Here is a 554,823-nt window from a genome sequence, read left to right on the forward strand (position 1 = left end):
TGCCTGGAGACTGGAGACCCGGGACCAGGAAAGGTGCAGAGGAACCACCTGCCCCCAAGGAGGGCCAAGCCTGGGGGTAGCCCCTCTCATTGGAAGAAAGGGGCCCGAGTCGCAGCTGGCTCCAGGTCCCAGCCATGTGGAATGACCCCCTGTGTTTGTAGATTGCCCTGCTCCCAAATCACAAAGACCCACGATGTCATGGGTTGCTAATATTGAGACAGAAAAAGTCATTTTAAACTTAAGAAAGTAAGAGGATCAGCAGCCAGTCTGGATTCAAAATGAAAGAAAACAAAAAGTAGAACAGGTTGACTTAGGATAAGTAACAGAAGGCAAGACTTACCTGTATGGAAGAGAATGTGGGTAGGACATCTGTCTGAAGTCCTGTGGGACAGGGGACAATTTGTCATGGGATGCTCTCACACATCCTTTCCCCCACCTACTAGTACCAAGAGCCTTAGAGCCCATGTGACAGCCCAAAGCACTGCCCCCAACGCCATATGCCCCCTAAGTCAGAGAGACAAGCATGACTCATGTGGGTGGCCAGCATGGCTCCCTGCTGACAAAGCATGATGGGGGGTTAGGGCTGAGGGCCACAGAGGGGTGCTCTCCGGCTTTTTCTTTTGTCTGTTTCTTAAAGCTTCCTTGGAGTTATAATTTCCGTACCATAAAACACCCTGCTCGGTGTAGAATTCGGTGGTTACCAGTGTACTTACAGTGTTCTGTGGCCATCACCACAACCCTGTTTTGATGAGCTGCAGAGTTTTCATTCCCTTCATGGATCCTTGTTGTGGTGAAGGGGCTTGCGTAACTCAATGAAACTATGAGCCATGCCATGCAGGGCCACCCAAGACGGTCATAGGGAAGAGTTCTGACAAAACACGGTCCACTGGAGAGGGAAATGGCAAACCACTCCAGCATTCTTGCCTGTGAATGCTATGAAAAGGCAAAAAGATATGACACCAAATGAGCCCCACAGGTCAGGTGATGTTCAATATGCTACTGCAGAAAAGTGGAGGTCAATTACTACGAGCTCCAGAAAGAATGAAGTGACTGTGACAAAAATGGAAACCATGCTCATCTGTGTCTGGTGGTGAAGGTAACGTCTGATGCTGTAAAGAACAACGTTGCAAAGGAACCTGGAATGTTAGGTTCATGAATCAAGGTAAACTGGACGTGGTCTATCAGGAGACGGCAACACTGACATCTTAGGAATCAGTGAACTGAAATGGATGGGAATGGCTAATTTAATTCAGATGACCATTATATCCACTACTGTGAGCAAGAATCACTTAGAATAAATAGAGTAGCCCTCACAGTCAACAAAAGAGTCCAAAATGCAGTATTTGGGTGCAATCTCAACAATAACAGAATGATCTCAGTTCATTTCCAAGACCAACCATTCAACATCACAGTAATCCAAGTGTATGCCCCAACCACTGATGCTGAAAAAGCTGATCAGTTCTATGAAGACCTAAAACACCTTCTAGAACTTACACCCCAAAAAATGTGCTTTTAATCACAGGGGATTGGAATGTAAAAGTAGGAAGTCAAGAGATACCTGGAGTAACAGGCAAGTTTGGCCTTGGAGTACAAAATGAAGCAGGGCAAAGGCTAGCAGAGTTTTGCCAAGAGGATGCACTGGTCATAGTGAACACCCTCTTCCAACAACACAAGAGATGACTCTACACATGGACATCACCAGAAGGTCAATACTGAAATCTGATTGATTATATCCTCTGCAAGTGAAGATGGAGAAACTCTATACTGTCAGCAAAAACAACACCTGGAGCTGACAGTGGCTCCAATCATGAGCTCCTTACTGCAAACTTCAGGCTTAAATTGAGTAAAGTAGGGAAAACCACTAAGCCTTTCAAGTATGACCTAAACCAAATCCCTTACAATTATACCAAGGAGGTGACAAACAGATTCAAGGGATTAGATTTGGTAGACAGAGTTCCTGAAAAATGATGAACAGAGGCTCGTAACGTTGTATAGAAGGCAATGATCAAAACCATTCCAAGAAAAAGAAATGCAAGAAGGCAAAGTGGTTGAGGAGGCTTTACAAATAGGTAAGGAAAGAAGAGACGTGAAAGGCAAGGGAGAAAGGGAAAGACATACCCAAATGAATGCAGAGATCCAGAGAATAGCAAGGAGAGATAAGAGGCCTTTCTTAAATGAACCATGCTAAAGAAATAGAGGAAAACAATAGAATGGGAAAGACTAAAGGTCTCTTCAAGAAAACTAGAGATATCAAAGGAACATTTCATTCAAGGATGGGCACAATAAAGGAGAGAAACGGGAAGGACCTAACAGAAGAAGAAGATAATAAGAAGCGGTGGCAAGAATATACAGAAGAACTATACAAAAAAGGTCTTAATGACCCAGAGAACCATGATGGTGTGGTCACTCACCTAGAGCCAGACATCCTAGAGTGTGAAGTCAAGTGACCCTTAGGAAGCATTACTCTGAACAAAGCTAGTGGAGGTGATGGAATTCCAGCTGAACTATTTCAAATCTGAAAAGATGATGCTGTGAAAGTGCTACACTCAATATGCCAGCAAATTTGGAAAACTCAGCAGTGGCCACAGGATTGGAAAAGTCAGTTTTTGCTCCAATCCTAAAGAAAGGCAATGCCAAAGAATATTCAAACTACTGTGCAATTGCACTTATTTCACATGCTAGCAAGGTGATGCTCAAAGTCCTTCAAGCTAGGCCTCAATAGTACATGAACCAAGAATTTCCAGATGTTCTTGGGACTTAGAAAAGGTGGGGGAAGTGAAGAAGTGAAGTGAAGTTGCTCAGTTGTGTCCGACTCTTTGCGACTCTGTGGACTGTAGCCTAGCAGGCTCCTCCGTCCATGGGATTTTCCAGGCAAGAGTACTGGAGTGGGTTGCCATTTCCTTCTCCAGTGGATCTTCCCAACCCAGGGATTGAACCTGGGTCTCCCGCATTACAGGCAGACGCTTTTACCGTCTGAGCCACCAGGGAAGTCAGGGACTTAGAAAGGTGGAGGAACCAGAGATCAAATTGCCAACATCTGTTGGATCACAGAAAAAACAAGAGAATCCCCCCCCGCCCCAAACTCTACTTCTGCTTTGTTAACTAGGCTAAAGCCTTTGATGGTGTAAAACACAACAAACCGTGGAAAATTCTTAAAGAGATGGGATTACCAGAACTTACCTGTCTCCTGAGAAGCCAGTATTCAGGACAAGAAGCAACAGTTAGAATCAGACATGGAAAAAGGGACTAGTTAAAAATTAGGAAAGGAGTACAAGGCTGTATGTTGCTACCCTGCTGATTTAGTTTATATGCAGAGTACAACATGTGAAATACTGGGCTGGATGAATCACAAGCTGGAATCAAGATTGAATGAGAAATATCAGCAAACTCAGATATGCAGATGACAACCACTGTAAGGGCAGAAAGTGAAGAGGAACTAAAGATCCTCTCAATGAGGGTGAAAGAGGAGTGAAAAAGCTGACTTAAAACTCAACATTCAAAAAACAAAGATCAGGGCATCCAGTCCCATCACTTAAGGGCAGATGTTGTTCAGTCACCAAGTCATGTCTGATTCTTTGTGACCTCATGGACTGCAGCACGCCAGGCTTCCCTATCACCCTTCACTGTCTCCTGGAGTTTGTTCAAACTCATGTCCATTGAGTTGGTGATACCATCCAACCATCTCATCATCTGCCGCCCTTTCTCTTGCCTTCAATCTTTCCCAGCATCCAGGTCTTTTCCAATGAATTGGCTCTTTGCATCAGGTAGACATAATAATGGAGCTTCAACTTCATTAGAGCAGTCCTTCCAGTGACTGTTCATGGTTGATTTCCTTTAGGATTGACTGGTTTGATCTCCTTGCAGCCCAAGGGACACTCCAGAGTCTTCTCCAGCACCACAGTTCAAAAGCATCAATTCTTCTGTGCTCAACGTTCTTTGTGGTCCAACTCTCACATCATAGGTGGAAAAACCAGAGCGTTAACTCTGTGCACCTTTGTCAGCAAAAGTGATGTCTTTGCTTTTTAATACACTGTCTAGGTTTGTCATAGCCTTTCTTCCAATTAGTAAGCGTCTTTTAATTTTGTGGCTGCAGTCACCATTCACAGTGGTTTTGGAGCCCCTCCCTCAAATAAAATCTGTCACTGCTTCCACTTTTTCTTCATCTATTTGCCATGAAGTGATGGGACTGGATGCCATGATCTTAGTTTTTTGAATGTTGACTTTTAAGCCAGCTTTTTCACTCTCCTCTTTCACCTCATCAAGTCTCCATAGTTCCTTTTCATTTTCTGGCATTAGAGTAACATCATCTGCCTACCTGAAGTTTTTTACATTTCTCCCAGCAATCTTGATTCCAGTTTATGATTCATGGCAACTAGAAGGTGGGGGGCGGGGGGGATGGAAGCAGTGACAGGTTTTCTTTTCTTGGGTTCCAAAATCACTCGGGACTGCAGCTATAAAATTAAGATGCTTGCTCCTTGGAAGGAAAGCTATGATTCTAGACTCATATTAAAAAGCAGAGACATCACTCTGCCGACAAAAGTCTATACAGTCAAAGCTATGATTTTCACAGTAGTCATGTACAGATGTGAGAGTTGGCCCATAAAGACTGAGTGCTGAAGAACTGATGCTTTCAAATTGTGCTAGGGAAGACTCTTGAGAATCCCTTTGACAGCAAAGAGAGCAAATCAGTCAATCTTAAAGAAAGTCAACCCTGAATATTCACTGGAAGGACTGATGCTGAAACTGAAACTCCAATGCTTTGGCCACCTGGTGCGAACAGCTGACCCATTGGAAAAGACCCTGAAACCAGGAAATATGGGATAGATCATAGGTGAAAGGAGAAGGGAGTGACAGGGGATGAGATGGTTAGATAGTACCACAGACTCAATGGACATGAATTTGAGCAAACTCCAGAGATAGTGGAGAACAGAAGAGCATGGCATGCTGCAGTCCATGGGGTCGCAGAATTGGACACAACTTAGTGATGAACAACAACAATAGCAAGAACTTTTATGAAGTTGAAGGGGCTGCACCATGCTTGGGGGTTGTGGTCGTGTCACCTGTAGTGGTGAACCCTAGCCTGGGGGTGTGGTCAGGCTACCTGGGGCATGGTCAGTCCTGGCCTAGGAGTGTGATCCAGTCCCCCTAGGGGCATCCAGAAGGCCCCTTCTTCAAGGTGATGGTGGGAGCCATGGGTCACCTGGGGACCATGTTGACATAAGGGGTAGAAAGAGAGAGGGGAGCCAAAAACACAGAGGGATGGGAGAGGAGCCTGCCAGGCCCACGTTCAAGGAGAGGAGGGTCGAGATGGTGAAGACCACTGGTGATGCCAGTTGTCTAGGGAGGAGCTGGCAGAAGAAGACGGAAGGGTGGGCAGCTCCCGCAGGGGAAGTGGGCCATCAGCGGCCTCAGAGAGCAGGGTCAGAGGGTGGCGGAGACCAGATGGAGACGGAACAGGAAGATTCTTAGAAACCTGGGCCCTGCCCTCTCTCCCTACTCCTTGTTTCCCATCCTGCCTGGTTTAGCTTCTTGCTTCTCTGGTCAGGTGACTCTGATCCACGGTTGCCCCCATCTCCCCCGCCCCCATTCCCCAGGCCACACCCAATTCTGGTGCCCCTCTGTCTGCCCTCCACCCCCAGCCGCCTCCCACCCATCAACAAATGGAAGGAATATCAACCGACACCAGACGCATCAAGCTTCTCGTTATCCTGGGGAGAAAACCCGACGGCGTTAGCAGCAAGGCGCAGCCGCCACACCCTCGGGTCCTGCTTCCCCGCCAGCCCTTGGTCTCATCGCCCAGTTTGCCACCGCTGGTCTCCCCTCAGTCCCAGGGCATGCCCGCCCTGCTGGAGGGCAGACCTCTGCCTGGACAGGCCCCCCAGCTCCTCCCTAGACCGGTGGCTTCAAGCCTGACTCGTGGGCCATGTCTGCAGCAGCCGCAGTCCTGGCCCTGGCCGGCTTTGTCACCATCCTTTTGGGGACGTTTATGTCTGCTGTCTATTTTCTTCACTAGAATATAGCTCCCTGAAGGCAGGCCCCAGCTCTGTACTGTTCACTCTTGAACCTGTAGAGCCCAGAGCAGGCCTTGCCACTTCAAAGGTGTTTCCTGGGAGTGAATGAATGGTTGGAGTTTCAACTTACCCCTTTCACAATTAGACCATGAAGAAAATTCTGTCTACTAATTTTCCATTGGTACCACTGGTATCTCAGCTGGTAAAGAACCCGCCTGCAGTGCAGGACACCCTGGTTCCACTCCTGGGTCGGGAGGTTCCCCTGCAGAAGGGATGGACAACCCACTCCAGTATTCTTAGGCTTCCCTGGTGGCTCACAGTAGAGAACCCACCTGCAGTGCGGGAGACCTGGGTTTGATCCCTGGGTTGGAAAGATCCCCTGGAGGCAACCCACTCCAGTATTCTTGCCTGGAGGATCCCATGGGCCAAGGAGCCTGGCGGGCTTCAGTCCAAGGAGTGGGACATGACTGAGCGACTCAGCGCAGTACAGCACCGCTTTCCTCTCATAACAAACGTGGCCGTCTCCACTTCTCAGGGCTGCAGGCGGTTCCTTGCTATATTGTCACTTGGCTTGGGCTAGTTGTTCAGACCTCTGGAGAGCCTTGGTTTCCTTTGGGCATTGGAACTATGCAGATTCCCATGTCAGCTTGTGCCCAGCAGGCACGGAACCTGATGGAGGAGGTGGCCTGAAACCCAGGGGGTTTTATCCATGTTGAGGCAAGCCCTGTGCCTGGGACAAGGGGCTGCCCCCGGCTGCCTCTCTTCGGGGTGCAGCCTTCGAGTCTACTCAAAGCCAGCCTGGCCTTGCCCGTGGGTCTCTTTCCTCAGAACCCCAAGCAAAATGCTTCTTTCATCTCGTGTGGCTGTTCTCATGTGTAAGATCTGGAAAAGGCAATCAAGTTTCTCTCCTCGCCCTGCTACCTTCTGCTCTCCTGTGGGCTCTGTGACATGTTGCCAAACTGTAAATGATGTTTTACTTCTTTCTTTGTTGTTGTTTTGGAGCTGTGAAGCCTGTGCTGTTAACACCAGGTGCTGAAAAATGAAAACTTATCATCAGTCACCATCATCAAAGCAAGGTGGGGTAGGATGGTTTCAACTAGTCCTAGATTTCCTGGAGGAATTTGGCCTCTTGTCAATTTCCCTCTCCTGAGGCTGACATTACTAGCAGAACAGAGTTCTTTTCAGCTGCCCAGTTCAGTCTTGAGTTTACTCAACTAAAATCCCATCCAGTGGCCTCAGTGCTAAACACAAGAATGGAACTACTTCTTAACTGATAATATATTAGTTGTTTCTTGCAATTGGACTGTGGGACTCTAAGAATAGTATATTTTTTCAGGAAGCAGAGCTTTAACAACCAGAAAGTTTAATTAAGCTTTTCTGCTGCACTTAAAAAAAATTGAGTTAGTAGCAGGAGAGTATTTTTAGAACTGAAGTGATTATTTTGTGTTAACAGATACACGTCTGAATATTCTTAAACCTTTATGTAGGGCAAAACATAGTTAAAGAATTGACTTCACAAGTCTAAAAGAATGACTGGTTGTTTTTACACACATCATCACCATCATTCTTATTTATTCTATTCATTCATTATTTATACCCTGCATTCTTTCTTCCTAAGTTCAAGGTGGGCTGGGATTGCAGGGAGAATTTTTTTAATGCTTTACAAACTTGGTGGACATTGAATATCTTTTTTCAGTTCCCTCAGATTTTGCTGGTCTGGGTGGGCTCCCTTCCTAGATTTTGGTCTCATTTGGAATTTTTATTTTATTGAGAGGCACCAGGATATCACTTGGAGGTGAATGTTTTGTCTGTTACTTCAAATAGTAAAAATAACATTAAAATTTTTTGTTATGAGAAAGCTTCAGGTTAAAAAAGAAAGCATTCATTTAACTAAAACTATGAAGTGTGCAGTGTCTCAGCAGCTTATGGTGATGAAGTACCAGATGGCATGTTTTCAGACGCAGCTGTAGCTAGCTACATTGGATCTTTAAGACTTAAGACTTTAGAGAAAGACTTTAGAGAAAAACAAGACATAAAAGTAGTACACAAGGACCTTGCAGATATTTCTAGAAGGTTCTACATATTCAAGTAGAATAAAGACAATTTTAACATTGGTAAAGTGGAAAACGCAGTTTGCAATTTATGGCCACTACAATTAAGATCAGTAAAAATTTACCTACAAATAATGGGAATCATCTAATAGAGAGTAACCCGATCTAAAGTAGGAATGATCCATGTTTGCACAAATTATCTGTGAGTTTGGCACAGAGGCTCAGAAGGAACCTGTGAGAAACCTGAAGATGAGGTGGGGCAGGACGTGATGAATTCTATTTAAGAAATTTTCCACATCTTCTGAGGTGAACTGCCAATTTAGGCACATCATGATTTGTGAGATCCATACAAAGATATGGGGCTGGGTAGGACTGTCCCAAAGGTAGATGGCGTGTGAAGACAACTCCTTGAGCTGGCCACAGGCACAGGCAAAAATCAAGTCATTTCTTGTTTTCTTCTTGCTATTTGTGATATCAGATGATTCTGCTTTTTAATCTCACGTTTCCATGTTTACCTTTAGAACGAATTTCAGTATTTCCGCATATCTCTTTTCCTGTCAAACACTGCAAATCCTGGGACCTTTCATGATGGATCAGGCATCATTTCTTCTTTAATGACCTGCAGAACTGCAGGCCTTCCCTTCACCTTCCTCTCCTCGCCTGGCTCAGTCTCGTTCAGTAGAGAGATGCTTCTTCTCGGTCTAGGTTTCCTAAATCCTTCAGAGACACCATGACCACCTTAGCCTTCAAGACACAGTGCAGTCTCCCACCCCCTGGCCGATGAGCATCTCAGCTGCTGCAGTGTGAATGACTGGCAGCAAAAAACCAGGGCTTGGGGGGGCTGGTTTGCTAGAGGCAGAGGAGAACACCGGCAGTATCAAATTCAATTTCTTTCCTTAAATTTGGATTCTGCGTCCCTAAGCAAGGTGCATATTGTTAAAGCAAAAGAGGATGGCAAGAGAACACAGGTACTGGAAACAGGACGCTCACTTTTTGAGTAATGCCTTCTTTCTGTAGTGGTATTTTTCATCACCCCCACCTTTCTTTTCTCCCTGACCTTTATCTCTTCACTCTTCACGCTTCTTCAGTCCACAGAGTTCCTCAGCCACTTGTCTGTAGCCACGAAAACTCTCCCCAAAGGTGTAGTTTGCTCCTCCCCACCCCTCTGTGACTACTCCTGTCTTTTTCAATGTCATTTTCTTGTTGGCGTTAACATATTTCTTTCTGTGAGCTGCTTGTTTTAACTAAAAAGCTGTATCCTATATCTTGTTTTTGCAGGGATCCCAGATTATTGTGCTAACTATAAGTATTTTCACTGAGAATCTGATGTAAGTCAATGTTTTGAAATTAATATTAAACAGAAGGTTAATTGATCAGATCCCAGCTCATTTTTTGTTGTTGTTCTAGGAAAAATATGCCAAATGGAAATGTCTGGGGTGGGAGAAAATCTCTTTACTGAAAACTGTAGTGATTGTGGCATACTAGACAATTGCACTAATAAAAGTACATTTTGAATGAAATCCTAGTTCAGGGCTCTAGTCACAGTGACTTTGACATTAAATAAAGAGTTAAAGTTTTCCAAGATTGCTCTAGTTGAAAAGAGCTAAACTGATGATGTATATCTATAAAAGTATTAGCAATCTGATACTTGCTTATAAAATTTAATCGCCCATCTGCCTTCCCAAATAAATTGGTACTACATAAAGAAACTAAGAGAAATTGATGCTTTCAAGTACAATAAAAGCAACATTTTTTGTTTAAAAATGTATTAAATATGTACTATATTACATAATATTGGTAAAAAAATGTAATACTACATAGCCAGTATGTATGTATTTTTATTGCTATGATTTTCACAAAATGTTAGTTGAAGAAAGCAAGTTATAAAATAGTTTGTATGCTAAGATGTCATTTAAGTAAATCCACAAGTGTATGTGTAGCATTCATAGAAAAGACTGAAAAGACAAATATTTACCAAAAGATGAAGGGATTATTGGGATAGTAAGCTTTTTCTTCATCCCTTTCTCTAGGCTGCAGTATTGCTTTTGTAATTAGAAAAAAGCCTACTTTAATATGAATTACAAGATGCAAAAAATTACATGGATAAAGAATTCTTACAGGAAGATAGGGATTAAATAAAAAAGAGCAGATTTTCCTTTTAGGGTTGTCTACCAAGTGCTTTTATGCATGATTGCATTATATAATCAATGTACAGGACTCCTTAATCATAGCTCACAACACAATTTACTGGGTTGTTTCAAATAGTAAGATCATACTAATAATACTGCAACTGGATTTTATATTTTTAAAATTTTTTACCTAAATTTAAATCACCTAAAATTAAAGAACATAAACCTGAAGAGGGCAAGCTATAACTACTGTTTCTTATGCACAATTATAAAATCTGTCTTTTAATTTAAAATCTAAACATTGTTTTGGTCTACTAAATTAGACTGCTTATCCTCAAAGTGGGTGTAATTGTTTGGTCAATAAATTAAACAGTGACCTTTATCAGTTTCAGAAAATTATTAACAGCCTTGGATAGAAGTATTTTTTTTTAATCATGATAAACACATAGCTGTAATTATGATGAAAAGATACAAAACGACCTTTAGTAAATAATAAATACCTCCCTATAAATTTTTGTTCTAGATAAAGAATGGTACCAATCACTGTTGTAAACTAGGAAAAAAGCAATATGATTTACAAGTACTTTACAGAATTTTCCACTTGATTATATTTTCAAACACATTAATTTCATGGTGTTTTACTTTCAGTGGTCTCTGTTCCTTGAGGGGCCTCACTGGAATGGTCACTGTTTGTTCAGTGGATTCAGTGAGTTGGAACATTCACCACCTGGGACTTTTAAATTACTGTGGATTTGGCCTGATGCTGGTGTTAACCAGTAAGCACAGACTCTAAAACCAGATGAGTGTCAATACTGAGTTTCCATTCACTTCACAGTGACTGCAGTTCCATTCTTGGATTCTGGAAGGATTATTGGTCTATTGAAAAATAGCTTGTTAACAGGTATCACTGGTTTTGAGTTTTAAGTTGAGATATAATTCACACACCACAAACCATCCCTTTAGTGTGTGTGTTGTTAGTATATTCACACGGTTGTGCAACCATCATGACTATCTAACTCCAAACAGTTTTCATCACCCCATAAAGAAATGCCACACCCATTAGCAGTCATGACCCATTTCCCCCCTCCCCCTATCCAGGCAGCCATTAATCTATGGTTGTGATTTCTTCTTTTACCCATTGATTAATCAGAATGCAATGTTAAATTTCCATATATTTATAAAATTGCCAAGTTTCCTTCTGTTAGTTCTTTCTAATTTCATTCTCTTGTGGTCAGAGAACATATTTTGTGTGAGTCAATCCTATTAAAAATATTAAGACTTTTTTACCCCAAGGAATGCTCCATGTGTACTTTAAAAGAATGTGCTTTTGCTGTTGCTCTATGTAAGTCTGTGAGGGCTACTTGGCTTAAGGTATTGTTCAAGTCCTCTATTTCTTTGTTGACTTCTCTTTAGTTGTTCTGTCCAGAATTGCAGGTGAAGCAGTAAAGTCTCCAACTGCCATTATTGAATTAGCTGTTTCTCACTTCAACTATATCAGTTTTTCCTTCATGTATTTGGCGCTCTGTTGTTAGGTACATATATGTGTATAATTATGTCTTCTTGATGGACTGATCCCTTTATCATTATGTAATGTTTTGTAATGTCTTTGTCTCTAGTAACAACTTATGCCTTAACGTCTCTTTTGTCTGAGATTAATACAGCCACACTGGCTCTCTTTGTTAAGTTTGTGTGGTATATCTTTTTCCATTTTTTTTTTTCTTGGTTTTACTTTCAATCTATCTGTTACTGGTTTGTAGGCAGCATATAGTTGGATCATGATTTTTACCCATTCTGCCATTTCTACCTTTCAATAGGAGTGTTAATTCATTTACCTTTAATATGATTACTGATAAGGTAGGATTTAGTCTGCCGTCTTGCCATTTGTTTTCTGTGTCTTATGTCTTTTCTTCTATTCCTCCATGCTTCCATGCCTTCTGTTGTATATTTTTACTGTGCCATTTTTATTTCCTTTTGTATCTTTTACTATATATTCTTGTTACTATTTTACCATATATTTCTTAGTGGTTTCCCTGAGGATTATAATTAATCTTAATATATAGCAGTCTAGTTTTGATTAATACCAGCTTAATCTCAGTATTATACAAAAAGTTTGTTCCCATACAGGCTTGTTCCCTCTCCCTTTCTTTGTACTGTTATTGTCACACGTATTTTGTTTTACTTTGTGACCATCAACAAAGATTTGTAACTCTTTAATGGAGTTGCCTCTTAAACTGGGAGTAAAAAAAGTTGTGAACAAAAAATGCATTTATGCTCTTTTATATTTACCCATGTAGCTACCTTTATCTGTGCTCTTTATTTCTTCATGTGTAATTTGAGTTATTGTCTATTGTCCTTTTATTGTAGCCTGAAGGACTCTGTTGATTATTTCTTATAGGACAGGCTTGCTAATGCTGAATTTTGTTTTATCTGAGAATGTTTTAATTTCATCTTCACTTTTGAAGGATTGTTTTGCTGGATACAAAATTCTTGCTTGATAGTCATTTCCTTTTGCACTTCCAAGAAGTCATCCCTCTCCCTTTTGGTCTCCACATTTTCTGATAAGAATTTCTTGTGTATGAGTCAATTTTCTCCTTGTCTTTATCTTTTGACACTATGATATATGTCCAGGAATGAATTTGAATTTATCCTATTTCAGGTTCATTGAGCTTCTTGGTATGTTAATATTTTTCATCAAATTTTGAAGTCTTTGGTCATTATTTTTTTCAAATATTCTTTTTCTCTTCTTCCCTTATGTGACTCCTGTTATGCATATATTGGTACATTTGATAGTATCTCATGGGTTTTCAAGGCTCTATTAATTTTTCTCCCTTCTATTTTCTCTCTGTTCCTCAATCTGGAAAACCTCAATTGACCTATATTCAACTTTGCTGATTCTTTCTTCTGCCTACTCAAATCTGATGTTGAGCCCCTCTGGGGAATTTTTCATTTCAGCTATTTTTATTTAAACTCTACAATTTCTGTATTTAAAAAGAAAATAATTTCTATCTTTTTATTGATGTTTTCTACTTGGTGATACATCATTTTCATACTTTAGTTATATGAATATATTAAAATAGTCAATTTAAAGTCTTTACATATTCCAACATTTGGATTTCCTCAAGACAGTTTATTGAATTTTTCCACTTTTTATGGGGCACACTTATTTCTTGCATGTCTCATAATCTTTTTTGAGGACAACTAATAGGATAACTTTAGAAATTAGATTTACTTACCCCTTTGCGAAGAGTTTGATGAAGTTGCTGGTTTTGGTTGTCCAGCAACTCATCTGAACTAATTCTTTGAAGTCCATATTCTTCATAAAAGATAGACTCTGAAGTCTTTCTCAGGTAGTTTCTTAGTCACCCAATGATTAGACAGTACTTACATAAGCACCTGAAGCCAGTAACTCTCCCAGTCTTTGCTGACAGCTTTGTATGAGTGTTGGGACATCCTCCAACACCCAACACCCAGCCAGGAGGTTGACAACTCTGCCTTCATCTTCACTTTCCGCTTGAGCAATTCACCAAGATCAACCTAAGGTGAGAGTTAAGATGTCTCCAGGTCTTTCCTGAGCAGGAGTAACAATCCTTGGCTTGTGCAAAGTCCTTGGTCTATGTATGTACAAGGTCATCTAAATTCCCAGGAATGGGAGAGCTTTTTGAAGCCTCTCATTACTCAACTTTTCCTTTTTAGTTTATGGTTAGCCTGTTGTTTGCTCCAATGGCTATTACTTCAGGCAGCCACAAATGCCTCTGATTTTTTCTCATTAAATACTTGGAAAAGCATTGGTGGCAAACTCTGATCAGAGAAAATAAAGACAGTCTTGCAAGTGACGTACTCTGGGAAACCACCAAACAATTCTCTGGGAATGAAGCACTGAAGGAGCTCCAACCCCCTTCTTCCAGTGGCTTCTATGCTGCTGCTTCTACCATGATTGTGAACTGTTGGTCTTCAGGGATAAGCAGTACTAGAAATGGGCAGGGGGAATGGAAATAAAACTAGTTAAAATACCATAAAACTTACAGTTCTTACTGAGATTCAGCTATTTCTCTTGTATAAATATTTCTTGGGATGCTGCAAGATTAATTTCCAGAGTCCTGAAAAAAGTTGACTCTGATTTTTTTTGCAAATTTTTTCCTTGTCTTTATGGAGGAGAGAATTTCCAGAGGTCCTTATGCCACCATTTTGGCTGGCTTTAAGTATTTAATGTCTTCATTTTCCTTAACAAAGTGAATCTGGTGAAAACAATAAAGTCATCACCATTGACATTTCTAGGCATTGACATGGTTCAAGCTCAACCATTCTATAAACAGCAGTATCTGTGAGAATGACCAAAGTGGATATAATATGAATCGTAGAAAATATCCACACTATAAATGAGTAGTGTCAAAATGTTTCAGCAGGCAGACTCAGAGTATTAGGAAATTTTTTCACAATATAAAAAAAAAGGAGGGAAGGAAGGAATCTTGGTATACTATAGTCTCAAAATTGCTATGAGAAGCAAAACCTGACAGGTAGCAAGGATAATCCACACTCTGCTGTAAGGTGAACTGGAGGCAGGGGGGCTGGCGGAAACCTGGCCAACCCTTGCAAGTCTCTTAATTACATATAGAAATGACTTCCAAATGCTCCACCTTCTGTCCAGCTGCCACCCTGGGCTTCAGTACCTTTCAGTCTCTGTGTACCATACAGTCATGCATCAAAGAGAATATCCTAGACTGTGAAGCAGTCTCTTTTCTTGACCAAACATAACAGGCATTCAGCTATGATCAATCCCTTTCCTAGAGACAGTTGCATCACTTTCAGATCTATCAGCTACTAGCACAGGGAGGTACTTCCTGGGTAGGGATAGTGAGACTTGAGTGAGTTTTAGATAGCCATGTAGTTATTTTCAAGAATACAGACTTCATAAAAATTCCCTCAGTTTAACAGAAGGCAAGATATCACTTAACTTTCCTGGATAAATGTAGAAGAGCCTCATCAGGAGTGTAAGCAAGAGTTGATGAAAACCACGAAAATAATAAGAGCATAATAAATTGTCCAGGGTTATGTAAGGATACATTTTAAAATAAGACTCCTGATTTTTAAATAAGATTATGAGTCTATGAAATGAATTTACATCTCAATATTGAATTACATCAGGTTGCATTAGTGTTGGCCCAGTTAGGAATCCATGATCATAAATCACCTGAATAGAAATGTTTTGATTTCTCCTGAAGCAATGTATCATGTTTAAGCCTTTTACAGTAAAGATGAACATGTCTGACTTTTCACCTCAGGAAACAGAAACCTAATTTTACTATTAATAATTTCTAAAAGTGGCTTTGAAAGAGATTACAAAATAGGTATGTATTTTAGAGAAAACTATGTGTAAAGCCTTATAAGCCAACTGGTATTGAAGTATTTTTTCTTAAATTGTGAACATTTTAATTTGTGGAATTAAATGTGTAAGAAAAGAGAGATGTACATTAAACTAAGAAGACAAGCCAGAGTGTGAAAGGTTTTAGTGAGTGTTGAGTACGTTGACCAAAAGATGTTTAATGTAGACCATGCTTTTCCAGAAAAGGAGGGTCAGATAACAAAGGAGTTCATCCTTCTATTAACCAGAACGTATCCTCCACTAGCCAGGACTCTTCTGTGTATTGGTCAGTTTTAAAACTATTAAAGTGTGCTCAAAATATGTATTTTATTCATCAAAGATGCAACATTTCATTCATCTATGCAATGTTATGTAATTGAGGATTTTTGTATAATAACAACTTGGCATTTTGAAGAATATTGATACAGTAATCCAGTTTAAATGGACCCTCTATGAACTATATCTTAAGAAGGTCTTTGCCCAAAAGGGTATCCTGGATTTTAAAATTTACCAATATCCATATATCAGATTATTGATGTAAACTTACCTGAACAGGCTATATTTTCCAAACAATTAACTTTTGGGGCATCATTATAATTGCATGAAGTATTTCTCTAAGATAACCATTGCTCAGGAAAACACATATATAATAATTTAAGAATTTTCTGCAAAGCTCTGGACACAATTAAATATTTAGAATGTAGGCAAATCTTCTCCAGTCTACAATACTCCTTTATAATATTAAAAGGTTAAGAATGACACCAATGAATGAATAGCACCAAAGAAGTCAAATTATAAGTTCCATTTCTCATCAATTAAACTGGATTCTGCATCAAATTGGGTTCTGGTCTCAGGATTAAGGCTGAGACCATCCAAATGTTGTCTGCCTAGCCCACTGCTGGAGTTCAACTTACATTATTCGTACACAGGCTGTTTGGATTGTAGCTGTCTTTGTAAAATCTCAAACAAGTTAAAAGTATTACATATCCTTGTTTCAATAGAATCCTGAATATTAGGTTATCAAATTTCACAACTCCATTTTAAGATATATGATTGTAGAGGGTGAAGTAGAAAGATGTTGAAACATATTACTGTCACTTAAATGATGGGTAGCAGCCTCTTAGGACTGAACCACATTTGTGAAATTTCATGCCACATTTTCACTTCCCAATTTATATACATGGAGGGGTTACACTAAAACTTCAATTATTCCAAAAGATGAAAGAAGTGTTACATTTGATATAGATCTTCAGTTCCTATTATACTATAAGCCTTTGAAAGATTAAGGCTGAAGAGGCCAAGTTATGAAAGGGACAAGAGGAAGTAAGAACAGTAGAAATACAGTTGATAATGTTCTGCCTTCACCATTCTATGTGTATAGTCTGCTTTCCGGGCAGCAGGTGGTGTGACTGTGAAAAGATCACACATTCGTCAGTAACTATGTAGGATTTTTAGCACTGTTAGAGCCTAGCATTACAGATTTAGGGCAGCTAATAAAATTCCATAAACCAAATTTTTGACAAATCTAAAATTTTTGGAAAATCATTTTCCTACCAAGTAAACCTTCTTGGTTCCCTTTTAGTCCTGCCTTTAGAGAAAACTATGTACAATTAAACTTTTTAAAAACGTTAAAAAAGAATCAGTTCACAGCAACCAGATGAACATCTGGCAGCAAAGCAACATTAAAATGCCATCCTTTCAAAGGAAGAGCAAATATGTGAGTCCTCCACTAAGCATTATCTTATGTCAGAGTACAATCTCACACTTTCCATTTATGGCCTTTTTGCAAAGTCCGAGGCTGAATTTGGACCTGTGTTTCCTGTGTTTTCTCAGTGTTATCTGGACAGCAGTGTGTCAGGCACTTAAGAAATCTAGGGTCAAAATGAAGATTATCTAATGCCGCAGGTATTTAAATAAATGTGCACAGACTGTACTTAGAATCACCTTGCTAAAAACTAGTAGGAGAAGTAGCTGAGACTTGTTTATCATATGTAACAAAGATATTTCAAAGTCAGTGTAAGAATCCATCTAACAAGAAACACCAGAGGTCATATTTTGATGTAATCTCTCCCTTTCTCAGTAGCCAGAAAATGTTTAAATCCAGAAAGAAAAGAATCAGATTCTTTTAAAGCCTCAAATATTCCTCAAACTCTTCTCAAATTAAAAAAAAAAAAATCTTATCAGGGAATAAAAAATTCAAAAATTATTTTTTGTAGCCTTTCAAAAGTGTCTATTTCATTTATAGCCTAGTTTTATTTTTAAAACCCTCATAAAATAGGTTGCAAAACTTTATAAACAAGGTTGTAACTTTCCAAAGGGTGTGTGCTAGGACCCTTGTGAAGCCCCTACTAGAGTCCAGCTTGGAGCCAACTCAGGCACCCTCTCTGCCCTCCCCTGCACCCCCAACCCCTACCCCCACCCCTCTGCCAACAATTCAATACTATTGAAGTCATAGGGTTGGCTGAAATTTGTTAAAAACATGGAGAGTAACCTCTGGGGAATAAATCACTGGGGGAAGAAAGAGAGAAGAGAAGATTACAAGTACCATTGAAGGTATATATGTTCAAAAGTTAATTTGGTTATATTATCAAATTATAGTTCTTCAGAGAGCTGAAACTTGCTCTAAATTAGATTTGGGGAGGCATATCAAAACTAAATCATCTGCATATGAGACACACTCACATAAAAAGAAAAACACAGACGACCAAGGGTTCTTAAGTCGGGGGAGGCTATATTCCAACTTGGGGGAAGGGTGAAGGCATTGCAGTTCTGACGCTTGATCGTGATGTTCAGAGTCCTGCAGTCTCCGAGTGTGGCAGGACGCAAGGGCTGCTGGGCCTGGCTGGACTCTCCACCCCTCTGCCGCGCAGTGTGCGGTATGTGGGCAACTGCAGTGTCAAGCTGGCAACGCTCCTGAGGCTCCTGAGTGTTTATCAACTCAGTAGGTCAAAAGTCTGCAGACACTGGGTGGAGCAGCAGTAAGCCACAAAACTCACAGTTGTCCTCCTGGGGAAAGAGCGGGAGATGAACGCCGTGAGTTCAAGAGGAAAGCCTCAGGATTCCTTCCATTAGAGACAGTCTTTTTCTTGGTTAAAATAAAGAATTACGTATGGTCAACAGAACACACCACAGAAATGTAAATTCCTTTTAAAACTGAGCACTGGAATGAGGTGAGGTATGCTTGTGTTCATTTTATGAGCAGCTTTCAGACAATACCTCTATGTCAGCTGGAGCGGGTTGACTTGCCCTCCTCCAGGGGATCTTCCCAACCCAGGGGTCAAATCTGAGTCTCTTATGTGTCCTGCAGTGGCAGGCAGGTTCTTCACCAGTAGTGCCACCTGGGAAGCCCCCTATGTTAGCAGCCTAGGAAAAATTAGCTTTTTCCATGTTATGGTCTTAATTCTGCTTACTAGACCCAGTGCAATGAGAGAATTTTAAATACATTATAAAAATCATGTAATTGAAAATGTCACCAATTTAACTAGAACACACACACACACACACACACACACACCAAAGAGTTTAAAAAACACAATTTTAAGGGATTTATCCTACAAACGTATTCCCATAGATTGCTTATAGAGGTAATTTCAGAATCTGAATCCTGGAGTTTGAGGGTCTTTTCCCACAAAGCAGGGGAATCCCGTCTCAAACTCCACTTGGCATCTTCCTGCAGTGAGTCGTGAGCCAGTCTGGGCAGCTCCAGTGGCTGGATGCCTTGTTTTCCCACCAGAAGTGCTATCCTCTGGTGAGGAGAGAAAGTCTACTATTGATTACAGAGGATTCCCTGTGCTGTTTTCTCTTTTCCCCACTCCTCAACCCAGTCTTTGCCTTTCTCTGTGGTGGCACTAGTGGTAAACAACCCACCTACCAGTGCAGGAGATATAAGAGATGTGGGCTCAATCCCTGGGTCAAGAAGATGCCCTGGAGGAGGGCATGGCAACCCACTCCAGTATTTCTGCCTGGAGAACCCCTTGGACAGAGGAGCCTGGTGGGTTACAGTGCATAAGAACTACACAGAGTTGGACACAACTGAAGCAACTTAGCACACACGCATACAGTCCAAGAAGGTGACCTCTATAGACCCTACCTCCCAAACTGCCTGATGGCTGGTTTCTGGCTGAATTAGGACATTAGGAGGCACAGCCACAGGGTAAAGGGCAGGAAGAGAGAAAAGTTGAAAATTTTTTCTTCTTTTTAAGAAAAAGTCGAGTTAATACAGTTATAGGTACACACAAACAGAATAAAATTCATCCACTTTAAGTGTACAGTAAATCAGTTTTGAAATATGTACAAGTATTTAACACCACAATCAACATATAAAATATTTCTCATCTCTCTAAATGTTCTTTGTGTCTACTTGCAGCAAAGCACCATCCCCCTAGCCCCCTACCAAGTCTCTGGCAACCACTGATAAACCGCTTGGTTTCTCTATGGGCTTTAATTTTCTCCGGGTCACCACAATCCTCCAAAAGAAGCTTTGCCATTGTATCATCTTGGATGATCAAAGATCTCAAGGCAAGAGCTAGACCTACTTCTATGGGTTCTCCTGTCTTAGATTTTTGTACTAATCCTGCATTCCCTAACCAGCTAGGTTTGGCTGATATGAGGATATAGCTCCTCTGGATGGACCTTCCTATATGGCTTTGGTTCTCATTGGGCTCCAGTCACAATTTTCAGCACCGAACCAGGCGGCTGACAACTTTGCCCTAGCCGTCACGTCCTGCTGGCACAGAGTCTCACTTCCTGCCAGCAGAAGTGAAAGCTCAGGGCCTTCTTGGGTCTTCTCTGAACATGCCCACATTCTCAGGCATGCACACGACCTTACATACTCCCAGAAATACGTCAGTGCTTTTTGAAGCCCCTGCAGAAAACCCATTCTCCTATCTTCCTTTTCAGCCTTCAGTTCAGTTCAGTTGCTCAGTTGTGTCCAACTCTTCCAACTCTTTGTGACCCTAAGGACTGCAGCATGCCAGGCTTCCCTGTTCATCACCAACTCCCAGAGCTTGCTCAAACTCATGTCCATTGAGTTGACGATGCCATCCAACCAACTCATCCTCTGTCACCCTCTTCTTCTCCTGCCTTCAATCTTTCCTACCATCAGGGTCTTTTTCCAATGAGTCAGTTCTTCACATCAGGTGGCAAAAGCACTGAGCTTCAGCTTCAGCATCAGTCCTTCCAATGAATATTCAGGACTAATTTCCTTTAGGATTGGTTTGATCTTGCAGTCCAAGGGACTCTCAACAGTCTTCTCCAACACTGCAGTTCAAAAGCATCAATTCTTTAGTGCTCAGCTTTCTTCATGGTCCAATTCATCCATACATGATTACTGAAAAACTATAGCTTTGACTATAAGGACCTTTGTCTGGAAAGTAATATCTCTACTTTTTAATATGCTGTCTAGATTGGTCATAGCTCTTTTTCCAAGGAGCAAGCGTAGTCTAATTTCACGGCTGCAGTAACCATCTGCAGTGATTTTGGAGCCCAAGAAAATAAAGTCTGTCACTGTTTCCATTGTTTACCCATCTATTTGCCATGAAGTGATGGGACCGGATGCCATGAATGTTGAGTTTTAAGCCAGCTTTTTCACTCTCCTCTTTGGAACCAGTCTATTGTTCCATGTCTGGTTCTAACTGTTGCTTCTTGACCTGCGTACAGATTGAGGGCAGTGCTTTAACAGCATCATCCTTTAGGACTTGAAATTGCTCAGCTGGAAATTCTATCACCTTCACTAGCTTTGTTCATACTGATGCTTCCTAAGGCCCACTTGACTTCACATTCCAGGACAACTGGCTCTAGGTGAGTGATCACACCATCGTGGGTATATAAGTCATTAAGATCTTTTTTGAATAGTTCTTCTATATATTCTTGCCACCTCTTCTTAATATTTTCTGCTTCTGTTAGGTCCATACTGTTTCTGTTCTTTATTGTACCCATCTTTGCATGAAATGTTTCCTTGGTATCTCTAATTTTCTTGAAGAGATCTCTAGTCTTTCCCATTCTATTGCTTTCCTCCATTTCTTTGCATTGATCACAGAGGAAGGCTTTCTTATCTCTCCTTGCTATTCTTTGGAACTCTGCATTCAGATGGATATATTCTTCTTTTCTCCTTTGCCTTTCACTTCACTTCATTTGTCAGCTGTTTGTAAGGCCTCCTCAGATAACCATTTTGCCTTTTTGCATTTCCTTTTCTTGGGGAGTTTTGATCACTGCCTCCTGTACAATGTGAACCTCTGTCTATAGTTCTTCAGGCACTCTGTGTATCAGATCTAATCCCTTGAATCTATTTGTCACTTTCCCTGTGTAATTAGAAGGGATTTGATTTAGGTCACACTTGGATGGTCCAGTGGTTTTCCCCACTTTCTTCAATTTAAGTCTGAATTTTGCAGTAAGGAGTTCATGGTCTGAGCCACAGTCACCTGCCAGTCTTGTTTTTGCTGACTTTATAGAGCTTCTCCATCTTCAGCTGCTTAGTCTACTATTTGGCCCAATAGCTATCCACTGCCTCAGACATCTGTGAAGTTAAGCAATTGCTTGTAATTGTTTTGACAATTTTTTGACAAATACCCTCTGGGAACAGGTTTTCTGCACTGGTGAGCTCTGACTGAAGAAACAGAAGACAGGCTTGCAAGCAGGGTTTCTTTGTGAACCCCCCTTTGAAGGTGCTCCTACTTTCTTCCACACTTTTCCAACAGCTGCCAGCTTGCTGGTTTTAACTGTGATTGCAGATCCTTAGTTTTCAAGGTTAAGACTAGAGGATGGGACTTTAAGTTAAAACATCACAAAGATCTCTGTTCTTTCTGAGATCCAGCCACTTTTCTTGAATAAGTGCACTCCAGATTGCTGTAAGCTTTTTGTTAATTTCCAGAGTTCTGAAAAATTCAATTCTGACAACTTTTGCCAGTTTTTTCCCCTGTTTTTATGGTATGGTTGACTATTTCCCCTCACTCTATCTCTACCTCTCTGACCAGAGCTTTTATTGGGCAGGCCTCTCATGATGGCTCTAGTTCTCAACAGCCTCCAGATCTTCCTTTGTTCTTTAAGACAAAAGATTAAGAAGAGTAAACCTTCCTACTGCTGTAAGTTCCTAGGTACTTTCTCATCCCTGTGGGTGCTTCGAATCCTGCCTGAACTCCTATAAATAGTCCCTCACCATTAATTCCTCTTCAACATTCCAGCTTATGTGTGTTTTCCAGCCAGTACTGTGACTTGATTTAGTGTGTGTTAGAGGGAGTGGCCTACCCAGATAATCACAATGGTGTGATCACTCACCTAGAGTCAGACATCCTAGAATGTGAAGTCAAATGGGCCTTAGAAAGCATCACTACGAACAAAGCTAGAGGAGGTGATGGAATTCCAGTTGAGCTATTTCAAATCCTAAAAGATGATGCTGTGAAAGTGCTGCACTCAATATGACAGCAAATTTGGAAAACTCAGCAGTGGCCACAGGACTGGAAAAGGTCAATTTTCATTCCAATCCCTAAGAAAGGCAATCCTGAAGAATGCTCAAACTACCGCACAATTGCACTAATCTCACACGCTAGTAAGGTAATGTTCAAAATTCTCCAAGCCAGGCTTCAGCAATACATGAACCGAGAACTTCCAGATGTTCAAGCTGGTTTTAGAAAAGGCAGAGGAACCAGAGGTCAAATTGCCAATATCCGCTGGATCATTGAAAAAGCAAGAGAGTTCCAGAAAAACATCTATTTCTGCTTTACTGACTACGCCAAAACCTTCGACTGTGTGGATCACAATAAACTGTGGAAAATTCTGAAAGAGATGGGAATACCAGACCACCTGACCTGCCTCTTGAGAAACTTGTATGCAGGTCAGGAAGCAACAGTTAGAACTGGACATGGAACAACAGACTGGTTCCAAATAGGAAAAGGAGTACGTCAAGGCTGTATATTGTCACCCTGCTTATTTAACTTATATGCAGAGTACATCATGGGAAATGCTGGGCTGGAAGAAGCACAAGCTGGAATCAAGATTGCTGGGAGAAATATCAATAACCTCAGATATGCAGATGACACCACCCTTATGGCAGAAAGTGAAGAGGAACTAAAAAGCCTCTTGATGAAAGTGAAAGAGGAGAGTGAAAAAGTTGGCTTAAAGCTTAACATTCAGAAAACTAAGATCATGGCATCTGGTCCCATCACTCAATGGGAAATAGATGGGGAGACAGTGGAAACAGTATCAGACTTTATTTTTTTGGGCTCCAAAATCACTGCAAATGGTGACTGCGGCCATGAAATTAAAAGATGCTTACTCCTTGGAAGGAAAGTTATGACCAACCTAGATAGCATATTAAAAAGCAGAGACATTACTTTGCCAACAAAGGTCCATCTGGTCAAGGCTATGGTTTTTCCAGTGGTCATGTATGGATGTGAAAGTTGGACTGTGAAGAAAGCTGAGCGCTAAAAAATTGATGCTTTTGAACTATGGTGTTGGAAAAGACTCTTGAGAATCCCTTGGACTGCAAGGAGATCCAACCAGTCCACCCTGAAAGAGATAAGTCCTGGGTGTTCACTGGAAGGACTAATGCTGAAGCTGAAACTCCAATACTTTGGCCACCTCATGAGAAGAGTTGACTCATTGGAAAAGACCTTGATGCTGGGAGGGATTGGGGGCAGGAGGAGAAGGGGACAACAGAGGATGAGATGGCTGGATGGCATCACCAACTCAATGAGCATGAGTTTGAGTAAGCTCCGGGAGCTGGTGATAGACAGGGAGGCCTGGCGTGCTGTGATTCATGGGGTCACAAAAAGAGTCGGACATGACTGAGTGACTGAACTGAACTGAACTGAGAGGGAGTGGCCTAAGGACAAAGTCCATCAGAGTGGGATTCTGGGGTTGGGTTGGTGAGGACATGAATGACCTTCTTGCTAGGGAAACAACTCGACATCACTGATCACTTGAAGCTATGGTGTCACGATGACTTGAATGGTCATTCAGACTGCCAGTGGAGGATAAGGTGCTGGGAGATCAAATGCAATGGTATTTGATTTCTGTGGCATTATGATGAATTCAAAGACTGTGGAGGGAGACGGAGTCTTCTAACTGCTGAAACGATCCCCCCAAATCCCAAGCCCCCTCAAAAAAAAAAAAAAAAAGATAAACTTAGTGACAAACTCTCAATTCAAGGCATAGGTAGAGAATCAGAAAGTTTCTATGGTGGCCTTAGAGGAATTCTTATTTTATGAAGCTGTGGGAGCGACATGCCTGAGGTCTGAATGTACAAGCTATAGAACCACATGCCAGCTAAAGCTATATTTATGCTAACTCTCTTAAGCTAAGGTAAAGGTTCTGCTGGGAAAGGGTGAGGACTTGAGAGGGAAACCTTTGTGTAGACAGGAGGATAAGAACCTTAAACCTCTAAAATCTCTAAACATTTCTTCACATTAGAAACAGCCTTTCTTGCCTTCTAAGAAAACAAGCATTCACTTGAATAAAAAGATTTCACTGACTTCATCTGGTGTGGTTACCTAAAAAGGAAATTTCTCTTCTTTAGGACCCACACAACAATACTCCCTGCCTCTAGGGCCATAGAGAAAGTAAAATCCCAGCATGATTACTCCCTGCCTCTAGGGCCATAGAAAAAGTAAAATCCCAGCATGATTCAGAGTTAATTGCTCCTGGGAGAGATTACATACATGAAGGAATTTTGCCAAATTTTATTTGCAGGAATTTGGAGAGCAATGGAGTCTAAGTACATTAGCCAATGAGAATAAGTCTAAGACTGGATCAGGCCAAGGAGGGTGTTTCACATAGGCCTTAGGATTTAATGTGTTTGTTTGAGTACCTATAATGGTTAATAGAAGTCTTGACCCAGTAGAGGCCTACAGTCAGTGAGAACGAGATGCTGGAACTTCCACTGTATAATCCAGAGGAAGAAGAACAAAGGCTTAGAGAAATGGGGATGTTGCAGTGGATCCAATGAGGTGTAATCTGCTCAGTCACTACCTGGAAATCTCTGAGAGGATCAGGAAAGCAGTCCCTTCACTGAAACATTAAGATATATACTGGTGAGGGGAAATCAAATTGGAAATCACAAACAAACCTGATACTTAATACAACTCATGCCTACTAGAGGTGAGAGAGAAGGCCTGCAAAAGTTCAGGTATGTGCCACATTGGTAAAGTTTCAAATGGAAAGAAGAGTTACATCCAGAACTGCTCACTATGAAGAAACAGATACATACTTGTGGGTTCCTTTGGATTTTGGAGGCAAAATACATTTTGGTGGGAGCTATTGGTTGTGCCAAGATGGAATAGCCCCATTGCTCCCAGGTCCTTTCTCTTATAATTAAAATAACACAACAAGCAAGCATTGGAAGACTCTGAAAGACAGCATGAAGACAGACAGCCTAGGACCCTAGGGCTTGAGAAGCAACACAGCAATGGTAAATCCCCTAGGCTTCCTTATTGCCTCCCATATACCTCAGATAGGACTCTGCAGACGCTTCCAACCCAGAACCACCAACAAGCAGAAGCAAAAACAAAACAAACAAAAAAACCAAATCCCCCAAACCTCCAAGAGAAGCCTGTTCTCCCTATCCAGAAGATTGGGACAGAGAAATCCATCCATTTCTATAGAAAGAAAGTAATTAGTTGCTTAGGGCTGGGTATCGGGAAATAGAGAGGTGACAGCTAAAGAGTACAAGGTGTCTTTTAGGGTGAGAAAAATGTTCCAAGATTGTCTGTGGTATTGACTGAACATATCTGTGACTATAGTAAAAACTGCTGAATTGTATACTTTAAGTGGATGAATTGCATGATATGTAAACTATCTCAATAAAGCTGTTAAAAAATAATAGCACTGAAAGGAGAAATAGATAAACTCACAATAAGAGTGGGAACTTCAACATTTTTACTCTCAGCAACCGAACTACTAGCCTCTCAGCACAGGTACAGTAGAACTGAACAACTCAATGAACCAAAGAATCTAACTAACATATACAAAACATTCCACCCAACAGTAACAAAACACACACCCTTTTACTCCCAGAAGCCCATGTAACATTCACCAGGATAGACTATATTCTGATTCTGTGCTGAAGAACAAACCTCGCAAATTTGAAAGAACTGAAATTATATACAGAGAATATATCTGGTTTCATCTCTGACATAAAAGAGCCTAGAAGTTCTCATTCCTGTTCTTATAACAAGAACAAGCTGAACAAACTGAAAATCAACAATTTTTCACTATTTACCAGAGAACTAAGGTCATAGGGCAAACTGCAACCTCAAAATCTGGCAAGACAGGTAGCTCCAGAGGGTCACAGCTGAGATTTGCTTACCTGGATAGAAGATACTAGAATTGCAGGGAGGCTAAGTGTGGAAAAGCCTGAGAGTGAGATATTCCTGGGGCTGCAATATTAGGGTGACCAGGACACAGGAACCTTATAAGGTGTCATGGTGAAAATCCAAAAAAGATCCCCTTGCTTCTCATTCAGGAAGAGGGAAAAGAGTAGTCACTATGTAACATGTCCAGAGCATCTTCCATACAAAGGACTGCTCTCCAGAGGAAAGAACTTACTAACACCTTACCCCAGCTAGAGAAGGACATTCTTCCCATCCAAGCCTGCTTTGGCCTGCCCATTCCACCTAAGTGGGGAAAGCAAGCTATGCAAGACAAGAAAAATTCATGAAGGTAACAGCCTAGGGATATAGGCCCACTAAAATAATGAGACATCATAAAATTGAGAACACTTCCCTTCCTCATTAATCACCAGAGTAAATGGCCTGCAGCATAAGGACAGTGGAGTATAGATCAAATTAATACCAAAAACTAACAATGAAAGGTTAGAAACAGAAATTAAGGAAACAATCCCATTTACCACTGAATCAAAAAGAATAAAATACCTAGGAATAAACCTACCTAAGGAGGCAGAAGACCTGTACTCTGAAAACTGTAAGACACAGAGGAAAGAAACTGAGGATGATACAAACAGATGGAAAGATATATCATGTTGTTTACTGGAAGAATCAATGTTGTCAAAATGAGTATTCTAACCAAGGCAATCTATAGATTCAAAGCAAGCACTATCAAATTAGCAATGGCATTTTCCACAGAACTAGAACAAAAAATTTATATGGAAACATAAAGGACTCCAAATAGCCAAAGTAATCCTAAGAAAGAAAAATGGAGCTGGAGGCATCAGGCTCCTGGACTTAGGACTATACTACAAAACTATAGTTATCAAAACATTATGGTACTGGCACAAAAACATAAATATAGATCAAAGGAATAGGATAGAAAACCCAGAAATAAATTATGAACCTACAGTCAATCTATGACAAAGGAGCCAAGAATTATACCATAAGTGGTACTGGGAAAAGTGAACAGCTACATGTAGAAGAATGAACTTAGAACATTCTCTATCACCATATACTAAAATAAACTCAAAATGGATTAAAGACCTAAATGTAAGGCTGGATATTATAAAACTCTTAGAAGAAAATATAGGCAGAACATTCTTTGATATAAATCACAGCAGTATCTTTTTGCATCCACCTCCTAAGAGGAGCCATGCATTTTGGGAAGATGCCCTGGAGGGGGAAATGGCAACCCACTACAGTATTCTTGCCTGGAAAATTCCATGGACAGAGGAGCCTGGCAGGTTACAATGTATGGGGTCACACAGAGTCAGTCATGATTGAGTGACTGAGCATGCAGGCACACTTAAGAGTAATGAAAATAAAACCAAAAGTAAAAAAATGAGACCTAATTAAAGGCTTTTTCACAGCAAAGAAAACCATAAACAAAATGAAAAGACAACCCACTGAATGGGAGAAAAGATTTGAAAACAAAACAAGTGACAAGGGATTAATTTCCCAATATGGAATCAGCTCATGCAGCTCTAAATAAAAAATACAAACAACCCAATCAAAAAATGGGCAGAAGATCTAAATCAACATTTCTTCAAAGAAGATATATCCAGACGGCCAAAAAGCACAGGAAAAGATGCTCAACAGGGCTAATTGTTGTTGTTGTTATTTAGCTGTTAGGTCATGGCCAACTCTTTTGGACCCCATGGACTGTAGGCTCCTCTGTCTGTGGGATTTTCTAGGCAAGCATACTGGAGTGGGTTGCCATTTCTTTCTCCAGGGGATATTTCTGACTCAGGGATTGAACCCACATCTCCTGCATTGGCAGGTGGATTCTTTACCACTGAGCTGCCAGGGAAGCCCTGCTAATTATTAGAGAAATGCAAATCAAAACTACAGTGAAGTATCACATTTGTCAAAATAGCCATCATCAAAAAAATCTATAAACAATAAATGCTAGAGAGACTGTGAAGAAAGCAGAACCCTCCTCACTCTTAGTGGAAATATAAATTGGTGCAATCAATATGGAGAACAGCACAGAGGTTCCTTAACTAAAAATACAACTACCATATAATCCAGCAATCTCGCTCCTGGGCATATATCTGGAGAAAACCATAGTTGGAAAAGACACAAAAATCCCAATGTTCACTGCAGCACTATTTACAATAGCCAAGAGATGGAAGCAAACCTAAGAGTCCATCAACAGAGGAATGGAGAAAGATCTAGTATATATACAATGAAGTATTACTCAGCTATAAAAAAGAATGGAATAATGCCATTTACAGCAACATGGATGGACATAGAGATCATCATACTTAGTGAAGTATATCAAAGACAAATATCATATAATAACACTCATATGTGGAATCTAAAAAAGTGATACAAATTAACTTGTTTACAAAACAGAAACAGACTCACAGATGTCAAAAACAAACATGGTTACCAAAGGGGAAATGTGGAAGGGATAAATTAGGAGTTTGAGAGTAACAAATAAACACTACTATATATAAAATAGATAATCAACAAGGACCTATTATATAGCACAGAGAACCGTACTCAATATAGTAACCTATATGGGAAAAGAATCTGAAACAGAATGGATATATGTATACGTATAAATGAATTACTCTGCTTTACACTCAAAGTTAACACAATATTGTAAATCAACTACATTACATATAAAATAAAATTTTAACATAAATAAAAATTTAAAAATAAAACAAAATAAATAAAATCTCAGCACTATTAAACCTTGGGTTCATCTTACATGGCCTGCAGGGGGTGCAGTGGGTAGTCCTGAGGGTGCTGGGGGAAGAGGGCCTTCCATGCTCCTAAAGCTCATTTACGAACAGTGCATCCTGGGCTTGAAAGAATATTGAGGCAAAGACCTAGCTTCTAAATTAGATAGGAGTATAGAAGGTAACTTGAGAAAATAGGAGAGAATGAAAATATGACAGAAATGCATTCCTGTTAAAAATTTGCATTTAAAAACAAAAACAGCTGCAAGATGCAGACTCTCTGAAGAGAAGCATATAGAGAAGCCCAAATCAAGGAAGGAGAATTAAAAAAGGACATTAGGGGTGGTCCTAAGATGGCAGAGGAATAGGACGGAGAGACCACGTTCTCCCCCACAAATTGATCGAAAGAACATTTGAACACTGAGCAAATTCCACAAAACAACTTCTAAATGTTGGCAGAGGACATCAGGCACCCAGAAAGGCAGCCCATTGTCTTCTAAAAGGAGGTAGCTATCTGAGGGAGCTAGCTTGAGATAGCAACCCACAAAAAGCCCTAACCTATGACACTGCCAGGCCCACTCACAGAACAAAGGACTGAGCAGAGCTAGCCGGCTGCGGCCCGGCCCATCCCCCACCAGAGACAGGCAGGCGAGGGCAGCCAGAGCAGAACGGGGCATTCGGCTCCAGAGAAGCATCAGATACCAAACTGCAAGTAGACTTCGTTGCTAACCAAGACTTCTTGGGATTCTGGATGATTGACATTTGCTGGGAGGGTCGCAGCCAGAGATCAGCTCCCCAGAAGAGACACATGGCACAACTAAGAAGGTGTGCCCATTGTACAGCCAGAAAACCGAGCGGCTGGGACATGGGAGACGATGAGTCGCAGCCTCCAACTGGGGGAGACTGCACTCGCCAAGCACCTGGTCACCTGAGCTGCTCAGACGTGGGACGGGCACAAAACGCAGGCCCAACCAAGTCTGCGCCTTTGTGGGGTACCCAAGAACCTGAACCTGAGCAGCTTAGACCTGGGGAGTGCATACAACCCAGGGCCCGCATCAGACAGTTCCCAGCAGGGCAACCTAGAGCCTGAGCAGTGTAGACCGGGAAAGCACACACGCCGAGAGCAGGGGCAAGCCCAGTATGGCTGAGACACTGGGAGCGCTCCCCACACACGCCAGTGATATTTGTTAGCAGTGTTCCTCCCTCCCCACAGCATGACTGAACACGAGAGCCTAAAAAAAGTGACCACCACCGCCCTCCTTGTGTCAGGGCGGAAATTAGACACTGAAGAGACCAGCAAACAGAAGAAGCTAACATAAACAGAGGGAACCGCTTTGGAAGTGACAGATGCAGTAGATTAAAACCCTGTAGTTAGCACCGACTACATAGGAAGGGGCCTATAGACCTTGAGAAGTATAAGCCGGATCAAGGAACTATCTGAAAATGAACTGACCCCACACTGTCTGCAACAGCTCCAGAGAAAGTCCTAGATATATTTTTACTATTATCATTTTTTAAATCTTTTTAAAAATCTTAAGTATCCTATTACTCCTTTAATTTTTATTTTTATAACCTACTATTACCTTGCAAAAAAAAAAAAAAGACCCTATTTTTAAAGCAAACATCATATATATATTTTATAATTTTTGTGACTTTTTTTCTTTAATATTGTATTTTTGAGAATCTAACCTCTATATTTTTAATCTTTGCTTTTTGGTATTTGTTATCAACTTTGTACTTTAAGAACCCAATCTTCAGTACCCAGTTTTACTTGGGAGCTGGATCACTGGCCTGATTGCTCTCTCCCCTTTTGACTCTCCTTTTTCTCCCCTAGGTCACCTCTATCTCCCCCTGCCCCCTTTTCTTCTCTGTCCAACTCAGTGAATCTCTTTGTGTGTTCCAGGCTGTGGAGAACACTTAGGGAACTGTTTACTGGCTGGATCTGTCTCTCTCCTTTTGATTCCCCCTTTTATCCTCCTGGCCACCTCTGTCTCCTTCCTCCCTCTTCTCCTCTCTGTGTAACCCCGTGAACATCTCTGAGGGGTGCAGACTTTGGAGAGCACATAGGGAAGTGATTACTGGCTAGCTTGCTCTCTCCCCTTTGGATACCCCCCTGCTCCTTCTGGTCACCGCTATCTCCTTCCTCCCTCTTCTCTTCTCCATGTAACTCTGTGTACCTCTTCGGGTGTCCCTCACTGTGGAGAAACTTCATCATTAACCTAGATGTTTTATCACTGGTGCTGTATAGATGGAGAAGTCTTGAGGCTACTGTAAGAATAAGACTGAAAACCAGAGGCAGGAGTCTTAAGTCCAAATCCTGAGAATATCAGAGAACTCCTAAATCCAGGGAACATTAAACGATAGGAGCTCATCAAATGCCTTCATACCTACACTGAAACCTAGCACCACCCAAGGGCCAACAAGCTCCAGAGCAAGACATACCACACAAATTCTCCAGCAACACAGGAACATAATCCTGAGCCTCAATATACAGGCTGACCAAAGTCACACCAAACCCACTGACATCTCAAAACTTATTACTGGACACTTCATTGCACTCCAGAGAGAATAAATCCAGCTCCACCCACCAGAACACCGACGCAAGCTTCCCTAACCAGGACACCTTGACAAGCCAATCGTCCAACCCCACCCACTGGGAGGAACCTCCACAATAAAGAGGAACCACAGACTACCAAAATACGGAAAGGCCACCCCAAACACAGCAATATAAACAAGATGAAAAGGCAGAGAAATATCTAGCAGGTAAAGGAACAGAATAAATGTCCACCAAACCAAACAAAAGAGGAGGAGATAGGGAATCTACCTGATAAAGAATTCCAAATAATGATAGTGAAAATGATCCAAAATCTTGAAAGCAAATTGGAGTTACAGATAAATAGCCTGGAGACAAGGATCAAGAAGATGCAAGAAAGGTTTAACAAAGACCTAGAAGAAATAAAAAAGAGTCAATATATAATGAATAATGCAATAAATGAGATCAAGAACACCCTGGAGGGAACCAACAGTAGAATATCAGAGGCAGAAGATAGGATACGAGAGGTGGAAGATAGAATGGTAGGAATAAATGAAGCAGAGAGGAAAAAAGAAAAAAGAATTACAAGAAATGAGGACAACCTCAGAGACATCTGGGACAAAGTTAAACACCCCAACATTCGAATCATAGGAGTCCCAGAAGAAGAAGACAAAAAGAAAGACCATGAGAAAATACTTGAGGAGATAACAGTTGAAAACTTCCCTAAAATGGGGAAGGAAATAGTCACTCAAGTCCAAGAAACCCAGAGAGTCCCAAACAGCATAGACCCAAGGCAAAACACCCCAAGACACATATTAATCAAATTAACAAAGATTAAACACAAAGAACAAATATTAAAAGCAGCAAGGGAAAAACAACAAATAACACACAAGGGGATTCCCATAAGGATAACAGCTGATCTTTCTTTCTTTTTTCTTAACAGCTGATCTTTCAATAGAAACTCTTCAGGCCAGAAGGGAATGGCAGGTCATACTTAAACTGATGAAAGTGAAAAACCTACAGCCCAGATTACTGTACCCAGCAAGGATCTCATTCAGATATGAAGGAGAAATCAAAAGCTTTACAGACAAGCAAAAGCTGAGAGAATTCAGCACCACCAAACCAGCTCTCCAACAAATGCTCAAGGGTCTTCTCTAGAGAGGAAACACAGAAAGCGTGTATAAACTCGAACCCAAAACAATAAAGTAAATGGCAATGTATCATACTTATCAATAATTACCTTAAATGTAAATGGGTTAAATGCCCCAACCAAAAGACAAAGACTGGCTGAATGGATACAAAAACAAGACCCTTATATATGTTGTCTACAAGAGACCCACCTCAAAACAAGGGATAGATACAGACTGAGAGTGAAGGGCTGGAAAAAGATATTCCATGCAAATAGAGGCCAAAAGAAAGCAGGAATAGCAATACTCATATCAGATAAAATAGACTTTAAAACAAAGGCTGTGAAAACAGACAAAGATGGACACTACATAATGATCAAAGGATCAGTCCAAGAAGAAGATATAACAATTATAAATATATATACACCCAACATAGGAGCACCACAATATGTAAGACAAATGCTAACAAGTATGAAAGGGGAAATTAACAATAACACAATAATAGTGGGAGACTTTAATACCCGACTCACACCTATGGATAGATCAACTAAACAGAAAATTAACAAGGAAACATAAACTTTAAATGATACAACAGACCAGTTAGACGAATTGATATCTACAGGACATTTCACCCCAAAACAATCAATTTCACCTTTTTCTCAAGTGCACACAGAAGCTTCTCCAGGATAGATCACATCCTGGGCCATAAATATAGCCTTGGTAAATTAAAAAAAAATGAAATCATTCCAAGCATTTTTTCTGACCACAATGCAGTAAGATTAGATGTCAATTACAGGAGAAAAACTATTAAAAATTTCAACATATGGAGGCTGAACAACACACTGCTGAATAACCAACAAATCACAGATGAAATAAAAAAGGAAATCAAAATATGCATAGAAATGAATGAAAATGAAAACACAACAACCCAAAACCTATGGGACACTGTAAAAGCAGTGCTAAGGGGAAGGTTCATAGCAATACAGGCTTACCTCAAGAAAAAAGCCAAATAAATAACCTAACTCTACACTGAAAGCAACTAGAAAAGGAAGAAATGAAGAACCCCAAGGTTAGTAGAAGAAAGAAATCTTAAAAATTAGGACAGAAATAAATGCGAAAGAAACAAAAGAGACCATAGCAAAAATCAACAAAGCCAAAAGGTGGTTCTTTGAGAAGATAAATAAAATTGACAAACCATTTGCCAGACTCATCAAAAAACAAAGGGAGAAAAATCAAATCAACAAAATTGGGAATGAAAATGGAGAGATCACAACATACAACACAGAAGTACAAAGGATCATAAGAGACTATTATCAGCTGCTGCTGCTGCTGCTAAGTCACTTCAGTCGTGTCCGACTCTGTGTGACCCCATAGACAGAAGCCCACCAAGCTCCCCTGTTTCTGGGATTCTCCAGGCAGTAACACTGGAGTGGGTTGCTATTTCCTTCTCCAATGCATGAAAGTGAAAAGCGAAAGGGAAGCCGCTCAGTCATGTCTGACACTTAGCGACCCCATGGACTACAGCCTACCAGGCTCCTCCATCCAGGGATTTTCCAGGCAAGAGTACTGGAGTGGGGTGCCATTGCCTTCTCCGCTATTATCAGCAACTATATGCAAATAAAACGGACAACTTGGAAGAAATGGACAAATTCTTAGAGAAGTACAACTTTCCAAAACTGAACCAGGAAGAAATAGAAAATCTTAATAGACCCATCACAAGCACGGAAATTGAAACTGTAATCAGAAATCTTCCAGCAAACAAAAGCCCAAGACCAGACGGCTTCACAGCTGAATTCTACCAAAAACTTAGAGAAGAGCTAACACCTATCCTACTCAAACTCTTACAGAAAATTGCAGAAGAAGGTAAACTTCCAAACTCATTCTATGAGGCCACCATCACCCTAATACTAAAACCTGACAAAGATGCCACAAAAAAAGAAAACTAACTACAGGCCAATATCACTGATTAACACAGATGCAAAAATCCTTAACAAAATTCTAGTGAACAGAATCCAACAGCATATTAAAAAGATCATACATCATGACCAAGTGGGCTTTATCCCAGGGATGCAAGAATTCTTCAATATCCACAAATCAATCAATGTAATATACCAAATTAACAAATTGAAAAATAAAAAACATATGATTACCTCAATAGATGCAGAGAAAGCCTTTGACAAAATTCAACATCCATTTATGATAAAGTGAAAGTGAAGTCGCTCAGTCGTGTCTGACTCTTTGCGACGCCATGGACTGTAGCCTACCAGGCGCCTCTGACCATGGGATTCTCCAGGCAAGAATACTGGAGTGGGTTGCCATTTCCTTCTCCAGGGGATCTTCCCAACCCAGGGATCGAATCTGTGTCTCCCACATTGGAGGCAGATGCTTTAACCTCTGAGCCACCAGGGAAGCAGGAATAGAAGGAACATACCTCAACATAATAAAAGCTATATATGACAAACCCACAGCAAACATTATCATTAATGGTGAAAAATTGAAAGCATTTCCCTTAAAGTCAGTAACAAGACAAGGGTGCCCACTCTCACCACTACTATTCAACATAGTGTTGGAAGTTTTGGCCATAGCAATCAGAGCAGAAAAAGAAAGAAAAGGAATCCAGATTGGAAAAGAAGTAAAACGCTCACTGTTTGCAGATGACATGATCCTCTACATAGAAAACCCTAAAGACTCCACCATAAAATTACTAGAGCTAATCAATGAATATAGTAAAGTTGCAGGATATAAAATTAACACACAGAAATCCCTTGCGTTCCTATACACTAACAATGAGAAAACAGAAAGAGAAATTAAGGAAATAATACCATTCACCATTGCAACAAAAAGAATAAAATACTTAGGAATATATCTACCTAAAGAAACAAAAGACCTATATATAGATAACTATAAAACACTGGTGAAAGAAATCAAAGAGGACACAAATAGATGGAGAAATATACCATGTTCATGGATCAAAAGAATCAATATAGTGAAAATGAGTATATTACCGAAAGCAATCTATAGATTCAATGCAATCCCTATCAAGCTACCAATGGTATTCTTCACAGAACTAGAACAAATAATTTCACAATTTGTATGGAAATACAAAAAACCTCAAATAGCCAAAGCAATCTTGAGAAAGAAGAATGGAACTGGAGGAATCAACCTGCCTGACTTCAGTCTCTACTACAAAGCCACAGTCATCAAGACAGTGTGGTACTGGCACAAAGACAGAAATACAGATCAATGGAACAGAATAGAAAGCCCAGAGATAAATCCACGAACCTATGGACACCTTATCTTTGACAAAGGAGGCAAGAATATACAATGGAGAAAAGACAATCCCTTTAACAAGTGGTGCTGGGAAAACTGGTCAACCACTTGTAAAAGAATGAAACTAGAACACTTTCTAACACCATACACAAAAATAAACTCAAAATGGATTAAATATCTAAATGTAAGACCGGAAACTATAAAACTCCTAGAGGAAAACATAGGCAAAACACTCTCCAACATAAATCAAAGCAGGATCCTCTATGACTCACCTCCCAGATTATTGGAAATAAAAACAAAAATAAACAAATGGGAACCAATTAAAATTAAAATCTTCTGCACAACAAAGGAAACTATAAGTAAGGTGAAAAGACAGCCCTCAGATTGGGAGAAAATAATAGCAAATGAAGAAACAGACAAAGGATTAATCTCAAAAATATACAAGCAACTCCTGAAGCTCAATTCCAGAAAAATAAATGACCCAATCAAAACATGGGCCAAAGAACTAAACAGACATTTCTCCAAAGAAGACATACAGATGGCTAACAAACACATGAAAAGATGCTCAACATCACATCACTCATTATCAGAGAAATGCAAATCAAAACCACAATGAGGTACCATTACACGCCAGTCAGAATGGCTGCTATCCAAAAGTCTACAAGCAATAAATGCTGGAGAGGGTGTGGAGAAAAGGGAACCCTCTTACACTGGTGGTGGGAATGCAAACTAGTACAGCTGCTATGGAGAATAGTGTGGAGATTCCTTAAAAAACTGGAAATAGAACTGCCACATGACCTAGCAATCCCACTGCTGGGCATACACACCAAGGAAACCAGAACTGAAAGAGACATGTGTACCCCAATGTTCATCGTAGCACTGTTTATAATAGCCAGGACATGGAAGCAACCTAGATGTCCATCAGCAGATGAATGGATAAGAAAGCTGTGGTACATATACACAATGGAATATTACTCAGCCATTAAAAACAATACATTTGAATCAGTTCTAATGAGGTGGGTGAGACTGGAGCCTATTATACAGAGTGAAGTAAGCCAGAAAGAAAAACACCAATACAGTGTACTAACGCATATATACGGAAATTTAGAAAGATGGTAATGATAACCCTGTATGTGAGACAGCAAAGGAGACACAGATGTATAGAACAACCTTTTAGACTCTGTGGGAGAGGGAGAGCGCGGGATGATATGGGAGAATGGCACTGAAGCATGTATATTATCATATGTGAAACAAATCACCAGTCTAGGTTCAATGCATGATACAGGGTGCTCGGGGCTGGTGCACTGGGAAGACCCAGAGGGATGGGATGGGGAGGGAGGTGGGAGGAGGGTTCAGGATGGGGAACACATGAACACCCATGGCAGATTCATGTCAATGTATGGCAAAACCAATACAATATTGTAAAGTAAAAAAAAAAAATTAAAAAAATAAAAAAGGACACTAAAGAAATCTGAATAGGAATCTGAAGCCTCTAGTACCTACTATAGCCAACATAAAACAGCTCAGCTCCTAGCCAAACTAAAATAAAATCTCACACTAAATGCCCGTTTATCTCAGTTCTTATTACTCAGTACAATATGTTTGTGTCAACAAAAAGTTTTACGAGATGCCAAAAGGCAAGAAAAATTTCATGCTGAAGAGACAAAGGAAATCCAAGAACTAGACTCAGATACAACAGATATGTTAGAATTCTCACAGGGAATTTAAAAAAATAGAACAGAAAATCCAAAATCTGTGGAACAATTTCTAAAGGTGCAACATATGCACAATTAGAATACTAGATGGAAAAGGAGAGAAAAAAGCAGAAGAATTATTTGAAGTAATAATGTTAAGGACTTTACAAAATTAATCACAGATCCAGAAACTTAACAACACCAAGCAGGATAAAACAAAAACAAAACAAAAACACTACAAATAAGAACTATATCCTATCACTTACATATGGAATCTAAAACATGACACAAATGAACTTGCCTACAAAACAGAACAGGCTCACAGACACAGAGAACAGACATGTGCTTGCCAACGGGGAGGAGACTGGGGGAGGGATCATTAGGAGTTTGGGATCAGCAGATGCAAACTAGTATATATGGAATGGATAATCAGGCTCCCTACTGTACAGCACTGGGAACTATATGCATAACCCTGTGAAAACCAAAATGAAAATGAATATGTAAAAGAATATATATATATAAAACTGAAAATCACTTTCTGTAGAGCAATGTTATAAATCAACTGTACTTAACTAAAAAAAAGAAAGAAAAGAAATATCATATTCAACCTGCAGAAAACCAAAGAAAAAGAAAATCTTGGAAAAAACGTTACCTATAGAGGAAAAAGCGTAAGATTACTGTAGACACCTTATTAGAAGCATGCCAGTAAGACTGGAGAGAAGTGTTTGTGTGCTCAAAGGAAAAAATCACAGACTGAAAATTTTATATCCAGTGATATTATCCTGCAAAAGTGAAGGAACATAAAGACTTTTTCAGACAGACTGAGAGCTGAGGGAATTCATTGCCAGCAAGCTTGTACTGCAAGAAAGGCAGAAAGGAGTTTTTCAGTGAGAGGAAAAGGATATAGGTAAAAAATTCAGATCAGAGTAAAACTAGAGATGACATGGTATCATATATATAAAGTTTCCACTCAAATCTATATAAATAGACACACAAAAAAACTGTTAGAACTAATAAACGAATTCAGTAAAGCTGCAGGATACACAATTAATACACAGAAATATATTACTTTTGATACTAATAATAAACCATCAGAAAGAGAATTCAAGAAAACAATCTCTTCTACAACTGTATCAAAAAGAATAAAATAACCTATAAATAAGTTTAACCAAGGAGGTGAAAGACGTATGCCCTGAAAACAATAAGACACTGACAAAGGAAACTGAGGACAATACAAATAAATGGAAATATATTCTCTTTTCATGGGTTGGAAGAATATTGTTAAAATATCCATACCACTCAAAGCAATCTATAAATTTAATGCAATCCTTATCAAAATGCCCAGAACATTTTTCTCAAAACTAGAATAATCTAAAACTTCTTTTAAAATTTTTTTGTAAGTCCACTTATTCATTTCTTTTGAGATGTCACACATCAAGGATGCCATATGATGTTTCTTCTTCTCTGTCTGACTTACTTCACTCAGTATGACAATCTCTAGGTCCATCCATATTGCTACAAATGGCATTATTTTATTCATTTCAATGGCTGAGTGATATTCCACTGTATATATGTAGCACATCTTCTTTATTCATTCCTCTGTCAATGGACATTTAGCTTCCTTCCATGTCCTGGCTGTTGTAAACAGTGCTGCAATGAACACTGGGGTGCATGTATCCTTTTGGATCATGTTTTTGTCCAGATATATGCTCAGGAGTGGGATTGCACAGTCATATGTAGCTCTATTCTTAGTTTTTTAAGGAACCTCCATACTGTTCTCCATAGTGGCTGTAACAATTTACACTCCCACCAACAGTGTAGGAGAGTTCCCTTCTCTCCACACCGTCTTCAGCATTTATTGTTTGTGGATTTTCAATGATAGTCTTTCTGATTGGTGTGAGGAGATAAGTCACTGAAGTTTTTATTTGCATTCCTCTAATAATTAGTGATGTTGCATATCTTCTCATGTGCCTCTTAGCCATCTGTATGTATTCCTTGGAGAAAGGTCTATTTAGGTCGTCTGCCCATTTCTTGATCGGATTGTTTGCTTGAATGCTGTTAAGCATCATGAGTTATTTGTAAATTTTGAAGACTAATCCCTTGTCGGTTATATCATTTGCAAATATTTTTTCCCAATCTGTGGGTTGGCTTTCATTTTGTTTATTGTTTACTTTGCCATGCAAAAGCTTTTGAGTTTATATTCTTTTTCTTTCATTTAATACTTTCTGACTTGAATCTTAGTTTGTTCAATAGCAATATTGCCATTCCCACTTTGTTTGTCTTGTTTTGCTATAATTTCCCTACCTTTATATCTTCAAGTTCAGTTCAGTCGCTCAGTCAAGTCTGATTCTTTGCGACCTCATGGACTGCAGCACACCAGGCTTCCCTATTCATCACCAACTCCTGGAGCTTACTCAAACTCATGTCCATTGAGTCGGTGATGCCATCCAACCATCTCATCCTCTGTCATCCCCTTCTCCTCCTGCCTTTAATTTTCCCAGCATCAGGGTCTTTTCCAATGAGTCAGTTCTTCATATCAGGTGGGCAACATATTGGAGTTTCAGCTTCAGCATCAGTCCTTCCAATGAACATTTAGGACTGATTTCCTTTAGGATGGACTGATTGGACCTCCTTGTAGTCCAAGGGACTCTCAAGAGTCTTCTCCAACACCATAGTTCAAAAGCATCAATTCTTCGGCACTCAGCTTTCTTTATAGTCCAATTTTCACAGCCATACATGACTACTAGAAAACCACATGAACCTCTGTTGGTAAAGTAATGTTTCAGCTTTTTAATTTGCTGTCTAGGTTGGTCATAGCTTTTCTTCCAAGGAGTAAGTGTCTTTTAACTTCATGGCTGCAATCACCTTCTGCAGTGATTTTGGAGCCCCCCAAAATAAAGTCTGTCACTGTTTCCACTGTTTCCCATCTATTTGCCACGAAGTGATGGGACCAGATGCCATGATCTTAGTTTTCTGAATGTTGAGTTTTAAGCCAACTTTTTCACTCTCCTCTTTCACGTTCATCAAGAGGCTCTTTAGTTCTTCCTCGCTTTCTGCTGTAAGGATTGTGTCATCTGCATATCTGAGGTTATTGATATTTCTCTTGGCAATCTTGATTCCAGCTCATGCTTCATCCAGTCCAACATTTCTCATGATGTACTTTGCATATTAGTTAAATAAGCAGGCTGACAATATACATCCTTGACGTACTCCTTTCCTGATTTGGAACCAGTCTGTTGTCCCATTTTCATTTCTAACTGTTGCTTCTTGACCTGCCTACAGATTTCTCAGGAGGCAGGTCTGGTGGTAAAGGAACCAAAAGCAAAAACAAACAAATGGGACCTACTTAACCTTAAAAGTTTTTGTACAGCAAATGAAACTATCAACATAATGAAAAGACAGTCCACTGAACGATAGAAAATATTCACAAATGGTATTATCAATAGGGGTTAACATCCTAAATATGGGCTTCCCTGGTGGCTCAGTGGTAAAGAACCCACCTGTCAATGCACGAGACACACGTTCAATTCCTAGATCTGGAAGATCCCCTGGCCACTGCAATATTCTTGCCTGGGAAGTTCCCTGGACAGAGGAGACTGCAGTGCTATATAGTCCGTGGAGTTGCAAAAGAGTCAGACACAACTTAGGGACTAAACAACAATAACCCCCAATATATAAACAGCTCATACAATTCAATATCAAAAAACCAAAACCAAAACCAAGCAACCTGATTTAAAAATGGGCAGAAAACATGAACAGGCAGTTTTCCAAAGAAAACATACAGGTGGTTAATGGGCACATGAAAAGATATTCAACATTGCTAATCATCACAGAACTACAAATCAAAGCCACAATGAGCTATCACTTCACAGTTTTCAGAATGGCTATTATAAAAACATTTACAAATAACAAATTTTGCCAAGGATGTGGAGTAAAGGGAGCACAACACACTTCCAGTTGGAATGTAAATTGGTAGAGCTACTATGGAAAACAGCCTGGAGGGTCCTCAAAAAACTAAAACTGAACTACCATAAGATCCAGCAATTCCACTCCTGTGTATACAACTGAGGAAAATAACTCAAGAAGATACACACCCCCAATGTTCATAACAGAATTATTTATAATAGTGAAGATATGGAAGCTAAGTGTCTATCAACAGATGAATGGATATATATACATATACATATCTGTATATATAGACACAAACAAAATGAAATATAAATCAGCCATAAAAAACATAATGAAATCCTGCCACTTGCAGCAACATGGATGGACCTGGAGAGTCTCATGTTAAGTGAAATAAGCCACCCAGAGTAAGAAAAATACTGTGTTATCACTTACATGTGGAATCTAAAGAATAAAACAAAGAATATATATAACAAAACAGAAACAGATTCATAAATATAGAGATAAAACTGATCAAACTAGTGGTTACCAGTGAGAGGGAAGGAGGGAGGGGTAAAATAGTGAATTAAGAGGCATAAACTACTATGTATAAAGTAAATAAACTACAAGAACATATTATATAGCATAGGGAATACAGTCAATATTTGTAATAACTTTAAATGGAGTATAATCTATAAAAATATTGAATCACTGTGTTGTGTATCTCAAATTAATATACTATTATAAATCAACTACATGTCAATAAAATTTTTAAAAATAAAAATAGACTTCCCTGGTAGTCCAGTGGCTAAGTCTCCACACTCCCAATGCAGGGGGAGTTAGGGAACTAGATCCCACATGGTGCAGCTAAAGATCCTGCATGCTGAAACCAAGTCCTGGAGCAGCCAAATAAATAAATATATGTATGTGCATATATGTAGATATATATAAATGTATATAAAAGAATAAAATAACTTACTTCAGAATAAATAAATAGGAAGGTTGCTAGAGAAGGAATAAAGGTAAATAAAATCTTTTATGTGTTTGTAATTTTCAATTAATCTAAAAATTAATTTGTTTCAAGTAATAAGGGTTACAATGTACTGTATAATTACAACAGATGAATAGTGAAATGAATGAGAGCAATGTCATGAGGTTTACAAGGGAGGAATTAGGAATATTCTGTTAAAAAGTACTTGCACTACAAGTGGAGCAGTACAGTGTATCATTTGAAGGTGGAGTTTGATTAGTTTAAAATGTTTATTGAAAACAATAAGGAAACTATTACAAATTTTTAGAAAAGAAGTCTAATTGACAAGCTATGAGAGGAGATAAAATAGAACCACATAAAAAGGTCAATTAAAAACAGAAAAGGCAAAAAGAATGGGGAAAAGAAAGAACAAATATAGACAACAGAAATCAGTTATAAACACAATAACAATTAATCCAACTAAATCAATAACCATTTTATACATGAATGATCTAAACATACCACTGAAAAGACAAACTGTTTGAGTGGATGGAAATACAAGACCCAACTATGCTGTGTACAAGAAACTCACTTTAAACATAAATATATAGATTGCTTAACAGTAAGGGGACAGTAAAGGTAGTCAATGTTAACACTAACCAAAAGATAGATGTAACAGCTATTTTGTTACAGATAAAGAAGACTTCAGGACAGGGAAGACTATCAGAAATAAAGAGGAACATTACATAATAATAAAGGGGTCAGTTCTCTAAGAAGAGATAACAATGTGTAAGGTACATGAAGCTGAAAACAGAGCACCAAAGCACACAAGGCAAAACTGACAGAGCTTTAAGAGGAAACAGACAAACCCACTAATAGAGCTGGAGACTTCGGCATCCCTCTTTAAGTAACTGAAAGATCGAGAAAGCAGAAAATCAGAAAGGATATAGTTGAACTCAATATCATTAATCAACTTGACTTAATTGACATTTATAGATACTCTACCCAACAACAGAAAAACACATATTCTTCTCAAGCTCCACAGAAATTAAAATATTTTGAACAGATGAAAATGAAATATAACTGATCAAAAAATTTTGCTACAAGGCAAAAGAAGTACAAAAGGGAAATTTATAGCACAAATACAAATATTAGAAAAGAAGATAGCTCTAATAGCAATTATATTAGCTTCCCCCAGGAAGTTAGAGAATGAAGAACAATTTGTCTAGAGCAAGTAAAAATCACAGAGCATGTTCTGTGTCCACTATGGAATCAAACTAGATATAAATAACAGAACAGGATAATCTCCAGATGTGTGAGTCTTTTCCATTGCTTAAATAGGCAGTCCCAAAGGATATAAAAATTTACACAACAATGAAAATAAAACATTCTAAAAATTTTGAGATACTGTACAGCAGTGCTGAGAGAGAAATTAACAGCTTTAAATGCTTATGTTAGAAAACAGGAAACATATCAAGTCAATAATTTAAGTTTTTACCCTAAATACCACCATCCCCCCAAAAAAGAGCAAAATAAATCCAAATCTAGTAGGAGGAAGTAAAGAGAAGAAACCAGTTAAATTAAACCTTTACTGGGATTAAGAAAGTCAATAGAGTTAATACCTCTCTAGTAAGACTGGCAGAGATTTTTAAAGATACAAATTAAGGTAAGAAACGAAACAGGCATATTAGCACATATCCTGCAGCCATTAAAAAGATACAAGTGAACAACTTCACACACAAATTCACAAACTGAGAACAGATGAGCCCCTAGAAAACTATGAACTATCAAAACGCAACCAAGATAAAACAGCCAATGTGAGTAACTGTGTGACTATTAAATAAACTAAATCTGTAATTTAAAAGGAGAAATTTCCAGGCCCAAATGGTTTCACTGGAGAAGTCTATCAATCACTTAAAGAACTGAGAGGAATATTTATACTATCTCTTTCAGAAAAATAAGAGAGGAGGAACACTTTCCAGCTCATTTTATGTGGCCAGCATTATTCAGACTCTAAAACCAGACAAAGTACAAAACCAGAAAACTAGAGACCAATAGCTCTCATAAACAGAGATAAAAAAAATTCTTAAGAAAGCATTAACAAATTAAATACAGAAATGCACAGAAAAAACTATACACCATAATTAAGTGGGAGGTATTCTGGGTATGTAAAGCTGGTTCAATACTTGAAAATCAGTGTCATCCAATAATTCACCAACTGGTTAACAAAGAAAAATCAGTATGATATCAATAGATGCAAAAAGTATTTGACCAAACAGAACATCCATTGATGATAAAAACTCAGCAAACCAGGAAGAGAGGTAATCCATCTCATTTTGATACATATTTGATAAAACCTACTGCTTACATCAGATGTACAAGCTGGATTTAGAAAAGACAGAGGAACCAAAGAGATCAAATTGCCAACATCTGCTGGATCATAGAACAAGCAAGGGAATTCCAGGAAAACATCTACGTCTGCTTCACTATGTGAAAGCCTTTGGACTGTGTGGACCACAACGAACTACGGAAAATTCTCAAGGATATGGGAATATCAGATCACCTTACCTATCTCTTGATAAACCTGTATGCATGTCAAGCAGCAACAGTTAGACCTGGACATGGAACAATGGAATGGTTCAAAGTTGGGAAAAGAATATGACAAGGCTGTATATTGTCACCCTGCTTATTTAACTGCTATGCAGAGTAAATCATGTGAAATGAGGGCCTAGATGACTCACAAGCTGTTTAATTAAGATTGCCAGGAGAAATATCAACAACTTCAGCTATGCAGATGATGCCATTTTAATAAACTAACACCAAAAAAAGACATCCTTTTCATCACAGGGGACTGGAACGCAAAAGCAGAAGTCAAGAGATACCTGGAGTAACAGGCAAGTTTGGCCTTGAAGTACAAAATGAAGCAGGGCAAAGGCTAACAGTTTTGCCAAGAGAACGCACTGGTCATAGGAAACACCCTCTTCCAACAACACAAGAGACAATTCTACACATGGATATCACCAGATGGTTAATACTGAAATCAGACTGATTATATTCTTTGCATTTGAAGATGGAGAAGCTCTATACAGTCAGCAAAAAGAAGACCAGAGGCTGACCATGGCTCAGATCATGAACTCTTTACTGCAAAATTCAGATTTAAATTGAAGAAAGAAGGGAAAACCACTAGACCATTCAGGTATGACCTAAATCAAATCCTTTACAATTATACAGTAGAAGTGACAAATAGATTCTAGGGATTAGATCTGATAGACTGAGTGCCTGAAGGACTGTGGATGGAAGTTCATAACATTATACAGGAGGTGGTGATCAACACCATCCCCAAGAAAAGAAACGCAAACAGGCAAAATGACTGAGGAGGCCTTACAAATAGCTGAGAAAAGAGAAGCAAAAGGCAAAGGAGAAGAGGAAAGATATATCCATGTGAATGCAGAGTTCCAAAGAAGAGCAAGGAGGGATAAAAATGCCTTTCTAAGTGATCAAGCAAAGAAATAGAGGAAAACAACAGAATGGGAAAGACAGATATCTCTTCAAGAAAATTAAAGATACTAAGGGAACATTTCATGAAAGATGGGCTCAGTAAAGGACAGAAATAGTAGCGACCTAACAGAAGCAGAAGATATTAAAAACAGGTGGCAAGAACACACAGAAGAACTATATCATGACCCAGATAATTGCGATGGTGTTTTCACTCACCTAGAACCAGAAATCCTGGAATGTGAGATCAAGTGGGCCTTAGGAAGCATCACTATGAACAAAGCTAGTGGAGTTGATGGAATTCCAGCTGAGCTATTTCATGTCCTAAAAGATGATGCTGTGAAAGTGCTACACTCAATATGCCAGCAAATTTGGAAAACTCGGCAGTGGTCACAGGACTGGAAAAGGTCAGTTTTCATTCCAATCCCAAAGAAAGGCAATGCCAAAGAATGCTCAAACTACTGCACAATTGCATTCATCTCACACGCTAGCAAAGCAATGTTCAAAATTCTCCAAGCCATGCTTCAAAAGTACGTGAACTGAGAACTCCCAGATGTTCAAGCTGGATTTAGAAAAGGCAGAGGAACCAGAGATCAAAGTGTCAACATCTACTGGATCATAGAAAAAGCAAGAGAATTCCAGAAAAAATCTACTTCTGCTTCATTGATTATGCTAAAGCCTTTGGCTATATAGATCACAACCAACTGTGGAAAATTCTTCAAGAGATGGGAATACCAGACCACCTTACCTGCCTCCTGAGAAATCTGTATGCAGGTCAAGAAGTGACAGAACTGGATGTGGAACAACAGATGGTTCCAAATTGGAGGAATATGTCAAAGCTGTATATTGTCACTTTGGTTGCTACAGTCCACACGGTTGCAAAGAGTCAGATATCACTTAGTGACTGAACAACACTGCTTACATCATACTTTACAGTGCTGTCCATTTTCACCACCTTAGTCAATACAGTACATATGGGAAGTTCCAGTCACTGCAATAAAGCAAGAAAAATTTTTAAAAGGCATACGGATTGAAAGGGAAGAAATAAAAACTATTTCTATTTTCAAATGACATGTCTACACAGAAAATGCCAAGAATCTATCAAAAATACTGCTTGACTCTTAAGCAAGGTCAACAAGGTTTTAAGTACGTAAGATCAAAATATAAAAATCAATCACCTTTCGATATACTAACAATGAATAATGGAAATTGAAAATTTAAAATATAATATCATTTATAATCACATGAAGAAAGTGAAATACTTGGGTATAATCTTAAAACATTTAAAGGTGCTTAAAATTATTAAATGCTGATAAAAGAAATAAGAGACTATCTAAATAAATGGAGAGACATACTGTGTTCATTCACTGAAAGATTCAGAAATAATGAAGATGTCAATTCTCTCCAAACTGATTTATAAATACAATTCTGTATGCTATGTGAATTTTAAGTTATTATATACTTTGTATTACCTTAATTTAAAAAAAAGTAAAGTTGGTTAGAACCCTAATTCAGATAATTTGCTACATCAGAATGTGGATAGCTGCATAAATAAGGAACTTTGGCACAAAATGATCTTAAAAGGCAAGTTCATTTTTGAGGATCAGCTATTTCTTCCTGCTTTTGAAAAAGATAATTATGTTAAGTGAAAAATCATTCATAGAAGTGATATACTTCACACCACAATTACAAATAAAGTTTCTAAGCAAAAGAATCCAATTTCATAAATATATGTGAGATTGCTATTCACTGAAGCATAATGCCCACTGGATTATTGTTAATTCCTTATGATGCTCAACAGGGTATGGCGGGCAATCTGGAGGTGTTATTTTTGTGCTTTACAGAAATTCTAAGACTGTGCAGTTATTTCCTCTTAAAAAAGCGTTTTATTTTATATCAGAGTATAGTTGATTAACATTGCTGTGCCAGTTTCAGGGATACAGCAAAGTTATACATGTGTGTGTAATCTATTCTTTTTCAGATTCTTTTCTCATTTAGGGTGCCATACAGTACTGAGCAGAGTTCCCTGTACTATACAGTAAGGTCGTTTTGATTATCCATTTTAACTCTGCCGCTGCTGCTGCTGCTAAGTCACTTCAGTCATGTCCGACTCTGTGCGACCCCACAGACGTCAGCCCACCAGGCTCCCCTGTCCTCTAGCAGTGTGTAAATATCACCCCCAAACTCCCTAACTATTCCTTCCCTTAGAACGAATCAGAAATTCATCTCCAGGCCTGTGAGTTTGTTTCTGCTTTGTAAATAAGTTCATTTGTATCATTTCATTTTAGATATTTCATATGTAAGGGATAGTGTATGGTATTTCTCTTTCTCTGATTTACTTCTCTCAGTATGACAATCTCTAGGTCCATCCATGTTGCTGAAAATGGCATTACTTAATTCTTTTTAATGGCTGAATAATAGGTATACTTATTTACTTTTGGGAGACTCATCTTAGAGTGTATTTTAACTGCGTGTTTCATTAACGATGTAAGTTGTTACAAGTACATCAACAGGTCTACTGCCTAATAATGCATTTGTGTTGGTTAGGTCCTTTAAAAAAATTACTGAACTGTGGCACCAGGGACATGACAATTTCAGGGAAAAAAACTTTTAGCTATGCAGTGAACTCTACAATTAGGAGAAAGATACTGATAAATTCTACAAAGAACATCAGACATGACATTTGCTGCTTTAGTGTCTCTGAGCATATTTATAGACAAGGCAGAAGGAAGAGCATTTCAGCTCAGTTTTAAAATACAGAACTACCACTATTCTTAAGGGAAAAAAATTACAATGTTGTTGCACATATTGGAGCCCAACAAAATCATAAGAAATGTGGTGTTTCCTTTACAAATCTCTTTCTGATTAGAAACAAAAAACATATCCTTGACTCATACAGAAATTCAAGCCAGAAGAAAAATAATACTAGACAGAACTGATCAGATGAAATCCCAAGCCTGTGAACATATTAACATATAAGAGGATTATAGGAGAATCATCTAATAACATATTGTATTTCTTGTTACATTTATGTTAAAAATGACATGAGAAGATTCTGTGTGCAGAACCTAAGACTTAAATATATAGTTTCTCTACTAGATCTGTCATGCTTTAGACCTTTAGGAGTGAGATACATGTTGGAAAACAAGTACCAGGTGGCTTAATCACAGCTGAACCCCTAGTACTTAGCGCAGAGTTTTGCACATAGCAGATGGTCAGTATGGAAGTGCTGAGTGACACAATGAGGAAAAAACAGTTAAGAACAATTTATTTAAATCTCTTGAAGAATATTTGACCCATGCAAAATTCCATAAGTCACCTTAAGACAGTGCCAATATCTAGGTTGTAGCTATTGTAAATAGTTCTGCAGTGAACAATGGGATACAGATGTCTTTTTCAGTTTTGGTTTCCTCAGGGTATATGCCTAGGAGTGGGATTGCCGGGCCATATGGTGGTTTTATTCCTAGTTTTTAAAGGAATCTCCATACCATCTTCCACAGTGACTGTATCAACCTAGATATCCATCAACAGATGAATGGATAAGCAAGTTGTTGTACATATACACAATGGAATATTACTCAGCCATAAAAAGGAACACATTTTAGTCAGTTCTAATGAGGTGGATGAATCTAGAACCTATTGTACAGAGTGAAGTAAGTCAGAAAGAGAAAGAGAAATACCGTATTCTAACACATATATATGGAATCTAGAAAAATGGTACTGAAGAATTTATTTACAGGGCAGCAATGGAGAAACAGACATAGAGAACAGACTTATGGACATGGGGAGAGGGGAGGAGAGGGTGAGATGTATGGAAAGAGTAACATGCAAACTTAAATTACCATATGTAAAATAGATAGTCAGCGGGAATTTGCTGTATGGCTCAGGAAACTCAAACAGGGGCTCTGTGTCAACCAAGAGGGGTGGGATGGGATAGGGAGGGAGGTTCAAAAGGGAGGGGATATATGTATACCTATGGCTGATTCACGTTGAGGTTTTACAGAAAACAGCAAAATTCTGTAAAGCAAGTATCCTTCAATTTAAAAAAAAAAGACGGTGCCAACAAATATGCTTTTGCTGAAAGGAAAAAAGAATCCAAACATAAGTAAGAAAATAATGTCAGCATTACTGTTGTAAAGTAATACCCACAAAAAGCAAGGGCAAGGCAATATGAAATATTTCATAAGTGATAAGTCATTTAATCATATAAGAATTAGATAGAAGATACTATTTAAAAATAAACTACTAATGAGTGGGGAAAAGGAGTATTAAGTTGTCCAAATGGACAAAGTCCTGCACACTCTCTAACAAATGGGTCCCTACCCTAGGAACAACAGTTACCCAGACATATGGTTCTCTCATGTAATCACTCGGGAATAAAAGACCAGGGAGAACTCCTAAAAGAACCAGGTTCTGTAAATCTGAGCTTGAACACAGCCAACTGAAGGCACGGCACCCTCACCACCACAGTGTCCAGCTCACAGCAGATGCTCACAGCATGTCTGCTGACTGACTGGACAGATTAATAACTGAGTGGATCCATTATTCTGAGCGATTTGGAAATAACTCCAATGGCTTTTTAATAGTGGAAATAGAAAAAAGAATCCTAAAATTCATATTGTCCCACAAAAGATCTGAATATTAAACAAATCTTGAGGAAAAAAACCCAAAACTGAAGGCATCATACTTCTTGATTTCAAAATATTCTACGGTAATCAAAATAGTATGATACTGGTATAAAGACAGATGTATAGACCAATGGAACAGAATAGAGACCCTGGAAATAAACCCACACATAGGCAGTCAACTGATCTTCCGCAAGGAAGCCGACAATATACAATGGGAAAAGGACAGTCTCTTTGAGAAACAGCATGGGAAAACTGGATATCTACATGCAGAAGGATCAAAGTGGACCCTTATCCTACAGCATACACAAAATGAATTCAAAATGAATTAATTCAAAATGAATTAAAAACCTAAGCATAAGGCCTGTAACTGAAAAACCTCTAGAAGAAAACAGTGGAAAGGCCCCTTGACATTGGTCTTTGCTATGACAACAAAAGCACAAGCAACAGAAATAGGCAAGAGGGACTACATCAAACTAAAAAGCTTCCAAGCAGCAAAGTAAACAACCAGCAAAAGGAAAATGCACCCTACAGAATGGAGACAATATTTGCAAACTGTATTTAACCATGGACTGATATCTAAAATATATCAGGAACTCCTATAACTCAATAGCAAAAAAACTCAATCTGATTTAAAAACAGACATTTTCCCCAAGAAGACACATAGGCGGCCAACAAGTACATGAGAAAGTTCTCAGCATCGCAGAATATACGGAAACACAGATCAAAACCACAGTGAGACATCCCCTCATGCCGGTCAGGATGGCTGCTCTAAAAACAAACAAAACAGACAAAAAGTAAGTGTTGGCAAGGACGGAGAGAAAGGGGAATCCTTATACATGTTGGGGGGAATGTAAAATGCTGCAGTCGCTATAGAATACAGTTTCTCAAAAAATTAAAAATAGAATGAACAGATCCTGCAACCCCACCTCTGAGTATATAGCCAAAAGATTTAAAATCAGGGTCTCAAAGAAATATCTGCACTCCCATGTTCACAATATCCAAAATATGGAAACAACCTAAATGTCTATCAATTGATGAATGGATAAAGAAAGTATGGAATGCACATACAATAGAGTGCTTCCCATGTAGCTCAAATGGAAAAGAATCTGCCTGCAATGCAGGAGACCTGGGTTCAATCCCTGGGTTGGGAAGATCCCCTGGAGGAGGGCATGGCAATCCACTCCAGTATTCTTGCCTAGAGAATCCCCCATGGACAGAGGAGCCTGGCTACAGTCCATGGGGTTTCAAAGAGTTGGCCATGACTGAGCAACTAAGACATACACACACATACACACACACACTAGCATATTAGTTAGCCTTAAAAAAGGAAGTCCTGCTCTTTGAAACAACATGGATGAACCTGGAAGATAATATGGTAGGGGAAATAAGCCTGTTGCAGGACAAATACTGCATGATTCCACTTACATGAGACATATAAAATGGTCAAACTCAGAAGCAGAATGGTGAGTTCCCAGGGACTGTGGGAGGGAGAAGCAGGAGTTGTATTCAATGGGTGCAGTTTCAGTTATGTAGAATGAGTAAGTTCTAGAGAGCTTCTGTATAATACAGTACCTACAGTTAATACTGTACAGTACACTGAAACATTTGCTAAGAAGGTAGATTTCATGTTAAATGCTCTTATCCTGATTTAAAAAAAAGGAATAGGAAGCATCAAGAATCTGGATCCTCAGTTAAGAAGTCAACTAAGAGATATTCTACTTTAACCTAAAATAGTATTTTAACAGCTGTCATTTCCAGTCGCAGTACTGCCATCTGATACACTTCCTTTTGCAGACTTCTTTTTCCTAATTTTGTTTTGATGATAATGTATGACTTGAATAAATTTATTTTGTTTCCCCTGCAAATAAATAAATAAGTAAAAAAGAAACCATTGGTCAGCTAAAGTTTTAATAATTAAACATCATTTTTAACTTTTAAAGCAACACCAATTTGTTGCAAAAATTCAACACTACTCAAAGAAAACCACTGCTTTGGTGAGCCATCAAGAGTTTTCCTACATATTCAAACAATTTAAACTACATATATATATATATATATATATATATATATATATATACATATACATATATATGTATATATACACATATACATATACATACACACATATATATATATACACACACACACATTTGTATGTATTTATATATATACCCATGGCTGACAAAAATTGGGTATCATTATGTAACCTGTTTAAAAACATTTTTAACTAAACTTAAATATTGCTACCAGAATCTTTCCTTTTCTTTCTTAACCTTATAAAGTTTTAAGCAAAAGGTTTTTTTCAATCCCTTTAGCTACGTTCTGGGTTTCTCTTGTGGCTCAGCTGGTAAAGAATCCACCTACAATACAGGAGACCTGGGTTCAATCCCTGGGCTGGGAAGATCCCCTGGAGAAGGGAAAGGCTACCCACTCCGGTATTCTGGCCTGGAGAATTCCATGGACTGTATTGTCCATGGGGCCGCAAAGAGTCTGAAACAACTGAGCAACTCTCACTTTCTTTTCACTTTAGCTATATACTACTTTTTATTATTTTTTGTATATTTATAAAAACACATCCTTACTGAAAATATTCAAATGTTTCTATAGTATACAGAATTGAAAATTAAAGTTCCCACCTGACTACTCCATAACCTTACAATCTTCCCTTTCAAGGTGATCACAGTTTACAATTAGATTTACGTCCTGCAGGATTTCTTAGTGCACACATACACACATGCATGTATACACACATATATTTTTCAGAAGTATCTTGTGCAGAATATTAGAGCTTATCTTCATTTTATGAGTACTATTTCAAAATTTCTCCATATGCCATGATTTATCCAGTAGCTATTAATAGTTACAGCATAGTGTCTAAATCACAGATTTGAAGCCAGACTGCTAAATGGATCAAATCCCAGCTGTGCTGTGAGGTCTTGGCCCAGGTTTGGCCCAGGTTCTAACTTTCCTGAGACCCAGTTCCACACCCTCCTACCCCCATAATATGAGGATTATATTAGGTTGAACCATATAGAAGGCATGATTCTCCTAATAATAGTACCTATCTTACAGAACTAAGTAACATAGCTCAACTTCCAACTGGGTCTCCTGACCCCCTAATGCTTATGAGTTCTTTCATTCCAGCCCCAGGGATTTACTGTACAAGAGCAGAGATATCACATGTCACCACACCAACACCAAAGCATGCACTGTTAGTATCTGTTATGGACCAGATTTAATCGAGTGATATGGAAAGGAACACTGGGATTCTGGGCAGTTTCTGTCTCAAAACATTCTGGTGATTTAACTGAGACCTTTTGAATGTGTATGGTGGTGAATTTTCTTGTCAACTTGACTTGACTTGACCCAGTTATTTGGTCAAACACCAGTCTAGATGTTGCTGTGAAGGTATTTTTCAGACGTAGCAGCAGTTGTAGCTTAGCTGCTCAGTTGTGTCCGACTCTTCGTGACCCTATGGACACGTAAGAGGAGTAGCCCTATGGGGGAGCCCTAGGTTCCTATGAGGAGCCTGCCAGGCTCCTCTGTCCATGGGGACTCTCCAGGCAAGCATACTGGAGTGGGTTGCCCTACCCTCCTCCATGGGATCTTCCTGACAGGGATCAAACCCAGGCATTGCAGGTGGATTCTTTACCGTCTGAGCCACCAGGGAAGCGCTTTTTGACATTTAAATTAGTAGACTTTGAGTAAAGCCGATAATGCTCCATAGTGTAGGTGGGCCTCATCCAATCAGTTTGAGAGCAAAGAAGCACAAGGACTTTTCCTGAAGACAGCTACATAGAAACCCTACCTGAGTTTCTAGCCTGCTGCCCTGTGACATTCAGACTCAAGGTTGCAGCATCAACTCTTTCCTGAATTGCCAGCCTGCCCTGTGGTTTTGGACTTGCCAGCTCCCAAATCACGTGAGCCAATTCCTTAAAAGCAATCAATCTCTGCCTATATTTATTATTTATAGATATAGATACATATTCTGTTTCTCTGAAGACTGCTAACTGAATACAAATTCAGTAAGGGAAGCAGCTGTAACAAACATTTAAAAATCTAGATGTGACTTCGAAATTAAGCAGTAGAGGCTAGAAGAGTTTTGCCTTGTGGAGACTATTGGTAGAAATATAGATATTAAAGAATATCAGGTGAGGGCTTACAAATGAAAGAGGAAAACTACAGAAAAGGGGCTTCCCAGGTGGCTCAGTCATAAAAAACTGCCTGCCAAGCAGGAGATGTAGGAGACATGGGTTCAATCCCTGAGTTAGGAAGATCCCCTAGAGAAGGAAATGGCAACCCACTCCAGTATTCTTGCCTGGAAAAATCCTATGAAATGTAGGCTATAGCAAAAGCTTCTACTGTCTTAGACAACACATATATTGTCATGAACAGGATGTTGCTGCAAATACGAGGTATTAGACAAAAATGAGGAATGTGTTATTGGAAAATGAAAGAAAGATGATCATTATTAGAAAGCACAGAGGACTCAACTGAATTGTGTTATGCTGGATGGAAAACAGAACTTGTAAGTGATCATCTTGGATACAGGCATACCTCAGATATATTGCAGGTTCAGTTCCAAACCACCACAATAAAGCAAAGAGAGTCATAAAGCAAGTTACACAAACTGTTTGGTTTACCAGTGTATGTAAAAGTTATAGTTACACTATAATATAGTCAAAAGTATGCAAAACCATTATGTTTTTAAAAACCAATGTGTATACCTTAATTTAAAAGTATTGCTGAAAAATGCTAACCATCATCCGAGCCTTCGGTGAGTAGTAGGAGTAACATCAAAGATCACTGATCACAGACCCACTATCACAAGTAATAAAAATAATGAAAAAGTTCCAAGTGAGAATTACCAAATGTGACACAAAGACAGGAAGTGAGCAAACGCTGTTAGAGAAATGGAACCAATAGGCTTTTTTGATGCAGGGTTGACACAAATCTTCAATTTGTAAAAACTGCACCATCTGTGAAGTGCAATAAAATGAAGCACAAAAAGATGAGGTACGCCTATATTTAGCTGAGGAGATTTCTAAGCAAAGTCCTGAAGGCATGGCCTGGTTTCTCTTTGCTGCTTACAGTAAAATGTAAGAGGAGGGAGATAGATTGAGGGAGCTGTTCAGCAAAAAGGAATCAGAACTTGAAGATTTGGGAAGTTCCCAGGCTGTCTGCAAAAAATGAGAAAGCATGTTCTGGAGAGCACACCAAGGGTTTAGCTAGACAACCTTGAAAAGATGAGGCATGAGACTTGTGGATCTGGTCAACCATTTCAGCAGCCTGGAGGGGACAGAGATGCAACAGGGTAAAGAAATGCTGTCAGACTTCTGGGATTCCACAGGCAGGAAACAAGCTTTCAAGTAAAGGGAAGAATAACCCTGGGAATTCCAAAGGGTGGGGTAGCTTCCTTGGTTTTAGAGAGCAGGGCCCTCACTCAGGGCTCTCAAGAGGTGAGACCACTACACCAGAGGGTCTAAAGGACAGAGCGTCTAACCAGAGCATTATTCTCAAGTATTAAAATCTAATGGAATTTGTCCTTCTAGGTTTTGGACTTTTCTGAAACTCATGATCTCTTTTTCTCCTTTCTGTAATGTAAATGTCTATCTTATGCCTGTTCCAACCACCATATACTGAAAGAAGATAACCAGTCCGGTTTTACAGATTCACAGATGAGTTCTGTCCCACGGTGAGTTATGCCTGAGTTTTATTCATACCTGATTTAGATACGTAAGATTAGATTTTGATTTCAAGAGTTGATGCTGGAATGGGTTAGGATTTTGGGGGTGTTGGGATGGAATGAATTTATTATGCCTGTGAGAAGGACATGAATTTTTGGAGGACAGACTGTTATGCATTGAATTGTATCCCACTAAATTCATATGTTGAAGTCCTAATCCCTAAAACCCCAGAATGTGACTGCTATGGACTGAACTGTGTCCCCGCATCCTGCCACTGATTCATATGTTTAAGCCCTAATCTCCAGTGTGATGGTATTTGGAGATGGGGCTTTTGGAGATATCAGGCTTAGATGAGTTCATAATGGTGGGGTCCTGATGATAGGATTAGTGACCCTATAAGAAGAGACACCAGAGACCTTGTACATGTGTGTGATCATATTCTCTGCCAACTGAGGCAGCAGGAAAATGGCTAAATTCAGACTAGGAAGAGAGCCCTCAGCACAACCTAACCATATACACCCTGATTTCACACTTCTGCCTCTGTGTGAGACTGAATTTCTGTTGTTTAAGCCAGACTATGGTATTTTGTTATGGTGACCCTAGCAGAGTAAAACAGTAACCTTATTTGGAAACAGGGTCATTTCTGGTGTAATGAGTTAAGTTAGGATGAGGTCATTAGGGAGGGCCCTAATGCAATGTCACTGGTGTCCTTATGAACAAGGGACATTTGGACACCAAGACAGACTCACATAGAAGTAAGACAATGTGAATAGAAGGGAGATGATGGCTATCTATAAGGTTTAGACCCTTCCGTCACAGCCCTCTGAAGGAACCAATCCTTTTAGATCTCTAGCCCTCAGATCTCTGAGACAACATCTACAGCAGATCTTGTCAGCCAGTTCTGTGGTATTCTGTTGAGGCATCCGTAGGAAATGAATAAAATACCCTTGAAAAACTGCTGAGTAGCTGGATTTCCTATTGGGAAATACAAAATTTATAAGGCTCATACACATGTGGGGAAAGCCAGACATGTGTTTTAGTAATAAATAATCCTCTGTGTTGACATTCTCCATTTCAATAAACGAACAGTAATTTGGGGGAATGAAAACTTGCTATGCTTATTGTGATCAAAAGTTATGAACATACCAGCTATTATTCTCTCTCTAGATATTTGAAGATTTCGGTATTTACTGTTTATGCAAAATACTGTGATTTCTTTTTACTTGACTCTATTAAACTTAGGTTAGAACTAATACTTGTATGAGACTTGGTATTTTAGAAGCATATTCAATATGTTCCTTTAAAATGATGCCAAATGTCCACATTAATTTAGATATTGGCTGATACACTGAATTATTTTATGACAAGCAATGTAAACTGAACTGAATATATTAGAAAACTTAAAAATAATATTGTCAAGACCTTTTAGAATTTATGATATTAAAAATATTGATTTATTTTTAGCAATAAGCTATTCAGATTCAAGTATTTGGTTTTCAGTTACAAAAGAAAGTACTTTAAAGACTATGTTAGGAACTAAAGTCGAAGCTTTTAATACAATCTCCATAGCAACATGGGAAGGAGCAAAGTCCAGTGGATCAAATGAAATATACAAATTCTAAAATTCAAATCTTAGCATTAACTCACCACAGAAAGCCATGTTTGTATCTTGGTATTTCAGTTTTTGCTATAAACATAGGCACTTCTGGCACAGATTAACAAAAGGGCCTTGCCTAAGATCTATGTATTTGATACACTCATTTTACTAAACTAACAATATTATATTTATGTTCTAAAGCAATATAAGATATTCATATGGGTTGAAGCAGAGAAACAAGTAGCAGTAAATAGAATATGCAAATCCTTATCAAATAAGTTTCCCAAATTTCATGTAAAGATAACACAAAAATGACTTCATTTGAAGGATCTACTTTATTTTCACAAATTAATTATCATGATGAAATGAAAATTTATCTTTTAAATAGGTATTTAGAATTTCATCAGCTACTAACAGAGCATCCTTACCATATTGTATTGTTTTCATTTTCACATTTTTAGTAAGGAAATGTCCTCTATAGGAAACTGTGCAACAACAATGCAGAGGATTTTACTATAGTTTAATGAATTTAAGATTTTCCTATAATGATATCTTACTAATATAAAGATCATTTGCTAAAGACACATACACAAAATAAATTTTTTAAAATTTATGGGCTACAAAAAGATATCATAGTTAACAGTTACTCAATATGTATTACATGCCAGGTACCATCCTGGGCTCACTCTTTATATAAAATAATCTCATTTAATCCTCACAATGACCTTATTAAATAGATATGATTACTAAGTTCATTTTACTGATGAAAAGATGAAGCTCAGAAATGTTATGTCAATTTGCCCAAGATCTCCCAGGGAAGGAGTCAGAATCATGGCCAGTGACATGATCAATATATTCCCTACTGCTTCTTACAGATGTGCCTACTTCATTTGTTAATTTTACTCATGTAGTTAACACCCAAATCCTGACTCTGTCCTTTCAGCTCTGATTTGGTGATCTGGTCACCTCTGATCAGAAGGAGGAGATTAGCAAGGTTTGGAGGAGGGCTCCTGGAGGCAGGCACGGTAAAGAAGCAGGAAATTAAAGATACAGAAAATTGAAATGGGAACTGAAAGTATAGCAAAATAGGATTATTCAGGTAAGAAAAAGACAAATGCAGTTTTGGAAAGGAGTGGGTAGAGAGATGGAAAAGGTAACTACCATTTGCCGAGCACCCATTATGTGCCAGGTGTTTGCCTTCATCGTCTGCTGATCCTCAGATGCCCTGCCCAGCAGGCTGTTCCAGCTCCATTCTGAGGCTCTGAGAGGTTCAGTACCCTGCCCACGCTTGCTCTCATTCTACAAAAATGATTATAAAGGAAACGCTTCTGGGGCTGAATAGGGGTAACAAGTTTTCCTGAAAAATGTACTAACCCAAAATACCATATTTGAAGATAAGTGAGGTATTATAGCATCTTTTTTTTTCAACTTTGAAAAATGCGAATTTAGAAGATTCTAAATTTAGAAAATCTATAAGCTGAGGCAAGGCTAATGGAGGATTTTTCATTTCATGTCCTATTTTTAATTGTCTGGTATTCTTTTTTAAACTACCAGTATGGAGTTTTTTAGTTAACATTCTTTGCAAATTCAAGGCACTGTGCCAAGAAACAGTGGCAAGAGAATGCCATTTGGAAGTGTTAGAAATTCAAAACAGAAACACACACACAATGTTCAGCCACACACTTTCAGTTAGCAATGTGAGTTAAATAGAAGGGCTGGGCTGGACCCATTATATAACAAATATTTTGTTCTTACACTCCTTATTGCCTAAAGACTATTGTGATGAGGGGAACAGCAGGAAAACACTTCTCCAAAGAATGAGCTACTCTAAATAACATATACAATAAAACCATTCTTCACAAGACCAAAACTGTAATAAAGGGAAACCCAGTTTTCTTATGATACTGAAAATGTGCACTTGTTTCATTTAGCTGTATGGCAGGAAGCACTCTACGCCCCTTCCAAGCTGCTGACTCGACAGCACTTTCACGTGTGTCCTCCACCCTCCCCACGCTCCCGCCCTGGTGCCCACAGGCATGATTACCCCTGGTGCAGCCCTGCCATTGGCGTCTCTCTCAAGGGAAAGAGCTTGGGGTAGACGATCGTAAACATGGGCTCGCTGCACCGGTGACAGTGTCCCAGGGGGCAGTGCAGCAGCTCCAGGAGGCTTCTGGGCAACGAGACTGGAGACAGGACGTCCAGATCTGGAACACAAGAGAAAAACCATGCACAAATGAAAAAGGAGACATCCTGAACTAGGCTTCTTATAATACGTCTCACTGTTAACAAGCAAATTCAGTTAGTGAAAAGTACTCCATGTGGAAAGTTTTGTTATCTGATAGGCACTGAATGAAAACATAACATTATTTGGAAATGAAAGGTTTTTTTTATACTTTAGACACTATGAGAAACCCTAAGTCTATTCTTTTAAGAGCGACCTGAGCTGTTCTGAGGTGGAAGCAAGGAAAGAGTAAGGCCAAATATTCTTTAAGAACAAAGACCATTCATGTCAATGTATGACAAAAACCACTACAATACTGTAAAGTAATTAGCCTCCAACTAGTAAAAATAAGTGAAAAAAAAAAAAAAAGAACAAAGACCAAAAAGGTTGTTGGGTTTACCCAGAGAGGGTCTGCAAACTTCTGTAAGAGACAAGAATAAAAACGGACTGCAATTGAAGACTGAAACAGACTTTCATTAAGTTCCTCCTAAATCTACTGGGGATTTAGAATGTTTCAAGCTAAATTACATTTACTGAAAAGAATGAAAAGCGGAAACAAAGAAATCAAAGAAAATGAAAAATAATGATTCCCTGTCTCCCTTCTGGAGCTGTCATTAATAAAAATGGGATGTTTTTTCCTTAGTTTAGTCTGAGCACACAAAAGAAATGTTTAAAGCAAAATATCCTAGTGGTCTGGGCAATCCTGAGCACAAATGTACCCTGGATTGCTACTGACAGTGAACACCAGGAGAGAAATAGTTATGATGAGGTGACACCTAAAATTCACTGAATCATCTTTGGGAAGGAAATATAAATTATCTTACTATCTTCTGTATCTGTCCAGACTTATCAATAACCATTTTGAAAAATGTAATTTGTTCATAGGTGAATAATTTCAGTTTTCTGTTCAGTTTTTGAAAACAATACATTCCTGGGAGGTTAATGTTAGATGTTTTTGTATGAACTTTTCTTTTTTTTTAAAGCAAGGACAAAACACTTAGCAGTTTTAAAAACACTTGAAATGTATTTTCTCATTAACGTTACCTAGTGCTTTTTTAAAGCATCTCAGGTCAACTCCACATCACCTAAGACATATATACACTACCAAAGACTTTCCAAACCAAGAGTTGGCATCCTGTGGTAATACTGCCAAAGGGTCCTGGAATTAATTTCCCTTTACATAAATAAATTTCTCAGATGTGAGGAGGGTGCAAGTCAAAAACCTGCTATGTTGGAAGAAGTACCAACTTTGCTTTAGGGGTAAGAACTCTGCACATTTTTTATTATGGAAGAAAGTACCTCTGCCAGTCTTCTCACTTCTACCAAATATGTGTTCCCCAAAACCAATTTCTTTCAACTTCAACCACATAGTTTAACATGTAACCTGTTCTTTTGACTGAACATCATATCTAGTGAATGCTTTTCTGTGTCTGTAGGGGTTGCTGAAGGGATCAGTGTTGACAAAATATTAAAACTTCTCTCTTACAAAAAATGTCCCATTGCACAACTGGGCAAATGTACTTAATGCCACTGAACTGAGCACTTAAAGATGGTAAATTTTACGTTAGGTACATTTTACCACAATTTTGAAAGTGAACATCAAAATAGCATAAAACACAATCCCTAAGCTCACTGAATAAGAAGTAGGGGGGAAACTAAAAGAGAGGTCCCGTGTACCTTTTAGAGAAGCGTGGTAGGTGTGATGCAGAGTCCTCATGGCCAGCTCCTGCAGAGGCAGGACGTGATCCTTCTCTGTCCCTATGGCCTTCACCTCAGCAGGGAGGAAAACGGTTAGTTGCCCTGATGAAAAGGAAAGCAGCTTCACCTCAGAAACTTGAATGGGAGCACCACAGCTACAGAAAGACACACATTCACAGTAGTGTTAGCCAAAAGGAAATGACTATATGTGCCAATAAAAATGTGTTAATCAAAATATACATTTAGAATTTTAAGACACTGCTGAATTGCCAAAATTCTTTTCAAAGTGAACAGATGCTATCCTGGGTTCCTTAATAAAATCTGGCACAGAAATTTAGACTCATCATTTGGAACTCAGCTGAAATCTTCACTGAGGTCCAGGCATTGCCAGTAAGGACAAACTTGGAAGGAATTTCCTTCGTTGGGTCTACACAATTTGCTTTATAAGCTCCATTTATCCTCGTTTTCTTACCCTTTCTAAGTTTATGTTTATTGAAATTTTCAAAATTAAAAGGAACAAAGAGAACTCTGTTAAGTTATAGTAGCTTGGTTTAACAGAATTTTTGTGTGGGGAAAACACCCAACAAAGCAAACATATTTTTAATGGTAGCAGATAACTTAACTGGGTCCTTCCATAAACTCGTGGAGAAAATATTCTTAGCAAGGTCTATTGAATAAGCCAAGTCACATACTATTCCCTACAGCCACTCATAACCAGAAGGCAGAGACATTCCTGTTCCTTTAGCTTTACAGGGTTACTAAAACTCAGGGGTCCAATCTCTTTCCATTTCCTGTCTGAGATCACCAGGTTACCAAAAAGTCTCAACACCTTTCTTCTCTAATGACAAAGAGGTGCCAACAAACCTTGACTCTCCAGACACAACACGAGGTAATCTCTCTATGCTCGACTAGAGACAGGCAATAAGAAGGTACAGAACTAGAAGACAGAAGCCCTTGTCTTATTTGTTCATTACAAGTTCCTACATTTACTCATTCCTTTCATCAGAAAATGGGCTTCCCAGGTAGTGCTAGTGGTAAAGAATCTGCCTGCCAATGCAGGAGATGTAAGAGATGTGGGTTCAATCCCTGGGTCGGAAGATCCTCTGGAGGAGGGCAAAGCAACCCACTTCAGTATTCTTGCCTGGAGAATCCCATGGACAGAGGAGCCTGGCGGGCTGCAGTCCATGGGGCAGTAAAGAGTCAGATACTAGAGTGACTGGGCACTATTTCATCAGAAAATATTCCCAGGGCACTTACTATACACAAGTCAAGATACTTAAATTTAAAAAAAAAAAACAAAAAAACTTCCTTCCCTTGAAAAATGTAATAATTATGATATAATTAACAATATAACTATTCTAATATTGGGTCAGAGAAGATGGAGGAACTGACTTTTTCCAGGGAATTAGAGAAGGTTCAAGAGAGAAGATAATATCTGACCTAGAACTCAATTAATTTTACTCAGTTTCTCCACTCAGCTCAACAAAAAGAATCTTGGGAGGCCACACTGGCCTTCCTACTAGGCAAAACCTGTATCTCAAAAGAAAGCATTTTTTCAAATTCTACCAGTATAGTTTGGCTTTGCCTTCTTCAACAGCATGACAAACTCTGTGTCTGGCTCCTTTTGTCAACATTATCTTTCTGGGATACACCCGTGCTACTGCATGTACTATAGTTTATTCATTTTCATTGCTGTGTAGTACTGGTAAATGTATGGGCTGTTTCTAGGGCTGGGCTATATGAACATTGCTGTATGTATTATTTGGTACACATGAGCATGAAATTCTGTTAGGTACATACTTAAGATAAGAATTGAGCTCATTATCCTGAGGAGAGATGGACAACTAAAAAATACACATATGCTAAAACAGAGTGAAGAGGGGAGTGAGAGCTGTACCATTTCAGATAACATAATCAAAGAAAGTCTTTCTGAAAAGGTGACATTTGAACAGAGACTTGTCTGAAGAGTTGCGTTAACTCAGTCACAGCCTGGTAGGCACCTTAACTTGAGGACAAGGAACTAAGAGTGTCCACAACAGCAGAGTTCACAGGACAGAGGACCTTAGGGGAGAGAGATATAATGTACAGAGAGAGAACTCTGGAGATTTGCAGAAGGTCCCCTTTGAATATTCAGATGAGTACTGACCAGCACATGCAAGGAAACTACCTGAGGGTGGAAAAAGGAGGTGAAAAGATTAAGGCTAACAGTGCCCAGCAATTCCACAGTGCTGGAAACGGCTCCTGCTCTTATCAGGCAGACTTAAACATCACAATTCAAGGGGCACTGAGCAGAATCTTATCTCAGGAGCAGTGAGTAATTAGTGCTAGACTGAACACCACTCCATTCCCACCCAACAAATCCTTAATAGCCATATCTGAAAGATTAAACTGTTTCCAGTTAACTTAAATGCATCCCAGGACATATATTAAGAACAGTTACATGAAATAAAAAATATTCAGCACTCAGTCAACATAATAAATTTCACACTACCTGGCATCCAACCAAAAATTACCAGGCTTTTCAATAAGCAGGAAAATATGACGTACAATGAGGGGAAAAAAAATCATGACTGAAACAACCAAAAGAGATATTAAAATTGGCAGAAAAGACCATTATATCAATAGAAGAAAGATGTGTTGCATCCATAGCTCTCACCTAAAGCAACCAGAAATAAGACAGTCAAGTAAGCCCTAAGTAAATAAAAGAAATAATAAAGAGCATCAAGATAATCAATAATATAGAAAACAGTAATAAAGAGAAATCAATGAAAACAAAAAAGCTGGAACATTGAGAACATTAATAAACTCGAAAAACCTCTAACTAGACTAATCAGAGAGAAGACATAAATTACCAATATTAATATGAGAAAGGAGACATTGCCCAGTTTCTACAGATAATAAAAGGGTAAGAAGCAACTTCGTACTAATACAAAGTCTTTGAAGGACAAAAATCAGGAAAGCTCACTCAAGATACACAGAAGCTGAACAGCCCTACATTTATGAATGAAGTTGAACTTGTAGTTAAAAGACTGGAATACTTCTCAACTCATTCTCTGAAGCCATCACTATCCTGACACCAAAACTAAATGAACACATAACAAGAAAAGAGAAGCAATTAGTATCACACATAGACATAGATGGCAAAAGTTAAACAGAATTTTAGCAAATTTAATTTAACAATGTATAAAGTCATTATGACCAAATGAAGTTTACTAAATCAAGATTGTATTAATCTTAAGGAAATAATGTAATTCACTATATTAAAGCCTAAAAAAGAAAAACAATATAATCATTTCAAAAGATGTGGAAAAAGGGTCTAACAAAATTCAACATGCATCTTTAATTTAAAAACTCTCAGCAAACTAGGAATAGAAGGGAATTTACTAATCTGATAAACAACCATCAATATTGTACTTAATGTTGAAAAACTGTTTTCCCCATAAAGTCAGCAAGACAAACATGTCTGCTCTCACTACTTCTATTTACCATTGTACTGGAGCTTCTAACCAGTACAATAAAGAAAAAAAGAAAGAAAAGTCAACCAGATTTGAAAGGAAGAAGTAAAACTGTCTTCTTTCTTCCCAGAAGACATGACTGTACGTAGAAAGTCCAATATAATCTTTGAAAAACCTACTGGAACTAATAAGTAGCTTGGCAAGTTTGGAGGACACAAGATCAGTTATAGGAAATCATCTATATTTCTATTGGTTACAATAATCAATTGGAAATTAAAAAAAACTTTGAACACCATATATAAGACTATTTGAAATATGAACTACTTGGGGGTAAATCTGACAAAAGGGGTCTGAGACATATACACAGAACCCTACAAAAAATGCAAAGTAATTAAGACATTTATTGTGATCATAGGCTAGGAGATGCAATATTGTTAAGACATTAATTCTGCTCAAATTGATCTATAGACACAATGCAATTAAAGTTACAGGCCTTTAAAAATATATATAAATTGAAACTTTGATTCTAAAATTTATATAGAAATGCAATAGTAAAAAATTTTTTTAATTTTAAGACTTAAAATTTCTTGGTAATCAAAGCAATGTATTATTGGTGCCAAAACAGGCAAACAGATCAACAGAGCAGACAGTGTATCCAGAGACAGACCCACACATACATGGACAACTAATTTCCAACTAAGGTACAAAGAAAACACAGTGGAGAAAGGCCAGTATTTTACACAAATGGTATTTGAAAACTGTATATCCATATGTAAAAAACAGGAACTTCTATACTGAGATGAGTACACAAAAATTATCATGGAAATGTTTTACAAGAAGTTACATAAAAGTGCAGATTTGAGAGAATAAAAAATTTAAAAAACTAGTACCTTCAACCATAACTTGTACCATATACAAAAATTAATTCAAAATGAATTACAGACCCAAATGTAAATCTAATTCCTTAAAAATTCTAGAAGACAACATAGGAGAAAACTTTTGTGATTTGGATTATAATAAACTGTGGAAAATTCTGAAAGAGATGGGAATACCAGACCACCTGACCTGCCTCTTGAGAAACCTGTCTGCAGGTCAGGAAGCAACAGTTAGAACTGGACATGGAACAACAGACTGATTCCAAATAGGAAAAGGAGTACGTCAAGGCTGTATCTTGTCACCCTGCTTATTTAACTTCTATGCAGAGTACACCATGAGAAACGCTGGGCTGGAGGAAGCACAAGCTGGAATCAATATTGCCAGGAGAAATATCAATAACCTCAGATATGCAGATGACACCACCCTTATGTCAGAAAGTGAAGAGGAACTAAAAAGCCTCTTGATGAAAGTGAAAGAGGAGAATGAAAAAGTTGGCTTGACAGAACAGAATTTTGGACTCTGTGGGAGAAGGCGAGGGTGGGATGTTTTGAGAGAACAGCATCGAAACATGTATATTATCTAGGGTGAAACAGATCACCAGCCCAGGCTGGATGCATGAGACAAGTGCTCGGGCCTGGTGCACTGGGAAGACCCAGAGGAATCGGGTGGAGAGGGAGGTGGGAGGGGGGATCGGGATGGGGAATACATGTAAATCCATGGCTGATTCATGTCAATGTATGACAAAAACCACTACAATACTGTAAAGTAATTAGCCTCCAACTAATAAAAATAAATGAAAAAAAAAAAAAGAAAAAAAAAAGTTGGCTTGAAGCTCAACATTCAGAAAACTAAGATCATGGCATTTGGTCCCATCACTTCATGGCAAATAGATGGGGAAACAGTGGAAACAGTGGCTGACTTTATTTTTCTGGGCTCCAAAATCACTGCAGATGGTGATTGCAGCCATGAAATTAAAAGATGCTTACTCCTTGGAAGGAAAGTTATGACCAACCTAGATAGCATATTAAAAAGCAGAGACATTACTTTGTCAACAAAGGTCTGTCTAGTCAAGGCTGTGGTTTTACCAGTGGTCATGTACGGATGTGAGAGTTGGGACTACAAAGCAAGCTGAGTGCAGAATTGATGCTTTTGACCTGTGGTGTTGGAGAAGACTCTGGAGAGTCCCTTGGACTGCAAGGAGATCCAACCAGTCCATCCTAAAGGAGATCAGCCCTGGGTGTTCATTGGAAGGACTGATGCTAAAGCTCAAACTCCAGTACTTTGGCCACCTGATGTGAAGAGCTGACTCATTTGAAAAGCCCCTGATGCTGGGAAAGATTGAGGGCAGGAGGAGAAGGGGATGACAGAGGATGAGATGGTTGGATGGCATCACCGACTCAATGGACATGGGTTTGGGTGGACTCCAGGAATTGGCGATGGACAGGGAGGCCTGGCGTGCTGTGGTTCATGGGGTTGTGAAGAGTCGGACACGAATGAGTGACTGAACTGAACTGAAAAGCAAGATCCATAAAGGAACAAATCGATAAGTTGGACTTTATCAAAATAAAAAGTGTCTGCTCTCCAAAAGGCCCTGTGAAAAAAATGTAAAGGTCAGTTCTAGACTGGGAGAAGACACTTGTGAAGCAAATAAATATGATAAAGAACTTTTGTCCAGACTCTATGGAGAATTTACAAAACTCAGTAATAATATAAACACCCAAAGAAAAAAATGGGAGACTTAGACATTATATCAAAGAAGATATCTGGATGGCAAATAAAACATAAAAAGATGCACACCTTTATTCACTAGGGAAATGAAATTTTAAAATATAATGGAAATATCATTACACACCTGGGATAAAACTTAAAAGACTTACTACTCCAAGTATTAACAAAAATATGTAAGAACTGAAAATCTCCTTTATTATAGGTGGGAATGTAGAATGGTACAGTTATTTTTTAAGTTTGCCAGTTCTTTCAAAAATTAAACATATATGTACTATATGATCCAAATACTCCACTCCTAAGTATTTATCCAAGGAAATTTAAGTCTAGGACATTTAAAAGACATTCTACATATGTTTGTAACATTTTATTGGAATAAAACCAAAAACTAGAACCAACACAAATGTCCATGAACAAGTGAAGGGGAACAACCTGTGGTATATGTATACAATGGAATTCTACCTAGCAATAAAAAAATGAACTGTTGATGCACACTATATCATGAATAAATCTCCAAATCATTATGCTGAGTTAAAGAAGCCAGAGTTTCATGTAAAACTCAGGAAGATACAAATTAGCTGACAGTGACAGAATACAGATCAGTGGTTACTGGAGACAGGAGGAAGAGAAGGAAGGGAAATAATCACCCAGGGGCGTGAGGAGGCTTCGGGGGTGGTGGATGTATTTATTATCTTAACTGCAGTGATAGCTTCAGAGGTATGTATGTATGTTTATACATACATATGTGAAAACTTCAAATTTCATATATATATATATGAAAGTGAAAAGTGAAACTAAAGGCGCTCAATAGTGTCCAGCTCTTTGCAACCCCATGGACTATACAGTCCATGGAATTCTCCAAGATAGAATACTGGAGTAGGTAGCCTTTCCCTTCTCCAGAGAATCTTTCCAACCCAGAGAATGACCCCCGGTCTCCTGCATTGCAGTGGATTCTTTACCAGCTGAGCCACAAGGGAAGACGAAGAATATTGGAGTGGGTAGCCTATCCCATCTCTAGTGGATCTTCTTGACTGAGGAATCAACCTGGAATCTCCTGCATTGCAGACAGATTCTTTACCAACTGAGCTACCAGGGAACTAGTAGCTAGTGTATATGTACTTTATTGTTGTTGTTTAGTCACTAAGTCATGTGTGACTCCTTTGAGACCCCATGGCTTGCAGCTCACCAGGTTCCTCTATCCATGGAATTTTCCAGGCAAGAACACTGGAGTGGGTTGCCATTTCTTTCTCTATATACATACTTTATATTTGTGCAATTTATCATATGTCAGTGTAGAATTGGGAATAAAAGCCTAACTGGGCGTGGGCTGTGAGAAAATAGAAAGAAGTGGAGAAAGTGAATATAGACATCACTTTCAAAGAGTCTTTCTTTAAAGGGAAGCAGAAAAATAGTGAAGTCAGAGAATAAAAACAAAATGTTATATGGAAGAAGTATACCATGAAGGAATATATATAGCATCATTCAGTTTACACTAAGTTAAAGACAAAACTTGAAAATACACTATATGGGGATGTATTTACATATATTAAAATCATAACTCAGTGAAAATGAATGATAAATACATAATTCAGAATACTGGCTAACCTTAGAGAAGCAGGAGGAGCATGCATGGGAGAGAACCTTATAGGGGCTTCAAAATTATTAGTAATGTCATTTTTGTAAGCTAATGATACTTATGCATACTTCCCAGGTAGCTCACGGGTAAAGAATCACCTGCTAGGCAGAAGACATGGGCTCAGTCCCTTGGTTGGGAAGATCCACTGGAGAAGGAAATGGCAACCCACTCCAATATTCTTGCCTGGGAAATCCCATGGACAGAGGAGCCTGGTGGGCTACAGTCCATGGGGTCGCAAAAGAGTCAAACACAACTTTGCAACTAAACAACAACAACAACAATGATATTTATACTGACGTGCAGGGTCAAAATATGGAAGCTTTCTAGTCAAACTTTAAGAAATGACCCTCTTACTTTAATTGATGCCAAAGAGAGTGGACTTAAACAGAAAGGTACCCATGGATGCTGGTGGTCTTATAAATTCAAAATCATACCCCTTACCTTAGGGAACACTGTATTCAATAAGCTATGGTTATTCTTGCCTACAGGCCAAATTTGGCCTGGAGTTTTCCGTATCCTGTCATTCCAGATACAAATGTTCAGTTCAGTTCAGTTCAGTCGCTCAGTCGTGTCCAACTCTTTGTGACCCCATGAATCGCAGCACGCCAGGCCTCCCTGTCCATCACCAACTCCCAGAGTTTACTCAACCTCATGTCCATCGAGTCGGTGATGCCATCCAGCCATCTCATCCTCTGTCGTTCCCCTTCTCCTCCTGCCCTCAATCCCTCCCAGCATCAGGGTCTTTTCCAATGAGTCAAGGTGGAGGTGGCGTGAGGTGGCCAAAATATTAGAGTTTCAGCTTCAGCTTCAGCATCAGTCCTTCCAATGAACACCCAGGACTGATCTCCTTTAGGATGGACTGGTTGGATCTCCTTGCAGTCCAAGGGACTCTCAAGAGTCTTCTTCAACACCACAGCTCAAAAGCATCAAGTTTTCAGTGCTCAGCTTTCTTCACATCCAACTCTCACATCCACACATGACCACTGGAAGAACTATAGCCTTGACCAGACGGACCTTTGTTGGCAAAGTAATGTCTCTGCTTTTTCATATGCTATCTAGGTTGGTCATAACTTTCCTTCCTAGGAGTAAGCATCTTTTAATTTCATGGCTGCAGTGATTTTGGAGTCCAAAAAAATAAAGTCTGACACTGCTTCCACTGTTTCCCCATCTATTTCCCATAATACTCTTCCCCAAATCTAATTCCTTTACTCTTCCCCAAATCTAATTCCTAACGTCTTTTCTGACATTCTCTTTTACCAATGGTATATCACAATGTTTGCTGTTTCTAAATCACACCTTATATAATTGTATTATGAGAATTCTTTTGTTGCTAACTCATTGAATATGATTTTCTCTTCTACCTAGTAGAAGAGGATCATTTCCTCTTCTACCTAGTAGTTCTATATTGATACCTAGGCAGTTCCAAATACAGATTGGTTGTTTTGAGTCTTCAGACAGAGGGAAAGAAATTTGAAAGATAAACAATAAAAAGCAAATGGCATCATCATCATCAGTCATCCACATGGTGCCAAAAAGGAGATAATTTCAGGGGAATTTGTGGGTCCAGTCTATCTCAGGAGATGTTCTAAAGATATGAGCATCACAAATGTCTGTATTTGGTTACTCACCAGGATGGCAACATTTAAAGAAATGGTTATTTAGGAATATGATAGTAATCTGCCAAACGGGATTTTTTGGAAAATGTCTCATGTATGGATTAAATTAAATATATCTTGAGTTGTGTGTCTATCATGGTGAACTATGAGGAACCACAATATAGGCTAGTTAAATCTGTTAAGAGAATGACAGATAAGCCACAGACGCAAATCACATATTTGAAAAGAAACATGTATTCAGAATGTATAAAGAACTCTCAAAAGTCAATAATACAAGCCCAAACCATCCAATTTTTTTAAAATGGGGCAAAAGATTGGAACACATTTCACTAAAGGTAAGAGTTGACCCTTGAACGCGTTTGAATTATGTGGGTCCACTTAAACGTGGATTTTTTTTTTTTCAATAATAAGTACTACGATACTACATGATCCAAGTTTGGTCCACAAATGTGGAATCACAGATAAAGAGGAACCCCGGATACAGAGCACTGACTATAAGCTATATGTGGACTCTGGGCTGTGGCGAGGACCCGCCCCAACCCCTGAATCATTCAAGGGTCCACTGACATGACAGGGAACTAAGCACATGAAAAGGTGTTCAAATCAACAATCATTAGAGAAACGCAAACTAAAACCACGAGACATTGCCCACTTATTAGAATGTCTGAAAGAAGAAAAACTGACAAGGATTCTCATGAAATACACAATAACAGAGTCATGTTGGAAACCGTTCGGTAGTGTTTTGTAAAGTTAAACATACACTTACCACATAACCTGGCAAACGCATTCTTAGATATTACCCAAGTGGAATGAACTTACATTCACACAAAACCCCAGATATAAATGTTTGCAGCTGACCGTTTCATTCCATTTGTATAACATTCTGGAAAAGGTAAAATATAGGGATAAAAAACACGCCCCTGTTTCCAGAGGCTGGTGTATCTCCTTAAGAAGAGAAGTTAATTCTCCTTAAGAAGAGAAGTTAAGGGACACAAGGGACATTCTTGGGGTGAGTGAGCTGTTCCATACCTTGATTATAACAGTGACTTATACAATTGCAAGCATTTATCAAAATTCATGGCATTATACACTAAAAGAGTGAACTTTTCTGTTTGTAAATTACAGTTTAATAAAATGAACAAAAGACAAACAAACAGTACCATTGTGCTAAAGCACAGTCCTAGAGCCCTCTGTTCTGTTAGCCATTAGTCTTTTAGTTACTGGATTATGGGGAAATCTTAGGGGAAGGGCAGACACAGCAGCGGGGGACCTCAAGAGCTTTTAATTCAATGGCTATTCATTAACTTGTGCAGAGACACTTCGATATTGTCAATAACTTAACAGCCAGTGTGGGTACACTAGTGCAAAGCAGTTGCACAATGGCCTATCAATGGTGTCAACATTTATATGAAATTTTCCTCAAATGTTTTTCTTTGGTTTGCTACTTTGCCTTTATCCCTCTTACTTTCAAAACCTCTGTTGACTCTATGTGATCATATAAGCATGAGAGTCTGTAGCTGCACAATTGTGATTTTGTATGAGTATTTCTGTGTCTTAAAAACGCTTTACTCTTATGAACCATTCTGTAAAGATGAGGAAACAAATTTAAATTTTACTTTATAATTACTGTCTGTTTCTTAATGTGGAGAAAATTAAGATGAGAGGACCATATCCAAAATGCCATTATGCAGCATGGCCACTAAGTCTGGAAACACAGGCCAACACATAATAAATGACTCTTTTGATGACATACAACACATGGTATGATGATTAAATTTTTGTATCAATTTGGCTAGGCCAGGGCATCCAGATATTTGGTCAAACACAAGTTCAGATGTTTCTGTAAACATATTTTTAAGATGGGATTAACATTTAAATCAGCAGATTTTGAATAAAGCTGATTACCCTCTATAATGTTGAATGGGCCTTGTCAAATCAGTTGAAGACCTTTAAGAGGAAAAGACTGAGCCCTCAAGGAAAAATTCTGCTTCCAGACTGTCTTTAAACTCAAGCTGCCATATCAGCTCTTCTAACAGGGTTTCTACCAGGCTCTGCAAACTTCAGACTTGCCAGTGCCCACAGTCATACGAGCCGGTTCTGTAAAATCAATTGGTCTCCTTCTCCCTTCCCTCTCAGTGCCCATCACCCCACCTACACACACCCACACACACACACTCTTTCTCCTGGCTCTGTTGCTATGGAGAAGGCTGATACTCATGGTAAAGCACATTGTTTTCAAACTTTATAGCCATACTTTAATATGAGAATACTGAGCAAAACCATAGAACAATAAAAACAGGATAAAAAGCAAGCAAGTGATTCATGAATAATTACTTCATACTGTTATTGCCTTAACAGCTGCCGCTCCTTAATCTTACAACTGTTGATTAAACTCTACAAGGACACTGTCCAAAGAATGTAACAATAACAAAGGTTTAGAAAAGTGAAAACCATACTTTTCCTAATGCTAGAAAGATAGGTTTCTGACAGAAACCGCTGAAAAGACTCACATGAACAAGTAAGTGGATCCTCATTTCACATACCATCTAATTTCCCTTTGATAATTCTTTTAGTAGAAGTTCCTATTCTTCACCACTGGCTATAAACAGCTAATTAAACTCATTTTACAAAACTTCTATTAAATGCCTTCTCTGGTTAACCCTGGAGAAGAGGAGCAACTCTGTAGAATGCAGGCTGTGAGGGAGTTCACACGAGTAAGCATCTTTCTGCTGGTCCTGGCCAACCAACTGTGACCTCATCAGAGGCTGAATATCCACTCCACTATACAGAATGATGCAGGAAAAGGTATTTTCCACTCTTGCTTTCAAGAAGCTAGTAAAGAAGCTCAAACAGAGAGAGGTGATTTTAGACCAAGGAGAAGAGGGAGACAGTGAATACACAGTGCAGTGGTTAAGTGTGGACAATAAAGCAGATGCTAACTCTACTGCCAACTAGCTTTGTGACCTGGGACACCTTACTCAATCTTTCTGAGCTCCAGTTTCTTAATTTCTAAGACAGGGATGATATTATAAGAGTTGCTGGGAGGATTATGTGCAATACACAGATAAATCTATGAGTACACTACCTGGTACACAGTAAGGTAGAAATACTCTTAGCCGTGCTTTCTTCTTATTATAAGGGATTTTGGGGGGTAATATACATGCTGTGATGGTTTTCATATTAACATGGCTTGACCACGGCACTCAGACCTTTAGTCAAACGCTAGCCTCGATGTTGCTATGAAGGAATCTCTATTGAAACCTAAGATTAACATGATGATATTCCAGGGAAAGGGAACAGGGATTTGGCTCTTTTGGTTCTGTGAATGCACAGGGCAGACAGGGCTACACAAACAGTTCCAGTGGCTAGAGAGTCATGTCTATGGAAGAGTACAGAAAAATGGGAGAGGAGGCAGGAAAGGCACCTATCTTGAAAGTTAGTACTGCTCATCTCAGTAAGAAGTCATCGTGAAATAGTAGAGATGGAAGCTCCATGATGTGTTCAGTTCACAATAACATGAAATAACTATTAAGTGGCAATTATTAGGCTTTGGTAACTTTAATTTCTAACTCAATAGTTTTTATTATTTTAGAATGAATGCTGAGGTGGTTACAAAAAAGACTACATTCAAATCCTCAAGTGGGTTATTAAAATGAGTTGGTGCTCCAGTGGCTAAGATTCCACGTTTCAATGCAGGGGGCCCTGGGTTCGATCCGTGGTCAGGGAACTAGATCCCACATGCTACAACTAAGACCCAAGACAGTTAAATAAATAAAGAAATGCTTTAAAAACTGAATTGAAATCTATTACAAATGTCAGGACCCTTGGCTTAGTTAAACAGACAATTTATAACGATGATCACAATTCCTTTTCAATTCAATGTTTTCAGAGCTGCCATTCAGCATGTAAACCTAAACAAGATAAATGAATAGTAACATCACTTTGCCACTAAGATTATGCTCCAAAACATGTATGTGATTTAGCAAATTAATTCATATGCATTTTCAAACTTATCACTCCACCAACCAAAGTGTTGAGAGTAAAGAATTAGTTTAAATCCCCTTACCCAAAGAACCCAAAAGACTAAATTTTATACTTCAGAAAATATACTGTCATCCACATGCTCATTATTGAGGGAACTGCTACCAGATTAATCCTTTTTAGCAAAAAAAAGCTAAAAGGAAAGGGGAGAAGTGAATACAGGGAAGGAAAGAAGCTATGCCACCCTGATAGAATAAGCCTTGATTTGGATAAAGCATCTGTCCTCTTGGCAGGGTCTCTTCAAGGCTTAGTTTTGTTCCATCTGGGAACACATTTATTTTACTTTCATTTTTGAAGGATATTTTTGCTGGTTGCTAGGTTGACTGTTTTTTTCTTTAGCACTTTAAAAATATCATTCTACTGTTTCCTGGCCTTCAAAATTTCTGATGAGAAGGCAATAGTCTTTTAAATTATTTCTTTGTATGTAGTTTGTCATTTTTCTCTGGTTGGTTTCAAGATTTTCTTTTTACGTTTGGTTTTCAGCAGCTTTGCCTGGGTATGGTTTTCTTTATAATCTATATTGCTTAGAGTTCACTTAGTTTCTTGAAAATGTAAATTTATATGTTTCATCATATTTGGCAAGTTTTTGGACAATATTTGTTCAAACAACTTTGTTGCTATTTCTGCCCCATTTTCTCTCAGGTTTTTTTATATTGTCTGGCAGGTTCCCGATGATGCTAATGTTCCTTCTTGTTTTCAGTCTTTTTTCGTGTCCTTCAGATTGAATCTTTTCTACTGATCTACCTTCCAAGTTCACTGACTTTTCCTCTTATACCATTCTGTGTTAAGCTCATCAAGTAAAGTTTTTATTTTCCTTGACACTAGGCCATATTTTCTTTATTCTTCAAATGTTATGCAATTTTAGATTGTACCCTGGACATCCTGAAAGTTATATTATGGATACTCTGAATTCTGTTAAATTCTTCTAAATCTTAGAAGGGATATTAGCCTTTTTTAAATAAGCAATTAATAACTGCATTGGAATCAAAGTACAAACTCTGTCTCTTGAGTGATAGCTCAAATCATACCTCAGTTTTGTTATTTTTTTTAATCTGTAGTTAGGCTGCTTTGTGCCTGTTCCATGGAGGTGTGATTCAAGTATCTCATATTGCTTGTTTTGGGCATGTAGGCAGTCCCTACACAAAAATGCACTGTAATCCAAAGGATATTTTCTAGTATGTTGATTTAACTCAGAATTCGGAATGCATTTCTCATGTAGACAACTCTGTTATCTTCAGCAGTTATACTAACAAACCATTTAACCTAAGTATTTATCCAACTTGTACCCAAACTCAGCTATAATTGCTTATTTATATAAGAAAAAGCACAGCAGTGACTTGGTTTTCTCTGACTCATATAATCAGACAACTGAGAAAATAAACCTGATACAGGGCCACTTTTGATATATGTCTGGAATAGGTCTTCCGAGTAGGCAAATGTGCCAATTCCACTTTATAAAATTCTAACATGGGAGGGACTTCTCCTCTGAGGTAAAACAAAAAAGAAATAAAGACATTTATTTCTGTAGTAACAGTAAGACAAATCCAGACAAAATGGAAAGCACATTTTTCTAAGAGACTAGCAAAGAGCATGAGTGCAATCCAGGATGGCTCCCGTGCTCCTCCCCTCCTGGAAGGCTCCTCCACAAGGAACAGGGTTAACCAGCGTAATCAATAGGATATAACAGAAAGGGCGGTGTGTGACTTCAAAACTAGGTCATAAACAGGCACTATGCTATAAATTTTCACTATGCTACTTTTCTCTTAGGGTATTTATTTTTTGTATTAGTTATTTTTGTATATTAGGATAAATATCTAAATGATCTTTTCTACAATTATTAGCAGAGTGCTGACTTGCTACTTAATGTTCAATAATTATTTGACAAATAAATGAACATGAAATAAGGAGGAGCTACCTTTATTCACATTTCTGTGAATATCAAATATAATTTTATGAGACTTCTGAGAATTCTTGAAACTGTGCAATATTTGTTAATTGCTATTTTTATACCTTTTTCTATGTTTTACACCTGGTTCTCTATTTTCCCTCTGTGATGTGAATTTTATACATTTATCTACATATATATCCAACTTTTTAATATCACGCCACAGATCCCTAGAGTAGCCCACCAGGCTCTTCTGTCCATGGGATTCTCCAGGCAAAAATACTGGAGTGGGCTGTCATTTCCTTCTCTAGGGGATCTTCCTGACCCAGGGATCGAACCCAGGTCTCCCGCATTGTAGGCAGATGCTCTAACCTCTGAAACACCAGGGAAAGTAAGCTATCTATATATATATATCCGACTTTTTTATATCATGCCACAGATCCCTAGAGCTGTACTTGTTTTGATCCAGTTTTCTGTGACTGTTAATCAGAAAAGGGTATATGACTGCTTCAGAGAAAGCACAGTACAGCAGGAGCTTGTGTGTTCTTTATCCGAGACCTGTCCCTGGGCTGGACAGAGCATGCGGTGGTGGTGGAGAACAAACTGTGATATTCTGCTGTTTTCAGCTTAAGCATCATCTCCTTGGAAAGAATCAGCACCAGGTTTGTTTATTTACTGACTCTTCATTTGGATCCCTAGTTAGACTATGAGGTCCATGAAGGCAGGAGGAACTGAACTGTTTGGCTCCTATGCTGTATGGCCATTGTCTAGAGAATAACCAAACAGAGGAGTTGCTCAAAAATACGCACTGAATAAACAAAACTGAAACACAATCCTCGTTCAGAATCAGGAGGTATACTTTCTAGGCCTCCGACACCCTAATGTTCTTTACACAGATTTACCCTAGAATCTTGTTCTTCACCTTGCCTTCCTTTTCCCAAACCATCATTCCTTTGACTTGTAATGGGAGACTCCCTTTGTATATATACAACAGACAAAAGAGATAAAAGAAGGGAGCCCCTTAATTCTATTGTTAAGATTTCAATAGTTACCATGTATTAGAATTTGATGGCTTCTGAACAACCGTCAACAGGAAAATGTTGGATCCCACCAAAAAAAGATACCCTGCATCCAAGGTCAAAGGAGAAGCCCCAATAAGATGGTAGGAGGGGTGCAACTGCATTTAAAATCAAATCTAAGACCCACCAGAGATGATTGGTGGGCACCAACAAAACCTCGTGCCCACCAGGACTCAAGGGTTGGAGCAGTGACCTCCACAAGAGACAGAGCCAGGCCTGCCTTTGAGTGTTTCAGTGTCTCCTGAGGCAGCACGGGTCAACAGTGACCTGCCATGGGGGCAGGGGCTCTGGCTGCAGCAGACCTGGGAGGTGCGGCATGTGCCCTAAGTCCTCTTGGAGGAGGTCACCAATAACTCCACTATCGAGCCACCAAGCAGGTGACTCACAAATTGGAGAACAATTATACCAAAGAAGTTCTTCTACTGTTGCAAAAGTTCTAGGGCCCATAACAGTTTGCCCAACCTGGGGATCCAGCAAAGGGACTAAGAACCCCTAAGAATTTGACTTTGAAGGCCAGTAGAATTTGATTATAGAACTTCCACAGGGATGGGGAAGCAGACTCTTGCAGGGCACAATAAAACTTTTTGTGCACTAGGACCCAGGAGAAAGGAGCAGTGACTCCACAGGAGACTGAGCCAGACTTGCCTGTGAGTGTCCAGGAGTCTCTGGCAGAGGAGTGAAATGACAGTGGCCTCTGGCGGGGTAAAGGGCGCTGAACACAACAGTCCTGGGAGCTGCAGCATGCTGACGTAAGTCCTTTTGAAGGAGGTGCCATTACCACCATTACCCCTACCATAGTTTGGCCTCAGGCCAAACTACAGGGAGGGAACACAGCCCCACCCATCAGCAGAAAATTGGGTTAAGGATTTACTGAGCATGGGCCTGCCCACCAGAGCAAGACCCAGTTTTCCCCACAGCCAGTCCCTCCCATCAAGAAGCTTCTACAAGCCTCTTATCCTCATCCATCAGAGGGCAGACAGAATGAAAACCACAATCACAGAAAACTAACCAAACTGATCATATGGACTACAGCCTTGTCTAACTCAAAGAAACTGTGAGACATGCTGTGTAGGGCCACCCAAGATGGACGGATCATGGTGGAGAGTTCTGACAAAATGTGGTCCACTGGAGAGGGAATGGCAAACCACTTCAGCATTCTTGCCTTGAGAACTTCATGAATAGTATGAAAAGGCAATAAGATATGACACTGAAAGATGAACTCACCAGGTTGATAGGTGCCCAATATGCTAGTGGAGAAGAGCGGAGAAGTAATTCCAGAAGGAATGAAGAGGCTGAGCCAAAGCGGAAACAACACCCAGTTGCGGATATGTCTGGTGGTGAAAGTACAGTCTGATGCTGTAAAGAGCAATATTGCATAGGAACCTGGAAGGTTAGGTTCCATGAATCAGGGCAAATTGGAAGTGGTCAAACAGGAGACAGCAAGAATGAATACTGACATTTTAGTAATCAGTGAGCTAAAAAGGACCAGAATGTGTGAATTTAACTTAAATGACCATTATATCTACTACTGTGGGCAAGAATTCCTTAGAAGAAATGGAGTAGCCCTCACTGTCAACAAAGAGTCCAAAATGCTTGGATGCACTTGGGTGCAATCTCAAAAATGACAGAATGATCTCTGTTTCCAAGGTAAACCATTCAATGTCACAGCAATCCAAGTCTATGCCCCAACCATGAATGCCAAAGCAGTTGAAATTGAACTGTTCTATGAAGACCTACGAGACCTTCTAGAACTAACACCCAAAAAAGATGTCCTTTTCATCACAGGGAACAGGAATGCAAAAGTAGGAAGTCAAGAGATACCTGAGCAACAGGCAAATTTGGCCTTGGAGTACAAAATGAAGCATGGCAAAGGCTAATTGCGTTTTGCTGAGAGAATGCACTGGTCATAGCAAACACCCTCTTCCAACAACACAAGAGATTATTCTACACATGGACATCACCAGATACCGAAATACCAGTACTCGGTCAATACAGAAATCAGATTGATTATATTCTTCGTAGCTGAAGATGGAGAAGCTCTATACAGTCAGCAAAAACAAGACCAGGAGCTGACTGTGGCTCATATCACGAACTCCTTATTGAAAAATTCAGACTTAAATTGAAGAAAATATGGAAAACTACTAGGCCATTCAGGTATGACCTAAATCAAATCACTTATGATTATACAGTGGAAGTGAGAAACAGGGATTAGATCTGATAGAGCATCTGAAGAACTATGGACGGAAGTTCATAACACTGTACAGGAAGTGGTGATCAAAACCATCCCCAAGAAAAAGAAATGCAAAATGCTTATCTGAGGAGGCCTTACAAATAGCTGAGAAAAGAAGAGAAGCAAAAGGCAAAGGAGAAAAGGAAGGATGTATCCATCTGAATGTAGAGTTCCAAAGAAGAGCAAGGAGAGATAAGAAAGCCTTCCTCAGGAAACAATGCAAAGAAATAGAGAAAAACAACAGAATGGGAAAGACTAGAGATCTCTTTAAGAAATTTAGAGATACCAAGGGAACATTTCATGCAAAGATGGGCATAATAAAGGACAGAAATGGTATGGACCTAATAGAAGCAGAAGAGATTAAGAGGAGGTGGCAATAATACACAGAAAACCTATACAAAAATGATTTTAATGACCTAGATACCCACAATGGTGTGATCACTCACCTAGAGCCAGACATCTTGGAGTGCAAAGTCAAGTGGGCCTTAGGAAGCATCACTACGAACAAAGCTAGTGGAGGTGATGAAATTACAGCTGAGCTATTTCAAATCCTAAAATATGATGCTGTGAAAGAGCTGTACTCAATATGCCAACAAATTTGGAAAACTCAGCAGTGGCCACAGGACTGGAAAAGGTCAGTTTTCATTCCAATCCCAAAGAAGGACAATGTCAAAGAATTTTCAAACTACTGCACAACTGCACTCATCTCACACGCTAGCAAAGTAATACTCAAAATTCTCCAAGCCAGGCTTTAACAGTATGTGAACTGAGAACTGCCAGATGATCAAGCTGGGTTTAGAAAAGGTAGAGGAACCAGACAGAGATCAAATTACCAATATCTGTTGCATCATAGAAAAAGCAAGAGAATTCCAGAAAAACATCTACTTCCACTTCACTGACTATGGTAAAGCCTTTGACTGTGTGGATCACAATAAACTGTGGAAAATTCTTCAAGTGGTGGGAATACCAGACCACTTTACAAAGCTGCCTCTTGTGAAATCTGTATGCAGGTCAAGAAGCAACAGTTAGAACCGGACATGGAACAACAGACTGGTTTCAAATCAGGAAAGGAGTACATCAAGGCTGTATATTATCAGCCTGCTTATTTAACTTTGCAGACCACACCATGAGAAATGCTAGGCTGGGTGATGTACAAGCTGGAATCAATATTCCCAGGAGAAATATCAATAACTTCAGATATGCAGATAATACCATCCTTATGGCAGAAAGAGAAGAGGAACTAAAGAGCCTTTTGATGAAGGTGAAAGAGGAAAATGAAAAAACTGGCTTAAAATTTAAAACTCAACATTAAAAAAAAAAAGACCATGGCATCCGGTCCCATCACTTCATAGCAAATAGATGGGGATACAATGGCAACAGTGACAGACTATTTTCTAGGGATCCAAAGTCACTGCCGATGGCGATGCAGCCATGAAATAAGACGCTTGCTCCTTGGAAGACAAGCTATGACAAACTCAAACAGCACATTAAAAAGCAGAGACGTTACTTCGCCAACAAAGGTCCGTCTAGTCAAAGCTTTGGTTTTTCCAGTGATCATGTATGGATGTGAGAGTTGGACCATAAAGAAAGCTGAGTGCTGCAGAATTGATATTTTTGAACTGTGGTGTTAGAGAAGACTCTTGAGAGTCCCTTGAACTGCAAGGAGATCAAACAAGTCAGTTCTAAAGGAAATCAAACCTGATTATTCATTAGAAGAACTGATGCTGAAACTGAAGCTCCAATACTTTGGCACCTGATGCAAAGAGCTGACTCATTAGAAAAGACCCTGATGCTGGGAAAGATTGAAGGCAGGAGGAGAAGGGGATGACAGAGGATGAGATGGTTGGATGCCCTCATTGACTCAATGCACATGAGTTTGAGCAAGCTCCAGAGATGGTGAAGGACAGGGAAGGTGTAGTCCCCGGGGTCACAAAGAGTCAGACACAACTAATCGACTGAACATTATTAGAATTTTGAATACATTTTTGCACAGAAATATTTTATAAGTAAGTGTAACTTTTGGGGTGCAAAATGGATTAAATGACCATTTAATGAGCTGGTTAGGAGTATAACCACCAATTCTTCTATACAAAATGCATTCTGAGTTAAACCAATAGATTAAAAATACCTTTTGGATTACATTTCATTGGTAGATGGGACTGCCAACCCTCCAAAAAACCAATAATATTGGAAAACTGATTGCTTGATACTCTCCTTTTAATAATTTTATCTTCTTATTATTACTACCAAAGGAATATGCTAATAATAATAAAAAGTGTAGACTATCTATGAATAATTGGCATATCTTGCCTTACTCTTTATTTTCTCAAAGATGTGAAGCTCTCATAAAACTCACTAACTGTGCTACCAGATGCCAAGTCAACAATGACAATATATTTTTAAAAGTGCAGGGGTTGCAAATTCATCGCAGCACTGTTTATAAGAGCCAGGACATGGAAGCAACCTAGATGCCCATCAGCAGACGAATGGATAAGGAAGCTGTGGTACATATACACTATGGAATTTTACTCAGCCATTAGAAAGAATTCATTTGAACCAGTTCTAATGAGATGGATGAAACTGGAGCCCATTATACAGAGTGAAGTAAGCCAGAAAGATAAAGACCAATACAGTATACTAACGCATATATATGGAATTTAAAAAGATGGTAACAATAACCCTATATGCAAAACAGAAAAAGACACACAGATGTACAGAACAGACTTTTAGACTCTGTGGGAGAAGGCGAGGGTGGGATGTTCAGAGAGAACAGCATTGAAACGGGTATACTATCAAGGGTGAAACAGATCACCAGCCCAGGTTGGATGCATAAGACAGGTGCTCAGGGCTGATGCACTGGGAAGACCCAGAGGGATGGGGTGGGGAGGGAGGCAGGAGGGGGACCAGGATGGGGAACACATGTAAATCCATGGCTGATTCATGTCAATGTATGGCAAAAACCACTACAATATTGTAAAGTAATTAGCCTCCAACGAATACAAATAAATGGGGAAAAAAAAAAAGAATAAATAATGGAAAAAAAAAAAAAAAAGTGCTCACTACCTGGGGTTGGGGGTGGAATTCCCTGGTGGTCCCATGGTTAGGACTCAGTGCTCTCTCTGCCATGGGCCCAGGTCCAATCCCTGGTCAGAGAGCTAAGATCCCGCAAGCCATATGGTGTGGCCAAAAATTAATAATAAATACAAGGAAACATGTATCTCTCAACTCGGCACAAACAGAACCTTGTGGCAGTCAGTAATAGCTATATCTAAACACCAAAGAAGCCTCTTTATCTCAAGTAAGAGCTATTCCTTAATTGTGGTAGAAATTTTAGATCATATCACAGTGCAGTCTCTGAAGGCTTTGGTGCAGAAAAAACTGCCTTCAGCCTTGGAGCCTGCTTGCATCATCACATGCCTCTTGGTGACTGAGGGTATTCTACTCACTACCTGGAAAAATTAGGCTGTACCATAGATATTTTAAGAACGTATTAGGATTAATGAGTGAGTAGTATCACAGCTGTCACATGATCAGCTGCAGAAAAATCACTGAGCTAAAAACTCTTACCACATATTCTGCTATCTGTTCTTCACAGAAAGTTCTGGAATATATCTCTGGGCTTATATTTCATCAGCCTACACAGGCACTGAATTGATCTAGGGCGCTTCCAAGATAACAAGTACATAATTTTTCCTAGGGGAAGGCCACTACTCCTAGGATTACCCTCTCTGGAACAATCACTGCTCCGGGCCCATCCCCTGGAGCCAGGCCAGCAGGGGAATGGCTGTCTCTATGTACAGGCTTATTGTCATCCCTTTTCTTGCCAGAACTACATAGAGTATGAGTCAGGTTATGCAGGATGTTTGAAATTATAAGGAGAGAGTCAACATGCTGGCTAAGTAGCCTCAGAGGTGTTCCAAGTATCCTGTGGCTGCTTAACTGAGGAAAGTGAGGCCAGTCAAAAGCTGGTCCTGGCAGCTGAGCTGTCCTGTATTAAGCCCATGCCACTCTGGGGACCACTTCGGGGTGGTTCTGTCTCACTGTTATAGAAGGAAAAGCTGACATTATCTTTCTAAAAGCCTAACTGAGAAGGAAAGATTAATGCTGTCCTGAAAATAAAAGTTCTTCATTTCCTATTAACTGAAACATCTGCTTTGGTTGCTGGAATCATGATTTGTATTGAGGGACTATTTCAAATGTCAAGCTGTAAATATTTTCAATTGGTAAAATCCCAGATACTAGGGTTGATACTGTAGTAAAATTGTCACTGGAATGGAAGGAAAAGAAAAACTTTTACATTAACGCAAATTCCTCCAGTATTTGTGACTGATACTACTGAGTTATAATGATACGCATGGATTAATTTTTCTTTTACCTGGAAAACAACAAATAACTGACCAAATTTATAACTTACTAACTAAACTCAAAATAAAATACCCTAATTGCTTGTTCAATATTTTTGGTTTCTAAGGATATTAGGTTTAGCATGTTAAGTGTCAAAACAAAACTGACTATCAAAAGTCATACATCTCTTTTGGAGTTTTATCAGGGCTAAGTACTGAAGTAGAAATAAAGCAAGCAAAAGAGCTATTAGTATAAAATGTGAAATCAGCCTTACCCACTGCACCCGATGACTTTGTTGTACAGAAAGGATGGCAAGCCTTTCAGATGAATGTTGTTATCCACGTACACGTATTGAAGTTCTCGAGATCGACCTAAATCTGGGTTAGAAAGAAAAGTGTTGTAATTCTTATAAATATATACCAATATAAGTGAAACATGAAATTTAATAAATAATGTTAGAATAATTCAAAATTTCTACTCTGGAAGAAAAAATGTTGCAGATTTACCTAGGTGTGAAATTAATCAGCTGCAATATGAGATTCTACATCAGAAAACATGACTTTTGAAAAAATTATTCAACCCACCTGAACTCTGAGTATTTAAAGTGTAAAATGAGTACTGGTAATGGAATATTATCAGATTCCTTCCCATATGAAAATTCTATGACTTTTAATAAACAACTTCTATTTATTAAGCTTGTTATGAAAGTGTTAGTCCCTCAGTCGTGTCTGACTCTTCGCAACCCCAGTGAACTACAGGCCGCCAGGCTCCTCTGTCTGCAGGACTTCCCAGGCAAGAATAGGGAAGTCAGTTGCCATTTCCTCCTCCAAGGGATCTTCTTGACCCAGGGATAATAAACAATTTATATTTATTTATGAAGTTTTTATAGGTCATTTATTTAGTTTCATTTTTCTCCACAGGAAAAAGTGTCATACGAACTAAGTTAGCAGGTCAGCCCAAACGACATCTAGTTCTGCTCCAATATCAAGATTTACTGTGTCTCACCTCCCTTTGGCAGAAAGATGATAGAAGGGATGACAGAGAGCTAGGGATCAATCAGGCCCTGGCTGGGCTGGGCCTCAGGAACCAGCTGATGTAGGAATGGGTGGAATTGCCCATGGTTGCAGGGGGAGGAAGCAGCAGAAGGAATCCCAAATCCCAGTTCTCAGCGAGGTGTGGGGTGCAGCTGGATGGACAAGACCTGCAGGCCAGGGAGCCAGGGAGGCAATGGGTTTATACCAGGAATAGGGAGAGATGAGAAAGGGAGTCCAAAGAGAAGAATCTGCAGTAGGAACAAGTATGCAGAAAGAAGGCGACTCCAGAAGTCTCCCACAGGTAGCTGGGCATCACTGACTCAAGGGACATGAGTTTGAGAAAACTCCGGGAGATAGTGAAGGACAGGGAAGCCTGGCATGTTGCAGACCATAGGGTCACAAAGAATCAGACACAACTTAGGGACTGAACAACAATAAAGCTGGGCAAAGGGGTAGCAAAGCCTAGAGTATTTGCTCCTGAAAAGAGGAAATAGGCTGAAAGGAGCTCTCTCTTCCCCTGTCCTTCCAAAGTTAGGATAGACAAAGGCCCAGATAGCTAAATTAGCATCTTTAATTTAAGGTTCTTAAGCATATTTACATCTCAAAAGAAAACCCATTTACCCATTAAGGATCTTTTAAGCACCATGGTAGGCCTTGGATATTCAGATATGAACATGATATTGAGGACAGACTTGAAAAATGGTTAACATGATCATTAACATACAACATGATCATTGCTATTAAAGAGTTTAATAGCAATGTCTAAGTCTTATGGATTCACAGGTGGGTTCTGGACAATTTATTACATTAAGTGGGAGGTGGATAATATAAGACTGAGGTAAGGAAGGGTTTGTCATGGATGAAAGTAGGAAATGGTGAACACTAACAGGGAGGCCTGGTGTGCTACGATTCATGGGGTCGCAAAGAGTCGGACACGACTGAGCGACTGAACTGAACTGACTGGACTGACCTTCTCTTTTCCACTACAAATCTTATCACAGTAATCTTGCCCAGGATTAGCCCTGAGGCAAGTCACAAAAAGAGGAATCAAAATTGGAAGCACTGGAAACAGGCAACAAAAGGGGAAGTGGGAACTCTTAGAGAGAAAAAAAGAATTACTAGGCTAGAGATGCCCTTTCCCAGTGGTGGTTTTAAGATATCTAACAAACAATACTGGAATGCAAAAATAGGAAGTCAAGAAATACCTGGAGTAACAGGCAAATTATGCATTGGAGTACAGAATGAAGCAGGGCAAAGGCTAACAGACTTCTGCCAAGAGAACGCACTGGTTATAGCAAACAGCCCCTTCCAACAACGTAAGAGAAGCCTCTACACATGGACATCACCAGATGGTCAATACCGATATTGGATTGATTATATTCTTTGCAGTCAAAGATGGAGAAGCTCAATATAGTCAGCAAAAACAAGACCAGGAGCTGACTGTGGCTCATATCATGAAGTCCTTATTGCCAAATTCAGACTTAAATTGAAGAAAGTAGGGAAAACCACTAGATTTAGATCAGGTATGACCATAAATTAAATCCACCATAAATTAAATTTAATTTATTACCATAAATTAATTTAATACCATAAATTAAATCCCTTATGATTATACAGTAGAAGTGAGAAATAGATTCAAGGGATTAGATTTGACAGACAGAGTGCCTGAAGAACTATGGATGGAGGTTCATGACATTGTACAGGAGGTAGGGATCAAGACCACCCTTAAGAAAAAGAAGTGCAAAAGGCAAAATGGTTGTCTGAGGAGGCCTTACAAATAGCTGTGAAAAGAACAGAAGTGAAAAGCAAAGGAGAAAAGGAAAGATATTCCCATTTGAATGCAGAGTTCCAAAGAATAGCCAGGAGAGATGAGAAAGCCTTCCTCAGTGATTAATGCAAAGAAATAGAGGAAAACAGTAGAATGGGAAAGACTAGAGATCTCTTCAAGAAAATTAGAGATACCAAGGGAACATTTCATGCAAAGATGAGCGCAATAAAGGACAGAAATGGCATGAACCTAACAGAAGCAGAAGATGTGAAGAACAGGTGGCAAGAAGACACAGAAGAACTATACAAAAAAGATCTTCATGACCCAGATAATCATGATGGTGTGATCACTCACCTAGAGTCAGACAGCCTGGAGTGTGATCAAGTGGGCCTTAGGAAGCATCACTATGAACAAAGCTAGTGGAGGTGATGGAATTCCAGTTGAGCTATTTTGAATCCTAAAAATGATGCTGTGAAAGTGCTGCACTCAATATGCCAGCAAATTTGGAAAACTCAGCAGTGGGCACAGAACTAGAAAAGGTCAGTTTTCATTCCAATCCCAAAGAAAGGCAATGCTAAAGAATGTTCAAACTACTGCTGCACAATTGCATTCATCTCACACTCAAGGAAAGTAATGTTCAAAATTCTCCAAGCCAGGCTTCAACAGTACGTGAACTGAGAACTGCCAGATGATCAAGCTGGGTTTAGAAAAGGCAGAAGAACCACAGATCAAATTGCCAACATCCACTGGATCATCGAAAAAGCAAGAGAGTTCTGGAAAAGCATCTACTTCTGCTTTATTCACTATGACAAAGCCTTTGACTGTGTGGATCACAAGAAACTGTGGAAAATTCTTAAAGAGATGGGAATACCAGACCACCTGACCTGCTTCCTGAGAAATCTGTATGCAGGTCAAGAAGCAACAGTTAGAACTGGACATGAAACAACAGACTGGTTCCAAATTGTGAAAGCAGTATGTCAAGGCTGTATATTGTCACCCTGCTTATTTAACTTATATGCAGAGTACATCATGCGAGAAGGAAATGGCAACCCACTCCAGTACTCTTGCCTGGAAAATCCCATGGACAGAGAAGCCAGCAGGCCATGGTCCATGGGGTCGCAGAGAGTTAGACATGACTGAAGTGACTGAGCACGCACATCATGCAAAATGCCGGGTTGGATGAAGCACAAGCTGGAATCAAGACTCCTGGGAGAAATATTAATAACATCAGATATGCAGATGACACCACCCTTATGGCAGAAAGTGAAGAGGAACTAAAAGCCTCTTGATGAAAGTGAAAGAGGAGAGTGAAAAAGTTGGCTTAAAGCTCAACATTCAGAAAACTAAGATCATGCCATCTGGTCCCATCACTCCATGGGAAATAGATGAGGAGACAGTGGAAACAGTGTCAGACTTTATTTTTTTCGGCTCCAAAATCACTGCAGATGGTGAATGCAGCCATGAAATTAAAAGACGCTTACTCCTTGGAAGGAAAGTTATGACCAACCTAGATAGCATATTAAAAAGCAGAGACATTACTTTGCCAACAAAGGTCCATCTGGTTAAGGCTATGGTTCTTCCAGTGGTCATGTATGGATGTGAGAGTTGGGACTATAAGGAAAGCTGAGCGCCGAATAATTGATGCTTTTGAACTGTGGTGTTGGAGAAGACTCTTGAGAATCCCTTGGACTGCAAGGAGATCCAACCAGTCCATCCTAAAGGAGATCAGCCCTGAGTGTTCATTGGAAGGACTGATGCTGAAGCTGAAAGTCCAGTACTCTGGTCACCTCAGCGAAGAGTTGACTCATTGGAAAAGACCCTGATGCTGGGAGGGATTGGGGGCAGGAGTAGAAGGGGATGACAGAGGATGAGATGGCTGGATGGAATCACCAACTCGTTGGGCATGAGTTTGAGTAAACTCCGGGAGTTGGTGATGGACAGGGGGGCCTGGTGTGCTGCGATTCATGGGGTCACAAAGAGTTGGACACAACTGAGAGACTGAACTGAACTGATTTACTTAGTGGTGATTTTCAATTACCATCTTTCTGTCTATATTTATTACTTGGAATTCTTATGTAAGCAAGAATGATCCCACCTCCACCATTTATTTATTTGATTTTTTATTGGTATGGATTCAAGGACATTTATTTTAAGGACTAAAAACTCACTACCATTGTTATTTATTGTGTTGGTTGAAATATTCCAGTTTTGGCAACTAGGAACACTTAAAATTGGTCTTTTCATTCTTTAAACAAATTTTCATCCTTTTTGAGTATCGCCATACTTTCCAGGACCAAAGGATATTCCACGTTCAAAGTGTACTTTCCCATCTGGTCCCATCCTTTAATTAAAGGAATTAAATTAAATTACATTACATTATGGGGTATGGTGTCTAGAAACCAACATCTGAGTGCTAGATGTGCCGCTTACTATAACAGTGCCATTGCTTCTAGGATCCATAAGTAGGCAGATCTACAAAACATATGTATGTATACCAACCCATGCATACATATACAACTCTACTGATGGAAGTGTACCTTCAGTATACATTCCAAGCAGTGGACTTGCTGGGTCAAAAGGTAAATATGTGTATAGATTCCTTGGTATTTCCCTCCAGAGGAATTACACCCAGTTTGCATTCTCTTCATCATGTATGAAAGCATTGGCTTTCCCACAGTCTCATCAACTTCTAAAACATGCTTTCTTATTTAAAACATTTTTTCATTCTCAATTTGTATTTCTCATTATTGGTGTGAACATTTTTCAATATGAGGGTCATTTTTGCATGTTTTCTTTTGTGAATTATCGACATCTTATGTGTCTATTCTTTCACTTACGAGCAGAGCCTTAGTTTGAACATGTATTTTTTTCTTTTTCTTTTTTAGATTACAAAAGTGTCATACATTTATAGAAGACTTGGAAAATACAGGACAAAGTTACACATAGTTCACTATATATTACAATAATTTTTAAGTAGATAAATTAGGATATTTAGTTGCAGTTTCAGTATCAAACTTTCAAAAATCAATATAATGAATAGACAGAAAAGTAGAAGGATAAAGTAGACCTGAAAAGTACAGTGAACCAATTCAACATAATTAAGATTTATGTAATTTCCACACAACAGCAGGAGAAAAATTCTATTCAACTTTCCATAGGCTATAAACCAGAAGACACTGGAACATGTTCAGGGACATAACATAAGATGTAAAAATTTCATGGTCTAAAGGTATTGAAATCATACAGAATCTGTTCTCTTATCACTGTGGAATTATGTTAGAAATCAATACCAAAAGATATTTGAATATAACCCACATACTTTTAAGTGCAATGTGACATTTACCAACAGAGATCTTTTTCTTAGCCATTGAAAACCTCAATAAAGTTAAAAGATTGAAAAATCACAGAGGGTGACTGAAGTCAAGAAAGCATTTAAATGAGAAATTAATATCAAGGATACCTTAAAAATCCCAGGTATTTGGAAATTAGACATCTACTTTTAAATGATGGATGTATCTGAGAAGTCATAACAAGAAAAATTAGAAAATATTTATAGTAGAATAAAAACAAAAAGAATTTATCAGAATTTGTTGCAGGCAGCTGAAGCTATTCAATGCAACTAAATAAATGTGGAATCTTGAATAAGGTATGAAAACAAATAATGGACACTAGCATAAAATTTTGTGAAATTTGAATAAACTCTGTACTTTAGCTAATAATATTGTATCACATGTTAATTTCTTGCATTTTTTTTTAAACAACATAGTATTTCTTTAAACAACTAGTATTTCATAGTATTTCTTCATAGGAACAGAAGTTTCAAACCTCATTCAATTTTTTAAAAATCACTAAAAGAATGAGCTTTCTAGACTTTAGCAATAAAAAGTCTAGTAGACTAGATGCCAGAATAAATGAAACTACATCAAAGTTTTGATTGACTATAAATTAGAACTACCATATAACTACACTCATCTCACACGTTAGTAAAGTAATGCTCAAAATTCTCCAAGTCAGGCTTCATGATACATGAACTGTGAACTTCCAGATGTTCAAGCTGGTTTTAGAAAAGGCACAGGAACCAGAGATCAAATTGCCAACATCTGCTGGATCATCGAAAAAGCAAGAGAGTTCCAGAAAAACATCTACTTCTGCTTTATTGACTATGCCAAGGCCTTTGACTCTGTGGATCACAACAAACTGTGGCAAACTCTTAAAGAGATGGGAATACCAGACCACCTGACCTGCCTCTTGAGAAATCTGTATGCAGGTCAGGAAGCAACAGTTAGAACTGGACATGGAACAACAGACTGGTTCCAAATTGTGAAAGCAGTATGTCAAGGCTGTATATTGTCACCAAGCTTATTTAACTTAAATGCAGAGTACATCATGAGAAATGCCGGGCTAGATGAAGCACAAGCTGGAATCAAGATTGCTGGGAGAAATATCAATAACCTCAGATATGCAGATGACACCACCCTTACGGCAGAAAGTGAAGAAGAACTAAAGAGCCTCTTGATGAAAATGAAAGGGAGAGTGAAAAAAGTTGGCTTAAAGCTCAACATTCAGAAAACTGAGATCATGGCATCTGGTCCCATCACTTTATGGCAAATAGATGGGGAAACAGTGTAAACAGTGTCAGACTTTATTTTTGGGGGCTCCAAAATCACTGCAGATGGTGAATGCAGCCATGAAATTAAAAGACGCTTACTCCTTGGAAGGAAAGTTATGACCAACCTAGACAGCATATTAAAAAGCAACAAAGGTCTGTCTAGTCAAGGCCATGGTTTTTCCACTTATCAGGTATGAATGTGAGAGTTGGACTATAAAGAAAGCTGAGCACCAAAGAATTGATGCTTTTGAACTGTGGTGTTGGAGAAGACTCTTGCAAGTCCCTTGGACTGCAAGGAGATCCAACCAGTCCATCCTAAAGGAAATCAGTCCTGAATATTCATTGGAAGGACTGATGTTTAAGCTGAAACTCCAATACTTTGGCCACCTGATTCGAAGAACTGACTCATTTGAAAAGCCCCTGATGCTGGGAAATATTGAAGGCGGGAAGAGAAGGGGATGCCAGAGGATGAGATGGTTGGATGCCATCGCTGAGTCAACGGACATGAGTTTGAGTGAACTCCAGAAGTTGGTGATGGACAGGGAGGCCTGGCATGCTGCAGTCCATGTGGTCGCAAAAGTCAGACATGACTGAGCAACTGAACTGAACTGAATTAAAGTATTCTATTCAAACTTAGTCAAACAAGTGGAGCTAAAATGTCAAATTTTTTAGCTAAGCAAAAACTCATGTTTCCCAAAATATATTATATTATACATACTATACGCACACACATACTGCACACAAAATCTTTTCTCCTATACCTGATAAAGACTTGAAAAAGAACAACAAAATAAGAGAGAAACTGGAAAATAATAACTAAATGAAATGAGAGCACTGAATATGAAATAGAAAAAGTAAAACAAACTAGATGAAAGCAAAAGATCATCATACAGTCCAGTTGTTTTTAAACATCGCTGCTCATTAGAATCACATCTGGAGCTTTGGAGAAAAAAACAATACCTGGGCACTTAATAGTTTTCAAAAAAATTCCAAGATAATTCTAAGGTGCATCTGGATTTCAAAAAGTGATATCAGGTTTTTCTATTAAATGGTAGTTTTAGTGATATAGAATTCTATTATTATCTGTTGACTAATCATAATACAATGGTATTAAATAATAAATTAAATAAATTACATAAATAAATACATAAATAATTAAATAAATTACATAATCACAACAGTAAAAGACATTTATCAGTTTTCACAATCAATAGTCAAACAAAAAAATAAAAGATAATCACAACTGCAAGCCATAATGGAAACATGATAAACCAAAAAATATTAAATAACTACATACAATTTAGGGGGTTAAGTAGAGGGATGTGGTAAATGGAAGTGCATACATGCACATGTTTTCATCTACCCAGCCAGTCTGTCTTTTGATTGGTACATTTAATCCATTTATATTGAGGTAATTATTAACATATCATAACCCTCCAGTATTCCTGCCTGGGAAATCCCACAGAGGAGCCTGGCAGGCTACAGTCTATGGGGTTACAAGAGTTTGACATGACCCAGTGACCAAACAACAACAACAATTTGTAGGTCTTTTCCTTCTCTTTTGTTTCTTGCTTAAAGAAGTTTCTTTAGCATTTGTTATAAAGCTGGTTTTGTGGCAGCGCTGCCCACCAGAGCAAGACTCAGTTTTTCCCACTACCAGTCCCTCCCCTCAGGGGGCTTACCCAAGCCTGCTAGCCTCATCCAACAGACAGCAAACACAAGAAGCAAGAATTACAACCTCCAGTCCACCAGAATGAAAACCACATCAACAGAAAGCTAATCAAAATGAAAATGCAGAGGATTATGTCCTAGATGGAGGAACAAGAAAAAACCCCAGAAAAACAAGTGGAGAGAGGTAGCCTTCCAAAAAAAGAATTCAGAATAATGATAGTGAATTTTTGATCTCGGAAAAAGAATGGAGAAGATGCAAGAAATGTTCGAGAAAGACCTAGAAGAATTAAAGAACAAACAGAGATGAATAATACACTAGAAGGAATCAAAGGCAGAATAACTGAGGCAGAAGAACAGATAAGTGACCTGAAGACAGAATGGTGGAAATCACTGCCACTAAACAGAATATTTTAAAAAAGGATGAAAAAAGAAAAAATGAGGACAGCCTAAGAGACCTCTGGGACAACATTAAACACACTAACATTTGCATCATAGGGGCCCCAGAAGAAGAGAGAGAGAAAGGACCCAAGAAAATATATGAAGAGATAACAGCTGAAAACTTCCCTAACACAGAAAAAGAAAAAGTCAACGAAGTCTAGGAAGCACAGAAAGTCCCAGGCAGGATAAACCCAAGGAGGAACACTTTAAGACACATAGTAATCAAACTGACAAAAATTAAAGATGAAGATAACATATTAAAAGCAATGAGGTAAAAATGACAAGTAACATAAAAGGGAACTCCCATAAGGTTATCAGCTGATTTCTGAACAGAAACTCTACAAGTCAGAAGGGAATGGCACAAAATATTTAAATTGATAAAAGGAAGAACATATAACCAAAAATACTCTACCCAGCAAGACTCATTCAGATTTGAAGGAGAAATCAAAAGCTTTACAGACATGCACATATGTTAAAATGGCATAATAGTGCCTAATCCCTCAACTTTATCAAGTTGTTAAAATTGAAGGTGAAAGTACAATCTGTGAAATTTAAATGACTATACAGTATGTTGTTTAAGCATAAGAATATATAAATAATTGCCACAATAATATGTACTGCTACTTTAGTAAACATCTATAAACATATCTACTAGTATAAAAGGCTACAAATTTATAAAACACAGATGGAAAAAATATACATAGAATACCAGAATCTACTTGCCATGAAAAAGTCCTCAAAATTTAACTAAAAATTCTTCTTCTGTATTTTTTCACTACTTCTCTGATATGTATACAAACCCTTTCATCACATACAGAAATCTGCAGACTTTAAAGGTATACAGAAAAGTTTGAAATTTTTTAAAAACTGAAACTACACTGATAAAATACAAATAAGCTCTGATTTGAAATATGCTTATCAGAGCCCATAGGTTAGGTAAAGATTCTTTGAGTTTATGCAGCAGTTAAGGAGCGTAGAATACTAGTAATAATTAATGGAGCAAGAATACAATTTTGGAGTCAGATAACTTGGGTTTGAATCCTAGATCTTCAATTTACTAAATGTGTATCTTCAGTTTCCTCATCTGTATAAACAGCAAAATAATGCTGTCTCTTACTTTTAGTGAAAACTACTAACAAAGTTTATAAATTAACAAGCAGAATTCTTGGCATATATCCTTCTCCAGTACATAGCAGTTATTATTATTCTCATTACTAGTGACACATTTGGAAGTATGTCCTACAGTACAAGGCCAATAAAGAGAGAATTCTCTTTGGCATGCAGCAAAAGGCACTCTTTTCTATACTTTAATTGCACAGAATAGAGTTGGAGGCAACTGCCTCTAGAGACAATGATTCATCTCCCTAAGCCAAGGACACAAAATGCAACATGACATAGGAAACAAATTAAATGGGGCTACATGCAAAGATCCTAATACAAAGTTAAATAAAAGTTGGCACTTGCTAGTTTTTCTATAGTTTAGTTTTCTTTCCTATCCTAGTTTTATAGGGAAAAAAATGAAGAGCTGATGATTTTAAATTACTGTTTGGTTTAGACCTCATCTCAGATTTTCAATCTTACAAAGATTTCTGTTTATACCTTCAGACCAATTTGTGTATGGAATATAATTTTTTATATATGCCCATAATAGGATGAACTGTTTTCTACTGAAGGTAAAAGAAAACATGAATTAACTGAGTTCAAACCTATTAATACTTTAACCAGTACAATGCCACACAGACAAGTATTTAATACAGACATTACAACACAATGTCAAATAGAGTAAGAAAGAACAGTACTGAAATTACAAGATGTCATGGGCTTTGGACTCTGAAACCTGGCTTTTCCAATCAAACACTCCAAGCCAGTCACCTCCTCTACGAAATGAACACAATAATACCTATGACATGAGCTTGTTATGAAGAGTCAACAATCTAGTCCCTTGAGTAACAGCTGGTACTCAACATCTTAGTCTTTTACCTCTTTCCTGAATATAAAGTAAAGATCACAAAACAGAGTGTAGGAGTCTAAGGAGAACCAGGCAATCCTCGCTTTAAGCTGACACAGCACAGCCTGCTGGCCAGGCAAAGACACCTAAACACTCAGCAAGGTCACAGGCTATAAAGGCAGGGCTGTGACAGCCTCTTGAGAGTGTGCTCTTGCCAAACCCGTCGGCTGGCAAAACCCCAAGCACATGGAACGACATTTTTAATCATGGTGCTGTTGAAATGTTAAGTATCTTCTGCAAGAAAAAGCTTTGAGCTATTTCTTCTATTCTTACAAAAGAAAATCTTCACTTAATAATTAACTTTGGAAGAGATCATTAATTTACCAGCTAATAAGCTGTTTGTTTCTGCCATTAATTTCAATGGACCAACAGTTTTCAATAAATAATATAGGATACTGCAGTAATACTTTTAAGTTCCTGTGCAAAAACTGCTCTGTACATGAACTTTATAAATCAAGGAAGTTGTCCATCTGCACAGATGTTAAAGCAACAAAGAACTTTTTCATGTGGCTTTTTAAAGTGCTGTTCTGTGTCTAAAATGCTTCCCTTTTTTTCTTTCAGACTCAGAGATCAAAGTACTGTTACTTAAAAATTAGCAAAAGCTTGCAGTCCTGCACAAACTCCAATTCTCTTTCTCTCTCTGTTTTGACTTCAAGGCCCTGGCACATGCAGTCCACATGGCTGAGGAAGGAACAAAAGCTCCTGTGTGCCGAGCTATTGCTCCGTTAAGCACACTGCAGAAGCAGGCACAGAGCGACAGCGCGCCAGACCAAACAGGATCTGTGTACTGCACAACGACCAGCATGAAACTCACTCACTTTATCAAAAGGTGAATGATGTGTTCTATTCAACAAAGTTATGGGGCAGTGGAAACCAGAACACGAAAGCAATAGGCTGAAGCAGGCTGTTCGGAATGCTCTATCAATGTTATTCCAACTATCATGGTTCAGTAAATCAGATTATTAGTCACAATCACATTTTTAATTACTATACAATCTGGGTTTCTTCACAATGAATTCAGAATAACTTACAGTGTATTCCCAAATCTTTAAAACTAAGTCCCTACATGATGCATTTGACAGAGAACTTTTTTGATTACTTTTTCAGAATCATTAATTATTTAAAGTGCTAGTTTCTCTAAATAGACATACACACACAACCATTTAATCTTTTACATAACCATATTCTTTCTGATCTATTCAACTTTTACTAAATAATATTTCACAGTGAATTGTGATTTAATTATGATTTAATACTTTACACACAGTAGATCATCGTTAAAATAATTGATTTCAATAAATCTGAATAACTGAAGGCTTTCTCTGCAGTTGGTTTCAACATTCAAGCATCAGCATCTCTATTTGCCTTGCACAGTCAAGTAATAAAGCAATTATTACAAGCAATGGGCAGGACACTGTGCTAGATGCTTAGGGTACAAAAGTGAAGACACACACTGCACCAACCCTTTCTTACCGTCTAGTCAAACAATAAAAGTAGTTTATGTTGATTGGATGCTTATGTAGTATTTATGAGTGATACAAGTGTTTTAAATAGATCTTAGTTAATTCTCACAATAGTGCTATGAAGTAGGTATTAACAGTACCCCATTACTAAGACTTAGACAAGCTAAATAGCCTTTCTAAGTTCAAGATCACACAGCTATTAAATGGTAGAGTTGGAATTTAAAAGGATGCCTGGGACCTCCCTGGAGGTCCAGAGGTTAAAACTCTGCACTTCCACTTCAGGGGTTGTGGATTCAATCCCTGGTCGAGGAACACAAGATCCTGCATGCCGCACAGTGCAGCAGAAATAAATGAATAAAAGCGTGCCTGTCTCCTTCACCATGATATTACTTAAGCCACCTCCCTTAACAGATCATTTCCATACAAGCAGGGCCCTCCTACATAACACAGGAAGTAACACTACCTAGCAGATGGCATGGGTGCAGTGGGTGCCTGAGGACAGGCATGCCCAAGCATCCGGGTGTGATACCAGGAGACACTGACAAGGAGCTAAATGATGGACAAAATATCCCCCCACTTTTGGTAAAAGATCAGATAAGTGGTGGGGTTGTTCTGACTTACAGATTTAGGACAGCAATTTCAAGAAATACCAAGAATTCCTTCGGAGAAGATCCTAGAGAAGGAGTCTTGAGGCTGACTGTCCGGCACAGGCTTGGGAATTATACAGGAGCACATCTTCCAGCCAGGGGAGCCAGCACAGAGAGCAAAACGTCTTCACTCTGCATCTGACCTTCAGCTCTTGCTCAGCTGGACTAGGACCTGTTCTCTTTTTCCCCAAATTTAAGAACTTGATTGAAAACTATGACTGACTCTTGTCAACTGACAACATCTTCCAGGCTTTGCTTGTACTGCACATTCTTGTCACTATTTAAAAAAACAAATGAACAAAAACTTTGCTGGCAGAGATTCTGCTCATGAATCTAGCCCTCACACTACTTATTTTTGTTCCACATCTGTATCTTTTTAAGAATGAGTAGTAATTCTTTTTCCTAATTGATAGTTGAGGAAAACAGAGTTTCAGTTTTTTCATATTAATCACTGCCTACCCCAAACCCTATTCCAAAAACTTTGAGAAAAATACACATCTGTCCCTTTAAAGCTCACCTACTCTAGGTGAACTTTCCTCTTCAAACATTAGCACAGGAAAAGTCAACGTCTGCCCACACTAGAGAAGCCATATTAAATAATCCTATCAACTCAGTCATATTAAATAACCCTGTTTACGCCCTAAGAAAAGCTTAAGGCAAGAGTAAAGGTCTGAAATGATGAAAAAATAAAGCAGAGGGAATTCATTAAGATAGTGGAAAAAGTCATATAAGTAAGTCACACCAGGATGAAAAAATTTTTTAAATAAATACTTGCAAAAAAAAAGGAGCTCAAAAGAAGAACTGAACACCCACTTTCTTGAAAAAATACACATTCCAGAGTTACAACTTTATTCCCGAAGTAGGGTCTATATAAACTTTAGTTAATAGAATACTTCTCTCTCATTTCTTCCCACTACTAGTTTTTGAACCTTGTTTTCAAGCCTTTCTTTTCTCCTTTTTCATTATGCCTTTGACTGGACACCTGTCCAACAATCTACAGAACATGATTTTTGGTCCCTCCTTGGAAAGCAGAAGATACCTTCTACTCAAACATAAGACTGATTCCAACCTCTGGGCTTCTAGTCTGAACCAGAAGAAAATATTTTAGCACTGAAACGTATTTAAGGCTACAAACTTTGCAAATTATTCCCATTAAACAATGACCTCAATGCAGTACTTCTTCAAGCTGCAGATCAAATACATCCCATGGTTCAGTAAAGTACAGTTTACATTCATCTCTAAGTCTGAGATTAAGGAATTATTAACTGGTTTCCATCTGGTGTCCATACTGGAGTTGAAGTTTGAATAGCCTCACTTTGTGGATTTAAATATTTTCTTAAAAAACAGTAAACAGCAATTCTTTTCCTGACCTTCTAAGCAGATACAGAGAAAGCAGGAATGAGAGGCAATAGTAAAAATAAGTGTAGTTTAAAAATGGTGTCATTTGTATACCACTTGCAACAACAACAAAAAGATTTCAGCATGGGCTTTGAAAATGCCTACAAGCTACTTTCTAAAATTGCACCAATACTTGGCATAAACTTTTTTTCCACCCTACACAAGGTATCCTACTCCTACAAAGGAAAAATGACTACAGCTACCACAAAAACTGAAGCAATCTCCTGTTATGTGATAAAAAGTACACTTTTATATCCCTGTAAAAGTTACAGGGTATAGCCCCAATAAGAAGCTATCATTTTACTCACAGGCCAAGTCTTGGCACACAGAATAACTCTTCCTGAGAAAATAAATACTTTATTACTAGAATGTCCAAGGAACAACAACTCTTGGACTGATTTAGAAACATAAATAATTTCCCAATAGTAGGAAGCTATTTTCTCACTAATTCTGGGGCTTATGACATGGGAATCCATACACCAGGATACTCTGTTAACCTCAACATCACTTGCCAAATGTTTTTGGTTAAGAATTCATTCACTGTTTTCTAAATAATACTCAGAAATTCCACCTGCCATCGTGGGTGCAACTTTTGTTATCTTAAACTACAGAAGTTCCTGACATTGAGTTTAGCTGACACAGCACTTCCTGGGGGTCAACTAAAGAATACTCTTCCATAGTCAATTTGTACACGGCAACTTCACGGAACTTGTATCTATTATTCAACATTAAATAAGTTGTAGACATTACTGAATAATGGTTTATTAATTATGCAAGAGCAATCAGTAAACCTAGTTAAAAAAAACCACCTTAGGGGAAAAAAATCCTTTTCCTTGTATTTTCCTATATTTTCAGAAGCCCAGAGGAGAGTCACATACTTATGAGCTATTTAGTCTACAGAGCTATACTGAATCAACAAGACCTCTATTAAATCTCATAGCACAAGGCTCATGCGATTAATTTCCTCTCCTCCTCACTGACAGTCAGCAGTGGGAACAGAGCTTGTGTGTGTAGACTAGTCTGTCACTCAGTTGTCATGGTATAGCTATAACAGGAACATCCGCCTTTCTTGATACAATTTTTCATCTTAAAAAGAACACACTCCATGGGTGTTAAAGATTTAGATAGTATTATAAGTGATTTAAGTCATCCGTACTATAGCTTCTGTAACTGCTTTATGAAGAGGCTATAATCTGACATAAAAGCCCCATAAAAAAACTGCCTTGTCCTAAAAACTGCTTTGTCCAAAGTTCTGTGGCAAGAAACTGAATTCAATAAGTAGCTCTCCTCCGATCACAGGCAGAGATATTAAAGATATTAAAGATATTCCATAAACACTCAGCTCCTACAAACCTTGAGTTGTGTGGATGTGTATTCACACTGTATCTGACTTAACTACATTACAAAGGCGTCCCTATATGCTAAGTTTTCAACAATTCAGTTCTCTGAGGAAAGGTGGTGTGAGCAGCTGCCTGCTCGTTTTACTCTGTCCTGTATAGGTTTTAGCATTAGACAGTTTTGCTGTATCAGAAAGGAGTTATAGGAAAGGTTTCAAGCACACAGAGTCCATGGAAGGACAGCTATGCACTTATTTTCTTCCTAAAGACTTAATTAAATCCCCTTTCCAAATCTACCTTCTATGGTGTTGAAAACAAAAAAATCAAAAACCATAATCAGACTGAGAAGATTGCTGATACTTCTGTCAGCTTCGAGTTCCTCATCTGCACAGAGTATGTAGTCTCTGCTCTCCTGAAGCCCTCTGGGCAACCTCACCCTACAGCTCTCTGGCCGTCTCATCCACTTCTTCACAAAGACCATCCAACCCAACAGTGGAGAAAGGCCCCTAGAGCTTGTCTCAGTTATCTGGCCCTTTATTCACGCTGTTCTCAAAGAACCCGGTCTGAGGCCAGGGCAGAGCACTGCTCCAGGCAGCCTGCTTCCTTCTCGCTGGACGGTCTTCACCAGACCCTCTTGCCTGTATGACTTCCTAGCGTGAGGGAAAGCCTGCCCACAGGCCTATGTTCAGCCAGGGCTGAGAGCCTCACGAGCTGGGATGGTGCCCTGGGGAGTGTGGAAATTGCTTCCGCATCTTTGGCTGTCCACAGCCCCAGGATTGAGCTCTGGAGAGCTTGAATGTTGGGAGGGATCCTGCTCAGAACCCAGTGCAGACCTTTTTGCCTCTCTTTGATAACATGTTAACAAGTTCAGCAAGGCTTTGGGGGCGACAAGAAGCCTGGAGATAGAAACTAACCAGTAAGGCTCTCCTTACCACTGAACACTGAGAGCTGAAGAAGAGATGCCCACGTCCATAGCCACAGCAGCACTCACCACAGTGCATAGAGAAGATGCCTCAGTGCATAAGGGAGGTGTCAAAGCAGAAAGCAGCCGGGCCAAGTGCAGAGGACTCTGTCCTCTACCCACGGCCGTCACTCGGGTCAGCTGCTGCTATCGCCACACTCCTCAGCACCTCGAATGTTAACAGCGGTCAGCCATCTGCTGGGACGGCTTCCCTCTCTTCTCCCAACACCCCTGTCATCCCAGCACATGCTGCACTGTGTCCCTGGTGAAACAACAGGTAGGAATGAGCAGAACTGACTAGGGGGGTGAGGAGTCATGGCTAGAGAAGATAAAAAACAGCTATCTTATGTACCTTCAAAATAACTAAACTAAGTAGGATAAATGTATCATTTCTGGTTCCAGATAAGGAAAATGAGCTGAGAGAGGTTTTGGTGACTTTCTCCAGGTAATGCTCTACAAAGTGACGGAGACAGTCTAGAACTTGTATCTTTAGATTTGTAACTTGGTGCTTGTCCACTATAATTGTTCTACAAACTGTGGTTTATGCAGCAGGGGTATATTTATTTTCTAATATCAATTTATATTCAATAATTTGCTCACTTGAAAGAAAGCTCTAATTTCTTAGGAATGTAGCTTGTTTCTGAAATGGTTTTACTTTAGATTCTTAATCTTAAAAAAGAATTTAATTATATTTATAGAAAAGTAATCTTTTTAAATTGGATAATTATTTATTACTACTCAAACTGATGCTCACGTCTCTCATATTTTCAATTCTCTCAGGATTTAAGTTTTCTTAAAGATATTTTTTATTGAAAATAATTTGTGCACTGTATTATGGTAGAAAATACTTCCTTTCAGGGACTAGTAAATTATTCACTTCATTGCCCTCAAGATAAATTATGCATTTTAAAAATGCTTTAATGAATAATATCATATGATGCTTATTCTGACACTTTAGGGCTCTGTGGGGCTTCAAATTTTAATTTTTTTTAAACGTCAGTTCTGTTTCTTACAAGTTAACAAAATAATCCAGTTCTCAGTGAATATTAACACATTATTTTACTAAAGGCCTATGTTCTTTAACACATCTTATATTGAAATGGGCTGCTATAGAATTCTATAGTTCACACTACGTTATTTATTAGCCAGGTTGACATTTCTAGCTCAGCAGGCAGTTCAAAAGTCTTTAAAATTGTCTAGTCTGGTTGTCCGGCAATACTAATCATTAGGATACTCAATGACATCTTTTCTACATGGAAGCTAATGTCTAAACAGATATATTTGCACAGTAGCTATTCTTTCATCTTGCTCAATACCACTTGTCAATTTTATAGTTTTACATATATAAAATATACATATATAATATCTATTTGCATATTTTATATATACATACATTTTAATTCCTTTCTCTGAGTAAATCATCTCATATTTCTTTTTTTTTCCCTAAATAAATTTTTAGCACAGGTTTTTTAAAAATATGAAATCCATAGCAGAAATAAACTTTATGTGTTACCTGGGAATGATGCTTTGTTCATTGCAAAAATGAATTTAGAGAAGCATCTTCAACATAAACACAATAAAGGAAACTAACTAATCCTTTCCAGTCAAGGAAACAAAGGCTTTCCATCTTATTCTTTAGCTGTTTTGCATTGCCATACAAACAGGATTACTTACCAAGTGGCAAAAATGCAAGACGGTTTCCAGCCATGGAGAGCTCATTGAGGCTGGGCAGCTGGCAGAGGTGGCGCGGCACACACCATAGACGATTTCGGTCCACAGTGAGGTACTGCAGAGAAAGGCACAGGTGAAGCCTCTCGGGTAAAGTTAGCAAACGATTGGTAGAAATGTCTAGTGTCTGCAGCTCCTTCAAATCGCCAACCTCTACAACCAAAATCAAAATTAAGATAAATTGCATCCTGATTAAATGAATTAATTAAATAAATAAAATAAATCAATACTGTAACAGTTCAACCAAATAAAATTAGTAGCTGCTACTACTTCCACAGACATGAATACTGACTGAAGTGCAGGATAGGTCCAGTAGGCAAATAATCCAACCTAAGTAGATATCTTTAAATTAGTCTGCCAGAATTTTTTTAACAGAGGAAAAGTGCTGGCATGGAGAAAGGAGAAACACAAAGTGATGAATCTGAGCCAAGTCTGTTACTATGGCTTCTGCTTCCTGATGGATCACAAAGTCATTGCAAATGTGAAAGAACAATTACAATCACTTCATGGTATCTGGTTCTTCCTACTTTAGTGGTTTTTTACCTTCTAGTGAAGTAGGAGACTTAAAAAATTACAGTATCCTAGTAAGTGCACCTTGTTCATGTGAACTAAGTAGAACATTTGTGGACTAAGCACAAGGATAGCTTTTGAAATTTTTACCACAGTAAAAATTATGGTAATAATATGCAATTATTGTAACATTTTTAGATATTGTCCAGCCATGTGGTTCCTCTTTTAAAGCCCAAAATGTACATTTCCTATGAAGATTCACTTTAATTCCGCCCAAAGGAAATCCTTCCATTGAACTCCAATATTCCTTTATTATTGGTGCCTATATTTGTAATCTATTCCATGACAAGTACAACTATATCTCTGTCACACACTAACCAACCATGGCTGAAGGTGGGTGGGAAGGGAGCTCTTTACAAGGTATTCCGTCCTTTTCAGGGAACACCACCAGGAAGCATTCAGAGCAGAGGAGGTTCTGCTAACCAATCTCTGCGGGAAGGGCCTGACTGCCCAGGGCTGCACACCATACTTGAGGCTTTATAGGGAGCACTGTGCAGGACAAGTCTGCTTCTCTCATTCATGGGACTCCCACGCTGAAGACCACTGTAATGCCCTCTCTCACTTATCTAACCTGACCTGTTGTACAAGTTGTTCCTCTCAGGTTAAGATTTCCTGTGATCCGGCCACTTGAACACATCCCTCTGGACACATTCCAGTTTGTTCAGGCCTTGGATTACTATGAGCAATGTCTTCTCCATAGGAGAGAAAATCTTCTGCCCTCTCAGATGTCCAATTACACAGATTAGCTTTTCTTATTGGCAGACAGCTTGGCAATCTATGGCTCACAGGCAAAATTGGACCCATTGTCCACTTTCGTAATGCATGCAAGCTAACACTGGTCATTTTTAAGGGTGGTGAGATTCAACAACAATGATAAGAACAACAACAACAACTACATATGTACATATATGTACATGTGTGTATATATATGACAGAGACCATAGGTGGCCTGCAAAGCCTAAAAATATTTAGTATTTCATCATTTACAAAAAAAGTTTGCCAGTGTTTATTATGGACTTACTCTTAACAGGAATATTTTTAATAACTGTTTTTTATAAAAGCAATACAAGTGCAAAAATACATTAGTTTCTAGTTATTTTACTAATATCTAGAAGATATTTGTGATAAGCTGAGAAGTTCACACTTTATTTTCTAATTTCCCCAATACTGCACAAAGACGTATTTGAAGACAGGAGACAGGATTCAGTGAATGTTTGTGACTCCCAATAAGGGTTTTATTCTATTTTTACCAAACTGATGCTCACAGGGGTCAATTTCACTCTTTGCTCCATTAGCAAAGTATTTCCTCTAGCTAAGTCTTCCTGCCTATCTATTCAGATTGCTTCTGGTGGGGAATGGAGGGTGAAGGAATTGACAGAAGAACTATGTTTTAGCATTGAACAAAAAACAAAAAGAAACAAGGAATCTTCCTGACCTCACTTTATGAAGTTATTATGGGAGTGAAATGGGACAGAAATGCAACCAATCAGCTTACACACCATGGGGCCAGGTGCTAAGAGAAGAACAAGACAAGGTCTCTGCCACTGAGAATCACATTACACATAAAAGACACTGTGTGATAGGAGCTCAGGGGATAAAAAAAAAGAGCTAGATGACGGGCTGGAGATGCTTTTGCAAAATTTATCGAAGGAAATGAGAACTTGAACAGGTTAAAAAGAAAATGGATACAGCATTTCAAGCTAGGCATGGAGATGAGGTTGAAAGCATGAAGAAAGGCATGCAAGTAAAATGATAACTACAACATGCAAAATGACTACTTGAGACCTGACAAGTACCCAAGATACCAATGGGAAAAAAGGAGAAAATAAGTTCAATACAGAGGATTTGGTGGAGACATGGATGATAATGAATACTGGTGAGAGAAGTTTGAACTTATTACAGTAAGAACATAACACTTCCTGAAAATTCTCAAAGGATGAAGGGACTCTTTTGGAAATATGAAAATGGTAACTACGCAAAAAGCAATGAAATGAAAAGAGAGTCGGCTGGGGAGACAAGGAGACAGTTATGAGAACAGAGGCAGTGTGATAGAGTTTAAAGGTAAATTCCAGAGAGGTTTTAAGAAAAGCAGAGAGTAAGCTTGGCTGGAAATTGAAAACAGTGAAACAGGAAAAAAAAATCAAAGATTATTTTCAAGTTTCTAGACTATTACACTCTAAGTCAATGCTAAAAACATTCTTTCTGTAGAAACGAAATTTTAAGTATATCAATACTTCTGAATTGCAGTACCTATAAAGCCACCTATTTAAAGGAATTTGAAAAACCCATCAAAAATCACACGGGAGCAAGCAAAATAAACTATTCTCATCATATTTCAAAAATGATTAAGTGCATAAAACAGTGTTTTGACATGGTTGCAAAAATTACTAAGGCTGGCGGGGCTGTAGGGGGTGGGGAAAAAATTACTAAGGCTTGTGACTGCCCACCATTTTGATTCAGTAACTGTCTTATTGTACTGTGAAATGAGGAAATAAGTGATGATGAATTTAAGTTTCCTATAATTTGATTATTTACTTTTTAACAGATTCACACTTTGACAGATAGGCACACATTTTCAGATATTAAAATTAATAACACTCATGACAAGGAAAATGAGAATACAGTGTCGATATCAAAGGTCAAAGTACTAGGAATGGGAAGAGAAAAGAGAGCTGACATTTCTTACTCCCTATAAGTGGTAAATAAGACTTAAAAGGGCAGGACTGCATTAAATGAACAAATGTAACAAAGGACGTTTTTGTATAAGTAGCTTACTATATAGGTCTTTTCATCTGTTAGAAGAAAGCTGAGCTAATTATTACTCCAATTACAATACTGAGTGAAATACTATATACAATATGGTTGAGAAATTAATAATTTTGTCATCCTATGAAAGTATTTGAGAAAGAGAGTGAAATAAAATGAAAATAGCCTTTTAGGAGAACTGAATTAAACATAATTTTCATGACCATTCTACAATAGGCCACAAATATAAGACTATATGTGGCATCTTTATCCCAACAAAATTAAAAATAATATATAGTTGTTAAGCTCAGCTAATGGGAAGCACATTTTTAGAAAACAATAGAGTCAAACAAACTTTGTCTAAGATTCTAACTTAAACACCAGAGACAGGAAATAAACCTGGGGTGGTAACCTATCATACAGGAAAACAGAAACAGAGTTCAAAGTAAGGGCTCAGGTTAAAGACTGGAAAGCTATTAGCCAATCAGAAATCTAGCAAATTTGGTCAAATTCAGAGGCTACACTGAGGCCAGGGCGACAGGATACTCATATATTTTGCGGCTCTTCCTTCATTCCTGAAGATCCAAGCTTCCTGATTATATCACTTCCACCAGCCTGAAGAAATTTTATTTCTTTTAGAGCAGGTATGCTGGCAACAGATTCTCTTAGCTTTCCTTTTCTCTGGGAATGTCTTTATTATCACTGTAATTCTCAGAAATTCTTTTCATTAGATACAGAATTCAGGGCTAACCATTCTTTACTTTCAGTACTTTAAAGATGGTGTTCCACTATCTTCCAGCCTCCCATGGTGTCTGAGGAGAAATCTACAATTATCGGAATCATTATTTCTTTAGCTGTTTTCAAGATTGGTTATTTATCTTTAGTCATCAGCAGACTGATTATGATGTATCTATAAATGGCTTTCTTTGAATTTATCCTATCTGGGGTCTGCTGAGCTTTTTAAATTTGAAAATTTATGTCTTTAACCAAAGTTTTGAAGCTTTAGAATTACGTCTTCAAATTTAAGAGTTATTATATCTGGGTAAATATAACAAACTATCACTTTTCTCCTTTTAAGTTGTTATGCATAACTGCTGAAAGCATTTCAATATATGATAAACTACTTAGGATAAGTATAACAAAGATTAGTGGGGTAAAGTAAAAGTAGTTCCAAAGCAGATTTTGAAAGATCTGTATAATGCAATCCCTAAAGCTATAACTAAAAATAAGATAAATACCAAAAAAAGGATAAACCTAAAAAGCCAATAAATGAATTAAAACAGAAAACAAAAATATATTCCTACAATACCAAAAAAGGCAGGGAAAAGAAAACAAAGAAATAAAACCAGATGTTACAAACAGACAACTAATAACAAAATGACAAGCCCAAATCTAACAAGATCAATAACAATATTAAAAGCAAACAGCCCAAGAACACCTAATAAAACAGATTATCAGGCTGCACTTTAAAATAAGACCTCAGTATATTCTATCTAAAAGGAATCCATTTTAAGTATACATAGATGGACAAAACATAAATAATACAAACATATACTATGCAAACAATACCCCCCAAAGCTGGAACTTGTATTAAAATGGAGTGAGGAGGATGTCAAATCCTCCTCTGAAAAAGCAACTATAAAGTCACTCAAAATTATCAAAAGCAACAATTTCAGCACTCTGAAAATTGACCTGTGCTTTTCAACAGAGAATATCTTATTCGTGAAACACTCCTGCACTTTGGATATGAAGAACAGAAATCTGTGGCATGCTTCCTTTGGATGGTTCCCATTCTCCCATCCAGCTTGGTTAGGATAATAGCTCTAATATGGCAGAGTAGGCTGCAAACAAGCAACAGCTTTACTGATGGGAGTGGGCTGGCTTGGAACAAAAGTCACGGGGTTAATTTGGAGTGAAAGTGAAAAACCCATACCCAGTACTGTTGCCAATAACAATTAGGAACCTTGGTCACAAGCAAACATGGAAGACCAATAATTTTATCAGCTGAGGGGTTGCTGATTGGCACAAGCAAGGGAATGGGCAGATAAGCCAAAAATATAACAAGAAGGGACAGGATATAAAATGGCGAGAAAGCATTTGATAGACTCTCCACATATCCCAGGCTGACTAGAGTGGTGAGCAAGCTCAAGGAAGACCACAGAGGGCTCAAGCTATTTACGTATCCCAGGTCTACACGAACTTGCACAGGTGAACAGAAGACAACACAGGACTCAACAGAAAATAAAGGCTGGGGAAACTTGAAAATTGCCTAAATGTTAAATGTGTTTCTGAATCCAAACACACAGCATAGAGTCTTACTAGGTAAAGGTGTTCAACTACTATGTTACACGGACACAGGGCCAAATCATAAAAAGGTAGGTTTAAAAACTAAAGCAAAAACAATAAGAAAAAAAAAAAAACACAAAAGAGACATCAGTCATACACTGCAGAGGAACTGAACTTCATGTTTTTTAGTCCAGGCAAATTACTAAGATAAACAAATAAATAGATAGCAACAATCTTCAAGTATGAAAAAATAATCAGGATCCAGAGTTACTACAATATATTTTTTTAAATGTACAATTTTTTAAAATTAGAAGACATGCAATAAAACAGGAAAGTGTAACCCATGCTTGGGTTTCCCTAGGGGCTCAGATGGTAAGGAATCTGCCTACAGTGCAAGAGACCTGGGTTTGATCCCTGGGTATGGAAGATACCCTGGAGAAGGGAGTGGCTATCCACTCCAGTATTCTTGCCTGAAGAATTTCATGGACAGAGGAGCCTGACCTGCTATAGTCCATGGGGTTGCAAAGAGTCGGACACGACTGAGTGACTAATACACACACAATCCATAGTCAAGAAAAAATGGGTAATAGAAAATAGAAACTGGTTGGAACTGGACCCAGATGTTGCATTTAGCAGACAATGACAGTAGCTATAATAAACAGCAGCTATAATAAATATACTGAAAGAACTAAAAGAAAAAGTTTAAAGAATGAGATAAAATTATGACAATGATTCAAAAAACAGAAAACATTCTCAATAAAGAGAGACAAGAAAATGAAAATTCTTGAGTTGAAAAGTACAAGTGAAAAGAAAATTCATTAGAGAGCCTTACCAGCAGATCTGAATATGCAGATAAGAAATCAGTATAAACTGGTAACAAGATTTATCCAAAGAGAAACTAGCAAAAAAGACTGAAGTGAAGTGAACAGGGTTTTGGAGCTCTATAGGATAAAACCAGCTACACAGACATATGTGTGATAGGATTCCCATTAAAAGGGAAGGAGAATGAAAGTGAAGAAAAATAATATTTTTTAAAATAGTGGCTATAAATTCAAATTTTGACTAAAAATATTACACCAAAGATCCAAGAAGCTCCATAAAAACCAAGTAGGATAAACACAAAGAGATCCAAACTTGTACACATCATAATCAAACAGTCAGTCAGTTCAGTCGCTCAGTCGTGTCCGACTCCTTGCAACCCCGTGAACCGCAGCACGCCAGGCCTCCCTGTCCATCACCATCTCCCGGAGTCCACCAAGACCCATGTCCATTGAGTCAGTGATGCCATCCAACCATCTCATCCTCTGTCGTCCCCTTCTCCTCCTGCCTTCAATCTTTCCCAGCATCAGGGTCTTTTCAAATGAAGTAAGCTTTTCGCATCAGGTGGCAAAAGTACTGGAGTTTCAGCTTCAACATCAGTCATTCCAATGAACACCGAGGACTGATCTCCTTTAGGATGGACTGGTTGGATCTCCTTGCAGTCCAAGGGACTCTCAAGAGTCTTCTCTAACATGACAGTTCAAAAGCATCAATTCTTCAGCACTCAGCTTTCTTTATAGTCCAACTCTCATATCCATACATGACTACTGGAAAAACCATAGCCTTAACTAGACAGACTTTTGTTGAAAAAGTAATGTCTCTGCTTTTTAATATGCTATCTAGGTTGGTCATAACTTTCCTTCCAAGGAGTAAGCGTCCTTTAATTTCGTGGCTGCAATCACCATCTGTAGTGATCTTGGAGCCCAGAAAAATAAAATCAGCCACTGTTTCCACTGTCTCCCCATCTATTTGCCATTAAGTGATGGGACCGGATGCCATGATCTTAGTTTTCTGAATGTTGAGCTTTAAGTCAACTTTTTCACTCGTCTCTTTCACTTTCACCAAGAGGCTCTTTAGTTCTTCTTCACTTTCTGCCATAAGGATGGTGTTATCTGCATATCTGAGGTTATTGATATTTCTCCTGGCAATCTAAACTGTGAAAGACTAGAAAATCTTGAAAATACAAGAGAACAATGACTGACTACATTTAGGGGAACAATACACATACATGGCAAGAAGATCCACTCTCTCTACTCAGATATCTAACAAATGAATAAGGCAAAACAAACAAGAAGTATCAAGACTGGAAAAGATGTAAAAATTTTTTTATTCACAGATGACATGCTCCTTAGGATAAAATACTAAGGAATTCATAACAACTATGTATATATATGTTATTTATATAACATGGGTGAATCTCAAGTGCATTATGCTAAGTGAAAGAAGTCAAACTCAAAGGGTACTTAAGTATAGCTCCATTTATATGATATTCTGCTCAAATAGTAAAAATCCGCCTGCAATGTGGGAGACCTGGATTCAATCCCTGGGTTGGGAAGATCCCCTGGAGGAGGGCATGGCAACCCACTCCAGTATTCTTGCCTGAAGAATCCCCATGGACAGGGAAGCCAGGCGATCTACAGTCCATAGGTCACAAACAGTCGGACACGACTTAGCGACTAAGCACAGCACACAGAAGTACAAAATAGAATAGTGGTTTCAGGGCCTGGCAGGGTGTATGAAGGCTGGTATAAGGGGGCATAAAAGAATCATGGAGGGTGCTGAAATTCTTCTATATTTTATTGTAAAGGTGATTACATAATTCGAAAGGGCGACTTTTCCTTTATGTTAAAAAAAAAAAAAAACTAACACAAAAATTTTTTAAAAATTCTTTCCAAAAGCTAAAAATAACATTTCCATTAAATATAATACATAAATTAAACATGTACATTTAAAAATTTCATATGCTGATCATCTGAACACTGTAAATCAGAATAATTATTCTTAGTATAAATTCATATAATTTAATCAGCTCTTAGCTGTTTAGATTTCTAATAATGTTTTACTTGCATTTTTTGAAGTCTTTTATAATATGGTACTATGTTTCTTTTTAATAAAATTGTTTATAATTAATTTTATTACCAATTAGTCTGATGACACCTTCAAAATATTTACTACTATGCCATCTTGAAATTAATGAAGTATTACTGATGTAAAGTTACAACGCATTCTTTTTGGCATACAACTGGAATTCTACTCTTTTAGCTGGCCTGGGTCATTACATCACTTCCCAGTAAGTAAACATCAGTTTGGACACTGTATTGCTTTAGTGTGCTTAGAATAATCCTAACTTCAGTTGTTTGCACTCTTTACTTTCATGCTAAATATACAATACCTTAACGTTTCAGCTACTTATAGAATATCCTGAAAATGATTTCATTACTGCCACATAGTAAGTACCTAGACTGAGCCTAAAAATAACACTAGAGTGCCAATTTCAAACAAAAAAACAATAAGTCTACTTTAAATCATCATTCTCTGCTGATGCATACTGACCTAACCTAAAATTTAAATGGGAATGGGAAGGAAGCCACCCACTCCATGCCAAGCCAGTGACCACATAGTCAATAACAAGGCTTGATACTTTCAAGCACTGTCTTTTTCCGGTACCACTAAAAACAGCTCTAAATTGAGATCCAAAGCACACTGGGTTAGGAAGAGCATACAGAGAAATAAAAGACAATATTTCAATGCCAGCTAAACTCCATTCTATACACAGTTAAGTTCCTCTCTAGATTCATTCTCTTTTGCTTGATTGCGCAGTGAAATGCACATATTCCAGCATGCAGAAATAGGTTCAAACTGTCAACTGTGCAGTTTTGGGTTATTTGCTCAAATATTTAGATCACTGGTTTGATGTTAATTTAAAAATCACCTGTAAAAAGGAGACAGAACAGCACATCCCTCAAATGATTACAGGAAATATCTCATGTAATTCAATAGTATATGGTAGAAAATCAATAAATAGCTCTATTTTTTCAGCTCACCATACTACATAATATTTTAAATGTAAGATCTGAATATAAATATCTTTTTGTAAGCAACTTTTGGCAGGAAAAAGCTTTTTCAGGGAAGAGCTCTCCGCAGGAGGCAGCCCTTTGTCTTATCACTAACTTTAAGTCAGGCACCCCCATGCTCTATGCATCTCTGGCTAGCACATCTTTCAGAATTTTCGATCACACAATACTTTGCCTAACTTGTTGGTTCTTTCCATAGATAAATAAGTAGTAATGAAGAATAAGTAATTAACAAATGACCAGATCTCTTTTACTGAATAAAAAATATATATATAACAATCCCTTTTTTATATGGATAATATTTTTTGAACTGAGTAATGACCAAATCTGGGAACACTACTATAACTTGGCAATTCACCTACAGGCAGAGAAAAATAGAGAACAGAGGCTGCTGAGTGCCTCATGACAGGCCACACTGCAAAATACGTACCGAATCTGTCTTCTGACTCCACTCTTACCACCCTGAACCAAGCACCACTATTCTCTCTTGCCTGAACTCATCAACTGCCTCCTTAACTAGTCTCTTACTTCCATTCTGGCCCCCTCTAATCCTTTTTAATCACAGAAGCCAAAGTGACACTAAAACATAGATTACAAATAATATTGAAAATACCAAAAAGTTCATTGAGAAAATCTATTAACTGTTCTTTTGCCTGTTATAAGCAATAAACAAAAATAACATTTTATATTAAGAACAGCAAACTAGCAATTAAGAAGTTTTCTTATTTATGAAAGATAATTAAATGTAATTTGGAAGCTTCAAAATAAAATGCTCTGAAATATATGACATGTAAGAAACACAACAGAAACTGATTTAACTTAAATATTTATGTCTGGGTATCAAGCTTGTCAATTAATTCCTTCCCAATAGAAATTTTAAAACGTTACAGACATTGCTTCAAAAAAGAAAATCACTTTGTTTTGACATTTTACCTGGTACGTTGCCTATGACTAAATTATGCACTAAACTTTAATTGAATGTTCTTCAAAATAAGTTATTTGCCAGGTGTTTATTATTTATCTAATCAAACAGTCAATATGACATTTGAGGTACCATACCTAGCAAAATGTCACTGAGAGTATTACAGAAGATAAGAAAAAGTATCTAAGAAAATATTCTTGTTAAGTGGCAATTATAACTACTACTAGAGAAAAATGACATGTCTCTTCTTCAGATATATTCTAAGAAATTTAAAGGCCTTTATTCTAAAACTCTGTATCTTTATTATTGCTTTGTGTCAGTACATGGATGACCACTTGGAAAAATCCTTTATCTTACTCATTCTATAAGATTTATGGAGACAACCTACGCAGATTTTCACTTTATATTTTAGTGATTGTCTATTTCACAGATTTCTTCTAGGTAGGCTTTTTTCCTCTTTACTAAGGTAGCACAATGGAGTTTCTAGGCTTTGACCTGAATGAGACCACCAGGTGTCCATTGTTGGCATCAGACTATTATAATCACTGTCTCAAGAAATATCATTGTATCATAGCCCAGAATAAAAATTTATTTTTTTATTCTACTACATTGCAGAGAATAACTACAAGCAATCCACATCTCACTATCTGAAATGAATAATACTGTTATAATAATGATTGCTTTCATATCACTTTCTAAACTAAAAATAGGGGAAAATTTTAGAGTGATAATTTTTAGTGTAAATACATTTCTAATTGATTCATTCAAGTTTATTTCTTTGAAATTCCCATGAGAAAACAAAATGGTTGACGAACACTTATAAATCAATGGAAAAATATACCATTGGTTAGTTTTTGCTCAAAATATGAACCATAGTTTAAAAATAATTCTCCATCAATTAAACTAATTCCAAATTAAATTCAAAATATAATTGATTTCTAAATATACACGCTTTAAAAGAAACTCAATTACCATTAACACAAGAAATTTTACATTAGAGAAATCTTAATTTGTACATGTTGACTATTAATATAAGAGCAAGCTCCTTGATTTACTACCTGCTACTGAATGAAAAAAAAGTACTCAATATGAAGGCTAGGAAAGAAGCAAGGGCATAAAAAGATGTTAACTTTTCATTTTTAAACTTTCCTCTACTATTTATTTCTATGCTCATATATTACTTCTATAAAAATACAGAACCGAACTGATCACATACTAATATGGTACTTCATCACATACTTTGGGATTCCTTAGAATAAAAGATGCCACAATTATAAACCCCTGTTACAGTAGGCTTTTTTAAAAATTTACTGTTATATTTATTTGGTGTAAGAGGGATGACACAAAAATCTGTGATTAAATTCTAAGAATCTGAATTTCCTAATGTCATTTCAGTTCACTGAAATAAACAGAAAGCAAAATCTCATAAATATATATATATATATATTTACAGCACTGCTATACAACTCTAAATTGCTGAAGGTTTACAAGTTCTGTCATTATAAAATGAAAAAAGTTTATACATTTTCTGTTAAATGTAAGTATTACAGAAAAATTATATGGTGCTTCTAAAGAGAATATATAAAATTATTTTTTTTCAGATTCCTATTTGTTGATATTTATTTCATATTTCTCCAACCATTGAAAAAAAAACTGAAGTACTACCACTGCTCTGCTACAAGTCAGTAATAGACACTGGAGTTCAAAACTTTTTCTTGCACTCTATAAACCTTCCGTTGTGCATATTGCATTAACAAAGAGATCAAACACCCCTCAATAACAGGAACTAACAGAACAATGGAACAAAAAGAACAATAAAGCAGGTAAAGAATACTAAATAGGTCAACGTGAACAGATGAGTCATGGCTCTCTAACTTGTATTTCTTTCAAAAATTAGTTGTACATAAAGTTTCTAAGAATATTAACATTTTCCAAATTCACTTATATAGGATCTACTCATCCTATTATTTGAACTAGCAATTTAGTACAAAATAAGAAATTATGTCAAAACAATACCCAAGAAGCAACTTTAGAAAAATAACTAAAAAAAGCCCATATTTAATTTTTATATAAATTTTATAAAAACACAAATATTTCCAATAATAGTATGACAGCAATTTGGAACACTACTTACCAAGAGCAATGTTTACTCCCAACTATGTTCACAAGACCACCAGTTTAGAGGGATGTCATGTTCAAGAAAGTTTAGGAAAAAGTACATCCTATACTGAAACGGTAGGGACCTAACAGAAGCAGAAGATACTAAGAAGAGGTGGCAAGAATACACAGAAGAACTGTACAAAAAAGATCTTCATGACCCAGATAATCACGATGGTGTCATCACTCACCTAGAGCCATATATCCTGGAATGTGTAGTTAAGGGGGCCTTAGGAAGCATCACTACGAACAAAGCTAGTGGAGGTGATGGAATTCCAGTTGAGCTATTTCAAATCGTGGAAGATGATGCTATGAAAGTGCTGTAGTCAATATGCCAGCAAATTTGGAAAACTCAGCAGTGGCCACAGGACTAGAAAAGGTCAGTTTTCATTCCAATCCCTAAGAAAGGCAATGCCAAAGAATGCTCAAACTACCGCACAATTGCACTCATCTCACACGCTAGTAAAGTAATGCTCAAACTTCTCCAAGCCAGGCTTCAGCAATATGTGAACCGTGAACTTCCAGATGTTCAAGCTGGTTTTAGAAAAGGCACAGGAACCAGAGATCAAATTGCCAATATCCGCTGGATCATCGAAAAAGCAAGAGAGTTCCAGAAAAACATCTACTTCTGCTTTATTGACTATGCCTAAGCCTTCGACTGTGTGGATCACAATAAACTGTGGAAAATTCTGAAAGAGATGGGAATACCAGACCACCTGACCTGCCTCTTGAGAAACCTGTATGCAGGTCAGGAAACAACAGTCAGAACTGGACATGGAACAACAGACTGGTTCCAAATAGGAAAAGGAGTACGTCAAAGCTGTATATTGTCACCCTGCTTATTTAACTTATATGCAGAGTACATCATGAGAAACGCTGGGCTGGAGGAAGCACAAGCTGGAATCAAGACTGCCGAGAGGAATATCAATAACCTCAGATACGCAGATGACACCACCCTTATGGCAGAAAGTGAAGAACTAAAGAGCCTCTTGATGAAAGTGAAAGAGGAGAGTGAAAAAGTTGACTTAAAGCTCAACATTCAGAAAACTAAGATCATGGCATCTGGTTCCATCACTTAATGGCAAATAGATGGGGAAACAGTGGAAACAGTGGCTGACTTTATTTTTCTGGGCTCCAAGATCACTGCAGATGGTGACTGCAGCCATGAAATTAAAAGACACTTACTCCTTGGAAGGAAAGTTATGACCAACCTGGATAGCATATTAAAAAGCAGAGACATTACTTTGCCAGAAAAGGTCTGTCTAGTCAAGGCTGTGGTTCTTCCAGTGGTCATGTATGGATGTGAGAGTTGGACTGTAAAGAAAGCTGAGCGTTGAAGAATTGATGCTTTTGAACTGTGGTGTTAGAGAAGACTCTTGAGAGTCCCTTGGACTGCAAGGAGATCCAACCAGTCCATCCTAAAGGAGATAAGTCCTGGGTGTTCATTGGAAGGACTGATGTTAAAGCTGAAACTCCAATACTTTAGCCATCTGATGCGAAGAGCTGACTCATTAGAGAAGACCCTGATGCTGGGAAAAATGAGGGCAGGAGGAGAAGGGGACGACAGAGGATGAGATGGTTGCATGACATCACCGACTCAATGGACATGGGTGTTGGTGGACTCCGGGAGTTGGTGATGGACAGGCCTGGCATGTTGCAGTTAATGGGGTCGCAAAGAGTCAGACACAACTGAGCGACTGAACTGACTGACTGATTCAGTTCAGTTCACTTCAGTCGCTCTTATTATAATACACACTAGCTTTTTAAAGAACAGTTATCCAGTCAGGAAATCCATTTAATTGTGAATCACCAAAAGTTTCCCATTTATGTGGCCATAGTATACTTTTTTCACAGAGCATAGAGAGAAAATTTAGAAAATGCTGATAATCAGCATTTAAGGCATGTTTTCCCCCATGTACTGTATAAGCAAGATCTAACACTCAAAATAGTAGTAGTAGCAACCTTTTTTTCTTTTTTTACTTTCGTATAGGAAAATTAATAAAGAATTATGCTGCATTCTTCTCAAAAGAAAGAAAATTAAAATGTGCTGCCAAACTCTGGCTTTAATACTTGTGGTTATTGTGACACATGTATACATGACATTGGAAAGACCATGATCATCATAATCTTATGCTATCAGCTTAAAAAGCACTTCCCTGACATCCAAGCCTCATCCACAGTCTTTTCAATACAATTTTTCGTATATTTTATTATATTCTTGAAGCCCTTCTGAAGAATGCTCAGAGAATTTTAAAATTAAGTCTTGTCTAATCTGTCTTAATAACTCTGTCCCATCAACCATTAACTTTACACTTTCTTCCTTCTAGGCAAACAGGCATTTCAGCCCTTTATGTGTCATACTGCCAATATAGCACTAGCAATTTTACAGTTTTTATTCTTTTTTAAATAAAATATAGAACAAGCCATACCCATGATCTCTCCAAATCCTTCCACAAATAGATGACTTTCATTATTCTCAGACAAACAGCTTCTACCGTGAAAATTCTTCAGAACAAAGTTACAAACAGACAACTAATAATGAAACTAAAAAGGAAAAAAGGCGACCCTGGCTTGAAATTACTCAAGAAAAGTATGGGTACAACTACTGCTCAAATAATCATTAATATCTCTTTGTATTCACTTTCATTAATAGTAACAGTATATATGGCAAAAATTGTATTTTACAAGTGACTAAACACAGTCACTACAAACTTTATAAAAGGTTTACTGGTTGAGCAAATATGGCATTAGAACTAATTACACTTAAACTGTGTTAAAATTTGCAGAGAACATGAGCTCATTCCAAGAATGGCACAGAAAAGTTGAAAATTTGATGCTTTATTTTTTTAAAGGCAATACTTACTGTTACAAATTTATATTTTAAGATTAAAGCTTCACAGTGTTTCTAATACCTGATCTGAATCATGACCACTGTCATAGCTGGTGCTTAGCCAAATTAGTGTCACAGAGTTTCAGAAAAATTCAAACCTTTCTACAGGGCCCATTTCATTACCCACAAAGTTGCAATAGCTAATTTTTGCAAAATTAGTTAATTGTTAGGTGAAAGGAAAAAATATGACTGGTTCACAGCATATGGACACATACTGCATGGGAATCTGCAATTACTTCAACATTAAAAGTTTAATATTAGGAAGCAGCAAACATATGAACTGCCAATGGCACTGCTGACATGCGATCCTGGAACTCTGTGTCCTACCATAACAATTTTAGGATAGTAGCAACTGTCCAATGGAAGCTCACTTTAAAACCTACAATTAATACAGTAAGGAAGTCATTTAGGTTAGTGATTCAAAATACCCAGACACTCTTGGTGTCATAAAAACAATACAAAAACAGTAGCACCTAAAACAGTAAAATGAATTAATTTCCTTTTCTGTTGCCAGGATATTACTGTCTGTTGATCTGCTGTTGTCCTCAACAACTCAGTAATGTTTCATATTTTAAATAAATAGTCAACACTGCAATTATACTGTGCTCTTCAAAGAATTATCACACGAATTGCATTCACTGTTTAAATCCATTATAGGGTAAAAAACTCAAACTCAATTTTTCATTCTCTGAAGAGTTGCAAATCTACAAACGCCATTTTGTAGCTTTTATTATTTTATTCTTTTGCAGTAAAAAACATAAAAACATGTTAAATATTGATTTAAGTAATATATACACATCATTGATTTCTGAGAAAACTATAATCAAAGAATTATATGTGTGTCTTTGATTATAGTTTTAGACATGAATCTGCAAGAATGAAGGTAAGTGTTGTTCCAAATGAGTCACACCTCAGAAAAATGCTAAGGACACCAAAAAGACTTTTCAAGCTGTGCTTGAAGCAAGAATAATGAGCTAGCAAATGACCAACACAAGGCTTCCACTTTCTCCACCAAAGAAAATGATGTTCAGACACCCTAGAGAGAAAAAGGTTACATGAAGCCACTGGGAAGATTTTCACACATCTTAACACAGATTACAAGCTCAGAGAAAGAAGATCCCAAGATACTGAAAGAACGTAACAAGCATATTATCAGTGTTCTTATCAAAGACTAGGACATAGGATCTTGTCCAATAAGTGCCAAAGACTCAGGAATGAGAAGATACTGTCAAAAAATTATGACAAAAATAGGGATTTGGAAGCTCCATGAGCCCCTTCAACACTCAACAGCACTCAACACTCAACAACAACACTCAACACTTCAACAGCAAATTAAACAATGACTTGAGAATATTTTAAGAGTAGGGGCCTAGGGTAGTGTGAAGAGCTTGATGAAGTCTTTCCACCAGAGCATGCATGTGTATATACTAAGTCACTTCAGTCATGTCCAACTCTTTGTGACCCCATAGACTGTAGCCCAGCCGGGGTTCTCTCTTCATGAGGATTCTCCAGGCAAAAATACTGGAGTGGGCTACCATGCCTTTCTTCAGAGGATCTTCCCGACCCAGGGATCAAATCTGAGTCTCTCACGTCTCCTGCATTGGCAGGTGGGTTCTTTACAACTAGCACCACATGGGAAGCCAAAAACACTGGACAAAACTGTGTGAAAAACAACTATCTCAGGGCTCCAGAAATCAACCAAAGGTAGACAACGAATTCAGAAATATTTATTCTTGAAGGTCTGTTAAAGTTTCATTCCAAAACAGTGGGAGTTTACAAACTTTTCTGGCTTGATGCAGCCCCTCTTTCATCCCATCCCCAAGTTCAATCTCAGGAATGTTAGTTTACCAGAGCAAGACTGACTATGAAAATAAGCAGCTTCACATTCAGAGGGGGCATCCTTGATTTTGGGCAGAGAACAAAATCCCACATTTTTTTCAGCTAAAATTGGCAAACTCTGTAGGGAAAGAATGAAGCAAATACAGAACATCTGATTTGTTAGCCTGGAACTGCAGACCCAGTCAGAATGGGGGTGGGGACGTTGAACATGGAGGAATTGAACTGGGAGCTTATGGAGGGAAGAGAGCCAAGCAAGTGTTAGATATGCTCTCTACCAGTCCTGAGACAACTAGGAAACTATCTGGATGTGCAGGGGAGATGCAAGCAAGGGAGTTCAAGGAAAGTAAAAGCCAAGGCAGATTGAAGTAACTGACTGACTCTGAATGCACTCCTCAATCCAAACACATTTCAAACAGCAAAGACTTACACACTTGACATGTTTGAACAAACATATTTTCAAATCAGTGGCTCCCCCAAACTACACAGACATAGTGACAGCACTAGAAAACCAGGTTAAAAGAAATAAAAATAAGAATAAAATCATAGCAGAGCCATCAGAGGCTACAGACTACAGCAAGGGGAGATTCTCCACTTTTAAACCCAAAGTAACAAAAAATAAATAAAAACAGCTCTCAGAAAAATAAATCAAAATCCAAAGTTGATATATTACCTACATTTGATATACTATTTAAATTTCCAGTTTTCAACAACAACAAAAATACAAGACATGCAAAGAAACAGACATCTGTGACCCACAGCCAGTAGAAGGGTGTGGGGGAAGCAGTCAACAGAAACACTCTGAATAGGTCCAGATGCTGAAGTTGGCAAAGATTTCAAAGAAGCTGTCACAAATGTGTTTAAAGAAGCTAGAGAAACTATGTCCAAAAATTAAACAAAAATATGATCACAGTGATTCAATAAATAGAAAATCTAAAAAGAAAAATACAAGCCATAAAAAGAACCAAAGACCAGTTCTAAAACAGAAAATACAGTAACTGAAATGAAAAAATTATCAGAGGGTGTCAGGAGCAGGTCTGAGGTAGAGGAAAGAAATCAGTAAACTCAAAGACATATCAATAGAAATTATCAAATCTGCAGAGTAGAGAGAAAAAAAAATCAAGCAAAAATTAATAGAGCCTCAGTACATGTAGGATACAATCACATGCATAACAGGAGTCTCAGAAGAGGAGGAAAAAACACGTGAAAAAACAATGGCTATAGAGGTCTCATATTTGATGAAAAACATTCATCTACAGATCCAAGAAGTTCAATGAATTCCAAGTAGGATAAACACAGAGATCAACACCTAGACTTACCATAGGCAAACTGGTGCAAGACAAATACAAACAAAATCTTGAAAGTCACAAGAGGAAAAGTGACTCATACACACAGAAGAGTAACAATACAATTGAAAGTTAATTTCTCATCAGAAACCACATAAGTGAGAAGACAGTGAAATGACATGTTTAAAACGCTGAAAGAAAAAAAGGTTAATCAAGAGTTATATATAGGGCTAAACCACTCTTCAGAAATAAAGTAATAGAGAAGACATTCCCAGATAAACAAGGAATGAGGAAATCAGGTGCTAATAGAACAATCCTATTAGAAATATTAAAGGAAGTTTCTAGAGCTGAAAAAAAATGACACCAGATGGTAAATAAACCAACAGGAAGGGAAGCTTTTTTGAGACAGCGTATGATCTATCCTGGAGAATGATCTATATGTGCTGGAAAAGAGTATATATTCTTCTCTTGTTATGTAGAGAAATACATTTAAGTTGATCAATAGCGTTGTACAAGTTTTCTATATCCTGAGTTGTTCTATCAGATAAAAAGAAAGGAGTATTAAAATCTTCAACTGTAATTGTTTAGTTGTAAATTTTCCCTTTTAATTCTATCATTTTCTGCTTAATGTATTTAGAGTCTCAGTAGTCAGGTAGATAAACATTTATAACAGTACATATTCTTGACACACTGATCCTTCTATCATTATGATTTTCCCTCTTTAACTCCAGTAACGCTTTTTATCTTGAAGTCTACTTTGTCTGTTCTCAAAATAGTTACTGTACCTAATACTGTCTGCAAGATATGTCTTTTCTCTTTTTATTTTCAACTTATTTGAACCTACTCAACCTATTTCAATTGATCTGGCTCTAAAGTATGTCTCTTTTGATAGGATGTAGTTGGATCCTGCTTTTTTATCAAGTTGGAGAATTTTTGCCTTTTGATTGCAGTGTTTATACCACTCACACTTAATGCAATTATTGATAAGACTATATTTATATCTGTGACTTTACTATTTTTATTATGTCTCATGTCTTATTTTTCTTTTCCTTAATAATATCTTTTGGCTTATGTAAGTAGTTTTTACTGACTGACTGACATTTTAACTGACTGTTAATTTTTTAGCTATACTTCTTGAGTGATTTTCTTAGTGGCTGTTCCAAGGGCCACAATACACATCATTAACTCATAACAATGTATTTCAGGTGACCCCATGGCCTATACAGCCCATGGAATTCTCTAGGTCAGAATACTGGAGTGGATAGCCTTTCCCTTCTCCAGGGGATTTTCCCAACCCAGGGATTGAACCCAGGTCTTTCGCATTGCAGGTGGATTCTTTACCACTGAGCCACAAGGGAAGCCCATATTTCAGGTTAATACTAGCTTAACTTTTATCTCCTGTGAAAGTGCTGCACTAAATATGGCAGCAAATTTGGAAAACTCAGCAGTGGCCACAGGACTGGAAAGGTCAGTTTTCACTCCAATCCCAAAGAAAGGCAATGCCAAAGAATGTTCAAACTACTGCACAATTGCACTCATCTCACATGCTAGCAAAGAAATGCTCAAAATCCTCCAAGCCAGGCTTCAATAGTATGTGAACCGTGAACTTCCAGATGTTCAAGCTGGATTTAAAAAAGGCAGAGGAACCACAGATCAAATTGCCAACATCCGTTGGATCATTGAAAAAGCAAGAGAGTTCCAGAAAAACATCTACTTCTGCTTTATTGACTGTACCAAAACCTCTGACTGTGTGGATCACAACAAAATGTGGATAATTCTTAAAAAGATGATTAAAATTCTTACCTACCTCCTGAGAAATCTGTATGCAGGTCAAGAAGCAACAGTTAGAACTGGACATGGAACAACAGTCTGGTTCCAAATCGGGAAAAGAATATGTCAAGGCTGTATATTATCAGCCTGTTTATTTAACTTATATGCAGAGTACATCATGTGAAATGCTGAATGAAGCACAAGCTGGAATCAAGACTGCCAGGAGAAATATCAATAACCTCAGATATGCAGATGACACAACCATTATGTGCAGAAAGTGAAAAAGAACTAAAGAGCCTCTTGATGAAAGTGAAAGAAGAGAGTGAAAAAGTTGGCTTAAAACTCAACATTCAGAAAACTAAAATCATGGCATCTGGTCCCATCACTTCATGGCAAATAGATGGGGAAAAAATGGAAACAGTGAGAGACTTTAATCTTGTTGGGCTGCAAAATCACTGCAGATGGTGACTGCAGCCGTGAAATTAAAAGAGGTTTGCTCCTTGGAAGAAAAGCTATGACCAACCTAGACAGCATATTAAAAAGCAGAGACATTACTTTGCCAGAAAAGGTCCGTCTAGTCAAAGCTATGGTTTTTCCAGTAGTCATGTATGGATGTGAGAGTTGGACTATAAAAAAAGCTGAGTGCTGAAGAATAGATGCTTTTGAACTATGGTGTTGGAGAGGACTCTTGAGAGTTCCTTGGACTGCAAGGAGATCCAACCAGTCCATCCTAAAGGAGATCAGTCCTGGGTATTCATTGGAAGGACTGATGCTGAAGCTGAAACTCCAATACTTTGGTCACTTGGTGCGAAGAATCTGACTCATTAGAAAAGACCCTGATGCTGGGAAAGATTGAAGGCAGGAGGAGGAGGGATCGACAGAGGATGAAATGGTTGGATGGCATCACTCAATGGAAATGAGTTTGAGCAAGCTCCAGGAGTTGGTGATGGACAGGGAAGCCTGGCATGGTGCGGTCCATGGGGTTGCAAAGAGTCAGATACAAGTGAGCAACTGAACTGAACTGACTAGTTTAACTGTGGGCTTCCCAGGTGGCGCTAGTGGTAAAGAATCCTCCTGTGAATGCAGGTAGACGTTAAGAGACACGGGTTCAATCCCTGGGTCAGGGTGATTCCCTGAAGGAAAGCATGGCAACCCACACCAGTATTCTTGCCTGGAGAATCCCTATGGACAGAGAAGCCTGGCAGGCTACGGCCCATAGGGTTGCAAATAGTCGGATATGACTGAAGTGACTTCACATGCCCTAGCTTAATTATGGTAAAATATAGCAACTTTGCTCCAATGTAGCTCCATTTCCACCTTTCTCATGGTTATAACTATTGCTTTAAGAAACTTTTATGTTTTCTTAAAAGTAATTAAGAGATACAGATCAAGCCTTTTATATTTCCCAATGCAATTATGATGTCTATTAGACCATATATTAGGACAGGGGTTGGAAACTGTTCTGGTAAAGGGTTAAATGGTAAATATTTTAGGCTCTGCAGGTCACATACAGTATCTGCTGCATATTATTGACTTTTTCTCAGTTTTATTGAAAAAATAACTGACATACAAGTTTAAACCATACACTATGATGGTTTGATTTATATATAGGATAAAAGTCATTACCACAATAGGTTCAACTAACATCCATCTTCTCAAATAGATACAATTTAAAAAAAGAAAAGAAGAAAAAGGGCAAAATATTCTACTCATTTGAGAATGAACTCAGGATTTACTCTCTTAACAACTTACTCATATATTGTATAGTAGTATACACAATATATAGAAATAAATATAACTTGCTTGTCATTGCTCTTGTTATTATAATCATACTTAATGACTTGCCTGCAGGACCCTCCCTGCTCCTTTCAGTTCAGTTCAGTCACTCACTCAGTCCTGTCTGACTCTGCAACCCCATGGACTGCAGCACACCAGGCTTTCCCTCTGCTGGACTGTAAACTAAAGTGCCCTTGTTCAGTTCATGGAGATAGTCTGTCCCTGCCCACCTGTGAATAGAGGAGATTAACACATCCCTTCCAAAGACTGGTCATTCCCTTGGAGATGTTTTGCAAGACTGAAGACCCATCGCCAGCCCAGGTTGGATGCATGAGACAAGTGCTCAGGACTAGTGCACTGGGAAGACCCAGAGGGATGGGATGGGGAGGGAGGTGGGAGGGGGGATCAGGATGGGGAACACATGTAAATCCATGGCTGATTCATGTCAATGTATGGCAAAAACCAATACTGTAAAGTAAGTAGCCTCCGACTAATAAAAATAAATGAAAAAAAAAAGACTGAAGACCCTTTCATTTCACTTCTCCATTGCCTCGTTTAATTCTGCCTTTTGACTTCAGTTCCTCATTGCTTCTATCTCTCTGATCTATAAAAGAACCTGGCATCCAGACCCAAATAAGATGGTTATTTTGAGGCGCTAACCTGCCATCTTCTCTGTTTGCCGGCTCCCCAATGAAAGTCTCTTCCTTGCCTCAAAAAAAAAAAAAAAAAAAGTGCAGAGGTGTTCCCTTTTCTCCACATCCAGGGCAACATTTGTTATCCCTTGTGTTTTTCATGAAATGGCCATTTTAATAGGTATGAGGTATCTGACTGTGTTTTAATTTACATTCTCCTGATGACTAATGATGTTGAACATCTTTTCATGTACCTGTTGGACTTTCACATATCTTCTTTGAAGACATGTCTTTTCAGATTCATTGCTCATTTTCAAATTAGAATCTTGGGGTTTTCCACTATTGAGTTATATGAGTTCTGTATGTATTATGGATATTAACCCCTCATCAGAGGTATAGTATACAAGTAATTTTTCCCATTCGATAGGCTGCCTTTTCACTTTGTTGATGGTTTCTTTGGCTATGCAGAAGCTTTTTAGCTTGCTGTAGTCGCACTTGTTGATTTTTGATTTTGTTGCTATGCTTTAGGTGTTATCTCCAAAAAATCATTACCAAGACCTATTTCAAGGACCTTCACTCTTGTTTTTTATTCTAGGAGTTTCATAGTTGGTTTACATTTAGGTCTTTAACCTATTTCAAGTTAATGTTTGTGATTAGTGTACAATATGAGTCCAGTTTCATTCTTTTACATATAAATATCTAGTTATCCTAGCACCATTTATTGAAAAGACCGTCATTCCTCTATTAACTCTACTTGACTCTCTCATTGAATATTTGTTGACCATAGAGTTAGGTTTATTCCTGGGCTTGGTCTATTTCTCTGACTTTATTTCAGTACATTACTGTTTTGATGGCTATAGCTTTATAGTACAGCTTAAAATCAGGAAGGGCATTGTTATTCCTCAGGATTTCTCTGGCTGTTTGGCGACTTTTATGGTTTCATATACATTTTAGGAGTGATTTTTCTACTTCCATAAAAAAAAAAAAAAAAGCCACTGGAATCTTGGAAGGGCTTACCCTGAGTCTGTAGATGGCTTCTGTTAAAACTGACATTTTAACAATATTAAATCTTCCAATCTGTGAATTCAGGTATACCTTTCTGTTTATAGGTGTTTTCTTCAGCTATTTTCATCAAAGGACTGGCAGTTTTCACTGCAGAGATCTTTCACCTCCTATAATTAATTTATTCCTAGGAATTTTATTTTTGATGTTAACACAAATGAGATCAATTTCTTCATTTTCCCCAATTTTTCTGTTTGTGTATGGAAAGGCATTGATTTTTCTATGTTAATTTGGCATTCTGCAACATTACTGAATTCATTCATGTATCTAACAGCTTTTTGGTTTAGTGTTTAATTTCTATATAAAAAGTCATGTAATCTAAAAATAGAGACAATTTTATTTTTTCCTTTCCAATTCTGATCCTTTTTCTTTTTCTTGCCTGATTGCTCTAAACAGGACTTCCCATACTATGTGAATATAAGTGGTGAGAATGGGCACTTATCTTGTTTCTGATCTTAGAGGAAAAGTGTCCAACACTTCATCACTGGGTGTGGCCTTATTATAGTGATACGTTTCTTTTATGCCTAATTTGTTAAGAGGTTTTTATTTTTAACCTATGAATGGATGCTGAGTTTTCCCAAAGGCTTATTGTCTGCTGCGATGACCGTATGATTTTTTTTCTTTTATTATTTAAAAAATGTATCTTGGAGTATAGTTGGTTGACAATGCCATGCTAATGTCAGGCATACAGCAAAGTTATTCAGTTATACACATACATGTATCTATTCTTTTTTCCTGGTGGCTCACAGTGAAGAATCTGCCTGCCAGTGTAGGGGACATGGGATTGATCCCTGGGTCAGGAAGATATTCTGGAGAAGGAAATGGCAACCACTCCAGTATTCTTGCCTGGGAAATCCCATGGACTGAGGAGGCGTGCTGCAGCCTATGGGGCCACAGAGAGTCACACAACTTAGTGACTAAACTACAACGACAACATTCTTTTTCAAGTTCTTTTCCATTTAGTCTATTACAGAATCCTGAGCAGAGTTCCCTGTGCTATACAGTAGGTTCTTGCTGTCTTACCTATTTCTTTTTTACCAGCCTCACTTCATTGTTTCTGCTTTGGGAGGGCTGTGCTGGGTCTTCTTTGTGGCATGTGGGCTCCTTGTTGCTGCAGAAGACCTTCTCTAGTTGCAGTGTGTGGGCTCTAGGACCCAAGGGCTCAGCAGTCGCAATGCATGGGCTCAGCAGATGCGGCACCCAGGCTTCGTTGTAGTACGTGGGATTTTAGTTCCCTGACCAGGGATCAGACTGGCCCCACTGCACTGGAAGAATGGAGTCTTAGTCACTGGACCACTATGGAAGTTCCTTACCTATTTTAAGTATAGCAGTGTGCATATATCAATCCCAACCTCTCAATCTATCATTCCATGCCTCACATCCTCCCAGTATCTATAAGTTCGTTCTCTAAGTCTGTGAGTCTGCTTTTGTTTTATAAATAAGTTCATTTATATCATTTTTTAAAGATTCGGCACGTAAGCAACATCATATGATATTTGTCTTTCTCTGACTTGCTTCACTTGCTATAATAGTCTTCAGGTACATTCATGTTGTTGTAAATGGCGTTATTTTGTTCTTTTCAAAGATTGAGTAATATTCCATTGTATATATGAACCACATCATCTTTATCCATTCCTCCGGTCAAAAGGACATATAGGTAGTTTTTGGGTCTTGGCTACTGTAAATAGTGCTTCAATGAAACTGGGGTGCAGGGATCTTTTCAAATTATGACTGTCTCAGGATATATGCTCAATAGTGGGATTGCTGGATCATATGGTGGCTCTATTTTTCATTTTTTAAGGAACTTACATTCTGTTCTCCATAGTGGCTGTACCAATTTACATTCCCACAACAGTGTCAGAGGGTTGGTTCCCTTTTCTCCACACATTCTAGCATTTTATTTAGACTTCTTGATGATGTTCACTCTGACTGGTATAAAGTGATACTTCACTATAGTTCTGATTTACAATTCTCTAATAATTAGTGATGTTGAGCATCTTTTTATGTACTTCTTGGCCATCTATATATCTTCTGCCCATTTTTTGACTGGGTTGTTCATTTTTTTGATATTGAATCACATGAGCTGTTCAAAAATTATGGGGGTTAATCCCTTGTTGATCACATTGTTTGCAAATATTTTCTCCCATTCTTTGGGTTGTGTTTTTGTTTTGTTTGGGGTTTCCTTTGTTGTGCAAAACTTTTTGAGTTTAATTAGGTTCTGTTTATTCATTTTTGTTTTTGTTTCCATTACTATAGGAGGTGTAATGAAAAAGATATTGCTGTGATTTATGTCAAAGAATGTTCTGTCTATGTTTTCCTCTAAGACTTTTATAGTATCTGGTCTCTTACATTTAGGCCTTTAATCCATTTTGAGTTTATTTTTTATATGGGGTTTAAGAATATTCTAATTTCTTTTTTGTGTGTATAGCTGTCCAGTTTTCTCAGAATCAGTTATTGAAGAGACTGTCTTTTCTCCATTGTCTGACCTCATTTGTCATAGATTAAGTGACCACAGGTGTGAAGTTTATTTCTGGGCTTTCTACCCAGTTCCACTGATCTGCTTTGTAGTGTAGTTTCAAGTCAGAAAGCCTGATACTTCTAGCTGTGTTTTCTTTTCTCAAGATTGTTTTGGCTATTTCGGGGTCTTTTATGTAAAAATTTCTTGTTTTAGTTCTGTGAAATATATTACTGGTAATTTGATAAGGATTGCATTGAATTTGTAGACTGCTTTGGGTATCATAGTCATCTTGACAATATTGTTTCTGCCAATTCAAGAACATGGTATATCTTTCCATCTGTTTGTGTCTTCTTTGATTTCTATCATCAGTATCTTATAGTCTTCAGAGTGCAAGTCTTTTGCATCTTTAAGTGGGCTTATTCCTAAGTATTTTATTCTTTTTGATGTGATGGTAAATGGGGGTGGGTTCTTTAATTTCTCTTTCTGATTTTTCATTGTTAGTATGTAGAAATGCAACAGATTTCTGTGTATTAACTTCGTATCCTGCAACTTGACCAGATTCATTGATGAGCTCTAGTACTCTTCTGGTAGCATCTTTAGAATTTTTTTAATGTATAGCATCATATCATCTATGAATAGCAACAGTTCCCCTTCTTTTCCAATTTGGATTCCTTTTATTTCTTTTTCTTCTCTTATTGCCATGCCTAGGACTTCCAGAACTATGTTGAATAAAAGTGGCAAGAGTGGCCATCCTTTTCTTGTTCTTGATCTTAGAGGAAGTGCCTTCAGCTTTTCCTCATTGAGTAAGATGATAGCTGTAGGTCTGTTATACATGGTCTTTATCATGTTGAGGTAGGCTCCCTCTGTGGGGCTTCCCCACTGGCTCAGCAGTAACCTGCAATGCAGGAGACGCAGGAGATATGGGTTCAAACCCTGTGTCAGGAAGATCCTCTGGAAGAGAGCATGGCAACCCACTCCAGTAATCTTGCCTGGAGAATCTCATGGACAGAGGAGCCTGGCAGACTACCATCCAGAGGGTCACAAGTGGTCAGACACAACCGAAGTGACTAAGCACAGCACAGCACATGTTCCCTCTATAGGCACTTTATGGAGAGTTTTAACCATAAACAGGTGTTGAATTCTGTCAAAAGTTTTTTCTGAATCTATTGACATGATGCGTATTTTATTCTTCAATTTGTTGATGTGGTGTATCACACTGATTGATTTGTATATACTGAAAAATTCTTGCGTCCCTGGGATAAATCCCATCCGGACATGGTATATGACCTTTCTAATATTGTGTTGGAATTGGTTTCCTAGTATTTTATTGAGGATTTTTGCCTCTGTATTCATCACTGATAGTGGTGGATAATTTTCTTTTTTGTGGTATCACTGTCTGGTTTTGCTATCAGTGTGATGGTGGGAGTGTTCCTTCCTCTGCAGTTTTCTGGGAGTGTTTCAGAAGGACAGGTGTTCTTCTCTAAACGTTTGACAGAATTCACCTGTGGAGCCATCCGGTCCTGGACTTTTATTTGCTGGGAGTTTTTAAAATCACAGTTTCAGTTTCACTTTCAGTACCTGTGATTGGTCTGTTCATTATTTTCAATTTCTTCCTAGAAGATTGTACCTTTCAGTTCAGTTCAGTCTTGTGAGACTATACTTTTCTAAGAATTTGTCCATTTCTTCTGGTTTGTCCATTTCATTATGCTTGCAGTAGTCTCTCATGATCCTTTGCATTTCCGTGCTGTGTAACTTTTCTCCATTTTTATTTCTAGTTCTGACTTGAGCCTTCTCCCATTTTTCTTAATGAGTCTGGCTAAAGGTTTACCAATTTTACTTATGCTTTCAAATAACTGCGTTTTAGTTTCATTGATCTTTTCTATGATTTTCTTCATCCCATTTCATTTATTTCTGCTCTGATCTTTATAATTTCTTTCTTTGTAACTTTGGATTTTTTATGTTCTTCTTTATCTAGTTGCTTTAGGTGCAAGATTAAATTGTTTATTTGAGATCTTTCTTGTTTCCTGAGATAAGATTTTATTGCTATAAACGACCCTCTTATTACTGCTTTTGCTGCATCCCATAGGTTTTGGATCATTGTGCTTTTACTTTCATTTGTCTATAGGTATTTTTTAATTTCCTCCTTGATTTCTTCAGTGATCATTAGTTGGTTAGCAGCCTACTGTTTAGCCTCCACATGTTTAATTTTTACAGTTTTTCTTATAGCTGATTTCAATTCTCATAGCATTGTGGTTGGAAAATATGCTTGATATCATTTAAACTTTTTAAAATTTACCAAGGCTCACTTTGTGGCCCAGCATGTGATCAATCCTGGAGAATGTTTCATGTGCACTTGAGAAGAATGTGTATTCCACTGCTTTTGGATGGAATGCTTTATAAATATCAATTAAGTCCATTTGGTTTAATGTATCATTTAAGGCCTGTGTTTACTTACTGATTTTACATCTGGATGATCTGTTCATTGATGAAATTGGGGTGCTACTGTCCCCCACTATTACTGTGTTACTGTTGATTTCTCTTTTTATGGCCATTAGTATCTGTCTTAGATATTGAAGTACTCCTATGTTGGGTGCATATATATTTACAATTATTATAGATTATTCTTGGGTTGATGTCTTAATGATTATGTAGTGTTTTTCTTTGTCTCTTGTAACAGTCTTTATTTTAAAGTCTATTTTATCTGATATGAGTATTGCTACTCCAGCTTTCTTCTGGCTTGCATTTGCATGGAATACCTTTTGTCTATCCCTTCACTTTGTGTGCAGGTGTTCCTAGATCTGAAGTGGATCTCTTGTAGACAGCATGTATATATCTGTTTTTGTCTGCCTTCTTTTTGTATACATTCTGCTAGTCTGTGTCTTTTTATTGGAGCATTTAATGTTTACGTTTAAGGTAATTATCTATATGGATGTTCTTACTTGGGCTCCCCTCGTAGCTCAGTGGGTAAAGAATCTGCCCGCAAGGCAGGAGACTGGGGTTTGATCCCTTGGTCAGGAAAATCCCCTGAGAAGGGCACAACAACCACTCCAGTATTCTTGCTGGAGAAACCCATGGACAGCAGAGCCCGGCAGGCTGCCGTCCATGGAGTCGTAAGAGCTGGACAAGAGTCAGCAGCTAAACCAGCACCACCATGTTCTTACTTCCCTTTTGTTAACGGTTCAGGATTTGGTTTTGTAGGTCTTTTCTCTTTCCTTCCTCTTTTGTTCTCTGCTGTGGTTTCATACCTAACTTCAGTACTGTGTTTGGATTCTTTTTTCTTTTTCTTATGTGTATCTATTATAGATTTTTGGTTTGTGGTTACCACAAGGTTTTGATATAGTAGTCAGTATATAAAAAGATTGTTTTAAGTTGCTAGTCTTTTAATTTCAAATGCATTTCCAATATCCTGTATTTGTGCTCTCCTCACAATTGCAGTTTTTGACATATCTGTGTAGGGATGACTTTCTACCTTTATTGTATGTTTACCTTTACTGGTGAGTAATTTTGTAATTTTCTTGTTTCTAGTTGTGGTGTTTTCTTTTCCACTTCAAGTTCCTTTAGCATTTGTTGCAAAGCTCCCTGGTGGTGCTGAATTCTCTTAGCTTTGCTTCACTCTAAAATTTTTTATTTCTCCATCAAATCTGAATTAGCCCTGCTGAGTGGAGTATTCTTGGTTGTAGGTTTTTCCTTTCAGCACTTTAAATATATGTGCCACTCTTTCTCGCCTGCAGAGTTTCTGCTGAGAAAGCAGTTGATGATAACCTTATGGGAATTCCCTTGTATGTTACTTGTTGCTTTCCCCTTGATGCTTTCTTTTTCTATCTTTTTCTTTCTATCTTCTATCTATCTTTTTTTCTATCTTTTTGCCAATTTGATTACTGTAAGTCCCAATGTGCTCTTCTTGGGCTTATCCTGCCTGGGACTCTCTTTGCCTCCTGTACTTGAGTTCTCTTTTCCATGTTAGGGAATTTTTTCAGTTATCCCTTCAAATACTTTCTTGGGTCCTTTCTCTCACTCTTCCTCTTCTGCTACTGCTAAGTCACTTCAGTCCTGTCTGACTCTGTGCGACCCCATCCCTGGGATTCTCCAGTCAAGAACACTGGAGTGGGTTGCCATTTCCTTCTCCAATGCATAAAAGTGAAAAGTGAAAGTGAAGTCGCTCAGTCATGTCTGACTCTCTGCAACCCCATGGACTGCAGCCTACCAGGCTCCTCCATCCATGGGATTTTCCAGGCAAGAGTACTGGAGTGGGGTGCCATTGCCTTCTCCACTTCTTCTAGGACCCTTATAATGTGAATGTTGGTGTATTTATTGTTGTCCCAGAGGTCTCTCAGACTGTCCTCATTTCTTTTCATTCTGTTTTCCTTGTTCTAAGGGAGTGATTTCCACCATTCTGACTTCCAGGTGATTTATCCATTCTTTCACCTCAGTTATTCTGCTATTGAGCCATTCTAATTTTTTTTTTTTGTTTCAATTATCATATTGTTGATCTGTTTGTTCTTTAGTCTTCTAGGTCTCTGTTAAACTTATATCTTCTCAACCTATCCTTTCATTCTTCTTCCAAGGTCTTGAATCACCTTTACTATCAGTATCATTACTGTAAATTTTTCTTTTTTTTTGGTAGATTGCCTATCTCCACTTCACTTAGTTGCTCTTCTAGGGTTTTATCTTGCTCTTTAATCTGCTGTCTCATTTTGTCTGACTTTCTGTAATTGTGGTTTCCATTCCTTAGGCTGCAGGAGTGCAGCTATTCTTGACTCTGCTGTCTGCCCCGTGGTGGATGAGGCTGTCTAAAAGTTTTGTGCAGGCTTCCTGGTAGAAGAGACTGGTTCATACGCATGGGTGGAACTGGGTCTTGCCACTTTGGTGAACAGGGCTGTGTCAAGGATTATGTTTACTGGGAAACTGTTTATTTAGAAGACTTTAAGTAGCTTATAAGCTGTGTTCCCTCCCTGCTGGTTGTCTGGCCTGAGTGATTCTTCTCTTTCATTTTAGTAAAGTTATAAATCACATTGATTGATTTGGATATGTTGAACCAGCTGTGCATCCCAGGGATAAATTACACTGGATCATAACAAGTGATCCTTTTAATGCTGCTAAATTCAGTTTGCTAGTATTTTATTGATAATTTTTGCACCTACAGTCATCAAGGACATTTTAGTTTTCTTTTCTAACAGTGTCCTTGATTGGGCATCAAAGATGATGCTGTCCTTGTAAATCAAGTTTGGAAGTGTTCCCGCCTCTTCAATATTTTAAGAGAGCTTGAGAAGGATTAGTTTTAATTCTTCTTTACACATTTGGTAAAATTCACTAGTGAGGCCATCTAATCCTAGGCTTTCCTTCGTTGGGAGATATTTGATTACTGATTCAATCTCCTTACTACTAACTGGTCCATTTCTAAGTTTCCTATTTCTTCCTTATTTAGTCTTGGAAAATTGTATGCTTCTTAGACTCTTCCCAGTTCTTCTAGGTTGTCTAGTTTGCTGGAATGTAGCTGTTCATAGTAACATCTTCTGATCCTTTAAACTTCTGTGGTATCAGTTGTAATGTCTCCTTTTTCATCTACAATTTTGTTGATTTGGGTCTTTTTTTCTTTTTTCCTTGGTTAATCTAAGAGTATGTCAATTTATTTTTATCTTTTCAAAGAGTCAAACTCTTTGGTTAATCTTTTCTATTGCTTGTTGTTGTTGTTCTCTGTTTCATTTATATCTGCTCTAATCTTTATTTCCTTTCTTCTGCTAAATTTAGGGTCAGTTTGCCTTTGTTTAACTAGTTCCTTAAAGCATAGAGGTAGGTTGCTTTGGGAGGACCTTCCCTAGTTTTTAGAGGAGGCATTTATTGCCATAAACTTTCCTCTTATAACTTCTTTGGCTATATCCCATAAATTCTGGTATGTTTTTCTTTCATTTTCATTTGTCTGAAGATGGTGCCAGCTTCCACACTGCTTCTCTAGATAACACAAACACAACTAAACATTGCTTTCTCCTCTATTGTTCTCACGTTCATGATACTGGCAGTTTCACAGAGAAAAAATACTGGGGAAAAAAACTGGCTTTTGAAAACTTATTACACTAGCAAATGAATTTGGCCATGTAGGTCTATTGGCCACAGGTCAGGTGACTCTTAAGTACTGAGAGCAAACCTCTTGCCTTTGATTGTTTTATCAGTGTTAATTATTTTTTCTGTAAAACAAAGACAGAACTCAGAAACGGTACAGAATCAGTATAAAACAATGTACAAGTGTATAATGTTTCCCAGATACGCATGGTCACTTGTTTCCTCCACACTGTCCCTATGGCAGGATAAGTGGTGAGCGTGAATGACAGCATGCGACTCCATACTGAATCAGCTGTGAGAGTCAATAGCTCATCATACATACTCAAGAGATGCTGAATGTTTAAACAGCTGAAAGTGTGCTAAGAGTTACATGTGAAAAAAAGGGAGCAGTTGGAAATTCAGGTCAGAGTCATGAAAGGATGAAAGACAATTTCTAGTTTTAACAGATCCACCATATCAAAGTCTTTGAGAATCTAATATGGAATATCAATTGTTTGTAAAAAGTAGGGAAGGCTATTCTTAATTTTTGCAAATGAAGCACAATGGAAAATACTGTTGCAGCTATTCCAAATAAATAGTCTTGACTTCAACACTAATCAAACAAACAGGAAGGGTACTTGTGAGCATGATCACAGTAAGAGTGAGAGTGAGATAGTAAATTCCCCAGCTATTACTGTATTACTATTCACTTCTCCTTTTAATCTGTTAGTTTTCTTTTATACAATTTGGGTGTTCCAGTATTAGGTACATAAATATATACAATTGTTGTATCTTTTTTGATGGACTAACACCTTTATCATTATATAATAACCTTCTTTGTCTCTTCAAATATAAGTACCCTTTAAAATGTACAAATCATTGCTACCTTGTAGGTCATTTACAAAAAAAAAAAGTCTATAGGCTAAAGTTGGCTTCAGGGCTATAGTTTGCCAGTCTCTGTGTTAGACTATAAAACCAGCCTTACTAAACTTTTAAAAACACTGAAAACATACAAGAATATTCTCTGACCATACAGTCTTCCTGCCTGGAGAATCCCCAGGGACAGAGGAGTCTGGTGGGCTGCATTCCATGGGGTCACAAGAACTGAACACGACTGAGTGACTGAGCATAGCACAGCATGACACAACTATACTGGAAATCAACAGCAAAGAGAAATTCCGGAAATCCCCAAACATATGGAAATTGAACAACACACTTCTAAATAACTCATGGGTCAAAGAAGAAATAATGAAGAAAATTAGAAAATATCTTGAATCAAATGGAAACAAAGATACAACAACATCAAAATTTATGAGAAGCAGCTAAATAGTCCTTAAATAGGAAAATCTATATGTTTAAACACTTTCACTACCCAGTAAGATCTAAAACCATATAATGTAAGCTTGCACCTCAAGAAGCTAGAGTAAGAAAAGCAAATCAAGCCCAAAAAGAGTATAGGGGAGGAAATAATAAAGATAAGAGCAATGATCCATAAAACATAAAACTGAAAAATAACAGAGAAAGCCAATGAATCCAAAAGTTGGCACTTTTTAAGATCAACAAAACTGGTAAACATTTAGCTAGACTAACTGAAGAAAATGAGAGTAAGAGAGATAGAGGGAGAGCAAGAAACAGAATACATATTACAAAAATTAAGAATTATTCTACAGAAATTAAAATAATTGCAAAGAAACATAAAGAATAATTTTATGCAAAAAAAAAAAGACAACATCGACAAAAATGGACAAATTCCTAAAAAATTATGCAAGGGACTAAAGAAATAGGAAATTTCAATAGAATTAAAACAAGAAATTGAATTACTCACTTAAAATCTTTACACAGTGAGAAAAACAGGTACCATTTATCATTCATAGATTTTGTGAAGCATTTTTAAATAAACAGTACCAATCTAAAGAAAATTTATAAGCTAATCCTAATATTTATATGGAAATGAAAAGACCCAAAATAGGCAAAACAATTTTGCAAAGAAGAATCAAGTTTGAGGACTGATACTACCTGATTTCAAGACTTATTTTAAACACAAGTACCAAGGCAATTCAAATACATCCATATTCAAAAATAAACTTAAGACTATAACCTTATATCACATAAAGTCAAATGAAATTTGAGCAGATTGAATATATGTTCACAAAAGAATTTAGGAAAAATGTACAAACTGGGCTTTATAAAAAATACTTTTGCTCTTCAAAATACACCATTAAGAAAATGAAAAGGCAAGTCACAGGCTGAGAGAAAATAATTCACACATTTGATAAAGGATTTGTATCTGAAATACGTAAAAAATATAAAAATTCAAGTAGAGGATGAATAAAACAGTTAGGATATGAACACTTCACCAAATACATAATAATGAAAAGTTTTCATATGAAAAGACGCTCAACATCATTAGTGATTAGGGAAATTCAACTTAAAACCACAATGAGACACCACCAGTAAGACTACAATCAAAAGACTGACAATACCAAGTGGTGATGAGGATGTGGCAAAAATAGAATTCTCAAGCACACTGTTGATGAGATCATGAAATAATAAAGACACTTTTGAAAAGAGTTTGATGGTTTCTTAAAAAGGTGAACAAATGCTTATGATGGACTGAGAAATTCCACTTGTAGTTTATTCAACCAAGAAAGATGAATACATATACCCACCCAAAGATCTGTACACAAACATCTCTAATTCACACCTGCCAAAAACTGGAAACAGACCAAATGTCTATCAGTTGCCAAATGGTTAAAGAAAATATGGTATATCCATATAATAAAACATAAATCAGCTCAGCAAAAAGGAATGAGCTACCAAGCATGCAACTACACATGAATTAACCTCAAAAACATTAAACTAAGTGAAAGTACCCAGACACAAAATTCTATATTTATATGATTCCATTTATAGGAAATCTCTATAAAAAGCAAAACAAGAGAGGCAGAAAGAAGGTCAGAAATTGTGTCAGAGAGTGAGAGTGGACTGACTACAATTAAGTGTGAGGGAAGTTTTGGTGATGATGGAAGTGTTTTAGAAGTGGATCGTGATGATGGTGGCACAACTGGTAAATTCACTAATAATTAGGAATTGCCATTTGAAATATCTTGAATCTTTATATCATAAATTTTATGGTATGTAGTAAATTATATCTCAATAAACCTGTTATAAAATGTTTACCAAAAGGGATGTGGCACTGATTAGTATCCAGCTCAGACTGAGCTACTAATAACAAACTAAAACAATCTAACTTCATTGGCTTTTTGACAAGGTTACTACATTAGAAGACCATAACCTCATGCGAAGAGCTGACTCATTGGAAAAGACCCTAATGCTGGGAAGGATTGAGGGCAGGAGGAGAAGGGGACGACAGAGGATGAGATGGCTGGATGGCATCACCGACTCAATGGGCATGGGTTTGGGTAGACTCCGGGAGTTGGTGATGGAAAGGGAGGCTTGGCATGCCGCAATTCATGGGGTCACAAAGAGTCGGACATGACTGAGAGACTGAACTGATAATCATAATACATCAAGATTCCAGCATTAAAACCACTGATGTGCCTAACTAAAAAATTTATGATATTTTGATTCCACTTGTTTGACTTAGTATGAATAAAATGCTAGATTTCTAATTTAAAAAGTAGATATGCAATAAACAACAAAGGTTTACTACAACTATAGTCAGCATCTTGTAATAACCTATAAAGGAAAATAATCTCAAGAATAATGTATGTGTATATATGTATAACTGAATCAACTTGTTGTGAACCTGAAACCTCGTAAGTCAACTATACTTCAATAAAACATATATATTAAGGGGAATAAAAGGATACAAGGGAACATTCTGAGGGAACTTCTTGATTCCAGTGATGGGTTCACATCAAATTCATCAAAATCTATTCTAAAAAGGATATGTTTACTGTACATTAATTGTATTTCAATAAACTTAACAACAACAACAAAAAATGACCTATCCTTCTTTGTTTAGGGGGAAAAAATGTTCAGTTAATTTCTACTGGAGTATGGGCTTCCCTCACAGCTCAGCTGGTAAAGAACCCGCCTGCAATGCAGGAGACCCCAGTTTGATCCCTGTTTGGGAAGACCCACTAAAGAAGGGATAGGCTACCCACTCCAGTATTCTTGTGCTTCCCTGGTGGCTCAGCTGGTAAAGAACCCACCTGCAAGGCGGGAGACCTGGGTTCAATGCCTGGGGTTGGGAAGATTCCCTGCAGAAGGGAAAGGTTACCCACTCCAGTATTCTGGCCTGGAGAATTCCATGGACTATACAGTCCATGGGGTCACAAAGAGTCGGACACGACTGAGCGACTTTCACTGGAGTATAGCTGCTTTACAATGTAGTGTTCCTTTCTACTGTACAAAGTGAATCGGGTGTTTAAATTAGGAATGTCTTGCTGGAAAAAAAACTGGCAATTCTCTATCAAAATATGAAGTATATATTTTTTTGACTTTGCCAAAAAAACAAAAAACAAAACCACCACTGATGTAAAGTATTGCAGGTTTCTTTCCGTATCTGTATCCCACCCTGTCAGACACTTCTATTGGTTACTTTTATAAAGACACTGAGGACTTGCTTTTCAAATATGTAAGTGATTTAAAAGTGGGAAGGATAACTAACTTGACAGCTGACAGAATCATGACTGAAAGTGATTTCATACCTATTTATTGGCAAATAATTTAAAGCTTCACAGAGACAAATATCAGGATAAAATGTTACTGGCAACTCTCTCTAGGTGGGAGTGTGAATTGTTACAACCCCTGTGGAGAGTCATATTCAGTTCAGTTCAGTTCAGTCGCTCAGTCGTGTCTGACTCTTTGCAACCCCATAAATCAAAGCACGCCAGGCCTCCCTCTCCATCACCAACTCCCAGAGTTTACTCAAACTCATGCCCATCGAGTTGGTGATGCCATCCAGCCATCTCATCCTCTATCATCCCCTTCTCCTTCTGCCCCCAGTCCCTCCCAGCATCAGGGTCTTTTCCAATGAGTCACCTCTTCGCATGAGGTGGCCAAAGTATTGGAGTTTCAGCTTCAACATCAGTCCCTCCAATGAACACCCAAGACTGATCTCCTTTAGGATGGACGGTTGGATCTCCTTGGAGAGTCATATACATTCCCCTAAACCAGCAATTCTACTCTAATGAACGTACCCTAGGTAGGAGCTACTCTTCTCTTGTGCCCTCAGGGTAACCTTTGATCTGAGCAGCTCTACCCAAGGCTCCCAATTTCCTCCAGTTTAACTTCAACATGCCGGAAAAACACCATTTTCAGTGTGTGCCATGACATGAAAAGGATTGGGAAGTACTGCCTTAGAAAAGCTCTCACACATAAGCACCAAGAAACATGTACAAACAACATTAAATCCAACAATCGCAAATAAAAACTACCTTAACAATATCCATCACCTCAGTAGCAGAGAGCACACTTAACACCCAGATGTGAGTTTCTAAACACCACTCTCCAAAGGAAGAATAGAATGATCCTGGAACTACTTATGATGGCAGAAAATAAGGAAGTGCTCAAAAAAAGATAGGCATATTTCAAAAAGGCACAGGAGACAACCAGAAGGAGAGCTCAATGGCTAACAACGAAACAATTTGAACAACAAAGTAATAACTGCATTGAATTATAACCCATAGAATAAAATAAATAAGAGTTCTTATTGGCATGAATATATAAAAGGGGAAGAATTCTTTACAGAATTCCAATTAATAAATGTAGAAACAATGAAGGAAATACAAACGGCATAATTAGCATACATCATATAAATTACTGTTGAAGGCAAGATCCACCAATGGATGCCCAAGATGTGAAGTGTGAGAAGAAACAGCATACTGACACAGCTTTAAGTATCTCCAAAACACTTATCAATCACAAGGGGAAATACAAGGTGAGAAACTCTAGCCAGCAGCGTAACCAAGAGACCAAGGTTAAACCACTAGTAACAGGACACAGCAATCTTATGTACCTCCCAGTATGATGACTGAGGAGGACATAAGATCACTTCTGTGATATTCTTGTTAGACATAAAACTCAATCTAATCACAAGGAAATAGCAAGTTCTATATTCAGTCTTTTCTCGTGCTAAATTTCTAGGATTCTGAAGGTAATGAACCAGCATCAATAGTTTCCCGAAAATTTCATTATGAGCAAAGTATAAAAGATAACAAGAGGTAAGACTAGAAGACAGAAAAATTTAATTCCCCACATTATAAATAATGGGTGTGTCTCAAAATGCATACTACATATCATATACATACATATTTACGAAATGACTTAACCAAGAATATCAAATTCTTACAGCATAATATCTTAAGGTCCTATGAAGGATACAATGTGACAAGTTTTTCTCCCTCGGGTAACTAGATAATATAGTCCTTTCTCCTTAAACTTTGACTATGGGAAGCAGCAAACATTTCTCTCCATCTTCCATTCCAGGTATGTGCCTTTTCCCTCTCACTCTGTTTTCATTCATTCAATATTAATTGAACTAGCCATGTGAAAGGCAGGGCACCAAGAGCTGTAGGAGATACAAAGATAAGATTAATCACCTCCTATTCCAAAACTGCTTCCATTTTCTGATGCTTTTTTTTTTTATTATTATTATTTTTTTCCAGTGGGTTTTGTCATACATTGATATGAATCAGCCATGGATTTACATGTATTCCCAATCCCGATCCCCCCTCCCACCGCTTTTAAAAACAGGAGTTTTGAAACTTATCCAGTTTTACCTTCCTTATTACAGTGGAATGACTGCCCTGGCTCAACTAACTACATCCTCTTTGAAAGCTAAAGTTGATAAAAGACACTTTTCCATCCTGACTTTCATGAAAATCATCTCTTTACTTCTCTTTTCACCTTTGCCATTCAATTAAGCATCCTTATAACTATATTAAATTTTTATTATATTATATATAATACATTAACGTATATTACATTAAGTATTATTTCATTTTGCTTATTTCAGAATTTAATATAAGTAGAATCATATAATGTACATCCTTTTGTGACTGGTTTCTGTTATTCAAAGTTATATTAGTTAGGTTCAAACATACTATGGAATGTAATGCATACTCCTTTTCACTGTCATCTAATATTTCAGTTTATGAATTATTCCACTTTGTGAATTAACCAGTTTCAGTCATTCTATTGTTAAAGGACACTTCTGCTGTCTCTAGCTGGAGACAATTATGAACATTACGAGTTTGAGGAACGTCACTACACATGTCCTCTGCTTCATACACAGAGTAAACCCGGGAGAATGGCTCAGTCAGAGCACGCGTGTAATCAACATAGGGCATGAAGCCCCTGCTGCTCCACAGGCTCATAAATGCTCAGTTTTCTCTGTCTCTAAGTTAACTGGTCTGGGTTGCAAAGATCCCCTGGAGGAGGGAATGGTGACCCACTCTAGTACTCTTGCCTGGAGAGCTCCATGCACAGAGGAGCCTGGTGGGCTACAGTCCATGGGGTCTCAAAGAGTTGGATATGTGTGAGTGACTAACACATTCATGTACTGTGGTTTAATTTGCATATCCCTGATAACCAACAAAGCATATTAACATCTGTTTACTGGACATTTGTATTTCCTCTTTAGAAAAGTACCTGTTCAAGTCTCCTGCCAATTCTCTGAGCCGGGTTATTGACCTTTTTCATACTGATTTGCCAGGAGTTCATCATGGATAAAACTCCTTTGTCAGTTATATGTATTGCAAATATCTTCTCTCATGGTAAGGCATATCTTTTCATTATCGGATGATCTCTATCAAGAAGGCACAAACTATGGTCCACATGCTAATTCTGTCCCACTATCTACTTCTGTATATAAAGTTTCACTTATTACACATAATTAAAATACTGTCTCTTTGTTTGCTTTCATGCTGCAAAGGCAGAGGTAAGTAGTTGGGCAAAGACAGTATTGCCAGAGTAAATGGCCCTTTATAGAAAAAAGTGTGCTAATTCCTGACCTAGGTAATGAAAATGACTTAAATTTCTCATGTCAATTTTTCATCAATCCTTCCCTTTATATCTATGCATTTTGTACCCTGTTTTAAGAAGTCCCTGCTCTGAGGACATGAGAAATTCACCTGCATTATTCAGTCCAGGGGAATTACTAGCTAAGTTGTTGCTGTTCAGTTGCTCAGTCTTGTCCGACTCTTTCCAACCCTGTGGACTGCAGCACGCCAGGCTTCCCTGTCCTTCACTATCTTCCAGAGCTAGCTCAAATTCATGTCCCTTGAATCAGTGATGCCATCCAACCATCTCGTCCTCTGTTGTGCCCTTCTCCTCCCACTTTCAATCTTTCCCAGCATCCAGATCTTTTCTCATGAGTTGGCTCTTCGTGTCAGGTGGCCAAAGTATTGGAGATTCAGCTTCAGCATCAGTCCTTCCAATGAATATTCAGGATTGATTTCCTTTAGAATTGACTGGCTTGATCTCCTGTGCCAGCAAATTTAGAAAACTCAGTAGTGGCCGCAGGACTGGAAAAGGTCAATTTTCATTCCAATCCCAAAGAAAGACAATGCCAAAGAACAAACTATCACACAATTGCACTCATTTCACACGCTAGCAGTGTAATACTCAAAATTCTCCAAGCTAGGCTTCAACAGTACATGAACCGAGAACTTTAAGTGTTCAAGCTGGATTTAGAAAAGGCAGAGGAACCAGAGAACAAATTGCCAACATCCACTGGATCACTAAAAAAGCAAGAGAATTCCAGAAAAACATCTACTTCTCCTTCATTGACTACACTAAAGCCTTTGTGTGGACCACAACAAACTGTGGAAAATTCTTAAAGCAATGGGAATGCCAGACCACCTTAACTGCCTCCTGAGAAACCTGTATGCAGGTCAAGAAGCAACAGTTAAAATCAGACATGGAACAACAGACTGGTTCAAAATTGGGAAAGAAGTATGTCAAGGTTCTATACTGTATGCTTATTCAAATTCTATGCAGAGTACATCATGAGAAATGCAGGGCTGGATGAAGAACAAGCTGGAAGATTGCCGGGAGAAATATCAATAACCTCAGATATGCAGAGGACACCACCCTTATGGCAGAAGTGAAGCGGAACTAAAAAGAGCCTCTTGATGAAGGTGAAAGAGGAGAGTGAAAAGCTGGCTTAAAACTCAACATTCAAAAAACAAAGATCATGGCATCCGGTCCCATCAATTCATGGCAAATAGACGGGGAAACAATGGAAACAGTGACAGAGTTTTAGTTTAATTGCACTGTGGTAAGACAACAGTAAGATTTCACTTCTTACTTGATTTTTGTAAATGCTCCATGTGCTTGAAAAGAATATGTTTTCTTCAGCTGTAGAATATGTTATTCTATACACTCCATTAGGTTAACTTCACATTTGAAAATCAGGTTATGCAAATAATTTGAGACCTAGAATGTCATCTTTCTCCTGAGAATACTTCTATTTTCTTCCATCAGGCATTTGGGGATATAAGCAACCTAAAATGCAATGTCAGAAATTTTCATGTTTTTCTGGGCAGGTGGCTGCCCAGACAACTGGAAGCTGGGCTGCATTCCATGCAAGGGCTGCTTTAATCTCATACTCTCCTTATGAAATATTTTACCTGCAAAAATACTTCAGCATATATCCTAACAGATAAGGACTTTTTAAAACAAACCCACAATACCATTACTGTACTTAATAAAATCAAGAACTTCTTAATACTGTCTAATACTCTATCCATGTTCATTTTTTCCTGATAGTCAAAGAAACTGTGTTTTTGTAACCAGTTTATTTAAGTCAAAATATGAATAAGGTCCAACAGCTGCGTTTGGCTGATATGATTTCTAAGTCTTTTAACATTCATAACAGTTCTTTTTTTTTCTTTCACATTTTCACTTACTTTAAAAAGTAGGTATTTGTCACAGAATTTCCACCATTCTAAATTTGACTTATTTTGTTTTCATGGTGTCATTTAAAATATTTATTTACCCCCTGTATTCCCTGTAAACTGGTAGAGAAGTTTAAACAGATTCAAGTTCTTTGGTAAGATTATATCTTAAGGGGAGGGCTATATACTTCTGATTGTATCACACTGGGAAGGATATAATATCTGCCTGACCCAGTTCTAGTGATGTTTAGGTTAATCAGTGGATTCAAGTGTCATTGGCCTGATCCATCCAGTGCAAAGTTCCCTATCAACTTTTGACCTCATGGTTTGGGAAGCTATGATCTTTGCTGGAATCTATTACTTCATTAGATATTACAAAACATTGGTTTTTCTAACTACATCATTCCTTCTATATTGATTAGCTATAGTTATTCCATATTGAAAAACTCTCCTTCATTCAACCATTTAGTTACCCTGAAAACCATTAGTTCAACCATTTAGTTGCCCTGGGTTAAATAAGGCATAATAATGTTTCTTTCCCTTTAAATTTTTTCAAAGAACAAGTTGGGACCTTATCAACCTCCAACTAGTTTTTTTTTTTAAAGGAGCATCATTCAGTTCAGTTCAGTTCAGTCGCTCAGTCGTGTCCGACTCCTTGCGACCCCATGAATTGCAGCACGCCAGGCATCCCTGTCCATCACCAACTCCCGGAGTTGACTCAAACTCATGCCCATCGAGTCGGTGATGCCACCCAGCCATCTCATCCTCTGTTGTCCCCTTCTCCTCCTGCCCCCAATCCCTCCCAGCATCAGGGTCTTTTCTAATGAGTCAACTCTTCGCATGAGGTGGCCAAAGTACTGGAGCTTCAGCTTCAACATCAGTCCCTCCAATGAACACCCAGGAATGATCTCCTTTAGGATGGACTGGTTGGATCTCCTTGCAGTCCAAGGGACTCGCAAGAGTCTTCTCCAACACCACAGTTCAAAAGCATCAATTCTTCGGTGCTCAGCTTTCTTCATAGTCCAACTCTCATATCCATACATGACCACTGGAAGAACCATTGCCTTGACCAGACAGACCTTTGTTGGCAAAGTAATGTCTCTGCTTTTTAATAAGCTGTGTAGGTTGGTCATAACTTTCCTTCCAAGGAGTAAGCGTCTTTTAACTTCATGGCTGTAGTCACCATCTGCAGTGATTTTGGAGCCCCCAAAAATAAAGTCAGCCACTGTTTCCACTGTTTCCCCATCTATTTCCCATGAGGTGATGGGACCAGATGCCATGATCTTAGTTTTCTGAGTTAAGCTTTAAGTCAACTTTTTCACTCTCCTCTTTCACTTTCATCAAGAGGCTTTTTAATTCCTCTTCACTTTCTGCCATAAGGGTGGTGTCATCTGCATATCTGAGGTTATTGGTATTTCTCCCGGCAATCTTGATTCCAACTTGTGCTTCTTCCAGCCCAGCGTTTTTCCTGATGTACTCTGCATATAAGTTAAATAAGCAGGGTGACAATGTACAGCTTTGACGTACTCCTTTTCCTATTTGGAATCAGTGTGTTGTTCCATGTCCAGTTCTAACTGTTGCTTCCTGACCTGCATACAGGTTTCTCAAGAGGCAGGTCAGGTGGTCTGGTACTCCCATCTCTTTCAGAATTTTCCACAGTTTATTGTGATCCACACAGTCGAAGGCTTAGGCATAGTCAATAAAGCAGAAGTAGATGTTTTTCTGGAACTCTCTTGCTTTTTCGATGATCCAGCGGATATTGGCAATTTGATCTCTGGTTCCTCTGCCTTTTCTAAAACCAGCTTGAACGTCTGGAAGTTCACAGCTCACGTATTGCTGAAGCCTGGCTTGGAGAAGTTTGAGCATTACTTTACTAGCATGTGAGATGAGTGCAATTGTGCGGTAGTTTGAGCATTCTTTGGGATTGCCTTTTTATGAACTCACAAAAGTTTATGTATCTGCTGTGTTTTTAATTCACTTCAGTCATTATTCATTTTGATGGTCAAATTGTCCAGTGTTGATACCTCTATTATTTTCACAAGACACTAATAGTCTTTGATTGGTTTTCTGTTCTCTGGCAGAAGACGTCCCAGGTATATATCTTTTATGTTGTACCTCAACCAAGCAACTCAGGTTTGTTGCAGTGTAAAATGGTTTGTAACAAATGCAGTCTCTTTGGCCTGGGAAATCTTTACTATGTTGTTAGCTTACCAGTATCTTCAAAACAGGATTTTTTTCCCCCGCTTTCTCTAACCATCCTTAACAGAGGGTCAGACTGAATTATTCATTCTGCCAATTTTGTATGCAGAAGTCTCCAAGTAAGTAAAGCAGAAAGCACAAAGAAACAGACTAATAGAATAATTTATTAGTGGAAGAGAGTACCAAAACCAGCTTTTTAAAAACCACTGTCCTCCACTGTATGTCATAAAATGGAAGACTAGCTCAGGATAATCAACTAAACTGCAGTAGAATTTGGAAAAGCTACAGATTCAGATCACGGTTCAGAGTGGTTTTGTTCCTGAACCCAGAAGTTGGTTCCAAAACTAATTTTCAATTAGTTTCAATTCAGCCATCAATGAAGCTGCAAAATATCACACTTGCACTGGACTAAGAGCAAAAGTGAAATGGAAAATAACCATTAACAGGTCTAATTAGTGTGTTTAGCAGTGGCAGCAAAATGAGGAGCCAGATAACACCTACCAACACACAGTCTGGATACCAAAATTGTTATACAATGGAATGAACAAGTTTTTAACACTCCAAATGCTAAGCATATACATCTAAAGTTGAGGTTAAAAGGGAGAGACCCTACAGGGAAAAAGACAAGGGCACCATTCTTTAATAGAATTCTTTTTACAGCGAAAACAGTCAAAAATTATTTTTGGTAGATGGCTGACATACTAAAACATACTCAACTTCATTATACGACTTCAACCATTTTTGTCCCCAGTCTTTCCCACAAGAAACAGTATTAAAAGATCTTGACAGTAACAAGCAGGCCTCAGATGAGAGGCCTAGGATGAAAGCACAGTCCTTGGCCAACTCGACCTTGGTTGCAGCCTTGTGAGACTCTAAGCAGGTAATCCAGCTAAGCTGTGCCTAGCTGGATTGAGATAATAAATGTGTGGTTTTTTAAACTGCTAAATTTGTGGTCATTTGTTATTCAGCAATACATAACTAATATAGTATCACAAGCTAGAACATGATTTTAACTTAATTTCCTCAATCATGTAAATCTTTGCATTAGACACTTTTCAAGAAAATATGGATAAATTTCTCGTAACAGCTTAGAAAAGGCACTGGATTGAGAAACAAAAGACAGGGTGTAAGGCATGGTTCTACCTTACTAAGCAAACTTGTATAAGTTTCACAACCTCTCAGGGCCTCAAAATTCCTTATTTATAATCAGGGATAAAACCTGTCCTTACAAAGCATGAAATAAACCAAAATCCAACTGCCTCTCATCAACAGTTCTGCTACCACTCTAGTATAAACCACCATCCTCTCTCCCTGGCTTATTTTAGCAGATTTCTGACTCATCTCTCAGTTTTTGTCCTTGGCTCCTTCTTTATACAAGTTGCTTGCGTGATCCTTTTAAATCTAAGTCAGATGATATCATTCCTGTGCTCAAAATCTTCCAGTGGCCTTCCATCACATCTGGAATAAATGTGATTTTACTTTTTTTTTTTAATTGATTGATTTTATTTTATTTATTTCCCAAATCACATTTTGGAAATATGTGATTTGGAAATTTGGAAATGTGATTTCCAAAATGGCCAATTCTTTAGCAAGTATGGTCATTCATCCCTTGGTTTACAAGGGGGACTAGTCCCAGGACCCCCACAGATTATCAAAACCTTTGGATGCTGAAGTCCCTTAATGTAAAATGGAGTTCAGTATTTACATATAACACAAGCATATCCTCCCATATACTTTAATTGATCTCCAGATTACTTATCATACCTAACACAGTGTAAATGCTATGTAAATAGTTGCCAGTGCTGCAAATTCAAGTTTTGTTTCTTAGAACTTCCTGGAATTTTTCCCCCAAATATTTCCCACCCACTGTTGGTTGAATCCACAGATACAGAGGCCCAACTGTATAGTACAGGTGGTCCCTGATTTACAATGGTTCAGTCTACATTTTTCAACTTAATGATGCTGCAAAAGGAATACACATTCAGCAGGAACTGAACTCTGAGTTTTGATCTCATAAACCTCTTGTGATGTTGGGCCATGGCAGTGAGTCGCAGGTCCCCGTCAGTTATACACTCAGGGTAAATAACTGATACATTTACAACCACTCTGTACTCATACAACCATGCTGTTTTTCACTTTTAGTACAGTTTTCAATAAATTACATGAGATAGTCAATACCATATTATAAAACAGGCTTTGTGTTAGACGATTTTGCCCAACTGGAGGCTACGTAACTGTTCTGAGCACGTTTAAGGTAGGCTGGATTAGGCTACTGTGTCCAGTAGGTTAGGTTTATTAAATGTATTTTCTACTTAAAATTTTCAACTTACAACGGCTTATTAGGATGTAACTCCATCAAAAAAAAAAAAAAAAAAAGACCTGCATATTGCACCTTAGCAAAAATCTCAATTGTAGTACCTTTAATTTTAAAACTGAATGGGTGATGGAAGTCAGAAGAGCAATTACCCTTACAAGAGGGGTGAGAGTGTCTAGAAAGAAGCACAAGCAGGTTTCTGGTTACAAAAAATATATTTGGTGAAAATTCACTGAGTATTACTTTAAATCTGTGTACTTTCCCATATGTAATGACTTCTACAGTTTTAAAACATGAATGAACTAATTAGAATTTTTGATTCCCCTTTAAGAGCTATACTTCAGGTTTCCCATCTATAAAAAAAAAAGGTGGAAAAAAACCTATTAAAAAACCCTATTCTGTCTGACTATTGTGTCGATTAACAGAAAAAGTTAAGCACTTAGCATGCCTGGCCTACTTTAAACACTTACTAAATGTACTAACAATAAAAACAATCTCTTGGTTATCTGGAGAGTTACCACTTTTTAGAGTAACTGTTATGATTATTACTACTCACAATAACAATGGCATGAACACATTTAAGAAATTAAAATGACTAAGACACAGCAAAAATATCTACATACTAGATCTTCACTAATGTTAAAATTACAGAGTAACCAAGAGATTCACTTTAAGCCTCTGACAACAGAGCCCTCACCACTGCTCATCCCCTTGTCAGGGAAGCCTTGTAAGAACAGTGCCTTCTCTCTCCCAGGAGAGCAAAGGACGGCCAAGGGCGAGGGAATAATGAGCCGGTCTCCACTCGGGAGGGAGCGACGCAGGGCGTCAAGAGGGAGGAACCCTGAGCACTGGGACTGGGCATCCCCTTATTCAGATGTTCACAAGTCATTTAAAGACTATTTTTTAGATTGGTAACATTCTGACCACTTTTGGTCAAGAAATGTGTGTCTCTTGCATTGCAGGCAGATTCTTTACCATCTGAACCACCAGGGAAGTTCCTTGTGAGGTTTAGTATTCTTTATTATATTTTGGATTGCATTTACACAATGGGAAATCATATTGATCCTAAAGTCAATGTAATTTGACTAAAGTTTGTATTAAATCCATTTTGTTCTAATTGTGAACTAATACTGCTTTAAGTATGACTATAATGCACACTGTATCCTTCTCCACACACCACCTATAGTCTCTCAAATACTGGAATTACTTGAGAATTACTTGGAATCACATTCCTATTTGTCAAAAGTCTTATAAGAAATGAGAGATTCTCATTCATTCATGTTTTCTTTCAGTGAAATTACACTTCAAAATATGTCCCAGTGTTTATAAATAGTCTAAAGGCAATTAAAAAAAGATCACCAGGGTAGACAGCTGGTCCTCATCTGACAATGAAAGACAATGGCCAGAATAAATACATAAAGGTTTAAAGAAGAAAGAAGCCTAAGGAATCTCCACACTGTTCTCCATAGTGGCTGTACTAGTTTGCATTCCCACCAACAGTGTAAGAGGGTTCCCTTTTCTCCACACCCTCTCCAGCATTTATTGCTTGTATACTTTTGGATAGCAGCCATTCTGACTGACGTGTAATGGTACCTCATTGTGGTTTTGATTTGCATTTCTCTGATAATGAGTGATGCTGAGCATCTTTTCATGTGTTTGTTGGCCATCTGTATGCCTTTGGAGAAATATCTGTTTAGATCTTTGGCCCATTTTTTGATTGGGTCATTTACTTTTCTGGAATTGAGCTGCAGGAGTTGCTTGCATATTTTTGAGATTAATCCTTTGTCTATTGCTTTGTTTGCTATTATTTTCTCCCATTCTGAAGGCTGTCTTTTCACCTTGCTTATAGTATGGTACATATACACAATGGAATATTACACAGTCATTAAAAGGAATACATTTGAATCAGTTCTAATGAGATGGATGAAACTGGAGCCCATTATACACAGTGAAGTAAGCCAGAAAGATAAACACCAATACAGTATACTAACGCATATATATGGAATTTAGAAAGATGGTAACATAACCCTAGATGCAAGACAGAAAAAGAGACACAGATGTATAGAACAGATTTTTGGACTCTATGGGAGAAGGCAAGGGTGGGATGATCTGAGAGAACAGCATCGAAACATGTATATTATCAAGTGTGAAACAGATCGCCAGTCCAGGTTGGATGCATGAGACAAGTGCGCAGGGCTGGTGCATTGGGATGACCCCGAGGGATGGGATGGAGAGGGAGGTGGGAGGGGCTTCGGGATGGGGAACACATGTAAATCCATGGCTGATTCATGTCAATGTATGGCAAAAAACACTACAATATTGTAAAGTAATTAGCCTCCAACTAATAAAAATAAATGGAAAAAAAATAAATAAATAAAAATAAATTCTTGGTCCACAATAAAAAAGAAAAGAAGTCTAATCCTTGGGCCTCAAGGCTCTTCCCCAAATTCAGAGGCAATGGACCTTAAGAAGACCAAGGGGGAAAAAAAGAAAAGAAGACCAGGAATATGTCAATTAAGAAGCAGCAGCAAAAAGGAAGAGTGTCAGCAGACAGGAGAGTGGCTTGTGCTCAAGCATTTCAAGAAAGCACCCACTGCAAACTCCCCCGAGCCCAGTGAGCAGGGCATGAGGCAGAGCACTGACAGGACCGGTGGTGGAAGGAGAGAGGGCAGGGATCAGGGTCCCCCGGCCACTCAGATGCCAGAGGCAGTGTGCAAAACAAGGTTTTTTTTAAAAAGTGTATCTTGGTCAGAACTTTCTTTCATTTTCTCACACAGAAACACGTTACACATGTATATTACTGACTCTCTTATATTATGCTATCTTGAAAAGTGAAAGTGAAAGTCGCTCGGTCGTGTCCGACTCTTTGTGACCCCAAGGACTATAGATATAGAGTCCATGACCAGAATACTGAAGTGGATAGCTGTTCCCTTCTGCAGAGGATCTTCTCAATCCAGGGATAGAACCCAGGTTTCCTGCATTGCAGGCAGATTCTTTACCAGCTGAGCCACCAGGGAAGCCCTTGAAAGGTATTGCAGATGCACACAATAATTGAATAGAGTTTAACTATAATTTTGATGCACTATTTATTAAAAGAGAAAGTGCTTTTTAAAACTTTACAAAAATATGAAATTAAAAGCACAAAGTTGAAGGGTAATTTTGAAAAAGGAAACAATACATCATTTAGTATGTGTGTGTTTCAACAAAATTGAGTTTTATTTAGGTGGCAGTGGGTTAGCCGAGTTCCTTTAAATAGTTAGGAATTTGTGAAGTGCAAAGCTCATGTAACTTAATCTGTGTTTTCCTCAAATCCCCACAGGTCCATTTACTTAAGAAACCAATGATTCCTGGCTAGATGCCAGCATACCAAACCTGCCCAGTCTTGCATAGTTTTATTTCTGTTACTAAATTAGGAAACCAAAGCGGGCAATGTCTGGGCCAACAGCAAAGAGAAAACGTTCAGCATCATTAGTCTGCATGTTTTCTTAAAAGCCAGATCATTATAAGATATTTAATTTTTAATTAGAGATACCAAAATAATTTAGCCTAATAAGGAGTAATACTAAAAAATAATTAAATGACGACAAAGGGAGAAGTACAAACATTTAACGAAAGTATTCTTCTGAAAAGCCTTAATCATTATGTCAAAAATAAATTAACTACTACCCCTTAAGGCTTAATATCTCAGTGACTGATACTAAAATAGTACAGTCTTTTTCTAAGCAGAGAGGAAGAAATGGGAAGTTATTCATCACAATTTTTACAAAAAGTTACTAATATCCTTTATGTAGAGTGCTGTTTAAAGAAACTAAGTTGAGCATTCAGAGAATGCATGAAACAAAAAGGATTTGAAGAGAAGAAAGCCCCTGTGTTAATTTTCAAAGTTATTTTAAAATGACATAAAATAAAGAAGAAAAAATACACAAACTTTCAATTTTATTTGTCTCTAATTAGCATATAAGGGGTTTTAAAAGACAGTGGTTGTTAATTAACATTCTATAAAGTATTTTAAACATAGCCCAATACTTTGTCAAAAGCTAAAGTATCAATCCTAAAGGTGTTGGGAGAATTTTAGTTCTAGAAATAGCTGACCTTTTCTTATAAACATTTTCTTAAATATTGATAAATTTCAAAATAGTATTTTACTTTAGTTCTATGAAAGAATTTTAAAATTAAATTAATTTATTTGCTACAAAACCTGTACTTTTATATGAAGACTATTTAAATACCAGAATATAGAAATTATAGAAAAATTAAATAACAAAGTTTGAGAGCTCTGATAGGCACTGAATGTCTTACCAGATATGCCCAAAAAACAGGATGTTCATAATATTTACTTCCCCAATCTTTAGCAATACAGAAATTCATTCATATTTCTAAAGAAGCCACAGAGAAAGGAACTCTTCCAGTAACCATCCTAATTGTCTGGTACTCTCTCATCTAATCCCTCTATATATTTTTATATATTATATATATATATATTACATAACGTCTCTATAGGACATCAAAAAGCATTGTGGTGACTGGCTGTGAGCCAAAACCCAAAGTCTTGATCTTCTTTTGCTCAAACCCCCACCACCAACATCTGGCCATCAGTAGAGGAGGAGGAGGGCCACAGTGGGGTGGGGAGCAAGCGGACACAGCTTCCCTCAGTCTCCGGTCGCCCTGTCCTTCAATTATCCATCCTATGCAGTCACAATGCAGACCATATCATCTCCACACCTGTCTGGCCCTTCACTGTCCCTGTATTATTGATAAGAGGCACACTGTTGTGGGAGTCACAATAAAATTAGAGAAATAAGTTTAAAATCATAAGTTACACAGATAAAAATGAAAGCAAGAAACAGATTGGGTGGTTAGAAATTATACTGAACAGTGTAATTATCTCCATAGATCACTTTGATAAAAGATATTCCCTCATCTTTATCTTCTTAATGCTACCCATATGTACACACACAAACACAAATATGTATACAGAGGAAATGCCCCAAAAAAGAGTAAAAATGAATCTTCTTTGGTTTGGAAAAAAAAATCAATGAAATTTAATATTTTTAAAAGAAATTTGGAAAAGAAGAAAAAAGCTGAGAACTTACATGGTCTCATTTTAAAGCTTCCCATAAAACCACAGTGATCAAGCTAATATAGTATTGCCATAAGGGTAAGCATAAAGACCAACAGAAAAGGACTGAATGTCTCCAAAATAAACCTAAGTTGGTCAGCTGATCTTTGACAAAGGTACCAAGGTACCTCATCGAAGAAAGGATAGTCTTTTCAACAAACACACTGAGACAAGTGAATACTCCACATGTAAAAACATATCTGGGATTCCCTGGTGGCTCGGTGGTAAAGAATCCGCCTGCATTCAGGAGATGTGGGTTTGATCCCTGGGTCAGAAAGATCTGCTGGAGGAGGAAATGGCAACCCACTCCAGTATTCTGGCCTGGGAAACCCCATGGACAGAGGAGCCTGGCAGGCATGGGGTCACAAAAGAGTTGGACATGACTTAGCGACTAAACAACAACAAAACTATCTCAATTCTTACCTCATATTATACACAATAATTACCTTGAACTGGAACATAAACATAAATGTAATAGATAAAATTTTACCTAAAACTTATATAAGAAGCAGAAGAGAAAAATCTTTGTGATCCTAGGTTTGGCAAACTGTTCTTAAATATGACATCTACAGCATAATCCACAAAATTGATACACTGGGCTTCATCAAAATGTAAAAAAGCTTTTTTGCTCTTCAAAAGATACTTTCAAGAAAATGAAAAGACAAGCCACAGACCAGGAGAATACATTTATGAATAATATTATCTGATAAAGGATGTGTATCCAGTTAAGACCAGGGATCAGCAAACTTGCTGTAAAAAGTCATCTGATAAAATTTTAGGCTTTGTGAGCCAAACAGTCCCTGTCACAACTACTCAACCTTGCCACTGTAGCGCAAAAGCAGCCACAAACAATCTGAACAATCTGTAAATGAACGCTTATGGCTGTCTTCCAATAAAACTTTATTTACAAAATCAGGTGGAGGATCAAAATAGACCCACAAGTCAGAGCTGCTGAACCTTGCTGTCTAGCACTTCCTTCCAGGTGATCCGATACTTATCCTATGAGGGCTATTTTACAACTCTGTATGTTGTAGATTACAATCTGATAAAATTTTAAATGATCCTTACTTATAAACACAAAAATAAATCATGTCGCATGGAGAGACAATCCTCTGTTGTTGTGGGGAAAAGCCTCCTTTGGTTCCATCTGAATGTTAATTTCAATATTCTTGATCTATAAATGTGTCTGTTCTTTGGATCCTCCTTTGAACTGGTTATAACACCTTATCAGTTTCCTCAATAGGTTAAACAAAAACTTTAACACATTAAAATTTTTTATATCTACATGAGAGTCATAATCTTACTTTTTTGTGTGAAAATTATCCTTTAACATCAGAATATATAAAGCTGTAACAAAACTACTGGGTGGCTTTAAAACAACAGAAAACTTATTTCTCCCTGTTTTGGAAGCTAGGGAGTCCAAGATCAAGATGCTGGCAGATTCAGTGTCTAGAGAGGGCCCGCCCTCTCACTGACTGTGGAATTCTTACTGTAACTTCACTTGGTGAAAGGAGTGAGGAAGCTTATAAACACTCCTTTGTAAGTGTTAGTCACTCAGTCATGTCTGACTCTGAGACTCCTCCAGGCAAGAATACTAGAGTCAGCTACCATTCCCTTCTCCAGGGGATCTTCCCAACTCATGGGTCAAACCTGGATTTCTTGTATTGCAGGCAGATTCTTTACCATCTAATCCACCAGAGAAGCCCCTCCTTTCTAAGGGCACAAATCTAGGTCATGAGGGCTCTGCCCTTATTACTTAATTACCTCCCAAAGGCCCCATTTTCCAGTAGTACCACTTGGGGGCTTAAGATTTTAAATAGGAATTTTACAAAGATACAGATGGATACTTAATCTTTAGTTATGAGGGAAATACAAAATAAAGCCACAGTGAGCTGACTATATAACCACTAGAACAGTCACAATTAAAATACTGAAAAAATAAAATGTTAGCAAGGATATGGAGGAACTGGAACTCTCTTACTAACAAGTGGGAATAACTTTGGAAAACAGTTTAGCAATTTCTTTCAAAGTTAAAAATATAGTTATCATGAAGTTCAGCAGTTCTACTCATAAGTATTTACCTAAGAGAAAGGAAAACATAACCCCACAAAAAGCTTGTACACAAATGTTCCTAGCAACATTACTCATAACAGACCAAACTGAAAACAATCTAAATGGCCAATTAACTGGTGAGTAAACAAAACATGGCATATCCATACAAATATTACTCAATAATAAAAAGAAACAACCTACTAAAACATAAAAGAATATACATGCAAAAAAAAAAAAAAAAAACTATGCTAAGTATAAAATAAGCCAGACAGGGAAGACTGTATATTACATGATTCCATTTTAATGAAATTTCTAGAGAAGGCAAAAGTACTAACAAGAAGAGAAACAAGATTAATATTTGGACGGGGGTGACAACAGGGGCTGGCAACAAACAGGCACTAGAGAATTTTAATAATAATGGATATATTCTAAAATTAGATTGCAATAATAGTTCCTCACTGTGTACATTTAATAAAATTCAAGAAACTGTACATGTAAAATAATAAATTTTATATATTGAAATTACCTCATAAAGTTATTTCAAAAAAATCAATGGGAAATAGTTTAAATAAATTATTTACTCATGCTAGGAAAAAAAATTACTGATATTGTCATAAAGTTTAAAAAGACATTGTTTAGAAGAATTTAAAAAGTGATATGGAGGGGGAAAAGGTATGTATATATCACACTTTGTAAATCAGTTCTAGATATTTCCCTGGAGATAAGGGAATCAAAGTTCTATTCCTTGCTTTACCATTTACATATCATAACTTTACATGTGTTTCTGATTTAGAAGTAGAAATGTCAACTCTGGATAGGAAATAAACAGACATAATATGTAAATCCTCACGGCCTGTTCTGTCATATCTTTTAGCCACAGAAGCAAATTTTCAAGGCTGTCATTCTATACCTTTTATAAAATTAAACCTATGAGAATCAGTATAAATTAACGATGTTGGATATTAGGGAGAGAAGGAATATCAGAACCCCTCAAGTTAAAACTTATCTACTATATTAGATACAGGACATAGGTATAGAAAATGGAGAAGTAGGGATCAAGTAACATCAGTTTTATAGGCTTTTATTTTACTGAAAGCCGTAGTTCATAAAGCTCCATGGAATTCTAGGTATGGGAAACTTAAAATAGCTTTATCTATTAAGTTCAAAACAATTTCACAGGATATCATAGGCAAACCAAGAACATTCAACTGAAAAAAAGTATGGAGATTGGCATTTAGGAAAAAATTCTTAAGAAGTACAGAATAGGTAAAATTATTACTGATTGTTGGTTTACAGATCTGATTTACTATATTAAGAACCTCAAAAGACAAAAAGATTAAAACTTTCCTTTTTCTTGTATTTAAAATTAACAGTATTCTATAGCCTGTATTTCATATATCACTCACTAGATATAAGCATTTGGTTCTTAAATTGCTGGATAATATAGGGACTTGATATGTGTAAAATATATATTCCATCATGCCATTGGATTGTTTCACTTTAAGTGAAAAAGTCATGGAAATTTATCTCTGAAGATCCTTTTTCTGGGTATAAAGACTGTAAAACAACACCTCCATGTACACAAGCCAGTACTAGTGATTCTTCCTTCATTGGTTATGCACTGATCCAGAAAAACTGCCTCACATTTTCAAATGTGTAGTAATCAGCCTCCTAGTGGCCTCACGGAACAGAACTACACCACAAAAATCATAATTTGGGTTTGGGATATACACAACAACATGCATAACTGTGCACACTTTAAAAAATGCTTTCCTAGACTTTGGAAGTCCAGTAGTTAAGAATCCACCTGCCAATGCTGGTACACGGGTTTGATCCCTGGTCCAGGAAGATTCCACTTGCTGTTGGGCCACTAAGCCAGAGCACCACAACTACCGAGCTCACGCTCTGGAGTCCATGTGCCACAACCACTTGAAGCTCCCCGAGAGAAGCCGCTGCAGTGAAAAGCCTGCCGACGCAACTGGAGAGCAGCCCCTGTCCGTCACAACCAGAGAAAGCCTCTGCATGCAGCAATGCAGACAGCACAGCCAAAAAAATGTTTTAATAAATAAATGCTAAAAAAAATCGTCCAATGTGTATTTGCTCTGTTTTAGAATACACATATTTTTCAAAGCAATCAAAGGAAAAATTTTAAGAATATTTCTCCAGTTAACTGAAGATTTAATAATTAAAATTTTAGTCTTATTTTACTTATAAGAAACTTGTACTCTCCTTCATAAAAATGAATACTTCTATTTTTAAAAGAGTAAAAATGTATGAGGGAAAGAGTAATTCTGAGATCTATTATTCTAAATATCTACATATCTTTCAGCTATTTTTTTCCAACAAACTTTTGTGTTAGGACCTAAACGCATGTGTAAATATGACTCCTAAAAAACCACTGTTACTCCTAAAAAGAAGTTGATAATAAGATGCTAATATTGGTACTATAAATTCATACTAAAGTGCTGAATACCAAACTTTTAAAACTAAAAATAAAAAAGTCATCAAAACAGATCTGCCAGACTTTGATTCTCTTTCAGAACAAGTCAGGAGCAGTGAAGTCAGCAAATCTAGCTAAGAAGTAGAAGGGATATACAACCACCTTTCATCACTTCCATAGCCACTGTTTTGATTTCAAATTTTCTTACTACTTTATAAATACACAATAAAAACTAAAACAAATTGCTCAAAAACATTAATGCATCTGCTTCAAGTGGTGATTTTTTAAAAAGAAATCATAAAAAAAATTAAAAGGAGGGAGGCAGGGGGAGTTTGGTAATAAACTAAGTTTTGTTTACTTCTCATTATACCAATCCTTGGCAAATCATAAAGGTTCTTGTGCACTAAAACAATCATTGATTTTAAAATTACGTGCAGAACAGACAATCTGATTTAAATTAAAACCTTTAACATTATAAAACATAATTTACAGAAGAAGCAATAAGCATGTTCAAATAACATATAAAAAATAAAATACATACTGAAGACATTACTTTTTAAGAAATAGCTATTTCAGCACATCATCGATACTCTGCCAGCTAATTTTTCTCCACAATTAAAATGAAACCATAATTTTCTCATTATGTCACAAAACAATATACTGAAATCAAGGTAGAAAAATCAATTAAAATCATAAAGTAACCATTAAAACATAATCTTTGTTTATTTACATATCTATTTAACACTTGCCTTTCCCAAAAACTGCTTAATAAATGCAATATATCAAATCACTCTATTGAGAAAAACAAGCTTAATACTTGAAGCCCTTTAGTAAACTTGAACTATAAACCCAAGTTTTGCCAAAATATAAAAAGGTGTGATAGAAATTACTGCATACCACCTTCAAAATACTGCAAGTTGATTTGAATTAAAAAATACATTAAATAAAAATACCTGAATTCCCATTAATAGGTTGCATTGAAGAAAATACATTTGTAAGTTCTCAAGAAAGTTTATTCCAAAAGATTATGAACACTTTTACAATTATTAGGCTTTTTATTCTTTTAATATTCCTAATTCCTGGTCTTCATAATAAACAAGTGATTATGAGCCCAATATGGGCTTCTATTCTGGCAACCACACACTTCTCACAAATCATTTCAATAAAGGATTTTAATTGGAGATGTAGTTTACCAAATCTGTATTTTAGAAAGATAATCCTGAAAACAGTGTATTGGGTAGACTATGAGCTAGATACCCTTCAAAGACAAAACAATGGAAAATATCCAACCCCAAGCCATTTGCTCTGCACACCGTGTAGACAGCTCAGTCCCGCCCATCAGGCCTGACTTCTTCTGAATCTCTCCATTGACGTCAGTATTGTTTCAAGGTTCCCACACAGCACCAAGCTGGTAATACACCATGGTGTAATTGCATACAGAAAGGGAAAGCACTGCATGTGAAGTGAATTCGGACGTGCTCCCCTTAAAAGACTTCAAATTAGATCACTGGTATCATGACATTAGCTGCTTTGAAATTTTTTCACAAAGGAATGGCCCATGGAAAGGAATTCAATATGCCTTAGCCAATAGCATGATTGATGGCAGAGGCTTTCCAACTTTTCTGTTTTTTCCCTTTTTTCTGAGGAACCAACTTTTCTCCTTTTGCCATTTTAAAAAGTATCATCAGAATAAACTTTTGTGTTTCTCAGATTTGGCAAGTTTTCTACCGCTTCCCTTCACACCTTACCTTAAAAGGAGTACTTTCTGTATTTTTTTGCACTGAGAAGGATGCATGGCCAGAAAACAAATTCTTTTTCTTTTAGAAGAATTTTAATGGTCATTTTTATTCTAGGACTTTTACACAATTTTCAAAACTTGTAAAAGTTTTAAAACATAATGTAAAAGTTTCAACTCTGTTTGTAACCAAATTTTACAATATGTAATAGTACTGACAGAAATTTATTCTGATAAACTGTTTTATCTAATCTAGTCCACTAAATAATTCTTTGTAAAAGTCTGAACTGAAAATCTCTATATCACTATAAAGTTCACTTTTCACTTTCATGCATTGGAGAAGGAAATGGCAACCCACTCCAGTGTTCTCGCCTGGAGAATCTCAGGGACGGGGGAGCCTGGTGGGCTGCCATCTATGGGGTCGCACAGAGTTGGACATGACTGAAGTGACTTAGCAGCAGCAGCAGCAGACAATATAAAGTTACTTTACTAATATGTGCTGTGTGTGTGCCATGTGCTCAGTTGTATTCGAGTCCTTGTGACCCCTTGAACCGTAGCTCACCAGGCTCCTCTGTCCATGGGACTCTCCAGGCAAGAATACTGGAGTGAGTTGCCATTCCCTGCTCCAGGGGAACTTCCCGACCCAGGGATCAAACCCAGGTCTCCCATTGCGGGCAGATTCTTTACCATGTGAGCCACCAGGGAAGTCCTACCTGCGAGCCAGACCAATAAAGCAGCTTGTAGATCTGTAAGAGACACTGAAAGAACAGGTTCTGAATATGAGTTTAGCACTCTGGTGGACAGTTTACTCATTTATTCAGTGGTCACCTAGCAAACTGACGGTGGGTGGACTTTATCCCTATTAGCTGTCAAACTGGGTTCCTGAACCACTTGGCACTGTATCAAGATAATGACCAACTATTAACACAATCAATACTTCTTTCTATCTCTTCTCTATCTAGTCTCTTCCTTGGAAGTTAACAGTTTAAACTCTTCAACAATAAAATATTACAAGCTCCTTTGAAGCCTGGCTCTAGATTTTGTTATCCCTTCACTGTCCCCACTTTCTCTAGGACACAGAATATATTTGGAACCAACAAACACTTTTTTGTTGAGTAGGTGAAACAGTAAGTGCCCCAGGTCATGTAGCTAATCCTACCAAATAGAAAGTCTGTTTATATATATTGTTGACTATACTTACATAGCCTGGTAACACCAGAGGGGACTCTGCCAGAGACTGATCAATTACATTTTTTAGTGAGAAAAGTGCTAGCTAGCTATTTTGCCAGTATTGATGTGCAATCACTGAAAAGTTGTTTCACTAGGAAGTTAAATCACTTTGAATTACTATGGCATCCACCCAAGAAGGGTAATACATGGGTGAACAACCTTGATTATTTGGTGGCAGGTGGCACAATTAGATCTTTTGTGTTTTGAAATTCAAGACGAGAACTGCTCTCTTCTCCCTTTGAGTTGACCACTAAAGAAGGAAGAGAGAACTCAGGCACAATGAAACCAGGGTTGACCCAGTGTTCCTGGGACCCCCTATCAATCCTAGAAACTATAATCCATGGATGCAAACATGGAGCGCCTCTGACCAGGCTTGTACTCACAGGAGAAGGTTCAACTCTGAGGAGGAACAGCAGCCTGCACTACTAACAGTCAGGCTGCACCAGTGAAGTCTCAGCGGCGGGGCAGCAAGCAATGGGGGAAGCTGTAGCATGATCAGGCTTCCTGTCTTCTGTAGGAAGAAGGCTGATCTACAGCTCCTGATTGCCAGCAATGAGTATAAAGATTTCAGAATAATTTAGGTGGCAATAGGACAAATCTAAGAAGAGATACTAAATTTCATTTTAATAAAGCAACAGAGGCTTAACCAGAAGAAAAATAAATTTTAAGAACAAAATAATAAACTTGACCATACTCAAAGCCTGAATTTTAGAACAATTCCTGCTATTTATACGTAGTATGTATTTCTGTTTTTGCATGCTTTTATCCATTTAAGTGTAACATAGATTGCTTCAGTGTTTTCAATTTGGGCTAAAAATCTTTCCTTTTTTGGTATACAAAACAACTTTTTAAGGACAAAATCATTTCAGAGAAACAAGCTGATTTATAATGCCAGATGTAAGCAACATCTTTTTTGACTCTTAGTTACATTTTGGGGTTTGTTTGTTACCATACTCTTCTCTCATGGGAATTCACAGAGGGTTTACAGTGAATCACAAAAGCATCAGGATTTTCTTGACAATCAAGGGATAGCTGGTTTTTCTGACTCTTCTAATATCCATTTGCTTTTGTGGCCAATGGTGAGTCACAAGGTATTTGGCAAATTGCTCTGCATTGATGGAAATCTTTCTCCAGTAATCCTTTATTTATAAGTGGGTCGTACTTCTCTTCATAACAGATCATGTAATTTTACTTAAGTCAGACTAGGTCTTTGGAAGAAAATAAGTTTAAATTTATTCGATATAGTTTTGTTTTGATACCAGAAGTGGGAGAATGCAATATATAAATGTTTCAATGGCATACAAGGTATATAAAAGAATACAGGTAAACAATCAGATGAGAAATCAAAGAACATCTAACAGGACTTCCACTTCCAGATATGACAAGGTCACTACACCAGACTTGCTTCCAACCAATACAACTAGTCCAAAATATAAGAGGAAACTGTTTTCAAGTAACAGACAGGAAACAAAGGATTCTGATGACTGAAATAAGGGAAATACCCCTGTGTCCCAAGCTGGACAAGGCTTTCTTGGCCACAACACAGGGAAGGGGAACCCAAGTGGAACACTGCAGTCACAGTGCTGAAGGTCACAGTCTGGGAGTTGAAGCAGCTAGAAATGCAAGACAAGGTACTAAAGAGGAAAATGTTGTGAGAGAGTGAAGAAGGGCTTAATAAATAAAATACTGGAGAGCACAAAAGAAGTTACTGCAGTAGAAGACAGATAAACAGAAAAAAATGTGGGGCAGAAAACTATATAAAGAAAAACAATAAACTTTCCAATTTGGGAATCAAGAAAAGCCTATGCAGGATAAATATAAAAAATCCTACGTCATGGCACATCATACATAAACTGCTGACACCAAAGATAAAGAGAAAATATCTAATGTAGCCATAGAAAAACACTATGGGATAACAAAACTACAAATTACAACCGACTTATCAGAAACAATAAGGTCAGAAGACAATGAAAGGTTGTCTTAATTTAAGAGTGCTAAAAAAAACCATCTTGTCAACCCAGAATCCTGTATCTCAAGAAAATATCCTTAAAAGTCAAAGGTGAAATAAAGAATATTTTCACATAAAGAGAAATGAACACAGTTCATTGCCAGGAGAACTGCACTACAAGAAATATTAAAGAAAGTACTTTAGGCTGAAGAGAAATAATACCAAATTAAAAAAAGATCTACAAGAAGGAATAGAGTACAGGAAATGGTAAATAATGGGTAAATACAAAGAATATCTTTTCTTTTTAATTGGGATTCCCTTTAGAGACAACTGATTGTTGTAAAATAAACATACTGTAGGGTTCATAATGTATATTGAGATAAAATACATGATACCATAACACAAAGGAAGGAGGGTAAATGGAAGTATCCTGTTGGAAGGTTCTTAAAATTTATATTAAGTGGTACAGTATCCTAAGTAAACTGTAATAGGTTAAGGGTGCATACCGTAAATTCCAAAGAAAAACCTAAACCTCTCCTCTAAAGCAGAGGAAATAAAATGGAACATTAGAGCCTACTCAAGTAATCCAAAAGAAGACAAAAAGGAGGTAGAGAAAGAAAGGTAGGGAGAAACAAAAACCAAATTGTGACAGCCCGTGAGGGAGGAGAACTTAATTCCAACAAGAAAATAGAAAGTCAAGAGAGTTGTCACTTATACCCTAACCACGAAAAGAAACTGGAAAAGCTACATAATTATAGTTTTTAAAATTTGTCAGAGACTGAGAACACCCAGAAACCTGAATCAACCCCAAAAAGTGATAAGCATATTTTAAAAGAGAAGAGATTCCCAGTTGCTATCACTCTTGACTGTAACAGGAGGATAAGGAATCTGCCACAGACAAGGGTTAAAGAGAAAGCAGTCTAACTTTGCTTTGAAGGGCTACGTGGACTGGCACACTAGCATACAATCCAGAGGAGCCCCAGACACAGAGAGAGGTTGCATGAACTACCTGTGTCCCCTCCCCACCCAACCACACACATACTCACAAACTCTTTTTCACAAAGACTTTACCAAAAATGGGGGCAAGGGAAGAAAGTTGAGATCATCTCCACAAAACCCTCCAGGCTTTGAGCTGAGGAAAGCCTGAAACGGAAGATAACAGGACAGCCAAGGAAACTTGCAGAGGCAGGAGCCACTTAGAGCACAGGGCTGCCATACACAGGCCAACGACTGGGCAGCAAGGCTACCACAGCTTTCCAGGCACAGAAAGCAAGGGGCAGAACTAGGAAGCAGAGAGAATTCTTCAACAGCCTCATCGTGCCGCTGGCCTGTAAAGCAGGAAGACATTGCTTACAATTCAGAAAGACTTGGAATACTCCACGAATACGTCAGAGGTGCTCAATACCCCTAGTCAAGAGAGAAAGACAAATTCAGTTAAATACAAACTAAAGCAACTCAATACAACTTCTCCATTACTACAGTTAAACAAAGCCAAACACTAACAAAAAACAGACAATATCAAATAACTAGCAAACATTCAGAGTAACTAGAACTCTCATCTATTTCCATGAGAAGCATAAAATGGTATTAATATAACCACTTAACAAACACATGAAAAGATGCTCAATATCACTCATTATCAGAGAAATGCAAATCAAAACCACCATGAGGTACCATCTCACACTGGTCAGAACAGCTGCCATCAAAAAGTCTACAAGCAATAAATGCTGGAGACAGTGTGGAGAAAAGGGAACCTTCTTACACTGTTGGTGAGAATGCAAACTAGTACAGCCACTACGGAGAACAGTCGAGATTCCTTAAAAAACTGGAAATAGAACTGCCATATGACCCAGCAATCCCACTGCTGGGCATACACACTGAGGAAACCAGAATTGAAATAGACACATGTAACCCAATGTTCATCGCAGCTCTGTTTACAATAGCTAGGACATGGAAGCAACCTAGATGTCCATCGGCAGATGAATGGATAAGAAAGTTGTGGTGCATATACAAAATGGAATACCACTCAGCTATTAAAAAGAATGCATTTGAATCAGTTCTAATGAGGTGGATGAAACTGGAGCCTATTATACAGAGTGAAGTAAGTCAGAAAGAAAAACACCAATACAGTATATTAACGCACACATATGGAATTTAGGAAGATGGTAACGACAACCCTATATGCGAGACAGCAAAAGAGACACAAATTTGTAGAACAAACTTTTGGACTCTGTGGGAGAAGGTTGAGGTGAGATAATGTGGAAGAAGGCGGCGAGGGTGGGATGATATGAGAAAAAAGCACTAAACCATGTATGTTACCATATGTGAAATAGATGACCAGTTCCAGTTTGACGCATGAGGCAGGGCACTCAAAGCCGGTGCACTGGGAAAACCCTGAGGGATGGGATGGGGAGAGAGGGTCAGGATGTAGGGACACATGGACACCCATGGCTGATTCATGTCTATGTATGGCAAAAACTACCACAATACTGTAAAGTAATTACAATAAATAAAATAAATAATTTTTTTTTAAATTAAAAAAAAACTGCTGGGCAATTTCTTACAAAGTTAAACATATATCTACATTATGTATCACATTTCCCCTAAAAGATATTTACCCATGAGAAATGAAAATGTAAATCCATAAAAAGTCTTATACAAGAATGTCTATAGGGATTCGGGTGGTGTTAGTGGTAAAGAAGCCGCCTGCCAATGCAGGAGATGTAAGAGACGTGGGTTTGATCCCTGGGTCGGGAAGATGCCCTGGAGGAGGGCATGGCAACCAGTCTTCTTGCCTGGTGAACCCCATGGACAGAGGAGCCTGGCCAGTTATGGTCCACACGGTTGCAAAGAGTCAGACTTGGACACGCCTGAAGCAACTTAACATACATGCATGCATATTAGTTTTATTGATAATAGCCAAAGTGAGAAAAAAACTGACATGTCCATTAAGAGGAAAATAAGTTATAAAGTGCAGTTTATACAATGGAATTCTACTCTGCAAAACAAAGACAACGAACTACTGACACATACAACAGCATGGATGCATCCTGAAACCTTTATTTTGAGTGAAAGTCAACAGAGAACTGCACGTTCCCATTTATTTCATTTTCAACAGACGAAATTAATCTATAGCAAGAGAAATCAGAATAGAGTTTGCCTGTAGCAAACAGATCGGCTGGAAATGGTGTAAGAGAACCTTCTGGAGTAATGGAAATGTTCTGTATCTCAAATAAGATGCTGGTTACATGAGTACATACATTTGTCAAAACTCAGGACTATACACTTGAGCATTTCACTGTATGTCAATTTTACCCTAATTAAAAAAAAACTTTAAAAAAGAGAGGATAAAAATATGAAGAACAAAAGAAAAATATAAGACAGGATAAATCCATGATAAATTGTTAAAGTTAGGTACTGGGTATATAGGGCTTATTATTCTATTCTGCTTAAAATTTACCATAAAAAAAGATTTTTTAAAAGATAACTGAATAATAATGTATTATGTATTTGAGCTTGCTAAGAGAGTAGATCTCAAGTGCTCGAACCACACACACACACACACACACACACACAAATGGTAACTGAGAGGGGACAAATATGTTAATTAATTTGACTGTAGTAATCATTTCACAATATATACATATGTCAAAATATAACATTGTCTATTTTAAATATATACAATTTTTACTTATGCAAAATAAACAAAAATCAAGCCTTTGAGGTTGCTATTTTACATGGAGCTCTCTGAGTGGCAATTCACAGAAGCCAATTAGAGCTAGCTTAAGCACAGTCTATGGGCCTAAATGTGGCTTCCCTGGTAGCTCAGACGGTAAAGAATCTGCCTGCAATGCAGGAGACCAGCTTTGATCCCTGGGTCCAGAAGATCTCCTGGAGAAGGGAACAGCAACCCACTTCAGTATTCTTGCCTAGAGAACTCCATGAACAGACCAAGGGGTCACAAAGAGTCAGACTCAACTGAGCAACTAACACTTCACTTCATGGGCCTTAAAAACAGAATCAGTGATTAGGAAATTACAAAAAACTTAGAAAGCCTCTGACTCCATCTTATTCAAGGTATCTACTTCATCTTTTTCTCTTTGTTTTCCTGCCCACATGACTACTACCAGATTTCACAAGATTACATAGCATGGTGTAGAAGCCCAGAGAGAAAAGAGTGCCTGATTTCCTTTTTCACGCTCCCATTCTCTCTTGTTCTCTTTGCTTCTCCCCTACAGTCTCTTTCAAAATGCCCAGGAAGAGAACTGGTCTTGCTTGAGTTAGCTACACCAGGATCAATGAACTGTGGAGAGAAAGCAACATACAAGGTAGAAAAATGGTAGTGCTCTGCAATCCAACAAAAGAGGGGAAAGGGACATTCCCAAGGAACGGGTACTGACAAACAACCCAGGAGAACCAACTGTAGGAGCCATGGACCTCTTTGAGGAATTCACAGACACACGGGACCTTCTTTACAGCAGTGTGTACATGCTCACAAACACCAGACTGCCCACACAATTTGAGGGCATTCACAAAGCCCCTGTAATCCACTCTTAGATCCTAATTTTAAAACTATCAGCCATTTAGATATTTCAAATGTTTCAAATACTGCTCTCAAATTTTCATATGTTAAATAAATTTTCATATGTTAAATACTGAATGTGAAACCATATCCAAAGGTTTTTTTAACTACAAAAAATACACATAATAAAATATTAAGTCTTTCACAGATATATAACATATAAGACTATACCAATAGCATGGAATATGTATTAATAGATGAAGCTAATATATCAACTGGAGTCTACCGTCATCAAATGGACACCAATTGGCAATTCCTCACATTTTTTACTACAGTTAAAATATTTTTCCATAGTATGTCCCTAATGATTGGGTACACTTGATAGATGTTTACCCAAGCCCCTCTCCCATTCAAATCATAACATTGAAATTATGTCATAAACACATACATAAAGTGAACTAAAAAATTAGTAAGATCTAGAGCATTGTACTTGTGATGGCCCAGAAAAAAAAAAAAAAAAACTATATACATAGCTTAATCAAAAGTTTCTACTCAAACTACATAGATACTACTTATGTCACTGTACTCAAAACAAGCAAAAACAAACACAAGCAACAGAAATAAGCTAGGGAGATAAAATCAGAAGTAAATGCTTCAAATCTATTATGAAACAGGTGAGATACAAATTTAAAATTACATGAAGGTAGCCAGGAAATCTATACCCTCCACTGGTTATTAGGAAGCAGTCAATGACATTATTAGTATACCCTTAACCTCTGAGAGTGTATAATGAAAGGAAATGGCTACATTTTACCACAAAATGTTCTTACATTACAGGAAAAAACAGAAGAATAGAACACAAAGAACAATGTTTTAATAGAGAGTTGTGTTACTCGTGAGGTCTTTAAATGTATAGAAAAAGGAGCTTATGAACACAGTATTATACCCATGCATTTTGATTCTATAACATATCTTTTATGAATTTCATATTTGAAAATACTATTAAATCTAAAATATTCAGTATTATATCCATGCATTTTGATTCTATAACATATCTTTTATGAATTTCATATTTGAAAATACTATCAAATCTAAAATATTCAGCATTATATCCATGCATTTTGACTCTGTATCTTATATAAGCTAATATATAAAAATACTCTGAAAATCTAAAGTAAATCTTTGCTGATACATTTTCTATACAATCTCTGAAAGAGAATCTAATTTCCTGAGTATGTAAATATATAAACTTGATGAAATCAAGCTTCATGATGAAGCACCATTGAGTTTGATAACATACAACAAAATTTAAAGCAAAGATCATACTCCTACACCATATTAAAAATTTTTGTACTAAGCAGAGTTGTAAAAAGTAAGACACTTTAAATGAGGTTAAAAAATATTTTTTAAGCAGAGTTAACTGCTATACTAATACCATTTTTGTATACAATATTGAATGTATATATTAAAATCAGCACGTAAAGTCTAAAAATTAATCAACTACTGTTTCAATTAGAAATTTCTGTGCTTGAAAAACTTTGGAGAAAGTATTTTTTAAATTATAAATTCATTCATGGATCTAACATGAGTAGTTTTTAACAGCTTCATATATCCCTGAAGTTCTAAGGCAGGCAGTAATTTGTAATTTTCGTTGAGTCATATATTTCACTTGGATACACTAAAAGACTCAGGAATACCAAGAGTTAGTAGGTACAAATACTCCCAGTCAATGTGAGTGGTGTCTGCATTCTTTTTTCTGCTTATTTTTGAATGCAGAGTACTTTCATGTAATACCTGAAGCACAAGTTATTTTTTTAAATCATACTTCACTGCTTTAAAAATATGGGAAATTACATAAGCCAGAGGAATCTCCAAGTGTGCGGGTTCACAAAGAAAGGTCTCTGAATATCCCTTGTAAGAAAGTCAAAGGATTTAATGGTAGTTCAGGAGAAGGCAGGATTTTGGTACTGTCTATATGTACATCATAATCTAATAGGATGATCAGTAGGCAGAAGTGACAATTAGTTTGAGAACTCAAACTTAATTTCTGCTACTAAATTCTAGTATGATTTACATTAAATCAAAGTTAATGCACATCATTTACCTCACTAGAGAATGAGAGAAAACACTGCATGTATCTGCTTTCAGACACTAAAATGCAAAGTTCATATAAATTCCCTAATGTGAAATTCAAAACTAATGTAGCTTTTGGTACAAATAATTCACCAGGGCAGTGATTTTGAAGGGGCACTGACTGCAATGCACAACTGTAGTAACTGCAGCTCAAAAACATAAATGCCATCTTCCTGCATTTGCATCAGGGAAAAGGCTTTCAGTCATAGCCCATCCACATTCCTTACCATCCTCCTCAAACAAGCGGACAATCAGAAACTTACAGATATACCCAAAGCCCACTGCCTAGACACAAAGTGAGAAATATTAATAAAAATAGCCTTGCAACAGACAAGAAGCTTCTGTGCAACAAACGGTGATTACCTGGAGGTAGGAATTGCAGTTGGTTATTAGCTAATCGAAGATGACGTAAAGCTCTCAGACGACCAATTTCTGGGCAAACGATTTCTAAGGCATTGTCACTAAGATCCAAACATTGTAGTTTTACAAGGGACCCAATGGCTTTGAAGAGAAAAGAAGGGTAAAAGCAAAATTAATTTGACTCAAGTGTTAAGACCAATTTTTAATGCAATTACTCCAAGCTTAAATATTTTAATATTTAATATCCCTATCTCTGGTGCTGACATAATAGTAAAAGCATATATCAAATTAATTTTTTAAAACATTTTTATTGCAGTATAGTATCAAACATTCTATGAAGTAACACTTCTACCTCAATATACTATAAACTTTAAAAAGACAAATAAAAATGTTAAAACAATGTAAAAACTACTTGAATAAACAATTCATGAAATGATATATAAAGTCTTTTTTATCTAACCAAAATGCTTAACTCAAAATTTATTAAACTTAGAAGTTATTTTATTATTTACCCAATGTCAATTTATCTGATAATAATTTACCTAACCATTATAAATATTTTAGACTTATTAAATTTAACTGTTAACTAGACTTACTAATTAGAGGGAAAAAAGCTTTGAAACTTAATAATGATGCTTCATAATTAAAATTCTCTAACACTCCAACCAAAATAGGTTTAAAGAGACAATCTGTTCTACTATGATAAAGCACAGCTTTAACTCTAGCACCTCCTAACTATTAGTAAAAACTGAAAGTGTATTTACCTTCCGGAACCACAACTATGTTATTTGAGTGAAGATACCTAAAAAAAAGAAGGGAAAAAAGTTATTATCACTTTGTACTTCTGCTAGAATTAATCACCCTGTAAAATGCTCACTTAGAAATTTATTGAATATAATAAAAGGGCCAGACTTTCTTTCATACCATATTCTAAATGCATAGCACAAAATAATTAATAATACTTTGAGAATAATACTGTATGCTAGAAATGCAAATATTAAAACTATTTGCTAATTCAGTTTCTATTTTAAAAAGATACACAATAAATAATTATTTCTTAACCTCATAAAACACATTACTAGTTTCTCTAGTTCATTTTAAGTTATGCAGGTTTTCAACAAAACACCTAATAATGTTAAGAAAAATCAACAACTACTATGTATAGGAAAACACAACTTTAGTTTTTAAAGGATAACGCCACAAAATAATCAAATCAAAGATACTTCAAGACAGCTAGGAGAACCAAGAATGAAGTGATTAAATACTCATCATTTACAATATCTATAGAAATACTCAATTGCCAAGATATAGAATTTATTTCACAGTAAGCGGAATTTTGTAAACAAGAAATCAAACTCTTTCCTAAAAATAAAAAAGCTCTAACCCGCTGACAAGTCCAGGCAAGCCTAAGTAAATAACATTCCCCACTGAAGTATCTCTAGCACTCTCTGGTGGAGACTTCATGCAATTGTCAGCAGCCAACTATTCAGAGCAAAACAATAGTGACTGATGAAAATCACACAGAAATAATTTTAAAAATAAATCTGTAGCACTGATTTTGAGACCAGAGAACTAGATTTTCAAAACTACTATCTTATTATACCTCATAATCAACCTTCACATATTTGAAACAGATTTAGTCTTCTATAGTTTATAGCCTAATATCAAATGTTAAAAAGTCTATTATACAAAATAGGAAAGATACAAAATTAATAAATTTTAGAAGATTTCTATATGCTAGATTAAATCAATTTTGTGTGGGTATTAACCTTCTGGGCCTAACACAATTTAACCAATTAAACCATTCTATGATTCATTTTATTCCTTGCTTTGTGCACACAAAATGATTCCCTATTTTATTTTTTAAAATGTGCCCATATTTTAAGGTAAGTAGTCTTTAAACATTACTCTCAGGAAGCAATATCTAACTATTTAATCAGATTACTCTAAAAATTCTTTATGCCAGAAAACAATATGTAAGTAAGTATACACACACACACACACACATACACATAAACACACACCTGCATCTGTTAAACAAAACGCAGAGTGCCTAGACACCAAAACAAAGAGATAACTGATTCTTCAGTAATCCGCAAAATATTTGCTTCAGTTCTAGTTCTACCTGTATCTGTTCAGTTCAGTCGCTCAGTAGTATCTGACTCTGTGACCCCATGGACTGCAGCATGCCAAGTTTCCTTGTCCATCACCAACTCCCAGAGCTTACGGAAACTCATGTCCATTGAGTCAGTGATGCCATCCAACCATCCCATCCTCTGTCGTCCCCTTCTCCTCCTGCCCCCAATCTTTCCCAGCATCAAGGTCTTTTCCAGTTCTTTGCACCAGGCGGCCAAACTATTGGAATTTCAGCTTCAGCATCAGTCCTTCCAATGAATATTCAGGACTGATTTCCTTTAGGAGGGACTGGTTGAACCTCTTTGCAGTTCAAAGGACTCTCAAGAGTCTCCTCCAACCCCACAGCTCAAAAGCATCAATTCTTCCACGTTCAGCTTTCTTTATAGTCCAACTCTCACATCCATACATGACTACTGGAAAAACCATAGCTTTGACTATATGGACATTTGTTGGTAAAGTAATGTCTCTGCTTTTTAATATGCTGTCTAGGTTGGTCATAGCTTTTCTTCCAAGGAATAAGCATCCTTTAATTTCATGGCTGCAGTCATCATCTGCAACGATTTTGGAGCCCCCAAAAATAAAGTCTCTCACTGTTTCCATTGTTTCCCCATCTATTTGCCATGAAGTGATGGGACTGGATGCCGTGATCTTAGTTTTCTGAATGTTGAGTTTTAAGCCAGCTTTTTCACTCTTCTCTTTCACCTTCATCAAGAGGCTCTTTAGTTCTTCTTCACTTTCTGCCGTAAGGGTGGTGTCATCTGCATATCTGAGGTTATTGATATTTCTTCAGGCAATCTTGATTCCAGCTTGTGCTTCATCCAGCCCAGCGTTTCACATGATGTACTCTGCATATAAGTTAAATAAGCAGGGTGACAATATACAGCCTTGATGTACTCCTTTCCCAATTTGGAACCAGTCTGTTGTTCCATGTCCAGTTTTAACTGTTGCTTCTTGACCTGCATACAGATTTCAGGAGGCAGGTCAGGTGGTCTGGTATTCCCATCTCTAAGAATTTTCCACAGTTTGTTGTGATCCACACACTCAAAGGCTTTGGCATAGTCAATAAAGCAGAAGTAGATGTTTTTCTGGAACTTTCTTGCTTTTTTGATGATCCAGTGGATGTTGGCAATTTGATCTCTGGTTCCTCTGCCTTTTCTAATCCAGCTTGAACATCTGGAAGTTCATGGTTTACATACTGTTGAAGCCTGGCTTGGAGAATTTTGAGCATTACTTTGCTAGCGCATGAGATGAATGCAATTGTGCGGTAGTTTGAACATTCTACCTATATAAAAGGACTTTAAAATGTCTGAGTCAAAACAAGAACTAAGTTATTCACTATTATCATTAAAATAAAAAAGTATATTTTAACACACTAAATTTATCTGCATTATAATGAAGAAGCAGTAGTTTAGAATGTTTTCAATCTGACTACACATAAGAATCACCAGTGGTCTTCAAAATATAGATGCCCAAAGCCATCTCAAGTTTTTCTGATGTGCAACTGATAAACAATCATCACTGGCAGAGTGGATCAGAGAGTAGGTGTCCTGGAGCCAGATAACGTGTACCTTATTAGCCATGTGAGCAGGGGAAAATCAGTGACCTTTTCACTTTCTTTATCTATGGAACTGGAGGATAATAGTATCAAGAACATAAGGATATTGTAAGGATTAAATGAATCAATAAATGTAAAGCCCTTAGAAAAGAATTCAGTGAACACCACTGTTATTGTTATAGTTATTATTGTTATCATGAGTCATCTGTAATCAAAGGCTTGGCAATTTTAAGTCCCTTTTCTTTACTTAATTTTTGTAATTTCAAATTAGCTAAAATGGTGGTGTCCCAACCTAAGTGATTTTCATCAAGCTGTTTCTTCTATTCAAAATGATACATTCATTGCTTGTGAGACTGCATGACTTTGGAAAATGGTTGGCTGTGTATTTTTTTTTAAATAAAATTATAGATATTTACTTAACAGTATTATGCCAATGTCAGTTTCTTAGTTTTGACAAAAGTTCCACAAAATTGTATTAAGATGCTGACAACAGGAGAAACTGGATACCAGAACTCTACTTAGTATCTTTACAACTTTTCTGTAAATACAAAACTGTTCCAAAGTAAAATTTTTTTTAATTAAAGGAACCATCATTTATTTCCAGTCATGATTAAATAGGGACCAGATTTACCCAGTTGCTATAAGCAATAAGAAAACTGAATGGATTATATGAAACAATTATTTTCGGATACTGACAAGAGGCAGCTAGAAAGAGAAGAAACAAGTGAGGTGAGCAACTCACTTGTTGCTCACAACAAACTGTGGCAAATTTGCCTAGAGGCAAATTGTGGACCGTGGATCCCAAACAAAGAGTGCAAGTCTCACTGAGTTATGAAGATACATAGCAGAGTTCAGGGAACTCGAGGCAGCTAGAAAGGTGTTCAGTACAGTTCTGGAGGAGAAGGCACTATTGAAAAAAGAAAACAAAAAAACAAAACTTCAAGGCAACCTTTGACTCCTAGTTGAATTCTAAAATGCATTCCAGGCAAAAAGTAACTGAAAACCTAACAGCTGAACAGTCCACAGAATTCATACAGGGCTAGAAAGCACTCAAGTTCTGAGCATCGAGGGTACCAAATCCTTGTTGATCACGTTGTGCATTTAAATGAGATCCTCGAAAGGCCTTCTGCAGGTAATAGGGCTAAACTATCCCTACAGTAGAGGTTACTCTAGACCTGTCCTAACAAAGCATAAAGACAGGCCATGAAAGGATCAAACTAAATCACAAATAATTTTCAAGCCAGAACAAAAGCACCACAAAGAGGAAGACAACAAAGTGTAACACTCAATAATTGACATTTAGAAGGCCAGCATCTAGTGACAAAGTGCTAAGAATCAGGAATGTGACCAAAACCAGGATAAAAAATAGTTAACACAAATATACCTGATGTGACATAGATAGAGCAATTAGCAAATAAAAACTTTAAAACAAAAAAAATAATTATATTCAGATATTCAAAGAAAAGCATTAACATTGTAAGACAAATGTTAACATATAAAGAAGAACCAAATAGCACTTCTAGAGGTCAAATATAAAAAATAAAAATCTCACTAGGTGGGATTAACAGCAGATTAGATATTGAAGCAGAAAATATTACTAACTCTGAAGACAGAGAAACATAACTTGTCCTAACTGAAGCACATTAAAAAAAATAAAAATAAAAAGACTGAAAAGAACTGTAACAGTGTGTCAGTAATTATGGGACAATATCAAACTAACAGCAGTTAAGAGTCCCAAAAGAAATAATGTTTATAAATATTCCAAATTTGACGCAAGCTATAAAGACACAACCTTTCAGGGATCACAATCTTGTCATGTTGAAGGGGCTTGCATAATTCAATAAAGCTATAAGCCATGCCATGCAGGGCCACGCAAAACAGATGGGTCATGTTCTCAATGGAACAACTGACTAGTTCAAATTTGGGAAAAGAGTAAGACAAGCTGAATACTGTCACCCTGGATATTTAACTTATATGCAGAGTATATCCTGGGGCTTCCCAAGGGGCACAGTGGTAAAGACTCCTCCTGCTCAATGCAGGAAAAGCGAGAGACGTAGGTTTGATTCCTAGACTGGGAAGATCTCCTGGAGAAGGAAATGGCATTCTGCTCCAGTTTTCTTGCCTGGAAAATTCCATGGACAGAGGAGCCTAGCGGGCTACAGTCCAGGGGGTCACAAAGAATCGGACATGCCTGAGTGACTGAGCACGCACAGACACACAGAGTACATCATGCAAAATGCCAGGCTGTATGAATCACAAGTTGGAATCACAACTGCCAGGAGAAGTAGCAACAACCTCAGATATGCAGATGGTACCATTCTAGTGGCAGAAAGTGAAGAGGAACTAAAGACCCTCTTGATAGGTATGCAAAGGGAGAGTGAAAAAGCTGGCTTGAAACTCAGTATTAAGAAAACTGAGGTGGGCATGCAGTCCTATCATTTCATGGCAAACAGAAGGGGAAAAAGTGACAGATTTTCTTTTCTTAGGCTCCAAATTACTGCGGATGGTAACTGCAGCCAGGAAATTAAATGATGCTTGCTCCTTAGAAGGAAACCTCTGACAAACTTAGACAGTGTATTAAAAAGCAGAGACATCAGTTTGCTGACAAAGGTCCATATAGTCAAATCTATGGTTTTCCCAGTAGTCATGTATGGATGAGAGTTGGACAATAAAGCAGGCTGAGTGCCAAAGAACTGATGCTTTTGAATTGTGGTGCTGGAGAAGACCCTTGAGAGTCCCTTGGACTGCCAGTCAATCTTAATGGAAATCAACCCTGGGTATTCATTGGAAGGACTGATGCTGAAGCTTAAACTCCAATATTTTGGTCACCTTATGTGAAGAGCTGACTCATTGGAAAAGACCCTGATTCTGGGAAAGATTGAAGGCAAAACGAAACAGGAGCAGCAGAGGATAAGATAGTTAGATGGCATCATCAACTCAATGGACATGAATCTGAGCAAACTCCGGGAGGTAATGGAAGACAGAGAAGCCTGGTGTGCTAGAATCCATGGGGTCACAAAGCATCAGACACAGACTAGCGACTGAACAACGACAACAACAAAGACAAAATCCAAGATGCTCAATGAATGTCAAGGATAATCATATGTCAAGAGAATCATAACAAATTCCTGAAAACCAATATAGGAAATAGAAATTCTTCAAAATAGCCCAAGGAGAAAAGACACTTTACACACTGCGGAAGAAATATAGGAATGCCTCTTCAGAAAGTATGCAAGCCAGAAGACAAAGAACACCAAGAAAATGTTGAAAGGAAAGAAGTAACTGGCAACCAAGAATCCTAATTCCAAAAGACTCTATATATATATATATATATATATACATATACATATACATGTATATGTATATATATTTCAGAATTATGAAGCAGAATGTAAAGTAAAAAACTATACAACTTTTAGCAGAGTAAAAAACTATACAACTTAAAAAGCAGAGACATTACTTTGCTGACAAAGGTCTGTCTAGTCAAAGCTATGGTTTTTCCAGTAATCATGTATAGATGTAAGAGTTGGACTATAAAGAAAGCTGAGTGACAAAGAATTGATGCTTTTGAACTGTGGTGTTGGAAAAGACTCTTGAGAGTTCCTTGGACTGCAAGGAGATAAAACCAGTCAATCCTAAAGGAAATCAGTCCTGAATCTTCACTGGAAGGACTGACACTGAAGCTGAAACTCCAATACTTTGGCAACCCGATGCGAAGGACTGACTCCTTGGGAAAGACCCGATGCTGGGAAAGACTGAAGACAGGAGAATAAGGGGATGACAGAGGATGAGATGGTTGGATGGCATCACCAACTTGATGGACATGAGTTTGAGCAAGCTCCAGGAGTTGCTGATGACAAGGAAGCCTACCATGCTACAGTCCATGAGATTGCAAAGAGTCAGGATGCGACTGAGTGACTGAACTGAACTGAAGAGCTCTTAATTCCAGAAGGCAAAATATATATATATTTCAGAATTATGAAGACGAATGTAAAGTAAAAAACCATACAACTTTTAGAGGAAAAAAGCAGAAGAAAATCTTTACGGCCTATGATTAGAAAACATACTTGATACTAAAAACATGACACTTAAAGAAAAAATTGTTAATGTGGACCTCACCAAAAGGTAAAACTTTTGCTCTGCAAAAGAACATGAAAATAGAAAGTATACAATGGGAGAAAATATCTGTAAACAACATATACAACCAAGGACTGGTTTCCAGAATATATAAAGAATTTTTAAAATTCTTACAACTAAAAAAATGTAACCAAATAGAAAATGTACAATAGCCAAGAACAGACATTTCACTGAAGAAAAGATAAAGATGACAAGTATTTTAAAAGATGTCAACTGTTATTAGGCATTAGAGAAATACAAGTTAAAATCACAGTTATATAAAACCACACACCTATCAAAATGAAAAAAAAATTTAAAATAATAACATCAAAATAACACTGGTGAGATGTGGAGAAACTGAAACAATCACATACTACTTGGGGAGAATGTAAAATGGTACAGTCAATCTGGAAAATTATTTGGGAGTTTTTAATGAAACTACAAATCCAGATGAAAAGTGGCAGAGTAAGGACCTCCAAAAATTCTCTTTCCATAAAATTAACAAGAATACTGCCAAAAATTATTCATAAGCTACATGTACAAAACTTTGGAAATTAAAATCAAAGACTTGCAGTAACACAGGGAGGGTTTATTTAAGAAAAACGGCAAAAATCTCAGTAAGAAGACTAAGTTGTGAACTCTGGGGCATTTTCACTTGCCCCAGTCCTGCCCACAATTCTCCAACACTGCAGAGGCCTGGAAAAACACTTTGATTGCTTTTCACTTTAATTGCAGTAGCCTGGCCAGCACCGGAAGGGACAGAATCAAGCTGGAGTTCACTCCCAGAGAACTGTCATTTGACTTCTCATGGTTCCCTGAAAGACCCCACTTGCAAGTCTGTTTTTAACTTGATCTGACTACAAGCTTGCCCAGTACAAAAACACTTTCCCTAGTTAAGATAAATTACAGGCAACTGTTTTAACTTCACTGCTGCCTAAGACAGTAGATAACAGCTGGAGCAAACAACAGACAACCAAAAACCTTAAACACAAAAGTTGGGGAAGGAGATTTACAGAGGAACTTTGAAAAACTGGCAATTTCTAGAAATCTACAAGGTCACATGCATGCCCAGAGTTTTACATATGCTCAGGAAAAGACCTGAGAAACCCTAAGCTCTCAACTCTGCTGGAACTGAAGTATTTCATAAGAAATGAAGAAGGGCTTCCCTGGTAGCTCAGATGGTAAAGAATCTGCCTGCAATGCAGAAGACCTGGGTTTGATCCCTAGGCTGGGAAGATCCCCTAGAGTAGGGAATGGCTACCCACTCCAATATTCTTGCCTGGAGAATCCCATGGACAGAGGAGCCTGGCAGGCTACCGTCCATAGGGTGGCAAAGAGTCAGACACAACTAAAGTGATTTAGCACACACAGCACACATAAGAAGTGAAGTCTAAAGCAAAGCTGTCAACTATCTACCTAACTGAGAGGGGAAGGCATGCTACAATACATACACAGAGACCTCAGCAAAGACTGGGAGACTTAGCAGATTCAGGTAGTTAAAGAAATTTCTGCTTAAACATTAGCTGACCACTAAAGTAACTGACCAGATACTTAAAAAAAAAAAAAAAGAATAAAAAGGAAAGAAAGAAAAAAAAAAAAAAGAACAGAGTGTAGAGGAACTCTTTCTATAAGGCCAATACAATTGTGATACCAAATCCAGACAAAGACATAACCAGAAAAGACTACAGACCATTATCTCTTATGAATACAGACACAAAACTTTTCAACAAAATACTAGCAAGCCAAATCCAGCAATATATAAAAAGGATTATACTCCGTGACCAAATGGAAATTATCCCCAGTAATGCACAGCTGGTTCAACACACAAACATTAATAAAAACATATGATCATCTCAATAGATGAAAGACGGAAAGATTATCTGACAAAATCAAACACCTTTTACACTAAAAACAGAAAATAAAGTATAGAAGAGAAATTTCCTCAATTACATACAGGGGACCTATGAAAAATCTAAAGCTTTCACACTTAATGGGAAAAGACTAAAAACTCCCCCCCCCCTAAGATCAACACAAAGATGTCCAGTCTCATCACTTCTACTTAACATTCTATATTCTAGCCAGGGCAACTAAGCAAGAAAAAGAAATAAAAGCTACATAGATCAGAAAGGAAGACATACAACTCTTTATTGGTAGATGACTTGATCTTGTTTACAGAAAATTGGAAGGAATTCAACAAAAACAAGAAAGACCTAATAAATGAGTCTGGCAAGGTTGAAGGATATAATATCAATATATAAAAATCAACTGTATTTTTATACTGTTGTTGCTGTTTTAGTTGCTAAGTCGTGTCTGACCTTTGCATCCCCATGGACTGAAGCCTGCCAAGCTCCTCTGTTCATGGGCTTTCCCAGACAAGAATTTTTATCTACTAGGCACTAAACAATTCTAAAGGGAAATTAAGAATATAATTCTATGTACAAAAACATCAAAACAATAAATTTAACAGAAGAAATTCAGTATTTTTACACTAAAAAGTGTTCAATGTTCAAACTATAAAATTGTTGAAAGAAACTGAAGACCTAAATAAATAGAAAGATATCCCACATTCATGGATTAGAAGACATAATACTGTTAGGATGGCAGTAATCCACAAACTGATCTAAAGAGTCAACGCAATCATTATCAACAATAATAGTTGGCTTTTTTTTTTTATAAATTGAGAAGCAGATCTTAATATTCACATGGAAATGCAAGGGATTTAGAACAGCTAAAATCATTTTGAAAAATAAGAATGTTGGAGGATCCATATTTCTCAATTTCTAAACCTATTACAAAGCTAGAGTAATCAAGTCTCTGTGGTACTGGCAAAAAGATAAGACATATAGATCAACAGAATAGAATTGAGAATCAAGAAATGTGCCTATGTGCCTATGTGCCCTGGGAAAAGAACAGCCATCTCAATAAATGGTGGTAAGATAACTAGATATCCCAAACAAAAATAGAACTTTAGATCTCTGCATCACATCATATGCAAAAATTAACTCAAAATGTATCAAGACTTAAATGTAAAAGCTAAAATTATACAATTCAAATAAGAAAATGGAGGTAAACCTTCATGACACTGGATTAGAACGTCTTTCAGACATGATAACAAAACACAAGCAATTTATCAAAAAAACTAAAAGGTAAATCATAGAATGGGAGAAAATGTTTGCCAATCATATATATGATAAAGGTCTAGTATCCCAAATATATAAAACACTCTTAGAATTGAACAACAAAAAGACAACTATTGTAATTTTTAAATGGACAACAGATTTGAATAAATATTTCCCCAAAGAAAACATACAATGACCAATAAGCACATGAAAAGACATGATTAGTCATTAGAAAAACTACAAATGAAAACTATAAGAAACCAATTTACACATCCTAGGGTGACTATAATCAAAAGTATAGAAAATAACAAGTGTTGATGACAATATGGAGAATCCTCACATATTGTTGGTAGAACTACAAAATAGTACAGCCTCTTTGGAAAACAGTTTGGCAGTTCCTCAAACGTTAAACATAGTTACCACTGCATTCCACTCCTAGGTAGAAACTTCAGAGAACCAAAAATATATGTTCATAATCAAACTTCTACATAAATGTTTACAACTGCATTATTTACCATAGCCAAAATGTGGAGATAAGCCAAATGTCTACTGACTAAAAAATGGATTAACAAAATGCTGTATATCCATGTGATGGAATATTATTCAGCCATAAAAAGAATGGATTCTGAAATATGCTACAACATAGATGACACATGATATGCTAAAACAGCCAGACATATATAGTCACATACTGCATGATTCCATTTATATAAAATGTCCAGAATAGGAATATCCATAGAAATAGAAAGCAGATTATTGGTCATCAGGGAGTTACAAGGAATTAGGAGAGGGGAATGATTATTAATCATCATTTAGGGTGATGAAAATGTTCTGGATTAGACAGTGATAATGGCTGCACAATCTTCTGTATATACCAAAACCAATGAACCATACACTTTAAAAGTGTATGATTAAAATTCTATGTAAATCATATTTCAATTTAAAAAATGAAACAAAGAATTTTCATATGATTCAGCAATTAAACTCTTAAGCATTTATCTCAGAGAAATGAAAACTTACTCATATGCAAAAAAAACATGTACATGAATGTTCATAGGAGCTTTATGCATAATAGCTAAAAAAGAAACTAGTATGTCCTTCAACAGGTGAATGGACAAACTCTATTACATCCATCCTGTGAAATGTAACTCAGCAACATAAAGGAACTACTGCTACATGCAACTACTTAAATAGGTCTCAGGGGAATTATGCTGAATGAAAAAAAAGCTAGCCCTGAAAGGTTACATACTGTATGATTTATAAAACATAAAAAATTAAACTGACCAAGTTATAGAGATGGAGAACAGAGTAGCAGTTGCCAGGGTTTGGGGACATGGGGAATGTTTTATAAACATTTAAATGTTTTATAAAATGCTTATAAATCATTTTATAAAAATGATTATAAAAGGGTAAAAAATTAGGAAAACGGAATAATATCAGTAGATTGTAGTAATGTCAATTTCCTGGTGGTGATCTTATACTACAGTTATGTAAGATATGAACACTGGTAGAACCTAAAAGGGTACACAAGGATGTTTACGAATTACTTCTTACGTGTGATACCACCATTATCTCAAAGCAAAACGTTCAATTTTTTAAAAAAAGGACAAATGAAGACTTTTTTCCAAGCAAACCAAATCTGAGAGAATATAGAAGCTAATATAAAAAGACATTTTCTCGTTTTTAAGTTTCTTTAAGAATTTAAATGCAAAATTTATATAATAGTGTATTCACCAGTTACCAATTTTATCTCTCAGCTACAAATCTACCTGCTATGACATACTGGAGCTGGACTCTGTCAAAATTTCTCCTTTGCTAACTGATCTAATGTCATCAAAAGAAGGTGTTAGAGTAACTCTGCAAGATGAGAATAGCAGGAAGGCACTTCTCCGGGTCCAGTCCTCTTTCCACTTTTTATTCGGCACAGAGCCAAGCCCCAGCAGCCCTCATTTTAGGCCACATTCTCAAACCACGAACTCCCCAAGCTGAAGTCAGCTTTGCAGCATTTCTGGCTGCTATCCTCAGGCCACACTCCTCATCCAACAGGATGCGCTTCTATAAATAACTTCAACTGGCCTCAGGTAACTGTCTTCCCCCTGTGTGGCCGCTTCTGCACTAGATCTGCCATGTCCTCAGGCAACTGGCTCCCCACCGTCAGGCTGCTTCTAATATGCCAGCTCTAGATTACGTACTACTCCTGCAACAGTGAGATGATGTTACAGATCTGCTCTGGCCTAAATCAGACGGCAAGGTCTTCACCACCCAGATGCTATACGCTTTGTGGAAGTCTTATCTTCTTTGAAGAGGTCTAACCTCAGCCTAGGGTTTGGAACTCTCCTAAGTCTTTAGTTCCTTCACTGTCCAGTTCTCGACGTACAGATCTACCTTTTTGTACGTACTAATTCTGAATACCATGGAGTCCTTTTTAAGCTCTTTTAGTAGTTAATAACATTTTACTAGTTAACAATTCTTTAATTTTCCCTGCTTAAATTAGTGGTATAGTTTCTGTCTAACTGGACCTTGGCTGATATATATGGTTTACACATACATAGATCTATCTCTCTCACAACACTCACACACATGTAAAACATAGGACAATAGCACAAAGGATAGGAGGGATGAACTGAATGTATTCATCTAAGGTTCTTATATTAAATGTGAAGTAGTATGTTATATGAAGGTAGATTATAATAGGTTAAAGAAACATAAACCTTTCAACACTGAAATGAAGTAGAGTTAAAAATCAATAATGGTAATAAAACATAATCCTAAAATAACACTGAAATAATTTAAAAGAAGGAAACTAAAGAGGGAAAAAAGAATAGGGAATAATTCAGACAAATAGAAAAAACAACTGTTGAGATGGTGAACTTAAACTCAATCCTATCAGTAATCATATTAAATATAAACAGTCTAAATACTCCAGCGGAATGAGCCAGATTGTTAGACTGGTCAAAATCAAAGAACCAACTAATGCTGACTTCAAGAAACCCACTTGAGTTAAAAGGCAAAAATAGATTCAAGTAGAAGAATGTGAGTTTCAATTCCAGTACAGCAGAATGAACTCCTACTGGACTGATGCTCTGACAAGGAAAACACTGAAGAACACACAGACAAAACAAACCTGAGGCACTGCAACAGTGAACAAAAAAGCCAGCTCTGGGAGAGACAAAAACAGGAGGAGGACACTGGGTGAGTCTGAGTTTCATCTTTTTTTTTTTTTTTTTTTTTTTTATAGCATTTAGTCTTAGGAAAGGGACAAAGAGTTACCACAAAAAGGGGCTAAAATTCCAGAAGAAACTGTACTCTTGCTAGCCAAGGAGAGGACAGAGTTCAGGGCAAGGATGGTTCCTGACAAACAGAGAATACCAGAAAAACAAACAAATAAACAGGCAGGGGAACCCCAAATCCTATGTATAAACTTTGCCTGAATCAGTGGCTTATTCCAAAACCATTTGTATTGGAAAAAACTATAACTAAAGATAAAAGAACTGGACTGAGATTTCAGTTGCCTTCCAAAAGGCACTTTACTGTTTTGAGTCAACTAGGGAAACCACTGAAACAAAACATCAACACTCTTCAGAGAAATTAACAGATTTTAGTCTCCAAAACACATATACTCAATTGTCAGAATATAATCTAAAATTACTTAACGTATGAAAACTCAGGAAAACGTCAGTGACAACAAACAATATATAGCAACCCCAAGACAACCTGATGTTGGGAATTAGTAGACAACTATCTAAAATTAGTTATTATAATTATGCATAGTGATCTAAAGTAAAATATGTCTTAATGAAAAGATAAGGAAATCTTAGCAGAGAAACAGAAACTAAGAAAGAAAGGATGAAAGGAAGAAGATTCTAGAACTTAAATGTTTACTGATAAAGGTGAATAAAAGAATATAACACACTGTTTTGATTACTGTAGCTCTGAAATACTATCTGAAGTCTAAAAAGGTTATACCTCCAGCTTTGTTCCTTTTTCCTTAGGATTGCTTTGGTAAGCCTGAGACTTTGTAGTTCCATATAAATTTTAGGATTATTTGTTCTAGTTCTGTGAAAAATGTCATGGGTAATTTGATAGGTATCACATTAAATCTGTAGATTGCTTGGGCAGTATGGCTATTTTAACTATATTAATTCTACCAATTCAAGATCTTGGAGACAGATCAATATAGATGATTCAATCTAAGTGCAGAGAAAAAAAAAGGAGGAAACATGAAGTACCTCAGAGGTATGTAGGACAATATCAACAAGATATATGTAAACAGTCCAATAAAGAGAGGAAAAGATGCATAAAAAGTATTTGAAGAAATAATGGTTGAAAATGTCCCAAATTTGGTAAAAGACATAAATTCACTGATTCAAGTAGCTCAGCAAACTCCAATACAAAGAATATTATACCAAGGCACATCACAGTTAAATTGCTAAAAGTCAAGATCAAAAGAAAATCTTCAAAGAAGTCAGAGAAAAATGATATATTACACACATGTGGAAAATGATGAAAATTCCACTGACTTCTTATGAGAATCTATGGAGATCTGAAGATAGTCAAATACTTTCAACAAGCTCAAATAAATAAAAACTGTCAATCCAGAATTCAACTGCCATTGTGTAGATAATTCAGTTTGGAGTCTTATGTTGCAATCTTCTTCATCTTCATGACTGGTTCACCTTTTTGCCTGAAGGCCTCAAGGATTTTTCCATTAGATTTAAAGTCTGAAAAAGCTTCTGAAAAAACGTCACACCCATTACTAATAAAAAAAATTCTTGAGAAAATAGGAATTAACAGTGTGGTAGGCAGCACCTAGGATGGTCCCCGGCGGGCCCCACTCCTCGGCATGCAGGTCTTGTGTAACGGCCTCCCCTTGAGTGTCAGAGCAACAGTGATGCGATGCCACTTCCATGTTAGACTAGAAAGGGACAAGGGCTCCCCTCTCGCGTAGCCTCGCATGCTCTTCCGCTTGCTCACTCTGATTGAAGTTAGCTGCCATGTTGTGAGCTACATAACAGAGGCTAAGTGGTGATGAACCAAGGGAGTTCTCTGGCCCACAGCCTGCTAGGAACTGACACCCTCAGTCTAACAACCTGCGAGGAATTGGTTGAATCCTGCCAACAACCATATGAGTGAACACAGATATAGGATATTTACTCAGTTGAGCTTTCAGGTAAATCAGCAGGCCTGGGCAACAATCTTGATTAGAGCCTTAAGAGAGACACTGAAGCAAAGGGATCCAGCTAAGCCAAGTCCAGATTTTGGACCTTCAAAAAATACAGGAGAATAAGTGTTTATTCTTTTAACTACCCCTACATTTTAAGCAACTACATTTTGAGACAATCCGTTGAGCAGCAAGAGATTATTAACACAGATGGATATTTACTTAACACATAAGAATTGTGTTAACTGTAAGGCCAGCATCTTTCTTAGTGGAGAAAACCTAGAGGTATTCCCACTAAGGTCTGAAAGAAGACAAGGATGCCTACTACCTCAAATACAATTTTACACTGCTCTAGAGAAGGACTAGTCAATGCAATCAGAATAGAGAAAATAAAGATTTGGAAAAGAAGAAATAACACTGTATTTTCAGACATGAGAGTAACGTATACCTGGAAAACTCTGGAGAATCAATGATAAAACTAACTCAAACAATAGAAGATTTTAGGAAGGAGCATGATATAAAGTTAATATGCAAAAAACCATAGTGTGCCTATAAACAAAAATTACCCAGTTAGAAGACATAACAGATAAGAAAGATTTACACAGCAAAAAAATTAAACATTTAGGAAAAAACTATTAGAAATGTTCAAAATCTATATGGGGAAAAATATAAAGTTATCTATTAAGGATAGAAAAGTAGGGCTAAAAATGTTAATACATTCCTGTTCTTAGAAATATATACTAAACTAGTTAGGGGTGAAAAACCACGCTTCAGAAAAAAAAATAAATACACATATACATATAAAGAGAATGAAAACAAAAACTTGATAAACCAAATAGGGCAGAACATCACTGAAGATATTTAAAGTGAACCTAGTCCAGAAGAAACAATCAAACAAGACATCTACTTCAAAAATCTAGACATCTACCTTAAAAAAAAAACATCTTGAGGGGAAATTGTGATAATTTAAATATGAACTGTATATTAAATGATATTATTGAATTAATACTACTTTTCTTAGACCTAAAAATAATAAAATTATGTGCAAGAATGTCTTTATTCTTAGATACATAGGGGCTTCCCAGGTGGTACAGGTGGTAAAGAATCCACCTGCCAATGCAGGAGACACAGGAGACGTGGGTTCGATCCCTAGTCAGGGAAGACTGCTTAGAGTAGGAAATAGCAACCTACTCCAGTATTTTCTGCCTGGAAAATTCCATGGACAGAGGAGCCTGGTGGGCTATATAGTCCATGGGGCCACAGAGAGTCGAATACAACTGAGTGCATGCACGTGCGCACGCACACACTATAATGTGTGCAATTTGTGTGTGAGAGAGTGGGAGAGAAGAAAGGAAAGGAGGGAAAGAGGAGGAGTAAAGAGAGAGTAGAAGAGGGAAAGAGAGGAAGGAAATGAAGTAAAATGTTAACTGGTTACATTTAGGTGAAGCCTGTACAGTTGGTCCTTGAACAAGAGGGTTTAAAGTGCACAGGTCCAATTACATTCTGATTTTTTTTCAACAAATTTCTATTAAGTACTATACCATCCAAGGTTGGGTGAGTCCACAGATGTGAACTGTGGATATGGATGTTATTAGGGAAATTAAAAAGTCTTATTTAGGCTTCAGAGACAAATCAGAGCAGGCCTCTGACCTTGCTTCTAACCTACCTGGACACTGCCCTGACTGTGAGTGACTGTCTTCTGTGAATGCAAGACTGGCAGCATCATAGATAAAACAGGGGATGAATCTTGAGATTGTTGAGCCTCTGGAGGGGAGCTGGCCAACCAAGCCCCAGGTTTAAAAACATTCCAAGTTTTATGCATTAACATGAAATCAGAGCTGCTATTTGCTCACAGTTTGATGACTGCATCCTGGGATTGTAAGTGGGATCTTACAAACTGTGATCTCTAAAGTCTCACCCACTGAGCTGACACGCTGCCTGGGACATTTTCCCAGTTGAGACTCCCGACGTGCTGTGTACTTTCCAGTACTGTTTGAGTCTGGATGTTGGTGAAAACTCAATTTGGTGATGTATTCTCTGCTGTTTCTATTTCTCTTTTCTTTTAATGCTAGTATATTGAAATTAAGCTAGATAATTCTCTAATAAATACGGGTTATTATTTATGTGTATAGAACGAGTATATGTGTGGATGTGAGAGCTGGACCATAAAGAAAGCTGATGGCCAAAGAGTTGATGCTTTCGAACTGTGGTGTTGGAGAAGACTCCTGAGAGTCCTTTGAACTGCAAGGAGATCTAACCAGTCCATCCTAAAGGAAATCGGTCCTGAATATCCATTGGAAGGACTAATGCTGAAGCTGAAACTCCAATACTTAGGCTACCTGATTCGAAGAACTGACTCCCTGGAAAAGACCCTGATGCTGGGAAAGATTGAAGGCAGGAGGAGAAGGGGATGACAGAGGAAGAGATGGTTGGATGGCATCACCAACTCGATCGACATGAGTTTGAGTAATCTCCGGGAGTTGGTGATGGACAGGGAAACCCAGCATGCTGCAGTCCATGGGGTCACAAAAAGTAGGACACGACTGAACGACTGAACTGAACTGATAGAACAAGTGGCTTATTTTGTTAACAAATCCTTTGAACCTGAAACAAAAGTGAAAACTTTTGGCAAAACAATGGAGGACTGACTATAAAGTTATACCTGGATTTCCAACTATGAGAGGGTGGCATCTCTAACCTCCATGTTAGATCAACTGTATGGATGTTCATTGTACTATGCTTCCAACTTTTTTGTTGGTCAGAAATTTTTCAAAAATAAAAGGTTGGGTAAAATGACAGAGACTCCTGGCTTATAGATGAAGGTGTAAAGTTAGCTCTCTCTAATTTACCTCCTGAAAATCATGCCAAATGATAAAAAGAACAAGAAAAGTGATGCAAATTCCTCCCCCGACAAAATTAGGAGGCAGGTAGAAAGAAAGGGAAATACAAGATAAGGAAATTCATCTTCCTTAGTCAAGAGATAAAGCTGATATACTAAAAACAAAGGTGTAAATGCATTTTAAAAAGATACATTATGGAGGTATTATGGAGGTAATCATCAAAAGAACTAAAACAAATGAAGGACATAGGGAAGGAGGCTTATACTCTGTATTTTAAATCTTTTAGACCATCAGGCTGTTTATATCAGTAGCATATGTAGCAGTAGTAACAATACTAACAATCACATGCTAAGTCGCTTCAGTTGTGTCCCAATCTGCAACCCCATGGACTATAGCCCTCCAGGCTCCTCTGTCCATGGATTTTCCAGGCAGGAATATTGAAGTGGGTTGTCATTTCCTTCTCCAGGGGATCTTCCTGACCCAGGTATCAAACCCATGCCTCTTATGTCTCCTGCATTGGCAGGTGGGTTCTTTACCACTAGTGCCAACTGGGAAGCCCAATAATCCCAATTCCATGGACTACCAGAAGGATTCTGTGACCAGGATGCTGCAAGAAAAAAAGTTATCTTTCATCATCTTTACTACCCTGAAGTGAGATATTTAAAACATAAATGTAAATGGTAAGATACTTTAAAATACTATTGGGTTTAGCAGAACCACAGGTCTACCTACATGAGCACCATGATCATAATACCAAAGAAGTAATAAATTAATACAGTAAAACATTCCCTATTATTTAAAATAACTTTATGTTCATTCTTGTTCTTTTTTTAAAAAAAAATTTGAATAAACAGACTCACAGTTCCACAAGGTTTGGAAGCTTCTGAGCAAGGTTTTCTGGCTGAAAATTAAAAACTCAGAATTAAATTTTATTTTTGAAAAATGTATAAACATTTCTAAACAGCTTAAATACAAAGTACTACCTTTTGAAGGGCTGTAAATTTTGAGAAAATGTGAAAATAATACATCAGCAGGTCTGGGTTAATGCTTACGTAGATCAAACTCAATTTAAATGTATACATCTGAACACTTAAAATCCACATCCCTTGGAGAAACCAGATCTCATATTCCATGGTCACAGAAGAACTAAAAATGTTTTAACAGACACAGACAGAGGGAATAACACCATGTGACGCTGGGGTCAGAGGTGGGAGGGATGTAGCTACAAAGCCAAAGAACACCGCTGGCAAAGCACCCCGCCCCGCCCCTGTGAGCTCAGAGAAAGGGAGAGACTCTTTCTCAAAGCTGCGAGAGGGAACCAACCCAATCAACACCATGGTTTTGAACTTCTGCCCTCCAGAACTGTGAGACAGCAAATTTCTGCTATTTTAAGCCACCTAGCCTGTGTAATTCGTTACAGTAGCCCTAAAAATAATAATACCAACCCCTTGTCAAACCAAAATCCCAAACTACTCCTGAGAAAGGAATTGAAGTTGCAGAGGGCCATACACCAAGATATAACTAAACTCAGAATAAACAGAGCAAGCTGGAGCTCAGGTGGTCTAAGGGAGGTCACATCTGGACCAGGTTCTAAGTTCTGAGTAGGAGTGTGATGCAACAGGGACAGGAAGCAGGCCACAGGAGGGGAAGGGAGATGGGGATAGGCCCTGGGTAGGAGGAAAAGCCTCCTGTAAGTAACTGAAAGTCAGCCTCTGTCTCTCTCTCTCTCTCACACACACACAAAGACAGGAGTTGTTAAGACTGAAAGAGCACACTGAGTCAGGAGGAACACTTTTTTTTTATTCTACACTAAAACATACTGTAGAATTAAGCTAGATATCAATAACGAAGAATCAGGAATGGTTTTTTAAAAGAAATTATGACTAACTTGAGGCTTGAAAGACATAACTACCAAAGTCTGCCATGGAGTAGGGAGGAGGAGTGTTCTGGTTAGCTTTCTAGGCACACGAATCAACACGTGAAAAGACCAAAGACAGACAGGTGTGTTTAAGAAACCACAATTTGTTCTACTGTAACTGCCTGGCAGCACTCATGACAAAATCTTACATTTCAAAAGCACTTATAAAAATAATTGTGTCAATAGAAAAATAAAAGTTCAGGGGACTATAAATTTTTAGATTTGTAACCAGTAATTTTTCTTACAGGAGCTTAGAAACAGTGATTATCATTAGGAAAAAGGATAGTGCTGTTATTCTCCATCTACTTTTGTATCATCTGAATCTTTAATAATAAGCATACATGTCTTTTAAAATTTTTTAAATTAAATTTTAAAATGTACTATATAAATTGCTACACAATTGAGGAATCAATCACATTATATGTAACTTAGGTTCTAAACACTCAATAAGAGAAATGCCATTAGTTTGGTATTTCTGGTATATCTGGGCCACAGAGAATAAAGGTATATAATTTTGAAGAGAGTACTAAGGAACAGTTCTCTAGGGTCTTATATTTTATACTGAGGAAAAACTATTTTTTTTTAAATCTTGAACACTATGGTTTATTTTAATCAAGGAGACAAAGTTAATTTCATATTGGCATACTGATGTATTTACTTAGCAACAGGATCCCAAGCTACTTACATATATATTAACCCTCACACTTTCATAATAACCAAATAGCACTGAATATGAATACTGTTTTGAAGTCAGTGAAACATTTATTAAGTTTCCACTTTTGATAAAACCACTTTTAATTTTCAAATGCCGAAGCTGTGATTGATTCCTTTTCCCCCATGTTTTGACATCAATATCTGCAATAAGGTCCTTCATGACAAGTCTTTCCTTGAGTGCTGCTCTTGGATCCAAGTCTCCAAAATGTTTCTCTTATTACTGCTTTCTCCCCCAGTAAGAGGAATACACACTTCCACTTGTGGGGATACTTACAAGACATCCCAGGCAAACTAAAGCACTGAGGGGGTGGGAGAGGAGAGCTAAGAAGCTTTCTGGCTGTTCCTCTTAAAAAGGAAAGGCTTGTCCAGAAAAGAAGTGCTATTATAACCTCACCTAGTTTGATCTGCTATAATATCAATACCATATCTGGCTAATTATAGGACCCATGGTCATTCTTTACAGATTCCTTCTTGGGTCTTACCAGACAGTACTGCAATTTTCCATGACCAACCAGTTACCCCTGTGAGCTATTTACCTACACACACAATTAAGCACTGAATAATGTTTCTGCTGCCATTACTACATCACTATATTTTTGCTAGTAAGTACATTGTGTTTTAATTTAAAAATAAGCACACCAACCTTGAGAAAATTGGCAGCTCATTAGGATGCTGGGTTCAAAAAAGAAAAAAAAAAGCAAAAAGCCTGGTAAAGAATCAGCCTGCTGCATAGCCTGTGGCTGACATCTACTGGTGCTATAAAATATCATTCTCTGCTTCCTAGTGGTACATTTTAGCAATGAAACTAAATAATATGAGAAACACTGTATATTTTAATTTTCCTACTTCCATAGTTTATGAAAAATAGGTAAGAGACTAGATCTCTATATATTAACATCAACATTGTTGTTACTCTGTGAGTAACTAAGGAGCTTCCCAGCTGACTCGGATGGTAAAGAATCTGCCTGCAGTGCTGGGGACCCAGGTTTGATCCCTGGGTCAGAAAAATCCCCTGGAGAAGGGAACGGGAACCCACTCCAGTGGGAAATCTTGCCTGGGAAATCCCATGGACAGAGGAACCTGGCGAGTCCCAGTCCATGGGTCATGAAGAATCTGACACAACTAAGGACTAACACACAGAGCAACTAAGCTCTAATGCTGGATTACAGAGCCACATAAATAGGACTCAGCCTATTAAGTTTTAAATGTTTTCATATTTTAAAATCCTGATAGGTTAAGAGCAATAATCTTAAAGTGCCTTGCAAAACTATTATTACTATTATGTCCTTCTTTTTCACAAATTTGACATAGAAAAGTTTTAATAGATAAACAATCTGTACCCAAATTCCTTGAGTATGAACACTTCCTTCTAAACTAACTGAAAATTGTTTTATAAATTAGACCAAAACTCCCGTCACTAAATCTCATATTATCACTTAATAACTTTTTCTTTACAAATAATGTAAAAGTAAACATCAGTAAACACAGTGTAACATTCACTGCAAATCCTGAGTCAATGATGCTTTACCACATTCTTTTATGGAAAACTTACAACCTCCTTAAATGGCAATGTTTTAAAATTGTGTATCTTGGAACAAATACTTCAAATATGTTGCAATCACATGTTCAGTTGCATTCTCTTATAGTCACTGTGCACCACTTACTTTCTTTTCTTTCTCCTTCTGGGCAACAGGCAGGATTGCATTTAAGGTCAACATGGTTAAGTGACTTGCTTTGGTCAATGGAATTATGTCAAAGTAGAGACCTTAGAGAGTTTGAACATAAGAGGTCCACAGTGACCTTTATCAGCTTTCAGCCCTGAGTAAAGATACCATGAACCAAAGTCCCCAAGAGATCTGAAAGAGTAGTGCAGTACGAAAAAAAAAAAAATCATTGAATCACTAGGATTCAGGGTTCAGCAAAATCTGCTCGATCCTACCTCTAACAACACATTTCAAGGAAGTCCTGAATTAAATGAATAGTTTTTATGGCAGTTATAAAAAGTAGCTAAAGTCAGACCTCTACTTCACATCATATACAAAAGTTAACTAAAAATGGATCTATCAATGACTTATATCTAAGAGCTAAAACAATAAAATTCATAGAAGAAACCATTAGTAAATCTTCATAATCATGGGCCAAAAGCAAGACCACCAATAGAGAAAACAGATAAGCCAGACTTCATCAAAATTAAAAATTTTCTGCATAAGAGGACAATACAAGAAAGTGAAAGGCAATATATAAAATGGGAGAAAATATCTGCAAATCATATACCTGGTAAGGGTCTAGAACACTTACAACTCAACCACCAAAAAAAAAAAAAATCCCTTGAAAAATGGGCAAAGGATTTGAGAAGACATTCTTTAAAGAAGATATGCAACCAGCCAATAAGCACACAAAGACACCCAACTTCATTAGCATTAAAGTGAAGTTGCTCAGTTGTGTCCAACTCTTTGGGACCCCGTGGACTGCAGCCTACCAGGCTCCTCCGTCCATGAGATTTTCCAGGCAAGAGTACTGGAGTGGATTGCCATTTCCTTCTGCAGGGGATCTTCCCAGCCCAGGGAATGAACCCGGGTCTCCAACGTTGCAAGAAGACGCTTTACCATCTGAGCCACCAGCATCTCATTAGGGAAATGTAAATCAAAACCACAATGAGTTACCACTTCAAAACCACCAGGATGGCCATAACTTGTTAAAAATGTAAACTTAACAACTATTGATGAGGAATTGAGAAATGGGAACTCTTGTACACTGCTGGCAGTAACGTAAAATGGTTCAGCCACTACAGAAAAGTTTGGCTGTTCCTCAAAAAGTTAAACATAGAATTGCCATAAGATTTCAAATTTCCACTCCTATATATACCCAAAATAATTAAAGGCAGATACTTAAACATTTACATGTATACCCATGTTCATAGCAGCAGTGGTCATAATAGCCATAAGGTGGGAACAGCCCAAATATCCATCAATGGATGAACAGATAAACAAACTGTCATATACATACACTGTGGAATCTTTATTAAATCATAAGGAATGAAGGAATGATACACGCTACAACCTGGATGAAACTTGAGAACATTTTGCTAAGTGAAAAGAAGTCAGACACAAAGGTGATCCACTGAATGATCCCATTTATATGAAATATCCAAAACAGATAAATCCAGAGAGATAGAACACAGATTGGCAGCTCCAGGCCTGGGGTGTAGAGGGGAGCAGGAAGAAACTGCTTAATGGATAAGGGGTTTTGCTTTTGAGTGATGGACATGTTTGGAACTAAACAAAGGTGGTGTTTGTGCAACACTGCGTATATTCTGAATGCTACTGATTTTTCACTTTAAAATGGTTAATTTTACATGATGTGAATTTCACGTCAATAAATTATTTTTAATTTTAATAAAGTTACTTCATTCAAAAACCACCACAACATACTCAACAAGCTTTCCAGTTGGATCAGTAATTTAGTATCACTATTTCTGGGCAAGCATACAGCAGGAGTTAAATACCATGGGGTTATATGAGAACAACCAAAGAAAACCTCTTTACTACCAGGAATATTAGTTCATTCCTCCTTCAGTATTTCTCCTCCTTTTATGTATGTTATAGAGCAAGATCTCTCAGCAGTAAAGTCAGAAGCCTTGGCAGGCTGATGGGAACAGAGACAGATGAGCAGCAGCACCACCTTCCCTGGTCCACAATAGCAGAAATGCCCATCAAAGCCCTACTCACCATTTGATTCACAATGTCCCTTAACTTTACGCTCTTATCTCTTGGCTCACTTCCATCAACTACTTATTTTCTTCTCTTAAAATTTCTCTTGAAATAAATGTTAAGCAGACCAAAAAAGCATGAGCCTTGTCTTAAACACTGGTCATATTTCCTTGATGTTTTCTGGAGACAGAAAACCACAGCAGATTCTTAATACCTACATCTACTATCATCAAACTCTCTGACAGTTAAGTTCATTTCTTCCTGCAATAAGTAACACAATGAAATGTTATTAACTATGGTTTTCATGTGAATAATCCTAGAAAGCCTGAGACACATATTGGGGGGAGAGGAGAGGAGGTGCTAAGGAGAGGGAGAAGGGGCAACAAGAAATGCTTTTAAGAACATTAATAGCTCACTAACCCCTCCCAACCACTCCTAACAAGGGCTGTGCAATCAGTTAGGTCAAGGACCACTAGAAGTTACCACTGACATTCTGTTTCCCAGCAAAAATGTAATGAGACTATAATGTGCAAATAATGGACAATCTATTCATAGGCAATATAGAAAGATAATCCCAAACATACGTCAGTGTTTTATGAGAAAATGCAAATTTTGATTACCCAGATATGAAAATATAACATCTTTAGAGTTTTTTATTTCAATGGTTCTTAAAAAAAAAAAAAAGAAGAAAACCATGGCAAGTATTCAAATTTCTTGCAATGCATCCATGAGAACAATCACAAATATTTTATGTCCCAAGTTCATTAAAATAAAAATTTCATTGGAAATTCATTGAATACAAGTGTTACAAATATTAAAATAAAGCCATTTCAAAAGGAAAGGAAATGGAAAGGAGGGGCAAATACTGAGGGAAGGAAAAATCCTCAAAATGTGGACAAAGTCTTTTGTTTCTAAAGTTGTCTTTGAAGTGCGTAAAAAAGAACTCTGGGATCATTTTTCTTTACAATTCTGTAGCATTAACACATAGTGGTAGTTTGATTTTCATGATAACAATGAGTTGCTACTATTGATTCTAATGTTGTTGTTTTTTTTTTTTTCAGTCACACACATCACTGGTCCAACAGAACTTTCTACAACATGGATAATATTTTCTATCTACCCACCCAATATGGTGACCACTAGCCACATATGGCCATTAAGTACTTAAAAGATTATTTATTATGACTGCTGCTGCTGCTGCTAAGTCACTTCAGTCATGTCCGACTCTGTGCGACCCCATAGATGGCAGCCCACCAGGCTCCCCTGTCCCTGGGATCCCCCAGGCAAGAATACTGGAGTGGGTTGCCATTTCCTTCTCCAATGCATGAAAATGAAAAGTGAAAGTGAAGTCACTCAGTCATGTCTGACTCTTTGCCACCCCATGGACTGCAGCCTACCAGGCTCCTCCGTCCATGGGATTTTCCAGGCAAGAGTACTGGAGTGGGTTGCCTTGCCTTTTCTGATTTATTATGACTAAAGAATTGAATTTTCAGTATTTTGTTATAATTTAAACAGTACTACATATAACTAGTAGTTATCATACGAGAAAGCAACTTTCTAGTATTACTTTCTAATACTAGTTAGTATTACACTTACTACCATTTTTTTCACTTAAACTCAGCTCTTTTGGACATAGAACATAAAAGAACTACTTAATTATATGAATGATAAAATTTTTAATTATTTTCTTAAAATGATGAAGTACTTGCTTGACATTTATACAGGTTAAAATTATTCTCTTAAAAATATAAACAAATAAGTGTTAAATATCTGCAAAACTGCAAGTGTTTTATTGCCAAAAAGGTAAAAAAAAATTCCCAAACTGCTATTTTTTACTTAGCAAAAACCTTTACAGAAAAATATGCTCAAAATTTAAAAGTCTGTACATCTAGTACATTTACAAACTGAAATATGTACAATCGGTCTGTGTGAGTTCTGTATCCTTGGATTCAACTAACCATGCATCAAAAATAATCAGGGAAAAAATATTCCAGAAAGTTTCAAAAAGCAAAACTTGAATTGCTACACCAACAACTATTACATAACATTCACACTGTCTTCACAGCTACTTATATAGCATTTACACTGTATTAGGTATTATAAATAATCTAGAGATGATGTAAAGTATACAGGAAGACGTGCATAGGTTATATGCAAATACCAAGTCATTTTATGCAGGGACTTGAGCAGCCTCTGATTTTGGTACTGGAGTGAGTACCAGAACCAGTTCCCCACAGATACCAAGGGATGTCTGCATCTGAATATTTTTGAAAAGAAAACAAACATTAAAAATTACTAAAATTCTGTTAAGTATTAATATTAAAAATATTTGTTTAAAAATGAAAGCTATAGAGATATCCTAAACAAGGGTTGAAGATTGGATCATTTGCCCCTACCTACTTTCTATTTTTAACAAAACCTATTTAATATGCATTCAGTGATTTTATAAATGGAATTTTCAAAGTAACAAAAATAGACACACAAAAAAGAATACTAAACACTTTTTCCGTAAAGCTAGATTAACCGTTTAAAAATACACCTAGCCTTTACAATCCTATATGCTTATGACATAATTGCTTGTTTTAGGAAGGAATAGTGTTCCAAGCTCAAAGCATGATATTTCAAACACCTTATGTACATTTTATCTATATTCATCTATCAATCGAGAGAGAGACAGAGACAGAGACTGATTTGATGGGACTAACATTTAGAAACTGGTATCTCACTCATTCATTTTTAGTACAGTGAATGCTTGAAAATGAATTTAAACGTATTTAAACGTATATGAATTTAAACATATACAAATGTGTACAAGCCTTCTGCTTGTACATGGAATCCCTCAAGTACATAAGGATAGGGTCGAGAGTGAAAGGTCTGTAAGCCTGTCACATCTTTCTAAACTCTCTCCTAATTCCCCAGGCCAAAACTACAAGTCAGGAAGAGTGGGTTAAGTCATGTTCCCCATATTTCTTTAAGAATGTACAGAATGATGCATGTTGTAAAAGTATTTCTATCAAGAAAAATTAGACTCACAGTAAAACTCAAGAGGTAAACTTCAAAGACGTTAACTAGGAAAATTCACCTAACGTGGAACACTTCATTGTTCCACAGTGGATAAATGCAGTTAAACTTTTACATGGTGCTAGGCTAGAAACAGGTCACCAACAAATACGTGCAGAATTAGAAAAGCAGCAATGACTGGACTACAAATTAGAAGACCTGAGTCTTGCTCTAACTGGCCATAAAAATGACTTGAGACCCATCTATTAACCTCTCCTAAGCTTACTTACCTCAAGACAAACTGCCTAAATTATCTACAAAGCTCCATCTAGCTTTGAAATTCTGTGATTCAACAGAATAAATTATAGGTCAACATTCATTTTCCAAGCTATTTCAAATAGTCTGTTTACTATTTGACAAGGATCTACTGACAACCAACCAGTAACACTGAGAGGAAAAAATACTTAAAGCTGAAGATTCAATAGGAAAAACAGCTTTGATATAAAGAGATGGGAATACCAGACCACCTGACCTGCCTCCTGAGAAATCTGTATGCAGGTCAAGAAGCAACAGTTAGAACTGGACATAGCACAACAAACTGGTTTCAAATAGGAAAAGGAGTACGTCAAGGCTGTATATTGTCACCCTGCTTATTTAACTTATATGCAGAGTAAATCACGAGAAACACTGGGCTGGATGAAGTACAAGCAGGAATCAAGAGTGCCAGGAGAAATATCAATAACCTCAGATATGCAGGTAACACAACACTTATGGCAGAAAGCAAACAAGAACTAAAGAGCTTCTTGATAGAGAAGAGTGGAAAAGTTGGCTTAAAACTCAACATTCAGAAAACTAAGATCATGGCATCTGGTCCCATCACTTCATGGCAAATAAAGGGGGAAAAAATGGAAATAGTGACAGATTTTATTTTTGGGGGCTCCAAAATCACTGCAGATGGTGCTGCAGCCATGAAATTAAAAGAGGCTTGCTCCTTGGAAGAAAAGCTATGACCAAACTAGATAGCATATTAAAAAGCAGGAACATTACTTTACCAGCAAATGTCCATCTAGTCAAAGCTATGGTTTTTCCAGTAGTCATGTATGGATGTGAGAGTTGGACCATAAAGAAAGCTGAGCGCGGAAGAATTGATGCTTTTGAACTACAGTGTTGGAGAAGACTCTTGAGAGTCCCTTGGACTGCAAGGAGATCCAACCTGTCCATCCTAAAGGAGATCAGTCCTGAATATTCATTGGAAAGACTGATGCTGAAGCTGAAACTCCAGTACTTTGGCCACCTGATGCGAAGAACCAACTCATTTAAAAAGACCCTGATGCTGGGAAAGATTGAAGGCGGGAGGAGAAGGGGACGACAGAGGATGAGATGGTTGGATGGCATCACCAACTTGATGGACAAGAGTTTGAGTAGGTTCTGGGAGTTGGTGATGGACAGGGAAGCCTGACGTGCTGCAGTTCACGGGGTCGCAAAGAGTTGGACACAACTGAATGACTCAACTGATAACAAAACTCACACTTTTCAGGCACAGGTGTGTTAACTGAGACAGTTACTGGTACATTTGTAATGAATGTTTTGCAGGACTATAGCATACATTATACATAAACATTAAAACATAGACAGAGCTGTTTCCATGCATTCAGGTTTAGAAATAACTAAGATGTTTCAGTACAGTGCTAACTCAAGAACAGAGCATTCATGGTGATTATGGAGGCTGTGGAAGATGCAAGGCTCTGACAAATCGGGGGGAAACAGAAGTCCTTTGCAGGAATTCAAAATGACACCATGAAACAAAAACAAAAGCATTCCCTCTCCCTACTTCTTCTGGCACATCTGATTGCATGGTTCTCATTTTTACCATCTACCTAATTTGTTGGTTTTCCCTTCAAAGTGTTCTGATGATCATTTGATCTAGATCCTACTCTTATCAAATTCAAAGCAAGTAGAGCATGTAGCTGGATGACTTCTCAGTCATCAACACTTTTTACCCTCAACCCAGCCACCAGCTTCAAGGAGCATAAATGCAAGTATCATCATCACTGTAAATCAAAATGTTTAGACTCACTGATTAATAAATCTGAGAGCTGGGAAAGATCTTAGTAACACTAAATTCCAACAAACTCATTTTCATGTTTAATTATAAAAATCATAAATATCTACTGAAAAGAATATAAACCAAACTCAGTAGTAGAACCTTTTCCTTTTACTATAAACACTTAAGTGTATGGCTCTGTTTATTAGAGCGCCTATCCCAGCTCTTATGGCCTCCCTCTTCCACAGCTATCATCTCTATTAAGTTTGATGTATTCTTTTTTATGCCCCAGTTTACTTCTCTATAAAGCAGGAATAATAGTGCCTACCTCATATGATTATCTTGCAGATTAATTAGATTAACACACATAAATTACTTAAAACTGTGCTTGGCACTTAGTAATACCTCAAACAAGGGTAGCTGCTATCTGATTTTAACCCAGCCCATATGGACAAACACAGGTTTTCAGAATTTTTCATCATATACAATGTTGTGAGGAGTATCCTTGTTCACTTGGCTGTTTTTTCTGTTGGGTAAAGAAAATTAGAGATACCAAGGGAACATTTCATGAAAAGATGGGCTCAATAAATGACAGAAATGGTAGGGACCTAACAGAAGCAGAAGATATTAAAAAGAGGTGGCAAGAATACACAGAAGAACTGTACAAAAAAGATCTTCATGACCCAGATACTCACGATGGTGTCATCACTCACCTAGAGCCAGATATCCTGGAATGTGAAGTCAGGTGGAATTAGATGCCTTAGAAAGCATCACTATGAACAAAGCTAGTGGAGGTGATGGCATTCCAGTTGAGCTATTTCAAATCCTTAAAGATGATGCTGTGAAAGCGCTGCACTCAATACGCCAGGAAGTTTGGAAAACTTAGCAGTGGCCACAGGACTGGAAAAGGTCAGTTTTCATTCCAATCCCAAAGAAAGACAATGCTAAAGAATGCTCAAACTACCACACAATTGCACTCATCTCACACGCTAGCAAAGTAATGCTCAAAATTCTCCAAGCCAGGCTTCAGCAATACGTGAACCATGAACTTCCAGATGTTCAAGCTGGTTTTAGAAAAGGCAGAGGAAACAGAGATCAAATCGCTAACATCTGCTGGATCATTGAAAAAGCAAGAGAGTTCCAGAAAAACATCTACTTCTGCTTTATTGACTATGCCAAAGCCTTTCATTGTGTGGATCACAATAAACTCTGGAAAATTCTGAAAGAGATGGGAATACCAGACCACCTGACCTGCCTCCTGAGAAACCTGTATGCAGGTCACGAAGCAAAAGTCAGAACTGGACATGCAACAACAGACTGGTTCCAGATAGGAAAAGGAGTACATTAAGGCTTTATATTGTCACCCTGCTTATTATATGCAGAGTACATCATGAGAAACGCTGCACTGGATGAAGCCCAAGATGGAATCAAGATTGCCAGGAGAAATATCAATAACCTCAGATATGCAGATGACACCACCCTTATGGCAGAAAGTGAAGAACTAAAGAGACTCTTTGTGAAAGTGAAAGAGAAGAGTGAAAAAGTTGGCTTTAAAGGTCAACATTCAGAAAGCTAAGATCATAGCATCCAGTCCCAACACTGCATGGCAAATAAATGGGGAAACAGTGGAAACAGTGGCTGACTTTATTTTTGGGGGCTCCAAAATCACTGCAGATGGTGACTGCAGCCATGAAATTGAAAGACGCTTCCTCCTTGGAAGAAAAGTTATGACCAACCTAGACAGCATATTAAAAAGTAGAGACGTTACTTTGCCGACAAAGGTCCGTCTAGTCAAGGCTATTGTTTTTCCAGTAGTCATGTGTGGATGTGAGAGTTGGACTATAAAGAAAGCTGAGCACCGAAGAATTTATGCTTTTGAACTGTGGTGTTGGAGAAGACTCTTGAGAGTCCCTTGGACTGAGAGGAGATCCAACCTGTCCATCCTAAAGGAGATCAGTCCTGAATATTCATTGGAAGGACTGATGCTGAAGCTGAAACTCCAATACTTTGGCCACCTGATGCAAAGAACTAACTCCTTGGAAAAGACCCTGATGCTGGGAAAGATTGAAGGCAGGAGGAGAAGGGGACGACAGAGGATGAGATGGTTGGATGGCATCACCAACTCAATGGACAAGAGTTTGGGTAAACTCCAGGAGTTGGTGATGGACAGGGAGGTCTGGAGTGCTGCAGTCCATGGAGTCGCAGAGTCGGACACGACTGAGCAACTAAACTGAACTGAAATTCTTACAAATCAAAATGCTAGTTCAAACATATGTGCATATAAAATTCTGCTAGATATGGTCCAACCACAAACCAAAAACAGTGAGTCAATTTCCACTCCCTCAAATAATTTGTGAGAGCATCTGCTCCTTATTGTCTTCAACACACATGGCGTTGATAATCTTCAATATCAGGTATTAATCTCTTTCAATCAACTAGGAAAGAATGATCAATGTTTTACCACTTTCGCTGCTGAAAGTTAAATATCGTTTTATGTTTTGACTCTGTATTTTTTTATGATTTGCCTGGTCATATTTGATGGGGGTAGGCCAGGAACGTTTTTTCCTGGGCCAGTAGCAAAAAAATACATCTGCACCTTACTCTGCCACCCCAATTCAGGATTATGATGGATATACCCCTTCTTCCCTTCAAGCTCAGAAGGGTATAATTTTTAAGTTTTTTTTTCTGTTGCACAGATTAACTGCTTAATCAGGATCCATCTACTTTTATTGCTCTTCAGTTCAGTTCAGTTCAGTCACTCAGTCTGTGTCTGACTCTTTGCGACCCCATGAACTGCAGCACGCCAAACCACCCTATTTCATCCAAAATTTATATGCCTATTTTCAATCCATTCATATTTGTAAATAAAATTGGCAACACAGGAGAGCTCCATCAGTTATTTGCGGAGGTCACTCTTCCACATCCCCAGGACGGCCTTCTACCTACTGCACTCATTAAGAGAAACTGGCAGATCCATTGAATAATTTTGTTTCCAGGTTGAGTTCTTTTCCTCCATGCAAGTCACTTGCCTCCTTTTATTTAAAAGAAGGAACTAAGATCCAAAGAGATTAAGCACATAAGACCTGGGTCTATGACTTCCTAGTACTAAGTTCTGTTACCAAACAATGAAAATCCTCTCTTCCTGGGACTGCAGACCTCAAATGCTTCCACTGCTGATTCCTGTTTCCACACTATATTCCTTCTCTCACTCTTACAAAGACCCCAGCTACTTGGTGGGGAGGAAGGGCAGGGACTGGGGTGCAAGGGGACAAGGTAGGCTCTACGCCAGCCCCCTTCAGCCTGCACACTCATAACCTGTGATCATCTGAAATTTCTCCGTGACTAATGTCTCTCTCCATGACCAGACATCCATCTGGATGGCTTATTCAATCATGCCCAGTATAAGTCGGGATCCTTTGGACCCATTTCATTTTCCCTATTCACTCACTCCTTTTGTTCTGTGCCTCCAATTCAGCTTAGACTCCATGTCCCACCATTTTAATCACTCTTGCCAAAATCCTAAACCTCCTTAGTCCCTCTGTACCTGGAAAAACCTAAGCCTGCATAAATGCAACATCCCAAATTCTTTATACCTCAGACAGCTAAGAACTGCAGGAAAAAACTCCCTAAACAAGCAGATGGTTCCACCATAAGCCTAGCCATCAACTGCTTGCTGAATAATCCCAACAGTTCTATCACCTTTCTCAAAACAAACTGCCGTGACTCTTCATAACAATAATTTCAAACCTGCTCTCTCCACAGATCTTCAGTCCCCAAGCGGTGGTCATCAGACAAAAACTGTCTCCCCCCCAGTCTGTATCTTCCTGTGTACCCATCCTTCTTTTCTCTTGTTAAAGGAGGAAGGGATACTATTTCAGTCATTCCCTCCCTAAAAGTGTACTCTGGGGCCCGTCCTTTCCTACCTTCTTAGGAATCTTGAACTTTTAATTATTTCCTATTTCTGTATCTTCAACTCCTCTCTAATGAAGATTTCCCATCAGCATTTACACAGGCTCAACTCATTCATCTAAGAAAAGAGAAGAGGGGTAAGTAAAGAGGGAAGAAAATAAAAAAGGAGAAGGAAAAAGTGTCCTTTGTCAAGACCCTCCAGCTATGCCTGCTTTTTCAAATCAAAACCAAATTTTTAGACCCACAGTTCCAAAAAAAACATCTATTTCTGCTTTATTGACTATGCCAAAGCCTTTGACTGTGTGGAGCACAATAAACTCTGGAAAATTCTGAAAGAGATGGGAATACCAGACCACCTGACCTGCCTCTTGAGAAACCTGTATGCAGGTCAGGAAGCAACAGTCAGAACTGGACATGGAACAACAGACTGGTTCCAAATAGGAAAAGGAGTACGTCAAGGCTGTATATTGTCACCCTGCTTATTTAACTTATATGCAGAGTACATCATGAAAAACGCTGGGCTGGAAGAAGCACAAGCTGGAATCAAGATTGCCAGGAGAAATATTAATAACCTCAGATATGCAGATGACACCACCCTTACGGTAGAGAGTGATGAGGAACTAAAAAGTCTCTTGATGAAAGTGAAAGAGGAGAGTGAAAAAGTTGGCTTAAAGCTCAACATTCAGAAAAATAAGATCATGGCATCTGGTCCCATCACCTCATGGGAAATAGATGGGGAGACAGTGGAAACAGTGTTAGACTTCATTTTTTGGGCTCCAAAATCTCTGTAGATGGTGACTGCAGCCATGAAATTAAAAGACGCTTACTCCTTGGAAGGAAAGTTATGACCAACCTGGATAGCATATTAAAAAGCAGAGACATTACTTGCCAACAAAGGTCTGTCTGGTCAAGGCTATAGTTTTTCCAGTGGTCATGTATGGATGTGAGAGTTGGACTGTGAAGAAAGCTGAGCACCAAAAAACATGCTTTTGAACTGTGGTGTTGGAGAAGACTCTTGCGAGTCCCTTGGACTGCAAGGAGATCCAACCAGTCCATCCTAAAGGAGATCAGTCCTGGGTGTTCATTGGAAGGACTGATAAAAAGTGTGTTTATCAGTTTCAGTACTGATGCTGAAACTCCAGTACTTTGGCCACCTCATGAGAAGAGCTGACTCACTGGAAAAGACCCTGATGCTGGGAGGGATTGGGGGCAGGAGGAGAAGGGGATGACAGAGGATGAGATGGCTGGATGGCATCACCAACTCGATGGACATGGGTTTGAGTAAACTCTGGGAGTTGGTGATGGACAGGGAGGCCTGGCGTGTGCGATTCATGGGGTCGCAAAGAGTCGGACACGACTGAGCGACTGAACTGAACTGAACTGCACCTTGTTATCTGGTTTTTCATCTCCTTCTCACCAACTCAAACTTGCATTCCACTCTCCAGAGCTCCTAACACAGTCCCTGTCACAGTCACCACCATTTTTTGTCACTAAAGTTTTGGACAAACATTGATCCTAATCTTCTGCCATTTAATCTCAGTTAATATTTTTTTCTTCAGCTTGGGATGTCAGGAAAAAAAAATCCATGAGAGTAAGAATCTGTTCCATGAGGTATTGATTGTCAGCGCCTTGAAGAGTACTGGATACACAGTAAGTACTCAATAAATACATGGTGAATGAATAAGTGATAGTTTGCCTCCTAAGTTCCTGTCAAAGTCATTCTTCAGGATCAATGCAAGTAGCACCTTCCTTAAAAAATCTTATACAATCCTGATACATAGAATTAGATGATGTGTCCTACATATGTTAGGCAGTAGGCCAGGCACTGGGGATAATGAATTTAAGACAGAGTCCCTGGATAAAAGATTCTCAATCTGGAATTCATATACTTGTACTATAGTCCTTAACACTATTCTACTTTATATTCATTTATTTATTCACCTAACAACTATGTGGATGCCTATCCTACGACAAACACAGAACCTGTATCTCCTATTCTCTTAATGTCAAACTACCACAAAGATCAGAGACTTAATAATTCTTGAATTGCATTTAAAATAATGACAGAAAAATTCTTCAAAGCATTTTCTAAGATAAATGTTAGGAACCAAAATCACAAAGCTTTCTAATCACTTCTTATTTGCCTATTAATTATATAACAGTATTCCTATATAAATTAACTCATATTAAAAAAGTTTTATGATTTTTCAGATATACAAATAAATGGTAATACTGTACAATGAAATACTGCTAAAAACTACTTTAAAATGTAAAATATGCCTATCCTTTGATCCAGCAATCTTGCTTTTAAGACTTGATCCTAAATACAAGGATGTATGTATATTTTTTGGCCTAGAAGTTAGCGGAATAAGAATGAAGAGAGAAATCTGCAGAGAAGTATGTATAGTATGATTCCCTTTTGTTTTTTAAAAATGCAAAAAAATACAGAGTACATAATGACATAAACAGAAGCAAAGTAGTGGGTGGACACAATCCAACTGTTAATACTGGTTATTCCAAAGCACAGAACTGGATGAACAGAAAGAGAAGCAATTCCTTTCCATGTCTTCCTCTATGTTGGCTGCTACAGGGCACGTATCATTTTCATAGGTAATATATGAAGCTATTCTTTTGTATATAAAAAAAGTTTATTCTTTCTCACTGTCATTCAATTGTAATATGGGCACTCCCCAAGTTCTGAGCGTTTGACACACAATCATCCTACAAATATAAACCACGGTGTGATACAGAACAACTAAATGGAAAAAGGAAGGACAGAAGTCAGGCCTCAGTGACTCCTCTTCTCACCAAGAAGCTTTCATATAAGGAGGGGAAATGGGGAGTGCTGAGGACAGGACATTTAAACACAATAAAACAATGTTAATAAAAAATAACAAAACAATGTGGAAATGGAAATGACTGGCAGGTTCCCAAGCTTCCTTAACAAAGAAAAAAAAAAGCCAATTAATTTTTAATGTGTTTGAGATACTGTATGATTCCAATAATGCTTTTTCTTTTGAACACTACTGCAGTTGTAAGTAAAATTTCACATACTACATGTTATTTCTATAGGAAATATACCTTATCAATAACACCAGCAAATATTCCAAAAGCCTGAACTCACTAGTTTGGAGCACATAAGGGCAAGTACTATTCCATCTGCTTTCAAAACCTGTGCAGGAAGCCATTCTCAGACTATACTGGATAAATAAGCTGTCTTATGCTCAGCATAGTCAGGGAATGGCATAGTTGCTACCATTCTCACATACTGATATCTGTATGGCACTTCACAGTTGAAAAAGCTCTTTGATACACATGAATCAAATGTTCCAGCTAAGAGAAACCATTAAAATAAAATACATACACCTATCATTATAAACATATGCAACAATTTAATCTTCAACAAACAAGGTGGCAAATAATAAACTTGAAATGTATGTTTGGAAGCCATTATATCAGTTAAAATTACATAGTAGATATTTAAATTTTTCATAAACAGAAAAATTCAGGCAAGAAATGGCCACAAATCCAGAAGTTTATTGTTAGTTTTATAAGCAAAGGTCAATTATTTCTACTGCTGTAGACTATGACTGTTTGAGATGTAATACACTCACAACCTTTTATTTGTACATTAACAACAAACATAAGAACACCTGGGCTATAATTCTTGACAAATTATTTCTTATACCACTTCTTCTCTACAGGGGGTAAAAAAACACTACATAAATATGGTTTCACTTTATGGAATGATGATCTTGCAAAAAGGATTAATATGATTTTATATAGATTATTAAGGTTTGAAAAGTGAAAAATTTAATTTGAAAAAATCTAACTAGGCATGCAAAATAGCATATACATCAATAAGTGTGTGTGCTAAGTTGCTACAGTCATGTCCAACTCTTTGCAATCCCATGGGATTCTCGAGGCAAGAATACTTGAGTGGGTTGCCATGCCCTCCTCCAGGGGATCTTCCTGACCCAGGGATTGAACCTGCATCACATATGTCTCCTGCATTGGCAAGCGGTTTCTTTACTACTAGTGCCACTTGGGAAGCCCCATACACCAATATGCCAAAGACTAAAAATGAAAGATATATTTACATTTACTTTCAGACACAGCAAAAATAAGCAAAATTTATAATGCTTTCTACACACTGTAGGTATTTTACACAGATTAAATAAAACTTCTCCAGAAAAACACTCCATATATATGAAGCCAGTAAGGTATATTTTCAGATATTCAGATACTTTAAGGGAAGGGAAGGAAGAATGGGTCCATTCACAAAGAAACAACAAGACTTCATACACCATCTAATATGAATAAGAACTAGAATTCAACGTGAAAAACTTAAATGAGGTTCAATCATAATCAGAAAAGTCCACATAAAGCAAATTCATTTAAAACAGAGACCAAATATCATGGTAAATAGTGGGAATAAAAAGTTTGACAGAGACATTCTCTTGAAAAATATTTTAGTTTTTTTAATATCATAAAATGTTGGCTTTTGTGGCAAAAATTTCCCCAATAAATTAGATGATAGCTCAAAGTCATTTGATTTTCACAGTGCAATCATGGAGATTCTTTGGTTTTGGAGTTTTTCAAAATACTCAAAACACATCAAGCCTCCTAATGCTAATTTTCATATTTTAATCTTCAAATCATTATCTTTTTAAACACCTCTAAATCAGAGTCATCCTTGTTGGCCTTCCTCTTCTTTACTTTTTAACTGGTCTGTTGGATACTGTAACATCCATAATCATCTAGGAATCTTAACACACAAAGAAAGCACAGGCCCGGAGAGACACACAGACTAAGTTCAGAGGGGTTTCTGAATGGGGACTGATTTATTTTAATTTTATTGTAGTATAGTTCACTCACAATGTTGCATTAGTTTCAGGTACAGCAAAGTGATCTGGCTGTGCACACATATATATTCATTCTTCTTCAGATTCTTTTCTCAGATAGGTTATCACAGAATACTGAGTAGAGTTCCCTGTGCTATATAGTAAGTCCTAGTTGGTTATCTCTCTTATATGTAGTAGCCTGTGGGACTCAGTGGTATATTAGTGAATATCTTGCTTTCCTATACGACTCCTGCAACTTTCTAACTGCAGGAATTGGATAGTGAATTTCCACCTAAGGAGAACCCACTGTATATGTACTTTTATTACATGTTTATACAATAAGAGGGGATATACATCTTGGTTCTGGATATCTTAAGAAACATAAAACATATCTTGATCAGGACTACATTATAAATAACTTTTAAAAAATGTAATGTAATACTGTACCAAGGTTGTAAGGGAGTTCCTTTTCATGTAGAGTCTCTCCAAGTACTGTAGTCCCTCATCTTTCAGTAACTCCAATGGGAAATGCTGCAGATTCCTATAATTTAAGAACAAATTCTTGTGCTTTTCCAGCCTTGCCACAGAGATCGTCTTACAAAGTTCGGATGCCATGGCTGAACATATTCCATCAGGCACGCTGCAGTACTACATCTTGTCAAAATTGGTCCATTTCTAAAGAGAACAAAAAACCTGAAAATTATGATACTGGTAACAAAAGCTGCCAGTTAGCATATATAGCTATTTGCAGACATTAAAAAGAGTTATACATCAATTCCTACATTTTCATTTCATAGCAACTAAATTTTCATACATATTTAAAAGATTAAAATGAATAACTATTTAATTTTAAAAAGTACTCTATTTAAACAATATTTACTACTTAGTAGAATAGTCCTATTTGAAAAAATAGTTCTTGAAATTGAGATAGGAATCCCTATCTAAGAGAACAGAGACCAGTTTCATAACACATAACTGAAGAAAGAGCTTAAAAATCAGACACAGCAAAGCCATTTCCTTCCTTCCTACCTCATTTTGTCTTTAACTTAAAATACTTTTAAAATATTTAAATCTATATATAAACTATGACTAGATCATTTACAGCTTCATTTTCTGCACTTCTTACTATCTAAATATTGTTCTATATTGTAATATTTTCTTTCTTTTCTCCTCATCCTCTTTTCTTTCTTCTTAGCTTTGCAGATTATCAGAAGTAGCAAAGAAACAGGCCTGGGAACATAGTTTTACTTTATTATTTCAATGAAAGAAGAAATACTGCCCTAGGAAATAAGAATTCTGTACTTTTCTATTACAACCTCTCTGGGCTTCAGCTGCCTAACATATAAAATGGAGACAGCAATTTATTGCTAAGGGCCAGAACCCAGAACAGATTAAATTCCCTTCTAGCTCTAAACTGACATGGGTAGGAAGAGAAATAAGATTTGCCATCTTATCAATTAGACACAGGGCAGAAACAAACTTCACAATCACCACAAAAAGAAACAAGCTCAGAGCTACAATAATCTGCCCAAGGTCAAGCAGCTCATAAGGGAATAAAGGATTTTTTTTCTTTGGGTGGGGAAGGGTGTCCAGACTGAAGTCTTTGCACACACAGACCAACAGGATTCTACAAGATACTAAGGAAATGCTAAAACACTAAAAACAAATTGAGCTTTTGTTCAAAGATTCTGCTCTCGTTTACTTGGGCACCCTTCCTCAAACTCTCCAAAGGAAAATAACCTTTCAAAGAAAATGTTTTTTCTTAAGAAAAATTTTCACTGAGAATTGACACCAAATTAGCACAAACGTAGTAACATAAGCTTTCAATAAGCAGTGTTTTGTAACTTTTTGTTTATATTCTATTATTTCCAAACTCTAATTCCTAATAGGAAAGTACCTGCTATTTTATATAAAAGGGCAGAGAATATGGAGTACTCAATAATCTCCCCAATGGAGCATGAGAGTCCAATACCTTCCCATTTTTATACTAGCTACTCACTTACCTATTTTTATGAGACATATTACATGACTCTAAACAAGATAATCTTTCCACATCTTAATTCTCTCCCTATGAAGCAAGGAGAATGAGGCTAGAAATAACGTTGATGATTGTTATTTGGAAAGGGAAGTTTTCTAGGTAATTATTCACTTAAATGGTAAACTGGAAGCAGTTTAGCTATCTCAGAAACACCTCAAACTTAACACATTCAAATAAGAGTTTTTTTTTAATTTTCATCACCTATCCAATTCTCTCCCAGTTGTTCCAAACACCAGGAAAGCCTGAAGTCAAGAATGATTCCACCCACCACCTCCAATCCATCACAAGGCCTATGGTTTCCATCTCCAAAATACACCTCAATTCAATCCACATTTCTCCATCTGCCAAAATAGAAAACCAGTCATCTCCTGCCTGGCCATATATTTTACTGGTCTCCCTGTGTTTAGTCATTCTGTAATACATTAATTACTTAGCAGGGAGCTTTTAAAACAGCAAATCCAATTGTGTCTCCCTCTCTTTCTCAGGTAAATTCACTCCCTAGTCACACGAATTCTTAAGGAAAAAAAAAACCCTTCAAAAGTTTATTTAGAAAAATCAAACTTACCAGGTATTGAGGGCTCTTCACAACCTGGTCCCACCCACTCCTTCAGCCTGGCAGCACCCTTCCTAGTTTTTCACCAGTCCTGGGCTTTTCTAGTACTTCTGAGTTCTGCACTCCTCACATCACTTGCTGCTCTCCTCTGAGCCTTGAAAACACTGTCTCAACACCCTTCAGGTTTCAATGTAAAAATCACATCTCCATCCCAAATAAAGTACTCTCTCTTCCTCTTTCTTTGTAGAACCCTCCACAGTTTATTATCTCTATATTTATTGATGTATCTATTATCAATCTAGCCCAGAGACTGTACCATGAGCTCCTGAGGGCAGAGATCCCGCTGTTTTCTTCACATTTGTATACCTGCTTCTAGAGCAAAGCAGGCCCTCAAACAGCTGATGAACTGCTGAAAGTAGGGCATGTGAGTAACACTGCAAGGTAGACTTTTTTTTCATCTCTGATCTAAGGTCATACTTACATACTTGTAGATACTATAGGCTGAGTGTTTCCTATGTGCTTTGATGTCTCAATCTTTAAAACTCTGCATTGCGATATGTTATTTAGCCTGTTTTATAGATGAGGAAACTGAGTTTTCTCAGAGAGCAACTCCTCAGAATTCCAACCCAACTGAACGACTTCAAAGCCTGTGCATTGGTCTACAGTGTAGCCTTCCATGAACTTCAGCAGGACCTGTGTTTCTTCCTATTACTATTTAAACGGAAGGCAAAGCTTACACAAATTTAAGACCACAAGGCACAGCCCACACTCCTTGATGGTTAGATCTAGTAAGAGAATACAGCATAACCTGATGGCTCTCCTTCTAATCCTGCAGAGATGGTTGGGATTGACTGCTTTAAAAACGTCATTACACTCTGTTAAAATGCAGTTTAGTAGATGAAGTCTACACAAATGAAATCTGAAAGCTGTCAATAATAAATAATGGTAATGGTGTTCCAAATGCATTCATTGGTAGTACAGGATAATTTTCTCACACATACTCCCTTCAGTACCTCTTATCTACAATTAAAAGCAAATGATACACTTAATATTAGCTGTATACAACTGCATCTGCATAAGAGTTTTCTGACAGGTAAACACCAATCCACTCTATTACTGTTTAAAGCAAACAAACCTTTCCACCTTAAGAAAATTCCACACATTTTTAAGCAGGTGTGTTTTAAAGGGAAAGGAGTACCTTCGATTGACTTCCGTATTTAACTCGGTGGAATACCCACTCCAACTTCCTAATACTGGAGATTAGAGGATTAAAATCGTACATTAAAAGCGTTTGTTAAGGTTATTTTCTCAGTACTGAGAAGACTAGCAGAAGTCAGGCAAAACACATGCCATTTTGCCGAGTTAACCAAGCACTCTCGCCGTTAGACTTTGGAAGCAGCGAGACTAGTAGAAAGGATTTCACAGACCCAGTGAAGGGATTCTGCGACCACCTAGGGCTAGGAGGGCCCGGCGGTAGTGGCTACCCGAGGCCCGGGTGGGCCCGCTCAGGCCGGGGTCCACTTGCTGCGGCCCGACGCCTCTGCCAGGCTCGGCCTGCTTGGCCAGGGGCCGGGCCAGAGGGCACTGCTACGTGAGGCACCCGAAGCACCGAAGCACCACACTCACCTCCGCCGGCGGAGCCAGCGCTCCCGAGCTGAGGGGCGCCGGACGGCTAGCCCGGGCTCGGCAGGCGGGGCGGGGCGTCGGCGGCGACGGGGCGGGACGCGAGCGAAAGGGGGCGGGGCGGGGCGGGACCCTCTCTTTAGAGGTTTGGGGGAGGAGCGAGCCCGGGAGAGGAAGCTCGCGATAACACGCCCCTGTGGTCGCCGTCTTACGATAGGTCGAGCGAGATGCTCGTTTTCCAAGCGGCGTGCCTATTGGTCAAAACTGCGGCTTCTCTGCGACTGGCCCCGCCTCCGACCCGGTCCTAGCTTCCGGCTCTAGCCTCAGGGGTTACCGTTGAGATGGAGTTTAGCGCTCAGTTTTGAGAGGGTGGTTTAGCTGGCTCCGGCCTCAGGGACCGTCAGTAACTTATCAGTTCTTTCGTTCCTACGTTTACTGACGCACTCGTCCTCCTATTCAATACATACGTTGAGAAATTAAGAATAACACCCAGTGTGTACCACTCAACGTTCTAAGATCTGTACACAGGTTATCTCACTTAACTCATGGCAGTCCTATGACACAGATACTATTATTATACTCGTTTGACGGATGAAAAACTGAGACCCGGTGTTTTTCTGTAATGTGGCCAAGGTTAGTGATCAAGTAGTAAGCTTCTTAAAGCACAGTATAAAAAGAAGTCACTGCGCGCTGGCAAGTTCGTTCCAAACTTGAGGCAGTAACCTAGTCTCTGCTCTTGAAATACTTGAAGTGTGCTGCGAGAAACGATCGTTAAAAGGACACTAACAACTTAGTAAGTAAAGTACTCTGGCAGTTCCTAGCATGACTGAATAGTCTATCAATAAATATTTAATAATATTCCCGTGTCAGCAGAAAGAGTCATAAAAGGAAAAATCTTTCATGCTGGTAAAAAGGGAAAAAAAAAAAGAGAGAGAGAAAAATCCAAGCATTGTTAGGAAACAGCAAAAAAAATACTTTTTAAAGTTCCTTGCTTGTTAGTGTGACAACGTTTCTTCTGAAATGAAGTTTTTAAAAAAACTTCCTCTCAAGAAACCAATGTTATTTATTCTTTGAAAAGCTTGATGCTGATTAAACTACTGGTTCATTGTCAAGCAATCTTGACTATATAGATTTATATTGGTTTACTTAGTTACTGTTAGAGATAACCTGCAAAGCAGACTTACATTAAGCAAAAATAACACCTATGGCAAAATAACTTCTGCCTTCTGAAACTGACACAAAAGTAGCCATGTGATTCTTTGTATTAGTATATTATCCTATGTGTGCCCTGCTCACTGGTGTCGGACTCTGCCCCCCCACCCACTATAGCCGGCCAGGCTCCTCTGTCCACGGAATTTTCCAGGCAAGAATACTGGAGTGGGTTGCCATTTCCCCACATAGTGATCGAACCTGCGTTTTCAGAATCGCAGGCAGATTCTTTACCACTGGGCCACCTCGGAAGCCCATATTATCCTATGGACACTCTTAAAAGTTGTCTGAATTTGTCAAGTGCCAGTTTCACATTTTGCCTCACTCAAAACAAGGGGGGGCGAGAGGAATCCTCTAATCCAAACCAGTAATTTGGCAGTCTTTGGTAAACTTTAACATCAACAGGCAGTGATACCACTTTAAGAAAATTCCAAGGAAAAGACCAACCCCCGTTTTAAAATTCCTACCTCTGGCTCCCAAGGATTGGTTTGCAAACTTAGACAAAATACTCTTCTCCACTCCCTATTGGTGCATAATCTATCATTCATTCTCCCTGGAATTTAGTGTGGTACCAGGTCGCTTTACGGGAAAAGACTGCTCCAATTTAGCCTGGAATTGCCCAACTTTAGACTTCTATCATGGTGCTCAATCTGTAAAAAGAATCACCAAACTGATAAAACCAGTACAGCGTGGATCAAATTGGTAAATCAGGCTGCGGAGACAACTGTGTAATTCGATCGAAAAAGAAACGGACAACTCTCAAGCACACAGGGTAATTGACAAAGGATTTTACGACACAGTGAGAGATGTGAGAGTTAAACTTTTCTGATTTTTTCCTTTTGCTAGTTTTAAAGGCGTAGATATCAAAGGAAAAGCAAATAAACTGCTGGCATAATGCAAGAATGGCAGGAGGAAAGTTTTTCAGAGGGTGTTTTTCTTTTATAAAGAACATTATTCGCAGATTAGCAATGGATTTTGGAATGGTAAAGAGAACAAGGTAATAAAATTTACTAAAGATTATTTTATACTCCAAGAATCTGTGGTTTATTATTGCATTAATATGGATTTAGAGGAACACTTAATAATGTTATTGTAATTATTAGGGGAAATAGATATTTTTGTTTGTATATTGTTATACCTAGCATAATAGGCAATCCAGCTGTTAAAAGATATCATCTTTGGACCCAAGTTTTGTGTATAAATGTAGATTTGGAGATCTAGGGATAAATCTGCTAATGACAAGGGAAAACATAATTTTGGCATATGAAATAGAATCAGAAGGTGATGAATGTAAGGATAAATTCTCAAAAACCAAGTCCAGCATTTATATTTTCAAGAATGATATTGTCACTAAAACTAAAATATAAATTCTGGAAATACTGATAAGTGAGGATGATGTATATTAAAGCTTAATTTGGAATAGCAGCATTTAAAAAAAATCCAGCCCAATGTAAAATTCCAAAATATAGAAACTTAATGATTCTTCAAACATTAATTCAGCTAATAAATATACCTACTGGCACATTTATTCCTCTACAAGGCCTAACTCAAGACTAGGTATGCAATAAACAAAGAGTGTCCTTTATTAATCCATATATGGGGATATAAAATAATGAAATACAGTCTCTAAAGAAGCTCATACTCTATCTACCTGGGAGAAGGAGACTCAAAAAGTTTAATGAAGTTTAATGAAGACTTCTGGATAGTTCTTGGGGCATAGATGACTGTTGCAGACCATACGTTCTTCAGGTGCTTAAGCCAGTAGAGCAGAAATATTCAGGGAGAATTTCACGGTGGGGTTAAGACCCATTTGGGGCTTGAGCAATGGGCAAAATTTCAGTAGAAATTTTGTAGAAATTTCAGTCAGAAAAGAAATAGCATCCCAGGTAGTGTTTGAGTTGTTAGCAAATATGTGCAGCATAAAGAATAATTAACTCTGAGGCAACAGAAGTTTCATTTGGGGATCTTGTTTTAATTTTCAAAAAAGAAAAAAGCATGAGAATGTTACACAGAAAGTCAAAATTGCCAGAATTAAGGAGCTTGGTCCTGGATTTTAAAGGTAATATTTGAAAAAGATAAGAATGACATTTCAAGAACAGAGACCAGAAGCTAAGGGGCTAAAATATTAATACTATAAATAATGGAATATAGATTGGTAGCAGCCTCATGAGACATTTTCTCCAAATACCATCACATGGTTGAATAACATAAATCTTGATGCATTTCTTTCTTTCATTGATCTTATTTTTTGTTTAGCACTACTAATATAAATTTTTACATTATTTATTATTATGTATAATTTATAACAAGATATTATTTATAGATGAGGTGATAGTTGTGGTGCTATAAAACAGTAAAAGTGATTGTTTACATTGCATCAGTTTTTGCTCCTTTTCCCTCAGAATTTACCTGCGTTTCTTGGTTCTATTTAACTGAACTGAGGGAATGTCAACCAAATAAAAGTTGTGACTGAAGAATACCCTGGGAAGATGGGAGATATTTGTACTCAGACTGTAGGCTTTCACCTGACCTGTTTCTCTGAGACAAAATTCAATTCCATATACTCCATGAACTGCTACCATGTACCAGATGGTATCCTTCTAGTAGTGGGCAAAAAAAAAAAGAGTGAATCAAGGACCACCTCCTCTCCAAAAAGCAAAGTGCTTCGGCGATACCAAGCAGAATGTTTGTCTCCTGCTTCAGAATTTGCTTCAAAGAATCTGAAGGTCATCAATCTTAAATTCTTGATTAGTGGTTCTTAATCAGTTAGATGGAGGAGGTTGTCTCTAGCTGTGGAAAAGAATCCTGAGATAAGGCCCCTTGATGGCAGATGCGGCAGACTGCAATGTTCACCAAGTATTCCATTTACTTCCCTGGGTATGTAGCCCTCTTTGCAGTTAGGGAGCAAATGAAATGTTAGTGCATGTGAGTTGGGTCATGTATGGGCAATGATAGTGAAAAGCCCATGCACAGTTTTTCCATTTCTGTTACTCTGCCATGACTCCTGTTGATATATAGTTAAACCTTGGCCAACCTAGGTCTCTTGAGAGACTCTGGATCAGACATTCCCACTCCCCACCTCCATCTACACCCACTACTAAATCAAGTGGGTCTGTAGCACATAAGAGTTAGTATCTTATCTCATCATAGCCTAATAAATGATTCTGACTACCTAAGACAACTTTTTCCCTGCAGATGTTGGTGTTTCATGGAAGTTTTCTTAAGGGAAAAATGCCCTAATCAACTGCATTTCATCTATCAAGTGGATGATATGTTTGGGGGAAAGTCATACTGTAAAGATGGTTTAATTTTCTATCCAGTAAACATTTATTGAGGCCTATTAGGTGTCAGGCACTAATGCCATGTGATTCATTTATGTGTAGAGCCTGAATATTAAGATTGGTTTTCAAACTTTTGGGAATCTCTGTCATATTGTTTTTGTGGATAAGGGCTGCCTGCCCTATCTTATAAAAGTCTTGTAGTTAGAAGATTTATTGTTAAAAGTCAGAATGGCATATAAAAAGGCATGGTGGTTTCATATCTATTTTTTAACAGTAAGGTATCATTTACATGCTATAAAACTCACTCTAAGGATATAACTCTGATTTTTTTAAAGAAAATTTTACAGAGTTGTATAGCTAGCACCACATTCCAATTTTAGAAAAATGTCCATCACTGTAAAAAGATACCTCATGCCCATTTGCAAGCACTCCTCATTCTTACCCCCAGCCCAGGCAATCAATAAATGTTCTGTCTCTATAGACTTGCCTTTTCTGGACATTTAATACAGATGGAATCATACAATATGTGATGTTTTGCATTTGGCTTCTTTCACTCAGCAGAAGGTTTTTGAGACTTAACCATGTTGTCGTGTGTGTTGGTCCTTCATTCCTTTTGTTTTTTTATTGAAGTATAGTTGATTTAGAATATTAGTTTTCAAGTATACAACATAGCGATTCAGGATTTTTATAGATTATACTCCATTTAAAGTTATTATAAAATAATGGCTTTATTTTTATGTGCTGTACAATATATCCTTGTTGCTTGTTTGATACATAGTAGTTTATATCTCTTAATCCCATACCCATATCTCACTCCTCCCCGCTTTCCCCTCTGCACTGGTAACCACTGGTTTGTTCTCTATGTTTTTAAGTCCGTTTCTGTTTTGTTATATTTGTGCAATTCTTTTATCTTTTAGATTCCACATGTAGGTGATAGCATGATATTTGTCTTTGTTTGACTTATTTTACTCAGCATAATAACCTCTAGGTCCATCCTTGTTGTTGCAAGTGGCTGAGTTCCGTTATTTTTTATGACTGAGTAATAATCCATTGTGTGTATACATACAACATAATTTTTTATGTATTCATCTGTTAATGGTTGCTTCCAAATCTTGGTTATTGTAAATAATGCTGCTATGAACATTGGGTGCATGTATATTTTGTTCTGTTTTCTTCAGATATATAAATGGAATTATTGTTGGATCGTATGGTAGTTCTATTTTTAGTCTTTTGAGGACCCTCCATACTGCTTTTCACAGTAGCGGCACAAATTTACATTCTCACCGATAATATATAAGATTCCTTTTCCTCCATATCCCCACCAGCATTTGTTATTTGTGGTCTTTTTGATGATAGTCATTCTGACAGGTGTAAGGTGATATCTCATTGTGTATTTGATATGCATTTTTCTAAAGATTAACAGTGTTGTGCATCCTTTCATGTGCCTGTATGTCTTCTTTGGAATAATGTCTATTCAGTTCTTATGCTCATTTTCAGTTGGGTTGTTTGTTTTGTGATACTGAGTTATGTGAGCTGATTATATATTTCAGATAGTTACCTCTTGTTGATCATATCATTTGCAAATGTTTTCTCCCATTCTGTAGCTCATCTTTCATTTTGTCAGTGGTTGTCTCTGCTGTGCAAAAGTTTTCAAGTTTATTTAGGTTCCATTTGTCTATTTCTGCTTTTATTTCTTTTACTTGAGGAGACAGATCCAAAAAAATATTGCTACAATTTACATCAAAGAGCATTCTGCGTAAGTTGTCTTTAATTAAGAAGTTTTATGGTTTCAGGTATTACCTTTAGATCTTTAATTCATTGTAAGTTTATTTTTGTGTGTAATGTGAGGACATGTTCTAATCTCATTTTCTACACATAGTTGTCCAGTTTCCCTAATACCACTTACTGAAAAGACTGTCTTTTCTCCATTGTATAGTCTTGCCTCCTTTGTTGTCAGTGAACTGACCATAAGTGTGTGGGTTTATTTTGGGGGCTCTCTATTCTGTTTTTGCCAGTACCATGCTGTTTTGATTACTGTAGCTTTGTAGTAGTCTGACATCAGGAAGTGTGATACCTCTAGCTTGGTTCTTCTTTTCTCAAGATTACTTGGGCAATTTAGGATCTTTTGTTGTTCCATATATATTTCAGGATTATTTGTTCTAATTCTGTGAAAAATTTCATGGGTATTTTGATGGATGTTACATAAAATGTGGAGATTGCTTTGGGTAGTATGGACATTTTAACAGTATCAATTCCTTGAATCCAAGAACACACGATATCTTTTCATTTCCTACATTGTTGTTTTATAGTTTTCAGAGTTTAGGTCTTTTACCATTTTGGTTAATTTAATTCTTTTGTATTTTATTCTTTTTAATGCAATTTTAAGTGGAATTATTTTCTTTCTCCTTCTGATAGTTCATTATAAGTATATACAAAAACAACAGATTTCTGTATATTAACCTTATATCATGCAACTTTGCTGAATTCATTTATTAGTTCTTTTGGTGGACACTAAAAAGTGTTGTCTATGTATAGTATCATGTCATCTGAAAATAGTGACAGTTTTACTTCTTCCCTTCCAATTTAGATGCCTTTTATTTTTTTTTCTTCTCTGATTGGTGTGCCTAGAGCTTCTGATACTATGTTACGTAGAGGTGGTTAGAGTGAACATCTTTGTCTTGTTAATTTTATAGGAAATACTTTGAGTTTTTCCCCAATGAGTATGTTAGCTGTGAGTTTGTCATAAATGACCTCATTATGTTGAGATATGCTAACTCTATAAAAACCTTGATGAGAGTTTTTACCATGAAAGAATGTTGAATTGTGTCAAATGCTTTTTTCTCTCTCTATTGAGATTGTCCTGTGATTTTTATCCTTTCTTTTATTAATGTGGTATATTATATTGATTGATTTCTAATTATTGAACCATCCTTACATCCCTGGAATAAATCTCACTTGATCATGGTATATGATACTTTTTATATATTGTTGAATTTGGCTTGCTAATATTTTGTTAAGGCTTTTTAGATCTATTTTCATCAAAAATATTGGTTTGTCATTTTCCATTTTTGTATTATCCTTGTCTAGTTTTGGTACAAAGGTAATGGCAGCCTCAAGGAATGAATTTGGGAGTGTTCTGCCCCCCTAAATTTTTTGGTATAGTTTGAGAAGAATGAGTATTAGCTCTTTTTATATGTTTGGCAGAATTCCCCTGTGAAACCACTCAGTCCTGGACTTTGGTTTCTTGGGAGTTTTTTTTTTATTACAAACTCAATATCACTACTAGTGACTGGGCTTCCCAGGAGGCTCTAGTGGTAAAGCACCCCCCTGCCAATGCAGTAAACATAAGAGAGGTGGGAGTTTTAGTACTGTGTTGTTTGACCTCCACAGGCCTGTGCTTTTCCCATTGTTCTTCCTGTAACAATTTATAGTTTCATACCATTGTGATCAGGGAAATGCTTGATATAGTTTCTATCATTTTAAATTTGTGGAAACTTGTTTTGTGGCCTAGTTTATGATCATCTCGGAGAACATTTCATGCACACTTGAAAAGAATGTGTATTCTGCTGTTTGAGGTTGGAATGGCCTGTAGATGGGGCTTCCCAGGTGGCTCAGTGGTAAAGAATCTGCCTACCAGTACAGGAGATGCAGGAGATGTGTTTGATCCCTGAGTCAGGAAGATCCCCTGAAGTTAGGAAATGACAACCCAATCCAGTATTCTTGCTTGGAAAATTCCATGGACAGAGGAGCCACACAGCTTACAGTCCATGGGATCACAAAGAGTTGTACTTGATTGAGCAACTGAACATGCACACGTGAACATCCTGTTAGATATCTCTAAAAATCAACTTGTCTGTTGTGTCATTTAAGACCACTGTTGCCCTGGTGATTTTCTGTCTGGATAATCTGTCCATTGGTGTATGTGGGGTGTTAAAATCCCCTCCTATTATTGTATTATTGTCAATTTCTCCCTTGATGTCATTTAATATTTGCTTTATATATTCAGGTGCTTCTGAGTTGGACGCATATATGTTAAGAAGTGTGATATCCTCTTTTTTTACTTTTCACTTTATCATTATCTGATACCATTCTTTATCTTTTTTATAGACTTTGTTTTTAAATCTATTTTGTCTGATATGAGTTTTACTGTCTCCACTCTCGTGATTTCCATGTGCATGAAGTAACTTTTTCCATTTGCTCGCTTTCAGTCTGTGTGTGTCTTTTGCTCTCAACTGAGTCTCTTATAAGCAGCATATAGATGGATCTTGTTTTGTTATCATCAGTCACTATGTCTTGTGATTGGAGCATTTAGTCCATTGACATTTCAAATCATCATTGATAGGTATGTACTTATTCCTATTTTATTAATTCTTTTCCAGTTGTTTGTAGTTCTCTGTTTATTTCTTCGTTTTCTTTTTTTTATTACTTCCTTTGTAGTTTGATGATTTTCTTTAGTGGTACACTTGTATTCCTCTCTAGTTTTTGTGTATCTATAGGTTTTTATTTGCGGTTACCTATAGGTATTAACCTATAACTATATCGATATGTTTTTTTAAAGCTAGTCCTTTAAGTTCAAATGCATTCTACAAGATCTACATTTTTTACTCTCCATCCACTTGAAAATTTTTACTTTTGATGTCATATTTTACATCTTCATTTTTATCCTTTTACTGATTATTATCATTGTGGTTGATTTTGCAATTTTTCTCTCTTTTGATTTTCATACTACCTTATTTAAGTGGTTGGTATTCAACTAGTGACATTTTTCCTTTCCTATAGATTCTTGGGCTTCCCTGGTGGCTCAGTCGGTAAAGAATCTGCCTGCAATGCAGGAGACCAAGTTTGGATCCCTGGTTTGGGAAGATCCCCAGGAGAAGGGAGTGGCTATCCATTCCACTATTCTTGCCTAGAGAATTCCATAGACAAAGGAGCCTGGCAACCCCTGACCATGGGGTCACAAACAATTGGACAGGACTGAGTGATTCTGACTTTAGTTTCTTACTTCTTGTAACATTTTCTTTTCCACCTAAAGAAGATCTTTGTACATTTCTTTTAAGAGGGTAGCTTTAGTATTGATAAATTTTTTCAGTTTTTGCTTCTCTTAGAAGTTCTTTATCTCTCCTTCAATTCTAAATGCTATTCTTACTGAATAGAGTATCCTAGGATACAGAATGTTTCCCTTTCAGCACTTTGAGCATATGACACCACTTCCTTCTGGCCTGCAAAGTTTCTATAGAAAAATTAAGTGATAATCTTATGGAGGGTTCCCCTGTATATGACTCTTTGTTTTTTTTCCTGCTGCCTTTAATATTCTCTCTTTAAATTTTGCCATTTTAGTCATAATATTTCTTCGGTTCAGTTCAGTCACTCAGTTGTGTCTGACTCTTTGCAACCCCCTGGACTGCAGCACACCAGGTCTCCCTGTCTATTACCAACTCCTGGAGTTTATTCAAAAATATGCCCATTGAGTCGGTGATGCCATTCAACCATCTCATCCTCTGTCATCCCTTTCTCCTCCCACCTTCAATCATTCCCAGCATCAGGGTCTTTTACAATGAGTCAGTTCTTCGCATCAGATGGCCAAAGTATTGGAGTTTCAGCTTCAGCATCAATCCCGCCAATGAGTATTCTGGACTGATTTCCTTTAGGATGGACTAGTTGGATCTCCTTGCAGTCCAAGGGACTCTCAAGAGTTTTCTCCAGCACCGCAGGTCAAAAGCATCAATTCTTTGGCACTCAGCTTTCTTTATAGTCCAACTCTCACATCCATACATGACTACTGGAAAAACCATACCTTTGACTAGATGGACCTTTGTTGGCAAAGTAATGTCTCTGCTTTTTAATATGCTGCTTAGGTTGGTCATAACTTTTCTTTCAAGGAACAAGCATCTTTTAATTTCATGGCTGCAGTCACTATATGAAGTGATTTTGGAGCCCAACAAAATAAAGTCTGCCACTGTTTCCCTATTTCCCCTTATATTTGCCATGAAGTGATGGTACCAAATGCCATGATCTTAGTTTTCTTAATGTTCAGCTTTAAGCCAACTTTTTCCACTCTCCTCTTTCACTTTCATCAAAAGTCTCTTTAGTTCTTTTTTGCTTTCAGCCATAATTGTGGTGTCATCTGCGTATATGAGGTTATTGATATTTCTCCCAGCAATCTTGATTCCAGCTTTGGCTTCCTCCAGCCCAGCGTTTCTCATAGTGTACTCTGCATATGAGTTAAATAAGCAGGGTGACAATATACAGCCTTAATGTACTCCTTTTCCCAATTTGGAACCAGTCTGTTGTTCCATGTCTAGTTCTAACTATTGCTTCTTGACCTGTATACAGATTTCTTAGGAAGCAGGTCAGGTGGTCTGGTATTCCCATCTCTTTCAGAATTTTCCACAGTTTCTTGTGATCCACACAGTCAAAGTCTTTGTCATAGTGAATAAGCAGAAGTTGATGTTTTTCTGGAACTCTCTTTTTCCATGATCCTACAGATGTTGACAGTTTGATCTCTGGTTTCTCTGCCTTTTCCAAATCCAGCTTGAACATCTGAAAGTTCATGGTTCACGTACTATTGAAACGTGGCTTGGAGAATTTTGGCATTACTTTGCTAGCATGTGAGATGAGTGCAATTGTGCGGTAGTTTGAGCATTCTTTGGCATTGCCTTTCCTTGGGATTGGAATGAAAACTGACCTTTTCCAGTCCTGTGGCCACTGCTAAGTTTTCCAAATGTGTTGACATATTGAGTGCAGCACTTTCACAGCATCATCTTTAAGGATTTGAAATAGCTCAACTGGAATTCCATCACCTCCACTAGCTTTGTTTGTAGTGATGCTTCCTAAGGCCCACTTGACTTTGCATTCCAGCATGTCTGGCTCTAGGTGAGTGATCACACCATCATGATTATCTGGGTTGTGAAGATCTTTTTTGTATAGTTCTTCTGTGTATTCTTGCCACCTCTTCATCACATCTTCTGCTTCTGTTAGGTCCATACTGTTTCTTCCTTTATTGTGCTTATCTTTGCATGAAAAATTCCCTTGGTATCTCTCATTTTCTTGAAGAGATCTCTAGTCTTTCCCATTCTATTGTTTTCCTCTATTTTTTTGCATTGATCACTGAGGAAGGCTTTCTTATCTCTCCTGGCTATTCTTTGGAACTCTGCATTCAAATGGGTATATCTTTCCTTTTCTCCTTTGCCTTTCGCTTCTCTTGTTTTTCATAGCTATTTGTAAGGCCTCCTCAGACAACCATTTTTCCTTTCTTGGGGATGGTCTTGATCACTACCTCCTGTACATTGTCAGAAACCTCCATCCATAGTTCTTCAGGCATTCTGTCTGTCAGATCTAATCCCTTGAATCTAGTTGTCACTTCCACTGTATAATCATAAGGGATTTAATTTAGGTCATACCTAAATTCAGGTCATACCTGAATTGTTCAGTGGTTTTCCCTGCTTTCTTCAATTTAAGTCTAAATTTGGCAATAAGGAGTTCATGATCAGAGTCACAGTCGGCTCCCATTCTTGTTTTTGCTAACTGTATAGAGCTTCTCCATCTTTGGCTGCAAAAAGTATAATCAGTCTGATTTTGGTATTGACCATCTGGTGATGTCCATGTGTAGAGTCTTCTCTTGTATTGTTGGAAGAGGATGTTTGCTATGACCAGTGCATTCTCTTATCAAAACTCTATAAACCTTTGCCCTGCTTCATTCTGTACTTCAAGGCCAAATTTGTCTATTACTCAAAGTATTTCTTGACTTCCTACTTTTGCATTCCAGTCCCCTATAATGAAAAGGATATCTTTTTTGGGTGTTAGTTCTAGAAGGTCTTTGTAGGTCTTCATAGAACCATTCAACTGCAGCTTCTTCAGCATTACTGGTCAGGGCATAGACTTGGATTACTGTTATATTGAATGGTTTGCCTTAAAAACAAACAGAGATCCTTCTGTCATTTTTGAGATCGCACCCAAATACTGCATTTCAAACTTTTTGAACTCTTTTGTTGGACTGCGTTTCGGACTTTTCAGACATTTCGGACTGCATTTTGGACTCTATGATGGCTACTTCATTTCTTTTAAGGGATTCTTGCCCACAGTAGTATATATAATGGTCATCTGAGTTAAATTCACCCATTCCAGTCCATTTTAGTTTGCTGACTCCTAAAATGTCTATTTTTACTCTTGCCATGTCCTGTTTGACCACTTCCAATTTACCTTGATTCATGGACCTAACATTCCAGGTTCCTATGCAATACTGCTCTTTACAGCATCAGACTTTACTTCCATCACCAATCACATCCACAACTGGGTGTTGTTTTTGCTTTGGCTCCATCTCTTCATTCTTTCTGGAGTTATTTCTTCACTGATCTCCAGTAGCATATTGGGCACCCATCAACTGGGGAGTTCATCTTTCAGTGTCGTATCTTTTTGCCTTTTCATACTGTTCATGGGGTTCTCACGGCAAGGATACTGAAGTGGTTTGCCATTCCCTTGTCCTGTGGACCATGTTTTGTGAGAACTCTCCACCATGACCTGTCCGTCTTGGGTGGCCCTACATGGCATGGCTCATGGCTGTGGTCCATGTGGTTCATTTCTTGGTATCAGTCTATTTGGGTTCATCTTGTTTGTCACCCTCTGTGCTTCCTGTATTTGGATATCTGTTTCCTTCAGGTTTGGAAAGTTTCCAGCTATAATTTCATGAAATAAATCTTCAATCCGCTTCTCTCTCTCTTCTCCTTCTGGGAACCCTGTTATGGGAACATTGGTAGCATGATTATTATCCCAAAGATCCCTTAAATTTTTCTCATTTTATGAATCTTTTGTTATTTTTGCTATTTTGATTGGGTGGTTTACTTTATCCTCTCTTCCAGATCACTTGCACTTTCTTCTGTATCATGCAGTCTCTTAATTCCTTCTAGCGTGTCTTTCATTTCAGTTATTGTACTCTTCAGTTCTGATGGGTTTTTAAAATATTTTTTTGTTCCTTGTTAAAATTCTCATGTGTTCATCTATTCTTTATTCAGTTATAATTCTCATTACTACCAGGTCAGTTTATTTCTGTTCCTCAGTTCTTGCCTTGTTGCAACAAAAATTTGGAACAACAAACTTAAAGGGTTAAAACAACACACAAGTTAACATCTCAGTTCAGCTCAAGCAGACAGATATTCTGTTAGACAGACACTCCCAAGACATGGGAAGAGGCTGGCCCCAAAGAAATCTTTTTTTCTCTCTTGGCTTCCTTGTTTTTTTACTTCCAGACTCTTCCTTTTGGCTATGCCCTGTGCAAAATAGGGCTTGTACCCGTAACCAATCAATGAAATGGAGTGCAAGTGGGCATGTGCTCAAGGCTGATTAACAGTTGTAAGTTATATAACAGCAGTCTGTGTTGTTTATGTCTTCCCACAATTCAGTTTACATCTGTTATAATCAAATATAGAGTTTTTATAAATCCTTAATGGGTTCCTTGTTGCCTAAGATTACTTGGAGAAGCCCCTGTGCTTATTTTGTATCCACTGTGTGCCTAGGGCCCATGTGCAGGAGTTGGAAAAGTCTCTATGGTTATTTTTGTAGCATATCTGTGAGCTCTCCTGGGTGTGTCTGGGATGGTTTTAGAGATCAGCCTGCATCTCTTTTAGCCAGGCCACCCTCTTGTCGCTCTTGTCTAACTTCCTACCTAACATTACCAATGCTTCAAATTCTTTATATGGTGAACTGTTTATATTTGTTTCTCTTGTAGTTTTTTCAAGGATTTTCTCTTTCTCTTTCAATTATAACGAATACCCCTGTCCTCTCATTTTATCTAACTTCTCTGTTTCTATGAAATTAGGTGAAACAGTTACCTATTTCAGTCTTGAAGGGGTGGCCTTATGTGGGAGCATCCCTCTGCAGTCTGCCTGTCCCTGGTGGCTATGTTGGGAGAGCTGGATTTGGCATGAACAGAAGTCATGTCTTTGCTCAGGGTGAACTGGCAGCTCTCATCTTGGTAGGAGGTTGGACTAGAAACGGAGTGGCTAGAGTCAGAGCCAGCTGTGAGCTGAGGCCTCCCCTCAGCTCAGTGACTTTCCCCAGCGTACTGAAGGCAGGAGAAGGTCTTAAGTTGCTGGAGCACAAACCTCGAGGCTCAGGTCCAAGCTGCCTCAGTTCCCTTCAGGTGTCTGCTCTCCTCCCTCCCAGCACTGGCACTCTTGCCCCAGACGGGAGCTGCACTGGAACAAGAGGGGCTGGTGCGGTCACTCGGCGTGTCAGGGCAAGGGCTGTGGCCATCCAGCTGGGGTCAGATATCTGGACTGCTGTTTGATGAACTGCCTGTGTGAGCAGCAGGAATGCCTGCCCGAGGCCGTGCTCCCGTGCCACTTCAGGCCCAAGCGTCCTTGGTCTGTGACAGCTGGGCCCTCCCCACAGCCTCTACCACCCCTGTTGCAGTGTGAAGATGGATGCCCCACAGAGCAGGCAGGCCTGTGTGGGCTCTCAGCACGTGTCAGGGTGTGAGCTGTGGTGGTCCAGCCGCAGACAGAGACGGGGCTCTTCTGATGAGCTTCCTTTTTCAGCACAGACAGTGGCTGCCCCATCCTTCTCGATGGTTCTTCAAGTCTAAGCCAAGTCTGTGTATCACAGCTAGGCTCCAGAGCAAGACTGGAATGTTCACTCAGCTCAGGCTGGTCATGGGAAACCAGCCAGGCACTTGCACAGCCCTCCTCTGCTGTGCCTTGGGAGCGAGCAAGTGGGCATCCCGTCCTCGTGAGTGGAGTTCAGGCTTCCCACAGCCCTCCTCTTAGTCCCAGCGGTCCTCCAACCAGCTGTGGGGACTTACCTTCCCCGTGTCAGACCCCAAGGCTGGGACACCCAATATTGTTGCTCAAACCATGAACACCCCAGGGAGGATTGCTACTCACGTGATCTCCCTTTTCCTCTGAATCTCCTTTCAAGGGCACGGGTACCGACTTGATTTCATGTCTTCTCTTCTTTCCTGATTCAGTGTGCATCTTTCTTATAGGCTTGCTTATATAGGAGTATTTTTGCCAGTCTCCAGTTAATTTTCAGTCAGAATCATCCACATTTAGATGTATTTTTGATATATTTATGGGTGGAGGTGAGTTTTGTGTCCTCTTGTGGCTCAGCTGGTAAAGAATCTGCCTGCAATGCGGGGACCTGGGTTCAATCCCTGGGAAGATCCCCTGGAGAAGGGAAAGGCTACACACTCCAGTATTCTGGCCTGGAGAATACCGGGTAGCAAAGAGTCAGACACGACTGAGTGATTTTCAGTTTCACTCCACCATCTTAATCAGTTCCATTCTCACTCATTTTTATTACTAAATAATATTCCATTGTATGGACATTGTTTGGTTTTATCCACTCTAAAGTTGATAAACATTTATACTACTTTCAGTTTTTAGCTGTTACAAATAATAGTGCCATGAAGATGTTTACACGGTTTTATGTGCATGTGCTTTTAGTTCTCTTGGGTGTATACCTAGAAGTAGAATTGCTGAGTCATGTGGAAACTATATGTTTAACTTTTTGAAGAATCACTCAACTGCTTTTTAAAGTGAATTAACAATTTTACATTCTAATAGTGTTATGTGAGGATTCCAACTTCTCCACGTCTTCACCAGCACTTTTAAATGTCTTTTTGTTTATAATCACTCTGATGGGTGTGAAGTGATTCTCATTATAGTTTTGATTTGCATTTTCTTACTGACTAATAACAGTATGTTTTCTATTTCTTTTTCTTTTTTCTTTAACACCAGAAACATTTTGTATTGGAGTATAGCTGATTAACAATGTTTTCAAGTGAATAGCGAAGGGACTCAGCCTTACAAACATGTACCCATTCTCCCCCAAGCCCCCTCACATCCAGGCTGGCACATAACATTGAGCACGGTCCCATGTGCCATACAATAGGTCTTTGTTGGTTATCCATTTTAAATGTTTCAGTGTGTACATGACCTTTCCAAAGTCCCTAACTACCCCTTTCCCCCAGCAACCGTAAGTTCGTTTTCTAGGTCTGTGAGTCTCTTTCTGTTTTGTAAGAAAGTTCATGTGTGTCATTTCTTTTTAGATTTCACATATAAGAAATGTCATATGATATTTCTCCTTCTCTGACTGACTTCATTCAGTATGACACTCTACATTCACCCACGTTGCTGCAAATGCATTCTTTCTTTCTTTTTAATGGCTGCATAATATTCCATTGTGTATATATATGTACCACATTTTCTTTATCCATTCCTCTGTTGATGGACATTTCAGTTGCTCCTATGTCTTGGTTATTGTAAACAGTGCTCCAACGAACACTGGGGTGCATACATCTTTTCGGGCCATGTTTTTCTCTGGATATATGCCCAGGAGTAGGATTGCAAGGTAATATGGTAGCTCTATTTTTAGTGTTTTAGGGAACCTCCATGCTGTTCCCCTCACTGGTTGTATCGATTTACATTCCCACCAACAGGAGGCTTCCCTTCTCTCCACACCCTCTCCAGCATTTGTGTGTGTGTGTGTGGATTTTTTAATGATCACATTCTGAGCCATGTGAGGTAATATCTCATTGTAGTTTTGATTTGCGTTTTTCTAATAACTAGCAATGTTAAACATCTTTTCATGTGCCTGTTGACCATCTGTATGTCCTCTTTGGAGAAATGTCTATTCAGATCTTCTGCCCATTTTTTGAGTGGATTGTTTGTTTTAATACTATTAAGCATCATAAACAATTTGTAACTTTGGAGACATCCTTTATTGGTCACATTATTTTCAAATATTTTCTCCCAATCTGTGGGTTGTCTTTCTGTTGTTTATTGTTTCCTTTGCTGTGCAAAAGCTTTTGAGTTTAAGTAGGTCCCATTTGCTTATTTTTCCTTTTATTTCCATTATTCTGGGAGATGGATAGAAAAAGATATTGCTGTGATTTATGTCAGAGAGTGTTTTGCCTATGTTTTCCTCTATGAGTTTTATAGTATCTGGTGTCACATTTAGGTTTTTAATCCATTTTGAGCTTATTTTCTGTGTGAAGTTGAGGAATGATTTAATTTCACTTTTTTTACATGTTGCTGTGCAGTTTTCCCAGCACCATTTGTTAAAGAGATTGTCTTTCCAGCCTTGTATAGTCTTGCCTCCTTTGTCATAGATCAATTGACCATAGGTGCCTGGGCTTATTTCTGGGTTTTCTATCCTGCTCCATTGATCTATATTTCTATTTTTGTGTCATTGCTGTACTGTTTTGATGACTGTAGCTTTGTAGTATAGTCTGAAGTCAGGGAGCCTGTTTCCTCTAGCTCTGTTTTTCTTTTTCAAGATTGCTTTGTCTATTCAGGCTCTTTTGTGTCTCCATACAAGTTCTGAGATTTTTTTGTTCTAGTTCTGTGAAAAATGCCATTGGTAATTTGCTAGGGATTGCATTGAATCTGTAGATTGCCTTGGGTAGTATAGTCATTTTGACAATATCAATTCTTCCAATTCATGAACATGGCATATCTTACCATTTGTTTATGTCTTCTTCAATTTATCAGCATCTTACAGTTTCTGGAGGGTCTTTTGTCTCTTAGGTAGTTTTATTTCTAGGTATTTTATTCTTTTTGATGTGATGATAAATGGAATTGCTTCTAGAATTTCTCTTCCTATTCTTTCATTTTTAGTGTATAGAATGCTACAGATTTCTGTGTATTAATTTTGTAATATGCAACTTTACCAAATTCACTGATGAGTTTTAGTAGTTTTCTGGTAGGAAAACTTAGGATCTTCTATGTATAGGATCATGTCATCTATAAACAGTGAGAGTTTCTTCTTTTCCAATTTGGATTCCCCTTCTTTTTCTTCTCTGATTGTTGTAACTAGGACTTCCAAAACTATGTTGAATAGAAGTGGTGGGAGTGGACATCCTTGTCTTGATCCTGATCTTAGAGGGAATGCTTTCAGCTTTTCACTGTTAAGTATGATGCTAGCTGTAGATTTGTCATATATAGCCTTTATTATGTTGACGGCTTCCCTGGTAGCTTAGCTGGTAAAGAATCCACCTGCAATGCAGGAGACCCTGGTTTGATTCCTGGGTTGGGAAGATCCCCTGGAGAAAAGATAGGCTACACACTCCAGTATTCTTGGGTTTCCCCGGTGGCTCAGTTGGTAAAGAATCTGCCTGCAGTGTGGGAGACCCTGGTTTGATTCCTGGGTCTAGAAGATCCCCTGGAGAAGGGAATGGCTACCTCTCCAGTATTCTTGCCTGGAGCATTCCATAAACAGAGGGGTCTGGCAGGCTACACTTCATGGAGTCGCAAAGCATGGGATAGAACTGAGCGACTTTCACTTCTCTATGTTCCCTCTACACCCACTTTCTGGAGAGTTTTTATCATAAATGAGAGCTGAATTTTGTCAAAAGCTTTTTCTGCTTCTACTGAGATGATCATAGGGCTTTTATTCTTCAATTTGTTAATATGGTGATCACATTGATTGATTTGCAAATGTTGAAGAATCCTTGCATCCCAGCAGTGAATCCCACTTGATCATGGTATATGATCTTTTTAATGTATTGTTGGATACAGATAGCTAGTACTTAGTCAAGGATTTTTGCACTTATGTTTATCAGTGATATTGGCTTGTAATTTTTTTTTTTTCTGGTATCTTTCTCTGGTTTTGGTATCAGGGTGATGGTGACATCATAAAATGAGTTGGGAAGTTTTCCTTCCTCTGTGAATTTTTGTAAGTTTCAGAAGGATAGGTGTTAATTCTTCTTTAAATGTTTGATAGAATTCTCCTGTGAAGCCATTAGGTCCTGGACTTTTGTTTGCGGGGAGGTTTTTAGTCACAGTTTCAATTTCAGCACTTGTGACTGGTCTGTTCCTATTTTCTATTTCTTCCTGGTTCAGTATAGGGAGACTGCCTTTCTAAGAATTTGTCCAGTTTTTCCAGGTTGTCCATTTTATTGGCACAGTTGTTCATAGTAGTCTCTTATGATCCTTGGTATTTCTATGGAGTCAGTTGTAACTTTTCCTTTTTCATTTCTGATTTTAATGATTTGAGTCCTCTCCCTTTTTTACTTTATGAGTCTGGCTAAAGGTTTATCAGTTTTGTTTATCTTTTCAAAGAACCAGCTTTTAGTTTTCATTGATCTTTGTGATTGTTTTCTTTGTCTCTATTTCATTAATTTCTGCTCTGGTTTTTATGATTTCCTTCCTTCTACTAACTTTGGGTTTTGTATGTTCTTCCTTCTGTAGTTGTTTTAGGTGTAAGGTTAGGTTGTTTATTTGAGTTTTTTCTTGTTTCTTGAGATAAGATTGTATTGCTATAAACTTCCCACTTAGACCTGCTTTTGCTGCATCCCTTAAGTTTAGGACTGATGTGCTTTTGTTCTTATTTCTCTCTAGATTTTCTTCCTTGATTTCTTCAGTGATCCACTGGTTGTTCAGTAGCATATTGTTTAGTTGTCACATATTTGTGTTTCTTGGGGATGCTTGATATGATGTCAATTTTCTTAAATTTACCAAGGCTCGCCTTGTGGCCCAGCATGTGGTCAGTCCTGGAGAATGTTCCATGTGCACTTAAGAAGAATGTGTAGTCTGCTGCTTTTGGGTGGAATGCTCTATAAATATCAATTAAGCCCAACCCATCTAAAGTGTCATTTAAAGACTTTGTTTCTTTGTTGATTTTGTGTCTAGATGATATGTACATTTGTGAAAGTGGGCTATTAAAAGTTCCCCACTATTATTGTGTTACCGACAATTTCTCCCTTTATATTTGTTATTATTTGCTTTACATATTGAGGTGCCTCTATGTTGGGTCTATATATATTTATAATTGTTATATCTTCTTCTTGGATTGAACTCTTTATCATTATGTAATGTCCTTCTTTGTCTCTTATAAAAGTCTTTGTTTTATTTTTTTTTTTTTTTGTAACCAAAACTTTAATCCCAAGGATTCTCACAAAACATATTACAAATGACAGCATGAAAAAAGAATCTTGCACAGTAACTCAGTTCAGCTCTACAATGTACCCTTAAACTGGCAGGACATTTGTTATCTTGAGTATCTCAGATTTCCAAATAAAGAACGTTACAAAGAGCTATGTATTCATATACAGCAATCACAGAAGGAACTTACAACCTAAAGCAAAGATAAACTAACTTCCTTGAAACTTCTTAGATTCTACACCAACTGGACAACCTTTTGTCCAGTGTGAAGACTAGTGGAATCTTTAAACCTCTAATCTAGTTTAAGGGTGAAGCTTTAATTTTTCCAGCTGGTTTTTGAGTTCACAGCAGTTTAAAAACTGCTTAACTACAGCTGCATACCATATCCCAGCTATGTTGAAAAAAATCTTCCAATTTTTGCCAGTTTTTATTTCCATAATGTTAAACATTGACTTTAGCTGGGCAGGAGTTAAGAGGTTTATTATCAGCCTATGCAAGACTAAAATTCAAAGCAAATTAAATTTTGCTTAAGGGAACATTGTAAAGTAACAATTCTTAATATTACATGCCCCATATGATCCATTTCAAACCATAGAGAATTACACCTTTGTGTCACTGTTCCAACAGACCAACAAATGTGAACAGCTAAAACATTTTAAAAATGCACCAAGCTTATGAAGTCTCAAACAAAACTTGAATTTTCTATACATACTCCTGTCAAATGAAGTTATTTCCTGTACACCACTCCTCTTGCAAACTTGTCTTCTATTTCCTTTCATTTGATCTAGATCGGCTACGAGACCTAGAGAAAGATCGGGACGGCTTGTGATTTCTCTCCTGGGACAGTGACCTCTCTCTTTTCCTATCTCTAGAAAGGGACCTGCTCCGGCTGCGGGAGAAGCTTCTCTGTCTTGAAGATCTGCGTCGAGGTGGAGGACTCCTCCTCCGATAATCATCTTGAGGGCAACGACCCCAAGGAGGTGGGCCACGATTACGACTTCTCTTTTCACCATTCGATAGTTCCACTCTTACTCGGCAGCCACACAGTGTTCTCCCATCTAGCTCTCGAACAGCATCAGCTGCATCTCGGGGATCTTCAAATTCAACAAAAGCAAAGCCGGGAGGGTTTCTAGCAACCCACACACTTCGGAGTGGTCCATAATAGCCAAAAGCTCGTTCCAATTCAGTCTTGTTACCATTGTTTCCAAGATTACCTACATAAACTTTACAGTCCAATGGACAGGAATCACGATGCATTTCGAGATCTTGGGTTAGAAATGCGGAGGTCCAAATCCACAGAACCTAGGCTAGGTCTTCTCAGTCCCCTCCCGCCCAGCGTTCCCAGATGCTCTTGCACACCCGGCGTCCACGAAATGGCCTAAAGTCTTTGTTTTAAAGTCTATTTAGTCTGATATGAGTATCACTACTCCAACTTTCTTATGATTTCCATTTGCATGAAATACCTTCTCCCATCCCCTTACTTCCAGTCTGTAAGTGTCCATAGGTCTGAGGTGGGTCTTTTGTAGACCACTAAGCCAGTCTTGCTTTTGTATCCACTCAGCCAGTCTATATCTTTTGGTTGGTGAATTTAATCCATTTACATTTAAGGTACTTATTGATATGTATGATCCTGTTACCATTTTGCTAATTGTTTTAGGTTTATTTTTGTAAATCTTTTCCTTCTCCTGTGTTTCCTGCCTAGAGAAGTTCCTTTAGCATTTGTTGTTAAACTGGCTTAGTGGTGCTGAATTCTCTTAACTTTTGCTTGTCTGGAAAAAACTCGATTTCTTCATCAAATCTGAATGAGAGTCTAACTGAGTAGAATATTCTTGGTTATAGGTTCTTCTGTTTCATCAATTGGAATAGGTCATGCCATTCCCTTCTAGCTTATAGAGTTTCTGTTGAGAAATCAGCTGACAGCATTTTGAGATTTCCCTTGTATGTTACTTATCTTTTTTCCCTTGTTACTTTTAATAATTTACCTTTGTCTTTAATTTTTGTCAGTTTCATTACTATGTTTTGGTGTGTTCCTCCTTGGGTTTATCCTGCCTGGGACTGTCTGTGCTTCCTGGACTTGGTTGACTATACCCTTTCCCATGTTGGGGAAGTTTTCAGCTATTATCTCTTCAAATATTTTCTCAGATCCTTTGTCTCTCTCTTCTCCTTCTGGGACCGTTATAATGCAAATATTGGTGCATTTAATGTTGTCACAGAGATCTTACACTGTCTTCATTTCTTTTCTTTCTGTTTTCTATATTCTGTTTTGTAGCATTGTTTTTCATCATTCTGTCTTTCTGGTCACTTATCTGTCTTTCTGCCTCAGTTATTTTGCTATTGATTCCTTCTATTGCATTGTTATCTCTGTTTGTTTATTCTTTAATTCTTCTAAGCCTTTGGTAAACATGTGCATCTTCTCCATTCTTTTTCCCAGATCCTGAATCATCTTCACTATCATTATTCAGAATTCTTTTTCTGGGAGGTTGCCTATCTCTACTTCATTTAGTTGTTTTTCTGGGGATTTATCTTATTCCTTCATCTGTGATATAACCCTGCTTCTTTTCATTTTAGTTAGCTTTCTGTGATTGTTGTATTAGTTCTGAAGACTGCTGGGATTGTACTTCTTCTTTCTTCTGTCTCCTCTCTGCTGGATGAGGATAAGAGACTGTGCAAATTTCCTGATGGGAAGGGCTGGCTGTGGGGAAAACTGGGTCTTGCTCAGTAAAACTTTAATCCAATTGTCTGCTGATGGGTAGGGCTGTGCTCCCTCCCAGTTTGTTATCTGGCCTGAGGTGACCCAGTCCTGGGTCTACAGGCTCTATTGTAGGGCTATTGGCAACCTCCAAGAGAACCTACACTGAGACACATCTCCTAGGAACACTGCTACCAGTTCCCCTGTCCCCGTGGTGGGTCTCTGCCAACACACACCTCAGAAGAAGACCCTCAAGCATTCACAGGTAGGTCTGGCTCAGTCTCCTGTGGGATCCGTGTTCCTTTCCTTTCAGCCCTGGTGTGCACAAAGTTTTGTTTATGCCTGTCAAGAGTGGTGTCTCTGTTTCCCCCATCCCACTGGCCTTCAAAATCAGATTCCCTGGGCATTCCCAGCCCCTTGGCTGCATCTCCCAGCTGGGGAGCCTGATGTGGGGCCTAGAACCTTCACAACAGTGCAAGGACTTCTTTGATATCATTGTTCTCCAGGTTGTGGGTCTCCCACCCAGAAGGTATAGGATTTGATTTTATAGTGATTGTGCCCTTCCTACTGTTTTGTTGTGGCTTCTCCTTTGACCTTGGATGTGGGGTATCTCTTTTGGTGGGTTCCAGTGTCTTCCTGTTGATGGTTGTTCAACAGCCAGTTGCAATTTTGGTGCTCTGGAAGAAGATATAATGGTATGTTCTCACGTGCTTATTGGCCATTCATACATCTTTTTTGGTAAAATATCTATTCAGATTTTTTGCCTATTTTATAAATTTGGTTATTTGTTGTCTTATTATTGAGTTGTAAGTGTATTTTGAATAAACTCCTTTTTTAGACATATGACATATTTGCAAATATTTTGTCCCATTTCATGGGTTGTCTTTTAGAGCAATAAGCTTTAATTTTGTTGGAGCCCTATTTATCTATTTTTTCCTTTTTTCACTTGTGTCTTTGGTGTTCTAAGATCTTTGCCTAACCCAAGCATATACATAGTTTCCTGTTCTATGAACTTTCTATTGTTTGAGCTCTTCCTTTTATGTCTCTGACCCAGTTGAAGTTAACTTTTGTATATGGTATGATGTAAGGTTCCAGCTCAGTTCTCTGGCATGTGCCAGTGATAGAGGACTAGTCTCTTCTGAATTTTTTATCCTGGCATACTTTTCAAAAAATAACTGACAGTAAATGTAACTGTTTATTAACCAGATTCTCAGTTCTATCCCATTGAATTTTTTTTTTTTTTTTTTCTGGCAATATGGCCATTTATCGAGAGTCACAGAACAAAACTAGGTCTCTGGAGCCAGGTGCCTCCCAGGTGCAGCTTCTGCCACAGGCCTGTTCCTGCGGGAGGAGGCTGGCAACCCGGCCCGAGACACACACTGGGCATACAGGTCAGGGGCGCTGGGCCTGGCAGTGGGACCTTCGCCACCCCAACTGCCAGCCCCTCCCATGAGCAGGCAGCATGGTCTCTTCTCCATGGGGGCCTCCTCTGAGGGGGCTGTGAGTTTGAAAGATACCCCACATCCAAGGACAAAGGAGAAGCCACAACAAAACAGTAGGAGGGGTACAATCACTATAAAATCAAATCCTATACCTGCTAGGTGGACAACCCACAAACTGAAGAACAATGATATCAAAGAAGTCCTTGTACTGTTGTGAAGGTCCTAGGCCCCACATCAGGCTCCCCAGCCGGGAAATGCAGCCAAGGGGCCTGGGAATGCCCGAGTTGGGGTGGGGGGGAGTGGGTCTCCACTCTATCCCACTGAACTTTATGTCAGTTCTGTGTCAGCACCACACTTTTGATTATTTTAGCTTTGTAGTAATTTTTTTTAATGGGAAATATAATTCCTCCAAATTTGTTCTTTTCAAGATCATTTTAGCTTCTAGGTCTCTTACATTTCCATATGAATTTAAGGTCAGATTCTAGGGGGCAGCAAGAGGCAGCTGGAATTTTGATAAAGATTACGTTAAATGTATAGATCAATATTTGGAAAGTATTGCTATTTTAGTGTTATTAAGGCTTCTAGTCCATAAACATGCAACATCTCTTCATTTATTTAATATTGTTGACTACTTTCAGTAATGTTTTTGAGTGTAAAAGTCTTTCTTTTTGTTAAAAAAAAATTTTTTTAAATCAAAAAAGTTAAATCAAACTTTTTTGCTTTGTTTATCCCTAAATATTTTTTCTTTTTTGATGCTATTTTTGTGAATGAAAATATTTTCTTAATTTCATTTTTAGATTGATAGAAATACAATTCTTGTTTCTTTTGTATCCTACAGCCTTGCTGAATTTGTTCAGTAGTTTCTAGTAGTTTTTGTTTTTTTTTTATTTTGTTTTTCTGTATGAATCCCTTAGGATTTTCTACATATAGGATCATATCATTGAATAATAAAGTTTTATTTCTTCCTTCCTAATCTGCATACCTTTTGTTTCTTTTTCTTGCCTTATCGCACTGGTTAGAACATCTATTACAATCTTGGATACAAGTGGTGAGAGCAAACATCCTTGCCTTGTTTCCAGCGTTGGGATGAAAGCATGCAAACATTCACCATTAAGTGTGATGTTTGACCTTAAGTTTTGAAAATCAAATCTTTTATCAGGTTGAAGAAGTTTTTGTCATAAATGGATGTTAGATTTTGCCAAATAATTTTTCTTCATCTATCAAGATGATCATGCAGTTTTTTTCCCATCTATTTTAAAAATATGGTATATTACATTATGATTTCAGATGTTAAGCAAACCTTACATTCCCAGGATGAATCTCCCTCAGTCATAGCTTATAATCCTTTTTATATGTCCCTAGATTTGACTTTGCATATATTTTGTTGAGGACTTTTTGTGTTCATATTTATCAAACGTTATTGGTTTGTTGTTTTTGTGTGTTGTCTTTGTCTGGCCTTGGCATCAGGAAGTGGCTTCCTGATTCTGTAGTAGTGGCTTCATAGAATAAGCTGGAAAGGCTTCGTTCCCTTTCTTTCTGAGGCTTGCAAAAAATACATGTTATTATTTTCTTGAAAGTTTTAGTAGAATTTACAACTGAAGCTATCTGGGCATAGGTTTAACTTTATGTAAATATTTTCAGTTACCAATTTGTTTGTTATAATTCTATTTAGATTTTGTTTCCATTTTATTCAGTTTTGGTATTCTGTATCTTTATGGGATCTTTTCCTATTTCACAGCTTTTTTTTTTTTTTTTCGGGACCTGATGGGAGCCTTTATTCAGACAGCAGAGACCCACCTGCCCCTCTGCCTCCCTCTTCAGGCCTTGGGAATCAAGGGCAGCCCTTCCCCCTGTGAAGACCCCCCAGCCTGGCACCCAGAGAACACTGGCAGGCAGGGAGGGCTCGGTCACATGCGTTGTGGACCTGAGCAATCCCTGAGCACACGGGGTTCGCTCCTGGCTCCCCTAGGAGCTCCACTGGCTGCTCCCTCCCAGGTTGGCCTTCAAAGCCGCTCTGCGGCGGTTATGATAAATTATAATGAGTGACGTCCAAGGGTCAGAGTTCACAGTGGAGGAACCCATGTACTGGCAGAGGCGTGCTCCACTCCCAGCAGAAGAGGGGGGTGGGGTGGGGTGGGGTGGGGCCTCAGGCGCTCAGGGCCTACACCAGGCCCTCCACACGCAGGGGTGGCTCCGTGATGCCCAGCTCCTGCCGCAGGGTCTGCAGGGGCTGTTCCCAGCGCCGCTCATAGTACACGTTGAGGACACATGGGGCTCTGCGGCCATTCTCAACTGCCCATGGGATCAGCTCCGAGATCAGCAATCGCAGGCTCTGGGCGCTGAGTTGGATCGGTCCGAAGAGTGCACTCAGGACGCACATGGGCAGGCCAGTCTGGACAGCCTCAAACCATTTCACCACGATCTCTCCCAGGATGTTGGTGGGCATGCCCAGCAAGGTGTGGAGCATGTCGTGGATCTCCCGGTACCGCTGGATCACGTATGCCAGCTCCTCGTCGTCCACGAAGCGGGTGGGTGCGCGGGTGTCTGGGGAGACCCTATTCACATCCAGGAAACGGAGATACGCACAGCCAAAGGAGCCCTCAGGAAGACCCCGGAGCTTGCCCATGTCAAGGGTGGACAGCGAGATCCGGGGACGCTCCTGCAGGATTTGGGCACCCTCTGGATCCCTCTTCATCTGGTCCCTGAGGACCTTCAGGGTACGGTATCCTGTGGTCTCTCCCAGAACTGCAACCATGTCGTGGCGATAGGGATCGTAGAGCGCCATCCCGGCAGAGCCGGCAGCCAGCAGCACCTTCTGCAGCGGGGAAGTGGGAATGTGTTCGGGGTAGAGCAGGCCGGCGCCATGGCTCACGGCTCTGAGGGGAACACCTGTAGAAGAGCCGGGACTGCCTCGGAAGGCGCAGAGCGGGCGCAGAAGCCCGCGCAGCAGCGTCGCCATGGCAGCGGGCACCGTCGGACGTCCTGGGGGGATGAGCGGGGCAAGGCCGACTCCGCCCCACCAAACTTCTCTGGAGACGGCGCGCCGGAGAAGTCAAATGGACTCGACCCCTACTGCGCTGAGTGGGGAGGGCCTTTTGGGCGGGAAAAATAGCACGGACAGGAAAAGTCTCTCGCTAAGCATGAGAAAACCTAGGCAACCCCTTTGTAACCTACACCCACGGATATAAAATCCTCTTCATTTCACCTCAACCCCAAGAGAGGTCTCCAAGTAAACCTCGCCAGGTTTGGGGTTCAGCACCGGACCCTACGTCCTTCTCCGTAGCATGTTTTCCCCCCGAGGACAATAAGAGAAAAAGCTCACAGCTTTTTGATACTGCAGTTTAACATATGGGCAAGATTGGTTTTCAGCTAGTACAGTCTCATACAGTCATAGTGGTTATTATTTCCTAAGAGCCAGTACCCTGAGAAAGCCTCCTGCCTCTTCTCCAGCCTCCCTACAACTCCCCACCTGTCAGCACCTGAAGGCTAACACCTGGGACAGCAGGGGACATTCAGAACTCAGCTAACTCCAACATCATTGTCATCTATACAGATTGATTGGTCCTCCTGCTATGCCAGTTATTAAATTTTTGAACATCACCTTTTGGAAATGGAAGACTGAGTCCCCACTTCAGACCTCTACTTCCTCTCACTTTGATCTGGTGTTGATCATGTGCTTCAGCATTCTACTGGGCAGGTCTGGCAGAAGGAATAGCATCAATTGATTGGGTATGTCTGTCTGAGAGTTGTGGGCCAGTGGATCGAGAGATTTGGGAAGTCTGTGTGTAGGCCTAGGCTGATTTCTAATGAAAATTTAAATCCCATCTATGGCTATTAGAAAGAAAGAAAAGTGACTGATGATAAACGTGTAGCTCAAAGTAAGTGAACTGAAAAATGTGTCTTTGTGCTAAAGGTGTTATTGTATGGTGCCACACATATTGAAAGCAAGGTTGTTACCAAGCCCAAGCTCGTTCTGCTCGATGCATGACAGGCTAATAAATTGAGAGACAAGTTGTTGGAGCAAGAAATGATGACTTTAATCAGAAGGTTAACAGAAAGAGGAGATGGTAGACTCAAGTCTCCCAAAAACCATCTTATCTCAGTCAGGATTCAGGGTTGTTCCTGAATTATCTTCTGAACACAATCCTGAATTATACAGGGTTGTATATAACAATAGGAAGGGGGAAGGGGCCTTCAGTGGCCCTGAGCAATGGCAGAACAGGGCTGTTAACTGGTTGCTGGTTGACAGTTGCTCACTTGCTTGGGAGAGGGTCCCACCAGAGTCCCCCAACCCACTGCTGAGTGGGACTATTATAGCTAGCATCTGTCTCAGTGGAGTGTGCAGGCAGGAGCCAGGGAGGGAAAGGCCCCTTATACCTTAGGTCCCATGTGGGACCACTGCTACAAGGTCACTGACTGAAATGCTTTCAGAAGGCAGGCAAGTGACATTCCTCATTTCATTGATTCAGAGATGCATATTTCTTTTGGCATTTAAACATCTTTGAAACTGGAGTGCATGTTACAACTGATGGTAAGTCATAGTTTAATGGCAGTGTCATTTCTGTCTTATTATTATAAAATACTAGCATCATAATCAGATGTTTTGAAAATCACATCCTTTTATGTCAGCCATGCACTTTGAAAGAGAGGTATAGATACAAATACTTATTCTTTCTTCTACCCTGAGAAAAACAACAGAACAAGGGACATGACAAATGGCAGCTACTTTGTTATTTCTGTGTCTAGGAGCCAATAGAGAGAAGTTCAGTTCAGTTCAGTCACTCAGTCGTGTCCGACTCTTTGTGACCCCGTGGACTGCAGCACACCAGGCTTCCCTGTCCATCACCAACTCCTGGAGCTTGCTCAAACTCATGTCCATCAAGTCAGTGATGCAATCCATCCACCTCATCCTCTGTTGTCCCCTTCTCCTTCCACCTTCAATCTTTCCCAGCATCAGGGTCTTATCTAGTGAGTCAGTTCTTTGCATTAGGTGGCCAAAGTATTAGAGTTTCAGCTTCAGCATCACTCCTTCCAGTGAGTCAGACACGACTGAGTGACTGAACTGAACTGAACTGATGTTCTTTATATTGTCACATATTTTATCTCACGTGGCCCTTACCACAGCCATGTGAGGTACAGAGGCAGGTATGTTTACCCCTGTTTTATAAATGAGGTCGATGAAGTTGAGTGATGCTCAATTACTTGTCCTGTGTTGCACAGCCAGAATCAGAACCCTGGTCTTCTAATAATTTTTGTTTCCCACTTTATCATCCATCCTTTCATTGATCACAATGTGTAGTAGCAGCAGTCAAATACTTTTGTTTTGTAAACCTAAGAATTTAGGTTTAGGTAATTTAAAAGTAATCACATTTTTATAATCAGAAAATAGAACATCTTGAGCAAATTTACCACACTTTCTTCTGTTTAGGGGAGAAAGTGAAAGTGAAGTCATTCAGTTGTGTCCAACTCTGCGAACCCATGGACTGTAGCCTACCAGGCTCCTCAGTCCATGGAATTTTCCAGGCAAGAGTACTGGAGTGGGTTGCCATTTCCTTCTCCAGGGCATCTTCCCAACCCAGGGATTGAGCCTGGGTGTCCCACATTGCAGGCAGACGCTTTACCATCTGAGCCACTGGGAAAGTTTAGAGGAGGCAGAGATTAAATTTTAAAAGCTATACACATAATATTCCCTGTGGTATTTCCTAGTCTGGGCCTCTGAACCCAGTGTTAAGCTTTGAAATTGACTCCTTTTTTTCTTTCTTTTGTTCTCAACTTTTGGTTTTTCTCATGCTCTCTCTTACTGTTAAATCCTTAAAACAGAAGATACAATCTGAATCTAACCCCGTTTACCTTTTTTTTTTTTTCCTTTTTCCTTTCTGGCCAGTTAAAAAATTGAGCCATATTTAAAAATCAATAGTTTCACATAAAGATCTAGATTTCTGGATTTCTGGCTTCCTTTGAAAACTCCTAACACTCGTGAACACTGGGCCTATGTCACCACAGGAAACCATTAGGTGGGGTAGCAGGGGGAAAAGGCAACTGCTCCTGGAGGCAGGATGCACTCTCCAGTTGCCAGTTGGCATTACTCTCTCAACAGCAGTAGCAGAAAAAATCTACTTCTGCTTTATTGACTATGCCAAAGCCTTGGACTGTGTGGATCACAACAAACTGTGGCAAATTCTTAAAGAGACGGGAGTACCAAACTAGCTTACCTGCCTCTTGAGAAATCTGTATGCATGTCAAGAAGCAACAGTTAGAACCAGTCTGTTGTTCTGGTACCAAATCAGGAAAGGAGTACGTCAAGGCTGTATATTGTCACCCTGCTTATTTAAATTATATGCAGAGTACATCATGTGAAATGCCAGGCTGGATGAAGCACAAGCTGGAATCAAGATTGCCAGGAGAAATATCAATAACCTCAGACATTCAGATCACACCACCCTTATTGCAGAACCGCAGCACACCAGGCCTCCTTGTTCATCTCCAACTCCTGGAGTTTACCTAAACCCATATCCATCGAGTCAGTGATGCCATCCAACCATCTCCTCCTCTGTCATCCCCTTCTCCTCCTGCCCTCAATCTTTCCCAGCATTAGGGTCTTTTCCAGTGAGTCAGCTCTTCACATCAGGTGGCCAAAGTATTGGAGTTTCAGCTTCAACACCAGTCCTTCCAATGAACACCAAGGACTGATCTCCTTTAGGATGGACTGGTTGGATCTGCTTGCAGTCCAAGGGACTCTCCAGAGTCTTCTCCAACACCACAGGTCAAAAGCATCAATTATTCGGTGCTCAGCTTTCTTTATAGTCCAACTGTCACATCCATATGTGAACACTGGAAAAAGCATAGCCTTGACTAGACAGACCTTTGTTGGCAAAGTAATGTCTCTGCTTTTTAATATGCTGTCTAGGTTGGTCATAACTTTCCTTCCAAGGAGCAAGTGTCTTTTAATTTCATGGCTGCAATCATCATCTGCAGTGATTTTGAAGCCCAGAAAAATAAAGTCAGCCACTGTTTCCACTGTTTCCCCATCTATTTGCCATTAAGTGATGGGACCGGCTGCCATGATCTTAGTTTTCTGAATGTTGAGCTTTAAGCCAATTTTTTCACTCTCCTCTTTCACTTGCATCAAGAGCCTCTTTGGTTCTTCTTCACTCTCTGCCATAAGGGTGGTGTCATCTGCATATCTGAAGTTATTGATATTTCTCCTGGCAGTCTTGATTCCAGCTTGTGCTTCCTCCAGCCCAGCATTTCTCATGATGTACTCTGCATATAAGTTAAATAAGCAGGGTGACAATATACAGCATTGACATACTCCTTTTCCTATTTGGAACCAGTGTGTTGTTCCATGTCCAGTTCTAACTGTTGCTTCCTGACCTGCATATAGGTTTCTCAAGAGGCTTGATTTTTCGATGATCCAGCGGACGTTGGCAATTTGATCTCTGGTTCCTCTGCCTTTTCTAAAACCAGCTTGAACATCTGGAAGTTCACGGTTCACGTATTGCTGAAGCCTGACTTGGAGAATTTTGAGCATTACTTTACTGGCATGTGAGATGAGTGCAATTGTGCAGTAGTTTGAGCATTCTTTGGCATTGCCTTTCTTTGGGATTGGAATGAAAACTGACCTTTTCCAGTCCTGTGACCACTGCCGAGTTTTCCAAATTTGCTGGCATATTGAATGCAGCACTTTCACAGCATCATCTTTTAGGATTTGAAATAGCTCAACTGGAATTCCATCACCTCCACTAGCTTTGTTTGTAGTGATGCTTCCTAAGGCCCGCTTGACTTCACATTCCAGGATGTCTGGCTCTAGGTGAGTGATCACACCATCATGATTATCTGGGTCGTGAAGATCTTTTTTGTACAGTTCTTTTGTGTATTCTTGCCACCTCTTCTTAATATCTTCTGCTTCTGTTAGGTCCCTACCATTTCTGTCCTTTATTGAGCCCATCTTTGCATGAAATGTTCCCTTAGTATCTCTAATTTTCTTGATGAGATCTCTAGTCTTTCCCATTCTATTGTTTTCCTCTATTTCTTTGCATTGATCTCTGAGGAAGGCTTTCTTATCTCTCCTGGCTATTCTTTGGAACTCTGCATTCAAATGGGTATATCTTTCCTTTTCCCCTTTGCTTTTTGCTTCCCTTCTTTTCACAGCTATTTGCAAGGCCTCCTCATTCAGCCATTTTGCTTTGTTGCATTTCTTTTCTGGGGGATGGTCTTGATTCCTGTCTCCTGTACAATGTCACAAACCTCCGTCCATAGTTGATCAGGCACTCTGTCTATCAGATCTAGTCCCTTAAATCTATTTCTCACTTCCTCTGTATAGTCACAAGGGATTTGATTTAGGTCATACCTGAACTGTCTAGTAGTTTTCTCCACTTTCTTAAATTTCAGTCTGAATTTGGCAATGAGTTCATGATCTGAGCCACAGGCAGCTCCCGGTCTTGGTTTTGCTGACTGTATAGAGCTTCTCCATCTTTGGCTGCAAAGAATTACATAAATATCTGTTATTAGTATTTCTCACATTCCATAAGTAGTTGGGTCAGCAGAGGTTCTGGAGTCTCAGATCCCCCATCTCAAGCTTCAGCTCTTTGTCTAGACCACAGCACCTATGGAATTGGTTATCTTGTCTTGCCAATAGAGCAAGAGCTTATTATAAGAAAAAGTCAGCCAGCATCTTAGAATCTGAGCCTCTGTACTGTGTGGTTTAGGCAAAGCTTAGATGTTGAACCTGAAAGATTGGCTTTTCACATTTTGAAGGGCTACCCGGGGATAAGAAGTTGTCCAAGATTATAGTTCATCTGTATCTTTCTCATAGTCTGACCTTCGGCTAGTTCTTTCCTTCTGTGTTTGATGTCTTCATTCTATATTGCTTTATGAAAAAAAGAAAAGCTCCTACTTCCTTTTTGGTGAAAATGTAAAACTCTATTATGGATTAAGGAGTGGGCAAACTTTACCTTGGTGTAAACTATAAAATATAGATATAGTCTATATTCAGACTAACTGTTTCAACACTTGCCTCTAGCCCATCTGAAATCTTATTTGAAAGTGGGCATTGAGGAAAAGGGGGCTACAGAGGATGAGATCGTTGGATGACATCATTGACTCAATGGACATGAGTTTGAGCAAACTCTGGGAGATAGTAAAGGACAGGGAAGCCCGGAGTGCCACAGTTCATGGGGTTGCAAAGAGTTGGATATGACTGGGCAACTGAACAACAATAGAATAAGTTATAATTTTTTAAGGAAAGGAAAAACTTAACTTTTAAAAGGTGTCATTCATAACCAGTGGCTTGCTTCTAACTACTAAATTGGATATTATACATAAACTTTCTTCCTTAACCTCAAATTCAGTCTGGCTGAGACCAAACTGATTGTCTTATCAAAAGGGTGATTGCCTTCTATCTCACAACTTCTATTCATGATATCACTATTTTTAAATGTTGATAAGCTTTTTCTGTGGTGTTGGGGAAGACTCTTGAGAGTCCCTTGAACTTCAAGGAGATCAAACTGGTCCGTTCTAAAAGAAATCAACCCTGAATATTCATTGGATGGACTGATGCTGAAGCTGAAGCTCCAGTACTTTGGCTACCTGATGCAAAGAGCTAGCACATTGAAAAAGACCCTGATGCTGGGAAAGATAGAAGGCATGAGGAGAAGGGGATGACAGGGGACAAGATAGTTGGATGGCATCACCGACTCGACGGACATGAGTTTGAGCAAGCTCCAGGAGATGGTGAAGGACAGGGCATCCTGGCGTGCTACAGTCCTTGGGGTTGCAAAGAGTTGGAAACTACTGAGCAACTGAACAATAACAACAGAACTTTTTCTGTGAATGGACCAATAGTAAATATTTTAGGCCGTGAGGGCCATAAGGTTTCTGTTACAGGCTATTCACCTCTGCTGTTGTGTTGTGAAAGCAGCCTTAGACAGCATGTAAGTAAATAAGCAGGGCTGTGTTCCAATAAAGCTTTACTTACAAAAACAGACTGGGCAGGATTTGTCCCATTGTCAAAATGTGCCAAGCCCTATTCTAGAGTCTCAGGATGAAAATGTCAAGAGTTGGTTTTGATTGTCCTCATTCTTTAATTTTTATATCTAAGTAGCTCTCTAGTTGGGCTTCCCTGGTGCCTCAGTGGTAGAGAATTCTCCTGCAAATGCAGAAGATGAAAGTTCAAATCCTGGGTCAGGAAGGTCCCCTGGAGAAGGAAATGGCAAACCACTTCAGTATTCTTGCTGGGAAATCACCTGGACAGAGGAGCTTGGTGCCTGGGGTTGCAAAGAGTTGGACACAACTGAGTGACTAAACAACAAAAATGACTAATGATGTTGAACAGCTTTTTATTTGCATATTTGTCATTGATGTATGTTTGAAATATCTGTTATAATATTTTGCCTGTTTTATAGTAAGCTGTTTTTTTTCTTATTATTGAATTTTGAGAATTCTTTATATATTCAAGATTCAAGTCCTACATTAGATACATATTTTGTAAATATTTTCTCCCAGCCTATAACTTGTCTTTCCATCATCTTTCACAGTTTCTTACAAAAAGCAGACATTTTTAATTTTTAAGTCCAATTTGTCATTTTTGTTCTTTTTATGAATTTTTGTGCGTCATATCTAGGTAATCTTTGCCTAGTCCAAGGTCACAGACATTTTCTTGTAGAGGTCTATATTTCATGTTGAGTTAATTCTTGTACATGCTGTGAGGTATGGATCAAAGATTTTTGTTTTGTTTTGTTTTGATTCTACATGTGAACATTCATGTGGAATGTTGTTGTTATAGCATCATTTGTTGAATAGTTGTTATAGCATCATTTGTTGAATAGACTATTCTTTCTCCAATAAATTGCCTTTACAGCTTTGTCAACAATCAATTGTTTATTTGTGAGCATCCATTTCTGGACTCTCCTTTCTATTCCATTCATCTATTTGTCTGTCTTGACAGCAATACCAAACTCCCTTTGTTACTGTGGCTTTATAATAAATCTTGACAAAAAGTGGTGTTTGTCCTGTAACTTTGTTCTTTTACAAAGTTTTTTGGGTATTCTATGTCCCTTGCATTTTTATGTGAATTTTAGAAACAGTTTTTTATTTCTTATTCAAAAAATATGCAAGGACTTGGATCAGGAAGTCTTTTAATCTATCAACTTGTAGAGAATTGACATCTTAACAATACTGAGTGTTTCAACCCATGAGCATGGTAAATATTTATGTCTTCTTTAATTTCTCTCAGCTATGTTTTGCAGTTTTTATTGTACAAATCATTATATTCATCTTTAAATGAATACTGCAGCTTTATTCTTTATATCATATTTTGAGATGCTACTGCATATAGTATTTTATCTTAATTTCAATTTGCTAATGCATAGAAATATAATTTTTGTATAGTTCTCTTATAACCTACAGCTTTGTTCAACTCAGTAATTCTAGGAGATTTTCTTCATAGTTCATCAGATTTTCTGTATAAATGATAATAGAGGTATACTATTGTGACTTAAGACAGTTTTCCTTTTTCCTTTTTATGATTTGGTTGCCTTTTATTTGTTTTTCTTTATTGATTGCACTAGCTAGAAACTCCGGTACAATGTTAAATAGAAGTGTTGAGTGGGAACCTCCTTATCTTGTTTCAGTTCTTAGGGGAAGAGATGTCAGTTTTTCACTAATTTAGTTGTAGATTTTTCATAGATGCTCTTTATCAGGTTGAGGAAGTACAGTTCTACCCCTATTTTGTTAAGATTTTTTAATCAGAAATAGATATTAGAATAAAGAAGTTATGGTACATATATACAATGGAATATTACTCAGTCATAAAGAAGAATGAATTGGAGTCATTCACTAGAAGAATAAATTTCTAGTGAGGTGAATTAACCTAGAGCCTCTTATGCAGAGTGAAGTCAGTCAGAAAGAAAAACAAATATCGTGTATTAATGCACATATATGGGGTCTAGAAAAAATGGTACTGGTGAACCTGTTTGTAGGGCAACAATAGAAATGCATACATAGAGAACAGACTTGTGGACACAGTAGAGGATGGACAGGGTGGGATGAACTGAGAGTGTAGCATTGAAACATACACATCATCATATGTAAAACAGATAGCCAGTGGGAATTTGCTGTATGATGTAGGGAGCTCAGCCTGGTGTTCTGTGACAACCTAGAGGGATGGGGTGGAATGGAAGGTGGGAGGGGAGGTTCAAGAGGGACAGGACATATGTATTCTTTTTTTTTTTTTTTCTTTTTGAGGGTTTTTTTTTTTTTTTTTTTTTTTTTCCAGTGGGTTTTGTCATACATTGCTATGAATCAGCCATGGATTTACATGTATTCCCAATCCCGATCCCCCCTCCCACCTCCCTCTCCACCCGATTCCTCTGGGTCTTCCCAGTGCACCAGGCCGGAGCACTTGTCTCGTGCATCCCACCTGGGCTGGTGATCTGTTTCACCATAGATAGTATACATGCTGTTCTTTTGAAATATCCCACCCTCACATTCTCCCAGAGAGTTCAAAAGTCTGTTCTGTATTTCTGTGTCTCTTTTTCTGTTCTGCATATAGGGTTATCGTTATCACCTTTCTAAATTCCATATACATGTGTCAGTATGCTATAATGTTCTTTATCTTTCTGGCTTACTTCACTCTGTATAATGGGCTCCAGCTTCATCCATCTCATTAGGACTGGTTCAAATGAATTCTTTTTAATGGCTGAGTAATATTCCATGGTGTATATGTACCACAGCTTCCTTATCCATTCATCTGCTGATGGGCATCTAGGTTGCTTAGGACATATGTATTCTTATGGCTGATTCATATTGATTAAGGCAGAAACCAATACAACATTGTAAAGCAATTATTCTGCAATTAAAAATAAATTTTAAAACTTTTAAATAAAATAGATAAGCTAGAAGAATGTATTGTACAACACAGAGACTATAGCCAATATCTTATAATAACTTTAAATGTAATGTAAGGTATAAAAATATTAAATCATTGTATTGTAAGTCTGAAGCTAATATTGTAAGTCAATCATATTTTGATTAAACAAATAAGAAAAAAAATTCAACTATAAAAAAGAAATGGGTATTAGACTTTGTCAAGTTGTTTTTGCATGCTGATCAAGATGATCATGCAGTTTTCCTTTTTTCATTCATTATATTATGAATTACATTGACTGCTTTTTTTTAATTTTCATGTTGACTTTCTTTTTTAATTTGTGTATTTTTAATTGAAGGATAATTGCTTTACAATATTGTGTTGGTTTCTACCAAACATCAACATGACATTGACTGTTTTATGAATGTTAAGTCAATCTTGCATTTCTGATATAAAGTCTACTTGGTCATGATGTATTTTCCTTTTTATTTATTACTGAATTTAACTTGCTAATTTTGCTTTAAATTTTTGCATCTATGTTCCTGAGACACATTGATCTGAAATTTTCATTTCTTGTATTTGTCTTCTTTTGATATCAGGGTCTCATAGAGTGAGTTAGGAAATATTATTACTTTAAATTTTCTGGAAGAGGTTGTATGCAATTGGTATTATATCTTCCTTTAACATCTGGCAGAATTTACTGTTGAAGCCATCTAGGCCTGGAGATTTTTATTTATTTGTTCTTTGTAAGATTTTTAAAATACAAATTCAGTTTCTTTAATAAATATAGCACTATTAAGGTATTTATTTTTTCTTGAGTGAACTATGGTATTGTGTGTCTTTACAGGAACTTTTGGGCTTCCCTGATAGATCAGCTGGTAAAGAATCTGCCTGCAGTGCAGGAGACCCTGGTTCGATTCCTGGGTCGGGAAGATCCACTGTAGAAGGGATAGGCTACCCACTCCAGTATTCTTGGACTTCCCTTGTGGCTCAGCTGGTAAAGAATCCGCCTGCAATGTGGGAGACCTGGGTTCGATCCCTGGGTTGGGAAAATCCCCTGGAGAAGGGGAAAGCCTACCCACTCCAGTATTCTGGCCTGGAGAATTTCATGGACTGTATAGTCCATGGGGTTGCAAGAGTCAGACATGACTGAGCAACTTTCACTCACTCACTTCACTCACAGGAATTTTTCCATTCAGTTGTCAGATTTATTGGCATAAGTGTTTGTAACATTCCCACATTAATCTTTTAATGTTTGTAGAATCCATACTGATCTCATCGCTCTCATTTCTGATATTGGTGATTTGTATCTTTTTTCCTCATTAATCAGGTTAGAGATTTATCAACATTAATGGTATCAGAGAACCAGATTTTGGTTTCCTTTATTTTTTCTCTGTTTTTCTATTTTTATTTAATTGATTTGTGAATCTAGTTTTATTAGTTATTTTATTAATTTTTTTTTCTTTTTTTTTAGTTGGAGGCTAATTACTTCACAACATTTCAGTGGGTTTTGTCATACATTGACATGAATCAGCCATGGAGTTACATGTATTCCCCATCCCAATCCCCCCTCCCACCTCCCTCTCCACCTGATTCCTCTGGGTCTTCCCAGTGCACCAGGCCCGAGCACTTGTCTCATGCATCCCACCTGGGCTGGTGATCTGTTTCACTATAGATAATATACATGCTGTTCTTTCGAAACATCCCACCCTCACCTTCTCCCACAGAGTTCAAAAGTCTGTTCTGTACTTCTGTGTCTCTTTTTCTGTTTTGCATATAGGATTATCATTACCATCTTTCTAAATTCCATATATATGTGTTAGTATTCTGTAATGGTCTTTATCTTTCTGGCTTACTTCACTCTGTATAATGGGCTCCAGTTTCATCCATCTCATTAGAACTGATTTAAATGAATTCTTTTTAACGGCTGAGTAATATTCTATGGTGTATATGTACCACAGCTTCCTTATCCATTCATCTGCTGATGCGCATCTAGGTTGCTTCCATGTCCTGGCTATTATAAACAGTGCTGCGATAAACATTGGGGTGCACGTGTCTCTTTCAGATCTGGTCCCTCAGTGTGTATGCCTAGAAGTGGGATTGCTGGGTCATATGGCAGTTCTATTTCCAGTTTTTTAAGAAATCTCCACACTGTTTCCCATAGTGTATTATTTTTATGCTTATTTTGAGCTTAATTTGCTCTTCTTTTCTAGTCACTGAAGATAAAAATTAAGACCATGATTTTGAGACTTCTTTACTTTCTAATATAGACATTTAATACTATAAATTTCTCCATGATGACTGCTTTAGGGACATTCTCAAATTATTGTATGTTGCATTTTATAGTCTTTCAGTTTAAACTATTTTCAAATATCCTTTTTGATTTCTTTGACCCATGGTTTGTTTGTTTTAGGAAAATCTTATTTAGTTTCTAAGTATTTGGACATTTTCCAGATATCTTTCTGTTATTGATTTATAACTTCCTTTGTGGTCATAGAATATACTTTGTATGACTTGAATTTTTATAAGTGTATTAAAACTTGTTTTATGACCCATGTGCACTTGAAAGGAATGGATATTCTGTGCTTTGGCAGTCAGAATGTTCTTCATTGTCATTCAGTTGCTCAGTTGTGGCCAACTCTTTGCAACTCCATGAACTGCAGCATGCCAGGCTTCTCTGTCCATCACTATCTACATGAGTTTGCTCAGACTTGTGTACATTGAGTCAGTGATACCATCCAACCAGCTCATCCTCTGTCATCCCTTCTCCTCTTGCCCTCAACTTCTAGAACTAGAATGTTCTAGTAAATGCCAAATCAAGTTGATTGATGATGTAGTTGGTCTTCTATATTCTTTACAGATTTTCTGCCTACTTGGTGTATCAGTTATTTACAAGGTATTTAAATATCTGAGTATAATTGAGAATTTGTTTATTTCTTTTTGCAGTTTCACCAGTTTGAGATCTTATATTTTGACATTATTTTTAGGTATACAGGCGCTTGGAATGGTTATGTCGTCTTGACTAACTGACCCTTTATCATAATGAAATGATCTTCATTATGGTAATATTCTTTGCTGTATAATCTACTTTGATATTAATATAGAGACTCCAAGTTTGTTTTTGACTGATTTTAGCAGATTATTTTCTCTTCATTTACTTTTAATCTTAATGTCTTTGAATTTCTTATAGGCAACATATTGTTCCGTCTTGTATTTTTGTCTATCCTGTCAATGTCTTTCTCTTAATTGGTTCTCTTAATTAGATCACTTACATTTAATGTTATTATTGTTACAGTCAGATTTAAGTCTATCATCTTGCTATGTATTTGCTGTTTGTCCCAACTCTTCTTTGTTCCCTTTTTCCTCTTTTCTTCTTTTGGATTATTTTTGGGACTCTATATTTATCTCCTTTGTTGTCACCTGTCACCTGTAACTCCTTATCTTTTTAAAAAAATGTTATGGTTGCTATAGGGTTTATACTATACATTTTTATCTTGTTTCAAGTAGTATTACACCTTTATACATAAGAACTTCACATATACATAGTATTACACCTTCATAGCATAAGAACTTCACAATTTCATCCTCTCTTCTTAGCCTTGCCTGGAAAATCCCATAGACAGAGGAGCCTGGTAGGCTACATTCCATGGGATCACAAAGAGTTGGACACAACTGAGCGACTTCCCTTTCATTTTTTTCTTAACCTTTTCACAACTATTTTCATAGATTTCATTTATATATTTTATAAGCCAGGGAGTACATTACTTTTTATTTAAATAGTTGATTATTTTTTAAAGAGATTTAAGTAATATGAAAACAGTCTTACTTGTTTGTCCATGTAAGTATCATTTTTCATTGCTCTTAATTCCTTTTTGTAGATCTAGATTTCCATTTGTTATCATTTTTCTTCCTTTTAAAACATTTCTCTTAATATTTCTTGGGAACATTGGACTGCAAATCTACTGGTGGTGAATTCTTTCAGATTTTGACTTTGAAATAATTTTCACTGGTATCGCATTTCAGCTTGACATTGTTTTCCTTTCCATACTTTAAATATGTTGCTTCGTTCTCTTCTTATGTGCTTTATTTCCTCCAATGAACCTGCTTTCATCATCTTTTTGAAAATACTAATATGTTCTTTTTCCTGACTGCTTTTAAGATTCTCTCTTTATCATGGTTTTGAGCAGTTTGGTTACAATGTGTTTTGGTGTGGTTTTCTGTCTGTTTCTTGTGTTTAGTGTGCATTTAGCTCCTGAAATCTCTGACTTTTTACTTTTCCTTAAATTTGGAAAAATTTTGGCCACTATATCTTCAGGCATTTTTTTCTGTCCCCGCTACAATCCACTTTTCTTTAGGGATTGAAATTACATATATATTAGGCAAGTTGAAGTTCTTTCACACCTCACTGATTTTTTAAGATGGTTTCTGTCATTACATCTGCAAGTTCATGCATCTTTTCATCTGTAATATCTGATCTTCCATTAATCTCATCTAGTATATTTTCATCTTACATATAATTTTCATGTGTAAAAGTTCAATTTGGCTTTTTATATTCCATGTCTCTAGTTAACTTTTTAAACATAGTTAACATTTTAAACATATGGAATACAATTATATAACCCTTATTATTCTTCTCTGCTAACTTAATATCTGGGTCAGTTTTTACTGACTCATCTCATTATGGGCTGTTTTCATGCCTATTCGCATGCCTGGTGATCTTTGTTTGGATGTTAAAGTTTATGAATTTCAACCTGTTGAGTGCTGGCTGTTTTTGTGTTCCTATCAACACCCTTGAATTTTGCCCTCTCATACAGTTACTTGGAAACAGTTTTATCCTTTTAGGTCTTACTTTCCTGGTTCGTTAAGTAGATATAAGCAGGGCTCACCCAAGGGCTAACTATTCTCCACTACTGATTATTATACTAATTATTCTCCACTACTTCCTTGGTGGCTCAGATGTAATGCGGGAGACCCAGGTTTGATCCCTGGGTCGGGAAGACCCCCTGGAGAAGGGAATAGCAGCCCACTCCAGTATTCTTAGGTCTTCTCTGGTGGCTCAGACAGTAAAGAATCTGCCTGCAATGCAGGAGACCCAGGTTCAAGCCCTGCATCAGGAAGATCCTCTGGAGAAGGGAATGGCTACTCACTCCACTATTCTTGCCTAGAGAATTCCATGGACAGAGGAGCTTGGCGACAGTCCAAAAGAGTCGGACGTGACTGAGTGACTAACACACTGAGATAAAAGGTTTCTGAGTACTTTACCCTCTGTCTCATGAATTATGAGTTTTTCCAGTCTGGTCAGTGGGAACAGGCACTGCCAGCCTTGGTGAGCGCCAGATACCTCCTTTCAGTCTTCTTAGAGGAATCTTTCTTCAGACTCAAGTAGTTTTCTTACACACATGCTATCAGTATCCGCCCCCCCCCTTTCTTGAGGATGCTAATCTCTGGGGTCTTCTCTGTGCAGCCCTGTCCTCTCTAGCAATCTGTTCTGTGCATTCCAGCCTCCTTGGTCTCCCCAGGTGCTCAACTCTATTTCCTCAACTCAGTCCACAGGGTAACTTCTGGGTTACCCTGCATGATTCAGAAACTTTTTCAGAGCAATAAGCTGGGGCAATCACGCGTCTCACTTTGTTTCATTTTTCCATTTCTTATGTCTGATGTCCTGTCTTTTGACAACCATTATTTCATGCACTTTTTGCCTATGGGTTGTTTTGTTGTTGTTGTTTGGTAGGTTTTTTGTTGATTGGTTGGTTACTTAAGACAAGAGGATAAATCTCATCCCTTCATCTTAGCTGGAAGTGAAAGTTTAACATGTAATTTTTTTCCCATTTCAAAGTTACTTGGGGTTCAACAGATCTAATCTGAGCTCTTGGAGAGTTGTTTCAGCTCAGCTGATTCCTACTGACATATATATATATATGTTGTATATAATATATAAAATACATCAATATGTATGTATATAAACATACATATATGTATATGTACACATATGATACATACATAGGACAAAGAATGTTTGATTTAGTTAAAACTTGAAATCCATCTGAAAGAAGTTAGTACTAGCCACTAGGAGCTTTTTGGATAGATGCTAATTGTTTCAAAGAAGCCATGGGTATAGTATTGAAATTTTCTTAAATTCTAGCCTCAATTTCTAGGAAAAATATGTATTTCTAAAAGTAATGGTGGAAATTATCATTAATACTTTTGTTTTTCTTATTTAAAAATTAGAGGGTAATGTATATAAAAATATGCAAGAATCACAGGAAACTCACATATCCAACCACCTGGATGAAATTGTTGCTGCCGTCAGCATAACACCTAGAAAGAAACTGCAAAACCAGCTGCTTCAGAGAGCACTGTTCCAGCCTCCTCGAGAGAAACTCCGCCTCTCTGAAGACAAAGCAAAGTCGTATGCCAGCAGCCATGAGGTAAGGAACCTTTCTTTTTATGCCCGTACTGGTGACTGCGAAGTAGGATACTTCAGGTTGCATTCCCACTCTCGGGAGCTTGCCATGAGAGAGAATGCATGACAGTACCTTTTCCTAGTATGAGTGAAACAGTACCTCAGGGCACAGTCAGCATGCTCGCTGAATGAGTGCACAAAGGAGCAAAGGAGCCTGCCCTGCCCTTCGACAAGTGCACACTCGGCGGACTGGCTGTGGCTTGACCTGCTGAAGTGGTTCCCGTGAGTCAGTAAGTGTTTCTTGAGCTCCTTCTGTGTGCCAGGTCGCGGCCCTGGGACACAGCACAAAGCAGATGAAGCTTCTACTCTTGAGGAGCTTGTGTTTCTAAAATTCTTAATCTTCTGTTCTCTGCATACGTCTTTACCATCTCTCTTCAGGGTTTTATTCATTTACTCATTCATTCAGTATGTATTTCTCTACTACCTCTTATGTTCAGTTCAGTTCAGTTCAGTCACTCAGTCATGTCTGACTCTTTGCGACCCCATGGACTGCAGCACGCCAGGCCTCCCTGTCCATCATCAACTCAATGAGTTTGAGTAGACTCCACTGAGTCCATTGAGTTGGTGATGCCATCCAACCATCTCATCCTCTGTCATCCCCTTCTTCTCCCGCCTTCAATCTTTCCCAGCATCAGGATCTTTTCAAATGAGTCAGTTCTTCACATCAGGTGGCCAAAGTATTGGAGTTTCAGCTTCAACATGTGCTGGGTCCTAATGTGTCCATTTATTTATTTCACAAAGATTTACTGTATACCCAATGTGTACCAGGCTTCTCTGACAGCTCAGTTGGTAAAGACTCCGCCTGCAATGCAGGAGACCTTGGTTGGATTCCTGGGTCAGGAAAATCCACTAGAGAAGGGATAAGCTACCCACTCCGGTATTCTTGGGCTTCTCTTGTGGCTCGGCTGATAAAAAATCTGCCTGCAATGTGGGAGATTTGGGTTTGATCCCTGGGTTGGGAAGATCCCCTGGAGAAGGGAAAGGCTTCCCACTCCAGTATTCTGGCCTGTAGGATTCCATGGACTGACTGTATAGTCCATGGAGTCTCAAAGACTCAGACCCAACTGAGTGACTTTCACTTCACTTCTGATGTGTACCAGGTGTTGTGCAGGGGCTCTTGGGGCATGAATGGGAAAGCTATAATCTCTGCCTCAGAGGATCTCATGGCCTGGTTGGGAAGATAGATAATTAATGATGGTTAGCAGAAGTTCTGTGACAGACACAAGCTCAGGTGAGATAGATGCCAAACCTGGGGTTGAGGGGAGGCGGCGTGAGCAGTGACCCTAGAGATGGAGGAGCAACAGCGCCTGAGGCGTGCTGTGGGGATGGGAGCTACTTGGGCTGCGGTGATGACAGTGCTTAGGGAGGACAGAGGGCCGGGTCGGACCAGCGACAATAGTGTTCTGAGCGGAGGTGGCAGACGGGCGAGAGTCAGCGGTCTGAGGGCACACAGCCTGTTTGGTGAAATACATGGAACTATCTGAGAAGCAGGCTTTCGTTATACAGGGAAGGAACCAAGGTTGGATTACGGACCAGAGCTGGGGCCCGGAGAGTGTTCAACACCCAGAAAAAGTTTACACTTTCTCTTCAGGGTGCTGGAAACTGTCACAGGATTATAAGCTAGGAAGGGCCATGAGCGTCTGAGCTTCTGGAGTGATCACTCAGACCTCAGATACCTGAATAGAGGAGGAGGAGCACGGATGTAAGTTGGAGGAGGAGGGCCCGTTCAGAAGGTGTTTGCAATAATCCTGGCAAGGAATTATGAGGGCCTAAAATATGGCAGAGGCAGTGGAAACACTGAAATCTCTTGATAAGAATTTGGAAATATGAATCGGTGAAACCTGGTAACAAAGGGGGAACAGGAGGTAGAGAGGCAAGAGTGAGCCCGAGAGGGTGTATACAATTCCTGAGCGAGGTTTCAGCTTGGGGGCCAGGGACTTATCAGTCCCCGTTGTTACTGTCGTGAATACAGGAAGAAGAGCAGGAACAGGGAGAGAAGGTGTGAATTTGGTCTTGATATTCATTACGCACCAGATGTCCTCTAGTACTACTGTGTGCCAGTCTGTGTGCTGTGTAGGTCTCAGCTGGCAGCAGCCTGCTCACCAGAATCATGCAAGAGAATCAAGCCCTAATGCCCTAAGGCATTTGGTGTATGTGAAGAATCAGCTTCTCTTCTATGCATCTAGAATGGTGGTGGTTGTTTAGTTGCTAAGTCATGTCCAGCTCTTTTGCAACCCCAGGGACTGTCCCTCTGCCCATGGGATTTCTGAGGCAAGAATACTGGGTTGCCATTTCCTTCTCCATAGGATCTTCCCTACCTGCGATCAAACCCACATCTCCTGCATCGGCAGGCAGGTTCTTTACCTCTAAGCCACCAGGGAAGCACATCTAGAATGGTGCCAAATCATTTCCTGTGATGTGCAGTTCAGATGAAGAATCCCTGGATTCACTGGTGAACAGGACAGACAGTGGGCATGCCCCCATGCAGCTAAGGAGCAGTTGACTTTGTAACTAACCAGAGATTGTGCCAGGTGCTCTGGAGGAAATACCGTGGGCCTGTCTTAGGTAAGGGACGTCCTCTGTGAGGAGGTGACATCTGAACTGACACCTGAAGAAGAGAAGGATCCAGCATAGAGGAGCTGAGGGAATGGAGTTCTAGGAACAGGGAACAGCACACATAAAATTTTGGTTTGGCACAAGCAGCGTAACAATGTTTCAAGTGATGAGAAGAAGCTTTGGGCTGATGTGAAGTGCCATTGGAGAGGCAGTTCACCTGTTTTCCAAGTCTCAAGTTAAGTGCCCTAGGAAGCCTTTATAAGAAAGTATTAACTTGACTAATTTGCCTCTTGAAATACCATTCTTTGGTAATTTTTTACTATAAAAAACTTATCAACTTACAGAAAAGTTGTAAGATGTACCAATTGTTAACATTTACTTTACTTTTCACACACACTGTCATTATTTTTCTGAATATCAGAGAGTAAATTAAAAAATACATGAGCTTTTACCCCTAAAGATGTCAGTGCCTATTTCCTAAGAATAAAGAAATTTCTCCAACATAACCACACTACAGTTATTGAAGTTCATTTCAGTTCAGTCGCTCAATCATGTCTGACTCTTTGCAAACCCATGGACTGCAGCACGCCAGGACTCCCTGTCCATCACCAACTCCCGGAGCTTACTCAAACTCATATCCATCGAGTCGGTGATGCCATCCAACCATCTCATCCTTTGTTGTGCCCTTATTGTCCCACCTTCAATCTTTCCCAGCATCAGGATTTTTTCCAGTGAATCAGTTCTTTGCATCAGGTGGCCAAAGTAGTGGAGTTTCAGTTTCAATATCAGTCATTCCCATGAATATTCAGGACTGATTTCCTTTAGGATTGACAGGTTGGATCTCCTTGCAGTCCAACGGACTCTCAAGAGTCTTCTCCAACACTACAGCTCAAAAGCATCAATTGTTTGGCCCTCAGCCTTCTTTATAGTCCAACTCTCACATCCATACATGACTACTGGAAAAACCATAGCTTTGACTAGACAGACCTTGGTTGGCAAAGTAATGTCTCTGCTTTTTAATACACTGTCTAGGTTGATCGTAGCTTTTCTTCCAAGGAGCAAGCGTCTTTTAATTTCATGGCTGCAGTTACTATCTGCAGTGATTTTGGAGCCCAAAAAGATAAAGTCTGTCACTAATCCCATTGTTCTCCCATTTATTTGCCATGAAGTGATGGACCAGATGCCATAATCTTAGTTTTCTGAATGTTGAGTTTTAAATCAAATTCTTCACTCTCCTCTTTCATATTCATCAAGAGGCTCATTAGTCCCTCTTCACTTTCTGCCATAATTGTGGTGTCATCTGTGTATCTGAGGTTATTGCTATTTCTCCCAGCAATCTTGATTCCAGCTTGTGTTTCACCCATCCCGGCATTTTGCATGATATACTTTGCATATAATTTAAATAAGCAGGGTGACAATATACAGCCTTGACGTATGCCTTTCCCGATTTGGAACCAGTCTGTATTCCATGTCCAGTTCTAACTGTTTCTTCTTGACTTGCATACAGATTTCTCAGGAGGCAGGTAAGGTGGTCCGGTATTTCCGTCTCTTGAAGAATTTTACACAATCTGTTGTGATCCACAGTCAAAGGTTTTGGCGTAGTCAATAAAGCAGAAGTAGATGTTTTTCTGGAACTCTCATGCTTTTTCTATGATCCAAAAGATGTTGGCAATTTGATCTCCAGTTCTTCTGCCCTTTCTAAATCCAACCTGAACATTTGGACGTTCACAGCTCACGTACTATTAAAACCCGGCTTGGAGAATTTTAAGCATTACTTTGCCAGCAACTGAGATGAGTGCAACTGTATGATAGTTTGAACTTTCTTTGGGATTGTAATGAAAACTGATGTTTTCCAGTCCTGTGCCCACTGCTGAGTTTTCCAAATTTGCTGGAATATTGGGTGCAGCATTTAACAGCATCATCTTTTAGGATTTAAAATAGCTCAACTGGAATTCCATCCCTCCACTAGCTTTGTTCGTAGTGATGCTTCCTAAGGCCCGCTTGACTTCGCATTCCAGGATGTCTGGCTCTAGGTGAGTGATCACACCATTGCGATTATCTGGGTCATTAAGATCTTTTTTGGATAGTTCTTCTGTGTATTCTTGCCACCTCTTCTTCACATCTTCTGCTTCTGTTAGGTCCATACTGTTTCTGTCCTTTATTGTGCTCATCTTTGCATAAAATGTTCCCTTGGTATCTCTAATTTTCTTGAAGAGATCTCTAGTCTTTTGCATTCTATTATTTTCCTCTATTTCTTTGCATTGATCACTGAGGAAGGCTTTCTTGTCTCTCCTTGCTATTCTTTGGAACCCTGCATTCAAATGGGTATATCTTTCCTTTCCTCCTTTGCCTTGAGCTTATCTTCTTTTCTCAGCTATTTGTACGGCCTCCTCAGACAACCATTTTTCCTTTTTGCATTTCTTTTTCTTGGGGATGGTCTTGATCACTGCCTCCTGTACAATGTCATGAACCTCCATCATAGCTCTTCAGGCACTCTATCAGATCTAACCCCTTGAATCTATTTGTCACTTCCACTGTATAATCGTAAGGGATTTAATTTAGGTCATACCTGAATGGTCTACTGGTTTTCCCTACTTTCTTCAATTTAAGTATGAATTTTGCAATAAGGAGTTCATGATCTAAGCCACAGTCAGCTCCCAGTCTTGTTTTTGCTGACTGTATAGAGCTTCTCCATCTTTGGCTGCAAGGAATATAATCAGTCTGATTTTAATACTGACCATCTGGTGATGCCCATGTGTAGAGTCATCTCTTGTGTTGTTGGAAGAGGGTATTTGCTATGACCAGTGCGTTCTCTTGGCAAAACTGTTAGCCTTTGCTCTGCTTCATTTTGTACTCCAAGGCCAAATTTGCCTGTTACTCCAGGTATCTCTTGAATTCCTTTTTTTTTTTCATTTCAATCCCCTATAAGGAAAAGGACATCGTTTGTGGGTGTTAGTTCTAGAAAGTCTTGTAGGTCTTCATCAAATCGTTCAACTTCAGCTTCTTCAGCATTACTAGTTGGGGCATGGACTTGGATTACTGTGACATTGAATGATTTGCCTTGGAAACAAACAGAGATCATTCTGTCATTTTTGTGATTGCATTCAAGTACTGAATTTCTCACTCTTTTGTTGACCATGAGGGCTACTCCATTTCTTCTAAGGGATTCTTGCCCACAGTAGTAGATATAATGGTCATCTGAGTTAAAATCACCCGTTCCAGTCCATTTCAGTTCACTGATTCCTAAAATGTCCATGTTCACTCTTGCCATCTCCTGTTTGACCACTTTCAATTTACCCTGATTCATGGACCTAACATTTCAGGTTCCTATGAAGCATCAGATTTTACTTCAATCACCAGTGACATCCACAACTGGATGTTGTTTTTGCTTTGACTGCATCTCTTCATTCTTTCTGAAATTATTTCTCCACTGATCTCCAGTAGCATATTGGGCACCTACCGACCTGGGGAGTTCATCTTCAGTGTCCTATCTTTTTGCCTTTTCATACTGTTCATGGGGTTCTCAAGGCAAAAGTACTGAAGGGGTTTGCCATTCCCTTCTCTAGTGGACCATGTTTTGTCAGAACTCTCCACCATGACCTGTCCATCTTGGGTGGCCCCACACAGCAGCCAAGTTTCATTGAGTTAGACAAGGCTGTGGTCCATGTGATTAGCTTGATTAGTTCTCTGTGGTTGTGGTTTTCATTTTGTCTGCCCTTTGATGGATTAGGATAAGAGGCTTATGGATGCTTCCTGATGGGAGAGACTGAGTGAGGGGGAAACTGGGTCTTGTTCTGATGGGTGGGGCCATGCTTAGTAAATCTTTAATCCTTAAGAAATTAATATTGGTACATATTATTATCTAATCTATAAACCTTATTCATATTCCTCCAATTATCTCAGTAGTATCTTTTACAGGAAAAAATATTAGATAGAGCCATGTTTTAGTCCATGAAATCATGCTGACTAGAATTATTATGTCTCTTTGAGTGAGTGAGTTTGAGTGAGTGAAAGTCACTTAGTCATGTCTGACTTTGTGACCCCATGGGCTATACAGGCCAGAATGCTGGAGTGGGTAGCCATTCCTGAATTCTCCAGGGGATCTTCCCAACCCAGGGATCAAACCCAGGTCTCCCGCATTGCAGGCAGATTCTTAGCCAGCTGAGCCACAAGGTCTCTTTAGTCTCCTTTAATCTATTGAAAAGCACTTCCTAGGTGGTTCAGTGGTAAATAATCCATGTGCCAATGCAAGAAAGGCAGGTTCAGTCCCTGGGTCAGGAAGATCCCCTGGAGCAGGAAATGGGAACCCACTCTAGTATTCTTCCCTGGAGAATTCCATAGAGAAGCCTGGCGGGCTGCAAAGAATCAGACATGGCTGAACACGAGCACAAAACACCAACACATCTGTCAGATCAGTTCCTTAGCCTGTCTGTGTCTTCTACAATTTTGATATTTGTGAAAAGTACTATATTAGTCTGCTTGGGCTGCTATAATAGAATACTGCAGATTGGGTAGCCTAAACAACAGAAATTTAGTCCTCACAATCCTGGAAACTAGAAGTCCAAGATCAAATAGCCAGCAGAGCTGTTGTCTGGTGAGAACTCACCCCTTGGGCTGTAGACCACCACCTTCAAGCTGTGTCCTCACATGCCCTCTTCTTTGTGCATGAAGGGTAGGGGAAGGAGGAGAGAAAGGTGTGTCTTCTCAAAAGGATGCTAATCCTATTGGATCAGGGCCCCACCTTTATGACCTCATTTCACCTTAGTTACATCTTTAGAGGCCTTATCTCTACATGCCACATTGAGGGTTAGGGCTTCAACAAAATAATTTGGCAGGTGCCACAAACGTATACTCCAACTGTTTTGTAGCATACCCCCCATTTTGAATTTGTCGTGTTTTCTTGATGACTAGAATAGATTATGCATTTGAGGCAGAAATCCCACAGACCTGAGAAAGGGCCCTTTCCAGTGCATCTTATTAGGAGGCATATGATGTCTGTTTGTCTCATTACTATGATGCTAAATTTGGTCACTTGGTTAAGGTGCTATCTGGAAGGTTTCTTCACTGTAGAATTATTATTCCATTTGTAATTAATCAGTATTCTGTGGGGACAATCATTAACACTATGAATATATCCTATTCCTCATCAGAACTTCACCCCTTACTTTTAACATGCATTGATGATTCTCCCCTGAATCAGTTATTGCTGTGATGTTTGTCAAATGGTGATTCTCTGACTTTGCCATGCTTTCAATGTTTGTTTATTGGCATTCTTTTTATGAGGAAGAGCTTTCCCTTCTTCACACGTAATTGTTCATTTATTTATATCAATATGGATTCCAGAAATCCTACTTTTCAATGTGTTACAATCCATTATCATCAGCAAAACTTAAATTATTGTATATTTGCCCGTGGGAGCCCCTTCAAGCTGGCGTCTGAGTTCTTGATACGTCCCTATAATTCTTTCCTTGATTTCAGGCACAGCGAGATTTTTCAGTTTCATCTTGTACTTTCCCTGTTCCAGCTGTGGTTTCATGGAATGCTGTTTCATCCTAGTAGAGAATAGTATTTAGATGACAAGAGCTATACATGAAATGTCCATTTAAAAATATGTATGGCCAAACCTACTTATCCTCAGAGTCTCGTGTTTTAATATTAAGAATGATGTTGTGGGAAGAGCTCTGGACTTTGCATCAAGGAGCTTGACTGTGAGTTCTGATTCTGCCACTTGGTGGTAAATCATCTCACCTTTCTAGTCTTACATTTCTTCTTTAAATTGAGGAGATCAACTGGATTATTTCCGAGGATCATTCCAGTTCTAAGATTGTCTGCCTACACATACTTTTCTACCTCTTACCCAGGCCTGTTGGCTAAAGCCACTGGAACTGGCAGGGTAAAGGTTGGAAAATCAGAAAGGGATATCTGGACTATACATCCTAGCAAATAAAAGAGCAGAGAGAGGACAGGCCACTCTTTCTGTGCCCTGGTCCTTGATGCAGGTAGTGAGGACCCAGGTTGTGATCTGAGAGGCAGACTCTCAGCTGCATATAGCCCTTCCTTGGAATCTTGTGGTTGGGATAGATTCACCATCAGATCATGTCCCCTGCTCTTTTTGGCAAACTGTCTATCTAGACTTCTCAATGTTTTTATAATTTCTTTCTTTCTCATACACTGTATTCGTTTGCTCTGTGTCCAAGGAAGCCATTCCCTAAATTTCCTGGCTCTTAGAGGCCATAAAAAGATGTTTCCCAAAAGAAGAAATACATATAAATGAAGCCAATAAACACATGAAGATGTTCAGCCTTACTAGCTTTGCAGAAAAAAAAATGAAAACTAAAACAAGGAGAAATAGTAAACTGACAAATTGGCAAGTTAACCCCCAACTAGTGCTGGGCACTGTGTAAGGAGCATTTCATGCTCACATTACTTGCTGGAAGGGAGATGGGTGGAAACAGCCTCTCATGAAAGCTGTCTAGCAAACTCTAGCAAAGCCTCAGGGCTTTGCATATCCTTTACCCAATTGTTATGTTCCCAGGAATTCATTCTAAGAAAATACTTACAGATATGAGCAAAGCTATCCACATAGGATGTTCAGAGAGAAAAAAATTTTTAAACAACCTAAGTGCTCAAATATTTGTGGGTTGAATAACTCACTTATGATATATCCATACAGTAAAATACTATACAGCCATTAAAAATTATCATCACAGAAGATGATATAGAGAAATGTTCACAAATTGTGAAAACAAGTTGCAAACAGGTATGTATCTTATAAGCCTATTTTTAAAAGGAAAAAAAATATAGATTCACAAAAATGAAGAATAGAAAGAGATTTAGCTACCTACTTACCTTGAAGAGGTTCAATGGCAGGTGATTTTTCTTTTTTCCTTTTTTTTTGCTCACTTGTGTTTTTATAATGGGCCTTCCCTGTTGACTCAGTGGTAAAGAATCTGCCTGCCAATGCAGGAGATGCAAGTTTGATCTCTGGGTCGGGATGATCCCCTGGAGAAGGAAATGGCAACCCACTCTAGTATTCTTGCCTGGGAAATCCCATGGAGAGAAGAGCCTGGTTGGCTACAGTCCATGGGGTCTCAAAAGAGTCAGACACAGCTTAGTGACCTAACAACAGCAACATTTTGATAATGAGCATATATTATTTGTAAGAAAAATGTTGCTATAGGAAAAAAAACACAACTCCATCTTCCTTTATCACTTTGGAGTGAGCACAGCATGCCCTCAGCTTCTCTTGCTAAGTCAGAAAAGCAGCTGTCTTGGAGTCAAGTGTCTGGCTATGTACTGTTGTCAAGGGAATGTTTCAAAGTGAAAGTGTTTCTAACCCACATGGAAACTGTGTGGAAGTGCATGCCCTTTGAGCGTAGGCATTGACCGGGAGGGTTGGGTATCCTGGGTCTTCTCCTGGGTTTTCTATACAACTCTGTCCTTGTTCTTACCATTCTTCCTCTGCTTTACTCCCTTAGGCTGTGCACCTTCTACCTGCTCTTTTGCTATTCCAGCTATCTATTGCTATATCACATCCCAAGACGTGTGTGTGTGTGTGTGTGTGTGTGTGTGTGTGTGTGTGTGTGTGAAGTCGCTTCAGTCATGTTGGATTCCTTGCAGCCCTATGGACTGTAGCCTGCCAGGCTCCTCTGTCCATGGGATTCCCCAGGCACGAATGCTGGAGTGGGCTGCCATACCCTCCTCCAAGGGATCTTCCCGACCCAAGGACTGAACCCTCATCTATTATGTCTCCTACACTGGCAGGCAGGTTCTTTATGACTAGTGCCACCTGGGTAGGCAGTCTTAGAGCAAGACTTAGTGGTGTAAAACAAAAGGTCATTAATTTCGCTCATGAACCCACAGCCTGTGCAGAGCTCAGTGGGGTCTGGTCCTCTACTCCATACAGCACCAGCTGGGCTCAGCAGGTGTGGAGCATCCGCTGCCAGGGTGGCAGAGTTCTGCAGCTGACTGACTGATGCTGTCGTCAGCTCATTTCCGTGGAGGCCTCTGTGGGGCTGCTTAGGCTTCCTCCTGAAACCATGGTTAAGCTATTAGTCTTCTGGGGCTGCTGTGGCAAAATACCACAGACTGGGTGGCTTCAACCAGGAAAGTTTATTTTCTCACAGTTCTGGAGCCTAGAAGTCTAAGGTCAAGGTGCTGAAAGGGTTGATTTTATTCCGCGCCCTCGCTCCATGCCTTGCTGATTCCTGCCTGCCGTGTCCTCACAAGGTCTTTCTCTGTGTGTGCCCACTTCTCGTGTCTCCTCTTCTTATAAGGACACCAGTATATTAGATGAGGCCCCCATTGTGACGGCCTCATTTTAACTTCTTCACCCCTTCAAAGTTCATCTGTCCAAATGCAGTTATATTCTGGAGTACTTAGGACTCCAGCAAATGAATCTGGGGGTGGGAGACACCTTTCAGCTCATTGCAAGTTCCAAGAGTGAGTACCTAAGGGGAGACAGAGAGTAGGAGCTGCCAGTTCTCTAAGGCCTGGGCCCAAAAAGTGGTGCTGCCTCACCACCTCCACGTTAGTTTAACCAACAGTCATAAACCCAGATTCAAAGAAAAGGGACATAGACCACCATCTCTGGATGGAAGGAGTGTCAAAGAATTTCGGAGCTGTATTTTAAAACCACCAGCCTTTCTTTGAGAATAGTGTTGCTGTAAGCTGACCTGGAGCTAGAATCCACACCATTCACTATTCTCTTTGTCCTGGCAATGGATGAAAATGTGCTTCTTACTCCTTTAACAAAACCTGTTTGCAAAGTCCTGCTGACCTCATTGGCTGTGCTAATATCCCAGCTACTAAAGAAGATGTTTGAATTGAGAACTAGAGGGTGTTATTTGAAAACTACCACCACTGGCCCACTTGTATCTGAATATGTAGGAGCTGGTCATTTATGGGCAGCTTCTTTATTCCATAACATTTTCCACTATTTACTATAAACTTAAATGTACTATAAATTTTACTGTTTTTTATGTATATTGTCTATTTCACCCAACCAGATAATTACCCTGCCACCAAAAACATATCTTTGTACCATAAACTTAAATGTACTGTAAATTTTACCTTTTTTTTTTAATGTATATTGTCTATTTCACCCAACCAGAAGAATACCCTGCCACCCAAATCAGATCTTACTTTTGTTCTCTGATGTATCACACATATTTAAAACCATGCCTGGCCCATAATCATCACTCTATAAAAGTACACATTGATTTTGTACTTTGTTGTCTAACTAGTGGGCCTGTTTTTCCTTCCTTCAGTACAAAAAGGCTCTCCACGAGCTCGTGCACTGCATGGCTCTGACGAGGATCTGCTATGGTGATTCCCACTGGAAGCTGGCCGAGGCACATGTTAACCTGGCTAAGGGTTATCTTCAGCTGAAAGGTGAGTCTGCCTCAGCCTGCGGAGGGTCAGCCAGTTGGTTTCTGCTTTTTTCCAAGACTTGGCTTAACTTTAGGAGGGTCAGGTTTTCTTGGATGTTCTCCTCTCCACACGTTGAGAAGCCATTTCCTTTCACAGTCCATACGATTTTCTAATATAATAGGTAAAAAAGAGAAGATTTTAGAACTGCAGAGCTTTATTTTTTATGATCTTAAAAACAGTTCTTAGGAGAAAATTGATTTGTTAGCTTTGAAGGCGTTGTAGAAATGGCCTAGAGTCTAGAGTCAGAGCCTAAAATAGAATCCATTCATATATGTATTGATGGAAAATCTCTTGCCTGTGAGACCAAACCCCTCTCCCCAAAATAAAAGGCTAAATCAAGCTGGCAGTAACCAAAAGATAACTTGTTGATCCATACACCTTAAAAATCCAAGGGTAGGTCTTACTGTAGACTTAGCCAGATCCACGTTTTCAAACAACACCATCAGATTTCTGTTCCTCTCTTTCTCCAGCACTTGACTCTGATTTCCTCTCTATAGGCTGCATTCTTAGCCCAACTTTGCCCACATGGTGGCAGCAAGGTTGCCAGCAGCTTCAGGTTTCCCTCCTCAGCGCTCCCAGGATAAAAAAGAATACATCTTGCTCAGGGCTGGTGCACTGGGAAGACCCAGAGGGATAGGGAGGGAGGCGGGAGGGGGGATCAGGATGGGGAACACATGTAAATCCATGGCTGATTCATGTCAATGTATGGCAAAAGCCACTACAATATTGTAAAGTAATTAGCCTCCAACTAGTAAAAATAAATGAAAAAAAAAAAAAAGAATGCATCTTTACCAAAATCTCACAGTTTGGGGATTTTTATTGGGCTGACTTGGGTTGTATGCCAAAGATAAGAACTAGTCCAAGGAAATGGCAACCCCCACCCCAGTATTCTTGCCTGGAGAATCCTGTGGGCAGAGGAGCCTGGTGGGCTGAAGTCCATGGGCTTGCCAAAAGTCGGACATGACCTGGCAATTGAACATACACATGTGGTCTGATTGGTAAGACCTGACTTTGCTTCCATTGGATCCTGGGGCAGAGGCTGGCCTTGGCTAAATCACATGGACTGAGTGTGTAGGGGCATCCTCAAAAGAAAACAGGACAAGGGAGAATGGATGCAGAGAAGGCACAACCATAAACTGGCAACCTCGGACAAGATGTACAAGAGCACGTCTCCGTACTCTGTCCCTTCAACGAAAAGAGATGATATTGATAACGATGCTGCTATCTTCCCAGCATCATTGATTGGCCCAATGAATGAATAAATTAATTGAAGTGAAAAACACCGCAATGCTATGCATAAAACTGCCACCCAATAAATTTTGCCGAACCTGACTATAGACTGGTCCTACCTGTTAGATCAAAGGCTATTAGAGCCAGAGGGGACCTTGGAGATCATCTAGTTCAAACCACACCCCTATGCCCCCTATTTTCCAGATTCAGAGGAAACAACTAGTTTGATTTGAAACAGGCTGCCCCAGGTCAGACTGTTAATAGATAGCTGCTCCGAGACTCAGATCTAGGATTTTGGTTGCCAGTGCCAATGTCCTGGCATCTAGGATTTTAAATGACGTTTAAAATCACCACATTCTGCTACCTTTCTGCATTATGGACTTTTTTTACTCAAATTAAAATAAAAGCAGTATCTACTAATTACTGAGGTCTCATTGAGTGCCAGGCACCATGCTATTTTCCACATATAATTTCCCTTAGACATCACCAGGTGGCGCTAATGGTAAAGAACCTGAATGCCAATGCAGGAGACTTAAAAGGCGTGGGTTCAATCTCTGGATCCGGAAGATCCCCTGGAGGAGGGCATGGCAGTCCACTTCAGTATTCTTGCTTAGAATCCCACAGACAGAGGAGCCTGATGGGCTACAGTCCATGGGGTCGCAAAGAGTCAGACACGACTGAAGTGAGTTAACACACGCACACACACACGCACGCGCACACACACACACTTCACTACTGTGCTATGAGGCAGGTAATGTTATTATCTCTGTCTACAGTCCAGAAAGATAAGGCCAAAATTTCTGGGTAAGTGATGGAGCAGGAAATCCTTTCTGGGCAATGTGATTTCAGAACTAGCGTTCTTGAACCTCAACCCATGCTGCTTCCAGTAGGCTGAGTTCAAGTTCCTTGAAGAAATAGACAAGTGGTTGTCTGAGGAGGTCTTAAAAATAGCTGGGAAAAGTAGAGAAGCTAAAAGCAAAGGAGAAAAGGAACTATAAACCCATTTGAACGCAGAATTCCAAAGAAGAGCAAGGAGATAAGAAAGCCTTCCTCAGTGATCAGTGCAAAGAAAGAGAGGAAAACAATAGAATGGGAAAGACTAGAGATCTCTTCAAGAAAATTAGAAATACCAAGGGAATATTTCATGCCAAGATGAGCACAATAAAGGACAGAAATGGTATGGACCTAACAGAAGCAGAAGATGTGAAGAAGAGGTGGCAAGAATACACAGAACTATACAAAAAAGATCTTCATGACACAGATAACCGTGATGGTGTGATCACTCACCTGGAGCCAGACATCCTGGAATGCAAAGTCTAGTGAGTCTTAGGAAGCATCATTATAAACAAAGCTAGTGATGGAATTCCAGTTGAACTATTTCAAATCCTAAAAGATGATGCTGTTAAGTGCTGCACCCAATATGCCAGCAAATTTGGAAAACTCAGCAGTGGCCACAGGACTGGAAAAGGTCAGTTTTCATTCCAATCCCAAAGAAAGGCAATGCCAAAGAATGCTCAAACTACTGCACAATTGTCCTCATCTCACACGTTAGCAAAGCAATACTCAAAATTCTCCAAGTGTGGCTTCAAGAGTATGTGAACCGTGAACTTCCAGATGTTCAAGCTGGATTTAGAAAAGGCAGAGGAACCGGAGATCAAATTGCCAGCATCCATTGGATCATCAAAAAAGCAAGAGTTCCAAAAAAAATCTACTTCTGCTTTATTGACTGTGCCAAAGCCTTTGACTGTGTGGATCACAACAAACTGTGGAAAATTCTTCAAGAGATGGAAATACCAGACCACCTTACCTGCCTCCTGAGAAATCTGTATGCAGGTCAAGAAGCAACAGTTAACACTGGACATGGAACAACAGACTGGTTCCAAATCAGGAAGGGCATACGTCAAGGCTGTATATTGTCACCTGCTTATTTAACTTATATTCAAAGTACATCATGCTAAATGCTGGACTGGATGAAGCACAAGCTGGAATCAAGATTGCTGGGAGAAATATCAATCACCTCAGATACACAGATGACACCACCTTTATGGCAGAAAGCGAAGAGGAACTAAAGAGCCTCTTGATGAAAGTGAAAGAGGAGAGTGAAAAAGTTGGCTTAAAACTCAACATTCAGAAAAGTAAGATCATGGCATCCGGTCCCATCACTTCATGGCAAATAGATGGGGAAACAATGGAAACAGTGACAGACTTTATATTTTGGGGCTCCAAAATCACTGCAGATGGTGACTGCAGCCATGAAATTAAAAGATGCTTGCTTCTTGGAAGAAAAGTTATGACCAACCTAGACAGCATATTAAAAAGCAGAGACATTACTTTGCCGACAAAGATCCATCTAGTCAAAGCTATGGTTTTTCCAATAGTCATGTATGGATGTGAGAGTTGGATCATAAAGAAAGCTGAGCAACGATGAATGGATGCTTTTGGACTGTCGTATTGGAGAAGTCTCTTGAGAGTCCCTTGGACTGCAAGGAGATCCAACCAGTCCATCCTAAAGGAGATCAGTCCTTGGTGTTCATTGGAAGGACTGATGCTGAAGCTGAAACTCCAATACTTGGCCACCTAATGCGAAGAACTGACTCATTTGAAAAGACCCTGATGCTGGGAAAGATTGAAGGCGGGCAGAGAAGGGGATGACAGAGGATAAGACGGTTGGATGGCATCACCAACTCGATGGATATGAGTTTGAGTAAGCTCCGGGAGTTGGTGATGGACAGGGAGTCCTGGCGTGCTGCAGTCCATGGCTTCACAAAGAGTCAGACATGACTGAGCGACTGAACTGAACTGATCATGTCTTTTATAATATTGCATATGTTATTGGCACTAATAAATTTCTGGTAGGTTGATTATGTGCTTTTTAAAAAAAAATAAGACAAGATTCTGTAAGTGCTCCTACAAAAATAGCATACCCTGGATTTTTTTTTTTTGCCTTTATTTTTTATTTCTTGTTTTTTTTTTTTAATTTTTTAATTGAAGGATAATTACTTTACACAATTTTGTATTTTTCTGCCATACATCAACAAGAATCAGCCATAGGTACACCCATGTCCCCTCCCTCCCAGGTCTCCCTCCCATCTCCCTCCCCCTCCCACCCTTCAGCCTGTCACAGAGCCCCTGTTTGAGTTCCCTGATTGATGCAGCAAATGCATACCCTGGAGGATTTTCTCCATCAGGAAATCTATTCTGTTTTATAGACATAGGAACAGAATGAACTTCACATTTTGACAGCTTTTTTTTTCTTTTTAGAGAGAGATTGAAGATACAATTCCATGTAATGAAGAATGTAAGACCAGGAGTATTGGGATATGAGTGGAGGGGTGTGTTGTTGTAGGGAAGAAGGTGAGGGTATGGGAAAGCAAAAAGCCCTAATACCCCTAATATCACCCTTTCATCAGATGACTATGCCAGTGGAAGGACACTAGAACCTGCTGGGAGTTAGTTCTTGGTAGTAACTAATTTTTAAACTTCATTTCTTTACCACATAGAAATAAGAGATTTAGCACATTAGCAGCCCCTTATCTCATTGGAATTATTTGTCAGTCTTGGTAGATATCATCACATGTGTATTATGTTAAAGCAACTTTAAAGTTATGATTATGGATGGATGAGCAGAAGATTCAGAATTTTTAGTATTCCGTTAAGATTGGTGTCACAAAGCCAGGATTAACATTTATGAAAATTTTATTTCCTTCCCAGAATGCTGTAGTCTTTGTAAATTCCTTTTGTTTTTTATAATTATTTATAACATTTTATATCTGATATTGGTGAAGTTTCAGAGCTGTTCAGTTTCTGCTTATCCTGTTGATTTCCAAAAAAAAACATTTGGGGGAAAAATGTTTGTCTTGAGTACTTCCAGTGATCGTTTCTTCCAGTGATGATGGTTTGCAGACTGCCCTGATACCTCTGTATGTGCCCCTGGAAGATATGTGAAGTCACCCCCCTGGCCAGAATCAACTGTATTCCTGTCCAACTGAAGTGAAAGAGAAACTGAGACTTCCTTTTTTTTTTTTTTTTTTTTGTCCACAGGAATGTCACTACAAGCAAAACAACATGCAGAAAAAGCCAAAGAAATCCTCACCAACTCCATTGTGCCTCCATACAATGACAATACAGATGTTTTCAAGTGTTCGGTTGAGCTGTTCCATACCTTGGGGCAAGCCTTACTCTCCCTTCAGAAGTATCCTTTTGCCTCTAATCTTTACAGGTAGAAATACCATTCATAATACTTGCATTTAATTTTTAAGGCCAAATCAAAAGTTGACAGGTGGCTCACGAAGGGTGATGGGCAGTATGAGAGCCAAGGACGTCCAGGAGCTGGGGCCCCAGAGTGCAGCACCAGATATAAAGTTTTCTGAACACAACTCAGGTTCAAGGAAGCTTCAAAGAATTTGACAAAGGCAGAGATACTCTCAAAGGAGATGCTCCAGGGTGGAAAGATCATAAAAGAAGAATGGATGGAAATTCAAGCACGGATCAAATTGTCATTTGCGCAGTAAGTTTCCAGTTTAGGACCTTCTGTATACGTGATTGCTGGAGGTTCTTTGCCAGAAGATGCTCTCTTCAGACAGGAGGAGCTTCTCCATGACATTGCCGTGGCTTCTCTACAGCCATTTTCCAGCAGTAAAAGGGGGGAGACCACAGTCGTGTCAGAGCAGCCACGACCAAGGCTTACACCAAGCCACGTGGTGCTCGTCACTACGTGTGTGGCACTCCCACACCCGCCCGGCTCCTAGAGTCCTGCTGTCATCCTCCTGGTTTCTGTTTCTTGCCTGCTCTCCCCGCCCCGCTCCTCACGCTCCTGTTCCCTCCCCTTCCCCAGCCCCATTTTCCTTTCCTCCCGCACTGTTCTAGTCTAAGCTGTTTCAGTGTGTTGATCTTATGATTAGGGCCTCAAAGGAGAAAGATGTCAGAGATATCTGAATCCATGAGAATGAGAGGATTGTTCCCTGTTCTCCTTAACCCCACCCCACATTCACCAAGTAAACCCCCGTGGAGGAGAGAAAATGCTTGGAGCCTGGGGAAGGAGCCTTGGGTAGGCAGCTCATCTCTCCCTCTCCAAAGACCAACCCCAAGCCAATCCTGAGAGCAGTGGGGTGACAGGATTTGCACATTCTGAAAGGGTGTGTTTGTGGGAAGAAGAGGGCAGAGAAAGGTCTGTCCTAGAAGAAGCACAGAATCCCTAGCAGACCTACGTGGGGACGCTTAACCCAAGCTGGAAGTCACTGTAACTGAATAATCAGACTGCTTGATTCCCAAGAGACCTCAGGGACCCAGTGGACTCACTTTTTTTTTTTTTTCCACTTATTTTTATTGGTTGGAGGCTAGTTACTTTACAGTATTGTAGTGGTTTTTGCCATACATTGACATGAATCAGCCATGGATTTACATGTATTCCCTATCCTGAACCCTCCTCCCACCTCCCTCCCATCCCATCCCTCTGGGTGATCCTGGTGCACCAGCCCTGCGCACTTGTCTCATGCATCCAACCTGGACTGGCCATCTGTTTCACCCTTGACAGTATACTTGTTTCAATGCTATTCTCTCAGATCATCCCACCCTCGCCTTCTCCCGTAGAGTCCAAAATTCTGTTCTATACATCTGTGTCTCTTTTTCTGTCTTGCATATAGGGTTCAGTAAACTAACGCATATATATGGAATTTAGAAAGATGGTAACAATAACCCTATATGGACTCACTTTTAAGAAGGAAAGGGCCCTGAAAGAGCACACCTACTGCTTCCATATGAATGGAAGCTGGAAGGACTAACTTCGACTTGTGCTTTTAAAGACATTTTTATGATCATAAGTCTACTCTTGTTCATTTATTTGGGAGTGTTTTTGGATACAGAGGATTCATCAGTCCATGCGAACTTTTGGCATCCTTTTTTAAACTGAGTTTTTTCCTTCCATTATTCTCATTCTGCTCCTTATTCTGTCTCATACATATCTTAGATACCTTTTTTTTCTTTTTTAAGATTTTTTTGATGTGGACCATTTTTAAAGTCTTTGTTGAATTTGTTGCAATATTGGTTTCTGTTTTATGTTTTAGTTTTTTTATCTGAAGGCATGTGGGATTTTAGGTCCCCTCCCAGGGATCAAACCCTCACCCCCTGCATTGGAAGGTGGCATATTAACCACTGGACCACCAGGGAAGTCCCTCATAAACACCTCTTAAATGATGACCTGTGTCTTTAAATCTTTGTCTCTGAATAATAAGTAGTATTGTTTTCTGCATTTATACATTTTAGGTCTGTGTACACTTGTCGCGTGTGTTTCACTGTTTCTCGCTTTTATCCACCTGGCGCTGCTTTCAGCTGCTGCCTGTTCAGGGCTGCGTCCTGCCTGCCATGCCCCATAGGGTGCGCCTGCTCTCCTATGCATGTCCGTCCTGCTAGCCGTGGTATTCAGCTCGTCCCCAGCTCCCGCAGTGGTGCTGCCGTGAATATCCTTGTGCCGCTCCCCTTAGGCGTCTCAGGGAGACTTTCCTGAGGCTTATGCTCCAGGGATAGGATTGAGTGGTCACAGGGAACACTCGGACTTCAGTCACCACACTCGCCAATTGCTGCACCCACCTACACACCCACTTGCAGGGCACACGGGCTCCTGTTTTCTCATATCCCTGACAATCTTTGGCATAGTTGGTCTTTCTAACCTTTGTCACCGTGATGCATGTAAAAGTGAAAGTCACTCAGTCATGTCCAACTCTTTGCAACCCCATGGACTATACAGTCCATGGAATTCGCCAGGCCAGAATACTGGAATGGGTAGCCTTTCCCTTCTCCAGGGGATCTTCCCAACCCAGGAATTGAACCCAGGTCTCCCACATTGCAGGCAGATTCTTTACCAGCACTTGTTAATTCTATTTATGTATCTCTTATTAGTGAGTTTGAGTACCTCTTCACATACAGTTTAGCCATTCGGGTTCCCCTCCTATGAACAGCCTGTTAGCATTCTTTCTGGTTTTTCTTTTGGGACTTCATGTACTTTTTTATTGATAACTGAGATTTTCTGGTGTATTATAAATTAGTAATACTACAAACATTTTCTTGTATCTATTGCTCACTTATTAATTTTGTCTATGATGTTCTTTATGGTGTGAAACTTAAGTTTTCTAGAGTCAAATCCATTAATTTTTAACCTGATTTATTTAGAGGTTTATTTAGAAAATCTTTCCCACCAAAATACCAAAGATATTCTCCAAAATGTCTCTGTAAGTCTTGCTTTAACCTATCCCACATGTTTTAACATGGAACACTATCTCTCACATCAAGTCTTAATAAGTCCATAACTTAAGCCTATAATTAGTCTTTAATCCAAGGATTATTAAAATGATGTGTGTTCTAGTTTGCAGATAGATGGGTTTTTTTCCCAAGATATTCTGGTGTTATTGATTTCTAATTTTACTGCATTGTGGGCAGAAACATATTTGTATAGGATCAACTCTTTGAAATTTACTGAAGCTTCTTTGTGACCTAGTCCATAATCAATTTTTGTGAATGTTCCAAGTGTGCTACAAAGGGAAGCCTGTATTCTTTACTTGTTGTGTTTAAGGTTCTAATAACTCCATATTATGGTAACTTTATTAATTCTGTTACTCAAATTTATATTTTTTTATCTTTTGCCCATTTGATACATTAGTTCTTAAGGTAAGTGTTGTTAAATTTTGAACTATAATTATTGATCCATCTATAGCTTTCCATGGTTCTGCCAGTCATTGTTTTATATATTCTAATATATTCTGTTGGGTGGGAGGAGAGTTAAACACCCTATCTTCTTAATCTGTTATTTTATTTGTCAGTATATATCACTCTTCTTTGTTCCCTATCTATTTTGGCTGATATTAAAATTGACACTCTAGCTTTCAGGTATCAATTTTCCTATATTATCTTTTTCTATCTCTTAATTTTCAGTCTTCATATTTTTTGTTTAATTATTGATATATTTGAGTTTTTTAATTTCCTTTTGCCTACCAGTTTTATGTTCCTTTCTTTCTCCTTTCTTGCCTTCTTTAGTTTAGTCAAATATTTTTGTCATTCCACTTCCCTATCTTTTAACTGGTGAGTTATACATTATATTATTTTTTTCTTCTAGTGATTACCATAGAATTTTTTGCTTGTATCCCTGGTATATTACACTCTAATATAATTAGTCAATTAAATACTTTCTAGATAATATAAGCAACTTCAATTCAGTTCAGTCGCTCAGTCGTGTCCAACTCTTTACAACCCCATGGATTGCATCATGTCAGGCTTCCTGTCCATCACCAAATCCCAGAGCTTGCTCAAACTCAAGTCCATTGAGTTGGTGATGCCGTCCAACCAGCTCATCCTCTGTTGTCCCCTTCTCTTCCTGCCTTCAATCTTTCATAGCATCAGGGTCTTTTCTAATGAGCTGGCTCTGATCACATCAGGTGGCCGAAGTATTGGAGCTTCAACTTCAGCATCAGTCCTTTCAATGAATATTCAGGACTGATTTCCTTTAGGATGGACTGGTTGGATCTCCTTGCAGTCCGAAGCACTCTCAAGAGTCTTCTCCAACACTACAGCTCAAAAGCATCAATTGTTTGGCCCACAGCTTTCTTTATAGTCCAACCCTCACTTCCATACCTGACTATTGGAAAAATCATAACTTTGACTATACAAACCTTTGTCGGTAAAGTAACGTCTCTGCTTTTTAATATGCTTTCTAGGTTGGTCATAGTTTTTCTTCCAGGGAGCAAGCTTCTTTTAATTTCATGGCTGCAATCACCATCTGCAGTGATTTTGGAGCCTGAGAAAATAAAGTCTGTCACTGATTCCATTGCTTCCCCATCTACTTGCCGTGAATGGTATGGGACCCATTCATGTGAGTGATGGGACTGGATGCCATGATCTTCTTTTTTTGAATGTTGAGTTTTAAGCCAACTTTTTCATTCTCCTCTTTCACGTTCATCAAGAGGCTCTTTAGTTTCTCTTCGCTTTCTGCCATAAGGGTGGTGTCATCTGTGTATCTGAGGTTATTGATATTTCTCCTGGCAATCTTGATTCCAGCTTGTACTTCATCCAGTCAGGCATTTCCCATGATATACTCAGCATATAAGTTAAATAAGCAGGTGACAATATACAGCCTTGACTTACTTCTTTCCCAATTTGGATCCAGTCTGTATTCCATGTCCAGTTCTAACTGTTGCTTCTTGACCAGCATGCAGATTTCTCAGGAGGCAGGTAAGTTGGTCTGATATTCCCATCTCTTGAAGAATTTTCCACAGTTTGTTGTGGTCCACACAGTCAAAGGCTTTAGCGTGGTCAGTGAAGGAGAAGTAAATGTTTTTCTGGAATTCTCTTGCTTTTTCTACAATCCAGTGGATGTTGGCAATTTGATCTCTGGTTCCTCTGCCTTTTCTAAATCCTGCTTGAATATCTGGAAGTTCTCGGTTCACATACTGTTGAAGCCTAGCTTGGAGAATTTTGAGCATCACTTTGCTAGCGTGTGAGATGAGTGCAATTGTGCGGTAGTTTGAGCGTTCTTAAGTAAGGAACTTAAGTATGTTAATTCTCTCTTCCCTTCTGTGTGTGCTTAGTCGCTCAGTCGTATCCAGCTCTTTGCGATCCCAGGGACCGTTGCACACAAGGCACCTCTGTCCATGGGGATTCTCCAGGCCAGAATACTGGAGTCAGTTGCCATACCCTCCTCCAGGGCATCTTCCCAGCCTAAGGGTCGAACCCAGGTCTTCCGAGTTGCATGTGGATTCTTTACCATCTGAGCCACCAGGGAAGTCCGTCTTCCCATCTGCTTGATGCTATATTATTCTGTACTTAAATCAGCATATCTTTCATACCATAGACAAGAACAAAGAGAAAGAAGTTATTTGTAATATTTATAATTGACAAAGGGCTTATAACTAGAATCTGTACAAAACTCCTGTATGGCAATAAAACAAAGACAAATAACTGAATAGAAATGTGGGCAAGACACTTTTTTTTTTTTTTCGCTGCGCCAAGCAGCTTGTGGGATCTTAGTTCCCCGTCCAGGTATTGAACTACGGCAGTGAAGGTGCCAAGTCCTAACCATTGGACTGCCAGGGAACTCCCGGGCAATAGACTTTCCACAAAAAAGGATACCCACATAGCTATTAAACGTATTAAACCTATTACATGACATTCCTCTCATTAGTCACCAGGGAAATAAAAATTAAACTCACAGGATACTACTACATTTCCACTAATATTGCTAAAAATTTTAAAAGACCCATAACATCGTGTTGGCAAGTATACCGTGCTCTCATGTGTTTCTCATATGTGGTTGTTTAGAGTATATTTGGTATAGCTATTTTAGAAAACTGTTAGCTTTATTACTACATTTTTTTAATCATTTATTTTTAACTGAAGGATAATTGCCTTCCAGTATTGTGTTGGTTTCTGCCATACACCAACAGGAAACAGCCATAGGTATACATACGCCCCCTCCCTCCTGAACCTGTTTCCTTACCCACCCCTCTAGGCTGTTACCAAGCTCAGTTTGAGTCCCCTGAGCCACACAGCAAATTCCCATTGGCTAGCTATTTTACATATGGTAATATATGTTTCCATGTTACTCTGCCCATACTTAATACTCTCTGACCCAGCAGTATCACTTCCAAACATACGCCCAACAGAAATGCAGACGTATGTTCACCAAAAGACATAGCCAAGAATGTCCAAAGCGGCACTATTTGTAATAGCCAAGAATTAGGAACAATTCAGATGTTCCTCAGCAGTAGAGTAGATAAGATTGTGATCTGTTCATAGAAAGAAAATGATCAGACTACTCCTATGCTTAATATGTTGGGTGACTCCCACAAACATGATATTTATGAAATAACCGAGACTGAAATGAATTCATACTGTATGATTCCATTTACCTAACAGGAGGAAGAGAGTAGTAACTGGGAGGGCTACCAGTCCAGAATTTCTTCCTGCCCAGAAATAGGTGTTCTGTCTTACATTGTAAAACAGGTAATATACAGATATGAGGACCAAGATCTGATATTTGTTGAGACCTGACTAATGTTATTCGTAATTAATATGAAGCACTTGCTACAGAATTGAGTAAATTATCCTCTGACAAAATCCACTGCCTCTTGAACACTTTCCAGTTAAACTGGCAGTACCAAACCTTGTCAGCAGATGGCAGGCCTTGTACGCGTATGTGCTGAATACCTGAGGAGATCTAATGTTCCAAGATGTCCTCCGAAGTTACTGTATTTAAGGGGAGTTGTTTTAAACTTCGCTGCTTCTTTTTGTCCTTCACTGTAACATATTCGTTGGAACATACATCTTTAAACTGCATGGTTTTCATGCACTTTATTTCTCCACTGAAGTGTGACTATTTTGTCCAAACCAATTTGCTTTAGAAAGTAAAAGGCTTTGGTTTTGGACGTTTCTACAGTTATGCTCACAACCACAAGGGCTTTTTCTTTTGCCCTGTCTTGGAAGTGGATAATTTCTTAGGCAGCTCTCGCGGGATTTGTGTTTCTCCTAAAAGGGCATCTTTCAGTGCATCCTCATCCTCCTCCTGCCTCGCCTTTTATGGTGCCCATCAGGCCAGGCCAGCTCCCTTCTCCTTGAGCTGACAGATAAGGGCTGCGGAGTGACTCACGCTCCGTGCCTTCCATCCCTAACTGTGGCCTGAAGCATCATTCCTTCCACCTGCCCTTCTCTGTTCCAGCACTACTTCATTCAGTAATTATTTCTCAACTTTGGAGAGTGAATCCAAATCTTGTGTTCCTGTGTGCACAGTTGTTTTTTCAAATGGGGCCAAGATAGTCACTAGGAAAAGCAAGCAAAGTTTTTCCAGTGTTAAATATCATTTTCTATCCTAATTACTGATAGATTCCCCAGATACAGATAATGTCTTTATAAAAGCAGGGATACACGATTTTCACACATGTGTACATACACACACACACATCCCTTGTGAAATAGTCTTCCTACATGGCATGATAATGATGGCCTGTTGAGACTGCCACTCGGGACCTCAGGGCCTGTCCCTAGCTTTCTCTGCCACTGCGTGATTGGTCGCGTTCGGGGTCCTCCACAGCTTGCCCAGAGAGCACTTGGCCCGGCCTTGCCTGCTGTGCCGAGCTAGCTCTCTAGCATGCCTGTGATAAGTAGACACTCCTCAGAGCATCAGCAGGACACTCCCTGGTGTCTCTGAGGAGCGTGACATGGTCTGTTCGACAGTGTGGCCTTAGAGGCAGGTGGCCCTGTGTTCACGTTAGCGTCCTTCCAGCCCTCCCAGCTGGAAGACCCCAAACAATCCCGCCCTCGCCTTTTCTGTTGCAATGGGACCAATCAGCCTCCCAGGGGCATTCTGTGGTGGTAAAATGGACCCTACGTTAAAGCATCTGAGTACATCCTAAGCCTAAAAAAAAGGTCTGTTTTATTGTTGCTCTCTAAGCTTTTGCCTTTCTGCCATTTCATTCTGGAAATGATTTATTTTAAAGCATGTAGTACCTACATCACAGAGTAAGATACTGAACTTCAAGACTGCCCCTGGCTTGCCATATTCTTTCCTGTACTTTTTCCTATGACTTGAGAGGGCTGTTTTGTTTGTCTTTGCTCTTATGAAGTGCCTAAGCTATACATATGTATATATGTGTGTGTGTATGCTTTAAGCTCAGGTTTGTTTTCTTTGTCTAGATTCATTATAGCCACAAGATTTCCAAAGTGATTCTAACACAAGTTTCCCAAAGAGGCAAGAGCACGGGGGTGGGTTCTCCCTTAGCGAGTACTTCCCGAGGGGGATGGGAGGTAATGGAGGAAGCAGTGGCCAATAGGGGAGTGTGGTCTGTGTCTGCCTCCGTTCACCTCATTAGGGTGATGGACTTCTACTTAGTTCTACATGCTTCCCTGCAAAGCATTCCCGGGGCTTTTGTTGTGAATGTCTGATGTTTCAGTAATAGCCTTTGCTTCTACTGTCATCCTCCCTAAATGAGTCCAGTCAATAACCTCCAAATCTAGCGTTGCTTCTTCTGCTCAGCTTCTGTTATTTAGTCCGTGCCATCGCCTGGAGGTCCGTGGTGTCTTAGTCACACCTCTGTAGGTGTGGTTCTTTAAAGGATCGCTTTCTCCGCGCTTATCCTTTGGGCATCAAGGCTCTGACAAACGCTCCTGTGCTCCGCACTGCCCCTCCCTTCCCCGCTCCCAGGAAGCACCCCACCGCTCCCCAGAGGAGAGGTTTGTCCTGTCAGATCCTCCCATGCAGTGCTCTGTATCCGGAATGCTTTATGCTTAACAAAGAAGGAAATAACTTGGTTTTTCCTGTTATTCTTCGTCATCCCATATTCCCATGATTGAAGAAGATTTTAGATTATTTTTTTTAATTTGGGAAAGCAGAAAACCACATGGCACAGATTCCTTTTTTAAATTGGAATATATTGCTTTACATCGCTGTTAGTTTCTGCTGTAGAGCAAAGTGAGTCAGCCATATGCTCACATATATCCCGTCATCTTTGGGTCTCCTTCCCATTGAGAGCACCGCAGAGCACCGAGTTCTCTGTGCTATAGAGCAGTTTCTCATCACTCAGCTATTTTATACATAGTCGTGTACATGTATCAGTCCCAATCTCCCAGTTCATCCCAGCCTGCTTTTCACCTCACCTGGTGTCCATATGATCGTTCTCTGTCTCTGTCTGTTTCTGCTTTACAGATAGGTTCATATGTACCATTTCTCTGGATTGCACATATATGCGTTAATATACAGTATTTCTTCTTCTCTTTCTAACACTACACTCTCTATGACGGCCTCTAGGTCCAGCCATGTCTCTGTAACTGACACAATTTCATTCTGGTTTATGGCTGAGTGATTTTCATTGTATATGTGTACCACATCTTTTTTATCCCCTGCTCAGTTGATGGACGTTTAGGTTGCTTCCCTGTCCCGGCTATTATAAATAATGGTGCAACAAACATTGGGCTGCATGTATCTGTTTGAATTACATTTTTATCTGGGCATGTGTCCAGGAATGAGATTGCTGGGTCGTATGGTAGTTCTATTTTTAGTTTTTTGAGGAAGCTTCATACTGTTCTCCATAGTGGTTCTATTAACTTACATTCCCATCCCTTTTCTCCACACCCTCTCCAGCATTTATCGTTTGTAGATTTTTTGATGATAGCCATTCTTTCTGGTGTGAGGTGATACCTTATTGTAGTTTTGATTTGCATTTCTCTAATAATTAGTGATGTTGAGCATTTCATGTGTTTGTTGGCCATCCATATGTCTTCTGTGGAGAAATGTCTATTAGTTCTTCTGCTCATTTTTTGACTGTGTAGTTGTGTGTCTTTTTGTTATTGAGCTGTGTAAGTTGTTTATTTATTTTGGAGATTAATTCATTGCCAGTTGCTTCATTTGCAAATATTTTCTCCCATTCTGAAGGTTGTCTTTTTGTTTTGTTTATAGTTTCCTTTACTTACAGAAACTTTTAAGTTTAATTAGGCCCCATTTGTTTATTTTTGTTTTTAGTTTCATTACTCTAGAAGGTGTATCAAAAGAGATCTTGCTGTGATTTGTGTCAAAAAGTGTTCTGCCTATATTTCTCTCTAAGACTTTAATTGTCCCACCTTACATTTAAGTCTTTAATCCATTTTGAGTTTACTTTTGTGTAATATTAGGGAATGTTCTGAATTTCATTCTTTTACATGTAGCTGTCCAGTTATCCCAGCACAACTTATTGAAGAAACTGTCTTTTCTCCATTGTATATTCTTGCCTCTTATGTCATAGATTAGGTTACCATCAGTGTGCAGGTTTATATCTGAGCTTGCTGTCCTGTTCCATTGATCTATGTTCCTGTTTTTGTGCCAACACCACACTGTTTTGATGCCTGTAGATTTGTAGTATAGTCTGAAGTCAGGGAGCCTGATTCCTCCAGCTCCATTTTTCTTTCTCAAGGTTGTTTTTACCATTTGGGGTCTCTTGTGTTTCCATTAAAAATTGTAAAAGTTTTTTGTTCTAATTCTGTGAAAAATGCCATTGGTAATTTGATAGGGATTTCACTGAATCTGTAGATTCTTTGGGTAGTATAGTCATTTTCATGACATTGATTCTTTCAATCCAAGGACATGGTATACCTCTCCTTCTGTTTGTGTCATCTTTGATTTATTTCATCAGTATCTTATAGTTTTCTGAGTACAGGTCATTTATCTCCTTAAGTAGGTTTATACCTATGTATTTTATTCTTTGCTGCAATGGTAAATGCAATTGTTTTTTCTTAATTTTTCTTTCTGACATTTTGTTGTTAGTATATAGAAATGCAAGAGATTTCTGTATATTTGTGTCCTGGAACCCTACTAAATTCTTTGATTAGCTCTACTAGTTTTCTGGTGGCATGTTTAGGTTCTGTGTATTGTATCATGTCATCCTCAAACAATGACAGGTTTATTTTTCTTTTCCAATTTGCATTACTTTTATTTCTTTCTCTGATTGTCAAGGCTAGGACTTTGAAAGCTATGCTGAATAATCGTGGTGAGAATGGGAACCCTTGTCTTGTTTCTGATCTTAGAGGAAGTGCTTTCAGCTTTTCAGTATTGAGAATAATGTTTGTCGTGGGTTTGTCATATATGATCTTTGTTATGTTGAAGTAGGTTCCCTCCATGCCCACTTTCTGGAGCGTTTTTTATCATAAATGGGTGTTGAATTTTGTCAAAAGCTTTTTCTGCATCTATTGAGAGTATCATATAATTATTATTCTTCAATTTGTTAATATTATGTATCACATTGATTGATTTACATATATTGAAGAATCCTTGCATCCCTGTGATAAATATCACTTGATCATGGTGTATGATCCTTTTAATATGTTGTTGGATTCTATTTGCTACTATTTTGTTGAGGATTTTCGTGTCTATGTTCATAGGTGATATTGGCCTGTAATTTTTTGGGTGTGGTATCTTAGTCTGGTTTTTGTGCCGGGGGATGGTGGCCTCATAGAATGAGCTTCAGAGCGTTCCTCCCTCTGCAATTTTTTGGAAGAGTTTAAGAAGGATGGATGTTAGCTCTTCTGTAAATGTTTGATAGAATTTGCCTGTGAAGGCATCTGTTCCTGGACTTTTGCTTGTTGGAAGATTTTTCATCATAGTTTCAATTTCATCACTTGTGATTGGTCTGTTCATATTTTCTGTTTCTTCTTGGTTCAGTTTTGGAAGGTTGTGCTTTTCTGACAGTTTGTCCGTTTCTTCAGGCTTTCCACTTTTTGGCATGTGTTTACTTACAGTCATCTCTTGTGATCCTTTCTGTTTCTGTGGTGTCAGTTGTCCCTTATTTTTTATTTCTAATTTACTGATGTAAGTCCTCTCCCTTTTTTTTGATAAGTCTGGGTAAAGTTTTATCAAGTTCATTCATCTTCTCAAACAGCCAGCTTTTTGTTTCACTAATCTGTGTTTCCTTTGTTTCTGTTTCATTTATTTCTGCTCTGATCTTTATGATTTCTTTCCTCCTACTAACTTTGGGTTTTTTTCTTCTTTCTCTAGTTGCTTTAGGTATAAGATTAGATTGTTTACTAGAGATTTTTCTTGTTTCTTGAGGTGAGATTGTTTGCTAACTTCCTTCTTAGAAGTGTTTTTGCTGCATCCCATAGGTTTTTGGGTCATTGTGGTTTTGTTGTCATTTGTTTCTAGTTTTTTTTAAATTAATTTCATCTTTGATTTCTTCAGTGATCACTTGGTTATTGAGTAGCATGTTGTTTAGCCTTCATATATTTGTGTTTTTTTAGTTTTTTTCCTATAATTGATTTCTAGCTGCAGTGTCATCAAAAAAGATGCTTAATACAATTTCAGTTTTCTTAAATTTACTGAGGCTTGATTTGTGACCTAAGATGTGATCTGTTCTGGACAATGTTCCATGTGTACTTGAGATGAAAGTGTATTCTGCTGCTTTCAGGTGGAATGTCCTATAAATATCAATTAAGCCCATCTAGTCTAATGTGTCATTTAAGATCTGTGTTTCCTTATTAATTTTCTGTCTGGATGAATTATCCACTGGAATAAGTGGAGTGTTAAAGTCCCTCACTATTATTGTGTTACTGTTGATTTCTGCTTTTATGGCTGTTATCATTTGCCTTATGTATTGAGGTGCTCCTATTTGGGGGCAAAAATGTTTACAATTGTTATATCTCCTTTTTGAATTGATCCCTTGATTTTTGTGTAGCATCCTTCCTTGTCTCTTGTAATAGTCTTTATTTTGAAGTCTATTTTGTCTGAGTACTGCTACTCCAGCTTTCTTTTGATTTCCATTTGCTTGGAATATTTTTTTCCATCCCCTCACTTTCAGTCTGTATATGTCCCTAGGTCTGAAGTGAGTTTCTTGTAGATACCATGTATACGGGTCTTTTTATTTATTCAGCCAGTTTGTATCTTTTGGTTGTAGCATTAATTCACTTACATTTAAGCTAATTATCGATATGTATGTTCACATTACCATTTTGTTAATTGTTTTGGGTTTGTTATTGTAGATTCTCTTCTTTTCTTGTGTTTCTCACCTAGAGAATTTCCTTTATCATTTGTTTTAAAGCTGGTTTGTGGTACTGAATTCTCTTAGGTTTTGCTTAAAGCTTTTGATTTCTCTGTCAAATCTTAATGAGGTAGTTTCTGGTAGAGTAATCTTGGTTGTAGGTGTTTCCCTTTCACCACTTTAAATATATCCTGCCATTCCCTTCTGACTTGCAGAGTTTCTGCTGAAAAATCAGCTGATAACCTTGTAGGGATTCGCTTGTATGTTACTTGTTGCTTTTAATATTCTTTTGTTTGTTTTAAATTTTTGTTTGATTAATATATGTCTTGGTGTGTTTCTCCTTGGGTTTACCTGTATGGGACTCTCTGCACTTCCTGGACTTGGGTGACTATTTCATTTTCTATGTTAGGGAAGTTTTCCACTATAATCTCTTCAAATATTTTCTCAATCCCTTTTTCTTTGTCTTCTTCTAGAACCTCTATAATTTGAATGGTGGTGCTTTTAATGTTGTTCTGAAGGGTAAGGTGTTCTCATTTCTTTTCATTCTTTATTCTGGTCCATGGCAGTTATTTCTGCCATTCAGTCTTCCAGCTCACTCTCTGTTCTTCTGCCTCAGATGCTCTGCTGTTGATTCTTTCCAGTGTATTTTTTCATCTCAGTTATCATGCCGTTCATCACTGATTATTTGTTCTTCAGTTTTTCTAGGTTCTTGTTAAACATTTCCTGTGTCTTCTCAATATGTGCCTCCATTCTGTTTACAAGAACTTGGGTCATCTTTACTGTCATTGCCTTGAATTCATTTTCAGGTAGATTACCTATTTTATCTTTATTTACTTGGTCGTGTGGTTTTTTTTTAACCTTGCTTCTTCATCTGAAAAATACTTCTCTCTCATCTCATTTTGTCTAACTTACTATGTTTATGGTCTCCTTTCCACAGCTTGCAGAGCCATAGTTCCTCTTGCTTCTGTTGTCTATGCCCTGGTGGATGAGGTTGGTCCAGGGACTTGTGTAGTCTTCTTGGTGGGAGGGACTGGTGCCTGTGCTCTGGTGTGTGAAGCTGAGACTTTTCCCTCTGATGATCAGGGCCACATTACGTGGTGTTTTGGGGTGTCTGCAAGCTAAGTGTGACTTAGGCAGCATGTCTGATGATGGGTAGGTCTGTGATCTCATCTTGCTGGTTGTTTGGCATGAGGTCTCCAGCACTGGAGCCTGAAGGCAGTTGTGTAGAGCCAGGTCTTGGTGTCAGCATGGACACCTCTGGGAGAACACATGCTGATTAATATTCCCTGGGCCCAGGAATTCTCTGGTGGTCCTGTGTCCTGGATGTGATGCACCCACCCTGAAGGCCCAGGCTTGACCCATAGTCAGGGAATCAAGAAGCCTGCAAGCTGCACAGCATGAAAGAAAAAAAAGAAAAAAGGAAAGGAAAGCAAAGACAACCCAAACTCAAAGACAAATGGTAAAACCAAAACCAAAAAAACAAAAACAAACAAGGAAACAAACAAAAAGAAAAAGAAAAAGCCCCCAAAAACAAGAGAACAAGGAACTAAGAAATGCAAACATCAAGAAAGACTAAACTAATAAAAACAAAAACAGAAAGTGAACTAAAAAAAGAAGAAAAAAAGGAAACATAAAACAAGCACAGAAAAAACAAATTTTTAATGTATTTAAAATAATTTTAAAATACAAATAATAAATAATAAAAACAACTGAACAAAATGACATAAACAAAAAAGAATAATAGTAATAATAATTCTTTCCTGGGGCCTCTACTGTCCGTGGTCAGGGAAGCCTGGCGTGCTGCAGTCCATGGGGTCACAACGGAGCAGCTGAACTGAACTCCTGTCAGTGTTCTTGCTCCCACCATGAGCCGCAGTCAACCCTGCCTCCCCAGGAGGCTCTTTAGTACCTCTGGGTAGATCTCTGGACCCACTGGTGGGCACTGTTTCAGCAGCTTAGACTCTGATCTGGCTTAACTCCTTCATGTAGTTGCCCCAAAGTTCACTGCTGCTAAAGCTAGACCAGTCTCAGTTGTGGGGACACTCATTGTCCATTCAGATATTCCACAGATGCAGGATTTACCAAGCAGCTAGCTGGGATTGAATCCATAGCTTGTGCAACTGCGTGGAGAGACTTTCTTTCCTCTTAGCTGCACCACCCCTGGGGCTCATCTCTGATTTCACCCTCAGGCCCATAGGCAAGAGGGAGCAAAAGCAGCGACTAGCAGGGGCACACTTCCTCACCTAGGGGGTGGGGTGCTTCCCCGGTGGTGCTAGTGGTAAAGATCCCACCTGCCAGTGCAGGACATGCAAGAGACGCAGGTTTGATCCCTGGGTCGGGAAGATCCCCTGAAGCAGGGAATCACACACCATTCGAGTATTCTTGCCATGGACAGGGGAGCTTGGTGAGCTGCAGTCCTGGGGTCACAAAGAGTCAGACCCAGCAGAGTGACACTGTCTGCCTGTCTGCTCGCTTAGGCCAGGGAGAGGGATGTGGCGGCCACACTGGGCTGTATGTGACGGGCCTGTGGTGGTGGAAACCGGCAGGCAGGCGCGACAGACTGAGACAAGTGTCAGGCAGGTGCGGTAGACTGGAATCAAGAAAAGGCTGTCAATCTGTCAGTCCAGAGTCTGGGCTGCGGGAGGTTTCCCAAGTTGGGACATGGTTTTTCTGGTGGGGTCCTTCCCAGTGCCTGTGGAGGCAGGGGCTGGGGTGTGGGGGTGGGGGGGGCTCCACCCCTTGCCCATCACTCAACAATGGCACACACATAGGCTCCTAGGCAGACCATGCTTCCTTTGGCGGCATTCCCGGCTACAGAGCTCCTCACTCACGTCCCCACAACCAGCTGCGGTCCTCTCCCTGAAACCAGTCTCCTCACCCCACACTTTAGCACTCAGACCCCACCAGCACTGGTGGGTTCCCGTCTCAGGCAAGGGCACCCAGGGCTGATTCCAGAGGAGTCTTTGCCGTGGGCAGCCCTCATGATCCTGAGCGCTTCCTGGATGGAGGAGGCCTTTGCTCGAGGAGCAGGGGCGCCTGACCAGATGGGTGCCCCTCCGAGTGCCCTAGGAGACAGAACCAGCAGTGGGGAAGCGGGTTACGATGGCCTCCCTGCCTGCGCATGCCACTCAGGGATGCCTTGCTTCTGTGGTATCATGGGCTTCTGCAAACTTTCCTGGTCGTGGAGCTCTTTATTCCTGTCCCTTCAGGCTTTTCACGGCCAGTAGCTGTCTCCCCTCCCTGGGTCCACACCCTACTTTCCAGCACCTAGCACCCCCACACCCCCCGGACAGGAGAAACAGCTCAGGTTGGGGTGCATGGGGCTGCAGTACAGATCACACACGCAATTCTTACTTTGTCTTGCCTTCCACAGTCCATTGCTGTGTTCTCCTTTGATCCCCAAAAGTTCCTTTTCTGTCTCAGCTGATTTCCCCACCATGAGGGGGTTTTTCTGAGTGCGGGAATGTCTTCTCACCTTAGTGTCCCACTAAGGATGCTGGTCTCTTTTCTGATTCCTCTTTTCTTTTTTTTCTTTCTTTCATCCTACCTATTGCAAGAAGATTTTGTCTTGTCCTTTTAGGTGTCTGAAGTCTTCTACTAATGCTTTGCTCTGTGAGAATTATTCCATTTGTAGATGTAATTCTTGATGTATTTGTGAAGAGAGATGAATTCCACATCCTCCTATCTTGCCATCTTGATTCCTCCTGCCATTACTTTCATAAACTTTTATCTACTTTTTTTATTATTGAATCCTCTAAAGCTTTACTATTTTTATTTTTTGTTGAAGTATAACTGATTTATAATATTATATTAGTTTCAGGTGTACAACATACTGATTCAATATTTTTATAGGCTGTACTTCATTTTACATTATTACAAAATACTGGCTGAATTTCCCTGTGCTGTACAACATATCTTTGTTACTTATTGATTTTATGCTTAGTAGTTTATACCTCGTACTCCACTACTCCTATCTTGTCCGTCCCCTCGTGCCTCTCCACCCGAGTAACCACTGGTTTGTTCTTTATACCTGTGAGTCTGTTCCTGTTTTGTTTCATTCATCTGATTCTTTTATTTTTTGGTTCCACATATAAGTGATAATATAGAGTGTACTTGTCTTGTTCTGACTTGTTTCACTAAGCGTAATTATGTCTCTTACAGAGTTCTATTCTTTTCACACCTGAGTGGTATTCCATTCTGTGTGTGTAGGCATCTCACATCTTCTTTATTCACTCACCTGTTGATGGGCACATAGGTGGCACCTGTCTATAGCGTATGTATGTATGTAATGTTTCCTCAGTCATGTCTGACTCTTTGTAACCCCATGGACTGTAACCCACCAGCTTCTTCTGTCTGTGGAATTTTCCAGGCAAGAATACTGGAATGGGTTGCCATTTCCTACTCTATGGGATCTTCCCAACCCAGGGATCGAACCCATGTCTCTTGTGTCTGCTGCATCAGCAGGCAAATTCTTTACCACTATGCCACCTGGGAAGCCCCTTCTATATCCTGGCTATTGTAAATAATACTGCTATGAACATTGGGGCACCTATATCTTTTCAAATTAGTGTTTTCATTTTCTTCAGACAGCTTCACTGTTTCAGAGAACTGCACTTTTGTCTTTTCCTAACACTCTGTCTGCATCTCCCTTAAACATCGACACTTAATGATGATTTTAAACAACCACACTAACCAGCGATTCTTCACCACCTTCTGTGCCAGGCTCTTGCTGAGTGCTTTGCAGACCTCATCTCATCATTTACTCTGCAGTCCTCCCTGTGAGGTGGTGCCCGGCACATTCTCATTTTCAGGTGAAGAGACTGAAGCTGAGAGAAGCTGAGGTCATTTCCCAGGGTCACAGAGCTGGGGGGCAGCCGAGTAGAGCCAGGTCTCGGTCCAACTCTGGTGTCCACACTCCTCACCACGGTACGGATCCCATTCACTGTGCAGAATGGAAAACTGACCATGCCCTCTATAGAACACAGCCTTTACCTTTGTATGGAGACCCAGATGTAAACGTTTTCTCATTTGACTAGAAAACCCTACTTTTCCTCTTTCAAGACTGATTTTTCATTAGATTTGCATCATCAGCAACATTCCCACAAGGCCTCTGCTTTTCACAGGTGCTCAGTATTCTTGCCAAATTCTCGAGCTTTTAAAAGGGAAACTGTCAGGACTTTTCTGGTGGTCTAGTGCTTAAGAACCCACCTTGCAATGCAGGGGACGTGAGCTTGAGCCCTAGTCTGGGAACTAAGATCCCACATGCTCCAGAGCAACACACACCACAGCTACTGAGGCCCACATGCAACAACTACAGAGCTTGCATGCCACCAGAGTGGCGTGAGAGAGTCTGTGCACCGCAGAAAAGATACCGTGTGCCTCAGCTAAGAGCCGATGTAGCCAAGTAAATAAATAAATAAAAATACACTTAAATCCTCACAAGCCTTGGGGCTGCACAGAGATTTATCCAAAAGATAAAGAAGTTACAATCTGGAAGAGAAACTGATATTTTCATACCAGTATACTAATATTCTCCAAGAAAAATCAGTTATGATAGGAAAGACTGGATGTATACAACTACACTGTCACCCATTCTTGTGGTTTAAAGAATATTTAACTCCTAGATACACATACCTATTTAGATCTTTTAAAGTTACTTTCTATACTGCAGAATATAGTATCAGATTCTGAATAAAATGCTACTAAAATGCATTTTAAATAAATAAAAGGAAAGCTCCTATTGCTTTAGCAATATCAGAGGAGATTTCACTTGTTCGTTGCAGATTAAAACAAGTCTCCATCCTTGTGAGATCTTCTGAAGCTCATCTGAAATGAGATAGTGTCTTGTCCTGTACTCTGTAGAGTTACTACAGATATATTTTCATTCAATAAAATATGCTGTGGTTTAAATTGTGGACCTGCCAAATTAACATACTGCCACATTGTGTTGTTCAAAATTCTCTCTTTTCATCTGCCTCTAGTGTGTTTCCTAAAGCTGCCCAAACAGGTTATGGGCCCACTAGATAATAAATCCTCAAAACATCCCTGGCAGGTAGATAGGAAAGAAAAGGAGACAATGTTGCTCTCCCACACATTACTTATGAGCAGATGGAGACAAACAAGATTGCCTGAAATTGACTGATGCTTTAAATGAGTTGGAAATGGAAGTAAGACTATAATTTAGTTATTTCCTGATGTAGTACTCCCTCAATCCCTTTTTTCATTAAATATATTGTGAAGCTAAGTAATTTTATTTTCTGTTTTGTATTTTCTTTTATGTGAACAGTGTACCCTCAATGAGCTCCAGAAGGCTCATTGTAGATTGCATTAGCTTGATAGCCTCCATTTCTGGCTGGTAGTGCCAGGACCCTGGAATAGCATGCGGCAGCAACTTCAAAGGATAAGGGTAGAACGTGCCCTGTTCTCTGCACACACTAAACAAGTATTTTAACTGAATATCTCAGGTATATAAAATTAAAGATGTTGTTCTATGAATACATGTGCATGCCACCGAGTTTCCAAGTAGAACACTGCAGATAAATGGAAGCCCGTTATGCTTTTTCTTAATGCTGTTTTTTTCTCCCCATGTTACAGGCAATTGTGATATTGAATTTTGTGTTTTTCATTCCTCTGAATCTATATTTGTATAACCATAAAAATATACAGTATTATTTTTCTTATTTTTATACCTCATATATATGTTTCCTTCTGTAGCTTGCTTTTCCCCCCATTACTTTTCCGTTTTTGATATGTATCCACATCAGTTGATACTGTTCATTTTAAACCTTCATATTATGTTTGCTCTGACTTTAATTTACTTATACATTCTCTGAGGGTGAACACCTAGATTGCTTCTGATTTGATCATTCTTATACACGTCTTCATGGGCACACGTGCAAGATTATCTCTTGAGGTATTTGCAAAGGAGTGGAATAGCTTAATTGACAAGTATCCACATCATCACCTTTACTGAGTTTGCTTTCCACTAGTCTGTGCTCTCAGCAGCAGTAATTCCCATTACTCCACATCCTTGTCAACACTTGATCTTGTGAGACTTTTTGTCTTTGCCGATCATGTAATTTCTCTAATTGTGTTTTCCTAATAGTGAGATTTGACATCTTTTCATACATCTGCTGGACATTTAGAATTTCTGTTCTGTGAAATGTCTACTCGTTTCTTTTACTCAGTTTTTTAACTGAGCTATTTGCATTTTTCTTATTAACTTGTAGACATTCTTCTAATTTCTGATGACATGTTATTTGCTGCTTACATATATTGTGTGTACCCTAATGTGTAGTCTGCTGTCTCACTTTCTTTATGATGAATTTTGATGCACAGGAATTTTTATTTTTAATGTGACCTAATTTACCAAACCTCTTTCATTATGATCTGTAACTTATTTAAGAAGTCATTACCTATCCCAAAATCATGGAGTTGAAGTGAAAAGAAAGTGTTAGTCACTCTGCAACGTTCAACTCTTTGCAACCCCATGAATTATAGCCCGCTAGGCTCCTCTGTCCATGGAATTCTCCAGGCTAGAATACTTCTATTCTATTCCCTTCTCCAGGGGATCTTCCTGACCCAGTGATCAAACTGGCGTCTCCTGTGTTGCAGGTAGATTCTTTAGCGTCTGAGCCATCATGGAAGCCCTTCCATATTCCCAAATCATGGAGTTACTTTTCCTTATATTTTTTCTCAAACAGATCAAAGCTTTGCTTTTTAAATTGAGGTCTCCAAGTCACTTGGAACTTTTGTGTACATGGTATGAGGGATCTGATTTTTTCACTTTGAATACAATTATTATTAAATTAAGTGAGGAGGTAAATAGCTTTACCTACAGATGAAACAAGGACTCAGGAGTCTGAAGAATTCTCTAGGGCTTGAAATGTGAGGCCAAGGATAGTTTGACACAAATCTTTTAAACTTAGAGAGTTCAGAAATGGTAACAGGTCACCTTCATGTGTGACTATATCCCTTCAGGGCTGGCTTCCTGCTAACAGCTTGTTGGATGTCATTGGATTCATGAGGTCTGTGCCATCATGCAGACATTCTTGTAACAAGGGCAAAACTATTGTCAATGAAAGCCATGTGTTGGTTCCTGCTGAAATTGCCTCCTTCCAGTTCTCCTTCTCAGCAGATACTCAAATTAAATTTACAGGCAGTGAAGTAATGGAAAGTTACCACGTGGACTTGACCACAATGTGATTTAAAAAAGAAAAATTGGTGCTTCCCTGTCTAACTAGCTGCCCTGGGTGAGCACACCCAGTATTCATCTGGTAGGGTGCTGATGAAAGGAAAATCTCTGAGCCTGGAGTCAGCCAGTGGGAGGTCTGCCCTCGTTTGTTAGAGCTGCCATAACGAAGTACTGTCAGTGAGGTGACTTAACAGAAAGTCATTCTGTCTTAGTTCTGAAGGCTGGATGTCTGAGATGAACACCTGGACGATGTTGGTTCTTTCTGGGGACTATGAGGTGTTCCACGACTCTCTCCTAACTGGCAGCTTTGGTGTTCCTTGTCTGACAGATACATCACACCAGTCTCTGCCTTTGTGTTCATGTGTATCCAAATTTCTCCTTTTTATAAGGATGCCAGTTATAGTGGGGCTTCCCTGGTGGATCAGATGGTAAAGAAGCCACCTGCCATGCAGGAGACCCGGATTCAATCCCTGGGTCAGGAAGATCCCCTGGAGAAGGGAACAGCTACCCACTCTAGTATTCTTGCCTGGAGAATTCCATGGACAGAGAAGCCTGGCGGGCTATAGTTCATGGGGTTGCAAATATTATCCAGTGTGACATGTTCTTAATGTAGTTAGTTATGTCGGCAGTGATGCTGTCTCCAAGTTAAGTCCCATTCTGAGGTGCTGAGGATGAGGACTGAGGTGTACTTAGGTGAATTTGGGTTGGGGTATACAGCTCAACGCCTAATAGGTTCTCACAAGATTTCTACCCTAACCCTTCATAAAGTTTTAATAATTTCTCCAACCTTTCATTAGAGCAACAGTCTGATATTTTTGCTACTAAATCAGTGTGAAAATATGTTCCTTTCTTGCATATTTTCCCTAAAATTTATTCCAAACATCTGTGAAAATTAAGGTAAGAACTATAGCCTCAAAGTCAGTGAATCTGCAGGTTTCCCCCTCTGTCTTCCCTCCTTTCTCCTTCCATAGACAACAAGCACCCACTGTGTGTTAGACACTGCAAGGTGCTGGGGATGTCAGGATGAATGTGGCAGACTTGGCCTCTGTTTTTTCAGAATCCTGCCCTAAAGGGATTAGTGCTGAGTCTCCAGGCACTTATAATTCAACGTGAGAGATGTATCCAGAGCAGGGAGGTTCACGGTTCTGTGGGAGCACAGTCGGGTGTTCACAGAGGCACCCAGCCCAGCCTGGGATGGCAGCGGACTGAGCCAGCACTAGGATGAGGGAGCCAGGTGCCCAGACCACACCATTTAAGGAGGCACTCACACTTGGATGCCAACCCTGCTCTTTTCCCACCCTGAGCATGAGCACCTTCTTAAATGATGTGTCCTAGATGTCTCCCTGGTCTCACACTAGTTCTGGCCCTTGCAGGGAAGGCTACTTAAGGAGGAGACAGCCAAACTGAAACTGGAAGAGAGATGATAGAAAGATGAATGGCAGTTAGCCAGGCAGAAATGGAAGGAAGAACACTCCAGATAGAAGGACCAGCAAAGATCCATAGAGAACTAGGAGCTGAAAGAGAACCGGCATCATGGAAGCCAAGCAGGAATGTTCAGACGACCCTCATGAGTCATCTGAACTCATCAAGTTCTGGGAAACGAGGGTCCCAGCAGAGCCACTGGTACGTCTCCAAATCCATCCATTATCCCCCAGACAGCCAGGTGTGCTCACTCAGCTTTGGGCTGCGGGACTGGTGTTTCTGTTCCAGCCCCATGTTGTCCTATTGTGAATTCTGCTAATCTGGGAGTTGGGAGCCACACTGAATTCATTTTTCCTCTCTGACCTACCAGTACTTGGCTAATTTCCTTAACCACAGCTTATTGGCTTGAATCAATCATCTGACGGGAAAAGACTCCGGGTTTATCACCTATTACTAGATTCTTCCGCATCTGAGGTCATGATATGAAATATATTAACATATTTAAACTTACCGTGTAATTGATTTACTAGAGCACGCCATTAAAAATATTTTTGTTATCTTTTCTTTCTATGAATTTACTGCTTTGCACAGACCGAGGCTTTCCCCTGGAGATCTCCAGGACGTAGAGCTTCTCAGGAGACATGCCAACAACTCTGGGAGGCTAAAGAGAGACCAGTAGCTCAGTGTTCAAGCCTGATTTATGGCATCCCTGTGGAAATGTCCACTGTGCTGAGTGTCAGGTGCAGCCAGACCGGTTTTCCTAACCTGCCCCCCAAAAGAGATGGGTAGGATCATCCAGTGAACTAGGACCAATTTAGAGCCAAAACCCATGTATCTTTCTGACCTGCTTTAAATGAGTAAGTTAGGAGTAATGTCTAGCTTGCAGATGATGTTAAGCTTAAAATACTTTCATTTTTGTTTAATAATTTTAGTACAGTTATTTCTTTAAACAAAAATGACTGTTAATGGTTATTGCTGAGTCTCATCTGTAATTCATTTTGCTTCCAAATGTTCACAAACTTTTCAAAAATAACAGATTTATTTAGATATAATTCACATACCATACAGTTCATCCAATTAAAGTATACAGTTTGATGGGTTTTAGTGTGTAACCATCACCACAAGCAATTTTACATTTTCATTCCATTACCAGTTTCTCCCCATTCTCAAGTTCCCCAACCCCTGGCAACTACTAATCTACTTTCAGTCTATATGGATTTGCCTGTTAAGGACATTTCATATGAATGGAACCTTAGAGTATGTGGTTTTCTGTGACTGGCCCCTTTCACTTTGTGTAATTTTTTCAAGGTTCATCTGTCTTGTAACATATATCAAAACTTACCTTTTATGGCCAAATAACATTTTATTGCATGAACATACCACATTTTGTTCATTCGTTCTGCGGTTAGTTGGTGGACATTTGGGTTGTTTCTACTTTTTGACTCTTATGAACTGTGTAGTTATGAACATTTGTGTACAAGTCTTTATGTTAACATATGTTTTCATTTCTTTTGGGTATATACCTAGTAGTGGATTGCGAGGTCATCTAGTAATTCTATGTTTAAACTTTTGAGAAAATGACACTGTTTTCCACTGTACTATTTTACATACCCACCAGTAGTGTGTGAGGATCCAATTTCTCCACATCCTTGTCAACACTGTTACTGTCTTTTAAAAAATCATTGTTATTATAGCCACCATCCTAATGGATGTAAAGTGGTATCTCATTGTAGTTTTGATTTGTGTTGTCTTGATGACTAATGATGAACATCTCTTTATGTGTGCATCTTCTTCAGAGAAATGACTATTCAGATGTTTTGCTCATTTTTAAATCGGGTTATTTATCTTTTATTACTATTATAAGAGTTCTTTATATATTCTGGATTCAAGTCCCTCATCAGAAATATGATTTGTAAAACTTTTCCACAAACTATATTTTTCACCATCCATTTTTTTATATGTCCTAAATAATATTTTTGAAGATGGGAACTTTCCTGGTAGCTCAGACAGTAAAGAATCCACTGGCAATGTAGGAGACCTGGATTCAGTCCCTGGATCAGGAAGATGCTCTGGAGAAAGGAATGGCAACCCACTCCAATGTTCTTGCCTGAAGAATTCCATGGACAGAGGAGCCTGGCAGGCTGCAGTCATGGGTTGCAAAGAGTCGGACATGACTGAGTGACTAACACTTTAACTTTCAAATAATTTTGAACATGTATGGTCAATCAAACTTTATATAGCACCATTCAGCCACTAAAAGCGATATACCATTCATTGCCCCATGTTCTAAAACATTATGATCTTTTTTTAAAAAACGCATAGAAAATCACCTGGAAGTATATATATCAACGTGTATAGCAGTCATCTTTAGATGTTGTGATTACATTGATATATTTTAATTTTTAATATCTCTTCTTACTTTTAATGATGAATATATATAGTTCTTATAGTAAATTATTCTCAACTTTTTAAAAAGCCCAGTTGTATAAGAAAATGCCTGCCTCACTTGCAGGCATGAGTTTGACTGATTCTACCCGTTATTTGGGTAGAATTTTATGTAGGTGGGAACAAGCTGAGCCCACACATGAGCCCGTTTCAACCTGAGAACAACCTGAAACTGTGCCTCTCAGTTCCAAAGAAACCACAGCCTGGGAGGGAAGGAGTAAAAGTGTGATTGTGTGTAGGCATTTCATATCAACCTGTATGGCTGGCTTCAGTTTTAAAGCACTTTCAGACATCTTCTTTGATTCTCACAGCAACCCTATTGGGCTCCAGTGTTCACACCATGAAACCAAGTATCAAAGCATTTTGTTCTTTCTCAGGGTTGTATGTCCTAGTTAGTAAGGATGCTAAAACTACTGTTTGGGTTTTCTACTCCTTTTGCAGTATTTGTAATTGATGGCCCTGCCTCTCACACTGTATTCTCTTCTAGAAAATTCTCTCTGAGAGTCCGGTGTGTCTGAAGGATGACATTTTGATACCTGAAAAGACACTGCTGTGTTAACTTGAAGTGCTGTGCATGCTTCAACTAAGATGGTTGCTAGATGGCCTCACAAACCCCCAAATTCTTTTCTTTAGTGTTCTAACTCAGGAAAGGAAGAATTTTTGATATATGAATTAACGTATGCCTTGTTTCATGTACTTTTCTATTTTTTCCTCATTTATAATCTTGATTGCTAAGCTGTGAATATTGCTTTCTTTTCAAGTTGTTGCCCGGATGAAATCATCTTGGCATTTGTGTTGGCTTTATTACTCTTCTATGACTTTTACAGGCAACTTTGGAAACAAAGGAGCTCTTATTTACTTCCTTGGCACACTCTTCATCATTTATGAAGATAAGAAAGGAAGTTGAATTTTTTTCCCTTTGATGAAATATCTATGGCATTGTCTGAGTTCTCTAGGCTAAATTAGGTCCAAAAAAATCAGAAATAATTTTAAAAGTTTGTGACTTTTTCTAGATTCTAGACAAAAAGTTGGTGTACAAACTTTTTCTGTAAAGACCCAGACAGTAAATGTTTTTGCCTTTGTAGGCCATACAGTGTCTGTTGCAACTATTCAACTCTGCCACTGTAGTGCAAAAGCAGCTGTAGATAATAAGTAAACAAGTGGGCCTGGCTATGTCAATAAAACTTTATTTACAAAAGTAGTCAGCGAGTAGATTTGGTCTATAGACCATGGTTTGCTGACTCCTGTTTTCAGTTACTTAATCTTTGTCTACCAGGAATCTTAATTTGTTTGGCTAAGTGATTTGTTACCAGCCATATGTTTCAAAGCCTCTTTCTATCACCACAGATGCCAGTGGATTTTCTCTCAAAAATTAAAATATGATATGTACAAAGTGGCACCACCAACTCAATGGATGTGAGTTTGAGCAAATTCTGGGAGATGGTGGAGGACAGGGACGCCTGGCATACTGCAGTCCATGGAGTCACAAAGGGTCGGACAGGACTGAACAACTTAACAATGACAACAGCAAAGCTACTTAGTATCCACTACATTCTAAGCTCATTAAGAGAGTTAGAAGATGAGTCCAGCATTACTAGATCATCTATTAATCTCTTCCTTTCCAAGGTTAGAGTCCTTGCAAGTTACAATCTAGATGCTTCTTGGTCCAGGAACATATCCCTGACCTCCTCTTGTGTTGTCAACCTCTTTACAATTATAGAAGGTATCCCAGTTCATAAGCTATTCAGTGAACATTTTATTTCACTATGATCATCTGAACCACAGATCTAAAAAGTAACTCTATTAGTCATTTCCTTTGAAATTTACTGAAGGGCAAAATAGTTGTGAAAAGTATTCAATGACTATGTTGACCTAAAAAAAAAAAACAAAAAAACAAGGCTGCCAGTTATTTCTCCAGAAATAAAAAATTAGGTTCATAAAGGATTGGCAGAAAATTTCAATCTGGGGGTCTGAAACCATGGTGAACGATATGCAAGACTCCACCTGGCAAGGGAAGGAAAATGCTTTTATAGAAGAGGAAAGAATTTGAGAGAGCCAGAGTACACAAAGAGTCCATGACTTTTCACTGGCTAAGTTCTTACCAGGAATGAAGAGGAGCCTTTCTTCTTCCTGTTAGGCTCTGCTGTCCCTCCCCAGGGCAGGAAAATTCCCAATTCTGGGCTCCTGACTCTATTTAATTGAGGTTTCTGTTTATTAATTTTTTTTTACAATTGAGTCAAGAACAAAACCCATTTTTATGGTCTCTTAGTCACTTTCTCACATTTCATCTCAGTTTTTAGGTAATTAGAAATTGTAAGGCCTTTTAGTAGTAAAGATTCTGGGGTGGAGGCAACATAGGAAGGATTGATTTCTTTTATTATGAGTTTTGTAACTAAAAATTTTCCATGAAAAAAGGTTTCTAATAATTTTCACAGGTGTTTCAGAAAAGATTGTTTTTTAATTGTTTGGTAACACTATATAGAGATATATATATATTTATATGAGAGACCCTTACCCTAAGAAGCTACAAGATTATTTTCCCACTACCACCTTTAAATTAACATTTTTCTCATGTAAAAGTAATATATTTTTATAGAAGAAAATTTGGGAAATTTATAAAGTATAAATAAGAAGAGTAAAATCATTCACAACTCCTTAGAAATAACTATTGCTAACATTTTAGTGACATTTAGATAGCTCTTTATGCATATGTTTACATGTAGATTAGATGCAAAATTTTCACACACATAAGATTATGTCTTGGTGGGTAAAGAATCCACCTGCAATGTGGGAGACCTTGGTTCAATCCTAGGATGGGAAGATCCCCTGGAGAAGGGGAAGGCTACCTACTCCAGTGTTCTGGCCTGGAGAATTCCAAGGACTGTATAGACCATAGAGTCACAAAGAGTCAGATACAACTTTCACTTTCTTCAAGATTATATAAAGTGTTTTTGTAATCTGCCGTTTTGCTGAATAATATATAGTGGATATACTTCTGTGATGATAAATACAGATCAAAATTAACTTTAATGGCTACATGGCATCCCACAATGTAGATGTACTTGCTATAACCCACTTAATAATCATCTACTGAGGCATTTTAAGTGTTTTATATTCTTCCACTCTTCCACTCTTCCACTATTACAAAGAATGCTTCAGTAAACATTCTTATATATAGTTCTTGTGCCAGAGTATTTCTCAAGATAAACTATTAAAAGTGCAATTAGAAATGTGTGTGCATATATATGTATAATTCTGATATAGAAAAGCTTGTACCCAAATTACACTCTTTCCAACACTTAATGAGAGTGCTTTACACCCTCATCAAACTGGGGAATTTCTATAATTCCTCAGTGGATCAGTTATCAGCATCATAGCATGCTTTCTGATTACTGCTGTTGTTTTAATATTTTATGTTTTTTAAAACAACACCTACACAGCACTTACTGTGTGTCAGAGACTATTCTAGATGTTCTTTTTATTAATATTAACCACTTTAATTTAATCTTCATAGCAATGCAGTGAAGTGGGCACTGTTATTATCATTAACTTGTTGTTGTTTAGTCGCTAAGTCATGTCCAACTCTTTGCAACTCCATGGACTGCAGCATGCCAGGCTTCTCTGTCCCTCACTGTTTTTTGGAGTTTGCTCATACTCACGTCCAGTGAGTCAGTGATGCCATCCAACCATCTCATCCTCTGTCACCCCCTTCTCCTCCTGCCCTCAATCTTTCCCAGTGAGGGGCTTTTCCAGTGAGTTGGCTATTTGCGTCAGATAGCCAAAGTATTGGAGCTTCAGCTTCAGCAGCAGTCCTTTCAGTGTATATTCGGGGTTGATTTCCTTTAGGATTGACTGGTTTGATCTCCTTGCTGTCCAAGGAACTCTCAAGAGTCTTCTCCAACACCACAGTTCAAAAGTATCCATTTTTTCTAGCTCTGAGCCTTCTTTATGGTTCAACTCTCACATCCGTACATGACTACTGGAAAAACCATAGCTTTGACTATATGGACCTTTGTTGGCAAAGTGATGTCTCTGCTTTTGAATACACTGTCTAAGTTTGTCATAGCTTTTCTTTTAGCATCGCTTTTTCTTTTCTTTTTAAGATACCTTTTGTTAACTTACAGGTGAGAAAACTGTCGAGTAACTTGAAGGTCCTACACCTAGTAAGTGATAGAGCCAGGATTTCAATCTTCCTGATTATCCCAATGTCTCTCCTCTTAACTGCTATGCCTTGCTGCTCCTTGGAGGAAAGAAAGGCTTAGCTACCTAGGAAATGAACCTGGGGAACAGGAGTCAGAAAGTCAAATCCATCTTTTATTTTCAGTATCTTCCAGTTTAATTATTTAAAAAATAATCCCTTTGTTTTTTAGGGTATATCAAGGTCAGAAGAAATCAAAAGAAGCTCTGCCCCACTACCAAGAGGCTTTAGAATATACTGAGATCAGTAGAGGTGAAAAAAGTCTTGAGTGTGTACCAATACTGAGGGGACTGGCAGCTGCAGAGCAGGCCCTGGGGTTTCACGACGCATCCGTCAGCAACCTTGTGCAGGTAAGCTGCAGTGTGCTGGCCACCAGAGCTGTTCTGGCCCACTGCTTCTCACAGGTAAAAGTGGGATAGCGGCTCTCAGAATGTCTGGCTCAGGTGTGTGCTCTAGATACATACAACACCGCCTGGAGTAAAATTTCAACAAACATCTTCACATAGGTGCCCACATGGGCGAGCATGGGATTATCGGTCCTCTGTCACCCGTGCCTGCTCCACAAACAACCCGAGACTCCCTGAAGGTGGCTTTCCCACAGCAGGTGCATAACTTAAGTCTTGTTTCATGGACAGTTTCTTTATTCTTTAAAGTTTATCTGTGTACAGATTATGTGACCAAATTTATGAGGGTTATTTTCTACCACATTCTGCAGTCTTTACCTGAAGTTACTTAGAATTGTCATCTGGTAGCTGCTGTTCCACTTTATCATTAAAAGATTCCTCTGTGAGTGTGTCAGTTAGGGTTCTCCAGAACAGAACCAGTTGGATCTATACACAGAGAAAGAGAAGGATTTATTTAAGGAATTGGCTCACACAATTGTCGGGGCTGACAAGTCTGAAATCCATAGGGTGGGTGGGCCAGCTGAAAACGCGAGCAGTCTCTATGTCACAGTCCCCCTTCTTTACTGGAACCTCAGCCTTTTGTTCTGTATGAGGCCTACTCATATTGTGGAAAGTCATCTCCTGTATTCAAAGTCTACTGATCATAAATGTTAATCACAACTACAAAGTACATTCAAAGCAACTTTTAGACTAGTATTTGACCTAACAACTAGGCTCTAGTATTTGACCTAACAACTGGCCACCACAGCCTAGCTGAGCTGACACATAAAACTAACCATCACATCAGTTTGATGTTTTTATATGGTCTCATCTGCTAAAAGCACCTTTTAAATTGTTTTCTGAGAACTTTTCCCTATTAAAGTTGTAAAATATAGACTAACTCATTTTTTATTTCAAGTGAGATATAATGATGTAGTACTGAGAGTTCTTTATTGCTATTTATTTTAAAATTTGTATGACTATTTAGACTCCCATGCACAGTTTATTAGAGTGTGCCATTCTCTCACTTTCTCTGGATCATCTCCCTTAAATACTAATACCTATCCTATGAGTTATTATTATTATCATTTTATAGATAAGTCAGTCAAGAATTAGGACGGTTGAGTGATATGCCCAGGAGTACACAGTCAATAAATGGCATAGCCCGGATTTAAATGCATTGTTTTTTGAAAGGTAATTGAGGCTGATATGTAGAGAGTAGACTGGGGAGCATGTGCCTGGGGTGGAGGTAGACTGAAGTACTGAAGGCTGAAGATGGAACCGGCTTAAACCAGGATGACGTTAGTAAGGATGAAGGAGTTGGGTATGAAAAGATTTAGGAGGCAGAATTTGTGAGATATAGAAATAAGGATACAGGACAAAGAGGGAAGGGGAAGAGCCGACGATGGCTCCTGAGACGTGTGTGCCATTTACAGTGGGGGAGCAGGGGTGACTGGGGGGTGACGAGATGGTGAGCTCAGGTTTTGATGGTGAGTCTGAGATGCCCTAAGGCATCCAAGCAGCAGTGACAGCTAGATAGTTATATAATCAGGACTAGAGTTGAGAAAATAGGTTAAAAAGTCGTCCCTTTGTACACAGTAATTGCCTTGGGAGAGAGTGAGCTCACCCAGGGAGGCTTTATGGAGTGAGAAGGGAAGAGGACTGATGACAGAGTCCTGAGGAACTTTGGTTGTGTAAAGAAGGATAAATCAGTAAAGGAAAAAAGAATAATTTGCCAGAAAAACAGGAAGAAAAGTAAAGACCTGTTCCTTTTGATACCTTTTGCTATTATGGAGGACACAGAGCTGTTGGAAGGAAAAATGAGTTAATATTTGTGAAGTGTTGAGCACAGTGCCTGCTAGTGCAATATATGAATTTTTGGAAAGTTCTCCCTTTCCTTTTCTTGTTTTTCTTTTTCTTTTATTGAGGACCTAGTTGAGGGAAGCACTGGGGCACTAATGAGGACAGAATCCAGATTGTTCTGTGAGTGAGGTGTGAGGAAGCAAAGGTAATATATGCAGATGCCTGCCTCAAAAAGTACCAAGAGGCAGGGAAGACTGACCCAGGCAGGGGGCAGAGTACGTGGAAAGTTCTAAAGGTAAGACAAAAATCTGACACATTTTGGGGAACTGCTAGGAGTTCCTGATCCCTGGGCAATGGGTGTAGAAAGTCATGGTAAGGAATTCAAGCTGCACCCTGAGGGCAGTTAAGGGTTTTCAAGCAGGGAGAAGGACATCATCAGACTGTCAGTCTAGGAGGGCTGCTCCGCAGCACGGAGAATGGGCCGGACGGCAGAGATCATCAGACTGTCAGTCTAGGAGGACTGCTCCGCAGCACGGAGAATGGACTGGACGGCAGAGATCATGACTGTCAGTCTAGGAGGACTGCTCCGCAGCATGGAGAACGGGCCGGACGGCAGAGATCATGACTGTCAGTCTAGGAGGGCTGCGCTGCATCATGGAGAACGGGCTGGACGGCAGAGATCATGACTGTCAGTCTAGGAGGGCTGCTCCGCAGCACGGAGAATGGACTGGACGGCAGAGATCATGACTGCCAGTCTAGGAGGGCTGCTCCGCAGCATGGAGAACGGGCCGGACGGCAGAGATCATGACTGTCAGTCTAGGAGGGCTGCTCTGCAGCATGGAGAATGGGCCGGACGGCAGAGATCATCAGACTGTCAGTCTAGGAGGGCTGCTCCGCAGCATGGAGAACGGACCGGACGGCAGAGATCATCAGACGACTCAGCCTAGGAGGACTGCTCCGCAGCACAGAGAATGGACTGGACGGCCAAGATCATCAGACTGTCAGCCTAGGAGGGCTGCTCCACAGCATGGAGAATGGACTGGACGGCAGAGAGATAAGCAGGGAGGTGTCTCAGGAGATGGCTGCAGCAGACCAGGTAGGGACGGTGGCAGCCCAGACTGGGGGGGGGTGTCGTGAGAATGGAACACATGGACGGATCTGATACAGATTTATGGAGAGTAGAAATGACAGGCCTGGGAGGTGCACAGGTGTGGGGGGTGAAGGAGATGGAGGGGTCCAGCTTTAGACCAACGTTCTGTCTGTGGCTGGTCGGGACATTTACTACACAAAAGAACACTGGTAGATTTGCAATTTTTTGTTAGTATCAATAATTCTGAATATTCTTATAAAAAACTTTTTTCTTTCCTTAAGTTATTTGCTGATACAAATTTCTAAAAGTTAAACTGCTGGTAGGTAAAGCATAAATATTTTATACTTCTTGATTTTTATTGACATTCTACCAAAGGGTTTTGATTTACCTGGCCACCAGAAATTTGCTTTTCTTTGCTCTTAATTGAGCTACTTTTACACCAACTTTGTCAAGTTTTTTTATATTATTTTACTTAACATTCAGAAACCTAAAGTCATGGCATCTGGTCTTCTTGGCAAATAGATGGGGAAACAATGGAACCAGTGAGAGACTTTCTTTTGGGGGCTCCAAAATCACTGTAGATGGTGACTGCAGCCATGAAATTGAAAGATGCTTGCTCCTAGGAAGAAAAGCTATGACCAACCTAGACAGCATATTATAAAGCAGAGACATTACTTTGCCAACAAAGGTCCATCTATTCAAAGCTATGGTTTTTCCAGTAGTCATGTATAGATGTGAGAGTTGGGCTATAAAGAAGGCAGAGGGCCGAACAATTGATGCTTTTGAACTTTGGTGTTAGAGAAGACTTTTGAGAGTCCCTTGGACTGCAAGGAGATCCAACCAGTCCATCCTGAAGGAGATCAGTCCTGGGTGTTCATTGGAAGGACTGATGCTGAAGCTGAAACTCCAATACTTTGGCATAGAACTGACTCATTTGAAAAGACCCTGATGCTGGGAAAGATTGAAGGTGGGAGGAGAAGGGGATGACCGAGGATGAGATGGTTGGATGGTATCACTGACTTGATGGACAGGAGTTTGAGCAAGTTTTGGGAGTTGGTGATGGACAGGGGAGCCTGGCATGCTGCAGTCCATGGGGTCGCAAAGAGTCGGACCTGACTGAGCGACTGAACTGAACTGAACAAATTTTATTAATTTAAATTTTTTCCAAGTTCATATACCCTCCATGTTTGCTATCAGACCTTTCCTCAAAGATCTGCTGAGGACAAACCTGCCCTCAAAGTCTCAGCACTGTCTTTGCTGCACCAGTTCCTAAAGTTCAAAAAAAGAAATCAAGATATACTCAAGAGTATTCCTGCAAGGGCCATCACCCCTTACAAAATTCACTAGACTAAAAAATGGCTTCTAAGACCCAATAGTATGCATTGCAAAGATTTTAGCTTGCTTTACACATTCCCCAAACTGTGTTTCGTAGGACACTAGAATCTCATGAGAGTTCACAGGTCTATCCAGGAAAAGTGAATTCAGGAATATTAAGATTGGTATGGGCCATATTCTGTTTGGTCAGTTAGCCTAATACTGTCCTTCTTGGCAATTTTTCCTGCTCCAATAAAAATACATCATGTACTGCACTTAGTTGTCAAGGACTCTGATCTCCTGTAATCTAAACAGTTTCTCAGCTTGTCTTTGTCTCTTATGACAATGAAATTTTTGAAGAATACAGGCCAGTTATTTCATAGACTGTGCCTTAGTTTGGGTTTATCTGATACTTCCTCCTGGCTAGTTCTGACAGTGCAAGCCCAGCTAGATTGCTACAAAAGGACATTATATTTTCTTGGGGTATTGTATCTGGAGGCACATGAAATCCATTTGTCCTTCATTGGTGACACTAATTTATCTCCCAGTGATGTGTGTGCTACTTCACTGTATAATAACAATTTTTCTGTTTGCAGCCAATAACCATTCTGTAAAGAGACGTTTTTAAGACTATGCAAATATCTTACTCCTCTTTGAAATGTCCCTCTAGGTTAAGCATCCATTGATGAGTTTTTCACAAGCCAATCTTTACCATGATGGTTGCAAATCAGTGATTTTTCCGTCTGTCATTCTATGTACATTTATCTGTTGAAATGTCTCTCCCTCTTCTCACCAGGTTATCTATTTGTTGTGTGTATATTTGCTTTTTTCACCTAACAATACATCCTGAAAATCACCTTATACAATTCATTTAAATCTTCTTTATTTATTATACAGACGGATGATACTCTATTTTATGTACATACTATAGTTTTTTCAAATAGTTTATTTTTGGCATTTAAGTTGTTGTTGTTCAGTCACTAAGTCGTGTCTGACTCTTTGCGACCCCATGGACTGCAGCACACCAGACTTCCCTGTCCTTCACTTTTGCTTAAACTCATGTTTATTGATTCATGATGCCATCCAACCATTTCATTCTCTGCTGACCCCTTCTCCTCCTGCCCTCAGTCTTTCCCAGCATCAGGGTCTTTTCTAATGAGTCAGCTCTTTGCATCAGGTGGCCAAAGTATTGGAGCTTCAGCTTCAGCATCCGTCCTTCCAGTGAATATCCAGGATTGATTTCCTTTAGGACTGACTGGTTTGATCTCCCTGCTGTCCAAGGGACTTTCAACAGTCTTCTCCAGCACCACAATTTGAAAGCATCAATTCTTCAGTGCTGAGCCTTTTTTATGGTCCAACTCTCATATCCATACTTGACTACTGGCATTAGGTTAGGTTCCAATATTTCGTAAATAAAAATTATGTTGTAATGAATAACCTTACCCATATGTATTTTTGTATTGCTGGAGTTGTATCTTCAGAGTAAATTCCTAGAAATGGGACAGCTAGGTCAAAGGGAGCATACACTGGTAGTTTTGTAGGATGTTGCCAGTTGCCTTTCATTGGGCTTCTACCATTTATATTGCCATCAGCGGTGTGTAGGGGTGCCTGTTTCCCCTCAGCCCCTTTCAGAAGAATGTTTTTGAATTAGTTCCCATCTGATAGTTGAGAAGTGATATCTCAGTATAGTTTTAATCTGCACTTCTCTTATTTAAAATGGAATTGAGTATCTTTTCATATATATAAGGGACTTCAGTATATTTTTGTGCACTTCCTTTTTTGTGAATTATTCATATTATTCATCCACTATTTAACAGAATTTTTATCTAGTTTGCCTTAACAGTTAAAATTTCTTTATAAATTACACTATGTGTCATAAATTTTTTCACCCAATTTATCATTTGTGTTTTTTAATTTTTGTGCATTTCATTGAGATAATTTATATATCATAAAACTTACCCTTTTAAAGTGTACAATTTAATGGTTTAATTGTACTCGCAAAGTGGTACAACCATTCAGTTCAATTCAGTCACTCAGTCGTGTCTGACTCTTTGCGACCCCGTGAATCACAGCACGCCAGGCCTCCCTGTCCATCATCAACTCCCAGAGTTTACTCAAACTCATGCCCATCGAGTCGGTGATGCCATCCAGCCATCTCATCCTCTGTTGTCCCCTTCTCCTCCTGCCCCCAATCCCTCCCAGCATCAGGGTCTTTTCCAATGAGTCAACTCTTCACATGAGGTGGCCAAAGTACTGGAGTTTCAGCTTCAGCATCAGTCCTTCCAATGAACACCCAGGACTGATCTCCTTCAGGATGGACTGGTTGGATCTCCTTGCAGTCCAAGGGACTCTCAAGGGTCTTCTCCAGCACCACAGTTACTACTATCTATTTCCAGGAATTTTTCACCACCGTAAAAGAAATCTTGTGCCCATTAGGAATCATTCCTTTTTCCTGCTCTTCCCACCCTCTGGCAACCACCATCTAATCTCTGTCTCTGTGGATTTGCCTATTATGGACAGTTCGTATAATATGTGACCTTTTGTCTTTGACTTCTGTTATTTAGCATAATTTTTACAAGGTTCATTTGTGTTTTGCGTGTATCAGTACTTCATTTCCTATTTATGACTGAAGAGTACTCCTTTTGTTTACATTCATCAGTTGACTGACATTTGGGTTGTTTCCACTTTACGGTTACTATGAATAATGTTCTATTAGCATTCATATATAAGGTTTTCAAGGATGTATATTTTCAGATCTCTTGTGTTTAAGTCTAGGAGTGGAATTTTTGGATCATGTAGTAACTCAATATTTAGCTTTTTGAGGAACTGCCAAAGTATTTCCCAAAGTGACCTCAGCATTTTACATCTCCACGAGTAATGAATGAGTTTCACTTTATCCACATCCTTACCAACCCTTGTAATTGTCTGTTTATAGTTTTGATTTGCATTTCTCTAATGACTAAAGATGTTCGGCATCTTTTTATCTGTTTACTTGGCCATTTGTTTATCTTCTTTGGAGGTATGCCTATTCAAATCCTTTATCCATTTTTAATATAGTTATTTGTCTTTTTATTGTTGACTTTAAGGGTTCTTTGTATATTCTGATACTAGATACTAGACCCTTATGATATATGATTTATGAAACTTTTCTCCTGTTATGTGGGTTGTCTTCTCACTGTCCTGATAGTATCCTTTGAAGCACAAAATGTTTTAATTTTGATGACATTCAATTTATTTTTGGTATTGTTGTTTGTGCTTTTGACATCACATCTAAGAAGCCATTGCCTGATTCATGTTCATGAAGGCTTACGTCTATGTTTCCTTCTGATAATTCTGTAATTTTAGTTCTTACATTGAAGTCTTTGATTCATTTTGAGTTAAGTGTTTATATGATATGAAGCAAGGGTCTAACTTCTTTCTTTTGTATGTGGATTCTCAGTTGTCCCAGCACCATTTATTAAAAGGACTATTCTTTCATCATTGAATTACATTGACACCCATGTCCATGTCAACTGACCAAGAATGTAAGGATTTATTTCTAGCCTTTCAATTCTATTCCACTGAGCTGTGTGTCTATTCTTATGCCTATATCACAATCTCAGTTGTTGTTTTGTAGTGAGTTTATGGATATTAGGAATAACACTACTATGAAGATTCAAGTATAAATTTTTTAGTAAGTTTTGAAATCCATTAAGTGTGAAATCTCCAACTTTATTATTCTTTTTCAAGATTGCTTTGGCTATACTGGGTCCCTTACATTTTCATATGAATTTTAAGATAAGCTTTTTCTTTCCAGTTTCTGGAAAGAAAAAAAAAGGAAACAGATGGGATTTTGACAAGGATTGCATTGAATCTATATTGCAATTGTGAAGTATTGACATCTTAACAGTATTAAGCCTTTCAATATGTAAAATCCATAAATATCTCTTATTTATTTATGTCTTAATTTCTTTCAACCATGTTTTATAGTACCAGTTTTGTACTTCTTTTGGTAGATTTATTCTCAAGTATTTTGTGGTTTTTTATGTTATTACAAATGGAAGTATTTTCTTAATTTCCTTTTCTTATTGTCCATTGCCTGTGCATAGAAATGCAAACGATTTTTGAGTATGTTCACTTTGCATCCTGCAACCTTTCTAAACTTGTTTATTAGCTCTAATTTGTGTGTTTATGTTTTTTTGCCGTATAGAAGTTTTCTTAGCGCTTTCAAGTTCTCAGTCTTTCCCTTTATTACATTTAGATTGACTCTGAAAAGAATCTCCCTTTATCTAGGATGTGGGAGAGTTCACTTCTTCTTTGGCTGTGCTGGGTCTTCATTGCACTGTGAGGGCTTTTCTAGCTGTGGTGCATGGGCTCCTCATTGCAGGGCGGGTTTCTCTAGTTGCAGCGCACAGGTTTCTCTAGTTGTGGAGCACAGGTTTCTCTAGTTGCAGCGCACAGGTTTCTCTAGTTGTGGAGCACAGGTTTCACTAGTTGTGGAGCACAGGTTTCTCTAGTTGCGGCACACAGGTTTCTCTAGTTGTGGAGCACAGGTTTCTCTAGTTGTGGAGCACAGGTTTCTCTAGTTGTGGAGCACAGGTTTCTCTAGTTGCAGTACACAGGTTTCTCTAGTTGTGGAGCACAGGTTTCTCTAGTTGCGGCACACAGGTTTCTCTAGTTGGAGCACAGGTTTCTCTAGTTGCGGAGCACAGGTTTCTCTAGTTGTGGAGCACAGGTTTCTCAAGTTGTGGCGCACAGGTTTCTCTAGTTGTGGAGCACAGGTTTCTCTAGTTGCGGCACACAGGTTTCTCTAGTTGGAGCACAGGTTTCTCTAGTTGCGGAGCACAGGTTTCTCTAGTTGTGGAGCACAGGTTTCTCTAGTTGCGGCACACAGGTTTCTCTAGTTGTGGAGCACAGGTTTCTCTAGTTGTGGAGCACAGGTTTCTCAAGTTGTGGCGCACAGGTTTCTCTAGTTGTGGAGCACAGGTTTCTCTAGTTGCGGCACACAGGTTTCTCTAGTTGGAGCACAGGTTTCTCTAGTTGCGGAGCACAGGTTTCTCTAGTTGTGGAGCACAGGTTTCTCTAGTTGCGGCACACAGGTTTCTCTAGTTGTGGAGCACAGGTTTCTCTAGTTGTGGAGCACAGGTTTCTCTAGTTGCGGCACACAGGTTTCTCTAGTTGTGGAGCACAGGTTTCTCTAGTTGCAGTACACAGGTTTCTCTAGTTGCGGCACACAGGTTTCTCTAGTTGTGGAGCACAGGTTTCTCTAGTTGTGGAGCACAGGTTTCTCTAGTTGCAGCACACAGGTTTCTCTAGTTGTGGAGCACAGGTTTCTCTAGTTGCAGTACACAGGTTTCTCTAGTTGTGGAGCACAGGTTTCTCAAGTTGTGGCGCACAGGTTTCTCTAGTTGTGGAGCACAGGTTTCTCTAGTTGCGGCACACAGGTTTCTCTAGTTGGAGCACAGGTTTCTCTAGTTGCGGAGCACAGGTTTCTCTAGTTGTGGAGCACAGGTTTCTCTAGTTGCGGCACACAGGTTTCTCTAGTTGTGGAGCACAGGTTTCTCTAGTTGTGGAGCACAGGTTTCTCTAGTTGCGGCACACAGGTTTCTCTAGTTGGAGCACAGGTTTCTCTAGTTGCGGAGCACAGGTTTCTCTAGTTGTGGAGCACAGGTTTCTCTAGTTGCGGCACACAGGTTTCTCTAGTTGTGGAGCACAGGTTTCTCTAGTTGTGGAGCACAGGTTTCTATAGTTGTGGCACACAGGTTTCTCTAGTTGTGGAGCACAGGTTTCTCTAGTTGCGGCACACAGGTTTCTCTAGTTGTGGCGCACAGGTTTCTCTAGTTGTGGAGCACAGGTTTCTCTAGTTGTGGCACACAGGTTTCTCTAGTTGCGGCACACAGGTTTCTCTAGTTGTGAAGCACAGGTTTCTCTAGTTGGAGCACAGGTTTCTCTAGTTGTGGCGCACAGGTTTCTCTAGTTGTGGCGCACAGGTTTCTCTAGTTGCAACGCACAGGTTTCTCTAGTTGTGGCGCACAGGTTTCTCTAGTTGCAGCACAGGTTTCTCTAGTTGTGGAGCACAGGTTTCTCTAGTTGTGGAGCACAGGTTTCTCTAGTTGGAGCACAGGTTTCTCTAGTTGTGGCGCACAGGTTTCTCTAGTTGGAGCACAGGTTTCTCTAGTTGTGGTGCACAGGTTTCTCTAGTTGTGGAGCACAGGTTTCTCTAGTTGTGGAGCACAGGTTTCTCTAGTTGTGGCACACAGGTTTCTCTAGTTGTGGCACACAGGTTTCTCTAGTTGGAGCACAGGTTTCTCTAGTTGGAGCACAGGTTTCTCTAGTTGTGGCGCACAGGTTTCTCTAGTTGTGGCGCTCAGGTTTCTCTAGTTGTGGAGCACAGGTTTCTCTAGTTGTGGTGCACAGGTTTCTCTAGTTGGAGCACAGGTTTCTCTAGTTGTGGCGCACAGGTTTATCTAGTTGTGGCACACAGGTTTATCTAGTTGTGGAGCACAGGTTTCTCTAGTTGCGGCACACAGGTTTCTCTAGTTGGAGCACAGGTTTCTCTAGATGTGGAGCACAGGTTTCTCTAGTTGGAGCACAGGTTTCTCTAGTTGTGGCGCACAGGTTTCTCTAGTTGTGGAGCACAGGTTTCTCTAGTTGCGGAGCACAGGTTTCTCTAGCTGCAGCACACAGGTTTCTCTCGTTGCGGCACACAGGTTTCTCTCGTTGTGGAGCACAGGTTTCTCTAGTTGCGGCACACAGGTTTCTCTATTTGTGGAGCACAGGTTTCTCTAGTTGTGGAGCACAGGTTTCTCTAGTTGGAGCACAGGTTTCTCTAGTTGTGGCGCACAGGTTTCTCTAGATGTGGAGCACAGGTTTCTCTAGTTGTGGAGCACAGGTTTCTCTAGTTGGAGCACAGGTTTCTCTAGTTGTGGCGCACAGGTTTCTCTAGATGTGGAGCACAGGTTTCTCTAGTTGCAGCGCACAGGTTTCTCTAGTTGCGGAGCACAGGTTTCTCTAGTTGCAGAGCACAGGTTTCTCTATTTGCAGCGCACAGGTTTCTCTAGTTGTGGCGCACAGGTTTCTCTAGTTGGAGCACAGGTTTCTCTAGTTGTTGAGCTCAGGCTTTAGATTGCACAGGCCCAGTAGCTGCAGTTCACTAGCTTAGTTGTCCTGCAGAATGTGGTCCTTATTCCCTGATCAAGGATTTAACCCACAACCCCTGCATTGAATGGCAGATTCTTAACCACTGGACAACCAGGGTATTCCCCACTTATTTTTATACTTGTAAAGTTTGATAGGTGACTTTTATTGTTGTTTATTCTTCAGGTTAATAAAGATTAGTAAGTGTTGAAATAAATACTTGCCTATGATCATTAAAAAGATAGCTTTATGAAGTCAAGGTAGCATTTGGATTTGAGTTGACAGATGAATAGATAAGGAAGTTGTGGTACATATATACAATGGAATATATTACTCGTCCATAAAAAGAAATGAACATGAGTCAGTTGAATTGAGATGATGAACCTAGAGCCTGTTATACAGGGTGAATTAAGTCAGAAAGAGAAAAACAAATGTCATATATTAATGTACTTGAATGGAATCTAGAAAAAGGTACTGATGAACCTATTTTCAGGACAAGAATAGAGATGCAGATGTGGAGAACAGACTTTAGACACAGCAGGGGAAGGAGAAGGTGGGACAAATTGAGAGAGTAGCACTGACATATTTATCCTACCACCTGTAAAGCAGAGCTGAGTGGGAAGTTGCTATATAACACAGGGAGGCGAGCCCAGTGCTCCTGATGACCTAGAGGTAGGGCAGTGGTTGGGCTGGGAGGGAGGCTCAAGAAGGAGGTGACATATGTATACACACACACACACACACACACACACACACACACACACACACTTACGGCTGATTTGCACTGTTATATGGCAGAAACCAACACAACAGTGTACAGCAATTATCCTCCAATTAAAAATAATAATGAAAAGATGGCATTGAATTTGAAATCAGAATACCAGCCTCTGGTTTGGAGTCTGACACTTCTGTTTACCAGTTGTTTGATAATACAAGTCATTTAGTCTTTAAAAAAAAAAGAAAAAACTACGAAAGACCCTATCCACTTCACAGAAGAGCTCAAAGATTCACAATGGAAAATGCTTTGTGAACCATTTGGCATGTTGCCAGTATGAGCTCCTTTTATTTATTAATAGTAGTTGTTAAACATTTATCAAGACTCCCCTTTCCTTTATCGACTTTACCTAAAATACAGAAAGGTACAGTGTGGCTACAGCTTTCCAAGGGAGCCCATGCCTAAAAACCATTTATTAATTACACACAAAGAAAGGGGGTTTTGTTATTTCCCCTCTTATTTTTTCACTCTTCATTCCTTTGGAATGAGAGAAACACCCAGGGAGAAAAGATCTTTTATTTTCTGTAGAATGTAGAAAAGTTCCAAAGTATTTTAGAACCTAGCCCATTAAAATGGAGAAGAATAAGGCCAGCCCCACAGAGCCATCACAGAGGGACTGATGAAAGGGCTGTCGTCGGCCGGCAGGTCCTCTGCAGCAGGGGTCTGTGAGGAAACCAAGCAAACGTGACTGCTTCTGAAGCTCTTCAAGGCAGATTTTGGCACTAGAACCTTGTGTTCCTATCCAGGAGAAAAATTACAGAATTTCTTTTATGTAAGCAAGAACATGGCTGTCGGTGTGTGCTTTCAAGGGGTATAAATTAACCCGCACTGGCTTGGACTGCTTTTTCTCATCTCTGATACTAAAACCGTATATCTCTCTTTTCAGTTTTCAGATTACATTCAGTAATCCCCAAATTAGAGAACTTTGATTTGCCAAGTATGATGAAATAATCTATCAGTTTCTCTACCAACGGCAGAAAATCTAGGTTCAGGTTCCTGCCCTGGGTGAGTTACTGGCCTCGGTCAGGCCTTGCTGCTGATTAATAGGTGCTCACTCGTGGCCCCTGGCAGGTGCAGACTGTTTAGTAAAGGGCAGCACTTCTTACTGGCTCTTGGTAATTGCGCTGTATTTGCTATAAAGTGAAATTAATTTATTAGAAATAATCAGAGTGCTATTTTTAATGTTCAAAATCTCTAACAACATTAGCCTATTTTTTTTAAAAAATTAGAAAATAAGTGTGATGCATGCTCAGTTGTGTCTGACTCTGTGACACCATGGACTATAGCCCTCCAGCCTTCTCTGTCCTTGGGATTCTCCAGGTAATACAGGTAATACTGGAGTGGGTTGCCATTTCCTCCTCCAGGGGATCATCCTGATCCAGTGACCAAATCCCAGTCTTTTGAGTCTCCTGCATTGGCAAGCAGGTTCTTTACTACTGCACCACCCGGGAAGCCACAAAATTAGAAAAGTGGCAGAATGCAATTATGGTTTCAGACATTATAAACATTTTCTAAGAATGATGTAAATCCAGGTGTCATACTGCTGCTTTTGGGGGGGGAAAGCTATTTTTAATTAAAATGATAATGTTTTTTATAAAAAAAAAAGCCATACAGAAAAATACAGCGAAATGGGCTACAAACCATCTCAGCCTGCCTCATCCCAGAAGAGGCCAGTGGTGACACTTGTTGAGCATTTTTCCTCTGCATGTGTGCAGGTGGGCATAGATTGAGAGACAGAGAGAGGGAGAAAGATAGATTGATAAACTTGACAGCATAAAAATGAAAAACTTCTCCGTGACAACATACCATAAAGTTAAGAAATAAATGTCAATGAGGGGAAAATATAGAAAGAGTTCTTATAAAATCTAGATGAAAAAGACAACTCAGTAGAAATATGGACAGAAGACAGAAAGAGACATTTTACTGAAGAGGGAATACAAATGGCTGATAACCATCCAAAAATAATCCCCAGCCTCACTTGTTATTAAAGAAATGCAGCTTAACCAAGGAGATGCCACGGAAGTCTGGTGACACTCCATGATGGCAGGGGTGGGGGAAGCAGACACAGTGCGCACTGCCGGTAGGACTGGGAATCAGCACCACTTGGGAGAAAAGCAACTGACATTCCCTCTCCAGTTTTACAGCACCCTGACCCTTTGACCCATGATTTCCCTACTGTAAACTTACCTAACAGATAGATGCGCACAAGTTTGCAAAGCAACAGGGTTAGTGACGAGTGAAAAATTAGAAATGCCCTTAAAAGCCATTAGTAGGAAATTGATTATGAAGCTATGCTCTGTCCATGGGATGGGATACTGTAGAGCCACTAAAGAGAATGAGATGGATGTCTGTGTTCTGACATGAAAGGTGTCCAAAGTGTATTCTTAATTTAAAAAGGCCAGATGTGAACCAGAATGTTCTTTCAGTCAATGACCAACTAAACACTACAATGTGCTGGACTCAGTGTTAGGTCTGGGACTGTGATGGAAGGTTCAGTTGTCAGAGGTCTTGCTCTCAAGAAACCACCTAGTGAGTGAGAAAGACCTTAGTGAAGGTGAATGTAAAGATACCAACGTGAAGGTGCCACAGGGAGAGGTACCAGATGCTGTGAGAACTCCCTGGGGGCAGCCTGACCTGATGTGGGATCTGATAATGAGATACCCCAAAGGATGAGGAGAGGAGCCCCTGTGGGGAGAGCCCCGAGTGAGAGGGGGACGGGGCCAAGCTCTGATCGTGTGTGTGTGTGTGTCTGTGTGTGTGTGTGTGTGTCTGTGTGTGTAAGCACATCAGAATTTCTGAAAAGATACCCGGGAAACTGTTCGTAGTGAGTAAGCTATTAAAAATCAGACTAAAAATGGGGAGTAGAGAGGGTGAGACTTATAGACAATGAAGGACAGGACATTTAAATTTGTAATTGTTTATTCTTTTCTACCACTTAGGATTTTTTAAAAATTATATGCAGGTACTACTCATAATTTAAAAATCTAGTTAAGTTTTAAGAAGACACACACAACCAAACGAAAAAAAAACTAAGGCCCCAACATGTCTATTTTGGTGCTAACTCTTACAGCAAGTAGGGCCTGTTCTTCCCAGCCTTTTGGAGGAGCTAAAATTGACAACTGGAAAGCTGCCACAGAGCCTTTCTCTGACTATTAAAAGAAACTAGCTCAGTCCGGGGCTCTCAGAAATCAGTTTTTGAATGCCCTCTGCACCCAGTCACTCCTTGCATCTACTTTCCTGCAGGGATCACCAGCTCCATGTCTTTTTTTAGCCAAAGCCCTCCAGTGGCCTCCACACATACCCTGCGGTATGTGTGGCCATGGAAGACCTCCCTACTGGGCAGAGATGGGAGAGGAAAGGAAGTGGCACCCTTGGACTGCAACATGACCCTGTCTTGCACAAGGATGACAGCTCAAAGCTGAAGCAGGGGATGGCCAGCTCTGGCAGAGCAGAGAGAGATAGCTATGCACTTTCTCAGCTGGTCAGCTATAAAAGCAGCGGCAAGCTCGCACTCCATGGTGACAAGTGGACTGAGCTTCTGTTGAATTAAGGCACAAATCTGAATCAGAGCGTGAATGGAGACCCCTGACAGCAGGCACTGTAATGCCTGCTCCACCCTGTGTCCACTGCCTGACCCCTCCAGGCGTCCCTCTTCCATTTGTGCTCAGAATGCCGTATGCTGGCAGTTCACTCTTCCGCCAGTCAGCATATTCAGTTCTGGGCTGAGTCTATTTAGCAACTGTTCTCTGACTCTTAATAGTTCTTCATTATGTTGACTTGAAAATCACCTTTCTGTGACTTCTGCCCTCTTGATGACCAGGTGTTAGATGAGCAAAACGTGCAATTTGAAATCCCAGGCCTTAGTTTGAACCCCTGTCCTGTCATCAGCCAACTCTGTGACCTTCAGACAGTCGTTTATTCTCCTCGAAACTTCATTTTCCCATCCTTAAATTAGGCAGTTAGCATCACTCTCACTGGTCATTTTGAGACTAAGTGGAGCCAGTGTGCCTCAGGCCCTCCCCTCCCCAGCCCTCAACTGTACTGAGAGATCCTGGCAATTACTGTTTTCCTGTCAGTGAGAGTGCTCATCTCCAGGGTAAAGAGATACGGTTTCAGTCCACGAACGTACTTTGAGCTACTCGAGTGCTCTTCACTTTGCTGTGGGAGAGATTTCCCTCTGAGTCATGGATTCCCCTAATTATTATCAAAAGGAGAAAAAAAGAAATCCCTCTCCCTCCTCCCCAGGAATTGGAGTTCCACACTCAGAATGAATCCTGTGTTTTAAGTTGAATATTCATATGATGGTGTCTGCCTGCATAAATAGAAACATCCTTTTTACTAGTCATCAAGTTTTCTCTTCAGAAACTATCACACATTTTCCAAATCCGCGGGGACAGGCCCAGTTAGATAAGAGTCTGCCAGCCCTGGCTCTGGCTGTGTCTATTGACAGCTCGATTGGCGCTGAGGAACCGGTGGTTTCCCCAGAAACACACAGGAGGACCGCAATGCAACAGCTGCTCTGTACCTTGCCAGGGCTTCAGGCGGTTGGCCTCGTGAATGAGTTTTTTCAATTAATGACCTTGCTCCATATGGGACATTAAAGATGTTTTTGTTTTTAACCCAGGACGACATGCTAGAAGCTGGAAAGATTTAAGAATATTAAATATTCCTCCTCAGCCTCAAGATGACAGTTGATAAACAAGTAGCCATAAGATATCAAAAACATCAAAGGATAGGAGGAGAGGTGCAAGCCCTGGGGTGCTTAATAAAAAATAAGGAAGAGAGAGCGTAGTCAAGCTGCAGATCCCCAGCAGGGCCAGTACCTGGGTGTCTGTATAAAGCCAAAGTAGCAAGCAGGACTCCTGTAACTGTTCACTCTAACGTTTGTCCTCACGTGCTCCAGATGTTTGTAACAGGGGTATTTATATTATCTTAGCAACCAAAGCGTTGCTCCAGAATTGTGAACAGTGGCTTAGTTTGGAAAGATTGGGTGATCTAATCATGAGCTCTGTCAATGTCCTCTGTGCCCCTCCCTCAGGAGGTCTCCTGCCCGTGTGGTACTGTGCTTATCAAACTGTGTCACTCCAACATTCATGCTCCAAGGAGGGTCTTTCGGGGGCAGCTGGATGGAAGCAACTGGGTGGGCTTGCAGACCCTCTCCACCTGCTTCAGCAAGAGCAGCTCCACTCTTACCTGCCTTGCATGTTACAAAACCATGGACGATTCTGTTTGGACTAAAAGGCATTCTTTTGCTTTAAAATCAGAAACTTGAAAAGCAGTGGCATCATGATGTTTGAATCCTTTGTAAGTTGCTTTTCCACTCAATGATGTGTTTTTTAAATATAACCATGTTAATACACGTAGATAGAGTTTAATCGTTGTATGAATAAACCACATCGTATTCATTCCCCTGCTGATGGGCATTTAGATGGTTCCCCATTCTTCACCATCTCAAAATACTTCTTCAGTGGAATTGAGGGCGTTTTCCGTATAGACACTGATGGATGGTGCCCTCTAAGCTAGACCAGAAGGGAAGGGACAGTGGTTGGATGGTGAGATGTGGAGAGTGGACAGAGGATGAGAAGCCACACAGATGTGATAAAGTCAGGGTGCCCCACAGTCAAACAGGTTCTGTGAACTGTGGGATCCAGAGGTAGCACAGATCATGGGGGACTGGGTGGCCAAGGATGGGGAGGAAAATGAGCCTGTCAAAGCCCCGGAGGCCGAGGTGTTAGCTGGGTCATTCACTGGGTGTTTTAGTTTGCTCTGTCAGCTCCACCCTGCACCCCTCTCTGTGCCCACTAAGCACCGTGTCTGTGGGCCGCTTGCCCTGTGCTGGGGAGTCATGCAGCCTTAACCTTGGAGGAAGAGAGCACATGCAGGTGGCCTTCACCCCTCTACCGAAGGCCATAACTCACCTTTCCAGTTCCAGCAAAGGCTCCCTCCCTTGCTTTCCCTCTGATGGTAAAACAGCCTGTTTGGGGTCCTCTACTCTCTTCCTTAGGTTTCCTCCATGCAAAGCGTCATTTTATTGTCTTCTTACCCTTATTCGTCTGTTAAACTGAACTATCCCTTTCTCGCCCAATAGCTGCAGGCCTATCTTATGGAGATCACTGAAAATGATGATGGGAGGAAGGGAGGAAGGGAGGAAGGAAAGGTAGTGAGCCAGAACCCTGGTGGGGGCGGTGTCTGAGTTTAGGTAAAATCAAGCTGCCCCACATTTTTGTTATTCATCTATAAGCGCCTTTAAAACCAAAAGCTCTGCCTAATTTTTGTGTGAATTCCTAGTGTTTGAGTAATATGTGGCATGCAAAAAGCATTTTATAATTAAGATGAATTGAATTGAATATGACTGAATTAAATTAAGCTGAATTGTTCTGAATAAATGAGATACTAATGTGGCACATTTTAAATACCATGGGTTCCCTTCTCCACTGCCCTCGCCCCCTACTCCAGCATATGGCTTTTAGAAGCTTCATGAACATCAAATAACAAATTAGATCAGACACTGAGTTTCTGAAGTAAATAATGAATACTAAGTGTTCGCTTATGTTAGCATCTTATACAGAAAACCATTGAAGTTATGAAGATTTTGTGATACATTCAGACCCCTGTTAATATTTCAGTATCCACTTTCTTGATACTGTGAACATTTTTGCTCATGGAAAACTTTGCATCCTGTTTCCAAGACAAAAAAGCAGCTTAGCTCTCAGAACATGTTAATTATTCATTTGAAAGTAATTTTGATGGACTCACATCTTTTGCATTGACTTGAATTATAATACCGAGTGGAAACAAAATATGAAATCTTTTTGAATTAGAATTTGAGCTGTAGTCAATCTAAAATACTGTGTGTAAAAGATCTTTGTAACAATATGAGTTAAATCTCTTCTGGCATCAGACAGTGCTCTCCTCACCCTCTGGATTGTAGAGATAGTAAACACGGGGAAAAGACAAAGTAAACATGATCTATTAATATTTGCATTGGGGGCAGGGCAAGCTTTTTCTCTTGTTTTTTTTAATTCCTGAGCACTGAACATTTGATTTCTCACTCTATCCCTCTGGCTCCAATTTGAAAAGCATTTCCAATCAGAACTTCAGGCCAACTTGAGGATAATGACTAATTATGGTTTGCCAAAATCACACGTTCAGTTTATTTATATCCTGTAATTTAAAAATTCATTTTAAAACAAAAGCTATTGTTAATATTTACAAATATGAAATTCTGATTCTTCTAACACAGCAATAAAAGTTATTACCAAGAATCTTGATTTGGAATAGCCTCATCATAAGAAGTCTAGATCTAGTAACTCAGTAGGTTTTAACATATGACAAATGAGATGACAGTCTAGAGTCTACCCTGATTATCATCTCAGAAATGCATTTAGCTGGTAGTCAGAGGAGCAAGTCTCTCTGGCTTTGCTGGCTCACTGCTGTCTCTGGACTCGAGGGTTCTAGTGCTCTGGCTTTATGTAGTCTAAGATTTAGGCTGTACTTTAATTCTCTTCCATTTGTGGTATCAATTTGAATATTTTTGACAATTTGTATTATCCTCATTTTATAGATGAAAAAACTGAGGTTGCTGAGGGGGTGATTTGCCCAAGATATTTCACAGCTAATAAAGCATGGAGATAAGACTCAGACCTTGATACTCTGCCTTCAGATTTGCTGTTTCTACCGTGTCATGAATGCTGACATCCCTCCTGGCTGGTGCACACTGCCCTGAGCACCCTGACTCCTTCAGCTTCCAGGAGCTATGAATGATTCATGGAATTATTTACTTGTTTGTTTGCTTAATGTCTCTTTATTTGAAGGGATGCATTTTGTATTTTATTTGAAAGGATTTTATTACTTTATGCTCATAATATCATGTGTGCGTGTGTGCTAAGTCACTTCAGTCATGTCCGATTCTTTGCAACCCTAGGACTGTAGCCAGCCAGGTTCCTCCATATATGGGATTCTCCAGGCAAGACTACTGGAATGGGTTGCCGTGCCCTCCTCCAGGGGATCTTCCCGACCCAGGGATTGGATCCGCATCTCTTATGTCTCTGCATTGGCAGGCGGGTTCTTTGCCACTTGCGCCACCCGAGACCCCATAATATCATCAAGTTGTTCTTTTCCATTAGAGAATTTTTAAATGGGCTTCGTCTCAAGGAACTGAGCTGTTTACTGTGCTCGGGCAATTCCCACGGCCGGTTCGCTGAGGATGTAGTCGAATGGGCTTGGTAGACCAAGCATGGGGGTGGGGTCAGGGTTTCAGTGGGTGAGGCTGCTGACACTGGGGGTGAGTCCCCCTCTCTGGACTGGCCACTGGTAGGGGACTGTGCTTGCCCACTTCTGCTGCAGCGCTGGCACTTTTTAATTCATCTCCTTCCTTCTGGAAACCAACCCCCACTCCTTCTTCTACCGACAATGCACTCATGGGAGGATAGACTTTTAAATGATTTACTTAGAAATAAGTCCTGGCCACAGCATCAAGCCATCTGGACTCAGTGTCCAGGGCTTGGTACATTCTCTCTGCACTGCACGATGCTTTTAAAACCCAACTCCCCCCAGAGTTGATTGTGCTTCCACATAAATCACATTGTTTAGGTTGCTGGAAGTTTCCTTGGCTTTCTGCTTATCGCTGCAAGAACAGTTTGTTCCCTGCTGCCGCTGCCAAGCATGGAAGCAAACGTGTGTCTTCTTTTCGTGACGACAGGCGCATCTCATCGTCCTGAGAGGAAGCCCCTCTCAAGAGGAGGCAGCCGCGTCCGCACACGCCGTCGCCTGTGCCGCTGTCGCTTCCGGGAGGCCTGAGCACCACGGTGAGAGCAATCGCGAGCCTTCCCCGGGGGCAGAGCGGCCTGCTCCCTCCTGGCCATGCACATCGGGGTCGTGGGCTCGCTGCCTTTGGCATGGGTGAACGGGCAGAGGGAGCTGTGATGGTCGCTTCAGAAAGCCATCTCGGTTAGGTCCACCAGAGCCCTGTGGTTTCTAGCCATTTTCAGCCTTCTTCGAGACCTGTACTCTCAAACACAGCAAATCCAAACGTAGCTCTCAGAGCCCCAGAGAGTTCATGCTGGGCTTACAGGGTGGCCTCCTGGGCTTTCGAAGGTGATCTATTTTTAAAGATTGTTGTGCAGCTACTGTGGCAACAGATCTGGCCTGTTGAAACGCCGGCCTTCAGACCCTCCCAGGGCTGAGCTTTCAATCAGGATAAACTTACACGTCTTCAGGATTCCAAAAGGAAGTTGCCACTTATGAGTCATATAGTTTTTCTTAGCCCTACATAATAGGTAGAGTGGTGAGCTTGGGAGTTTTTTAATCTTCCATCCCCGGCTCCGAGCATACAGTAGGCCTCTACTGATGAAGAACATACTATCCTAATGACTTTTTCTTGTTGTTGGCCAGAATATTCAGAAACAAGAGTATGATTCATAAAGAAGACCTGAGGTGTATTCCAAGATGTCAGATAAAAATACTTATCCATTATAGGAAAATAAGGTCCAGTGTGGCATCAAGCTGGAAGTCAACATTTGGAAGGTTTGAGGCTGAGGTTCTGGGAGCAGGCGCTGGCTGAGATGAGAAGGCTGGTTGTGGCGGGGTGGGGGAGCGGTGCAGCTGAAGGGGGCACCTTGGGAGCAGACTGGTCTGCAGAGGTCCCTGGACCAGGCAGGGGCTCCTGTCCTGGGAGGAGCTGAGGAAGGGGGTCTATCTGTCCATCCCCCCTTGCTGCTGCTGCTGCTGCTAAGTCGCTTCAGTCGTGTCCGACTCTGTGCGACCCCATAGACGGCAGCCCACCAGGCTCCCCCATCCCTGGGATTCTCCAGGCAAGAACACTGGAGTGGGTTGCCATTTCCTTCTCCAATGCATGAAAGTGAAAAGTGAAAGTGAAGTCGTTCAGTCGTGTCCGACTCTTAGCGACCCCATGGACTGCAGCCTACCAGGCTCCTCCGTCCATGGGATTTTCCAGGCAAGAGTACTGGAGTGGGGCCATCTGCCCTTAACGATCCCTCATTCTGGTCTCCAGGAGCTTTGCGCACCTTTTCAGAGCCAGAGGATAGGGAAGGCAGACGCCCTTTCTCATTCTAGCTCCCTGGAGCACTCCACATCTCAACCAACTTCCAAACCTGCAGAGAGCCAATATTTTCACCAACCTGTTGGTGGCTAACATTCCTTTAATAGGCAAGAGAACCTTCCATGCCACAAGTATTAATAGAATACTTAAAATGCAAACAGGATGGAAACCCCTACATTAGCAGGGGTCACAAACCTACATGTCCATAGGGAGCAGGTAAGCAATCCGAGTGAAGCAGATGGTCCTTAGAAACCAGTAGCAGCAGCAGCAGCTTAATTATGATTGGCAGCTAACCCTTGGCTGTAATCTGAGAGATGCAATAGGGAGTGGTGAGGGCTGTGACAAGCTGGGGAAGCCTGTCCCCTGTCCAAAGCGAGCAGCAACTGCTGTTCAGCTCTGGCCCATCACTGTCATGTGGAAGGCAGGCTTGTATCGGCAGGTCTGCTTTTTCAAGAGAAGGCAGAAATCTGAAGTTTTATGTGAAATCAATGCATAGTTGATGGTAACTAAGTCAAATATGTTTCAGGCTCTGAAGGAGGCAAAACAAGTGTGGAGGGCTAGATCCCTAACTTCTGACCTGGGAGCATGAGATATATTTTTTTCTAAGTTTTCCAGTCTAAATATGGTGTTGATATAGCCTCCCCTGTAAGTCAAGAATGCTACTAATACCTACTTGATGCAGATAATTAGGTCTATGAAAATTTAATGACCTCACTTAGTAATAATAGCTAATTCTTACATGGTATGTAGTGTCACGGTTCTAACTGAGCTAACAAAGGTAACTTACCACAGCTCTGTGAGGTTGATACAAGTCCCCAGGTCTCAGATGGAGAAACTGAGGCATGCAGGCTTAGGTAATTTCCCAAGAGCCATGGCCAGGGGCTGTAGACTTGAACCCAGCCTCCTGACCTCCCTGCTGTGTAACAAGGACTGGCACTGCGCGTGCCTTTTCCCTCCTTCCCCCCCCGCACCCCCCACTTACACCTGCCAGAGAGTGTGTGGCCCTGGGGAGGGAGAGGACGCGGGAAGAGTGAAGGCAGCCCGAGGAGGCCCGCCCAGGAGCCCACACAGGTCTCAGCCCCACTTCTGCCCTGTGGCTCTCGGGCAGCTCAGACCTCCTGGTGAGCTGCCCCGGGAAGCCCGCTCGGCTCTCAGTGTCTGAGAGATCGGAGGAGGGTGAGTAGGGAAGGAGAGAGGCAAACTTGCCCAGGAGCGGGGAGTTGGACAGTCGCAGCTGGCTTTGCAGGTTAGGGAGGGGGCTGCTTCTGCCTGAGGCCTGGAGCAGTGGCTGCTTGAAACACTGACCCACGGAGCCCCCAGGAGCCTGGAGCCAGCGGGAATCTCAGCAGCATCATATTAACAATGACGACAGCAGCAGTACCAAGCGTCGTTGGATGCGGGTGCTGGCGCTCTCACCAACATGCCCGTCTCATCCTAACAAGCCTTGGAGGCGGGACACGACCTCCCATTTCACAAAGGAGATGACCCAGCCCACACCACAGCCCCGTCCACTCTCTACTCACGGCTTTACCCAAGGAGTACGAAGCCCCAGTCCATCCGAGGAGGCTCCCTTCTCAGATGCAGCCTCCACTGGTCAGAGGACAGGCGAAATGTCTATGACTTGACACTGGCAGAAAGCGTTTACTTGAAAGCAACGAGGAGGCCGGGCAGAGATGCTGTCGGATCAGAACAGCTGCTGTGCAGCGGCAGCAGGAAGCCCCGGAGCTGGAGCAGAGAGAAGCCCGGCCCTCGCCCCCAAGGCCTCAGACCTCAAACCCAAAACAGGTGCATCAGAAGAGCCAACGCAGAGACCCAGCAGCTCATTCCTACTGTGTTAACAGGCTCGAGGATGCTGCCAGGGGAACCTGTGTTTCCTTGACGGAGAGCACGGGGAAGACTGGGGAAGACGACCTGGCGGGCTGCTGCTCAGACCATTTGTCCCAGTCTTACCCACACGTGCCTAAGCTCGGCCTGGGCCCAGAGGGGCCGTGTTAACACGTGTGGGCTCGGCATCCCCCCAAAACAGGGGTGAGTGGGGTCCCCCCTTCCAGCCAGGAGCCACAGGGGCAGTGGCTAGGTGCCTCCCCACCGCCTTTCAGGGCGCCTGGGTTTCATTTCTCTGCTGTCCCCTAACAGACAGCTGACGCGGTGACGAGGAACCCACCCAGGGCTGAGGCTCTCCAGGCCTCTGCTACCTCCAGCAAGGGGAAAGGAAAGGAGAGAATTTGGAAGTGATCTTTGACAGCTAAGCAAGGGCCCGGCCTCCCCACCCAGCTCTCACCCAGGCAGGCCTCTCTGGCCTGGACTTTGGTCACTTGTGGTTCGGAAGTCCCTGGGAGCAAATCCATACTTTCCACTGAGCACCGAGGACCTCAGCTCTACTCTCCTATGCGGAAACTTGTCTGTGCCAAGTACAGTTTGTTTGTTTGTTTTTAAAGGAATCGTTACTGGGAAATTTCTCATTTGGGGATTCTCCATAGCCTGCTTGCTGAATGCCCATTGAAGGCATTGCCCTCCAATAAACAAAACGTCACTGGCCAAGAAGCCAGTGTGTTTCTGGCTCCACACTCAAATGAATCCCTTTGCTCTGTGCCTTCCCACATTCCTTATGCAGACAAAACTGCCCTAGAAGTCACGGAGGATTGTCATTGCATAAGGCTCCCAATTCAGGCTAGCGAAATGTCACTAACCTGAGCCTGGCCAGCTTCCCAGAGCAGCCATAGACAAACTTGGTGTTAACAGTTCTCCCAGCCCTGCTGAGCGTCAGGGCATTGGCCTTGTGTTTATAACTCTTCTCCTAAAGGACATTAAAATGAAATGGGCTGAAGCCAAGTACATTTTAGTGTAAACCTTTGAGAGGCAGAGCCCGCTGAGCTCGGGTGGCCTTGTTTGGAAGTGGCCCCATGTGGGGCCTGGGCCTGGGAGCTCTGCTGGTTTCAGAAACAACAGGAGAGGACGGGCTATGCCCCTGCCTACCTTGGGGAGGGGGTGGGATCCCCAGTTCTCAGCTCTGTGGACAGACTCACAGGCATGTCTCCCCAGCCCTCTCTCATCCTGACATCTCCCCTCATCTTATACAGTAGTCAGGAAATATGTGGGTATCTAAAGGTGGGCTCTGCATCTGCATGAAGTCCCCTGGCTTTTACCCTCCACGGTCACCCCTTTGCTCAACTCTTCCTCCTGTGGCCTGGTTCTCAGCATTGCCCATGCCAGGCCCTGCCCCACCTGAGGCCTGCTCCCTACTCATGGGTTACCGGTGCTGCTTGAGCCCCGTGTGTCTCAGAGAGACTGGGAGTCAGGCCGTCTCTGGCACACACACACACCCAGCTCCAGCGTGCTCCCAGCCGGTAACGCGGCCGCCAGGGAGCAGCCGCAGCCAGCGGCCTTCGCCTGCCTGTGGCCGTACTTGGCGGGCCCTGCTGCCTCCGTCTCCCACCTCCAACCCGAGGCCCCGACAGCTGCTGGCCAACCCCCCCTTCCTCCTCAGTCTTCCCACCACCCCCCGCAAGCCCTGTGTGCTCTCAGAGACCCCGCCGCAGCTCCTCCCCAGGGCCCACCTCTCAGTGCAGAACGCCTAGCCTGGCTGAGCCTGGCACCCGAGCGCCCCAAGCAGGTGTCAGCGTCCAGCCTACTCTGCGCCCTGCAGGCCAGGTAGGGAAGGGAGGGGGCAGAGAGAGCAGTGGGTGTGGCCAGAGGAGAAAATGGGCTAGGAGGACCCCCTCTCAGAAACCTCTGGAGGGCACCCTAGGGCACAGCCCGTCTAGAGGACTGGGGCCCAGACAGAGGCCAGGCTCTGCCCACCTGAGCACACTCCGGATCAGACAGGGTGTGGCTCTGCGGGTGCTCTGTCCTCAGAGGTCCAGGGAGCCCGGGAGCCCAAAGAGGGGGCACGTGCAGGCTGCGGGGGTGGCAGCTCTTGAGGTTGGCAGAGAAGTAGAAGGTGGCCTTCTGCACCCTGAGCCTGTGCTGTTGGCCTCTCTTCACCGAGGTACAGCCTGTGGCAGAACTGAAACCTCACCGAGCTTTGCTTGCAAACTGCATTTCATCTGTGTGCCTGAGAACAAAGCCCGCAGCTTTATCCCTCTCCTCGGGAGGACGAAACACTCTCTGACAACCACTTCTGTGAGGCGCGAGTGTTTCACTTAGTACTGGCTAATAAGTTATGTCCACAGATTCTTGGAAAAGCTTAAGTTATCAATACTCTGACTTGACTTTGAACCATATTATTAGGGCAGCTTATGGAAATCACATATACTTTACCAAGACAAGCCACTCAGGCAACAGGCATGAGGCTACTGGACCCCTGATGACTACTGGGTGGCCCCAAGCGGTGCTGGAAGAGGATGGTCCTGGCCCACTTCTGATGGTGAGGACTTCGAGGCTGGCATCCCCATGGTGACTGAGCCCTGCCAGGACCTGTGGGCCCCAGGCGCTGTGAGACCAGCCTGCCTCCACCTTGGTCACCTCACTCTGCTGACGCAAGCCCGCCCCCGAGATGGCCGTGGATTTCCAGGGGCCGTGCGGCTCAGCGCCAGCAGGTCTGAGGCATCTCCCAGATGCCAGGGACGATATTCCTCTTGAAGATGATCTTTCGGTGTGGAGAAAGCCTGTCTTGGGCTTCGTCTGTCCTCAGAAAACCCCATGCCCCCCACCCTGAGGCTGCTGGTTGGTCTCAGGGCAGCTGCCTGCACAGGGCCTCCGGCAGCTCCCAGCAGGGTCTAGATGGGTTCAATCTGTTTATCTGCTGGGTATTGGCACTCCTCTGGGCTAACAGCAGGCTAAAATTTGAGACTTTCCATTTTCAAATTCCCTGGGGCCCTTAAAGCTTTTGCAGTTAGTGCAAAGTACAATTTCCCAAGACTATTACAAAGGATAATTGTCACATTGTACACCCAGCCCTCTCTCATAATGAAAGCTGTCCTCACTGTTCCAAAGCTTGCCTTTGGACAGCCTCAAGAAAATGAGCCCAGGGCTACCAGAATTTATTTTAATTAAAACCTCCTGACCTCTAGGGTGCCAAATCATAACTCCACTTTCCTCCTGCTCTTTGAATGGAGCCCTGGTTTTTTACGCCTTTGTATGCACACACAGGTGGAACAATCTGAAGGGGCCTCTGGGAGACACTAAGCCAGCCTACCCACTGGGCCACACTTGCCCCTCACCCTAACTTGCAGACAGCCCCGGTGTTCTGCAAGAGTGAAAATGGGAGAAGTCCGTGGCCTTGGAACACCTGTGCCACTGGTGCTCAGATTTATAAAGCTAAGTCATGGCCTGTGCTTTAGAAAGTGACCTCATCCCTTGCTGAGGCCACCTGGCATCAGGTTGCCGAGGATTCTAGAAGAGGTTTTTAAGCTTAGCAACGGCCACGTGTGTGAATGCTGAAACTGCTGGCTCCTTGTGAACCCGCACCCAGCATCAGGCACAAGGCCTGTGCCAGGAAGGGGCATCCCGCCCCAGGGGCTGTGACCTGTCCCTCTGGCAACGCCGCTGTCGCTTGTGCCAGAAGGACCTCCGAGGGGATGCCCACTCCTGGGAGAACCAGCTCTGCTTCTCAGGGAGTCAGTCCCTAGGGGTAGTAGGGCAAGTTTTCTCTCCCCTCAGAGACTAATCATGGGGTTCATGGTTTAGGAAGCTAATTTGGGGGACGGGGGAAAATAAGTCAGGGTTTTGCAGTAAAGGAGCTCTCCTATATCCCAGGTAAAAATAAAAGTAGTTTCAAACTTACAGAAATAGGGAAGGCGCCCGCAGTGTGTGCCCTGGACTTTCCACTGTTCCCGAGTCCTAGATTATTCTCAATGCAGCGTCCTGACAGGATGCCCAACTTGTGGTCAACTTGTACGTGACAACGTGTCAGAGAACCCTCTCCCTGGCCGTGCCTCTGCTAACTAGAGACTCCCAGGAACAGAATTAGGAGAACATGGACCTGTTGAGGAGCCGAGGACTCTGAAATGGGGGAAGAGAAGCAGCAATTTTAGGAGCTGACGCCCAAGGGCAGATTCTCAGGCAGGGCCAGTCTCTGATGCCTCATCGCAAAGCCCAGCTTTCTTCCACTTCAGTAGCTATTCTGGCCTTGGTTTGAGTAATAAATTCCTTCGTTCCCCACAATCCCTTCCTTCCTCCCTTGCTTCCAGTCCCTCTTCCAGAGATCCAAAGGTGCTAACGAGCGTTCTCTTTGGAAAGTGTGACTGGGCCTCCCTGAGTTAGAGCCTGTGAGCTGTTTGCGCAGCAGTGTGACAGGCCCGTCGGCTTCCTTCGTCCCAGAGCCCTGTGAGGTCAGCCACACAAGGGAAGGGACACGCGGCAGTCAGGTCTGGCCCAGCCCAGATGCGGCGGTTTTGTGGGGGCGATGGGTCAGCGTGCGACTGCCAGGGACAGGAGCACTAAGAGGTGGGAGGACTTTATGAGGGGCTGGAAAGTGAGAAGGCACAGCTATGTCCACCTGTGTCTGGAAGACCAGCTCCTTACCCAGGAAGGGAGGGGAACACTCCCCATCCCTTTTGACCTCTTCCTTTTTCTGAGCCTGGCACCACTTCTGCAAAAGCCTGGGTCAGAAACTCAGTTCTTACCCTTTTGGTCCTGCCTCCTTCCCATGCCCTTTACATCTGCTCATCTTTCGAGTGAGGGTTCATCTCGGGAAAACAAGGCTGAGACTCAGAAGAACCTCTCCTCTTCAAGAATGGCTCAGTTACAGTCTCTGGTTAATTTCCAGTTAGACAGAAACTAAAACATTAACAGTACTCCATTCTTGAGTAGACTTGTTAATTTTTAGATATGGAACATACATCTCTGTAATGCTTTTACAATCAACAATATAAATGCCACATCATCTCCACATTTGCTGTCATCAGATTATCAAAGTAACCAAAATAGATACTTAGTTCGAACATTTAATCTGTAATATATTCTCCCAAGAGTCAACAAAGACTAAAGTGATGTAACATTTTTCATATACAGTAGTAAAATTTTCTTCTACCAAGAAAAGAATTTGAGAACTACTTTAGAAATCCATCTGCTGGTTTGGCAGTGGACAGACCCCCAGTAAAAGAGTGGAGCCGGGACTCCAGCTTACTAGACTTCTGTCAAGTTTCAAAGCCTGGGGCCAGCTGACCTCCCTGACAGGCAGCAGCCCCCAGCCCAATTCTCACTTCTCTCTGACAGCCGCATAGATCTTCAGCAGAGAAGATCTTGCAGATAAGTGACGCTTGCTTGTTTTCAGACCTGAATTGTCTTTAGGCTGCCTGGATTGGATAGACACGTCTCCCAGCTGTCTGTGTCTCTCCTTTCCACAACAGATCACTTGGGAGGTACTTGAATCGTTTCCAGAAACCTACATTTCTCATTGTGAATTTCAGAGCTGTTCTCAACTTCTCGAGTTGTATGGAGCCATTTATGTGCACGCTTCAGGACTTTGGACCACTCTGTCTGTTTTCATAGCACTGTTCTGTCCTCTCCATGTCCATCCCTGCTCCCAGTGTCCCCGCTGGTTAGCCTAGCGTGGATGAGGGAGGCCCATAGCCACAAACTGTCCCTGAAACTAAAAATTTCTATGTTTCCTGAGCACTGGCTAGGTGTCAGGCGTGTCATCAGTTATTTGTGGGCATTAACCCGTCTACTCCTTACAGCCACCCTATAACAGAGGCGCTGGCACGAAAGCCCCTCTCTGACGTGAGAAACTGGAGGCCAAGCTTGGGAGGCGCAGAGCTGGCTGGCGGCAGGGCTGGGCATGAGGGCAGGCAGCACCTGACCCCTGGGGCCCACCCTCCTTCCCACCTGCTTCTCCACCTCCCAGAACAAGGACCTCCTGCCCCATCCGTCCATCTCTGTGAGTTCTGGAGCAGTGTGTTTGTGGTTCCTCTTTGCAAGTACTGTCGTTCACATCAGAATATGAGAAAAATTAATCCATGGGCCCACTCTCTGCAAAAATATTAAAATAGACAATACCCTGTCCTGTCTAATCAAGAAAATGGGGAGAAAGCACAGAAACAAAATTAGAGGTGGTAAAGGGAAAATAATCAAACACAGAGGAAGCCTGAAGAAGCTAGAGATAACATTTTACCTTTGTGCTCATGTGTATTTGTGCTACACAGTTCATAGTTCATACTAGATTTCCAAATGGAAGTGTCAAGTAGACCTTGTGTGTATGGGTCATAATCTGCCTCAACTGTGCGCTCGTCATGTGAACCCATAAGGTTGTCTCCAGCAGGCACTTGGGTTGTGGCAGTGGGGGGTGGTCCCATGTTCCTCAGGGACACTCACGTTTTCCTCTGCTAGAGCAGGAGTCGGCAAACTTCAGCCCAGGGGCCAAATCAAGCTCCCCGCCCATTTTTCTAAACAGTTTTCTTGGCACACAGCCAGGCTCCTTTATTCACATATCATCTCTGACTGCTTTTGTGCTACAAGTCTTTGGTCCGCAAAGCCTACAATAGTTAGCATCCGGTCCTTTATAGAATAAGTTTGTGACCCCTGTGCTGGAGTCTTAAAATTTTTCTACTTTCAGACTAGATTCTACTTTACAGAGTTTCTTTTTTAAATATTCTTTTCTATTATGGTTTATCACAGGGTATTGAAAATGCCCTGTGATAAACCATATCACAATATCATCAAGGAATGTTGAATATACCCTGTGATAAACTCTGTGCTATACAGAAGGACCTTGTTGCTTACCCACTCTGCATATAATAGTTTACATCTGCTAATCCCAAACTAGCAGTCCTTCCCTCCCCTGCCCCCACCCGGGCAACCACAAGTCATCCTCTGCATCTGTGACTCCGTTTCTGATTCATAGATAGGTTCATTTGTGTCATATTTCAGATCCCACACACAGGTGATATCATATGGTATCTGTCTTTCTGACTTCACTTAGTATGATAACCTCTAGTTGTATCTATGTTGCTGCAAATGGCATTATTCCATTCTTTTTTACAGCCGAATAGCATTCCATTGTATGCACGTACTGTACCTTCTTTATCCATTCATCTGTGGATGGACATTTAGGTTGTTTACATGTTTTGGATATTGTGAATAAAGCTGCTATGAACATGAGGGGTGTGTGTCTTTTTGAATTACAGTTTTGTCCAGGTATATGCCCAGGAGTGGGATTGCTGGATCATATGGTAATTCTGTTTTTGGTTTTTTAAGGAACCTGTTTCTCCATAGTGGCTGCACCGACTTACATTACCACCAAGAGGGTAGGAGGGTTCCCTTTTCTCTACACCTTTTCCAGCATTTGCTGTATTTAGATTTTTTATTCATCGCCATTCTGACTGGTATGAGGTGGTACTTCACTGTAGTTTGATTGCATTTTTCTAATAATTAGTGATGTTGAGCATCTTTTCATTTGCCTTCTAGCCATCCGTGTGTCTTCTTTGGAGAAATATTTATTAAGTTCTTCTGCCCATTTTTCTATTGGGTTGTTTTGTTGTTGTTGTTGAGCTATATTATCTGTTTGTATATTTTGGAGATTAAGGCCTTAGTTTTCTGCTTCAATTTATTGGTTCAGAATTTCCAAACCAAGAGAATTCCGTGGCGGTCCAGTGGTTAGGATTCCATACTTTCACTGCTATAGGCCTGGGTTCAGTTCCTGGTTGAGGAACTAAGATCCCACAAGCCATGTAGTGCAGAAGGAAGGAAGGGAAACAATTGAGGGGGGGGGGGGGAAGAAAAAGAATTTCCAAATAAAGTAGATGGTGCAAATTCTGCCCTCACACATGTGCATGCTCCACGTACAGTCTCCCAGTTTCTTTCAGATGCTTTTTCAAGCCATGGCCTCTGGAGGGACAGCCGGGAGGCTTCTCTTTGGACCAGTGCAATTGCTGGTTTTAGGAATTCCTGGCTATACTGGTTTTCTTTTGCTGCATAGCAAATTATGGTTGTTTAAACACGCAGTTTAAGCTTTCAGTTCTGTCAATCAGAAGTCTAGCATGGTAAGAGTGGCTTCTCTGCTGAGGCTAAAATCAAGTTGTCAGCCGGCTACCTTCTCATCTGGAGCATGGGGTCCTTTTCTAAGCTCAACCCTGTTATTAGCAGGATTCAGTTCTTTATGTTGTAGGACTGAAGCCCCTATATTCTTGCTGACTGTGACCTCTCTCGGCTCCTGTGGGCCACTTTTGGGTCCTTGTACCACGGTCCCCTCCATCTCAGGACTGGAGAACCTCCTTTTCAAATCCGTCTCATATTTTGGATCTCTCCGCCTTCCTTCTCTGCCCCCAACTAAAGAAAACTGCTTTTAAAGCTCTGGTGACGTTAGGTTAGACCCAAGGAGTAATCTCACTTTCTTACAGTCTACTGTGCTATATGACATTCCTTATGACAGGAGTAATATCTCAGCCTATCTATAAGCTCCACCCATAATCAATGAGGAGGTCATAACCAAGGATGAGGGTCATTGGGGTCATCCTGGAAACCTGCCTGTGACACTGAATTTTGCAGGGGCCTCGTGTCATCTGCTTACCACACACAGGCCTCAGGCCTCAGTAACCAGCCCGGCTCAGGCTTATGAGACTCTGGGCATTTTGGAATACCATAGACCTTTTTCCTAAGCCCCTCTTGGACCGTTCAGCTCCCAGCTCCCCCTCCCCATCCCTGCTCTGGCTTTCAGTTTCCTCTTCATTTTTCATATCTGAGATTTTCCTTTTTTGATTTTTGCTTTCAATATTGGCAAATATTTAAAAATATCTTTGTTACATTATAACCAATATGTTTAAGTGCTTGGAATGGTTGGGGTTTATCCTTCAGCAGCATGTCAGCCGTATTTTCCAGAATTATAGTGTTATTAAACTACATTCCAAGATTATAACATCCACTAAAGTCAATGAATCCTTGGAGTTCTAACCTCAGTAAGGAGCAACTAGAGCTTTATGAGGAATTAATGGTTAATCAACCTGAAAACTTAACGATGCGTCAGGTCTAGGGGAAATAGTTTCCCTGTTTGCATAAACTCTGCTTACTATATCACTGGGAGGGCCGAGATGTATGAAAACCGATGAAAATAAATAGCAGTATCTTTCTGAGAACTAGACCTTGTCTAATAAAGCAGTCAGATTAATGGGAAAAGACAGTTTCCCTAACTGGGTTATCTTGTCCAGTTACTTATTATTTTCAGATAGTTCATCATCACTAAATGCATAGTTATTCTGTTTTCATTTCAAATCTGTGAGCAGTTTTCAAAATTGTTGTTGTGGTGCTTTTCTTTAGATGTGGCTGAGCAGTATTTTCAGGATAGCATGGCTAATCTCAAGGATGCTGAAGGGATGGAGAAAGCCAAATTTCTTTCAATTCAAGATGATTACTGCCATTTCCTACAAGTCACTGGACAAGATGAGGTGAGTGAGTTTGGACCACAACTGACAGTTATTTACTCGGGCAACCCAGTTGATACCCAAAGGGCGACTCCTACACTCTGCAAGCCTTAAGCACCTACTGTGTACAAGGCATGTGCCAGGCCCCACAGGGAGAGGGATACATAAGGCCAGGTAGCCAGCTCCTGGATAGGCACTCTTGGGGAACAATAAATTATGAGAACTTAGATGCCATGTCCACCTGCAAAGCACCCTAAAAGACTAGAAACCTTGAGAACCAGATGGACAGTCCCAGCTTATCACAACCTGTGGTCCTAGCTGGCATAGAAGGTAGCAATTAGTGTGTCTTATTATCTTGGCTAACGAATGAAATTTGCATATCTAACAAAAACTACACAGTGCAGAAGTTATGGCTCACTGTCCATTGAACCATACAGGCAAGTTTCCCATGGCTGGTAAAAATGGAACCAGACTCAGAGTTTAGTGTCATTTAACTATCCCAAGGGTAGTTAAACCCTTGGGAACTTGTTCCATAATAAGCCTAACATCTACAAGACAGCCACATGCTTGATTTATATAAATATATCTGTATTTTCAACTCTAATCCATCAAAAGTAAATCCTTGAGAGGAAAACATTTTTATTTCCTCTGCTGTTCTATAGACCTGCTCAACAGTTCTCTCCCAACCCAATGCTTTACCCTTCTCTCAACTGATGTGAGCTTAAGGATGGATTTTCAATCTAGGTGTACCCATGTTTCTCAGGCCAAATAGGGCTATAGTAATCATAATAAATGGAGTTTCCATATTTTTTCTGGATCACTCAGCCAAGTAGAGAGGGGCCTTCCGGGGGTCTCGGGTTCTAGATCATCTCTAGAAGCTCTGTGGAGAGCACTCAGGGCAGAAGTCTGACAGGAAGTGTGCCCCCATCATGCCTCACCCCTTCTAGCTCGTCAGTCGTCTTCACCTGCAGAAAGCCCCTTGACTCCATCCATCGGTTGCCATCTCTTCTCTGCCAGTCATCATCGCCTGCCTGGACCACTCTAGCAAACCCTGCACCCCAACTGCTCCTTCCACTCTTGCCCTTTTCTAACCCATTCTGAATAAGGAAGCCATGGTCATCTTTTAAAAAAGCAAATCTGATCAGCAGGCCTCTATTTGTAAAATACTCCATTGGCTTCTCAGTGCCCTTAAGAGAAGCTGGAATCCCACATTGCCCACAATACCTTGCAAGATCTGAAATCTGCTGGCATTTCCAGTCTCATTTTTGCCCCCTCCGCTGACGTGTGTTGCACAGTGGCCTTTTCTAATCCACACTTCTGGGCCGTGTCAGCACTTGTTTCCTGCTCTTGGAAGGTTCTTCATGGATCTCCTGGCTAATGCAGATCCATCCTTCAGGACTCACCAGCTTGCCTGATTCCTCTCCCTCAGTCTTCATTAGATTGTCCCCACTATTTTTCATCATGGAATCCAGTTTAATGTAATTGTATAGCGTAGTAATGTATTACCATAATGGTGGCACTTCCCAGGTGGTGCTCGTGGTAAAGAACCCGCCTGCCAGTGCAGGAGACATGCGGGTTCAATCCCTGGGTCAGGATGATCCCCTGGAGGAGGGCTTGGCAACCCCCTCCAGTGTTCTTGCCTGGAGAATCCCAGAATCTCTCCCTGGACAGAGGAGCCTGGCCAGCTACAGTCTGTGGAATGGCCAAGAGTCAGACACAACTAAAGCTATGTGGCCCGCATGCACACATGGAAGTGAAAAAGTTCCTTTGAACTGTGTTAAGATATTTTTCTAGTTGTGCTGCTCTGCCAACAAGAACCCTCTCTAACTTCTTATTCCCCGTAAGAAAATCCAAACCCCTCAGCCTGGCATGCCGCCGCCTCTTCCAGCCCAGCCTGTGACGCCTGCCTCACCTCCCTCTGCTCCGCGTTCTGTCCTCGGCTGTAGTCACATTCGTCCCCTCACTGGCCCTGAATGTGCCGTGTGCTCGCCCCCCTACCGCTGTGTGCCCAGGTGCCCAAGCCTGCCTCTTAGTCCACCTGAATCCTGATTATTCTTCCCTTCTCTCCGTTAAACTTGTCTAACTCTCAGAGACTATCACAGTCTGGATTTCCTCTATACCCATGTCCATGTGGCATCTTTCCCACTGCCATCTCAACATGCACTTCTATCTCCAGCTTCCCCAATTACGCTGTAAATGGCGTTGAGAGCATCCTTTAGGAGAAGGAGCTGGGCTCTTCTTTCCCCCACTGGCTCCTGCAAGCCTGACAGCCAATTTTCATGGAAAAGCTGCCAAACCCAGCACTTGCCTCGTGGTCCCTGGGACAGGACATGACAGGCTTCGGCATCAGGAAGACCTGAACCAAGTGGGGGGTCACACACTTCACAACTGACACAGCTCTTCCCCAGCAGTGACTTGTCTTTCCACCTAAGAAATTGTTTCTCTCTTATCAGTGCTTTTCCTGGGGTTCCCTGATCCCGACCCCAGCACCTAATTCATATTCTTGCCAATAAAATGAGTGAAGGCCTTGCCAGCTCCTCTGTCTGGGGAGTACTGGCAGGGTGCCTTTAGGGCTAAGTGATGGGCGAGGCTTCTTCACCGGTTTCTTTGTTCGGCTCTTAAATTGGGCGTTTGTGTTCTCTGACTGTAACCATGCTTTCATGGAGGACATGGTGGAAGAATTTTGGAGAAACATGGGAGATCGACATGCAGGGCTTTCCCTCTGTATGTCTTAGTGTCTGACTGAAGAGATGAATTCCAACCCGTATTTTTTTTTATTCCATGTGGGTATAAATAAGTCAGATAAACCAAACAGAATGTCAGACCTATGTAACTTTTCACCATGTCCGAATGTTTGCTTTTCATTTCCTGAAGTATTTCTTGTGAGAAACAGAAAACCCTGGAATATATTCTGGATACTGTGTAAGGAGATAAATTGCCAGGGAACTATAGTTTTCACTTACATACAAACATCAATGTGCCCAGAGAAAGAAGAGCCTGAAACTAAGAGGGATTGAAGCAGACAGGACCAGACCCAGCTCTGCCACTGATGGGCTCTCTGACTCTGAGCGAGCTTCTCGACTGCCCTGTGCCTCGGTTTCCTCCTCTGTCAAACGAGGACTAAAATTATCCTTATGGAAAAGAGAGAGTGCGAGCTAAAGGAGCTCACACACATCAACTGTTTAGCACAGTTCTTGACATGTAAAGGACACAATGCATTTCATGGTACTTTTTATTTTTCCTACTCAGCTAAAGAGACTGGTTCCAAATTGGGAAAGGAGTACGTCAAGGCTGTATATTGTCACCCTGCTTATTTAACTTATATGCAGAGTACATCATGAGAAATGCCGGGCTGGATAAAGCACAAGCTAGAATCAAGATTGCCGGGAGAAATATCGATAACCTCAGATACGCAGATGACATCACCCTTATGGCAGAAATCGAAGAACTAAAGAGTCTCTTGAAGAAAGCGAAAGAGGAGAATGAAAAAGTTGGCTAAAAACTCAACATTCAGAAAACTAAGATCATGGCATCCGGTCCTATCACTTCATGGGGGAATAATCAATGGGGAAAAATAGATGGGGAAACAATGAAAACAGTGAGAGACTTTATTTTTCTGGGCTCCAAAATCACTGCAGATGGTGACTACAGCCATGAAATTAAAAGACGCTTGCTCCTTGGAAGAAAAGCTATGACGAACCTAGACAGCACATTAAAAAGCAGAGACATTACTTTGCCAACAAAGGTCCATCTAGTCAAGGCTATGGTTTTTCCAGTGGTCACATACGGATGTGGGAGTTGGACTGTGAAGAAAGCTGAGTGCCGAAAAATTGATGCTTTTGAATTGTGGTGTTGGAGAAGACTCTTGAGAGTCCCTTGGACTGCAAGGAGATCCAACCAGTCCATCCTAAAGGAGATCAGTCCTGAATATTCATTGGAAGGACTGATGCTGAAGCTGAAACTCCAATACTTTGGCCACCTGATGCAAAGAACGGACTCATTGGAAAAGACCCTGATGCTGGGAAAGATTGAAAGCAGGAAGAAAAGGGGATGACAGAGGACGAGATAGTTGGATGGCATCACCAACTCGATGGACATGAGTTTGAGTAAGCTTCGGGAGTTGGTGATGAACAGAGAAGCCTGGCGTGCTGCAGTCCATGGGGTCACAAAGAGTTGGACATGACTAAGCGACTGAACTCAGCTCAACTCAACTAAAATGGGTTCCTGTAACATCTGAGGTGGCTTTTTCTCCAGGGGTCTTTTATGTATTCTCTCTTCAGAGTTCGAACCATCCCCGACCCCCTCCCAACCCCTCCACCCCATGTACATTATTTCCTGATTCCTATTTGAGAAGGTAAGTAGGCTCAGCTCATGAGACACACTACCCAAACTCATTCTCCCTAAAAATGAAAATGCATATCATGCGTATCAGTTACATCATTTTCTTAGGAGGCACTGGTACTGGCATTTTCTTTATCCAGCTTTGAACTTAAAAAAAAAATTCATTTATTTAAATTTAAATTGGAGGATAATTGCTTTACAATATTGTGACAGTTTTTGCCATACATCAACATGAATCAGCCACAGGTACACATGTGTCCCCCCCATCCCCACCCCATCTCTCCAGGTTGTCCCAGAGCACGGCTTCGGGTGCCCTGCTTCATGCATCAAACTCTCCCTGGTCATCTGTTTTACATATGGTGATGTATGTGTTTCAGTGCTTTCCTCTCAAATCATCCCTCTCCTTCTCCCACTGAGTCCCAAAGTCTGTTCGCCCGTGCCTCCTTTGCTGCCCTGCATGTAGGATCGTTGGTACCATCTTTCCAGATTCCATATATATGCGTTAATATATGGTGTTTGTCTTTCTGACTTACTTCACTGTGTATAATAGGCTCCAGTCTCATCCACCTCATTAGAACTGACTCAAATGCATTCCTTTTTATGGCTGAGTAATATTCTATTGTGTACCATAACTTCCTTATCCAATCATCTGCCGATGGACATCTAGGTTGCTTCCATGTCCTGGCTATTGTAAATAGTGAGGCAATGAACATTTTTATTTAACCGACTGCTTTTTATTCCTTTCGCAGAGAGCCGCTTCAATCCTTAGAGAGTCCCTGGAGGCCAAAGTGGCCGTGTTTGGTGATTTCAGCCCTGAGGTGGCAGAGACATATCGGCTCCTGGGTGTGGCTGACCTGGCACAGGGGAACCAGACCGGGGCCCACAAGAAACTGAAGAAGGTAAAGCTGTATCCCGACTAACTCGGAAGAAAATCCTCCCGCCCTTCCTGCCTCTGCACCACACTCTTCTTAAATGAAACTTTACGGGTGGCTTATTTAGGTTAGATGGCATCAGTGTTGCAGTTGATCTCAGCTAACACTTTTTGGGGCAAAAGATATAGTAATCCTCTTGTGCACATAGATTTTTTAATAAATTATCAATTATTCTTTACCATGCAAATAATTTTAAATTTGTAAATAATGTAATTCATCAATCTTATTTTACTCTTTCTGTTCACTCAGTTTACAGAGGAACTCTTCCATATGTTCCTCTAGTACTTATGTTTATTTCTTTTTAAATTGGAGTTTGTGTGTATGGCATAAGGTATGGCTCTAATGTTATTTTCTTCCCAAATGGCTGCCCAGTTGTCCAGCACCATTTTATTAAAGAGTCCATCTGTGCTCTAGTGAGTTAAGATAACACTCTCATTATATACTACATTCCCACATGTACTTGAGTCTATTTCCAAATTTCTTGCTATTCTATTTTTTTCTTTGTTTATTTGAATTCCAGTACCTCATTACCTTAATTATAGAGATTTCATAGCATGGTATAGTATCTGGTAGGGTTAGACTCCCCTCATTATTTTTTTATAAACCCCTAGAATATCAGATTTTCTAAATATTCTGGCATGTTTATTTTTCCACATGAATTTTGGTATCAACTTGTCTAGCTCCATTAAAATCTGGTGATATTTTTTGGAGAATTGTGTTACTTATAAATGGGTCTCAGGAGGACTGACATCACTATGACGTTGAGTCATTCTACCAGAGAACAAGGGATGTCTTTATCTGTGTTCGTGTCTACTTTAGCCTCATTCAGGAACATTTTAAAGTGTGCCTCATATAGATTCGTACATTTCTTACTAAACTGATTTCTAAGCATTTTATATTCTTTAATGCTATTATAAGTGGAGTTTTATCCACTATTATGTATTTTGACTGGTTATTTTTGTGTAGACAAAGACCATAGGTTTCTCTGTGTTAATTTTATGTTCTGCTAGCTTGCTTCTTTTGCTACTTGAGTTAATTTGAGCACTGATTCTCTCAAGTTTTCCAGGTATACTATTATATCATCTGCAAACAGTTTACCTTCTGTTTTCCAAATTTTATGCCTCTGATTGATTTATTTTTGTCTTATTGAATTGCCTCGTACCTCTAGTACAATAATAAATAATGTTGGAATGATAGGCTTTCTCACCTCTTTCCTGGTCTTAGTGGAAAAGTCTCTAGTGATTCCTCACTTAATATATGCTGGCTTTGGACTAAGATTTATATATTTTATTGTGGTTAGGAAGTATTCAAGAATTGCTATGTTTATGAGTTTTTTTAAATTAGAAATAATTGCTGGATTTTATTTGATAAAATAATTCAGTTTGTCAGCATCAGTGGAGATAATGAGATGATTCTTCTTAGAACGCTTAATATGGATGCATTTTATTATAATATCAAACCAACCTTGCATTCTTGGAATAAATCCACTTAGTCCTAATGAATTATTCTCAATGTGATATTGATTCTGTTTGCTAATATTTATTTTTTGCAACTAAAATAGTTTTGTACCAATACTTGTAAGTGATATTTGTCTAAATATCAATGTTATTTTACTTCATAAAAATAATTTGGAAGTTTACCTTTATTGTCTATGTACTAAAGGAGTTTATACAACATTAAAACTATCTAGTCTTTGAAAGTTTACACCACCTGTGAAACTCTTTAGGCATGGTGCTTTTAGTGGGGTGATTTCCTTGATAATTTTCTGTATTTCTTTTACAAACCAGTTTGTCTGTTGAAGCTTTCTATTTCTAGTGGGGTCACTTTGTTAAACTATGTTTTCCCGGCTAATTATCTATTTCATTTACATTTTCAGATTGATTTGCATAAAGATTTGCCAAATAGTCTGATGAACTTTTTCAATTTCTACTTTTTTAATAGTTATTTTCCCATTTTAATTCTTAGTTGGTTTTTTTCACGCTTTTTTCTTGACTGAGTTAGTGGTTTGTCTACTTTGTTAATTATTCTTAGAAATGGGATTTGAATTCCATGGATAAATGGCCTTCCAATTCTCTATTTCATTAATTTCTGATTTTATCTTTATTCTTTCTTTCCTTGTGACTTATTTGTTTTACTCTGTTGGGATTTTTCCCGCCTTTTTGAATTGGGAATTTAATTCATTCGCGTTTTCATTTTTATTGATATAAGCATTTTAGGCTATGAATTATCCTCTTATTATTGCTTTAAATGCATTTAAAAGTTCTGTCATGTTGTGTTTTCATTACATTAATTAGTTTTAAAATGGTGAAAACCTATTTAAGTAAAATAATTGCCTAAACCAAAAGAATTAACTTTAGTTCTGAGTGAGCTGTCCTTTAAGTCAAGACTTTTTCTCTTTTTATGACTTCTGATTCTGCTGCAAAAGTCACCAGATTTGGTAACATTCATGTTGGCTATTTTTTAATGAAATAATACATGTTCATTATCAGTCTGCAAGTTATTGAATATCTTCTATGGGCCAATTACTGTTGTAGGCAGAATGGGGAAAGGCAACGAATAGCCAAGAAAAATATGCCTCTTGTCTTTGTGAGACTTTCTAGTCTAGCCAGGAAGATATATCATACCAACCATTTTAGAGAAGTTAGACATGACAGAAGTGCCAAAGGCTAACTTATGGTGAGGAAAAGGTGAGAAAGGGAGTTGAGGGTGGCAATTGCTCTGGGTTTCTCCAACCCCCACTTTTAAGCTAATGCTTATTGAGTGACTCTTATGTCCCCAGCACTAAGTTAAATGATTTATCTGTTAACTTACATAAGCCTTATAGAAACCCTAAGATTTGGATACCTCTGCTCTCTGTTTTCACGGAGAGGGAAACTGAGGCTGAAAGGATGTGTCTGGGCCTGGACTGCAAAGCTGGGAGCCGTCAGAGTGGGGATTTAGCACCAGGCAGCCCATACTGTGACATCTACTCTACACTATCATCACTCTCCCCTCATGGGCTTCCAAATAAGAATCTGTTTGAATAGGTGCCTCTTGTGCTTAGAGGAAGTTTGGAAACCAGTTGCAGAGTACAGAGAATGCCAAGATCAGGATAAGTAGGAGCCTTTGGGTTGCCACTGACAATATAACTCAAATTAGCTTAGGTATAAAGAAGCATCTATTGTCTTATGGTTTCCAAGGAAGCTCTGACAGGTGTATGATTAGCAGTGCAAAGACCCAGCGGAGCCTCAAGAGAGAGAGTCAAGGCCAAACTCAAGTGGCACCAGGGTGCTGTCTGCTCAGGAACCCTGCCTGCCTCTCTCTGCACCTTCTCCTCCTCCTCACTCATGGCAGCGTCTCCCCTGCCAGCAGGGGATGGCGGCCAGCCCTCCAGAGCTTTACTTCCAGCCCCCACTGCCATTTCTCAGTCAGAGCTTGGAAGTTCTCAGGCAAAGACTGAGAGGCCTGGCTTGGATCTGGTGCCCACCTTGACCATTCACCCGAGGCCAGGGGTGTGGTGCAGGGTAAGACAATGGTGACTTCAGGCCGCTGGGTGGCCCACAGTGGAGGGGGCGCAAAAATCACTGTCCTTTGATCAGACAACCTGAACAGGGTCACTAGAGCCCCTCCCTATTTGGGGGCATGTGCACTAATAGGCTTGCCACAGCCCCTACCCTTAAAAGAGTCTAGGCGAATCCCCTAACTCTGACATTATGTGCTCAGTTCTGTGCTACGGGTTCATACTACAATCAGTGGGAGGAAGGGGATTAGAGAAGGTAGCCAGAGAAGTAGTCCTGAAAAAGAGCATTGCCGAGCAGAGAAGGGAATTCCCATGCCGGAAACGAGGTGGGAGGGGAGACTCAGGGACCAGATAGTGACTCCTGTTTAAGAAGCTGTTTCTGTGTGGCCCCTAAGTTAAAAATGGTTTTTACAGATGATTATAAAATCTGCAATCATTTCACAGGTGATCATAAATTGATTTGATGGTGGAGAACACTGACTTTAAACCCAAGCTAAGTGAAATTCTGTGCTGTTGGTTCAGTCGTGTCTGACTCTTCATGACCCCATGAACTGTAGCTCACTAGGCTCCTCTGTCCATGGGATTCTCCAGGCAAAGATATTGGAGTGGGTTGCCATTTCCTCCTCCAAGTGAAATTTTATCCCCCTGCAAAAAAAAAAAAAAGAAACCCATTATTTTCATTAGTAGAATTAGATTACCAAAAATAATGTACTTATTATTATTATACCTTAAATTTTGCCTACAAATGTTTGTTCGCTCTCTTACTAGGTTAAGTACCCACATGGTAGCTCGATTTCTATCTCTTGGCCTACAAAACCTACAATATTTACCACCTGTCCTTTGCAGAAAAAAATTTCTGAACCCGGCTCTAACACCTGGGAGCCACTGATGGAATTTCAAGCAGGGCACAGTCATTCTATATTTGTTTTTTGGACTTTTTTTTTAATCACTGTTGAGGACAGTGTTGGAAATGGGATGGGATGGCCCAAGAATTGAGGCAAGAGGCCTCCATCATCTCGTCTGTAAAGTGGAGATAACAGCAACACAGAACCCGACTTCCCTCCCACGGTTGTTCTGACGCGGGGATGAGGCGAGGCCAGCGGGGCAGCTCTGGTCAGGGCTAGGCCCGGGTGCAGAGCGCAGGATGCCCAAGGGCCCAGGAGGAGCTATTCCCGCTGAGGCGTCACCCCCGTACAGGAGCCTCCTCCCCACTCCCCCTTCCTCATTTCTCCCCTGAGCAGTGAAGATGAGAGAGGGAACACCTCTGCCGAGGGTTCAGCTCAGTCAACTCCAGGCAGGGGAGGGGACCCAAGAGTGCTGGAAGGCAGCAAATGTCAGCGGACGAGCAGGCATTTGAATTGAGGCCACACAAGACTTCATGTCACCCTGCTGACTCCAGAAGGGCTGCTTTGGTTCCACTACTGACCACGCTCTGGGGCCCAGGCTTGCTGCCGCTGGGGCAGCTCGTACATCACTTCCAAACCTCACAGCAGCCCCCCAGGTCAGACCTTGGTAGCTGTGATTTACAGGCAAGGGGCCTGAGGCTCTTAGAAGTTGTAAATTGTCTATGGACAAGTTACCATTAAGTAAAGCCCACATTTTCCTCATTGCCGCTGGTTTGCCAAGCATTGGTTTCAAACCCCCTGCATCAGGGTCATCTTCTGAAGCAGAATCTGGGGCAAAGCACGAGGGGCCCAGGGACCTGCAGTTTAGCTTAAGTTGAGAAACACTGCTCCATGCTCAGGCTCACCCACGGGGCTGGAAATCAGCTCAGCGTCAGGAAACTCCAGGCTTCATCACTCCCAGAGTCTGCAGTGGAAGTTGCTGTCGTGTTTTCCTTTAGTTTGACCTCCTTAACCATCAGTTCTGAATACAATGACTTTGACATTTTAAAGCTATCTGCCACATGCCAGAGTCAGAGAGAAAGGGCAGAAACGTATGTTGCACGTTTTGCCGGTTGTGGTACACACAGTTCTCATTTCTACTCCCACCCACCTGAGGACAGGACTGGTCGCTCCACAAACACCAGGGCACACACAGGCTTTGCTGAGCTGGACTTTCTCAGATGCCATATTTAGCGCGGGGCTCTCTGGAGCCAGCAGCAACTCTCTAAAGCTCCTGGCCCAGTGTTCCTGTTATTTCACCACCACAACAGCTGTCCCCCACCCCCCCGCCCCGAGTTTTCAGCTCTGGAGCAGGAATCCATTGATTGGGTTTCCAGATGTGCCTCCCGCGCTGCAGGCCCAGGCGTGGCCCCTTGCACAGGAAGAACAGGAAGGCACAAGAAGCAAAGCAGACAGCGGGAATAAGTTACTGAAACAAAGCCGCATTGTGGGCCTTTCTTTCAAAGGCATCTGCAGGGGAACACTGGAGAACTCTGTTGGCTCCAGGTGGAAATTTCCACCACAAAATTCACGTTTTTCTACATGGAGACCTAGATTTTCATCCAGGTAAAAGGCTGCAAATGGGATTCACAAAGATTGTTTCCTAGGTCAGGAGCATCTCCAGACTAATCCCGGACCCAATACTGTGTGCAGTTGGATTGGGTTCCATCGTGACCTGGTCTCCCTGCTAGGTACTGACATCATCAGGGTTCCGTCCACCACTTATAGATGGGGACATTAAACCTTTTCCACAAAATAATGATTTTTTGTGACCTCTCTTGCCAAGAAATTCAAAGCCCACCATGATGAATCATCTGAAGAAGGGAAAGGAGATGTTTCTTATTCATAGCTTGTATGTGAGAAAGCCAACCCTGGACAGGTCTTACGTAGTCACAGGTCAAGTCCTTGCTGTTCTCCATCCTGCTAAACACACAGAGACTTCTACATGATTCATTCATTCATTCATGGAATATCTTGTCATTCCACCAGCAGCCCACCTAGTTTCACTTTCCCTTTAGCTTTTGTGGTGTTTTCCCCATTGACCTGGATACTGGACAATCCAGAACCTAGTTTGGAGTCCCATAGAGCCCCGTGTTAGCCCATTCTGCTTTCATGGGCAGAGTCTGATTTGTCCTTGATCCCTTAATCCTGATTTTTCTAATCATCTTTGACTAACCCACTGTTGGGCTGCAGCCGTCCACCTCAGATCCCTTCTGAAAGAAAAGAGGGTCATACTGACATTGATTTCACATACAGAATCCTGTTCTTGGTTTGAGAAGTGTGCTTAAAATCACTTGACGCACTCCTTAGTTACTGGAGATGTTTGTAGATTGGTTGATATAGTATAAGAATGGGAGCTGGTGGTTAAAGTGGTCAAGGGCTTGATCTTTTGTGGGGAAAATGTGGAGCCTCCGTTGCCTGACTCAGACTGAGTGGGAATCAGAATCCAGGTCTCCTGGTCACAGGCTGCCCTATGTCGTCAGCTGCCAGGCAGAGTTCCTCTGCTCGGGGTCAGCCCCCTAACTATAGCAGCCTAGACACAGCCCCCCATCTTCCCTGTCCCTTTGAAAACATGCATAAGCTCTGAACACAGACTGCCCAGGACAAGGCTACATTTGCTGTGCAAAGTTCCTCTAATATGGGAACGCTTACTGTGGCTTGTGGTGGATGCGTGACGTCTCAGGCCTTCCTAAAGGCATCACGGTCTGCAGGGTGCAGGACTGGGTCTGGACGGACCATCCTGGCCTGAGAGCTTCTGGGGATTGTCAAAACCTCACCGGATGCAGGAGAACTGTGGGTTAAAGGGGGGACAGCCAGGAACAGAGAGAAAGGCAGAAGTCTCCTACCACATAAATTCAGTGTGACCTTAAACAAGTGGAAAGAGGGGGTGTTACCGCACTCCGGAAGGGCGGGGCGGGGCGGCTGAGCTCCACGTCAGGAGGGAGCCCGGCCAGGAGAGGGCAGTGTGGAAAACTCAGTTTTAAAAGGGAGCTGGATTTCTTGCTCTCTCTGGCTCAGAAGTAGGTGGACCCAGCTTTTCTACCAACAGCTGGCCATGCCCTCGGGAGAGAAAGCCCAAGCCTGTCTGTGGGCGAGTCGGCCCACAGTCGGCCGACGCCCGTGTTCTCTGCATATCTGTGTTGCAGTCGTCCTGGAGAAGGATGTGATAGCTGGCTCCGAGACAGTGGCAAGGGGCTGGAGCAGGGTTGTGGGGGAGTTGGGGGGTGTCAATAAGGATGTAGAACCCGTGGGCCCTGGGCAACCCCGAGGTGAGGAGTGACGGAGACAGCAGGGAGAGCAGGACGCCGAGCGGGGCACTGGAGAGGCTCAGGGAGGGTGCTGCTCAGCCGCTGTCCAGGCAGCCGGGGAGGGCAGGCCTGGCCTCCCTCCTTCCTCCTCTCCTGTCCCCTTGTCCAGGGCCCCTGGCCCCGCTCCATCTGTTTCTCTCATGGGAGGCTCCCTACCCATCTGTGCAGTAACCCACAGGTCTCTGACTCATTGGCCTTCCAAGGAAGGGAGTGTGTCTGAGTGTGTGTGTGTGTGTGAGTGTGTGTGTGTGTGTGTGTCTGAGTGTGTGTGTGTGTGAGAGAGAGAGAGAGGAGCAGGGTATGCTGCCTCAGACACTTGCCGTTCCTTCTGCCCAGAACCCCACCTCCCTGCCCCCGACCTGACCCTCTTTGCATGGCTGACTCCCCATCCTGCAGGTTTCAATTCGAATGTCAGCTCAGAAAGGCTTTCACTGACCCGAGCCTCCTCTACCACTGCTGACCTCTCCCCCACTCATTCTTTCATAGCCCACATCCTTGTTTCTCTACCATATCTCTTACGAGCAGTCATGCCGTGTTTGTTTACATGTTTTTAAATACTGGCTCCCGCACAACACTGGAAACCCCCCACCGCTGCTCCAACCCCGAGGTGGACGCAGGGTGGGCATGTGGTGGGTGCTCAGCAAACACCCGGGTGAGGCTGCTGTCTGAGGGGCTGGGGAGACCAAGCCCCGCTCCCACGTGACCCTGTTTTTATAGGAAAAGCTGTCTGAGGAGCTGTGTCTCAGTTTGTCCTTTCATTTCCCCAGGTTCGTCACTTAAGGAATCACTTCTGCTTGCCTTGTAAAGCTTACTAAATGAAAGCATAATTGTGATTTTCTAAACATTTAAGGCATTTCTTACTTCCACGTATTTTGACTTCTGATGTCTTCTTTTCTTCTTAATACTAACCTTGAGAACTGACATAAAATGAGAAGCACAGTCCATGTGTTCCTGGGTAATCTCTCCTCCACAGACACACTCTTGCATCAGATAATACGAGTAAAGAAGAGCAGTGATTTTAGATTCTGAGCGTTAGAGTCTTTTAAAATATTTTATCTTTCTCAGGCTTTGTTTTTCATTTCATGTGAAGATAAAATACATGTGCTCGCTTGAAGGTTTGGCACAGACCCCTCCCAGGCAAGAAAAGCATGTCTTTCTCCATTTTCCATCACTGAGTCTCGTACCTTGCAACTGAGATGGCTGCTTAACTGCAGCCCTAGCTGCACCGCCTCTGTTATTAAAAAGGATATGTCCCAGCAGCACTTCAGTTGTCAGAAATTTCCCAATAGAAATGCTGATACGGTTTCAGGACTTAAGACTGGAGAAAAGGAGAGATCAGGCCACTTCTGCAGAGGAGCTGCCATGAAAATAAGTGGCCCTGAGTACTAGTTGCAGAGATCCCCTCAAAATCAGAAAATACGCTTTTTTATGAGTTCAGGTCTTTAACTGTTGTAGTTTTCTAAAGCCAGAGTAGACTGAGTCAGCTAACCTCCCTGCCGCAGCTGCCGCTGAGCCACCCGCGTGTGCGCACCGGGAAGGATGCCGGCCAGGGGGCTCGGAGGTGGGCCAGAGCAGGCAAGTCGGTGCCTCCGATCCCAGATTCCTTGGCCCCGGGCTCCTTAGAAACCTAACTTTCAAAACTCAAAGTCGTGTCAAATATACTTTTTAAGGTTCTCATCAAATGCTTGAGATTGTGTCTTAACCCCCCTGGCATTATGGATGCCCCTGGGGGACACACTTTCTGCTGTTGAGTGCCTGGATTCTGAGGGAGGAGGTTTGTGACGCTGCACCCACATAGAGCTTCCTCCCCAGACGTCTCAGCATCTGACGTGTCACTGGAGCCCTGTGGTCTAAACACGTCTTACAGACCCATATAAGAACTTCGTAAGTGGATCTTTTTTTCAACTTACTTAGTCATTCATTAATTTAGCAAATACCGCATCCACTTAGGCACCGAAGACTGTGCAAGGCCCTGGGACACAGGTGAGGAAGACAGACATGGCCCCTCTGGGGACAGCTCAACCCTTCTGCCTTCCTGAAGCAGAAAAGGTCTTTAGTATTTAGCGAACAATGAAAACACAAATGACTTCTCCCAGTCCCTGCAGATAAAATCAAGAGAACACAAATGATGTATGGCTTCCTAAAACTCAAATGGAACCTCAGAATTTGGGGGTTCTTTTGTCCACCTAAAAGAAAAATGAGAAACACCCTTTGGAGGCTGATTTCAGATCACAGTGTACTGGACTCCTTGGGAGAATTGGGAGAGTACAGAATACCTTTACTGGTGGAGAATGTTTTCTTGTTGAGGCCTGAGGAGTTCTTTACTTGGTTCAGTGAGATATTTACAATACTCGGGCTTAATCTCTATCAATATTTTTAACAAAAGAATGGAAATACCTCACACAAAAGTGTTTCAGCAAATTTAGCTAAGAGCCACAGAACACTGGAAAATTCAATTTATGTTTCTAGATAAAAATATATAGCTAATTACATATATAAAAATATATGTGTGTACATATGTATATGGCTATGTAAGATGTTTTCTAGTTAAAGTCAGTAATGGATTATTTCACTACTTAAGAAACGTTAGCTGTTGGAGACCATTTCAGCTACTAGATGAACCACTCTTCCCTGTCTGTCCTGCTATGTCCTCCCTGGGACTGTCATCACAAAAGAAACTGCGGCCGAGGGTCTGTTTCCCTCCCAGTGGACATCCTTTTACACCTCTTCCCTCTTCAGCTAGAGTTTTGGGCAAATTTCATTAGTGAGTATGTGAAAATGAAGTCGCTCAGTCGTGTCCGACTCTTTGTAACCCCATGGACTATACAGTCCATAGAATTCTCCAGGCCAGAATACTGGAGTAGGTAGCCTTTCCCTTCTCCAGGGGACCTTCCCAACCCAGGGATTGAACCCAGGTTTCCTGCATTGCAGGCGGATTCTTTACCAGCTGAGCCAAGGGAAGCCCATTAGTGAGTATAAACGGCCTAGAAATAAAACCTATTAACACCAGAAAGATGAGAGTCTTGACTCTTGGGACTTAGGGGGTAGGACGGGATGGGCTCACCTCCCTCTGGACTTGATTAATGAAGAGGGTCACTTTACCCAACCGTGGCCCTCTGTCCTAACCCCACTCTCTCTACAGAACACCCCAGTAAAAATGAGCCACAGGCTCTGGGACAGAGGTGTCTAGTAGAACCAGTGAGGATCCACCTCTGCACTGTCAGTTGCCATGTCCTTCTTCCAGGAATCATGAAGATTCAGCTAATATATCTTCTTCCACAGAGAATGGGAGGCCAGGGAGAAGAAACCCCAATAACCAAAGAAGAATGGAAATTCCTCCTGAGAATTCTGCAGGCCCCCGCTTAAGGCAGACTGACCTGAGACCTCAGGTTTTCTCAAATAATCGTTGTAACATGTCAGTAAAATTCTAATGCTTCAGTGAATGAGTTAACACCAATGCATGTCAACATCAGTTCAGTTCAGTTCAGTTTAGTCGCTCAGTCGTGTCTGACTCTTTGCGACCCCATGAATGGCAGCACACCAGGCCTCCCTGTCCATCACCAACTCCCAGAGTTTACTCAAACTCATGTCCATTGAGTCGGTGATGCCATCCAACCATCTCATCCCTTGTCATCCCCTTCTCCTCCTGCCCTCAATCTTTCCCAGCATCAGGGTCTTTTCAAATGAGTCAGCTCTTTGCATCAGGTGGCCAAAGTCCTGGAGTTTCAGTTTCAGCATCAAACCTTCCAGTGAACATCCAGGACTGATCTCCTCTAGGATGGACCAGTTTGATCTCCTTGCAGTCCAAGGGATTCTCAAGAGTCTTCTCCAACACCACAATTCAAAAGCATCAATTTTTCAGCAATCAGCTTTCTTCACAGTCCAACTCCCATATCCATACACGACCACTGGAAAAACCATAGCCTTGACTAGATGGACCTTTGTTGGCAAAGTAATGTCTCTGCTTTTTAATATGCTATCTAGGTTGGTCATAACTTTCCTTCCAAGGAGTAAGCGTCTTTTAATTTCATGGCTTCAATCACCATCTGCAGTGATTTTGGAGCCCCCAAAAATAAAGTCTGACACTGTTTCCACTGTTTCCCCACCTATTTCCCATGAAGTGATGGGACCAGATGCCATGATCTTAGTTTTCTGAATGTTGAGCTTTAAGCCAACTTTTTCACTCTCCTCTTTCACTTTCATCAAGAGACTTTTTAGTTTCTCTTCACTTTCTGCCATAAGGGTGGTGTCATCTGCATATCTGAGGTTATTGATATTTCTCCCGGCAATCTTGATTCCAGCTTGTGCTTCTTCCAGCCTAGCGTTTCTCATGATGTACTCTGCATATAAGTTAAATAAGCAGGGTGACAATATACAGCCTTGACGTACTCCTTTTCCTATTTGGAACCAGTGAGTTGTTCCATGTCCAGTTCTAACTGTTGCTTCCTGACCTGCGTATAGGTTTCTCAAGAGGCAGGTAAGGTGGTCTGGTGTTCCCATCTCTTTCAGAATTTTCCACAGTTTATTGTGATCCACACAGTCAAAGGCTTTGGCATAGTCAATAAAGCAGAAATAGATGTTTTTCTGGAACTCTCCTGCTTTTTTGATGATCCAGAAGATGCTGGCAATTTGATCTCTGGTTCCTCTGCCTTTTCTAAAACCAGCTTGAACATCTGGAAGTTCACAGTTCATGTATTGCTGAAGCCTGGCTTGGAGAATTTTGAGCATTACTTTACTAGCGTGTGAGATGAGTGCAATTGGGCGGTAATTTGAGCATTCTTTGGGATTGGAATGAAAACTGACCTTTTCCAGTCCTGTGGCCACTGCTGAGTTTTCCAAATTTGTTGGCATATTGAGTGCAGCACTTTCACAGCATCATCTTTCAGGATTTGAAATAGCTCAACTGGAATTCCATCACCTCCACTAGCTTTGTTCATAGTGATGCTTTCTAAGGCCCGCTTGACCTCACATTCCAGGATGTCTGGCTCTAGGTGAGTGATCACACCATTGTGATTATCTGGGTCATGAAGATCTTTTTTGGATAGTTCTTCTGTGTATTCTTGCCACCTCTTCTTAATATCTTCTGCTTCTGTTAGGTCCATACTATTTCTGTCCTTTATCGAACCCATCTTTGCAAGAAATGTTCCCTTGGTATCTAATTATCTTGAAGAGATCTCTAGTCTTTCCCATTCTGTTGTTTTCCTCTATTTATTTGCATTGATTGCTGAGGAAGGCTTTCTTATCTCTCCTTGCTATTCTTTGGAACTCTGCATTCAGATGGATATATCTTTCCTTTTCTCCTTTGCTTTTCACTTCTCTTCTTTTCACAACTATTTGTAAGGCCTCCTTAGACAACCATTTTGCCTTTTTGCATTTCTTTTCCATGGGGATGGTCTTGATCCCTGTCTCCTGTACAATGTCACGAACCTCCATCCATAGTTCATCAGGCACTCTGTCTATCAAACCTAGTCCCTTAAATCTATTTCTCACTTCCACTGTATAGTCATAAGGGATTTGATTTAGGTCATACCTGAATGGTCTAGTGGTTTTCCCTACTTTCTTCAATTTAAGTCTGAATTTGGCAATAATCAGCCCATCTCAAAATGAGCTGCATCTGAGGCACTCATACATATGTAAACAGGGAAGTTTGCAGGGGGCTTAAATCTCGACCTGGTCTTTTACACTGAGTGAAGGTATCCCTGGCCAGGTAGGAGGAAATGAAGTCTGTCTGGCAAGATGCGCTCGCCCTGGAGCCCCAGACTATGAAGGAGAACACTCTAGCCTCTCAATTGCTTCTCACCTGCTGTCCCTGAGTGAACCTCCTCTGCAGGCCCCAGTAGCGAGTACCCAGGCTTCCAGTAGCCGTGAGTCAAACAGGGAGGAGAGCTGGAAGAGCTTACAGCGTGTCCCCATCTCCTTCCCCTCAAAGCAACAGAGAGCTTTCTCAAGGTTCCCAAGTTTCCAAGGTCACAGCCATCTCCGTGTGAATTAAAGCAGGGTTAGCTCAATCCCGGGGAATGAGCCGCATGTTGCCTAGCCCGGGTCAGGGCCTCCATGCAGACTGAGAAAATGTGAGGTTTGCTGCTCGGGAGAGCTGGGATCCTTGCCTTTATGGAATTTGGATTATATACTAAATAGAATAACAGGGAAATGTGTCCTCCTTTTTGGTGTTATATAATTCAGCTAAGAAATAGGGAATATTTTCTGTTATTTAAAAAGCCCTCCCATATTTTCATCTAATGATATTCCTTTCCTCCAAAAGAAAACCACATTCTCAGATTCCAGAACCACATTCTCAATTCCTCAGATGGAACCAAACCTTCAGATGGGCTTGCTGTTTTCCACAGTTCATAAAAACAAAGCCTTTTGGTTGCCTGCATTTTAATTTTCTCCAAGACCTAAAAAATTCTGATTGACCCATAAGAATGAATACAGTCTTTAGTATGGAGTCCTCAAATCCGCACACTTTTTTTTTTTTTGACTCAAACTATTACCATGTAAAAAAGAAATTCAGTCTTTTAAAAATATATTATGAAATATTTCAGATATAAGAAAATTTATGAATAATATAACAAGCACTTCTGAGTTTACTGCTCAGTGTAAAAATAAAACATGACCCATACAGTTGAAGCATGTGCCCCACTCCATTTCCAAATAACTACTATACTGAATTAGGTATCATTTCATCTTTATTATTTTACTATAGTTTTATTTTACATTCAAATATGCACACACATATTACATGCATTCATCTGCAATTTGCTTTTTCCTCTCTATAATCATGAGATTCATCTGTGTGGATACATACATTAAAAATTTGTATGTGTCATCTATAGACAATATATATATATCACAATTTACTTATCCACTACTAAATATTCCCAGGCATCATTCTACAAAATATTCCCAAATTGGTTGTACCAATTTTAGTACCCACTGTCAATATATAAAAGAGTTCTTGTTGCCTCATATTTTGATGAAGCTTTGTGTTATCATCAGACTATAATTTTTGCAATTTGTTAGGAGAAAGGGTAATCTCACTGAAGTTTTCTTTTGATTACTGGTTAGTAGTGAGCTTAGGTGTGTTTATTAGCCAGTCTGTTTTCAACTTCTTTGAATAATCTGTTTCTATCTTTTGATCAGTTTGCTATTAGTAGCTTTTTTTTCTCATTACCTTATAAGAGTTCATTATGTATTCTGAATGTTAATCCTTGTTCAGTTTTGTGCAAGTATTTTCCCTCAGTCTGGTTTGTCTGTACCTTGCCTAGGGTACATTTTGGAGCACAGATGTTTTGAATTTTAATATAGTTAAATTTCATCAGCTTTTTACTTTTGGTGTGTCTGGATCTTGTCTAAGAAATACCTCCCTACCTCAAGATCATAAAAAGATATCCTTCAAAATTTTCATCTGTAAGTTTCAAGTTTTCATTTTACAGTTAGTTCCCAAAACTATCTGGAGTTAACTTTTGTGTTTGATATGGGGTAGGGATCCATTTCCTTCAATTTGGAAAACCCACTGCTTTCGTAGTTCCATTTACTGACTAGTTCAGCTCTTCCTTACAGACTCTTTAGGGCCACTTCTGTCGTCTATCAAGTGTTAGATTCTACCATGTTCTGTTGATTTATCTGGATGAAAACCACACTGTGTTAATTACTATAGTTTTTTAAAAGGTCTTGACATTCAGCAAAGCAAGTCCCTCCATGTCATTCTTCAGTATTATTTTGACCATTTGGGCACAACTCTCATCTCTGTTGAGCAGGACAGTAGGGAGAAATCAAGACAAGCCACTCCTGGATAATATACAGCTGAATATTTAACTCCCAAACAAATCAGCTTCTAAGAAATTGCTGTGTATAATGAATATAGAAAGCCCATATAAAGCATTTGTTTACAAAAAAGCAAAAACATTTTAAAAGCTTTTTTGAGCTGTAGCAAGGGTCATTTAAAATTAGAAACCCTTCCTCTGGGCAATAGGAATGTTCTTGCCTATATTTTCTAAAAATACAACTTTTAAACATAGTTTTGCATACAGATAGTCAGAGTAGGGCCTGCCTGGTAGCTCAGCTGGTAAAGAATCCACCTGCAATACAGGAGACCCTGGTTCGATTCCTGGGTCAGGAAGATCCCCTGGAGAAGGGATAGGCTACCCACTCCAGTATTCTTGGGCTTCCGTGGCGGCTCAGACAGTAAAGAATCCACCTGCAATGCAGGAGACCTGGGTTTGATCCCTGGGTAGTGAAGATCCCCCGGAGGAGGGCATGGCAGCCCACTCCAGTACTCTTGCCTGGAAAGTCCCCCTGGACAGAGAAGCCTGGCGGGCTACAGTCCATGGGGTCGCAGAGTTGGATATGACTTTGGGACTACAACAGCACAGAACAGTCACAGTGAGTTCAATGAAACAGTGCTTTGGGCACACGTTGCCTAGATCCCTCAGAGAATTCCCCCCGCGCCCCACAATTTTGTTATTGGAGCGTAGTTACTTTACAATGTTGTGTTAGTTTCTGCTATACAACAAAGTGAACCAATTACACAGAATATCTACACTGACGGTCAGACTGTTCCTGGGAGAAACCTTGAGCATGCACTAATTCCTTCATAGCAGGGGTGTGTGAATGAGCTATTCTTTCTCTCATTAAAGGGAGACATGATTTTCCCAAAAAATGCTCCGTGACATTTTCATAACCTCAGGATTACTACTTGGTGTTCTGCAGTGTCTTCAGATCCAGACCCTCTTATATGGACCCCAGGACAAGAGGACTCTGGCCACCCAGCAGACCATGGACATCCCGTCCAAGTGAGTCAACCTCTCCCGACACTGTGTACTTTGCCATCAGAATCTCAGAGGAAGCTGGTTCTGTAAGGTTCAGTGGAACTTTCCATGGAAAGGACAGTCTACTGACTGTCTTCCCATTACTCATAAACTATGCAAGCCCAGTTCCTTTGAACACTCAATTGTAAAATATCTTCTTGTCCGATATCAGGAAGAAATCAGCTCTTGGAGAACGTCAGAAGCACAGGCTAGGGCTCATCCTCCTGCAGACCGGCTGCCTGCTGGTCATGTCACCTGCTGGAGGGCTAGGGCACAGGGTCCTACGCGGCCTGCAGGCGCTCAGATCTCACCCAGGCGCCGGCCTTCCAGCCTGGACCACGCAGAACCTGGGCTGCAGGCTCCAGGACGCGCCGCGGGCAGGGTTGGCCGGCAGGGGGCGCCACTCAGGCCCCACTGGCAGGGGGCGCAGTCCCAGGCCCCTCCGCTCAGGCCCCACCCGCAGGGCCGGGCCCCTTGAGTCGCTGAGGGTCCACTGTCCGCTTGGTGAGCACGGCCGCGGGAATCAGAAACGGGAGGAGAAACGCTGGGCTTTCCGCTCCTGCGGAGCCCCCTCTCCTTTGCCTGCGCTCCTGAGGCTCCCTCGTGAAGCGCAGCTCAGCAAGCGCCATGCTGGTCTTCACTGCCGCCGAGGCCGGTGCCAGGCCAGGCGCGCGGAGGCCGGGGCCGCCGCACTGACCTCTCTGCTTGTCCGCAGGGCCCCCGAGGTGCCCGCGAGGCCGCGGCCGTCCCCCGGAGCCAAGGCGGCCTTCTGCGCCGGCGGGCGGCCGCACAGCGTGCCCGGGCGCGCCAGGCCCAGTGCTGCCGACTGAGCCGGCCCCACCGCCTCCCGGGGTGCGCCCCCGGGTGCCCTGCACATCTTTCCCTCCGGAACGGGGCCTTCGACAGCCGCTGCTCCGGTTTCCAGGCCGACTGTGTGCTCCAAATGCAAAGCCACCCCACACCTCCCGTGGGCCCCGTGTGAACAGTGGGCGCTCCTCCTGGTGACCAGCCCTTCTATAAAGCATTTTTCTTTCTGCTACCTTAGTGGTTTCTTCTGGCCGACAAGAGTTCTTACCCATCAGCACTGCTTCGGTTGCAGGCCTCGCTCCTTCACCATCTGATAGTGTACGTGTATTTGGTGTAGGGCCCCTTGTGCAGGCTCTGGAGTCAGATTTGGAGCAGGAAGATTGTGGGCAAAGAGCTCTTTCTTATAGGAAGGTAATAGGGATTGAGAAGAAAATGCTAATAAACCTGGCAGTGTTGACATCAGTATGCGTTTGTGAAATGAAGCCGCCCCAGAGCTCCTGGAAGCCTAGAAAGGGCCCTGAGGAAGCGTCTCCTCCCTGGTGCACGCCACCACTCACTGAATTTGGCAGGGCACCAGGCGGGTGCTAAGAACCAAGGGCATGATAAACGGGACACTGTCCCCGTCCTCTCAGAGCGTGCCACACATCACGGTGCAGCTTGTTGAGGGATAGCAGAAGGAAAGAGCCTGGCACAGTGGGTGGGTGATAAATGGCCCTGAATGTGCCTAGAGGTCAGGGGAGGTGGTGTAAAAGAGCCAGGCAGGAGAAAGGCAGGCACAGAGGACTGCCAATGCCCAGCTGCTGCTTCCTGCGGCCTCCACTCCAGCCAGGGGGACATGGCTGCGGCTCTGGAGCGCTGCTTTTGAGTTGGCACGGCCCTTGGCCCCTACTCTCCTGACCCTGTTCTGGGTTCAGCATGCAGGGGTGTGGAGGGTGGGGCTTGATGAACGCTCAGGTCCACGGTCGTCTTCAGCCCCCTGGCAGGAGGCTGGCGTCAGTTGAGAACAGGAGTGGCTCGTTTTGAGCACCTTTCCCCAGGTGAGATCCAGAGCTGGGACCAGGTTGAGCATGCAGAGGGTGGCAGTGGGCTTTTATCCCTTCTCACTGGCCCTTCGCAGCCCCTCTCTCATCCCTTGGGCTGTGGCCCAGCAGGGCTGCAGGCAGGCGCTGAGATAGCAACAGGTTGCAACATGGCCCCCTTTCACTTCAACACCCAGGAGGAAACACAATCCCAGAATGGGATTAGTGCCCTTATAAAAACAGACAAGAGAGATGATCTTTCTACCCTGTGAGGGCACAGCAAGAAGGCAGCCGTGTGCAAACCAGAAGATGACACCCACCAGGAAGAGACTCCACCAGCACTGTGACCTGGGGTTCCCACTCACCAGAACTGCGAGGAGTAAGTGTCTACTGTTTAAGTCTCCCAGCCTGTGGTGTTCTGTCCTGTTGTGGTATTCTATTATAGTAGCCTGAGCAGACTGAAAGCCCATGCTGGGTTTTTGAAAAAACAAACCGCCAATTCTGATGCTATTTATTCCTCTATTTCTCATAGGATAATATCTTGGAATCACAAGAACTAAAACACTTTTTTAATTTAGCCCCCCACCTTGGGGAAAAAAATGAATTTGGGAATATTCTCTATCAAATGTCTCCCATCTATTAAATGTGTTAACTTCAAAACAAAAGGAAGACTCTAGCTATTTATGTTTTGGTTTGTTTTTGTAAAAGGCTACAAACAGGTAAGCATATCTACTCCTTTGTCTCAAACTAGTGCAATTTTTTCAAGCTCCTAAGAAATGGCCATGATTAACCACTCCAATTTGCACTTAAGGTTAATAATGAACCACCTTGGTGTGCTCAGGATTGTTTTCATTTTAGCACTAAAAGTTTCATGTCCCAGGAGAAACCCCTCATTCAAGGCCAAATGGGATGGTTGGTCACACTGTTGTCACTAGCATTGCAGGCTGTCATGATGATATTCTTACCACAAACGGTCTAGTCTGTATTATAATATGAACCAGTGGTTTACGCTCTATCTGCCATGCCTTCTCGCTCTGTGCTAACAATATCGAGTTCTGATTCAAGTGAGTAATTAAATGAGCCTTTTCATATATATATTCTCCCCAGTGATTCTGTGCCACCATAAAAACATGCACATAAACACATATATCCTTTAATTAGAACTTAAATAAAAACCACAAACACCTACTGGAAAACATTCATTCTCTTCAGGAACAACATGGGGGTTTTTTCTTAGACTTTTATTTTTACACATTCTTATGATATATCCCTTCAAAGGGAACAGGAGGTTAGCAAGATCAGCTTTTTAGATGATTCCATTCTAAATATACATTTTAAACAAACAATATCAAAACAACCAGTGGGGAGGTGAAAAACATTCCATTAACACCATTTTGTCTACACAACAATAAATGCACAAGGACTGGCTGTGTCCTCACCCTGTCTCGCCAAAAAGCTGACTACTACTGTCTCTGGTTTTAAAGGACATGGAACCAGGGGTGACCTGTCACAGAGTCAAGGGCACACCCTGCTCTGGGCTGTTCCAGAGACTTAGTAACCAACCACAGCTCATGACTCCATATTGGCAAACACTATTGGCAGGATACTTCTTGAAGATGTGCACTCCAACATGGAGACACAAATTAAGACCTAAGACACTTATTTTCCAATGGAGGTGGGTCAGGACATTAATTATCTATTCACCTTAGCACTCATTCCCAGGGTCACAAGCTAGGAGAGTGACATTGAGCTCAGCCCACACTTAAGACACACATAACAGACACCCCCCATCATCAGTCTGTCTTGCCATCAGACAACAGGCTGTCACCTTGACCAATTCTCACCAATAAATAACCTATACAAATACCATTACCAATTACAATCAACATAAAATCAACTCATCTTTATATTAGAAATGAGGAGTCTTTGGTGGAAAAGCCGTCACCTCCCGGGGCAGTTTCTGACAATCACCAGTTCATCTGGCAGACAACAGAAGTTTACACTTGCAATTCAAATCAACTTTCCTTCTATGCCCTGCTTCATGGTGTTTTAAAAATAGATCATCCTGAAAGCTGTACTGCGATGCTCCTCCACTTCCCGATTAGGAAAACACTCTAAACTACCTGCTGTAGCCATTCCTGGCAGCTGAGATGTGTGCTGTGGAGGTGTGAGGGCCATCTTGTGAACCCAGAGGGAAGACCCTCAACTTCCATAGCTGCCCCCATAACCATGTCCCACCTGAGGATGACAAAGCGGGGACCATCATTCCTCAGTGCGCTACAGGCAGTTAGGTCTGTGCTACTGTGTTAGGGGGAGGTACAGTTTAGACAACATTAAGTGAAAGAAACTAGTTTGGATTAAAATAATATTGTGCTGCTAGAGATACTCTTTTTATGTGATGCTACAGCTTTAAAGGAACAAGCTTTAAAAACAATACCTTTGTGCAAAACACACCCGACAGAGCACACCCATTCTAGTATCTTCAATTCAGTGGTGTATATCTACAGGGCTATACTCGTGGCCTGGGAGAATAGAGCCTTTGCTTCCTCCAGGGCCCCTCCTGGGTGCTTCCGGGCTAGGCAGCAACGGAAGCATCCAGCTCCTTCCCCAAAACATCTCATTCTGTTTAATGTATTGTTTGTTTCCCTGGATAAAACACCCCAACTGTCATGATTTCTGTCTAAAGTGCAAAAGCCTCCATGAGGTTGGTTGCCGTCTTCCATCTCGAACCCTTTGTGCTCAGAAAGGCCTCCACCCCCATCATCAGTGGGTTAGGAGGGGCTTCTCTGGGAGGCACAACCCACCTGGGCTTCCAACCATACTGTGCATGACCGCCCCACAAGTCTGAGCTTCAGCGTCTTTTCTATTGTCTTTAGGGTCTACCTCCCACCAGTAAAATTAAATGTTTAGATCCTAAGAGCTAAGGTGCAGAAAAGCTCAAGTACACTCTGGTAGGAGCTGGCTACTCCAGAACTTGTTAAAACCAAAGAGTATTTAGACTGTGCACTACTTAGTGACCTAGTACCACGAAAAGCTGGTATTATAAATCATTCCCAGTAATCCTTCCCCAACCCCCTGCCCCCACCTGGACCCAGTGCAGGGTTCCAGGAGCTTGTGCAAATGTAGCAAGTGTGCTGATCTGATACACTGCAGGAGGCTGGAGCTGTCTTCTCCATAAATAAAATACTATATTTTTTAAAGTTCTGCACATAGAAGGCAATTCATTCAAGTCTTAAAATGAATTTAACTCTAAGATGAATAACTTTTTCCTAAGAAGAAATCATTTAATTTTTTAAATCTGCTTATTTCCTATGATTTCTTTTTGAAAAGACCTTGTAAATAGACAATTCATTCTTCCCTTAAAATGTTAGTTTACTATTTCATGTTAGCACATGTGAATAAAATTTACTCTTAAATATATTACTTTAATCCCATTACCATTTAGGTGTCTTACCTAGGCAATTATACTTTCAAACAGATGCCAGGCACTTCTGTGACCATGTGCAAAAATGGGAGAAATCATCTCTAGGAGTGGAAAGAAAACTCCAGAAAAAGGAACTTTTAAGACGAAAAAGATAAAAAGTATTTCTTGTCAAAGTCCCAACTCAATAAAATTCCAATGCCTTTTAAGGCATGAATTAGTTTGAAATCTTTACAGATTATAAAGTAAAAAGACACTGCCTAGAGTACTCGAAGTAAAAAAAAAAAAAAAAGGAGGGAGGTTTTAATAAAGAGTTCACCTCCCTCTCTTAAGGCCTTTGTGTGTTGGTACGTTACCAAACAAGATGGCATTTAAAATCAAATATCTGTTTATCAAAACCAGTGTCCCTCATTTTCCTCCTCCTGACTGTCTAGATAGAGGAGGGCAACCTTCTTTTCATCCGAAATCACTGACCTCTGGTCTACCATCCTCTGCAGCTGCACCGTCTTATCAAATTCAGCCTGCTCCTTGCCCCTTTCCCCGGGAGCCTGGTGTCTGTCCCCAGCAGAGCCCTGAAAGCTCACGCCAGCAGCCAGGTCATTCCTACTGCTGGCATCTCTCCAAGCACCATGCTCAGACACACTAGGAGCTTCTGCTTCCGTCCCTGCAGGGAAGAGGACTGTGGCCTCTTGTGTCCAGCGGGGAGTCGCCTCTATGTTACTCACGTCCATCTGAAAGGTAAACGAAGTTTCTTTGGGCCCCAGGGCAACGTGCCTTAGTGTTCTGCCACTGTCTGCAACCTCGCCTACCTCAGGGGAGTCTACCGAACCAGCAAGTGGAAACGTTTTGGAAATGGGTCCGTGGAAGACAATGTGTTCAGAGGTCTTGGCTTCCGCAGGACCCAGCTGAATATGCCTAAAGGATCTGCTCACGCCTGATATCACTTCTGCCCCTGCCATGTCTCCTGCACTAGCTTCCTGGGGAGACTCGGAAACGGCTCTTTGGAAAGCGCTCTTTTCAGTCATCAAGATGTTCCGACCCACAGTGTAACTACGGGTGGCCAGGGTCTCGACGGCTGAGCCCTCCCTGTGGGTGCTGCTTTCTGAGTCGCTAAATTCCAAGGGCGGGGGAACGACTGGCTCGGTGGTTTGATGCGTCTGAGGCCCGATGGTGACATGCCTGATGGACGAGCCGTCCCCTGACCACGCTTCCATGTGCACAGAAGCTTCCCTGACACCCAGCTCCACTGTGCCTGAGAGGGGGGCTGTGAGCTGGGTCCGCTCACTGAGCCCCTCCTGGGCACCTAATCGGAGGTGCTTTATGGAAGTCTGGGTGCCCGCTGATCCTTCTGCTTGAGAAGAATCACCCGCCTTCCCCACCCCAGAAACGGGGGCCTGAAAAATAACTTCCCTCTGAGCATAAAACTGTTGGGAGCCAAATGGGCTGTGCCTCCCAAATCTGGGAGGCTCTGCAGGGCCAGGCTCCTCTGTGCCCCCGGCCTCCAGACAGGCAGCGTCAGGCGCTGGGAAGACGACTTCTGTGGACACTGGGCTCTGACGGGGACCCAACGTAAAGAGCCTGGCAGACTGGCTGGCTCCCTCTGAGCCAGCTGCCCAATTCGCTTTGCCCTCCCCACTTACCTCCACAGCCTGGGCCGCGCGGCCCTCGGCCGAGACCTGCTCAGTCCTCCACGTTCCAGGGGACGCTATCCGGACGCGCCCCCCAGACTGGCTGACGTCCTCCAGCACGTGAGCGTGGACAAAGCCCGTGGGGCTGGTGACTTCCACAGTGGCCGACACGGGGCCCGGGGGCGAGGCCAGGCCCGCGTCAACCTCCCCCGTGGAGGCGCTGTACAGCTCCTGGGTGGCCCAGCGCCTGAAGCCGCGGCCGGCCTCCGCCTCCGGGCTGCCCGGGCCCGGGCTGTGCCGCCGCGCTAAGCTGTCTCGCACCACCGACTCCACAGCCTTCTCGATCTCCCCCGCTTCGTCCCGGCTCAGCTCCTCCAGGTCTAACTGGTCGGCGTCCACCGTCTGCGAGAGGTTGACTTCGGCCACTAGGGTCACGGCCCCACTGCCCGCGCTCTGAACTTTCTTCACGTCAAAGGAAACACCCGCAGGCCCGCCCTGGCCCTCTCTGGTGAGGGCGGACAGCTCTTCCTTCATGCGCTCCGGAAGGGTCTCCTCCAGCTGCTCGATCACCTCCACCAGCTGGTGCCTGGGCTCCTTGGAGCCTTGCTTAATGGATGTGTGGAACTCATGGGGTATTTTGATTTCCTTCTCAATGACTATGGGCTTGGCATGAAACTCGCCACTTCTAGTTTGTTCTTTCCAGGGAGCAGATGCCCTGTCCCCCTCCAGAGACGCTTCTGGAACATCCTCCGGCTTCACGACCTTCTCTCCTGGGACGTCATCCCTCTGCGTTCTTCTCCGAGACCCCGGCACGATCTCATCCTGCCAGGAGTACCTGATGGTGGATTCCTCTTCAATGTGGATCTGCCCATACACGGAGCCTTCTTCTCGCTCGTGGGCCCCAGGGTGTTCGTCCGGAGTCGACACAAAGTAACTCTGCTCTCCCTCCAAGTCACCTGCCTCGGTCACTTCTTCCACGTGAGTTACGCTCTCCTGGGGCCGCCTGGCCTCCTGACCTGCGTTCCCTGAGCACGTGACATCTGATTCCCTGTAAACCGCCTCCTCTCTCTCCTCAACAAGCCCCCTGGAACCTGGAGACACGTCATCGACCTCCTCCACTTCGAACGGGGTAGAAAACTCATCTGCCTTCTCGCTACTGACATAGCTCACGGGCTCTTCGATGATCTCCACGTTGACGACTTTTGCTCGCCCTTCTCTCCCCTTCAGACCGAGACGGATCACGTCTCCGATCAAACGCTCCGCCGATTTTCCTTTCAGCTCCACCTCTTTAGCATCCTTGCTTAACAGGTAGTCCAAGCCGGCTTCATCTGAAATGTCGATCTCTTCAGTCAGTTTCGACTCCACGACTATCTCAGTCTTTGCTTTTCTGTCACCGGGAACTTCTTTCCTGTCCACATAAGTGACTTTTGTGTCTGGAAAGGATTCAGCGGACGCTTCCGCCTCGGGAGAATGGGTAAACTGCTTCAGGATACTGGAAACTATATTCTCAGCTATGGTTTCAGTCATGGAACCGCCTTTCAGAGAGGCTGTGTCGCTGGCGCCCAGCGAGAACGCTGCCTCTCTGGTTTCCACCCCTCTCCCTGTCCCGTCACCAGCATCCTTCTTTAGGGGTGTCTGGAGACCCTGGGGGGCCACCTTTGCTGTGCTGTCCTGGGACACCTCTAGCCTGATCGGTATCTCTCTCCCCTTCACACTTGCCTCCTTCAGCGACTCCTTCTCTCTGGCCTTTTCCCTCATCTGCTCGCTTTCTCTCTTTCTTGCTTCTTTATCTAACTTTGTCAGTTCTTCCCACCTTAAGTTTCTCTCCTCTGAAGCCTTCTCTTTGGAATCGAACATTTTCTCTTCTCGCTTTGTTTGAATGGTTTCTGGTCTGTTTCTCTCCTGCTCCTTTGTGGCTTTAGCTTCCGTTTTCTTGCCCAAAGTGACGGTCCTCTCATTTGACCACGTGCCCTCGGAAGTGGCTGCCGCCATCTTGTCCCGGCGTTCTCGGTAGGACTCTGGGGCAGCAGCGGACTCTTTGGCTGAACTAGTGGGTGGAGCCTTTGTTCCTTCAGTTCTTGGCCTCTCAGGGAATGTTTTCGCTTGAGCTTCAGTATTTCTTAAAAGACCGGGGGTTGGAGAGAACGCTCTGAAGTTGGTCTGACCGCTGGCAGTTTTCTCGTAAGCGTTCTCCTGCCAGGCAGTGGTGAAGGAAGAGTATCCGGAACGCAGGACGTCTCTTCTGGCATCGCTTCTGACGGATGTCTGAGAACGTGGTGCCAGGCTCTGCCGGAAGCTCGCAGGAGGTGCTTTTTGCCTTGGAAACAGATTTCTCTCATTTTCTTTCTGTAATACTGAGGTGGTATATTGATAGGACTTGTCTCTGAATTCTGTAGAAATTGAACAGTACATTAAAATGATAGTCATCATTACCTTTTTTCATCTTAAAAGCATCACCACAGATCAGATCTTATCCCGTCATAATATATACCATTACCACAGAAGGGTCATTATAAATGAGGTTATGTTCAGTTCCCAAATTATTTTTTCCGGTAGTTTAAAGAATCACATGACAATAAAATACAGCTCTACAAATGCTTCCACACAACACTTTTCTCCAATTACTGATCTTAAAATACTCATCCATCTTAAACATATCAAACGTGGTCATAAAGCATAGCACCTTGTGCCAGTGAGGTTAGGGGTGTATTTATGTGGCAGAAATTTCACAGTTTGGAATCCTTCATTTCCACTTTATTGAGGTAACGTTATTTTACTGATGAGCAGAGAAGAGCTTCATAATTACCAAAGATAGAGTATATAACTATTAAACATTGAATGGTATTACCCCTACCACCTTTAACTATGCTCTTTTTTTTTTTCTTCTTCACTGACTTCCATGTTGGGTCAACAAACACTGAAGAATTTAACTTTTTTTTTAAACTTCCTGATTTCGACTTTTATACTTTTTTTCCTTTTTCAAACATCTCATTTGAAAAGGTGCCAAAGTAAAAAGTCAGCCAGTCACCACTACTACAATCTGTCTTAATGTCATGGTCATAGGATTGGAAGGCTGTCTGTGGGGCTTCCTGATTTGTTCTGGCCCATCCACAGAGATGCTACCCTTGGGGATGGCCACACACCCCAGGGTAACTGCTCTTACGAGTGGCCGCTGGTGATAGGAATGTAGCCTGGCCAGCAGGACCATCTACCCTGGGGGTACCCCCTCATGCCTACCCACACCCATCTGCTGATATGCATAGAGCCTTCTCACCCTCTGGGTCTTCCCCACTGCAGCCAACCAGCTTCCTCTCAAATTCAACAGCAAACTTGCTGGACATTTCTAAGACCAAATTCCATCCAATCACAGATGACTGGAACCAAAATTATTCTGAACCCAGTGACCTGTCAACCTGTGAAGTATCTAACCTGGGATGTTGCTTTTGAAAAATAAAGATGGAGGGTGCTGGGTTTTTTTTTTTAAATCTACCACCTATACAGATTGGCTGTTATAATCAAACACTCTCCTGATAGTGGTAACCAATACATACATGTATGCCCACTACACCATGATTCTGAATATGACAACACTCACGGAGCTGAACTACCTACCGAGTAGGGTGTACACCCAACACATTGTACCTAATGGAATCTGCCCTCGCTTAAGAAAGCAAGCTCTTAAAGGTTGTACAAGTCCAGGGAAGTTTTCTTTTTTTCAGTTATCCTACAGGTTCTCTGGGTCTTTCTAATGAACACTAACTCTTTAATAGTTGGTTCTGCAGCCACAGGAAGTTTGGACTTCATGCTGCAGCTTTTGGCCTGGATAGAGGTCAACCTCAGGGCACTAGCTGACACTGCTGCTCACATCGCCCTGAGCTGCCCACGCAGACACAGGCTGGTGGAAACGGTATAATCCTTTTACCTCTGCTCGAGACTTCCAGTGCTGAGCCTGCTAGACAAAGTAATACCTCCCTGGGCTTGTGTGAAGGCTGTACATCTTTGCTCTGTAAAGGGTGTTCCCACCAAAGCGTGTGATGAGCAAATCCACGTCCACCTTCTCACCGGCTCTCCATCAGCCCTCTCCTCCCTCACCACGCTGAGTAGGATGAACCCTCAAAACACTAGCTAGATGAACAAATGAGTTAATGAAGCCCTTTCCTATACAATCTCATTTGCATTATTATTGAAACTGTGTCTATGCATGTGTATACATGTGTATGTATGTATGCCTGTGCACATACACACACTTAATCACTCAGTCATGTCTGACTCTTTGTGACTGTTTGGACTGTAGCCCACCAGTCTCCTCTGTCCATGAGATTTCCCAGGCAAGAATACTGGAGTGGGTTGCCATTTCCTTCTCCAGGGGATCTTCCCAACCCAAGGATCAAACTCATGCCTCCCGTGTCTTCTGGATTATAGGCAGATTCTTTACCCTGAGCCATTGAAACTAAAGTAAATTCTATTTGGTGCTTGAGAAGTATGAAATGAGGGTTTTCTGAAAACTCTTCTCTAACCCCACCTCTTCCAGATAAATGACACTTTACTCTTTATCCATAGAATGAAGCTGCGCAGATGGACAGCATCTTAACGTTAAATGATAAGCTTCCCTTATATTTACCTTGTGGCACGTTTTCAATGCACTCAGTAACGATCAGTATCTCCGGATTACTTTCTCCTTCCAGTAAGGCTCTGTAAAAATTATTTTTAAAAAGCTCATTAGGAAATAAAAGATGAGAAGTGCCTCTTCTAAGCTGTCGATCTGTCGATGACACACTGGCACAGGGTCACAGGTCTGCAGACAACGCAGGGCATGCCAGACCTGGCTCAAGAGTGTGCCTATCAGCCAAATGAACGAGGGAGCTGGGCCCCCAGAAAGACTGGAGAGCCAAGGCCTTCTAAAAAGCCCTTCCAAACCCAGGGCGAGGAGGAGACGAGGGATGTGGACCCAGGAGGGGAGGCCGGGGATCTGGCTTCCCTGGGAAGCAGCGAGGGGCCCATGCCTGGCAGGCCACTCGGGGCCACAGAGCCCCAGAACAGCTACTACTACCCCACCAGGGTCTCCCTGGAGTCACAGGTCAGGGGTTAACTAGGGGCAGAGGAAGGACTGACACTTGTCTGTAAATAAGGCAATCAGACTGCATGTGCACTTTTCAAACTGGGTTCCATGGGGACATCTTAGAGATGAAAACAACAGAGGAGAGATGGAAGGGGCAGGCAGAAGAGAAAGAAGAGCTTCAGATGCCCCCTCCACCACCACCATAGCCCCCAGAGGCCTCATTTCCAGGCGGCATCCAGTTACCTCCTCTGATAAAAATGGCAAAATGCACTAGACTAGGGGGTTTCTTTGGCCATGTCTATCTCCAAAAGTGTAAAACCGTAGAGTCTTCATTGTTACCCACGTCTAGGACTCGAAGCCCTGAAGAAAGAGCAGACGCAGGCCCCACGGGCTCTGTGCTCCACGGTGGGTCAGCCAGACCCAGGGCCCGGAGACCCTAGGATGCGGGCTCCCGGGGGCACAACAGTTGCTCGGTTGCCAGAGCAACATGTGAGGTCACAAATGTCAGTTCCAAGAAATACACTGCATAGGGCAAAGGGCAAGCAGAAGTGGAGCCCACTTGGAAATGCTGACTGACCACGGAGAGCCGGGCAGCCAAACGGGAGGGACGCCAGCGGGGACTCTGCAGTCAGGCAGAGCAGTGCCAGGTCCCGTTTCCACGGACTCAAAGGCGGTGATTCCCACACATGTGAGAGCCCCGTGGGCGGCTGGAAGAGGGCAGGAGGCCCCCACCCCGCAGCCCAGGGAGAAGCAGAGACGAGGGTGAGGGGTTCCAGCTCAGCTGCGCGGGAGGGTTCGCCAGCCGCCGCGGGACCGTGCCCAGAGCCCCACGCTCCACACCCAGGGGCCAGGAAACCGGACACCGGCCCGCTAATCCCACACCCTCCTGACCTGGCGTGTTGGGTTCACCAACCACAAATAGAAAATGCCGAGGTCCCTATAGGATAAAAAGGCACACGTTGACGGGAAAGTCAGCCGGGGGGGGGGGGGGGGGGGGGGGGGGGGGGGGCGGGTGCGCCCGAAATGGCACCAACAGGAAAGGCAGCGTCCTATAGCCAAGGGACCAGGGGGTGCCGAGAAGCCAAGTCCTATTTCAGCTCTTCCCTCCGCCTGCTCGGGAGGAGGCCTCGGGTACCACAGGGTGCTCCCACTGGCTGCCCACGGCAGACAGAAAGGGCCTGCAGGGTGTCCAGGCCAGCAGAGAACAGATGATAGGTAGGCGGGGTGCTCAGGATAATGATGCCCCCGCGGTAAAAACACCTTCCTTCTCCCCTCATAGGGCCATGGCTTTGTTCCTCTTTCAGGGAAAATCCAAATCATCACCAGACTTCTAGAGTGCAGGACCCTAAGTTGGGTACTGCGGTTCCTAGGAGGGGCACCAGATCTCGAGGGGTGACAGAGCCCTAACACTCTCGCCCCCAAGGCCTTTGCCAGCCTTGAGACGGGGCACCCTAAGCAGGCTCCGACCCTGCCATCTGTCTCGCCGAGCCCCGGCAATCCCACGCTGGGCCGATGGCGCGTGTCGTGGCACACGGTGAGCAGAGCGGCAGAGACCGGGTCCAGGCCGCCTGGGCCTCCCCGCGGGGGCGGAGATGGCGCCGTCTCACACACATGGTACATCTAACCCCGCAGACAGAGCCTCCAGACCACACTAATGAAGCACAGCCAACGTCGCTTTTGATTTCAGTCCCAATGCCCCTACAGGGGAGGACACTCTCTGAAGACTCGGGCCCGCGGCGACGCCCCTCCCGACGGCTGGCCCGACCTGCGGGCGGCACCTTCTCCCCGCAGCCGCCCAGCACGGGCCTCACAGGCGGGGCCACTGCTGCTGAACCCACGCCTCCGTGAAGCCCCCACACACGCAGCGCCCCGCCTCCGTGAAACCCCCACACGCGCGGCGCCCCGCCTCCGTGAAGGCCCCACAGGTGCGGCGCCCCGCCTCCGTGAAGGCCCCACAGGCGCGGCGCCCCGCCTCCGTGAAGCCCCCCAGACACGCGGTGCCCCGCTTCCGTGAAGCCCCCCAGACACGCCCCGCCCCGCCTCCGTGAAGCCCCCTAGACACGCCCCACCCCGCCTCCGTGAAGCCCCCCCAGACACGCCCCGCCCCGCCTCCGTGAAGCCCCCTAGACACGCCCCACCCCGCCTCCGTGAAGCCCCCCCAGACACGCCCCGCCCCGCTTCCGTGAAGCCCCCCCAGACACGCCCCGCCCCGCCTCCGTGAAGCCCCCTAGACACGCCCCACCCCGCCTCCGTGAAGCCCCCCCAGACACGCGGTGCCCCGCTTCCGTGAAGCCCCCCAGACACGCGGTGCCCCGCTTCCGTGAAGCCCCCCACACACGCGGTGCCCCGCCTCCGTGAAGCCCCCACACACACGCCCCGCCCCGCCTCTGTGAAGCCCCCTTGACACGCCCCGCCCCGCCCCGCCTCCGTGAAGCCCCCCACACACACGCCCCGCCCCGCCTCTGTGAAGCCCCCTTGACACGCCCCGCCCCGCCCCGCCTCCGTGAAGCCACCCCCCCACACGCGGTGCCCCGCCTCCATGAAGCCCCCCCACACACGCCCCGCCCCGCCTCTGTGAAGCCCCCTTGACACGCCCCGCCCCGCCCCGCCTCCGTGAAGCCCCTCCAGACACGCGGCGCCCCGCCTCCGTGAAGCCCCCCACACACGCGGCGCCCCGCCTCCGTGAAGCCCCGCAGACACGCGGTGCCCCGCCTCCAGGGCTGCCCACAGGACTACGGCAGAGGCAGAACCAAAACTGCGGGGCAAGGCCACGAAGGGTTGGCCCCCTCAAAAGCGTTCAAAGGAACGGTTTTTAAGGAATAGACTGGTACAGCTTTAAGCAGCAGGTCAAGCATTCTCCGGTTATTTTGGGAGCGGAGGAATAAGCTGCTCAGAGCCACCGCGCTGGTGAGAGATGCCAACCGCCTGAATCATGGGCTATTAGCGAGCGTTTCATAAGGCCCTCAGGTTGGCAGCCTGGAGGGGCAGGAAAACAAGCAAACGTGTGCGGGAAAACCAGGTCCCTGGCCTCGTCAAGGCCGCTGAGACAGGCCCACGGGTGGAAGCGAGCACTGATGCGGGCTCGGGACCGACAGACCCCCGCAGGAGCTGACCCTGCAGACAGCCCTGGGCACACACGCTGTTGGTCGCCCACTAGGCACGGAGAAGAGCCCGGCAGGCAGAGGCTGTTTCCAGAAGCAGCCCGGGGGGTCCGCCTGGTCCTGGTGGAGAGATGGTTCCCCACGTGCTTCCTGACAAAGCACATGTGGTGGGTGGGAGGGGAGGGGCGGGGCTGAGAGAAGGCACTTCCATGCACAACCCCCGCCCCAGCTCCAAAGAGGCTAGGGGACCGCCTGGCACTCTAGATGGGGACTGGGAACCGGAGGGTAAGGGAGGAAGGGAGGCGGAAGTCCATCTGTAGGACCGGCATCGCCATCGGATTTGGGAAGGTCTGCCCCTGGCAGGGCGGGTGAAAGACCATAAGCAGGCAGTGCTGCCAGGCGCCCTGGTCATTGCCTCTGCGCTAGGGATGAATGCACACGTGGAAAGTTTGTCAAATCCAGAGACAGGCAAAAAAAGCAGACAAAGAACAAGATTACAAATAAAGCAGAGAGAGAAAGTACTGGGAGTGGTGAGCAGAGAAACTTCCAGAATCAGGTTGCCTGGATTTAAACCCTGCCACTGTCTAGTCCTGTGACTCAGGCAAGCTGCTCAACCCTCTGTGGCTCAGTTTCCCCATTTCTGAAATCGGGAGCACTGTTTGTGGTGCTAATTGACAGGGAACAGGTTTGTGGTGCTAATTAATAAAGTGACTAGAAAGTTCTCCCAACAATGGTTGTCACAGAATCGTGCTCAGTGAAGGTCAGCCATCTTCGTCATCACCTACATCATTTTCTACTGACCTCAAAAAAAAAAAAGCTGATTTTCCATTAACCAAAATAATTCAAGAAGGGAAGAGATTCTGGATAACCTAAAGTCACAGTTAACTGAGGGCTAATTCATTCACACAATGATGTGGGGCTACCAGCTGCATCCGTTGATCCTAATTGTCTATCCCTAAAACTACAAGATTTTATTAACTTCAAGTTTTCCACCTAATAAGCAGATAAGTCTCAGTGTTAACACATTTTTATGAATTTTCCCAAAGCAGGATTCAACTTTTAAAATAACAAAATGTATTTCTCCAAGAACTTGCTAATTTCCAAGAAATGTTTTCACTTGAACAGATGCATAAAAAGGTACAGGTGGTCTTAAAAATAATGGAGCAACCAGAAACATCATTAAAATAATAAAGTTACCAACATTAGGCGCTATCTGTATTGTAAACCTAGACACTGGATATTCTCAGTTTAAACCCAGGGACTCTGCCCACTGCGATCAGATAAAGGGGGTTCTATAGTCCCTCCCCCAGCACAGACATATCAACACAAAGACCCTAAAGGACTTTGCCATGAAGTCCCCACTCAGGAAATCTTTGCACAACACTTCTGTATGTGGCCAGGCAAGACTACCTTTAGTGTTTCTCACTTGAGAAATCATTTGGCCCTGCTCTCCATTTTTCCAGGGGAAACTTAGAACTAACGTTTGTTAAACTCTCCACTGCCAAAACATAAAAAACAAAGCCTTCTTTGTAAATTCTGATGGAGATTTCATTATCTGTACCCTGGATCAGAAATCCAAAAGGGGCCCCTGCCTACCCTCAGTTTTGTCCTTTCTGGAATCGGCTTTCTCTGGGTAGTTCTGCATCTTTTGTTTCAATTTTGACTATCTTTTTTTTCCCAAAAAAATGTTTTCTAACAGCCTACTCCTAATGATGGTGTTCTGTCCTCTTTTGGTGCAGGGTGGGGAGGGGGGATTCTCTACTTTCGACTGTGTTTCTACAAATTCTCAATCTGTAGCTTGTAGGCCTGATCTTTATGTCAGCAGCAAGGGGCTCAGGACATAGTGGGTTCTGAACACTATCGTATTACTATCCCCCACATTCCCTACCCTTCAAGGCCCAACTCAAATCCCACAAACCTTGAAAAGCTCTCAGGCTACCTTGGCTTGAAGCTCACCATTCCCTCTCTGAACCATCGTTACCAGACCCTATTCACTAACAGGAAACCATGTGTAGTATTTTCTTGGAACGTGCATTCTATTATTTTAACATCTTTGACTTTTCACCAAAGCACACTTCTCCCTTCCTGTGACACCCCCTCACCTCCCACCTCCACCTCTTCTGCATATGATGTTCAAATCTCTGCCATCCTTCCAGACCCAGATCAACGTCACCTCTCTCGAGAAACCTCCCCTGATTCTCACAACTCCCTTCAGACTCCAGAAGCCCTGCACTTGGGGACGTGTCTTATGTCCCGCGGTGTAGGAGGCTACCTCTGTCCATGCGGCCTTATCCTCAGCACCCGGCCACACCCTTGTGACCCCCCTGAGCAGGCATCATACCCTGCATGTGGACCGTCTCCAGAACAGCCTGAGCGCACAGACGCCAGCTCACAGAACACAGCTTCACGGGCGAGGTTCTTACCCACCCATCACACATGGCCCTCCTTGGACAGCCCCTAAAACCAAGCTGCCCAAATGCTTGGCCTTGCTACAGACATGTTAGCTCAGTACTCAGGTCCTTGCTTCAGCTGCCCCCTCAGCCTAAAAGGCCCTTTCCTCATGGTCTCTTCCTGGCTGTCCCCCAGTAAGGCTCAGTGCTGCCTCTTCCAGGAAGCCCGCTCTGCATGCTCCAGCAGCCCCTCACTAGGTCTGCCGGTTCTTTGTCGTGTCCTCTAGCCTGCTGGGAGATAGGCTGAGAGCTTCCTGGATGTCCCTGGGAGCTCTGCAAACAGCAATGTGGGCACAGATCACCTGGGATCCTGTGATAGCAAACTCTGATCAGGGTGGGCCCAAGGCTTCCCAGAAGCCTGAGATGCCGAGTGATGCCAACACTGTGGGTCTGCAGGCCTCCGGGGCAGGGCCCCGGAACAGCATTTCTCTGCCCTGGGTGTACCTGACAACCATCCTTGCAGCTGAAGCACGACCACGCTTGGGCCCACCTGGTGCCAGTCAACGGGAACATCTAGGACTGGGCCTGGGAGCCGACGCTTCATCAGCTTCTCCGGGTGACGCCCGTGTGCAGACAGCTAAGAACCAAGCCCTGGCCTGTTTCTGAGCATCTCCCCATTGTCACTCAGCCCCTCGTAAACAAATACCACCACTTCAGGGAAAACCTCGAGTGATGGTGGACAAGCATCTCCAGCCGCGCACGACATGACCAGCGACGGGCAGACGAGAGCAAGCGCAGCCGTGCCCACCTGCCTCCTCCGCACCCCCTTCTCCCGGGTGTGCACCCCCTTCTCCTGGCATCCTTGGCCCGGCCTGGCCCAGCCCAGGGCTCCTGCCCACTGTCACCGGCCACCTGGGGCAAAGGTCTTGTTCTCGGTCCACCTGCCAGGCCAGGCTCCAGGGTCTCCCTGGATACCAACGGACCAACTTGGGTTTGGTGAAATCCTCCAGTCTTGGACTCTGAGGTTTACTTTGTTTTAATTTTATTATTTTATTAAATTACATATTTGCTTTGTGTTAGCTGCTCAGTCGTGCCCAACTCATTGCAACCCCATTGACTGTAGCCCGCCAGGTTCCCCTGTCCATGGGATTCTCCAAGCAAGAATCCTTGCCATTTCCTCCTCCAGGGGGTCTTCCCAACCCAGGGATCAAATCCAGGTCAGGTTGCAGGCAGATTCTTTTACCACTGAACCATGATGGAGGCTATAAACTATAAGCTTCTATCTATTAATTATGCATTACGCCATTCTGTTACTACTTTAACGTTTCTTCTTCACGGTGCAAGTTACGGTGAAGAAGGGTCAGACACCTGGGTTTGGAAGGGTTCGCAGCACTTGCGAGCTAGCCTCCCCACAGCGCAGTCAGCCGTGCTGGGCTGCGCTTCCAGCTTCATGGAGACCAGCCCGCCCCTCCCGTGGGAAGCGTGTGGTCGGGGTGTCGGCTGGCGAGCAGCGCTGGGGGGCGGCTGCAGCCGGGAACAGTCCAGCCGTGAGGGGGAGCAACGCTGGCCGCAGCCCTCGCCGACCTCAGCCCCCTGGACGGGCTGGCGAGCAGCTGTGCGGCCAGGCCCCTGCAACGTGGTCCCTGCCGCCCTCGGGGAGGCAGCGGAGCAAAGGTCAACCTCCCAGGGATGGCGAGTCAAGGTTCACAAAGACCAAACGGGAGCTTGTGAAGAGGACTTTTCAGACCTGGGCTCAGAATTTGGGCAGGAGCACGAAGTACCGAGACAGTCACGGGAGACGTGACAAGGATTTATCTTCAGGACACTTACCAGTGATGGGAAATGCCAGGCTCTGGGCTGCTACAAAGGACCAGGTCAGATTCAGCTGCTTGCATGCCCTCTAGGTCTGCACGCGGCTCCGGTCTCAGAGCTGAGCCCTGGGGGGCAGGGGCTGCGGCAGTTCTAACCACAGGGCTGGGCTCCCCATCTCCCCCAAGCTCACCTGGACTTCAGAAAGGCACAGTGACATCAGTCACCCGCCTCCTGGGAAGGACTGATGCCTCCTACACCCCTAGGAGATGGCCACATCAGTCCCTAATGGGTGAGAAAAACGGACGCCCAGCCACAGACAGGAGTAAGCTCTGTCCCTGCGGGTGTGAGCGAAAGAAGTTCACTCACCACCAAGAGAAAAGCTAGAAACACGCTAAGCCTTGAGGACAACTGAGCTGGGAGGGCTATGAACACCTCCCAGGGAGGGAAGGCCCACCTGTACGCGCTGACTTCCCACGACAGGGAAGTGGGGACAGGACACGGCGGGGAGGCAAGGACACAAAACCCCGGAAAGATGAGGCGTAAAGTCAGAGTCTCTGAACTCCAAGTCAGGAGTTTTACAGGAAGGAAACAGGAAGATCCAACATGCTCTGTAGAGAAGAGGCTCCCTCGACCCCAGGCCTCGCCTAACACGGCACAGGTGCGGGTTTTCTAGGCAGCCTGGCGTCTGCCCTGGAAGGCTGGGCCTCCGCCCCGTCTCAGCCCGTGGGACTCGGGGAAGCCGACCCTCCGATCACTCTGTTCCCTGGGCCAAGGGCAGGCAGGGGGCCCAGCAGAGCCAGAGGGGCCCCGGGAGTCCTGCTGGGAAAGGAGCCCCTCCTCTGCCCATGCGACTGGGGGCTGCAGGGATGAGAGCCTGCAGCCACTGGGGGCCCTCCTGCCGTGGCGGCGGCAGAGCAAGGAAGGAAGGGGCCAGAGACACAGGGCCAGACTGCCAGAAGCGCCACCCGGGCATCGAACCCGCCGTGCCGAGTGGAGGGATTGTTCAGTTCTGTGAGGAACAAGAGCCTCTTTTGACTTGGGCCAGTCTCAGAAGGGCTTCTGTCACTGGCAAGTGACAAAAATCCTAATTAATGCGTCCCTCCCCCAAACAAAGCCCAACCATTTTGACGTTTTCCTTCTTAGTAAAGTTTAGCTTATCTCACTCAGCATGTGTTTGAACAGCCTGCCGATCTGATTTTGCAGTTGCTCACCCCATGAGGTTTCCGAGGAGAACGTGGGGAGATGGACCTTGGCAAGCACAGACTGGCCAGTGCCACCTCTGCCCTCCCCGGTGCCCTGATCCCCCACCTGCTGGGCCCCGGGACCATCCCTCAATTCCGTGCCCCTGGGCAGGCCTGGCCCCTTAGTGGCCCCTGTGGTCCAGCCCAGGGCCTGCCCAACAGACTGCTCCCTCCTCACGATGGTAACAAGCATCCTGGCCAAAGGCTGGCTGAGGCAGGTCCTCCAGATGGTGAAGAATTAGTGAGGCTGGCCCCAGGCTCCAGTGTGGACGCCCAGCTTACACGGGTCGGAAAGAAAGCTGCTTCCAGATGCACACCAAAGCAGCCGGGTCGCTCTGATATTCAGAGTGAGGGTAAGATTGGGAGACCCACAGGCAGCCCCCAGCGTGTGCCGATCCGGCCTGGGCTCCAACCCGGCCTGGGCTCCGACCCAGCCACGTGCCCAAGCCGGGGCGTGGACATCGGTCCCCTCCTCCCCGCTCCAGGTCTAATTTCCCATCTGCTGATGATGATGGCTCTGACGACCAGGCCTCCTGGGATCAGCCAGGGCCCAGGCTCCAACGCTCACCCACACCCACGACTGACTCACACTCACAGCAACCAGGAGTGAGGGGGTATCGAGTCCCCTTTACTCGATTTGGTGGGTACGGCACAGGCCCCACGCCAGCCTGGATGCCAGCTTCTAGACCCTTCCCTCACATGCAAAAGGGGTGCATGGTGTCCACCACCTGAGGGGTGACACAGGCAGTGAGCAGCCTCAAAGGACTTAGCATTGTGTCGGGCAGGCAGGAAGGGCTCAGTACCCATAGTCATCTCACAAGTGGGGAGCTGGGTCCCTAAAAGTCCTTCCCCTGTAAGCATCTGTGATCTGGGCCCCCCGGTCCAGTCCTCATTGGCTAGGAAAGCTGCAAGCAGTGGGAGGTGCCACCTCGGCCAGTGATGGCGCATCCCTGGGGGCAGGAGGTGGGTGTGGAGGGCAAGCACCACTCTGTCACACCAGGGACATGCGGCCACGGCCTCTGCCCCTCTGAGGGCTCCGTGACTGTTTGATCTGGGTTGACTGAATTCAAGTCAACATCTTGATAAACAAAGCCAGGCATCTGGAGCTCCCTGCTGATCTTCAGGCAGAGACGAGGGTCTTCAAGGCTGAACCCCTGGAGACAGAGTCAGAGCCCCGGGGTTTGAAGCAACAGCACGACAGGCAGACAGACTCAGACTTTCTGGGTCCGAGTTCTGGTCCTGTCCTTCCTAGGTCTGTGACTAACACAGTGCCTAATCCTGAGGATCCAGGGAGCTGGCGTGTGTACAACTTTTCACTGGTTCCCTAGACACGCAAAGGGCAGGCAAGGGGGGCAAAACTCAGCTACTCCCAGCACCAGGGGGTGCCCGCTCTGTGATCTGAGTGGGCCCTGCCCCCCTCCCCGCTCTGGCCCTGGACACCTGCCTCGGCCACCCTGAGGGCTGCCCCCAGCTATGACAAAGCCACCGCCATTGCGCGGAGCCTGCAGGGGCTTAAAGTGCTGCTGGCTCCAGCTCGGCGGGCTCAGCGCAACGCCCTTACCTGTAGGTTGCCACCTCCAGGCTGAGGCCAGTCTTCACCTGCACGAGCTCCTGGTAGTCCCGCAGACGGTCGGCCATGGCCAAGGTGAGGGCTGCCTTCTCATCCTCCAGGTAGGCGATCTCTCTCTAAAGAGAACAGAAAATTTGGGGGTCAGGGGGCTGGAGCTCTGCGGGGTCCAACTCAGCAGCTCAGGACACAGAAAGAGATGAAAAATTTCCAGATTTATTAAAAACACCATCATTGCAGGGACAATTTTTAAATACTGTATTTCTCCCACCTGGAAAGGTTTGTTTGTTTTTTTTAAATCACATAAGGAAGATGTAGCTAACACACAGAATTTTCTGTTCATACTCCCTAATGATAATGAAAGCTTGTAAAGCATTTCTACACCTTAGACATCAGTCAGCACAGGTAAGTAAACACACTGACACTGGCGAAGTAACGTGCTATTTAAAATAAGCCAAGACTAGAAAGCAGGGATTTTACTATATTTAAAACAGAAGTCACTCAGATCTGAAATAGAATTTCCCCCACACTCACAATTTCCCCATTTGTATAAGCTGATACAGACCTCTTTGCTTTACCTAGACAAGCTACTTTAAAATCATCTGGGAGAAAAGTTACATTAATGAGACAAGAAAATATTCAGGGCATAAATATCAAAAGTCAGACCTGGATATAAACCTTTATGACTGTTCTCATGGCATATGGTTAATAAGAGCTCCCGGGCACGTGTTCACATCTCCCCCATGGCAGTTCCGCTCCCACAGGGTTAACTGCATCTGTCCATGTCCCGCGGCTGGGAGATATCCCAGGGACGCCTGCAGCCTCATGCACTCCCCACTCCCCTGCCTCCCCCCATCCCCACCCCGTCTCTAGAAAAATGTCCGTTACATACAAGTCATACAACACACAACTGGTGAACTGGATTTAAAATGAAATGACCAAGGTAATATTACCTTCCTCAAAATGTCCCAGTTTAAATCAACAATATATTTTAATAAACACAATGGTTTCATTTATACCATTTTACAGTTCTGTGCTACTCTGCATTAACAGTCTTACATAGCATTTTATAGCTATGCTGGGGAATAATCAGCTGAACAAATACTTAGAACTTTGAGTAAGTCCACAGACTAACTTCTGGTTTGCAATTATTTCTGAATACAATTAACTAAAAAGCTTACATTCTTAGACAATTATCTTTGTGGAATTTAAAAATTGTAAGACTACTGGGAGAAAGAAATCTATTTTCATTTATCACATAATCCCTCCATCAAAGGCACCTGGCAATATGCTGACCGTCCGAAATCGACAGTGTCTATGAAACTAAGGAATGAATGCAACTAAGGTCTCACACTAGATTCACCACCTAAAAAGAAGTATGATCAGCATGTAAATAATTCTGCTTCTCATAGCAGCTCTATACATCTAAACTAATAATTGCTGTTATGTTCTTTTTGTCTATATAAAGTATGCTAAAAACAAAAACTGAAGCTACTTCGCTTTGAAAGCAAAGGAGTAATTTTTTTTTAATTCCTTACAATTTAAAAAAAAAATTTTTTTTCCTCCCATTTATTTTTATTAGTTGGAGGCTAATTACTTTACAATATTGTAGTGGTTTCTGCCATTCATTGACATGAATCAGCCATGGATTTACATGTGTTCCCCATCCTGATCCCTCTCTCTCCTCCCTCGCCATCCCATCCCTCTGGGTCCTCCCAGTGCACCAGCCCCGAGCACTTGTCTCATGCATCCAACCTGGACTGGTGATTCACACTTGATAATATACATGTTTTGATGCTGTCCTCTCAGATCATCCCACCCTCGCCTTCTCCCATAGAGTCCAAAAGTCTGTTCTATACATCTGTGTCTCTTTTTCTGTCTTGCATATAGGGTTATCGTTACCATCTTTCTAAATTCCATATATATGCGTTAGTATACTGTATTGGTGTTTATCTTTCTGGCTTACTTCACTCTGTATAATGGGCTCCAGTTTTATCCATCTCATTAGAACTGATTCAAATGTATTCTTTTTAAAGGCTGAGTAATATTCCATTGTGTATATGTACCACAGCTTTCTTATCCATTCGTCTGCTGAAGGAGTAATTTTTAAGCAAAGCAGTAAATTTAAGAAGTGCTAGGTAGTATCTGAGGAGAAGGCAATGGCACCCCACTCCAGTACTCTTGCCTGGAAAATCCCATGGACGGAGGAGCCTGGTGGGCTGCAGTCCATGGGGTCGCACAGAGTCGGACACGACTGAGCGCCTTCACTTTCACTTTTCACTTTCACGCATTGGAGAAGGAAATGGCAACCCACTCCAGTATTCTTGCCTGGAGAATCCCAGGGATGGCAGAGCCTGGTGGGCTGCTGTCTATGGGTCGCACAGAGTCAGACACGACTGAAGTGACTTAGCAGCAGCAGCAGGTAGTATCTGAGGGTGGATAAGTGCAAACATCCTCCAAAACTGGCATTATAAATAAAGAGGTTTATCAAAGCAGACCATTGGCCAGTCTTGATTTAATTGACAGCTACCAGAATTTGGTCACGCATGACATTCACATATTCTGTAGTTAAGTCTTAGTGTTAAAACCCTATGTTCCCCCATTTTAGAGGAAGTATAAACTCAGGTATGAGGTTACAGTATGAAATGTTGTGTAAACGTAGCATATGAATCCTTCCTACTAGAGGAAATTCTACCTGAATATTAAAATTTGATGACATACAGTAATGTCTTTTTTGCAGAGAAGTTCAGTTATTGCTAAAATGCTTAGGAAAAGAACCAGACATATTCTATTCTCTAACCACAAACCTCCTCGGCAAGTCAAGATCTCCCAGTCATGCCAAGGAGGTAGCACAGAGATTCTTCTCCCTCCCAGGGGCCCAGAGCAGTTCTGTACCCACAAAACAAGAAGAGGAAAATCAAACTGTGTCTAAGTTACAATAAGAGCAGTTCCAACCACATTCCCACATGAGTCAAGTCTTCCAAAACCGTCAAAGGAAAACTCATTGACTTTTGGAAGCAGGAACATAGAATTACTGGCTCCCAGCAGTCTCCACAGGAATTGTAACCCATCCTGCTGGTTGAATAAAGCGTCAGACTTGGCCTCCAGTTCTCCAGAAGTTTTCAGACCCTGGGCCAGGCCAAGGCACTTGAGCCTGACACACAGCAGAAGATTCTAACCCAGGCAGAGCAGTTTTGCCGAGTGATACAAGAGCTGGGGAAAAAGGTCACCTTTTCAGTTGCTATTTTAGAGAGCTGCTGGGTGCCTCACAACGGATGATGAAATGCAAGCTACACAAGGGAAAGTATGCTGCATTCAGTGTCCAAAGAATTCCCTTTCTCTTAACCAAACTTGAGCAGCTCCTAGCGAAGCTCATCACCCAGACACAAGAGGAAGAAGAGCTTTCAAGTGTCACCTTGAATGCTGGAGCTCAAGGGAATTTAAATACTGTGATAACCTCATTTAGATGCAAGAACTAAAAGCAAATGCTAATAACAATGCATTGACTGGATGCTAAGTATTTGCAGCTCTGACCCAGGCCACATTCTGAACTCCAGGCTCATCATGTTATGTTATGAGACCAGGTGGCTATCTCGGAGGCATTTCAAACCCAGCTCTGCTCTCCCACCCAAGCCTGCCTTCCTGCACCAACCCCGTTCCTCCAGCATCTCTGGTCCCAAGCCCTCGAGAGGACTTGATTTCTCCCTCTCTCCCTCTATATCCAATCCATCTGCAAAGCCTATGAGCTTCAACTTCAGGGTGAAGTCCGACCTCTGCCCTTTGCTGCTGCCCATGGCCCAATCCCCCAGCACGTCCTGTCTTGATGGCAAAGTCTCCAAAAGAGATCGCCGTGCTCCCACCTGTGTGGTTGGAACTGCATTTATCTTAACTAAACGTCTGATTTTCCTCCTCTTATTTTGCGGGGTGCAGAACTGTTCCGGGAGGGAGACAATTTTTGTGTTACCTCCTTGGCATGGCTCAGAGAGCCTGACCTGCTTAGCAGATTTGCAGTTAGAGCACTGAATGTGTCTGCTATTTTTTCTAAGCATTTTAACAATAATTAAACTTCTCTGCTACAGTACGTGAGGCCACAGAGTTGGACATGACCGATGTGACTTAGCACGCACAAACTTCTTTGCAAAGAAGTCATGTGCAACACAGCAGCCAAGGAGACTCCGTGAAGACACAAGTCACCACTCCTCTCTGCACAGAGCCCTCCAGCGGCTTTCCGCACGCTCAGAGCGAAGGCCAGGTCCTGCCGTCACCCCCTCACCCTCACCCATGCGCCCCAGTCACACCTGCCCCTGAAAACCGCACTGTTTCCACCTCCAACCTCTGAGGTCAAGGACTTGTCCGTTGTGTCTGTTATGTTCCCTGCTGCACCCCCAGGACTTTAGAGGCCAGCTTGGTACACTAAGTGCTCAATGTGGGCTTCTTTCATCACCCCCAGCTCACTGATGGGGAAACGGAGACACAAACAGTGGCAGAGCCAGAAATGAGACCCAAGCAGGGCAGCTAAACTGACTCCATTACAATCGAAAGAAAGTTCTCAGTCATTCACACCTCGGTGGTTGTGTAAGCTGTCCAGGGCCAGCCTCGAGGCTAAAAGCACACTTTTATCTGTGTTTATGGGTAAGGCTGGTGAAAATCACAAACGTCTTCCAGTTTTTGCCTGAAGTCCCTTCCTGCAGACTGGGAGGCAGGGTTCAAGTGATCTGTGCTCAGTCGCTCAGTTGTGACCAACTCTTTGCGGCCCCGTGGACTATAGCCTGCCAGGCTCCTCTGTCCATGGAATTTTCCAGGCAAGAATACTGGAGGGGGTTACCATTTCCTTCTCCAAGGGATCTTCCCAACCCACATATCTTACATCTCCTGTGTTGGCAGGCAGATTCTTTACCACCACGCCACCTGGGAAGCTTCAAGAAATCTGAACTATACAAAAATGCTGGGGACTTGGATGTCAGTTCATCAAAGTTCTCTGGCAAATCTGAGGCAAGGGGCCTACCAGACAGGCCTAAAGCAGGCAGGCTTTCTGGGAAGGCCCACTTTCCCCAGAGAGTCCTGGCAAGCAGCTTTCCCCCTCGAGCTGCAGACGCAGCCCAGAGCCTGGATACTGTGTGGGGGCTCCTGCCTCCAAACAAGGGTTTCCATTAAACCATACGGGAAACAGAAGGCAGTAAATGAATGACTTAACTCTAAAACTATTCTGACAACAGCCAGCTGGAAGGGTCTGAAAGCATTTTAAAATTTTAGATTAACAGGCACCTCTTGCTAGTCCGTAGGAAGAACAGGGGTCATCATTCTATGAAAGCAAAACAAATACTGGTTTAAAGTCCATCTTTAACAGAACAGATAGAAGAGAGAGAACACTGCCCAGTGGTTAGTTGCTCAAGCAATGAAGCCTCAATCAAACCCAGGCTTAGCTACTTACTAACTGGGTGAGCTACAGGCCTCAGTTTCATCATCTGCAAGATGGGGCAAAGATTGGTACCCACTTTCTAAGACTGGCATGAGGACTGAGAGTGAATACACATGTGATCGGCTTCATACCTGTGGTACCTGGCATACAAGAAGCTAATTCCTAGTAATGAAACTTTTATTACAGTAAATTAGTTAAATCAGGTCTTATATTTTCAGTCTCCCCAGGGTAGCTTCTTTAGATTTGAAAACATCAGGAACTTGGGGTTAAATCATCAATACTCAGTCTTAAACAAAATTTCTAGCATTTCCACACTCCTTAAAAATAAAACACTAACGCTTGGTGTTGAGTTTTTTGGAATGCAACTTGAAATATGGTTGCTTTAAGCTAACTAATGAAAGCTTCAGGGTATGGATAAGGAAATACAGAGTGCAATAGAATCTGCAAGTCCTTATCAACGTTTTCCTTGACCTTTATTTACTTTTAGCGGAATGAAGCAAATTCCAGTAAGAGAGGTACTACAGGGACAGGAGGTGGGGTCCTGGTTCTGGGTCAGGTGTGACCCCAGGAAAAGGCCCTGGAGTCCCAGTGTCAAAGAAGGTAATCTGAACTGCATGTCAGATGCCCACATCTCCTGGAATCAGAGGAACTCCACTTCTATCTGTTTCATATCTGGGGCGCACTTAAGAGTTAACAGGGAGTGAAAGGGTTCTGCTGCTAAAAGGAACACTGAAACTAGAGCTTCCAGGTCCAAAATGAGCCCAGTGGGCTCTGACTGCAAATGAATGGTGAGGATTGAGCCCACGAAACACGCCTCAAAGAAGGCTTTTCCAAACCTGCTTGCACGGCAAGGACCCTTGACGTGTAGCAGGGGCTCCCTACAAAGGGGTTCAGTGGGCAGGGAGCTTGGCAGACACTTCCCTTTGGTTAAAAGCTCCTTGAAAGCCTACATTAAAGACACTTTCTAGCTTTCGCTCAACACAGAACATAGGGCCCTCTGGAACTGGTGTCCCTGGCCAGCATCATTGGAAAGGGAAGGGCTGTGAGTGCAGGGTAGGTTCTGGGAACCAGCACACACTTCGCTAGTCCTGTCCTCACCCCAGCTACAACCCTGGCTTTTGAAAATCAGGAGGCAAAGGCCAAAAAACCCCACGATTCAAAAGACTAAGTTCCAAACAACTGAGCACTGTTTCACTTCATGATTTGCCATCCAGACTCCAGCTCTTGGAGGAAAGCCCCGGGGCAGCGCTAAGGGCCGGCGCAATTAACCTGCTGATTAACTGTGAACACCGATGACGTCACCACAGGCCCCCACGCAACAGCCGTGTTTCCTTTACTTGTTTTCAAAAAGGCACAAAATCCCTCCAAGACAAATTGTTAACTTGAAGCTGTAAACGGTTTCCTTTCAAATATTTCTGAATTTGTGTGGATGCGGTCTTAAACTGTCATCCTAGGAACTAATGACGATAGTAGGATTTGGGAATATTTTCCATCCTAGCGCAGTCGGGGGAGAACCAGGGCTAACCGTAGGACTGGGCTGGGTGGACAGGTTATAAAGCAGCCACAGGTGCTACCCTGTCAGCGTGAGAAGCCTGAGCTTCGCGTCTCTGGACGAGAAACTGTTTACAGTACCTCCACTTGTAATAACATCCTGCCAGAGAGCTGCCTTACCCCAGAGATCTGGCATCAGCGTGTACTGTGCGGAAAACATCTCTGATCAAGTTCTTCCCTGCATTAAGACCGCTGCCCCTCCCAAGAACAAACAAGGCGGCGGCCCAGGGAGCCCCGACCAGCTGCTTCCCTCGGGGAAACCATTCTGCCAAAATAAAAACCCGATGTGGAAGACAATTTACGTTTTCCCCAGAGGCGTCCTAGCGCGCAACGGTGCTGCCACTTGGAACGACTCACGATAAGGGCTTGGCATTGCCTAGAAACCTCCCAACGCTGGGGCCGAGGAGGAAGGAGCTGTCACCTCTGTAAGTCACCTCGGGGGGCTTCCTGGCCGACTTTACAGTGAACTTGGTCCTTGAAGTACAGGAAATTGCAAAAAGAATCTGGAGCCTAGGGAGTCATCGGTCAGGATGCACCCAGGCCCGCCGAGGGCTGCGGAAACTGACAAGCGGACCAGGACCCCGCAGTGCGGGCTGGAGGTCGGGATCCTGAGGCCGCGCCGCGGAGTCGGGCGGTCCCTTCGGCGCCGGGGTCCCCAAGGGGCACCCCCTGGGCCGGGCCCGCCCGGCGGGGGACGCGGCGCGGTCCGGGGACCCCCACCCGCCGGGCGCCCGGGGCCGGGACGGGGGCGTTGCGGCTCACTGACCTGCCGCTCCTCGGCCTGCAGCTCGGACGCCTCGCGCACCCGCAACAGCTCCTCCTCCAGCAGCGCCCGCAGCTGCTCCAGCTCGAGCGCCTCGCGCCTCAGCGCCTCCGCCTCCTGCGCGCACAGCCGCGTCTCCTCCTCGGCCTCGCGCTGGCTCTCCCGGCCGCGCCGCAGCGCCTCCTCCAGCTCGCGCACCTCATCCTCGTACCGCTGCACGGTCTCCCGCCAGGCCTCGGCCACCAGCAGCGCGCAGTCCTCGTGCAGCTCCCGCAGGCGCGGCGGGGGCGCGGCGGGGCCGGCGACGCGGCCGCGGTAGCGCAGGGTCAGGCCGGCGGCGCGCGCGCGCAGCTCCCGCACGTCGCGCTCGCGGGCCGCGTCCAGGCCGCGGCGCTCGGCCTGCAGGCGGCCCAGCAGCGCCTCGAGGGCGGCGCGCGCGGCCAGCTCCTCCTGCAGCTCGCGGCGCTGCGAGTCGAGCTCGGCGTCCAGGCGGCCGCGGGCGGCGCGCGCCTCCTCGCCCAGCAACTGCAGCTCCCGCAGCTCGCGCCGCAGGGCGTCGCGCTCGCCCTGCGCCAGAGCCGTGGCCCAGCTCAGCTCGTCCAGCTGCCGCCGCAGGCCGCGCGCCTCCTCCTCGCAGCGGGCCTCCGCCTCGGCCCACAGCCCCTCCTGGCCGCGCCGGCCGCGCAGCTCCTCCTCCAGGAGCAAGTTCTCGCGCTCCAGCTCCCGCACCCGGCACACGTACTCATACAGCCGGGCGTTCAGCTCCTGCAGCTCGGCCTTCTCAGGACCCGTGTGCAGCCGCCAGGACAGCATCTTGCTGGGGTGCGGGGCTCCCCCGGCCGCCTGCTTCACTCCGAACCTGGTCTTGTCCCCTCCGCCGCGCCGCCCCGGCCCCGCCGCCTCTCCGGAGGCCCGCAGACTGGGGCGCGAGCCGGCGCGCCGCAGCTCCTGGTCGGCCCGGCGGGCGGGAGTGGGTGCGGCTTCCAGCCAATCAGGGCGCGGCTCGAGTGGGCACCGTGGCCGCGCGGCGCCCCCTGCCGGCATGATCGTGGCCCCGCGCAGCCATCCCACCCGGGGACAGTCTGCGCGGGCTCGCAGAAGGAATGCCCAGGAGCTCGGGTCAGTGCAGCCTCTCAGTCGTGTCCGATTCTTTGCGACCCCATGGACTGCAGCACGCCAGGCCTCCCTGTCCATCACCAACTCCCGGAGTTTACCCAAACTCGTGTCCATTGAGTCGGTGATGCCATCCAACCATCTCATCCTATGTCGTCCCCTTCTCCTCCCCCCTTCAATTTTTCCCAGCATCAGGGTCTTTTCGAAAAATCAGTTCTTCACAGCAGGTGGACAAAGTATTGGAGTTTCAGCATCAGTCCTTCCAACGAACATTCAGGACTGATTTCCGCAGGGCTCCCGGTTATGGTCCTCCATTCACCCAGGTGCACATCGCCACCTGGCCGTTGCTTGTCAGGCTGCACGGCTTCTGTGATATCAGCACCCAGACCACTCCGGAAGTCCCACCAGTACGAGCATCTCTGCTGGGCCACACTGGGGCACTGTGGAGCGGCTCTCAGCCTGCAGCCATTGGTTCTCATTTCTTCAACTCTCCACGTTATCAGGGCTTCTTCTCCCACCTCTTCTGGCTTCGCAGGATAGGAGGGGCTTTTCAGGGACCAGGGGTCTCCAGCAGGATGCTTTGCTCTGATTCACCAGCTTTTCTTCGCCCCAATGCCCTTCGGGGTCTTGGATTTTGAAACTTTCCCCCTACTTACTCTTTAAATCCTCTCCCTGAGAAACATCCACTACTATAGCTGCCCAGTTTGGGGACAGTTATGAGAAATAGCAGGTGGAAAAAATGAAGTACCACTGGCTAATCTTTCAAAATCATACCATCCTGCGTCATAAGTAATCCTCACCAAACTGTAGCTCAGAGAAGCTGAGCGGCTTGCCTAAAGACACACAGTTTCTACATTTGGAAATAGAAGTATTAGCAGTTGTGATCCCAGGGGCAGACTTGAGCAAGAAGGGTCCAGCCAGAAAATAGAGGCACACTCAAAGAGAAGGGAGTGATGAGTGGGATGTAAGAAACGACTTGCAAAGGCCTGGATGTGATGGGGAAGCTCAGGAACCAGCAAAAGCAAGAAGCCTTTAGCCCTCTAGAGGCAGAGGGAGGGAACTCTGATGGCTGAGCCTAGAGGAGCAGGAGGAAAACCCAAACCTTCCACCTTCCTCCTCTCCGGTATCCTGCCAATGCCTGTCAGTGTGGAACCCAGACGTCGTTGGGGCCTGGCAGCCGTATGTTGGGGCCAGATCCTAATGGCTTGTGAGAGCCAACTGTTAAATTATCAGGAATATTGTGAGCCTGTTGTTAAAAGCTATTGTTAGGAAATAATTCCAGTAGTCATGTACAGATGTGAGAGCTGGACCGTAAAGATGGCTGAGCGCCAAAGAATTGATGCTTTTGAACTGTGGTGTTGGAGAAGACTCTTGAGAGTCCCTTGGACAGCAAGGAGATCCAACCAGTCCATCCTAAAGGAAATCAGTCCTGAATATTCATTGGAAGGACTGATGATGAAGCTGAAGCTCCAATAATTGGGCAACCTGATGGGAAGAGCTGACTCACTGGAAAAGACCCTGATGCTGGGAAGGATTGAAGGCAGGAGGAGAAGGGGATGACAGAGGATGAGATGGTTGGATGGCATCACCGACTCAATAGACACAAACTTGGACAAACTCCAAGAGATGGTGATGGACAGGGAAGCCTAATGTGCTACAGTCCATGGGATCACAAAGAGTCAGACACAAGTTGGTGACTGAACAAACACAGAAATAATAGCCAGGTATTATTAAAAATTAAATTGTATATGTTTACCGTTAATTATACAAAACTGAAATATTTGAAAATCACTTCCTAATTAGCTTAGTGTATTTTACTATTATCTGTTCTTGAAGTTACTGATGTCTTGAAGTTATTGAAGTTACTCTGTCTGCAGGACAGAAATGCTATATAACCCACTATTGAGTGTCTCTACCCAATTCCACATTCACTGCCTTCATTTTGGTAGCTTGAGTATTCAGACTGCAGAAATCAGTAAATGGTTTGCTAATTGTCAACTTGATTTATTATTCTGTCGATTGTCTAGACTTAAAGAAGTGATGGAGAACATGTTAATAATGCAGATGAAATTCGTGTGTTGTGTCTGAAAGTACTGAATTTCAACAGCACAAAAATTTGAGGAAATATCTTTCCAGTGTTTCAAAACTATTATCCGAGTTAGCAAAGAAGTTGCTTCCAGTTAAGAATGACGTTTCTTGTTTATTTCACCTTTGGTTTTTTTGTTGAGGTAAACAAAAATGTCAACCAACATTCATGTCATGCTACACTTATTTATCAGTTGCAATCGCAGATTGATGAGGGACACCAGAGTTCTCTAAAAATCAATGAACGCATTCTACAGGAATCAATTTGTTATATGGAATTTATGATAAGGAGTATAATATATGTCATTATTGTTTGTAATAAAAATGTAAAAGTCCCCCAATGTAGCTGCCATAATAAACAAATACACTTTTATATTAACAGTTTAAAACTAATAAAAAAGACCTGCAGTCCTCGTTTTATTTTTGACATCCTTCTGTTCAAAATAGTGGGAAATCTAAGCTGTAGGAAAGAATATATACATGCATATATATTTTTTGTACCTACCTATAAGTGTATGTGATTAATAAAATCATTTTTACCTTGGGGTTTTAAAATTGCCCGTAAACATTTTCTCTAAAATTGGCGCAATACAGAAGAAATTGCTCCCCACTGCAGTAAAATGATGGTTTAGATTTTTCTTTTAACCACAGCCCCTCTGACAGGCTAAACACCTCCAGAATTATCTACCTCGCCTTTTACCGATTTTCAGTGAAAATGGGACTCAGGGATATCAGAGAACTGGAGAGAAGAACGTTCCGTTTTAGCCTCACTTACTGATCTCAGTAGACTAATAGATGCTTGTCACCAGCTGTACAAATGCACAGCGGTGGGATGCCCAGTTCTCTGTCCGCTGCCCTTGAGCCTTGAGTCCGGAGAAGCGGGAATTTTCTCAACTTCCCAGCGGGTGGCACTGCCTAAAGATGGCGGGCGCAGACCGGTCTCCAAGGCTGCTCCTGGCAGGATGCCCTGCTCTGCCCTCCCCTGCCCTGCTCTGCCCACCTCTGCCCTCTGCCCTCCTCTGTTCTCCTTTGCCTGCCTCTGCCCTCCTCTGCCTTGCTCTGCCCTCCTCTGCCCTCCCCTGCCCTTCTCTGCCCTGCTCTGCCCTCCTCTGCCCTGCTCTGCCCTCCCCTGCCCTGCTCTGCCCACCTCTGCCCTCCTCTGTTCTCCTTTGCCCGCCTCTGCCCTCCTCTGCCTGCCTCTGCCCTCCTGTGCCCTGCTCTGCCCTCCTCCGCCCTGCTCTGCCCTCCTCTGCCCTGCTCTGTCCTCCCCTGCCCTGCTCTGCCCTCCCCTGCCCTCCTCTGCCCTCCTCTGCCCTCCTCTGCCCTGCTCTCCCCTCCTCTGCCCTCCTCTGCCCTGCTCTCCCCTTCTCTGCCCACCTCTGCCCTGCTCTCCCCTCCTCTGCCCTCCTCTGCCCTGCTCTCCCCTCCTCTGCCCTCCTCTGCCCTGCTCTGCCCCCCTCTGCCCTGCTCTTCCCGCCTCTGCCCTCCTCTGCCCTGCTCTCCCCTCCTCTGCCCTCCTCTGCCCTGCTCTCCCCTCCTCTGCCCACCTCTGCCCTGCTCTCCCCTCCTCTGCCCTCCTCTGCCCTGCTCTCCCCTCCTCTGCCGACCTCTGCCCTGCTCTGCCCCCCTCTGCCCTGCTCTCCCCTCCTCTGCCCTCCTCTGCCCTGCTCTCCCCTCCTCTGCCCACCTCTGCCCTGCTCTGCCCTTCCCTCCTCTGCCCACCTCTGCCCTGCTCTGCCCATCCCTCCTCTGCCCACCTCTGCCCTCCTCTGCCCTGCTCTGCCCTCCTCTGCCCTCCTCTGCCCTCCTCTGCCCTGCTCTGCCCTTCCCTCCTCTGCCCACCTCTGCCCTCCTCTGCCCTGCTCTGCCCTCCTCTGCCCTCCTCTGCTCTGCTCTGCCCTCCCCTGCCCTCCTCTGCCCTGCTCTGCCCTCCCCTGCCCTCCTCTGCCCTGCTCTGCCCTCCCCTGCCCTCCCCTGCTCTGCCCACCTCTGCCCTGCTCTGCCCACCTCTGCCCTCCTCTGCCCTACTCTGCCCCGCTCTGCCCTCCTCTGCCCTGCTCTTCCCGCCTCTGCCCTCCTCTGCCCTCCTCTGCCCTGCTCTGACCACCTCTGCCCTCCTCTGCCCTGCTCTGCCCTCCCCTGCCCTGCTCTGCCCACCTCTGCCCTGCTCTGTCCCCCTCTGTCTTCCTCTGCCCTCCTCTGCCCTGTTCTTCTGCCCTATGCGAGGCAGATTGTGGCAGAGCAGGCGCCCAGGCCACTTCTTGGAAGCCCCAGAAGCTGCATGGGGCTGGAGGACATGCCTTTTCCACTGGCCCCTGGGCTGAGCTGGGAAATGGGAACAGCTGGTCTTTACCTGGAGAACCTGGAGCCTGGTGGCCAGTGGCCGGGGGGCCTCCCAGGCGTGGTGGAACAATTGGGGGGGGACAATTAATGGATTCCCCCACCCCCACCCCCTATCCACCAGAGAGAGGGGAGGCAGACAGAAAGCAGGCCAGAAAGGTATTCCTGACTTTTGATCTTAAACACGCAGGTTCTAGAGGCTCGGAAATGCGACGGTAGAGACAGCTCGGAGGGACAGCAGAGCAGGCGGCTGGAGAGACAGGGTTTCCAGAGAGATGAGGAAAGGTCCCCTCAGGTGGGGGTGCGGGGGAGAGTGATGACGGGAGTGATGAGAGCGCGGTAGCTCCTGAGGGGCTCTAGGGAGGGGAGCCCCGTGCCCCTTCCCGGGCAGAGCCACACAGAGACAGCACAGGCCACGCTCCATCGTGGGTCCAGGAGCAGCCACGGCCGCCTGCCCCGTGCCTGGGGAGCTGGCAGGCTGCAGGGAAGGGGGGCCTTTCTGAGGTGCCCGCCTCCAGCGTGGGTGAGGACAGCACCCTTCGGAAGGGGCAGAGGACCTGAGGGAGGGCCCCTGAGGGACGGGGTGATGCCAACAGAACCAGCTCTCAGGTGCCTGCATGCAAGTGAGGAAGAGGGGCACGGAGGCACCCAGGCCCATAACTAGTCTGCGGGTGGGTCCTTGCTCGGAGGCAGCCCTGCCCGGCACCTGCAGCTTAGTGGGTCAGCACAGGCGGGGGTTCAGTCCTCCTCCCTCAGTTACATTTGTACAGTGGACCACCCGCTTAACTGTCCCTGGGGGCCCACTGTCCCAGCCTTTGCCTGCGTGCGTGAAGACCCCGGGCTTGGATGCCAGCACAGACAGGTGCCTCAGGGTCCAGGGAGGTCCCCAGTCCCCTGTGCCTCGGCCTTGAGTAAGTCTCTAAGCCCCAAAGAGACTGAGAACCTTCAGCTGATAGATACTGAGTCTCCATCACCCTGCTGGGACTTGGGGCCCTGAATGGAAAATAGGTTGAGACACAGAATGAACCCATCTGCCGTGACTCCTTGCACACCCAGGTTTGCGAGCTGGGAGGCACGCGTGCCACCCGGCAGGTCTGGCCAGCGAGCAGATGAAGCAAGAGGATGCAGGGGCGCCTGGGAGGTCTGAGCCGGGCACGGTGATGCAAGGGGACAGAGCTGCCTTGTGCCCAGCGCCTACCAGTCTCGTGGCCGTGAACACAGCCACCCTTCCGAGCAGTGTCCTCATCCGCGTGACAGTGAAGGCCAAGTCACACATGGGTGGGGTTGGGGTCCTTGCTGTGTCCGTGCCAGGCGCTCACCACACCAGGCGCTGTTCCGAGCTCTTGCTGTGGATTTTACTCACATCACCAGCACCACCTAGGGAGCAGGTTCCAGCACCTCTGCTTTAGTGATGAGGAAAAGGAGCTGCAGTGTGTTCGGCTTGCCCAGGGCCAGGCAAGTAGCAAGTGACAGGATGTGGGCCCGCCCTGGTCTCACCCACTCCCCACATCGTACTGTGTGAAGCTCAGGGTGCAATGCCTGGACACAGTGCCAGGAAGTGTTGGTCATCCTCACAGGTGAAGCCCAGGAGTCACACAGGCTCAGGGGAGTTGGAGGAGATGCTGAGGACCCAGGGGACTGATGCAGATGGCAGGCGGCTCAGTGGGGCCCCCAGGAAGAGTGAGGCTAGTGAGCAGGAGGGAGGCCTGGACTAGACCTTGAACCGTCCACATCCTGCTTGGTAAAGTGGAGAAAACTCCTACTTCGTTGCAAGAACTAAAGAAGAAGAGAATGCAAGGCCTTCAGGTGATGGTGGTGGTTTAGTCACTAAGTCTGTCCGACTGTTTTAACCGCATGGACTGCAGCCCACCAGGCTCCTCTGTCCATGCAATTTCCCAGGCAAGAATATTGAGGTGGGTTTCCATTTCTTTCTCCAATGGATCTTCCTGACCCAATGATCAAACCCACGTCTTCTACATTGCAGACGGATTCTTTACCACTGAACTACCAGAGAAACCCAGGCCTTCAGGACACAACGTACTTATGCCCTACCTCATTTGGAAAACTGAATCCAGACACACTTGCTTGGAGACCAGAAAGTTCCCCACTCTGTCACGGCTCTTCTTGCTATTTCGAGAGGGTGGCTAGTTTGTTTATCTCTGTCTCGTAGGAGCACAACAGGTGTTTGTTGGAGTAGGGGTTGCCTTTTATAAAGGTGCAAAAATAGCATTTGTCATATTTAAAAAAAAAAAAAGTGCAGTAACTTAACCTGCACAACCTCCCTCTCTTAATTTGGAAATCCATGACATATACATTGCAAATGAACTTGGGAAGGGTCCCAAGTGGCAAAGAGACATCCCCTGGTTAATCTTCCCAACAGGAGCAGGACTCATATTTCATCTTAAGAACTATAAAAAGAAGAATCTTCCATCAAAGAACAGCATGTTTGCTGCTACTGCCCTGAACATATTTTCCATGGTCGATAATTCAGAACCAGCTCTTGAGTCCCTCCTCTGTGCCAAGGACAGGCCTGGGCACTGCGGACACAAGATGGAGCGAGACACAGCCCCTTTCCTCACGGACTTGGGCTCCGGGGGGCACAGGAGGCTTCAGATGAATGTCGTATTTCCTCAACGCTGCCTCGAACGTGTGTTTCCTCCTCTCTGCAAGATCACCAGTCATTCATCGAGACTTCTATTCCCTGTCTACCCTTGGATGCTCTAATCTCATGGCTTTGAATACTGACCATTTACCAATGACCCTCAAACATGTGACTCAGTCCCAGATTGCCCCTCTGAATGCACTGTGTCCTGGGCCAGGGCACTGTTTAGAGAGTAACTCCTCCTACAGGAGAGTCAGGAGGATGCTTTGCATCCCTATGTGTCAGAGTTAATTTGAACCTGGTCGTGGGCACCCCACCACTCTGGAAAGAAATGGCTATTCCCCTTTCCCTGGTGTAAATGGCTGTCCTCCCTTTGGGGAAGGCCCTGGAGATCGCATGTACTTCTTCATCATGGAGGTGGTTAGGTCCTGCCTGCTGTCGATGGGATCAGGTCTGAGGGCTGACTCAGGCCTGGAAATCAGGCCGTGATCTTCCATGACTATGTTTATTCGTGATGGTTTTGTCACCAGCCCCATTTCTTTCCCCCAGAACATCGTGTTCTATGAGTCATCTCTGTAGATCCCTGGGGTCTTCACTCTTCCCCCAGGTTATCATTCCCAGGTGGCTGCTCATCACAGTGACTCTTCTCTTCTTGCTCCTGATACCTGTAGGCTGCCATCTGCTCTCCACCGGGCTTGTACCCAGCGGGTCTCACCACTGTATCAGGGGTGCTCAGACTAGTGCCAGGCATGACCTAGAACTTTTTAGAAATGTACATTTCCCAGCCCCAAACCCAAACCTCTGAATCAAAACCTTCGGCTTTTGACAAGTTCTGTGATTGAGTTTAATGCCCGCTAAAGTTTGAGAACCACGACTGCCTTGTCACCACCCCATGCCAGAGAGGTCCCCGTCTACCGTCAGCCCCTCCTCCTGCAGAAGCTACCACAGAGCTGCTCAGTGACGCCTCGTCCCCTCCCCCGTGGGTGCCTTATCAAGTCGGCAGATGGAGTGTCCACACGGCCTCCCAAGGAACCAGGCCAGCCACGGGGGTTTCTGTCTTAAGACCACTTCTCAAATCTTTTCTCCCTTCCTCCATGGTTTTCTATGGAAGAGTTGGTGTCTCTGCTTCCGTTAGTGTGGGCTGGCCCAGCAGCACACCAGCAGAGTCATCACAGGGGCCATCACAGGAGTGTGCCCCACCCCACAGGCTCCCGGACCAGCCCCGCAGGACCACCAAGGCCTGCTGCTCCAGGCGACTGCTCGTGGCCAGGCTCTGCAGCACCTTCGATGGGTAACTCACTCTTGTCCATCCTGTGTCCATCCTTTCCTTCCTCCAACATTCTCCAGTTGGCTTTTCTGAGGTTTCCACCCAGATACAGTCCTGGGAGCCAGGAGGAAGATGGTGCTCAATCCTGGAAGGCACCTGCTCCTTCTGTGGCCTCTGCATGGTCTTCTTGCCGGAGGCAGGCTCTATAATCCAACAGGGGAGAAGGTCACTTCTATGGTCCGCGGGAACACGGAGGCACAAGGTTCTCACCTACGGTACCCAGATACCCCTGTCCCTAGTCTCTGAGCCCCACTCCTTCCCCATCAGGAACTGAGTTCAACGTAGGCTTGGCTGGTGTGAGAACTCAGCCTTCCCAGAAGTACTGCCTAAGGACAAAATACTTAGGACTAAAGTTAATGAAAGAAGTGCAAGGCTTACACTCTGAAAACTACAAAATATCACTGACACAGGTTAAGGAGATTTTAGTATAATAAATGGAAAGACATCCCATGTTCATGGATTGGAGGATTTCATACTGTTAAGATGGCATCATACACATACACACACATAACTCATGTACACACGTATCCATAGTTTTTTTCTATCTGCCCTCAAACATGAGTGCGTATGAATGCCTCCAGATCCCTCCAGCATCCCAGGTTCATTCTCCCCTCCCTTCTCCCTTCACTTGTCTGTGACTTCTTTCTCCAACAGTGGGAAGCCTGGCCCGCATTCCCTGCCGAACTTTCACTTGTTTGTCCACCCTAGTACACACGTAAAGTAGCTTCTCCGTAGTCTCTTTCCTTTTAACGTGTATGTATTTGGCTGCATCGGGTCTACTTGTGGTGCTTGGCCTCAGTAGTTGCAGAGTCAGGGCTTAGTTGATCCACGGCATGTGGGATCCTCGATCCTTGACCAGGGATCAAACCCATGTCCCCTGCAATACAAGGCAGATTCTTAATCACTGGACCACCAGGGAAGTCCCTCCATAGTCTTTTTAAAGCTCAAGTCAGATGACTCCTCTGCTCAAAACCCTCCCGCACCTTCCCATTTCACTCAGAGTAAACTCTAGCCCTTGACCCCTGTGGCCTCCAGGGCACTACCTCATTGACCCCTAAGACCTATCTCTCAGAGTCTTATCTTACATAGACCCGTAAGACCTCTTTTCCTTTGTGTTTCTGCTCCAGACACCTTGGCTTCCTTGCTGCACCAGAGGCTGGGGTGATGGGAAGGGAATGGACTTAAAACCAGGAAATAAGGGAACTCATGGGGGTAGAACTATTCCATACTTTGGCATTGGGGGTGGCAACATGACTGTATACATTTGTCATTATTCCTTGAACTATACACTTAAAAATAGTGAATCTTACTGAATGTTAAATTCCCCTCAATAAAGTTGATCTTTTTTAAAAAAATAAAATACAATAAAGACCTTTATACCAAGCAATAAAATCTGTGACATCACCCATTTGAAATGTTTGCTATGTTTCTCAAATAGTTTTTTTAAAAAATGTAACTGGTAAGATTTTCCATGCTTTCATTCACTTCTACCTAAAATTATGTCCCCTTTCACCATGGTTTGTTTCCTGTGGTGAGCACTGTTGGGTTTAGCAAGGATTCAACATAATTGGTTGGATTTGGCCACCTTTCTCTCCTCTCATATTGAGCAAAAATGTTACCCATCAGTGGCTTTCAAGCTGTTCTGGCATTGGCCACAATGAAAAGGAAGCATCGTTTAAATTGAACACACATCCAAGTCACAGAAACAGAAGTATCAGAGTGGCCAACAGAAAAACCCCAATGAAATTTTTGGCCAGCCCAACACTACAAGTTGTTACTTATCCCCTTAATATTTTCATCTTTTTTTTAATGCCAATTTGGATCTACAAATTTAATATTATGACTAATTAATGAGTCAACTAATAACTTCAAAGCTCCTCATCTAAATGATGTCATCTGCAATGTTAATCAATAATATTGGCCTGGCATTCATCAACACATGTGTTTTCTAAATGCAATGGGTAATGGATCCGGTATGAACACATACTGTCACTGACCTTTGCTGATCATCCTTCTGCAACCCCCTTCCTGAAGGTTCCTGGCCCGTGTCAGGGAAATGCAGGCTTAGTCCACCCTTTCCAATCTCTTACCACCTCCTCAATAGTTAATCACCGACTCACAGGCAGGTAAATCAATGGGCAAGGACGATTCTCCAAAATGACCAGGCATCAACTTACCGACAGTACTTAAGTTTTTTTTCCCAGTGATTTTGGGGATGGTTTTGATGATGTAGATAGCCGTTGTCAGGAGGTTGCTTTAGGGCGATCAGCGTGGAAGGTGGTGGCTAGGAGCCAGAGAAGGGGCATGAGGGGGAGCAGAGAAACTCCTTAATTTCTTGATTGCAAAGTATCAGCTCCGCCACTAAAAACAGCAGTGGCAGCTAAGGCGAGTGGATCTCTCTGCCGGAGCCCTCCTTCCAGACAGCCCCAACGGTTAACCATCAGTGGGCAAGCAGTGATTCAGAGGGTGAACCTCTGACTGATAGGGCTGTGTTTGAACATCAGAGAGTTAGTTTGGAGCTCTCAGGTCGAATCATGGCCTCCTAGCCCAGGGCCGCTAGTCATCATTCCTCAAGTTCTGCTTTGAGGCCAAGCTGACGTGTCCCCAGGTCCATGAGCCTCCCCCATGGTGCCTGTGGGTGTCGGGCCTTCTCTTGAACTCTCGGGGTCATCACTTGGAAGTCTCTGAGGAAATGTACTCCCTTCTCCTGCGAAATCCAAGTCAGGCACCCTGCCCCTCAACACTCCTGTAACCTCCTGGGCAGGCACCCCAGTTGGTTTCTCACCCCAGAATCCAGGCTGCTTGGCCAGGCCTTGCTTTTGGCAAGCATCTAATAGATAAAATAAGCAGCTGCTAAACTGAAATGTCATAACATACAGCAAGCCCAGGTTCAAGTGCTGGTTTGAGCTTGGCCAGCTCATTCCACCTCTCCGGGCCGCAGCTTCCTCAACCCTAACTGAGGGAGTCAGAGCGTGTTGTCTCTGAGGCCCTGTGGCAGCCGAGCCGAGGGAATCAGACGGTGTCGTCTCTGAGCACCTCTGTCCTCTGCAACCGACCTCCAAGTGGCCCCGCGACCCCGCCTCCTGTCAGTCCTTCCCTCGCCTGCCGGGGGGAGGCGGTGTGACACTCTGGAGCCCGGGTTCTGGAAGACATGGCAGCTTCCTTCTGTGTCGCTCTTTCTCGCCTTTGGATCCCTCACTCTAGAAAAGTCTGACGCCTCATCCCGGGCAGCCCCTTTGAAAAGCTGAGGCACTGAGGAACACAGTCTCAGTCAACAGCCTTCAAGAAACAGCCCTGGGAGTGAACTCATCCTTAAGATGGTTGCTTCTTGACTGGACCTCATGGAAAACCCAGAGCCAGAACCACACTGCTAAGCCGCTCCACAGTGCCTGACTCTCAGACACTGACGTAATAAGTATTTGTTAATTTGAGATTGTCTGTGACACAGCCACATAACTAATCCAGACCATTTCTGGCTCTAAAATCCTGTAAGCCTAAAGTCCCTGGAATAAACTTATAGCTTTCAGGAAAAGCCTGATTTATAACAATTGTCAATCTTCCCCCTCCCACCCCACCCCCCAGCCAGAATCCATAAAGAGAGAATGCAAGATGTGTCAAAATATATTTTGGAGTAACAGTATTTATTTTATTTGTGTTTGTAAGCATTTCCAAAGCTTTGTTGATTTTGCTTCACTGAACCCTTTATTTCACAAATGAAGGTGGAAATACAGATAAATTAGGTGATTGGAATAATGCAAATGTTCTTCACTTCACAACATTTGCATCCCTCCAGTGGTGAATAAGAATGAGGTGCAGGCTGGCTTTGTTTTGCTCTGGCTTCATCTTGAGAAACATGTCATGAGCCCTGGTGACACTGGCACGTATATTCCCAGGCAGCGAAGGACCCAGAGAAATCGTGGGGGCTGGGGGGACAGCTAAGGCAAGGCAGCCAGTTACAAGAAGGGACCCTGCAGCATGCTATGTGCCCCTCGAGGCACGGCTGAAGGTCAGACAGAGGGACAGCTGGCAATGGGGCTGCTCCCTCAGCCTGGGTTAAGGAAAGACTTCTGACAGGACAGCAAATGGCAGGAAGGGATTTTCTATTTAAAATGAGGCCACACAGTACACAAGTGCTCAGCCGTGTCTGACTCTTTGCAACCACATGGACTGTAGTCCGCCAGGCTCCCCTGTTCATGGATTTTTCAGGCAAGAATATTGGAGTGGGTTATCATTTACGGGATCTTCCCGACCCAGGGATTGAACCCAGGTCTCTTGTGTCTGATGCATTGGCAGGCAGATTCTTCACCACTAGCACCACCTGGGAAGATAAAAAAAATAAGGCCATGGTCCCCTGATAAACGGAGAAGGCAATTGCACCCCATTCCAGTACTCTTGCCTGGAAAATCCCATGGATGGAGGAGCCTGGTAGGCTGCAGTCCATGGGGTCGCTAAGAGTCGGACGTGACTGAGCGACTTCACTTTCACTTTTCCTTTCATGCATTGGGGAAGGAAATGGCAACCCACTCCAGCGTTCTTGCCTGGAGAATCCCAGGGACAGAGGAGCCTAGTGGGCTGCTGTCTATGGGGTCGCACAGAGTCGGACACGACTGAAGCGACTTAGCAGCAGCAGCAGCAACAACAGCCCCTGATAAACAAGGATGGGAAGGAAATTAAGGGTGTGGAAGGTTCGTAGAGGGAGATCGTGTCTCCTCTGGCCGAGGGCATGAGCCCACGTAGCCCCCCAGATGAAAACATACAGCCAATGGCCTCAGAAATCTGAGTCAGTAAGTGTAGTAATGAGCTTGAGAAGAGTGGGAAAAGTGGCCAAGAGGCAAAGGAGGATGCCTGACGCTGACAAAGCTCGTGGCTCTGTTTTACCCACTTGTGTATTCCAAGATTTGGTGACTCCTGGAGACGAGCACCAACAAAGATTTATTGAAAGGACAAAAGTAAATGGGAAAATGAAATGAGGAAAAGGGGCATGGATGGGTGGGAGATGATCCTGGCAGAACAGAAGTTTGCTCCTCTGAAAGCATCTACTTCACCAAACAGAATATCATTGCAGTATTTTCTGATTTAAATAATACTGGCAATTAGAGAAACCCTTTCTTGAACTTGTTAATTGCCTTTTGGATCAAAAGGATCTAAATGGTCTTACCTACTGTACAGCACGTGGAACTCTGCTCAGCGTTATGCGGCAGCCTGGATGGAGGGGAGTCTGGGGGAGACTGGATACTTGTACTTGTATGGCTGAGGCCCTTTGCTGTTCCCCTGAAACTATCACAACACTGTTTGCTAATTGGCTATACCCTGGTGGCTCAGAGGTTAAAGAATCTGCCTGAAATGGGGGAAACCTGGGTTTGATCCCTGGATCAGGAAGATCCCCTGGAGAAGGAAATGGCAACCCACTCCAGTATTCTTGCCTGGAGAGTCCCATGGATGGAGGAGCCTGGTGGGCTATAGCCCACGGGGTTGCTCAGTCAAACACGACTGAGCGACTTCACTTTCACTTTCAATACAAAATAAAAAGTTTAAAGAAAAACAAAATGTTTTAATGGTCTTAATTGGATGGGAATTTTTGGACCTTTTAGTGTTGCTACCAAATAAAGTGGGAGGTTGGACCAAAAATACGAGGTGAGAAGGCAGAGAGAGAAGCTGATGGGATCCCCAGACTGTTGGTCAAATCTTTCAGGGGACTTAAGACCCCAAGGGGGTCTGGTTGACATTGGGCTGCAAAGGATTCAAGAAAATCTGGCTGTTTCACCAAGATCACCCTTGCAGATTCCTTGCTCCTCTCAACAGATCCCTTTCAAAATCGTAGACCACTTGCAGCTGAACATATTCTTTTGCTCTTCTGTATGAGTTTTTCCTTTGTTAATGGAATAAAAATGTGTTTGGGGGATGAATAACAGAAAAGCCTATCAAATGGAAATACTAGGGAATGGAATTCTGAGAGAGAAAGGAACTTTTTCATGTATTAAAGAGCAATTTCTCCCACTGATATTTGCAAACAACATGAGGATTAATTTTTCTGAAACTGAGTCTCGGGATAGATGTGATAATAGAATGAAAGTATCTGTGTTCAATAAGCTGCTGTACTCCTCACAACATACCTGTCAGAAAGGGGGAAGCAAATGTCATTGATGTCTTGCAGCAACAAGACCAAGCCATGGAGTTTTTAACAACTTGCTCGGTGTGATAGGATGGGTCATGGTGATTCGCTGGGTACTAAGTACCAGGAGATGTCTTGAACTGTAAATATGCTTTTCCACGGGGACCCTCTTAAGGTTTGGCACAGGGATCTCAGTGATGGGCAGCAGATGCAGAGAGTTAACTCTTTGCTTGCCTAGTTAGTGGTGGGTCATGGAGCAAAGATAACCCAGGATAACACATACACCCAGGAGTGAGTCATGCTGAACCTTGTAAAGCAGGGCACATTGTTAGGAGGCCTGGGAAGACACGACTGTGGGGTCAGGTAGAGACTCGGTCGTTGCCTGGGGTTTGAGGAGATGTGATTCACAGAGACCCAGGGCAGATCCCAGGGAAGGGAGTGGATGATATTTACAATGACAGTGAAATGCCCCTTCCCCACTCCAGCCACTAGAGAAGTGCTCAGAGAAGAGCTGACTGCAGAAAGTAAGGAGAAGCAAAGACTCAGGTGTAGGCCTTAGCTTTTCTAATGGTCTCTGGGGTTACAGAAGGAACTGTAATGTAAGCAGCAGATAGGGGAGAACTCTCCATGAGGAAAAACACGAGGTTTTGCCTTCCAACCTCAGCCGCAGACTAGAACATATGCCCCACTCTTGGTGTGTTAGAAGAGTTGCCAAGAAGGCTAGGAGTCGGTGGTTCCCAGAGAAGGGCTTCTGGGCTCTGTCAGGGAGATTGGGGGCATCCTGAAGGACAGACGACTGGTCTGGGAAAGTGACGAGATTCCAGGAGGAAAATATGCAGTGAATCTAGACAGAAATGCTTACGGGCAGCCCTGTATGTTTCCTGTATGTATCAGGGCGATTGGAAGAAGACAGAGAAAAGCTGAACTTGAAAGGGTCAAGGAGGAATTACCATGTCCTGGGTCAACCTGGACAGAAGAGCAGACAAAAACAGATGTCTTACCAAGGTCCCTGAGAGGGTCTCTCTCCGTGGCTTCCTCTACCCAGCCTCACCTCGCCACGTGCCCTTCCTTACCCCCAACTCTTGGGCACCAGGCAAACCCTCTGAAGTACAGGTGCAATGCCAGAAAGAGTCCAAGGATCTCTCCAGATTGGTGAGATTGCATATCCACCATGAAAAAGGCTCAGATGATTTTACAGAAAATCAGGGAAGTTTCTTTTCCTGCACACCTGAGTTTGTAGATTATGTCAGAAGACTAGGACACCCAGGGAATGGGCACAGTTCAGCTCAGGGCTGGGGTTTCACACTGGCCCTTCTGGTGATGACAAAGTTCTATCTACTCCAGGCCTTGTTGATGCCCCTTTTACTCTTTTCCCCCATTTTGGCAAAAACATTGTACTAACCCATCATGGATAGTCGTCTTCATGAGGCTCTGTCTGCACTCAGCAAAACAAAGTGTGATAATCAAGTGTGAGGTTGGCCTCGTGTGTAGGAAAGGAACAAGCTTGCTAGTATATGCCATTTCATCTTCTCTCAAACACCAGGAGTGAAAAGGACTGGAAAACTGGGATGTGGAGACCAAAGCAAAAGGTCTAGTTATTGAAACACTTGGGGAATTTTCTAGAAGGGCAAGAGAAAGCTTGTATTGCTAAGTTAGGGGTCTGCTCATCCCAGATGTTTGGCCCCTGGACACAAGGCAGTCCAGGCTGGCTTCCAACTCCTGCAGTGGGCATGGCCAGTCTGACGGATGTCCTGGGAGCCACCCTGGTGCGATGGGGTGCGGCGGGGAGGGAGTTAGCCTGGAGGTGATCAGGGATCAGAACACACAGGAGTAAGGAGAATGATCTGGCAGGGCGAGATGCAGGTGGCTTCAAGGAACTGTGGTCACTTGGGGGTTAAATATATGGTAGGGTAGCTGCTTTTAAATGTACACTCCCACTAGAGATAAGTGAATCTTGGTTGTATTATGAAGTACCAGTTTTTAAAAATCGAAGTTTATTTACAATGTTTTGTTTTATATGTACAGCAAAATGATTCAGTTTTACGTATGTATTTTTTCAGAATCTTTTCCGTTATAGGTTATTGCAAAATATTGAATACAGTTCCCTGTGCTGTACAATAAATCCTTGATGTATTTTATATATAGTGAAGTGCAATATTTTATATAAACTATGTGTAATATTTTTATATAGTGATGTGTAACTGTTAATTCCATACTCCTAATTTATTCCTCCCCCTTTTCACTTCAGTAAGCATAAATTTGTTTTCTATGTCTGTCAGTGTGTTTCTGTTTTGCAAATTAATTCGTTTGTGTTTTTTTTTTTAGATTCTATGAATAAGTGATACCACATAACATTTGTCTTTCTGACTTCACTCAGTATGATAATCTGTAGGTCCATACACAAAAATAAACTCAAAATGGATTAAAGGCCTGAATATGAGACAGGACGCTATAAAACTCCTAGAGGAAAACATAGGCAGAACATCCTCTGACCTAAAACGCAGCAGTATCTTTTTCTATCTGTCTCCCAGAATAATGGAAATAAAAACAAAAATAAACAAATGGGACCTACTTAAAAGGTTTTGCATCACAGAGAAAACAATAAAATGAAAAGACAACCCACAGATTGGGAGAAAATATTTGTAAATGATGTGACCGACAAGGGATTAGTCTCCAAAATGTACGAGCAACTCATGATGCTTAACAATATCCAAACAAACAATCCAATTTTAAAAATGGGCAGAAGACCTAAAGAGACATTTCTCCAAAGAAGATATACAAACGGCTAAGAGGCACATGGAAAGATGTTCGACATCACTAATTATTAGAGAAATGCAAATCAAAACTACGATGAGATATCACCTCACACCAGCCAGACTGGCTATCATCAAAAACTCCACAAACAATAAATGCCGAGAGAGAAGGGAACCCTCCTACACTGTCGGTGGGAGTGTGAATTAGTACAGTCACTATGGAGAACAGTATGGAGGCTCCTTTAAAAAAACTAAAAATAGAGCTACCGTATAGACCCTGCAATCCCACTCCTGGGCATATATCCAGAGAAAAGCACAATCCGAAAGGATACATGCAATCCCATATTCACTGCAGCATTATTTACAATAGCTAAGGCATGGAAGCAACCCAAATGTCCATCGACAGAGAAACGGATAAAAAAGCTGTGTTTTATATATGTATATATATACACACACACAATGGAATATTGCTCAGCCATTAAAAAGAATGAAATGATACCATTTGCAACATGAATGGATCTAGAGATTGTCATTCTCGGTGAAGTTAGTCAGATGAGAAATATCCGTAGGACATCCCTTATATGTGGAATCTAAAAGGAAATGATACAAATGAGCTTGCTCGCAGAAAGTAAGGAGACAGACTTACAGAAAACAATCTCTTAAAAAACAGAGACTCACAGACTTAGAGAACAAGCTTCTGGTTGCTGGGGGGAAGGATGGGGGAAGGGATAGTTAGGGAGTTTGGGATGGACATGTACACACTGCTATGTTTGAAATGGGTAACTAACAAGGACCTACTACATCATAAGAAGCTCCGCTCAGTGTTATGTGGCATCCTGGATGGGAGGGGAGCTTGGGAGAGAGTGGATACATGTATATGTATGATGGAGTCCCTTTGCTGTTCACCTAGAACTATCATAACATTGTTAACTGGTTATACTTCAGTACAAAATAAAACAATTTAGAAAAACCTATAGGTCCATCCATGTTGCTGCAAATAGCAATATTTCATTCTTTTTTAGGGCTGAGTACTATTCTATCATATATTTATGCTACCCACCATATTTTCTTTACCCATTCATCTGTTGATGAATACTTAAGTTGCGTCCTTGTAGCTATTGTAAATAGTGCCATTATGAGCATTTGGTGCTTGTATCTTTTCAAATTAGAATTTTTGTCTCATGAAATACCAATTTAGTTCATACTATTAAATCAACTGAATATCAATTTCCAGGCAGCTATCTTCCCTTCTGAAAGGCATTGAATTTAGAAACACATTTATATGACAATGAGATAAAAATCGGTACATATGTCAGATTTCCAGCTCACTGCTTTAAAAAGACACATTCTAACATGATGTATAACTGACACTCTAGTTATAGAAAGCTGAGTGAAGATGCAGACAAAGGAAAGTCCATGTGTAAAAGTGTTAGTTCTTCCAAGATGCTCCACCAATACCATTCTTTAGGGGCCATTGAAATAATACTAGCATGTGGCCTTTCATTTAGATTTATGTAGCAATTGACAATGGAACAGATGTCTTTGTTTATGTCATATAACAGAATTGGGAGCAATTAAATATACCTTTCTTATGATCATTTCAGCCAACCTTCCATCATTGCTAATAATTTACTTTATTGACAGTAAAGGAAGCCCATAAAAGAATGGCTGGATTCTACTGCCTTTCACACGATCAGCTCCTAGTACTTACAGTCAAGGGTGGAAAAGCCATCGTCACCATCTTTGAGAATGGAGCCAAGATCCAAAGCAGCACTGTATACAGCTGGTGAATCAGGGAAACGTGGGGTGTCCAGGAACCAAACCAAAAGTCATGGCAGCCTAGCAGGGAGACTCAAGCCTACACATTCCCAAGATATGTGCCCCCGGGGCTGACCTGTATCTGGAGTAGCTCCAGCTTGCCTGTCTTTATAAAGTGGCTTTACTAGCTTGTGGATAGCAAAAGAAATATATTGCTCAATTTGGTTCTAAGTAGATTAAGAGTTTCTGAAGTAGATTTTAATTCCAATGTGGAAGAGCACAAACCCTCACTTTATCACAAAGTGAACACATTCCCTGTCAGTATCAAGATCAACAAATAGAATACAGCTAGCACCCAGAGCATTCCTCATCTCCCATCCCAGGCACTCCCTTCTCCATTCAAAGCCATAGGCTGCTATAGCCATTACAATGGAGTCACACAATACACATTCTTATGTATCCGACTTCCTAACTGGAAGCACCCTAAATGCTCAAGGACAGAACTAACCAGTAAGTAAACTGTGATCCATTCATACAACGTAATACAACACAGCAACCAAAACGAGTGACCTGTTACTACCTGCGGTAGCATGGATTGCTTTCACAAACAGAAGGCTGAGTGAAAGAATCCAGATTCCAAAGAATGCGAAATCAAAGACAAACAAATCTAGCTGCGGAGTTAGAAGTCAGAGCTACAGTTCCCTTTGGGGATTATGAAAAAGGCAATGTCCCAGGAGATTGTTCAGTATTTTAAACTGTGGCTATTATAATGAGTTAAGGTTTACAGTTAGGACGGAGAATAGTGTTAGGGTTTTACATTGTCCTGAGTACCAACAAGATTGAGCATTTTTGCATATTAGCTACTCTTTTGTGACATGTCTGTTCACATCTTCTGCCCATTTTGCTTTAGGGTTGTGTGTCTTTTGCTCACTGATTCATTTTTTACATACTTCAGACACAAGTCCTCTCTTGTATCTGTGGTTCTACCTCTCTGGTCATATGGATTACAAATCTCTTCTCCCAGTCTGAGTCTTGCCTCTTCTTAATGGTGTCTTTTTAAAATTGAGATATAATTCACATTCCATAAAATAAAGCTACTTAAAGTATACACTTCAGTGGTCATTAGTACATTCACAAGTTTGTATGTCCTCTACCTAATTTCAGAGCATTTTCACCAGCCCAATGAGAAAACCCATTCCCACTCACTGCCACTTTGCATTCTCTCCTCCTATCCTTAGCAACCACTAAACTACTTTTTGTCTCTATCAATTTGCCCCTTCCGAACACTTTGTGGAAATAGAATCATATAATACATTTTTTTGTGTCTGACTTTTTTTATCTTTGCATGATGTTTTCAAGGTTCAGCCATGTTGTAGCATGTGTCAATACTTCACTCCTTTCTATGGCTGAACACTATTTCACTGCATGGATATAACAAATTTTGTTTATCAGTAAATCAGCTGATGGACATTTGAGGTGTTTCCACTTTTTGGCTAATGTAAATAATGCTGCTATGAACATTCATGTACAAGTTTTCGTATGAACAAATGTTTTCAATTCTCTGGAATTTAAAGGTAGGGGTGAAATTGCTGAGATATATGGTAATTGAGTGTTTAACTTTTTGAGAAATGGCCAAACTTCTCAAAAACAGTCTCACCATTTTACATCCTCATTAGCAAGATATGAGGATTCCAATTTCTCCACATCCTTGCCAACATCTACTTACTGTCTGACTTTTTAGATACATTATTAGAGGATGTGAAGTGGTAATTTCTTGTGGTTTTGGTTTGCATTTTCCTAATAACTAATGATATTTAGCATCTTTTCATCTGCTTGTTGGCCATTTGCCTGTCTTCTTCGAGAAATGTTTATTCAAATCCCTTGCCCATTTTTTAAACTGAGTTGATTTTTCATTGTCAAGTTGCAAGAGTTATTTATATATTCTGGATGCAAGTTCCTTACACACGCATGATTTGCAAAGATTTTCTCCCATTTTGTGGGTTGTCTTCTCACTTTATTGATAGCATCCTTCGAAGCACAAATTTTTACAGTTTTGTTGAAGTCTAATTTATCTATTTTTTCTTTGGTTGCTTGTGTTGTGGTATCATACCTAGGAAAACACTGCCTAATCCAAGGTCATGAAGGTGTATACCTGTGTTTCCTCCTAAGAGTTTTATAGTTTTAGCTTTGATCTATGATCCATTTTGAGTGAATTTGGGGGCCTTAGTATGAGGTAGAGATCCAATTTCATTCCTTTGCACATTGATATTCAGCTGTCCGCTCACTATTTGTTGAAAAGACTATCAATTTTTCCATTGAATTGTCTTGGAATCCTTGATCCAAAAATGTAAGGATTTATTTCTGGACTCAGTTCTATTTCATTGACCTTTATGATTATCCTTTTGGATACCACATTGTCTTAATTGCTATAGCTTTGTTTTTCTTTTTCAAGATTGTTCAGGCTATTCTGCATCCCTTGTGTTTCTATGTCAAATTTTTTTTATCATTTTATCGATCGTTGCAAAAAACAGCTAGGATTTTGATAGGGACTGTGTAGAATTTGTTGATCAATTGAGGAGTATTGCCCTCTTAACAATATTTAATACTCCAATTGATTAACAGAGGATGTCTATCCTTTTATTTAGGTCTTCTGTAGTTTCTTTCAATGAAATTTTGTAGTTAACAGCATGCAAATCTTATATTTCTCTTGTTAAGTTTAATCTCAAGTATGTTATTCCCTGTGATGCTATTTTTGTAAATGGAGTTGGTTTCTTAATTTTGTTTCTAGATTAGTCATTGCTGGTATATAGAGACACACTGAGTTGTATATGTTGATCCTATACCCCACAGCCTTGCTGAAGTCATTTATTATCTCTATGAAGTTTCCTTGGTTTGGACTCCTTAAGATTTTCTATGTACAAGACCATGTCATCTGCAAAAGAAAAAAAAAAAGATAATTTTACTTCTTGCTTTCCAATCTGGGTGCATTTTATTTCACTATATTTCTAATTGTCCTGGCTAGAACCTCCAGAACAATGTTGAATAGAAGTGATGAGAGCAGACGTTCTTGGCTTGTTTCACATCACAGCATTCCATCATTAAGTCTTCCTACATTAAGCATAACATGAGTTGTGAGTTTTCATAGATACTTTTTATGAGAATGAGACAATTCCCTTCTTTTCCTAGTGTGTTGAGCATTTTTATTATGAAAGGTGTTGGGTTTTTTCTAATATTTTCTCTGCATCTATTGAGATAATCATGCTATTTTATTTTTGATTCTATTAATATGGTATACTGGGCTTTCCTTGGTGGCTCAGATGATAAAGAATCTGCCTGCAGTGTGGGAGACCTGGGTTCAATCTCTGGGTTGGGAAGATCCCCTGGAGGAGAGCATGGCAACCCAGTCGTGTTCTTGCCTGGAGAATCCCCAAAGACAGACGAACCTGGTGGGCTACAGTCCATGGGGTCGGAAAGAGTAGGACAGGACTCAGCGACTAGCCCAGCGCACGTGGTGTATTAGGTACAATACGGCATACTACGCTGACGGGGGGTCTCACTCTGAACCAACAGTGTCCTTTGATCCACAGAAGTTCTTCATCTAAACACAGATCCATTTATCGATCTTTTATTTTAGGTTTTGTGTTTTTGTGTCCTGTATAAGAAATCTTTGGCTATCCCAAGATCATGAAGTTACTCTCCTAAATATCTTTTACATGCCTTGTTGTTTTACCTTTCACATTTAGATCCACAATCCATCTCGAATCGATTTTTTGTTTAAGTGTTTATAGAAATCAACATAAATTTTGCCCATATTGATTTCCAGTTGACCCAGCACTTTTTATTGAAACGATCATCCTTTCCCATTGCTCTGATGACAAAAAGGTCACCCTTGTCACAAACTGAGGGTGTGTTTACTTCTGGACTCTCTATTCTGTTTCATCGATCATGTGTCTAATCTGGCACCAAAGCCACATTGTCTTAATGATTGAGCTTTATAACAAGGCTTGATAATGCCTCAGTGTAAGTTCTCTATCTTGATATTTTTCTTCAAGGTTAGCTTGGCTATTTGGGGCACATTATATTGTTATATAAATTTTGCAATCAATTTTTGAATTTACACACTCAATTATAGACTTACACACACACACAAAATCTGGAACTTTTATTGTGATTACAATGAGTCTATAGATCAATTTTTGACATTTTTAGAGAGACTGAGGATCCATTTGTGTTCATTAATAAGGAGTTTTTTAAGCCTTGTCTTTTCTATGATTTTTGTGAGAATAAAATCGTAGAAAGATAGATTTTATTAATGAGAATAAATAAAATAATAATAAAAATGACATTTTAAATAATTCCTATATGCTAGATGCCTGGGCTAATGCATTATGGGTTTTATCTTACTTTATCATAAAAAATTTGCCAAAAATTATAAGAGTTCCTTGAAAAAAGCCATAACATTTTGTTAAAGGCATAAAAACAATATCTGAACAAATCATGATACACAGCACGTCCTTGGGTGGAAAGAATTAATCATCATTAATGTGTCAGTGATTTTCAAAGAAATATTTACCTTAAGCTAATTCTAATCAAAGTATCAGTGATGTTTTTCTAGAGCTGTACAAAAGTGTTTTAGCATTTATATTTTTTAAATTCTAAATGTTTTAGAATTGACAACAAAAAGTTTTAATTTGAAAAAAAGAATATTAAGGTAGGATTGTCTTACCAGATATTACTTTCCAAAATGCAAATGTAATAATTTTTTTAAACTGTATAGTTTGACTCACAAATAAGCTTACAGATCAGAAGACCAAAAAGCCAAAAAGATCTGTGTATATATTAAAAGCTACCATACAATAAAGAGCTTTTCTGCTCCATGCAGAGAAGATGGTTTATTTAATTAATGCAATGGGCATAACTGGCTATTGATCTGCAAAAAATCCCACCTCCAACCATGAGTAAAATCATTATGAATGGATTACAACTTGAAACATAAAACAAAAAATAATAGAATCAATTTAAAAGGAAACTTGAGTAGCCTCACAACTAGGGAAGGGAGAAGTACTTAGTACAGGCAATCTCGAATAGGTAAGAGAAAAGACTACTGAGTTTAAGTACAAAAGTTAAGATGCAAAAACCAACTGGAGAAAGTATTTGCAACTTTCTTCACTCATAAGTGAATGTCCCTAAAATATTAATACAAGGAGCTCCTGCAATTGAATTTTTTAAAAAATTTCAACCTAGTAGACACATGAGAAAAGAGTGCGACTGGCAATACAAGGAAAAGGAAATTTAAATAGCCAACAAAATGTTGAAAATCTCTCCAGACTCTTTAGTAGACAGAGTTTAAACCAATGTGATCACATTTTTTCCCACCATTCATATTGGTAAGGATTGAAAGACTTCAGAAGCACATTCAGTGTTCATGAAGGCATAGAGGAAACAGACCATCTAATACTATGCTACTAGGTGGGTGAATTACTTCCTTTTGGTAAAGGAAGCTAACTGGCAGCATCGGTTAAGATGTCAAATGTATATATATCTTGAATCCAGCAAATTCACTTGGCGGATGTTAAACTTCAAAGAACCTATGTTCACAGATGGCATCTTGCAGTTATTGAAGAATAGTTTAGATCTATTGTATGAATTATATGAATTATATTGATATTTACATTGAAAAAGCAAACTGAAAAGTAACATACATTTTCTTGGGCTCCAGAATCACTGCAGATGGTGACTGCAGCCATGAAATTAAAAGATGCTTACTCCTTGGAAGAAAAGCTATGACAAACCTAGACCACATACTAAAAAGGGGAGACATTACTTTACCAACAAAGGTCCGTATAGTCTAAGTGAAAGTGAAAGTCGCTCAGTCGTGTCTGACTATCTGCGACCCCATGGATAGCCCATGGAATTCTCCAGGCCAGAATACTGGAGTGGGTAGCTTTTCTCTTCTCCAAGGGATCTTCCCAACCCAGGGACTGAACCCAGGTCTCCCACATGGCAGGCTAATTCTTTACCAGCTGAGCTGCAAGAGAAGCCCAACAGTACTGGAGTGGGTATCCTATCCCTTCTCCAGCAGATCTTCCCAACCCAGGAATTGAACCGGGATCTCCTGCATTGCAGGCAGATTCCTTATCAACTGAACTATCAGGGAAGCCTGTATAGTCAAAGCTGTGGGTTTTCCAGTAGTAATGTATGGATGTGAGAGTTGGACCATAAAGAAGGCTGAGCACCAAATAATTGATGCTTTTGAACTGTGGTGTTGGAGAAGATTCTTGAGAGTCCCTTGGACAGCAAGGAGATCCAACCAGTCCATCCTGAAGGAAATCAGTCCTAAATATTCTTTGGAAGGACTGATGCTGAAGCTTCAATACTTTGGCCACCTGATGCGAAGAACTGATTCATTGGAAAAGACCCTGATGTTGGGAAAGATTGAAGGCAGGAGAAGGGGATGACGGAGGATGAGATGGTTGGATGGCATCACCTAGTCAATGGACATGACTTTGACAAGCCTCGGGAGTTGGTGATGGACAGGGAAGCCAGGCATGCTGCAGTCCATGGGGTCGTAAAGAGTCAGATACAACTGAGAGTGAACTGGGCTGAACATACATGTAATAACATTTATCATGCAGTAGGATCAGTTGTAAGTGATTCACATGGAAACACCAGGACCAATGAGGCTGTGCCCCCATCAGTCCTAGTTTATTGATGTAGCACGGACAGGTCACACAGCAGGTGTGTGGTGGAGCTGGTGTTGGAAACCAAGCCTCTGACCACACCTGTATCTGTAACCTCTTTGGAATGTTGCATGTTGATTCCATTTTTTAAAATGACCCAATTTTAGAGAAAAAGAAAGAAAAAAGAAACCTGTATATATCAAACATTTTTAAATGAATCATGTGATATGAAACTACTGCAACAAGTTTTCCTACCTATTAATGCATGCTTTCGGTTTACAGAGATCACTGTTCTCACTGGAATGCTGATGCCTATGTCCCACTCCCAGAGATTCTGATTTAATCGGTGTGAGTGTTGCCTGTGAATCGGGTTTTTCCAGGCTCCTGGGGTGATTTTTAGTGTGTAGCAAAGTCCAAGAACCACTGGCATAGATAACTTAGACCTGATGTCCAGTTTTGGAACAGTTTGGCTTGGGATCTGTGAAGCTGTTTTTGCAATTGTCCTGTTAACCACTAGATGGGGTATTGTCCACATGACAGTAATTCAGCAACCAGGTTTCTGCAGAACTCTTTTTGGTAGGAGAAGCAGAAAACATCCAGGAAGTAAGGAGAGACTGCAGGGACCAGATCTGTGATCAGGTATTTCGCCAGGCTTTGGCCTCACACTATATTATGTAGTCAGCATACAGCTTTGTAAAGTTCTGGGGAGAAATTCTTTTTACCTTTTAAGCCTGATTTTCCTTCAAGTCAGAGAGACACATTTCCTTAGTTTCTTCCTGTATCTGTGTCTTTTCTTGGATATGAATTACAGAAAGTCATTCTTTGTGGAAAGGCCACACCCTCTGTTGTTTGGCTGCAAGGGTAAAATGGAATGAAGCTCTTCGGAAATTTCCTAATTAAAAGTACATAATTGACTGTGTAGTAAATAGCCAGGAGGGCAGTATTTAAAATCTACTTATAGATTCAGATTAGTGGTGGGAATAAATAGGACAATCAGGAGAAAACTGTTAAATTAAGATTCTCATCCCCCTAACACAAAAGAGTCTGACTTTTCTAGAAAACAAGTATCTCTGAGCTTGATTTTTCTCCCTTTGATCTCAAAATAAACACCAACCTGCATACTTCTTGGTCATGCACAGTTGATTCATTAAAGAGCTGTATGCTGATTTCCTATAAATGCTTAACTCATAATGATTACAGCAAAGTCAAGAAACATAATTTAAGGGGAAATTTTGCAATAAAATTAGCCTGAAAATGAAGTGTAATTACTGTATCGGTGTTTCCACTATTTGGACCTTTTCCCATTGGAATTTATAAATAATGTTCTTAGTGAATCTACAAGTTACATGTTTCTCAGAACAAAGAACAAGGAGGAGATGGTAGCTATATCCCAGAGCAGGAAATTAATATGAAGGCTTTGAGGTTTCTGTCATAGCTATTCATTCACAAAGCAGTCTATAGACTATGAGGCCCTGTGGACCATCCTACCAAAAATCTGTACCAAAATCTCTATTAGTCAGGGTTCCCCAGAGTAACAGAACCAATAGGGAATGTATTTATACAATCATACATGTGTGTGTGTGTGTGTGTGTACACATATATATGATTTATTTTGAGGAATTGGCAATTTCTTATAATAAATTTCTCTGCAATGTGGAAGCTGATAAATTCCCACATTTGAGGTCAAATTGGAGGCCTGAGAGAACTGATGGTGTACATTCCAGTCCAAAGGTAGAAGATCAATGCCTCAGTTAGGAGACAGGAGAGTGAATTCTCCCTTCCTCCGCCTTTTCTTCTTCTGTTCGGGCCTTCAGTGGGTTGGATGGAAATCCAATAGCTTTCTCAAAGTATGTTCACAGAATTTTAGTTCCTTGGAACAGAAATTAGAAATTGTTAATACGAGCAATTTGGCATAAAAGGGTCCCAATGTCAAATAAGTCTGGAAAATCCTGGGCAAAATAGTTAAGCAGATTTCCTCTCTGCCATCCTTCTCAAAGTCTTTAATATGTCCATGCACTTTGTGATTATCTAAGAAGAGGTGATACTTTGTAAAGCTTTCCAGACTTACTTAACACAGTATCTCGTTTGGCATTAGCACCTCTCTAAATCCTGGTAATAAAGTACTACAGGGCAGAAACCATGTTTTATCTGATTTTGTACCCCAGCCTCTAGCTCAGTGCCTGCCAGACAGAAGAGACCAGATAAATGTTTGAAGTTCTAGTCAACAAAACGGTGAATGATGGATGAAAGGGTAGTAGAGATATGGCCAAGCAATAAACAAATTTTACACAAAACTAGCCTGAGACTTGGAGAAGGCAATGGCAACCCAGTCCAGTACTCTTGCCTGGAGAATCCCAGGGATGGGGGAGCCTGGTGGGCTGCCGTCTGTGGGTTTGCACAGAGTCGGACACGACTGAAGTGACTTAGCAGCAGCAGCAGCAGCAGCAGCCTGAGACTATGGCAAGGACTTCTTAGCCCACCCTAGAAGGCCAGAAAATCTGAAAAAGATTTTAAGGATGTTGGAGTCAGAGCCTAAGCTCTCACCATTACGGAAGATGCCACAGGGAGGACAAGGTGAATTTGCTCTTTCTTAGTGAAGCAGATGCCTCCTATGTCCTGCCCGTATCCTCTGTTCCTCCCAACCGCAGGCATCTGTATTTCTGTCTGAGGTTTTCTTTATGCTGCAAGAGCCAGTTTGCTGTCCATTCAGCAGGCTCCGGGAGCAGCTCTCATCAATGATCAGCTGGAGCTGGTGTATCAATACCCCAGCTCCCCACCCCACGGATGGGCTAACTCAGCCTTGTGTGTTTCATCACTCACGGCTCACTGGGTGAAGAATCCGCCTGTAACGCAGGAGACACGGGAAACGTGGGTTCGATCCCTGGGTTGGGAAGATCCCCTGGAGAAGGAAATGGCTACCCACTCCAGTATTCTTGCCTGAAAAATCCCATGGACACAGGAGCCTGAAGGGCTACAGTCCAAAGAGTTGCAAAGAGTCAGACATGACTGAGCGACTAAGTATGCAGCACAGAGTGCTCCACAGTAGCAGCTTGATGACGCACTGGCTGGGCATATCCTTGCCTCACTTCCCCACCCTCCCATCCCTGCGAGCATCCCAGGAATCCCCTCTTACTTGCATTACCTGCTTCTGATCCTTAGCTCATGTTCTGTTTCTGGGGGGGCCCCTACAATGACAGCGCTCGCCTTTCCATGGAGGACCTCGGGACCCCTGGAAATCCCCCCTAAACTAGTTCTCAAAGGGGACCCCCTGTCGGCTCACAGCCCCACGGTGCAGCTGCAGCCATCCCAGGGCATACCCCAGTCATGCGTTCAGTTGGTGTGAAGGGGAGACTTGGGAAGGTGCCCCGTCCTGGCCCAGAGGGGGTGCTGGGGGCACAAAGGTGAGAGAGACAGGCTTGGAGCCAGCCCTCAGGGCGCTCCCACGCTTTTACAGAAGACAAGCACAAATCACATTACCACACAAATCACCGCGCAGTGATAATCCTTAGCGAGTGCTGAAAAGCAGAACCACGGGGTGCCACGGAGGAGAATAACAAGAGGGCCTAATCCAGTCGCGGGTGTGAGGGAGGCTTCCCGGTGGAGCTAACCTGCCGGCTGAGACAAAGGGTGTACAGGCCCTGGGGGAGGGTGTGGGGTGAGGTGGGGAAGACAGGTCAGGCAGAGGGAACAGCTCTGCAAAGGCCCTGGGGAGAGGAGCGCGCGCCCTTCCACGCCAGCTGTCTGACGTGGGCCTCCCAGGGTTCCTGAAGCCATCAGAGCCATCCAGGGGGCAGGAGTCGAGGCAGGGCTGGCAGAGCCCCGCTCCTAACTCTGTGCCAAACTCGGTCCCCCGGGGCCCCACGGCGGCTCACGGATGTCTCCCCCGCAGACTGGGGAGGCCACCAGCCCCTCTCTGTTGAGAATTGCACTCCCCGGGTCCCTTGGACATGGCCTTGCTTTGGCCAATAAAATGCGAGCAGAAGTGATAAAGCCCACTTCCTAGAGCAGGTCTTTATGAGCCGAGGCACAACTGCGGTGCTCCTTCCCCTCTGCCATGGCAACTGGAAGTGCTCCAGACGGGCCAGCCCTGTCTGTCTAGAGGACTGTGACACGTCAGCTGACCCTCAGTAATCATGTAGCATAAGCAAGAAATAAACCTTTGTTGCTTTAAGCAACTGAGATTTGAGGGCTCCTGCTGTGGCATGGTCCAGCCAGCCCTGACACCAAACCTGTGAAAACTGCTCCAGGGAAGACACTCGCAGCACACACAGGCAGGGTTGCACAGTGGTTACTGCACCACCCCTGGGACCCGCCGGCTCGCGCTTGAATCCTGGCTCTGCCGCCTTCTCACTGAGAGACACCGGGCTAGTTGCTCAAGCTCTCTATGCTTCTGTGTCTTCATCTATAAAACAGTAATGATTGTATTTACTACATATTCTTGAGAAAATTATGTAAGTTCATTCATGTAAAGAGCTTGGAAAATTGCCAGGCACAGAGTAAGTGCTCAATAAATATTAGCTTTAATATTAACATTTCTTTAAAAAACAAATAGCAGTTGGATACCGCAGGTGGCCCAGATCCTTCCTTAGGAAAAATATTATCCAAAGGAAACCTCACTGGCATCAGGCCTTCAGAGGGGCAACTCTCTATATGCAAACTCAGATGTCTCCAAGGAGGGGCAGCAGCATCAACATGTTTAGCGATTTTTTTTCTTGTTTGATAGAGGCCTGGGTACTGGGAAAAGGTAGCTCAGCTGGTAGAGAATCCACTTGCAGTGCAGGAGACCCTGGTTCGATTTCCAGGTCAGGAAGTTCCCCTGGAGTAGGTAAGGCTACCCACTCCAGTATTCTTGGGCTTCCCTGTGACTCAGATGGTAAAGAATCTGCCTGCAGTGTGGGAGACCCAGGTTTGATCCCTGGGTTGGGAAGATCCCCTGGAGGAGGGGATGGCAACCCACTCCAGTATTCTTGCCTGGAGAATCCCCCGGACAGTGAAGTCCATGGGGTCGCAAAGAGTCGGACAAGACTCAGCGGCTAAGCACAGCACACAGCTGTAACAAAAACAGTGATGCGAATGACATGGCAAGTGATAGTTGATGTTCAGTTTCTGTGCTGGGTGAAAGTGAAACTGAAGGTCGCTCAGTCATGTCTGACTCGTTGTGACCCCATAGTCATACATGGATCTTCCCGACCCAGGGATCGAACCCACGTCTCCCGCATTGCAGTGGATTCTTTACCAGCTGAGCCACAAGGGAAGCCCTCTGTGCTGGGGGCCATGGGTAATGCAGGTGCCATGTGAGTAGAGGAACATGGAAGAGGGCATCCCCCATTCAAAGGGGCAGCTGGGACCCCACAAGAATGCAGGGACAGTGATGCTAGATTTTCAGCTAGTTTTGTTTTAATAGGAGATTCGGCTTTTAAAACGTGAACTCACTTACAACATTGTGCAGGGCCAACCCTTCATATGAGAAAGTTGCAGTCCGTGCTTTGCATCTCCTGTTCTCAAGGCCCTGCTCTTGCATGGGGCAGATGTTCAGATATTTGCATCACTAAATGTTTGAGTTGTTTAAATGGCTTCTACAGAACCTAGGTAACACCTCCCCAAAGATCCACTTAGGCCTCCACCTCCTGCAAACAAAATCATTCCCATTTCTGAAATGGCAATATTTTCAGGGTCCACCACCGTGTCCAGGTCACGCAGATTGTGGTCTCTGTCTCAGTCTGAGTTCAAACCAATATGAGTGATGTGGCTGCAAACACTTGGCAGTCTTTGGGGAAAGCAGCTGGTCCGGGCTCCTGGCCTCAACAGGGGGTATAAAGTGGAAAGGGGGGCACTGCGAGCCAGCCCAGCGTCCCCACCAGCTCCACAAACCTCTCCGGACCAATACTTGGAAGGTGTAGGCGTCTGAGGCCACTTTGAGGAAGCGGTCCCCACTGCAGCCTGGGAGCTATGCTGCCTGCCATCCGCGTGGGATGGGAATGTGGATGGGAGTTGGGAATGTGTCCACGTCCCTCCTCCACAGGTAGGCAGCCAACAGCAGGTGGGCTCGGGTTCGGGCGAAGGGGTGGGGTCCTTCTACTCCTTCCCTGCCCTGCCAATGATGGAGAACGGTTGGAGTGTAGGAAGCTACCTCCTCCCCTTTTTGCCTGTTACCCTTGGCCTGGGGTGACCATAATTTCACATTAGTAAAGCAGCGGGATCCTTCAAGCTATTACCAGTGACTTCTGAGTTGACACCAGGCAGATCACTGAAATTTTTTTTTTTGATGATTCAGTCTCTTATCTGTACCGTAGGTGTAATAATAGCATCTTCAGAGAGTCATGTGTCACATAATTCATTAGCATTTCTAAAACCTGGTGAGCTTCTTAGGGGGAGAGATGGCTTACCCCACCCTCCACCCCGCACCACTCCATATGACCCTGATCCCCCTACGTGAATGTCTCCATTTTCTGGTAGCAGAATGGGAGAAATGCTTTTGAGAAACGTGCTTTAAAATACTTCACGATGAAGCATTAATACTTCACACAACTGTCAGTGTGTCTCACTGCAATTTATCTTTCCATGTGGGTTTCTCCAAACAGAGCTGGCAGATTTTTTTGCTCCCCAGTCCGACCTCAATTCCAATTCCAGCCTTTGTCTGGTTTCTTGCATGTGGTCTAAACACAGAACCTCACAAACATGGGAACGAATTGGTTTTTAATCATGTAGGAGAACAGAGGGTCTTCACCGGGTAAGGAAATGTGGAGAACCTAACGTTCTGGAAGAACAAAAAACCTTTCTAGAGACTTTTTTTTTCCCAGAGTCATCTTCATTAATATTAAAAGACTTTTGCTGCCACTTTAAGAGATGAAGCTTTGTAACACGTCTGTAACTAGTGCAGAACGAATTAATTTATTGCAGGTGAGTTCCTAACAGCGGCCAGGGGAAACTCTTAGTTACACGTCCACCCTTCCAGCAGGTACACTGGGACTGACTCTTTCTCCTGTGGGAATCTGAAGGCAAGACAAGGGCTCATGATCCCCAAGAAGAAAGGAGCAAGGTATTCTCCCTTCTCCTCTAGGCACCCACAGAAGCAAAAGACATAGGCATTAGGCACAAGCTGAGGATCTGGTTATTCTATATTCTTTCGTTACTCTCTAAATATTCTTGGCCCTACATTTACAAGAGTGAGGGCACGGTGGGGAGGGGCATAGGAGTTAGGCATAGGGTCCATCCACACGTGCTTCCCAGCCCCTGATGACCACGAGTACAGAGGTGGGCCTCAGCCAGCAGGGGTCCAGAGGCCAGCCAACTCTGGGCAATCATCCTTCATTAGGTCATGGTAACGTGCCACTGGGGCTCCCCAAACATTGGCTAATGAAAACACAATAGTCCAGTAGCCAACCCAGCTCCATGGTCAGACGTCCCCTCTGATTGGTTGGTGCCTGTGCCTTCTGGGTTATTCAATATTTTCATGGCAATGGACAAGGAAGAAGCTCATGGGTCCCAGTCATCCATGTGCATGAGTTCGTTCATCTTCATACAGTTTCCCTCTGTAGGAACTGTTAATACGCCCCATTTCATAGGTGAGGAAACTGAGGCTCCAATTACATCATTTGAGATCAGTCAACCAGCTAGATAGGGAGGATTCTCCTGTGGGAGGCACGATTCCAGGCTGACTTGCTCATCTATGTGTTCCCTGGCACCGGGGGGAGCGCTCAGTAAACAGTTCCCGGGTGAATGAACAAAAGAGTGAATGATTGTCCAAGGGCCCACACTACTCCATTTCATGGTGATGCCTTCTCGGGGAATAAGGGCCCTTTTGATTTCTCATATTTTGCCTCCTCTTCCAGCCCCTGATAATTGAGCAGCCCAGAACAAAGCAGGCTGGCAGGGGAGCCAGGCTCACATAGCACCCTGCCCTTGGCTAAGAACGATATGCCTCCTTCCCCACCATGGCCTCCACTCAAGCCCCCTTCACCCCTGAGGTTCCAAGTCACCCTGGCCCAAAGGGTGTGGCATCAGCTCTGTCCTCACCGGCTGGGTGTCCTTGACCAAGTCTCTGAGTCTCCACTTCCTCATCTGTAAAATGGGACAAATAATACAGCCTACTGTGCAGATTGGATGAGCCCAGGTTTCCGTGGGGTTTAGCACGGTGATCCTGTCACAACAACAGTGCAATTGCAGGAAATGTCACAGAATGTGTGAGGGGGTCCTCTGTGCCAGTCTCTCTACTGTTGAGTATTTGGAAGTTTTATACTATTTTTTAAATAAAGGGACCCATACAAGTACCTCAAGGATGCATTAGAACTTGTTTCTAAGGGAAAAGGAGGTGGACACCCCCAAGGGCTCCGGCATGTCTGGAAGGGCTGGAGAGGGTGGTGTGTGGAGTCCTGCAGAAAAGCCACTGTTTCCTCCCTGAGCCCAAGAGGTTTATCAAGTTCTCCCAAACAGAAGTCCTGCCTCAAGGCTGCAAGCTGAATCCACTAAACCAACAATGAAAGCCCCATTGTTGGGAATCCAGAAAAGCCAAGAGTGTGATAATGAGAATGTCCTCATTCATCTCTTATCCCGCCTGGATTCATAACGCGTTCTTTCATCCCCACCCACTTACCCAAGCCACGGGCTCTCAGACCCCCGGACCCACAGGACCCCCGGCCATCACCTCCTGCAGGCATGACTTTCTCCTTGGTTCTTTACTTCTTGACCCCAAATATTTCATCCATTTCTGGGGTCTGTCCCATCTCTGCTGGCCCAGATGGCCATTCACAGGCACCTGACAGGACTCGCAGGAGGGCTCTGGGCTCGCGCTTCGTGCTGTTCATTCTTTTCGAGGTGATGATAGGATTGGAGTTAGCCCTGTGACTCGCCTTGTGACACGGGGTTAGCTATGTAACTTGTTTTTGCCGATAAAACATGAGTGAAGATGAAGTGTGTCACTTCCAGGCAGGAGCTTTAAGAGCCAGCAAACCACGAGCCAAGCTCTTCCCCTCGGTCATGCAGCTGGCAGCATCAGCTGCAGCTCCTCTGTCGACCTGTGTCCTGGAGTGAGGCTGACCGATGTGGGGCGGAGCCCCCAGACTCCCAACAGTGTGGATGAGCATGATTGGGAGATAAATCCTTTTTCTTTTGTGCCCCTGAGGTTTGGGGACTGTTTGTTACCAAGGCAGGGCCTGTCCCGAACTGACTGACGCAGACGAAATTTCGAGAGTGGACAGACGATTGGAAGGGCAGAGGTCATGGCCAATGGCTGACGACTCAGCTTCCCCTCCAGGAGCTTGTGAGACAGAGCAGCAGAGGTGGAGAGCAGAGATGCACAGCCTCACGGTCGGGGGCAGGGGGCGGGGGCCTTTTCAACAGCTGTCACCACCCTGGCGGAAAGATTTCAGAGGAGGCAATATGGACACGAGACTGAACATGGCCAGGCTGTGAGACAGGCTGGCTTCATTTCATCTTTCCTCCACCAGCCAAGGTCCCCCTTCCCTACCCGCCCTCGGGATGCGCTCCCAGACTCACAGCAGTCCCCACCCACCCCCACCACCATGTAGGAACTCGGCTAATCCTTTAAGAGCCCAGATCATGATTGAAACTGTGTGTGCCACTCACTCCTGCCCGACTCTTTGTGACCCCCACGGACTGCAGCCCACTAGGCTCCTCTGTCCATGGGATTCTCCAGGCAAGAATGCTGGAGAATTCATTCAAGAATGCTGAAGAATGCCATTCCCTTCTCCGGGGGATCTTCCCGACCCAGGGATTGAACCCAGGTCTCCTGCATGGCAGGCGAATTCTTCACCATCTGATCCACCAGGGAAGCCTGATTCAAACTAGTATTAACATGTATTGCACTATTTATCCAAGAGTTAATCCATTCCCCTTTCTACCAGTGCCTTCCACCTCTCATGTGATAATGAATATATAAATTTTCAAATGCTTTTGGTCTGTATTTTTATAAACTCACATAGAGAAAGATGCCGAAATTCTAAGTGTACAATTTAGCAAATTATCAGCAGGCCAAGACTCCTATAATTATCACTCAGTTGCCATGCCCTCCACCAGGGGATCTTCCCAATCCAGGGATCAGACCCACGGATTCTTTACCTGCTGAGCCACCTGGGAGCCCTTGGTAAGTTCTTGCAGGATGCTACATTGTTGTAACTTCCAGCTGAGACCCAGAGGTCCATGAAGGCTGTATTCCTCAGTAATGAGCACAAAACCAGTCATATGACTCTCAAAACCCGGAGCCACTTGAGAGTCTAGAAGGAATGAGCTGTTGGATGTTAGAGAAGATCTGTAAAGAGGGTCTCTTTGGAGAAGACTGAGCTGACAGTACCCACTCCCCCACCCAAGAAGGGGGAAGCGGAGCTGCTTCTTCCTTCCTTCCATCAAGAGACAGGCTTCCAAGAGACCAGGTGGAGTGCTTGACATGAATCCCTTGCCATAAAGGGGACCCAGTGGACTGACTGCTCAGGAAATCTTGAGGACAAGAAATCAAACTCCGGTAGGATAGTTTAATTAATGGTCTATCCTTGGAAAAACTACCTAGAAAATGGATTAAGTTCAGCACAGTGCCTGGCGCACACAGGATGCTCTCTGTCCACCATAGCGGTCTTTGAAATTATTCTTGCCCTTGGACGTGAGGCTTGGTAAAGGGGTAAACCCCTCCGGGAGAAGGTTTCACTGCTTCATGACAACTTATTGGACAATTTGGGGCTGGGTCTTGGTTCTTGAACTTCCCTGGTCACTCAGACGGTAAAGTGTCTGCCTGCAATGTGGGAGACCCAGGTTCAACTGCCAGGTCAGGAAGATCCCCTGGAGAAGGAAATGGCAACCCACTCCAGTACTCTTGCTTGGAAAATTCCATGGATGGAGGAGACTGGTAGGCTACAGTCCATGGGGTTGCAAAGAGTCAGACACGATTGAGAGACCTCACTCTCGCTCTCTCTTGGTTCTTGGAGAGCTGTCATTACAAGCATAGCAGGGGCACTCTGTGAGATCTGAAGGGAACAGATCTAGACATCTCTTCCACAACCCATCTCTGCCTCTAAACATCCTCCCCCGCCACCTTCGTAAGTTCCATCATTCACCTTCCTTTGGATATTACCCTAAAAGCTGCTCTTGACCACAGAGGACACAGCACATTGACCTATGGTTTAGGGCCTTGGATTGCTCTGGGCTATTTTCTGCCATTTTCTTTCGGGCTGCCTGGCACCTTACCTCCTTCCATCCCATGGTTGGGGTGCCCCACCATGGGAACCTCAGTCGACAGAGCACAGGCAGGGCTGTGCTGGAGGGACATTCATCAGCCCATCAGAGCTGAGATTCCTAAATTCTCAGGAGTCTTTTGAGCTGGGTGTTAAGTGGTTGTCAGATAAAAATCAGTCATGGTGGGAATTTTGACACCATGGAAGTTAGCAAGTTGCCACAGATCAGAGTTTTTCCCACTGGAGAAGAGATGGTTAAAAATTTACCAACCCATGGCTAGGCACGAACCGCATCAGCAAGGCTGAGCCAGCTGATCCCATCTGAGGCTCTGAATCTGGAGAAAGTTATCTGAGATGAAAGGACAGACAGAACCCACTTCCTGCAGCAGCCTCTAGCCATAGCAGGAGTATCAACTTGGGGGGTGGCAGTGCCCGGGGAGCCCTGGCATGACCTCGCCCAGGTCTTCCTTCTGCCTGATTTCCTTTGTTTCTACTCAGCTTCCAAGCCTCCTTCCCCTGCCTTCCCATCAATTCCAAGAGTTTTCCTTTCCTGCTAAGTGAACCAGAATCAGTTCCTCCCGAGGGGTCTGCCAGGAACAGAAAGCTAATCACCTATACACAAAGGTCCCCAAAGGAGGAGAAGCAACTTTCATTTATGGAGTACCTACTGGGTGCCAAGCAGCAGCTATATAACAACTAAATATGCCATTAATTCTTCTGTGGATTGTTCCACTGTCATGAATTCATACCAATCTATTGATCAATATTGGAACCCCACAATGGGTAAAGTGCTGTGCAAGAAACTATGGGACGTACTGACAAAGTTGAACAATCTGTACCACCCTTCTGGAATTTACAGTTTAGCTGGTGACATTGGTATGGGCTCACAAGGCTGAATATCTGTCTGGACACAAGTTCTCACTTGTAAGGAGTATGGGGAGCTGCAACTTCCAATTTTGGGGATCAGGGGAGGCTTTCTGGAGAAAGTGGGATTTGAGCAGAGCCTCTACCATGGTCACGTGTGTGTGTGTGTGTGTGTGTGTGTGTGTGTGTGAAGAATGTTATTTCCTTAATCCGTTTCTTTTTTTTTTTTAAGTAAAATAGTTTTCTACTGGAAAATCCCATACATTCATTTCCAGAAAGGGTTCAGCAACATACAGAGAACATAACCTGTGAAGGCAGCCACCTGCAGCCCCACCAGCCCCAGGTGACCACATAGAGCAGGGCCACCAGTGCCCTTCGTCCCAGCTGCGAAACTCTGCTCTGCATGCTGTTGTGCAACCAGCTGTTTTCACTCAACAATATGTCATGGACGTTTTTCCATGCCAATTATTCCCAATCTACATCATATTTAAGTGGCTGGAGAGTATTCCCTTATATGGATGTACTCTAAATTAATCAAATCCCCATTGATAAACATTCAGTGTTGCAGGCAAGGGCAGGGAGTTAGGAGCCCCACAGTCCAAGCATCTTGGCTCTGCCACTGCCCAGCTGGCTGTTCTTGAGAGGAAAACTAACCTCTGACTAAAGGTTCCCTTTCTATAAAATAGGGGTATTAAGAATACCCACTGCAGAGAAATGTCATGAGTAGATATTTGTCAAACTTTGTAATGGCTTCCAGCACATAGTAAATGCTCAATTAAAACCAACTGTTGTTGCCATCATATAGCAGGGTTGTGACCATCATCTGAATACATATTCCCTACTACCTGTGCTGCTGTGCTTAATCGCTCAGTCGTGTCTGACTCTTTGCAACCCCATGGGCTGTAGCCTGCCAGGTTCCTCTGTCCATGGGGATTCTCCAGAAGACCAGAGTGGGTTGCCATGCAGGGGATTGTCCCAACCCAGGGATGGAACCCAGGTCTCCTTCGCTGTAGGAGGAGTCTTTACCATCTGAGCCACCAAGGAAGCCCCTCCCCACCACTACCTACTTAGGATAAAACTTAGAAAGTGAAAATCACTCATCAGGACTCTTTGCGACCCCATGGACTATAGAGTCCATGGAATTCAGGCCAGAACACTGGAGTGGGTAGCCATTCCCTTCTCCAGGGAATCTTCCCAACCCAGGGATTGAACCCAGGTCTCCAGCACTGCAGGCGGATTCTTTACCAGCTGAGCTACCCCCATTACCTACTTAGGATAAAACTTACAAGAGGAATGAAACAGTTAAACGGTAAACATATTTAAAATCCTAATAAGCATCACCCAAGTGCCCTCCAGAAATGTCCCCAGCGTCGCAGGGCAGGAGACCTGGTGTTGGCAGGAGGCAGTGAGAGAGGCAGTCCCGGCCTGTTGGCCCGGAGCTTTGTCACCCTCACGAGTCACCGGCAAACCAGCCGATGAGGTCTCCTGACTCGCCCAGCCTTCTGGGTGGCATTCTGGAATACAAAGCAAGAGGAAAATTAACAGCAAGTCAGGTCAGACTCCCTTTGATTTCTAGAAGGAAAACTAGGGTTGAGGCCATATTCAAAAATATAGGTCAAATCTTGGTTTCTGTGGTTACCAAACACTGTCAGCCACCAGTGACTCCCTCCTCGGGGGCGATGCCAGGGTTCCGAGGCCTGGCAGCCAGACCCGGCTCCCCTCGGTCTGCGCCCGCCGCCGGCGCAGGGGCCCGCCCGCTCCAAGTGCGAGTGCCGCGGGCCGGGGGTCTGCGGGGAGCGCGGCGGGGGCGGGCCCGGGGCTCCTGCCCTCCGCCGCTTGGGGCGGGGAGCGGCTCCGCGCGCCCGCGGGGCAGGGAGCGCGCCGCCCGGGCCGGGGAGGAGGGGCCGCCGCCGCGGGAACAATGCGGCCGGTGTTCCGCAGCCCGCCGGCCCCGGCCCCGCCCCCGCCCCTCCACGCCCCTCGGCCCCGCCGCCGCGGGCCCGGCGCGGAGGGAAGAGCCCCCTTATTTGGTCTTGGAAAGAAAGGGGAAAGGTTATCCCCAGATGCCTGCGGCGTTGGGTCATCGGCCCGCGGTCCTGGGCCCGCGCCCGGGAGCAGTGCCCGCTCCCGCCGGGAGGTGGCGGCGCCGCGCCGCGCCGCGCCGGGCCGCCCGGTAAACAAGCCCGCGGCTCCGGGTGCCCTGGCCCGCGGCCTTTTGTGTGCGCCTCGGGGGCGGGGCGGGGATGACGAGGGGGGACGGGGGAGGGGCTGACGGGGGGAGAGGGGGCGAGGGGGGCGAGGGCGGTGACGGGGGACCGGCTCGACGGGGAGACAAAGCCCCTGTTTGCGGCGACCGTCAAGCCCTCAGTGCCGGGGAGCCGGCCGCGGTCGCAGGGTGTGACTTTGCGGGCGGCCTCCAGGCGAACCCTGGAGCGCACGAGGGGCGCGCGGTGGGGAGGCCGCCTGCTGCGGACCTCAGTGAGGCGCCTGGCGCGGCCGGAGGGCCGCTCTCTCCTGGCCCCGCCGGCCTCGGGCCCCCCGGCCGCGCCGCAGGTGAGCTGTGCGCGCGGAGCCGGCCACGCCTTCTCTTGGTCGCTGAGTGTTAGTCGCTCACTGGTGTCCGACTCTGTGACTCCGCGGACTGTGGCCCGCCAGGCTCCTCAGTCCGTGGGATTCTGCACACAAGAACACGGCAGTGGGTGGCCATGCCCTTCTCCGCAGGAACTTCCTGACCCAGGGGTCGAACCCGGGTCTCCTGCATCACAGGCCCATTCTCTGCGGTGTGAGCGGGGCGGAAGCCGAGGCCCGGAAGCGCCCGGCATAGCGACGCTGCGCTCGCTGCCCCTCGTTGCGGACCCTCACACCACACCCGCAAGCCAGGGCTCATCTCTCCGCCGTACACGTGGTTCTGAGAGGCGGGGGTCAGGGCACAGATGGCACAGCCGGGATTGGAACCCTGTCCTCCACTCCAGAGCCAGAGCCGCCCCACAGTGAAGGGCGTTTCACCTCTCCAGAAAGAAACGGAAAGTGTTCGTCGCTCGGTCGTGACCGACTCTTTGGGAACCCATGCACTGTAGTACACCAGGCTCCTCTGTTCATAGGAATTCTCCAGGCAGGAATACTGGAGGGGGTAGCCTTTCCCTTCTGCAGGGGATCCACCCAACCCAGGGATCGAACCCAGGTCTCCTGTATTGCAGGCAGATTCTTTGCCTCGTTCCAAATAAAGCGCCTGTAATATGTATCATTCTCCAGAGTTCTGTAAAAAGAACCAAAAGATTAACATGATTTGAATTTCTTCAGCAGAACAAAGCAAAAGCCATCATCGTGCGTAGGTGACTCTGGTGGGTGAACCTGCACCCCCAGGTGGGAAGGAGACCCAGGTGGGGGGCTGGAGCTTCTGCTTTTACTGCTTCGGGGGCGCTGTGCTTCAGGGAGACTCTGGGGCAGCATCCCGTGAGGTACCTGCTAGTCCACAGAGGGCTCCAAAGAGGGGCCCGCCACGGGGGAAGCTGTGCTAACTTTTATTTTCTATTTTAGGCAAGTTGCAGGCAGTCCTTTTGTTTGGCTGAGGTCCCACAGGCTCCCCTCCTCTGCCCATTGTTCCATCTGCCTCCTGAGGAAGGGAGTGGGGGGTGTGCCAATAATTTTCACTTAGGAGACCTGCTTCATGTTTCCTCATCTGGAAAGAAATTAATTTTTCAAGCCACACAATTATAGGCAACTTTTTAAAGAGTTTCAAGAATGACAGTTTCATACTTAGATTAACTAATGCCAGATTTTCTTAAAAAAAAAAAAATTGTGCGAACAAAGTTAAATCCAAGAAGTGTGGTTTTTCTCTATCTCTCTCTTATGAAATAGTAAAAAAAAAAAAAAAAAGCTGCTTCTACCAGTTTTGGGGGGTTTCCAGGTTTCCAAGAATTTACTTAGCTTGCTACATAGTATATTTCTGTGGAAAAATTATAGCAAGAATATCTTTCAGATCGTTGCTTTCCAGTCATAGTTTTATGGGTTCCCAGATTCCACGAGAACCAGCACTGTCTGGGTTTGCCCTGACATTCCAGAGTCCAGGTCCCTATCTGGGGAAAGGTCCTTCTCAGGATGAAGAACATGGCAGCCGTGGCTGCTGCCTTGTCCTTCCCAGAAATGCTGGCAAACCAGAGTGTGGTGTCCTCTGAGCCCTGGCTCTGCACCTCACTCTGCACTTCACCCTCTCCAACATCTTGATTTGGTTCCATTTGGTTGCCTGGATTCTGCTCCCTGCCTATGCCTTGTGGCTGGTGGAGTCCACCTCCCCGTCATCGCAGGGGTTGCCCTATTTGGAGGGGCAATGGCATCCAGCCACCCAGAGTGGACTTGGGGGACAGAGCTATGCAGATTTAAGCAAGCTTCTTAACTCCTGTGCTTCAGCTGTGTGAAGATTTAATGATTCTTCATATGTAGGACTTGGGGAGCAGAGCAGGGCACACCTCCCAGGGTCGTGTGGGAGGGTCAAATGAAATGATGTCTATAAAACCCTTAGCCAGGGCCTGGCACCTGAAAAGGACTCAATAGATGTTTGGTGAGTAGTATAATCAGTTACCTCTTTCTGAGAGTAAGCTGTCTGCTGCAAACTATTTTAAGGCTCTCTACATATGCACTTGAATCCCATGGAAAACCTAAGATGTAGATAAAATTATTGCATGTTCGGGTGGCTTTAGTAAATTTCCCAAAGTCACACAGATAGTATGTGGCAGGACCAGGATCTATCTGACTCCGAAGTGTGTGCCCTTTTGATTATGGACAACCTAGGGAGAAGGAAAAAATCATAAATGGTTTTTCAGTGGACAGCAACCACTGTTGGGTCTCTTGATTGCCCTCAACCTAAATTCCCAAAGCCTCTTGGGGCCCGTGTAAGCCCAGCCTAGAGATGGGTCTATGTACTGATCAGAATTCTCTGTTTTTGCAAAAGACAGAAACCCAACCCAACCTAGTTTAAGCAAAATAGAGATATAGTTGGCTTGTGAAACTAATAATGGAAAGGTTCAGCTTCAGGCATGGCTCGATCCAGGTGTTCAATAATATTATCTGGACTTGGCCTTCTCAATATCTCAGTTCTAGTTTCTTTCCATGTTGGCTTTATCCTCACGTTGGCTCTCTCACTGACCCTTTTTGGCCCTAGTCGGTCAGACCCAAGTAAACTTGGGTTCTTAAAAAAAATCATGGTTCTTTTTATTAAAAGAGGTTAGGGATGTTGACAGGATGGAATAATCGATGTCCACTCCACCCTACCTACCTATCAATCAGAAATATGATAGAGAAAAAAATGTTAATAATGAACATTTCTGACGTAAAGGACCCTCATAAGTCAAACAGACAAGGGAAGGGTAATTACAACTGTTTCCAGTTACACAGAGGACCTAAGAGCACACAGCAGCCTCCAGTTTCAAGTCAGGCTAGGTGATTCTAAAAGATAGAGTAAAACCTTAATGTCACAGAGACTTGTGTTGGGAGATCTTTAGAACTCCTCAGTGTCCTACTGCAGTAAAATGCTTAAAAAATATAATATATAATAATACAAATATAGTACATAATAAAATGCTATCATAATACAAATGTATACAGATATATGTAAAAGTTTGTGTGTACATACGTACATTTATAATCATATATAAATTAATGTAAAAATGCAGTAAAGTCCTACTGAACTAGCTGCACTAGAGATCCTTGCAGACCCTTAATGAGAGTCAGCAGACACACAACTATAAATAAGACATTACAATCCACAGGGTGGATGCCAGGCTGTTGACTAGGTTGGTCACAAGCTGCGTGATGATTTGTCCCTTGCACCAATCTAATGTAATTCAAACTGGTGCCTGAGCAAACTGGCAAATTATTAGATGTCACGGACCTTTGGTCACTTCTCAAACTGTCAAACTTGATTATGTTCACTGGATAAGTCCAATGTGCTGCTTTCCTGCCCCTGAATGTGTCCTGAGCCACAGGCGAGGCCGCTGAGGCCCATAGGTTCTGGCCTGAGGGTGCTTCTGGGCACCCGGGGACAGGAGTGGAAAGTGGGCAGGCTTCCCACCTTCTGCCTGGGGGAGGGGGTTTCCTGCCCCCCATGGTCCCCTTCTGGGCCTTGTCCCCACTCCCCATCCTGCACTGTCCCCATCACTGGGGTACAGACTCTGGACCCCATTCGGAGGAGCAAAATTGCCCTCAGTGTCAATAAGGGTGTGGGTTGGTCCAGGGGTACTTCAGTTTCGTATCCACCGCAAGAACAGGGAGCAGGTAAAACCACCCCGAACAGAAAGTCTCACCAGAAAGCCTATTGTCTCCTGGTTCTCTGGCTGCCAACATTATTAGCTTCATTTTTTTTTCACAGAGCGAACTGGGGCTTCAAGAGGTTCTTCTATTACTTGCCCCAAATCACACAGAAAGAAAGAAAATGAGACCAGATTTAGTCCTGGCCCGAGTAATCTGTGCATTCCCTTATCAAGTCATTATTGGGCACTTTCTAGGTGCCAGGCTTCCCAGGTGCCTCAGTGGTAAAGAATCCGCCTGCCAATGCATATATCTATCACATCTAACCCTGGGTTAGATCCCTGGGTTGGGAAGATCCCCTGGAGCAGGAAATGGCAGCCCACTCCAGTATTCTTGCCTGGAGAATCCCCGTGGACAGAGGAGCCTGGTGGTCTGTAGGGTTGCAAAGAGTCGAATGTGACTCAGCACCTGAGCATGCACGCAGGTGCCAGGCAGGGTGCTGGGGCTTGTGAATGCCTTGAGGAGCAGAGCAGGCTGCCTCGGGGAGTTTAGGATCTACTGGGAGACAGACTTCCTAGGGCCATCGTAAAGCGTGTTATGTATCAAATTATGTGCGGTGCTGTGAAGGTGGGGTACCAGGGGTGTGATGCCTGCCATGGAAGCTCTGTCTTCACCTGGGCTCTCCTACAAGCTGACCCTGGGACTGAGTTTGGGTGTGAGTGGTTTATCTGGAGGTGAACGTCGAGAGGGAGTGGGACAGGACAGGAAGCCAGTAAAGGACACATCCGTGGGACCTGGCTGCCTGCGGGTAGCTGAGCTCAGGGTGCCCGGGCATGCTCTGAGAGACAGGGTAGAGCTCCAGCACCCCGGGACTGAGTGTTCATCACCAGCTCCGGTGCCTCACTGACGAAGGGCATTCGTAGGGGTGTTGACTCCCCAGCACTTCCAGCTTGCCTGGGGAGCCAGCTGAGTCTTAAAGCAGCCAGAGGGGATCCTCAGGCAGACGGAAGTAGGCGCTGCAGAGAGGGAGCTCTCAGCCCATAGGGACCCCTTCTCCAAAGCCCTGGGACTCCACTTGGTGGCACTGATCTGCTGCCCTAACCCACTACCTGAGTTAAGGGCAAAGAGGTGGGCCAGAGGGAACAGAGCATGCAAAGGTGCAGAGGCTGGAGAAAGCCTGGGCTCTGAGAACGAGGAGGAGGTCAGAGCACTGCCCTGCTGGTGCGCTGCTCTGGGAGGACGGAGGAGCTGGGAGGCTGAGAGCTACCTGGAGCCTGGGAGGGCTTTCCGGAGGTGGGCGGCTCCCATCATTAGGAGTCCCTGGCTGCAGTGTGGAGTGTGATGTGGAGAGGGTCAGAGTCACAAGACAAGATTGGGTAGGGGGTTCTTGCCCGGGAAGAATGGTCCAGATGAGAGAAGGTGCTAGCTGGGCCTGATGAGGTGGTGTTTGAGTGAGCAGGGATTAAAGTCAGTGGGACCCCTGCTCTCGGCCTCCCTACCCCGTATCCCCCCACACCTCCGCCAAGGACAGAATGAGGGGACCCTCGCTGGGCCTGCTGCTGTTGCCCTCCCAGCCCAAGAGGAGGTTGAAGCATACGAAGAACATGAGGAAGAAACAAGGGCGTTTGTTTTCAAGAGGCTGTGCATAAGGGTTCCTGGGAGCAAATGCCAGACTGGAACGCTGGCCCTCTTCAGCAAGAAGGACAGTCACTGGGATACTCTCCGAGCCCCGCAGGCGGGGGGAACAGGTTTGAGAACTGGACTAGGACCCCGAGGGCTCCAGGCAGCAGGAATCCCCTGTTCTTTCATCCCTCATGCACTTACTGAGTGCCCACGATGCGCCACACATGGTGTGAGCGCTGTGGACAGTGCTCCTAAACGTGACGAGTGAGGAGGGCTTGTGAAAGCAGTTGAGGAGGGCACAGGGATGTGTCGAGCATGGGTTCCATTTAAGATGGGGGGACAGGGAAGTCCTTTCCAGTGGAGCCCTCGGAGGAGACCCTGAGTGAAGCCAGGGAGGAGGCAGGTAGCCTGGTGGAAGAGCGTCCCAGCAGATGGGCAGAGGAGGGTGCTCTCTTGCTGGCCTAATGGTGGGGATGGTGGACTCTGAGTGAAATGGCAAGCCTCTGGCAAGGATTTGAAGAGGGGGACTGATGCAATCTGGTGTACTTATTGGAAGGGTCACTCTGACTTCTGTGTGGAGGATGGATCATAGAGGCCCAAGGAAAATGCCCCGGTAAGAGGTTACTCTAGGGGTCCCAGCAACAGGTTATGGGGGTAGGGAGCCATTACAGCAGGAAGTTAGAAGTGACCAGACTCGAGACTGTCTTTGGAGGCCGAGCTGACAGTACTAATGGGATTCGTGTTTGAAGGGAAAGAGAGGAGTCAGGAACAACACCTAGGTGTTTGGCCAAATGAGATGCCATTTACTGAGATGGGGAGATCTTGGAACAGCTGGGGAATGGAGAGTTGTGAGTATAAGTGTTGGTGTTGGGATAAGACACAGCAGACCTTTGGGAGGATCGTTGGGGTTAGATATATACTCCAACTAGCCCATATCTTTATGTTCTCTCCTCAAGATCCAAAGTCCTAGATCCCATTTGCTTGTTCCCTAGCTGACCTCAGGCTGGACAGAGAGGTCCAGCTTTTGGGCACTGGCCGCCCCCTCCCAGAGAAAGACCACCCAGGGAACACCCTAGAAGAGAGTCGGTGCTATTAAGAATGGGGTGGGGTGTTATACAATCCAAAATGAGGGAGAATTTCCTCTAAGAAGATGAGTCTGAGGATAAGGGCAGGGTCTGCCAGCCTTTGGAAGGGCAGTCTGTGTTTTGACTGAGCACTCCCATCAGGAAAATACTTTGAGGCTGCACCTCCAATATCTACATGTCTGTGCTCATTCATTCCAACATATATCATGTTCTACCATAATAATCATAACTATGCCTGCAGTAATAGACTTTTAAAAGGATGAGCAACAGATGGAATAAACCTGTTTAAATTAATTTTCATTTTATCAACAAAACTAAAAATCTTTTATCAGTAAAATATTAGATTAATTATTAATATTTCAAAGCCATGTGATTGAAAATATTTCATAATTTGTTTTATTGGTTTCCTACTCTGTAATGTGAAAGTCTGGTTCTAAATTTAGTTTACTTGTATGTGCTGAGCTGTGCTTAGTCACTCGGTCATGTCCGACTCTGTGATCCCATGGACTGTAGCCCGCCAGGCTCCTCTGTCCGTGGGGGTTCTCCAGGCAAAAGTACTGAAGTGGGTTGTCATGCTTTCCTCCAGGGGATCTTCCCAACCCAGGGATAGAACCCAGGTCTCCCTCACTGCAGGTGAATTCTTTACCGTATGAGCCACCTATACTGGGTTTTAATAATGATTGAGTTGTACAAGACAGTTTTGAAAGATGCCTGATTCCAAGCCAAACAGCATGGTCATAGCATTGGTCATATGACAAACAGCATTGGTCATAGTCAGCAGTTAGCGAATCATGATTTCCATTTTCAGCCCCACCCATCAGTCTGTTCAAAACTTTTAAGTGAAATGTATTTAGTGATTCTCCTTTGATGTTAATCAGTTTTTCTTGAAACAGACTTGGAAGGTATTGCACTTTTATATTGTTTTAATTGTGATGGAATACACAAAACCTAAAATCCACCACCTTAACCACTTTCAAGGGAACAGTGCAGTAACGTTAAATACATTTACATGCTTTGCAACCAATCTCCCGAATTTTCCATCTTGCAAACTGAAATTCTATACCTGTTAAACGATAATGCAGTTTTATATTTGAATAATTCAGCACAAAACCCAATTAAATATTTCATTTGAAAAATAAACATTTTAAAATACATACCTAGACAAATTTATTGTGACCACAGATATGTTTTTTTGGTAACAAATTTGAAATCACAACATGTTGAAAATATTTTAAAATATCTGTTTCAAAATGATCTCCTTGTACCATGTTTCTTTCAAAAAGCAGTTAATTTCTAACTCATAGTTCCAAGTGGCACCTTTTCTTGAAGATACAGATGTAATCCATTTCTTTCTTCAATTTTACCTGCTATGTATCTATATTATTTAAAGCCACTTGTCATCCCAGAAAAGGTCAGAAAATCTGAAATATTTTTCCTTTTGTTAAAAAAGACAACACCTGTTTCTTAAGGTCACCACCTGGTATTGTACCTTTGTATAAAGATTTGACTACATTTAAACTCCTTTTCGTAAAATTAACCACAGTGATGACACCTTGAATCACTTTGTACACCTTTGCCTTTCACTTCTCTCATGCAATGCTTTGCCTGTGTGTGATGCAATGACTGGTCTTCATTTGCAGTGCTAGCTCTGAAACCCGACCCTGGAACTTTGATTTAAAAATTACAATCAATGTAACCATTCCTGATATGGTTACATCTATACCATTTTCCCACAAAACATCATTTTTACTAAAGTCATAATACTATTGACAGCATGTCTTCTCTGCTACATCTTACTTTTAATAGTTTCAAACAACTCAATTCTGTATGTTTTCATCATTGAAACAGAATTTAGCAAATACCATGAACTGATACATGTAAAATTAACCACAGTACTTTCATCCAACTGTACAACAAATGTCCCATATTGCATATTTTCAAATACTTGTACTTTCAAATCTTCAGCAATATGCTCTATGACTTTCAGCAGTGTTTGCTGACAAATGAATGTATTTTAGTTTGTCTTTATTTTTCTTTGTTTTGTTCCCGCTATTTTTATGTGAGAAGAACAAGTATTCATACATGGCATGTGAGTTTTGATCATTTGCACCAAAAAAACTTCGAGACAGTTCTAAACTATTACACCTAGTGAAATATTTTCAAGTTTGGATAGGTTATTTTATTAAAGGTTGCTGCGGAAGTTGTAGAAGTGTACCTTCTACAACTAGATTTTGTGTTCTAGATTTTGTTTATTTTTGTCCACTAAGACACAGAAGCTTTACTTGTACAACAGAATGAAGTTTTACCTTCACACCTACCAGTGTACCTGTGACCCAGATCAATATTCAGAACATCTTCTGAGCCTCAGAAAGCTCCACTGTTCCTCTTTCCTGTCAAAAAAACTTTCAGAGGTAACTGCTGTTCTGACCTCTACTATCACGGATTAGTTAAACTAATCATACCTCGTCTATGTCTGCCTTCTTTTACTCAATATTTTTTAGATAAATTCAGGTTGTTGCATGTATCAATACTTCATCCTTTGTCTTTGCTGCGTTGTATTATTCCAATGTACACATATATAAATAAATCACATTTGTTTAACCATTCTTCTGGTTAGACGTTTGGTTTCCAGTTGTAGGAAATTATAAATAACATTGCTATAAAGGTTGTTGAATAAGTTTCACAGAGTAGGTATATGTTTAATTTTATTAGAAACTGCCAAACAGCTTTCCTGTTTATACTCCCACTAGAGATGGATGAGTTCAGTTGCCCAAATCCCCACTAACACTTGAGCTTGGTCTTTTAAATTTTAATCATTCTAGTTGGTGTCTGTTGGTATCACATTAAATTTTAACTTGCATTTCCCTGTTGAGTAATATGGCACATATATTTATTGATCATTTCCGTATCTTCTTTTGTGAAGTATTTGTTCACATATTTTGCCCCTTTTAAAATATTGACTGTCTTTTTCATACAGATGGCCTAGAGGCACATGAAAAGATGCTCAACATCACTAATTATCAGAGAAATACAAATCAAAACTACAATAAGGTATCATCTCACACTGGTCAAAACAACCGTCATCAAAACAATCTATAAACAATAAATACCAAAGAGGGTGTGGAGAAAAGGGAACCTTCCTACACTGTTGGTGGGAATGTAAATTGGTACCGCCACTGTGGAGAACAGTATGGTGGTTCCTTAAAAAACTAAAAATAGAGTTACCACATGATCCAGCAATCCCACTCCTGGGCATATATCCACAGAAAACCATAACTCTAAAGGATACGTGTACCCTAATGTTCACTGCAGCACTGTTTATTGAATGCAATAGCCAGGACATGGAAGCATCCTAAATGTGTCCATCCATAGAGGAAAGGATAAAGAAGATGTGGTATATATATACATTATATACATATATTATTTCATTCTTATGTGTGTCTATATATATATATATATATACTATGCCATAAAAAAGAGTGAAATAATGCCATTTTCAGTGACATGAATAGACCTACAGATTGTCATACTAAGTGAAGTAAGACAGAGATGAATGTCACATGTCACTTACATGTGGAACCTAAAAAATGGTACAAATGAATCTATTTACAAAACAGAAATGGAGTCACAGAAGTAGAAAACAAACTATTACTACCAAGGGGGAAAAGGGGTGAGATAAATTGGGAGACGGGGATTGCCATAAATACACAGCTATAAATAAAACAGGTAACTAATGAGAACCTGCTGTTTAGTGCAGAGGACTCTACTCAGGACTCTGTATCACTACTCAATTACTCTGCATCCTGTAGAATAGAATCTAAAAAAGAGTATATATATGTGTGTGTGAAACTGATTCATTTTGCTATACAGCAGAAAGTCATACAATGCTGTAAATCAACTACATTCCAATAAAAATTTTTTTTAAAAAGAAAAATTGATTTTTTAATTATTGACAAAGGAGTTCTTTATATATTTTGGGTCTATTCTTAGAATGCACTGCAAATATTTTATCTCACTCTACAGTTTGCCTCTGCATTTCCTTAATGGTGCCTTTTGATAGGCAGTTTTAAATTTTGATAAAATTCAATTTACTAAAGGTTTTATTACATGGGTTGTCTCTTGTGACCTATTTAGGAAATATATCCTATTTCCTGGTTATGAGGATGGCCTTCCGTGTTTTCTAGTTTCACACTTTCCAGGTCTAGCTTCTACATTAGGTCTAGGATCCCTCTGACATTCATTTTTTGAGGCAGGGGTCAGGGTTCTTTCCCGTCCCCTTAATGTGGATGTTCAGCTATTCCAGCACCATTTTCTGAAAAGTGGATGTAAGTTTCAAAGTTTCAAATGAATCACAGTGGCTTTATTTTACCATTAGTCAGTGTCTCCAGGAGCAATGCACACTTACAGTGATGTTTATCTTAAAGGACAGTGGTTATAAATCCCTGTTTAAAAGACTGTTCTTGGAAATTGTAACATTATTTGAACATCTTCTCTGATCTCATTATCTAATCATTATTTTTAATGTGCTTTATGACTAAGAGATCATACAAAGGGTAGGAAAGAGATCAATTCTGCACATTTCTTTAATTTGCTCATACTTGCATTATTATAATGTATGTCAAATATAGTGTATAGTATAACATTTTAATATATTCCAAGAATCTTTTAAACCTGCTTATTCATTTTGCTAAAAATTCCCCAACATGATTTGAGGGTTTGTCTCTTTCTCTATAAAATGTGTTAATTTTTACTGTTTGTATTTTGAGGATATAATACTAGGTTCATATTAGTTCAGTTCAGTTCATTCGTTCAGTTGTGTCCAATTCTTTGCAACTCCATGGATTGAAGCACATCAGGCTTCCCTGTCCATCACCAACTCCCAGAGCTTGCTCAAACTCATGTCCATAGAGTTGGTGATGCCATCCAACCATCTCATCCTCTGTCATCCTCTTCTCCTCCTGCCTTCGATCTTTCGTGGCATCAGGGTCTTTTCCAGTAAGTCAGTTCTTCACATCAGCTGGCCAAAGTAGTGGAGTTTCAGCTTCAGCATCACTCCTTCCAGTGAATATTCAGGACTGATTTCCTTTAGGATTTACTGGTTGGATCTCCTTGCAATCCAAAGGACTCTCAAGAGTCTTCTCCAACACCACAGTTCAAGAGCATCAATTCTTCGGTGCTCAGCTGTTTAGTCCAATTCTCACATCCATACATGACTACTGGAAAAACTATAGCATTGACTAGATGTACCTTTGTTGGCAAAGTAATGTCTCTGCTTTTTAATATGTTGTCTAGGTTGGTCATAGCTTTTCTTCCAAGGAGCAAGTGTCTTTTAGTTTCATGGCTGCAGTCATCATCTGCAGTGATTTTGGAGCTCAAGAAAATAGTCTCTCACTGTTTTCATTGTTTCCCCATCTATTTGCCGTGAAGTGATGGGACCAGATGCCATGATCGTAGTTTTCTGAATGTTGAGTTTTAAGCAAACATTTTCACTCTCCTCTTTCACTTTCAACAAGAGGCTCTTTAGTTCTTCTTCACGTTCTGCCATAAGGGTGGCATCACCTGCATATCTGAGATTATTGATATTTCTCCCAGCAATCTTGATTCCAGCTTGTGCTTCATCCAACCGAGTATTTCTCATGATGTACTCTGCATATAAATTAAATAAACAGGATGACAATATACAGACTTGATGTACTCCTTTCCTGATTTGGAGCCAGTCTGTTGTTCCACGTCCAGTTCTAACTATTGCTTCTTGACCTGCATACAGATTTCTCAGAAGGCAGATGAGGTGGTCTAGTATTCTCATCTCTTGAAGAATTTTCCAGTTTGTTGTGCTCCACACAGTCAAAGGCTTTGACATAGTCAATAAAGCAGAAATAGATGTTTTTCTGGAACTCTCTTGCTTTCTTGATGATCCCACAGATGTTGGCAATTTGATCTCTGGATCCTCTGCCTTTTCTAAATCCAGCTTGGACATCTGGAAGTTTACAGTTCATGTACTATTGAAGCCTGGCTTGGAGAATTTTGAGCACTACTTTGCTAGCGTGAGAGATGAGTGCAATTGTGCGGTAGTTTGAGCATTCTTTGGCATTGCCTTTCTTGGCAATTGGAATGAAGACTGACCTTTCCCAGTCCTGTGGCCACTGCTGAGTTTTCCAAATTTGCTGGCATATTGAGTGCAGCACTTTCACAGCATCGTCTTTTAGGATTTGAAATAGCTCAACTGAAATTCCATCACTTCCACTAGCTTTGTTTGTAGTGATGCTTCCTAAGGCCTACTTGACTTCACATTCCAGGATGTCTGGCTCTAGGTGAGTGATCACACCATCATGGTTATCTGGGTCATGAAGATCCTTTTTGGATAGTTCTGTATATTTTTGCCACCTCTTCTTAATATCTTCTGCTTCTGTTAGGTCCCTACTGTTTTTGTCCTTTATTGAGCCCATCTTTGCATGAAATATTCCCTTGGTATCTCGAATTTTCTTGAAGAGATCTCTAGTCTTTCCCATTCTATTGTTTTCCTCCATTTCTTTGCAATGATCACTGAGGAAGGCTTTCTTACCTCTCCTTGCTATTCTTTGGAACTCTGCATTCAGATGGGAATGTCTTTCCTTTTCTCCTTTGCCTTTTGTTTCTCTTCTTTTCTCAGCTATTTGTAAGGCCTCCTCAGACAACCATTTTGCCCTTTTGCATTTCTTTTTCTTGGGGATGGTCTTGATCACTGCCTCCTATACAATGTCACGAACCTCCATCCATAGTTCTTCAGGCACTCTGTCGATCAGATCTAGTCCCTTAATACGGCCACATCAGCTTCTTGAGTCTGTCACTTCCACTATATAATCGTTCATGTATAAGGTTCATATACATTTTAAATTATTGTATCTTTCTGATGAATTTAGCCTTTTATCAGTATGAAGTGATCATCTTAGCTCTGCTAGGACTTACTGCATATCTTTTCTGCTATTAATATGGCCACCTCAACTTCTTTTTGTCATTGCTCTAATCTTTTTCAATTTTTGTGACCTTTTGTTTTCAACATTTTTTTAAAAGCGGCATATGTTGAAATAGAGAAAAATATCAGTCTACCTTTGTCAGTTAACTAAAGTGTTTAACCACTTATATTTTATGATATTTTTGTGTTAAATCTGGCCCCTTATTTTGTGCTGATAATTCTATCTTGTATTGGTTTCCTAGGACTGCCATTATTAGTCTGGGTTCTCCAGGGAAAAAGAACCTGAACAATATGTTATTTTTTATATTTACTGTAGTGAATGACTTGTGCAGTTATGGAGACTGAGAGTCTAAGATCTGCAGTCAGAAGGCTGGAGACCCAGGAGAGGCAATGGGGATGTTTCGAAAGAACAGCATGTATATTATCTATAGTGAAACAGATCACCAGCCCAGGCTGGATGCATGAGACAAGTGCTCGGGCCTGGTGCACCGGGAAGACCCAGAGGAATCGGGTGGAGAGGGAGGTGGGAGGGGGGATCAGGATGGGGAATACATGTAACTCCATGGCTGATTCATGTCAATGTATGACAAAACCCACTGCAATGTTGTGAAGTAATTAGCCTCCAACTAATAAAAATAAGTGAAAATAAATAAATAAATTTCAGTCTGAGTCCAAGTCCAAAGGCAGAAGACCCATGACCCAGCTCAAAGACAGTCAAAGAGAAAGAATTCTTTATTACCCAGCTTTTTATTCTGTTCCGACCTTGAATGGGTTGGATGAGTCTCCTCCCCCCACAGTGGAGAGGGCAATCTGCATGGATTGGATGAGTCCCCCCCCACAGGGGAGAGGGCAATCTGCATGGGTCAGATGAGTCGTTCACCACAGTGGAGAGGGTAATCTGCTCTACTTGATCTACTGATCTAATTCAAACGTAAATCTCACCCAGAACACTTAGAGTGATATTTGACCAAATATCTAGTTATCCCATGACCTAGTCAAGTTGACACATAAAATTTGCCATCACATTACATAACAAAGCATCACAAACTGGTTGACTTAAAACAATAGACATTTATTGTTTCATAGTTCTGGAGGCCAGAATTCCAAGATGCAGGTGCTGGCAGGACCACACTCCGTCTGAGATTCCTGGTAGAATCCTTACTCAGATCCTCCTCATTTCTGCTAGTGGCTGTGGGTCCTTGGCATTTCTTGGTTTGTGGCTGCATCACTCTCATCTCTGCCTCTCTTGTTACCTCTGTGTCTGTGTCTTTTTTCTTCTTATAAGGAAACCAATCATATTGGATTAAGACCCATGCTGCTTCAGCATTACCTCATCTTAATTATGTCTGCAAAGCCCTAATTTCCAAATAATGTCCTGCTCACAAGCAGGAGTTAGGACTGCAGCATACCTTTTGGGGGACACAGACAACACCTCTGTGGCATGCCTCCTTTCCTCTCCTTTCTTGCCTTCTTTTGGATTAATTTCATCATTCCATTTTTTTCCTTCTACTGCTTTCAAAGTTCTATATTCAATTTCTATTTCTTTAGTTGTTATTCTAAGAATTACAATATGTATGTGAAGTGAAAAAGTGAAAGTCTCTCAGTCGTATCCGACTCTTTGTGACCCCATGTACTATAAGTCCATGGAATTCTCTAGGCCAGAATACTGGAGTGGGCAGCCTTTCCCTTCTCCAAGGGATCTTCCCAACCCAGGGATCGAACCCACAATATGGATACTTAAGTGTAGAGTTAATCACCACTTTTACCCTCTTCCCAGACATTATAGGGACCTTAGACCACTTTATCACCACTTGCCCTTCTCCCAACCTTATATAACGTTATTACCATGTGTTCAATCTATTTTTAAATACTCTTACTGTAAAATAAAACTCAGAAGACAGAAAGCCACATGAATCAAATATGTGGCTTAACAAAACTTTTAAGAAAAAGACCATTCAGTTCAGAAATAAAATTTTGTTGACCACCCAGAAGCAACTTTGTATGCTCCTTCTCAGTTATAACCCCCTCCTCACTACGTCCATGGTTACTACCTTCATTTCAGTACTTATAATTTTCTTGCATTTCTTTTAAAGTAGTTTTATCAACCAAATGCACACTCCCAGACACTAGAACATTGCATTGCCCATTAAATTGTTTTTATATTCCTTTCAATCCGTAAGTTCTCTTTTCCATCTTTTTCTTTTCCTTACAGTCTCAAAAAACCTGGGCTGTGTGATGAGTAGTTAAGCTTCACAGGAGTTTTAAAAATCACATCCTCGTGGTTCAGCATATTTCTCTTTCCTCTATATTTCCAGAAAATTGGGTAGTGGGGTCAGATTTGGGTATGATCCCTTTGGCAAGACTCTAGTTAGAGTTTGGCAAGATTATAGGAGGTAAATAATGTCCAGTTGTCACTCTTTTTGATGCTAGCAATTATTGATGTTTAATGCTTAAAACTAGTAATTTGTTGGGGGGGTTGCAAAGTGATGGTATCCTATAATTTTTGTTCTTGCTTCTTGATAGCTGTAATACTATTATAAGAATACACTTCTCCATCTACTATCTGGTTACCCCAGAATGGTATAATTCATTTAGGAAAGGCAGGAAATCCTGAAATGATTTCCTTTATTCAGCAGTTTTCAAGATAATGAATTAGTTTCCAGTCTTTGTCCAAGGGAGATTGATTCTTTTTTTCCTCAGTATTATTATAAACTCATGAATTTAAACATTATTTTTACTGAAGCTCAAATTGTTCCAGTGGGAGCCTCTTCAGGTTGATTCCTGGGTCCTTTTGACATGAGACTAAGAGTCTTTAAAGACTCCTTGCAACCTGGTATGATAAGATGCTCCAGGTTCAGCTTGTGTATTTCCTGCCCCAGATTCAGATTCAGACACTTCTGCAAGTCCTCTGTTTCCTCTTAGTAAGAAGCTATGGTTTTTCAGTGGTCATGTACAGATGTGAGTTGGACCATAAAGAAGGCTGAGCGCTGAAGGACTGATGATTTCAAACTGTGGTGCTGGAGAAGATTCTTGAGAGTCCCTTGGACAGCACGGAGATCAAACCAGTTAATCCTAAAGGAAATTCACCCTGAATATTCATTGGAAGAACTGATGCTGAAGCTGAAGCTCTGATACTTTGGCCACCTGATGCGAACAGCCAACTCATTGGAAAAGACCCCGATGCTGGGAAAGATTGAGGGCAGGACGAGAAGGGGACGACAGAGGATGAGCTGGTTGGATGGCATCACTGACTCAATGGACATGAGTTTGAGCAAACTCCGAGAGACAGTGAATGACAGGGAAGCCTGGCATGTTGCAGTCCACGGGGTCACAAAGAGACACGACTGAAAGACTGAACAACAACAACAAAGAACTTCAAGGCCACAACTCAGCACTGGGAATAACTGTTGCTCTAGATTGGTCACGGTTTTCTTATCAATGGAACTAAATATAACACACACACACACACACACACACACACACTTCTGAGTTCTAATTCGGGTGCATATCATTCTTTTCATGTCCTGTACACAGATGTACAAATATATATTTAAAGATAGAATATCACGAGTCAATATTGATACTTCTAATCTAATTCAAAACAAGATTTTCTTCAACTTCTCCATTACACTCTGACCTCCTCTCCTCTATACCATGAATCCTGATTCTCAAAAATACGAAGGATGACATATTTAAAATTTCCCATAATTGGTCATTTGTTTTATCCTAATTATATTAACATAGGATATATAATTATATCCTAATTAATTAATAGAATTTAATGATTATTTAGAACACCAAAATAAATCCTTTTGCATATGCCCTTTCCATCATATCTCTACTATTTGCGGTTGTACTATAACTATAGTTGGCAGAGCCCACGACATTACAGTCTATACTCACCCCGTCTAAGCCATCACTGAGTTTTAGTTCTACAGGTTACTGCAAATTTAATCCTCTCCATCTACTCTGACATCCATGAAGGTTATTTTGGTTGTCTGAAGCTTATTCTTTAGTAAATATCTCTCAAAATGCTCATGGGAACAATATTCACTGAGGTCTTGCATGTTGATGACAGTTTGCTTTTATATTTGAAATTCAGTTTTACTGGATGTCAAATGCTGGGTGTACATTTTCAGAAACATGTGACTTTTTTTATTCTGGCTTAAAGTGCTGCTGTTAAAAAGTCTGATGGTAATCTAGTATTATCTCTGGAAAATTCCATTCTCTCTTTACTGATGTTCAAATAATTTTTGAATCTTTTCTTTAAAGACCAATAATTACAGCAGAATATCTCTAGGTGTTAGTAACATTTGGTTGATGTTCATAGGTACATGGTATCTTCTATTGACTATATAATTTAAATTATTTTTTCCCTAATTTTAGACAAGTGTTTTGGATTACAGTCGTCAGTATTTGTTTTGTTCCCTTGCATGGCTTGCTTCTTCAGATCTTCTATTATTCATTTGTTCAGTCTTCTTTTATATCCTTAACATCTGTCACTTTCTCCCAAATCCTTTTTATCTCTTTCTTCATTTTTAATTTGAAAACTTTTTTTTTAACCTTATGTTTCTTGTAAGGCATTATTTGTTACTCATTTTTTCTCATGTTCCATCTAGTTTAGTCTTCATTTCTGAAATGATTTTTTTCTTTTATTTCTAATTATTTCTTAACTATTTCTGTCACTTCATGTCTAAATTTTTATCATTCTATGTATTCTCCTATCTTTTATCATTTTCTTAAATATTTTCGCTTCATGTGAAATAGGAAATTATATTTTTATCTATTTTCTGGGCACACCTTTTTAGGTTTTTAAATTTCTTTGTTTCTCCTTTTTTCTTTTTAAATTCTAACTCTGTCCAGAAGTTGATCATATTTTTTAATTGCTAACTTTTCAGTGAAATTCATTTTCCTGACTTTGAGAGTCAAGCGGGATGTTATAGACTGCATATTTCTGCTCCCCTACCCCCAGTTTATATGATGAAATCCTAAATCCCAGCGCAGGGGCATCAGGGGGTACAGCCTTTGGTAGATAATTGGGTCTTGAAGGCTCAGCCCCCATGATTAGTGCTCCCGTAAACATACCGCAGAAATCTCTCCCCATTCCACCACCCGAGGACACAGCAAGCAGTCTGCAGCCTGTAGGACGGCCCTGAGCAGGCTCAACACCCTGACCTCAGCCTTCCAGCCTCTAGATCTGTGAGCAATAAGCCACCCAGTTTCTGGTGTTTTGCTATAGCATTCCAACGTAGGACACGGGGTTCAGAAAATTTTTTCTAACATCATGAAGTTCCCTCTTCTGCTCTTTTTGTGTGGAGTCAAAAACCAGATGGCTTATCTTCTCTTTCCTTCATCTATATGGTCTGGGCCTTCTCTTTTCTTCATCTATATTGTCCTCATCTGGCTTAATTGTAATTGGATTGGAGTGCATTTTCCCAGCGTGGGGCGTGGAAGGAGCCCTAGAAAGTCAGCTTTCAGAGTTCACGAGTCTTATACTTGCCCAGGATGGCCCCTCTCAGTTTCAGATGCTGTTCTCAGCTGGTTTTCCAAGGTTTTCTGTAGCTTCCAGTTGGGGTCTGCTGTTCTCTGGTATTTCAAATGCTCTTCTGTTGCTTCCTTTTTTCTTTTCACACAGACTCCAAAATCATAAAGATGTTGGAATTATTTGTGGTTTTCCCCCGCCCACTTCTGTTTCAGGGTTTGAGGGGATGTCATGTCACCAGTTTTGCTATAAACATGGTCTGTTGTTACACAAAGATTCAGATCAAGAGGGGCCGCCACTACAATTTCCCCTTAATCTCTGTCTCTTTCTTAAACTTCACAAAACTCTCTTATACACTCAATGTTTGCTTAGAATTAGCCACATATTTTCTAACTTTCTTGGCTCTTCATTCCTTCTTTCTCTTTATTCTGGGACCAATGTCTTTCTGCCTTTAGAATTTCTTTTGAGAGTCTACCAGTGGAAAAGTCACTGTGTTTGTTTATTTGTTTCTGGAAGTATGCATATTTTGCGCTTGAAAGAGCATTTCTGAGTATGGAATCCTAGGCTGGCTAGGATTTTTGTTCATCCCATTGAAGACATTCAACCACCTCATGACTTCCTTTGTTAGAATTGATAAGTTAGCTGTAAGTCTGTTACTCTTTTGAAGGCAGTATATCTTTTTACTCTGGCTTCTTTTATAATTTTTCTACTTATCTTTCATGTGTTGCAATTTCACTCTGATATATCTACATTTGCATCTCTTTTTATTTATACCACTTAAAATTCATTACTGAATTAATTATGGAGTGATTCAATGTTGAATTCTCAATCTATTATCTCTTCAAATACTTCCTCGGATCATCTCTCTGTTTTCTCCTTCAAGGACTCTGCTAAAATGGATGTGAGACCTTCCTAGTTTATTATCCATATCTTGTAACTGCTATTCTGTACTTTGCATTTTTTTGCTTCTTTGTACTGCATCCTGGAAAATGTCCTGTAACATATCTTCCATTTTGTTAAATTCTTTCCTTGGCCTTATCTAGTCTGTTTCTGTGTACATCTACTGAGTTCTTCAATTCTTCAAATTTTCACTTGTAGAAATCTTATTTTTTTCCCTGGATCATCTATGTCACTTTTATAGTTTCTCATTCTTTGTATATATATTTTAGACTGTCTTTGATCTTTAAAGACAGTGAGTATAAGTAAGCATACTTGATTTATAATCTGTTTGATAGTTTCAATACATAAAACCTTGAAATGTTTCTATTTTATATTGTTTTTGATTGTTCTCATTCACGGTGCTTATTTTCTTATGTACTTGATTATTCTTCATTATGTACTGCTTTCTGGCGTTAAGAATTATTTGAATGAATAGCTTGAAATCTAGAAGAAAGAAGCATTCTTTTACAAGAGGATTTCATTTGTTTCCGCTGCGTATACCTTATAGCCCCGCAGTCTGAGTTTCTTTCAGATGAAATTCAAATCAGTGTTTTGATCCTCCCAAATGATGTTACTTTGCACTGCAAATCCATGCAAGGGTTGGTTCATTTCCAGGCGACCCAGAGAGAGAGTATCCTTTGGAGTCCCAGTTTATTCGGGGGAGGGTTTATTATAGTTTGACTTTTTTTTTACTTCTTTGCCCAAGAGGTTGTAAAATCTAATGCTTGTATATGACTAGAGTGAGCACCTTAAGAACACGGGTTTTCAGGGTTTCATGTCTCCATCAATTTTCAATTACGTTGTAATTCCTAACTATGTTGCCAATTCCTCAATATTTTAAGAAGATGTTTTAAAATCCACTCTATCTAGCATTTTTAGCTATGAAAGTAGGAGCATTAGTCCAAATAGCTCATCACTAACATATCCAAAGATTCCACTTGTCCCTTTCATTAGAGCTAGTTTATGTAAACTAGATACTATAATATAAGAAGCCACTTAATCTGGTACTTAGACTGCAGTGTGTTAGAATGAGAAGACTTTGTCTTAACCCTCAGGATTCCTGGTACCTAACTCACTGGGGATGTTTGACCAAAAAAAAAAGCAGTAGTGCCATCCACACAGCTGCTGCTGCTGCTGCTAAGTCGCTTCAGTCGCGTCCGACTCTGTGCGACCCCACAGACGGCAGCCCCCCAGGCTCCACCGTCCCTGGGATTCTCCAGGCAAGAACACTGGAGTGGGTTGCCATGGCCTTCTCCAATATCCACATATTAGATGCTCACTAAAGTTAATTTCTTCTTTCATTTTCACATAACAAATAAAGAGCAAAAAGTCTAATATTTCCTTCCCATAGAAGGGCCCAAAAGATCATCTTATATATCCCTCTTTGAATTTGGGTTCTGCCAACCTGGGAATCCTCTGGCTCTGTCAAAACCTGCTCCAGGAACTGACCTGTTGTCAGTCATGTTCGGTTGTCCTTCTAGCTCTTTCTTTTGCTACAGGAGTCTTGGCCAGCACATTTAACCTTGCTTCCAGTGTGTTTACAATTTGACTTGATTGAGGATGAACATGTCACTTTCATGGGTGTAAAAAGCTCCTTTTTAGTTGTGAAATGAAAGAAAATGCTTATTCCTGGTCTTCAGGCATCTGAAAACAGGTATGTGGGATTTGAGTGGTTTTTTTTTTTTTTGAAGGTTTTAGCATAGGGATTTCCCAATAGCCTTCTGACTACTCCACAGGACAGCCCTTTACAAGGCAGATGGAAAGTTAATCTCCGTGCTGCCACCATCGAACTGTTTAACTTCCTTGTGGTGCCAAGCAAGTGTCCCATCTTAAAGCTTCTCAGATGTCAAGCAGCGGTCCTAGATTTCCATTTAGTGGGCTTCCCAGTGAACCTGTGTGTAGTTCCCTCCTTCTGTGTCAAGAGGAGTAAGCAGGCTAGCTCTGAGGCAGGAAATCTGGGTTCTCCCCACCCTCTGTTGCTGATCTGCTGGTAACCTTCAGTAAATTATTCAAGCTGTTCCAATGCAGCTCCCACCTCTGTAAAGTGAAGGGGGTAATGCTCTTTAAGACTCTAATCTTCAAACAGTGATATGTCCCATGTTCTAGGATTCTCCCCCATTCCTGAGAAGGTTTCTATAATGCCTTAATTGTGTAGGAACTGAAAAATCAGGGCAACTCTGCTAGATTAATTTCTAGTAAGTTTTACGTAGCCAGCCACAAAGTTGTCACTGAGGCTGTGAGATGAGTGTGCTACCAGGACGAATGTCACACAGCTATTACATCTTAGTTTTAATAAAAGGGGAAAGAATTTGGCATCATGTCTTGGGTTATGTCCAAAACTCACTGCTCCCTCTATTTTAAAAACTCTGAAATCATTTGTCAAAAGTAACAGGTATATACACTCTATCCAGGTGTTGTTGCTATTGTTTGATCACTGAGTCGTGTCTGACTCTTTTGCAACCCCACGGACTGTAGCCATCCAGGCCTCTCTTTCCAAGCAAGAATACTGGAGCGGGTTGCCGTTTCCTTCTCCAGAAGACCTTCCTGACCCAGGGATCAAACCATCATCTCCTGCATTGGCAGGCGAATTCTTTACCACTGAGCAACCAGGGAAGCTTATCAAAGTATTACTTTATGTTAAAGCTGCTCTTTTCCTTTCCCCACAAAAGACCATCTTTGCTTAAATTTCTCTTTCTTATCCTATCAATGAAATAGCAGAACATTTTCCTTGCTTGCCCTTCAGGGATGAGGTCTAGACACAAGTTTGCAGCGTGCTGTGTTCGCTCAAGAAAAAAGTAGGTGCCACACTGCACTGCTTTTCCTTCCCTTCACATTTCCTATGATCTAGCTTTCACAACTTGAGCTTCCATTTAGAATCTGGAAGAAATCCTGTTATTTTAAGGCAGTCATAAAGATTTGGAATGCTTTAACTCTAACCGATCTTCGGAATCTTCGGGGGAAGGAGCGTCGCCAGTGGACAGGCTCGGTCAGGAGGCTGGTTGCTCTCAGCTTCCCCGGTGCCTTGCGTCCCCCCTTGGAAGGGGCTAGCGCCCACCCTGCTTGCCAGCTCCCCGCATGCTGCGGGGTCTTCTCCTGGGCTCACTCCGCTCCAGTCTTTTTCTCTCTTCACCACATTTTTGGATTCCCCTCCATCCCCTCCCTCTTTTTTTTTTTTTTTTTTTTTTCATACCTCAGTGGGTAGACTGGTGGGTTTCCAGGATTCCTGAGAAAGGTGTCAGCCACCATCTGTTCAACTGCTTTTCAAGTCGGGAACATAAGAGCTAGCTTGACACTGGTGCGAGATCGTGGTGGGACTCGGGCTCTGAGAAGGATGTTCGCATCCTCTCTAGGATCTGATTTCAACAGCGCCGAAATACCAAGGTAGGGCCTAATTGGTTTGTACCGGAGCTCTTTGGGGGAAAATCAAAAGTTCTGAAGAATCCCGGAAAATAATGAAAACCAGAGATTCACTTCTATTGGGATGGGTTATCAAAGTTCATCATTTGCTTCCAATCTGTCCTACCCTCTCCGTCTCTCTCTCTCCTTTCTGGGGACCCCTTAGCCTAGAAGGATGAGCTGATGTGTTATGCTCCTCTCTCGGCTCCTGTGGACTCCCCATCACTCCAGCGCAGGCCCGGTCACCAAGAGAGCAGGCGGGAACAGGTGCTGTGTGTAGTTTGTCCAGGTCTCTTGGACCGTGGGTCTTCAACATGGGCAGCAGCGCCCCCAACTGGGAGAAATCTGATACAGGACGAGGGGTGGTAGCAAGTGATGGTTAATTTTGTTTCATCTTGATTGGGCCACTGTCTGTCCAGACATTTGGACCAGTGTTATGATGAGCTGTTACTCTGAATGTGTCTGTTGAGAGTGTTTCTGGGTGAGAGTAACGCTTGAATTGGTAGACTTGGTAAAGCAGATTGTCCTCCCTAATGTGGGGGGACCCTCCATCAGTTGAAGGCCTAAATAGAACAGAAAGGCTGACTTTCCCTTCTGCCAGACCACCCTGAGTTGGGAAGTTCTTTCCTTCCTCAGGATTTGAACTGAAACATCAGCTTTCTTTGTGTCTCAGGCCTTAAGACTGAAACTATATCATCCTGGGTCTTATAGACAGCAGATCTTGGGACTCATTATCCTCTATAATCATAGGAGCCAATTCCTAATAGTTTAGTTGGTAAAGAATCCACCTCCAAGGCAGGAAACCCCAGTTTGATTCCTGGGTCAGGAAGATCTGCTGGAGAAGGGATACTCCAGTATTCTTGGGCTTCCCTGGTGGCTCAGCTGGTAAAGAATCCGCCCTCAATGTAGGAGACCTGGGTTCAATCCCTGGGTTGGGAAGATCCCCTGGAGAAAGGAAAGGCAACCCACTCCAGTATTCTGGCCTGGAGAATTCCATGGACTGCATAGTCCATGGGGTAGCGAAGAGTTGAACATGACTGAGCAACTTTGACACATACTTTTGAATGAAGTCACACACACACACACACACACACACACACACACACACACACACACACACCTTGTTGGTTCTGTTCCTCTGGAGAACCTTGATTAATACCAGGGACAAAAAAAAAAGTCTTGTGTATTTTATTGGTTTGCAATTTGCAACCCCCTCCCCCCCCCACACACACACAAAGGGCAATAGTACATAACAACAATATGTTTGCAGTAGTAAAATTTGATGGGGCAGGGGCAATTAGGAAAAATTGCTTTAAAAGTCTCCTTAGAGTGGAAGTAATTTTTTTTTTTCAATTGAGAAACACTGCATTGGATTCTGCTTTTTTCACGTGCCCCAGATACCTACCAACTACCAAGGTGTGCGCTTCTGTCCTTAAAGCCTCCTCCCCCACCCCCCAGCCCCGCCACGCATTCTTCAGCATCTGTAAACCACTAACTGAGTGGTGTAAATGGCCCCAGACTCGCACCCCTCGGGTGCAGGGGCGATTCCGAGCTCTGTGCCAACAGGGTAAGATCCAGCTCCTTTTGGGCTGCTGCGTAAGGACATGCCCTTTATACGCTGCCTCTTTTCCTACCTTACTCCTTCATTCTCCTGCTGACTCCCCTGCACCTTCCAGATAAGCCACCTGCCCCCAACTGCCTTCAGGGTCTGCTCCTGTGGGAGCCCAGACTAAGACTTTATGTCTCTGTGTCTTTTGTGATTTGTAACTTCATTAATTAAATAAGTAGACCAGAGTCTGTGCATGAGAGCGTGTATCATACAAAGATTAGAATCAAGCCAACTCTATGTGCCTGAAGTCCTTTGAAACTTTTTGACTTTGGAGTCAGACTGCTGGGCTTCCGCGCTTTCTATGTGACCCTCGGCAAGTTACTTATCCCCTCTGTGCCCCGAGGGTTACCCACTACCTCTGTTGTCTGTTGTTCCTGCTGAGTATGTGGCTACTGCCAGACTGTGTACGCAAGCTTTGTCTTTCTCACTGAGAGGACAGGAAAGGGAACCGGCAGTATAAGTTTTACTAGGACTTTTGGAACTAGAAGTCGTCTTTTGTCTAAGAAGCCCAGACATTGGGCCGTCTGGACTAACATGTTCTTAGTCTATTAAGAGTCACGTCACTTAGTGTCGACCCAGAGCAAGCCCACACCTCCAGCTCTGGGGTTCAAAGATCTGCACCTCCAGTAAAAGCCACAGCCGGCACCTGCCTTAGGACCTGCTTGGCTTCTGAGCCCAGAAAGAATTATTAAACAGGTAGGCACTGGCCTAATGTAATGAGCCCTATTGGGCAAGAGGTCCCTCCGGCATGAGAAAAATGTTGCATGTTTGTTCTCTCTCAATGTGCAGCAACAAATGTAGGTGATGACCTTCATACAAAGTCCTAACAATGAGAGAACTCAGCCCCTTTAGGTTCCCCAGGCAGTGGGCAAGAGGAAGTTAGGATCCTTCCCTTCCATTTGTGAGCGTCCAAAGAAATGTTTGGCTTTACTGTAGTTCTCATATTTACATAATTTATTTGTGAGCCAGAGATCCCATAACTTGATAAAATGTTTAATACCTCTATAAAAACCTATGTGGTAATTTCTCTTTCTACCCAAGCTGTTCCATTTAGATTTATGCTCTGCATAGACTGCTTATTTTAAAAATGGAATCAAAACACACAGAATCCATTCCTCTCCCTGTTCATGTGGGAACCCAGATCCTAGTTGAAGGCCCCAGTTTCCCCTGCATATACTCTTTCTGCTTCTTTCTTCCCGTGTGACTTTTTCATTCCCCCTCCTTCTGGCCACCACCTCACCAACAGACTGTGGACCTTCTCTGAAATAACAGTTTCCAAAAGAGCAGGAGTCAGTGATCTTTTTCTATAAAAGGCCAAATTACAAATATTTTAGGTTTTGTGGCTGTAGGGCCCCTGTCGTACTACTCAACTCTGCTGTTGTATCATGAAAGCAGCCACAGACAACACATAAACCAATGAATGTAGTTTTTCCCAATAAAACTTTATTTATAAAAACAGGCCGTGGGCCAGACTTGGCCCGTGGGCTGGAGTTTGTGGGTCCCTGCTACAGAACAACAAAAGCAAACAAAATTAGTCATCTGCCAGAACCACTCAGTAAGGTATGAAAAACTGACCTTGCTTTTTAAGGCGACTTTTTTTATGTAACGCCGTGTACACAAGAATTTCTATATTTACTTCTAAAGCTGCCTTGAGACCCAGCCAGAGCTGTCCTGCCACATTCTCCAATTCACCACACTTTGTCAACTGAAAGTAATAATTAGGGTCCTCGTATTCATGCCTTCGTTTCATAAAAAACCACATACTGGCCACTAAGATTACACCCGTTGGAACATTCATCAATGCTTCTTGTTTCACTTTTCTTCTCGTTGCACACGGTATAATCTTGTTTACCACATCAGGCACAGTAACAAGGGTTTCCTCTGTTACAGACACACAATCAGAAGAAAAAGAGAATACTGACTAGCAGCTTTGGCCCAAGACATCTGCATGGCCGCCATTGACCAGAAATACAGAGTCTCTGGTTATTTTTTCCACTCTCCCGAGGGCCACTGTGCACAAAGGCTGGTCACTGCAGTGTCGCAAATAAGACTTCATTGCCATCCGCATTCTGGACTTGGTAAACAAGTTTATTTACACTCGAGCACGGCTGAAGAGTGAAGTCAGAGAGAAAGGTTCGGACTAGGTGGCCCTGCCTTGTTCATTACGGCGGCAGTTCCAACTACATGCCCAGCGCCTCGCTGGACAAGCTGCTCTCAGCTTCCCGAGGTTAATGAGAGTGCGGGTGTGGCCCGTTCAGAGAAGCTGGCAGCGCTGAAGGCTGGTCACAGCTTTATTTAATGATATGTGTCATTCCTGTTTCTAGCGTTTTTCCCTAACTCCTTGTTCCCTTTGCTCTCCCGGTGCATATGAAAAGGCTAAATCAGGTCTCCTCGCTGACATCTGATGGCTGGTTAGCAGTTGGTGACGTTAGGGTGTTGACTTATAATTAGCTATCAAGTAGTTCTCTAAGTGACAGCCTCAGATGATGCAGCTCCGGGTGCTTATCTGAGATTGTGAGAAAAAACACGTTTAACCGTCAGGTTGAAAAAACACTGTGTGGATCCTTGCCCGCGTTTCCTTCTTTGAAAGCAGAATGCACGTGATGGGAAAACCCCTCCGGATGTCCAGGCCCCTGACGCAGCACTGGCTGGTGGTCCTCACACTGGGGAAGGAGGGGCGAGATTCCAGCTCCTGATGCTGTGAGCACTGGGAGAACAGGCAGCGGTGGCTGCAGACCCCTGGGATGGCCCTGCCTGCATAGAGGGAAAAGCCCGAGCAGGCACGAGGAGCTCGTCACCCCTTCCAGCCTCATGGCTCAATGCTGGGCGCCTCTGACAGCCAGGCCTAGTACTGCCCACACGTTCCTTGGGGCAGCCCGTGGTGAGCATCCTACCTACCCCTCTACGGGAGGCAGAGGAGCATCTGTCTGTGGTCTGGACACCAGAGTCATCTGGGTAGGGGTCTGGGGCGAGGAGGAGACCTAACATCCATAGAGTACCAACCCTGCTCTGGGCGTGGCAGCGAGCGCCTTGTGTCACGCGTGTCAGGAGACTCTGACAGCAGCTTTACTCGCACCCCAGGGAGGATGCTTTCCTCCCAGCATCCTTTTCCTGGGAGGTCGGCTTCGGATAGAAGATGAGCTAAAGACCTATGTGACGTACTCACACCAAAGCTATCAGAAGAGAGTTTTGTGTCTGGGTCGGGTTCCATTCTCAGGCATCTGAAACCATCTCCCTCTTATTTCTGGAAGAGGAAAACCTGTTGACTGTAACTGGCCTCAGACTGGGAATTTTTTGTGGGAGAGGGATGGTGTGGTGTCGGGTTAACAGGGAGAGGACATGGAGAAGGAAAATGAGAGGGATCCCTGGATGCACTTGTGAGGCAAACCCTGGACTAACACCAACTCAATAAGAAACATTTACGAATAGACCCCACACCCCCTCTAAAAAGACTCTGGCAGCAAGATTTCTTTCTGATAACATACCATTGCTACAGGGCTGCATCCACACTAGAGATGGGATCTGAGGCTCGGGGGCGAAGTCTGTGCCCAAAAGTTCACCAGCCCAGGGACTGGTCACATCCTGTCCTTTCCCAGCCAGTGAGTCCTTGAGAGGCGGCTGAGCATCCTGAAGATGAGGTTTAACAGCAAATGGGAGTTTGTGGCAGGTGAAGAGACGAGGTTTCAAGCCCCAAGGAGCTTTCTGTCCAAAAGGGGAGACACGATGAGGTGGCAAGGAATCCCTTCCTATAAGAATGATAATTTAAATTCCGTTTGGAGGCTTCTTTGAGCTCGCAGAGTAGACATCATGAGCAAAGCCCACCCTCCCGAGTTGAAGAAATTTATGGACAAGAAGTTATCATTGAAATTAAATGGTGGCAGACATGTCCAAGGAATATTGCGGGGATTTGATCCCTTTATGAATCTTGTGATAGATGAGTGTGTGGAGATGGCAACTAGTGGGCAACAGAACAATATTGGAATGGTGGTAATACGAAGAAATAGTATCGTCATGTCAGAAGCCTTGGAACGAGTATGAACAACGGCTGTGTTCACCAGAGAAGTCAACTGCTTCCGTGTGTCTCCTTCTCCACATTTCACTAGCAGAAAAATTGGGTTGTGTACATTTTCTTACTGAACTTTTTTGTTAAATAAACTTTTATAATAGCCAAAAAAAAAAAAAAGAATGATAATGTAACTGATCCTTTAATGTGCTTCACACGCTTTCACTCATTCAATACTCACAACAGTGCTGTGGGACACTACCCCCATGTTAAAGATGAGGGAATCATATGAAGAGGTTAAGTCATGTGGACAAGCTGCATACTTTGTTAAAAGACAGGGCTGGGATTCTGAGACTGATGATGTCAGAGAGGGAATGAGAATGAAGGAGAATGAAGATTCCCCCAGCATCAGAACAGACGGAGCTCTGCAAGGCAAGAGCATTTCCATCGCCTCCCAAAATAATTACATTTAGAGAGGCTTTACAGTCAATACATCTGGTTCTCAAAAGATAAGAATGTGTCCCATTTTGCAAATGAGAAAACTGAGTGTTGGGGAATAATACACCTTGGGAACACTCACATATCTAGCAGTTGGCAAAGTCACTATTTGAACTCAGATCTGTCTGATTTGCAGTCTTTTTTTTTTTTTTCTTTTTTCCCCGCCTCTCCAACTATTAGAGAATGAAGGAGCACTCTTAACCCTGCTGGGGTTCCTTGATGTCTTATTCCTGTGAGATTTATAGAGTTCTGAGCATTTATTCCCACAAATGGGCCAGGTAAGATTTCTTAAGAGTTGAGGTCTAATCATCATAACCGTCCAGAAGCTGGTAGATGGTTAACAGCTGTTTCTATGGTGTTAGTGCTAAGTGGGGGTCATAAGACCACTGAAGAGCCCAGTCCAAGCTGCCAGCTCTTAGTTCCTTTCTATGATCCCCAGAAGATAAAGAAATGGTGAGGTTTTTAAGGCCTGGATGTGAGAACTAGCCCGCTTCATACCAATTGTTCCAGCCACAGTACCACTAGCAAGACCACCTTTCAACCATATGGAATGTTGAGGACTCCATGAGAGTCATTCTGAGATTAGTTCATTTGTTTTTTTGTTTTTGTTTTTTTTTTTAGTCCAAATGGGCCAGGTGGAGTCCTAGAAATTTGCAGAGATCAGGTTTTAAATTGTCTACTGAGAGATCACAAGAGGACAGGCTGCTATGATAGATGCTGAATATAAGTCATCACCCTCTTGCTAACTGAGTCATCTGTCAGGTTAGTGTGGATTTTTGCAAGTCAAGGTGCCCAGCTCTTCGAGGCAGAAGGACCCAAAATAACCTGAGCTGAAGGCACCAAAGTATAATCGTGGAGTGAGTGGCACTTTGGAAGCACTGAGGGTCAAAACTGGCAAAACTAAAATGGTCAGAAACCCCAAAGGTTAAAGTCAGATACACACTGAAACTGAACAAGGGAAAAAGATAGGAGGCCATCTAGAGGACCAGGCAATCGTCATGTTCTCTGATAAGATTAGACTCACAAGTGTTTCGCTGAAAATCCCGATTAACAATAGGAGTTATGGGAGTTACAGAAATCAGAGCAAGAGCACAAAGTGGGGTTTGTTAGTACGGCCAAGCTGGTCCATCCTGGTCTTGAGGTCTAACTTAGTTAGGGTCAGGTCTAGCTGCAGTGACAGGCAAGCCCCCCCCCCCCCCCCCCCACCGGTGTTAACATCTTAACACAATAAAGGCTGTTTCCCCTGGTCATGTGACAGTCCAGTCTGAGTGTTCCTGATCTGCAGGCGTCTTTCCTCCATGTGGGTCCAGTGTATTGCAGGCTCTGTGTGTGCTAAGTCACTTCAGTCATGTCTGACTGTGCAACCCCATGGACTGTAGCCCACAGCTTCCTGTTGCCACGCCCTCCTCCAGGGGATCTTCCCAACCCAGGGATTGAACCTGGGTCTCTCACATCTCCTGCATTGGCAGGCGGGTTCTTCACCACTAGCACCACCTGGGAAGCCCCATTGTAGGCTCTAGTATTTGTTAAATAAACCTATTTAAGAAATGTATCCAAGGAGTCAGGTACACAGGTGGCTTCCGTCCTGTGGTCCTGCCCTTTCCTAAAGCCTCAGAATCCTCCACATGTGGCCAGAGGATGGAGAAAGAGGTCCTGTGATAAGGTTGTAAGAAATAAAGGAGTCAATGTATGTAAAATGCTTAGAAGAGTGCCTGGGTCAAACTAAATGAGTGAGCTGGAGGAAGAGGAGTCAGGAGGGAAAAAAAAAGTTCCTTGAAGCAGAAGGTTCTCCAAAGCATAAAATTCCCAGAAGCTTCTGCTTACTTCCTACTGGTCAAAACTTAGTCACATAGTCACAAAGCTGCAAGGGAAGCTAGGAAATGTATTTTTTTTATTCCAGAGACTCATATGACTGGCTAAAAACCAGAGGTTTATTACTATGGAAGAAAAGGAGAATGGATATTGGGGGATAACTAAGTTTCTGCCACACTCACTAACAGTCTGGACAAAATTCATTTTTCATGAACTAAGCTCCCAGGTAGTGGGGCAGAACCCCCTGGTTTGAAAGACACAAGAGGAATCAGAGACACAGTCCCCAGCTGGGACGGTGGAGTGAGCGTCAGTTTGTGGTCTCAGCCTTACTTACAGGCACACTGGCTTCATCACTGTCCCCATGAGTTCATCATCAGAGGAACTGGGTCCCCGCCATCGGGGGTGTGTGGGAACCCTACCTCCTCCAGGACTGAGGCTAACTCAGCTGGGATGGCCCTACACTGTGCAGGGATCCATCTGAACACTCCCTCGTATCTCCTCGACCCGTCAGCCCCTGAGAACCCCGGGTTCCCGACTGCTGCTGGGACCCCCACCCGAGGTCCCATTAGTGCCTGACTATCCAGGCTGCATCCAGGCTCCCCTCACCCCTGCACCTGGTGTTACAGGGTGAACTGCATTCTCTCCAAATCTGAATGTTGAGGTCCTAACCCCAGTGCCTGGGAAGATGGCTTTTTTCTTTTGGAATTCAGGTCATTGCAGATATAATTAGTTAAGAGGAGGTAAGAGTGAGCCGGATGGACTCCTAAAAACTGGTGTCCTTATAGAAGGGGGAAATCTGGAAATGGACACACACACACACAGGAAAAAACGCCGTGTGAACATAAAGGCAGAAATGGGTGGATGTGTCTCCAAGCCAAGGGATGCCAAAGACTGCCAGCAAACTCTCAGAAGCTGGGGGAGAGGCCTGGACAGATTCTCCCTCTTAGCCCTCAGAAGGAGCTGACCCTGCCGGCATCTTGGTCTTATTCTTGTAGCTTCCAGAAACATGAGATGATAACTGCCTGTTGCTTAAACCTACCAGCCTGGGTACTTGCTCTGAGCAAACAAATACACCTACTCTCACCCCAGCTCACTGTCAGGGCTTGAGCCAAGCCTTGCTCCAAGCATCTGGGCCAGGCCCTTTCTGCTGGTCCTAGCCTTGGTTTCCCCATCCAGCTGTACCCCCCAACCCTCCATCTGCGCGCCCCCCACTGCCCAGGTCTCTGCCCCTGAAAGTCCTCAGGCACCGCTGCCGATCCAGCAGCTGCTGATCTCAGGATTCAAGGACCCCACGTGCACTTTAAGACTCCTCTCACAAAAGGGACAGCCGGAGAGAGAGCTCTCCTCCCCTTAGGCTTTATTTGTGCAACAAAATGAAATGGAGTTGAGTATCTTCCAGATAATCTGATTAACGCTGACAGTCACATTGAATAATTAGGCAGCCGTTTTCTGTGTGGGGGCAGAGTGTTTGCTGGAGACAGAGTGAGGGGTGGTTTGTCCGTCCACATCTTGAGGACACGTGGATGTGGCTGTGTGTGTGACCCAGGTAAGCCAGAACTTCCAAGGCATCTGGGCCATCCATGCATGAAGCTTCAGTTGCTACTTACAAAGTCATTTCTGAGAACAGAAATCATTGAATTTCCTGAGGGAGACACTTAAGAAACAAGTGAAATGAAAAGGCAGACCATCTCCAAAAAGGAGTCCCCATCACTGGGAAGCTCCCAGGCCTTCCACGCAGAGAGGCAGCCACCAAGTCCCAGCTCCCCAGGGCAGCCTTGACTTCGAAGGTCCACCTCCCTGAATAACCTAGGAAGGCTCATACCTCATGTTTTGATTCGGGGTTCAGAAAATATGGCTGCCATAGAAGCAAGACTCAAGGAGGAGTTTGGGGGGGAGCTTCCCGGAGGGCACAGTGTGGGGTGGAGTATGACAGATGTTCCCAAAGATCTGAGGAAGGCTCACAACCCGGGAGAAAGCCAGGCCTGGGGCGGGCAGCCATCCCAAAGGCCCCCTGAGCAAAGGCCAGAGTCTCCTTGTCCGCACTGTCAGGCAAGTGCCTTATGGTCAGAGTGAGCCTTGAAGTGGAAGAGAAGTCCCAACAGATAACCCGAGAGGACATGCAGAGGTCAGCTGTCTGTCCCAGCTGCCTGCTCCCTACATGGTCTAGTGTCGGCTCTGGAAATAGCATTCCAGGTCTCCGGCTTGTCAGCATCCAGCTCCAGGTAGAGTGGGGGGCACAAGCCGTGTGGGGGGCTGGCCCAGGGGCTGAGAGCTGGCAACAGAGCCCCACTGGCCCCGTGTCTTCCTTCTGGCCCAGCTCCTGCTCTGGGGAGCCGTGAGCAGCTTTCTCCTCTGACTGATGCCCGCCTCTCCCTGGCAGGCCCCAGCCTGCGCGCTCCATGACCCCAGGCCCTAAGCTTCACGGGTCCAGGGTTCAGGGCAGGATGTGGTCACGCCTGGCCCTCGGGCACTGCCCCCACAGAAGGACAAGAGAGGACAGATACCCCCTCGGCACTGACCCCAGGGAAGAACAAGGGCTCCTGCCTCCTTTCGGAGGAAGGGTGACCAGGAACAAGAGGTGGGGCGGGGGGATCCAGTCCGAGTTGGATCAAAGTTTGGGTTTTGTTTTTGTTTTTAATTTTCAGATGAATAATTCAGTGGCTATGCCAAGGTTGAAATATTTTTCTGTTTTCAGCAAGATGTGAGAAAAGGAAATGAATTTTAATGAAATGTTTTGGTTTACTTTATCGAAGGCTTCCAGTATCGTGGGATTCCCACGCCCTAAACAGATGTCAGCTGTTTCATCCTCTCGGCTGCAAAAGGCAGAAGAGAGCCGTTGTGACTGCCCTGCTCAGCCCTTTTACGCCCCCATTTCCCAGATGGGAAGAGCTACCTGCAAACATCAGGCTGGTAGAACTTTGAAGCAATGTGAACTTCAGAAAACTAAAATTGCAAGTGGTTACAATGTGTTCACTGAAATAAACCAGTTGTCTCCAGGGGTGGGAGGCAGACACCTGTCCCATGTTCCTTGGGCCTCCCACCCCTATCCTGCCAGCGGGGGCAGGCTTTGGTAGACGCCCAAGGTCTCTGAGCTGATTGCTCCCAGGAAGGACTTAAGCATCAGATGATTCTGAAAACAGGATTTAAGGGGAGGCGGAGAGATGTGGCAAGATCTCTGTGGAGAAAGCAGAGCCGTCAGGTGGAAGTGACATCACAGACGGAGGGGAATATGCCAAGGCATGAGGTGACTTACCGCTGCGGGCTCAGGACGCGTCTGTAGCAGAAGTTTCTGAACTAAGTCAGCAAGCAACAGACCACATGGGCTCTCTTCAGTACTGATGAGATTCCTCCTAATTCAAGAAAAAGCCTGCCTAAAATGAGTTGTCATCTATAGATCAATCAAAGAAGGACTTGTAAAGCCCTGAGCACTGGGCTAGTTGGGGGGATGGAGAGGTAAGGTAACCAGATCCTGCCTACAAGGGCTTACGAAAACGTGCTTGTCCAGGCAAGGACTGTGCACAAAAAAACCCAAAGAGCGTCTGTGATCAAGCTCTCCTTGCCTGGATTCTCAGCTGCCACTACCCCTGAGGTGTCACCTTGTCTGGAGACCCAAGTGGATATCTAAAAAGAGAAAAAGAAAAGTAGTTGCTGGAAAAAAAAAATTGCCATAAGATTTCTGTCATCAAAGGAATCTCATAATAATTTTTTCCCCACACACTTCTCCGTTTAAGGTTTCCCAATCACATATGACTTGTGTGTCATCTTTGCTCTGGCAAGAAAAGAGGAAATGTCTTCATCATGGTCTAACTGGTGATTTAGAGGCGGGCACCGGAATTCGCAATGTCAGCTCCTCAGGAGAATCTGTGCTCTGCTCTGATTCATGGGGGGATGGGGGTCGGGGGTGCAGCAGAGGGGGAGGGTGTCTAGCAGGCAGAAAACATGAAGCACATAGTGAAAGCCGAGCAGAAGACGCCCCTTTTCTTATTTGCTTTCCCAGGTCTGATCCCCTTAGAGGGGAAAGTTCCCAAGTCTTCCTAGTGGAAGGCTACTGTGTTAACCATTAATATACTTTCCCCAAAATGGTTAGTGGAAGGACCAATGCTGTTGATTAATTTGCTCTTTCTTCTCTGCCTTGGGCCTCAAGTCCAAAATCCTTTGGATACTGTCTATATGCGGAGTTGGTCCTTAAAACACACTGCCTGATTCCTCTCTCCATCTGTTGTGCTCAATGTAGTTAACCCACGTTACAGAGTGGCAAGCAGTGGCAAAACAGAGGCAAAGAGTGGCAAAAATTCTCTCTCAAAGCAGAGAGCATCTTAAAGAGGATGCCAGGGGCACACCAAGCACAATGTCTGTGTCCCCAGGCTTTGCAGATGCCAATATCCCTGAATATGGTAAATTGGCGGATGGAGGGGTTGAGGCGGACCTCTGCAGACCTGTCCTAAATGATTTGGTTTGGAAAAGAGGCTCACCAGAGCAGATGGAGAACACCGCTGTGCAGACAGCTGCAACAAGGGGTGAATGAATCAAGCAAAACCAGCAGAATTTAATAGAAGCCTGAAAAAGATAGCTACTTCTTTATCCTGCTATCGGACAAGTTGGTTCTAACATTTATGTGGGAAAAGCAAACTAGCGAGACTGGACAGGAAAATTGCCAAAAAGAAATGCAGTGAGAGGGAACGAGTCCTCCAGATAAAACATACTGCAAAGTCTCAATAATTAAAACAGTATGGAAATGACCAAGGAGTCAGACATACCAGAAGAATAATAGAAATAGACTCAGAGATATACACACATTTCATTTCTGATAACAGGGACATCTCATTTCAGCAGAGGTAAATGGTATCACTTTAATAACTGGTCTTGTACAAATGGATAAACATTTAAAAAGATATTCCTGGACCCATACTTCACATTGTACATGAGGATAAGCTCCAAATGGTTCAAAATTTAGGTGTGAAAATAGATAATAAAAGCATAAGAAAAAAGCATGAACAAATTTCTTTAGAATCTTGAAGTAGAAAAGGCTTGCCTATGATATGAAGAACTAAAGTCATTTTAAAAATTATTATATACAACAAAAAATTTCTAGAGAGGAAAAAATGACATAGCAAAGAGAAAAGACAAATAACAAATGGGAAAAATATTTGCAACTCATACCTCCCTAAAATACAGAGCTCTTAGAAATTGAGACTATGAAAAAATAAATACCTAATGGAAAATAGGCAAAGGATTTGAAACAGAGCTCACCAAATCAAACAAAAATGGCTCTTAAATTTATGAAAAATTTTCACTGAAGGAAAGGCAAAATAAAACTACAGTGATACCACTTTTCGCCCATCAGTTGGAAAAACCCAAAAGTTTGAGAACACACTTCGCTGGTGATGCTGCAGGCAAACACAGCTTGTGGAAATAAAATGACTCATCTCTCCTGGAGGGCAACTTGGTGCTCAAAATCTATCAAAAGGACTAATGTATTATCTTCACCCAGCAATCCCATCTCTGGGAATTTCAGCACAGTGACACTTGTGCAAAATTATATATGAACAAGATGTCTCATGGTAGCATCATTTGCAAGGGGGGCAGGGGGTGGAGGTGGGCAGAATTAGGAACATCTCAGGCATCCATCAAGAGGAAAGTGGTTAGATAAACCAGTTTCATGGGACCATCATGCAGCTGTTTTTAAAAAATGAGGGGCTCTTTATATTTTAGAAGGAAAAATTCTTTGTAACATAGTAAGTGCGGAAAGCAAATTTTAGAATAGCATGCTACCTTTCCTGAAAGGAGGAGGTAAGTAATTAAGAATGTGTATCCATGTTGGCATGTATTTGCATAAACAACATTGGAAGGTTACTTGGGAAACTAATACATGTGTTTATGGGGGACATGGAGTAGAATGGTCAGAGCAGGGAGGAGAGAGCCTTTTAGTCCAGGTCCAGCCCCTCAAATGAGGGCTGTACAAAACTTTCCCAGGGAAATCAAGTAGAGGTATTCAATAAAAGCATTTTTTTAAGGTAAAAGGAAGAAATTCAAATGAGAAAAAACTTGCTCTGAATCTCCACCTAGCCCAATTCCTTACTCTGAATTCCACCCTCCATTCTGTCAAATCTCAGTAAGAAACTCCAATTCTGTAGTTAGTGTTTCCTGAGAACATAAGTTGCTGCTGATTTTCAAGTTTAGTTCATTTATTTGCTTAGTATAAAAGTCCAGATTGCTACAAAATACAGTGAGAATACTCCATGACTATAGGAATACACATATATATGTCTCTTTTATGCCTGGCTTTATGTTACAAATATTTAATATAAGACAATGCTTTATGATGATTTAAAAGGGTGTGAGAGTTAAAGTCACTTGTCTGCTCACTCAGCATTTTCGGGGCAAGTATTGGGTGGGAGTTTCTATGTGAGACCGGCAGGCCCGTCTGCACTAGAGGAGAAGGCAGGTCCTCCAGGGGGGCTGCACGGCCAGCCCGGCACCCTCTGTGCTGACAGCACACAACCCCCATGAGTTCCTTGACTGTGCGTCGTCCCTCTGCTGGACGCTGTCCGTACAGCTGTCTGCCGGAAATCCTCTCGCCCTAACTGCTCGATAAAGTGACTTGTACTCATCCATCAGGGTCACAACCCAAGAACTGATCACACAAAGCGGATCCGTAGCTGCCAGGAGCTGGGGGTGGGGGACCAGGGGTGACTGCTTATGGCACGGGGTGTCTTTTAGGGTTACCGAAACAGTTCTGGAATTAGAGAGGATGGTTGCAAAACTTCGTGAAAATACTAAGCCACTGATATGTGCACTTTAAAGGGTCAATCTTATGGCATGTGAATTATACTCAATAATTTGTTTTTTTAAACAGCCTTCTTCAAGGAAGTCCTCCTGGTTACAGTCAGATACCTACTGCCTCAGAGAACCCTCTGATGCCTGTGACAGGTATCACAATTTAAACGAGTAATTGTGTCACTGTTTATAAATGCAATGGTTTACTTGAGGGCAAGGTGGTAGGAGGGGTCCACTCTCTATGAAAGTGAAAGTCACTCAGTCGTGTCCAACTCTGCACCCCCATGGACGATAGCCCAACAGAATCCTTCGTCCGTGGAATTCTCTAAGCAAGAACACTGGAGTGGGTTGCCATAACCTTCTCCAGGGGATCCTCCCAACCCAGGGATCAAAGCTGGGTCTCCTACACTGCAGGTGGATTCTTTACCTTCTGAGCCACCAGGGAAGCCTCACATTGTCTACAGAGAACTCAAAAGCGATAATAACACCAACTGAAAGTTAACCTCTTTATCATGCCATATCCTAGCAGTTCTAAATAATGTCAATGATAAAATACATTCCCCTCAAAAAAATTTTTTTGGTCTAAGTTCTGAACAATCAGGGATTACTATTGAGTTTAAGTGATACATGTGTAAGCTTCAAATGAACACATTCTTATTAACTTATCCTTTAGTAAACATTGTATTCTAGGAGGAAGTTAATATAGAGAATTGCCAATTACAGCCAGTTCCCCACAGGTGAGCCCAGCTACAGGGCTTCCTTTGAGATAAATTTTTCACTGTAATAGTTGAAGTGGCTCAGCTGGTGTTTCCAGCCCTGTGTTACAACAAATACCTACCTTTAAACTGTAAATTAAAAGCAAACACAGATAGCACACTGATTACAAAGACAGAAACAGAACTTGCAGTACTCTAATTCCATTGAAGTTTCTATTTGTGTTTTAAAATTTAAAACAATGAAACAAAGTGAAAAGTGCAAGGTGCAATATTTTCATTTGGTGAGTACAAATTTTAGTTCATACATAAAACACTATACTGAATTTGACACCGAGATGTATTCTTCATTTCTAATTGTGGTTTGTTTTAAATGAAAGAACAAATCAAGAATGGTTACAAGCTACCATATGGTAGTTGCCTAAATCATACCTTTTACAGATATTATGGCTTTATTAAAATTCACTTATTAGTTTCAAAACAATTATTTACATAAAATAATATTAGAGTCTATAACCAAAGAATCAAAGTTTAACCTCAAGATATAAAACTAAAGCATAACTATATTTTTCTTCTTTGCCCAATATCTACTTTATTTTTATTATTCTGTACAGGCAAGATTATGTAAACAAATATTGTATACAGGAAAATCTTCAGTGTTTGTACTTCTTTGCTGGCCATTTTGTTATTCACCTGATTCTGTGATTACTGCTGAAAGTAATTTAGTCATAGAGAGGAGGGAATTACTTTTTAATATTCCTCACTCTATTTGATTAAATAATGATATTCATGAAGGATATATTAATGAGCAACACTTTTTTTTTTACTATATTCCTAAATATTCTGAATGTATGTCAAATATATAATAAGGATACACATTTCTGAAGAATATTCATTTTCATTTAAAACATATAGGAGAAATATTCTTCAATGCTGGGCTGTGGTAAATTGCTAAATTTGTGAATCAACTCTTCAGTGACTTGGGCACTCAGGGAGTTATCTTCATTCCTATGAGATGGACAGTGTCATCTCCACTTATCTCCATGGGAAAACTGAGATGCAGAGAATGTGAAAGGATTCATCTGCAGTCAGAGCGCCGGTAAGGGGAGGAGGGATCTGCCTCAGAAGCTGCTAATGGGACAACTCACTCTCTCAGCCATGACACCATATTGCTTCTTTGCACACTTACTGCTAAAACTGAAGTTATCCAGGAAATGCAATCCAATTGCACTTTCACTAGAAATGCTGCCTAAGTGAAGATGGCCAAGTGGGGAGACAGAACCCTGACCTACACATCTGTGAATCAAACTTACACTTCACCACATCACCAAGGATTAGGGATGATGAGCAGGCAACACTGAAGACGGCAAAGACCTGCTTTCAGGACATTTCATTGGGTTTATCTTCCCCCAGGCTTGGTCCTGGACCATGCCATGTCATTCCTGCTTCAGGATCTTGGTACCCACTGTTGTTTTGTTTGGCTCCCCACCCTCTACTCTTGAAATAACTCTCAGGCTACCTCCTCTAAGAAGCCCTCCCTAATTATCATACCCAAAGTTACTCTTTCCAACTAACCAATCACTAACCACTGCCCCCGTTTCATTTACTTTATAGCACCAATTTTCTTCATCATCTATGTCTATCTATTTACCTATCCTCTTTGTGATTTCTTCTTTCTCTTCCTTCCTTCCTGTCTTCCTTCCCTTTTCATATCACTGCCAGGCATACAATAGGTCTCAGTTCAGTTCAGTTCAGTTCAGTCACTCAGTCACGTCTGATTCTTTGTGACCCCATGGAATGCAGCATGCCAGGCTTCCCTGTCCATCACCAACTCCCAGAGCTTGCTCAAATTCATGTCCATCAAGTCACTGATGCCATCCAACCATCCCATCCTGTTGTCCCCTTCTCCTCCTGCCTTCAATCTTTTCCAGCATCAGGGTCTTTTCCAGTGAGTCAGTTCTTCCCATCAGGTGGCAAAAGTATTGGAGTTTCAGCTTCAGCATCAGTCCTTCCAAGGAATATTCAGGACTGATTTCCTTTAGGACTGACTGGTTTGATCTCCTTGCAGTCCAAGGGACTCTCAAGAATCTACTCCAACACTACAGTTCAAAAGCATCAGTTCTTCGGTGCTCAGCTTTCTTTATAGTCCAATTCTCACATCCACACATGACTACTGGAAAAACCATAGCTTTGACTAGATGGACCTTTCTTGGCAAAGTAATGTCTCTGCTTTTTAATATGCTGTCTAGGTTGGTCATAACTTTTCTTCCAAGGAGCAAATATCTTTTAATTTCATGGCTGCAGTCACCATCTGCAGTGATAATAGGTTCCTAATAACTATTGTTAAGTTATGAAAATAATGATCACATGAGAGGTTAGTAATGCTGTGTTCATAAAGATTCTGAGGTCCCACATCCAGGCTCCACGGAACACAGCAGCGTGAGAGATGAGCCACGCCTGCCTGCACAGTGTGTTGGAAGGGGTGGCACCTGTGTGAGCGAGCCCGGCTGCCACGGCACTCAAAACAAGGGGCCGGGCTCAGGTTCTCCCCTTGTCAAGACTCATCAATCCACTAGCACATTTGCTAGCGGGGATCCTCAGCTCTCTCTCTGGAGATGGAGAGCTAGGCCCTCAGGGGTGCACACCAGAGCTGGTCCTTGAGGAGGGAGTGTTACTCTAGCCAGCACTACTCAGATTCAAGAGTGTGAAGGCTTTGATTTCACCAAGATTCACACCTTTATGGGAAGACAGGTGAGAAAGGGGTATTCAATGAGGTTCAAAGTTCATAACCCAAGCCTCTCCCAGCTTCCCACAACCTGAGTTTGAAAAGAAGTTCAGGAAAAGGAGGCAGATTTAAAAAAAAAAAAAAAAAAAAAAGACCTTCAGTCCTAGCTGTATCTGATTCTCTTCTTCCCCTCCCAAGTCATTAACAAAGACTGACACTGTAGTCTTTATCAAAAAAATCTTGTTCCCTAAGTGGTGATACAGAATAATTATCTCAGCTTGCAATCAGCACAGTGATCTTCTTCAAAGCAATTTGTGGCAAGGATATGCATTTTTAAAATAGATTAAATTTTCAAGAGCTTGCCTCTTAAACCTGGTCAGAATGTATTTACAATTCACCTAGTGAGATGATGCATATCTCCAAGCTGGAATTCTCTTTCATTAGGCCTTGCTTAATTGAATCAAGCAAAGTCATTTTGGGACTATCCCAAAAGAAAAACCTTTTATCTCAAGGCAAATGTGTCTTAACAAGGCCCTACAGGTAAATAAAGCCAGGTTTCCACTTCTCTGAACCCCCTGCTACTCCTTTCCAAAGCCTACCACCTGATTTCATTTGTTTTCCTTTTAAGTGAGGAAATTGCTTTTGGAGCTAACTGTTGCCAGTGAAAGCAACAAGTTGGCTCTTTTGTTTTGTTTTGCTTCCTCCCAACGGTGAAGAAACACCTTGTCTTCTTTATCTTCTTTACTTTCTCACAAATAAATCGTACATAATCTAGAGTGTGCTTGCCATCAAGGGTGGGGTCACCATATAAACCAGAAGTGTTTAGATGCAGTCCCCTTTTCCCACTGGGTCCTCTCTAGAATTGAGGTGTTTCCCATTCCCCACCCCCGGCCTTAATCAACAGATGATTGTTTCACAGTCTTGAGTAGACGTCAGGATCTGATAAAATCTCCATTGCATCAACTGAAGGTCAGAGACCCTGACTGCCTTCCCACAAACGCTGAGCGTGAAGCGCGGGGCCCTGCGCGCTGACCCGCCGCGCACTCTCCGCAGGAGGACGCCTGTGTTCTCCGCATTCACGTGCTCCTCAGACCCCTGCGCGAGTTTTGGGTTTTCGTTCAAACGCAGATTCTGGAGGCCTGGGTGAGGGCGAGGCTGGTCCCTGGGCCAGACTCGGGGCTGCAGAAGCTGTGAGCAGTAACCCACGTGGTCGTCGCAGCCTTTAAACGGGGTCGGGGCCCCTCAAGCTCTGAAACAAACCCAGAAACCTGCGGAGAGGCTTGCGTGGCCCGCTGCCTGTCGGACGCCCCATAGTTTCTCCCGGGCCCCTCTGCTGGTAGTCCAGAAGAACCCCGGAATCTCTGTCTAGAAGAGTGGCTCGTCCTGCCCTGGCATTTTCGCACTAGGTTTCCCTGACTCAGCACAGACGCCTCCGGTCCCACCAAAATCCGGAGGCGGCCGGAGCGGCTTTCACTCGGGTCCTCCGCCATCCAGGCGGCCGCGTCCTGGAGGACCCAGCTGGTTGGCCCGCATCAGATGTCACCCGGGGGTGATAACGTCGGACGCCGATGACGAGCCTCCCGCCTCCGGGTAAACAGGACCGCGCCGACTCCGGGCGCGTCCTCCGACGGGTCCCGCGGGCGGGTGAGGCTGGGCCGGCCCCGCCGCGCCCAGGACTCGGTGCCTCGCACGGTCCTCCGCGAGGGGCCGCGGTTACATAAACGCCGGCGAGCTCACCGCGCCCGGCACGCCTCCGCCTCCGGCTCCCGCCCCGGATTCGCAGGAAGGTCTGGGGGCGCCCGAGGATTCCAGAGCACCGAAGCGCCGCCCAAGAAGTTTCTCCCGCAAGCAGGCAGAAAAGACAGCCTCCATCCTGGGTCGACAAGACGCTCTCCATCCCAGCCGGCTTCCGAGGGCGATCCCCGCCCCGCACCCGCCGGGGCGGGGGCGCGGGGCGGAGCCGGGGAGGCGGGAGGGTCCGGGTCTCTTATGTAAACTTGTAATTGGCTCTGGCTCCTGCGGTTCGGGGCCCTGCACGCCGTTTCCGACCGGCTGGATTGCCAGGCTAGGCAGCATCCTCCTCCTCCTCCCACCTTCGCCTCGCGGCGCAACCCCATCCCTGCCCCGACCTTCCCCGAGTCTGCCCCGACCTTCCCCGAGTCTACCCCAATTTCCCTCGCCTCCCAGTCCTCCCCTGCTTCACGGAGGGCACCCAGAAAGGCACTGCTATTTGAAAATGGCATTTGATTATTAAATTAACGTACGCCCGGCCTGCCCGCCCCGCCTGCAAGCCAACTCTTAGGAACAGGTAACTCAGTTGGAAAAATAAGTGGTCCTAGATCCGTGGTCCTCAAACTTCTTTGAGTGCGCCTCGCGAGTTCTTCGAAGGAGGTGGGGGCGGAGGATGTTAAACTCCAAGCGCCGGAGCCCCACCCCCAGAATTCTGCTCCGTCGGTCTGCAGGGGGCCTTGGGATTTGCGTTACCACGTGGGTTTCCCTGGTGGCTCAGAGAGGAAAGAATCCACCTGCGGTGTGGGAGACCTGGGTTCGATCCCTGGGTTGGGAAGATCATCTGGAGAATGGAATGGCTACCCACTCCGGTGTTCTTGCTTGGAGAATCCTATGGACAGAGGAGCCTGGAGGGCTACAGCCCTTGGGGTCACAGACAGTCCCACCGACTGAGCGCATTTCACACGTTGCTAAGTTTTGCTCATGTTGTCCAGCCACAGTTATGGACGGAAAGTCATATTTTTTCCTCCATTCAAAAAGGTTTGCCAAACAAATGAACAGGGTGAACAAGATGTCGGGAGGACCAACCTCCTCTCAAGAATGCTCTGGAATTGTAGAAGCACGCATTTACAAACAAACCTGTTAATTAGAAACCGTAGCATCCATCCCTGTGCACGATGAAACACCTGAGCACCAAAAATTAATAACGGACGGTGGTTCACTCCAGGAATTTGGAAATCAAGCATTTTACAGCAAGAAGTGACCCCAGAGACAGGCCAAAACCTAACAGGTGATAAACGAAGTTCTGCAAGGTGGGTAGATTTGTGTGGAGTGCGGGGAAGGCCAGTATTCCTGTAAGCAGGTGTAACTATCTGGATGCGTCCAAACCCCAGCTGGACCACTGGTTAGCTTCAGATCTCAATTTTCTCTCAGTTTCCTAATCTGAAATGGCATCAAGGTCTGTTTTGCTGCAGTGTTGTGAAAACGATGTACAATGTATGAAAGTCACATGATTCAGGCTTGCATATGCTAGTGCCAGTGCTGTTAATGGCCAAGGACATTATGCTATTTAGCAGGTGGGCTAGGACTCAGGGGGCTTCCCCCATGACTGAGACAGGATTTGCCTGCAGTGTGGGTGACCTGGGTTCAGTCCCTGGGTAGGGAAGATCACCTGGAGAAGGGAATGGCTACCCACTGCAGTATTCTTGCCTGGAGAATCCCATGGACAGAGGAGCCTGGAAGGCTACAGTCCATGGGGTCACAAAGAGTGGGACACCACTGACTGACTAACACGCTAGGACTCAAGCCCAAGACCTCTGACTTCTAATGCAAAACAATTTTTTCATCACCCTAGTGTGCAGGAAATATATTTGTTTAATATTGGCACGTATACCTCAAGCTTTTCTCTGAAAAGCTTTTCTGAAGCATTTTCTCCAAATGACTCCAGAAGTGAAGTATATTGGACTTTCTGGTTTCTTATGAGCCTAATGGTGAACTAACAGTCATAGCCCAAGAACCAGAAGGATTCGAGATGCAACTTTAAAGCTTTTTAGAATTCCTCTGTAGCTCCGGCCCCCTACTGGCCCATGACAGATATCCCTAGAACAAATGGATCTTTGAAACTTCAGTCCGAGGCTTAACGTTGTCCCCTCGAATGGGTGGTTTTCCTGACTCAAGAGCTTCCCCTGTACTTTCAACAAACAGGACTGCGAGTCACACCATTGCATCTGCTTTAACCAAGCCCCCCAAGAGACTCCCTGATGCTTGCAGAGTCACAGAAAGGAAAAGGGCTTTAGGATGGGGGGAAGCAGTCAAATAATGAGGGTAGATAATTGAAAGTATAGAATCCAACATGGCCCAGAGCGACATCGTGAGTACTAGAGAACGTGGCATTCACATTCCCACATGAAATGAGATGCTAAATTGCTAATAGCTTCCCTGATGTTTGGTTCCCTGATGTGATGCCTTCCAGGATGTTCACTAGAGTTTAGGCGCGTTAAAATATCACAGCATAAGCTTATACGTGAGGCATCCACTCACACTCTCGATGTTGATGCTGAAATTCTATAAGGAAGAAAAGCTTCTTTCCCACAAAATCCAACTGCAGGTCAGTATCAACAGGCAGTTTTTAAAATGAGATCACTGTTACTGTGAGCAGCACTGTGACGTCTGAGGTTTCTTAACTGCTGAAGTATATACAGAGTGAGTTTTGAGCTGGTGATATTAATTCTCAGAATTTGTCTTTTCAACATTGTTTCTTTTTTTCCCCCCTTTTCCAACCTGACTCTGATTCAGCCTTCAGTTTTATTTCATAATTGCTCTTGTTTTTAAATACTTCTCCCACCTCCATCTTTAATGGCCTTTAAGATCTTTAATTTCCACTTTGATTCCGAAAGCTAGTAGGGTTATGAAACCATAAGTCTGGTTTTAAAATCCAATCAGGAATACTGAGATTCATGTGCCTAATGTGTTTTTAGGTAGGTGGCGTCTGTAACTGAATAGGAATCTATTTTAAATCAATATGGTGTCTGAATATTTATTCTGTGTTTTTGCAAGTTAATGTCAGAGAGTGGTCGCTTATTTTCTCTTTTCATCTTGATATTTTCTTCCTGAGTCAGTAACATTTTTTTTTTAGCATGTCCTTAGGTACTCAGATAGAAAGATTTGGACTTATCTAACCATTAACAAATTCAAAGGCACAGCTTGTATTTCTTAATATTGCAAGTGAAGTTTTGATTGTTTTTGTGACAATTATTGATGTATGTAATATATCCAGACCTGTTGTTTACAGATCTATCCAGAGAGGTGGTATTGATATAAAACTGAAATAACTGCCCACCTGGCTCCCTTTCAAAGCAGCAGCATGATTGTTTCTTGTGGGCTAATCACTTGGGTGTTACATAATTTCTCCTCCAGCGAGCACCCTGAAACCCTACTCTGCCAGACCTAGGGCTCCTTCAGGAATCCAGTGACGCTGTCAAAATGTGAACAGATTTGATCTAACAATGTCGTGATGGGAAACAGTGCCAGGGGCCGTGGAGGCCTGAGGAGGGGCATCCAACCTGCCTTTGTGAGGTCAGGGTAGCTTCTGAGAGTGGGCGGCACCTCCGCTGAGTGTTAGAGGAGAAACAAGAGCTTGATGGACAGTAAAGTGGGTCAGTCAGTTCATTTGGGGCTTGAAAGCATTTTTTTAATGTAAGTTAATAATCTTATTTGTCTACAAATAACCAAGAATTCCACCCCCCCCCCACTCCAAATAGTGGCCAAAACAGGAGGAAGTTAGTTTCTCTCACACATAAACAAAGTTCAGCAGTGATAGGGAAGCTCAATGGTGTTCTTAACCCCAGGCCCTTCCATCTTATTGTACTGCCACGCATGATCTCTTGGCCCAAGATGGCTGCAGGAGCTCCAGTCATGACAGCTTCATTCTAGGTCGAATAAAGGTAGAAGGAAGGAAGGCCTGTTCCTTTTAAGGCAGCCTCTTGCTATGCCATACTTTCCTCATTGATCAAAATGTATCGCATTGTTCCACATAGCTGCAAGGGAGGCTAGGGAATGAGGTCTTTAACCATATCTAGCAATACGTCCTGGTAAAGTCAGAGTTGTTAGTAAGGAAGAGAAGGCGCTATTGGGAACAACCACCAGTTGTCTCTGCCAGAGCAGTACTTGTGGGTGGAGAGCAGGTTGTGTGAGCAAAGGAGGGAAGGGAACCTTATCTTGTTTCAAGGGAATCAATAAAGATAAGTGGGTCACTTTGGTTTAGAATCTGGTTTGTCGAGATAAGACTACAGAAATAAACAGATGTGAGGCTGTGGGAGATCTTGTAAACTGTACCCTGCTAAGGATCTGGAGTGCTATCCTGAGGGCCGTGGGCAGCCGATGAAAGAACTTCATCCTTGAGATAGAGGGAGAAATGCAATGGGAGGTGAGGGCAGGCTGTCATGAAGGGGCGATGACAGCCTTTCAGGAGACACCATGACAGGCTCAGCGAGGCAGTGGTATCAGAGATGGGAAGACGTGAACTGATGCAAAAGATACTGGAGTGGTAAAGCTGGTCACATGGAGGTGGTAAGAGAGAAGGCTAAAGATGGCAGACACCCAGGAGCCTGTTGCTCCTTGAGAGGACAGCAACTGCTGGAGAAGCCGGGTGGAGAAGCTGAGCTTGGTTTGGACACATTGTCCCAAACACTGTATCTGCATACACAGTTTGGCTTGATCCACTTTTTTAGCAGTGTTGTTCCGGTGTAATTTATATACCACAAAACTCATCCATTTTAAGTGTACAGTTGGGTGAGTTTTAGTAAATTTACATAGTTGTGCAACCATTATTCAGCTTTGGAAGGCTTCCACGGTACCAGAAAGTTCCCCCATGACCATTTATAGTCAGTTCCCTCCTACCCCTAGCTGCAGGGAATCACTGATTTGCTTTCTGTCAGATCCCCTTTTAAAAATGTAAGTTCATGGTGTTATTCCCTGGTGGGGAGTCAAGGAGCAAAGACAGGCAAGGCCATGAACCCCCAGGAGAGGATGCAAAATTATGAGGCTTTTCAGCCTGCACCCCTTCAAGGGTCAGGCTGCCTTCTGCCTCTAACCCTGCCTCACAATGGGCCACTGTTAGAGTCGGGGATAGGGGATAGTTTTCAAGTATTTTAGGGCAGAAAATGGTAGGAAAACCTCTAAACTTGTTGGTTTTTAAATAATTAGCTTATTAGATACTGTATTTTGTTATTTTCAACTGGCTGTTTTGGCAGTTATCTAGAGAGAAGTCATTTTGGTTATGTTCCAAACGCCAGATGAGATGGTGCTTCAGAGGACACTTTATATAACGTGCAGTTTACAGGATCACCCCCTGGTTTTCCCACAAACACTGTCTCAACGGTACTGAGGCACGAAGCCCGGTCGCTGCTCCCTCGATAACGTTTGTCAAGCGCAGGCCCGCAATTTACAAACTCGAGGGGTGCCCCAGCCTCCCTTGATACCAGAACCATATTTTTTTGGCTGTGAATAATTCCACTCTTAAAAGTAGACAAGATGACTGTTATTTTTAGTGGCAATGCAATCCCTATTGAGATGGTTTGAGGGCGCATCAGTCTGAATGTCCTGTGGTTTTCCTCAGGAAGACTGTTCAATCAGGAAGACTTTTTCTTGGTCCTTGAATTTCAGCTTGTTATAGATATCTAAATTCTCTCAGACTCCATTTCAATTTTATCTATCTTGAATAATGTCAAGATATCTTAATTGGCTGTTAACCACATCAACGCTATGAAGATGACTGATTTAGAAATGAGAATTAGGCAGTCACTTTTTGCTTCCTTGATTGTCTCAGTTCAAAGTGGCTTTTGGACAGCACCATGGCTCCAACACACTTCCATCCTTGAAAGAGCCTTCTCCACTGTTTTAACCTCCTCCGATCTTTCTGTCACTTGCAAAGATAGGAAAAGTGATACTAAGTGCCGCAGAAACCACAAGCTTTAAAAACCATCATATCAAATATTCTTCAAATTCAATGTTCCTTCTACCTAGCAGCACTGGAATTGAAGCTCATTGAAATCAGGGCATAACCTCACAACCTCTCTGGAAATGTGGCCCAAACATGTTACCATGATTCCTTTATCCCACAGGTATTTTTGAGCACATACTATGTGCCAGGTCCTGTGCTGGGCAGAGAAGATTCAGCATAGAACAGGACAGGAAAGGTCTCTACTGTCTGGGCCGACCTTCTGGATGATTTCAAAGTAGTAGTTCAGTTCAGTTCAGTTCAGTCACTCAGTCATGTCAGACTCTTTGCAACCCCATGGACTACAGCATGCCAGGCCTCCCTGTCCATCAACAGCTCTGGGAGTTTACTCAAAGCCATGTCCATCGAGTCAGTGATGCCATCCAAACATCTCATCCTGTCGTCCCCTTCTCCCACCTTCAATCTTTCCCAGCATCAGGGTCTTTTCTAATGAGTCAGCTCTTTCTATCAGGTGGCCAAAGTGTTGGAGTGTCAACTTCACCATCAGTCCTTCCAATGAATATTCAGGACTGATTTCCTTTGGGACGGACTGGTTGGATTTCCTTGCCATGCAAGGAACTCTCAAGAGTCTTCTCCAACACCACACTTCAAAAGTAAGTGAAGTAAATAAAACAGGGTGATATGCTGGTGAGTGACCTGGGGAGAGTTATCTTAGAAGGGCATCAGGGAGGCCTTCTAGAGAAGGTGAATTTACACTGAGCCCCAGACGGAGGGAAGGGGGCGCACGAGGTCAGGAGGAGGACAATTCCAGGCGGAGGGCGTAAGAGAGAACACAGCTTGGCATGCTGAAGGCTCTTCAAGGAGGCTAGGGGTCTGCAGAATTGTGATCTGGGGGAAGAGTGCTATGTGCTGGGATGACCGCTGGGCAGGATATGGAACAGCTCCTGTCCCATGTAGCTGGTTTCCTGCAACAAGGGGGGAAACAGCTCACCTGTAGCCCCCAGCAAAACATTTGGATTCTATTGTAAAAGCTATGGAAAGTCACTGGGGGTGGGGAGCTGGGCACGGAGCAGGCAAGTAGGAAGATGCCCTTTGCTTTGCAGGAGAGTCTCCCGGCAGTTGCGTGAAGGTGGGCCTGGGAGCAGGGCGGAGCGTAGGCAGGGTCACAGGTCCGGGAGGTGCTGCGTAGTGGAGGTAAAGGTCACAGGTCCGGGAGGTGCTGCGTAGTGGAGGTAAGAGGTCACAGGTCAGGGAGGTGCTGCGTAGTGGAGGTAAGAGGTCACAGGTCCGGGAGGTGCTGCGTAGTGGAGGTAAAGGTCACAGGTCCGGGAGGTGCTGCGTAGTGGAGGTAAAGGTCACAGGTCAGGGAGGTGCTGCGTAGTGGAGGTAAAGGTCACAGGTCCGGGAGGTGCTTCGTAGTGGAGGTAAAGGTCACAGGTCAGGGAGGTGCTGCGTAGTGGAGGTAAAGGTCACAGGTCCGGGAGGTGCTGCGTAGTGGAGGTAAGAGGTCACAGGTCAGGGAGGTGCTTCGTAGTGGAGGTAAAGGTCACAGGTCCGGGAGGTGCTTCGTAGTGGAGGTAAAGGTCACAGGTCCGGGAGGTGCTTCGTAGTGGAGGTAAAGGTCACAGGTCAGGGAGGTGCTTCGTAGTGGAGGTAAAGGTCACAGGTCCGGGAGGTGCTTCGTAGTGGAGGTAAAGGTCACAGGTCAGGGAGGTGCTTCGTAGTGGAGGTAAAGGTCACAGGTCCGGGAGGTGCTTCGTAGTGGAGGTAAAGGTCACAGGTCAGGGAGGTGCTTCGTAGTGGAGGTAAAGGTCACAGGTCAGGGAGGTGCTTCGTAGTGGAGGTAAAGGTCACAGGTCCGGGAGGTGCTTCGTAGTGGAGGTAAAGGTCACAGGTCAGGGAGGTGCTTCGTAGTGGAGGTAAAGGTCACAGGTCCGGGAGGTGCTTCGTAGTGGAGGTAAAGGTCACAGGTCAGGGAGGTGCTTCGTAGTGGAGGTAAAGGTCACAGGTCCGGGAGGTGCTTCGTAGTGGAGGTAAAGGTCACAGGTCCGGGAGGTGCTTCGTAGTGGAGGTAAAGGTCACAGGTCAGGGAGGTGCTTCGTAGTGGAGGTAAAGGTCACAGGTCAGGGAGGTGCGTAGTGGAGGTAAGAGGTCACAGGTCCGGGAGGTGCTGCGTAGTGGAGGTAAAGGTCACAGGTCAGGGAGGTGCTTCGTAGTGGAGGTAAAGGTCACAGGTCAGGGAGGTGCTTCGTAGTGGAGGTAAAGGTCACAGGTCCGGGAGGTGCTGCGTAGTGGAGGTAAAGGTCACAGGTCAGGGAGGTGCGTAGTGGAGGTAAGAGGTCACAGGTCCGGGAGGTGCTGCGTAGTGTAGGTAAAGGTCACAGGTCAGGGAGGTGCTTCGTAGTGGAGGTAAAGGTCACAGGTCAGGGAGGTGCTTCGTAGTGGAGGTAAAGGTCACAGGTCCGGGAGGTGCTGCGTAGTGGAGGCAAGAGGTCACAGGTCCGGGAGGTGCTGCGTAGTGGAGGTAAGAGGTCACAGGTCAGGGAGGTGCTGCGTAGTGGAGGTAAGAGGTCACAGGTCAGGGAGGTGCTGCGTAGTGGAGGTAAGAGGTCACAGGTCAGGGAGGTGCTGCGTAGTGGAGGTAAGAGGTCACAGGTCAGGGAGGTGCTGCATAGTAGAGGTAAGAGGTCACAGGTCAGGGAGGTGCTGCATAGTAGAGGTAAGAGGTCACAGGTCAGGGAGGTGCTGCGTAGTGGAGGTAAGAGGTCACAGGTCAGGGAGGTGCTGCGTAGTGGAGGTAAGAGGTGGCGGTGGGTCTCAATTGGATGGTGGTGAGGCAGGTGGCAGGAAGAAGTGGGACTGGGGACATACTATGGAGTGAGAGCCCCAGGATGTAGTGGTGGGTGGGATGTGGCGGGGTGGCGACAGAGAGGAGTCAAATCTGACCCAGAGTCCTTGATTTGGACATCTGGGTGAATAGAGGTGCTGCTTACCAGGGTGGGGAGGAGGGAGAATGAGCAGGTGTGGGTAAAAAAGAGTTCTATTTTGTACATATTAAATCTCAGGTATCTATTCAGCCCATCATTCATTCACTCATTCATTCAACTCCCCTAGAATGGCCCTCTGTTCTAGATAGCAAGTGTTTACACTCGGGTCCTCAAGGTAAACGAGCCAGAGTCCCTGATTTGTAGGCATTCATAGTCTAGTAGAGGAAGAAGACATATAGGAAAAGGGTCATGACAAGGGTGACCAGGGCCTCCCCAGTGGCTCAATGGTAAAGAATCCACCTGCAATGCAGCAGATGCAGGAGACGTGGGTTCAATCCCTGGGTTGGGAAGATCCTCTGGAGGAGGGCATGGCAACCCACTCCAGTATTCTTGTCTGGAGAATCCCATGGACAGAGGAGCCTGACAGGCTATAGTCCATAGCGGTCACAAAGAGTGGGACACGACTGAGCGACTGAACACACACACACACACAGAGGTGATCAGTGACATAATAGAGGTGTGCTGATGGACCAGCCGAACCAAAGGGGGACCACTTCTCCTGGGAGGGGGGGCATGCTGATGCTTAGGAGAGGGGAGCTCTTGAGCTGCATCTTCAGGGGTGGTGACAACAACCAATGAGCTAACCAGTAAGGGGACTTTCCTAGGGCACTGGAGACAGTGGCCATTCGAGGGTGGAGTCTGTAGTCCAACGCTGGAGGGAGGAGGGGGAAAGTGTGTGACCCTCATGAAGAGCCATTGAACCCCAGTTCCTGGCATTACTTTTGAATCTGAACCAAGCTGAGATAGTGATGTGTACTGGATATCATAGAGTCTTAAAAATTATTATGTGAACAAACATATTAACATATTATATTGGCGCCAAATAAGAACTCTGTAAAGGAAAATGTATTTTCAGTAGTATTCCTGGAGTTGTCTCTCCACTTGTAGGGGGAACATAGGGATGTTAAGGAACTTACCCCAAGTCACCAAAGGGGTAAGTGCTCAGCCAGGATTTTATCCCAGGAGGTCTGTCTCCAGAACCAGGCTGCTCCCCACCCCAAATCTTATGGAAAGATCAGTCAGTGAAGTTGAATAAACTACAGAACAGTGGGTTCAGTGTGATCACAACTCCACTTATATTCACAGGGGGGAAGGCACTTAACCACAAACTTATTCATACATACATTCTGCGCATTCAATTTTTCTAGAAGGATTTGAAAAAAAAAACTTCAAGATTACCTTTGGGGAATTGGAAAGAAGCTAGAGGAAAAGGAAATTTTCATTTTAAATTTCATATCCTTCTGCTGCTTAGATTTTAAAAGTGTAAGACAGTATTGATTTGCAATTAAAATATTAAAGCTAGGTAGTACAGGCAGGGGTGTGCCAGCATCCATGGTCCACCTTGCCACCCCTGTGGAATTTTTAGAATGCTGGGTCATTTTCCCTCTGGTTCCCCAGGGTCAGTAAGAGTAGCTATGGGTAGCAGCCATGGGTACCTCAGTGGCTGGCAAGAATCTCAACTTTGGAAGCTCAGTTTTGAAAATTTAGCTCCTGAATCTTCTTGCTCATACCTCACACCAATCTCTGTTGGCCCCAGCTTGGGACATGAAGTCTAGAGAGAGGTCATTGAATTATTTCATTATTGCCCCAGGAGGGACATTCCTGATTGTCTTGCTCTGATGGATTACAGTACCAACCAGAAGCGTTTTAGGGGTAGAAATCCCAGATACCAGACAATCTTGGATAACTAAGGATGGCTAGAGACTACAGGTAACCCAAGTAGGGCATCTCCATGCAGTAATAAAGAGGAGAAGGGTGATTGAAGTTCAGACATTCCTTTTCTAGATTATTTGCCTGACACCATCTTCTACTCGCAATGTAGGAGATGTGGGTTCAGTCCCCTAGTTGGGAAGATCCCCTGGAGGAGGAAACGACAAGCCACTCCAGTATTCTTTGCCTGAAAAATCCCATAAACAGAGGAGCTTGGTGGGCTACTGTCCATGGGGTTGCAAAGAGTCGAACATGACATGACTGAGCATGCACATTGGCTTGGCTATCTCAGGGTGATAAATACCTGAACCACAGATGTGGCAAATAGGTTTCACCACAAGCACCCAACCCATTCAACTGCTGTTACACTAAACTGAGAAAAATCCCAAGACAAAATCTGAGCTCTGCCGGAAAAAAAAAAAAAAAAAGGAATTAGCGATTGATTAGTGATGTCTGAATGGACAAGGTATAGGTATGGATGCCAGGTAGTTCTCATCTGGGCTTGAGTTCAGTCCTGCCTTCGGCTTTTTCTTCAATGAGATGAGTAATTCAGATTCTCTCTGCTGATATTTATCTAATTCTTCCCTCTATACTCATAGCACCTGGCTCATACTTCTGGAACTGCGCTTGCCACAGCCTGCCCCAGGCCCGAACCAGTTCCACGTGTGTCTATCTCTTCTTCTCCCTCACCATCCCAAGCACAGTGGCCACGTCATATCCTGGTTTCCATCCACAGTGCTCTCTCGTGGCGTTCTGCATGCAACTGGCACAAAGACAAGGTTTGTGGAATTGAAATACTTGGAACTGGATTTTGGTGGGGCCCCTGCAAGAGACCTGAGCAACCTGGCAAGTCCAGAGGGATCATGGCGAGGGTGAGGAGAACCTGCAGGGAGGGGACCAAGTCAGAGCCCCAGGGTGTAATAAACATCAGTTCCGCTTATTGTCTTTTGTATTAGTTTTCTATGGCTGCTGTAATAAGTCACTGCAAACTTGGTGGCTCAAAACAATAGTTTTTTTGCTGTTGTTCAGTCACTAAGTCATGTCCAACTCTTTGCAACCCCATGGATTGCAGCACACCAGGCTTCCCTGCCCTTCACTATTTCCTGGAGTTTGCTCAAATTTCTGTCCATTGAGCCGGTGATGCTAACAATAGCTTTATTTTCTTACAACTTTTCTAGGTTAGAAATCCAACTTGCCTCTCACTGGGCAAAGATGGAGGGGTTGGCAGGGCTGTGCCCCTTCTGGAGATTCTGGGGGAGGATCCTCTCCCTGCCTCCTTCAGCTCCTGGAGGTCACCTGCATTCCTTGGCTTGTGGTTACTTCCCTTCCTGCTTCACAGGCAGCAACACAAAACAGCTTTAAATCTTTTTAGGGTTCTATTTTTCTGAAGGCCTCTTCCACTCTCTTAAGTGCAAGATTACATTAAGCCCATTGAGATCCTCCAGGTCAGCTGATGAGCAATTTTAATTCCATCTGCAACCTTAATTTACTTTTGCTAAGTAAAACAGGATATTCATAGGGCCCAAGGATTAGGAAGAGGACATCTTTGGAGGAGGCATAACTCTGCCCACACCTCTTAATAAACTTACAGACAGTTCTGAACTCCAAGCTGGTGGAGTTGAGGGGACATTTCAACCCACTCAGAACTGAAGCTCCCTCCTGTTGCCTCACAAAGGTCAGGGAGGTCCTCAGGGGCATGGCGGAAGGGCCATACTCTCCCGTCCATCCTAATGGTTGCATCACTCAAGCTGTGAAGTCCCTGCAGGGGGACTTTTGGTTTCAATGGCACTGTCTAGTCAGAAACCTCAGTGAAGGCAGTCCAGCTTCCCTGAGACCCCCAACGTCTTCCGTTTCCTCCTGCTCCTGTGTGAAGCCCTCCAACAGAAGCTGTCCCGGGAGCTGGGAGGGTTACATGACAAGATCCCCCTCCCCCAGACACACATACTTGGAGCTTTCAGTGGAGCGAAAATCCCTGAAGTAAAGACTTACAGAAGGCCTGACTACTTGCTTGGAAATGAGGGAGGGAAAAACCCAGAGAAGGAAACATACATTAATACCTCAGAAATGTCTCAGGCCACACCTTTTGCCTGGTTTTGCCTGGGGCCGGCTCCACACCATAAATGCCTCATTACAACTGTGCCTGGGGCACTCTTCCCATCTGGACTATGCCAGGCTCCTCTCTAAACCCTGGGCAGAAGGGCCCCCCCACCCCACCCCAGTCGCTGGCTGCCATGATCTGATCGTAAATGCCCAGGCCAGGCTGGGCACGTCAGAGCCTCCCCTGGGAGCTGGGGAGTGTTTACACGGCTGGCAGGGAGGCTGGTCTCAGCGTGAGAAGAGGCCTGTTTAGAGTAGAAGGCCCGGAAGGATTTATGGAGGGCCGCCTGCTGAAATAGAGCGGTCATTAAGGAGAGGTGAGCGGCCGTTGGAAGCGGGAGTATTTAGTAATGACATGGGCACAAATATTGGTCAAGGAGGCCTCCTAGAACGTACTGTTTTCTGTTTGCTTTGTGGGGGAGGAGAGTCTGCTGCCTTTTTTTGGAAAATGGGGATTAAAAGATGTGAATTTAGTGCTTGTGAGAAGCAGAGGAAAGGTCTGGAAGCAGAAGTCCTTAACTCAGCCCCAGAGGTGCAGGTGGGCTTGGCTGTGGCCCTGGAGGCTGCTGCTGGGGGCCAAGGGCTCGGGCAGAGGCCTGCAGAGGGGACTGGCCCTGGGCACCCACCCGCCATCCCCAGAGCCTGGGAGAGACTTCTGATTTTTCCACCTAGCTTGCACTTCATTTCACCTGCAAAGATTAGCAAGGCAAGCTTTTACTCCTTCTCTTTTAGGATTTATTTTAAAACCCCTAACACTCTCATAAGGGCTTTACCTTAGATTCTAAGTCTTAGACAGATTTTCGTATGTGCTCCTTGAGAGAATTTGCAAACTCTTCTTGCAGTTCTTGTTACTTTTCTGCATTGACTTTCCCCCAGACGTGGGTAGCTGCATCAGTAATAATTTCCTTAGTAAATTCCTGCAGTTGGAAGCCTGAAGCATCACGGTCATGTTGTCTCCCCAACTCCCCTTTCTTTAGGGAACATCCCCCCCTCCTCTATGTGATCCTGCTGTATGTCAGTCAAGGGACTCTCCCCTCCCTCCAGAACAATGGGCATATGACCCAGGGCAGACGTGGTGACTGGTCTAGGAAGAATGTGTGACCCAAACAAGCGTAAAATGAGTGCCCTTGGGAAATGGATGCAGGTTAATTTGAAAAGAGATGTGCTTCCTCCTGGAACAGTTAAGCTGGGCCATCTCACCTGGCCACAGGAGGGTCCTGTCTAGGGTAGGAGAGAATGGCGCCCTGGCGCAGGGAAGGGGAGGGTGAATGCGGAGGCAGAGGGATCTGAAGTCATTATCTGCGCCCTGGGATGAAGCTGAGATTAGCATCAGTAAGACTCTGGGGCATTTTAGTTGGGTGAAATCCCCTTTGGATGTTTAAACTGTTCTGAGCTGTGTCTCTGTCACTTCCAACCCAAAGTTCCTAATACACTAAGAAAATAAACTTTGTAAAATGGAAAGACATTTCGTATCTCCAAATAAGCATTTAAAATATTGCTTTTCCAGTTTTTTTTTCTTTACTTCCAATGGCCCAGTCCTTCCTTCGCCACATGTGCACTGACTCAGGTGCTCCCAAGTGCTCCTCCTCTGTCCTGTCGCGTGGGGAGCCCAGACTGCTATCCTGCCTACACCTGCAGGCCTTGCCCCAGCCCTGCAAAGGCAGAGCGAAGGGACGTCTGCACCATGACGCCGCGCCCTGGTGCTCCCAAAGCTGGCCCAGAACGGTGCAACAGAAGGGACGTTCGTCACCTGAAGGCAGTGTGGTGTAGTGGCTGGCAGCATGCTTTGCGGAGCCAGGACAGCCGTAGTCCAATCCCAGATTAACACTTAACAACTGGGTGAGTTTGGCCCAGTTCCCTGTGCCTGAACAACATTATCTGTTCAGTGGGGGCTGATAAGGATATGGAATCCACAGGGCTGGCTGAGGATTCAGTGAGTTGTTATTGTTACTAATTGAACCCCAGAGCCCAGAAGCGGGACTACTTAGGCCAGAGCCTCACGAAAATCTTTTCATGAAATCCCCTCTCTTATCTGTGTTACTTTGGCTAGTCCCTTAATGTCTTTCAGCCCAGTTTTCCTACCTAACAACACATTCCTCATAGGAACGTGTGAAATCTGGGTGAAACCGTGCTTGTAAAATGTACGTAATTGTGAAGTAGTTGCAGTAAGCTCTTAGAGCACATCAGCTATCAGGGTGCGATATAGTTCTTGCCCAGCAAATTAAAACTGACCCACCTCGATGGTCTCTGCAAAGCGCAAAGCTCTCCCAGGTGCTTGGAGTGGTTAGGGTAGCTGGGCCTGACGTGGGGGTCGGAAGTTCTGCTCTGGTCAAGGGCCTCAAGGCTTCGGCCCACGCCCCCGAGGATGGCGGGCCTCCATCTTGGAGCAGATTGCTCTGGCAACTGGTTCCAAAAGTTTCTATTTGCTAACTACTTATTTTAATTCACATGGACTATCCCGAGGCCTTGCTGCAAGGATTTATTCCTTGTATTACACAACACTCTGCTTTTCCAGGTTAGGGCATACTGACTTTTTACTGTCCTCAAAAAGTTATCTTGGGCTTCCTTGGTGGCTCAGTGGTAAAGAATCTACCTGCCAGTGCGGGAGACTCAGGTTCGATCCCTAGTCTGGGAAGAACCCACATGCTGCAGAGCAACTAAGCTCGTGGGCCACAGCTTTCTAGCCTGTGCTCTAGAGCCGGGGAATTGCAGCTATTGAGCCCATGGGCCGCAACTACTGAAGGCTGTGCACCCTAAAGCCCATGCTCAGCAACAAGAGACGCCCCTGCAATGAGAAGCCAGCACACGCAGGAAGAGTGACCTTGCCTCGCCGCAACTAGAGAAGAGCCCACGCAGCAGTGAAGGCCCAGCACAGCCAAAGGTAGGTCAAAAAAAAGTTATCTATATTTAAGGGTTCAATTAACTTATGGTATAGAAGTAAATTAATATAATTTATTTATGGAGCTGCCTTAAAAGTCATCACATTTTACCTTTAACCAACTGTGTTTTGATCTGATATTTGACAATTTAGACATTGTATGATTTAAAATATACCATCATCAGTCTAAGATGACTTGGCATACACAATGTATTTTATTCTGTCCCTCAGAGAAACAAATGATTGTTAACCTTGTATTTTTAAAAGAGAATCAGTAGTTTAAGAAGCAAATAAATATTGAGATATTTAAACTTGCTTGTTAACTTTTCTTTTTCCCCAAGGATGAAAAGTGCGAAGAATTGGTAGAAGCAACAGTATCTCTAAAGGGTCTTCGTCGAGGGGGTAGGAATGGCAGTCGACACACAGCCCTGCAGAAGGAGGAGGAGAGGCACGGTGAAGGCCGGGGCTCTGGAGGCAGGGTGCTGGTCTGGCTGTGGCTCCCTGGGCACACAGGGGCCCTTTGCAGCTCTGCCCTCAGACCTGATGGGCAGGCAAACCCGGGAGTGAATGAAAGTTCCCTTCATGGCTCTTTTCATCCTGGAATCAAAAAGGGCTGCTCAGAGCCCAGGTCAATGAGCCGTGGTGTGACCGCAGACAGGCAGCCACCTCGGAGACGAAACACAAACCCAGGTTCCTGCCAGAATATCCCACCGAGGGGCGCGCGGCCACCGCACACCGAGGCGCACCGCCAAGTCGCCCAGCGCCGTGTGCGAGCGTTCCTTCACCGGTGCTGAGTGTGTTGGGCCCTCAGGGCTCTGTTTAGCACTTTGTCCTGATCTGCCTCGGGTTTGTCTGTTTCCCACCTCTTATTTTCTCTCCCGGCCTGGGCAGGAGGCAGCATAGGCCAGGATAACCATCTCAGTCTTTAAAACCACAGGCAGGACTCTGAATCTCAGCTGGGTGCCTTAACCACTGAGAAGAATTCATCTTTACTATACGTTTGAAAGCTTTACTTTTAATATCCTTTCCAGGCCTGTTTCCTCATCGGTGAAGTAACACTAGCACCTGCCTTACAAGTTTGTTATGAGGATTAAACGAGACAACCTGGAAAATGCACCCAGCACACAGGTTGCCACTTATAGTTCTTAATACATGTTAGCTATCATTGTTCATATTTTTATTAATATCACCATTAATGATATTAATGATGTCATTATTAATGACATCATTCCAGATGATGTCATTAGATGTGTAGTCATCCAAGCTTTTAAATGCCCTCCTTTGAAGAACAGTAGTCACTCAATGACGAGTTTGTTGCATGATATTAGAAAAATAAGCCTCCTTAAAAAAAAAATAACTCCCATATCATTACAATCTCACACCAAGTTGACTAGATGACACTTCAGTTTGAGCACAAGAAGGGTAAAGCAGTTAAAACTGTAGTAATAAACATGAGGGAATTCCCTGGTGGTCCAGTGGTTAAGAGTCCACCTTGCAATGAAAGGGATGCAGGTTTGATCTCTGCTTGGGAAACAGATCCCATAAGCCACGGGCAGCTAAACCTGGGAGCCACAACTACTGCGCCGGTACGCCACAGCTAGGGAGCCTGCACACTGCAAGGAAAGCTCCCACGGGCTGCAACTTTGACCTGAGGCAGCCAAATAAGTAAATAACAAATAAACACCAGCCTAGTGCACCTACCCAGGAAAATGAAACGGTGGGGGTGGGGGGCATATAGTGAGAGGTTCTATTTAAAGTGAATTATATTCGTTCTGATCCCATGTCCTCCCCAATGTCATGTGGGCAGTGGGCAGTTACAGAACTCCCGTCTGAAGAAAGCTCATTTTCATCCTTTGTTGCTCATTGGAATTGCATCACGGCTAGGTAGGTTTATCCTGCTTGTTTTTCTCCCAGGAAGCCTTCTCATGCCCATAGCTTTCTGCTCTCTTAAGCAGTAGATGGGGAAACAATGAGAGACTTTATTTTGCAGATGGTGACTGTAGCCATGAAATTAAAAGATGCTTGCTCCTTGGAAGAACAGATATGACCAAGCTAGACAGCATGTTAAAAAGCAGAGACATTACTTTGCCAACAAAGGTCCGTCTAGTCAAAGCTATGGTTTTTCCAGTTGTCATGTATGGATGTGAGAGTTGGACTATAAAGAAACCTGAGCACAGAAGAATTGATGCTTTTGAACTGTAGTGTTGGAAAAGACTCTTGAGAGTCCCTTGGACAGCAAGGAGATCAAACCAGTCAATCCTAAAGGAAATCAGTCCTGAATATTCATTGGAAGGACTGATGCTGAAGCTGAAGCTCCAATAATTGGGCAGCCTGATGTGAAGAGCTGACTCATTAGAAAAGACCCCGATGCTGGGCAAGATGAAGGCAGGAGAAGGGGATGACAGAGGATGAGATGGTTGGATGGCATCACCAGCTCAATGGACATGAATTTGAGCAGCCTCTGGGAGATGGTGAGGGACAGGGAGGCCTGGCGTGCTGCAGTCCATGGGGTCGTAAACAATTGGACAGGACTAAGTGACTGAAGAACAGCAACAAGCAATGGAGACTGTAAATTACAGAGCAAAAGCATCCGGGCCAAGACATAGTCAACTTTTGCTTGGTCATTCAAAGCTGTCTACAGTTCAAGCAGCTGAGGACAGAGTGATCACGCATCAGGAATTGCCTAGAACAGTCCCAGTTTATGCGTGTTGTCCTGGCATCTTGCCCTTGTTAGCATCTCTCCTAGATTTCCCATTTTTAATAAAGAATTATTATTAACAGTTTCGTGGAAGTGAATGACTTTGGTAGGTCTCTATTGGTCCTTTTCTGTTCTTTTAACATCTCTACTAGAAGCATGCAGGACTCATGCACCATGAAAAGAGCTTTCACTTCAACATGAAGTGAAAACTTAAAAGTTGAGTGCAACTCATTTTTTCCCAACCCTTCTAGCCTCAAGGTGACTAACACCTCCCTTCAGTGACTGCATGTAGGATGGTAGCTCTAATAGCACAGTGTGCTCACACACAAGCATTTGGGGACGTGGCTCCTTCCGCTGTTTGCAGAAGGAAAATAATCAATGCTGCTGGGCCACTTGGTCTATCAGCCAGCTCTCCTATGGTCTGGGTTGAGTCACAAGCTGCCAGGCTTCCCTGCCAGAGTCAGCATAATGTGGGAAATCATAGTTTAGGTGCAAGAGAAGAAATACGTGCAGAAAAGAGAAGCTGTGATCCTGCTAGAGAGCATTTAAGCATTTCATGTCCATTAAATTTTATGGGAAATTTTTTGCTGTGGTGGTGTTGTTACTTATTATATGGTATAAACCAACAACTATTATTAGTTGGTAATGCTTTTTACTTATAATAAACCTTTTTAGCAGCAATGACCTAAAAAACAATGTAAGTATGTTTTTAGTGATATGTATCAGAGAAGAAAATGGCAGCCCACTCCAATATTCTTGCCTGGAGAATCCCATGGACAGAGGAGCCTGGTAGGCTACAGTCCATGGGGTCACAAAGAGTCGGACACGACTGTATGTGTAGGTACTGAATTTTCATTCCTTAATGAATTAGTGCTAGTGCTTAGTTGCTCAACCATGTCTGACTCTTTGCAAGCTCATGAACTGTAGCCCACCAGGCTCCTCTTTCCACAGGATTTTCCAGGCAAGAATACCGGAGTGAATTGCCATTTCCTCCTCCAAGGGATCTTCCCAACTCAGGGATCAAACCCACGTCTCCTGTGACTCCTGCATTGGCAGGCAGATTCTTTACCAGTGAGCCACCTGGGAAGCCCTCTCTTAAGGAATTCAGACAGTCACTTCAGTCACTCAGTCCTGTCTGACTCTTTGCAACCCCATGGACTGCAGCACACCAGGCTTCCCTGTCCATCACCAATTCCCAGAGCTTGCTCAAACTCATGTCCGTTGAATCGGTGATGCCATCCAACCATCTCATCCTCTGTCATGCCCTTCTCCTCCCGCCTTCAATCTTTTCCAATGAGTCAGCTCTTTGCAACAGGTGGCCAAAGTATTGGAGTTTCAGCTTCAGCATCAGTCCTTCCAATGAATATTCAGGACTTTTGGGATTGACTGGTTTGATCTTGCAGTTCAAGTGACTCTCAAAAGTCTCCAACACCACAGTTCAAAAGCATCAGTTCTTCAGCGCTCAGCTTTCTTTATAGACCAACTCTCATATCCATACATGACTACCGGAAAAACTATAGCTTCGACTAGATGGACCTTTGTTGGCAAAGTAATGTCTCTGCTTTTTAATATGCTGTCTAGGTTGGTCATAGCTTTTTTTCCAAAGAGAGAGTGTCTCTTAATTTCATGGCTACAGTCACCATCTGCAGTGATTTTGGAGCCCAAGAAAACAAAGTCTCTCACTTTATTTTTCTCCTTAAGGAATTAGATGAATATATAATTTGCAAAAACATTTGTTGACATCTGCCAATCCACGGGGGGTGCTGCAGCAGTATTATTGACCATATGAAAATCAAGAGACACCAATCTTCCAGAGAAGCACTAACATCTATTATGTTTAATGCATGCAGCTGCAGAAAAGGTTTTATAGATCACTCTGTAAAGCATGATTTTTATTTAGATCAAACATCTTTCTTATAAATTAATTTTGCTTATTTTAGATCCCATATCTTCTTGTGCACATGTAAGAAGTAAAACCACGGATTGACGCATCTGGCTGCAAAAGAATTTTTGCAAACAGTCAGTGATGCCTGGTTTATATCAGTGACAAGCGATGCTTCAAACAGAAAACCAGTTAACTCTAATGATAATTTAATATTTTATCCAGTGCGTGGAATCAAATGGAGGTTCACTTTGTCAACAGTGAAACACTTTTAAAGATCTTAATCAGAAATTCAACATTGAAGATAAAATTATTTCTTTTCACAGTGATAATAGGATTACAAATTTTGTTGGTGCATAGAACTGTGGTTAAAACATTGTTATCTCTAAATTGGGAGCTTTCTGAAGCAGAAATGTATTTGGAATTGATTGTAATACACAGGTAATTTGTCATCACATTTAAACAAGCTGGAACATTTTCAAAATATGAGTGTTAGTTGTCTATTAGTCTACCTATCTAGCTAGCTATCAGAAGTTGAACTGCAAAATTTTTGCGACTGAGATGACATTAAGTACAAAAACATACATCAACATGGTGGTGCATATTTAGGCTTTTTCCTTTTTTTTTGGCAGTTAATCATGAATAAAATTTCAGAAATGTTAAAGCCTTTGAAAATATTTTATAAATCAACCAAAATATTCTGTAATGGAATTACATTTTCCCAAAGATGAGTCATCTAACTGTTGGTTGCATTTTAGTTACACTTTGTTCCAAACAAATAATTCTAACAAATAAGTTGGAAATAGTCAACCAAGTATTCCAGGAATGAAGCAACAACAACAAAACAAATCAGTTTTTTAAGCTTTTTAGTGAGTTGCAATGATTGAAAACAATGCTCTAAGCAGGAAGATACTACATTTTTTTCTCCGCAAAAGCAAAGGAGGCCCAATGAGATGCCACTTCACACCCACTAAGATGACTATCATAATAAATAAATAAATGGAGAATAATGAGTGTTGGTAAAGATGTGGAGAAATCAGAGCCTTTGTGTACTGCTGATAGCAGTGTAAAATGATGCAGCTGCAGTGGAAAACAGTCTGGCAGTTCCTGAAAAAATTAAATGTAGAATTACCAGATGACCCAGAAATTCCACCCCTAGGTAAACCACAAAAAAGCTGAAAATAGGTGTTCAGACAAACACTTGTGCAGAAATGCCCATAGCAGCACTAAGCTGAAAGGTGTACATAGCCCAAATGTCCGTCAGCAGGTGAAAGGATAAACAATATGCAGTGCATCCGTGCAATAGAATATTATTCAGCCATGAGAAGGGAATGAAGTCCTGATACATGCTGTGAGCTGGATGAACCTTGATGGCATTATGCTAAGTAAGAGAAGCTGGAAACAACGGCAAACACTGTCTGATTCCATTCATATGAAATATCCAGAACGGGTAAATCCATAGAGACAGAATGTAGGTAAACGGCTGGCAGGGATGGAGGAGAAGGGGTATGGGGGATGACTGCTTAGTGGCAAGGTCCCTTTCTGAGGTGATGGAAATGTTTTAGAACTAGATAGAGGTGGTGGTTCTACAATATTGTGAAGGCAGTAAATGCTGCTGAATTGTACACTTTAAAATGATGAATTTTGTTTCAATTTTTTAAAAGTGAGGAGGAACTGAACACATTAAATTAAATGGTTTATATGATTTGGGGGAAGGGCTCCTATTTTTTAGTTTTTTATATTATGTTTTTAACAGAATGGAATATAATTGAAAAGACCTAAAATTTTGCAGCACTTAAACTTGGTGAAACAGTGAAAGAGAATCATAAATAGAGATAATTTATTTGATTATTTTTGTCTTGTACAAATGTCTGTCAAAGGAAGATTGTCTGAATGAACGCAAAATTATAATACCTGTGAACATACTGTGACTAAAATATGTGTGCATTTCAAATTTTTAAAAAATAGAATACTCCACTTAATACAATTTCGTCTGTTGTTATCTTGAGGCCTGTAAAGAGTATTTTATCAATAAAATTATAATCTATAGAGAAAGCCCAATTGAAGATGTCACCAATTTCAAATTTATTGTTATAATACATGCATAATAAAATGCATCTTTGAGAGTTTCAGTAAGTTTTTGAGGGAAAAAAGACCATATTGAATAAAATATGCTATTAGAACAAAGCTGAGAAACTGATAAAAGTATACAAATATGCAACAAGAGTAGCTATTCTGCTTATTTCTTAAAATTTCAGATAATCAACATAAAGGAGTTTCTATATTTTCTTTACTATACATATATAATTTTGTTTTAGAGTAATAATTGTACTTCAAAAATAGTTTTTGAATACAGCTGGTTTTATAATACCAATTTTATAACATATTATGAAGGACATGGTCCAATTCTGCTCTGTCTCTGCTCTATCTCTTCCCATTTTACCCCCACATTGGCTACATAAGGTGGAGAGAGGCCTTCCCTGGTGGTGCAGTGGATAAAATCCACCTGCCATGTAGGAGACACGGGTTCGATCCCTGATCTGGGAGGATGCCATTTGCCGCAGAGCAACTAAGCTTAAGTGTCAGCAGTGCTGAGTCTGGGAGCTGCAACCACTGAGCCCCCGAGCTACTGACGCCCGCTTGCCCGAGTCTGTGCTCTGCGACAGACAGGCCCCTGCAGTGAGAAGCCCACGCGCTGCACCTAGAGGGGCCCCTGCTCCCCCCAACTAGAGAAAGCCAGGGCAGCAGCGAAGACCCAGCACGGCCAGAAAGAAATAAATCAGTGATTTTTAACAAAGAAGGTGGAGAGAGAAGTAAGGGGGCAAGGAAGGCTTTCTTGGCTGGATGTTTTGTGCTAGCTTTGTCATGGGCACTTTCCAGGGCTCTTTGAAGATTCCCTAAGTTGGGAGCCTCCACTGAAGACCCCAGGAAGCAGGCCATGCATGTTCTCCGGCAGCCTCTGCCCATCTGGCCCCTACCGCCATCATCTTGTCCCTCTCTACCAGGTTGGATTTAGAGCAGGACTTAAAATAGCTCCATAAATATGACACGGATGTACATCGATGGGAAATAGTTAAACAAGTTACAGTGCATGATGGATTCCAGATACTATGCAGTAGGAAAGGGGAGTGAGGGAGACCACTATATAGACATACAGGGTAATGATTAGGACTTATTGTTAAGTGAAAAAAACAAGGTGGTAACCATGCTTAAAGAATGTTACATTTTGCGTCATGAAGAGTTTAGGGGATATATATATATACACATTGCATTCAATTTCAAGAAGAAACAATAGAAGGATCCAGTGAAAACAATTGGGAGGCTTTCCCGTGGAAGAAGGAAGGAAAGAGAGTCGAAGCATGCAGTGAATGCACCTTGGCATACAGCTGTGATTTTGGATCATGTGCTTATTTTACGTAATTCAAAACAAAGAAGTATCAAAATGGTGAAAATCAGCCACACAACGTTGAAAGCAAGTGGAAATGACTTGTATAACTGTACGTTGTGTGGTGGCACAACCATCTGAAGACGAAAATTACATGAAGAGACTTTAAAACACTCAGTTTTGACTGTACGGGTGCTGATAGCTGCACAAAAACCTGAATGTACTTAATGCCCCAGACCTGCACACTTAAAAATGAGATGGCAAAGTGGAAGTTTCATGTTGTGTATATTTTACCACCGTAAAAATATGTATTTCATTTAGAACTTTAGACAGCATAGAAAACTGGAAAAGGAGAAAATAAAGTATCCTTAATCCTATTAGTTAAAGAAAAAAAAAATGTGTTTCTCACTCTGTCCACTGAAAAGGCCTGGAAGCAATGACAAGCCAGTAGTGAGCACACACTTAGCACCCAAACTGTGAATATTTCTCACCAAAAGGAACCTGGGTTCCTAAGAGAAATGGCTGATTCTAGGTCTGTTGCAATACTGAGACTAATGCAGTAATGTCAAAAGGACGCAAAAGAAGCTTGAGTTCCTGCTGACCAAATTCAAGACTATTTTGCTTCTAAATATTAATGTTTACTGTGTAATAATCAAAATAATAATGATTGCAACATATTGAGTGAACATATAGTAGTGAATAATAGATGTCAATGAATATGAAAAAAAAGAAGTTCTTCATTAAACAAAAATGTCAGCTAATAAATACAGAGGTGTAAATTTTAAATCACCGTTGTGCATACCCTGGTGTAGCCATTGATTCAAGCAAGATCTTCAATGGTGGGTAAAACCAATAGGAAAAATTTTAGGGAATTGGATATTTGTATGATGTCAAAGCATCACTCTGCAGGTTACTTATTTATTTCAAGGGAGAAAAGATATTTTTGTATGAGAGCTCTGGAGATGACCATCCTAAATGAATGCTCAAGGTTAACATTACTGAGAGTGAAGCAACCTGATAGTCTCCGCACTCAGTTTGAAAAGAAGCAAATGCTTAAGACATTTTTGTTAAAAAATAACAAAAACAAACAATAACAAAAAACTAAACTGAATATGATCAAACATCTACAATCTGGAATACAAGAAAAAAAAGAGCTTGAATGCTTGGAAAAAAAATTCAGTGTCACCCAGCACACACAAATTTTGGTCTTTAAATACCATTGCTGGCTAAAAGGAAACAGAAATCTTTGGAGAACTCGTCAATCCCAGGCCTGGGGCAGGAATAGCACAGGAGGAGCCATACCTGTACCAGGGAGCAGAGAAGCTATCAAAGTCCATCCATCCTGAAGAGGCTCTCAGTGGCCAAAGTGGGGAAATTTTGAGCACTTAGAAGAATAAATCTGCAATGAAAGGATACAAGCCAAATAAGCTCAAAAACAACGAGTCCATATTTAAAAAAATAGTTAATCACCACTGGGTTTTGTTGGACACCAACTCATGACTCTAAAACATGATATGGGTGCATGATAAGTCACTTCAGTCGTGTCTGACTTTGCGACCCCATGGACTATAGCCCGCCTGTCTATGGGACTCTCCAGGCAAGAATACTGGAGTGGGTTGCCATGTCCTGTTCAAGAGATCTTCCCGAACCCATGTCTCTTTACAGCTCTTGCAATGGCAGTTGGGTTCTTTACCACTAGCAGCACCTGGGAAGCCCTCTAAAGCACAGTAAATAATGACAAAGGATCATGCATTTATACTGTCTTTCTTTTAACTTATTCTTTCTTTTATAAAATTTATTCCCAAAACACTAAGTAGGCTGTAACGCTATCTTTTTCACAAGTGTATTCTACCTAATAAATACAGAAGGTATGGTGAAACTATCACTTCTTTGTATGCCCAGTGAAATAATGGATCTAGGCAATGAAAGCCTACTAAATCCACTGGGAGAAATGCTGACAAGGACTTCTGTAATCATGGATTCGAATGGCAGCACCTGGCCACACTGATTCGTCCTAGTATCAGAAAGAGGTAACAGGACATAAGGAGCCCCTTTAAGTGACGAGGCTGGAAGTACACAGTATCACCTCTTCAGTTTTCTTGCCAAAATGTTGAGCCCACATCTAAGGCTTTAGATCTAACCACAGGTTTACAGAAAATACAGGGGACAGGAGAATGCATTAAAACAACCTGGATGCAATTGACAAAATCTGGATTGTGAGAAACTCTACAGACAAACTCTAGTTTCTTCAACAAAGAAGTTGCAATTAAAACAACACAGAAGACGGACTTACGGATTAAGAGTCTAGGAGACCTATGCACCTGATATGACATGTGGACACTGGGTTTTGATTCAAACAAGCCCATTGGGGAAAAAAAGGAGACAGTTGGGGAATTTAATATTGGTTGATATTAAGGAAGGAGGGAGGTAGGAAGAGAAGGAGAAAGTGGGTGGTTACAAACACTTGCTTCAAGCCTAATCTTCTGCAGAGAAGGGCTGTATCAAACAGATCTCCTTGAGCTACTCAACGTGAAAAGTGAAAGTGAAATCGCTGAGTCGTGTCTGACTCTTTATGACCCCATAGACTGTAAGCTACTAGGTTCCTCCATCCATAGGGTTCTCCAGGCAAGAATACTGGAGTGGGTTGCCACTTCCTTCTCCAGGGGATCTTCCCGACCTAGGGATTGAACCCAGGTCTCCTGCATTGCAGGCAGACACTTTACCGTCTGAGCTACTCCAGTTTGAAGCCCTGCAGGGTCTCTGGGAAGGATGTGGCTGAGCGGGCTTGAGGAACACCAGGACCCGCCCTATGCGTGGCCCTGGGTCCACCCTAACCCGGGCAACAGGAGCCATTCTAGTGCCAGACCTCAGCCCCCAGATCATTTCGCTCACAGAATCCAAAGGATGCACCTGAAAGCCTTAGTTTCAGGAGCTGTCCCTTGCAGGAGCCCGTTCTGAGACCCTGAGGAAAGGAGGGCCCTGCAGGGTGGTCCTGTGGCCATACATTTCTGTAAAATTTATAAACAGAGAGTTAAGCCACACAAGGCTCAGACCCCTGTCTCTCTCCACCCCACCTCTGCCTCCCTCACCTTCCCTCCTGCTGAAAGGGACATGGGGACCCAGGTGGGGAAAGACGTTTGGTTTGGATTTAGCGGGACGTACATGGATCCTTGGTTGTCAGTCATGTCGCTGGTGTTCTGGCAGAGGAAGGGCTGCCAGGAATGTGCCCACCTCCCACTCAGCCGGTCTGCCTGGCAGGCGGAGACCCGAAGGAGCAGGGCCGGAGGTCATAGACGGTATAAGCGGGGCCTGCAGCACCTGGCAGCAAAAGCCTGTGGGGACAGACAGAACACCAACCCGCGGTTGCCAGGGAAAGGGATAGTTCAAGACTTTGGGAAGGTCATGTGCACACTGCTATATTCAAAATGGCAGTATTTTATAGCACATGGAACTCAGTTAATATTATGCGCCAGCCAGGATAGAAGGGGCGTTTGGGGGAGAATGAATACATGTGTATGTATGGCTGAGTCCTTTTGCTGTGCGCCTGAAACAATCACAACGTTGTTAGTAGGCTGTACCCCAATACAAAATAAAAACTTTGAAAAAAATAAAATAAAAGGTTTAAAAAAAATTCTGTGGAGAATGCAAAAGGAGCAAGGGTTAAAATGCTCTAGAAGCCAGTCTGTGGAAAATTCTCCCAAATCTTACAAATCATACATAAAGCCTGATGGAGCTTGTGGAGCTTTCCCCAAATCTACCTCAATCTTTACCTGGCACGTGACACTACCAAAAAAGAGCTGTAAAGCTGAAGGAAACACTTCACAATGAGTGAGCAGGAATAAAACAAGACATTTTCATCAACCAACAGCTAGAGTAATGGCCGCGTAACTTTCTCTAGTCTATTCTAAAAAATTGTTACCATATGAAAGTGTGATTAAAAAGCAGGCAAACAGAAGATGTTACAGAGCTATGTCAGGAAGCTAATAAAAAATACTGTGGGGTTTGGGGGGAGGGGAGATCTTATGGTATGTGCAGCTTTAAAAAATGCATAATTTGTCACCATTTTTCTCATTCAAAATTAATATTCTCTATTAGGCTTAATTTTATATTCATAATTTTGTACTTTTTTCATAAAGATAACCCTTCCTTCTACAGCATCAGGTCTACACCATCTGGATCCCTCCTGAACCCCCCAACCAGATGGGGTTATTCACCTAACGCTCTAAAGTGAAAGTGTTATTGCTCAGTCGTGTCCGACTCTTTGTGACCCCATGGACTGTAGCCCGCCAGGCTCCTCTGTCCATGGAATTTTCTAGACAAGAATACTGGAGTGGGTAGATATTCCCTTCTCCAGGGGATCTTCCCAACCCAGGGATCGAACCCAGATCTCCTACATTGCAGGTAGATTCTTTCTGAGCCGCCAAGGAATCCTGAGTCATGAAAAAAGTGAAAGTGTAGCCGCTCAGTCGTGTCCAACTCTTTGTGACCCATGGACTGTAGCCCGCCAGGCTCCTCTGTCTGTGGAATTTTCCAGACAAGAATACAAGAGTGAGTAGCCAGTCTCTCCTCCAGGGGATCTTCCTGACCCAAGGATCAAACATGAGTCTCCCACCTTGCAGTTGAGTTCGTTACCATCTGAACCACCAGGGAAGCCCTTGCTCTAAAGACACTTCCTACCTTTGCTTGACAGTTCTCACTATGGTTTTGCTGTTTTACATTCTTCGTGGTGAAAAGTTGATTGATATATACCTTCCCCCAGGCCTTGAGCTTAAGTTCTGTGAGGATAGGGAACACTCATTGCCGGTATTATTCTCAATTACTTGACTTCCCCGGTGGCTCAGACAGTAAAGCATCTGCCAACAATGTGGGAGACCCAGGGTTCGATCCCTGGGTCGGGAAGATTCCCTGGAGAAGGAAATGGCAACCCACTCCAGTACTCTTGCCTGGAAAATCCCACGGATGGAGAATTCTGGTAGGCTACAGTCCATGGGGTCGCAAAAAGTCAGACACGGCTGAGAGACTTCACTTTCTTTACTTTTCTTTCTTTCCCAATTATAGTCCGTATTTCCCTGTGCTCAAGCACCATGCTTGGCACATAATAAATCCTCAGTAAATATTTGTAGAATCACTTAATGAATGAATATGTAAATATGCCTTCTTTCTTTATCAATATCAAGGAATGTGTTGCTCCATCGGTCAGCATCTCTGACGGCTTGTATATCAGTTTCCCAGCTTCAGTGAGTGGTCTAAATGGTGAAGCTGGTAAAATATTGTCTTGACATGTTTCTGGGTATCAACTGTTCCCATTTCTCAAATTGTGGTTCATTACAAAAGTTTTTTTCTTATCTTAATGTGTTACACTGAAAGAAACTCCCTATTTTGCTACTTTAAAAGAAACAATACTTCCTTGGGTCTTCTCCTAAAATAAGTACTTTCTCCATTATACACGAACTCTGTGCTCTCATAACTTTGGCTCTAAATGTTCTTGAAATACTATCTTAATGTATGAAAATTAGCTATATCAGAGGACTTTATTCAGGAATCTGAAGGGCTGTCAGGAGCCTGGGCTGGTTCCTGTGGTGTATTAATGGTGGGACCACCCATTAAAATGGGAAGTGGAACACTTTCTCAGGTGGTTCTGAGGATAGATGGGGGGAAGTGAGAGATGTTGTGCTTGAAAGTGCTTTCAAAACTGTAATTTTTTTTGCATGTAATAGGCATTATCATCATCATCACCACCATGTTTTACCAGAGTTTTGATGCCCACCAGGCTCCTCTGTCCATGGGATTCTCCAGGCAAGAATACTGGAGTGGGTTGACATTCCCTTCTCCAAGGGATCTTCCTAACCCAGGCATAGGACCAGGGTCTCCTGCATTGCAGGCAGATTCTTTGCCAACTAAGCTACCAGGGAAGCCCTTTGAAATATATAACTTACACCAACTCAAGGTATTGACAGGAAAATCATGTAAAAAAACATAATTCTGTATATTTATTCCTTATAGCATTTTAATGAAAATCATATTTTTCTTTAAATTAATTTTTTCTTCTCTAGAACAAGAATATGGTAATTTTGTCTGTACTATTGCTCACTTTTTTCAAGTTAAAATTGAGCATTCTTAGGAATAATTTCCCAGAAACAATAATCTTATTTCAATTCATAGAACCCACTGCTAGTTCATTCTTTAGTCATTTTACATAAAAAGAAGGCTTGATTTCTTCCAATACTGTTCCATCTTTTGATGTCTATTACCAAATTGTGTACTAGAATATAGGATTATTTTCTGGATGAAAAAACATCCTTTGTTGGAAATGCTAACAATGGAATATAAATTTCAGTCTTGTCCCTGTGTAAAGAATTGTAGAGGTACAATGTATGCATGAATACCTGAAAACAAATAAGCCCCTATTAACTTCCTCATCCGATGTCAACCAGAAAGGGCTTTAAAAGTGTTCCTTTTCAAATTAAAAATAAGTACAATAACACAAATTTGACCTGACACTTTTGTTCAGCTCTGAGTTTGCTTACCCATCATTTGTCATAAAATTCAACCAGGATTGGGGTCATTGACAGACATCCAAACACACTTAAGTTTCTCATCTCCCTCATTAAATACTGTTACAGAAATAGAAATATTTCACAGGTATTGTGTCTTTATCTGACATGAGACAAGTAAAGTTGAGCTGATGACTCTTCCTATTTACCACTGATCTCTGCAGTGTGCCTGCAGGTTTATCACAGTCAGACCGGCATTCACAAAGGTAAGTTACACCAGTGAGGGAAATTTACAAATAGCAGAAAAGCACAAGTCTTAAAATAAAAAGTACTATGACACCACCTCCCAGAAACAATGTACTGTCGTCCCCTTCTCCTCTTGCCTTCAATCTTTCCCAGCATCAGGGTCTTTTCCAATGAGTCAGCTCTTTGCATCAGGTGGCCAAAGTATTGGAGTTTCAGCTTCAGCATCATCCTTCCAATGAATATTCAAGACTGATTTCCTTTAGGATTGACTGGTTTTATTTTCTTGCAGTCCAAGGGACTCTCAAGAGTCTTCTCCAACACCACAGTTCAAAGGCATCAGTTCTTCGGCACTCAGCTTTCTTTATGGTCCAACTCTCACATCCATACATGACCACTGGAAAAACCATAGCTTTGACTAGATGGAAATTTGTCAGCAAAGTAATGTCTCTGCTTTTTAATATGCTGTCTAGGTTGCTACGCTTAGTTGCTCAGTCGTTTCTGACTCTTTGCAACCACACGGACTGTAGCCCACCAGGCTCCACCAGGCTCTCCCAGAATCCCACGGGGATTCTCCAGGCAAGAATACTGAAGTGGGTTGCCATACCCTTCTCTAGAGGATCTTCCCAACCCAGGGATTGAACCCAGGCCTCTTGCATTGCAGGTGGATTCTTTACCGTCTGAGCCACCAGGGAAACTTAGGTTGGTCATAGCTTTTCTTCCAAAGGGCAAGCGTCTTTTAACTTCATGGCTGCAGACCCAAGTGATTTTGAAGCCCCCCAAAATAAAGTCTGTCACTGTTTCCATTGTGTACCCGTCTATTTGCCATGAAGTGATTGGACCAGATGCTATGATCTTAGTTTTCTGAATGTTGAGTTTTAAGCCAACTTTTTCACTCTCCTCTTTCACTTTCATCAAGAGATTCTTTAGTTCTTCTTTGCTTTCTGCCATAAGGGTGGTGTCATCTGCATATCTGAGGTTATTGATATTTCTCCCGACGATCTTGATTCCAGCTTGTGCTTCATCCAGCCCAGCGTTTCTCATGGTGTACTCTGCATATAAGTTAAATAAGCAGGGTGACAATATACAGCCTTGATGTACTCCTTTCCACAATGCATATTAAGTGTTTAACCAACATTGCAACTAAATGGTGGTGATTGACTTTTTGTTATCAATTTAGAAGGAAAACTTGATATTTTAGAAGTAGCAACCAAAATTAATTTTCCAGGATGCCTTAAGTAGCTAGTTAGTTGCTGATGGTCCAATTATGTAATCAAATGCAAATGATGCCACACTCCTTTCTTGGATGAAACACTCACTGACCACCAAAAGTAGTATTACTTCTTTGGTTTTTCTATGGAACTGGCAGGTTGGGGAGCCCAAGAGAGAGAAGAGGAAAGAAGGAAGTGGGCTAAGAGCTGGGCACCACTGAGCACCATTCTGGCACCGGGGGTGCTGGGTAACAGCCCCACCCCTCCTCCCACAAACAACCCCCGCCACCTTCTCAGGACAGGAAAACCGCAGCAGCCGGGTCGTGGAGCACACACAGCTCTCTCTCCCGAAAGAATACAATAGATGCAGATTTCTGATGCTCTCTGTGCTTCCAGCCCTCTGTGATGTTGACCCAATGTGGCGGAGCGGAAGCCACATGGAAAGCATAAACGGAGCCCTTATCCCCCCACCAAAATGCTCGTTGCAGCCAGACAGCTGGCCAGGATGCTGTTGTTAGTGGAAGATGTGCGTGTCACTGAGGATTCCAAGGAATTTGGCTTGTTCTGGGCTCTGCCTCTCCAGCGAAATGATTTCCACTTGTTCCCTGCATTATAGGCTCTCTCAATTATGTGAAGTGGTGGTCTCCCTTCCCGGCACAATTGACAACACTAATAAAAATAGATAACGTATTTTTAAAACCTACAGCAGATTGTCATGGCAATAAATAATTGTATCATGTTGCTGTCATAGCAACGAAGTCTGTGTAACAGAGACAAATCAAGCCTATATGGAATTTTTCTAAATTTAGGTGTTTGAAAAGAGTTAAAATAGCCTATAGTCATGGAGAGGTGCATTGAAAAATCCTTAACCTTCATTGGAAAAATTAGTTTTAGCCATTTAAAAAAACTGAATTGCTTATTATTTTTTAATTCTCTTTAAAGTATAAATTTACTTCCCTTTTTGTTCATTATATATACGTATGTATTCTTAAGAGCTTTCACGAGCAGTAAAAGACTAGAGAGAATTCTCTCTCACTCGTTCACTCTCTCTTCTTCAGAAGTAATTTGCAAGGCAGCATATCATAATTCTTGTATTTTGCCTGGTAGCTAATGACACAATATTAATGGAATAACAAGTTACATTAGCTAAACCATGACATACCAAATTAATATCTAGTTTCCATACTCTTGGCTCCACTTTCATAAAAAGCATTTATTACTGCATGCTATCTAGTGTGTTGTTAAGAACTACAGACTCCCAGAGCTAACTATGGTTATTCTCTGACACAGTAAACTTTCCCTCCCGACTTCGACTAAATGCTACTGAAATGACAAATAAGTGACATTGCCCAAAAGGGGGAGAATGATTTTTTTTCACAGATATGTAATTATTGTGCCATTAAAAAAAATAACCAAATCTAAAACAATTACATGAAAAAAATCCTGCAGTTTCCCATGTAACGAAACAAGACCTCTGTTATTTAAATTTTTTTCTTTTCTTTGGCTTCAATGAAACAAAAATGTTTATTTTTTTTTTCTTCTGTAGAGATTTCTTTTCTCCACCAGTGAGGGGCTGTCAAACTATAGGAAGAGCGTTCAATTCAAAGTTCATACTACCTACATACTTTGTGAACTCGCAACATCACCAGACAGTATTATTTAGCTCTTTAAACTATTTAGAAAAAAGAAAATTTAGATCACAGGTTTTGATTAAATGAGATAGTACAGGCAACATTTCTAAAGTATAGCAAGAGCTCAGAAATATGTTACCTGTTATTTTGCTTCAAATCAAAGATTGAATTACATATTCAACATTGATACGAGACTAAAATGACGAGATCCTTAAACAGCTATGAAGTAGGGGAAAAAATTTCATATAAGAATTGTAAGTAATGTATTATAAATCAATGACTCTAATGATACTAACGTTTTTCTCTACCATGTGGCTTTATAAAAATTTCCATGATTTATTTTTCTCAGGCGAAACTTTATTAAAAGGCAACTTTCAGAGTGAGCAGACTTCCCTTTATAGGGGAGAAGGGGGAGATGGTGTCACAGAGGGACAGCTTTCACCCCGCTGACAGCCACTGGTTTCAGAGGCTGGCTCCCTGGAGCACGCGGGGCTTCCTGGCAGGCAGGAGACAAGCCTTTGGTCCCTGCAGCCCAGCTGTTCGCTAAAAACCTGATGGCTGACCATAAGTGTCCATGGGACAAACTTGTGAAGGAATCCGAGACGGTGTAACTTGCCTAAGAAACCAGAAGTGAACGTATTCTTAAGGATGAAGTGGGCAGCGCAGAGTGCCCAGGGAGGAGGTCTGCGAGAGTCCTGCGCTGAGAGCGGAGCCCTACGCGCCGTGGTGGAGTGGTCCCGTCCCGTCCTCAGAGGAGCGGTCCCGTCCCGTCCCGTCCTCAGAGGAGCGGTCCTGTCCTGTCCTGTCCTCAGAGGAGCAGTCCCATCCCGTCCTCAGAGGAGCGGTCCTGTCCCGTCCCGTCCTCAGAGGAGTGGTCCCATCCTGTCCTCAGAGGAGTGGTCCCATCCTGTTCTCAGAGGAGCGGTCCTGTCCTGTCCCGTCCTCAGAGGGGCAGTCCTGTCCTGTCCTCAGAGGAGCGGTCCCATCCTGACCTCAGAGGAGCGGTCCTGTCCTGTCCCGCCCTCAGAGGAGCAGTCCTGTCCTGTCCTCAGAGGAGCGATCCCATCCTGACTTCAGAGGAGCGGTCCTGTCCTGTCCCGTCCTCAGAGGAGCAGTCCTGTCCTGTCCTCAGAGGAGCGGTCCTGTCCTGTCCCGTCCTCAGAGGAGTGGTCCTGTCCTGTCCTCAGAGGAGCGGTCCCATCCTGTCCTCAGAGGAGCGGTCCCATCCTGTCCTCAGAGGAGCGGTCCTGTCCTGTCCTCAGAGGAGCGGTCCCATCCCGTCCTCAGAGGAGCGGTCCTGTCCTGTCCTCAGTGGCCGTGCGTCCGGCACAGTGACAGTTCCCTGAGTGTGCAGAGAGAATGCTTTTTTGGGAGTGTGGTGGCTTCTACTTTTCTGCTTCTCAGAGAATTTATTTTTGCCTTAACTCTCCTGGGTTTTGTTTCATTTGTTTCATTTTGCTTTGTTTTTAAAAGGACTTAAATGCCACCAAAGGACACCCCAAATTTTTCGATAACATTTTCCAAGCAAGTCACGCCTTTTAAAGTTACATACCTTTGGAAAGTTACTACAGTATGAAAAATCTTCCAGCAAACACACAAAATGTATGGTTTTATCATTTCCTCACTGCAAAACCAAACTTAACCTCACATGTTTAGGACATAAATTTCAATATATACTCTAAAGAAGGGAAATAAAGATAAAATTCATAGATGTTATTTCTCAGTGATGGAACTATGTATGATTTTTATTTTTCTCTTTTACTTTTTACTTCATTCCTAAAACTAATATTTTTATCTGAAAAAAAGAACATTCCAAGGCGAAGTCAAATTCATCTGCTTGTGTATCAGTTGTCCTGGCTGTAACTGAAATGAAATCATAGTGATGGCATTGGGCTAGATAGGAGCCTGTGACCCCCTTCAACTTTTAGATCCTGTGGGTTCCATTTCCACAAGTATACATGGCAGCTAGGAAGAGGGGGCAGAGATGAAGTGATCCTCGTTTGCATCTGAACCACATTAATTGCTGCATTTCTTTTTTTTGGTATTATTATTATTGCTATCATTGTTTTACGTGTGACATCTTTTAACATTTTCAAATTGTTCTCCCATTTGCTATTTCCTCCTGAGACTACAATATGACTTTATCCATTTTACAGAAAAGAAGACTGAATCACCCCACAGTCAGTCTTCAGAACCATTTCCTATACTGTGTCTCTCTAGGAAATCCGAGAGGCTTTCAGAGTTGACATAGATCTATACGTGGCATCTGATTTTTGTGTGTCTGGAAGTGGCAGCAAGTGTATCTTCCTAATTACATTTTGCTTAGGCTAACATGGAAACCGGCTTACATTTTCTGAGCATTCAGCAACTGGAAAGTATAGAGTGTTTTATGATGGGGGAAGCTGCCTTGAGATACAAACTTGGGCATGTTTTAAAACAAATAGAGAGGGAACCCTTGAGGCATGTGACCAAGTCTGTGTTAACATCTTTATTATATAATGAGCTTAGGCAAATCAATGACAGCAAAAACCTCCAATAGATGAAACAGACAACACTTTCTATTTCTATGATTTCTATGAGTAGGAAAAGAAAAACTTCTAGTTGAAAATATAGAAATGTTTTTCTCAAACAATGTATTTTTGTTCAGCTCTCAATAACAAGAGAATTTCAGTTTAAACCAAATTGGAGTGAGGCACTTTCCAAAACAACCATAAAACATCACAATATTGTAATTAGCCTCCAATTAAAATAAACAAATTAATTAAAAAATATGAAGTCAGTATACTTAATCTTGAAAATTATCCTTCTTGAAAATAATCTGTCAATATCTATCAGTGTGTATTAAGAGCCATCAAAACACACCATCCTTCTACAGTTTTAAGGCAAAAATTATTAAACACACGTAGGAAGTATGTAAGAAACATTTTTGATACATAAAAGGAGTGTCCAGCAATGTGGAAAATACTGCTGATAAAATGTACACTCAGAAAAGGAATACAAATTTGCATATTTATTCCATGGTTATAATGACTTAAAAATAGATATGAAAAAGCAACATAAAAGAGACACTCAGATTACAATGATTGGAGTGTTTTATACTTTTACTCTTTTTTTCCTAAAGAGCGATTGTGGAATATTTTTTTCTCTTTTAATTTTTATCATTTCCATCTTTTTCTCTTCTCCACGCTTTAATGGAAAAAACAAAATACAGCCATGCCCACCCACACCTAGAACATTGAGTGAGGGGCTGCTATGCTAGAAACGTGAGGAAAAGCAGACTGGCATTTCCCTCTAGGTTTAAAATGTATAAAACACCCCGGTATCAAACAATAGCAACTTGCATTTTTTAAAATATAATGTAGTATCTGTTTGTTTGTGTTCTTACCATCAGGACTACAGAGCCTCAAAAATGCCTTTATTCAATGACCAATTAGATTAGAGGTTTCTATAGAGGGTGAGTGATCTATTTGAACAGAATTTCTCTTATAAAATGATACTTGACAGTGTTTTTCTCTGGGACATTCGCCCTTTCACAAGGATCTATGTGATCAGTTCCTGCTTGAATTTAGTGCTAGGAAAATTTTTTACAGAAGTGGATTAATTTGTAAGCCCTCTTAAAAAACCAAACCAAACCAAACAAAAAAACCCCACCATTCCGTAGCCCCACAGCATGGAGAAGAACTCTTTTTCCCTGTTCTCCTGGTGTCTCCAGGGAGCTGTGAGCCAGTCATTGCCGATCTGACTGTAATCAGCACGGAACATCTCTACCTTCCCTTCCCAAGTTATCTGTGTCCTGCGGTTTTAATGCTTTGATGTTTTTTCTTGAAGTTTTCTCAGAAGTAGGTAGGTACAGAAACTGAAAATAAACAATTGAAGAAAAGGATTTTGTTATAAAACAGAACATACTAATTTTTCTATAAAGATGCAAATGATATAAACGAGCAGCAAATGAGAAAAATCAAAGTGTTTCTCCATGCAGATCTGTCGCCTAGAGGTAACCCAGTTTGGACTACATCTTTTTATATCTATGAATAGACAAACTTCTTTTTCTTAAAAAAGAAAGACATTTGAAACATTTGTCTTTAACACTGAATTTAATGTAGTCTTCGCATTTTAAACTTTTTTTTTTTAAGTTTATGTTTCTTTAAAACCAGAGTGACACCCAGGCATGTGTGATTGCTCACAACTCCACACAAGGGGACACAGGAAGGTTCAGGTGTGTTTTCCAAAAGTTGAAGAATTATGTTCTGTGTGGCAGACAAACAGATATTTTATATCTAGATCAAGGCAGTGCCCATCTTCAAATATTTAATCAGACCCTCTCAAAGAACCTGAGCTGCTTAGATCCGCAAGTTCACAAGAAACCCTTGGGGACACTAAGGGGGAAGCACTCGATTGTTTCTGTTTGATTGCTGTGTGTTTATGTTTTGCTTTGATTTTACTTTTTCCTATGGAAGGATGGACCTTGCGTCCTGAGAGCTCAGACATGTGACAAAAAGCAGTGCTTTCCAAAGGCTGCTTCAGATAAGCTTTAACCATTGCCTCTTTTGTCATCAGGAAGCTCTAATTGACTCCTGGAAGAGTGGACACAGCCTCTAAAACTTCACTCCCCAAACTTTCTGCTTAAAAAGAAGAGAGAGAAAAATCAACCTTTTTTTTTCTTAACTAACAAAGAAGTGTTAGAGTTCTTAGTGATTTTGGTTTTAGAATACATAAAGACAACTTGGGTGTATATCATCTCCTTGACATTATGAAAATTCTTGGAGTCAAGTTAGAAAGCTTAAAATTTTTTTAAATTAATTTCATAAGCATAATAAAGTTACCAAAGTGTTATATATATACTGGTCTATAAAGTGATCTGAATTTTTAAAAATTCTTTCCAGAAATATTAGGGAAATTTGACATTAAAATTATTTGTTATGTTCATGGTGGTTTTCTTTTAGATCTAGTACTTATGGGCAAAGAATATGTTTGCAATTTGCCAAAAATGCATAACAGTGTTATTTCAAATTAACAGAAACAGAAAAACTAGATGTAGCGTGCTATTTAAATGACTATTGATAATTTAAAGTTATTTTTAATGAAAAGAGAGGGTGTTACTCCCATTAAAATAAGAAATTATTTGATACTTCATTTATTCCATCTGAAATCAGCTGAAAAATTCTACATCATTTATGAAAGAGGCGTTCATTTATTTAATGTTTATATTTTTTTTAGGAGCTTATTTAACAGAAGAATTTTAAAAACCCATTGGAAGTCTGGCTAGACACATTGTACAGGATGACTAAAGAATGGGGTTAGGATACCCTAATTTACTGACAGGGGAAAACACCTTAAATCAAGAGTTTTTATAAAATATAAGGAAAGGTTACAAAAGTTTTCATTTTAAGTACTCATGTGAACACCGCACAATTCTCATTTGTCACGATCTCTTTTTTACAAGATGTTTGGTATTAGTTTCAGGCTATGGTCAAGAGCAGTGCTACCCTGCCACAGTTCAGAGAAACCTCCTCCAAACGTAAACTCTGAGAACACACACACAGACCTGAAAAACAACGTTTTCTATCATATTTAAGTTTTGTATAAGAGGAATTTCAGAAATACATTCAACTTTTAAAATTCAGCATATTTCATTCTGAAAAATTATATCATTTTAGAGTGAATGGTTAAACCAATTGCAGTATATCTACAGTGTGGACTATCACTCAGAAATAAAAAGGGAGAAACACGTAAGGCAGGCAACAACTTGGGTGGATCTCAAGGGAATTACGCTGTGTGGAAAATTCAATCCCTAAAGTTTTGTATTCTATATGATTCCATTTCTATAATTATTTTGAAATGAAAAATTTATAGAAATGGAAATTGTATAAACGGAGGACCGGTGGGCAGGGGTTAAGGAGGAAAGGGGTGTATCTATAACCAGGCAAGAGAGAGATTTTTGGATCCTATATCTTGCGATGTTCGCGGTCCTACATCTTGACTGAAGTGGTGGACATTTGAATCTACACACGTGATAAAGTTGTACAGGATGAAAAACACACACAAATTTCACTAAAACTGGGGAAATCCAAACAAATAGTGAATTGTATCAAGGTCAGTATCCTGGTCGTGATATTTACTATATAGTGATCACTATATATATAGTGATCATTATAGTGGTATTGTACTATACTTTTGCAAGATATTACCACGGGGGAAACTGAGAAAAGAGTACGTGGAATTTCTCTGTCTTCCTTCTTACAACTGTGGATATAAAACTACAATTACTTCAGAATAAAAGCTGTAATTTTTTCTTAAAGTTTCATTGGTTTAGGATTGTGCCTTCTGACCTGAATTAAAATCATGTACTGCCTCTCAGAATAAAAATGTTAGTGATTTTTATTACTGTAATTTTATTACAGGCTGGGAAAACACATAGCATTCGAACAAGCCCCGCAGCTTTCACTCATCCTAAGGACACAATGGATCCCATCCTCCGTTCTCGCTGGAGAGTCCTATGGCCAGAGGAGCCTGGCGGGCTGCAGCCCATAGGGTCGCAGAGTCAGACATGACTGGGGAGACGAGCACGCACATCTAATGGGCCCAAGAGAAGCATGGCATGAGCCGGGGGTCCTGAGTGTTCAGAAGCTTCTCGGAGTTCTGGTTTGTCAGACTTGCTTTGTTCCAAAAGTTACAGGCCCATGGAGCCCCACCAGCTGTGTCCTTAGGATGAGTGAATGTGGTTCAGAGAAACCCTTTCAGATACCCCAGAACTCTCATCTTCCTGTTACCACATAAAAAACTATCAAGCTTCAGAAAGCCTAGGTTATCTAAAACACTGTTTCCCTCTGTGTGGACACGCCTCTGTCCGCAGCAGGCGTTTTCATGTTTAGACGGGACCAGGAGAAAACCTTCCCCTCACGCAGCCTGTGTTCTCTGTTCTCGGCACACCGCCTGGGTAGGAAGCTGCTGTTCCAGCTTCATGTTCTTGTCCATCATGGTCCACGGTTGACTGTGCACCTTTGTCCCCACCTTAAGGAGCCCTTTCTGCCCCAAGTCCCAGAATACAGTTGGAAGCGCTCTGAGCTCCTTCAGCTGGGAAGCTCTTAGTTCTTTATAGCTATGTTAGGATTCTCCAAACCAGCTGGTCTCACAGGGGAAGCTGTTAACAACTCCTTCCGAAAGAAATAACTCTTGCTGTTTCTAAAGTCAAATACTTTGGCCATTAACACACTGAATAGTTCTCCTAATTCATCTATTTCTATGCCAGAACCTGTCCAGCTCTTGGCTCTGGGCTGGTTTTCACTGTCATTTACTCATGTTCTTTCTTCCTTTCCCCTGCTTTTATCTTCCAGAGGGCACGCCTGCTTCCTTTATCTTTTCCCCTTTAAGCCTGTTGAGCCCACACATCTCCGTAGCCACAAATTCAACAGGTCTCTCCCAGGAGGATGCCACCTTCTCTACCTTGTCAGAGATGAAGCCTAGGAAACATGACTGCCTTTTGTTGTTGTCGGGAATGAGCTACTGAAGGAGACAGTTGCCAAGATCCTGTGGACAAGTCAATGCAAGAACTGTTAATGCTCTTATCTGTTCCTTCCTAGGGATATTTAGCCTTTTGTCTCCCAATAAAGCCAGAGTGAGTTAGGATCCTCATGCAGCTTTGTAATTCCAAGGGGACTTTGGTAAACATTATGAAAACCTATTTTGAAGCTTTCCTGTCTTTGGTTTCCCTGCAATAATAGTTTTGAGGGAAAAACATTTTGAAAAACACCTTTCTTGAGGGCATTTAGAATGAGGTGGGGGGGGGGGGCAGCTTATGTTCTCCTTCCTCTGTTGGTGATCCAGACCCAGCGCTGCCTGCAAGGTGGGGTTTGAAGATATTCACTAACCTCCAGGCTCTGTCACCGCCCTGCATATTTGTGGGTCCTGAGGCTCCAGCAGAAAGCCACCAGGCCACATAGGTACATCTTACTGGGGGCAGCATTGACCACTCATCCCCCCATTGAGTTGAAGACTCTCTCTTCTCTCTCCCTTGCTTCCCCGTCCGTACCTTTGGATGGTGGGTGTGGAGAGACCGGGTCAGACGCAGAGCAACGGAGCTCACGGGGGAGTTCCTGGGTCCGGCAGGGACCTTTAATCCAGACCCAGGCTGGAAGGCCGGCCCTGCTCACGGACTGCCTTCTCCAGCTGCGGGTTCCTTCTGGCCCTCTGAGTCATCAGCCCCTCCTTAAAGGTGCTCCGACTTGGTGACCCCAATCCTTCCTGCCAGCCCCCCTGAACTTCATGAGAAGATGACTGGGCAACTGAAAGTTGTATTTTATTTCCCAGCTCTGTTTTTCACTCTTTATATCCATAAAATTATAGAAGGAAACAAAACAAAAGGGGAAGTTATTTCTCATAAGATTTTGTGCATTTTCGGACTAGGCATTTGGTGACATAGGAAACATAAACATCAGTCATCCTGGACTTCAGACATCGAATTCACCCAAACAGTCAGTCTGGCTGAAACACAACACTGGCTTCTGGTTATGTCATTCTGGTGGTCTCAGAAGTCACCCCCCTGTCCCCCAGCCCCCACCAATTCTGTTTCTCCTTTCGGAAAATAAGGAAGTTGAAACACATGGTATCCAAGGTTATTTTCTGAGCTAACGTTCTTAGAAAATATAAATGAATTCTTCTGAAGAGCATTAAGATGCAATTCCTGAGAAATGCAATGTCATTTTTAAAAGAATTAGCAAATGTGTGTATTTTTTTAAAAAAAAACCCGTCAGATTCAAACACCAAGGGCCCTTCCATCTGAAAACTTCTATCCAAGGACTAACAACTACAAGGTTGCACAGAGAAGTAAGAGAGATGGCAATATGGAAGACTGACTGCTGAGTATTACTGTATAATATTTTCCTCAATTGAACATCCTTCCAGATATGAGTAACAGTGACTCATGCCTATGACATTAATATTGCTTCAGTCACTTTCTCTGATGATGAAACTATCTAACAACACAAGGACAAACAAATTATCCACAAAGTAAGTATGAATTGTTAAAGAAAAAAAAGGAAGGAAGACAAGGTCAGCCCTGACTTTTAAAAAATCACATTAACCTATCATTCTAGAACAGTTTTAGCAGACCCCACCGCCAAAAGTGACGGCTGAGTTTTGCTTTGTTCTGAAAACCTGCACGTGATTATTACCTAGACAACTGGAGAATGTGCTCAACCACTCAGTTGTGTCCGGCTCTTTGTGATCCCATGGACTGGAGCCCACCAGGCTTCTCTGTCTATGGGACTTTTCTAGAGTGGGTTGTTGGTTCCTCCTCCAGGGGATCTTCCTGACCCCAGGGATCAAACCTGCAGCTCCTGCATTGGCAGGTGGATTCTTTACCACTGAGCCACTTGGGAAGCCCGCCTAGATGATTAAGTTTGGTTAAATTTTAGTTTATGTCTTTAGTATTAAATTACAATTAAACTTGCTTCTCCCATTATTTGGTATAACATTTGGTTCCTATTTTAAGTAGATTTACTGTAAGCGGAGTTCCCCAACCCCCATCAATCCTTAGGTAATGAGAATTTGTTGAACTTGCTAAAGAAGAGCAATAGAATGTGCTGACTTAGAAAGAGTGGCTGATAAGCTCGAAGAAATCTCCAAGCACAGTGGGTCACCTCAAACTTGCTCTGTAGCATTAACAAGAAAAGAGTTTAGGCCAGCACTCTGGTGGGAAGAGAGCTCCAGGGAGCTGTCTTATCCTGTTTGGATAACAATACGCACTGTTTACAGGGGACTTATGGTGCTTCAGAGTTTATAAACACCACCTCTTTTAATCCTCACAATAATCTTGTGAGATAGCTCTAATTGTGACCCAATTTCACAGACCAAGAAGCCAGCATACAGCAGTCCTGAATTCACACATCTACTAAGAGGCTAAGAGAGATATAACTGTGGCTCTAGAGCCCTTGCTTGTCTAAATCAGTGCTTCCTAAACTACAGAGAGCTGCTAGAGGGGGGCCGGAACCTGGGTCCTTTGGAAAGGCTCCTGGGTGAGGCTGTGGCGCGGCCGCTGGACAGAACCACCGCTCAGAGCAAACACTTCTCTGATTCTAACATGCACACACATTTCTGGGGACCTTGTTAAAATGGGAATGCTAGTCCAGGGGCGCTATGAGTTCTGTGATTCTGCAAGTCTAATAAATTCCCAAGAGGAAGCTGATTCTGCTGGGCCTGGACCACACTCTAAGGAGCAATTAGAAGGTCTCTCTGGGGGAATGGTTTTGAAGGAGCTGATAAAAGTTCTAGGAGTTCTAATCCCCCATCTCACCTTCAAAACACCCCTTGGTGGCACCCCTCCAAAGGACCCTTGAAAGCTCACCCTTGCCACCACTCACCAGTTTTCCACAAGCAGGTGCCTCTTTCCTGGGTTAGGGGAAATTAACGTTCATCTTTCAGATCTTGAGTCATGGAAATGCCAACTAGATACAGGAGAAACGAAAAGGAGAGTCACATCAAGACACCCTCACTGTTCTTTTTCCATGCAACTGGGATTCTTATCATCAACCCAACGGGACGCCAACCTGGACTCAGGACAAAAGAAGCATTGTATTTTCTGGCACTTCAAGGACAAGTCTCTACTTTCAAAGGGACACTGAGGGCATTTTATTTTCTTCCTAACTCCAGGATCAACACCCCTGGGGAAGGAATAGGTAACTGACGCCTGGAAGAAACCCTGAGTTCACGGAGGAATATTCTGACCCTCCTCCCTTCCGCTCACCTGCCCTTAAATTAGTACTGCCTCCCTAAGAAGTACACATGGCTGTTATTAAATAACTATTATTGTTCAACAGTAACTGAATGCATTGTGAACAGAAAAGATACAGACGGTACCAGATGGACCTAAAATCAAAATGATACAAACAGGCACCAAACAGACACATTGAGAAAGCCTGTGTGTCAGTGGATTACATAAGGCTGGGGTAGAGGCGGATGGATGGCGGGGAGGTAAGAGGCTTATTGTCATGACGATATCTGGGTAAAGAAGGAGCTGTGCGGTGTAACTTTCAAGTGAATGTGAAGAGTCGAACGTATAGCTGAGGGCTGGTGAGACAAAGTGCAGACCACTAACCGCTGGAGAGCTCAAAGCGTTTGGCTTCTTCTTTCAGGGGGATGCGTGCATGATCGCGCCTGCGCGTGAGCGTCTGTGCAGATACAGAAGCGGGTGATAAGAGGGAGCTATTTAAAGGTAATAGGGCTTATATTATATTTCCTTTCTTTATGTTCAGTTCTATGGGGAAGTAGATTGCACACCTTCAGCATCTTTGCTCTGACACTTGGGCTGTTCCGCTTACCAAGAGCAAGCCCCGAAGTGCCGTAGGAGACCTGATCATCGAGGCCTCCAGTGTGGCAGAGGGACCCCGGAGAAAGAACGACACTGCACACCGCTCCCACTTTGCAAACTTCTCCAGGTGGTAAAAGAGTCCAGACCTGAGCAGGAAGGAGTCTTCTCTCCAGCAGTGTTAAACTGTAAGTGTTAAACTGTAAGTGGTTTATTTTTGGTTTCTGCAGTTTTGTTCTAGTTGAAGATCGCTGAAGCCGTAGTTACTGGCAAGACGTTAGCGGTGGCCTTGCGTTTGGATGCGTCTGGCACCGAGGTCAGCCGGCTGGGGGCTTCCTGTGCCGCCTGCCCCCCGCCCCCACCAGACCATCACCCGTCTTTCGCACATGGGACCCCGCCTTTCAGGAGATGCCAGTCCTGTCCTGTGCCACTTTGCTTTGAGAAGAGGCCCACCTGCCACACCCAGTTTGATCAGCCCCACTCTCCTGGCACCGGCACCCCGACAGAGCATCCTGGAGCTCTGACTCCTGCCGACTGAGAGCCCCCTGGCCTGAGCCCTCTAAGGGCAGGTCGGGAAGGACCAGTAGAGCACACGTGCGTGTGTACTAGGATATTTCCATCGTGTGTGATTCTTTTTGACCCTATGGACTGTAGCGCACCAGGCTCCTCTGTCCATGTGATTCTCCAGGCAAGAATACTGGAGCGGGTTGCCATGTCCTCCTCCAGGGGATCTTCCCAACTCGGATTGAACCCGTGTCTCTTATGTCTCCTGCATTGGCAAGTGGGTTCTTTACCACTAGCGCCACCTGGGAAGCGGGTAGAGCACACGAATCCAGAGAAATGCTCCAGGATGCCTCCTAGAAACCTGACGACAGGTGAAAAGTGAGGGTCCTCTGGGCTCCGTAATTACCCGGTAAACACCAAAGCAACATTTCAAAGAACCCTAACATCTTCCACCCACTGCTACATTCTGAACGCTCATTAAGATGACATTTTGCTCCAGAAAAGATTCCAGTTGGCATTGTGAGATATTTCTTTTCAAAAACTACTTAAATATCTGATGTGTGAAAAACATTGAATTAAATTTGCCATTTGTAATTGAAACTAACATTAAGCAGGGTTTGTCAACAAGGTTTCTGCAGAAATGTATATAAACATAAAGGATTTAGTGTACATGTAATACCATGAGTTGTAGGAATTTATAAAAACACACAGCATATCATTCCATAAAGGAACAATTTCTTTGGTAAAAGAAAGAATATACTTCAGGGTGTATTTTAGATTTTAAAGAACTTGAGACAAGTGTTGGCTTTTTGAAAAAGCACCTGCCTCGGCTGTGTGGTCCAGAGGAACCTGCTCTTATCTACCTCGATGGATCCAATGGTGTAATCGGTGTCTTTTCCACCAGTCTGTGAGCCCCACAATATGAAGAACTGGGGAATGCTTCTGTTTTGCTCACTGTATTATCTCTGGCTCTCAGCTCAGAACTTGACACCACAGTAGGGTTCTAACAGCGTTTGTTGAATACATTAATTCTATACCTGACTCTTGGGAAAGTCCACCCGTTGCATCAAAACGGGAGGGAAAAGACTTAATGCTTTCAAATTTATTTGATTCCACTCATAAAAAAATCCCTTAAACTCAACATTCCAACTTTGGTTGAATATGCAAATCATAGTCATAGTGGCTAATATTAACCAAGGGCTTACCATGCGTCATAGGTTATATTCCTGGATCCTGCAACAGCTTTTTAGGCAGATAGGATTATCACTATCATCATGCCCATTTTACAGATGAGAACAGTGAGGTCAAGTGATTGCCCAAGATCACAGCATCAGAAAGAAGTAGAGCCAGAATTTAAGCCCAGGCTATCTGACCCCATTTCATTGTCAATGTGGTTCTGCAAACCCATTCTTGGAAAAGAATCTTTGGATGATAAAGACAAAGTATCTACTTCCCCTAAACTGCATGTTTTCAATTTAAAATCCAAAGCCACCAGGCTGTCAAATCAGGATCTACTGGATTCAAATCCTAGACCAGAACATGTGACTTCAAGTAAATTACTTCACTGCATTGAAGGCTGAAAAAACACCTGTCTTTTAGAGATGATGTGTGGAAACTCTCAGGCCCTTAGTAGGCACACAGCTGATACTTATGAAGTACATTTTCTATCACTATTATGGGGAAGAGAACACAGGGCTATGTGGTGGGCTTTTTCCTTCTTCCTCCTTCATACACACTAGGGGAGGAGATGAAAGATATTTATGGACAAATAAAGGCATTTACCAACAGGAAACAAAGAAGAGGGCATGGAGTCCGTGATCTACAGATGGCATACACGCTGCCAGTTATTTTGTGCCTAGAAGCTAGAGGGCTGAAAAGTGAGCCCTTTGTGTCCACAGCCGAGGATGGACAGGCTTCAGCCTTTGTAACTCTGTTCCCCTCTTGCTGCTCAGAGGAATGGGGGCCTTCAGACCAAGTCCCAAGTTTCTAATGACAATCCACACCAAGTTTTAGATTTAACATTCCAAGGGTCTCTATGTCATGAACTAAATATGTGAAGTTCAAAAAACTGGAATGGAATTTAATTTCCCAAGGGATCAGGACCTTTTGTGAGTAACGGAGCACCTTGGGTGCATACAATGTGCACACATGTGCAGGAGAGGGCTTTAAGTGGAAGGGCAGAGCTGAGGCCTCCTTTAAAAAAATGCTAAATGTGATTCCGAGAATGAGCAGGCCCCTATATTCCTAGAGCTGGAAAGAATTGGACATACAGGTATGTTTACAAAGACTAGGCCCACTAAAAAGGTTTTAAGGACTAAAAAACATTTTCAATGGGAAGTAATGCATTCCCCTCCCCTTTCCCTTTCTCTGCCTCCTTCTCTGCTCGTGCACACATGCATGTGTCCACACACACACACGCACTCACATGCCCTCACAGCATCCTCAAGGCTGCAGGCTGACTTCTGTGGGTGGTCACCCCTCAAAGAACGTGGTCTTCAGGTTCCCCTGTAGGAGGCCCCGGTCCTCTCTCCTGGACTCTGGCCTGCTTTCTGTTGGTCCCTTTTACGCCCACTTTCTCTCCATTGAAACCGTTTCCTGGTTTATACTGACAGCCTGAAATCCTACAAATTTGAAACTTCCACACTGTTTCTATAGTAAACACATAATACATTATTTAATTTCTTCTCAAACTACAAAAATATTTCCTTAAAAACAATTGTAACAGGAACTTGGCTACATTTCGCAATGGGAAATAACAAAGTGGCCAAGGAAAACCTCAATAAAAACTCAGAGAGAGCACACAAATTAGTCCTTTCATTTACATTTTTGTTTCCTTACAAAAACCTTCCCCTTCATAACTTTCATATTAGAGCTGAAAGCCAACAGACAGAAATCATTTTGAAATAGCAAGTGAGCCAAACAGAAATTACAGACAGGTCAAGTCAATTTGAGCTGTTTTTGTCTTAGTTTTTCCTTTATTTAAAATACTATGTTGTTAAGAAATTTAAAAGACAAGTAATAGAATGGGGGGAAATATTTGGAAATCATGTTTGATAAGGGGCTTTCCTGGTGGCTCAGACGGTAAAGAATCTGGAATACATAAAGAGTTCTCATAACTCAATGAAAGAGACAATTTCTTTTGAAAATGGACAAAAGATTTGAATAGGCATTTCTTCAAAGAAGACACACAATTGTCAATAAGTGCATAAAAAGATGATCAACATAATTAGCCATCAGGAAAACACAAATCAAAACAATAATGAGATACCACTTCATATTCTCTTGGATGACTCTAGTGAAAAAGACAGACAGTAGCAAGTACAAGTCTGTGGAGAAGTTGGGATCCTGATACAGTGCTGTTGGGAATGTAAAATTGTGCAGTCACTTTGCAAAATAGTTTGGCATTTCCTCAAAATATTAAATGTAGAATTCCCTTACAACCCAGCAACTCCACTTCTAGGTATTTATCTAAGAGAAATGACATCTACACCCATGCAAAACTATTGATGTTCATAGCAGCATTATTCATAAGAACTGAAAAGTGAAAACAGCCCAGGTGTTCATCAACTCATGAATGAATAAATAAAATGTGAATATTATTCAGCCATGAACAGGAAAGATATATGCTACAATGTGGGTAAACCTTGAAAACATTAGTGAAAGAAGTTGTTCACAAAGGAACTCATGTATCATATGATTCCATTTATGTAAAATGTCAAGAATAAGCAAATCTATAAAGACAGAAAACAGATTTGTGTTTGCCTAGGGCTAGGAATGGGGAGAGTGGAGAGTGACTGCTAATGGGTACAGGGTTTCTTTGGGGGAGATGAAATGTTCTAAAATTAGATCATGGGAAATGGTTGTACAACTCCGAATATACTAACACCATTAAATCATATGCTTCAGATCGGTGTATTTTATAGTATGTAAATTATATTTGAATAAATGCATTTAAGCTACAAAATGAATACCATGTTGACATTTCATAACTCTGTGCTTAACACCTTAATTTATCATTTTTTTCATTAATATGCCCCAGTGTACCTGTTAAACTGTTTCTACCCCTAATGGTAGAAACAATTATATATTTTGCTATTAACATTAGAAAGAAATGACAAATGGCTAGGAGCTAAACTTTTCCCCTTTTCTCAATGTAAATATGAGGAAATGCCATCAGACAAAGTATAGAATTTATTTTCTTTGGATAGCAACATAGGATATATTTCTCAGTCTTTCTCTCTGAAAACGCTAACCCTGTTTTTTTTAAGCAATTCTTTTGAAAATTAGAAACACCCGCTAAGTGTTTTTCCAAAGTTTTCAGATAAACACACCCTAACAATTCCTTTGCTTTCTCAGATATGAGATAGATACTGTAAATGAATGTTGACCTGCGCTGTTCCTCGCCCACCTCACTCCCAAGGCCTTTGCATGCAGGTGGTGTCCCGTGTGCTTGTTAAGAAGAATAAGTGAGTGCAAGGCGCTCAGTCGTGCCTGACTCTTTACGACCCCATGGGCTATCCAGTCCACAGAATTCTCCAGGCCAGAATACTGGAGTGGGTAGCCTTGCCCTTCTCCAGGGCATCTTTGTTAAGAAAGCCTACGACAAAGTTAACAGCCACCGCCATGCAGGGTGATAGAGCTGCTGATCACACTCTCTCCACTGCACTCACAGAGGAGATGCTGAGTGATCTTCAGGCATTTGCTCCAAGTGTGAGAGAGACCACGTCTTTCTCTAGATCCCAGTTCAGTATACCTCATCTGTGGCGCATCGGCATGCGCGAGGGCATGGGGCGGGGGATTCTCAGGGAAACAACATGAGGAGGGTGGTCCCCAGCCTCATGGCACCCTCCGCCCTTTGGGGGGGTGACGGCAGATTCGAGCAGGGACCCTGGGTCATGGAGGGTGGGTGTCCTGAGCAGCGCAGACCTGGGGGAAGGCAGCAGAGGGAAGGGGGGTGATGGGTGATCTCCCGGGCAAGAGGGACATCATGGATAAAACCTGGAGCTGAAAAGGGAAAGACAGACCTGGGGGAAGCGTCTGGGAGCAATGGAGACCACTCAAGGAAGCGACCAAGGCCATTTTCAATGCGACTCTACCAACAGCCCTGCTGGAAAGGGCTTTGGGGGAGGCAAGGGCATCTTTGGGATACAGACTTGGGAAGCAGTGATGCTGGCTGCTGGTTCCAAGAGATGCCTGTCCTGGCACCTGCGCTTAGACGGGGGCTGTGAACGCACCGGGGTGAGAGCAGCACCCGATGCCCAGCGCCAGGGAGTCTGCATGGCCCAGACCCCAGAGGACCAGCAGTGTAGGCGTGAAGTGCTACGCACATGCTTGCTGCTGTCACGTAGGGTCACAATGCCTGCTGATTTGTGGAAACATCGCGTCATGGCCCAGACGGAAACAGAAAGTTTCTACAGTGTTTGGCAGTTTGGGAAGGGCCTGGGAACACACGTGTGGCACTTTACCCATGACATGTAAGCGACAGCAAGGACTCAGAAGCAGCAGGCAGAATGCGTCTGTCTTCTAGGGATCCCAGGAAGGGAGAGAAAGTTACCGGGCCTCCCAGCCTTTGTTCCTCTCGCCCGTGACCAGGACTCCTTCCATGTGAGTTTCCAGTAGGCACTTCAACTGTTGAGTAGATGAGTGAGCTTGTTGGGGTGGGAAAGGACCCACTGTGAGGTACAAAGGGTCTCGAGGACAGTCCTTCTTCCTCGATCACTTGTTACAGGAAGAAGGCGTTGCTTCCTCCTGCAGCTGAAGGAACTGTCTGGAGCTTCTCACACAGTGATGGATGAAGGATTTTCTCATCAGCACTGAGAGAAAGTCAAACAAGGTGGTGGAGATGGTTTGGGAACTGGAACCATGGTGGGGGCATATCGCTCACCCCCACTACAAGGCTCCGTCTAAACCTCTCCTCCTCTAGAACTTTCCCCACCCCCACCCCCCACAAGCCAAGATCTCAGCGCCTCTCTCTAGCTTCTTGGAAGCAGGCCCACCTTCCCTCGCTGCCCTCCCCAGATTGGCTCCTGATTGCTAGCCTTTCCTGGGACCAGAAGGCAGAGGCTGCCCAGCCATCAGCTTTGTGTTTCTAGCTTTCAGCACCTTGCCCAGCAAATGGCACCCTCGGATCGCAGAGAGTCGGACGCGATTGAGCGACTGAACTGAACTGAACTGAACAACAAATGTTTGCCGGGTGAAAAACCAACTGTTTCTTTGATGTGAAAGAAAGTGAAAGTGAAAGTCGCTCAGGCGTATCCGACTCTTTGTGACCCCAGTGACTATACAGTCCATGGAATTCTCCAGGCCAGAATACTGGAGTGGGTAGCCTTGCCCTTCTCTAGGGGATCTTCCCAACCCGGAAATCCAACCAGAGTCTCCTGAATTGCAGGTGGATTCTTTACCAGCTGAGCTACCAGGGAAGGTTTGATTGATACCTAGTGGTAATTCCATATGTAAAAGTCACCACTGAAATCTTTTGTCCTTACATTTTATTTTATTTTTGAACACAGTCTTATTTTCTTCTTTGCCCTCACTGCAGTTTACCTGGGCAGAGGAATCTGGTGCCAGCCAGGAACCTGACCCCTTGGCTATGGCCTTCGAGAGGATGAAAAATGTGTCATGGGATTTGCTGGCAGTCCAGTGGTTAAGAGTCCATGCTTCCACCATAGGGGGTGTGGAATCGATCCCTGGTAGGGCAACTGGGATCCCACAAGACACATGGCACAGTCAAAAACAAGTGTCAGGAGTTAAGGGGGCCTCTTCAAGAAAATTAGAGATACCAAGGGAACATTTCATGCAAAGATGGGTTCTATAAAGGACAGAAATGGTATGGACCTAACAGAAGCAGAAGATATTAAGAAGAGGTGACAAGAATACACAGAAGAACTGTACAAAAAAGATCTTCATGACCCAGATAATCACGATGGTGTGATCACTCACCTAGAGCCAGACATCCTGGAATGTGAAGTCAAGTGGGCTTTAAGGAGCATCACTACGAACAAAGCTAGTGGAGGTGATGGAATTCCAGTTGAGCTATTTCAAGTCCTGAAGGATGATGCTGTGAAAGTGCTGCACTCAATATACCAGCAAACTTGGAAAACTCAGCAGTGGCCACAGGACTGGAAAAGGAGAGTTTTCATTCTAATCCCAAAGAAAGGCAATCCCAAAGAATGCTCAAACTACCGCCCAATTGCACTCATCTCACACGCTAGTAAAGTAATGCTCAAAATTCTCCAAGCCAGGCTTCAGCAATACATGAACCGTGAACTTCCAGATGTTCAAGCTGGTTTTAGAAAAGGCAGAGGAACCAGAGATCAAATTGCCAATATCTGCTGGATCATCGAAAAAGCAAGAAAGTTCCAGAAAAACATTTATTTCTGCTTTATTGACTATGCCAAAGCCTTTGACTGTGTGGATCACAATAAACTGTGGAAAATTCTGAAAGAGATGGGAATACCAGACCATCTGACCTGCCTCCTGAGAAACCTGTATGCAGGTCAGGAAGCAACAGTTAGAACTGGACATGGAACAACAGACTGGTTCCAAATAGGAAAAGGAGTACGTCAAGGCTGTATATTGTCACCCTGCTTATTTAACTTATATGCAGAGTACATCATGAGAAACGCTGGGCTGGAAGAAGCACGAGCTGGAATCAAGATTGCTGGGAGAAATATCAATAACCTCAGATATGCAGATGACACCACCCTTATGGCAGAAAGTGAAGAGAAACTAAAAAGTCTCTTGATGAAAGTGAAAGAGGAGAGTGAAAAAGTTGCTTTAAAGCTCAACATTCAGAAAACTAAGACCATGGCATCTGGTCCCATCACTTCATGGCAGGTAGATGGGGAAACAATGGAAACAGTAATAGACCTTATGTTTTTGAACTCCAAAATCACTGCAGATGGTGCTTATAGCTATGAAATTAAAAGATGCTTACTCCTTGGAAGGAAAGTTATGACCAACCTAGATAGCATATTAAAAAGCAGAGACATTACTTTGCCAACAAAGGTCCGTCTAGTCAAGGCTGTGGTTTTTCCAGTAGTCATGTATGAATGTGAGAGTTGGACTGTGAAGAAAGCTGAGCACCAAAAAATTGATGCTTTTGAACTGTGGAGTTGGAGAAGACTCTTGAGAGTCCCTTGGACTGCAAGATCCAACCAGTCCATCCTAAAGGAGATCAGTCCTGGGTGTTCATTGGAAGGACTGATGCTGAAGCTGAAACTCCAATACTCTGGCCACCTCATGAGAAGAGTTGACTCATTTGAAAAGACCCTGATGCTGGGAAGGATTGGGGGCAGGAGGAGAAGCGGACGACAGAGGATGAGATGGCTGGATGGCATCACCGACTTGACGGACGTGAGTTTGGGTAAACTCCAGGAGTTGGTGATGGACAGGGAGGCCTGGCGTGCTGCAATCCATGGGGTTGCAAAGAGTCAGACACGACTGAGTGACTGAATTGAACTGAAAGATCATCTGGTCTGACCTCTTAATTTTGTGGATGAGAAAACAGGACTTTGCCAAGTATCCTTGATTTAACCCTCTTGATTCCTGCCCAGGTCTCTTAGCGAGATATTTTTATATATAGAAGTAGGTAGAAATGGATTTCTTTAACTGCTTGGGTGGTGTAAAGATGATACCACTAGAACCGGAAGACCTTGGTTTGAGTCCCAGCTCTCCTACAGCTTTGAACAAGTCAGGTAAATTTCCAACTGCAGTCTGTTCATTTAGAAAATAGACAAGAAAGAGCATTATTTTTGTAGTGTCTTCATCCCAGAATTATCGTGAGACATTTTATCTGAAGTTTCTTTGAAATGTGTAAACCTCTTATAATGTTAGTTATTGTTTTTTTGTCCCTATTCTCAGTAAGTCCAAGGCTGTCTGAGAAGGGAGAATACATTTTACAGTTTGACAGTGACTTTTATAAAAGTGCAAATAAGGATGGGAACCTGAGGATGCCCAGGACCATGTGTGGCTGAATTCACATCCACTTGGAAGTTGCCAGGTGGTGGCTGGTCTGGTCGCACAGAAGCCCAAGGCAAGGGGTTCTGAAAGTCCAGGCCATTCAAGTGTTACCAAGCATGTCCTCGTGGCCCAGGGCCAGGTGTCTTCCTTATCCAGAAGTGAGAGATGCATCCATTGCCTCAATGCCCACCTGCAAGGATGGACTAGGGCATGTGTCTGTCCTTAAGGAGTAAGGGACACCATCTCCCTAGGTTCTTGAATATTAGCCAAAGCTTTTCAAGGATGATTTCTGCAAGTCAGGACATGAATAGAACTAAGAAAGTCAGGCAAGTTTAGAGTGCCTCAGAAGGCTGCAAACATGATTCCTTCCAGTAATGCCAGCCTTTGCTGTTCATCTGAAATCCATTCCAGCTCATCCCTCCAGGAAAGGAACAGTCTGGGTCAAGTGTCTGGGGCTGAGGTCAACTGTGCTTTCCATTTCCATTCCCTTGGCCAGCTTTTTCTTCTCTGATGGAAAGAGAGCAGCAAGGCCCCCCTTGGTCACCACCATGGGTGACGACCAGGTGAGAAAACAAGAGGAGTTATGAACGTGGTTACGGCCCTGGGAGGCCCACACACCTATTTCCAGCTTTCCCGCTTTGGGAAAATATGTGAACTCACAGGACCCAGGCTCTGCCCCCTGACACCTGAGTTTCTATTTTCACTCATGAATCAACTGCCCATTATTTTCAAGCATGCACTGTATATAAATTAACAGCTTCAGTGGCTGAGATGTACGGTGAGTTTTCTGGATGTATGACCTATCCTTCAAGTGTTCTTACAATTTCCTTCCTTTGACTCATATGCTCTTTAATTTTACATGATGGAAAAAATTAGACATGACCCCAGAGAATGAAGCCTGCCATCTCATCCCTGGCTTAGCATCCTGCTGGCAGAACAAAAGAGGACACCGTTCCCCTTGAATCTATTTTTTTATAGAACTATCTATAACTGTTTGCCCCCAAAGCCACAAGCCACGCGGCTCAGCTCGACTCCTTCCCACCAGGTTTCACTGTGGTCCACTGTGTGCCAAGCCCTTTTCTAGGCCCTGGAGAAGCGACGGTGACTTAAAGGGACAGAAACTGCTGCCCTCACGGAGCTTTCATTCTGCAAACTCTAGACGAGGGAAATAAAATTCAGAGGAAACAAAATTAATGGAAGCATCATTATTAACTTCAACTGCTGATGCTTTAGAAATAAATATCCTTCAAGTGCTTTTTTTTTAAGATCATTTTAAACCATAATTACTTAAAAAGGTAATATATTCCGTTCTCTCTACTTTTCTGTATATTTGACAAGTGTTAATAATAAAACAATGTTCAATAATATAGGTAGCTGTGTCCTCTGCATCTCTGCCTGTTTCAGAGGAAGACAGTCCCCCCCACCCTCACCTTCTGCGTGCGCTTACAGAGTGAGTCTGCGGCTGAGCAGGCTTATTTCCGTGCCTACCCAGTTCCCCTCCTGTGCACCCTAAGATGCTGGCCCCGTGGCCTGCCAGCTGAGCCCCAGCCCGGGCCCCACTGCAGATGATCTGGGCAGAGGGCACAGAGGCAGGGCTGACTCAGGGCTGGTGCTGCCTCTGACCCGTGAGAGCTGGGCTGGCGCTCCTGACCCAGCCCGGTGCTGAGAAGACCAGTGTACATACACCCCACCACCGTCTGGACACAGTCTGAACACACAACCTCCAGCTCTCTGAGCCCTGGTTTTCTTTTTGATAATGAGTGTGTGGCAGTCTGTCTAGTCTCATGCAAGTCACTGTGGGGTTGAGTGAGTTGGGACCGAGTTCTACTTGCAGTGTCTTTGTGTGGCCAAAAATGGTCCTAGACTAGAGGTGCTCATCCTTGGTAGCGTATTAGGATCACCTCAGCCCCAAAGAAGTGACCCTTTTGAACTGTGGTCTTGGAGAAGACTCTTGAGAGTCCCTTGGACTGCAAGGAGATCCAACCAGTCCATCCTAAAGGAAGTCAGTCCTGAATATTCATTGGAAGGACTGATGCTGAAGCTGAAGCTCCAACACTTTGGCCACCTGATGCAAAGAGCTGGCTCATTGGAAAAAACTGTTATACTGCAAAGATTGAAGGCAGGAGGAGAAGAGGGCGACTGGGGTGAGATGATTGGATGGCATCACTGACTGAATGGATGTGAGTCTGAGTAAGCTCCAGGAGACAGTGGACAGGGAAGCCTGGGGTGCTGCAGTTCATTGGGTCACAAGGAGTTGGATATGCATGATTGAACAACAATGTAATCTAGATTAATCTAATCTAACATAGCATAACATAATATAGTACATATCATATATACCTTTATGCCTCACCTGGGCCAATTAAGCCCACCTCACTGGGGCAGGAGCCCCACACCAGCAGTTACTAAGCTGTCCAGGCGGTTCCTGCAGGCAGCTGGGCTGTGGGCCAGGACTCAGGAGCACAGGCGCCCTGGGAAATTTGGGAAGGAGCTGGTAGTGGCAGGGATGGCAATTAAATTGCAGTGTGTGGGCTGTTTTTGCCATTCCAGTTTAGGGGAACATGGCTGTCCCAAGGTTTATGTTTAGGATCTTGGTTGTTTAATGACAGTTTGAACCTGAAGTTTTCCGGGGATCTGAAACCAGCCAGTGCTTGTGGCTTGGTCTGGTTTGGGGGAAGGGGCACCAGTTGGGTGCTGGTGACAGAGAGGCATGAAGCGTGCTGTAAACTTATATGACTTGAGGGTTTTACCCCAAGTGGGCTTTACTCTGATAAAAGTACTAAAAATTACACACACACACACACACACCTCACACAGATTGCTACAGAAAGTTACCTCCTAGGTGGTTAGATTTTGAGCACTTTGGTTTTTTTCCTTTGTACTTTAATACATTGTTTGAATATTTTACTGTGAGTTGGTATCCCTTTATAAAAATAACAAATTTTTTAAAAGAAAGTCAATGGAGAAGAAAGGGCACAAAGAAAGAGGAAGAAGGGAGAGGCATTTTATCATGTGTCAGGATGGCTCTGCTGCTATCTCGCGTTGATCACAAAACAAACAGGGCTATTTGCTCCTTAGGAAGCACCGGTCCCCTTGCGAGTCGTCCGACCTGGTTCCTGGTAACAGCCTTCAATCCTCGTCTTGAGGGACCTTCCCAAGTCCCAGGATATCCTGACTCTGCTTCAGGCTTCCCGAATAGTGGCTACCAGAACCTTTCCTGAACTTGGCCAAGGGGAGGGCCTTTTTCTATGTTAAGCTGGAGCGTAGGTGGCTTGCAGGGGGTCCCTGCTCAGACATCTCTCCTGGGTGTTGGGAGAAGGCCGGGGAGTCCAGGCACACTCTCCACTCTGTTCCAGGGAGGGCTCCACTGTGTGCATGATTGAATTCCCTTGTGCACCCTCAAAATTGCCCCTGCTGGCCAGGAGCGGGGGAGGTACAGGTGCTATCAACACACCCATGTAATCTGATAGCGTGAAAAAGTAGCAACGATCACTTCATTGTAGAAAAAGTGCCCCGAAATAGTCTTATTTTATTATTATCGGTGACTATTTTGTGATTGATTGATTGATGGAGGAGAACGTGCAGTAGCTTTGTTATTATCTGTCAGTATATCCTATAAACTAAAAAAAAAAATGTTTTAAATACGCTATTGACTGTTGCCCTGTAAACAGTTACCAGGGCCCCATTTCAAGAATTGTCTACAGCTGTGTCAACAGAGGTTGCCTGTTCCCTACACACCAGTGTGACGGCCCAAGACAGCTTGAGAAACAGATGTGAAAATCCCTGCATCCAGCCTGAGAGTGGCTGTGGGCTTCTCCTGCCTCGCTCAGAGTCAGAGTCAAGTAAGGTGGTGAAGGTCCGAGCTCCCATCTGACCTGCATGCGGCTACTCTGAAGGTCACATAAGGTGGGCAGAGCGCAGAGTCTGGGAGATGAGATCTGCAACTCCTCGGCCCAGCAAAGCTCGCACTGAGAAAAGGAATCCTGCGTTGAAGCAGCTTTCCTTTTGTGCTGCATTCGGTCCCTGTGGCTGAGCTTTTTAACCCCACTGGGATGGGACCATCTCATTCCTTCTGGGTGAGTGCGGTGGGGCGGCACGAGGTTGAGAGGGCCCAGTTCTAGTGCAGACTCTACAACCTAGAGCGAGCTCGGGTCTTGAACCTCTGTCTCTGAAAGGGGGATAACACACGGGGGGACGGTTTACTCTTGGGGTCGGTGGGAGCATTCCACGAGCTGGGCCAAGTGGGACTGCCTGCAACTGTAAACCGCAGCATAGCCAAGATGGTTCTGCTCATACAAGTTTACTCCCTGTGCTGCCCCGTCTTCTGCTGTCCACACAGCCCCGGCTGCCCCCTCTGGGGTTCTCCTCCTGACTCCTGGGTGCCCAAGGGGAGGGCTTACTGGGCTGAGGAGGAGAGAGAAGGTGCTAGACTCTTTGTTTATACGCTTATCCTTGGCCTTCCCTGGAGGCTCAGCTGCCTGCAACGCGGGAGACCTGGGTTTGATCCCTGGGTCAGGAAGATCCCCTGGAGGAGGGCATGGCAATCCACCCCAGGATTCTTGCCTGGAGAATCACATGGACAGAGCAGCCTGGCGGGCTGCAGTCCATGGGGTCACAAAGAGTCAGAAACAGCTGAGTGATTAAGCACCCGCTCACTATTGGTCTCGTCACATCAGCACGTTAGCTCCAAGAAGCCTGGAAATCATCTGACCACGGCCGTCACTCAGGAGCTAGAACAATGTCTAGACCCCTCTCACCAACATTACAAATTATCAGTATTATGTCAGTGCTATCGTGGCATTTATAATCAGCATATTATCAATTATATATCATAGAAGCTAATCTCAGTGATATAATGGTATCAGTCACATAATACTATATTAGCGATTTTATAAATTAGAAGCTCTTCCATGAAGGAGGAGCTCTTGGGCTCAAGAGAGAAATTTGCACGGGTTGTGCTTGAAGGCTGACTGCCCTTTGTTGCTACTTGCCACCTGGACGGGGGCCTTCAGACTTTCCTGCTTCACAGTGCCCTGTTGGCCCACAGCCCTGCCAATCCCTGGGCTTGCCCACCCCTCACCGTCTGACTTCTAGGATGCCACATTTCACTTCTCGTGGAAATCCTGAAGCTTCCAGAGCATCTCTAGGAAACTTTCCTTCTCCCTTAGTGATTTTTTGATGAACACCAGAGAAACTTTCTACTCTACAAGAACTGTCTGAAGGCTTATTTTTTAAACCTGTACTGATCTTGATCCCACTTAGGTTGTCAGATGAGTTTTCCTGCTGGCGATGTTTGGGGGCCTTGGGAGTTCCATAAAATCTTCTTTTAGTTCAAGCTCTGCCTTAAGACTTATTTCAGGGTTCCTTTCTTTCTGTAGGAAGGTCTGGGAGCCAGATCCGTGAGATCTGGCATGAAATGGGAGGCATTGTGCCTGCCTGGCATACAGTAAATGCCCATCACGTTTTTGTTGGATGGTTAAACATGGAGTAAATGAGATTTCTTCTTTCCAGAACATGGAACTCAATAGGAAGGTGACAGAGAGTGGCAGAAATTTGAAACAGGAAAAGTGAAGTTGGGGTTGGCCTGGAAGAAGGGGAGCCAGGAGGCTACCTGCTGGAAATCACAGGCCACAGCAGGGAGCTGGGGAGGGAGCCAGGCCAGCCAATCGAGAACCGCGGCTCGGTGAACAGGCTCCTTCTGCGTCCCTTTTATTTTCTGGTATTTTAAAGAAAGTTCCTTGTGCAAAGGCCTCCATCCTGTGGTCTCTGCTAAGGGAAGAGGGGGAAGGGTCTGGGAGCTGTGATGAGCCTCAGGCAGAGGGCAGGTGGGAAACCAGTGTGATAAGGACTGACCACCCAGCCCTCCCACCGGGGAGCCCTGTCCTCTGTCCTTCCTGCTTGCAACAAACCCGCTGTGTAGCTAGGGTCAGCTACAGGGAGTTTATTGAACCCAGCGGGGAGGAAAACACTTGAAGGGAGCCCACTGGGACAGCTCTCCCCTCTTGGGGCAGCAGGCCGCCCCGGGACTGGCATTTTCCACAGTGGGAGATGACAGTCAGGATTCTCTGGGTGAGGCGGGTGTTTCTTAAATACAAGGTTCAGGCTGAAAGCAGAAAAGCTGCTGCTACCCCCAGGACATCTCAGAACCATTTCTCCCTGTAGTAGGCTGGATAATGGCCCCGAGAGATGTACGGTTCTAGCCGCTGGAGAGGGGCATGGTCAAAGGGTTTGTGCCTCTGTGATTACATGGAGGATTTTGAGACCATTGGGCCCTAAATGCAATCACAAGAGTCCTTAGAAATGGGAGGTGGAAGGAGATTTGACAGATGGGAGAGAAGGAGGCAGTGTGAATAGAGAGGCGGAGAGTGGGGGCTGAGACCACGAAGGGGAACGCGCTGGAGAGAGAGGCCCTCTGAGAGCCTGCGGAGAGCATGGCCTCTGGATGCCTTGATCAAGACCCAAGGGTACTGGTTTCAGGCTTCTGACCTCCAGAACTGCAAGAGAATACCTTTCCGCTGTTTCAGCCACCAAGCGTGTGGTCACAGCAGCCATGGGAATCCAGTACGATGTGTTCATTTAAGACCAAATTACAAGTCTCCTGAAGGTTTGGGACTCCATCTGATTTGTTCCCCCTGTTTAATGTCTAGTCCCCGAATGATCCTGGGCCTTGGTACACGCTCAATAAATATTTGTGGAATAAAAGTTGGATGTTCTTGAATCTCCTAGTGGAGGGCAATAATTTGTGGTGCGTCCCAAACTTATTTATTAAAAGAACCCTTTTTGCAAAAACATCTTTTGGGACAAGGGTTGTTCACTTTGGGAAATACTGATGTCTTTTTTGCTGGATCTTCAGGAAGGTGTGGAAGGAGGTGTTGAAATGGTACATTGTACACGCCCGGCTCCTCAGCCGGTGACCACGTTTTCCCTCCGGGAATGGCCAGCATTTTACAAAATGTCCCGTAGTTGGTGGGTGATGGGAAAGGCTCGTGGCTGTTGAGCTTAGATTGTGAGGGAAAATATTTATGGGAGTGAATGGCTCCAATCACACATTTGTATTAACAAAAACGTGATGCTTTGAAATGTTTAAATGCTACACAGGCTCTATTTATAGATCCTCCGTAGAAAAGGACAGGCAGTCAGAAATGTCATGCTCGCTCAGCTTTATAGTAATAACACTATTTACTGCGGGACACAAATAGGAATGCTGGCAATATTTAGCATGGCCCCCAGCTTTCCATTTCCAATACAAGCTAACGCGGTGTTTTGCACACTATCAATTACAGCGCTCCTGAAGGGGCCAGTTCCCTTTCTGTTCACAGGAATGAGAGGGACCCTCACGTCCTTTGCCATCCTCAGCATGTTGATTTCAGGCTTAAAAAACAACCACCACCACGCACAGTGATGCTACTCAGATTTGTGGGCACTTTGGCTGCTGGGGAGGGGGTGGGTGCCCCTCTTGCTCACCGGACACACTGGTGAGAACTGCTTCTCCCTGGGCATGTGTTGTTTTGAATTTACTCACAAGGGGCACTCCGGGGAAGGAGGTTAAGAAACACAGGGAGGAACAGGGGAAAGATCTGGGCAACTGGCAGGTGTGTCTGTGTGTGTGTTAGTTGCTCAGTTGGGTCTGACTCTTTCAACTGCAGGGGCTGTAGCCCTCCAGGCTCCTCTTTGCAGGCAATTCTCCAGGCAAGAATACTGGAGTGGGTTGCCATTTCCTTCTCTGGGGGAAACTTCCTGACTCAGGGATTGAACCCAGGTCTCTTGCATTGCAGGCAGATTCTTTACCATCTGAGCCACCAGGGAAGTCCAGCCAGGCATTAGTGGCGGTGAAAGCATTTCCAGTGTCTGTTTAAGAAAGATTTTGTTGTTGTTGTTCAGAGGGTTTGTTCTTCTCTCCAAAAAAAAATGTAACTGTATTGACAAGTTCTAAGAGGCTCTGTAAGAGAGGGAATTACATACCCAGATGGAAGGAGGTTGCTGAGAAGCAGAGTTATATTTAAATGATTGGTAAATGAAAGGTCAAACTTGAGAAATCAGAAGATGTCTAAGAGAGCTTTTTAACACTGAGCTCACAGGAATCAAAGAATGAAATGTATTTTCATGTTTGTCTTCCTTTCCAATGGTTGAGAACATTTAGTTATGTTTTGTGATCAAGGTCAGTTACAGTCACGGACAAGGTAGTCTGCATTTCCCCAGGTTCTACTGGTGAAGTCAGCCATCAGAGAAGACCAAAGTTCTCAGTAGATGATGGAGCAGGTGGTAAAGGTGTTCTATTGAGTAACTCCTCTATGTTGAGACCGTTGAGATACCAATTACAATATCAGAAATCTAGAGACTCTTAAGTGAGTGTATAAAAGCTTGAGAGAGAGACAAAGCTCCTTAGGAGCCATGTAAAAAGAAAGAAGAGTAAATACTTTAAACATATGTGAAAACCTTATTCAATGCACACCGTTAATAACAGGAAGACCGTTAAAGCCTCTGTCCCCCTAATAAAGAACAATGACAAGAATCACAGCCAGGATAGAGCCAACCTTCCTTCTCAGATGGAGAGAACAACCACTGAATCTGGTTGCAGATTTAAAAACACAAAAGTAGTGATTGCTTTAAACAGAACAATCTAGAAAAGACTGGAAGCTGAGTGCAGGGAGTAGGAGTAAGATGGGGCGGAGAGCCAGGATTCCAGAATATTAAGTCATTAAAATAAAGGATAAACTGGAAAAGCAAGCATTAAAGAAAGGCTGAATTTCTCCAGGAATATCATGAAAGGGAAAAAAAAATGCAAGGGACTCAGTTGAAAGTATGGTTTTCCAAAACTAACAGTGAGGCGGCTCATGGCAAAAGGTTGGTAATTGAGAGCCTCTGCTGATGCTCTTACTCCTAAGGAAACAATCTGTGCCCCAGACCATCTTTTCAGCTGTGAGAGAATAGAATTTCCAGAACTGATGTAAGAGTTGAGACTGGAGACTGAAGCAGTGTTGAGTGTACACTTGATTTCATAGGTATTTAAAGTATTCCACATCTCATTCCAAAAAAGAATCTCCACTGTGTGGGGCAGTTACATAACAGCCAAGCTATAAATATAGAAAGAATTAGTTCAATCGATGCACAAATAAATTGAAGGAGCTCTGGGATGACAGAAGCATCACTAGAGGTCGGCCCCTTGACAGCCTTCAGCAACTCTTCCAGGTCTGTTTTTAGGCTAAGAGCCTGCGCCCAGGGGCACCACTGTAGTTTGAATTCTCAAGTCCAACTCCTCCCCGCAGGAGAGGGCCCACGGAGGCTGACGGTGCAGAAAGGCAGCCAGCTACTAACTCTACAGTCCCCAGAAGTGAGATGAACGCAGGCCACTATTCTAGTCCTGTTCTTATTTAAAAGGTAATCAAGAGCAGCGATTTTCTGCTTTGAAAAAGTGCTTTAGATTAGAATGTGATCAAATGTAGCAGTCGAGATGGTACCCTTCCCCAGGCAGTGGAAAACTACAGTGTTCCTAAAAGGAAACGGGGTTGGGGGTGGGGGAGAAAAAGGAACCTCAAAAAAAAAAAAAAAAAAAAAGGAAATCCTTACAGATAATCTACTAGGTTTGATAGCGGAAAACTTCATAAACTCCCGAACCATAACCTCACCTCCTAATAGCATTTCCAGCACCATGGCAATAAGCAATGAGCGTTGCTGACAGAAAAGTACAAGCATTTTAAAAAATTATTTCTCTCAGAAATGCAAGCTATGAGGAATGGAAAAAAGGGAAAGAGGAGAGTGAAAAATTCTAAGTGTCAGATTTTTCTCAACAGTTACTACTGTCTATTTATAAAACTACAAATATTTGTGGAAGCTTAAGTATGGCTCTTTCCAAGTAAAGAGACAAAAAAGAAATATAAGCAAAAATAGTAAGAAAAATAAAATATGATCACAAAGGTTTAAATATAACAGTTATAAGGGGATATGCCAACGGGTTCCATTTCCCTATTTAAAAAAATTTCAGGTTATATTTAAGAAAAGATCCAAGAATATTCTACATAAAAGATAAAGTAGATGTGGAAAGAGTAAAAATAATTGGATGAGTCAGAAAATATAAAACATATTATGAAAGCAGAATACAAAACAAAATGGATGAAGCAATAAAAATAAGCTTATTATATGACAGTGTAAGGTAAAATAATGAAAACAAAAGGTGTTAAGTTTTATATGAACTAAAACACATTGCAACAAAGTATGTGAAAGAAACTTAAAATTACAAGATGAAGTTGAAATAAAAATTGTAGCAGAAATCTTTATCTAGTCATAACAATAGACATAGTAGGGGAAAAAAGAAATAATTTGCAAAACTATAATTAATAACTAAATAATTGAAAGAGGAACTTTATAATGTGAATTGAAAGGGAAAACACGGAATATGGAAAGCTTTCACAGGACAGAAAAATAACAGGCAAATTCAGTAAAGGAAAAATACCTAAAATGTTACTATTTTATTTTAAATTTAAAAACTGGCAATATCATTGAAAAAAAGATTTTAACTATCACCTGGTCAGGGAAGAAATATGAAATACAATTACATATCATTGTCAAATATGGAAAACAAAGGTAGTACCCATTAAATCCTTGAACTGAAAGGTAAGGTATGTGTAGAGAAAACTCACTTCCTAAAGGTCTTTATTAATAACAAAAGCAAAATTTCAAAACCTAGAAACATACTTCTAGAAAAGGAACCAAGCAAAACCTCTGGGGGAAAAATACACGCAGAAGTAAACAAACGCGACAAGAAATTTTCTCTGATATATGACAGCAGAGATTTCTCACTTTGAAAAGAAAAAACAAAATTTTTAAATTTCACTAGTAAATTCAGTGAGGAAACAAAGTTAAACTAGAAAAAATTTAAAAGCAATGAAAAAAGACTAAAAATCATTAGGGAATATCTTGTCCATTTACATTGGTGATGCATTTGGACACTAAAGTAAAATGGATGATTTTACCAAAGTTACAGAATTTTAAACAGTATAAAAAGAGGTTGAGAATATGAATAGACTGATTGCTAGGGAAGAAATGAAGACTGTTAGCCAAGAAACTGATTTCTTTGCTATAATAACACAAGAGTTAACTGTAAATTTTTCTCAGATTTTCAAATAAAAAAAAGTACAACTCATAAAAAATTAAGTTCAGTATTTCTTAGCTTATTCTAGCAAAAAAAAAAAGATCCTGTTCTTAAGCCTGATAACACTACAAAAAAATAACTGCCTTGAGACACAGTTCTTATAAATGTGAAAATATCTGTAAATAGAATATAACCCTATTTTTAAAGTATTTTTAGCTTGAACAGGTAAGGTTTATCGGAGAAACATGTCCAGTTTCGTACATGTAAAGTTGTGAATAAAATACACAATTTAAATAACTTCAGGTACAAAATTCACACGGCCTTAATAAAAGGTTAAAGTGTTTGATAACATTCAATGCTGTTTTTGGTAAAAACTTAAGAATAGAAATCAGAAAACTCCTTTAACAAATCATATTTCTAAAACCTACCAGTTTGTAATAGAGAAATTTTTGAAGCTTTCTATTTAAAAACAAGCAAAAACAAAGATGTTTTTTATTAAAATTATTTAGCATATCTTTGGAGATTCTTGTTATCCTAACAATGCTTCAAAAATGCACTAAAGAGTCAATACTATAAAATGAAAAACAGAATTTTAAGTTGAACCTAAAGAAACTAAGGATTCCAACTAAAAGTATTAGAAATAAAAAGATAGTTCATGAAAATGTTCAGATAAAGATGAACTCCACAAATCTCCAAAGCATTTCTTGTAAAAAGCAGCAAGAATCTGGAAACTGATTTGAGGTAGTCCTATTCACCATAACAGCAAAAATATATAATATTTCAGAATCACCCTAACTCAAGACATGCAAACAAAACTAGAAAATGTTGATTTTAAAAGAGAGATGTAAAGAAAAAAAAACTGTTATACATTGGGTGATTGAATATAAAAAAGGCTATATTTTCTACATGTTAATTGTTAGATCTGATTTACTTTCAATTAAGCCTATAAAAATACTTATCAAAGTATGACAAAAATTATTCCAATTTTTGTCTGAAGAACAAATATGCATGATTGGTAATTACAATTTTTAAAAGTATTTGTATTTGTCCTTGTAAAATATTGAAAACAAATAAAATAAAATGCATGCTTATGAAAAAATTTTGGAAAGCACACAATAGTATAAATTTGAAAATAAAAATCTTTATGGTTTTTGTTTAAAAACAGAAACAAATTTAGACTCAACAGAGAATGTACGAGCAAGCTTATATATACTTGGTAAATGACAAATATTAACAAAGCAAATGGAGAGGTAATGATTATTTAATGAATGTTTTGGGAATAATTAGAAATCAAAATGAAGAAAAAATTAACTCACACCTAGACATCATAATAAAAAGCGGATGGAGTACATGGTAAATTAATAATGGTAATAATAACAAGAAAACTGGGAGAAAGCAGGATAGAACTATGTATGAAAATAATTTTGATGATTCAAGCAACAGAGAAAGTAGGTTGATGGAATTCAATTTCTAAAAGTCTTCTGTAGATAATAAAATGTTTGAAATAAATGATAGGCAAATGTTTCTTATCTAAAATAGATGAAAACTTTTTACAAATTTATTAGAACAGAACCAAGCATCAGTGCTCAAGAGACAAATGTTTGAAGAAAATGGATGGTTTAAATGAAACAAAACAGTAATAGGAAATCAACATCTGATGAACCAACCACGTTTTCTAAAATTTAAACAAATTCAAGCTGAATCAGTGTGCCACCATTTCATACCCACTAATTTAAAGTGAATGACAAAATTTATTGCTAGCTGGGCTTTGGGGAAACAGGGAACTGTTTGTTTGTGGATGATAATAAGATTGGGTTTGTTTCCTCTGGAAGAAAATCTGATAATGCATATCACAAACAAACAAAATAACTATTCCACTCATAAAAATTTGTCTCTCAGACTATATCCCAGTAAAATTAGTTTTTAAAAAGACATGTGTAAAGATACTAATATCATTGTTTAAATTTTCAAACACTGAAAACAATTTAACTGTACAGGAAAGGGGAATCGTAAACGTTGAAATGAACTATCATGGTAGGTAGTTCTGGACTGGGTGGATATCCCACCAAAACATACAGGATGTTGTCTGATAAAAGAATTATTCTACTAAAGAGAGTTTGAAAGTTACTCCTTTCCAAGAAAACAGAAAACTTTAAAGGTGATTACAGATACGTTGAAAAATTGTAAAAAAAAAAAAAAAAAAAAAACTAAAGGTGAAAAAAGTAGAACAGAAAATTAAATGTATAAAACTATGGATAATGATATGAAGTCCATTAAAATAGAGGATAAAAATCAGAAAAAGGCTTAAATAGTATATAAATAATTGAAGATTTGCTCAAATGAGGTGGATATTGTTTAAAATTATTTTATTAATAAATAAAATTAAAATTTAGGCTGAAAAATAGAAAAGGAAAGAATGCGTTGTTAAACCCTGACTCATACAGAAATCATGTGCTTTTTGGTAGGCATTTCTCAGATCACACCTTAGCAAGACTGCTACTGAAATCAGAAGTACATTTACCCTACTGGGGGGACTAAGCAGAAGAAAATTATCTTGGATCAAGGATCTTTTCTACTTCTCTAATACAATTCCTGGGGGACCTTTTTCCTTGAGCAAAAATTGCTCAAAAAGAATTATGTGTTATTCAAACAGTCTGAAAACCAAATCTCTTTTGACTTATTGATGGCTATAACGATCCAATGTCCATGTTGTTGTTTCTGGTATCAATTAACATGATATTTAGTTAAATATCTTTCTGATATTTTGTTTTAAAAATAAAACAAAAATATTTCAATCAAAACCCATACCATTCTTCCACCTTTTTATAAAGTTGTGTGTGTGTCATAAAAATACATTTTAAATATCTTTATACATTTAATAACAAATTGTTTCAGGTAAATGGTATTTTTAAAAACAACTACCATTCACACTTTTCATTCTTAGAGCATCTACAACATTGTCATACAGCATCTCTGTGCATTTTAACCCCTTACTTTCAGAAAGGGAAAATGTCTTATGTTCTTTTCATAAAGCTCATTTAATGGAAATGCTCTCTGCCATTAGTTCTTTACACACGTGGCATTTTGACATGACACATTCACATCATAAAAGTCACAGATCTGACAGAGTGGCCACGTTTTTGGAAGAGAACCTGGGAGAATGCTCAGGATCTGGGGCCAGAACTCCTTGGTGTGAGTTGCTGTCTTGTCCAGTTTTCCAGGAATCTCGGAGTCTGCATGTACAAAGCAGGGTGAAAAGGAATGACAATGCGTGCACTACCAATTTCACACATTAGTTCTGAGGCTCAAAACAAATTTATAAAAACTAGATCACACATGTAAAGGTTAAGGTATGCCACAGACCCATGTAACTGTTTCATTAATACCTGAAGACAGTATTTTTTATATTTTAAAACCTGAGTGCAGTTCAAGGATTGAGCACTCGATCCAAAGTCACCGTATTCCGGGCACTGGGGCTGTCTGCCCAGTCTGTCCTGCCTCTCTTCCTGCGCTCTCTAGAGAGAGGGCACACCCCCTTCACTGCCAGCTACCCTCCCACACAGACCCAGAATCCTCACTGCCCCCCAACCCCACTGGCTTCAGATGGCATTCCGTGCATGGGCAGCCTGACTTGAGAAGGACCTCGCCTCTTCCTGCCCATCTGTGAGCTCCATTTATACCTTTGGTGTTTTCTCCTCCTTAATAAGTCCCAGATTGCTCCACCTCAGGCCCTCAGAGGTTCATTGGAGATGCACCTCGAAGAATAAATGACTCTATAATTGAGGAAGTGGGTGAGGAAAAGCACTTCACAGCCAAAGGAAAGGCAGGAGCAATGACAAAGAAATTGGAAACTGAGTGCTTAGGTGTGGCTGGAGGAGTTGTGAGCTCCTAGGCATGGCTAGAGGGGTCTTGGAAAGTGGGTGGGCAGCGCCGGGTGTAACTTCCCCAGCAAGCAGAGCCCGAAGGGTGACTCCATCCAGATAAGAGTGGCAGAGGATGGCTAATCATTCTAATGTACCAGATCTCTATTGATTTCTTCCATCCTTTTTCAATCTATAAAAGTTACCTTCTTTTCTTTTCTGTACCAATACTATCATTAGCCTAATAGTTTTAGAATCGCATCCTTTATAGGGAATTTATTTTCGTTAACTTTAGAGACTTTTATCAAATGTGACACTCACTGTTGGAGAAGATGGCAATAAAATCACAAAGTGCAATAAAATTCCTGCAAGGCGAATAGTACATGTGCATTAGAAGATTTGTTTTTAAAGTTCATATTCTTTGACCCAGTAATTTATCCTAAGAATTTATCCTGAGGAAATAATGAAATGTTCATAAAATGTATGACAAGAATGTCCGCTACAAAATCATTTAAAATTGAGAAAGTACTGAAAACACATTATATATCCAACAATAGTTGATTGATTTAAATAAGGTTCACAGATAAGAATGGATGCTACTGATTGTTACAACTGAGAAAAGCCTGATCCTGTACTGGCTGATGGTGGGTGTGCATCTGCACACACACACCTATGACCAGGGGACAAAACGCACAGCTCATTGTTCAGGTTCATTATCACTGCACGCTGAGATAACAGGTGGCTTTAATTTTATTTTACTTTATAGGTTTTCCAAGCTTTCTTTAATAAGTATTTTTGCTTTATTGGGGGAGGGGCTTCAAGTAATTGCCTTTTAAAACTTTCTTTTACTATGGTAAAATATACATACCATAAATTTTGCCATTTTAACTATTTTTATGTATACAATTTAGTGACATTAATTATATCCACATGTTATTTAATTATCACCACTATTTCCAAAAACTTTTGCATCTTCTTCAAACAGAAACTCTGTACCCACAAAACAATAACTCCTCCTTTCGCTCTTCTCTCAGCCTCTGAAAACCTCTGATCTATTTTCTATCTCTATGAATTGCCCTATTTTAGGTGTTTTATATAAGAGAAATCATGCAATATTTCCCCTTTTGAATCTGGTTTATTTCACTTATGTTTTCAAGGTTCATCCATGTTGCACCATGTGTCAAGATTTCCTTCCTTTTAAAAGCTATTGTATTGTAAGGATATACCAATTTTTTTTTTGTTCATTCATCTATTGATGGACACTTGAATTGTTTCCACCTTTTGGCCATTGTGAGTAATGCTGGTGTATAAATATTTGTTCGAGACTCTGCTTTCAATTCTTTGGGTGTATACCCAGCAGTGGAGTTGCTGGCTCATATGGTAATTCTGTGATTAATTTTTGAAGAAGCTGCTGCTTTCTATCAAGAAAAAATGACATATTTTAAATCTCAGTGTGACTCAGCTTTTGGGAATATAGTGTAGGAAGGAACAGTTTGATGTTGGTATCTATCAGTTGTAAAATTGATTGCCTCAAAATGTTCTGGGTTTGACATGTGCCCACACCAGCTAGAAACTTATGCCAACTTTAGAAAATGTCAATATAAATTTAATTTATCCAAATATCTGTAAGAGCTCTACATATGCCAAGTATTTCAAGGCTAGACGCTAAAAGAAACTTTGTGATCACTAACTCTTTTTGGAATGCTTCAAGTTGCAAAATCACCCCTGAGAAAACCACATCATTTACTTTATTTTCTATCTTTTGCCAATAGTTAGATCTTTTCCTCACATTTCCACACATGAAAATTTCAGTTCCAGGCAAACTCTAAGTTGTTGGTTTTTTTTAAGTTAGGTATCTAATTAAAAAAAAAATCAGATTGCAGCTTTTAAAATTTAGTCTGAAATGCAACTCTGTTTAAGGAAATTTTTCTTAGGTAACTCGTCGGAAAAGCATGATTGATTGCTTGTGGTTTGAATAGTTTAACAGTAAGAATCTTGGAATTTAATAAAGTACACGGTTTTCTCACGAGTTTAAGACATCTACAAAGAATCCAACTCAAACATGATGTTTAACCCTTCTGAAGTTTTTCCACAAAAATCTTTTCTAATTGACCTGGCAAACAAAGTAAATTTGGCCCACAGTTTTCAGGACAGGGGTTATCTCTTGTTGTCTGCTTTGAAAATGCTTATGTAGACAGAGAAGGTTCTAGAAACAAGAGCACGTGGAGAGGAGAAAAAGAATCTTTACAAACACCTGAACTTCAAATTTTTCTAGCTGCACAAGCTAACTGTATAATCTAAAACCACAGTTACCTAGGATGTATTTCAGAAAAAAAAAAAAGCAGTGTTTTTATGGTGGAACAGACATATAAAAAATTAGACATACAGAGAGTGGGGACATTGGGAAGGGGATGTAAGAGAAATTTAATAGGCAAAAGATTCATATTTAGAATGCATAAAGAATTCCTAAAACTTAATAAGAAAAAGACAAACAGTTCAGCTTAAAAACTGACAAAGTGTTGAACTGATAATAACCAGGAGAGGAAAGCAGAATGGACAATAAGCATCTAAAAATATGCTTGACTTCACTAGCAGTCAGGAGAACGCAAATTAAAACAACCATGTGAAAGCATTTTATACCCAGGATGTTGCTAAAAGCCAAGTTTAACAGCATCAGGTAACAGCATTGAAACAGGGAAATCAGGACTCTTCTCTGCTGATGGAACTGTAGATTGGTGAAGTCATTTTAAAGGGTAATTTGGGGAAATCTAGAATAATTGAAAATGTACATCTCCTGTGACCCAGCAATTCTACCGCTAGGTGTGTACTCTAGAGAAACTTGCACTTAAGGAAATAAGTGCAAATTCCTCCACTAAAAATAGCAAGTTTTATGGGGAAAACAGGGTTGGGGAAGATCACTCAAAAACTGTGGAATTGGTCACACAAGAACTAACAAAAACAACAAAGATTTTTTTTAAATCATAACAAATACAGGACAGTTAATACACTGCTGGCATTTGCTCCTGGAGTCCCAGACATCTGTCCTTCCAGGCTCTTTCCTTCCTGGACCGGTAAGTGTGGATGTCCTTTAGCAGAGAACATTTTCATAAAAATTTAAAATATGACTCTGAGGATAGCCTTCTTCATTACTCTATGGTCTTAATACAAGGGGGAAAGCTTCTGATTCCTTCATCTGCACTCCTGTCGTTATCTGCAAAAGATATTTCTGTAGATTTTCAGCTCAGGTCTGTATTCATTGCTAAGACTTTCTCTTTCAAGTGCTCAGAATAGTAACATGTTGGGAAAAATCACACAGGAGCCAGCATGACCTCCTGTTCTACCAACATCCTTCCCCTATTTGCAATGGTGTGTTTAGTAATTTGTACAAAACGTAACCTGAGTTGTAATACGGATGTTCATTACAGCATTGTTTGTCAGGGCAGGGGGCCCCTGAATGCCTTTCACTTGGGAACAAATAAGGAAAACATGGTGTATACAAATCGTGGGATGTTACATAATAACTAAGACAAATAAACTAGATCTATGCATGCCAACATGGGCTTCCCAGGTGGTGCAGCCATAAAAGAATCTGCCTGCCAGTGCAGGAGATGCAAGAGATGTGGGTCTGATCCGTGGGTCACGAAAATGCCCTAGAGTAGGAAATAATGTGCTCCTGTATTCTTGCCTGGAAAATTCCATGGACAGAGGAGCCTGGTGGGCTATATAGTCTATGGGATCACGAAGAGCAGATACACAGATACAGACATACATGTGCCAACGTAAATAGATCTTGAACTCACATATTAAATTTAAAAAGCAAGATGTTTAAATTTAAAAGGAAGAAAAAGTAAAATGTTTTAAATCATGTGAAATAATATTAAGGATTACTCAGTAGTAAAAGTATAAAAGTATAGATTGGAAAGATACATTCCAAAATAATAATCATCACTTTCTCTGCAATAGGCAGGAAGGGAATGAAACCTCTTTGTAAGTTTTATTTATTTTAAGCAAATGAAGATCTCAAGCAAAAATGAGAAAATCTTATCATTGGCTGCAAATCCTGGCTCCTGGGGAATGTGTCTTTTCAAAACTTTTCTCCTTTTCTTTCCTGCATTAAAAATGTCCCCAGTTGAAAAAAGTGGGACTTTAGCTCAGTTGAGCAGACATTTTACTGAGGGCTACGCATGTGCACACACAGACTTGAGTAACACTGATGGAAGGAGTGACCCAGCGCTGCCCGCAAATCCTTTGCAATGAGCGCGGTTGGTAAGAGGGGTCTGAGGGTGTGGAGATGAACAACCTGCCCCATCTCCGGGACATAGGGCAACTTGTTCCTGAGACATGCAGGCTTGGTGGGCTGAGCAGTGCTCAAGGGGGAGTTTTCCTTTAAAGGTATGAGCTACTGTAGAAATACATGTTTTTTGGGGGGGAGATGAAAGACGTTTTGTTCCTGTTTTTTAACTCCTTTCCAAATGAAAACCCAAGTACAGGAGACAAAGGAACCTAATGGTATAGTCAGAAATGGCACAGGAAACCCTAATTCTACTATTTAAAAATGTTACTGTAATGAGGTCGAATTCAAATTCATCCACAGAAAAATGTTAATGATCCTTTGCTAAATAAATACATTTTGTAAATAGTGTATAAAAAAGAAGTTTCTCTGTGTCTGGTTAAGGCAGAACTTTTAACACTGTAACATTACCACTTGGGAAACCCTTCTAGCCTCTCCTTAGGCTGTAGTTCCCTATGTGCCAAAGTCACCATGGTAGTGACCATCTCTGTCAGTTAAGGAAAGGGAGATGGTACATCAGGTGCAAAGCCAGCCCCAAGTAAGCACTCTGCAAGGGTAAGTTCTCTGCCTCCTCTTCTAGAGGAATCTACTACTATGAAAGCAATATTATGTTACACTAATTACAGATGGTCACTATCTGTTCTTTGATGTAAAATTTCTTTTATTGCAATTTGTTATCCCAGTAAAACTTATTTTTATGACTTTGAAAAGAATAAAAGATGCAGTCCATGTACGAGTCTGCATTTCAAATACTTTCCTAATTCTCACAATTTTCTTATATCACAGGGGTAATGAACTTGCAGTTCAAAGAGTGTTCACACAGGGCCTTAGCAGTCCTTGAACCCCAGAAATTGCAAAATTGTATTCTTGAATAGAGGTAGATTTTTCCAGGGAGAATGCCCATAACTTTTACTAAGTGGATCCCCGCCCCAGCGACCGCTGTAGTGTTATATGTGTCTTTCATCATACTCTAGCTTTTCAATTGTATACAAAATGTAATATTTCCTGCCTACCTTTATGGTAATAAAAATGGCTAAGGAGGGGGATGGGAATTGGATTAAAAAAAGAGAATAAATCAGTAAATCAAGAGAAAAGCCTGGTGCAGAGCTACAAAGGTGGGATGAATACCCCCCATTCCCCGATCGGTGGCCCACTCAAAAGCAAGCAGCAAGCAGCAGCCCAGTGGCAGCAGATCCATGATGAGCAGGTGAACAGGATGATATTTGTAACAATAGTCAACATATCATCTTTTTTTTCTTCCTGTTGTATACATTTTTTTCTACTGTCACAGTCATGAAAATGTTTAATAAAAATTTAATGTCTCTATTGCAAATGTCAAACTTTGGAGCCGAAGGAACCATCTCTGAGCCCCAGGTGCTGCAGACCCAGGAGGGGCAGAGGGGAGCTCTGGTTCCTGCGGAAAATCTCCAGACCCTTCTCGCCTCCTTCACTCTCACCCCCATAGGCTGGTGTCCCCAGAACAAGGGAAAGTGCCCTTTGCCCTTCTCCCTTGGGCCTTCAGTGACGACTCTGGAGCCTTTTCCTGGCTGTGGTCTTTGGACTTGATCAATTTTCCCATGGGCAGGGCAGGGTGGCCTTCGGGCGCCTCAAAAATTTCCTCCTCTGGTAATGGATGCTTCCTAGAAACAGCTTTTACTTCTGCCACGTGGACCTTGGTAACTTCACATCTAGGGAGCCCTACGGACCCCAGGCTTGGCCTCCGCCTCCATCCGTGGACTCGAGGCTGCTCCCATCCACCCCCACTCTCCACCTCACTGCCATCCACATGGCACCGTCTCTTTGGGGGTATCTTGTAACAGGCAGTGATTTTCAAACTTTTTTTTCAAGTAGTGGAATTATTCTTTCCAAATGAACTGCTGAGCCAAAATCCAACCTATAAAACAGCTTGAAGCAGAAAACAGAGCTTGGATAGGGAACTGGTCATATCTTGACAGACTGAGCTTCTTAGCCACAGAGTGACTCTACAGCATCCCACAAATCCCCGGAACACAACTGAGAAATGCTTGGTGGAAGGGAACAGAGCAGTCACTGGTCACTCGCCCTGTCAAGATTCTTGATTGTGCAGAGCGAAATCCAATTGTAGGCCCCCTGATCAGTGAAGGAATTCATAAAAAGGCTGCTGCAAAGCTAAGCGTTATAAGGAATGCTGGGAGAAATAGGCTCAAAAACAGAAACCAAAGGGTCTAGATCAGCTGAGCTCTGAGAAGAAGGTCATGCATGAACACACAGTTTATGTACCGCACAATTCCAGGGTGCCAAGTGTGAGACTTGTGCAGTGTACAACCTGCACAGCTATTCATAACAATCCTAAGCAAGGCCTTTGGGGTCCCTTGGGAGGTGATGTTCAGAGAGTCGGCAGTTCAGAACAACAGTCTCCTTCCTGCTCCTGTGTGCCAAGTGCTTTACCTATTTCAGATTATTTCATCCTCTCCACAGTTTTCAGAACATCATACAAATCATTGGGAGCCCTTATTAAAATGAAGATTTCTACATTTTGCCCCCTGGGATTCTATCTGATGATAAAAGTTCTTGGGTGGCAGCCTGGAAATTTCCATTTTACAAGAACTTCAGCTGATTCTCATGAGGGTGGTATAGAAAATACACTTGGAGAAATACTGGTGGACATGCCAAACTTTATACAGACAGGGCAAGTTTCACCTACAGCCAAGATCCCACAGCTGGCAAATTTGCAAAGAGGGTGTTTGAACCCAAACTCTTCTGGCTCCAAAGCATGTACACGCTTCATTAGACTCAAGGTACCATCTCTTTGTACCTGTTTCCAAAACTTTAGCTCCCTAATGTCCCAAATATCACTTCATATGTTTATTTAAAGTGATTTTATTAAAAATAAAACATTTATTTTAGAAGAAAAAAATGTTTATTTCCATAGAAAATTGGTGTCATTTGCCACTTGCTGTAAACAGGAATTTGCTATAAATGTCACAGATCCCAGGCCCGCAGCTGGAAGGCAAGAGCTTGGCCCATCCTGAGAACAGCCAGGCTCAAACAATACAGCCTCCACATGGAGCTCACTTGCTCACCCCTCCCTACTGAAAAACAAGCAAATGAACTTGACATTCATATCATACCCATAAGGTTTCCTTGATGTGCACATACAGGCTCAGAGATGAGGTTTCCCCATTGTGGGACAATTTTTTTCATGTTGCTTGAGCTATGTGAATGTCTTCCTGGGATGAGGGTCCACAGCCCTCCTGAGTCTCAAAGGAATCCATTATTCAAAAGAAGGCAAGAACTGCTGTTGAAATGAATGTTTTCAATCTTGCTTTTGTCTTTAGCTCCCACCCCTTGCCTCATCGTCAAGAATCCCTCCAGGTGTGCTTTGGTCGTTTTCATTCTTTCCAAGCGGGACTCGTCTGGAAAGGACATTTTGCCCCTGTTCCCAAGATGGCCCCTGGAAAGATGCAAGGCGCCAACAGAAAGTCTGTACCCTGAATGCATCATGACACGCAACATCTTGTCCTTCAGATGTCTGCTCTGTAACCAATCTGTACCTTTGGTCTGGATGTTGTAATAGGTTGCAGCATTTCCCTATAGCTTTTATTTTTTTAAAAAAATTATAAATGGAACAGTGAATAGATGGATGGCAGATGGTGAACGCCAGGTTTGTCACTGTTGGAGCGAGGGGAAGAGGTCAGAGTGACCCATGTGCTAATGGACTAGACCTGGCGATTCAGTATGAGGCTTTACTATTAGTTCTTGCTTGGTTTAATCTAGACCCAGTACATGTGAGTACCCAAGTTAGAACACACATTTATTTCCTTGTTCTATCAACTGAGGGGGCCTGGAAGCAATGACACCCCAGTAGCAACAAGCACACCCAGCACCTAGATTTTGGTTTCTGATAGAATCCTCCAACAGAAGGAACCAGACCTCTTGGAGAAATGATTGCTTCCAGGACTGGGGAGGAGATAGATATAAAAGATCTGAAGTTTCTCCAAGTGGCAGGAAATAAGGAGGAGCTGAAAAAAAACAAAAACAAAAACAAAAAACAAAACCTCTGAGAACAAACAAAATGCAATGATGAAGACACGTCAAAGGGACCCAAAAGCCAATTGAAGAACTCCCAATAGCCAAAGCTGAAATAAAAGCAAAGCAAAATAAAGTTGAATTGAATTACAACCCCAAATAGGAAATAAATATACATGAGTTCATACTGGCACAAATAATGGCTAAAGAAAGGAATAAATGAGGAGAAAAAACTAATCTCCTGTGCAGAAGAACTCTAAATAATTTATGAAGAAACTCCACCATGAAGGAGAGGGAGCCTAACTTCCCACTCCTTAAGCATAGTGACTTTTTTCAAAAAGGACAGAAAGGGAGGGAGTGGAAGAGTAACAGTGGAGAAAATTGATAAATTCTCCCTCAACCAGGTAATCAAGGCTAGCATCAACAGCCATGTCGGGATGCCTGTTTGTGTCCTTGATATGATGTGACAAGACGGCACTTGCTTCGTGGCTCTCCTCCCTAAAACACGTTATCCCCGTCGGATCATGAGAAAAACACCAGACAAATTCCAATCGAGCCACAGTCTACAAAACATCTGACCTGTGCTTTTCAAAGCTGTCAAGGTCATCAGAAACACGGAAAGCCTGAGAAGCTCTCACAGTCAAGAGAAGTCCAAGAAGACATGACCCCTAAATGTGGTATGGGGCTCTAGATGGGATCCTGGAGTAGGAAATGGAAATTACGGGAGAACTGGAGAATATTTAAATAAAGTATGAGTTTTAGTTAATAATGGTATATCGGTATTTGTTCATTACTTGTGACAAATGTACAATACTAATATAAGATGTTAATAACAGAAGGAATTGAGATTGGGGTATACAGGAACTGTCTGTACTCCTTGCCAAAATTCTCTAAATTTAAACTGTTCTAAAATTAAAAGTGTATTTAAGAAAAGGAAAATGAAAATTATGAAATGATTCAACTGTAAAGAAAAGTTCAGAAAGTAATTGAATAGACACACAGGTACCCATCAGCTAGGTTTAACAGATACTAGCTAGGTTTAACAGATACTACATTTGTCTTTCCAAGAACCATTTCCATGCATATTTTATTCTTGGGTTACATATGTATA

General features: G+C 41.7%; 6 protein-coding genes, 1 long non-coding RNA gene and 1 other non-coding gene across 19 annotated transcripts in view; 2 read left to right on the plus strand and 6 right to left on the minus strand.

Annotated features, from left to right (window-relative positions):
* The window catches only part of LOC133067737 (uncharacterized), a 3,276-nt gene extending 1,995 nt beyond the window's left edge, over positions 1-1,281 (minus strand). The window contains exons 1-2 of the long non-coding RNA XR_009695387.1: positions 714-1,281; positions 341-381 (exon numbers count right to left, since the gene is read on the minus strand). This is a non-coding gene — a long non-coding RNA (uncharacterized LOC133067737). The remainder of the gene's footprint in view (positions 1-340; positions 382-713) is intronic.
* Positions 1,282-2,915: 1,634 nt separating this feature from the next.
* TRNAY-GUA (transfer RNA tyrosine (anticodon GUA)) lies at positions 2,916-2,988 on the minus strand. Its single transcript has one exon. It is a non-coding gene; the product is annotated as a tRNA-Tyr (tRNA).
* A 15,011-nt stretch (positions 2,989-17,999) lies between these two features.
* Positions 18,000-215,991, minus strand: LRRC28 (leucine rich repeat containing 28). 3 transcript variants are annotated; one of them, XM_061158595.1, is made up of 10 exons: positions 215,896-215,991; positions 212,126-212,353; positions 192,400-192,440; positions 173,377-173,414; positions 172,616-172,753; positions 104,319-104,525; positions 85,585-85,687; positions 62,403-62,578; positions 60,549-60,708; positions 18,006-18,556 (listed from the first exon to the last, which is right to left on the minus strand). In XM_061158595.1, the coding sequence occupies exons 2-10, from the start codon at positions 212,291-212,293 to the stop codon at positions 18,484-18,486; spliced, it is 1,104 nt and encodes a 367-aa protein (XP_061014578.1). In that variant the 5' UTR covers positions 212,294-212,353; positions 215,896-215,991; the 3' UTR covers positions 18,006-18,483. The 3 variants fall into 3 exon arrangements, with proteins under 3 accessions (XP_061014579.1, XP_061014580.1, XP_061014578.1); XM_061158596.1 differs by lacking the exon at positions 62,403-62,578 and having other exon boundaries at positions 18,000-18,556; XM_061158597.1 differs by lacking the exon at positions 104,319-104,525 and having other exon boundaries at positions 18,004-18,556.
* A 564-nt stretch (positions 215,992-216,555) lies between these two features.
* On the plus strand, positions 216,556-365,199 carry TTC23 (tetratricopeptide repeat domain 23). 9 transcript variants are annotated; one of them, XM_061158606.1, is made up of 13 exons: positions 217,852-217,873; positions 237,133-237,240; positions 254,104-254,253; positions 259,485-259,684; positions 271,545-271,668; positions 276,979-277,129; positions 277,319-277,444; positions 306,846-307,023; positions 327,856-327,961; positions 340,408-340,535; positions 345,602-345,751; positions 362,188-362,270; positions 363,001-365,199. In XM_061158606.1, the coding sequence occupies exons 4-13, from the start codon at positions 259,505-259,507 to the stop codon at positions 363,113-363,115; spliced, it is 1,341 nt and encodes a 446-aa protein (XP_061014589.1). In that variant the 5' UTR covers positions 217,852-217,873; positions 237,133-237,240; positions 254,104-254,253; positions 259,485-259,504; the 3' UTR covers positions 363,116-365,199. The 9 variants fall into 9 exon arrangements, with proteins under 9 accessions (XP_061014585.1, XP_061014588.1, XP_061014589.1 ...); XM_061158602.1 differs by lacking the exons at positions 237,133-237,240; positions 254,104-254,253 and adding an exon at positions 216,556-216,685 and having other exon boundaries at positions 217,666-218,098; XM_061158605.1 differs by lacking the exons at positions 237,133-237,240; positions 254,104-254,253 and adding an exon at positions 216,556-216,685 and having other exon boundaries at positions 217,666-217,873.
* Positions 237,011-237,625, minus strand: LOC133067741 (serine/arginine-rich splicing factor 3-like). The gene has a single exon (XM_061158610.1). It carries the CDS (start codon positions 237,515-237,517, stop codon positions 237,026-237,028), a length of 492 nt encoding a protein of 163 aa, XP_061014593.1. The 5' UTR covers positions 237,518-237,625; the 3' UTR covers positions 237,011-237,025.
* On the minus strand, positions 242,297-243,680 carry LOC133068336 (ubiquinone biosynthesis protein COQ4 homolog, mitochondrial-like). Its single transcript, XM_061159589.1, has one exon. It carries the CDS (start codon positions 243,348-243,350, stop codon positions 242,553-242,555), a length of 798 nt encoding a protein of 265 aa, XP_061015572.1. The 5' UTR covers positions 243,351-243,680; the 3' UTR covers positions 242,297-242,552.
* Positions 365,200-365,333: 134 nt separating the features above from the next.
* Positions 365,334-392,970, minus strand: SYNM (synemin). Of its 2 annotated transcripts, XM_061158600.1 has the most exons (5): positions 392,067-392,970; positions 384,325-384,449; positions 373,782-373,852; positions 369,173-371,550; positions 365,334-368,263 (listed from the first exon to the last, which is right to left on the minus strand). In XM_061158600.1, exons 1-5 carry the CDS (start codon positions 392,874-392,876, stop codon positions 367,925-367,927), a joined length of 3,723 nt encoding a protein of 1,240 aa, XP_061014583.1. In that variant the 5' UTR covers positions 392,877-392,970; the 3' UTR covers positions 365,334-367,924. The 2 variants fall into 2 exon arrangements, with proteins under 2 accessions (XP_061014583.1, XP_061014581.1); XM_061158598.1 differs by having other exon boundaries at positions 365,334-371,550.
* Positions 392,971-461,974: 69,004 nt separating this feature from the next.
* On the plus strand, positions 461,975-462,320 carry LOC133068337 (small nuclear ribonucleoprotein G-like). The gene has a single exon (XM_061159590.1). The coding sequence runs from the start codon at positions 462,014-462,016 to the stop codon at positions 462,242-462,244; it is 231 nt and encodes a 76-aa protein (XP_061015573.1). The 5' UTR covers positions 461,975-462,013; the 3' UTR covers positions 462,245-462,320.
* Positions 462,321-554,823: the final 92,503 nt, after the last annotated feature.

This window comes from Dama dama, chromosome 13 (assembly GCF_033118175.1).
Source record: "Dama dama isolate Ldn47 chromosome 13, ASM3311817v1, whole genome shotgun sequence".
Taxonomy (NCBI): domain Eukaryota; kingdom Metazoa; phylum Chordata; class Mammalia; order Artiodactyla; family Cervidae; genus Dama; species Dama dama.

Bases quoted from the DNA above. Each gene is read 5' to 3' on its own strand.
- LOC133068337 (XM_061159590.1), top strand. From the start codon at position 462,014: ATGAGCAAAGCCCACCCTCCCGAGTTGAAGAAATTTATGGACAAGAAG.
- LOC133068336 (XM_061159589.1), bottom strand. From the start codon at position 243,350: ATGGCGACGCTGCTGCGCGGGCTTCTGCGCCCGCTCTGCGCCTTCCGA.
- SYNM (XM_061158598.1), bottom strand. From the start codon at position 392,876: ATGCTGTCCTGGCGGCTGCACACGGGTCCTGAGAAGGCCGAGCTGCAG. The intron at 384,450-392,066 runs GTCAGTGAGCCG...TGTTCTCTTTAG, and splicing joins TGCAGGCCGAGGAGCGGCAG to AGAGAGATCGCCTACCTGGA. The intron at 371,551-373,781 runs GTAAATATAAGG...CAATTTCTACAG, and splicing joins CATTGAAAACGTGCCACAAG to AATTCAGAGACAAGTCCTAT.
- LOC133067741 (XM_061158610.1), bottom strand. From the start codon at position 237,517: ATGCATCGTGATTCCTGTCCATTGGACTGTAAAGTTTATGTAGGTAAT.
- TTC23 (XM_061158602.1), top strand. From the start codon at position 259,505: ATGCAAGAATCACAGGAAACTCACATATCCAACCACCTGGATGAAATT. The intron at 277,445-306,845 runs GTAAGTTTCCAG...TTTGTTTTTTAG, and splicing joins ATCAAATTGTCATTTGCGCA to GGTATATCAAGGTCAGAAGA. The intron at 307,024-327,855 runs GTAAGCTGCAGT...TCGTGACGACAG, and splicing joins CCGTCAGCAACCTTGTGCAG to GCGCATCTCATCGTCCTGAG.
- LRRC28 (XM_061158595.1), bottom strand. From the start codon at position 212,293: ATGGCATCCGAACTTTGTAAGACGATCTCTGTGGCAAGGCTGGAAAAG. The intron at 104,526-172,615 runs GTAATCACCGTT...TTTTGGTTGTAG, and splicing joins ACTGCAATTCCTACCTCCAG to AGGTTGGCGATTTGAAGGAG. The intron at 18,557-60,548 runs GTAATCATGCCT...CTCTTTCCCCAG, and splicing joins ATGGCAGGGCTGCACCAGGG to GAGGACAACTGTGAGTTTTG.